The sequence below is a fragment of the Balaenoptera physalus genome, assembly GCF_965194825.1.
Source record: "Balaenoptera physalus genome assembly, chromosome: 1".
Classification (NCBI taxonomy): domain Eukaryota; kingdom Metazoa; phylum Chordata; class Mammalia; order Artiodactyla; family Balaenopteridae; genus Balaenoptera; species Balaenoptera physalus.
In genome coordinates, this window is record NC_138882.1 from 195,780,976 (window position 1) to 196,245,573 (window position 464,598).

The following is a 464,598-nucleotide window of genomic DNA, read 5'->3' on the forward strand; positions in this document are numbered from 1 at the left end:
ATACAACCAATAGAACCCCAGGCTGGCTTCGCTGGATAAAGAAGAAATGGTTAAGAGAGGTGAGGTCCTGGGTCACAGGCAACTCTCTAGCTCCATCCACAGGCCAGCATTTGGAAAGCTTGTGTACTTTTGTATGACAAGGAGTAATTGAAAATAAAGCTCTGCGTTTAAAAAGTCAGTTTCAGGGACTTCCCTGGTGGTCCAGCAGTTAAGACTCCATGCTCCCAATGCAGGGGCCCTGGGTTGGATCCCTGGTCGGGGAACTAAGACCCTACATACCCCAACTACTGAGCCTGCATGCCACAACAAAGGGCCTGCATGCTGCAACGAAGACCCAGCACAGCCACAATAAATAAAAAAATAACAAAAAATTAAAAAGTAATAATAATAAAAATTATTTTAAAATAAAATAAAGATCCCGCATGCCGCAACTAAAGATTCCGCACGCTGCAACTAAAACAAACAAACAACAAACAAAAAATCCCACATGCTGCAATTAAGACCCAGGGCAGCCAAATAAATATATATTTCTTTAAGTCAGTTTCACAAAAAAGTCAGTTTCGTTTAACTTGGCTTAAAAAACAGAAATCTTAAGTTGTTGTCTTAAGATTTAAGTGCTTGCACTCCCTCCCTTTGATGGAGGGGTTCCTTCCAGGTTCCCTCATCAGAGCAGTGCGGCTCACACTTTCCGATTTCCAATGGACCACGCAGAATGTCCCGTCCACTTGTGTTTATCACTTAAAGTCTTAGATGGAAGCCACTAGGCAGGACAGACACAGCTTTCCTAAAGACACTAAGTTAATAAAAGGGAATTAGGATGATGCTTTCTACCTGACGTGTTCATGTTTGACAAACGTGGGGTTCTCAGCCGCCCATGCTGCGCTGTTTTGCTGACAAGATTCCCCCAACATCCCCCCTCCCCACAGGACATTTTTTTTTCTCTGAAGGAGTCCTCCAGCTTTGAAGACCTGGAGGAGAGACTGCAGAAGTTAAAGGTGCAGGTGGACAGCTTGGCCTCCAGCCTGACCTTGAGCCCAGGGTGAGGGGACACAGCTGCCCCCGAGAGCCCAAGCCAGCAGGAGCAGAGTGGGCCCCACCCAGGCCCAGTGCAGAGGACTCTGCCCCCAGAGCCTGGCCAGCAGGTGTGGCTCCTGAGTCCCCTGCATCTGGCCAGACCCTTGGGGAGCTGGGGCTTTCCGTCAGGCCCCAGGACTTCCCAGTACTGAGGCTGCAGCGCCAGCTGCCCAACCTGCCCAGTGTCTTCCAGGGACAGAAGCCTGTCCACTTGAATTTGGAGCCCCCCAGCATCACTCTTCGGTCCTGCTCTCCTAGGACGGTTGGGCCTTCAGGGGCGGATCTCTCTCCCTCACGCAGCTGGGCCCCCTCCGCTCCCATTCTCTCTTCAGGTTCCAACAGGACCTGCTGGTTCCAGTCTCTGGAACCCCAGCTCACGCGCCCCAGTCCAGCCGAAAGAAAAGCTGCTGGCCCGGCCTGGTCCCCCGGGGCAGGGCCTCCGGCTGCTGGTCCCCACCCTACCCACCAAAGCCCTCTCCGTAGGTCCCCTGCAGCTCCTCCCTTCCTGGCTCCGGGGTGAAGAGGCTACGAGGGGAGGGAGCACGGAGCCCTCAGGGCCTCATTTTCCTGCATTGTGTTTGCTCTTGGCGAGCAGGCAAGCAAGCGGCTCTCCCCTCCCCCCGGGAGCCACGCCCCACCTCCCCACCAGCTGGACCGACAGGCCCACCCAGCAGAAGGCCAGCACAGCCAGGCCATCCCCAGAGGCACGCAGGGTGCGGGGACCCTCAGCACAGGCGCTCAGCTGCCCGGCCACCACGCTGAGGACAGGAGACATGCCGTGAGCGTTGGCCTGCCCCTTGAAGGGCTGAGCTGGGACTTCTGCCTTCCCAGGAGAAGAGCCGGGTCAGCTGCATAGTCTGGACAGAACTTGGAAGCAAGTCGCTCAAGCCCTGTGGCACTGATGGAGCCCCGGTGTCGTCTGGGAAGGGCTGGGAGTGGCGCCTTTGGGACCGGCCTCCAGTGCCCTCACGTCCAGTAGGGGCTGGCCCTGGGGCAGAGGAAGAAGCGGGCCTGGGAGCTGGCCAGGGCCCCAGGCCCACAGCGAGTTGAGAAGCTCGTGGCTCTCACCCCCTCCCCTGGGAAGTGCTGTGCACCCCGCGTGCGGCACCAGAGCCGGGTGGTCGTGGCCTCTGCTCCCATGGACACTGTGGTCAGGGGCTCAGGCAAGCCGCTGGCCACCCACTGCTCTCCCTGTGCTCGTGCACACACCTGGTGGGGACGGGGGCCTGTCCTTCCTGTGAGGCTTTAGTGTCTGTGGCTAGGACGATATAATTTGTCATGGGTGCATTCACGGACACTTCTGAAACATAAGCAATGAGTGGCAGGAGTTTTAACTCCTGGTGAGAACATGTCAGTGAACAGGGTTCCCACCCGCCCCACCCCGCCCCTGCCTGGGAGACCTCAGCCCTCTCCCTTCCCAAGAAGGGCTCTGGCCCGGGAGCCCCCCGCCGACGGCCGGCAGCCAGAAGCACACCCTGCCCTCTCCACCTCCCACCTAAGGACTGGGACCTGCGGGGGAGGGTCTCCAGGGTTGGGGGGGGGGCCCTCCTCACCACACTCACCTCTAGGGGGAGCTATGACTTCCACTGGCATTTTTGTTTTAATGGATGTTGGAAGAAAATTTTTCATCCCAGAAGAAAAGCACAGACACACAGCTGTCGGCCTCAAGCTTCCTGAGCTGCCCCCTCACCACAGCAGGAGGCTGTGAGGACTCACACGTCTCACTCAGCGGCCTGACACCATTTATTTCTGTCGCCATGGTAACAGCTCCTGCTCCAGGGAACTACCAGTGGCTGCACCACCCACTTATGGACACCCACCTCCGGAGACCTGATCCAGACCCAGCAGCCATCTGGTCTTCTCACAGACAGCCTTTGTCCATTACCTGGCCCTCGCAGCTCCCTGCCGTCAGGCAAGCCCTGGGCTGCAGGGAAGACCCCACGCGGGATGAGTGTGACATGCAGCCTTGGGGAAATCCTTGGCTTCTCCTCGTCAAGTTAGGAAGTGGCAGCAACCTTCGTGAGTGTGAGAACTGTGCCCGCCCAGCATCACCAGAGGAGCCTCCCTTTGGGGTCCCCTAGAAGCGGCAGGATCCTCCCCCGCCTGGCCCACTCCTGCCGCAGGCACCGGGGCTGCCATGCGGATCATAACCTCTTGCACGGCCCTTTCTGACTTTCAGGTGCTCCCAGAAGCTCGCAGTTGCCTTAGGAAGTGGCACGTGTAAGTCCCTGCAGGCCTCAGCCTGGGCCCCAGACCCAGAGTGGGCCACGGAGCCAGGGCCTGCGAGTCAGGGGATGTAGAGGGAAGGGGTGGAGACCGGGACAAAGCTGTTTCCTGGAGACTCTTTCCAGACGTGGCCCAGACTCCAAGACCTTTAAGAACTGCCTGGGATGATGCAAGGGCGGCACTTCCGAGACAAGGGCTTCCCGGAGGGGCGTTCCTTGGCCTGGAGGCGGATGTGGGGCTCCTCTCCCTGGGCCTCAGCGTCCAGCAGAGATGAGGCGAGGCTGGAGCCTCTTCCAGGGGGTGGGGGCGTGCGTCTTCCAGCTGCTCTGCCCTCTCTCGGGGTTGGAGGCATGTTTTTGGGGAAGGGGCTCACAGCCCAACTTGTCTTTAGTATGTGACTGAGCCACTAGGAAACGCCCCACCAGCACCTCCTGCTTTTTCTCCTGCCGCCTGCACGGTGCGCCGCAAGCTGGGCTCAGGGGTGCAGCATGAAGGGGTGCCCCTCTGGGTGCCCAGCGGGCTGTGACCCGCGAGCACCCAGGGGATTGGGGTGGGGGATGCAGGCCTCCACAGGGGGAATTCTGCCCGTCAGGGATGGATCAGGCCCAGGTCCCAGGCCCGGGGAGGGTTCCCCTCCCTGGTCAGTGCTGTCTGGGACCCTGGGACCCTGCTGTTCACGCTCACCAGCCTTGGGATGGGGCCAGCTGCTGAGATCACAGGAGCCTCTGACCCTCAGCTGACTGCTGAACGCCGCTCAGGGTGTAAGCAGAAACCTGCAGTGGCACAGGCCAGTCCCAGGCTTCCCTCAGCCTGCCTTGAGGGGGTTGGGGGACATGGAGGAGAAACAACACCCACCCACACGGCCCCACCACCCAAGTCTGGCCTGGCCAGACACTACCATCTGCCCCTGCGTCTGACTCATCAACTTAGCCCCGCTCCCCACTCTGCTCGCACAGGCAGGGCAGGGCTCTCTGGGTTCACACACAGCCTGCCCCCACGAATGCCGAGCACACTGAACTGGTGGGCGGTGTGGGCCGTGGGCGCCTGAGCAGGGGCCACGTGATGCTCAGAGGCAGGTGCTTGGGAAATGGTGGCAGGCGGGTGCACCTGAAGCCTCCCCGACAACACACCCACCAGGCGGGGGCATGCAGCCTGAGACACCAACCGGGGCCCCGGAGACCACCTCTCAACATGCAGTTGCTTGGGTTAGGGGCTCTCCTTCCCATTAGCAGGTGGCAGCAGGAGCCAGACTGCCATTGAGGGTTTGGCCGGGCCAGCAGAGGTGGCGGCAGCCCTGCAGAGGGCCTGCCGTCCCAGGTCCCAGCAATGCCCTCAGAAACGGGGCCTGCGCTCTCTGAAGAGGAGATGCACAGGGAGGCCGCAGGGGGCACGGTGGCCTGAGTCCCAGCACTGGGAGGGGGAGGCTCCCCCCTCCTCTTCTCCAGCACCAGCCGGGGTACCATCCGTCCTCCACCCAAGACTTTTTTTTAACTTGCAACCTTTAATGGGGCTGGCGTGTTTTCACAAGGAATAAAGCACTCTCAGGAGACTGCAGGGCTAAGTTTACATCTGATTTACTGTATTTTAAAGTCTGGGGCGTTAGTGGGGAAGAGGCAAAGTGAGCACTGAGTCAGCGCAGGCGGAGGAGGAGGTGCCTGGTGGGGCTGAGGGAGAGCAGCACTGCCTTGGGACTTGCCTGGTGGCCCCAGGATAGTAAGGAGTGACAGGAGGTGGGGTCAGAAGACACTGCAGAGAATGGCTGGGGCGCAGCACCCAGGGGAACTGTGCTTGTCCCTGCCCCTGCCTGGAGGCCCCCCAGCCAGAAGCAGGGAACGCTCCCTGCAAGCGCCAGCCTTGGGGTCCCGCAGGAACAAGCTCGCCTGTCTCCAGGGTCCCAAATGCCAAGCTCCTGTCCCATTCCTCCCAAAAGGTGCCATCTGCGTCCCAGTGGCTGTGGCTGGGCCCAGTGGGGTCCTGGGTAGGCAGGAAGGGCCACTGTTCCCAGCAAGCACTTCCCCCAAGCCGGCTGAGCATGCCGGTGAAGACTGTCCCTCCAGCCACCCAGCTGCTGACCACACGATCAACTCCCAGCACTTCCCCTCCCCTTTCCCAGACCCTGCTCCCTCCAGGAAGCCTCTGGGGACCTGGCCAGAGCCACCTCCTTCCCTTCCCATCCAGGACCTGAGTGGCCGGAGGGGACTCAGAGCTGCCACGGAGACCAAGCTCCTTCAAACAAATGCTAGCCTTTGCCACCAGAGGGCGTGGCCCTTAATACAAGTGTAAGGTCCGGCCGCCCAGGCGCCCTGTGGTCCTGGGCCCAGAGCCATCTCGGGTCTCACGTTCTCAACGGGACCCCGACTCCTTGTCCACCTCCCCGCTAAATCCTGCCCAAGCTCTGGGCCAGGCAGGGGAGGGAGTCGCGAGGGCACGCGCCGCTGCCAGAGCTGCCGCGGAGGGTCAGGCGAGGCCGCGTCCTGAAGGGCGGACGCCGAAGCAGGGCGCCCTCTTGCGCGGGGATCCCGCGGGCCAAAGGCCGGCCAGCATCCCACCCCCGGGGCAAGACCCACCGAGCTCGGGAGAAGGGCGCCCTCGGGTGCGCGGGCGCGGCCGGCTCACGGCTCCCGGCCCCCGGCGCCCGGCGACTGGGGGCGCGAGGCGCGGCTGCGCTCGCCGTCGGGCGTGCAGGCCTTGGCCGACAGCGCCCTCTCGCGGCCGGAGCGGAAGGCCGCCGTCACGGTCACCAGGTAGGCGGTGCCTGGCGCCAGGCCCTGCAGCGTGGTGCTGTTCCGGCCCGCGGGCACCTCCACGCGCTGCGCCGCGCCGCCCCACAGGGGCCCGACCTGCACGTGGTAGCCGAGCGCGGCGGCCGGGCCCAGCACCGGGGCCCAGCTCACGCGCAGGCTGCGCGGCCTGGCGTGCGAGACGACGATGCGCTCCGGCCCGGTCTCCTCTGCGGGGGAAGCGCCTGTGAGCTGGGAGGGGGCCGCGCCGCCCGGCCCCGCGCCCTGCCCGGCCGCGCCCGCACCCCCAGCCCGCCTGGCCCCGCGTCCCGCCTCACCCGGCAGAGTGCGCACCCGCAGGTGCTGTGGCCTCAGGAGCCGCACGTTGGACTCCGGCACCAGCGCCACGTCGTAGTCCGTGTCAGGGTCCAGGCCGGCCCAGGCCCAGCCCGTGGCGTTCCCTAGCAGCTGCTGGCGGCGCGCCGTCCCCGGCTCGGCGCTGGGCGCCAGCTCCAACAGGTAGTAGCCCGAGTCGGCGGTCAGTAGGGGCGGCCAGGCCAGACGGAAGCTGCTGGACGTGACCTCGGAGGCACGGAGCTGCTGCGGCCACATCGCGTCTGCGGGGTGGGGGGCAGAGGGCCAGAGAACAGAGGTGCCTCCTCGAGCCCGACACTGGGGCTCTGACTGTTGACTCCCGGAAGACACCCAGAGGCGGGGAGCAGGGCGCGGGGCGCCAGGCCAGCCCCGGCCACGCCCACCAGATCCTAAGGATCCGCAGAAGGACATGAGTGCAGCCAGCCCCCTACCTTGCCCCGTCAGCAGTTTCCCTCCTGGCCTGAGCTCCAAACTCAAACCAGTGCGGAGGTATAGCAGCCACCTCCCACCCAGTCCAGTGGCCTGGACAAGGGCCCCTCAAAGGTGGCAGGATCCGAACTGTCATGATGTCAGAGAACAGAGGACCAGCCCCCCCATCCAGCCTGAGTGGCCGGCACAGAGTCTGGGGTCAGCTCAGCTCTGAACAGTCAAGGAAAAGGGGGCCCACAGTACAGCCAGGAGAAGGGAGCCACTGGAGAATGCCCCGAGGGGCAGGAGAGATGTGACAACCCCAGGAGCAGCTGGACCTGGAGTTTCGGGTGCTGCCGGCGTCCAGTCCCCAGGAGAGTGTGTTGGGAGCACTCCAGGGTGGGACCCCCAAACGTGTGTTACTCCTGAGCTTTGATGCCGAGCACCACAGGGCCGTCTGAGTGACCGTGCAAAGGGGGTGAAGCTCATAAATGTCTGGACAGGGTTAAGCCCTTCGGGACCCCATGCTGCCTTCCTTAATGCTGGGTGTGCAGCTGCCCGGCTGGCACGCCCCTCGCCCATCCCCCACACTCAGACCCTGCCCCCGCTCCCAGGAGCCCCCGCCCTACTGCCTCACTGCCCTGCAGCCTTGGGTTTTTCCTGTCCAGCTGCTTGCCCTGTCTCCTGCTGTCGCCTCCAGGCTCAGCCACAGTGGTTGACCCAGGGGCCACCAGGGCCAGGTGTCCTGGAGTAAATCTTCGGAAGGACACTCTACCTCCCTCCAACCCACAGTTCAACCCCTTCCGGTTTCAGGTGGACGATTAACCACAGGTGGAGACTTGGGAGGACCCTGGGGTCGTTGGCATTTTTCAGTGGCTACAGCCAACCTTGCCAGTGACCAGGCCCTTCAACACCAGCTCCCTCTTCCGCCAGGTTTAGCTGGGTCAGGGGGTTCCACAAGAAACTCGGAGGGGAGCTGCTAGCCCCCGCAGCGGGCCCTCCAAGGTCCGCCCTCCTCTCCAGCAATCCCCAACCGCCTGCGGTGCAGTCCCACTCCAACCCCTCCGCGGCTGCCCTCGCCCCGGGGAAAGTAGGGCCCTAGCTCTTGGGGGGCAGTCTCGGCCCTTCCTGACCTGGCCCTCCCCCTCCCTCCAGGCTTGGTGGGCCCCTCTGCAGAGTCTCCAGGCTTGGAACCTCCTACGCTTCCTCTCCAGGTGGACACATTCCACCAGATGCAGCGCCCGAGTCCCTCAGCCCACACCAAGTCCCCCACTCTCCAGCAGAGAGCCCCACCTGGAGGTGCTTACTCAAGCCTGCCCCTCTGTCCCGCCTCAGCCCAGGCTGGGGGGCGCCTGGGGTGAACGGCTGGAGTGTGTCCCTGGAGAAGCCACGTGTGCACCCCTGTGCCTGCAGCCCTGGCCTCTGCTCCAGGTGTGCGAGGTCCTCCTGGAGGCTCACCTGGCCCTCCTCCTGAGATCCCCACTGGGGTTCCCCCGGGCCCTGCCTCCTCCCACCTACCAAGAATGGAGCCCCTCAGCGCCTGGGTGATGATGTGCAGGTCATCCACATCCACAAAGTGCAGGTGCTTCTCAGCGGGGGCCGAGGCGGCGGCCGACAGCTCCAGGAGGTTGCCGCGGCCGGTGCTGACGATGAAGACGGTGACGCCCAGGTCCTTCAGCTCCTGCATGGGGGGCCCCACGGGGTCGCTGGAGCCGCCGTCTGTCACCCACACCAACACCTTGGGCACCCCCGGCCGGGCCCCCGCCGCCTTGGCAAACAGCTGCTCCTTGGCGTATGCCAGCGCCAGGCCAGTGTTGGTGTCACCCATGCGCTGGGCTGCAGCGCGTATGGCGTCCTGGACGGCCGAGCCTGAGCTGTGCTGGCCGAAGGGGAACTCGGTGTGTGGCCGACTGCCCACATGCACCAGGCTGGCACGCAGGGCCCCAGGGCCCAGGGGCAGCAGGGCCGCCAGCTGCCCCAAAAACTCCCGAACTCGGGAGAACTCATAATGAGACACGCTGGCCGAGCTGTCCAACAGAAACAGCAGGTCCCCCTGGGGGGCAGATGCCGGGGGGCCTGGGGGAGAGGGAAGGGTTCAGCCCCAGGTGGTGGCCCCCAGACAGCCCCACACCCAGGGCAGAACCCCCAGGGCCTGAGCTTTCCCTAAGCTGGCACTTGCCCTTACCCAAGGAAGCCCTGAAAGCCTGCTCAGTCACACCCCAAAGGTCCTGGGGTGGCACCCCGGGGGGGAGAGGGGTCCTAAGCCAACAGGAGGTTCACACTCTCAGCAGTTCCAACTCTGCACCCTGGCCACATGCCTGGGGCACCCCCTGGGCTCATGTCTCATCTGCAAAGGAGAGCTGACCCCTCCAAGCCCCCACACCCTCCCTGTCTTCAGCAGACTGTGTGAAGGCTGGACCCGGCCCAGCCCCCAGGAGTGGTGGGTGGATGGGTCTGGGCCACCAGGGCTTGGCTTTCAAGAAGAAGCCTACACCGCTCAGCCTCCAGGTAAAGCAACCAGTGGGGCGTGCGGTGGGGGCACAAAGGCAGCTGGGGAGACTGCGGACAGAGGTGGAGGCATGGGGGGGGCAGAGGTGGAGGCATGGGGGGGACAGAGCGCTGACTGCAGCCCCTCCCAAAGACCGGAGTCCCGGTTGGAGTCCTGACCCCACTTACAGATGATGTCACCCCTCCCCTGGCCCCCATCCTCTGCTCCACCTGGACCCAGGAAGCAGGTTACCTGCTGCAGCAGTCCGAGGGCCCTATCAGCCCCTCCGGGGCCTCCCCCTTCCTCCCGGCACCCCGGGGGGCAGATGGGGCCCTTCGCCACTGTCATGAGCAGACAGGGGCCTGGGGTGTCTCGGTTCTGGTCCCGGCCTTGCGGCCTCAGTTTCCCCTAACCCAGTGGGGCGACGCCAACCCTCTCACCATCCCTCTATTAACGGTCACTCCAAGGAGAGGGAAACTGAGGCAGGGACAAGCCTCCCCGACAGGCCCCATCCCCTCCCCGTCCAGGCCCCAAGATCCCGCGGAGTTGCCGGCGGGGCCCGCGCCGCAGGTGGGTGTGGTCCCCTGCCAGCTGCCCCCGCCCCACAGCCGCGGAAGGAGAGCGTGGCTCGGTGCGGACATGGTGGGGGGGGGCGGGGCGCCGGGACCTGAGTCCTGCCCGGCCGCCCGCCGCACTCACCACGCTCCGCGCCGCTCCGCGCCAGCCGCAGGCTCAGGGCCAGGCCGAGCACCGTCCAGGGCAGCATCGCGCGCGACGGGACGGCCACGCTCTGCCTCCGCTCGTGGCTCGCTCGCTCCTGAGCTGCGGGGCGCGCGGCCGAGCGGGCCAGACCCGGGCCCCGCCCCCGGGAGCCCCCGCCCACCGCGGCCGCGCCCCGAGGTCCCGCCCTGGCGCGCGCGCTGCTCTGCTTGCGGAGAAGCACCGGCTCCGGGGAGGCGCGCGCACAAAGGGCCCAAACGTGCGGCGACACGCGGCACTCAGTGAGATGCCGCCGAGACACACGCGGGTGGCATGCACACACAGACACTGCGGTCTCCCTTTCCGGCTGTAAGGCCTTGGAGTCAGCCCTGTCCCCTACCCGCTGCCCCCAGCCCCCAGCCAGGAGCTGAGCAGGGAGCCACCAAGCTGGGTCAGCCCTAGGCCCGCTGCCCTTGGCTCCGCAGTGTTGGGAGTCCCTGAAGCCAAGCCCAAGAGAGCCCCAGGGGGTATGAGAGTGTGTAGGTGACACCAAAAACAACGTCCCCCCCAACAAGTCCCAGGCTCTGGCCACAGAGCCTGGGGAGGGGCAGGTGTATGGGAGCTGTGACATGTTCCTCCAAGGAATGACCAACAGAGATCAGAAGGGTGGAACTTCGAAAGGAGACAGGGCGTCGGGAGGGGAAAGAAGCCTGAGACCTTTAAGGGGGAGCTTCCCGGGGGACACCTCACCTGGCTTCTTAGAGGAAGAGGCATAGGAGCTGAGGATGGCTGGTTCAGGCCTGTCCAGTGTGATCATGCTGGGCATATAGCTGTCCCCATAGGCCCTGCCCAATGAGGGGCTCAGGGCTGAGGCCAAACTCCAGGACTGAGGACAGAACCCCCCAAGCAGCCCACTGGGGAAACCCTCCACTGTGACCAGGAGCCTTGCATCTGGGATCTTGGCTAGACCAGAGCAGAGGTGGTTGGCTGCAGGGGACATCCTGAGGGACACTCAGTGCCCCCAGGGCAGATTCCTTGCCCTTAGGGGAGATGGGGCAGTGTCCCGTGGGCAGGAGTGAGGTCCAGAAGAGCCCTGCCCCCCTCCCTCCTAAGATGCCTTCCTGTGGGGTCACCGCCGCCCTCTCCCAGCCACTCCTCTCTGTGCAGCTGGGTGGGGGCACAGGTCCCCCACGGGGAGGCGGCAGGGCCATCTCTGCCAGGATGTCCCCTCCCTTTCCCCCCTCCCCAGGAGAATGCCCAGCAGGGAGGACGGATGGGACTCAATGGTTTTCCTTCCTCCCTCTGGCAGGTGAGACGCCAGGCTGGGAGACAGACTGGAGCTCTGACTTTGCCTAAAAAAGGAAGCAGCTCAGCTAAGCCTGAGGAGCTGGGGCAGGAACAAGCAAGAACTCCGTCCCCGCCGTCCCCCCCCACCCCACCCCCGCCGGGAATCTTGGCAGTGGTGGGGCTGGCTCAGCTCCACAGACCTCAGGCCTCGGCTGGGACCAGAAACTGCCTGGTGCTTCCGCCTGGGCCCCAGGGGGGCGGCAATGGGCTCGAACCCCCAAAGTTCAGGGTGTACCGCCCAGAGGGACCGTGCCTGGCCCCCAGCCCTCCAGCACCCGAGGCTGAGCAGGGCTGCTGCGGAGATGGGGCTGTGAGCGGAGGCAGCTGGAGGAGACCCGGGGGCCCCGCGGGGAGCTGACCCAGGTACAGATGGCCTACACGGCTTGGCTCCTGCCCCATCTCACTGGGCACCCACCAGCAGGGAGCGGGCCACACTGGGTCTGCCCTGTGGGTCCCCACTCCTGCCCAGCGGTGGGCCCACTGTCACACCTCGGCTATGCTGCTGGGCTGACGGGGAAGTTTCCGTCCCTTCTGGAAAAACTGAGCCACTCTTCTTGGCCATGACTCAAGCCCTCGAGGAAGCAGGCCTCCAGCCTCTCCATCAGAGGGAGAAGGGACGGGGGCCTGGCCTTGGGAGCGGTCAGCCAGGGCCTCTCCCTAGCCTTGGCTGAGCTCGGCCACCTGCCTTGGCCAAGAGTCCCTCCAGATGCTCACGCTGAGCTCTGGCCTGACCCCCGCAAACCGAGACCAACCCCCCCCCAGGGTCAGCTCTGCCCCGCTCAGTCCCCTGATCTGCCCTGTGGCTCAGCCGGCTACACCTTGCCCTGCTGCCAGCATCACGGTGAGTCTCCTCACCCCCCACCCCGAGGTGAGACATGGGCAGACGGAGGGTCCCCAGAGAACACAGGGGTCAGCCAGGGGTGTAGTGGTCAGGGCCAGGGCTGGGCTTGAGACAGACGCCAGAGGAAGCACAAATATAATGGCCGGGAAACATTCTTTCTGAAGGAAGACAGGCCTGGGGGCAGGGGGGGCAGAGAAGGACGAGGCGTCCAGGACACATCCGGCCCTGGCCTCAGCCCCCTCCCTCCCCCGGGGCCAGCCCCTGCCTGGTCCTGTGTTCTGGGGACCAGGAGGAGGGAGCAGCCTGTGGCCTTGGACCCGTCCGGGAGTCCCCAAGCATCACTTCCCAGAGCTGGCACACCCTGCCTGTCGGTTCACAGGCAGGTGGACGGGGCGCCACAAAACCCAGGGACAACGTTGCTCTCCAAGCCACCGCCCCTGCTCCCCGCCGGTCCGCGGGAACGCGCCCTCCTCCGCACCGTCCAGGCCTCTGCAGAGAAGAAGGGCCTTTTGTCCCCAGCTCACTGTGGTCATGTTGACCCCCGGGAAAAGGGCAGCTCCCGGGGCCTCTGACCCCACCCCTGACCCCAGCTGAGAGCCCGAGGGGCAGAGTGGCCTGGCCCCACCCCGCCCCGCAGGGATGCCTGTGATGCTGGTTTTCGTGTCAGTTGTATCTTACACAGGCACCCACACACACAGCTGGGAACATAGAAACCAGAAGTGGGGGTCGGCTGCTGTGGGCCTGGAGGGTAGCGTGGGCGAGCCTGAGGCCCCCTGACTGCACGCAACAGTCACAGGAGCAGAGGGAAGGGGTGGCCAAGAGCGGCAGGGCCCTGAGGCCCCTGCCGATACCCACCCACACATTCTTCTAGGCTCGACTTGCCTGTTTGTGGTCAGGGACGTGCCAGAGCCTGAGGGCCAGTCCTGGGGGTCTGGTGGTCGCATCGTCTCACTCCCTAGGGGCCCAGGCCTGCCCCTCGTGGACCCAGAGACGACCCCTGCCCAGTCCTTCAGCCAACAACACCCAGGGTGGCAGGGAAGACAGCTGATGGGGTGGGCAGCCTGGGTACGGGGGTGGGTGCCACCCCATCTGCATTCATCAGTCATCTCTGTGCTGGGCCCAGCCACACGACAGACTCTGCACTGGGGACGTGCAGGCACTGGGCAGAGCCCTTGTCCTCCCAGCCCTGCCAGGCTAGAAGGGGGATGGGCAGCGGCAAGTTTGCAAAGATGCATGTCTACTCATTTTCCCCTTGGAGGGTGGGGTCATGTCAGACCAGGGGGGCAGGAGCTAGAGGAAGTACCAGAGCCCTGGGGTGGGGGCCTGGCAGTGTATGTGAGGGCAGCAAGGATGCCTGGGAGGCATAAAGGGCAGGGGCAGGCTTCATGGGGGTAGGCGAGGGCCCAGGGGCAGGATGGGGACTGATGCCAGGCCTCGAAGAAGTAGAGGCCCAAGGGCACAGCTGGGAGGCAGAGAGGCAGGCAGGCAGCCAGGTGCTCCTGGTTTTCAGCCTGTGCAGGGAACTGAACAGTGGTGCCCTTCCCGAGGTGGGACCCCTCCCTAGTGTGGGTTCCCTGTGCTGGAACCTTCTGTAACAGGGAGGTGACCCTCATACCCTGTCCTAGCCCCAAGCAGGGTCCAGGCAGGCGTACATGGGGAAAGAGAGAGCAGGGAGGGACAGAACTGTGTCAGCACCTTGGTTGGGGGGAGTCCCCAGGGGTGGGGGTGGGACCACGGGGCAGGGGGAGGGATCTCAGTCCCCAGAGTCAGCACAGGGCTGGCTCTGCCTGTTCCTCCCCAGCCCACCCAGCACAGCTCAGTTTCTGCCCAGCACCCCTTGCCTGGCCCACATGCCTGGGTGGGGCTGGGCTCACACCTGGGGTACAGACCATGGGGACAGAACGGGCCAGCTCTCCTAACCCTGCCTAGCTGCTCACCACTCAAGAGTGTGCCTGCAGACACCTGGGCTGCTAGGAAATGCTTTGTGAATCAATAAGTGGCCTTGGGCAGATCAGGGAACCTTGCGAAGCCCAGACTCTACAACTGTGGGGTCGGGACAGTGCCCCCCCAGGGGTGTGAGGACCAGCAGACAGAGGGGATGCAGGCACGCCCTCACAGGCACACACATGTACACCCACACACGATGCACACACGCGCACACACACAGGCACGCGCGTGCACGTGCACCCCATGGCCAGGCACGCTCTTTCGGGGCAGGGGCCTGGGGACTTGCAGAAAGAGAATTTTTTGCCCAAAGTGGAGGTCTCCTCTGACCCACCCAGTAGCTCAGGGCCTCTACCCTCCACTTTCCCGTCCTCCCTGATGGCTGGCCCCCTAAAGCAGACCCCTAGGCTCCTCTGTCAGCCTTCCACAGCCCCCCACAAGTATTCCTTTTGTGAGTGGGTGGGCAGAGCTGGAGCTGAGGCAGGCTGTCCCCGGGGCCAGCTGGAGGCCACGCGGGGCTTGGGCAGGCCTGGGAAGCCGGGACACACCTTAGGAACCAGTGGCCTCAGCAGCTGAGCTCCCCATGGTGGCCTCCCCGCCTCCACCAGGCCCAGCTGTTGTTTTGATGACTCCAGGGCCAGGCGGAGGCTCAGGAGAGTCCTCTGACGCCTGGCCAGAGCCTGCCCAACCCTAGGCGGGAGGGGAAGGAAGGCGGCCTCGGACCGGGGAAGCTCTCCTCGGGCACGGGGCAGCCCGCCAGGCTCCCGTCTGACCGGCCACAGACAATTGGAAAACCCCAAGGACTCCTGCTGGAGCCGAGCCAGCCCCGCTTCGGGCCCTGATCAAGCCACGAGTGAGCCCTGAGTGCTGATCCTTGGGCACATCTGGGCCCTGACCTCCTGGTCACAGGTGGAGCCCTGCTGGCCACATGGTGTGCTAGATCCTCTCCAAGGCCTTCCAGCTATTACTAGATTCTGGACGAATTACAACAAACACATTTTTAATACACTGCTGGGCTTACAAGGCAGTAGATATCTTCCAAGCCCCCTCCCCTCCAGGAAACGCTAGAAAGAAGTGCATAAATAAACAGATAGAAGCCTAGTGAACAGAAACCCAGGATGATGAACGGAAACAAATGGGAAAGCAGAGAATTCCCTGAACACAGGGATGGAGAGCCACACTGCATCAGGGCCACAGTGTGGGTGCCCTGCACAGTGGGGTACTAACCAGGACCCTAACGGGGGCCCAGGTTGGTCACGCCTCACAAGGGCATCCTCTGTGGAGGGACGTGGCCTCAGAACGTTCACAGGTGTGGGCTGATGCTTAACAAGTACAAACATTCAAAGAAACGATATGCTGTTACTGAGTCAGCAGAAGCAACAAATAACAGATTTAGACCCCCAAAGGCAAAGGGAGTGCAGTTGTTAGGTGCAGTCTGTAAAATAACTATGTGTGGGGCTTCCCTGGTGGTCCAGCGGTTAAGACTCCATGCTCCCAATGCAAGGGGTGAGGGTTTGATCCCTGGTTGGGGAGCTAAGATGTCGCATGCTGCAGGGCACTGCCAAAAAATAAATAATTAAAAGAAAAAAATAGAAACAACTATGTGTGAAATGTTCCAGAAGTCAAAGCTGGAATCCAAATCACGAGCATGCACCAAGAGATCATCAAAATCATCAGATTTGAATAAGAAGTGAGTAGTATAACTTTTAGATAGGGCGACACAATAATTTAAGTTAAATGGATGTGATAATCAGCAGATTAGACTCAGCCAGTGCTTAGTGAACTCAAAGAGGGAGATGAGGAAATTGCCCAGAACGCAGCACTGGGAGACAAGGAGATGGAAAACACAGAAGAGAGCTAAACTGACATGATGGTAAAAGCACAATGGGAAGCATTCACGTAACAGGTGTTTCCCAAGAAAGAATATGTAGAATGAATGAGGCAGAATTGAAGAAATAATGGTTGAGAATTCTCCAGAACTGACGAAAGATGTGAATCTGTAGAAACGGGACACACCGTGTGTACCAAGGGGATAAATAAGAACATAGCCACAACCAGAAACATGCTTAAAAGCACAGAAAGCAAAAGACGGAAAAGATCTTAAAATTATCCAGAGAGAACAGACAGAGCCCTCTAAACGCTGACCCGGGTCTCGGGCTGAGCCCTGCACGCCCTAGTGCTCTGGCCACTGAAGTTCTGGAACCGTGGAGCGTGGAAGTCTCCCCACCTCTGGGACTCGCTGGAGGCCGCTGCCGGACCAGACAGGGGGCCCGCAGGGACTGCCCGTTGTCGGGGCACAGGAGGCCAGGACAGCCACAGTGGCAGAAGCCAGGAAGGCCGCCTCTCTCCGAGCCTGGCCACGCGCCCCTTCTCCGAGAGCCATCTCCCTGTTCTCTGGGGGCGTCCCAGCCCCTCGGCGGCTGCGGGGACTGCGGCGGCCGGTGAGGGTGGGAAAGGGCCGCCCCGGTCCGGGGGAGTCCGGTGCCACCTCGCGGCCCCTCGGAGCACTGCGCACGGGGCCGCGCGGCGCGCACGGGATTTCCCGGCCGGGACCTGGACGCAGACCCTGAGCTCACCAGCCTGGGGCCACCGATGGGGGACACGGGGGGAGTTCGGGGGCCTCCGGGATTTGGAGATGCCTCTGGGGTCACACCCAGGCGCAGAGCTGCTCCTCCCCGTCGGGGTGGCGGCGGGGTCCGGGACTCCAGGTCGGGGGTGGCAGCAGCGAGCGGAGGCGTCGGGCCAGGCGGGCGCGGGCGGCCGAGGCGAGTACCAGCAGCGGAGGCAGCGAGAGGAAGCCCGACACGATGAGCGCCGCGGAGCCGCGGTCGGACAGCAGCGCGCGGCACGCGGGGCGGGGCGCCGGGTGGACCTGAGGGCGGGGCGGACGGTCAGGCGGGGCGGTGGGGCCTCAGTTCCGAGACAGGGCCTGGCAGCAGGTGGATGGGGCGGGAGCTAAGCCCCGCTTCGGGTGTGAGTCGGACGGGGGGAAGCCGGTGCAGATGGACCGGGGCGGGGCCTGGTAACAAAAGGACCGGGAGAGGGCGGGGCCTCAATTACGGGGCGGGGCCGGGGGGTGGGTAGAGGGATTGGGGCGGGGCCTGAGAGCAGGGGGGCCGGGGCGGGGCCGGGAGAGGAGGAGGCGGGGCCTGAGGTCTGGCAGAGCCGGCGTCGTGGGGGCTGGGGCTGGCTGTGAGCCAGGCATTTCTGAGCCGAGGATGGGAGATGGGGACCCAGGCGGTAAATGGCCCGAGTAGGAGTCCCTTGAGGATAGCTCTCTCTGCTCTCCCATGGCCCTTTCCTAAGTTGGCATCTGACCCCGAGGCCCTACCCTGGGGTGTCGCCAGCTGGCGCCACCTTGTCTACTGCGGCCCAGCGTTCGGCCCCCTTCCCCCGGCCCCCCCTTCCCCAGATGGGCAGAAAGGGGCCCATCTGCCTATACCCTCCCTATCCCAGACCAAGCCATAACCCCTTCCATACGTGGGGAAACCTATCCCAGGGGAGGAGGGGTCTTCAGTGTGTTGGGGGAGGCTGGAGGATGGGGACTGTGGACTGCTTAAATCTGACAATATCCTTCTCTTCTCTTCTTGGAACCCTCCTCCTCTTCCCACCCTGCCCAGCTGTCCAGGCCCTGGCGGCTCCTGGTACAAGGCTGAGAGGCCTCAGGGGAGGGGAGAGAGCCATCCCCTTGGGTGGCAAACAAAAGCCCTTCTTTTGCTGTGGCCAGTGGCGGGTGGGGGGGCGTGGGGGGGTTGGCAGGAGAAGGAGCTCTTCAGGAAGGGGCACACGTGCCTCCAGGGACCTGCACTCCCCGAGGACCCCAGACAGTTCCTCAGCCCCGCGCCCGTGGACTGCTCAGCTCACCCTCGAGTGGCACAGGAATCCCAGGTACACAGTGGTGGCTGCGGGCAGCAGCAGCAGCAGGAACACGGCTGCGGGCAGCAGCAGATGGAGCAGGAGCGCAGCCAGGGCCCGACGTGGCAGCTGCAGGATCCCCCGGCCTGGGGCAGCCGGGCCCGCCCACCCTGGGGACATCGGGTCTGAGGCCTGGTGGTCAGGAAGCCTTCGGGGCAGCATGGGTGCCGTGTCTGAAGCACCCCCTCCCTCGTCCTCCTCTGTCTCCCTCTCCTGCTCACTCATGCTCTCTTGGCAGTGGGCCTGGTGGGCTCACAGCGGTGGTCACGTGGCAGGACTGATGCCCACCCTCTGTCCCCCCACCCAGGTCAGATTAGCAACCTTTTAACCCTAGGTTGCCAGGTCAGACCTCCACCCAGACCCCAGCAACCAGATAGTGGACTCAGCTGGAGGGCAGGACCCCGGCCCAGGTAGGTCCAACCCTGACCATCAGTCTCCAGGGCCACACCTGAGCCTCAGGTCCTCGCTGCCAGGCTGGCCCTCTCTCTGCCAGGTTACTTACAGCTCCAGCCCTGCCCAGTCTCCCCCGCCAGCCCCGGCGTGCTCTGGTCAGAGCCTGTACAGCTGTCCTGAGAGCTCAGCACTGGGCCGTCCTCCCCCCAGGTCCCGCCCTCTCCCCACTTCCAGACCCTGCACACAATGGTTTCATTTCATTAGTCTCAACTCTGGCAACTTCCCCATCCGTAGCTGCCACAGGAAGGTCAACGTCTGACCTAGCCCCCTATGGTTCCCTCATCCCCAAACCTGGCCCCTCTCAGCATCAGAACAGCCCCAGAAGATGCTGGGTGCCCACACTGCAGGGCTGTTGAGAGGGCACGTGGATAACGTATGTGAAATGCTTAACGTGGGACTCAGCACACAGTAGGCACTCAATCATGGCAGCTACCATTACAGGCATCCTTTGTGTCAGAATCCAACCCATCCTGAAAACAGGGGGAGCGCGTATTCTGTGATTTCAAGTAAGGGGGGAAGCATTCCCAGCCCCTCCGAAAACCCCAACTAATTTCTCCAGATATTACCAAAATACTCTTAGCACCTAACAGCCTCCCGGGGTTTCCGTGCACGACATACAGTGTTTTAAACACCACTTACAGGGACTTCCCTGGTGGTCCAGTGGGTAAGCCTCTGTGCTCCCAATGCAGGGGGCCTGGGTTTGATCCCTGGTCGGGGAACTAGCTCCTGCATGCATGCCACAACTAAGAGTTCACATGCTGCAACTAAGAAGCCTTCATGCTTCAACTAAAGATCCCACATGCCGCAACTAAGAACCGGCGCAGCCAAAGTAAATAAATAAATAAAATTATTTGAAAAATAATAATAATAAATAAATAAACACCATTGACATAACTAGCTGACACTTAAACCACTGAGTAGGTTGTCTGGGAGCTGGATGAAGGAGGCCGGGTGGCACCCGATGCGAATGTTTCTCTCCCTCCCCCTACAGTCTGCCTCATCCCTTCCAACTTCTAATGTTTTTCAGGCCTCTCAAGCTCACCAGCACCCTTCAGACACGTAGGGAGCTCGATGACAGCGACATGCACAGCTTGTTCAAGGGACGTGGGTGGAGACACGCCGGCCAGGACAGCTGCTGAGGCCCCCTGCAACACACGCCAAGCCCTGCTGCCCAGCACATGTGCAATTGAACTGCTTGCACTGGCGCACGCGTGTGAAGATCTCACGGTAGCTGTTTATTTATTCTGATAGTGAAGTTGGGGTAAAAAAGAGAGTTCAGACAGCAAGGGTATTGGACTCATCTCCTTTCTAAGCCCCACCCTCTCCCCCAGGTCCTCCACTCATTCATTCACTCATTCATTCACTCATTCAACAAGCACTCCGTTGAGCTCCCGCTGTGCGCCAGGCACGACGGACGCCTGTGGATTCAACGCGGAGGGAGGCCAACAGAAGCCTCTGCCTGTAGCGGGACAGCTCTTTGCAGGTCACTGAGCAAGCTGCAGTGCCCAGGCCATGGCAGAAGCCGGGGGTGGGGTGGGGACAGGCCCCACGGCCCAGTCTCACTGCCTTCTGCCTGTGGGGAGGCCACCAGGAGGCAGTTTCTAGCTTCCTTGGCTCTGATGAGGGACAGGACGGTGCACGGGGCCCCCAGGGCGCGGCTGCAGCACAGAGGTTGCTCCTCAGCAACAGGGTGACCCTCCCACCCCGTGTCCTCGCGCCCCTGTCATCTGGCCCTGCTCCTTTCAGCGTCTTCCTGGGTCATCCTGCGGGGACAGGGTGCAGAGGGCTGACACCCTTGCTTTTCTGGCTTTTGCCGGCTGCTTAACCAGTAAACTGTCTGCGTCCACCCAGAACACCTTGCTCCTTACGGGACGAATCTGCCAGCCTGTGTGACGTGCTCTCACGAAGCTCTCATTCTAGAAGAGGAGTGACCGTGGCTTACGGGGTAGGATCCGTGTGGCTTGGGAGTGGGACACGGCCTCTCAGCCCCTTGCCTGGAGACCCACCCTTTGGATCCGGCACCTGGAAGGGCTGCCCTCTCTGGAGGGCAGGGCCCTGAGGACACCTCGTCCGTCTCTGGAAGCTGGGGAGGGGCTGGGGTGGGAGCCACCACCCCAAAGCCGTGCTGCCTCTTGGTGAGCGGTCATGAGAGGCAGCTGGAGGGACAAGGCTGCAGAAGCCGCCCCACTTCCTTCTCCCGTCTGGGCTCTGGACGGGTGGCCTCACCCAGGGATTGGGGGATGGGAAGGCACCTTCAGGGCCTGCCACCCACCCCGGCCCACCCTGCCCCAGGGCCCCAGAACCAAGGTGACCAACCTGGAGGCCTTACTGAGGGCTTCCTGCAGCACCACGTCCACCGTCCAGATGTAGCCCGTCTCCTAACAGTCCTCCCTCTGCCTGGCTCCCTCCTTCAACTGCCTGGGGCTCTGCCCCTTCACAGCCCCTGGAGACCTGCCTCAGTCTCCTCTCAGGGGGCTTCCTATCCCACCCCTTGGTCCAGGCTGCCTGCCTGGTGTCCCTGGAGAACCTTCTGTCCTCACGCAGCATCTGGGTGGGGGGAAAGGGTCCCACCTCACCCTGCCCACCACCCAGCCTGGTCTTAGCCAGCAGGGACAGGAGTGGGGCTGGCGGGAAGGGCTCGAGGGGGGGACCCGGAGGACCCGGGGGAAGGTGTGTGGGTGTCTCCTGGGGGCGAGTCGTGGCACATCAAAGGCTGTGCTCCTTGAGGAGCTGTGGTCCACGGGCAAGTTCCTGCCTGCCTGGTCTTTGTCTCCCGGGAGGGAGGACAAGCCAGAGGCCCTGGCAGTTGGCAGGTGCTGACGGCTGCTGGGACAGGGGCTGTGGCCCGCAGGCAGGGCCTCCCCTTAAGTTGCTGGGTAAACAAGTGGAGAACTGGCCCTTAGCCCGGCCCCCGGGAGGCCCCACCGCCACCGCACAACTGCAGCTCCAGGCTTCCACCTTCTGGGAGCAGACATCCCACCGCTGTGACTTCAGGGGGAGTTTCATGAAAGGGCCACCATGCTGTGGCTGGGCCGGGACGGCATGTAGAGGACCCCCAGCCGGAGGACAGAGCCCCTGGGTGGGCTCGCTTTGAGGGTAGCTGAGAGCCAAGGCCGTCAGAAGGGTAAGTGGTAGCCAGGTTCCCCTGGGGAGATAAGGGGTCCTTGTCAGCCTGGGGACAGTGGGCTGGATCCAGCCTGGGCCTCCAGCATCCATGCTGGATTCCTGTTCTTTCCAGATGGACTCTAGGGTCTCTGAGCCCCGGAAGCAGGACCTGACAGAGGCAGGGGCAGAGCAGGAACTGCGGTGGTTGGAGCTGGGCTCCGAGGAGGCCCCAGGAGCTGGGACAGAGGGGCCCAGCGCCCCACAGGCCTGGGGGCGCCTGCTGCAGGCCGTGTGGAAGGGTCACGTGGGCCTGGTGACTCAGCTGCTGCGGCAAGGGGCCAGTGTGGAGGAGAGGTGAGCCCAGGGGCAGGACCGGTACTCCACGGGGGTGGGGGTAGGGGTGGTGGCTGGTGTCCCTTCAGTGGGAGACGGAGGCAGCTGTCCCTTGTGGGGTGGAGAGGGTTCCCTCCTGGGCAAAGGTAGCAGGTCTCTTCCCCGTGCCCCTGCCCTCGCCCATGCCGCCCTCCCCGCCCCGCAGGGACCGCGCGGGCAGGACCCCGCTGCATCTGGCCGTGCTGCGCGGCCACGTGCCGCTGGTGCGTCTCCTGCTGCAGCGCGGGGGCCGGGCCGTAGCCGCAGACCGCGCGGGGCGCACGCCGCTGCATGAGGCCGCCTGGCACGGGCCCTCGCGGGCGGCCGAGCTGCTCCTACGGCGCGGGGCGTCGGCGAACGCGTGCTGCGAGGCTGGCCTCACGCCGCTGCACTGGGCCGCCGCGCTGGGCCGCACGCTGCTGGCCAGGCGCCTGCTGGACGCACCGGGCCCGGGCTCCGCGGCGGCGGACGCGCGCGGTTGGACGGCGGCGCACTGGGCGGCCGCGGGCGGCCGGCTGCCGGTGCTCGAGCTGCTGGCGGCGGGCGGTGGCACGGGCCTGGACGGCGCCCTGCTCGTGGCGGCCGCGGCCGGGCAGTCGGCAGCGCTGCTCCTCCTCCTGACGCACGGGGCGCGGGTGGACACCCGGGACGGTGTGGGGGCCACGGCGCTGGGTGTCGCGGCCGACCTGGGCCGCCGGCAGGTACGTCTCGGCCCGGCCCCCGGAGTGATCGTGTGGGTGGTGGGGAGGGGCCGGGCACCAGGGCCCTGAGTGCCGCCCTGACGTCACTCCCCTTGGTAACCAGCTCTTGGAAGCCCAGGGAGGGTGCTGGGCCGGCAGCACCAAATATTTATTGGGCACCGGCCGCGGGCCTGAGTCCAGCCAGGCCCCGGGCGCTGCAGAGGGGCCACAGGCAGCTCAGGACCATTAGGGGGCAAGTGGGGTCTCCAAGTAGAGCCCCAGCAGGTGCCATAGGCGGCACCAAATGAGGAAGCAGCGTGGAGAAAGGGGGCGCTGAGGGCAGCTGAGCACTGTGTGGCCCGCCCAGGCCAGCCCTGCCCCTGCCCCGTTCTCTTCTAGGACATGGAGATGCTGCTTGAGCACGGGGCCGACCCAAGCCTCAAGGACAGGCACGGCCGCTCTGCACTCCACAGGGCTGCTGCTGGTGGACATCTGCTCGCCGTCCAACTGCTGGCCGCCTGGGGAGCGGAGGTGGACGCTCGGGACACATTGGGCCTCACCCCCCTGCACCACGCTGCCCGGGGAGGCCACATGGAGGTCGCCGGCCACCTCCTGGCCAGGGGTGCGAAGGTCGACGCTGCTGGCTGGCTCCACATGACCCCCCTGCATCTTGCCGTGGAGCGCGGCCACGGCTCCACCGCAGAGCTTTTGCTGAGCCGAGGGGCCAGCCCCACCCGGGGGACGCAGTGGGGGGAGGTGGCCCAGGACCTGGGGCCTGCCGTCTGTGGAGAGCAGGAGGAGTCCTAGGGGCACAGGGCCCCAGGGCTGCAGGGCCAGAGCAGGACCAAAGGCTCCAGGCTCCCACGGCCTTCAGGGCACGCAGGCTCCTCTCCGCTGGTCTGAGGCCACCTGCCAGGGTGCACGGGAGAACACCCCAGAGGTCCCTGGAGGAGAAGGAAGCAGTGGCTGGAGACCCAGCAAGAAGCGTGGGGCTGACCTGGAACCATTCCAGACTCCCAGGGCCACGTCAGCCCTGCAGCTCCAGCCCTGTGCACGCTCTTTGGCAGAGAGACTGAGTCGTGGCCACAGAACTGACCAAAACCCGATGGGCTCCCGTTTGTCCGTCCCCCATCGGGGTGTCAGCCTCGGTGCTCCCCCCGGGCACACTGGCACTCTTACTGTGTTTCCTTAGATTCAGTATTTGTCTCTTGGCACCCACTCACTAATGACAGGGCCAAACGAACGGCCAGTTGTCCTCCTCTCCCCTGCCGTCCCTACCCACGCCCTGAACGGCTGCCTTCTCTCACATGCCCAGCTGACATCCCTCTGCCTGAAGTCATCCAGGGCCAGGCCTGCCTCTGTGCACCAAGGCCCACTGGATTATCAAACAAACCAATCAGAAACGGTTTCCCTGCCCTGCCCTGCCTTTTCCGCAGGAACCCCAATAAAGGCCTGAGCCTTCCCCGGGCCCCTGCTCTTGCCTCCTGATCGACACTGCTGCTTCTGCCTGTGTCCCTGTGGGGCGTGGTGTGCCCTCCCCTCAGGAAATGTAAGGCATAAAAATCTGCTTTCAGGGGCTTCCCTGGTGGTGCAGTGGTTAGGAATCCGCCTGCCAATGCAGGGGACACAGCTTTGAGCCCTGGTCCAGGAAGATCCCACATGCTGCGGAGCAACTAAGCCCATGCGCCACAACTATTGAGGCTGCGCTCTAGAGCCTGCAAGCCACAACTGCTGAAGCCCGTGCGCCACAACTACTGAACCCACGTGCCTAGAGCCCGTGCTCTGCAACAAGAGAAGCTACCGCAATGAGAGGCCCGTGCACCGCAACGAAAAGCAGGCCCCGCTCGCCACAACTAGAGAAAGCCACCGTGCGCGGCAACGAAGACCCAACACAGCCAAAAAAAAAAAAACAAAAACCTGCTTTCAATAGCTTTAGCCTCTCCCTGTCATCACTCAGCCATCTCTGTAAATTAAAAATCCTGTAGTACAACAGATACAGAGTGACAGTTGTCTCTGATTGTCCACACCTGCATCCTCATAGAAAATCAATGTCCTTATAAGATTTTTCTGGAAGAACAGCTTTAGAGGACAGATTTCATCTTTTGAAAGTGAGAGCCGTCTTGCTAAATCAGCGCCTCTGTCCGGGGACCCTGGGAGCACTTGGATTTTACCCCCAAGACGACGGAAGCCTTTGGGGAACGTGAGCTCACGTGACACGGTCTTTTGGCTCACGGGGCCTGCAAGTGCAGAGTGGACTGAAACTAGGAAAGGAAACCCAGGAGGTCAGTGAGATGGTGGCGGCGGGAGAGACAGGAAGAATTGGGACGGCTCTGTGGGCACAGCCCTCTGGACTTGCTGATGGCTGGATGTGGGGAGGGGCAGGGAAAGGGAGACATAACGATGACTCCTGGCGGGGCCTGGGCCCGAGGTGGAGGGGCGGGTGGGAGAGCAGATGCACAGGAGACGAGAATGGGGCAAAGTTGAGGCCTGGAGTGACATCTCTGGAGTCCTCAGAGTAAAGGTGGGTTTTTTTTGTTTTGTTTTTGTTTTCTTTTGGGCGCGCCGAGTGGCCTGTGGGACCTGCGGGATCTTAGTTCCCCAACCAGGGATCAAACCCGAGTCCTCTGCAGTGGAAGCGTGGAGTGTGAACCACTGGACCACCAGGGAAGTCCCGAGGTGGTTTTTAAAGCTGCAGGATGGACCTCCAGCCAGCCTCCAGCACAGCCTGCAGGCTCGACCTCAGAGCACACCCACAGCCCGACTGCCTCTCACCTCCCCCGCTGCATCCACCATGTCCAGGCCACCGTCAGCCTTGCCTGGAATGCTGCCGTAACCAGGCCAGCCCCCAGGCTAACTGGTCTTCTCGCCTGATCCCTTGACTCCCAAGGGGCTGTTCTCAGAATAGTAGCCATCATCCTATTCACTCTCCTGCACAATCCCCCAGTGGCTCCCTTTCACAAAGCGTAGACCAGATGTGGTGTACAGTGTTGTTCGCAGATGCCCCAGCGACCTTGCCAGTCACACGTGCTCCTTCCAGTGGGATCCCCTTGTTCCTGCCATCCAGAGCTGGAGTCTGGGTCTCCGCCTCTTGAGTGGACTTTTGTGACTGGTCCGGCGCCCAAGCGTTGCTGACTCAATGCTGTGTGACTTTCCAGGGTGGGCTGAGAGGGCGACCAGGTTCCGGGGTCCTGCCCTGTGGCCACCATGCTGTGAGGAAGCCCAGGTACCCGGGACATCACAGTCCTTCCTAGACCTCCAGGGCCCTTGCGTCCTCACCAGCCTCCGTCTCCAGCCTCTGACTTGCTCACGGCCCTGGACCTGCACTAGCTTCGCTCCCACAACTCTGGCCTTTTGTTGACCTCGCCCACACTGGGCCTCGCACTTGCCGATCCCTCTGCCTGGCTCGGTCACCACTTCCTTTGTCACGGACCGCCACCCTCTGCGTGCCCTCCAACGGAAAGCTTTTCTTTAAGGAGAATGCCAGTAAGTATGGAAAGACTTACAAAGTCAATGATCGACGCGTGAGTGAGTGCAGGTAGCCTCGGAGCGCAGCGGCCACGGAGGAGCTGCTCACATGTCCATTCGAGGCCCCACGTGTTGTGGGGCTTCAAGTCCGCAGCAGCGTTTCAGCTGATGGCACGCTTTTCCCAGCAGCCCCAGACGCTGGCTGAGCACCGCACAGGTGCTGGGGTCTGGCCGTTTCTGCCCAACACAAGGCTTCCCTACTAGGCAGTCTTTGCTCCAGAACTGTCGGGCTGGCCAAGATGCTGTCCGGTCTGCATCCTCCTTCTTTCACAGGCACAAAATAGTACACCTCTGTGCTCCTACCTCAACATCTGCTGACAGGAGAGCCTGTGATGACTCCCGAAGTATTTCACTACAAACTATGTGTTAGTTCAAACGTAAACGCGGTGGAGAAACCTGGCAAACAATACCGTAACCAAATGGTCAAAGCTGACATCACCCGTGTTGGGACAAGCTGCCATCATGGCCTCCTGGTGCCACGCACCGAGAAGGACACAATATAATTTCTGCAGTATTCTGCTACAAATGTGTAACTTGATTCTAATCACGAGGAAACATCAGACAGACTCAAATTGAGAGGCACTCTACAAAGTAAGTAGCCTGTACTTTTCAAGAATTCCAAAGTCAAGAAAGACAAAGAAAGGCTGAGGAACTGTTCCAGGTTAACACTGAAAATTAGACATAAGAACTCCACACGGTGCGTGATCCTGGACAGGGAAAAAAGCGGTAAGAATATGTGACCGAACTGGAATGCAGACTGTGGACCAGAGAGCAGTCTTGCATTAATGTTGAATTTCCTGATTTTGATCATGGTGCTGGGATTTGTAAGAGAACGTCCTTGTTCTTAGGAAATACACAGTGAAGTATTTAGCTATCTCCAAGTTCCTTTCAAATGGACCAGAAGAAAACCCCAATAATGTGCTTATAAACATTTATGGAAGGCTTCCTTGGTGGCACAGTGGTTAAGAATCCGCCTGCCAATGCAGGGGACAAGGGATCGAGCCCTGGTCCAGGAAGATCCCACATGCTGGGGAGCAACTAAGCGCGTGCGCCACAACTACTAGCCTGCGGTCTAGAGCCCGCGAGCCACAGCTACTGAAGCCCGTGAGCCACAACTACTGAAGCCCGCCCGCCTAGAGCCCGTGCTCCACAACAAGAGAAGCCACCTCAACGAGAAGCCCACGCACCGCAACGAAGACCCAGTGCAACCAAAATAAATAAATAAATTTATTAAAAAAATAAAGTGCACAGCTCCGCGGCGTAAAGAGGACCAGGGCCCTCGGTGGGAGGCAGCGCTTCCCAGCTCCGCTCCGCAGGACGCCACCCTCGGCGGCCCGCCCTCAAGCTGCCGGGGCGGGGGGGGGGGGGGGGGGACACGGGATCCTTTCTTCCACCGCCTAGGCCCTGCCCGGCCCCGGCACCGCCCCCTGAGCTCGAGCATGCGCACAGGAGAGGGATAGCGGCGTGGACCCAGGGCGCACGCGCAGTGACCCGGAAGTTCCCCTGGGGGAGGGAGGAGCTGACCCGGAATCGCTGGGGGTGGGGGTGGCGGCGGTGGCGCGACGCTCAGAGCAGAGGCGCGGGTTGCGGGCGCCATGGTCTTCCTCACGGCGCAGCTCTGGCTGCGGAACCGCGTCACCGACCGCTACTGGCGGGTCCAGGAGGTGCTGAAGCACGCGCGGGTGAGTATGCCGTGCGCCCCGCGCCCCCGCCTGGCCCGGCGCGCGCGGGCCACGCCGACCGCCTCCTCTCCCGTTTCTTGACTAGCACTTCCGGGGGAGGAAGAATCGGTGCTACCGGCTGGCAGTCAGGGCTGTGACGCGAGCGTTCGTGCAGTGCACCCGAGCCCGCAGGTTGAAGAAGAGGAACCTGCGGACGGTAAGCGCGGCCCGCTCGGCCTCGCCCCGCCGCCCCCGCCTTCCCGAACCCGCGGGGCCTCACGGCCGCAGGTGGACCGGGCCCGGCGAACCGCTCCTGTGCACGCGGTTCGCGCGCAGCCCCGTGAGCACCGGCTGGGCCCAATGCGGTGTGCGGGTGTCGGGGGCGCGAGGGTGGCAGCGGGTCCGGCGCGGCAGCCTCACACGGAACCTGTTGGACAGATGCATGCAGAGCTTCCCCAGCCCGGCTTCCCCTGCAGCGCTCAGATCTCTCGCTGCGCCTGGAGCGGACGCCGCTGCCTCGCCAGCCTGGCCCTTCTCGAAGCCCCTGCCTCCTCCCCTCCAGGCCTTCACCTCCCTGAAGCTTTCTCCTGGACCCTTGCTACGCCCGGAGCTGTGTTTGCCCCAGAATATCTTGCTCATCTTTGTATCCTTCCTCAGCGCCTAAAGATGTGTGTGGAGTTAATGCTTTACAGCTGGCATTTGGATAAAGAGCATCAGCTTTTGCTCACTGTTGTTTGTACTTCAGCGTGAATAGGACACTGACTTTTGTATTTGTTCTTACAAAAACAATCTTTTAGTCCAGTGACAACCTTAGCTGGGAGGTGTGGATGTAACATACAACTGGTTCTTAAGCATCTCAGTGTTTCTCATTTCAGCTCTGGATCAGTCGAGTTACAGCTGCTTCCCAGGAACACGGCCTGAAGTACCCAGCATTCATCCTCAACTTGATTAAGGTATGGTCGAGGATGTGGTCCTGCTGAGACGTTAAACGTCTTAATAACCTGTCCAGTTGCCGTGGTCCAGCAGCGCGGGCAGTGGAGTGTTCACAGCCCAACACTGCTTTCGTTCTTGGAGTGGGGTTCTGGTGGGTTCGGGGACTCGCCACACTGGCTCTGCCGCTGCCCTGCTGGTAGCGGAATTGCTAATAGGGTCTGTGGCACCAAGACATAAGCCCTGGTGTTTCCCCATCAAGAGAAAAAGGTAGAAAAACTTGGCTTTAACTTTAAAGTTTAATTTCAAAGTTTTTGCACTGAATGAATTCTGGTGAGGTAGCAGATCAAGTTGAATCATAGTCAAAAAGGAGGGAAACATCTTGGCAGGGATAGAGCAAGCATGTGCCACAGGATCTTGGTCACTTGCATCTGGTGAGTATGCTATTCCCTCTGTTTTTGTGTGCATTTAAGTTTTTTCTTAAAAAGCTAGGGGGAATGGGTCCTTGTGCGAGGCCCTGTGTCTGGCACTTTACAAAGATCCTCGGGGTAAGTGTAGGTGCAACACCTCCATTCTACTGATGGGGAACTAGGCTCAAAAGGAGAGAGACTCTGCCCACAGCACAGGGGTCCCAGGTGGTAGAACAGGACTGACTCCTCCTGCACAGCTGCCTTTGATGCCAGGACACCATCCCCCCTTCTTCCTGCACCCCAGACTCACTGGCACTGTCTGTCCGTTTTCTGTTGCTTCACTCGATAGATGACTTTGGTTCTCTCATGGAAGTAAGGAGTGCCCGGTTTTGATGTTAGTTCCTCTGCTTGTGCCTCACACACCTTTTCTGTGTCTCATTTTTCATCGTTTGTGAAATGGGAATTGTGGTTTCCTCTTCCCAGCTGCCTTAAAGGGTACCCCAGGCCAGAAGCCTGGCTGACAACCCTTGGTTCCCCCCCTGCCCCCCGCCCCTCTTCTCCCATGTCCTGCTTGAACAGGAGTCACCACTCCCTCTCCCCCACTGGTGCTCAAGTGGTGTGTGCTAAGGTGATTCAAATCACAGGGTGCTTAGCCGTGTTCCGAGTCTTCCTGTGTTTCACTGAAATGCATTTCGGATGCTGATACAGGCTCTGATTTTCTTCCCAGTGCCAGGTGGAGCTCAACAGGAAAGTACTTGCAGATCTAGCCATCTACGAACCAAAGACTTTTAAATCTTTGGCTGCTTTGGCCAAAAGGAGGAGACAGGAAGGATTTGCTGCTGCCTTGGGGGACGGGAAGGAACCCGAAGGCATTTTTTCCAGGGTGGTACAGCACCTCTGAGGGGGATGCTGACACCCACTGCCCTTTGAGGCGGAGCATCTTAGGAAAAGTTATTTTTTTCCCTCATGTGATGATTATACTAAAATAGGGACTAAGAGTTATTTGTCAACAGTGAGTAAGTTTGATTTGCATTTGTGTTAATTTACATTTCAGTAACAGGCCTGAGAGAAAAGGCCTTATCTTGCCTCTTTTGGCACGGGTTCAGAAATCTCACATGGATTGTGTAAATAAAGTTTGTGTGGAACGCAAACGCAACGTTGTGAGTTGCGTTCTTTGGCACAGACACCTTGGGTGGGCTCTGCCTGAGTGCCCGTGTGCTGGGTGGTAACTAGGGCAAGGCTTTACCTAGGAACCCTAGATCCTTCTGCAGGCTGGGGGGTGGCGCCAGGCCCTGCTGGTGCTTGACCTCCCCCTCCTCCTCCCCCTCCTCTGGTTTCCAGCAGGGACTCCCTGGCTCAGCTCTTCAGCCACTGAGCACCAGCTGGTCTCCCTCACTCCCCAGACCAGCAGGCAGGGTGGCTGTCCGGGTCCTGGGCTCACCTTAGCCCCCCGCAGGCAGGGTGACCATCAAATCACCTGGGGAGCCTTAATGTGAGGGTTTCGGCCCCTCCCCCAAATACCTGACTTTATTAGTTCCGGAGTCAAGCCCAGAAATCTCTGAGGGCCGCCTCACAGCAGGTCTGCCAGCCCTGCGCTTCCCGTATAGCCCCGTCCTCCCCCTCTGAGGACTCCCACGCAGAGGCGTCCACCCTCCTCTCGGGCTGGAAGGGAACTTGTGTGCCCCTCCGGCTCAGGAACAGGGCCTCCCCTTGGCCTTCTCCGGGAGCCTCGTCTGCATTCTGAGCCCCCTCCAGCTCTGGCCTCCTGTCACTGGGTCTGTGAGCAGCTCTGCCACGCCCCGACAGCTCTCACCAAAGCCGTCTCCTGGTCCCCAAGTCCAAGGGACATAGTCAGCCCTTGCCCCAGAGGACCATGCGCTCCCTTCCCTCCAGGACTCTGCCCTCCTTCCCTCCCGCACACGCTGTGCTCTAGGAGAGCTCTTCAGGCCCACGAGAGCAGTCGCTGTCTGCTTGCTGGTGACCCCTGCATTTACCTGGCAATGCCCGCACTCCGAACCCCCATGCTGGGCCCTGTGGCGATGCCGTCCCCCGCTCTTTGCCAGCCCTGCCCTGGAAGTCACCCCCCTCAGACACCCACCTCCAGCTCAGTACGGAGCCGGTCAAATCTTTTCACTCTGCCCACTTTCCTCCATCCTCATGCGGGTGAACATCTCTTCCAGCTGCAATTACTGCTCTGCCTTCTTAAGAGGCCCTTCCTCCTGGCCCTTGTCGCTGTGTCCAAACATGGCCACTGGACCAAGCACTTGGAGGCGGGTGGCTGAGTCCTGTTCTGCCATGCCGAGTGCAGTGCCTGACTACACACCTTGTCAGAAAATGGCTCTTATTGAAAACAACAGGGTGGAGGATACAAAGAGCTCTCTGGCGGGGCGGACCAAGTTCTGTGCAAGATGCACTGCTGTGAAGGAGCTGCCTTCTCTTCGTTCATCTTGATAAAGGCAGGTGGGGACGTGGCAGACAGCTGTGGGCTGTTCCTGGCACCCCTGCCCTGGCCAAAGAACCAGGTTTCCCTTTGTGCTGTGGCCATGTCCCCAGCTCCAGAGTCTGGCCCTGACTGTCTAGAGCCATCAGCTTTTCCCTCTCTGGCCAATCACTGTTAGGGGAGGGACAGGCAGCCCAGGCAGGCCCACGAGAAACAAGTTGTTTCCTGGGGTTTCCTTTCCTGGACAGTGTGCTGCTGTGGCCCGCAGAGAGGAAACCTCCCTGAGCTGCCGGCTGGGGTAGGGGAGGTGGGGCACTGTAGCCATGTTGCCCACGGAGGTGAAGAGAAGACAGGACACTGGCACTTAGTTCGCACAGGTCTGAGCTGCAGGATCAAGTCTCAGCAGGAGTGAAAGTCAATGTCAACCACTGGGTTTGGGCAGGATTGAGTTGGGTGCAATCACTGGCAGCTCCCAAGTGTTTGAACCTGCCCCCACCGAGGCTCCTACCCTGCAATCTCCTTTCCAACCTGCCCCCCACCCCAAGCTCCCCCTCACCCAGTCTTGCTTTCCCATCATCCTCACACAGGTTCTTTCACTGGTCCTAGTGAAAGTTTGGGACAACTGTTCAGCAACGGATAACTAGATAACTCAGATGCTGTCGCAGCTGAGGCGAGAGCAACACTGCTGTCCGGTGACGTAAAAACCACCAGAAGCTGGCGGTCACTAATCCCGAGAGCGCCTGGTACAACAGATGAGGAAATGGAGAGTCAAACCCCTGGATGGCTCCCCGCTGTTGGCAGGATAAAGTCCAAGCCCCTTCCCATGGCCCCCGGGGCATCCCAACCTGGCTCCTTTCCTCCCAACCCTGGGGGAACTCATGCCTCTTGCAACTTTGTAGCTGCTGTAGATTTGTAGAAACATCGAATTAAACGTTTACAGCTACCCTCTCTCTCCTCTCTGGACTCAGCTCTGAAGGCGAGAACTTTGGGAATCTGTCGTTAATACCTGTACCCCAAAACGTGGACTCAGTAAAGGCTAGAGAGTAATTGACCGCGCCGGCGGCCACAAATTAACTCAGGGAAACAGCATCTCGTTGCTGCTGGGCGTGGGCTGGAGGACAACTTACTAGCGCGTGCGCCCATCCTTTCAGGTCGGGGGCTTCGGAAACCTCCGACAGCTCCATTCAAGCCCTGGACCACTGGCCCGAAGGACGCAATCCAGGCGGAAGGAGAGCCGCCCCCCGGCCCCGCCGCGCGGGCCCTCGGGGCAGGGGGCGTCCCGCCTGGCCCTGCCCACCCGGGGTCGCCCCCGGGCCCCCTGAGCCCCCTCAGCACCCGCCAGGCCCCTAAGGAGCCTGGGGCTGCGGTGGGAACCTAGAGAGCTCCCGGGTCTTTGCGCGGACTGCACGGCCAGACCGGGGCGGTTAGCCCATAAAACGTGCCCGGGGCTGGCAGCTGCGACTAGTGCTTCCGGGTCGTGGCCGAGACCGCGGTCTAGCCCGGCGCCGCAGGGCCTCTTGGGTAACGAGCCCGCTCCCGCCCGCGCCGGGTTCCGGCGTCCGCCGCGCCGCTGACGGATAGGCGGCCAAGCCAGTCGCAGCAAGGGGGCGCCGGGCGGCCCGCCGGTCGAACCAATGGCACGCGGCGGGGCGGGGCGGTCGCGGCCGTAGTGCGTCGCGGGGAGCCGCCCTGCCGGGAAGGAGCCCGAGAGAGAGTCGGCGGCACAAAATGGCGGCGGCGACGGCGACGGCCGGGGCCGGGGCTCAGGGGCCGGCGACCCCCGCGGCAGCGGCCGGCACGCCGGGCTCCGGTGGCACAGCCCCCGGGTCGCAGGGCGTGCTGATCGGGGACCGGCTGTACTCCGGGGTGCTCATCACACTGGAGAACTGCCTCCTGCCGGACGACAAGCTCCGCTTCACGCCGTCCATGTCGAGTGGCCTCGACACTGACACGGAGACCGACCTCCGCGTGGTGGGCTGCGAGCTCATCCAGGCGGCCGGCATCCTGCTCCGCCTGCCGCAGGTGAGGGAGCGGCCGCGAGCCTCGGGCCGAGGTAACCGCCGCACTGGCGCCGGGAAGGCTGCCGGGCCCTTTGTTGGCGGGGGGGCCTTATCCGGAGCCCGCTCCGTGTCTCCGCCCGGCACCCGGGCGCAGCGCCGATCCCCTCTTCGGACCCCGACCCCGCTCCTTATTCCCACCTGGCCCCGGGCCCACCGGCCGACCCAGGCCCAGGGCGTCCCCGCTGCCGCCCACCGGAGGTGATGAGGGAGGCGAGGCAGCGGGACTCGAAGAGCCTTTGTGGACGCGGAAACGTTTTAGTTTTTGGTTCTTTGTTAGGAGTCTCGTGAAACCTAATAATTTAACTTTGAGACCCTTGAATTGGGTTTTGAAAAGGATGGAATCTTTCTCTTGTGCAGGTGGCCATGGCTACCGGGCAGGTGTTGTTCCAGCGGTTCTTCTACACCAAGTCCTTTGTGAAGCATTCCATGGAGGTGAGGCTTTCTTCCGTCTTTCTTTCCCCCAGAAATGTGCTGACAGGAAACCTGGGTTTGTTGCGTTGCGCGTTGCTCAGAGGAACGAGTACTTGTCTTCCAGTTGCAGCGCTGTACTTGGGGGGTTGGGAAGCCCCCTGTACTGCAGAGGGGTTTTTTCCAAGTGGCCTTTTTCTCAGGGTGCACCCTCTCTGCTCTTAACCGCCGTTCTTTAGCTGTTGGAGACTACTGTCGTCCTTGGAACAAACATCTCTGTGTTGCATCGCTTACGTTTCAGCACGTGTCAATGGCCTGTGTTCACCTGGCCTCCAAGATAGAAGAGGCTCCAAGACGGATACGGGACGTCATCAACGTGTTTCATCGCCTTCGACACCTGAGAGAGAAAAAGTGAGTCTTTATCAGACCTGTCGTAGATATCCGTGTCTGTTTTCATGGTTATTCAGTTCCATTAACGTTTCTGAAACAAGGTGTAGGGGGTGAGGTTTTAAACCTGTGCCCAGGAGGAGGCCTGGTGCCTGGGGGTGGGGGTGTACCCAACAGATGCTGTTTAATCAGTGAAGGAACCACAGTCAGGAGGACAGGGCGCTGTGGCTGTAGTTCGGCTGGCCTTGGTTTCGTGGTTTGCCCACGTCAGCCTGAATGCTCTAGAACTGGGTTCTCAACCTCAGCGCTGTTTACATTTTGGGCTGGATGATTCTTTGCCGTGGGGACTGTCCTGTGCATTGCAGGATCTTTAGAAGCATCCTTGGCCCAGGCTTTCCAACGCTCCAGCTAATGGAGGGCCTTTGTAAAATACAGCCTTGGCTGTTTAAACGCCATGCTTTTGTTGGTGTTTTGGTTTTCCCTTCATCCTCAATACATCCACTCGTATCTTGAGGCGGATGGAGGACGTGTAGTCCTTGGGCCATGAGATCGTGAGACCCTCCACTCTGTTCAGTCGGCGTTTATCATCCGTAAAGAAAACAGGAGAGGGTCGTTGAGGCGGGGTGAGTAGGTCAGCGCTGGGGTTTGAGGAAAACTGTGTGGTTTTGTTAGTTAAAGGAACCAAACTTCCTGACTCTGTATCGTGTTTATGGTAGATTGTCACTGTTTGGGGGGTAACCGTGGGATTTGATAGGCTTTATTTGAGCCTTATGCGGATCGTGTGCTTTGTATTTGTAGAAAACCTGTGCCTCTACTGTTGGATCAAGATTATGTTAACTTAAAGAATCAAATTATAAAGGCGGAAAGGCGAGTTCTCAAAGAGTTGGGTTTCTGCGTCCATGTGAAGCACCCTCACAAGGTGGGTATGAGGCCCAGCTGCCACGTGAGCCCACCAGAGTCATTGCTTCATTCTCACCTAGATTGGAAACTGAAAACGATTAAATGTGTCCCTGATTTGATTTTCCAGTTTTTATCTATAATTGGAAGATAACTGTTTTCTTATTAGCCTTTTTGTATTGTATTTATTTTAATAGTATGTTTTTAAAAGTTTTGGAAATTGCATCTCTTAAGTTTGAACTTTCAAAAATGGTGATGAACTTGTAAAAATGAAATCTGTCAGTTTACTTTTTCTTTTTCAACAGCTCTTTTTCTAAAGCTGCTTTAGTAATAACCTTATTTTCTTTTATGGGGCAATTGGAAGAATTCTGAACCCTTTATTTGGAGATGAACGAAAGCTATTTTGCAGTGTGTATCAGTTGAGCATACGATACCACGTATATCTTCTATGTTACACTCAAACGTGAAGAGTGCTATTTTCATCTCTGTTTCCATCTTTTTTTTACTCGGGGTTTCCTCATATCTTCTCTCGTTTGATTTTCTGGCATTAGTTCAGAATCTCGGTAGATTACTCACCATAGATTTAAGAGCTTTTTCTTCATTTGCTGAAAGTATTTTCACACCACGTTTTGTGTAAGTTGGTGACTGGGGTACAGAAGCGTTCAGGGCAGGCTAACGTCACTGGTGGAGAGTGTGTCGAAGACGAGAATGAGCCTCAGCCCTGTCCCGGCCGAGACAGACGTGGGTGCAGCTAGGTCCGCGCGCGCGTTCGTGGCACCTGGCTGCAAAAGCAGGCCGCCGGCGCGCCAGCAGAAACCCCCCTCCAGCTGAGCCGTGCATGGGGCGTGTGCCCAGGAGCCACCCTGGCATCTCGCACAAGGCTCTCGTTTGCTGCATGGATGCCCTCAAGATCTGAATTCTGCGTTCTCAAGGTGCGTGGTAATAACTGCCTGACCCATATCTTCCAGATAATCGTTATGTACCTTCAGGTGTTAGAGTGTGAGCGTAACCGACACCTGGTCCAGACCTCATGGTGAGTTGGCCTTCCTTGTTTTATGAGACCAGCCAGGGCAGTGCAGGAGTATGTTGATTTGAGGCACTTGGGCAGTGGGTAGTCGGTCCCATGACTTGGTTGTGGGCTGGAGTTGTCTGAGTGCCCAGTGTTCCTGCCATGTAAATTCCAGCCAGACTCCCCAGATATCAGGCACTGGTGGAACGGTAAGGTGGCCCGTACCCGCCCTGCCCCTGGAGGAGGGCAGTCACTGGGCTGCCCTTTGGGGGCTGTGGACTTGGCACGTCGGGGTCTTTACCGCAGCTGCCAGTGTGGACTTAGAGGTTCACGGTAGCGTGAACTTGCTTCTGACTGCCTCGGTTAAGGGAATCCTATGGGAGGAAGAGGGGGTGTAAAGCCTTTCTACAATCTGGGGACTGATTTTAACAATGCATTTGCTAGAAGTGAAGCCTGAAGTAACGGTTCAGAGCTGGGTGCTTTCCCACAGAGTGAAGTGTGTAAGGGTCATATTTTTGCTGCCTGAATTGTCTGGTGCTGTGCTGTGTCTAATGGAGAACCTATTTTGACTTTTCTTTTCTGTACTCTTTCAATCAAAGGGTAGCCTCTGAGGGTAAGTGACTAAGACTTCTCCTCTCCTGTCCAAGCGCTTCGGTGCAGGGACAGCGGCCGTCCTCAGCCAATCCAGTGCAGGCTCTCCGCCGAAGGCTGGCTCTAGATGGTGGTATGCGCACGATAGTCTAGTGCTGGCCCACTGCTGCTGTGGTTCTCTGACGATTGTGCTTCTTGTTAATCCTCTGTCGTGCTTGGTAATTGTATTGATAAGAGTTGATAACTGTCTTGACATGAATTTTGTCCATTTGAAACTGCCCTGCCTGTGCAATAAAGATGCAGTACCTTTCTCTTAAAAAAAAATGGGAAGCTGTGAAAACTGGCTGGTGGGAGTTCAGACTAGTGTGGGATGGTGTTTTTATTTCTGAAAGTCCTAGAGTTGCTTTTTCAGCACTAAGTGTTGACACAGTCTAGTAAAAGGTGTGCATCTTTAAATCATTCCATGGACACTTTTTATATTGTAACTTATTTCAAAAATAGCAGTTAAGTTTAAATGTATGTTTTGAGGACTTCATTTGTTTTTTTTTAGGACGTAAGAGTTAACGGTTTAATAATATTATCACTGTCCGAGTACTAAAGGTTTTCTTATTAGAACCAAAAAAGTTACTGACGGTTATGTTTAGCAAATGTTTGAACCGTTTACTTGCAACTCTCGGGACATGTGGCCTTGGCTCCATCACACAGGCTTTTCCTTGGTCCCCTCTGGGTGCCTGGAGCGAGAGCTTCAGAGCCAGGTGCTGCTAGTGGGCAGATGTAGAATTTATCACTGAGGAATTTCTCTGTGAGTTTGTAGGTCACCTTCTCCAGGATTTCGGGCAGAGATAACCAGGGTGGGGGGTGCATCAGTCAGACCCCAGCACAACTTGGCTCCCCTTTGGATGGAGCCTGGTACCACTGGGGGATGTTACGAGCACTAAATACGTGACCTGTGCAACTGTTTTCTTGTGAAATTAATCTTTTGTTTTTGCAATGTTGATAAAGTTAAGGTGAGATCTGATTTTTGGTCTTTTAAATCTTAGAGAAATATATCTAAATGAAAATGTTGAAAATGTAGCCAATGTCAAAACTCTTTAATTTTTTAAAAAAATGCAAATGTTTTGTATTTTTATATCTTTTAAAATGTGATAAAGTTTTAAAAATGTCCTGATTGTGATGAAACTTGTAGTATTTTGTTGCTTTTATCTGATTTTATGAATGTTCATTTTAAGACTCCTTGTTGAAATGGGACAGTTTGGAAACGGTTCTTTGATAAGCCTGAGAAGAGGATTTCCCCTGGGGCGCTGAGCCCTCTGCATGACGCTCCCATACACCCAAGGGCGTTTTCCCCCCTTTTCAAGTGGACTCCTGTGTGGAAGAAGCCACGCCGCGAGCACCTCTCCCCGGAAAAGGAGCGCAAGAGGACGACTTGTCTCAGAAAGGCCCTCGCAGGCTTTGTGCTGAGCCCATTCATTTGAGTTTGCATGTTTCTCTGCACTATGGATTTTAAGCATTTAGGTTTCCTTAATCAGATACGTTGAACTGCCACAGTAGACATCTTTCTGAGGCACTGTGTTTTGCATGAGAGCAGGCCAAAGGTTGAGAGGGAAAAGTAAAGTTAAAGTTGGTTCTCTTTCATAGCAACACGTATTGTCTGACATTCAGCCAGCTTTAAAAATTTTTTTCAGTTATTTCCCTGTCTTCCTGTCCTGTATTCAGAAGAAGCAGCTAGAACGTTTCTCCATGAACTTGTGAGATTCACAGGACTGTCTAGCTCTAAGTCCTGGCAGTAGACTACTTAGCGGAGCAGTGACTTGACTTAGACAGTGCAGACAGGTGTTGTGCGCGTTGCCACGGGTGTTGCAATTCTTCCTGCGTTTGCTTTTCAGGAACTACATGAATGACAGCCTTCGCACAGACGTTTTTGTGAGGTTCCAGCCTGAGAGCATCGCCTGTGCCTGCATCTATCTTGCTGCCCGGACGCTGGAGGTCAGTGCTGGGCCACCCCGGGGGATTCACCGACCCCAGTGAACTTCTGTGTACTGTGCTTCAAATTATGCTCGTTGGATCCAGTAAAAAGCCTACTTGCTGGTGACCGGCAGGCTTGTTTTTATTGCCCTGAGAATCTTGTCAGCAATGAAGAAAAGTAAAATGGTGATGACTTTTGTGTTTACAGATCCCTTTGCCCAATCGTCCCCATTGGTTTCTTTTGTTTGGAGCAACTGAAGAAGAGATTCAAGAAATCTGCTTAAAAATTCTGCAGCTATATACTCGGAAAAAGGTTCTGTGTCTTTTCACGTCACGTGTGCCTCTGTGTTTGACTGGAAGAATCTGGTCTGAATCCTGCCCTCTGGCTTTTCTAGGTTGACCTGACCCACCTGGAAGGTGAAGTGGAGAAGCGCAGGTACGCCCTCGACGAGGCAAAGGCACAAGCCAAGGGCCTGTTGCCCGGCGGCACCCAGGTGCTGGACAGCGCGTCGCGGTTCTCACCTGCCCCCAAGCCGGGTGAGCGTCAGGGCGCGCGTGTGCTCCTCTCAGGGGTGGCCCTCTCCTCCAGATTTCTCTTAGAATCACGTCTGCAGCTAGTCTGAGCACTCTGGGGGGCTCCTATGAAGTCTGTTTTTCTGTTTTCATTAGGAAGGGATATGGACAGGGTCCTGAAATGGCTGTTTACCCAGCCTAACCAAATAGTTTGATGAAAATCTCATAAATCTGGAGCAGTAGACCATGTTGTCAGATCCTAGAGTTAAGCATGACGCCTGTCCCCGGTCCTGGAGGCAAGGCGAGCAGGACAGGTGACCTTCCTGCGTCTGGTGGTTCCGAGCCCGGCGGGGAGCAGGGAGTCACGGTCGGCAGCGGCAGTCCTGTGGGAGAGGCCCCACCTTGCTTGGCTGACCCGTTTCTCAGCAGAACAGCTGTCGGGTTGTAACTTCTCATACTTGATTCTAGCGGAGTCCCCCAAGGAAGGCCAAGGAGACAAGCCTTCCCCACTCTCTGTGAAGAACGCCAGGAGGAAAGTGGAGGGCGTGAAGAGAGCCAAGGCCGACAGCCCGGTGAACGGGTGAGTGTCCGCGTGCCCCGACAGGCTGCTGGGGTTGGCTGCAGAGACGTGGGGTCTGAAACTCTGCTCTCCGCCCTGTTCTCAGCTTGCCGAGGGGGCGAGGGGCTCGAAGTCGGAGTGGGAGTCACGAGCAGAGTTACTCCAGGTCCCCGTCGCCATCCGCTTCTCCTAAGAGAAGGTGTGTGCCGCTCGGGGCGCTTGGGGCTGCACCTGGCAGGGTGGGTGTCTTCCCTGGGAGGTGGTGTGGCCTCTCCTCAGGGCAGTTGCTCCTGACCCAGAGGTGGTCGGGGTGGGCGGTCACCCGCCCAGTGGTCTCCTTCACAGGAAAAGCGACAGCGGCTCTACGTCTGGCGGGTCCAAGTCACAGAGCCGCTCGCGGAGCCGGAGTGACTCCCCACCCAGACAGGCCCATCGGGGCGCTCCCTACAAAGGCTCCAAGGTAAGGAGCTACCGGAGGTCCAAGGACTGCAAGTACTCCGCCCAGAAGCCACACAAGTCTCGGAGCCGGAGCTCCTCCCGCTCTCGGAGCCGCTCACGGGAACGGGCAGATAATTCTGGAAAATACAAGAAGAAAAGTCATTACTGTAGAGACCAGCGACGGGAGCGTTCTCGGTCGTACGAGCGAGCGGGCCATCGCTACGAGCGGGACCACCCCGGGCACAGCAGGCACCGGAGGTGAGGGCGGGGTCCCTGAAGGTCTGCCCTTTGGCCCTCGGCATGCTCACCTCGGCCACTGGCCCTTGGGCCTGACTCTTTCTGGAAATGGTTGTTGACTCGGGACCGTGCGATGAATTTGGAGATGGAATGGAGAGGCCAGCAAGCCGCCCTTTAGTGTGGCCCGGGCCTAGCTCACCCCGGCCCGCCTCAGCAGCAGCCCTGCTGGTTGCAAAGGCCGGGCGCGCACGTCCCGGTGGCGTGGCTTGGTGCTACGACAGGCTGTCTCTTCACTTCCGTTCCGATACTGAATTACGTTAAACCAAGACAATGACTTTTCGAACCTTTGCCTATATTAGGTTGTACTTATGTCCGTATTTTGCAATGTTTCACTATGAGAAAATGGCCTTAACAGCCCCTCGCTCTCTGTCCACGTTGTAAATAAACATGTGTTTAATACAAGTTAAAGCTATATATGAAAACTCAGAACTTGAATTCTGTCAGCTTAAAACTTGTGTAGAGAATTCTGATTTTTAAAATGTGAAGGTATTTAGATCTGTGTTGAAAGTCGTATATTTTTATCTGTGCAATGCTGAGTGCAGGCCACCAGCTCCTAAATAGAGAAGTTTCCTATATATGCATTTTATGTGGTTAAATAAACACAATTCTCTCTACTCAGGTTATTTGGAACGTTGAAGGATTTGTGGTTTGTCAACGTGCGTGCTTGCTCCTGTGCACAGCCGGCAGTACCGGTTCTAGCGGTACGTCTGCGCTGCCGCCTCTCATCTCATTAAAGCGTTGGGTTTTGTATTGAGTTTTGTGCACCTGCTCTTCTGTGAGGGCTCGTGAGGAGTCTGAGCTGTCTGCTGCTGGTGGGGTAGAGGGAGGGTTTGAAAAGGACACAATGGTCTGGAGTCCCCTTGTGCCTGAGGGACATTGGTTTGTAATGCGCTGCAGGTTTTATAAGGCTGGCGGCAGCCAGGAACAAGGACCCCAGAGGAGCATCACCCTGGAGGGGTCCTCCGTCAGAGTGGGTGGCGGGCGAGTAGACAGGTTGGTGGTGCAGGTGAGCAGGATGGGCGTCGGGCCTGTCTCTGGGTGCTGCGTGTGCTCTGTGCGGATCGAGGGCTGTTGGGGGGCCTGTCCTATGCCCCGTGTTGGCTCTCCCCAGACCAGCACTTCTGTGCGGGTGGGAGGCGTGGCCTTCCTGGAGCCAGTGGGCCTGGCGAAAGGTGCTTGAAGTCAGTACAGCCAAGAAGGTGTGAAAGCGGCAGGGTCAACGCCCAGGGTGCAGGTGGCTCACTCATGAGCAAACCACAAAAGCCTGGGGAGGCCGTGCAGCTGGAGGGAGGGGTGGGCTCCAGGACGTGTTCAGAGACCTTCCGACCTGGGAACCGGAAGCAGTCCCTTGGGCGGAAGGGTGTCTGTCCTCTGGTGACTCAGTTACGGAGCTGGGCCGGGAGCCTACGGTTTCTGCCTTCCTACTGGCTTATCGTCCACTCCCTGCTTAGCCAGGTTGGGGCCTGGGGGTGTCCAAGCCTGGCCATTTCCTGCCTAAGCCTCACTGGAAGACCCTCCTACAGGGCAAGCCTCCCAGTAGAGCCAATGGGGCTCCCCACATCCCAGTGCCAGCAGGAGCCCCCGCACGTCCATTCTTGAGACCTGCCATCCTAGCCAACCTCAGCGAGGACAACGGAGCCTTTCTGGACTAGATGGGTGAAGTGGTGCCCTCGGAGCCCCCTACCCTGAGGAGCAACACTGGGTCTTAGCCAAACACCATGCTCCACGGAGGCTGCTTTTGGTTTTCGGACAAAAACTTGCCATGGGCACAGGATGGGAGCTTGTTTGCTTTGAGGAAGGAAAAAACACTCCACCTATGCAAAAAGCGTCGTACTATCCATCCCGCGTTAGACGCGGGGCCTCCTCCGCTTATCCAGACTGGCAGAGACAGGAGGCTGCAAGCCAAAGGGATGGGGCGGCGGGTCCAAGACCCCCGAGTCCTTCCTTACGGCGCCCCGGCTCTGCCCCCAACGCCCGGCACGGCACTCCTGGCGTCCGGGCTGCGGGAGCCCGGGCCGAGCCGCCGTCACCTTCCCTCTCATCCTCGGCAGGAGGGCTCGGAGGTGGAGGCCACACCCCGCAGGCCCGGCAACTCCGGTTCTTCCCCTCCGGCCCCAGCAGCCGCAGTATCTCGAGCCACTTACGTCGCCCCCGCAAACCCTATTTCCGTCGACGGGACAACGTCCCTTCCGCAGTCCCGAAATGCCACTTCCGGCCTCCCGGGACAACGGGCCCCTGACCAGTCCGGGGGGCGACGGGAGTTTGGGCCACGCAGGCGCAGAGGGCCCCCCCCCCCCCGGGGTTGTGGGAAATGTAGTTTTCTAGCCCTCCGCAAGGGACAGGCGGAGCCGGCGAGCCGTGGGAGGAGCTGGGGCGGGGCGCGGGGGGCGGCTCCTCCGGCCGGAAACCGTCGCTTTCTGGGCCGGGTGGGACCTGCATCGACGCGGAGCAGGGCGCCGTGGGGCGCTAGGGGGCGCTGGCCGTGGGAACCAGCGGGCGGCCGCACGCGGGCTGGGGGCCAGTTTAGGTACGGACCGGAAGTGCCTGAGCGCGGCGGCGGAATGGTCAGTTGAGCCTTTCGGTTGCGTCTGGGAAGAGTCGGCGTGAGGCCGCGGCGTGCGGGCTCCAGGGACGGCGGAGGCGGCCGCGGCCGTCTGGGGCTCGGGACCTAAGACCCGAGCGTCGACACCACCCGCGCGGTGGGCGCCTCGGGGTAAAACTAGGTTCAGGGAGAGTCAGTACCTGCCCAGAGTCGCGCAGCTGGGGAGCGGCGGAGGGTTTGAGGGAGGGAGCCGTGCTCGAAGCAGCGTCCTCGTGGTGGGATAGGGTGGTGAGGGAGACGGGGTGCAGGAATCAGGGCGAGACCGGAGTCCCCGGAGTGACCTAGGCGTGCACCTGTGTTCCAGCTCCGCTGAGTGCCTGGGGCCGCCGCCAAGCACAGACCATGTTCATGGTGCGCCTGACCTCCCAGCTGCTCAGGGCTGTTCCCCGGGCAGGTGAGAGGCCCCGTGGGGGCAGATGGGCGGGAGGCGCACCTGGGTTAGGAATATGGGGTCAGCAGCTCAGTCCCCCCCGCTGCTGTGCCTCACCAGCTGGAGGCGGGGCCCGGCCACAAACGACCTCGTAAACGTCCAGATTTCACAGAGGGGAAGTCTGGGCCTGAGAATGTCAGCAGGGCTTCAGGAGGTTCTGCTCCCCAGGCCCGGTGGCCGTGCGTAGGTCATGTAGCCCCACGAGCGGTAACTAACTGTGCCGTTTTGTCTCCTGCAGGTTGCAGTGGGCCTTGGCCTGTCTGCGGGGTGTTGGGCAGGCATGCCTGCAGGCCTCGCTACAGCATGCAACCAATAGGCCCAAGTGGGGTTGCCTCCCTTCCTGACAGGCGGGTCCACATGGAGCTTGAGGAGATGCTGGTCCCCAGGAAGATGTCTATCAGCCCCTTGGAGAGCTGGCTGACCGTTCGCTACCTCCTGCCCAGACTGGACGCTGGGGCCCCAGGGACTGTGTCTCCAGCCCAAGTCTATGAGTGTCCGCCCAGCCAGGGGGGGGAAGGGGTCGCGCAGGGGGGTAAGGAGGTCTGGGACGCGCCCCAGATACAGTGCAAGAACGTGCTCAAGATCCGCCGGCGGAAGATGAATCATCACAAGTACCGCAAGCTGGTCAACAGGACCCGGTTCCTGCGGCGGAAGGTCAGGGAGGGACGCCTGAAACGGAAGCAGGTGAGTGAGGGCCCTCGGCCCAGAGCTGGGCAGGGTGGTTGAGGTGCGTGGCTGTGCCGCAGACCTGTTGGTGGTCCCTCCCTCTGCCCTCGCAGATGAGGTTCGAGAGAGACCTGAGGCGCATCTGGCGGAAGGCAGGCCTGAAGGAAGCCCCCGCAGGCTGGCAGACCCCCAAGATCTACCTGAAGGGCAAATGAGTCTCGTGTGTCTCTCCCACAGCCCTGTTACTGCTGATGACCCGTTGTAATAAAAATTCGGAGAACTTAGCCATCTTTGCTGGCCTGGACCCTCTTCTGCCTGGGGTGAGCTGTCTTGGGGTTGAGGCTGGCGCCAGCGTCTGCTGTTACAAGAGACACAAGGGCTCTGGGTGGCAGATTGGCGGTCCCTTCCCCGAGCTGGCCCTTGTCTTGGTGCCAGGGCTGCAGGAGTGACAGCCTGGCTCTTCACGAACCGGTGCTGTGGGGACACTGAGAAGAGTCCCAGCCTTGCCCCTGAAGAGCACGCAGATGGGAACTGTGCCAAGGGGACCGGCTTGGAGGTTAGGGAGTGCCCCGACGGAGGTGGTGGTGTGATTAGGGTACACGGTTGACCCTCTGTGCAGTCGAAAAACCCGAGCAGAGCTCGTAGTCAGCGCTCCTCTGTGGTGCCAGGTTTAACCAACTATGCATCGTGTGGTGCTGTAAGACCTGTTTATTGGAAAAAAAACATGCGTGCAGCTGGACCCGCACAGTTGAGGGGGCAGAGAGGGCCTCACTGGGGAGATGGGGAGGGGAGGCAGGAAAGACGCCCTGTCCTCAGAGATGATGGCTGGGGTCCTTCAGGTCCTGCTACCTGGGCCTCAAGTGACTCTCTGAGCCGTCCTGCTCAGCTGCAGCTGGGGATCCGTGGCCTGCTGTGGGCTCCTTGGCCTCTGCCACTTTCTGGGGCCCTGAAGGGGGGTGGTGAGGGGCTCACCAGGAAGGGATGGCCCACTCTGGAAGGTTCAGGATCGGGTCGGCTGAGGAAGGGGTGCCGTTTATAGAGCTGGGGAAGCCCAGAGCCTTAGTGTGAGCCAGTGGTCCTCAGATATTCCAGGTTTCTCCTGTGTGGAGGGGAACGTGTTATCGCTAATAGTGGGGGGCCCCTGGGCCTCTGTATCCAGGCTTGGGGGGCTGGACTGCAGGCGGAGGAGCTGGTCAGAGGCCGTGAGTGCGGGTGAGGCTCGTTCTCATCCTCAGCGTCTGCCCTGCTCCTGACGTTGGGTTCAAGGAGGGGAAGGTGGGTACGTCTCTCCTGAGCCCCAGAGTGGCGTCTGCGAGGGGCACAGTTCTGTTGCTGATGCCCCCGACCCGCTTCACACCAGGGCGGTGCGCGCTCCTTGTGTTTTGTCAGAGATGCGTCTGTGGCCTGGGTTGGGTTCCCTGCAGGTCGAGCAGATCTGGGGGCAGGGGGTGTGCTTGGACACGGGCTTCCCAGCATTTCTCCTGGAAGGGAACGGACAGCCCCGATGCTTCAGTGAGCCAGGTGGGCCCCTGTCCTGTGCGTGCCTGCCAGCCGGGTAAGCGGGCTTCTAACCGTGGGGCCTGCCTGAGTCCCTGTCCGTCAGGGGAGATGGGCTCATAGAGTAGCCGTGTGGAGTGGACGTGAGAAGGGTGACGCTGACCCTGACCTGGAGGAGACCAGAGGCCCTTGAGGGCACAGGACTGCTTCTGCGGGTGGCCACTAGGGGGCAGTGATTAGGCTCCTGGCAGCCCTTGGGGTTCCGGCTGAGGACCAGGACACGGGCATCCTTTCTGGGTCTTAGTTTCCTCAACTGTGGGTGGGGCAGGGGTCCCAGGGCCAGGGCCTGGGCCTCAGCAGTGGAGCCTCCCTCGGGTGGAATGGACCATGCCCTCTTGGTGCCAAGTTTGGCCCCAGCTCCCCCAGGCCTCCCAGCAGGGCCTTGGCCTGCCAGTGACGCCCTTGGCTGACGCCCACGGCCGCTGAGCAGCTGCTCCCGGTGTTTCCTTCCAGCACCTCTGCGGGAGCTGCCCCGTGGCTCACCCCACCCTTCCCTGGCTGAGTCTGGAGACAAAGCTCAGCTGGGGCCATGAGTGCTGGGGATGCAACTGGCCGGCCCGTGCAGGGGGGTGCAGACCCAGACGCCTGGAGGCTGCCAGCCGGCAGAGCGCCACAGGGCCCTGGCACCCGGGTCACCTGCTCCAGCCTCCTCCACCGTGAGGTGGGTGCCAGCTGGGGCGCCCCCAGAAGGCAGGCTTCCCACTGGTTCCAGGCCTCGCGACCTCACCATTCCTTCACAACAGTGGTTCTTAAGTGAGCATTCGGCTACATCTGGAGGCAGTTTTGGTTGTCACAGTGGGGGTCACAGTTGGTGGAGGCCGGGGATGCTGTGAAACGCCCTGCAGTGCACAGGGCAGCCCCTGCCCGAGAGCAGGTGGCCCCGGACGTCAGTGGTGCCGTGGTCGAGGCCCCTGATCCTGAGGTCACCGGTCCTGTCGGGTCGGCTCCTGAGCTGGCCCAGCCCCGCTCTGTCTCCTCAGTCCCTGTGCCTTCCCCTGCCTTGCAGGCCCTGCACCTTGGCAGCCCTCTTGCTGCCTCAGCTCGTGTGTGCAGACCTCATCCTGCCCGTGGCTTGGGTGCCTTGGGCCCCAGCCACGATCTCAGGAGGTGGTTTGGGGGTTTATTTTTACTCTGCAGCCCCTCCCGGACCGCAAGGGGCTGCTCCTCCCCTCTTCCCGATGGGGCCTCCACCCTCCCCCAGCTCCTCCTCCCCGTTGCCTCCTGTTCTAGCCCTGGGCGCCCCCTGAGGCGGGGCGCGGAGTGAGGGCCCCTCCTGTGTGATGTGGTTCTGGCCTGTGGTCTGCCCTTAACCCAGAGCAGCGCCTCGGGCTTGGATTCAGCCGGAGGAGGCCCCGGCGAGGGCTCGAGCTGATGGGGGTGGTCTTGGGCCCTGACGGGGATCTGCCTTTTGGACCCAGTGAGGAGACACCTCAGTGAGCTCAGCCGCCACCCCTCGTCCCTGTGCTCCTCCGTGCCTGGGGCACGGCCAGTGTCTTCTGGCCTGGGCGTTCCTGCCCACACAGTGGGCCAAAGAGGGAGCCAGGCAGGCTCAAGCCCTGCGGGAGGATGTGAGGCTGGACGCTGGGCCCTGGGAGGGGCCGGCCCCCTGCCCCAATCAGACGCGCACATACGTGTGCGCCCCCAAACCGCATGCGAACAGCTGTGCTCCCCGCCGTCCACGGAGCCTGCAGGCTGGCGAGGGCGGCAGAGGGCCTCGGCGTGGGGCAGAGGTTGGCCTCACTCCCCTGGCCTGGCCGCGGTCCGCTGAACTTGCCTGGAAGGATGCTGGAACCTGGGGGGACAGAGGAGGCAGGGAACATTCCTCTCCAGGTCTGAATTTTGGAAAAAGCCGCTGAAGGGCTCTTGAGCTGCAGCCCCCAGGATGGGGCGGAGGAGCCCAGACCTGGGTCTGGAGTTAGCCTGAGGGTGGGGGCCGGGAGGCGACAGCCCGTGCTCCCTGTCGGATTCTCTCTAGTGCTGACCTCAGCCTCACAGGGCACTGCTGGGCCATTTTTGGACGAGGAGGCTGAGCTGTGGCATTGGGTCGTCACCTGGGGGTCACACGTCAGCCGTGCAACAGGGCTGGGGCTCGAGTTCACCCCAGCTGAGACTGCCACCTCCCAAAGTGGAGTTCTCTGTGTGGGGTGTGGGCGGCCTGTGCGTATTTTGAGGACCTCTCCCGGCTGAGTAGGCAGGGAAGCACTGCAGACTCAGGTGGGCAGCACCGGGTCGGCAGCCCCCTCGCTTCAGCTGTGCGGTGGCAGCGCCGTCAGGGCCCCTGAGGCCAGCAGGAGGGGAGGCCTCAGCCTGCAGGCTGGGTGGGAGTTGTGACACCTCCGAGGGAGCCTCAAGACTCACGATCGGGGTGAGCCGGGTCGCCGGCATTAATCGTGCCTGTGTTGTGTGGAGTGTAGATTGACCCAGTGAATTTGGGAGCACCGGATAGGGGTGACTGCCCTGTGGCCTGGCACCCCACACCCTCGCCACCCTGGTGTAGGTGATCTGAGGTGCAGGGGAGGAGACTGATTCAGCCGGGAGTCCTGCCGAGTGGACCCGGCCACCCCGAGGGCCCGCTGTGGGTGGAGGAGGCCCCAGAGGCCGCCAAGGGTCTAGCCTGGAGTCCCCAAGGGCTGGGAACACCACAGCCCTCACGTGAACAGGGTCCTCTGGGGCTCAGACCTGGGCGTCCCTGTGAATCCGGGCAAGGGCACCCTCTCCTTTCGCTTTGCTTGTTCTTGTTGGTTTTGTTACTTTGTATTTACAGTTGAATTCTTATTTGTTAATTTGCCGGCCAGGTAGGATCGTACGTGGCCCAGCGTGGAGTTGTCAGTTCCTGCCTCACCTCACCTCACCCACCCCGAGCCTGCCCCAGGGCCGGCAACTTCAGCTCCTCTGCTGGCCTCGGCCTCCTCCAGGTGTAGCCCACCACAGTGTAAATGGCCTCACGGCTCAGCAAGCTTGTATCTCCTTTCTCTTTCAGCTCTTTATCCTCCAGTCTTGTTTTTTCTTTTGTACGTTTTTCTATGTATCACTAACTCAGCTCCAAACTTGCTGACAGAATTTAAAAACTCTCACTTCCGTCCAGCTCCTCGAGTGACTCTTGTTCAGGGGGAGCCGCCCTCCTGGCGCCCTGTCTGGGCTGCCCCGGGCCCTTGATGGCACCAGCAGGGTCTCCCTGGGATACCCTTGGCCTCATCAGCTGGAGCCTCTGTTTCTGGAATGCCGTGTTTTCCTGCCTTGTGGTTTACTTTCTTGTTTTCGTGGAGTACATCCTAGAATGGCTTTCTGAGAAAAGGTGCGTCAGAGATAGATTGTAGAATAAGAATTATGTTTTTAAACAGTTAATAATTGACATGTTTGAGTGATTCCTTTCACCACAGGCATTGTGCTAGGTTCTTTACAGGACTTATGTCACAACAAATCTATAATGAACCTTGTTTGATAAGGGAGGACCCTTAAGTACAGAGATGAACTTGCCCACAGTCACATGGCTGTGAAGCCATGATTCAGCTCTTTTTGACTTCAAAACTTAATTTTTTAAAAAATAAATTTGTTTATTTACTTTTGGCTGCATTGGGTCTTTGTTGCTGTGTGCGGGCTTTCTCTAGTTGTGCCGAGCGGGGGCTACTCTTCGTTGTGGTGTGTGGGCTTCTCATTGTGGTGGCTTCTCTTGTTGTGGAACACAGGCTCTAGGCACGTGGGCCTCAGTAATTGTAGCGTGCGGGCTCAGTAGTTGTGGCTCGTGGGCTCAGTAGTTGTGGCTCACGGGCTCTAGAGCGCAGGCTCAGCAGTTGTGGCGCATGGGCTTAGTTGCCCCGCGGCATGTGGGATCTTCCCAGACCAGGGCTCGAACCTGTGTCCCCTGTCGTGGCACTACATTTTGTTTTCCTCGTGGGTGTCATGTGCTGCCCCTCCTCACTGCCCCTCCTCTGACTCGGTGGCCTGTGAGTTGGGGGACGTGAGTGTCTGTGTTCACGTGACTGTAACCATAAAAGGAGACACTGTCACTGCTTTTCCTTCCCTGTGAGTTTTTGTTTTCCCTGGAATCAGTAATTGTGTTGTTTTTTTTTTTTCTTTCTTTTCAGTTGCTTTAGTTTTCTGTGCCCTCATCACAATTTCAACACCAAGTTCTCAGCCCAACTCCCAGAAACAGCTGAGGTTCGTTCATCTCAGAGTGAAGTCTCTTCCTGGACTTCTTGCCTGTCCAGCTGGCTGTTCGCCCATCACATCTGGGCCCAGCTTTCACCCTGGGGATTCTCGCAGACTCTCTGCTCCCCTGATCCCTCGTCTTCCCTTTTCCTTCCCTTTTTTTTCCCTTCATTTTTTACTTTTTTTTTTCCTTTTTCCTTACCTTACTTTGAAAGAGCATATCCTCCAGTCTCCTGCGGAAAGAAACACAAGAGAAAATTTTGAAACCTTGCAAATCTGCAGACATCTTTATTGGATCCTGTTTCCTGGTTCACAGTTTGGCTGGATATGGAATTCTAGGTTGGAAATTATTTCCTATAAAACCCTGTAGGTGTCACTCTGTTGTCTTCTGGTTCCCAGTGTTGCTGTTGAGAAAATTGAACCCAATTTGAGTCCAGAGCCTTTGTGATTTTCTCTCTCGAAGCTCCTCTTTTCCTTCACTGGTGGAGACACTCCCAGTGACATATATACTTTGGTGTGGATCTGTTTTCGCCCCCACGGGAGCCCATTTCAATCTGGAAACTCCTAACCTTCTGGGATTCAGTTTTGGGACCTTTTCTCAAACCGTTTTGTTGTCATTTCCTCCACTCTTTCTTCTCTTTTTCTGAAACTCCTGTTTTTTGGATGATTTTCTCTTCTATATTCTATCTCATTGGCATCTTCAACATTTTCTTCTAATCCATTTAATGAATTTTTTTCATTTCTGTTACCTTCTTAATTTCTAAGAGACTTTTGATTTTTGAGTGTTTTTAGTGGTGCCCTGTTTATGTTTCATGGGTGTGGTGGCATCTCCTTGTGGGGATGTTAATGCTACATATTTTCTCTGCCCCCCACCGCCAAGTCTAGTTTCTGTTTCTCCCAAGTGCGTTCCTCTGTTGACTTTGGCCTCTGTTTCCCACGTCAGTGGGCTTCCTCTGGTGGCACTTGGCTGTGTGCTTATGTTTGAGAGTGAGGTCTACCAACCAAGACCCCCAGAAGTGGCTCTAAGTGCCCTCCCCCACTTCTGGTGGGAGCCAGGACTCTTTGGAGACATGGCTAGTTCCTGGTAAGGTTGCCAACTTCAGCAAATAAAAATACAGGCCCCTAATTAAATCTGAATTTCAGATAAACAACAAATAATTTCTCAGTATGTCCTGTGCGATGTTTACCTGGAAACCCTAACGCCAGGCCTGTGGCAGGAAGCGCACGAGAACCTGCTGTGTCTCTTCATGTCAGAGGCCACGGGAGGCGCCAGGAGGGTGCAGAGGGCTTCACTGGCCAAAGATGGGACAATATGAGGGCTAAAGCACACGAAGCGTGTTGAGACCCGTCCACACTGGGCTGAAGCACACGAAGCGTGTGAAGATGTGTCCACACTGGGCTGAAGCACAGGAAGCATGTTGAGACCCATCCACTGGGCAGCCTTGGAGGATAGAGGCCCAAGTCCCAGGGTCTTGGCTGAGATTCTGTTAGGTTCTTGGGCCGTATGACTGGGGACATTCTCTGAGCATTTTAGTATAACTCCCTGTCTTCCTGGAAACCAAAATAATGTATATTGATTATAAAGCTCCCATGCTGATGGCTTAAATAGACTAATGCATGCTTTCATAGATTTAAAATAGAGAACATTAGATTTCCAGAAAGAAAAAAGGAATTGAACTTCTAATGCTTTAGAAGTGTTCACCCTTTTAAAAAAAAGTCATTTTCTTGCAGAATCCACAGCTAAAAAAATAAAACCTGGGACAATTGTTGATCGTTGGATAAGAAGCAGAGAGATGTGAATTCTGGCAGAGAGCAAATATTGCCAAGGAGACTACGTCATATAAACATTAATATTGTTTAAATGTTGGGCTGGAAAATGTGGAGTTTAACAACTTGTATTAGAAAAAGTTCAAGTAATTTTTTTTTTTAAGAATCAATTTTATTTATTTATTTTTGGTTGCGTCAGGTCTTCATTGCTGCACGCGGGCGTTCTAGTTTCTAGTTGCGGTGAGCGGGGGCTACTCTTTGTTGAGGTGCGTGGGCTTCTCGTTGCGGTGGCTTCTCTTGTTGCGGAGCATGGGCTCTAGGCACGTGAGCTCTAGAGCGCAGGCTCAGTAGTTGTGGCTCACGGGCTTAGTTGCTCCGCGGCATGTGGGATCTTCCCGGGCCAGGGCTCGAACCCGTGTCCCCTGCATTGGCAGGCGGGTTCTTAACCACTGTGCCACCAGGGAAGTCCCCATCATTCACTTTTTAGCACTTCCTTGCTTTTCAGCACTCCAGGCTTATCTCGTGTTCCCTCCCGCACCCTAAGACCAGCCATTTCTCCGAGGAGCCCTGGTTCCTTGTATCGGAAATGGTCTTAGAAACCATTTTGATCTGGAGCTGGGTGTGCTCACTGCTTTTGGGCCTTCTCAGATGACAGAGCCGACCACGCATCCACACACCTAAAACTGCTGCCGCAGGCGTCCGCCTTTATTTGTGTTACGCTGAACGTGACTTCACGCAGCGTCTCCAGCTGTGATCCTGACCTCGTGGGTCATCCCAGCCCCTCTCTTGCTTTTCTGTAACCTGTCACCTGATTGTCTGGTCCACGTCCCCTACGGCAGTATCAGAGCTGATAAACCACAGCCGGTGGGAAACACCGTGTCAGCTCAAGCACAGTGCTGCGTGCAGGCCCTCTGCCTTTAGTCACAGGCTCTGCTCACTCCCGAGGCCCTCAGGTTGGTACTTCCACACCCCTTCAGTGATGTTACCCCGTTGGTGAGTCAGCCAGATTTCTTGGCCACATTCTGATTACCTGACCACCTAAATGAGTTGTTTAGACTTCTCACACGTTAAGATTCCCTCTTTGTGCCATGCAGTTCATTGGGTTTTGATAAACGCATGGTGCTGTGAATCCCCCTAACGGTGGATCGTACAGAACAGTTTCGTTGCTCTGAAAAATCCCCTGTGCTCCACCTCTTCATCCCTGCCCCCGGGTTGTGGTTTTAAGGTGCTTGTTATGCAGCAGATATCTGGAGCATTTCTAAAGATACTGAAATTCACAAAGAGCGATTACAGAAATAGTGGGTTACTATCTAAAAATATTCATTCTTTGTCCAAATTACGTCTAATTTGGATGGTAAAGTTAAAACATACGTTGTGTGATATATACAGTTAACGTAAGCTAAAGCTCTCTGTTTAAATTTGTCAATAACAATATAAATATTTGTGTACTTATAATAAACATTCATAGAGAGGTATATCAACATCATTAAGTGGAGAAAGTGTATATATTATGTAATAAAGAGAAAAAGAGTTGTCTTTTACATGCACAGCATATTCTAAACAAAAAGAAAAGCTGTTGTTTCCTCTGCTGGGTCAGGGAGTGTATTTCTCTCCCCCAGTCTTATCCCCCTTTGGGCCCTTGTCCCCCTCAAGTTCCCACCACGACTTGACTCTCTTTTACCAGATGGTCCTTGTTTCTAAGATGGCAAACGCTCCCAGTAATCATTCAGTGCTGTGCTTGTTTTAGATGTTGTTACCTGGATTAAAACTCTAGCCAAGATGATCATCATTTCTTGTGTGTGGTCAACAGTGACGATGTGCCTGCCCCAAATTCAGGCCTGAGATCCAGACTTCGAAAAACTGACAACGTGTCTTAAACCTCACCTGTCTCTGGGGTTCCCCCAGACCGCCATTGGCAACACAAGGCCTCCTCCCTTGGGTAAAATGAAGAACAGTGCAGACAATGGAATATATTTATTACTGCCATATTTAACCACCTCTTCGCAAGTTTGGAAGCCCCCCTGTTTACGAAGCCCGTAATATGGGAAAGTCAGACTATTTATACACAAAAGGAATGTTGTTATGACTGTGTTGGAGCAACTTTGCGATCTCGCGTCGGCGGGAAGCTGCCACGTTCGCGTGCGCGGCGAGGATGGCTCTGATTGCTGTGTTGTGAGGCCCTCCCCGCCAGTACCTGCAGGTCGGAAGGCTCTGTGAGGTAAACACACTCTCATGACTGAATCCTGGGGAAGTACGTGACACCTTAAAAGAGATTCTGCTCTCTGGCCTTTGGACATTCTGTGCGGCCGGGCGGCAGCGGTGGCTTCCCGGGGGCCGTCTCCGGGGTCCCTGACTGTTGACGCGACAGGAAACAGCCTCACCAGACAGGCAGACACTTGCCACACTGTCCCCAGGGGCCAGGTCAGGGCCGGGGGCCCCTGTGCACCAGAAGCAGATGACCCGGAACTTGCAGTCCGGCCCGAGTCCACAGGGCAGGCAGGGGAGTTGGACGTGTCTCGCTGAGGTGGTGTGGGCATGAGACAGCACAGGCTGTAACGAAGTGTCTGTAAACGGATCTCATTCAACTGGCCCTCAGAGTTCAGGAGAAAATATCACAAGAAACTCTTAGTACAGATGTGAAGCCAGTGATTCTTCAGAAAAACTGAAAATTCTGTGGGAAGTGATGGAAGGAAACCGCTCAGGACGGTGGTACCCGAGGGGTGGCCCTGGGTCCAGTCGGGACCGGGAAGCTCGGGGAGTCTGGTGGTTGGTTCACCCCCACTTCTCCCACCCCCCTAACCCCGACAGCAGAGGAGTCCTTGGGCTGGCAGGCTGGCGGGCAGGGCAGGTGGGCGCCCTCCAGGCTGCAGGGTCGAGGGCGTTGGTGGCCGTGCCGAGGGCCGCAGGGAGGCCGGGTCAAGGCCTCGGGGTGGCTGAGGGACTGTGTTGTGGGCAGGACACCGCGGACCTCCCTCCCTCCCGTGGCTTCCCCCACACCCTCTGTGGGGAGCTCGAGCCCCTCTTCATAAAGCAGAGCTGCTGAGAGGAGCCTCGGTGTCGCCAGAGCCTGTGGGGAAGGGGTTCCCTCGCTGAAGCGTCGCGTTTAAAGGTAAATCTCCTTGGTGAGGCGCCAGGGACCCGGGGCGCCCGTCCATGTGGAAGCAGCGCTCGCGGCCCCCAGGAAGCCGGCCTGATGGCTGCTCTAAGCTTGTCAGCCCTGGCCTGCCCGAGGCGCCAGCAACCAGCTGGACCTGGGGACTTTGTGACAGCTCCCGCAGTGAAGGCACCACGGGTGAAATCTGCTAGGAGTCAGTCTGTGGTCCTCGATTCCTGGCTGCAAAATTGATGAATCGTTAAGGACGATAAGGAAGCACTTCTGGCGTGATGGGAGAGAAGAAAATACAGAGGCCAACCTTGGAGCCTGAGGTCATGGTTCGAGTCTATGACCCATACAAGCCGGCCGGCGCCCCTGCACCTTCACGAACAGAATGAGCCAAGCAGGGGGGACGCAGGCAGGCCTCGGAGGCGCTGCGGGCTCAGTTCCAGGCCACCGCAGTCATGCGAGGCACACAAACTTTTTGGTTTCCCAGCGTGTATAAAAGTGATGTTTAAACTGTAGGCTATTAAGTGTGCCATAGCATTATGTCTAAAAAACGTACATGCCTTAATTTTTTTTAAAATTTATTTATTTGTTTATTTTTGGCCACGTTGGGTCTTCGTTGCTGCGCGTGGGCTTTCTCTAGTTGCGGCAAGCGGGGGCTACTCTTCGTTGCGGTGCGCGGGCTTCTCATTGCGGTGGCTTCTCTTGTTGTGGAGCTCGGGCTCTAGGCGCGTGGGCTTCAACAGTTGTGGCAACAGTTGTGGCACGCGGGCTCAGTAGTTGTGGCTTGCAGGCTCAGTAGTTGTGGCTCGCGGGCTCTGGAGCGCAGGCTCAGTAGTTGTGGCGCACGGGCTTAGTTGCTCCGCGGCATGTGGGATCGTCCCGGACCAGGGCTCGAACCAGTGTCCCCTGCGTTGGCAGGTGGATTCTTAACCACTGCACTACCAGGGAAGTCCCATAATTTTTTTTTTTAATTTTACATGCCTTAATTTAAAACTACTTTGTCTCTAAGAAATGCTAACCATCATCTGAGGCTTAAGCGAGTCAGAATTTTTGCTGGTGGAAGGTTTGAAATAATGTGAGAACTACCAAAGTGTGACACAGAGACATGAAGTGAGCAAACGCTGTTGGGAAAATGGCACTGATAGACTTGCCTGACACAGGGTCACCCCAAAACTTCAGTTTGTGAAAAGGGCAGGGTCTGTGAAGCGCAGTACAGTGAGGGGTTCCTGAACCCTGTTAATGCCACGCAGGAAACCACTGATGTGGGTTTGACCACGACCGCTAAAATCCTTGATCTTGGCTCCCTGACATTTTCTCAGGATAAAAGGGCTGGCCCATGAAATAATGGATCTATATTTCCAGATTTTCTCGTCTGTATTTTCGAATCAGCGTCTCAGTGGACTGATGATCTCCCAGCCTCTGTCTGACCTGTGGTCTCCACCGGAAGGAGAAGAGAGCCTCCACGGGACACCCGGCTCTTCGGACACGGGGCCTGCAGAGCCTCTGCCTCACCGGGTGAGCCCCGGCACCGGGCAGGCCACCAGGTCCCCAGAAGAAGGACCAACACACTCACAAGTGACCTGGTGCTTCTACGAGACCTGGTGAGAATGAGCAGAAAAGCAGCGTGAGGGGGAAATGGCGAGTGCCGTGGCCTGTGACACGGCACCACGCTCTGGCCTCACCTCGTGCTGATGATGGTGGGTCAGTGCAGCTCCCGAGGACACCCCGGGGACCCTGCTGCTCAGCGACCCACCCACAAGCCAGTCCCTAACGAGGCACCATCCCTGAGACCTGTGCTTTTGTCCTTTTAAGTCCTGCCCCTGCTTTGCTCAGGGAGACAGTCGCATTTGTCTCCTGTTGCTGCATCAAAAATCAACACAAATTCAGCAGCTTCCCACAACGTGTTCATTACCGCGTGGCTTGCATGGGGCACGCGTCTGGATGTGAGTTTGCTGGGAGTTCGGCCCAGGGTCTCACCAGGTGAAACCTGTGTCGGCAGGGCTGCGTCCTCACCTGGGGTCCTCTTCCAGGCTAATCTGGTGGGTGGCATAATCCGTTCCTTGCGGTTGTAGGACTGAGATCCATTTTCTTCTTGCGGGGGCGGGGGTGTGGGGTGGTGGTGGCTGGGGCCTCAGGGTTTTGCACTTGGTCAACCCCATGGGCCCTTTCACAGCCCAGCGGGGCGAGAGAAGCTGAGGCTTTTCAGCTGCCTAGATGCATACTCTGACTCAGGGAGCAACTTGCAGTCACGTCTGTCACGTGGGTGCGAAGGGCTATCCCGCCGAGGTTGGTCACACTCTTGGGGAGGAAACGGGCTGGGTGCCCTGGGGAGCATCTCAGAACTCTGTCCATTTCCCTGGTGTGTTCGTCTAAATCCTGACAGCTCTAAACTAACCATCTTGGCGTTTCCTGCATCACCAGACCACATCTCTCCCGCACGTAAACCCCCTTAGGCCTCATCGTAGTTCACGTGAGAGCCCAGCACGCTCTCCCTTACCCGGCAGGCAGCTTCCTGGGCCCCAGCCTAGCTATTCACTTGTGGGTGTGGGTCCCCGAGAGGCTGTCCTGGTTGGTCTGGCGGAGGGAGCCCCTTACCTGCTTTAATCTCGCCGTGTTTAAAATGACCTTATTCATCAGCAACTGGGTCTGCAGGCTGCCTGCTCTCTAACAGCTCCAAGAGGGCAGGAGCTTGGCATCCGGTGCAGTGCTGAATCCCAGTGCCTGGCACACAGTAGGTGCGCAGCGTTTGCTGAATGACAGCATGTGTAAACACGTGTCTGTGTGTCTGGTTGTGCCTCTGAGTGCCTGTGGTTTCTCCTCCCAGTGATCCTGGCTGCCTGGAATGTCCGGGTCCCCAGGATTGGAGCCAGAGTCTGAGTCTCAGTCTCAGTGGGGGTCGCTGGCTGACCCGCCTTGTCTGGCCTGGACTCCTAGGAGAGGGGATGTGGGTCCAGGGCTCTGGTCCGGCTAGGGCTGGGCTGGAGCTCAGGAGGACCACAGTGATGTTGCGGTGGCCGTTTAGTTCCGGTCTGTTCTCTCCTGGGCCTCTTCTCATCTGCGGCTATTTCCTGCCAAGGACCGGGGAGGTGGGCTCAAGCAGAGGGAACAGGATGGGGCAGGGAGGAGGGGTTTGCAGCCTTCCCCTGCCCTGTCCATCCTTGCCCAGGGGTGCCAGGAGTGTGCTTCCTCCTTCAGACTTCTGCACTGGGGCTGAGCCGAGGGCTGGATCTGCGATGCCAGGAATCCACCGACCTCCACGCAGGGCTGAGACAGGGAGGGCTCTGCAGGGAGTTTAGGGTGTGGCCCGGGTGCTTCCAGGCTCCTAGCTCAGCGCTGGGAGCTGACCCCACTCCCCTTGCAGACTGAGGGGCCGGACCTGGGCCGTCTCTGCCTCCCTTCAGCCCTGCCTGGACACCTTCCCTCTGAGGAGGACAGACAGCCTGGCCGCCAGAGGCAGGAACAGAGGCCCGACATGGAGCAGTAGAGCGGTCGAGGCCTATGGAGAGAGACAGACAAGGGCGGGGGCGCAGAGGAGGGAGGAGGGCTGGGAAGGAGGCCACCAGCGCTAATATAAACCAGTTAGAAAAACAGGAGGAGAGGCCAGGCCTCAAGGCCAGCCAGGCAGGGCTTGTTTATCCAGAATGAAAGGCCCTTGAGGAGCTGGGGGTGGGGTGCGGAGACAAGTCCTGATTCCAGTTTGGAAAGGGGGCTCCGCCTCCCAGGGCCTGGATCCTGCTGAGGAAATGGGTCCGTTAGGTTGGGGGTGGGGCGCCCTCACAGCCCTGTGTCCTCCCAGCCGGTCCTACCTGTTGTCAACCCTCATTCCCTCTTGCTGCAGTAGCTGCAGCCTCCTCCCCTTGCCCGGAGCCCAAGAGTCTGGCTGGGCTGGGCTCCTTGCTTGTCTGAGGACTTGGGGACCAGGGCAGGGTTCAAGAGTGAGACTCCAGCCCACCAGGGCCTGGGGCCTGTGACCATAATTCAGTCCAAATGGGCAGTCCAAAAATGCACCGTGGGTTTTTGTGGTAGTTTGGTGGATTTTTTTTCTTTTTTTTTTTTTTTGAGGTTTGCTTAACTAGAAAGAGTGGGTTTGATACACGGTGCATGCTCTGTTATTTCACATTTGTTTACGTGACTTTGTAAGTTTTCCCAGAGCTTCAAATTTGTGCCTTCTGTTGGGAAGGCTCCCATACCCTCCTTCATTTCCTCCCCTCTGGGAGGGGCGGGGGGTGATCCTGGCAGCACCGTACCCGGGTCTGGGTGGTGTTTCTGCTCTTGATGGTGAGCAGATGGGGTGGGGCACCAGGACAGGGGGTCACCGGCTCCCCGCTCAGCTCTCAGGCGCCTCACCCCTCATCCCCCTGGCTGGCTGAAGATGACTGATGAACAGCAGTGCCCTCATGCTCTCCGGAAGGGGACCCCTGCCTCCCCAGGGCCCGTGCGACTCTTATCCCCACCTCACAGTTGAGGAAATGCAGCCCCCAGAGGCGAAGGGTCACCACAGGGCCAACGGGAAGACCTGGTGGTCTGGCAGCCTGGGGTCCTTGGGGTCAGGCCCAGGATGCCTTTCTGCTGGCCTGCAGTGGGGGGATGCCTTGGCCCGTGTTCCCTTACAGAGGTGCTGGTGAGGAGATGCTCCCCCCAGAACCCCAGACATGCAGTGGCCCCAGAAGGGCTCCGTATGTATGTCACAGACACCCACAAGGCATCTGGGGCCATACCCTCAGGCCCCCCTGCCCCTTCTGGGCTGGGCTACTGCCACCTTCTCCAGGACCCAAGCCAGAGTGACTCCCCTCACCCTTGGGAACACAGTGGCCAAGGCCTGACACCTCCCACCAGGCCGGCCAAGGACCAAGGACCAAGGACCGGGGGAAGGCGGGGAGGCCAAGGGGCCGGGCAGGAGCGGAGGGGGGCGGTCTGCTCCGTGATGTCACAGCGGGTGCTGTGGAGGGGGAGGGGGAGGGGGCCGGGCTGTTTTTCTGGAGAGTTAGAGCCTGAGTGAGACAAAGCGCCGGCGGGCCAGGCGGGCCAGGCAGGCGCCATGGAGCTGCGGGCCCGTGTCCTGCTCTGGAAACTTGTGCTTCTGCAGAGTGAGTTCGGGTGTGGGGGCGGGATCGGGGGGCAGGAGCCGCCGGTGGGTCTGAGCCCGAGCCCAGGGTTGGGGGGGGGTGCCTCAGCCGGGAAGGGGTGGGTCTGGGGGCCTCAGAGGGAGCTGCTCACCACGAGAAGGCTCCCAGGACGTGGAGTTGGTGAGGCCTCAGGTCAGGTCCCACAGAACTTCCCCTCACTGGACGCTGGAGACGGGCCGGGCAGGGAGGGAGGCCAAGGCGGGGGCTCCTCCTGGGGTCCCTGGCGCCCCCCACTTCTCTGGGACGCCCCTCAGGCCTGTGCTTCTCTGTTGTCAGGAGGGGAGTGGGTGGGGGACTGAGGGGGGCTCGCAGGGTCTGCTCCCAGGCCCCTGAGCTCACCCCCCCACCCCACCCCTTCCGGGCTGGCCTGCTGACCCGGCACATTCCTCCATCCGGCTGGGCACCCGGCCACATCTCTGGAGCAGGAATTTGGTGTGTGGGGTGGCAGATGGTGGGGTCACTCCGCACTTCCAGCCTTCTCGTGCTTCAGACCTCTGCCCTTCGGGAAGGCCGAGGGGGCTGCTGGGTGGGGCGCCAGCCGTCTGAAGACCCTGGAGGGCTTGTGCGGCATGGCCCCGGGCAGGTGCCACACCGGATATGCATGTGCAGAAGCCCCGCAAACCAGCCCGAGGTGTCAGGTGCTGGTGCTCTTGTGGCCTTGCTGCAGTGATGGTTAGGGTGGCCGCCATTCCTGAATGTGGCGCTTGGTGACAGGCACACATCCAGAGCTGGCCTGGCCCCACCACTCACCCGCAGCCTGGGCAGGTGGCCATGAGGATTAAGCGGGGGCCTGGGAGAGGTGGGGGGAAGGAGACCCCCGCCTCTGCCCCCCTGGCTTCTCTGGATTTACCCCCACCTGTTAAGAGGGTGTCCTTAGCACCGACCTCAGCGAGGACTATCGAAGGGGCCCAGGGAGCCAAGTGGGGGCCGGTTCGGGTGGGTGACCCCTCCCCAGTATGACTCTTGCTTCCTCTCCTTCCAGGCTCTTCTGTCCTTCTGTCCTCAGGTTAGTGACCACCCTCCCCTGGGAACCCTTGCTAGCCCCACCCTGTACCTGTCCCCTTGGGTCTCACCCCTCCCGCGGTCACTTCCCCTCTCCACCAGGGCCAGCCGGGCCCGCGACCCCCGGCAGCTCCGTGGTGTCCGAGTCTGCAGTGAGCTGGGCAGCCGGCGCCCGTGCGGTGCTGCGCTGCCAGAGCCCGCGCATGGTGTGGACGCAAGACCGGCTGCACGACCGCCAGCGCGTGGTCCACTGGGACCTCAGCGGCGGCCCGGCCGGCGGCCCCGCGCGCCGACTCGTGGACATGTACTCGGCGGGCGAGCAGCGCGTGTACGAGCCGGGCGACAGCGGCCGCCTGCTGCTGACCCCCTCCGCCTTCCAGGACGGCAACTTCTCGCTGCTCATCCGCGGTACGGCCCGAGGGACCGAGCGGGGGCGGGGCTGCGGGAGCGCGGGCGAGGCCGCGGAGCTCATCGCTGGGTTCCCCCGGTCCGGTCCGTAGCGGTGGAGGAGACAGACGAGGGGCTGTACACCTGTAACCTGCACCACCATTACTGCCACCTCTACGAGAGCCTGGCCGTGCGCCTCGAGGTCACCGACGACCGTGAGTGTGCCCCCACCCCCGCCTGTGCGCTCCCACCCCCGTCCCGCTCCCTCCGGGCCCCCTGCCGGCCCGGGGTCCCTGACCGGCCTCGCTCCCCCAGCCGGGGCCGCCGGCGCGCACTGGGACGGCGAGAAGGAGGTGCTCGCGGTGGAGCGCGGCGCGCCCGCGTTGCTGACGTGCGTGAACCGCGCGCACGTGTGGACCGACCGGCACCTGGAGGAGGCGCAGCAGGTAGTGCACTGGGACCGGCAGCCGCCCGGGGTGCCGCACGACCGCGCGGACCGCCTGCTCGACCTGTACGCGTCGGGCGAGCGCCGCGCCTACGGGCCGCCCTTCCTGCGGGAGCGCGTGGCGGTGGGGGCGGACGCCTTCGCGCGCGGCGACTTCTCGCTGCGCATCGACCCGCTGGAGCCGGCAGATGAGGGCACCTACTCCTGCCACCTGCACCACCACTACTGCGGCCTGCACGAGCGCCGCGTCTTCCACCTGAAGGTCACCGAGCCCGCTGCCCGGCCGCCCCCGCGGGACTCGCCGGGCAACGGCTCCAGCCACAGCGGCGCGCCCGGCCCGGGTGCAGGAGGCACGTCTGCGGCCCCCTCCGGCCCCAAATCAGGGACTCCAGCGTTGCGGGGGGAGGGCCCCGCGGGCTGAGGCTGGCCCGGGTCGGCGCGCTGCGCGCCCCCTGACGCGGTCCCCGCCCGGTCCCCGCAGACCCCACGCTGGCGCGCGGCCGCAGCGTCATCAACGTCATCGTGCCCGAGGGCCGGGCCCACTTCTTCCAGCAGCTGGGCTACGTGCTGGCCACGCTGCTGCTCTTCATCCTGTTGCTCATCACCGTCATCCTGGCCACCCGACAGCGCCGCCGCGGAGGTGAGCGGGGGGTGGCGGGGGCTCGCGACGCCGGGGCTGAGGCCAGCGCTAGGAGGTCTTCCCCGGCCGGAGGCGGGACTTGGGGCGCAGTGGCCCGAGCAGAGGGCCCCATGAGCCTCGTTGCCTGGGCTGGGGGGGCTGGGGAAGGGGGAGGCTGCCCCCAACACGACTCTCCCTCCCCAGGCTACGAATACTCCGACAAGAAGTCCAAGTCCAAGGGGTGAGTGCCCCTTCCGGCTCTCCCGGGGACCAGGCAGACCTGCCCACCGCTCTAACCTCCCACCACCCTCCCGCTTCCAGGAAGGATGTGAACATGGTGGAGTTTGCTGCGGCTGCCAGGGACCAGGCTCTTTACAGGAGGGAGGACATCCGACTAGGTGAGGGAGACCAAAGGGACAGACTGTGGCTCCCAGGCCTGGGGTGAGGGAGGCACGTCTCTGAGGCCTCACCCTGCCCTCTCCCTGCACCAGGTTACAAAAACAATCTCCTGAAGGAGAGGGTTGAGCTGTCCCACAGCCCCCTGCCCGCCAAGAGCATCGACTTGGACAAAGGTGAGCTGAGGTGCGGGGGGAGACCCCTGCCCATCTCAGAGCTGGGCTGTACCTCTTGCCACCCACTCAGAGCCCCAACACACCAGGCAGCCCTGCGGGCAGGAGTCCCCTGCCACCTCAGTGCTCCAGAAGTCCCTGGGCAGTCCTGATGGTAGTCTGCCCTGTTTCCCCCGCAGCAGAGGGGCAGAGGGCAGACACCCGCCTGTCCCCTTGGCTTCCAGAGTTCCGGAAGGAGTACTGCAAATAAGGCGACCCCGGGCTCCTGGCTGGGCCAGCAGCTCTGCCAGCTCTTGTCTGTCCACCTCGGAAGACTCTTCCTGCCCCCTATGCAGCTCACCTGGCCCCCCTTCCAGCGGCTGGTCCCGCTGTCCTGGAACTTGGCCTGGACTGGTGCAGGGTGAGGCTGCCTCCAGACCCCTCTTGGGGGCCACCGGATCCTCATATGCGATCGTGGGCTCCTTAGGACTCTGCTGGCACTGCGGCCGGGCCCCTTCAGCAGCCCTCGGCCGGTGCTCTTCCCTCCTCGCATGGCCAAGACCCCGCTGATGTTCACCAGTCTCTCAGGCTCTCCTGGCCTCTGCCCACTGGGGCCTGGGAGCCCCACCTCTGCAGGGAGAGGGGCGTGAGGGGGCTCAGTGGGGATTCTTGGAGCTGGGGTCAGCCTCAGGCCTGGCACTCCCACCCCTTCCTTGCCCCGTCCTTAGGGGAGCTGCCTGCCAGCTCCCCTCAACGGCACCCCGAGTTACGCTGCCAGGCTGTCTTGGGCTCTGCATGGTAACCCGAGGACCGTGCACTCCAGGCCCAGGGCTAGTGTCCCTCTGTGCTGCGTCCGGCTTCCTGGGGCCCCCTCTCTGCTTTCCACCCTGCTTCAGCCCTGTTTCCAGCAAGCTGCCTTGACAGTCACTAGGCTCCATGTGATTTCTGATCCTGACTCCCTTCCCTCGGCCCCTCCTTGGGCTGGAGTCTGGGGGTGAGGCCTCATTTGACTCTGTTCTGGCTGAGGACAGGAGGGGGTGTGAAGATGGTTTTAGAGTGGCCAGTGCTGCCACTCCTGACACCCCACATTTGCTCATCCTGGGGAATTGCTATCATCTCAATAAAGACCACATCTGATTTTAGACTTGGCCCCAGGTATGCCTCTACAGCTCTCCTCCATCTCCCCGGGGGGCAGAGTCTGGCCCTTGGGGACCCCCAAGTGTTCTCCTTCATCTGAAGTCCTACTGTCATCACCCATTCCTTTGGGTGGGAAGTCTGGGTCTGGGTGTCCTGAGAAGGGCAACATCAGAGCTGATTGTGTGTACTTACTCCTGGTTGTGAAGCAGTTTCAGATCCTCTTCTGAGGGTTTATTGGACGTGAGAGAGGGGAGCATGTTGGTGGACGTGAGGACAGAGGGCAGACTGTATTAGTTCAGTCCTCTGAGAAGAGAAGCAGATGCCAGGATGGGCTCAGTGAGTGAGGAAAAAGGGGGAGGAAGCAGGTAGCGGGAGAGCCCTCAGAGGGGTGCCAGCAGGACAGGAGGGGGAGGGAGGGGAGCTGCGGTAGGAAGAAGCCTGTTTCTCCAACCCTGACCCCATCCTCCAAGGCCCTCAGGGACAGCAGGGGGCAGGAGGGGGCGACTGTCACCCTAAGTTGGAAAACCCAGAGCGATGGGCTGAGATCATGACCTGCCGAATGAGGAAGCACAAGCCACCCACACGGGGCGGGGGGGGGGGGGGGGCGGTCCACAGGTGGCTCCCTCTGCACCCGAGCTCTCACCTGGGGGAGGTGAAACCCCGGGGTCGTTTTGATGAAGGCCCAGTTTCAAGCCCTCACACAAAGAAATAGAGTCATGAAATGTGTTCCTTACAGATCCAGGGGGGTGTGTGTGCTCGGGGAGCCAGGGGAAGGGCAGTCCTCCATCCAGGTCACCAGTGAGCAGGAGATGGACAGCAGGGTAGCAAGCACCTAGAACTTGTAAGGTGGTTGCAGCAGCAGTCACTGACTTTCACGGGCTCAGCTCTGAGTGGTTATTTTAAAAGGTGCCCAGGAAAAAAGCAAGGCAGGAACTTGTGGTGGGAATCCTGAGCTTGGGTCCTCATCTAAATGTCCAGGTTCTGGATGTGAGGATTGTCATACAGTAAAATACCTGGGCAATAACTCAAAATAGCTGCTTTCTCATCACACCCCCACAAGGACCCCACAGTGGCAAAGGCAGGGAGGGAGGCTGGGGCACGGAGCTGTGACTCCCCCCAGCCCAGTGACCCCCAGTCCCACAGTGGCCACATGCCACTGGACGAGGCCCTTCCTGTCAGGGCTCAGGTTCTGGCCACACACTCAGGCCCCTTGCAGGGCCCCAGCCCGACCACATCAGCATCAGTCCCGGGATTGGCCTCTGGCTACCAGCCTCTGTCCTGTGACTTGGGCTGAGGGTCAGGTGGTCAGGTGGGAGAGAGGTTCAGGGGCAGGAGTGCAGCTGAGGCATCAGAGCCCCTGCATCTGTGTGACTGGCAGCCATTTGTGCCTGGCCTGGGGGATCTGGCCCCTGGTGAGCTCTCGGAGTCTTCCTAACCCTGAACACCCAGAAGAGAGCCATGGTGTACCCTTCCTCTAAGGCAGTCCTGCCTGGGGAAACTGAGCCCCGAGGGGAGAAAGCCCAGGCTTGGCTGAGCGGGTGCCCACCTCACAGAGCCCAGGGGAGTGGAGGTCAGGACCCCTGCCTAGGTTCACCTGGGGGTGGTCCCCGGCCTGGACTCAGGGACTTATGGCCAAACTCTGGCTCCTCCAGTCAGTGATGGACTAATGAGGTCTCTTCTTGTGCTGGCCCACTGCGTGAGGATGGTCGTGACCTGACAGATGGGAGAGTCCCAGCTCCAGCCAGCTTCAAGGGGGGGCGCTGGGGACGGGCCTCACAGCAGCATGTGCCGCCCACCGGCAAAACTCTCAGGCCGCATCCTAGGGCCTCTCCCTTCTCACTCTTGCCAGCGTGGGCCTCCTTCTAGTGGCCTCAAGTTTTCCTCCTTGGGTGGGGTAGGGAGAGCCGCTCTCCCCATTGGGCTGGACCCTTCACAGCCGGAGGGGCGCTGCTCCGAGTCTCCCTTGACCCCAGGCAGGAGGACCCCAGGCAGGTTCGATGGACAGCGGCCGGGAAAAGGATCCCTACACCTGCTGCCAGAAGCACCGTGCCCCTGCGTGCGCACAGCTGCCCGCACTGACCCCGCTGTCGCCTGAGCATCACATACACGTGCTCACACTTGCATTCCCTCGTCCACGCGTGCACCGGCATTCACTTGGCCCGTGTTTCTCGGAACCCCCGTGCGACCCGGCAGAGGGCGCGCCAGCCCGGAGCTGGCACGGGGGCGCAATGTGACCGAGTGTCGTCGGCTCCGGCCCGGACACAATTCTCAGCTTCCCGCGGTGCCCCCGCAGCCCGCCGATGTGACCACGGCGCCTCCGGACTCTGAAGAGGAGGAGGACCGGAGCCTGGCCGCGCGGAACCCCTCCGAGGGCTCCAGGCCGGGTGCAGAGCTTCCTGAGGGCCCCCAGCCACCTCCTCCCCGCGGGGCGCGCCCGGCCGCCCAAGGGCCGAGAGCCGGGCGCCGAGGGCTGCCGGCCTGTGCACGCCGCGACCGAGAGACGCGCGCGCCAGGGTCTCTGGGCCTGGACGCAGGCAGGGAGGCCCCGCCCTCGCCGCGCCCGCGCGTGCGCAGCCCCGCCCCCGGGCCACGGGCAGCCCGGTGACGTCAGGCCCGCCGCTCTCTGGCGCCCCCCGCGGCCGCGCGCAGCAGGGCCCGCGGTCCCTTTAACGCGCGGCCCGAGGGGGCGGCGGCGGGGCGCACGGACGCGGCGGGCCTCGCGCCCTCCCTGCCTGCGTCCCGGGCTGGGGGCGCATGGGTGGCCGCGGGCGGCGGGGCAGCAGCCGGGGTGTGCGCGGGGCCGGGGCCGGGGCTGAGGCCGGCAGGGCGGGCGGGGCCGGAGCGGCCGGGCGGGGGCGCGGGGGCCTGGTCGCGGCTGGGCCGGGAGCGGCGCGCGGGCGGGGCGCGGGCCGGCGGCGGGGAGGTGCCCGCGTCCAAGGCCCGGGCCGGGCCTGAGCGCCGCGCCATGGCGGAGACCAAGATCATCTATCACATGGACGAGGAGGAGACGCCGTACCTGGTCAAGCTGCCCGTGGCGCCCGAGCGCGTCACGCTGGCCGACTTCAAGAACGTGCTCAGCAACCGGCCCGTGCACGCCTACAAATTCTTCTTCAAGTCCATGGACCAGGATTTCGGGTCAGTGGGCCACAGGGCCTGTGCGCGGGCGCGCGTGTGGGCACCTGTCTGCGCCAGGCGGGGCAGATCCTGGGGCTGTGACCCGGGCGGTGCCTCCCCGTGCCTGCGCACCCCGGTGCGGTGTGTCCCACCTGTCTGTGCCCTGAGCAGGGGACGCCTGGGCCCCTGACTGCCTGCCCAGGAGCCTGAGAGCTCTGGACGGTGGGCAGGCGAGGGTCTTGGCTTCTCCACCTGCCCTGGGTCCTGTCCTGAGTGTGTGTGACTTGCGGTGGAGGTCTGTAGTCCAGGTCGACCTCGAAAATACCACCTTGGCACCTGTCAGGCTCAGGGTTCTCTGCCCCCCTTATGTGGAGGACAGATGCTTAGGGATGGCCTGGAGAGCTTGCGATTCATGGGGCTTGGGGTCAGAGGAGTGTCCGAGTATTGGGGGGGGAGGGGTTGGGGTGGGGACAGGGTGCCGGCCACCCAGTGGGTTCCCTAGTTAGCATGGGGGAAATGAGGTGATCTGGGACAGGGGCACAGATCTGTCTGCTGGGGTCTGCAGACATTTCTGGAGGCTCAGGATAGCCTCCTCCTGACCCCCTTCTCCAGGGCCCTCAGGACAGGGCAGAGGTCAAGGGTCACTGGGGAACATGGGGCTTTATTCCACCCACCCCTGCCCTGGGGTTGCTGGCCACAGAGCCTCTGTCCCTGCTGAGCCACATGGCACTTGGGTTCCTGGGAGCGGCCCAGGCCAACTGCTGACTCGGGGCAGCTTCTGTGTCAGCGTCCCCATGTCTGCCCTTAGTGGTGGCTGTCCTGGCCGTGGGGACTTCCCGCTTGTGCTGGGCTGGGCCTCTGGAACGGTGAGCGGTGAGCTGGAGTCTGGCTGTCCGCTTGAGGCCTGACCCGGCACAGCCACGGGTAACCTGAGTCCCCTGCTCAGCGGTGCTGGGGTGGGGGCGGGGGGGGGTGCACGCAGAGGCCTCGTGCGCCGAGCAGGTGTGCCTGGGTGCCCTCAGGCAGCCCGTGTCCTTGTCTGTGGCTGCGTCTCGGGACTTTGACATTGAGGCCATTTCCTGGATTCTGCGGTTTGCATGGGCCCTGGGCAGGCCCAGGTCAGGTCAGGCTGAGGCCACTTTGTGGCTCTCAGGAAGGCCTGAGGGACATGTGGGCAGCTGGACTCTCTCATACCTCCCCAACACCAGGGAGAGGCAGAGAAGGGGGCATGTGCTCTTGGCAGCCCCCAGCCCTGCCGGGCTCGTGTTAGGAGCCACCCCCAGGCTGGGCTCCACAGGGTGGGGCATTGATCTGGGGAGCCTGCCCTCGCTGGGTGATCTCCTGCAGTCTCACTGCTCTGGGTCTGCTCTGCTTTGGCTGTGAGCACTGGGTATGTGAAAGGGTGCTTTTGTTTTTAACTTAGTTTATTATTTTAACAAAAATTACTGAAGTCACACACACTTTGTCACAAACCCAAACCAGCAGGGAATGTGTGGCACAGTGTGTGCCCAGCCCCCTAGGTTGCTGCCCTTGGACCATGATCTGGGGTGCATCCTGAGGGCCCTGACCCTGGTCCTCCGTCTGGTAGCTGCTGAGCTGCAGAGACCCCTGCCCCCATCAAGGTGCACTCCCAGCAGAGGCTGGGCCTGCTGGAGGATTTGCAGGACCCATGGGTGCCCTGACCTAGGAGGTCAGTGGGCAGGGAGATCTGGGTCTTGAAGCACGAGTAGGAGTTCTTCAGGTTGTCTCAGCATGACTGGGATGTGGGGGGAGAGAACAAGACTGGGCTAGTAAACTGGACTGGGACAGGGGGAGGGATTGGGGTGACTCTGGAAGGTGCAATGGGCAGACAGAGCAGGGGAGGCTCACCTTATTCCCCACCCCCCAGACCTCTGGTTTGTGGCCTGTTGGCCTCAGGGACCCTTGGAGAGGATCTGCCTCCTTCCTCCCCTCCCCTGAGGTCTACCTACAGAGCTCCAAGTTTTATTTATTCTGTAGAATCATTTACTCAGTGTAATAAATTTCCTCTGGGAGGGGCTGAATAGTCACTCACACTTTAGTATAAACGAGAGCTGGAGGCTCACCCTAGATACCTAGTGGATGTAGATGGAGGTTGGGGAAAGTGGCGGCAGGTCCTGGCTGGGCTGGGGCAGCAGCCCCCTCATAAGAGGGGTGGCCTCAGATTGCGGACTATGAGGGCAACTGGTGAGCCTGGGCTTCCTGCCCCAACCCCTCAGCCCACTGTGGGCTGGGCCCTGAGTTCCTGGGGCCTCTGTTCCTGGCCACAGCTGGCCAGGAAGGGAACCCCTTCCCTTACTAAGTCTAAGGTGTGGCCACCGCCACGTGCTCTGGGCCGGGTCCCACTCCCCATGGGCATCTTTGGCTAAGTGGGTGGCGAGTCCTGCGCCCACCTCCCACTTTTCCCATGCAGGTCACAGGTTTTGTGTCCCAGCGAAGCTGGGGAGGGTCTCTGGACTTGTGCTGGGCTGGCCCGGAGGTGCCAGGCGTCGGGTTTGGTGAGTGGCAGTGCAGGGAGACGTCTGGGCCCAACCTTTGGGCTGAGCGGCAGAGGGTGAGGGTGTCTGGCTCACAGGTTTCTGCTGCCAGGGCTGCCTTGCCGATTCCAGGCCTGGCTGGACTTGGCAGTGGCCCTGGCCCCGGCATCTCTGCACCAGGAGCTCCGGCCTGTGGGGCCATCTGTCTGTGGGCCCTGGGGGGTGCAGTGGGGGGCTGCGCTTGGCCTGGCCCAGGCTGCCCGAGCTCCCACTCTGCCCACCATCTGGGGTCAGTGCCCTCAGTGGTGTTGGGTCACCCCCCGGAGCTTGTGGCAGGGCTTGGAGGACTGGGACCCGCTCACCCTGAGGCCTGCAGAGCCTGAGGCTGGGCAGGAGGCAGTGAGGGGACAGAGGAAGGCTCTGTGGGAGCTGAGGGCCCCGACCCATGGGGGAACCCTGTGCCTCTGTGGACACGGTTGGGGCCCTCCCACTGGGCCTCTGGGAGCCCAAGGGTCCCCCTGGGCCCCTGACTCAGCTCCGAGGGCCCCGCTCTGAGCAGATTCCTTGGCGGGGCGAGTCTGCGGGGGCAGCGGGTGGGGCTGGGCAGCCCAAGTTCTAGGGTAACTGGGATTTCGCCAGGAATTCTGAGGTTGTGGGCAAGATGACAACGGGGGTGCCCCTGGGTGGCCACCACGAGGTTCAGTGTCTTCACTGACCACCGCTCCTGAGGTCTACTCTCAGACCCGGGAGGCCCAGCTCGGGAGGGAGCCCTGGGGTTGTGTGGGGGGCATTTCCCCAGGCTTGGCCGAGGCCTCCCCCAACCCCACCCCCGACCTTGTCCCTATCCTTGGCCATCGCCGGGGGTGGGCAGCATTGTGCCCCTGTGCCCTTTGTCCTGGGGGCTGGGGCACCTGCCCCTTCCTCCCTGCTGTCCCGGCCTAGCTGCCCCTCAGCGCCCCAACGCCCGGCGGAGGGCAGGATGCACCGTAGTGCAGGCTGCAAGGTGCGCGTTTCGCAGGCTGGAGAGGGCCAGGGAAGCAGGGCCTCTGGGCCCTGGGAGGGGCGTTCGTGTGTGGGTGGGCTACATGGGGGCCTCAGGCAGCCCCGGGCGGCGGGTCATCTGGAGGCCCTGGCCGTGTGGGCACTCGGTGCTCCTGGGCCCCCCTGCCTGGGGTGTCCGCCTCTGGGGGAGCCAGGCAGGCCCCATGGTGTGAGTCAGAAAGGGCGGGGGCGGGGGGGCGGCAGGGGAGGCTGCCGGCCAGGCCACCTGGGCTGTGAAGTGGGAACCAGGTCCCTCCCGGGTCTCTGTTGCCGCAGTCACTCAGAGATGGTGCTCGGGGCCTGCTGGGCCCCCGGGAGGGCTTGCTGCAGCCCCCTGTCTGTTGGCTGCAGCTGGCAGAACCCCAAGCGTCCCCAGGCCACCGCAGGTCTTCCTGGGGTGACAGCCTTCGGTGTGGCCTCCTTGACTAAATCTTGGGCTGGGCCTCGGCCTCCCCAGAGCTCAGCTCTGCCAGACTGTGTTGCGTGAGTGGGGGCCACAAGCACAGTGTCTCCTCCTCACTGGGGAGAGGGGCGTCCTGAGAAATGACTCTTTCTGTCCCTTGTTCTGTCCACCTCATCTGTGCCTGTGTGGCTGGCCCTGGGATGCGTCTGGGGGGGGTCACCGAAGGACCCTGGCGGGTGCGCCCTCCCTCCCAGGCTGGCTCGTCTCCTCCGTCCACTCTGCCCTGAGGCCTTGGGCCCTCTCCTGGTGGGTGGGAGCGTCGTGTGCCACCTGCTGCTGCCGAGGACTAGCCGAGTCGCGGTGTCTGGGCCCAGCGGGCCACAAGGCCGCTTCCCGCCTGGTCTCCCGGCTCCTGTTTCTGCACTGGGCCCAAGTCCCAGGTGTAGGAACCTGCCACGCCGGGCAGGGCTGGCCTCCAGGGGGTGGGGCCTCGGGGCACTCCTGCTGCAGGCCCTGCCCTGCCTGCCCTGCTCTCCGGGCCTCCGGGAGGCCGCAGCGTGGGGTGTGTCTGGGCCACAGCACTGCCCGCCCTGCCCCGTGGCCCTTCCCCTGCTGCCCTCCTCACCCTTTTGAACCTGACACCTGGACCTCCCCAACCAGTTTCTGACCCCAGGGTCATTGGCCTCCTTCCCAGTTAGCATTGCCCTGGCCCTTGGCGACCTGCCTCTCCCACCCCACCCCAAGCCCAGCTGACTGTGGGCAGTATTAAAGGATAGGCCAGGGCTAGCCGCTGGGCAGTGGGCATGGCTGGTGGGGCTTGCTGCCCTCCAGGGCCTGAGGCTTCTCTGTGGGCCCAGCTGGCCCTGAGCTCGGCTGCCCTTCCAGGTCTCGAGTTGGGCTGGTGCCATGAGTGGGGGTCTGTTTCTGTCTCCCTGGCTGGGCCGATGGGCCAGGAGGGCGGTGGCCTGCCCTCGGAGTGTGCGCGTGTGGGTCTGTGTGTTGTGCCCTCTCGACCTGCCCGTATCTGTGGGGTCTGACTGCGTCCGCATCTTTGCTGAGGCCTGCTGTGAACCAGGCCCTGTTCTAGGCTGGTGCGGTGGGCTCTGCCCCCACCATCCACAGGCCGGGGGGGCACAGGGGCGCAGAGCAAGGCAGATACTCGCATTTTAGGGCCGTCCAGGCAGTGACTCTTGGTGCTGGGAGTGTCTGGGCCCCCTTGGACCTGGGCCCTGGAAGGGACCCTTGGAAGGATGGTAAAGGTTCCTGGGAAGGGAAGTGCTGGGTGGGGGCGTCCGCACAGGCTGACACCTGGGCGTGTGGCTGGACGCCCCGTGTGGCCCGCACCCCAGACGAACTGGGGGCCCTCCTCCAGAGCCCAGTCCTGGGAGCAGGCCCCCCTGCAGTGACCTCACGGCTGCGTCCGCCCGCAGGGTTGTGAAGGAGGAGATCTCTGACGATAATGCTAGGCTGCCCTGCTTCAACGGCCGCGTGGTCTCCTGGGTGAGTCCACGGGATGCTGGCAGAGGGCCCTGGGCTGCTGGGAGTGGAGGAGGCTGGTCATCTGTGCCCCGGTGCCCTGCCAAGGGTCGCCTGGAAGCCGGTCCCTGAGCCCTGCTCTCCTCTGCAGCTGGTCCTGGCTGAGGGCACACACTCGGATGCAGGGTCTCAGGGCACTGACGGCCACGCAGACCTGCCCCCGCCTCTCGAACGGACAGGTGGCATCGGGGACTCCCGGCCCCCCTCCTTCCAGTAAGGACTCTGAGGGGTGGCGCTGAGCCCAGTGGTTCTGAGGGGCCTGCGTCCTGCCAGGCCTGGTAGGGGTGGGGAGGGGCAGCTGAGCAGGGACCCGCGGTCAGTAGGCGCTGGTCAGGGGAGGAGGGGTGGGCGGAGAGGCCTGGAGCGGGCCAGCGGGCGGATGGGGGCCCCTGCTGGAGTCGGGGTCCCACCAGACGAGGGGAGCAGAGGAGCTGGGAGGGCGTTCGAGGCGTGAGTGGCCCGGCCGCCCCAGCCCAGCCCCCCTCGTCGGCACAGCCCGAATGTGGCCGGCAGCCGAGATGGGATGGACAACGAGACCGGCACGGAGTCCCTGGTCAGCCACCGGCGGGAGCGAGCCCGACGCCGGAACCGCGAGGAGGGTAACGAGGCCGCACCCTTGACCTCCCCGGGACCCCAAGGGCACCCCAAGCCCCTGCTGACCCCCAGGTACTGCCCTGTCCAGGGGGGGTCCCTTGGCAGAGGTTCCAGGACCCTAGTGGCTCCCCCAGCAACCCAGCGGTCACCCTGCCAGCTCCCAGGTCAACAGGTGCTCGAGGCTGCAGGGCCGCCCGTGACCTCCAGGGGACCCCACGGCCAGCCCCCCTCCCTGCTGTCCCCACAGCCGCCCGGACCAACGGGCACCAGAGGGGGGACCGGCGGCGGGACCTGGGGCTGCCCCCCGACAGCGCGTCCACCGTGCTGAGCAGTGAACTTGAGTCCAGCAGCTTCATCGACTCGGAGGAGGATGACAACACCAGCCGGTGGGCGAGGGCGGGGGCGCGAGGCGGGGCGGGGCGGGGCGTGTGCGCAGGTGCGCGCGCGTGTGTCCGTGTGCATGTGCGTGTGGGCAGGGTCCCTGCTGGTGGCTCGCTGTCTTGGGGGGGCGGCTTTCCCCAGGTCTGGCCCCACCCCCGCCCCCTGGCCTCAGTTTCCCCAGCTGCGTGGGGGAGGGGGTGGCCAGGCCCTGACTCTGCGCCGACCCCCAACCCCGCCAGGCTGAGCAGCTCCACGGAGCAGAGCACCTCCTCCCGGCTCATCCGGAAGCACAAGCGCCGGCGGCGGAAGCAGCGCCTGCGGCAGACAGACCGGGTAGGTGTGGGCCCGAGCGGGCAGGTGGGTCCCAGCCGCGGTCGCACCCGCAGCCCCTCACCTGGCGCCGCCCCGCAGGCCTCCTCCTTCAGCAGCATCACGGACTCCACCATGTCCCTGAATATCATCACCGTCACGCTCAACATGGGTGAGGCCTCGGCGGGGCGGGTCCCTGGGCCGGGCACGGGGTTCTCGGATGGGGGGCACCTGCTCACCCCACCTCTCTGCAGAGAGGCACCACTTCCTGGGCATCAGCATCGTGGGCCAGAGCAACGACCGGGGCGACGGCGGCATCTACATCGGCTCCATCATGAAGGGTGGCGCCGTGGCCGCCGACGGCCGCATCGAGCCGGGTGACATGCTGCTGCAGGTGCGGGGCCGGGGGAGCCGCCGGGGGGCCAGGGGGCCGGCCCCCGCACCCACCGCGCTGACCCCTCGCCCCCAGGTGAACGACGTCAACTTTGAGAACATGAGCAACGACGACGCGGTGCGGGTCCTGCGGGAGATCGTGTCTCAGACAGGGTGAGGCGCGGGGCGGGCGGGGCGGGGGCTGAGGGGTGGGGGGTCCCCCCGGGGCCTCGCCGTGTGACCCGCCCTCTCCGCAGGCCCATCAGCCTCACTGTGGCCAAGTGCTGGGACCCGACGCCCCGGAGCTACTTCACCATCCCGAGGGGTGAGTGACCCCACGGGGCCAGCGGGGCGGGGGCGGGGGGTGCCCAGCGCAGCCTGAAGGTCCTCTCTCCTCTGCGCCCCTGTGCTCTGCTTTTTCTCCCGCCGTCTGTCTGTTGCCGCGCGGTGGCCGCCCAGCTGACCCCGTCCGGCCTATCGACCCGGCCGCCTGGTTGTCCCACACGGCGGCGCTGACCGGAGCCCTGCCCCGCTACGGTACGAGCCCCTGCTCCAGCGCCGTCACGCGCACCAGCTCGTCCTCACTAACCAGCTCGGTGCCCGGCGCTCCGCGTAAGTGGCGGCTCACGAGATCAGGGAACTGAGGCCCCAGGCGAGGGCCTGGCCGCGGCGCCCACCTGGCACGGTCGCACCCGAGGGCCGTGCCAGGCTCGAGCGTTTGCGCTGCTGCCAGGCCCGAGTGGTCAGACGCGTGCAGCTCCAACTGGGCCCCGCCCTCCTCCCGGCCTCTGTTCAAGTGGTGGAGGCGGAAGACGCCTGGAGGGGCCCGGCCAGCCCAGGGGTCTGCGTGCGGGGCGGGGAGGGGCGGCTGTCTGCGTGGGGCCCTCATCCTGCTTTCCTGCCACTAACAAGACTAATAGCCCCGAGCTCGCGGGGGAGGGGGTTGAAGAGGCCCAATCTCCGCCCATGGGGCTCTGGTCTGCAGGGCCGGGGGGCCTCGTCCTGGTTGGACCCGAGATTCTGAGGAAGCGCCTGCAGGGTAGGAGACGAAGGCCCACCCCTGTGCCGGCTCCCTGATCCTGCGGGGCTGTCAAGCAGTGGGGCTGGACCCCCCAGTCACTGGGCCAGCAGAGCCTGGCCTCTGAGGGCTGCGGCAGGTGGGGCCTGGGGTCCGTCTGACCCCTACCCCGTCTGTCAGCCACCCGGGCTGAGGAGGAGGCCGTGCCTTGCAGAGCTGGAGGAGGTGCCGCTGACGGTGAAGAGTGACATGGGCGCTGTCGTCCGGGTCATGCAGCTGCCGGACTCAGGCCTGGAGATCCGCGACCGCATGTGGCTCAAGATCACCATCGCCAACGCCGTCATCGGTGAGGGTCCCAGGGCCAGCAGAGGGGACGGGGCGGCCGGGGGCCCCTGCCTGACGTCCGCCTGCCATGCCAGGGGCGGACGTGGTGGACTGGCTGTACACACACCTGGAGGGCTTCCGTGAGCGGCGGGAGGCGCGCAAGTACGCCAGCAGCATGCTGAAGCGCGGCTTCCTGCGGCACACGGTGAACAAGATCACCTTCTCCGAGCAGTGCTACTACGTCTTCGGGGACCTGTGCAGCAGTGAGTAGGGGTTGCGGGGCGGGGTCCCCAGAGGGCCCGCCCACCCCGCCCTCACCCCCACCCCCACCCCCGCCTCCCCCTCCGCAGATCTCGCGGCCCTGAACCTCAACAGCGGCTCTAGCGGGGCCTCGGATCAGGACACGCTGGCCCCGCTGCCCCACCCGGCCGCCCCCTGGCCCCTGGGGCAGGGCTACCCCTACCAGTACCCGGGGCCCCCACCCTGCTTCCCGCCCGCGTATCAGGACCCCGGCTTCGGCTACGGCAGCGGCAGTGCTGGCAGTCAGCAGAGTGAAGGTGAGGGCCTCCCGCCCGGCCGCCACACCTTCCCCACCGCCTGGCTCTGCCCTGTGTGCCGGCTCCCCCGCCCTGTGCGCTCCCATCCGCTCTGTGCTTGGGCCCTGGGTGGCTCCTTCTAGAAGGGGCGAGTGGTCGAAGGGGGCCAGGGAGAAGAACCCGGAGGCTTCAGGGGTTGCGTGTGGGGGCCGGTGCTTCAGCCGTGGCAGAGGCCGGAGGTGGTGTGAGAAGGATGGGGGCGTCGGGGTGTGGTGGCCCCGGTGGGGGAGCGGCACGGGGACCCCAGGACACAGTGGAGGACAGAGACCTCCGCCTTCCACATGCAGCCGGAGGTGACAGTTTCATAGACGGCCCAGCCCGATGCTGGGATGTGTGGGGCAGCTGAGCGGGAAGCTTGGGGTGTCCCTGAGGAGGGGACCTGTTGGAAGTGTCCCGAGGCTGAGTGGGGTCAGTGAGGCCCATGGGCCCATGCCCCCAGCGTCCGGGGAGAGGTCTGGTGGCTGGCCCAGTGGACCCAGAAAGGGATGGGGAGACAGGAGAGTGGATCGGAGGGTAACAGTGTCCAAGGGGAAGCCGTGTTGGGCACCTGTGGACCCTGGACAGGCCCAGCCGGCGGGGTCACGCCCTGGTAGCAGGGTGTGGGTGCCCAGCCGGGCCTGCTGTGTAACTCATCTATCCCTTGCTTTGTGCTGGGCAAGCCTTAGACTGAAGGACTAGCGGAACGGACCCTCGGGGCCGGTAAGCCAGGGTCCTGCCCGGCGTCCCTCCCGGCACGTCCCCAGCCAGTGGGCGTCTTCAGGTTCCCGACACTTCCTGAGCCCAGGAGGGGCTGAGCCGAGTGGCCAGCCAGGGCTCCGGGGTCAGATGAAAGGCGGGTCTTGGGTGGGGAGCCCAAGATGGCCGGCAGGTGTGCCGAGCACACACGGCCTTCTCTGGGCCTCAGTTTCTCAGCTGCAAGACCAGGCCCTCGGTTCAGGCACTGGGGTGAGGAGTGGGGGCACTGAGCTGGCCCCAGTGTCCCTGCCTGTCTGCCACTGCCCCCCCCCGCACCCCTCCCGCCCCCCCGCTCCGGCCTGCTGTAGCTGCTCCTGCTTCCCTGGGCGGGGCCGGCCCAGCCCTCGTGTCTGCATGGCTCCCCCCCTCCACCTGCACCCCGGCTCAGGACCACCAGGTTCTGCCCCTGGTTGTCTTCGCAGTGGCCGGCTGTCTTGGAAGAGGCAAGGCCTGGCACTGACCGTCCCATTCCTCTCCCCCCTTCTTGACCCCAGGAAGCAAAAGCAGTGGGTCCACCCGGAGCGCTGGCGGGAGCAGCCGTCGGGCCCTGGGGCGCGAGAAGGAGAGCCGGTCGGCTGGAGCTGGGGGCAGTGGCAGCGAGTCGGACCACACAGTGCCAAGCGGGGTGGGCAGCGGCGGCTGGCGGGAGCGTCCTGCTAGCCAGCTCAGCCGTGGCAGCAGCCCGCGCAGCCAGGCCTCGGCCGCCGCCCCAGGGCTCCCCCCGCTGCACCCGCTGACAAAGGCGTACTCGGTGGTCGGTGGGCCGCCTGGGGGGCCGCCTGTCCGGGAGCTGGCCGCTGTCCCCCCAGAGCTGACGGGCAGCCGCCAGTCCTTCCAGAAGGCCATGGGGAACCCCTGTGAGTTCTTTGTCGATATCATGTGACCAAGGAGAGAGTGCTTCCAGCCTGGCCGTGGGGCAGCCAGTGGTCCTGCTGCCCCTGCAGGAGGGTGCTGCACCTGGAGCTGTGGCCTTCGTGGCCTTCCTGGGCCAGACCAGCCTCTGCTTTGTGCCATGGGGTCTGGGCCTGGCCAGAGTGGCAGCAGGCTAGAGGGGAGGGGCTGAGGGCAGCCCAGGCCACCGTAACCTGGATGGCAGCCCGTCCACTCCTGGCCAGAGCAGCTGTGTCTGTGCAGACCCTGGTGGGGGGGCCTCCATCTCCCTGTGCTCAGGCAGGTCTGACCTGCCCCCCTTGGCGTGTGCCTCAGGGACCCGCACTCGCCCACAGTGCTGTGCACAGGGCCTCAGGTTGAGCTGAGAGGTGGCCGCTAGGCCTGGGCCCCCCTCTTCACCTGGTTCACAGGCCCCACCCCCCATCCTGCCCAGGCTGGGGTGGGGGGCCCTCTCGGGGGTAGGGTCCTAGCCCCGAGGCCTCTCTGTGGCTGCCCAGGGTAGGGATCTAATTTATTTATTTATTGCCTGGCCTGTGTGCTCCACGGGGTGGCGGCCAAGTCAGCTGTCCCCCACTCCCAGCCACTGGAGCAGAGTTTCATGTATTCCCCCCCCCCCCACCCCGCAGGGACACACGGTGTGTCAGAAGGTGTGCGGGAGGACGGTGAGGGGGAGATGGCAGGAGAGGGAAGGTGACCCTGAGGGCGAGGGCCACAGATGCACACAGCTGCTGCTGGGGCGGGGCCTGGGGCAGAGGGCGTGGCCAGCTCGCCCCTCCCCGCGGTCCTGGGGTGGCCGCCCACGCACGCACGCACGCACGCACGCACGCTGCTCCCGCCCAGGGTCGCTGGCCTGCACACGTCTGCACTGTAGATACCGAATGGAGCTGGAGCGTCGTCCGGATAGTTAATAGAGCTGCTTCTGTGTAAATGCTATTTTAAACACTAAAAAGCATTTAATTTTATGGGACTGATGTGTGATCTGTGTCTCTTTTTTCCCACTTTAGGAGATTGGGGTGCAGGGGCCGGGTCAGCTTCCCCAGGGTCCGGCCGAGAGCTGACCCAGGACTGGCTAGGTGCTGTCCTCTGGGTGCCAGCTCAGCGACAAGGCCCTGGCTGCAGCAGTCCTGGCGGGCGGTCTTCTGTCCGTGGTGCTGGGGTTGGGGGGGGAGGGGGGAGGGGGGAGGGGTGGTCTGTCCTTGCGGCTGGTGCTGGCCTTGGTGCTGACCCCCCACCCTGGCCGGGCTCTGTCCGCGGTGCTGGAGGTGACTGACCACATTCTACTGGCTCACTGACCAGGGACAGAGAAGGAAGCTGGGTGCCCCCTCCTTCCTGAGCGGGTCTCTGCCCTGCACTGGGGCCCACAGTCAGGCACACACCCCTGCAGAAGGGTCAAGAAAGTCCCACCCCACCCACCAACCTCCCACTCCTACGATGCTTGGAAAGGATGCTGGGTGGGGGCCCCAGGCTGGGCCCAGCCAGGCAAGTGGTACTCAGCTTTGCCTTCACATGGTTTGGCTGGGGGCTTTCCTGAACGCTCAGCCTGGGCTACGGGGGGCCCCGAGGAAGCCTCCATGAGCCTCTGTCTGGAACAGTGGTGCTGGGTCACCTGTGCAGGCCAGGGCTTGGCTGGTACAGGGACAGAGCCTGACTCTGGGGCCCCAGGGGTTGAGATCCCACAGAGCTGAGGCCCCTTATGCACTCTGGAGGTCACTGTGGGGTCAAGGTCAGCAGAACGTAGGGCTGGGGAGTCGCAGCGGAGTTGGAGCACAGTCTGCAGGTTGCGGCATAGGGACTCGGTCTGGGGGCACCTTGACTACGTATGAGTTCACTGGGGTGAGGTCACTGGGTCAGGGGTCGCTTGTTTTTTCCCTGAGTCTCCTCCCCGCCCCCACTGCCGCCTCGCCCTCTGGCATCGCCAGGACCCCCTCCCAGGAAGAACTCAGGGGTGTTGAGGTCCAGCCGCCACAGCAGCAGGTAGCACTTAGGCAGGTGGAAGGTGCCCAGGATGCCCAGCACACAGAAGAGGATGGCGCCCATCTGCACGGCGGGCTGGGAGACCACATGCACGTTGGCAAAGAGGGGGACGAAGGAGACCCAGGTGATGAAGTAGGCCAGCATGGCAAAGGTCAGGCCGTGGGCGCCGTTGTAGCCCCTGGGCTGGCTCTTTACCAGGAAGGTGCCCAGGAAGCAGAGGAAAGCCAGCGTGGCGTTGGTGGCGTGCACCAGGCCGAAGCTGACCCAGGAATGCACGTGGCAGTGCACCAGCGCCTCCGTGGGCGGCACTTGCCAGCCTGTCGCCGCCTCCGGTGGGAAGGTACCAGCCAGCGCCCCACAGGCGGCTGCAGAGCTGGTCTGCCCAGCTCGGCGGCAGCTCTGACCCCACAAAGATCTCAGCCTCCTGCAGGAAGGGTGTGCTCCGGCAGCTGGTGAGCGGGAGGTGGTGCAGCGGCGGCTGGGCCAGGCAGCTGGCAGGGCTGGGCCGGCCGGGAAACAGGAGGACGCTGAGGCAGACGAGGCCCAGGCAGAGCAGGCCTGCGGCCCCCCCCGAGGCCCGAACCATGGGCTGTGCTGGCGCCAGATGAAGAGTCCCAGGGCTGCCAGCACCAGGCCCAGAGCAGAAGCAGCCCCAGGAACTTGGGCCGGCGGGGGAGGCACCGGTGCTCCAGTCCGGGGACCCGTGGTCCTGGTCACACTTGCTGCAGAGGGCGTCGTCTGGGGCGGGGGGAGGAGAGGGGGGTGCTGGGGGCCGTCGGCTTCCCCCAGCCTCGCCCCTGCCACGGCGTCTGGCCTCAGAGCCAGGCCTGTGCCCCCAACCCTGCGGGGACCCGCCCTCGCTCGTGCGACGGCGTGGGAAGGCCCCCCGGAGGGCTCACCTGGGTGGCGCTGGTAGCTGCCAGCCTTGCAGTCGGCACCTTCGTAACAGCAGGAGCGGAAGCCCTTCACATGGCGCACCTGGCCCTCCCTGCACTGCCGCGAGCACTGGGGCTGCCTCAGGCAGGGCTGGCGCTCACCTGGCTTCCCTGAGTGTGCCAGCTTGTCTGGGAGTGCCAGAGCTGCAGGCTGCCGTTGAAGGTGCCCACGGTGCGCAGTGTGGGCGTCCCGTCCCGCCGTGTCCACAGCTTCAGGTCGTGATCCACGCCCACGTTCCCGTTGGTGTCAAACCGCAGGCTCAGGTGGTGCGTGTTCTCCGGGAGCTGGCGGGGGTGGGGGCGGGCGGGGAGCCCCCCCCGGCCCAGACCTGCCCCCACCGTCCCTCCTCCCTGGGGGCACTGGTGGCACAGCTCCCGTGCCCTCACCTGCCAGGGCCGCACGGGCTCCCTCGCAGGGCAGCCCGAGGCGTCGCAGAGCAGCGTGTTGTGGAGCGCCTGGGCCACGCCGTACACGGCGGCGAAGGCCGCGAAGGTCTGGCGGTGCAGCAGCCCGTCGGTCTCGTTCTCCAGGGTGATGCGGTCACACTGGGGGCAGCGCGGCCCCACCACGTGCTCCTCCAGGCCTGGCTGCCCTGCGTCCGGCGAGGCGCAGTAGGCGGGGGCGGTGGCCAGGGCCAGGCGCGTCCGCACGTAGGACGGGAACTCGGGCATCTGGGCGCCCTGACGCGGGACGCCGAGCACGGTGCCCACCCGGTCCATGCCGGGCAGCGTCATGACGAGGTTTGAGGGCAGCCAGGCCTCGCTGGCCACCCACACCTTGGGCGAGAGCCTGTAGCGGATGCTGTAGCTGAAGAGGGTGCGGGCAGCACAGGCGGAGGAGAACACCACACCACCTGCACGCTGCTCTGGTTCACCCGGCGCAGCAGGCCCTGCACGGAGCCCAGCCGCGGGCTGCCGGCTCCGGGCAGCGGCACCCGGCCCTTGTGCGCTATGCAGGTGCTCTTGGCGTCGGCCAGGCCAAAGAAGAGGCTCAGGCCCTGCCGGCTGTACTCGTCGTCGCTGCCCACGGCGGCCACCCAGGTCCAGTGCAGCTCCCGCAGCAGCTCCACCCTGGCCGCCGCCTGCACGCGGTCGCTGGGCACCGTGCGGAAGAAGGACGGGAACGTGTTGCGGCTGCTCAGCCAGTCCGTGCTGGCGCCGTAGCTGACCTGCGGGCCCAAGGCAGCTCCTGACGCAGGGGCTCCCGAGGCGGGCAGGAGGGGGGACGCGGGCTGGGGGTCGCACGTGGGGCATGAGGAAGAAGCTGAAGAACTTGCCGGTGACCAGGGCGACCTCGGACAAGTGGGGCCCGATGACGGCCAGCACGTGGGGCTGGTACTGCATATAATCGCAGTAGGCGGCGACGCTGTGGCTGCCGGCCTTGGCCATGAACACCAAGCCGGGCTTCACAGCGACCACGGGCTCCCAGCACGTGTCGAGGAGGTTGTAGCCCAGGCGCAGCCTGGGGATCAGGGTGGACCCGCTGTTGATCTCCTCCACGGCCATCGTCGTGGCCAGCGCCCAGAGCAGCCCAGGGGACGAGAGCGTCCTCAGCTGAGCCCAGGGGGGAAGAGCCCCCCAGCACGTAGTGCCCTGGCCAGCTGAGCTGCCGGAACAGGCACAGCAGGGCCCCTGCCCTGACGCCCAGGACAGCCACAAGGCCCAGGAGAGCCAGGCCTGGCATGGCAGGTGGCAGCTTCCAGCAGTGACAGCAAGTGGGCAGACTGAACGGGGCCCCAGATACGGGGAGTCGGGGCGGGGAGGGGCGGAGGATTTGTTCAGCAAAGCACTTGCCTGTCCTCACCTGCCAGCTCGGGGCCCTGGAGACGTCCTCCATCTCCTGGGCCCCACAGGTGTGCTCACGTTGGACTCTTATCCTGATGCCACCACTAGGCTCTCTGGCTGACAGTGACCCGGGCAGGCAGGCTTTGGGCAGCCACTGACTGCGACCTTGCTACCTGCCTGTGCCCAAGCCCCTGGCACTCACCTATTCCTGGAGAGGAGTCACCCCGGACCCGTCTGCCAGAGGGGCCTGGATTCTCCGGCTGCCTGAGACAGGCTTGGAGGTGCCAGTGCCCCAGGGAGTGGGCACAGACACACTCCCTCCAGCCCTGGGGAGGCAGTCGGCAGTCGGGGCGGGGGAATGCAGGAGTGGCTCCCTCGGCAGGCCCAGGGGCAGCCTGCGGGGGCGTGTCCCACAGCCCTGCAGACCAGCCAGGAGGACAATGGATGGCTGGCTGGCCCGGCTTCCACCCGCGGCTGGGGTGGGGAGGGTCCCGAGGGGGAGGCCGTGGGCTCTCGGCCTGCCTGGGGACAGTGCACCTTGAGGGGCTAAGGCCTAGAAGCTGCGGGGCCCCGTGGCTGGCCGTGCTCACACGGGCCTGGGCCCTGCCTGTGCGGGCCGGGCCCACACAGCTGGGCCTGAGGAGCGGCAGGCAAGCGAGGGAGGAAATGCTGTAACCAAACGGGCTGCTGCAGCCAGGTCAGCCCCAGGGTGTGCCGGGGACCTGGGGGCCAGGCCAGCAGCTCCCGCCTAGCCTCTGGGTGCCCGAGGACCCGTCTCCCCCAGTCTGGGGCTGGGGGCCTCACTGACACTAGGCCACAGGCACCCAGAGGAGCTGGGGGAGGCTAGCGATGGCCCTGGGGTACGGTGGGGCCCGGCAAACATTTATGGGACGTGGTCTAGGGATCCAGTCCTTGCCTGTCCCCACTGCCCTGTGGGGCGCGCACACATGGCACAGCACATACGCTACACACACGTGCAGGACCTGCATCTGCACCATTGCACGCACACGTGCACACACGTGCAGCCCTCGCTCTCTGGCCCGGGGGAAGCCCAGGCTGTTCCCCCAGAGTCACTGGCCTTTGCAGGCACCATACCAGACTCTGGTCCCCGCTGGGTGTGGGGACTTGGGAGGTGGCTTGTGCTGGGCACTGCTCTTCAGTTCTGGCCTTCGGGCAGCGGCTGAGAGGACCCTCCCTGACAGGCAACCTCCTCCTGTCCAGGCACTGCACGGCGCGAGCACCCCCTCCACTGGCTGCAGCCAGGCAAATTTCCTTCTCTCTACACGGCGTGTGGCTGGCCTCAGACCTGCGTTTCCAACTCAGCCACCTAGGTGATTCTGTGACTCAGTTTTCTCACCTGTAAAGTGGGGATACTGTGGACCTTGGCAACAGATGGGGCTTGGCAGGGCTAAAGCGTGCACAGAGACAGGCAGGACCCCAGCACTGGCCAGGGCATACCTCACGTCCCTGTGGTTGACACGGCCCTGACTGCCTGGCAGCAGGTGCCTGGCACACCCAACACCCCCGTCCTGGAGAGCAGTAGTTCTGCTAAGTGCAGTTTATTTATTTTGGAAAACCCATCACCCGTATTACAGCTTCTAAGGGTGCCTGAAAGCTTGCACTTATGTACATTTGCTTCATGGTGAATAATGTCCCCTTGGCACCTGAGGTCCTGGCCTCACAGCGAAGAGGCAGCGGGTGGGGCCAGGCCCCCAAGCACTGGGTGATGGCCGGGCTGGGTGTGGCCACCTGCCAGCCTGTCACTGAGGCAAAGCGGTCGAGGCCCCCTCCCTTGTGCTATGTCATCCTGGGTCTCCTGAGCTCCACAGGGATGGAGCAGTAAGGGGCAGGGAAGAGGGAACATGGCATCTCGCTGGATGCTGGGGAGGGAGAGGCCAGCACTGGCCCAGAGGAATCCTGGGATCCTGGGGGCTCTCGGGCTGTGCTGTGTAGACTCTAGGCTGCAGGCGGCCGCTGGCATGTGTGCAGGGCGGTGGCAGCAGGGCAGGCCTTCCCTCGGGGCTTCAGGTCCTGCTGTCACTGCCGAGGACACGTGGGCCCCTGACTGAGGCGGCGGCGAGGGGCGGGGAGAAAGCCTGCAGTGCTGACCCCTGCCCAGGACTCTCTCCCTGTCCTGGGGACAGCCAGCCGTTACAGAGGGGCCCAAGGCAGCCCAGCTGGGCAGACACTGCGTCCTGGGCCCCATGACTCCCTGTAGCTCACAGACTTGACCCCCAGGCAGGGGCAGCTTTTCCATGAACCCTGATCCTGCCCCCCACTGCCTGCTTCCTGCACTTCATCCACCCGGGAGAGGCCTGACTGGACACGGGTGTAACTTAGCTGAGGGTAAAGATGAGATGCCCGGGCAAAGGAGAGGCCGGGCGTGGAGCAGACGGCCAGCGTCTGCCTTCTCCGTGAAGCCTGTCTGCAGTGGCTGGAGGCTCTGAGTGGCTCCCGACAAGCTCAGCTCACAGGGGGACCCAGAAAGTTCCACAGTGGGACTGATGGGTCCCGGCTGCCCCCACCCAGCTCTGGATTAGGGGAAGCCCACCGCACCTGGGCCCGCCAGCCCCTAGGGTAGGTCCAGCAGGGCGTGCTCGGCGTAGAGCCTCTGGGAGATGTCGTAGACGCGTTCAATGAAGGGCAGGGCCTCGCCCAGCATCTCCACGGCCTGCTCGGGGGACCCCACATTCATGGTCTCCAGGAAGACCTTGCGTGTGGGCAGTGCACAGAAGGCCACGGTGACGGCCCGGCGGATGATCCAGGGGTGGTAGGCGGCCAGCGAGGCGTTGTAAGAGTCAGTGCAGAGCGCGGCGGTGCGCGCGTCCTCAGGGCTGGTGCGGACGCCCTCCAGGAAGAGCTGCAGCCAGTGCAGGGCGCGGTGCAGCCGCAGCACCGTCCGGCAGCCCGAGTCGGGGTGGCGGGAGCGCCGCTCCAGGTCCACCAGCTGGCTGCCCACCTCGTAGGCCACCATGGCCTGCAGGGTGCCGTAGTGCTCCCGCTGGGGGCCACCGCACAGCTGCTCCATGATCTGCAGCTTTGCCACCACGTCCTTGGAGATGAACGAGAAGATGGTGCCCAGGCTGTTCAGGAACCTGCGCGAGGGAGGCAGGCGCTCAGCTGCGGGTGCGGGGGAGAGCGCCCCCCACCTTCTGGGCCGCGAGGGAGGACAGCCAACCAGCACCGGGCCGGCAGGTGCCTACAAGTGCCGGCGGGATGCAAGTGGGATGCGTGGCCAGGAAAGGCCCTCGCACGCACCTGACCAGCCCCCTCCAGCTGGCGAGGTAGTGGTCCAGCAGCACCTCTTCCTTCTCATTGAGACACTGCTTGAAACTGACCAGGACGACTTTCAGATTAAACTCTGACTCCAAGTCATCCATTTCCGCAGGAGCTGAAACACAGGGAGTCAGGCTGTGGGTCGTCTCCCGGCGAGGAGGCTCCCTCCCTGGGCCGCTACTTCGGGGAGGGAGGGAGGGGCAGCTGGAAAGAAACAGCTGGGGCCCCGCTGCTCCCCAGTGAAAGCCCACAGTAACCCCCATCCCCAGGCCAGCCCCTCCTCCCCAGGAGCCCACCTTGCTCTGCTCGGGTCACACACTCACAGACACATGGGCCTGGCCCAGCCGGGCCCTTTGCCGGGCACACGGCCCACAGCTCTCAGCATGGCCCCCCTGACACTCAGACTTGTCAAACCACTACCACGTCTCACTTGCGGGAGGCATCTCTGCTCAGGTTTTCTTGCTTGTTCATAGTCTGTCTCTCTTGAGTGTATGTCTGTTCCTAGTAACTGGAGAAGTACGTGCTGAGTCCCCACCCAGAGCCAGGCGCCCACTCCAGTGCACTGTGAGTGAGACCGACAGCCCGGCCCCGCTGAGGCGACATCCTAGTGGCAGGTGTGTGTGTGTGTGTGTGTGTGTGTGTGCGCGTGTGTGTGTGTAATAACAAAGACAGGAAGTCCAACACGGTAGGTAAAAGGATAAGCACCATGGAGAGACAGACTGTGGGCTGAAGCCGGAGGGCCACGCCCTTCCTTGCTTGAAGCTGCATCGCAACAACCAGAGCAGAGGCTGCGGGGTCAGCATTTGCCGACAGATGGACAGACACGAGTCTTCTCACTCCTACTGTAACTGTGCCCATCCCACACAGAAGGGCAGCTGGACCACAGGCCCTCCCCCAGCCCCAGGGAGTCCAGAAGTGCCCCAGGCCAGACGCCTGCTCTGGATTCTGCTGACATTCATATAGTCACTCCACAAACACCCAAGTGCCCAAGTGTTAGTGGGTGCCGCTGGGCACCTCAGCCCCTGCCTCCCTGGGTGCCTGGGGCCTGCACTGCGGTGTGGCTCTGACAGGCCCTGGGGACTCAGCTGTGTCTCACCTCATGTCCAGGACAAGCTCTCACCCCTTTGGGTGGCATGAGGGTCCCTGTGCTCTTGGTGCTGGGAGCACTGTGGGAGCCCGGTCGCCCGAGGTGTGGTGAAAGCTCAGCCAGGAGAGCACACTTGTGTGCCTGGGCAGGGTCTGCCTTCCACTCTGCGAGCAATTCATGCACTGTTCTAAGATCCTGTCCTACATCTTTGGGGAAAATGGGCCCGCACACCCTTCCCTGCCCACTACCCAGGCTACTGGGAGCATCTGATGGGGCCCAGTAGGTGCTGCTGAGGCCCTGCAGGCCCCGCGGCTCGGCCGCATGCCTGGCACTGGGTGGAGTGCCCAGAGGTGAGCTCACCCTGTCCTCAGGTGTGGGGGACAGCCGGGCCTGGCCTCAGGGAGGTAACACTCCGGAGGTTTCCAGAATATCCCTACCCTCTCTCAGGCCCTCAGTCTTCTGTCCACCAAGCAGATGGCCTCTGAGGCCCTCAGGGCTACCTTCCTGGTCACCAGACATCCTGTGGGCCTGGACTTCCTGCCCAGAACCTGAGCCAGCAGCCAACAGGAGGTGCCAGCAGCCTTTCAGAGCTTGGAAACAACAGGAAGGGCAGGGGCGGCGCGGCCGGGGACGGGCAGCCTGCCAGCTCTGGGAAGGTGATGCAGGGCACCGCCAAGGCTCCCCCAGGGGCAGTCCACGGTCCTAAGGTCAGGGCTCGTCCTGAGGCCGGCCTGAGCACCGGAGCCCTGTGGCTGGCACCAAACTGAGGGACCCCAGGAAAAAGGGGGCAACCCTCCGGCACCCCAGCCCCAGCGGGTGGGAGCGGGGCCCTGTCCGGGAAGTTCTACAAGTCTCGCCTACTAAGGGGGCTCCGGGTGGCGCCGAGCTGGGACCCGGGGCTCGGGTGGGTCCTGCTCCAGCTGAGGCCCAGGGATGGGTCAGGGGCCCGGAGTCCGGGCCAGCGCAGGAGCCGAGTCCTCGGCCGCCCCCTCCCACGCCCGGTTCGGTTGGGCTGGGTTTCCCCGGCGCCAGCTCGACCCCACCGTGGCCGGCTCACCCCCATCGCGTCCGGCTCACCTGCGCCGCCGCCGCTCACCTGCGCCGCCGCCGCTCACCTGCGCCGCCGCCGCTCACCTGCGCCGCCGCCTCTCACCTGCGCCGCCGCCTCTCACCTGCGCCGCGCAGCCGCCGTGGAGGCCGCGGCCCCGCCCCCGGCTACCGTCCCACCGCCCGGGATTGGCTGCCGGCCGCCCAATCAGAAGGTCCGATGCGCGGGCCCGCGTTTCCGTCGGGCGCGCCGGAAGCTGGCGCCTTTGGGGTTGCGCTTGCGCAGTGTGTCGCCGCGAGTCGGAGGCGCATGGGGGCGTCCGGGATGCAGGCGCCCGGGTTTCGTGAGGTAGTGGTGGTTCCGCCGGCTCGCTGAGCGCGCCCGACAGGATGCCCGAGATCAGGGTCACGCCCCTGGGTGAGTGCGGCGCGGCGGGGGAGGAGCGCCCGAAGAAGGCCGGTGGGAGGCTCGGAGGGCCGGGGACCCCGGGACGTGTCGTCCTCGGCGCGCGGCCCCCTGCCCGGAGCCGGTGCTTAGGGCGCCTTTCTTCTGCTTCTGCATCCTCGCCACTTCCTGCCCTTCCACCTCCTCCATCTGTCTCGCGTCCCACTTCCCTGCAGCCTCCGTTTACCCGTTTACCCGTTTGCGGTCCACCCCAAGTCAGCCCTTGTTTTACTTGACCGCCGCAGCGTTAAAAAAAAAAACCAGCATCCCCAAACTTTGCTTTTTGCAAAAGATGTAAGTGCACAGTTTAAAGGCTCAAACAGTACAGAACAGTGCGAAGGAGGAAAGATCGCTCAGAATCAGAAACAGCTGGGGGTCTCCGTGCACACGTGCCAGGGGCTTTTCGGGAACCTGCCCCCAGCCCTGGCCGTGTGTTGGAAGCATCTTCTAGGGATGTCCCCCGCAGCTCCACATCCTTTCTTTTGTGGTGAGCTCTCCTCAAAGTAGCCCACCCAGCCCCCAGCGTGGACACTGAGCTGTTGACAGCTGCAGTGAACACCCCTGCCCTGGCCTGCTGGGTCACAGCGCACATCCTACCCCACTAAAGGTGTCGTCACCCCCACGGCCTCTCCTAGCTGTTGGCTCCGGGTCTCCTCTGGCTGCTTCAGCCCCGCGCTCTCCCTGCGCCTGGTTCTTCTCCAGGGGCCTCTACAGGATCCTCCTTCCAGCCTGACTCTTTCCCAGGTGGCCCCTTTCTCACCGCTCATCCTCTTTTTTTTTATTTTTAAGGTTTATTTATTTATTTATTTATTTATTTATTATTTATTTATTTGACTGCGTTGGGTCTTCATTGTTGGGCGCGGGCTTTCTCTAGTTGTGGCGAGCGGGGTCTACTCTTGGTTGCAGTGCGTGGGCTTCTCATTGTGGTGGCTTCTCTTGTTGTGGAGCACGGGCTCTAGGCACGCGGGCTTCCGTAGTTGTGGCACACGGACTCAGTAGTTGTGGCTCACGGGCTCTAGAGCGCAGGCTCAGTAGTTGTGGCGCACGGGCTTAGTTGCTCCGTCACCGCTCATTCTTGAATGATCCTATCTTTTTACTGCTTCGTCTACCCCAGATCTGCACCTGGGTGTGCCCCCAAGGTCACTCAGCCACGGCACCATCAGAGCAGAACTACTTCTGCTTCACCATCTGCCTTTGCCAGTTTCTGCCTCTCGACCCCCTTGGTCTCTCCCACCACAGGGCCTTTGCACAGCTGCCCCTCTCATCCCAGCTCTCCCTCTCCACCCTGCTCGGAATTCGTCTTCTCTGGGAGGACTGGAAGTTTGTGTGCCCTTCCCTGCTTTACTTTTCCCTGAGGCGCTGATCTCCCCGAATGCAAGTTTATCTAGGTGGTAATTGTCCGTGTTCTTGGACACACACACACACACACACACACACACACACCACATCTGGAACCTAAACTCCTCGCGGCCACGTGTCTCCTTGTTTTCTTCCCACCCTCCTGTGTGTCCCAGGCTCTGTCCCCACCTCTCCTGCCCAGTTTGGGCCACTGTCTTTACTCCCTGGGATTGTTGTGGGTGTTCCTGTTGGGAGCAGGCGGCCAGTGCCTCAGAGCTGAGCTCCGGAGTCCGGAAAACTGTCCCTGGCCCCACGCTTAGGAGTCATGTGCCGTGGGCGGATCCCGTGACTTCTGGGACTTCACATCCTTGTCTGTGAAGAGGGGCGGCCCTTCTCCCTCCCACACATATCTGCAGTGCCTCTGAGCGGGGCATGGCTTGGTGCTGGAGGTGCAATAGGAAGCAGGCTGAGACCCTGCCCTCAGGGAGCTCACATCCTGGTGGGGGCAGCAGGCCTGTGAGAGACCTCGAGGCCACTGTCTGTGGCTGGGCTGCCTGAGGCACACAGGTGAAGCTCGTGGCTGCTCTCACCTGCCGTTGTCACAGGTGACTGAAGCTTCTTGAGGACCAGCTGCAGCCCGCTTTGGGCGGTGGCCTGGTCACCCTGGTGTATGTGGTGCTAACAGAAGGTTCAGAAGGTTCCTTGCAGAGGGAGGCTTGTAGGATCCAAGATGAAAAATAGGTCATTTGCTGTCATCAGGCCTTGTGAGGCTGTGTCCCTTTCCTTCTGGGCCCCCAGACCCTAGAGGAGGTGACAGATGGCCGTATGAGGTGGCCGGGATATGCCCCGCTGGGCCTGGAGCATCTGGGCAGGGCTTGGAGGTCAGGACTGTGGATGGGATTCGGGTTAAGGTCTGGGCTGGGGGTACCTGAGGGGGCCCAGTGGTGGGGCGTCTGTACTGCGGCCACTCTAGTTGGTCATTGCTGAACAGCTAGGGCCATGTTTCCCCGTGGCTGGGCTAAAGCCACACGGTGTCCCTCTGCAGTGGCACCACCAGGAGGTGGCTGGTGGTCACAGCTCAGATGTGGCCCCAGCTAAGGTTTTGGGAGGGGTGGTGAGGCCCCAGGGAGCCCTGGCTTGCCTCTCTTGAGCGCTGGGACCACAGTCCAGCACCCCTTACTCAGCTCCCGGCCTCTAGCCTGTGGGCCCCTGCTGCGAGAGGTGGGTGGCAGGGCCCGCGGCTGGAGGGCTGGAGGCGCCACGGGGAAGCGTCCAAGGTGGCCTTGGTGCCTTGTCCCCTCCCTGTGCGTTTCCCTTGCCCGTGTGCAGAGGTGGCAATGCTTCTCACCTCACACGTCGTCCACACAGCAGCCGCAGAGGGTTCTGCAGGGCCGGGGCCCAGAGGGTCCTTTCGGGGTCTGGAGCAGGCGGCTGGGCCTTGGCCTTGGGGCTGGGGCCATCCTCGCAGGGGCAGTTGCGGGGAGAGGAGCGTGGCGGCCCCTCTCACCCGTCCTCCCATTCAGGGGCTGGCCAGGACGTGGGCCGAAGCTGCATCCTGGTCTCCATTGCGGGCAAGAACGTCATGCTGGATTGCGGGATGCACATGGGCTTCAGCGACGACGTGAGTCCCTCGGGTGGGCGGCTGCCACCCAGCCTGCTCCCTGGCATGACCAACGTGGACCCGGGCCTCGGAGTCTCAGGCTCTGACCCACAGAGGGGGGCAAGGTGGGGCACCGGCGTGGGGCCGGTCTGTACCAGATCGGGGCTGCCGGCTCAGGTACCAGCTGGGCAGCTGACCCCCTCCCTGCACGCTCCGAGGCTCTGAGCCGTTGGCGGTCTCGGTGGGCCTGCAGGGTGGGGATGTGGGGGTCAGGTTCAGCCTGACCCCCGGGGGCCGTGCCCGCAGCCCCAGCTGTCCCAGTGTCTCCTGAGCCCCGGTGGCATCCTGACGCTTCCCCTCCCCCCACAGAGGCGCTTCCCTGACTTTTCTTACATCACCCGCAGCGGCCGGCTGACTGACTTCCTGGACTGCGTGATCATCAGGTGGGCGCCTTCCCCAGGACCCGCCCACCCACCCAAATGGCGACGCCTGATATGTGTCCCCCTGAGCCCCTCCTTGTTCCTCCCCGGAGCATGAGGCTGACCCCAGGGTAACGGCTTGTCAGTGGCATCACTAGACGCTCAGGCGCTGAGTCCCAGGACCACAGCGCGCTGTCCCCTTTGCTCCCTCTTGCTCTGCGGCTCTCGGGGCGGCGTCTGATGCACAGCAGGCCCTCAGCCAGTGAGGAGCGAGGGGACGGGTGCCCCCCGGGGGGAGGTGCGGAGGGCGTGCCTGGCTGACCCGTGTTGCTTCCCTAGCCACTTCCACCTGGACCACTGCGGGGCGCTGCCGTACTTCAGCGAGATGGTGGGCTACGACGGGCCTATCTACATGACCCAGCCCACCCAGGCGATCTGCCCCATCCTGCTGGAGGACTACCGCAAGATTGCCGTTGACAAGAAGGGCGAGGCCAACTTCTTCACGTCCCAGATGATCAAGGACTGTATGAAGAAGGTGGTGGCCGTCCACCTCCACCAGACGGTGCAGGTCAGGCCCCCCCCGCACCCCGCTTTGTTGCCGGCGGGGAGCTGCCCGGAGGCGGATGCAGCACTCGGCAGGGCCTCTGCTGCTCCCCGGCTCTGCTTGAGCGCACTGAAGAGGCGGGAGAGGGCACCTGTGCCACGTGAGCACGACGGGGCCGGGGCGGGGGGGCAGGCTGGGCGGGACGCAGACCGGAGTGTGGGCTGTGGCTCGGTGACAGTTGTCCGCGGGCCAGCGAGGAGGCAGGAAAGTGACATCAGATGTGGAGAAATTTATCACAAGGCTCGCGGAGTTGTCTGCTTCTCCTCAGAGTCTGGGTTTTGCTTGTTACCACGTGTCTAACATTTGGGGTCGTCTTATCCTGGTTGAACCTTTTGTCGAGATGAAGTAGTGCATTTCTCCTCAAGGACACTCTTACCTCTGAGCCCACCTTTCTGGTGAACGGGTCACCGTTCCCCCTCCCCCGCCTTTAGTTAGCGTTTGCACGGGGCATCCTTGCCCATCTTTGTACTTTCTCTCTTTCTGCGTCACGTTTTAAGTAGTTTGGGTTTAATCCAGCCTGATAACCGGTCCTGTAGGTGGAGGGTTTGGACTGTATGGGTAATATTTGGGATTTAGCTGTATCCTCCTACCATTTGCTTCTTATTTGTGCTGCCTGTTCTATGCTTTATTTCCTTTATTGCCTTTTTCTGGATTGATTTTTAAAAACTCTATTTCTCCTTTTATTTGGTAAGTAATTAAATATTGTTTTATAATTTTTGTAGTGGTAGAGATTACAAAACACATCCATGACAACACAGCTCTAAGGTACTTGGAGCTTTTGCCTCTTTCCTGGACAATGCAAGAGCCTCAGAGCACCTCAAATGCATTTACTCCTCCCCTGACTCTCTGGCTCTTGTTTCCATGTATTTTAATTCCCTCAGCGTGCGAGACCCCTGGGACTTCACCGCTGATGCTGGTAAAGTCAGATTTGCCAGGCGCCGTCTCTGTTTGCTTTTCCCGCTGTTCCCCTCTACTGCCTGTGTTCTTCACTTTGTATTTGGGATGAAGGACACCATTGTGGATCTGCTGGTGATGAATGCTCTCAAATTTTATTTGTCTGCAAATGTTGAAGACTTTTCCCCTTAGGTTCGGAATTCTAGGGCAGCGTTTACTATCAGTATTTTGAATGTGTCTTCCCATCTGCTGTTTGGAAGAGAATCTTTTCTCTGGCTGCTTGTGGGATTATGTCCTTTCCTGTGGACTTCGGCGGGGTGCTATGCTGGCCCCACCTGTTCTCGTCCTGTTGCGCCTGCTCAGGTTTGAGGCCTCCGGGTCTGCCCATTGCTCTGTCCAGGCCGAATGTAGGTCTTGCTTCTCCAGAGCCTTCATCGTCCTTTTGTCTTTCTGTGCTTCATGCTGGATAGCCTCTACTAGATATTTTAGTTCATCAATTCTCTTTTTGGTTATATGTAAGTGGTTGTTAAATTTGTCTGTTGAATTCATTTTTTAATTGATATATAATTGATTTACAATATTATATGTTATAGGTGGACAACATAGTGATTCACAGGTTTCAAAGGTTATGCTCCATTTATAGTTACTATAAAATATTGGCTATATTCCCTGTAGTACAGTATATCCTCGTAGCTTATTTTGTGTGTAATAGCTTGTACCTCTTAATCCCCCACCTCTGTCTTGCCTTTCGTCTCCTCCTTCTCCCCACTTGTAGTTTGTTCTCTACGTCTGTGACTCTGTTTCCTTTTTGTTACATTCACTAGTTTGTTGTATTTTTTAGATTTCACACATAAGTGATATCATACAGTATTTGTCTTTCTGTCTGACTTATTTCACTTAGCATAATACCTTCCAAGTCCATCCATGTTGCTGTAAATGGCAAGATTTCATTTTTTTAATGGCTGAGTAGTATTCCACTGTATATATGTACCACAGCTTCTTCTTTTTTTTTTTTTTAAGATTGTTTTTCTTTTGACGTGGAACATCTTTAAACTTTAAAGTCTTTATTGAATTTGTTACAATATTGCTTCTGTTTTTTATGGTTTTTGGTTCTTTAGCCACGAGGCATGTGGGATCTTAGCTCCCCGACCAGGGATCGAACCTACACCCCCTGCCCTGGAAGGTGAAGTCTTAACCACTGGACCGCCAGGGAGGTCCCTTTTTCTCCCTCCCCCGCCCCGGCTGCGCTGGGTCTTTGTTGCTCCATGCGGGTTTTTTCTAGTTGTGGTGAGTGGGGCTACTCTTCACTGCGGTGTGTCAGCTTCTCATTGTGGGGGCTTCTCTTGTTACGGAGCACAGGCTCTAGGCACGTGGGCTCAGTAGCTGTGGCTTGCAGGCTCAGTAGTTGTGGCGCATGGGCTTAAGTTGCTCCGCGGCATGTGGGATCTTCCTGGACCAGGGATCGAACCCGTGTCCCCTGCATTGGCAGGTGGATCCTTAACCACTGGACCACCAGGGAAGTCCTTGTACCACATCTTCTTTGTCCATTCATTTGTCGATGGTCATTTAGGTTGCTTCCATATCTTGGCTATCGTAAATAGCACTGCAGTGAACGTTGGGGTCCATTTATCTTTTTGAATAATGGTTTTCTCTGGATATATGCCCAGGAGTAGGGTTGCAGGATCATATGGCAACTCTATTTTTAGTTTTTTGAGGAATCTCCATACTGTTCTCTGTAGTGGCTGCACCATTTTACATTCCCACCAACAGTGTAGGACGGTTCCCTTTTCTCCACACCCTCTCCAGCGTTTATTATTTGTAGACTTTTTGATGATGACCATTTTGACCAGTGTGAGGTGGTACCTCATTGTTTTTGTTTTTTTTTTTTTTTACCTCATTGTTTTTATTTTTAATTTTTTAGAATTTATTTATTTATATTATTTTTGGCTGCTTTGGGTTTTCGTTGCTGCGTGCGGGTTTTCTCTAGTTGCGGCGAGCGGGGGCTACTTTTCGTTGAGGTGCGCAGGCCTTTCATTACCATGGCTTCTCTTGTTCTGGAGCACGGGCTCTAGGCACACGGGCTTCAGTAGTTGTGGCACATGGGCTCAGTATTTGTGGCTCGCGGGCTCTAGAGCGCAGGCTCAGTAGTTGTGGCACATGGGCTTAGTTGCTCCACGGCATGTGGGATCTTCCCAGACCAGGGCTCGAACCCGTGTCCCCTGCATTGGCAGGTGGATTCTTAACCACTGAGCCACCAGGGAAGCCCCCCTCATTGTAGTTTTGATTTGCATTTCTGTGTTTTTAAAAAAATATATTTTATTTATTTATTTATTTGGTTGCACCTGGTCTTAGTCGCGGCCGGTGGGCTCCTTAGATGTGGCTCGCCTGCTCCTTAGTTGCAGCACGTGTGCTCCTTAGTTGTGGCCAGCGGGCTCCTTAGTCGTGGCATGCATGTGGGGTCTAGTTCCCTGATCAGGGATTGAACCCAGGCCCCCTGCATTGGGAGCTTGGATTCTAAACCACTGTGCCATCAGGGAAGTCCCTGCATTTCTGTATTAATTAGTGGTGTTGAGCATCTTTTCATGTGCCTCTTGGTCATCTGTATGTCTGTTTAGATCTTCCTTCCATTTTTTGATTGGGTTGTTTGTTTTTTTGATATGGCGCTGCATGAGCTGTTTGTATATTTTGGAGATTAATATGCTTTTGGTTACATCATACGCAGATGTTTTCTCCTGTTCTGTAGGTTGTGTTTGTTTTGTTTATGGTTTCCTTTGCTGTGTAAAAGTTTGTTTGTTTTGTTTTGTTTTAATAACAGAGAATCCTTTTTTAAAAAAATTAATTAATTATTTACTTGGTTATGCCGGGTCTTACTTGTGGCAGGTGGGCTCCTTAGTTGCAGCTCGCCAGCTCCTTAGTTGTGGCATGTGAACTCTTAGTTGCAGCATGCATGGGGGATCTAGTTCCCCGACCAGGGATCGAACCCGGTTCCCCTGCATTGGGAGCGCGGAGTCTTAACCACTGTGCCACCAGGGAAGTCCCTGTGCAAAAGCTTTTAATTTAATTAGGTTCCATTTGTTTGTTTTTATTTCCATTACTGTAGGAGGTGGATCCAAAAAAAAATACCGCTGGTATTTATGTCAGAGTGTTCTGCCTATGTTTTCTTCTAGGAGTTTTATAGTATTTGGTCTTACATTTAGGTCTTTAATCCATTTTGAGTTTATTTTCGTGTATGGTGTTAGAGAATGTTCTAATTTCATTCTTTTATATGTAGCTGTCCAGTTTTCCTAGCACTATTTATTGAAGAAACTGTCTTTTCTCCATTGTATATTCTTGCCTCTTTTGTCATAGATTAATTGACCATAGGTGCGTGGGTTTATTCCTGGGCTTTCTGTCCTGTTCCATTGATCTATATTTCTGTTTTTGTGCCAGTACCATACTATTTTGATTACTGTAGCTTTGTAGTATACTCTGAAGTCAGGGAGCCTGATTGTTCCAGCTCCGATTTCCTTTACCATGCAGTTTTGATGACTGTAGCTTTGTAGTATAAAGTCAGGGAGCGTGATTCCTTCAGCTCCGGTTTTTGTTAGGATTCTTGTGGCTATTTGGCATCTTTTGTGTTTCCACACAAATTTTAAAATTATTTGTTTCAGTTCTGTGAAAAATGCCACTGGTATTTTGATAAGGATTACATTGAATATATAGGTTGCCTGGGATAGTATGGCTCTTTTGAATCCTTAACTTGGGTTATTATAGTCTCTGGTTTTACAGTTTCCACTGTTTTTAATAGTTTCTAGTTTTTTGCCAACATTCTTAATTCTTTCTCTCTCTGAATATTTTAATCACAATCCTTTTAAAGCCTGTGTCTGAAAACTCCAGGAGCCCTGAATCTGCTTCTCTGGACTGTTGTTCCTCTTCTTTCCATCCCTATTGTCTCATCTCTTGTGTCTGCTTTTGATTGAGAACTGGATGTCGTGTATGAAAAAACAGGGATGATGAAAGGCTAGAATGATGTCATCAACTTGCGTCCACCACTGCCCCAGGCTCCACCTCCCTGCCCCTCTGCCCTCTGCTCGGCACAGCCTGCAGACCTGAGGTCAGCCCTCTTCTCTGTAGGTGGACGATGAGCTGGAAATCAAGGCTTACTATGCGGGCCACGTGCTGGGGGCGGCCATGTTCCAGATTAAAGTGGGCTCAGAGTCTGTGGTGTACACGGTCAGTGGAAGCACTCGGGGCACAGGAAGGGCTGGCTGGCCAGGCAGAGGAAGGAGGCACCCTCCTCATTGCCACATTCTTTGCCAGGGGGATTATAACATGACCCCAGACCGGCATTTGGGGTAAGTAGGCCAGTACATTTGTTTCATCCTATTGGGCGGGTCCCCCCAGGGGTACAGGGACCCTGAGGGGTGTGCCGGCTTCCGGAGCCGTCTGTGGGTCATTGTCCCCGGCTGTTCTCCTGTCCCCTCAAGTGCTGCCTGTGTCATTCGACGGCGGCCTGGGCCTGTGCAGAGGAGGCAGGCTGCCTGCTGGAGGGTCCAGGAGGGCCATGGCTGTGTACAGCCTCGCCACCGTGTGGACTGTCCACTCTGGCCACACACCCCTGTGTTCTAGAGCCGCCTGGATTGACAAGTGCCGCCCCAACCTGCTCATCACAGAATCCACGTACGCCACCACCATCCGAGACTCTAAGCGCTGCCGGGAGCGAGACTTCCTAAAGAAGGTCCATGAGACCGTGGAGCGTGGCGGGAAGGTAGCTGGTGGGCGGCGGGTGCCCCAGGCGGGGCTGGCTGTGTGCCTCTGGCCACGCTGCACGGGTCTTTCGGCTGCCCCGGCATGTGGTCAGGGGCAGGGGTGCTGTGTTCTGGGCACAGAGAGAGGAAGGTTTGCTCAGCACTGGGAAGACAAATTCCCCTGAAGACCCTTTAGCGGGGGCTCATCTACCGCTCGTGTCTCAGATCCCAATGAAGGGCTGGCCAGAGCGTCCACCATCGTCACTTTTGGGCAGGCTGTGCTGGGACAGAATGTGGGGGGCTGCCCGCAGTCTGCATGGGGCCTCCGGCCATCAGAGCTGCTGGCAGGGCTGGTCTTCTCAGAAGGTGGCCACAGGGAGCAACTGTCCGCCACTGTGCACAGCTGTGGACTCGATGGCTGGGCGGCGTGGCCAGGGGTTTCTCCCGAGCTGGCCTCCCACCCCCACCCCCTGCAGGTGCTGATCCCCGTGTTTGCGCTGGGCCGCGCTCAGGAGCTCTGCATCCTGCTGGAGACCTTCTGGTAGGTGTGGCCGGGACGGTTTCTGGAGGCCCTGCCCTGCTGGCTGTGGGGTGAGAGAGGGTGGGGAGCGCCCTTCCTGGCACTGGACCCAGCCCAGGCTGAGGGCACATGGGGGCTGCAGGCCAGCCCTGCCCCGGCAGCCTCCCCACCAGCCCCGTCCTCCACAGGGAGCGCATGGACCTGAAGGCCCCCATCTACTTCTCCACGGGCCTGACGGAGAAGGCCAACCACTACTACAAGCTCTTCATCCCCTGGACCAACCAGAAGATCCGGAAGACCTTTGTGCAGAGGAACATGTTTGAGTTCAAGCACATCAAGGCCTTCGATCGGGCGTTTGCCGACAGCCCGGGCCCCATGGTGCGGCCCAGTGCCGGCTGGGGGTGGGGTTCTGCTGGGCCGGGGCCCTGCCAGCAAGTCGCGCAGGGGAGCGGGGCGCCTCTGTGCCGGAAAGACCAGCGGTCAGAAGGCTGAGGGCAGGGGGGCATCTGATGCCCTGACTGTCCCCACACCTGCCCCGAAGGTCGTGTTTGCCACCCCGGGGATGCTGCATGCCGGCCAGTCCCTACAGATCTTCAGGAAGTGGGCAGGGAACGAGAAGAACATGGTGAGGGGTCTGGGCTCCAGGGCCGGTTCCCTGGAGGGCTGGTGAGGTTGAGGGGCAGGGGCTCCCCCTGGCTGGGGGGACGTTGCTGCTGTCAGGAGGAGGAGGAGGAGGCTTGGTACCGTGGGGACTGGTGTCGGACCCAGGCTCAGACTCTTGCTGTGTCTTGGCCCGTCTGCACCAGGCAAGAAAGCCCCCGGCTTCCTGAGTAGCCGTCATGGGGGTCAGGCCTGGGCGGGCTTGTGCTGAGACCCCTGAGCCTGCCTTGGTCTGCAGTGGGGCCTGGAAGGGGGAGGGGCCTCCCCCAAGGGTTTGGGTTCAGGTGGGCAGAGGGCCGGGTGGGGGGAGCGTCCCGGGAGGAAGCCCCGAGGTGGTAGGCAGGGGGTGCAGGGGAGCTGCTCGTCCGTCCATCCCTCCTGCAGGTCATCATGCCCGGCTACTGCGTGCAGGGCACCGTGGGCCACAAGATCCTCAGCGGGCAGCGCAAGCTGGAGATGGAGGGGCGGCAGGTGGTGAGTCCTCACCCTCCCTCACCAGCTCTGTGGACCCTCTTTGGGGGGGGGGCGGCCCTCGGAGCCACCGCCTGTGCTGATGGCTTGCCTGCCGTGATGCCACAGCTGGAGGTCAAGATGCAGGTGGAGTACATGTCCTTCAGCGCCCACGCGGACGCCAAGGGCATCATGCAGCTGGTGGGTCAGGCAGAGCCGGAGAACGTGCTGTTGGTGCACGGCGAGGCCAAGAAGATGGAGTTTCTGAAGCAGAAGATCGAGCAGGAATTCCGTAGGCAGCCCAGGCCAGGGCGGGCTGGGTGATACGGAGGGTATGCGGGCAGGGTTGGTGCAGGCGGGGCCCGCCAGCCTGGACTGAGGTTCTCTCCACACCCTGGCCCAGGGGTCAGCTGCTACATGCCGGCCAACGGCGAGACGGTGACGCTGCCCACGAGCCCCAGCATCCCCGTGGGCGTCTCTCTGGGGCTGCTGAAGCGGGAGATGGCGCAGGGTGAGTGGCAGGGCCCGCTGAGCGGGGGCAGGGCGGCTGCTGGGCAGGTGGCCCCGCTGACAGCTCCGACCGCTGCCCCTTCCCCACAGGGCTGCTCCCTGACGCCAAGAAGCCCCGGCTCTTGCATGGCACCCTGATCATGAAGGACAGTGTGAGTGCCCACCATCACTGGGGGCGGTGGGGGCCGCCCCCGCCGTCCCTGACCTGCCCTTGCCCCACAGAACTTCCGGCTTGTGTCCTCAGAGCAGGCCCTCAAGGAGCTGGGCCTGGCCGAGCACCAGCTGCGCTTCACCTGCCGTGTGCACCTGCACGACACGCGCAAAGAGCAGGAGACAGCCGTGCGCGTGTACAGCCACCTGAAGAGGTAGACGCGGCGGCCGCGCCGTCCAGACCCGGGGGGCGGGGCGCCGGGGCGCCAGGGGGGCGCCGGGCAGGGGCTCACCGTGCCTCCCCGCAGCGTCCTCAAGGACCACTGCGTGCAGCACCTTCCTGACGGCTCCGTGACCGTGGAGTCCATCCTCATTCAGGCCGCTGCCCACTCGGAGGACCCAGGCACCAAGGTGCTGCTGGTCTCCTGGACCTACCAGGTAAGGTGAGGGACTGGTGGGGTCACCCCGTTACCCTGGGCTGCCTCACCTGGACCAACGGCCCCTCTTGCCTGTGGCTGTAGGACGAGGAGCTGGGAAGCTATCTCACGTCTCTGCTCAAGAAGGGCCTGCCCCAGGCCAGCTGAGGCCCCGCTGCCAGGACCGTGTGCACCCTGGGTCTTCCCTGTGTTCTCGGGTGTGGAGCCCACAGCTGGCTACGACCCTCATCTGTGCAGAGACCACGGTGCCACACACCTGCCCGAGTGGCTGCTTTTGGCCGAAGAAAGAAACGGACCTGGGGGGCTTTTCACTTTTTATTTCTGCTCCTGGGCGCCCAGGAGATGGGGGGGGGGGCTCCTGGGGTGTTGATTTCCAGTAAAAACCACCACAGGCTGTTTGGGGGTCTCGCTTTCCGGTGCTTGCGCTTGTCTCCTGCACCCCACCACTGGCAGCCCACCCGGGCAGGCGGGGACTTGTGGCAGGTCCAGGCTGACAGGAGGCGTGGGGCCTGCCGTGGTCCGCGTGTGATGCACGGTGGTGTACAGAGCTGGGAGCGTCCAGCAGCTGGGCCTAGCGTGCCACGGCTGCCCTGACCTTGCTGCGTATCAGGGGTCACCTGTGACCTCCGTGCTGTGGACTCTGAGGGCACATAGAGGCAGGACCTGTGAACAGACCCCAGGTCATCCTGGGGGCGTGACAGTCTCTGCAGGGGCCAGGCCAGAGCCTTCAGCAGGACTGCAGAGCCCCCTGCCTTCGCCCCAGAGTTCAAGCCCCTCTCTACCCTCTGCTGCCTTCTGGAACGCCCTCTCAGCCTCCCTCCCCACAGGGCCAGGCTGGGGCTTGGGCTGCTGGGCTCTGGCTTTCCTCTTGGCCACAGGCTGGGACAGCACTGCCACTGAGAGCCCCTCCCGCGGCAAGGACTCAGCCTTGGGAGGGGGCCGTCAGTCAACAGGGTACAAGCAGGGACCTCTCCACGCCACCACCTCTTACCGAAGCCCTCGTAGAGCACCGCCTTCAGGAACAAGCCGTGGGCGGGAGCCACACGGCTCTGGTGCCTGCCCAGGGGGTCCTGGCTCTCCACAATCACCTTCACCTGATCAGGCATCAAAGCCCCCAGCCCCACGGCCACCAGCACAGATGTCATTCTCCGCACCTGTGACCCAAGATGAAGACTGCTGCAGCCACCTGAGCCCCAGGCCCCACCCCCGGCAGGGCCCCAGGACACAGCCCACCTGTCTGTATAGGAAGGACTGGCTCTCAAACTCCAGGCTCCAGAACCGTAACCGCCTGGGGACACAGGTGCCCATGAGGTCTGGGCCTCAGGGCAGCCTCAACCCTCCAGTGTGGTCTCCCCGCGTGCCAACCCAGGGGCCCCCACCTACTCCCCCCAACCCCTTGTAGATGAAACCGGTGGAAGGGAGGCTAAAGCCAGAGGACTGCTGCTTGGGAGCGGGGACAGCAGCGCCTCCGGGGTCTTGGCTGCAGGAGGAGGCCGAGGTCCTGGCGTGGGCTCGGGGGTGGCGAGGGAGGTGGTGTGGCCAGCTCCTCTCCCAGGGACTCAGGCCCTGAGGCTTGGGCTCTTTAGCAGGAGTCGGAGGCTTGGAAGCTGGCTGTGCAAAGTTCCTCCTCCCTTCAGTGCTGGGCCTAAGTGGGAAGGCTCTGGAAGTCAGTAGCTGCGGTCTGGCCGGAGGCCCCTGGGACAGTGCTGGGGGCAGTGGAACCAACCCCCTGCCAGCCTGGGCCCGAACCACTGGCCTGGTGCTTCTCCCCCAGTGGAGTCTTTCCACCGACCGCCTGGATCCATCCACGAGGCAGTGAGCTCGGCAGGGCAGGCAGCCTTCTCTGCCCTCTGCCCCCCCGGCCTGGCAGGACCCTAGCCCAGGGGAGGGCACAGCTGCAGGCTCACGGGTGTTGGGGCCACACCACTCGGCTGACCGGCACCTCCTTCTCCGCCAAGGCTGGACGGGTGCCCAGGGAGCCCCCAGTGCACCACCAGGGAAGGTGCTGGAACTAAATCCAGCCTTTGCAGCCTCCAGACCAGAGTGTAGGCTGCCCTTCTCACCTGCTCTCCTCGGGGAGGACAAAGGGGCTGCCGGCAGGGTCGGGGGACACGGAGGCTCGGCGCAGGGTGCGCACCGGGCTGGTGGCCGGGCTGCCCGCCGACTGGAAGGCCCTGAAATCATGTGTCCCCAGGAGGTGCTGGGCGGCCTCCCGCATGGCAGCCACGTCTAAGCAGCTGCAGGGAGCCAGGTGAGTGGTCAGGAGCGAATGGCCGGCCAGGCGAGCCTGGCAAGCCCCTCAGACTCACTTTCACACCCACTCACTCAGCCCGAAGCGCCCAGCACCGGTTTCGTTCAAACACGGGCAGCTGGTCAGGCCTGCGGCAGCCGGTAACCAGGCGGTACAGGTAGGTCCTGGACGTGGCTGCGTGGCGGGCATGGAAGTGGCTGGGCACACGGAAAGCCTGCAGTACCCTGTGGGAACAAGGCCAGGAATAACCCCCTGCCCCGTCCATGTGACACCCTGGCATCTCTGCCATCACCCCCAAGGAGTTCTGTCCAGATACAGAGTCCTTCTTCACCTCCCGCCTCCACCATAGTGGACGAGTTCCGGGAGAGCAGAGAGGTGCTTACCGGATGGCCGGGTGCCTCAGGTGGGTGTTGAGGGCTTCCATCAGGACTTCAGGGGAGAAGGGGGGCAGGCCTGAGCGGCGCTGGACGTCCAGGTGCGCCGCGTTGCTCAGGGCATGGACCCCAGCATCCGTGCGGCTGGAGATAGTGAACTTTACCGGCACCACCGAGTTCAGCCGCTCTGCGGCCTCCTGAGGGGGGTGGGAGGGGCGCACAGAGGCCGCGGGCGGGGCTCCCATCTGCCCCTCCCCCGGGTCGCCCTCCTCCCTCCCCCCTCCCTGGCGCGGGCCGGCGGAGCTCACCTCCAGGTAGTTCTGGACTCCGATGGCGTGCTGGGCGCCCCTGACTGCCGCGACCCCGCTGTGGGCAGGGCGGGCGGAGATTAGCGCGCGAGGCCGCCCCGCCCCGCCCCGCCCCGGACCCCGCCCGTTCCGTCTTCTGCGGCCAAAGGCGGCCGTTCCATTCCCGGAAGGCCGGGGCCCGAGGCCGGAGGTGCGGGCCCTAAACTTAGCTCCCTCCAACCCCTCGGGCGCCGGCCGTCGGCTGCTCTCCGGCTCGAGCTCGCGTGCTCCCCGCGGCGCCGGGCTACACGAGGGGATTGCGGGCACGGGTGGGAGGCCCAGAGAACGTACTTAAAGTCCGTGCCCAAATACTGGAAGTACACGAGGTAGCGCGCCCGCACTGAGCCCGCGCCCATAGCCAGGCCGGACCCGGCATCGGGGCAGGCGGAGGGCCAGGCGGAACCGGACGCCACGGAGCGCCAGGCGGACTGGGACGGCACGTGGGGCTGCGCCCGCGCGCGCCCGCGCGCCCAGCCTGGTCACGCCCCCCCTCCCCAGCCGCTCCCGCGCCTGCGCCTGGGCTTCCGCCCCGCCCAGGCAGCCTCGCTTGGCCGCCCAGGGCGGGGGGCGGAGGCGGGGCCAGACTTAGGGAGCGGGTGCAAAGTGCCGACCCAGGGGAGACAGCCCCACGCAGACTCGCACGTTCCCGCGGCCACTCGCCCCCCTCCCCATCCTCCCGCCGCAGTCCGGCCGAGCGCTTGTTGCCAATCCCCCGGGTTGCCTAACGGCCGGATCGCTGGAACGCGCGGGGCCTGACGGCCCCCGCGGCTGTTGCTGGGCCCACCCACACTTCCGACCGCCTGCCCGAAGGGGGCGGGACGTCGGGGCGTTTGGCGACGCTCCCCGGCGGTGACAGCTGGCGGCGAGCGAGGGCGGCGGACTTTGGCGACATTCCCCGGCGGTGACAGCGGACGGCGCGCGCGGGCGGCGGACTTTGGCGACGCTCCCCGGCGGTGACAGGCGGGGCGGGGCGGTGGCGCGGCGGCCTCGTTCCGGAGCGGGCGGGCGCCGAGCGCGGCGCGGCGCGGGCGGGCGGGCCGGCAGGGGATGCCGCTCGGGGCGCCGCGGTCCTCGTGCCAGTGAGCGCCTCGCGCCGCCGCAGCCATGACGGTGGAGTTCGAGGAGTGCATCAAGGACTCGCCGCGCTTCAGGTGCGCCCCCGGGGCGCGGCGCGGCCCTTTGTGATCCGCGGGGTCGCCGCCCCTCGGGGCACCCGGGGCCGCCGGGGGATGGGCGCGGGAGGGGGCGCCGGTGCCGCCTTTGTGCCCGGCGCCGGGGCCGGAGGCGAAAGCAGGAGGACACGTCTTGTACAAAGCCCGCAGCGCCCCGGCCCGAGAGCCCGGAACAAAAGATGCCCCTTGTGCTGCTCGCCGCGCGCGGAGGGTGCGCGCGTGGGGCGGGGCGGCCGCCGGCGCGGCCACCTCTCCGTGGGAGTGTCCGCCCCGCTTTGTGTCTGCACCTCCGTGCTGGCCACCTGCACAGGGCTGAGACCTAGCCGGGCGCTGCAGCCCGGCTGTGGCCAGGGTCGTCTGGGTGCGTGGGGCGTCTGCCCATGGAATCTGTCTTGGTCCGCGTGCCCAGAGCAGTCAAGGGGGCAGGCAGCTGGAGCCTCGGTTAGGGCCTCGGGCGGCTGCTTGGCAGGGGTGACCTAGGCACCTGGCGGGGTGGGGGCTACCAGAGCAGACTGGGTTCTAGGGACTGGTGGAGGTTCTGCGCTGTGGCCGGCCCTGGGTTTGTGCTTTTAGTCCTTCCTGGGAGTGCAGGCGGGCTTATCCGTGTGGACACGTTCATGCTGCGCGCGCATCTGCTTTAACGGGGCACCTCCCGTCTGTCAGGTGCTCATGCTTGTGCTCGTGCTCGGGTGCACACGTGTGAGTTCTGCCCCTCTGCACCCTCCCTTGAGGTGCCAGACCTTGGACGTGAATGTGTGGGTGAGCTGCACCCCTGGACTGGCTGCTTGATGCGTACGTCCAGACTAGTGATGGGTGCACGCACACGTGTGCATGTGTCACCTCTGGGTGTGAATACAGATGCATAGTGGGTGTGTATCATAAAAGTATCAGTTTAGGCACTAAACATATGTTAGTTTGTTCCTGTGTGGATCTCAGCACGGGGTGCGTGTCTATACACGGTATCCATGAGTACACCCGTCTGCGTGTGAGTTGCGCTGCTGCGTGCATGCATGTCTGATGGCATGTGTGCATATCTGCCATGCCTCTGCACACTCGCACTTGGCCGTGCGTGTGTGCGCGCGCGTGTGCTGGGTCTTTGGGGTGTGTTAGCCGGAGGGCCTGTGTGTGGGTGCCTGGCGGGCCTCAGCACCAGTGCCCTTACCCCTGACTCCCTAGAGCCAGCCCCTTGCCCAACCGCCACACAAGGGGTCAGCAACAAAAGCCAAGGAAGGCTGGATGAGGGGTAGGGGTCGGACCAGAGAGTGGCCCCAGGCCCTGGGCAGAGTGCTGAGGGCCACCCTCTGTGTTCTCCCATCTTCTGTTCCTGACTGCTTGAGGGAGAGGGTGTAAGCAACTCAGGCACCCGTGATCCTGGGCCCCCAGCACGGCCCAGGCGGTGGGCGGAGGTGTAGCCGGGGCCTCAGCTGGGGGCCTGGTCCTGGCTGAAGCACCCCAGCGTCACCCTGGCCCCTGGCTGAGACGCCTCGTGCTCTTCCTCCCCATCGCGGAGGGACCCAGGCCCAGCTTGACTGGTTGGATCAGGGCCACTGGCACCCCATTCACCTCCAGGCCTTCCCTCCCACACCAGCCCGCTCGCGGGTGGCACCCACGGTGCGGCAGTGGGTGCAGCAGCGCCTGGGCTTTGGCAGGCTTCCTTTGAGAGTGCCCAGCCAAGCCCGGGCTGGGGTCCAAGGAGATCCCCCGACCTTGGGCCACAGAAGCTGCACCGGGTGGGTTTTGGTTGGGCTGAGATGTAATGGCTTTTGAGGCTTTTCTGGGGTCCCCTCGTCAGCGCTGCTGAGGATGTAACCTGGACTTCCTGGAGGCCAGCCTGGGGGCAGGGGGTTAGGGCGGGGCCAGGCAGGAGAGTGTGGTCAGCGATGCAGAGCCCCAGCCCTGGGAAGGGGGACCCTGCGTACGCGCTCTTGGCCTGGGGGAGCCCCACAGCCCCGGGATGCACGTGGCTGGAGGGGTCCAGACTCTCTCAGACCGGCGGGGTGCCGCTCACCCCTTGTTCTTGGTGCCCCCTCCCCTGGGTGGGGCTTCAGGCGCTGAGTCATGGCTCTGGTGGGGGAGCTGGCCTCACCCTCTTCCCCAGCATCCAAGCTGTTGAGGAAATCCTGGAGGGAGAGCAGGAGAGGAGGCCTTGGTCCATGGGGGTGGGGAGGAGAGACCTGAGGGGCGTGGGGCCCCCGGGACGGACTCTCTGCTGAGCGCCCACCTGGTCCCCGTGAGCCCACTTGTCAGCATCTGGTGCATCCCACCCTCACCAACTCTCTAGGGACCAACCCCCCATCCCGGCCCAAGGGTGACAGCTCTCCACGCAGCTGGCCAGGGCAGTTGGGGTGGCTGGGCCTCCAGGAGCTGCGTCCCCTTCTTCTGGGTGGGTGGTCCTTCCCTGCCCTGGGACCCTCGGAGGGGGAGGGGGAGGGGGAGGCTACAACAGCGGTCAGGGTCCTGCAGTCTCAGGCGGGGGCACCTGCGGGCCGTGGGCCACCACCGGTCCAAGCAGACATCCCCTCTGACCCCTTCCTTCTCTGGAACTCAGACGCCCCTCAGCCTGTGGGGAAGGGATAGGGGCTGCTCAGAGAGGAGGAGGGTGGTGGGACGGTCCAAGGGCCCTGACGGGGCAGCCTGGCACTCACCCCATACCTCCTAATTGAGGGCATCCCGAGCTGCACCCCACGTGAGGGACTAAGTCCCTCCCCCCCAGGCCTGGGAAACCCTGGAACGTGCCCTCTGCCAGCCGTGGGGGCCGCTAGACCTGGACAGCCTCCTCTCTGCCCGGCCCTGCCCTGGCCCTGGCCCTGGCCCTGGCCCTGCCTCTGGCTGCTGGCCGGAGCTCCTTCCCTGTTGTCCCTGGTCCCCAGGAGGCCAGATGGGCCCAGCTCGCCAGCTGAGTGGGGTGGGGAGGGCAGGATCCTGGCCCTATTTCCCTGTTTCCTGTTCCCGGAGTGTTGGGGGTGTCACGTGCCTGATCCATCTGCCTCTCGCCTTGCCTTCCGGGATTCTCCGTCCACTGGCTTCTCTGGTGATGTCATACATTAACTCTTCCCTCCCCAAGGCAGCCCCATTGTCAGGCCGCCCCCCTGGGAGTGGGCTCCTCCGAGGTCTGACCCACTGCTCCTGCCAGGCAGACAGGGCCTACTTGGTATTTTGAGGTTGGGGAGTAGGCAGGAGGTAGGGGCACGCCTCTGCAGGCGGCTCACGGTGTCGTGGAGCAGCTCCCGGCTGCGGGCTCTGCTGAGACAGGTCTGCCCAGCGCCTGCCAGCCCCAGGCCAGGGTGGGCTGCAGCAGAAGCTGAGGGGTGGGGGGGTCCAGATGGGGTTTGGGGTCAACTCTGAGCCCTGGAGAGGGGCAGGGGCTGGGCTGGGGGGGTGACCAGCGAGGCCCTGCATGTGCACCTCCACGGGGCCCCGGCCCCTCCCTCTGTGCTAGGGACCTGTCTGACCACCCCCTTCCCCCCATCCACAGGCCCCAGATGGGGGCCTCTATCTGCCTGGGGTGGCAGTGGGCCCTGGTGGCTCTGCGGCTCTGGAGTCACCGTCCCAGTCCTGCCCCCTCCCCACCTCCCTCTTCCATCCCCCCTCACCGCCAGCCTCCACCTCCTGGTCTGTTTGAGGGGCGCGTGGAGGCAGGTGGGCCTGCAGGGGCCAGTGGCCGTCGGCAGAGTAGCCCCTTCCCACCGCTGACCCCTTTGGGGAGGTGCCCGGGAGGCGAGGCCGAGCTGAGTCGGTGGGGGAGGCTTGCTGCAGGCGGGTCTCCAGCCACCCTGTCGCTGTCGCAGGGCAACTATTGACGAGGTGGAAACGGACGTGGTTGAGATCGAGGCCAAACTGGACAAGGTGAGGGGGGCCTGGGGGCACACGGAGGGCCCGGGGCTACTCTCCCTGCCCCCCGCGCAGCCCTGGCCCAGCTCACCCACGGCCACCAGTGTGAGCGCGAGTGTGCCTGTGCACAGCACGTGGGCCTGTCCATCACCGGCCTGTCACACCCGTACCGGGGTATACATGCCACACACACACCTGTGTCTGCCGGGTCTCCTCCCGACAAGCCAAGCAGGGTGGGGGGCCTTGGCGGGGGGCAGCTGCCAGGGGGCTGTGCCTCCGAGTGCCTGGGTTAGGGGCCAAGGGCACAGGCAGGGGAGGGAGGAGGGCACAGGCTTCAAAGCCAGAGGGAGGAAGGAGGGGCGGCACCCCTGAGCCCCTTGCCGGCTGGTCCTGCTGACCCTTGTCCGGGACCACACGCCTCCCCCCCGCCCGCCCCCGGGCCCTGGGTTCCCTGCTTTCGGCTTCCCTCCCCTGCTCCCACCTCCCACCCTGGAGCCCAGGCCTGGGGCACGCCAAGCTGTCCCCCAGCGCCAGGTGGGCTCAGGAGGGTGGGCGGGCGGACGGGCAGTGGCCTTCCCTTCCCGCCCGGGGCTGCTCAGGGGCAGCTGTGTCATGGGCACTGACGGACCCTGAGCTGAATTCCGGCTGCCCTGTCCGGGTCCCTGCCCGTGTGGCCTGGCCTCTTGGTGGCGTGAGTGTCGCCCCATCCATCGTCCTGTCTGCAGCTGGTGAAGCTGTGCAGCGGTGTGATCGAGGCTGGCAAGGCCTACGTCACCACCAACAGGCTCTTCGTGAGTGGCGTCCGCGACCTGTCCCAGCAGTGCCAGGGCGACACCGTCATCTCGGTGAGGGGGCAGCTGACCTCTGACCTCTAGTCAGGGGCGGGCGTGGGCAGACAGCCCCTCAGGGTGCCCTGGCCTTGGGAGCAGGTGGGCGTCTGCGCTGGGCTGCGGGGGCCACTCTGTGGCCTGTGGGTGGGAGGTGCCAGACACTGGGGGCACGGCCGTCCCATCTGAGCAAGGGTCTTCCCCCACCCACCCACCCTGCCCCCAGGAATGTCTGCAGAGGTTCGGAGACAGCCTGCAGGAGATGGTCACCTACCACATGGTGAGCCCTGGCCGGGTGGGGGCGATGGGGGGGGGCGGAGGGGAGGGGAGGAGGGCAGGGCCCACCCACCCGGCTTCCTGATCGTCGTCCCATCCACCCCCATCCCAGGCAGCCCCCGCCCCCACCGCTGCGGGCTCCCTGCAGGCCCCGCCCAGCCTGGAAGGCTCTGGGCTGGCTCCGTGTGAGCTGAGCTGGCAGGGGCGGGTGGTGGGGGAGGCCACGTTTCTGCTCCTGCAGTCTGGCCGGTGGGGGGGCACATCGCTGAGACACTGCTGTGTCCCAGGTGAGGGCCGGACAGCTAGCGGGGAGGCACCGCGACCCTGCCCGGGGCTGAGGGCAGTGGGGTCTTGGGGTGGGCAAGGCCTTAGAGGGTCATCCAGGGCCACCCGGCAGGGGTCATGGGCCAGGCGATGGAAGCATCTCCCAGGCTGACCCCACAGCTACCGGATGACTCCCAACCCCGCTGCTACCCGGGCTGGGTCTGCGTGACCTCGAGCCCCTCGGGGCCCCCAGTGTGGACACACAGAACAGACTGAGGCGCACGTGGGTGGTCAGACCGTGGCCTGGAAACCAGAGCCCCAGACTAAACAAGGGGCCCATCCCCTGTAGGGGAAGTTCAGAAATAAACCAGCGCCGGATGGCTCGTCCTGCCCCATGTGTCTGTCTGTCTGTTCCCGGTCAGGCCCCAGTGCTCTCTCCGTGTCGAGGGGTCTGATTCCGGGTCCAGCCGGTGCTGCAGGGAGGCCCCACCCTGCCCCCAGGCCACCCCCAGGCCAGATCACTTGGGAGCTCCGGCTGCATCGCCGTCCCTCTCACTGCAGGGCTGGGCGTCCCCCACGTGGCCTCCCGAGGCCTGGGCGATGGGTGTCCCTCGGGACTCTGTGTGCGCCTGCCCTGTCCGGGCTGATGTGGGGTGGGCCATAGGAGGGGGTCCATCTGGGACAGCGTTGGCTTCTAGTCTGGCTGAGAGCCAGGTTGGGGGGACGGGCAGGTGGTCACAGCTGTCGCCTCTGGCCGCCGACCCAGGCCTGGGGGCCCGTGACCCTGTGAGGCCGGCTCTGTGAGGGTGGGGCTGGGCGGGCCTTTCCCTGGTTCTCACCTGAGGGGACAGGGGCCTGGCCTCTGGGGTCATGTGGGGACAGACGCCTGACGCCCGCACCCTCCTTTGCCCCCAGATCTTGTTTGACCAGGCCCAGAGGTCTGTGCGGCAACAGCTCCACAACTTTGTCAAAGAGTGAGTGGCCCCGAGGGAGGCCTGGCCTCTCCCGGCCCGGGGAGGTGTCGGGGTGACACCCACGCTGGAAGGGGGAGCAGACGCAGCTACGCTTGATCTGGGAGGGTCCAGGGGCCTTGGCAGGGGTCTCAGCCCAGTGCTGTGTGTACAGCTGGGGACCCCCCGAGTGGAGAGTCTGGAGTCCGGGGTGAGGCTGGGGGTCACCGCAGGCTGGACCAATCCTGGGAGTGAGGTGGTGAAGGGGGAGGGGGCCCCAGCTCAGGGGAGGGGCCTGAGGAGGAAGAGGCAGGGAGCGATGGCTGCGGGGGTGGGGGAGCGGGGCGGGAGCTCTGGAGCACAGAGGGGCGGGGAGCAGGGAGAGCGTTTCAGAGAGATGGGAGACCCCACGTGCACCCCTCCTCGGACCCCCTGGCCTGACGCCCACCGGCCTCCAGAGATGTGCGGAAGTTTAAGGAGACTAAGAAGCAGTTCGACAGAGTTCGGGAGGACATGGAGCTGTCCCTGGTGAGGAATGCCCAGGCCCCAAGGCACCGGCCCCATGAGGTGGAGGAGGCCACGGGGGCCCTGATCCTTGCCCGGAAGTGCTTCCGCCACCTGGCGCTGGACTACGTGCTCCAGGTCAGCCCCCGGGCGTTCCCGTGTCCCTGCAGACGGGGAGCTGGTGTCTGGAGGGCCCCTCTGGCTTGAGAGAACTTGAGATGCTTGGGAATGGACATGGGGGGCGGATGCCCACGCAAAGGCCCGGAGGTGGGGATGGGCTAGGGACAAGCCAGGGCTGTGGGCCGCGGGGGCGGAGGCCTCGAAGACCTTGCTGAGACAGGCCTTGGAGGGACTTGGAGCACGGGAGAGAATCTGTGGCTTTGCCTATGGGAGGGACCCAGTGTCCTGAACTGCGACCATGAGAGGATGGATGCGCACCTGTGCAGGGAGCTGAAGATGAGCTGGAGGTCTCGGGGGACCACAGCACCCTGAGTGGACAGTGTGGCAAGGTCCAGGTCGTGGCCCAACCTTGGCCCTGACACCCCTTCACCTGTTCACTCCTCCCCTGGCAGATCAACGTTCTCCAGGCCAAGAAGAAGTTTGAGATTTTGGATTCTGTGAGTGCTGGATGAGGGGGAGGGGTTGCCCTCGAGTATAGGCACGTGCCGCAGGCGTGCTGGGTGTGGGTGCAAAAGCTGGGGCCCCGGCCACTGCCCCTGGGGGCGGGGCCTCACCTGCGTGCCCCCCGCCCCCCCAGATGCTGTCCTTCATGCACGCCCAGTACAGCTTCTTCCAGCAGGGCTACAGCCTGCTGCACCAGCTGGACCCCTACATGAAGAAGCTGGCGGCTGAGGTGAGCCTGTGGGGAGGGGGCCCCGGGGCCAGCTTGTCAGGGGAGGGGGTCCACGTCCCTCTCTGTGCCCCTCCCCACAGCTGGACCAGCTGGTGATCGACTCGGCAGTGGAAAAGCGGGAGATGGAGCGCAAGCACGCCGCCATCCAGCAGCGGGTGAGGCCCTGCAGCCCTGGCCGCCCCCCGAGGGGCCCCGGGTCCACTGCCCCTCACCCCGCTCCATGCGAGGACCTGGGGGGCCCAGCGTACAGACACGTGCCCGTCCCTTCCCAGGCCCACCCACTCTCAGGCTGACTCTGATCGTCTTTGAACTGCAGTCAGAGGCGGGGGTCCCCATCCCTCAGGGTCTCAGCACAGTGGAACGGTCACTTAGACGCCAGCGCCAGCCCCCTCAGCCCACAGACGCTGCGGCTGCAGCTGGGACGGGGATTCTACTGCGGCCTCGTCTGGCCGGCCACAGCTGGCCTGGCGTGGCCTGGGGCAGAGATGGGCTGCGGGGCGGGAGCTGCCGTCCCCAGCCGGCAGGGAGGGGGCAGGGCTTCACTCACTGGCTCTCTCTCCCTCCCGCCTCTCCTGCTCCCGCCCTCAGACGCTGCTGCAGGTGAGTGGGCGCCCACCCTGGGGGGAGGGGGCCCCCGGTGGGCAGGGCCTCTGCCCTTCCCGCCCTGCGGCGTTTCAGCACCAAGGACACCTCCACGGCCCCGGCGCGGCGGCCCTGAGCAGCTCCCAGAGCGCGGCCCGCTCCAGCCGAGGTGGCTGAGCTGGGACCGCGTCCCCTGCGTCCCCTTCGTCCCCTTCGTCCCCTTCGGGAGCAGCTGCAGCTGTCCCTTCCCGCCCCCACTCAGCCAGGGGAGCAGGTGGCTGGGCCTCCTCTCCCACTGCCGGACACCCAGGACAACGCTCAGTGTCTCCCCAGCCCGCGTGAATGGAGCTCTGTCAGGCTGGCCGGGGCAGCCCAGCTGGCGACGTGAATGGGGGGCAGCTTCCTTCCTGATGCCAGGGCCTGCTGCTCTGCCAGGCTGGGGGGTGGGGGCTGGAGCTCTCCGGGCCCCCAGCTGTGACGGGAGGCGTCTGCCCCCACGGGGTTTCGGGTCAGGAAGCGGCTGTGAAGACCCCCCTCCACCTTGCCTCTGGGGCGGCCCGAGAGGGCGGCGGTGTCCCCGCAGCCGCGGGCGTGTGCTCACTGGGGGCCGGGCTCCGACCACCCCCAGGACTTCTCCTACGACGAGCCCAAGGTGGAGTTTGACGTGGACGCTCCCAGCGGGGTGGTGATGGAGGGCTACCTCTTCAAGAGGGCCAGCAACGCCTTCAAGACGTGGAACCGGTAAGGGAGGGCCCTTCCTCAGGGTGTGCAGGGCAGACATGGGGGCCGGCCCGGCCTGACCCCTCCTGGCCCATCCCCCTGCCCAGGCGCTGGTTCTCCATCCAGAACAGCCAGCTGGTCTACCAGAAGAAGCTCAAGGTGCGCTGGGCCCAGGGCAGCAACGCCCGGGGCCTCCCCACCGGGCCTTGGGGTGGGCGATTGGTGGGGGGCGTCACAGGGCTGAGGACGCTGATGGGCACCAAAGCCCGAGTGGCCAGGGACAGAGGCCACTCAAGTCTCAGCCGGTCCGCCTCTCTTGAGTGGAGCAGTGGATGGGCGGTCGGTGCGGGGCAGGGCTGGGTGCTGAGTGCAAGGGCCACGGCGGTGCCGCCCGCAGGACGTGCTGACCGTGGTGGTGGACGACCTCCGGCTCTGCTCCGTGAAGCCCTGTGAGGACATTGAGCGGAGGTTCTGCTTTGAGGTCGTGTCGCCCACCAAGTGAGGAGGCCCAGCCCAGGGTGGGTGCGGAGGGAGCCCCTGCCCGCCCGGCCTGACGGCCCCCTCCCCACAGGAGCTGCATGCTGCAGGCCGACTCGGAGAAGCTACGGCAGGCGTGGGTTCAGGCTGTGCAAGCCAGCATCGCATCCGCCTACCGGGAGAGCCCTGACAGCTGCTACAGCGAGGTGGGCCCTCCAGCGCCCTGCACACGCGTGCACAGCTCCCGCAGGCCGCACGCAAGCACGTGTGTGCATTGTGTGTACGCGCACGTGAGTGTGTGCACACATGCGGGCGCAGGCTCGGGCCTCAGGGGCCTTGGCCTGTGCCGGCACCTGCGTCTGGGGAGGAGGAGGGGCCCCGCTGGGGAGACTGGGGCTGGAGCTCCCAGAGGGCTGAGCGACCCCTCACCCTGTCTCCAGAGGCTGGACCGCACGGCGTCCCCGTCCACAAGCAGCATCGACTCTGCCACGGACTCTCGGGAACGCAGCGTCAAGGGCGAGAGTGTGCTGCAGCGCGTGCAGCACGTGGCTGGGAACAGCCAGTGCGGCGACTGTGGGCAGCCGGACCCGCGCTGGGCCAGCATCAACCTGGGCGTGCTGCTCTGCATCGAGTGCTCGGGCGTCCACAGGTGGGACCACTGGGTGGCCAGGTGGGGCGCGGGGGCCAAGACGTGCCCTGACTCCCCCTCCCCCCGCCTTGCCATCCAGGAGCCTGGGCGTCCACTGTTCCAAGGTGCGGTCCCTGACCCTGGACTCGTGGGAGCCGGAGCTGCTGAAGGTGCGGGGGGCCGTCACAGGCCGCTGGATGGCTGGGGGTGGGGGGCGGGGGGCGGGAGCCAGGTCTGCAAGCTTGGGGGGCGTTTGGTGAGCTGGGCTGATGCCCGCACCACCCTGTCCTGCCAGCTGATGTGTGAGCTGGGAAACAGCACCGTGAACCGGATCTACGAGGCCCAGTGCGAGGGGCCGGGCAGCAGGAAGCCCACGGCCAGCAGCCCCAGGTGAGGTCGGGGGCAGCCTGGGCAGGGCCAGGGGACCCCCGGCCCACGAGTGCAGCCTCACGTCCGGTCCTGGTCCAGGCAGGACAAGGAGGCTTGGATCAAGGACAAATATGTGGAAAAGAAGTTCGTGCGGAGGCCGCCCTCGGCACCGGCCCGGGAGGCCCCACGGCGCTGGCGGGCGCAGAAGTGCCAGCGCCACCACAGCTCCCCCCGTGCCCACACCACCCGCCGCGGCAAAATCCGGATGGAGCCCGTCCCGCCCTCTGTGGCTGCTCTGTGCTCAGGTGGGAGGGGCTGGCAGGTGCGCCCCAGCTCACAGGCCTGGGCAGGACGTGAGCCTCCAGACCCTGGATCCCAGGGAGGCCAGGGTGAGGGGGGTAGGAGGGGGGGGCAGGGCTCACGGGCACCCCAAGCTCTGCCCACCTCCCACCGCGGCCTGGTTCCCGCCCTGCAGGCTCCACAGAGCCCAGGTTCCGCAGGGACTCCCTCTTCTGCCCGGATGAGCTGGACTCCCTCTTCTCCTACTTCGACGCAGGGGCTGCTGCAGCCGGTCCACGCAGTAAGTCCCCTGCTGCCCACCCCCCCGCTCAGCCGGGGCAGCGTGGCAGGGGCCAGGCACGCTCGCCTGGAGGGTGGATGAGTGCGGGACAGCCGCGGCCACTCGCTCAGGGACCGGAGGGATGGGCTTTCCTCGCAGGAGGGACTGGTCGGGGGATGGGGAGAGTTTGGAGGTCAAGCAGGGCTGAGGCTGGGACAGTATCTCGAGGGGCCGGGGGTAATTTGGCCACTGGCTGGGAGGCTGGGGCCATGACCCTCAGGAGTGATGTGGGCGTGTGTGCTGTGTGCACACAGGAATGTGTGTGTAAGGGCATGACTGTGCACACAGGTGAACGCGTGTGAGTGCATGTGCATACGTGTGTATATGCGTGGGCGTGTGCCCATGCACGTGTGCACGTGCCTGCTGGGGGCCGGACCGGATCCCGAGAGACAGTTGTGTGCATCTTCCTCAACCCCTCCTGGAGTTTGGGGTGCAAATGCTACAAGTCAGGGCTCTCCCCCTGTTAACCGTCTGTCAGCACCCACTGGCCTGGGGCGTGCGGGCAGAAGGCGTAGGTTGGGGCCAAGAACTGGCCGGGCTGCTGGGGTGACGGGTGTCCCCTCGGGCAGCAGAGGGCGCTGTCTCACCATCCCTCAGCCTGGGCTCATCTGTGAGGGCTGCCCTCGGGTGAGCAGAGCCAAGTTCGCTCATTGCTGCCTGGGGCTGTGTCTGGGGTTTGGCAAAGACCCCACCTCTGGGCAGTGACCGCCCCGCCTGCACTGGCCACAGCTAGGGCTGACCTGAGAGGGTGGGCTTCCACCTGTGGCTGTGCTCCTGGGGGGCCGGCGATCCTGGCTCTTTCAGGCTGTTACTTGATTCTCTCCCCTTTCCTCCCATCCTGGGCAGGGCTCCCCTCTGCCTCACCCCCCAGCATCCCCCGGAGGGCGGGTGGGGTGCCAGCCTTCCCGCAGGGCCGTGGGAGCAGTCAGAAGCGCTCAGGACCTCCTCTGCTTGCGGACCCTGCAGGTCTGAGCAGCGACAGCGGCTTAGGGGGCAGCTCCGACGGCAGCTCGGATGTCCTGGCCTTCGGCGTGGGCTCCGTGGTGGACCGCGTCGCTGAGGAGGGTGGGTGCGCAGCTCCCCAGTCCGGGCCCGCCTGTCCCCCACCGCGGGCCGGGTCGCCGGCCCTGACCGCCCGCTCCTCGCAGAGGGTGCCGCGTCGGAGGAGTCCAGCGGCGAGGCGGACGGAGAGGCGGAGGCCTGGGGCCTGGCGGACGTGCGCGAGCTGCACCCCGGGCTGCTGGCGCACCGTGCGGCGCGCACTCGAGACCTCCCCGCACTGGCCGCGGCTCTGGCGCAAGGGGCCGAGGTCAACTGGGCCGACGCGGAGGACGAGGGCAAGACGCCGCTGGTGCAGGCTGTGCTGGGGGTAAGTGGGTGCAGGGTTGCACCCTTCCACGGCGCGCACGCGGGGCCCTTGCCCTCCGCTGAGGACCGGTCTTGGTCCTGCTGGGGCGCCCAGGGTGGCGTCGGGGTGGGGGGACAGGGGCGCTGCAAGGGACCATTTCTGTGGCTCCGCTTGGTCTGAACCCCACCCCCCACCCCCCAGGGTTCCTTGATCATCTGTGAATTCCTCCTGCAAAACGGAGCAGACGTGAACCAAAGAGACAGCCGGGGCCGGGCGCCCCTGCACCATGCCACGCTCCTGGGCCGCACTGGGTAAGTCGTGGGTGGGCCGCCCCACCCCTCCCCCTCCCCCTCCCCCTCCCCCTCACCCCCCCTCGCCCCCGTGGGCCCGGGTCGCCTGCCGGTACCTGCCCAGGGCCCGCCCCGACTTGCCCCTCCGCCCTCAGCCAGGTCTGCCTGTTCTTGAAGCGGGGGGCGGACCAGCACGCCTTGGACCACACGCAGCAGGACCCACTGAGCATCGCGGTGCAGGAGGCGAATGCAGACATCGTCACGCTGTGAGCACAGCACGGGGGGTGGCGGGGGGTGGTGGGCGGCGGGAAGTGGGCGGCGGGTGGAAGCGCCTCACGTGGCTCTCCCTCCTCCAGTCTCCGTCTGGCGCGCATGGCCGAGGAGATGCGTGAGGCCGAGGCGCCCCCCGGCCAGCCGGGCCCCCTGGCTGGCAGCAGCCCCACCGAGCTCCAGTTCCGCAGGTGCATCCAGGAGTTCATCAGCCTCCACCTGGATGAGAGCTAGGGCGGCCGGGCCTTGGCGGGACCCCCACCGGCCCATTTCCCGAGAGCCCCGGAGCTCCTGGAGCCCTGCTGCCTGCTCCGCCCCGCTCGGAGCTGCCCTGACCCCTACGGCCCGGAGCAGGACCCCAGCACTGAGTCTTCTGAAGCTCCATGTCTCCCCCGGGAGGTGCTGCATCACCCCACCCAGGGACCCTGTGTCTTCGGGTGACCCCTCCCTAGGGGGCCTGGGTTGCTCGTGTCACAAACCACTCTCAAGGCCCCACGTCACCTCGTGCCCCTCTCTGCTCCCCCAGGCCCGTGTCACCTCATGACCCTCTATCCCTGGGGCCCATGCCGCTTGGTGCCCCACTCTGCCCTCAGGGCCTGTGTCACCTTGTGCCCCCACTTCACTGCCCAAGAACACTGACCTGATAGTAGGGGCCCTCCCACACCCCCGGAACCCCTCCACTAGGCCCTGGGGCTGGCGGCTGGCCGCCAGCATGTGGCGAGGGCAGAAGGGGCCACCCATCCAGGGAATCAACCCGCGTACCTCACTTAGTGACCCCAGCATCCAGGCTGGGCTTCTTGGGTGCTTGGGGGCCTCTGGCCTGGGGCCTCAGCCCTGGCTGGGTGCGGATGTCCCGAGGCCGTGTGGCTGGCCATGCAGGCCCTCGTGCCCCGCAGCCCCGCCCATCCCCCCCTCCCGCCCCGCCCGCCTTTTCCCACAGCGGGTGGCAGGGGTGTGGCTCTTCCCACCCCTGCATCTGATGTCCTTTGTCTCCTTTGTCACGGACTGAGGGGTTTTCTACAATGACCTCGTTCTCACTTTGTTTTGCGTCTTTTCTCTGGACTCAAGGACCACTTTGACCCCCAGCTCTGCCTGCTGCTAGGGGAGGCGCCTGCAGCTCAGCCCTGCCCCCTCACCAGCCTTTCCCCCCCACCGCCGGCTTGGCCCATGGGGCCTCGGCTCACTCCCCAGGGCCCTCTGATGCCTTCTGCATTCCCCTTCCCAGAGCCCTGGGGCACTGGCTGGGCCTCTCCCCAGCTCGGGCCCTCGGCCAGGCCAAGGCCAGTCGGTTGCTCACTATGCAAGGACTGCCCAGGGAGGCCTCATGGGCAGCGAGGTGGGTGCGGACTGGGCCCCCAGCTCCCTCGCCTGCTGGCTGTGACCCCTAGAGAGCAGCATTAACGCCTTCCTCTCTCCCTGCTTGAGCTCTGCCCCCACCTCCCGCCCCACTGCCTGCATCAGGGCCTCTGCTGCGGCCTCGGCCTCGGCTGGCGGGACCCGCCTCCGTTCCAGATCACGATTAATAAACCGGCCGCTTGCACCTGCCGCCTCGCCTCACCCACCTCACTCCGCTCTGTCTCGGCTGGGGAGGGGGGCGGTCTCTGTGTCCCCTGCTTTCCCCAAGGGGAGGCCCTGTGTGGGACAGCACCAGTCGTGCCCCCAAAGGATGTAAGCCAGAGCCCGGTGCCCCCGCCGGCAGCCTGATGGAAGCCAGGGCTGCTTTGATTAAAACCAACTCCTGATACCCCGTTCCCTGGCCCCTCTGCCCTGCTCTGGGGTGGACACCACCTGGCGAGGACGCTCTGGACCTGGCCTGGTCCCCTGGGCAAGCTCTTGGCCCCACGTCCTCCCGCTCCCCAGCTCCCACCGCGCCCGTGACTGAGGAGGTGGAGGTGTGGCCTGAGGGTTTCAGCTCGCTCGGGGCGGGGCGGGGGGGGGAGCGCGGCAGGACACACTCCAGCCCCCGGGTAAAATCATCCATTTTACTGCAAAGGGGCCCAGGTCACTGAGTGCCCGGGCCTGGCCCTGCCCTTCCTCCCACTGGCCCTGAGCAAGGGAGGCTCTGCCCGATGCCTGCACACGCCTACACAGAGGTGTAGACAGACACACTCCCTTGGGGCGCCCCCCACCTCATGCGTGCGCGCACGCTCCTGCACACGGGCAGATGCTCCGCCACGCCCTGAACGCGAGCATCCCGAGGGGTGGGGACACCCCCCTGCTCCCTGCCCCGGGCCTCCCTGAGACCTGTGAGGTCACCGCCGGGCAGGCAGCTGCGCTAAGGAAGGCCCCGTGTGCTAGTGCCTGGCGCCTGCCCGCCCTCGGGCTCCGGTGCCGCTGCTTCTTGGGCCCCGGGTTTGACTCGGCTGGCCGGGGGGGGGGGGGCCCTGTGGGGCGGGACTGGCCGGCCCTGGGCAGCCGGGAGAGCCCACTGCTGCCACGGCTCCCAGGGTCAGGCCAGTCGCAGGCTGGTTCAGGTGTCAGGAGTTTCCGGGGCCCACACCGGGCTGACCTCCAGCCAAGACCCCTGCCAGAGCCCCTGCAACATCGTGAGGGGTGGAGCTGGGCCCCCGGGCGTTCAAAGTCATGCCTGCAGCTACCCGGCCACCAGCCGGCCTCTGACTTGGAGCGGGCACCCCTGTGGCTGCCCTGGGCTGGCCCCGAGCCCCGCGGAGCTGGTGGCAACACAGCAGCAGGGCGAGGGCCGCGGCGTCCAGCAGCAGCTCCAGCACCTCCACGACTGAGAGGACGCAAGAGCCAAACCACAGGCTCCAGAGGCTGCCCGTGGCTGAAAGCAGCTGCGGCACCTGTGGGTGTCGGCGGGCGGTGAGCAGCGCGTCCCGGGGCGCCGGCCCTGCCCCACCCCCGCTGCTAGGCCCGGTGGCTCGCGGAGTAGACGGGTGTCCTCGTCCACCGTGCGGTAGCTGAGCTCCTGATAGAAGATGTTCACCTTGGCCAGGTTGCTCCTGCGGCGGGGCGCAGGCGAGAGGGGCAGGGCCCTGGACCTGCTGGTGGGGCCCTCCCTGGGGGTGCTGGAGGGCGAGGATGGCAGGGGGAGCGGCCAGGATGTGACCTCAGCAGGAGGGGGCTGCACCCACCTGGGGCTCGGGCTCCGGGGGCCTGGCCTGCCCTGCACACACAAGGCTCACTGTGGCCGCGGCCCCTCCCCGGGCGCTGCGGGGCAGTGTGAGGGCAGGGCCTCGGGGACACAGGTCAGTCCGGGGAGGGCTCTCTGCCCATGAGGCCCCACTGCAAGCCCACCCCTCACCCCGCTTCCGGGACTCACGGCTGACTTGGAGGAAGGCCAGCTGGAGGTCCCAGCGGAGAGGTTACACGAAGACTCCCTGGGAGAGACAGACCCCGTCACATCCCTGCGAGGTGCCTCCGGGTGGACCCCACCCCAGCACTCCCCACTCCCCTGCAAGGCCAGGGGCAGCGGGAGGCGCAGGGAAGCCGGTGGGTCTCTAGGTCCTTGCAGAGGCGGTGGAAGCAGTGACCTGGGGAGGGGGTCCAGGGTGAACCTGCTAGGAGTGACCCAGGGGCAGTGGGGAGGTTTGCCCTTGACGGGGCAGCCTGGGACCCTGCCCCCTGCAGCCCACGCAGGCCGGCGGGGTGGGGGGCTACCCCAGGCTGGGCGCCGCACAGAGCTGCAGTGCTGGGCCCCCGCAGGCAGGGGGTAGGAGAAGCAGCCGCAGGAGCGGGTCTCCACCACCAGTGGCTGGAAGCAGGAGACCAGGCAGGCCTGGGGGAACAGCGGGGACTGGAGCTGTGGGTCCAGGACAGCCGCCCCTCTCCCGGGCCTGCCTGCCTGCCGCCTGCCCACCTCCCTCCCACTGGCCTGTCCGCCCCCCCAGCTCCCGCTCCTTGCCTTAGCAGCCCCCACTCCCCGACCCCTTCCCTGGGCCCCTCCCCCTGCCTTCATGCCCCCCACGCCCAGCCTCACCCACCTGGTGCAGGAGGTGTTGTACAGTAGCTGCACGTCACGCCCCCCGTGCTGTCTGTGCGGTGCTCACAGGGGCTCCAGAGCCGGTGCACCTCGTCCTGGGGGGAGGGGGTGCGCCTCAGCTCTGCCGCCCTGCCCTGGAGCCCCTCTCGGATGCCGACGGTGGTCTCCGTCCCTGGCCGGATGCTGAAGCCCCGGTGCTCCAGGAGGGGCGTGTGGTCACGCGTGTGGCTCGTGACTTCGATGCCGGCCTCCATGGACAGCAGAGGGAGATGATCGTGCTGCTCTGGCCCGAGGACCAGGCTGATCCCTGGGGGAGGCCGGCCTGGACACCCCGCCCACACCCGGCCAGGGCTGGCACTCAGCATGGGTGAGGCCGGGGTGCTGCGCGGCCCAGACACCATTGAAGGTGTAGCAGCTGCCGTAGCTGGAGTGGTGGGGGGTCTGGAAGCGTCTGGAACCAGGGGCCACGCTCAGACCCGCACATGCCCCCGACCCATCACCCTGCTGCGTGCAGCCCCGGGGCTGCAGGGAGGGGACCACAGCTGCCTTATCTCTGGAGGGAGCCGTGGGGCCGGCAGACCACTGCATGGGACGTGGCGGGGCGATCAGCCACCCGCCTGCACTCACCGGGCCTGGCGGTCCTGGTCATCGTAGCGGCAGGAGAAGACGAAGCGTCTGCCGCAGCTGTGGTGGCTGTCCTCGTGGGCAGCAGGCGGCAGGGCCAGAGCGTTGGCGCAGTGGAAGCGGTACCACTCCCGGGCGGCTGCCACGCCGGAGGAGTAGGCCTGCTGGATGCAGTCGCCACCGGTGCTGTTACGCTGGGCGGCACAGGGTCAGCATGGGGCTCCGACCTGCCGCGTCCCATGCAGACCTCCCAGGGCTGGGACACTCACCAGTTTGCAGCCCACTCTGTTCTGGCCCCACAGGGGGCTCAGCCTCTGGAGGCGGATCCCGTGGTCCAGCTGGAGGGTGGGCTCGGGGCCTCGGCCCCCGGGACGTCCACACTGTCGCTGAAGTTGAACCCATACAGGGAGTAGATGTTCTCCCGGGCAAAGTTGTCCAGCGCTCGCAGGGGGCGGCGGGCTGGGTGTGGCCTGGGGGCAGGGCCAGGGTGGGGGGCAGCGGAGTCAGAGCCAGGCCCCGAGTCCCCACGACAGCCACGTGCACTGCGGGGAGAGCCATGCTGGTCCCCACGGCACTGACCCGGGTGTCGCGGAGAGCAGAGCGACCCCCATCCCCCGCCGTCCTCAGAAGCCTAGGAGGGGGTTCTGAATCGGGAGCCATGGCTGCAGAGGGAACTCAGACCCCCAGCCTGCCTGCCCCACCCACCGTGGACCCCACCACCCTCTGGCTCGTTCACGGCCCCTCCCTGTCTTTGCTCCGGCTGCCTCTCCACCTGGAGTGTTGCCCTGCTCCCTTCTCGGGGCGCCTGCCCTTCTGGAAAGTCCCCTGCCCCCTGCCCCCTCCCCGGGCTGCCCAGCGCCTCAGTGTCCCTCCAGGGTGGCAGTGGTCACACCAAGATTCCGCTGGCTCTTCTTGCCCTTTAGCCTGCTCCCGGGGCACAGGTCTGGGGAAGGCAAGTCGTCCACGATGGGGGCTCCCGCTGTGACTGCACCTGGGGAGGGGCCCCCAAGCTGGCCGCAGCCCTCACCGGTGTGGGTTCATGTCACACAGGGTGACCGACGGGAAGAGCTTGCGCTGTGCTCCGCTCCGAGTGTATGGACACTGTCACGATGGCCGGGTAGCGCCAGTACCGCTCGAAGAGGAGTCCAAACTGCCAGCAGAGCAGGCCCAGGGCCCCCGCGAGCAGCAGCGCCCAGGACGCGGTCTTGAGGCGGTTCTGGCTGGAGCAGACAAGGCGGATGGTGCCGTGGATGGCAGCGTTGGTGCAGAAGAAGGTGACCAGCTCCCTGAACGAGGCGTGCAGCTCCACCAGCCTCTCCCCACGCTCCTCCTCGGGCGGTGGCGGTGGTGGCGATGGCGGCAGCTGGGGGCATGTCCGGGTCCCCGGCCCCCCACCAGCTGCTTGGGCCACGGCTGCAGCCTGAATCCCAGAAGCGAGCCTCAGTGGGGTCCCAGCCCACCGTCCGGTCTGACCCCACCCAGGTGTCCCCACCCGGGGCCATGCCATCGACTTCTATTCTCTGTCCCTGGGAACTCCCGGGACCGTCGCGTCCCTCAGCCGCCAGTGGCCCAGCCCGGCCTGCTGAGGCTCGAGAGGCCCCATCAGAAGCTGGTCCATACTTGGGACCGACGCTGCGGCCCTCCCCTGTGATGACTGGCGGGGCACCAGGCGGCCTCCGCGGGTGTGTCTTGTCATGGCCAGAGCCAAGCCTGGGCGGTGGGGCAGGGACAGCAGGGGACATGGTGTTCAGGCCACGCCTGGCCTTGTTTGCAGGCAGACTCGAGGCTGGGTGGGTCTCTGCTGCTCTCTGCCAAGTGGGGCAGGGACCTCTGGGGAGGGACAGCCAGGTGACCTGCTCAGGGTGGGCCTAGAGCCCAGCGCTGGGGCTTGACGGGACTCTGGGCCTCAACGGCCTCCACCCACCCTCAGCGGCCAGCAATGGCCACTTTGACTGGGGCCGGTGGAGCCAGGCAGGTCTGGCCACATCTGGGCCAAGGGTCAGGCCTGTAGACCGTTGGGCGCTGCTGGCCTGGGGTGGGGTGTCGTCCACCGAGCTGAGTCCCCAGGGATGCTCCATTCGTGGCCCTCGGGCTTCCGGAAAAGTAGGCAACAGGCTGATGGGCCAGACGTGGTGGGGATCTGAGGGCCGCAAGGAGGGGCACCCGAGGCCTGCCTGGCCCCCATTCCCACCCGGAGGCTCCAGCGTCCCAGGACCCAGGTCCCCCAGTGCGCAGGAGCCCTGACCAGGTCAGGCCTGCCGGTCCGGGACACGCACTGAGTCACTGCCCGGGCCTCCTGCGGACTTCCCACAGTGTCCCCATCTTGGTCTGAATCATTAGGCCTCTCACACTTGGGGTGCAGCCCCCTGGGTTCTGGCCCCTCCAGCCAATGGGGCCTGGGCTGGCGCTTGGGGAGGGGGCTGAGCCAGAGGAAGGGCCTGGTGCGTTCAGCTGGCACTTGCTGGGCTGGACACCCGAGCGCCAGCCAGCCGCGTGGGGCCCAGGCCTCGGGTTTGTGGAGGTGGCCTGGCCAGGGGCACGTGCCAGCACGGGGTGCTGATGGTGGGTCCCACATGGGTCAGAGCGCTGCCCACACGTGTGGCCCGTGATCACACTGAGCCCTCACAGGGAAGGCAGGACCCTCAGCCCTGTGATACTCGCGAGGCAAAAGGGGCTCCAGAAGTTTCTTTCAGACTCTGTACCGGCCGCTTCCCACCCCCGCTGGAGCTGGCGGGGCAGGAGGAGGGCGGCTCTGGAGACTCAGGCACCTCCAGGGCTTCCTGAGACGGGGGGCGGGGTCCCGACACTAGGGCGGATGTGCCGGGGCGAGTGTGGGCACCGCGGGTCCCCAACGCTTCAGCCGCGCCAGGAGCAAGGGTGCATGGCCCCTTCACGCGGCACACGCACGCACACACACACGTGCACGGACACACACCTGTCACACACAGCAAGCCCTCTGTCAGTGGGGGTGGCGTGATGAAGGTGTGTACGGGAGCCCCTGCCCTCTCACGTGGGATGTGGCCCCTCCACCTCAGGCAGGGGAGACCCCGAGAGATGGCCTGCCCCAACTGCCCCGGCCACGGGCCACCTCAGGCGCTCCCTGGGTGGGTGCCTCCAACCTCCCGTGCTGGGTGGCTGCAACAGTGGCGGTGCTGGTGGTGGTTCTAGCAGGTGACAAAGCGGACCGCGGCCGGCGCTGGCCAGGCAGCCTCCTATTTATAACAGGCTGGGCGTGGGGCGTGGCGGTGGGGAGGGGCCCGGCTGGCGGCAGTCACACCTGCTCTGGTCCTGGAAGGGGAAGCCTTTGGCTGCAGGCACCGGCGTCCTCCCCCGGGGGAAGCTTTCCTGCCCGGGTTCCTGGAGCCAGGCCTGGGGCCCTGGCCCTGGCCCGGGTGAGGGGCCCGAGGTTTGTGGAGGGCGAGGAGGGACCCCCGCTGCAGCAGACCCCACACGCCCTCCCCCGTCCGCCCTCCTCCAGCCTGGCCTGCGAGGATGCTTGCTCGCCCCCACCTGCCAGGCCTCTGACCACAGGTGTTTGTGGCCAAGGGTCGCTGGGAAGGGGCCTACATCCCCAGAACACAGGGGTCCCCCAGGGCTGGCTGCCCAGCCCCTGGGACAGGCGCAGACTGTGGGAAGGAGTTGGGGCCTGGGTGGGAGGTGGCGCCCACAGCTCAGCCTCCCAGGAGATACTAAGACCATGCACCACCCACGAAGATGGCACCACACCCTAGGGACACACCATCTCGGATGCTGAAACCCTCGGCCTCAGTGTGGTTGCATGAGGCCAGCCAGTGTGCTGAAGGCAGGACAGCCCCAGGGTGACACGCTGGGGGACCCAACATGGCTCTAGGATGACCCAGAGGCCTCGCCAACCCAAATGACCAGACCCTCAGCCTGGTCCCAGGCTTGAGGGGTCGGCTCAGGCCCTCTGCCCCTCCCCACACAGGCTCTGGGTTCCTGACACCCCACCCCAAATCGGTGCTAAGGACCTGGGCTGAGATGAGGGAGGAAGCCCCCACCTCCACCAGGCCCTTCTGGTGGGGCCTTGGCTCTGGGGAGGCGTGAGGTCACCAGCCTCGTGGCTTTGGAAGGAGGCAGATGGCCAGAGGGGACCTCTGGGAGAGGGAAGTCACGCTTGGGGAAGAGCTGGCCCTGGACTCACCTGGGCGTGAGTGCGAATCACAGCTTTGTCACTCATCGGCTGTGTGACATTGCCCAAGTTACTCAACCTCTCTGAGCCCGTTTTCTCAAGTACAAAGTGGGACTGAGTTTCCTCGAGGCTCAGAGGTGAGACCAACTGATGTCACTGGGCCAGTGTCAGAGCCCCTCCTTCCTCCTCCTGAGGAGGCCACCCCAGAGCCTGCCTTTGAGAGGGCAGAGACACAGAGACTGCATCCAGTGGCAGCGAGGCCAGCAGCCCCCTCCTCCCTTCTGGGCCCGTCCCCTCGCCTGCCTCACCAGGCCCCTCCAGTCCCCGGAGGAGCAGGAGGTGCTGGCTGGGGCAGGACAGGGCGTCCCCAGCTCCCGCACAACATGGGCCCATGTGGCCCCTCCTTGACGACTGTACGTTGAAAGGATTAGAGAAGGGACAGGTGGAGGGCCCCCGTCCCCTGCCCTCTCCCCAGAAGGACGGCTGGCCCTAGCCTGCTGAGCACGGCCCCAGTGGGCCTTCAAGTGGTGGCCTTCACCGAGGCTGGGCCTAGAGGCACCAAGGCGTCCCCTTGCAGGCCGGGACTGCCCTGCAGACTGCGGGTGCCTGGGCTCCACTTCCACGCCTGTGGGCATCCCCACCCTCAGGGACAGCTCAGAGTTGGCCCTGGGGGGATTCCGGTGCAACAGACGTGAAGTCTGAGCCCATGGGCTTTGCACGTGTGTGCGGGATTCCTGGGGGGGTGGGCAGGTGGGGGCGTCCTCCCCGCCCTGGGGCTGGACCATCTAGAGTCCGTGCCTGCCGGAGGGTAAGGGGCCTCCTCGGTTCAACTGCAGAAACTCTCCATCCCCCAGGCATTGACCGCAGTGGCAGGCAGGGGCTCCTGCCACCACAGAGGGGACTCCGGCCGGCTGCGGTGGGCAGAGTGTGTGACGCTGCCCGTGTGTGGCTCGGGGTTCGGCTGTGGGTCTGCCCCACACCTGTGCTTGAAACACCCTGGTGCCTCATGGTGGCCTCCCTTGTAGAACTCTCCGTGAGCTAAAAACAGCTGGGCCCACCCTGTGTGGGGATGGCAGAGCCCGGGTTGGGGGGAAGGCGGGGGAGTGAAGGGCAGGCTGAGCTATTTCCTGAGCGTGGCAGCAGGAGGTGGGGCCTGGGGACTGCCAGCCTCCCCAGGACGATGGAGGGCCAGCGCCGGGGGACACTGGGGGCCAGAGACGTAGCAGGCTGGCTTCCCACGGGCCAACTCGCCTGGTGCTGGGCCGAGGGACGACAGGCACTCCTTCTGCTTCCGCCCCGGGCCTGGGGCCAGCCCTGCAGTGGCCGCTCAGATCCTGCCTGAGGTGCCCTGGGTGGGCCAGCCTCGGGGGTGAGCGTGGCCGCCCGCCCACCCTCTGCCAGTGGCCATGGCTAGACCCGTCAGTGCTTGGAGCCCACCGTCAATCGCCACGTGGTCAGTTACCCCGTTGCCCGGTGGTCTATTCCGAGACGCAGTCAGGGTCGTGGTCAGGGGTGAGAACTCGGGGTTTGAACCGCAGCTCTGCTGCACGGAGCCCTGTGCTCTGCCCAGCGACGGCCCCTCTGGATGGGTCCTGGCTGATGACCACCGCCAGCCTCAGAGCCGAGCCGGCACTGGCACAGCCTGTGTGGGCACCCCCAGCCCCACTCACCAGGAAGGGTAGTGTGTCGGCCTGCCCAGCTGCCCAGCCCTCCCTTTTCCAGAAACCCACCTGTGTGCCATCCTCACGTGCCCCCCAGTGTTCCCCAAGGCAGATGTGAGGTGCAGACGACACCTCCAGGCCCCGTGGTCAGGGCTGTCTCGATGCTGTCCCAGCGGCAGTACCCTCTGCTCCCCGGGGCCTTCCCTGGCCGCCCCACCGCCCTGCTCTGCCTCCCCCTCCCCCAGGGCCAGGGAGGGGACCGTGGGAGCGGAAAGCCAGCCTCAGTGCGGCATCCACGGTGCGTAATGACCCTATTCATGGGCTGGGTAGAAAATTCGGTCGGGAAACACTGCAACACTTTTTATGAGGACAGCTCTCCCCCTGGGCAGGGGCTGGGCAGGCTTCCCACAGCGGACCCCACCTGGCACAGGGTCTGGAGGGGCTCCGGGTCCCACGCGACACCGCGGCCACACAAGGACACCCAGGACTCGATTCTCAGGGCCCCGGGTGGTTCGGTCACTGAGGCCCGGGGACGCAGAGTGCCTCCCGCGCTCTCCTGTTAAATGGGCACAAGAACTGGGCCCTCCAGTCCGCACTGGGCCGATCCTTTGAAAGGGGGCCGGTGGGAGGGTCGGCGTCCCAGAGAAGTAGGGCGGGGTTCACGCCGGCACCGCGGGGGTCACCCTCTAACAGGACCTGTCTTCCCGCGTAAGGCCGAGGGTCGTGAGGAGGGGAACGTGCTGGGTGGGGGGCCCCGGTCCGCTGTGGCCGCTGACTGTCCCCGGGGCCGCCAGCCAGACAGGATTGCGGCCGAAGGATCAACCGGATGGCCCTCGCTGGCCGACCAGACGTGCAGAATGGCTCGAGCCCCGCCCCGCGGGGCTGCAAGCCACTGCCCATGCGCCGATTGTTTCCGCTTCCTGGGGCGGGTGGCGGCAGCGAGACGCAGGCGACATCCGCCCGGCCGCCTAGAGCGGTCGCCACCCCCCCCAAACTAACCGCGCCCCGGAACCGGAAGCGGGAATGGCCCCGCCCCTTCGAGCGGCCATCTTGGAAGCAGAGGCGGCGGCGGCAGCGGCGGCAGCGGCGGCAGTCGGGGTGGGCTCGGTCCTGGCGCGGTGCAACTCTGCGGCGCGGGCCCCACTCTCCCGCTCCCTGCTCTGGCCTCGAGCACGGCGAGCCTGAGCGCGGCGGCGGCCCACGTGCGGCGACGGGGAGAGGTGAGCACGCGCCGCGGGCCTGTGCCGGGGCCTCGGCCGCGCGTCCGCCCCGCCGGAGCCGGCCCGAGCGGCGGGCCGGGGGCGCGGGGCCTTCGCACGGCCCATCCCCGCCCCGTCCGCGCTCGTGGGGCCCGGCCTGGAGCTTCCGTGCGCGGAACCCGATTTCGGTTACGGCGGGGCGCCCGGGGCTCCGGGGCGGCTCGTCCTCCCTCCGGCCAGCTTGGGGATTCGGGTGGTTACACGGTTGGCGTCCCACGGAAAGGCCTCCCGTTAGTGGCACACTTGCGGCCGCCGTCAGGACGGGCCGGCGTAGAGCTTGGTTCGTAAACTGTCCTGGGAATCCGTGTTGGGATGGGGTGACTGCCGTCCAGCCCGCCGTCGCTTCATCCCCGAGCAGTTAGGACCCCAGACCGCCTCTTACGTCCGCCCAGCAGTGAGCGTGCCTGGTTGACGCCTTTGGGGTGGTAACTGAGAGAAAATCCGGGCTGTCAGAGTGGGAAGCTCCACGCCGGGCGGCCGGAGTGGGCCCTGGGCCGGCTCCTCACCTGTGCACGCCCGCTCTCCCGCCTGGCCAGGTGTAAGCGTCTCGCCCCTTTTCCAATTAGCACGACTTAGTTGGTTTGTGTTTAGTTCCCATGCATTCCCGACCGCACGCGGGCCTAGGCATGAAACAGAGAGGTCAGGCCCCAGCCGGTGGAGGGGGCGGCGAGCGAAGCTAGTGAGGGCGGTGGTCGGGGCTCTGTTCTTTGGAGGTGAGGGGCCCTCGGTGTAGGCTCGTTTCCGCGGAGAGGAACTTAAGGGTCTCGCTTGATTGAAAGGTCCCGCATGTCTGCAGGCACCGTTGGATCTCGGCACATGGAACTGGCGCTCAGTCATCTGCACACTTTGGCCGCGCGGATCTCTGGCAGGTGCGGGAGTGGCGACGGGGCGGCCCCCATCAGCCCCGGGCCTCCGTCCAGCCTGTGAAGCAATCCTGCTGGTGAAGGGAGAGACTTCCATGCGAGTCCCGGGCACGGGTGTGTCACGTGCTCTCTGGCGGGTCAGGCCAAGGTCTCGTGCCGCACCGTCACCGGAGCACTCGGCCGCTGAGCGGGAGAAAGGGGCGGGCGGCGCGTCTGTCTCCCCGCGGTCCCGGAGGGACCCGTGCCCGAGACGTTGGCTCAGGCTGCCCGTCTTAAGCTTCTCTGCCCTGCAGTTTTGTGCTCGGGCCGTTTCTTGTTCGGTTCTGTTTTTGGACGTCTGCGCCCTGTTTCCTTCAGTGTAACACGCCTTACGTGCTCTCTCCGTGGGAACTTGGCCCGAAGGGACCTCAAGGAGCGCTTCGTGGTCTGTGGAGGCGCCTGGTCTGAGCTCACGGGCAGATTGGGAGAGGCCAGCTCACGTCACCCAGAGGGGCCTGAGGGCGCTGCGCAGAGGGAGCCCTTTCCTTTGAGGGACCCGGTAGCTGGATTGCAAGTCGGCTTTGGAAGCAAAAGCGAGAGAAAAGTGCATTTGCGCCCAGCCCGGCAGGATCTGTTTTGTTTATTTTCTGTGGCCGTGCACGATCCTCCGTGAAGCACCCAGCTGGCCGCTTGACTGAGGCCCGCACGGCTGTGTCTGAATTACCCGGGGAGCTGCTTTGCGTCGGCAGAGTTAACTTTGCGGCGAGCAGTTAAAGGAAACGAGTCCTGGGCGGTGGCCCTGCTTTTGGACTGTCGCTGTGTTTGTCACTACACATCGCCCTGGTCCCCTTGGCTTCTCCGGCCTTTGGGGCGGGGCTGCGGGGGGAGCGCTCCCCCCAAGCTGGTCTAGCCACCTGCAGGGGGCACACCGGCCAGTGGTGTGTGCTGGGGCCTGGCGGTCACCTGTGCGGAGCGGAGCTGGGTGGCGTGGAGGCACTTGACCAGGGCCTCGGCGAGTCGTCTGCCGGTAGAGGCTGGAGCGGGAAGTGGCCGTGTGGTTGGGATGAGGAAGGGGTCGGCTCAGGCCGTGTCAGGGGCCCTGGGGGTCGGGGACTAGCGGGCGGTCTGGGGCTGCTCCTGAGAGGACTGGGCAGGTGCTGGAGGTGTTGACGTTTATTTGCTCAGTTCTGGGTGTGTCCTGAAGGGTTGCGATCAGAGCTGTGCGGGGAGAAGGGTCACCCGACTTCAGCGAACGGGATGGACTGAAATGGAGGGAGACTGCGCGCCGGGAGGCTGGGCGGAAGTCTCGCGGTCTCTGACGGGCAGAGCGCAGCGGGCCCTGCGTCGGGGGGTGTGGTGGGGCTGGGGAGAGTGGGGGCGAATGGGGATCCGAGGGTTAGCGGCCCCAGAGCAGGAAGCAGGGCTGCGCTGTGATGCGTGCGGTGGGACCACTGCCGGTGCCCCCGGGGGCGCAGAGTGAGACAGCGAGCCCTGGTCGTCTGGTGGAGAGGGAGCTCTGCGGAGGACCCCACCGGGCAGGAGCCCGTGGCCTCTGATGAGGCGACGTGGGCAGAGACTGATGGGCGGGAAGAAGCGCGACGTGGGCAGAGACTGATGGGCGGGAAGAAGCGCGACGTGGGCAGAGACTGATGGGCGGGAAGAAGCGTGCAGAGGCCCCTGGCTGAGGTGAGGAGGGGCCGGCCCGGTGCGGGGAGTGGCTCCCGGTGGAGACCCTGGCCACTGTCGTCCGGTGCTGCGGCGGGACAGGTTGGGAGCACGGGCAAAGTGACTCCTCCCTCACTGCCCCGTCCAGTTGGCCTCCCCTCTAGCCTGGACACTCCTTTCCATCCTGAGCTGCACACCCTGGTGTGTCCTCTGTCTCCACCGTGTTTTACACCAGTGGCTTTCACGCTTTATTTTTAGCGGTAGAACCTTTTTGCCTTTCCACCTCACGTTGTGAGAAATTCTAGTACGTCAAGTGGATTGCGCTGGAGCCGTTCTGGCGCCCGTGAGAGTGGGGAGCCCTGTCTTCCGCACCCTCGTCCCGCCCTCCCGCCTCTGGGGCAGAGCTGCGGTGTCCCAGGGCCCCCTGAGCAGGCCAGGTCTCTTGCCTTGAAGGCTGCTCCCTCCCTCCCCGCCCCCAGCCGTCAGTGCTGTCCTGTGCCATCCTGTCTGTCCCGTGCTGTCCCATCCATCCTCTGCTGGGCCACCCGCGTGACCTTTCTAACAGGAGATCTGATTTGCCTTAAGGTTTGGGCCTAAAGTCTTTGTGGGCACCGCTTGACGGCCTGGCCTCGCATCCCTGGTTGGCCTCGTCGGCCGCTGTTCACCTGCCGCGGTGCCCCAGTGCTGTGTCCTGGACGCAGCACGCTTCCTTATCTCTGCCCGTCCGGCTGCCGCTTCCCGAGTCTCTCTGGGGTCCCCATCTCTCTCTCCAGTCCCAGGAAGAGGCTCTTCCTCTGCTCCTCTGTTCCTCCCACCCACCTGTGACCCGTGGTAGGTGTGCTGCAAAATGTTTAACAACGGGCTTCGGTGGGCCGTGGCGGGGGAGTGGCACCACCCAGCATGGCGCTGGGGAGATGCCCACGTGGCAGGCGGTCAGGGCCCCCTCCCGCGACCCTTGCAGATAGAGCTCTTTCTCCCCGTGGAGCTTCTTTGAAAGCAGGAGCGCGGCTGCAGGGTTTTTCTTAACCTTTCCGTCTGATGACGTCGTGTCAGCGAAGATCCTAGCGGGGCAGACAGGAAAGGGGACTCCGCAAGGCCCGCGGGTGTCTGAGGGCGCGGGCAAGTCAGCGCGGCCCATGGGCCTCGACCCTGGGTGGCGGAGGCCGCCTGTAGGGAGGGCGGCAGGGGACACCTGTGTCCTCGTCAGCGTGGCCCCTTGTCTTCCACAGATGAGCAGCAACAGCGCTAAGAGAGCGCCCACGACAGCCACCCAGCGCCTGAAGCAGGACTACCTCCGGATTAAGAAGGACCCCGTGCCTTACATCTGTGCCGAGCCCCTCCCTTCCAACATCCTTGAGTGGTAAGGCTCTGCGTCCTCCTTCGCCCACACCGCCTGTCACCCGGCTTCTCTGGCTGGGCTGCGTGGGCCGGATGGGCCATCTCGGCGCAGGGAAGGGCCTCCTGCGCCCTTGGCGGGTGTGAGTTGACTGTGAGGCCTGTAGACGCTGTCCGGTTGTCTCCACGGTGGGCAGCAGACGGGGATGTGGCGGGCTGTCCTTGACCCCTGCCCGCCGGGGCCAGAGAGGAGGTCGTTGCTGGGGGAGGCTTTGGGGCCTGCAGGCCTCACGGCTGTTGGAGGAGCTACACGTTTAGACTCTGCTTCTCTGCTCTTGGCTTCTTGGTGCTGTGAGCTGCCCTGTCTTTGGCGAGTTGGTGCCGGGGGGACGGGTCCTGATGCTCCAGCCCTGTGTCTTGTGAATACGCGTTTCATAGTGACTCTCGCCGTGTTGTAGTGCCCCTACCAGGTTTGCTGGTGAGTTTGTGAGAGACAAAGTGTAGGGCTGAAATATTAAGGAGCGTTTTCTCCTTGTTATGTTTTGTTCTTAACAAATACTTAGAAATTTTTTTAAAATCCAGAGAAAAGAGATCTGAGTTAAAAAGTATTTTCCCAGTTGGACAGGTGTTCGAGGATCCTGGGTCTACGTTCCTCCCTTGGCTTGCAGAGAAGGGCCAGCGCTGGCAGGTGGGGTGGAGGGTCCCAGGGGGAGGCTGGCCTTGGCATGTGGGGGAGCATCAGTGTCGCAGCAGAGCTCTCCCTGCCCCCAGGCGACAAAAACCAAGCGTGGCCCCCAGGACGTAGTTGGCAGGGGGACAGATGGGTTCCATGGCAGTCGAGGGGAACATCCTCATTGTGTGGGCCCCTGCTGCATGTGCGTCGGGTCCTACGCTCCATCATTCGCTAGGAGGACCCGCTGCAAAGGAAGAGGCGCAGGGCAGAGTCCACTGGAGACCAGACGCAAGCTTCCCTTCCGCTGCGGCCAGCTGTGACAAGCCGTGTGAGGTGCAGCCGCCAGGGAAGCCCTTTCGGGACTGAGCACCAGGGATTTCAGTGGCGTGGGGCACGGGCACCTCTGCCTGGTGCCCACCGGTATTCCAGACTCCCAGCAGGACAGCAGGCTTCCCTTCAGCATTAACCACGTTTTTTGCACAAGTAGTTGAGATGCTTTGGGGTGATGAGAACCCCTTGGAATCCAGTTCCCAGACGCTGGCTGAGGACGGCAGCGTCAGGCCTGCTGCGTGGGCCCCTCTGCTCAGCTGAGCGTGTCTGTCGCTTCAGCTGGGAGAAGAGCGTGCTTTTTTGGAAGAGGCCTGTCCTCCAAGCCTTCCTTGCTCTGCTGCCCCAGGCCCTTCCCGGTGTCCTCAGATTGGGCACAGGAATTGGGAGCAGTAACAAATTAAGGCCACGTTCCTCGGTGTGTTCTTGGTCTGCTGACATAGGACAACAGTATTTTTTGAGTCAGACGTTATCAGGCAGCAGACGGTAGGGGTTGTCGCAGTGTCCTGGTGGGAAGCAGTGCCTGAAGGGGTGGTTACTGACCTGTGCACAGTGTGTCTGGTGTGGTATTTTTCGTTAGGTCTACTTTCTTCTTTGTGCTTTTCTGTCTTTTTTGAAGATTCATTAGCTCAGGGACTTCCCTGGTGGTCCAGTGGTTAGGACTCTGCGCTCTCACTGCCGAGGGCCCGGGTTCAGTCCTTCATCGGGGAACTAAGATCCCACTAGCCGAGAGGTGCGGCCAAAAAAAAAAAAAAAATTCATAAGCTCAAACGCTTCTTGACGTAGAGATGAGGCCTCGTGTATCTGCATGGAGAGCAGAGGCCATGGGGCTGGTGCTCCTGGTCTGAGGCTCCCTGCGTGTGAGGACTTCGGAGACAATCACGGGCTGTCCCTGTCCCTCCTGCTCGAGGGCAGTTGCTCTGAGGTCGAGTCTGGTTCTTCCAGGACGTCAGGGCCGGGGACCCAGCCTCTGCGTGTCTCCAGCTGTTCCCGGGTTAGCTACTGCGTGATATTTGGGCATGCTGAAAAATACCAGATTTCAGGTGCGTCTCAAGAATAAATTGTGAAGTTAATTTTTTTTTTTTTTTAATTTATGTATTTTTGGCTGCGTTGGGTCTTCGTTCCTGTGCGAGGGCTTTCTCTAGTTGCGGCAAGCAGGGGCCACTCTTCATCGCGGTGCATGGGCCTCTCACTATCGTGGCCCCTCTTGCTGCAGAGCACAGGCTCCAGACGCGCAGGCTCAGTAGTTGTGGCTCACGGGCCTAGCTGCTCCGCGGCATGTGGGATCCTCCCAGACCAGGGCTCGAACCCGTGTCCCCTGCATTGGCAGGCAGACTCTCAACCACTGCGCCACCAGGGAAGCCCTGAAGTTAATTTTTAAATCGTCAGTTGACGCTAACGGTTAGAGAGGATTAGCTTTTTGCATATTGTGTTGTGGATACAAAAGTACTCTGTGGAAAACTTGGGAGACGCAGCCTCTCTGATCCCGTTACAGAGTGGCTAACACGCCAGCAGCTGGAGAAACTGGGGAGCTGGGTAGCTGGTCGGGTTCACCCTTCAGTTCACCTACTGAACGTCTATGAACGTCTAGTTTCGGGTGGGTGCTAAAAACCCCGGCCTTGGAGTGACTCAGATTTTGGAGAATTTGCCGTCCCCAAAGCCAACTCATTTTCTTCCCTCCCTCAGGCACTATGTGGTCCGAGGCCCTGAGATGACTCCCTACGAAGGTAAGTCTTTGCCCCGAGTTAGAGGAACAAGTGTCTGTGTTCAGAACTGCCATTGCCTGAGAAACACTTTCTATTTGTAAATAACACTGTTTCTGGTTTGGATGTGCGTGAGGTAGACCGCACGCATGTGGAACCCCTTCTGGTTTCCTGCAAGTCCTAGAGGGGTTTGCTCAGTTTCGTTTTGCCCATGTGCCTCCGTCTTCAGGGGCTGCTGTGAGTATCGAATTTACCCAGCCTCTGACGTCAATGGGATCAGAGCTGGGAGAACAGACGGGGAAAAAGTAAGACCAACGTGTGTATTGTTGAAGGAAAGAAAGGGCATTTCCTGAGCGCTCACTCTGTGCTGAGTCCTGTGAGCTGAGGGGCGGCCCCCTGTGCGGGTAGGGCCCTGAGGTGTAGGGGCCGCAGGGCCTGCCGTGGTCAGGCGATGCCACCCAGCATCCTCTGGTGTTTGCAGACAGACCTCGGAGCTGCCTGTCAGTGAGTCTCCAGGGGCCCGAGGGGAGCCTGGCGCCAGCCTCCGGGTGGTGGAGCCTGGGGCAGAGCCGTGGCCAGGTGGGCACTCTAGTCCCTGGCTCCTGATTTTGGGTGGCTGCAGCAGCGCGCTTGTGTCTTCCTGCTGTGGGCTGGTGCGTTCGATTCCGCTGCAGGACCCGTGCTGCTGGGGAGGGCGCGTGGGTGCTCTGGATGCCCAGGGGTGTTGTGGGTAGTCGGGCAGACAGGTCACTAGCCTCGTGGGACTCTTGTGGCCCAGGAATCCCTGTTGGGGGATGACCTGCCCTAGGGAAACAGTGTGCAGAAGCCTGTCTATAGGGTGGGCGTGTCATGACCACAGGGTAACGGGCTCGGCGATGGCCTTGCGTGGGGTTCCAGGAGAAAGGGCGGAAGACAGGCTGCAGAACAGCTTGCACAGCTCGTGTTAAAACACTTAAGAGACGCACAGTACGTTTTTAGCGAACTTGGATAGGTACCGAGAATGAGCAGTGTTCTCTCGCAAGCAGGATCATGCCTGGTTTTAAAGTTTTTTTATTCTTTGTGGTTTTAGTGTTTCCCATACAGTAGTGAACACTTGCTTACTAATTGTGTGACGAGAGCCCCCCACACACACCGCCCCCAGGACCAGCCAGCACTGTTGGTGGCGTAAGTGAGGCTGACACCTGGGCAGGGTAGAGGTGGCAGGGAGAGGAGAGGGCAGCCCCGAGCGAGCGGTGTGGTGGCTGGGGCTGCAGGAGACCCCCGTCCACCCAGCCCCTCTGACCTGGATGAAAGGCTCTCCTTTTCCAGACCCAACCCTGTCACTCTTGCTTTCATTTGCCCCATCTGTTCTCCTCTGTGTCCCTGCTGTTCCCGGTCGTCAGGCTGGGAAAATTGTCATCCTCCTTGTCAAGGTTTCCTTCGGAGACCAAAGCTTTTTCTGCTGCCCTCCCCCTCCTCCACTGCGCCCCCCCCCCCCCACTGCCCTGCTCCCCTTTTCCCCTCAGCACCTGCTGTTGTGTCCTCTCCTGGTGCCTGTCCCCTCCTCAGCTCAGGGCTCTGCTGGCTGCAGTGCCATCCTCTGCTGACCCTGTTCCCATCGGGGTCTCGGAGGGACCCTCAGAATTGCCGCATCTGGCGGCTGGCTCTCAGGCCTCAGGGTCTGGGCCTGTGTGGACTCTGGCTCCCTCCTCATTTGCTCCTCTGACTTCTGGATGTTCTGACCCTTCCCTCCCGTGTCCACGTCAGTCTGGCTCCGTGTCGGTTGCCCGCTGACCCGGTCCTTGCGCTGGGCTCTGCCGGTGCCGAAACTGCGACACTAGTTTCGCAGTTCAGGCGGGCTTCCCGGTAGTCCACGAGTGTTGATCTGTGTCTAGAGGTTTTACAGTGTCCCATTAAAACCCTGACAGAGGTTTTTGTAGGTGAGTACAGGCTTATTCAAAAACTGGTTCTAGAACTTACACGGGAAGGCGAAGGACCTAGAATAGCTAAAATAGTTTTTTAAAATCATATAACCGGGGGAGTCACCGTGCCTGGTTCTGAGACTCGCGGTGTCGTGTGGACGGGATGGTGTGGCTGGGGCGCGGCGCGTTCCGGAGCAGGAGGGACAGTGACGGAGCAGGAGTGACAGTGACGGGGGTGGGGTGGGGACACCGGAAGGAGCCGGGCTCGGGTGGGGCCTTGAGGAATGGTAGTGAGGCCTGAGATGGGGTCACGTGGCCCCGCGGGCATGTCGTGACTTCAAGGCCAGGAATTTTACATAAAGGAGAGGGAGCATCTGGCAGGGCTTGGAGGGGAGCGGGGGGCAGAGTTTCGTTGTTTACTTGTTCTTAAGGGGGGGAAATGACGGCGCGTTCGCCTGCTGCTGGGTGTGGTCTGGGGGAGGAGAGGCAGGTGGTGCAGGAGTGAGGGGACCGGAAGAGCTGCCACTCGCGGGGTGGACGTGGGCCAGCGAGCAGCCTGTGCAGGCTCTGTCCTGATGCTCTGCTCTCGGGGAGGGGGCGCGCGAGGGTGGAGGAGGGGCGTGTAGTCGGCATGGGGGGTAAGGGCCCCCCCAGGTTGGTGGGCGTGAGCCCCAGTGAGGTGTGTGAGTTCCAGGGATGGTCGGCTGGTGGGTAGGGGGTGGGGAGACCTAGCGGGGCGGGGGCGTGCCGGGCCGGGACCCCGAGGGCGGTGAGGGTGCGGCCTGTCGCGCTCTGAACGATGACGAGGCTCCTTCTCTGTTCCGATACAGGTGGCTATTATCACGGAAAACTAATTTTTCCCAGGGAATTTCCTTTTAAACCTCCTAGTATTTATATGCTAACTCCCAATGGAAGATTTAAGTGCAACACGAGGTAAGGCGTCTGGGCGCTTCTGAAGTGGGACTGAGGTGCTGAGGGGTGTGCACCCCTTGACTGGGCCCCTTTCTTCAGGCTGTGTCTCTCCATCACGGATTTCCACCCAGACACGTGGAACCCGGCCTGGTCCGTCTCCACCATCCTGACGGGGCTGCTGAGCTTCATGGTGGAGAAGGGCCCCACCCTGGGCAGCATTGAGACGTCGGACTTCACAGTGAGCGGGGCCGGGAGGGGGGCAGTGCGGTCGGTCTCCACGGCTGCTGCACGCGGTCGGGACGGCGACTCCTCGTTACCGGGCTTTCATGTCTCTCCCGTGTCAAGCAGGGGTCAGGTCTGGCATCATCAGCGGATGCCGCAGGAAGGTAACAGCCTTAGGAGACCGCACGTCAGCTTGTCACGAGGAGCACGCTTGTGGAGTCCTTTCCACAGCGTGAAGACCGCAGCCCTCGCCTGTCAGTCCGTCTCTTGTTAGAATGTGGAAGAATTGAAATTAGCCTTCGGGCTGATATTTCTCCTTTTTTCTTCCTAGAAAAGACAACTGGCTGCACAAAGCTTAGTGTTTAATTTAAAAGACAAAGTGTTTTGTGAATTGTTTCCGGAAGTCGTGGAGGTAAGAAAGTGAAAGTTGGCCATTAGTTTTGCTTTCCCCACGTCAGGGACACTTGGATTTGATACTTTCCACAGAGAACGTGTGCTCCTGTGTGCCCCTGTGTTGCAGACCGGGAGTGGGGGCGACGTGTTAGGTGCAAAGACCTGACCCTCTCCTCCGGGGCCTGGGGGCTGGATGGTGGGTCGGAGACGGGGAGAGGTCAGGGGAAGGCCGCTGGGCCTGGCGAGGTCCTGGGCGGGCCGGGGGTGAGGGGCAGGGATGCTTGCTGGTCGTGGTGCCGGAGCAGAGAACCTGGCCGTGAACCGGAGGCTGAGCCGCACGGAGGTCGGGGCCCTGGTGGCTCAGGGTAGCTCAGACCCGGCTCAGTCCTAGCTCGTGAGGCGTAGGCTTGGCGGTTTGGGCAAGTCACGTGGCCTCCACGTCTGTTAAACAGGATTAGCGGTGGCACTGCCTCCGAGGGCAGTTGTCAGGACGAAACGTGTGCAGCCATTGCCCGCCGACCCTGCAGGGTCTCTGTGGTAGACCGCAGTCCCCTCCCTGGCCCTGAAGGAGCTGGCTTGTTTCAACCAACCCTTGTTTCTTGCTGTTTTTGTCTTAGGAAATTAAGCAGAAACAGAGAGCACAAGACGAACTCAGTAGCAGACCCCAGGCTCTCCCCTTACCAGACGTGGTTCCAGACGGGGAGACGCACCACGGCCAGCACGGGCTTCCGCTCCTCAACGGGCACGCGCCGGGGGCTGGGCCGCACCTCGCGGGGCTCCAGCAGGCCAACCGGCACCACGGACTCCTGGGCGGTGCCCTGGCGAACTTGTTTGTTATAGTTGGGTTTGCGGCCTTCGCCTACACGGTCAAGTACGTGCTGAGAAGCATAGCACAGGAGTGAGCCACCGCCACGACCAGCAGAGGTGGTCGGAAACGAGGGACGCTGGGCCCGAGCTCGACGTGGGCTGGCTGGACGTGCCGCCGAGCACCGGGCGGGCCTGCCTGACTCCTGGGGTTAGCTTTTTAAAAACCTTCAAAAAGAAAACAAAAACCAAAGTGTGTAGTTGGATTTGGAGGAGACGCGAGACTCCCAGCCCCCATTCTGCCCTGGCGTCCGTCGGGGGCTGTGAGGCTGCATGTCCACGAGAGGGCCTCACGCTTTGGTTTTATAGCTTATCTCCTGTATTGTCTTTTGGACCTATTTTAGTAACCTGTTTTTCATTTTATTAGATTTGGTCACTTAAAAATATAAAACTTGATGCCTATCCAACACTCTGCGTGCGTTCTTAGTGTGGAGCTCTGAGTCGGCAGGCAATGCCGGGGGCCCGGCAGGGTGGCCCGGGGCCCGCTGGCCGGGGACGGCCATGGGTGGGTCAGGGGATTGGGCTTCGGCATTTGTGTTCACTTAGAACGAAGCAGGTTCCTCCTGGGAAAAAGCACGTGTGCTCTGTTTTGCTGAAGTTGAGAATCTGCTTCCTTTCTGACCACAGGCTGTCACCGGGGCTGAGCTGTGCGTCCTGCGCGGTCGCGCTGCCGGCTTTCTCACCCCCATGGCTTCCTGCGGGCTCCCACTGGCTGCGCTAACGGAAGGAGGAGACCTCCCAGCGGGCGCCGGGGTCCCACCCGCCGGGCGGGCTCTGCGCACGTGGGGCTTCCCACACACGTGGTCCAGCTCTTTGGTTTGCCCTGGAGACAGGCTCACACGTTCCCTTTCACAGCGGATCCGTGGCCGGTTCTTAGAGGCTGGCCGCCCGGGAAGGACACCCGGGATCAGGGGCAGCGCCGGTGGGTGCCGTCTCAGACCTGGGGCCTGCGCCTCCTGAATCGCCGACGTTTCCCTGTTCTCGTCTCTGCTAATGACGTCCCTGCACGGTGTTTGGAAGGCGCCGTGTCCGGGCGCCACCGCACGACACCCTGTGACCTCACTCCAGAGGCCGGCAGGGAAGCCGCGTGCAGCCCGGTGTTGGTGCATCTTTGACGTTCTTTGTTCTTTGATCAACTTATTTAAAATTGCTCTTTGATTTACCGCTTGTGTGTATTCGACCCGCTCTTGTGAAAAAGAGTCTTTCATTTTGTCTTTGTTCCTAAATATTGTGCTCTTGGGGTCTGTATACCACAGGTCCCTCTCTGCCCAGTACTGGGTAGCCTGTGGGCAGCTGGGTGTCCTGCGACCCACGGTGGACCCCGGTGGCGGGGTGGTGCTGTGCTGCTGGGCCCGGGCCCCGATGGGTGCGGCTTTGCCAGACCTCCCTCCGTCCACTGCCGGCCCGAGGGTGCGTCTGTGGAGGTTGGTGCCCCTTCCAGACGCGCCGCGTTTCCTGAGGTTCTTCGGAGGCGGAACGTTTGGGAATTAGAAATTACTTGACACGTGTTTTTTCTTTTCTGTGTGTGAAATCTCAACTTTTAAAAACCAGTCAGCGGTGGGAGCAGATCTGTGCTGTACAGAGGCTCCCACTGGCGCCCGTGGCGGCTTGCTGTCTGATGTGACCCCCAAATAAAAGATGACCTTGTCCTGTCGGGCCTGTGTCTCTCCCTCAGAAGGTTCTCCCAGGCCCGGGTTTGGGGTGTCACCTGGCAGACGCAGCTCGGAGGTCTCGGTCTGAGGGGCTGGCGCGGCTCCCCCCGGGCGGTGGGCAGGCGGCCTGCTGAGGGCTGTGCCGGGGCTCCGAGGTCCCGTCCTCCCCTGTGGAGGCGCTGTGTCCATGGTCGGGTCGCGGGCAGCTGACCTGAGCCTCCCCGCGGGCAGTAGGTGGCCGTGGCTGGGAGGCGTGGATGCCTCGAGCAGGCTCCCTTTGGTCCAGCCTCACTGGGGGAGCTGGGACCCACAGGACCCACGGGCTGGTGCCGGAGCCTGGCGCGGCTGCCGTGTCCACATGGCCCAGGCCAGCAGGACACAGGTGCCCAGCCTGGGAGAGGAGGGGTCCGTCTGGCAGCCCCTTGGCCGGCTGTTGGCCGCACGTCACGTGGAGGGTCCCAGCGGGGATGGCGCAGAGGGGGCTTCTGCAGCATGACCTGCTCGAGACCCGGGCTTACCAGCCGGACACTCGATCCCCCACATTGAGTTCAGGAGTCACCGGGGCCGGCCGCTGCTGTCCTGGGAGGTGACCACCTCCACCTGAGCCAGGAGGGAGGGGCTGGGTGTCCTCGGGCAGACGCTCCTCACGTCGTCCCACCCAGCTTGTCTCTGGGGCAGCTCTGCCTGTAGCTGCCAACTGTAGATGTGGCCTGGGGCCGGGGTCTCCTTCCCCGTTGTTCCTGCTGGACGTCTGCCAGTGGGGGAGGGTCTGGAGTGTCTCCTGTGCTGCCCCCCAGGGTAGTGAGCCGTGCCACCTTCCTCAAGGCTGGGCTGCAGGCAGCAGGTCCTTGAGGGCCAGCCACAGCTCTGACGGCCCGTAGCCCTGGGCTGCACCAGCGGACGGGTGGCTGGCCATGGGGGTCCTGCCTTAGGCATCGAGCCTCCACCCGGGCCCCCACCGGAGCCTGTGGGTGCCACCTGGCTACAGCCGTCTTGCTGCCTGCAGCCCAGAGGTGAGGAAGGGCCCCAGCTCCCCCTGGGGACCTGCCCACTGTCACTTGCTCTCCTCGGCTGGCTCATCTGGCTGCGCACAGCCACTGGGGGGACAGGCCTGGGGACTGCAGAGCCCAAGGGGCCTGGCTGGGTGAGGGCAGCCCCTCAGTAAGGGTGGGCCCTGTGCCCCAAGAAGAGGAGGGGGCAGAAGGGCTCTGGGGCAGCCATGTGCCACACCTTTCCTCCGAGGTCAACCAGTCTCCCCTGCTGGCCCCGCTCACCCCAGGTCACCTAGGCTGGGACAGGCTGGGAGCCCGGTGGGTCGGCTGTCCTGCTTCCAGACCCTGCCCTTCCCGGGAGCGGGGCCAGAGGGATCAGGGTCCGGGAGAGCTGGTGAGGAGAGGGGTCATAGGAAGCGGCTGAGGGGCTGTGATGGAGTGCATCCCGCCCGCAGCTTCGGGGCCCCACCCTGAGGGGCTGGGGTGGAGGCCCAGCCTCGCCCCTCGGGCCGTAGCAGTGTGGGTTCCGCCCCCATCCACGCCCCGGGCCGCCCGTGAGCCCTCCCCCTTGGAGTCCGCCAGCTCTGGGGAGGAGGGGAAGGTTTATTTGGCGGCAGCGCGGGCGGCAAGGGCACTCTGCTCACGAGGGAAACTGCGGGGACAGGGGCGCGTCCTCCCGCTTCACTTGTTAGCCCGGCTCGTCCTGCGCAGACATGCACCAGTGGTGACCGGGCAGCCCTCGGGGCTGTGCCCCCGCGCCTGGGCTCTGAGTGCCTTCGGGCGCCTGGGCTCACATCACTGAGCCGCTGCCGGCTCCGGACCCGGCAGCCAACATGCGCTGGGTCTGGGCGGCCGCCGCAGCCCTCCTCTGGCCGCAGCTCACGCTCCTCGGGGGCGTGAGGGCCCGGCGGGAGCCCAAGAGGCCACGGAAGCCTGGCCAGCACCCCGCAGCCCCGAACGCCACTACGTCCAGCAGCGAGGGGCTACTGGGCTTCCCCAAGGTATGCAGGGTCTGGGCGCACGTGGGCGCCATCCTCCCACCTGCAGGCTCTGCCCGCTGTACTCTCCAGGCCTCCCCTCCCCGTCCCCGTCTGGGTGGGGTGGGGCTTTGGGCAGGAGCCACAGCAGTGTGGATCGGGCCGGCCTCGAGGACCCTCTCTGGGCCTGGGGAGGGGTGGGGGCGTGAGGGGCTTCCCGGTGGGCTACATTGAACCCTTTGAAGCCCCAGGGACCATCATGCCCTGAGCAACCTGCTGCCATTCGGTGTGACTGCAAATTGGGGAGGTGCTTCGGGCAGCCAGTTAAGAGCCCCTGCTGCAACCCGGGTGCCCCAACTCCCGCCGCCGGTGAGGCCAAGGCCAGCCCTTGCCTGACCCGCTGCTGGGCAGCCAGCACCCCCTATGGCCTCTGGCATGGGACGTGCTCCAGGCCTGGGAGGCCCCCGGCCCAGCCTGCCCCCGGCCCTCTGAGAGGAGTTTCTTGTACCTGCCTCAGCCCTAGGGTTCCACCCTCTTGGGCTGGGGCTCCCCGAGGGGATCTTACAGCTGACCCCAGCAGCGCAGGCCTGGTGGCCGCTGGAGTGAAGCGGCAGTTGCTGGGCCAGGCCCCCTGCCAGCCCTCGAGCCTTTGATCCCGGCCTCCCGCCTCCCGAGGGCGTCTCCGTGGCGGCCATCCCGGCTGCTCTCGGCCCACGCGGCCCCATTGGAGCCGGAGGCGTCGTTTTCCAGCTGGATAGGCTGAGGAGAGTGAGTCCTCCTCGGGCCCTGCTGCCAGGGGAGTGGGCTGCCAGCAGGCTCTGGGGCAGGCACGCAAGCTCTTGAGCCAGGCTCCTGGGGGAGGGGTCCTTGGGGACAGTTCCTGCCCTGCCCGGCCCACCCTGCCCGGCCTGCCCCTCCAGAGCCAAGGCAGGGCAGTCTGGGGGCAGATAAGGGGGTGTCCCTGGCCATGCCACCCCTGCCACAAGACGGCCCTCCCCAGGCGTCAGGAGCCCTGCTCTTCCTGCTGGGGCTGGGCTCCTCCCCCACCGGCCCCCCCGGGTCCTCCAACATGACTTCGGTCTGTGGCGGCCAGAGGAACAGGCGGATAGCAGAAGTGAGGACCTGGAACGTTCGGAAGTTCCTGGCTCCTCTCCCTTCCCTGGCAGGCCCCTCCCAGCTCCCCAGGGTAAAGGCCTGCCCTGGGAGCCTGGGCCTTCGTCGTGTTTGGTGCTGGGGGCTGACCGCTGGCCTGGACCTTGGCCAGGACCCCTCTTCTTGCCTGCCTGGACGGCTCGCCGGGAGTAGCCAGGGCTCCACTGGCCTCGTGGCAGTGGCTCTCTCCTGCCGGACCAGAGTCTGCTGCGCTCCTGGCCACTTCAGGGACCTCTGTGTGAGGCTGGCACACAGACCCGGACGCAGAGAGGGACCAAGCCCCCGGCACACGCCCCTCCCCTGGCACGCGGTCTCGTTCTCTGACCTTGGGGCTGGGCGTGCCCCTGCCTCTCCCGCGGCCCTGCTGCAGAAACTGGGCGTAGGAGGGGGGCTTGCAGGGTCCGATCCTGGGCTGCCAGCTGGCACACCCCATGCCCAACACAGAGCGGGACCTTGCCCACTGCCCCCAGCCTCACAGGGCTCTGGAGAATTCACTCCTGCCCACCACTGCCTGCCTCAGCCGGGGCTGGGCCCCTGTCAGGACACGTGGGGCCCGGCCCCGTGTGCACACGGGTGTGCCCATCTGCTTGGGAGCAGCAGGAGGGGGCCACGGTTGCGGCAACACAGCAGCAGACCCGAGGCTCCTGGACGTCGGGCCCTGGCCTGAGTCCCGGGGGTGGCCTGCGGTGCCCCGTTGCCGTCTTCCTTGTGTCTGCCCAGGGCCCCACAGTTCCCTGTTCTCCCCCGGGGGCAGTGGGGCAGGGCCCAGCGGGGCCGGTGGTCAGCACTCTAGCCCTGTCCTCTGACCCTTCAGCTGCCTGAGGCCTCAGGGCCTGAATTCACAGATGCCCACATGACATGGCTGAACTTTGTCCGGCGCCCCGATGACGGGGCCTCAAAGAAACGGTGCCGAGGCCAGGACAAGAAGTCGGTGAGCCCCGGGGTCTAAGCGCAGGATGGGGATGGCTGTGGGTCCCACCACGATCCTCATTTTCTCCTGCTTCCCCCCAGCGAGGCCTCTCTGGCCCCCCAGGGCCTCCCGGGCCCCCCGGCCCCCCAGGACCCCCCGGTGCGGAAGTCACCCAGGAAGCTGTGCTTCGGGAGTTTCAGGGGATGCTGAAGGGTAGGTCCCCCTCCGCCCACTCTTCTCGCGAGGCTCAGGAGGTCACCCTGGGGGTACCCCAAGCTGAGCCGAGCCGCCCCTCCACCCCGTCCCCGCAGAGGCTACCAAGCGTCGGTCCTCGGCGCTGCTGGGCCCCCTGCTGCCCGAGGGGACGGAGAGGTGGCTGGTGTCCGAGGCCTTCCACTGTCGGCTGAAGGGCCCGGTGCTGGTGGAGAAGAGGACGCTGGTGGAGCTGCAGGGCTTCCAGGCCGTGAGCGGGCGTGGGGGGCGACCTGGGGGCATCCACTGCGGGCGCTCAGGCCCCAGCACGCCAGCTGGGGGGCAGCACGCTGGGCGGGCCCCACAGGCGAGCAGGCCCACAGCTACCGCCGGGCGACCCTGGACCCGCACACGCCCCGCCGAGGCTCGGGGAGGGGTCCGAGGTGGCCAGGGACAGGCATACCCTCCCCTGTGGAGGTTCTTGGGGCCCCGATCTGTGCCCAGAGGCCTGGGTGGGTGCAGACGCACGGGTCACCCCTCTGTCCTGCCCACCTGGGGCCTCTTTGGGTTGGGGGCTGTTGGTCTCAGGCGCCTCCCCCAGGCTGGGTGTGGGAGGTGAGGGTCCAGACCCTGTAGCCTGCGTCCCCCTGCTGTCCCTTCAGCCCGCCGCCCAGGGCGCCTTCCTACGGGGGTCTGGCCTGAGCCTGCCCTCCGGTCGGTTCACGGCCCCGGTGACCGCCATCTTCCAATTCTTCGCCAGCCTGCACGTGGGTGAGCGGGGCCAGGCCAGGGTGCATGTGGGGGGGTGGGGGCTGGCCTTCCGGGTGGCCCCCGACGTTATAGGCCCCAGGCCCGGGTCCCATTGCAGAGGCACCTCCTGCTCCCACCCTGACTCCCCTGGGGGCTGGATGGGTCCTCACGCCCACCCTCCCCAACCCGCAGTGTGCCCCGAAGCCCCCCAGCCCCTGCCCCCCCTGCTCCGTCCTCCCTGAAGGCGCTGCAGACCTGGCCTGTCTCCGCAGACCCCAGGGAGCTGCAGGGCAGGGCCCGGCTGAGGGCCCGGGACACAGTGCGTGTGCTGGTCTGCATCGAGTCCCTGTGCCATCGCCACACGTGAGTGCGCCCTCCTGGGGGTCGTGGGGGCGTCCTGAGGGGCACGAGGGCCATCTTGCCCACGGAGGGGGGCTGCCTTGAACACAGGACCGCGGTGAGCACCGGGGCGGGAGCACGCGAGTCTCTGGGCGCCGGCAGCGGTGGGGGGCCCACCCCACGGCCACTGTGCCCTCACCCCTGCGGCCCCGCGTCCAGGTCCCTGGAGGCCATCTCCGGCCTGGAGAGCGGCGGCAGGGTCTTCACGGTGCACGTGCAGGGGCTGCTGCAGCTGCAGGTGAGGCCAGGGGCCGGTGGGGCAGCGGGGGGCGGGGGGCAGTCCTGGGCCTCCAGGCTTCGGCCCGGGCACTGCATGGGCTGGTGCCGCCTGGCCGGCAGCCGGACCCTGTGGGTGGTGACGTCCACGGTGGGTGTCTGCAGGCGGGACAGTACACCTCCGTCTTCGTGGACAACGGCTCCGGCGCGGCCCTCACCGTCCAGAGCGGCTCCAGCTTCTCCGGCCTGCTCCTGGGCACGTGAGGGGCCGACGGGCCGCGGGGGAGATGCCGCCACCCTCACCCCGCTGCCCTCTGGTGAACCTGGGGTCACAGCAATAAAGAGCCCCCAGCCCTTCCTGTCGCCTGGTCGCTGCGGCCTTGTAGGGGCAGGGGTGGGGGGGGCGGGGCCAGAAGCAGCCATGGAGCGGCCTCAGGACACCCATGGGTGCGGGCGCGGGCTTGGCCCTGGAGTGGAGCTTCCGGCCGAGCACCCTGGCAGCCGGGGCGTGTCCCCCACGGCCCCTGTGCCTGCCGGGGGCCACCTCTACCTTGAGGACAAGGACAGGTGTCTGTTCAGGCCGCCACTTGGCCCGCCCAGGGCCGGTCCAGCCTCAGAGGGCAGCAGCCCGTGGGCACTCACAGGGCCTGGGAGGCCTCGAGGCTGGTGAGTGGCACAGTGCATGTCGGGGAGCAGAGGGTGAGGCGGGGCGCCCCACGGGGCTGGTGGGGAGCAGACAGGTGTGCTGGCCACCAGCCTCATACCCTCCAGACGCGGACGGTGTCCCCGCGGCCCGGGCGTCCTCATTCCCCCAGGGACCTTACTTCTCGCCACCTTCTCCTTGGCGGCTGCCCCCCCCCCCCCCCCGGCGACAGGGTCAGAGCAGCCTGGACAGGGGGCTGAGGCCCTGCCTGTGGGTCCTGTGGATTCGGCCCCTGCCCGCACCACTCAAACTCAGACGGAAGAATGTAAATTGGTCGGTCGTGGACGTCCGGGTCTCTGCAGAGCTGCTAAGATACCATCGCTGGTTGGCACCTGGGCCCTGGGTGGGCGGCCGCACCTGGCCCCTCCGCCCATGACTGGGGCTTGGGGGTGGGGGATCAGCTCCGCCGCAGGGGGGCCCGGAGAGCCGTCTCCAAGGCTGAGCAGGGAAGGGCAGGGGCTCGGGCGTCCATCTGCCAGCTCGGGTTGGCGTGGGGAGTGGGGCGGGTTATCACCCGCTCCGCCAGACCCTCCCTGCAGCCCGCTGGGTAATGAGGCAGGAAAGCTCTGGTGCCGGCAGGGCGCCAGTCCATGCAGCGGCGGGCTTGGCCACTGACCCGTCCCCACCTCTCTCCCTGGTCCCCCTGGGTGGCATCAGGGGCCCCGGGTCTGGGGGCGGTTCTCGGCTTCATGGCGCCGCCGGCCTGGTCTGAGAGGGATGTTCCCGCCGCCTGCAAGGGGGAGGCGTGAGTGGCGCGCTGGGGTCTCTGTTGGGAGGTCGGGGGAGGCTGCAGGCCGCCCCGCCCGCCACCCCCCCACCCCCGTCACCGAGGTCCTGTGTGGGCCGTGGAGCCCAGCTTGGCTGCAGGCACCACTCTGTGTTCCCACCCGTGTACGGGGCTCACTGAGGCTGTGAGTGGTGGGACCAGATCCCCCCCACCCCCGGGGCTCTCCTGACTGTCCTTCAACACCGGCCGGTCCCCCCACCCCGCCCGGCCCGGGAGGGGGCAGGGCTCACCTCCTCACCCAGACCTGCCGAGGGGCTGTGATGACAGAGGTCGGGGCCAGGCCCTGCTGGGGCGACAGACGGGAGACAGGAGATGAGGAGAAGAGAGACGGAGAGGACGGACAAGCCGGCCGCCCGGGGCTTCTGCGGGCAGGTGGCCAGGGCCGGAGGGCCCGCGCCCGGCGCCCGACTCCGCCGCCTCCCGGTCTGTCTCTTCGTCCTCCCGGTCTCTGCCCCTAATGGGAGGTCATTAACCACTTAGCTCTAATTCCCTTGGAATGTGCTGTCTCCAGCTGGGCCCCGGCGCTGGGAGAGCAGAAGCAAAGAAGTGGGGGGCTGGGGTGGGCGGCAGTGGCTGCTATCGGCGGGCCCAGGGGCATGAGCTGAGGTGGCCCTCAAAGACGCAGGCTGTCCTCCCAGTGCGGACAAGGGGCCAGTGTGGGGTGAAGCCCCCAAAGGCCCCGCCCTGGACCCAGCGGCATCATTTTCTCTCAGCCCTGTCATCTCCTGGAGCCGGACCCAAACTGGGGTGTTTGTTAAGCTCCCTGGGCCCTGGGCCCTTACAGTCACACCCAGCCAGTCGGAGCAGGGGCTCCTGGGTTGGGTTGTAGGAGCTCTTGCCCCTCAGGCTCACTGGGGGTTCCGGGTTGGGGGCCTGGGGACGGGGCTCTTTTCCCTGTCCTGGACTCTGGTTCTGGAGCTGGGCTTTGGGGTGGCCAGCACAGCGCTGGGCGGCCTCAGCTTGAGCCCTGACCCCGAGCCCTGCTCTGAAGCAGCGGTAGGTGCTGGGCTGACCCCGTTGGCCCCTCTAGGCTCCCTTCCCAGAACCTGCGGCTGACCCTTCTGCCTGCAGCCGGGCCTGGGGACTTGCTGTGCTGGGGGCTCCCGGGAGGGAGGGCGCTTCCTCCTGGGGGCACTCCAGTCCTGGCTTCCCAAGCCCTGGTCCCCGGCCGCAGCCGGGCTGCTCCTGACCGCCCCACCCGGCGCTGAGGCTGAGGCGGCCCTGGGGTGCCGGGGGCGCGTGTGTCCAGGTTGGGCACCCTCGGCCTGCTGTCCAGTTTCCGTGCAGACAAGAATGTGGGTCTCTGGCTCAGGGCAGTTTGAAGTTCTCTCAGGTCCGGGAGCAGCTGCCGGCCCCCCTCCCTCCCCCCCGCTCCGCCCCGCAGGAGCTGGCTGGGGCAGGGGTGGCCCCTGGTCCCCTCTGAGGGCTGCGGATGGGACAGGGTCGGGGTGAGGCCAGCAGGACAGGCTGCCCACCTGGCCTGGGGCTCCGGGGAGGGTGAGGTCCTCAGGGTGCGGCCAGGACACGCCGGCCCTCTGCAGCCTTTTGTGGCCGTCTGTGGCCAGTGCGCAGCTTTGGGTGTGACTTCGTCCCCTCAGGTTGGGCCTGGGCTGGGCGCAGGGATCTGCTCCAAGGGCCCCTTGGGCTGCCTCTCCCCACCGGGGCCCCCGTCCTTAGCCAGCCCAGACCTTCTGACTCCTGTGGCCTGGGCCAAGGACCCAAAACGGCCCGAGGGTGCGTGGGTGTGGGGAGCGCAGGGGGCCCGCTGGGACCTGGGTGGACGTGTCCTCGGTGTGGCTGTGCGCCTCTCCCTGGGTCTGCGTGTACCTGGGCCCGCCGTGCTGACCCCGCGTGTCCCGGTGGTGGCTGCGCTGGTGACTCTGGGAGCTCCGCCCTGACCTGTGGTCCAAGCGGAGCTCCCCGTGGTCCCTGGTGTCTGGGTGGCGCGTGTGGGGGTCTCTGTGTGTCCTCTCTCTCCGCCCTGCGGCCTGCCTGGGCTTTCTCGGCAGAGCTGAATCACCAGGACCCTCGGGAGCGAATACAGAGCAGGTGTCCAGGCCTCGGTGGCTGGAGGCCCTGGCTGGCCGGTCCCTGAGCTCAGGAACAGCCACGGTCAGGGTCCTTGGCACTGGGGAGACCCGCTGGCATTGGTCCAGCTGGGGAGGCCGTCGTGCTGGACAGTCGGGCTGGTGGCCGCACAGCCATGGACGCTGGGTGGGGAAGGGCCACTGCCCAGGGCCTGGAGCTGGACTCACCGGGACGGCCGGGGACTCTGGGTGATGGGGGAGGGGAGAGGGGCGCCCGGCCCCTGTCCTGGGGCAGAAGCTCCTTGCGGGCAGCAGGGAGCCTTATCTCATCCGAGGCCTCCAGCCTGCACTCAGCGCTCTGACCTGGGACCTGGCTGCACCTGGGGGGCCCTCGCTCGCTGACTGGGCTCGGCCAGCGTGCCCTCTGGGCTCCGTGTTCAGGCCACTCCAAGCCCTGCATGACCTCGGGGCCCTGACCCAGGTCATCGAGGTCCTGGGTCTCCGGCCCAGGGTGCCTGAGCTCACCCAGGAGCTGACGCCTCCAGCAGCCTGGGGCCTCCCCTGGCCCAGCCCCTGGGGCCTCCCCCGGCCCAGCCCTGGAGCTGGGTGGACACAGGCTGGGGAGCCCGCCTGGGTATTGGCAACTCCCACACCTGTGCCTGTGCGTGCCGCCATCAGCGCGCCTGCCCCTCGGTGCGTCTGCCGGTGTGTCTTGTGGTGCACGCGGGCAGGCCTGGCGGGGGCTGGGGCGTGGGGACCAAGGGCCTTTATTCGGGAGGATTTGGGTGCAGCCCTGCTGTGGGGCCGTGACTCATGGGCTCCTCTGGTGCGATGACGTTGGTGTTGCAACAGCTGGCGTCACACACACACCTGGGGCAGTGGGGCAGTGGCCAGGCCAGGAGAGATGGCCACCTGTGCCCGCAGCCCCTCTGGGCGGCTGGTGGGACCCGGGCGTGTGAGAACAGGACTGAACAGGAAGGGGCGTTACGGGCAGAGCTCCGCCTCTGAAGCGAAGTGTCTCCAGAAGCAGCCCCTGCTGCTGCCCCGCGGCCCTGCCGCCCGCACCAGGCCCCGCAGCGGGATCGGCCTGGCCTTCACTGTGGAGGCTGCCCGCTCTCGCCTCTGGGGCCGGAGGCGCAGGCGGGGGTCCGTCTGGGAACACAGTCAGAGGGCCGGACACGGTGACCCGGCGCTGCTGGCCGGGCTCGAGCCTGGCTCTGGCCATCCGCCCGGCACTCTGCGCGGGACCGGGCGGGCGGCTGTAGCCGGGGGTGCCGGGCCCCCTCGTGGGCTGGGCTGCCGAGACCCTCAGACGCCACCAGAGGGAGGGGCCGGGGATGGGGTTTCTTCTTCTCAGGTCACCGGGCCGGGTCAGGCCCTGGGTTAGTGGGAAGTGGGAGCTGGACGAGGGCCCTCCCTGGGCGCCTGTCCCGCCGGCAGGGCCGTGGAGGTTCGGCGTTTAGAGGACAGAGTCAACCGCTGTCTGGTCCCCACGGCCACCCTGGCTCCTGGCTCCTCCCCAGCCCTGAGCGCCACCCAGTGCCGTGGCCAGCTGAGCCCTGCCCGGTGGACCCTGCAGGCCGGCCAGCAGGCATGACCCGGGGCCAGCGGCAATGGGGCACCAGCTGTGAGCCCAGGGCATCGTGTGGTGGGAGGGTCCCTGATATCCTGCCGAGTGGCCAGGTCAGAGACTGACCCCTGCTAACACCCCTGTCCCCGCTGCCCAGGCCTCCTAAGCTCCAGGGTCCAGCTGCCCACCTGGCCACCAGAGCCCCCTTCCCAGGGTGGGGGGTGTGCTCTCGGGTAGCTGCCATCTCTAGGCTCCAGTGGAGACCCCTCTGTAGAGACCCGTGACCCTACCACCTCCTGGGTGCCCCCAGGCCCCCGCTTCCGTCTCCTGGGCAGACCTCATCAGTCGGGTGGCGTTGGCTGGACCCGGGGTGCCTGCCGGTGCTAGGGCCGGGGGCGGACCTCTGCCCGGTCTTCTGACCCGGCCAACTGAGGCTGACGTCCAGAGTGGGGTCTGGCCCAGCCCCAGCGCCACGGGAACTGCTCACCTTTCCTGACGTCACTCGTTCCTCGCGTCCTGTTCCGGGGCTCCAGGAGCCGGGAGGGGTATCACTGGGGACTCGGCTGTTGGCCACTGGCCTCCGCTGTGACTCCCACCAGACCCGGGCCCCGGGCAGAGCCGGTGCTGCAGCCACGGGCTGCGGGACGTCCACAAGGTCACACTGAGGGTCTTGCTGGTCACTGTGGCCCGAGCAGAGGACTGAGGCTGGCCGCAGTGTGGCCGTGGTGGGCAGTGCTGCCTCTGTGTGAGGCCGTGAGGTCTGAAGGGGGGGCGCTGGGGAGGGGTGGGGAGCCAGTAGCACCATCCACAGATGGGGTGGGGTCGGAGGAGGGGGTTGGGGGCCAGTGGGGGAGGGGGTGGGGGGAGAGGGAGGAGCTGGGGGGGCAGAACCGAGGTGGGGGGCCAGGGGGGCCCAGGCTGGCCGTGGTGGGCGCCCACAGAGGCCAGGTGATGGGTGAGAGGTCTTCTTCCAGCTCCCAGGGCTGTGGGGACGGTGACCGCAGGGGCGACCCAGGCCTGGGGGCCTGGGCAGGTGGGCGGGGCGGCCTTTCACCACCTCCCTGGACTCATGGTGGCAGAGAGATGTCGGCTCAGCCCAGAGCGTGTTTATAAGGAGGAAAAACAGCCCACACCCTTCGTCAAGCCCCTGGAACCAGAGCGCAAGCACCAAGGAACAGCTGGATGTGACCTTGACCTTGGGGTTCTCTGAAGTTGTTCTGGAGGGGGGCCCCGCTGGGGGCCGGGCAGCTGGCCTGCTTTAGGCCTGTCTGCAGCAGCTGCTGTGGGCTCCGTGGGGCCCTGGATGGCAAGGGTCAGTGGTCTCACGATGTGGACAGGGTGCCTGGGGCAGGGGGCCCGAGAAGAGGGCTGGCCGCCCCCGTGAGACCCTGCGGATACGGGGCTGAGACCCAGTCCACGGGGGCACGGGGGGCCCGATGGATGGCGGGAACGTGGGGCCAGGCAGATGAGGCACAGGCCACGGGGATCCTGGCACGGCCGCTGAGGGCCCTGTGCCCCCAGATGGCAGGGTCTGTGCTGAGCCCTGGGAGGTGGCGGAGGCTGGGCTCAGCCAGTGGCTGAGGGCTCTGGGATGCCCCGGCAGGCACCCGCCCAGCGCCCAGAGTTGGGAGGACTGGGCAGGTGGCGTCGGAGCTGTGCTTGTCCACAGGGAAATGGCGTCTCCCACAGTCCGGGGCCTGTGGCTGAAATCCAGGGCTCAGCAGACTCTGCGACTCTGGGTGGAACCCCTGCCGGCCTCCTCCGGGCCTCTGCTGGAGCCAGCCGCCGGGGCACTTCTGGGCTGGCAGCTGCGTCGCTCCGGACTCTGCCCGTCGGCACAGGGCCTCCTCCTCCCTGGGTCTCTGCTTCCTCTGCCTACGAGGACACAGTCACGCTACAGTAGGGCTGCGCCTGCTGTCGTCACCTTAGTTACACCTGCAAAGACCCTGCTTCCCAATCAGGCCACACCTGCAGGCCCTGGGGGCTGGGACCTGACACGTCTTCTGGGGGACACAGCACAGCCTGTAGCCGGCCCCTGAGAACCTTGACCACAGCTAAATATGGACCCCCCCCCAGGCAGGTGGGTGGACGGAGAAGGTCTGAGGGGATGGGGACACGTCCTAGGAGGACCCACACGCAGCAGCGCTCCGTATCCTGAGGCAGCCGCCCGGGCGCATCCAGAGGACCTGGGGCTGGCTGAGCACGAGCCATGGCTTCCGGGCGCCCAGCAGCGCCAGCTCTGCCTCCCGGGAGGCGTCTTCCGAGCCGTTGGGCCCAGCCGGCGGCAGGCAAGGGGCTCCTGTTTCCCGGGTCAGTCTCACTCCTGGGGCAGCACAGACCCTGGGACAGCCAGGTACACAGGTGAAGGCCGGGGAAGGCGCGAGGCCAGGGGGAGCGGTTGGTGGGTGACCTGGACGGGCCTCCCCGAGGACGAGGAAGGGATGTTGGAGTGAGCGAGGGCTGGCGGAGGCTCAGGGCAGGAGTGAGCCTGGCGTGGAGGGCAGAGGAGACTGCAGCCCGGAGCCCGGGAGAGTAGCCTGAGTGTGGGGAGGTGACGGGGGGACAGGCAGCAGGGCCAAGCACAGCCCACGACGTGGTGGCTCAGGCTGCGGGGCAGCGGCTGTAGGTCCCCCGTTGCCCTGCTGGCTTCTATCTATTATCTATTTATTTTACTTTTTGGTTGTGCCGCATGGCTTGTGGGCTCCTACTTCCCTGACCGGGGATTGAACCCGTGCCCCCTGCAGTGGAAGTGCAGAGCCTTAACCGCTGGACCACCAGGGAAGTCCCGTTGCTGGCTCCTCCTGCTCCAACTGCCAGGCTGGGCTTCTCCGGGGTTCCCTGCAGGCCCCCAGCAGCCCCACTGCTCAGTGGCTGGTTTGGAGGTGGTGAAGTGGGGCCAGCATCTTGGGGGCTCCCGCATCGCCCCCTCCCCATGTCTCCCTCCCAGATCCAGCAAGTGGCTTTGGGCACAGACCCCCCAGGGTTACGGCTCTTCAAACACCAGGGGTCTTTGAATCTGAATGTTTCTATTTTTATCACGTGCACATGAGGCTGGGGGACATTCCCAAGGCCAGAACTTACTGGCTAAACCTGGTATATACAGCGACACTGGGGGGTGGGCAGGGAAGGGAGGCCGCCGCCACCCCTTGGGATGAGTCAGGGGCTGGCTGAGCGCATAGGGACAAGGGGGCGGCTGGGCGGCTGGCTCTTCCCAGCTGCAAGTTGCACGCCAGCCTGCCCTGCAGGGCCCGGAGGCCGGGAAGCCCCAGCACCGAGGGCAGGCGCACCTCTGGGCTCACTTGAGGGGAGCCTCGGCCCCTTTCTGTCCTCGGGTCTCTTCCGGCAGCCGTGTGTCCTAGGTGAGCCCCTGGCCTCCACTGCATCACTGGTCCTGCTAACTCAGCCACAGCAGGTGGACCCAGGACTGGGGGGGTCTGGAGAGGGCCCACCTGTGGCCGTGTGGTGACCCCAGCAGTGCGGTGCCACAGACCAGCCCCCATGCCTGGGCCATCCTGGCAGGCACCGTGTCCTCTAGGTTCTTGGGTCCCACGTTTCTCTATTTTATTAATTAGTGATATCGTATCGTATTTTTAAATTAAACTTTGAGTTTTGGGTCCCCATGGGCTGTTCACCACTTGAGGTGTCCTGTACCCTAAATTCCCCCAGAAAAGCCAGTTTGGTGGTCTGACTTCCCATCTCCTAAGGACCTATTGCCTCCTGAACCCGGGACGGCCTGGGCTCGGCCCCTGGTCCACAGGGCACCCATGCCCAGACGGCGTGGACTTCATGGCAAGTGCCTTGACGGGTGGGAGGTGCAGACCAGGAGGGCTGCCTGGGAGGGGACGCCGTGGCCGGTCCACATGCAGGGGATGGTGCCAGCAGGCAGGGAGGGTGAGGGCTTGGCCCCCCGGCCAGGAGAACCTGCCAGGCCGGACGGGGCAGGAGCAGAGACAGAGGCTGGAGGAGGGCCGCCTCCTCCAGGCCGGTGGCAGGCTGGGCTCCGTGACGCCCACGTGTGGCCCGTGCACGGGCTCCAGGACCACAGATGGGGTGGCTGTGGGTCCCTCTAGGAAGGGATCCTGGCCTTCAGCTCCAACATGCTGGCCTCTCATCAACCACAGTGTGGACAGGCACCATCGGCCCAGGGTGTGTGTGTTGTTCCAAAATTTCATGTTTCAGGTTGAACAGTATCAAATTTCCACTTTTGTAGGTCAAAACTGGTTGCATATTGGCACTTTCACATGGTTCAACTAAATGCCAAAGCTCACAAGTGCCCCACCCCCAAGACAGGTGCCTGGAATTTTAGATTTTTTACCAGGGGGTCTTGGACGTTGGTGCCGGGCAGGGATCTGAGGATCCAGAGGCTCTGCCCTGGCCATGTAGCCTCTGCAGGTCCTCCCATCACTCGAGGCACCTTATCCTGTTCTGAGAAACGGACATGTGTGCCCACCAATTCCTCTGATAATCCCGGGGTTCAGACGAGACATCCCAGGACCATCATCCCAGACGGTCAGCAGGAACTGGGTCCTGCCGTGGCCAGCATCCCTCAGCACTCACCCAGTGGAGGGCAGGGCCCCATCATGCTCACCCTGGTGTCCCCAAACCTTCAGCCACGCAGTCAGTCCTGGCGCAAGGCTCACACCTCATAATCAGAGCCGGGTCAGAGGTTGGGGCCTCTGCTGTCCAGCCTCTGCCTTCTCAAGGCAGAAGAATCGTGGTCAGGTCACCGACCACAAGACCGCCCCCTTCTTTCTGGCCTGAGACCCAGAGTTTTTATTTATTTATTTATGTATTTATTTTTGGCCACCTTGGGTCTTCGTTGCTGCGCACGGGCTTTTTCCTAGTTGCAGTGAGCGGGGGCTACTCTTCGTTGCAGTGCGCGGGCTTCTCATTGCGGTGGCTTCTCTTGCCGTGGAGCACAGCCTCTAGGCACACAGTCTCAGTAGTGTGGCTCGCGGGCTATAGAGCGCAGGCTCAGTTGTTGTGGCATGCACAGGCTTAGCTGCTCCGTGGCATGTGGGATCTTCCCGGACCAGGGTTCGAACCCGTGTCCTCTGCATTGCTAGGAGGATTCTTAACCACTGCGCCACCAGGGAAGCCCTTGAGACCCAGAGTTCTTGCTATTCTTCTACCTTTAGACAAAAATAACCAAACCTGTCACTATGGACTGACTGTGCCCCCCAAATCAGATGGAGGCCCCAATGCCCTGGTGCAGTGGCGTCTGGATCAGGGTGAGGGGGCCCATGAGGGGATTAATGCCCTAAGAAGGGACTGCAGAGAGCTCACCCCGGCTCCCCCACCACAGCACGGCAGGAAGGTGGCCCTCTGCACACCAGAACGAGGGCCTTGACAGAACCCGACCACGCCGGCACCCCGATCGCAGGCCCCCAGCCTCCAGAAGCCACAGGAGAGAGCCGTCTGATGTGTAAGCCATCTGGGCCAAGATACTGCTCCTAAAATCCACAGCCTGAGAGGGCTCGGGAATGGCAGTAAACAGGCGAGTCAAAGACTTGTGCCCTCCTGTTCCTAGTGCCCCAGAGCCTGGGCTGCGGGCAGGTGGCAGCACAGCCCGGACCCAGACAGAATATGCACAGAGTTCTCACACCCCCAGCCTGAGAAGGGCTCCCCGTTTCCCGGGAGCCACTTTATTTAACTTCTGCAATGACCACAGTGCTCACTTTTCACATTTAACGGGAAAAAGAGGAAGCCCCAACCTTCTGGGGAAGTGCAAGGGAGCCACGAACTGCTGTGTCCCCAAGGGGACATGCCACAGCAAGGCTGTCTTAAGACAGATTTTGGGAAACCTCGTCAATGCTTCCAGAAACACTTGCCCTGTGCGGCCGAGAGGAAGCCTTAAAGAAAAGTGTTTTTAGCGAGAGACAGTGGGGTCACTTTCCGTGTAAACAGAAGAGAGGTGGATGAGTTCTTCCATGTTTCAACTCTTAAGCAGCAATGGGTCTACAATTCAAGTTGGAAAAACAGATTAACCCACAAATTCCAAGTTCTCGTAGAAAAGTCCTTAAGCTCTTAAATACCAAAATATATGAAACCCCCCCACTCTCAACTCAAACGCTTATCTTCGCAAATTCACAAAATTTATAAATAAATAGCAGGCAAGCTCTGATCTACACATACCACGAATTCACTCCAGACAAACACACAGACCAAAATACCATGAAAGCTGACTCACATAAAACGAACTTAAATCCTAGACGTACATGTGACAAGCGATACCAGCAGGAGACGCAAGAGGTGACCTAACCGCATAAAGCAACAGTAACTTCTATAAAAGCTGTTGGGTTGCATCACATGGCCAGTCTCCAAGTGCCAGGGCCCAGTTAACAGCGGTCACAGCCCTCAGCAGGTGCAGGTGTATGGTCAATACAGTGGAGGCAGGACACGACATTGTCCCCAGCCCTGAGGGGTGGGGCATTTTTCTTTGGGGTCATGTCCTGCAAGTCCTGTCAGCTCCATCCTCTGGCTCCTTGGTGCCGGCCTGGGAGAGGACACTGAGTGGTCAGGCCCCGCGGGGCTGCCTGCTGACTCGCCCACGTCCAGGCAAAATGCTGAAATCCAGAAACAGGACATTTCTGTCTGACAGGATGCTGGCCCCAGACGCAGAACAAGATGCTCTCGGATAGGCTGTCAGGTATGGGCGCTTAGCGCAGCCGGGGCTTAGTTGTCCACTGCTGTCTGGCATCTGGCCCGTGGTCACCAGGGAAATTGGGTCCTCTCGAGGGCCGGCCTCATGCTGACGACCAGCCAGAAGCTGTCAGCTTCACCAGTGGAAGGCCGGCGGGCGGCCCCCAGTGACTCGGTCCGGCCTCCACGCACCGCCACGCGCAGCAGAATGGCTGAGCAGCGTCGGGAGCCGGGCGTCCCGGCCCTGCTCGGGGCGGTCAAGGGATGCCCTCCTTCCGCTGGCAGCACTGCGAGGGTGGCGCCGACCAGTCGTAGACGTAGGACAGGCGCAGCTGCACCTCCCGCTTGCACAGGCGGCCCTCGCGTGCCAGCGTCCGGTGCTTCTCCAGCATGTCCTCCAGGCTCTGCTTGTGCGTCACCAGGTACTGGTTGTTGCAGCCACGGGACTTGTACTCGGTGTCGAAGCGCGGGTCGTGCTCGCGCTGCACGTCCACCGGCGCCAGCCAGGCGCCCAACGACACGTCCTCGCTGTGCCAGGCGCGCAGGTACTCGCGGCTGAGGCGCAGGTAGCGCACGAGGTCGGCCGAGAGCACGTACCCGCCGCCCAGCGCGTAGGGCAGGTAGTAGTCGCAGAGCTGCCAGGCGGCCTCGCGCCAGCGGCCCCCGGGCCGGACGCGGCCGCGGCCCGAGAAGAAGCCCCAGTAGAGGCGGCGGCGGCGCGCGGGGTCGCGGGCGCGCAGCTCGGCCACCAGCGCGTCCAGGCGCGCAAACGAGTCGTCGTCTGCCTTGAGCACGAACTCGAAGGCCACGTGCTCGTCCAGCCAGGCCAGCATGGCCAACACCTTGGCCGTGAGGTTCTCGTACGCGTCACGCAGCGCGGGCAGCAGCAGCAGGTCGCCGTGCCGTGCCTGTTCGCGCTCCAGAGCGCGCCGCTCGTCGGCGCCTAACCCGCCGGTGCCCACGGCGAAGCGCGCCCACACGTCCCCGGGGCCGCCGCGCCGCGCCGCCAGCCACGTGCTGCGAACCACGCTGCGCCGCTCGGCCGCCCGCGGCGCACTGGCCACCAGTACTGCCAGAAAAGCGGCGGCGCGCGCGGGGCCGAAGGGCGCGGCCGCGGCGGGGTCGACGGGCGCCCTGCAGCGCGCGAGGTAGAGCAGCGCGGCGCCGCCCAGCGCCAGGGCGCTCAGGCCCAGCGCCGTTCGGTGCCGCCACGCGCGCCGCAGCAGCTTCATGGCGCGGGGAGCGCCGCGGGCCGCGCCGTCGGGTTACGTGAACCCGCGTACGCTCCTCATTGGCCGCCCGGGAGGGTGGTGAGGCCGCTTCCGCCCGGGGGAAAGATGGCGGCGCCGGCATCGGCGCGGGGAGGTCGCACCGCTCTGCGACCCGCCTCTTCCCGGAAGAATGATGGCCGCGGCCTAAGCGGTGGCCCGTTGGAGGCGTCGCGGGCGCTCGGGTCGCGCTCGGCGGATCCTGGGTGCGGCGAGGGAGGCCGGTGAGTGAGGGTCCCAGGACGTGACAGTCCCTGCCCGGCCCCGGGGCGGCGGGAAGGGGGCGCACCGCAGGCCGACGGGGCCTCGGGCGGCCGGCATCTGCTGCCGGCCGGGCCCCTCGGATGCCGGGGTCGGGGGTCCGTGGAGCCGGGTCGGCGGCCGCGGCCCCGCCGTTCGGGGGGTGGGGAGGGTCCGAAGTCCGGGTGAGGCCCGGGACACCCGGCTCGGCCCGGGGCAGTCGTTGCCAACGCCGTGTGCGACTCCTGAGGCCGAGGACGGAGCTTTTAGAAGAAGCGTTTGCGTTTTAACGACGATGTTCTTATCAGTTTCACCAGAGCGGGCACCAGGGCTGTCCAGGAGTCCGGGATGGGTCCCCCAGTCAGCGGGGCAGACCATGCTCTGAAATCTCTTCCCCTGGGGCGGGAAGTGAGCGGCTGACTCCTGTGCTCACCACAGCACAGAAACGTTGTGAATGGAGGGGAGGAAGTGCCCGACCTTCTGCCTTCTGATGCCTACACGGTTATTTTGGGGTTACTCTTTGTGCAAAATATCATGTAAATAACATTCCCTGTAGTACCCATCAAGATAAGCAGAATGTGGGATTGACTTCTTCCCAGAAGAAAAGTCCAGTCTGTTTGGTGTTTATGGCCACCAGTCAGCAGAGTGGCGTTAAGACCAGGAGGAAGTTGTCTTGGTTTGCTCGTGGGCTTGGGGAATATACGCATCGTGGCAGAGCAGAAAAGCCTGCTGTGTGGACAGTGTGACGGGTGCTGGGGCGGTGCCCTCAGAGAGGGACAAGTGGGAGTTCCAGTAAATGTGGTTCGGGGGATGGTGACCACACAGCACAGCTGGTGGGTTCTCGTGGGTGTGGGGAGGGTGCAGGCCCTCACAGACACGGAAAGAGGGACATGAGGCCGCCCTTCCGTGCGAGTTGCTCCTCCAAGGAATGAGCCAGCTGAGCTGGGAGAGCAGGATCTCGTCCAGGGGTCCAGATAGCACCTGGGCCCAGAGGACCTGAAACCGACGGGACGCGTCTCGGGAGACAGTAGAGCGAAGGTTCTCCTGTCTCGGCGCAGAAACAATTCTGAGCAGCAGAGTGACAGTTAAGGAAAGAGTTTATTACTGTAGGACGCTTGTGAGAGATGCAAGCGGGCAGGTGGGAGCTCTGCCCTGAGAACTAAGCTACATTTTTATAGCCAGAGGAAGGTGGGCAGGGGAGAAGACCACCTTCTTCCTCATGCTTGAGTAGATGTCACCCTTCCATCACCAGTTCCTCTTCCTCATCGGGCGGGGAGTTTTCTTGTCCCTACATTGTCAAACTGGGACTGTCATGGCGCAGTGGAAATGGGCAAAAAGGCGGTAACGCGTACTAAAATATGGTAAAGCATCTCAGGTTTCAGTATAGTGTCACCTTTTCCTTATATTTTTGTTTTTAGCCTGTGCAGAGGAGCGTGTCTTAGGAATCATTAACTTACTGACCTTACTGGGCAGGGTGTGGGTCTCATTCCACCATTTTATTGTCCTGGGGCATGTCTTGTGCTTATGTTGCATGGTTTGTTGCTAAGCAAGCCTGCTTGGTTTTGTGGTTAAGCAAACCTGCTTTCTAGAGTGATCATTAACTTACAGGGGTCTCCCATACTCTTTCCTTTATTTATGATCCCTTAGTGGGATTAACTATTTAGTCACCTGCTTTGTCCCTTTACTCTGTCCTAGTCAGACTGACTGAGGTGTCCCCCTGCCAGGGGAGACGTTAGTCAGGAGCACGCAGGGTAGAAAGGAGGCATCAGAGAAGCAAGTGGTGGCGGCTGCCAGCCGGGGAGAGCCTGTGGCCCTGGCCGTGGGCTGCGCTGCCAGCCAGCACAGGTGCCTGCTTGGCCTGCTGGAGGGCACCGTGGTTCGAACCCCTAGTGCCTCACCCTGGACACCACCTGGCTTGGGGGGGCCTCCCTCTGCGGCTCCCGGTCAGGCCTGCTGGAGGGGGGCCTCCGCGGCACCTGGGAGGGCCGGCAGGTGTTTGCTGGGTGGATGAGCTCCGAGAGGAACACGTTAAGGGGCAGGAAGGTCCGGAGGAGCCCAGTGGGACGTGGGGAGGGGACCTGGAGGAGGAGCGATAGGGTGGGGGGGGAGGAAGGCAGGCGGCCCGGGGGAGGAGCAGGTGTGGGAGAGGCCGGGCGGCCGAGTGCTGGGTGTGAGCGCCTGTGGCCCTGGGATCCCTGACGTGGACAGAGGGTGGCCTTGTTCCTTCACCGCCAAGCCTGGGCACGCCCAGGGTGACAGACTTCCTGGGCACTCTGGCCTTATCGGTGTTCGTGTGTGTGAACATGAGCAAGGACGCCTGTGTCTGTGTGCGCGTGAGCACATGTGGGCGTACGTGTGTATATGTGTGTACGTGTGTATGCTTGCCTGTGTATGTGTGTGCATACGTGTATATGTGCGTGAGTGCACTTGTGTATGTGCACCTGTGTGTGTATGTGTGTGTATACGCTGTGTTTACGTGTGTACGTGTGTGTGCACGAGGGTCATGGAGGTGGGGAGTGGGAGGAGTGGTTCCCTGCCCGGTGGGTTTGGGCTTCGCTGGCACCAGGCCCTCTCAAAGCCTTGGGGCGGGGAGTCTGAGGCTGAGGCGGGCAGGTGCCTTAGTCAAGGTCCCGGAGCTTGTGAGTGCTGAGCTGGCATCCGGAGAGTGAGTTACGGTGACTCTGGGGCCAGCCTCCAAGGATAGCCGTGCTGGGGACAGCTGCGGTGGGCCTGGAGAAGGGGCAGGGTTAGCGGTGCGGGGCGTACCTTGAGGCAGGGCCACCTCATCGTGGTTGGAGGGGGGAGTGGAAAAAGGAGAAAACAGGATGACCAGCATAGGTCCTGGAAACCAAGGACTTCTATTTCGTGTTACAAAGTAAACGCGTCTTTAGCGAAGTGTTTGCTGGGGCTCCATCAACCGATGGCCCTGGATCCTCTTCGTGGACCATTAAGTGCTGGTTGGGACCTGGCAGCCTCAGGCGTTGGCCGCAGGCAGCTGTGCCAGCTGCAGGGCCTCCTGCGTTGCCCTGGGTGGTAGGCGGGCTACGATCACCACCTCCTCACCTGCCACCCACCCCCCACCCCCCAGCTCCCGGCCACACCCGCAGGCCCTCCTGCAGCGCAGACCCCGGCACCATGGCCTCCAGGCAGGCTCCCCTCGGCGGCCTGGCCCCTCGCTGCCTCTGGCTCCTGGGGGCTGTCCTTGTGATGGACGCGTCCGCCCGGCCCGCCAACCACTCGTCGGCCCGGGAGAGGGCGACTAACAGGGAGGAAAACGAGATGCTGCCTCCGGACCACCTGAACGGGGTGAAGCTGGAGATGGACGGACACCTGAACAGGGATTTCCACCAGGAGGTCTTCCTGGGCAAGGACGCGGGCGGCTTTGAAGAGGACGCGGGGCCTCGGAGGAGCCGGAGGAAGCTGATGCTCATCTTCTCCAAGTAGGTGCCGGCGGGGCCTGCGGGGCGCGTGGGGTGGCTGGCCTCGGCCTCCCTGTTGGTCCAGTCCTGGCTTCGCGCGGCGCAGAGGTGACGAGGCCCCCCTCGGTGACGTGCTGCGGAGCTGGTGCCGTGACACGTGCTCCTGGGAAGTTGGCAGCGTTTGAGCCGCGGGACGTGCAGCCCTGAGCTGCGCCCTGTGTCCGGCAGGGGCTCAGAGGGCGTGGGGAGGGCTGCGTGGGGCGGAGGCGCCAGCACCCTGCTGGTCGTGGGACTGGTCGCAGTGCCAGTTAGAGGCAGGGCCCGTGGGCGCGGAGCCAACTGGCCACACGCATGCGGAGCTGCTGCTGGGCACGGTCGGCCGTCGGCTCCGCTCCGCCATCAGCGCTCCAGTGAGCGTGTGTAGACGGGGCTGTGCTGTTTTGCTGGCCTGGAGCCATGACAGGTTGAGGTGATGGGGGAACAGGGCCCACAGGGCAGGTGGTGGGGAGGGTGAGGGGTTTGGCCCGGGGACACCAGCCGGATGGGTCCGCCAGGCCCGATGGGTCTGCTGTCTGCACGCGTTGTGGGTTAGGCGCCCGCAGGCCGTGGGCTGGTCCGGGCTCTGCCTCAGCGCTGGCCTGGCAGGTCCCAGGTTCTCGGTACTGGCGACACGGTGGCCGCCAGGGTCACGTGCCAGGACCCAGGATGGGTGGCTCTTGGTTTCAGAAAGGAGACTGACTCTCTTGTGGGGGGCTGTGCGCGCACACAGGGGTCACGCGGCCGGGGGACCAGCTCAGGCAGCGTCCCCATCTGTGAAGTGGGGGACTGGGGCCGGGGGCAGTGGTCCCCCGATGCGCCTAGCCGGCGGCCTGGCCCCCTGGATGCTCCCTCTTCAGTTTGAGGAACTGATCGTTGTCAGTGACTGAAGTGACCGAAACCTCGTCCGGCGCCCAGACCTCACTGTCTCGTGAAGCCAGGAAGAAAGCTGTGAGCGGGGCCACAGGGCACGTGGCTTCTTCCAGGGATCAGGAGGGCCAGCCGCGTGCACCGGGCCGAGGGGTCCCCTGGAGTGGGGAGGAGTGGTGACAGAGCCTCCTTCACAGCCGCTCTGGGGGTGGGAGTGGGGTTCAGGTGCGGAGAGCAGACCACAGAGAAATGCGGGGGGGCAGGGTGTCCTGGGGCCGTGGCAGCTGCGCTCGGCTGCATCCGCCCGTGTCGTGTGTCTTCCTTACACGTCCCGTGTCTCGCAGGGTTGTCATCGGGGAGCGCCTAGCCCGTGTTCACCTTCTCACTCAGACCCCCCCAGAGCCATCCCGCTTGGAGGTGCCACCATGGGCCCTGTGGGGCCCCTGCCAGCTGCTGTTACCTCCCCTGCCCCCCGCCCGGGGCAGATCAAACACGTAGCCTCAAGACCTAGCTTTGAACAAACAGAAGTAATGTTGCACAGCACTTCTTAAGTGAGGTTTTTATTCTGGAGTGGTTTTAGGATTACAGAAAGGTGCAGACCGAGGCGCATGTGTGGAAACTGAGGCGCGCCGGCGCTCCGTTGCTGTTCCCCGCGCCCCAGGCTGCAGGTCACGCGCTGCCTCAGGGCCCTCTTTCTGCCCGGGATCCCATCCGGGAGCCGACTTTTTCGTGACCTTGACGGTTTTGAGGAGGACCGCTCAGGTGTTCTGTAGCATGTCCCTGACTTGGGGTTTGTCTGCTGTGTGTTCTCCTGGTTAGACAGGGGTTGTGGTTTTTGGAAAGAAGAGCCCAGAGGTGAGGTGGCGCTCGCGTCACGTCACATCAGGGCACCTGACGTCCGCGCGACGTCACGGGGGCTGTCGGCCTGGTCACCTGGCTCGGGGGGTGTCTGCCGTGGAGAGTCGCTCCTCGTCCTGTCCTCCCGTCTCTTTGGCAGCCGCTCGGGGGCAGCGCACCCTCCCGGGGGTGGGAGCGAAGCTCAGGGGAGGACCCGCCTTGTGGCCTGGCGTCCCGTGAGGAGGGCGGCCTCGTGGGCGGCGTCTGCGCTGTGGCGGGGGCGCAGCTCGCGCTGCTGGTCTGGCCGCTCACCTCGTGCCAGCCTTGGCCGCCCGGACCTTGTCGCTGTTCTCCCCTCCCACGCCCCGCCCCTCGTGAGCGCTTGCTTCCTTCCTTGCAATGCCAGCCGCCCCAGCTTCGCTTCATCTTGTTGTGTTGCTGCCTCAGCCCTAGAATCAGCCAGTTCTCCGGGGAGCGCTGGTTCGTTTCACGGGAGAGTGGGGTTTAGACGCCAGGCCCCGGCAGCGGGTGTGGGCGCTGCTGCTGGGGCGTCACTGCCTGTAGTCCTCTCCTGTGTGTATGTGTGTGTGTGCCGCCCCATGCATGCACGTGTGTTCTGAGCCATGTCCACGGGTGTGCACTAGCCATGCACACACCCCCATGTGCACGTGAGTGTGTGTGGAGTGTACAGCTGCCGGCACACTTGCACCTACAGCTGTTTCTTTGTCTCGCTGGCTGTGTTTGTGCGAGTAGACACGACTGTGCTCCGGTGTCTGAGCTCCAGTCCTGTTACCAGGGACTCATCGTGAGTCCCAAGTGTGTGGGTCTGTGGAACTGGGTTGATGATTCTCCCCGTCCTGCAGCGCGGGGGGAGGTTTGTTCCCCTCCCAGTGGTCCCGAGACCGATGGGGTAGTGACACTGCCCAGCATCCTCCCTGATTCCCCCACTGTGTCCCCCACATCCCCCCGACTTCTCCTGCGTCACCGTTGGGTGGGATGTGTTGCTGTTCATGGTGGTTTTGCGGCTGCCTGCAGAACCCCTCTGGCCATCCTTCTGTCCGTCCACCCATCTGTCGGGGTCCTGGAGGCCTCGCCTGACACGTCTCGTGGGCCTGTAGGGTGGACTTGAACACCGACAGAAGGATCAGTGCCAAGGAGATGCAGCACTGGATCATGGAGAAGACGGCCGAGCACTTCCAGGAGGCCGTCGCGGAGAGCAGGGCGCACTTCCGTGCCGTGGACCCCGATGGTGACGGTAGGCCAACCTCGCCCTGACCCTGATGGCCTGAGGCTGCCGGCGGAGGGCGGTGCCTGGAGGTGTGTGTGGGGGCGGGGCTCCAGGCCGAGGGCCCAGGAACAGGAGGTGAGAGGCAGGAGGGGCCTGCAGGTGCTGCCAGGGAGACAGACGCCAGCTTGCCGTGCAGGCGAGGACCAGGCGAGGACCGCGGGGCTAGGCTCTGGCGTGAAGCTTGGAGCCGTGTTTTGCTGCCCCTGCCTCTACAGATGCCCTTATCACAAGGATTTTGGATCAACGGCTTAAAGTAACTAGATACGTCTTTTTAAAAATGTTCGATGTTGGGACTCCCGTGGTGGTCCAGTGGTTAAGACTCCTCACTTCCAACGCAAGGGGCTCGGGTTCGATCCCTGGTCGGGGAACTAAGATCCCACGTGCCCCACGGCACGGCCAAAAAAAAAAAAGCGTTCGTTGTTAAACCTCCTAACAAGTTGTTTTGCTCTTTCAGGCCGTGTGTCATGGGATGAGTACAAGGTGAAGTTTCTGGCGAGCAAAGGCCATGATGAGAGAGAAGTTGCCGATAAGATAAAGAATAAGTGGGACCTGAACGTCGACGAAGAGAGTAAGGGCTCGGCCTCCCGTGGCCAGTGTGGCGCGTGTGGCAGCACAGACGCTGGGAGGGAAGTGGGCGAGGTGGGTGTGGCCACAGCCGGGCGCTCCTGCGGGGCCGTTTGGCAGAGCCTCCAGGACCCTCCAGGTGCCGTGGGTGGGTAGGGGCGGCCGGTGGCCTCAGGTGGGCTTGAGCTCCGGGGAGGAGGTGGCGGAAGCACCGGGAAGCAAGTCTCGGCTGGGACAGGTCCTCAGCGTCAGACGAGACCCGACCCCGGGAGTCGGTGAGGCCAGTGGGGGCTCCTGCCTGAGGTGCCTGGAGGCCGCGGTCCCGGCCAGCTCTCCCCTTAGCTTTTCAGAGACGTTCCTTTAAAAACCCGTCTCCCTGGTACAAAATTTGATGCCTTTTAGCTAAGTCCTGAAGCGCCACTGAAGAGTACTTGTGACCTTCACTGGTTACTGTGTCCAGCTCTGTGCCATCCCGTCCCTCCTGAGGGTTCGTTCGCAGCCGGGTGTCGAGTTCGGCTCGTTGGGGGCTTTGTCAGAGCGCCGTGTGCTTCCTGTGTTCTCCTGTTCGGTCTTTACTCGGCGGGTCGTCCCTGCCATTGTCATCCAGCGTGTCGTTTTCTTGTGATGGACACGTGTGTGCTGGATTTTTACTGGGACGTCTCTGTACCTGTGGCGCTACCCTGTTTGTCTCACGTGCAGCTGGCCGTTGGGGTGGTGTCATGGCCTCCTGTTGGTGTCTGTGGCCCTTCCCGCCTCGGCTTTGTGAGGGCTGCCGCTGTGCTCTTTGGTCCAGGGATGTTCGTTACTGTCACGTCTGTAGATGTGCTGTGGGCGCCACTGTTCTCTGTCAGGGTCGGTGTTTTTAGCACGGGACTCTCTTGTCTGCCATCAGGGTTGCAATCTGTGCCTTCTTTCTGTGTGCACTTGCTCTTTAGTTTTTAATTCCAAGTTTCGCTGTTCCCTGCTGTTGTGCAGGGAAGCGATTGGCTTCTGTATGTCAGCCTTCCATCCTGTAGCCTTGCTGTGCTTGCTCAGTGGTTCCAGGAGTTTCTTGTCGATACTTTTGGGTTTTCTACATTGGCGATCGTGACATCATTGAACAAAAACGGTTTATTTCCTCCTTCCCACTCAGTGTCTCTCTTACTCCTTTTCTTGTCTTAGTGCATCAGCTAGGACTTCCCAGTGCAACGTTGAAGAGCAGTGGTGAGAAGGGCCATCCTTGCTTTAAATCTGAATTTAGTGGAAAAGCTTCGACTTTCTCACCATTATGATCTTAGCTGTAGGTTTTTTGTGGATGTTCTTTATCAAGGTGACGAGTTCCCTCTGTTCCTAGTCTGCTGAGAGTTTTCGTCATGAATGGGTGTTGGATTTTGTCAGATGCTTTTTTGCATCTATTGATACGACCACGTGATTTCTTTTCATTAGCCTGTTGATGTGAATATCAGTTGAATTTCAGACGTTGAAGCAACCTTGCCTACCTGGGATAAATCCCACTTGGTCGTAACGTGTAATTCTTTTTGTACGTTGTTGGGTTTGATCTGCTAATATTTTGTTGAATGTTTTTGCGTCTATATTCCTGCGAGACATCAGTCTGTAGTTTTCTTGTGTCCTTTCTGCTTTTAGTGTTAGGACCTCACAGGATGAGTTAGGAAGTGTTCACTCTGTTTCTCTCCTCTGGAAGAGATTGTGGAGATTGGTATGGCCTCCTCCTCACATGTTTGGTAGAATTCACCTGTGAACTGCCCTTGAGACTTGGTTTTTCCTAAGCATTTTGTTTTTTTATGGACTACGTAGAGGTTAGCTTTATATTGTGAGCTAGTCTGAATTTCTTGGTAATAGATGAGTTAAGCTCATTTCTGTTTCTATTGATATTTCTTTTTTTTCCTTTCATCTTTCCCTCTGCTAGTGTGGGATTTAGAGACCCCACTTTCTTTTCTCAGCAGTCACATGACCCTGTCTGGTGGCCTGACAGGTGTGAATGGGGTACCCTGCTTTCCAGGTGTGCCCATGGGGGCTGCCCATTGTGGGCAGGGGGTTTGTATCTTAGAGCTTTACTTTTTTCTTCTCAGAGTATTGTTGACCAGAGTCTAAGTCAAGACCATTTTACTCTGTTCTGGGCGGTATAGAGGCCTCCTTCGTAGTTCATGTGGTGTCACCCAGGATTTTGGTTCTGCTGGGTTTTATTTATTTATTTAATTTATTATTTTTGGCTGCGTTGGGTCTTCGTTGCTGTGCGCGGGCTTTCTCTAGTTGCGGCAAGCGGGGGCTACTCTTTGTTGTGGTGCGCGGGCTTCTCATTGTGGTGGCTTCTCTTGTTGCGGAGCACGGGCTCTAGGCGCGCGGCTTCAGTAGTTGTGGCATGCGGGCTCAGTAGTTGTGGCGCACGGGCTCTAGGCGCACGGCTTCAGTAGTTGTGGCTCGTGGGCTCTAGAGCGCAGGCTCACTAGTTGTGGCGCACGGGCTTAGCTGCTTCACGACACTTGGGATCTCCCCGGACCAGGGCTCGAACCCGTGTCCTCTGCATTGGCAGGTGGATTATTAACCACTGCGCCACCAGGGCAGCCCCTCTGCTGGTTTTTAAACCCTGTAAATAAGATGTTATTTTCTTCCTGAAATGGTTGTTGGCCATTTTTATGTTTGTCTCCATTTTGTGTTTCCACTGTTTGTCCTGGGCTCAGGCTGTCCCCTGAACGTGTCCTGTAGAGGTGCCTGGGGGGGCCCCTGTCCTCCTGCCAGCATTGGGGATTTAGCACTGGCTTCTGGGGCGGCTGCCGGCCTCCTGTCCCTGCTTGTCCGTCCTCAGCGCCCTTTCCCGTGGGGGTGTGTGGGGTCGGGACGTGTTCTTCCTGGATCTGGAGTTCATGGTGTCTCCACCCGTCCAGCCCTCACCTCACTCCCGTGTGTTCATGAGTCTGGGACGGGGGGTGAGCAGCTCTGGGGCATCAGAAATGAAAAGCAGCTGTCGAGGGTCCCAGAGGGGGGGAGAGCGTGGGGGGAGGGCTGAGCTCGGTGGGCCCCCCCGGGGCCGCCGTCCCCTGCACCACGGACGGGGTCCCTCCAGGCCGCCTCCAGCTTCTGGTGCTGCCAGCGTCCCTGCTTGTGGCCACTGCTCTCCAATCTCATCTCCTCTTATACAAGGACACCTGGGCTTAGGGCCCACCTGAATCCCAGGTGGTCTCGTCTCAAGATCCTTTACTAATTTCATCTGCAAAGACCTTTTTTCCAGATCAGGTCGCGTTCGCAGGCTCCGGGTAGACACGGCAAGCCTGTGCCCGTCCCGCCACTCCTGTCCCCGTGGCCGGGCAGGTAGGCAGTGGGCGAACGTGTAGTTGCCACGGCTCTTCTGTCCGTCAGAAGGCACGAGGTGTGAGGCCACAGGCGTTGTGTGGGATTCTCCCTGTCGCGACCGGGCCGGGCCCGGGCGTCCCTGTTCCCAGCCGGAAGCTGGAGTTGGGCCCCGGGTGAGCGTGCGGAGCGCTGCGCCGGCTTCTCCCCGCTCCCCGGCGGGACACCCAGGTCGTCACCGACCACCGGCCCCAGGGGCCCCGCGCCGGGCCTTCCACAGTGGCAGGGGTAGCGGGGATCGCGCAGGGGACGCGTGAGTCATATCTGGAAACTGAGTTTTCCTTCAGAGCCCTGCCCGGTGGAGAGTGCACGCACGGGCGGAGACGGAAGGGAAGCAAGTGTGCCTTTGTTCCCACAGAGCTGGCGGCCCGCTTCCTGGGAATGAGCGGGGGCGGGGCTGTGTCTGAGGGGGTCTGTGTCCGGGGTGGGGGGTCTGTTTTGGTTGAGGGTCTGCGTCTGCATCTTGGGGCGTCTGTGTATCTGCCCCCCGGGGGCCGAGGACCCTTTCGAGGGCCTGGCCCTTGGCCCCGGGTGCCAGCACATCCCGAGCTGACCGCCCCCGTCCTCGGGCTGCGCGTCTCGGAATTTTCTGGATGCGTGCAGGGGTCCCGTGTGCGCGGGTCCTGACGGATGCGCCTCTCTCAGCACAGGAAGTCCTGGAGAACCTCAAAGACCGCTGGTATCAGGCGGACAACCCGCCCCCGGACCTGCTGCTGACGGAGAGCGAGTTCCTGTCGTTCCTACACCCCGAGCACAGCCGCGGCATGCTGCAGTTCATGGTCAAGGAGATCATCCGGGACCTGGGTGAGGCCCGGCCGCGGAGGGCAGCACGGGCCGGTCCTGGGCTGGGTGGCCTGGGGGGGCTGTCCAGCCGCTGTTTGGGGTCAGGCCGAAACCGCGCAAACTGAAAACCTGGCAGCAAAGCCCCATCAGTTGAGTTTTCTCCTGAGTGGCCTCGGTGGTCCCGCGCCTGCTGGAGTCTGACGACTGCCCCCGTGTCCCGCAGACCAGGATGGTGACAAGAAGCTCTCGCTGTCCGAGTTCATCTCTCTGCCCGTGGGCACCGTGGAGAACCAGCAGGGCCAGGACGTGGATGACGGCTGGGTGCGAGACAGGAAGAGAGAGTTCGAGGAGCTGATCGACGCCAACCACGATGGGATCGTGACCATGGCGGAGCTGGAGGTGGGTGTGGGGCCCGCCGCTCCGGGAAGCAGGGCCGGCCTGGCCGGATGCTGGGGCAGGAAGGCCGCGCGCCGCTGGACCCACCTCCTGCCTCGGGAGTGTCTTCACTGGTGTCGTATGTAGGTGCTGCGTGGGGCTTGTTTTTCCCCGTCGCTGGATGAGTCATTTCATTTTAGCCAGAATTCTCTGATCCCTGCTGACAGCTGGCGGGACCTCTGGTTCCGGAGCTCCCTCCCGTCAGCCCTGCCATCCCGGCGGCCGAGTCGGTCCGCGTGCGTGTGCCCCGCTCCAGGGCCAGCCTTCTCCCTGTCCTGCCCTTCCGTGGCCGGGCACCCTGATGTGGGCGGGGAGCTACCCATGCCAGTGAAGGCTGCCTGGCCCTGAGCCACTTCCGGCCTGGCGCCCACCTTCCAGAACATTCTAGAACACTCCTACCTCCCTGCCCCGCAGCTTCTGTCCTGCCAGCTCACGGGGTATTTCAAACAAGGCCTCACCTCCTGTAGCTGGTTGTGGCGTCACAGCCCTGCCGAGGCAGGGGTGCCAGCCCGCGCGGGGCGTCCTCCGGGCGGAGGGTCTCGGCCGCGTGGCCGGGCGCGGGCTGAACGTGAGGAGACGCCTCGGCCCGGGGCGGCGCGGGCTGTGGCGGGGCTGAGCCGGTGCCCTTGCAGGACTACATGGACCCCATGAACGAGTTCAGCGCCCTCAACGAGGCCAAGCAGATGATCGCCATCGCCGATGAGAACCAGAACCACTTCCTGGAGCCCGAGGAGGTGCTCAAGTACAGCGAGTTCTTCACGGGCAGCAAGCTGGTGGACTATGCCCGCAGCGTGCACGAGGAGTTCTGAGCCGCGGCCGCGCCCCCCGCGCCCCCCACGCCCCCCGCCCCGGGCCCCCCGCCGCCCTCGCCGGCTGGCTGCGCTTCCATTCCCGCGTACTCGCTGCCTCTCGCTTCTGAGAACTGGGAGCCCTTGTGCCAGAGGCACTGATCACATCAGGCCCTGCAGGCTCGCCACAGCGTGGGAAATAACGCAGCTCCTGCCGTTTCCTTGAAAACTGAGAGATGAAGGCTTTGCTGGAAACCAGCAGCCGGCGGCTGGGGGGTCAGGAAGGGGCCTCAGAGCCGCCGGCCCCGTGGCGTTCAGTCTCCGAGGAAACGCGAATATTGGTGACAGGAATCACATTAATTTACTTTAAAATATAGTTGCCTTTTTCTCTCAGCTTCATTTTTTTGGTGGGAAAAAAAACACGGAGATGATACTTCGGATGTTTGTGGCCAGGCGGCTTCCACTTGAAGCTTTGCGGTGGGCGGTTTGGTTAGAACAGGGGCTTGCTAGCGCCGGTGGTCACCTGCGACACCGGGGAGGACGACATGGGGCCGGCCAGGCGGGATGGCGTCCTGGTGGGGGACAGGGAGGGGCCGCCTGCAGGGTGGGAGTTGGGGGTCTGGGCTGCAGATGTAGTCAGGAGCTGGAGTCCGGGCTTGGGTGAGGCCACCTGGGAGGGGCTGGGAGGAAATGGGAGTTTGGGGTGGAGGGGGGGCTCTGAGGACAAGCCCTGGGCCCCCAGGGCGCGGGGCTGGGGGCAAAGAACTGGGGGAGTCCCCAAGAGCCGCCCAGAGTCCTGGCCTGGGGCGTGGTGGGGGGTCGGGGAGGGGCGGCCTGGGGGGTCAGGAGCCTCTGGCGGGAGGGGCGAGACCTGGTCCCCCCGGCTGCGGTCCCACCACCACACTGGGCCCTTCCCCCGGGGTTGGCATGCCCGCTGGCTTGGCTGGGGTGCGGGCTGGGGGGAGTGTGGGCAGTGAGGGTTAAATGACAAGGGAGGGTCTCCACTCTATGTACCCACGCACCTGGCCCCCCGCCGCCCCCGCCGGGCCCCCCTCAGAGCCCTGAGCCATGGCCCATGGTGCCTCGGTGGACGGCTCACCCGGCCAGGGGGTCCGGAGGCTCGGGCCGGGTGGGCAGAGGGGCCGCCCTGAGCTGCCCACGTGACCTGCTTCCGAGCAGCGTGGGGAGGGGCCGCTGCAGAGGAGCAGGGTGTTGCGACATCTGGGCCGGTTTCCAGACAAACAAGAGGAAAGACTGTTTTCAGAACTGAGACCAGAAGGCGGGTTGGGAGGGCGGGGCCCGTGGCTCTGGGCGTGTGGGCGGGTGGCCACCAGCAGGTGGGACGCTGGGGCAGAGGTGCGGGCCTGCCCGTGAGCGGCCCGGAGTCGGGGCCTTGGGCAGGGGCCGGGCGGCCTCCCCCGCCATGGCCCCCGTAAGGCGTGGGGTGCTGCCCGCCAGACCCCGAGTTACCTCCACCTCAGCGGCTATGGTTTGTCTTAAAATAATTTTTCTCACCGTCAGTGGGAGACGGGGCACAACACGGGCACGCACACGTGTGCACAGCAGGCTGCCTGGCGCTCTGCCCCTCCCCCATGGACCCTCCCTCTCTTTGGAGGCTGAGAGCGGCGACCCTGCGGTGGCCCCTGCCCGCAGGCGCAGGCGGAGCGGGCTGGCGGAATTTCCCGCAGGTGGGCAGGGAGCCCCACATCCTACCTGTGCCCCCAGGAGGAGGGGGGTTTCCAGACACTGTGGGAGGCCCCCCCCTCCCACCCCACAACAAGCCTGAAACTTCAGGTTAACCATTAAGCAGATAATCCTGTCTCGTGGTTCAGATTTAAAAGCACCAAAGACACACTGTGGCCTCCCTGCCTTGGGCCACCAGGATCAGAGCTTCGCCTGGGAGGGAGCATGTGCACACGTGTGCGTGGGCACCTGTGCTCCTTCTCCCTCGTGCCCCACGGGGGGCCGGCACGAAGGCCCTCCCCACCTGTCCTGAGGACATGGGAGCTCTCTTTCCTGTCCCAGCAGTGCTGTGGGAACACCCCAAACCCGGGGTGGGTGTGGCGCAGGGAGAGCCTGGCTTGGCCTCCAGAGTTTTTAGGGAGACAGCCCCTGGCCGGCCAGGGGGCAGAGCAGAGAGTCTGTCTTCACGGGACCCCCCCCGCCCCAGGCATATGCCCAGGTGCTCATGGGAGCAGCACACACACATCCCGGCATGTGGAGCCAGCGCCACACACGCGTGCTGCACACACGTCTGGCACACGCTCCCAGGCACACGCCACCCCCAGGGCACCGGGCAGGGCTTGCCCAGCAGCACATGTTCGGTCTGCTCGGGTGGCTTGCAGCACAGACGTTTACCCTCTGCTAGTCCTGGAGGCTGGACGTCCAGAGACCCAGGAGTGGGCAGGGTAGGTGTTTCCTGAGGCCCTTTTCCTCCCCGTGTCCTCACGTGGTCGTGCCCTGTGCGTGTCTGTGCTCTGACCTCCTCCTCTTGTAGGGACACAGGTCACACTGGATCAGGCCCACCGTGTGACCCCACCCAGCCTTTATGGCCTCCTAAGAGGCCCCTGTCTCCCAGTACAGCTGCACGGGGATCAGGCTTCCACCTGTGGGTTTAGGGCACTAATGTGAGTTCAGTCCCTGATGCCTGCTGTGTTCACGGATGCCCAGCTGCTCTGTCTCACACATCCTCACACACGTCCTCACGTGCTTGCGCACTCACTGTGGGCACTGGCCATGAGGCATCTGACCCACCAGAGCTGCGGACATTGGTCCGAGCTAGTTTCGGACACTTGGGCCAGTGACCGTGCCCTGGAGCCCTGGACACCCCCAGCCCTCCCCCTGCACCTGATGCCTGACCCAGTGTGCTGCCCTGGCTCACCCATGTGCTCTGGGCACACTTCTGTGGGGCAGGGGTGAGGACTGGCATCTGTGTGGGCCCCCCGCTCCTCTTGCGGGGTCTGCCCTGCAGAGAGTGGGGGGACCCAGAAGGAGTGAGCCAGGTGGAGGGGTCCCAAGACCACCCCAGTCTGGACAGCTTGGCCAGGCTGGGCAGGGCAGGGCAGGGGGGCGGCCAGGACGCCTGGCCGAAGGGGCTCCAGTATCCCCGTGAGACAGGAGTGGGAGGGGTCCAGTGGGAGGGGTCAGTGCAGACCAGCTGGGCTGGAGGACCTGGCCTGGTGGCCCTGGCAGGGGTCGGGGGGCTGTGGGTCCTCACTCAGGCCCCAGATCTGCACACTGCAGCTGCTGGCTGGGCCGAGCCTGAGGCCCATGGCCATTTTTGCGGGGTTGGGGGCCTTGGCGCCCAGGGCAGAAGAGAAGCCCAGGGCTGGGAGACAGGCTGCCTTCCAGCGCTTCCTGGGGCCTCCTTCCTCCTGGTCCCCTCCTCCTGCCCTCCCCACCCCTCCCCCGCAGCCCTTATAGCCACATCCTGCAAGGAAAAACCCCAGACTCCCGAGCTGTGGGGCTGAGAGGAGCCGAGAATGCGCGTGGGAGCCCAGCCACCCAGGGCGCCGGGCTCGGCCTTCCTGCTGCTGGGGCTCGCGCTGGGCGCTGCGGCCCAGCTCAGCTGTATTGGGGACACCTACCCCAGTGGCAGCAGGTGCTGTAAGGAGTGCCAGCCAGGTGAGTGGCCTGGACGTGGAGTTGGGGAGGGGTGCCTGCAGGGACCCAGGATGAGGAGACGGGGTCAGGGGACACAGGGATGAGGAGGTAGGGACCTACAGATGGGGTCACGTGGTGCAGGCATCGTGGGGCGAGTGGACTTAGGGCGAGTGGGTGACCTGGAGCCACGCCTGGGATGGTGGGCCAGCCAGAGGCGGTCGGGGGCTGCTGCGGGGAAGGCCAGGCCGTGGGGAACCCTGAGCCCGGCCTCCCGCGGCAGGTTATGGGATGGAGAGCCGCTGCACCCACACCCGGGATACGGTGTGCCGTCCGTGTGAGCCCGGCTTCTACAACGAGGCGGTCAACTACGAGGCCTGCAAGCCCTGCACACAGTGCAACCAGAGTGAGCACCGCCAGGCGCCCCGGCCCCGCTGGTGCCCACGTCACACGGGGCCTCGGAGCAAACCCCAGACCACGCTGGGGTCTGCCCTCCCCTGCCCCAGGAGTCCCACAGTCAGCTGAGGCCACCCACAGGGCACCTCCCCCTCCCAGAGGGCCAGGGCCACGTGGCTGGGTGGGTGAGACCCAGAGTCAAGGACCACAGAGGGTCCTGTGCAGGCTGGAGGAGGGGTGGCAAGGGCGGGCAGAGCTGCCACGGGGTGACCCCTGGGGCCGTGTGGCCAAGAGGGACATGGCATCCGGGGATGGGAGAGGACCAGAGGCCACCCGGCTGCGAGGGGGCTGCTGGTCTGGGGGAGCCAGCTGCAGACCCTCAGCCTCGGTCCTCCAGCCTGCTCTGTGCCTCTGGCCTCCCCACTGACTGCGCCCACCCTACCCGACCCCCAGGAAGTGGGAGCGAGCCCAAGCAGAGATGCACACCCACAAGAGACACAGTCTGCGGCTGCAGGCCGGGCACCCAGCCCCAGGACGGCTATGGCTACAAGCGTGGAGTTGGTGAGGGGGGCCTCTGGAACCATGTGGAAGGAGCATGTCCCTCACACGCTGTCACCTCCCCTCAGCACCCCGACCCCAGCCTTGGCCGAGTGCCCTCTCCCCCAAGCAGGTCAGGCCAAGACAGGGGCTGGGGGCCTCCCGGGTCGTGGCCAGTGGATGGCATGTAGGCAGAGAGGGGCTGCGGGAGGCCCTGGGGGGTGAGCATCTGGGCCCCCCAGGGGCGGCAGATGGGCAGAGCCTGCTGACTGTGACTCTGTTGCAGACTGTGCCCCGTGCCCACCAGGACACTTCTCCCTGGGCAACGACCAGGCCTGCCAGCCCTGGACCAAGTGAGTGTCCCCGGGGCTGGAGGGTTTGGGCGGCCTGGGGTCTGGGAGCCAGGGGTCAGGTCTGGGAGTAGGAGGCTGCTGGCTGGGAGCTCCGGGGCCCGGCACCCCGTGGCCCCTTCCCCCCCATGATAGGCCCCCCGACGATGGTCCCTGCCCCGCCCCCATGACCCCTGCTCGGCCCTGGCCCAGCCTCCTCCCACTGGCCTTCCTGCTGGGCTGGAGTGGGGAGCCCGTGGGACCCCAGCCCAGGCCCGGGAGGGTGTGAGACCCTCACTCATTCACAGCTGAGGGGCCCCCGTCCTTGTTGAGCTGACCCGGTGGGAGCAGGAAAAGAGCAGGCAGGGGTTTGGGAGAGAGAGGCGCAGGTGGGGACAGGTCAGGGGAGCGGGTGTGGGGAGCAGGCTGAGCAGGCGGGGGAGGCCGGGGGGCCCAGGCTCCTGGGGGCTGGCAGGGCCCTTGGCCTCTCTCCTCGCCGCCTTTGGGCTGGATTCTGATGCTGCCTGAGTGACCCGCGGTGGACCCCCGTCGCTCCTCACATCTCCCTGGTCCTGCCCCCGTTCTCGGCCCGTCCCACTGGTGGGGCACGAGTTGGGTGGGGGACACTCTGGCCTGATCAACACCCTTGCCCCGCTCAGCTGCACCTCGTTAGGAAAGCGAACACTGCGGGTGGCCAGCAACAGCTCGGACGCTGTCTGTGAGGACAGGAGCCCCGGACTCACACCAGCCTGGGAGACCCAGGGCCCCGCAGCCCGGTCCACCCCCGCTCAGCCCACCACCACCACCTGGCCGAGGGCCTCACAGGGGCCCTCCACGCCCCACGCAGAGCCCCCCAAGGGTAAGGGGGCCTGGCCTCGCCCCAGCAGGGCCCTCCCCCAGCCCAAGGGGGGTGGGGTGGGGTGGGGAGGGGGGGCGGGTGGAGCTGCCCTCTGGCCTCGGTGCGGCCCTCCTGCGGTGGGCTCCTTCCCTGGTGGACCCCACCCCAGCGGGCCCTGCCTCCCCGCAGGCCCCGAGCTGGCCGCTGTCCTGGGCCTGGGCCTGGGCCTGGGCCTGCTCGCCCCCGTGGCTGCCGCGCTGGCCCTGCTCCTGCACCACAGGGCCTGGAGGCTGACGCCCAACGCCCCCAAGCCCCCCGGTGAGTGCTCGTAGCGGGCCCCAGAGCACGCTGCCTGCGGGAGGCGTGGGACCCCCGCCACCTCCCACCTCCCACCTCGCACCCCTTCCTCCTCCCCAGGGGCAAACAGCTTCCGGACCCCCATCCAAGAGGAGCACGCCGACGCCAACTCCAGCCTGGCCAAGATCTGAGCGACGTCCGCTGGCGTAGGAGCTGGCGCCCCGTCCCCCCGCCCTGTGCCGTTTTAGGCGCTCCTGGGCTGACGCCCTGGGCCCTGCTACGTATGCTGTGCATACTCCCCGCCCAGGGTGGGCCCCCAATAAACGACGTTGGTGAATGTGGGCCTCTGAGTGGCACCAGTGGTCTGAGGGCTGCACACCACGGGGGCCGGGTGTGGGGTAGGGGCTCCCCCGGCTCCCTCAGAGACTCCCGGGCTGCTGTCCTGCTCCCCGGGCACATCCCAGGGCCTCTGGGGCGCGTGGCAGCCAAAATAAGTGCACTGGGGAGTCGTGAGCCCTGCCTGTCAAGCGCTATGCTATGCTAACCCGGCCTAGTGGACCCCAGGCACCCGCTCCGGGGCTACTTGGGAGGGGCCGGCAGGGGCTGCTGGGCTGGGTGCTAGCAGGAGTGGGAGGGAACCCTGAGGCCCTGGTCCCAAAGGGGGTTTTAGGACAACCCCTCAGGGTCTCTGGGGCCCCTCCCGGGAGGGGGCACGAGTGTCTGTTTCTTCTCAAACCCCACGCCCTGTTAGACCTGGGTGTGTGGTGACCCTGGGACCCCCACTGATGCCTGCAGGGCCCCTGAGTCCCCTGAGGCCAGCTCCGTGTCTCAGGGAAACTGGAGGCCCTGACTGGGCTGACCCTTCGTCCACCCTGGGCGCGAACAAAGTGTGCAGCTTTATGTGAAAAGGTTCCCGGGTGGGAAACCCAAGCGTCCGTGGGCACCAGCGTGGGCTGTACAAGGCCGAGTGGTCGGACAGGACCGCTGGCTGGCACTGGGGGCAGCCCCTGCTCTGGCAGCTGCGCAGACTTGGGGCCGAACCCGCCCCGGGGGCACAGGACTGAGCTGTGGGCTGTGGCCCGCCCCCCGCCCCCCAGCGCCCCTCTGTGCAGGCGAGGCGGGCGGGTTAAACGGCTCAGCTGAGCGCAGGGAGCCCCGGGCCAGCGTGGAAACGCTCCACAGCCCATAGACAGCCCATAGTCGGCGCCCTCGGGGTTTGTGATAGATTTAAGAGCTACTACGAACGGAAATAAAAGACCACCGTGGTGCTGGGCGGGGGGGTTGGGCGTGGGGTGGGGGTGGGAGGGGGGAGCAGAGAAATGCGACAGCCCGAGGCCCCCCGCTGGTGGACCTGGCAAAGACGCACACCTCTGAGCTCCCAGCGTGCTCCCTCCCTTCACCCACCTGCAGGCCAGGACTGGGCACCATGCCACAGGCCAGCGCCCTCACAGCACCCAAAGGTCCGCCCCTGACACGTGTACTGCCCCCCCCCCGCCCCGCCCCGCCTCCCCCCCGCCCCCCAGTTTCTCAGGCTGGCTTTCTCCGCCGAGCTGCCCTGGAGGCCCTCCCACCTCTCCTCAAACCTCTGACCCCTGGCTGGTCCCTCGGACCTCCCGGGGGCAAAGGGAAGACCGAACCATCCACGTGTTCTTGGAAAGATCTCGGGTTGCAGCGGTGAACACAATACGTCCCTGGAAATGGGCAGCAGATAGGCACCACTGGCCTGGGGCCTGTGGTCCCTGGGCAGTGTACAGGCTGTGCAGAGAGGCTAAGGGACCTGATGGAGGGGCCTGGGGGAGGGGCCAGGTCCTTGGGGAATGGAAGGTCAAGATCGTGGGCTTCCTCCCCAAACTTCCCAGCTGCTCCCCAGGCCACGAGCCCCCCACCTTGCCCCCGGCCTGGTGGCTCCACCTCTGAACAGCTGACGGGTGGGTGGAAGGAGGCTGGTCACCTTCACTTTCCTTGGTTGCTGCCGCTAAGCACGCTCTCTACTCCCTGTCTCTGCTGACAACCGCCCCTCCCGCGTGAAACCCCACCAGAGCTCCCCCTACCCCCCGGGGGGCCCACAGGCACCCACCCTGGCCCCTCCCTGCTCCAGGGCCCCGCCTGGCTCCCCATCCTCCCCCCACAGACCTCCAGGTTAACCCCTGGACTCTGCTTGGGACCCTCTGCCCCGTGAACGCGCGTCACTTGTGTGAGCTGAGACAAATGATGAAAAATGTGGTGAGCTGCTCAAAGAGTACAGGAAAATACCGCGAGCAGATAGAAGTCATCTCCCCGCAGTGCCTGGTTACAGAAGCTCCGCAGTAACCCTGTGTCTGTGTGGGAGGGGCCTTCCGGAGCCTCAGGGACAGGGGGGCAGACGCCGGCCCCCGTCCCCGACGGCGCTTTTGCCTCTGGTTACACACAACCCTGCCTCTGGTTTCCTGCTGCCGCGGCTGGCAGCCCCCCTCGGGCAGACAGCTGCCCCCTGGTGCCTGCTGGGCTGGCCCAGCTTCCAGAAGGGCCACCAGATATGACCTCGTCGGACAAGCGTCATTTGTAGGGGATTTATCATATTTTCTCAGGCGCTTACCAGAATTGGGGTGACGCCATCCTGGTACAGACCGGACTGCTCAGGCCTTTAACACACGCAGAAGGTCCAGGACTGCCGGGTTCTCCACTCCTCACCTTTCCCTGGGGTCCAGGGATGGCTCAGACCCTCCTCCCCATCTAGGAGCTGAGCCGAGGTCTGGGGGTTCCTCCGAGAGCGTGGCCTCACCTTACCCCCTAGCAGCCGGAGCTGTGCTGGAGACCCCTTCCTCTCCTGCAGGGCCCAGCTGCTTCTCTGAGGAGGGCCCTGCGCTTCCCGGGACTTGAGAACAGTAGTTGAGTCACAAAACTGCTACTCCCTGTCATTTCCCTGTGAAAAGGACAGCTGCCCCATCAGGTGAGGCGGCAGCTGCAGGTCTCAAAGGGTCTCAAACCAAGTCTTCTGGGTGTGCCCAGGTCACCAGGTCACAGCCGGCAACACACCTCCAGCCCGTGGGCGCCACCAGAGTCACATTCCTGGCACCCCACTGCCCACCCCTGCAGCGTTCCCAGAGGTCTCCACCTGCTCCTGTACCAAGCCTCAACTGGAGGGCCAAGCAATCTGGGGAGGCTTCCTGTGGGAGGCCGGGCCCCCAAGCCCTTTGGTGCCAGGTGGGGAAACTGAGACTCAGACAGACAAGAGACAGTCTCACGGTGAGTTGGAGGCTGAGTTCTCTGTGGCTCAAGAGCTCCGTCGGGGCCGGCCGTCCACATCCTCCAGGATGACTGGATTTGTGTAGGGAGATCTGGGTTGACATCTGCCCAGCAGAGCTGCAGCCTGGGCAGCGCCCTCTTCCCCGAGCGTCAGGGTTCGGTCAATGCCCTGGTCTCTCCTCGCCAGCTCTTCCCAGCAGGCAGCGAGGCTGCAGCCCACAGGTGTGTGTGTGGCTGTGAGGGGGCTTGCATGTCAAGAGCCCGGCCAGGCCCAGTTGGCCAGTTTGGGGCGGGGGGCGGGGAGCTTGTTCTGATCTCCAGAAAGCGGGGGCAGGGGGCTTGTCCTGATGCCTGGATGGGTTCTGAGGCTGCTCAGTGCTGGGATTCGAGGACTTCTGGTAGGTGTGGGGTCTGGGGTCTGGAGGCTTCACAGAGGATAAAGTGCCTCATCCCACCTGCTCTGGGCGTCAGAGAAGATCTTTAAAAGCCCATGGGGTCCCCCTGAGGAAGGTGGAGAGGGGGCTCAGCCAGGAATGGCCCCTGCTGAGTCCACCCTTGTTGGGGGTGCACCCCACCCCCAGTGACTCAGGGCACCGTCTGCCACCCCGCATCCGGTGCCCACCCCGACTCCAGTTCCTTCAGGCCCTGCGGCCACAAGTTTTACATAGAAAACATTTCTGACTCCCTCCCCCCCGCCCCCCCCCACGATGTGGCTGGGGGTACGTGCGGTGTTTCCCCCGAAAGGCACACACATTTGGGTCATATTTAGTTTCCGGACAAGAATGCCTGGGCCAAAGGGCACGATCACTTAGGAATCCCCCAAGGTCACCCCCCCACATGGGTCTCCCGCACGCCCCCTCCTCCGTGTTCAGGTGCTCTGCAGCCTGTGATGGGACCTTCTCTTCTCCCTTGGGGTCCCTCTGGGCATGCCAGATCTTAGTTCCCTGACCAGGGATCGAACCCGGGCCCATGGCAGTGAAAGCACTGAGTCCCAACCACTGGACCACCAGGGAATTCCCATCCCTTGATTTTTTTAAAAAAAGAATTTATCTTTTATAGCAGTTTTAGGTTCACGGCAACAGTGAGGGGAAGCCTACCCCCCATAAATATCCCCAAAGAGTGTGCATTTGTTACACACGACGAACCTGCACTGACAGGTCATGTCACCCAGAGTCCCTAGTTGACACCAGGTTCCCTCCGTGCCGTGCGTCCCTTGATTTGGACAGACGTGTGATGACACGTGCCCGCCGTGGAAATCTCCAGAGCAGTCTCACTGCCGCAAACCTCTGCCCATGCCCTGGATTTTGAGTCGCAGAGTCTTGGGGGTCCCCCACGGGAACAATTCCTCGGGCCCCCTTGGGGAGTGGCAGAGGCGGGTCGGCCTGCGGGGCGGGGTCTGGGCGTGTCCGGGAGGGGCCGGCCTCCTAAAACCGCGGAGCCGCGCGCGGCCATGGGTGCCGCGGGTGCCATGGGGGCGAGGGTCGTGCGCGTGGCCCTGTGCGGCGTTGCGCTGCTCTGCGCGCTGGGCCTGGCCCAGCGCCCCCCCGGGGGTCTGAGCTGCGGCCCCGGCCGCCATCTGCATGGGACGGGGACCAGCGCGCGCTGCTGCCGCTCGTGCACCCCAGGTAAGGCGGGCCGGGAGCCCCTGCGCGGAGGGCAGAGCGCGACGCCCCGTCCCCCCGTGCTCAGGGCGAGTTTTCCGGGTCCAGAGCCCTGATCCCAGCGCAATCCGGGGAGGCGGAAGCGGCCCAGACCGGGCCAGTGGCCTGGGGGTGGAGGGTGGTGGGGGGCAAGGGGTGTAGGAGCCTTCCGCAAGGCAGGTCTGGCGTCCCGAGGTGGAGGAGGGCTGTCTCCGTTCCTTCCAAGTGGGGAGCGAGCCCTTGGCCATCACTCAGGCCACTTCCTGCCCAGTTTGGGGTTGCACCCCTCTTTCTCCCAGCTCCCTGCCTCAGACCTGCATCTATGGGTGAGGGGCAGGTGGAATGGGTCAGTTTTGGGACAGTATTGCAGGGAAAACACCCAGAGTGTCCCCCTGCCAGGACCTGGGGAGTGGGAAGGGGGCTCTGAGAGTCCGGGTCTCAGTTCGGCAGAGCCATGGACGGCGGTCAGGGAGGGACGGGCAGGTTGCCTCAAGGGTCCTGGCAGCTGAGGGCAGTGCAGGACCCGGACAGGGGAGGGGGAGTAGGTCTCCCAGGCGACTCCCTTATCCGGCAGGAGCGGCTCAGGGTCACATGCCGAGTCATGGCCACCCTGGGTGGGAGCAGCTTGGGACAGTTGGGGGGGTGCAGCCAGGCCTGGTGGGTGGAGGAGCTGGGTGCCCAGGAGGGAGGGACACAGCTGGACCGAGCCAAGGTCCTGGCTTCCAGACAGGCGTGCTGCCCGCTGGGGCTGCCCTGCCACCCCCATCTCCCTGGAGGGCCAGGAGCGGGCGCCCCGGGGAGGGCGGCTCGGCACAGCTGCTGAGAGGGCTGTTTGTCCCCTGCCCAGCTGAGGGGGTCTGTCCTGAGCTGGGCTGCCAGTGTGTCCAGCTTGAGTTCCACTGTGGAGACCCCCAGTGTAAGAGCTGCAAGTACTACTCCTGTCCGCCTGGCCAGTGGGCGCGGCCTGTAGGTAAGTGGCAGGTGGGGGTGGCCCGGGCAGGCCGGAGCTCACAGCAGCAGGTGTACAAGGAAGCTCGCAAGTGGGGGGTACGGACACGTCCTCCGGGCAGGTGGGCGCCAGCGCTGGGGGTCTCGCAGCGCCCTGGCGGGGCAGGGGGGCGCTCTCTGGCTTTAGCATCTCAGCCCACATTGGGGTCACAGTGCCTCCTGTTGGTGTGGCTCTGGGAGCCCTTCCTTCTCTCTCTTGGCCTGAGCTTCTCCATCCAGAGACGACCCCCTAAGTGCTGGTTGTGAGGAACAGTGGGGGAATCCAGAGGCTGTCTGGCCCTTAGGCCCTGGCTCTGACTACGCCCAGGTCCTGCACCCACCCTGACCCGATGGGGGAGGCCTGGCTGAGCACATGTGGGCCGGGGGAGTGAGGGCGGAGGGGGGGCTGTGTGAGGTTGGACGGGGCCGGGCCTAGAGGCGACTGGGGCAGAGCCTCACCCCTCTCTCCGGGACCCTCCCCAGTCTCCCGCCCTCCGGCCTCCGGACCAAGCGAAGGCCCAGCCTGGCTCTTGCCTGGCCTCGGCTTCCACCCCTTCCTCCCGCCACACACCCTCCAGCCTCTGCAGGCAGGTCCCTCCCCTCCCCCATATCCCCTCAGGGACCCTCCACTCAGCCCAGAGTCATGGCCTGCCCTGGAAAGGGGCACACGGGGGACCTGATTTATCCCAGGTCCCGGTCCTGTGGCCACCAGGGGCCCCTGTCAAACGGATGAGGTGGGGGTCCCTGTGCTGTGGACCCAGACACCAGGTGGGTCTCACCTCGGCCACCCCAGCCGCCCTTGCAGCCTGTGTCTGTCTGTCCGTCTGTCTCCAGGGGAGTTCAACTTCGGCTTCGAGTGCATCGACTGTGCTGCGGGGACCTTCTCTGGGGGCCGCGAGGGCCGCTGCAAACCTTGGGCAGAGTGAGTCCTGGTGGGGACTTCCGGTGGCCGGGTGGTCCAGGCGGGCTCTAGGGTGGGGCCTCTGCTGTCCCTTCTGGTGCAGTGACCCCCAGACGGCTCGGAGGGCAGCAGCCTTGCTGAGGGGCTGCTCAGGTGGCCGAGGGCTGACCAAGGGCTCTGTGTCCGTGCGTCCCAGCTGCTCCAAGCTTGGGTTTCCCACCGCGTTCCCCGGGAACAAGACGCACGATGCCGTGTGCAGCCCAGGGCTGCCGCCCACGGAGCCGCACGGCCTGCTGACCGCCATCCTCCTCGCCCTGGCCGCCTGCATCCTGGCCGTGACCGTGACCCAGCTCAGCCTGCACATCTGGCAGCTGAGGAGGCAGAGAGCGCGGCCCCCAGGTCAGTTGTGCCCTGGGGACGGGGAGGGGGGCCCTGCCTGCCTGCTAACCGCAGCCCCTCTGCAGAGACGCAGCTGCTCCTAGAGGCCCCGCCACCCCCGCCCGAGGACGCCTGCAGCTGCCTGTTCCCTGAGGAGGAGCGGGGCGAGCCGCTGTCGGAGAACAAGGGCCGCCTGGAGGACCTGTGGGTGTGAGGCCCAGAGGGCCCGTGCCAGACCCTCCTGGAGCTGGCCCAGGCTGGCCCGCAGGAGCAAGGGCTCTGGGCCCTGCCGTGGGGCCCCAGCTCTGGGCCCGGCCCTGCTCCCCTCAATGGCAGAAGCAGGTGGGGGATGGTGACGGTGACCAGGGCCCCGGATCACGCAGAAGAGGCGGCAGCTGTGGCTGGACCCCAGGGGGACAGAGGCGCACCGTGGCTGCCTGCCTCTCTTGCTGGGCCCACCGGGGTGGGGCCTGTGAGTCCTTGGCTCCCAGGACGGGAGGCTGTGAGACCGCAGGGCCTGGCTGCAGGCGCCACTCAATAAACGCTCGTCCAGGGGCCTGAGTGGTCGTGTGCTGGGGCGGGGAGGGGACAGGCTCCGGGGTCTCCCCTGCCGGTGCTCACAGCCCCCTCCCAGCCTGGGTGGGAGAGCGGCTGGGGTAGAAGCTAGGGCCATTCCAGTCCTAGACACAAACCCTCAGCCGAGACCACGGGCAGGCCTGCTGTACTGCACACCTGCCGTCTGTGCCGCTTGGCTGCCCTGTCTAACCCTTGTCCTCCAGTGGCCTGCCTGGCACTTGTTGGGACACTGGGGTCCTTGGTGTGTGTCTGCTCTCTGGGCCACCGCTGCTCCGGCCTCTGGTTCCGGGCTGGCTGCACATCCTGCTGGCCCCTGTGAGGCACCGGCCCTTGCGTCACTGGGGTCCCCAATCCGGGGCAAGGTCAGTTTCTATACCCAACACTTCCTGGCGGATGTGGACAGCCTCAGAATGGCCTGGTTCATTTGGCATGGCTCCCGCCCTCTCTCCAAGCCCTCCTACTGGCCTCCATCACCTCACAGGACCCTCTCCCTCGGGGCACGGTCCTGGGGTCCTGCCCAGCAGAGGCGAGCAGTATTTTTTCAGCCTCCTGACAGGGCTGACGCCTGGGGAGTCTGATAAGGAGTCCATGGCATCCGGGGCGTGGCAGGCGGGCCAGCGGAGGCCGGTCTCAGCAGCCGCACTCTCCAGGTGCCAGCACACCTGGCCACCCGGCCACCTGTCTGTCTGTGGCTCCAGTGCTCCAGCGCCGCACCTCCCCCACCCACCATGCCCTCCCCTCCCACCTGCACGCTGCCCAGGAGAGCCCCTTGACCGCGACCCAGTCCCAGTGGGCAGGTGGGCCCAGCTCACAGCAGGCAGGTGGAGGAGAGAGGGCTCTGCCTCGCCCTCCATCCCCCACCGCATGGGGCACAGCCCACTTCCACCCCTGGAAGGAGGCGGGGAGGCTCTGGGACCACCCACAGGGGAAGGACTCCTCCCTCAAACCCTTCTCCCAGCCCCTTGGCTCCTGGCTCTGGGCAGCCCCTGGGGCCAAGTGAGCAACCTCAGGGGAGACAGCCAGGTGTTCCAGGACCTGCTGGCCACACCCCTTGGCCCCTCTGTCCCCAGGCCAGATCTCCTGTCCTGCCAACCCCTCCCCCACCCACCTCTGGGTCACTTGACTGCCCCACTCCCTCGTATGGGAAAGGGGTCCCCAGCCCTGGCCCAGCCCCCGCTGAGGCTGTGAGTCAGGTGTCGAGGGCCGGGCGGCAGAGTGCGTTCTGCTGACGCAGCGCGGAAAGTCCTCGCGGGCGGCCTGCGTGGAACAAGCTCCCGGGACGTCAGTGCGGGGGCAGCGGGGTGACGCGGAGCGGGCGGGGGGATTCCTGCCCCGCGGGGGGGCGGGGACGGTGGGACTCGCCCAGCCCAGCCCAGCGGAGGGACTGGGAGGGTGAGGCCAGGCTTGTGGGGGGCCGGGAGGGGGTTCTGCCCAGGGAGCTCAGCGCGTCGGAAGGGCTCGGGGAGCCGCTGCCACCCGAGCCGCCACCTCCCGCCACCTCCCGCCGCGCTCGCCTCCCCCACCGGGCCTGCCCCGACCCTGGGCACCCCAGCTGCATCTCACTCCCGCTCTCCCTCCCTCCCGGACTCACCTCCCTCCCCAGCTGGGATCCCACAGAGCAGGGAGGGGCTCGGTTAAAGGCCAAGGCTGGAGGCTCAGGTGGGGTACCCAGGCCCGGTGTGCACAGGCTACCACCAGGCACTTGGGTAGGGGAGGCCTGAGCAAGTCCAGGCTGAGGAGGGAGACCCCCCAGGGCAGCAAGAAGCGCAGGAGACTCAAGGGTGCTGGTGTGTGGGGAACGGCGTGTGCTGGTGCTGCGAGGGGCTCCTTCCCACCCCCACTCAGCCCAGCTTCCTGGTATGTACCCACCTGGGTCACCAAGCCCAAGAGAGACCCCAAGATGAGACTCTGCCCACGCCAGCTCCAGACCCCTCGCTGTTCCCCCCGGGAAACCCCCCCCCCCCTCAACCAGAGGGGCTCTCCAGCTGCTCCGGAAAACCACAACTCCTCCCCCTGGGGTCGGAATCCAGTGTCTGTTCAGCCTCAGATAAGGGCCGAGAGGCCATCCTCTGTTCCCAGAAGTGCTTCCGCCGCAGCCACACCGCCTCACCTGGCTGGAAAAGGCCCCTGACCTTCCCTCTACTGAGATCTGGACTCAGCCGGTGTGAGACACGGCCCCTCCCCAAGCGGACCGAGAGACCCCTGGGGGGCATAGGGAGGGAACCCACCGTAGCAGAACTGGGTGCCAGCCCCTCCCAGCCCCAGTCCTAGGGCAGCTTCAGGGGGCCTTCCAAGGGCAGGTGGTCCCTGGCTGCCCACAGGTGCTGGGATGTGAACCCATCTATCAGATAGGTCCATGGTGCCAAGCCTGGCCATTCAAGGGCCCTGACCAGGACCTGGGGTCACCACTCCTCCCCCAGCTCCCCCGCCACGGTTTCAGCAGCAGGGCTACTCCTCCAGCAGCTGGGCTGAGCTCCCAGCCCCCTGTGGTTTGCAGGGCCCTGGACCCCCCCTTCCCACCAAGAAGTAGCCACGCCTCGGTGGAGAGGCAGACATCTTCGCAGGACGCTTTGGGGCTGAGGTGCTTTCCAGAGACAGTGATTCGGGCCATGGCTGTTCCGGGCCCCTCTTTTTGGAGACACATTCCAGGGAAGAGTGGTTTGAGGGGGTCCTCTGAGTCCTCAGGGCTTTGTGGGCTCTTTGGCCAGGGCAGAACCCTGACTGCCAGGAGCTGAGGGAGGCCCCGTGGGCACCAGGGTGAGGGCCTCCAGTGGAGGCTGCAGGGATGGTGGGGGTCCCTGGGTGGTGCTGGGTCAAAGCAGGTAGACAAGGGGGAGGGGAAGCAGAGGCCCTCAGCTTTCACCTTGGATTACAGCTGCGGCCACAGTGCTGGGCAGCCCCGTCCCAGGCACCAGGAGTGCCCCCCTCCCACCCCCGCTTCGCCCCCCCCACCTCCCCGCTGCTGAGGCTGCTCCTCAGCTGCCACAGGGCGCCCAGCACATCATTTGAATATTGGGGCGCACCTTGTACCTCCAGATGCCCAGCTGCCCCATAGCCGACAGCACTCCAGACTCAGTTCCCTGCCCGCCTCTCCCTGGCAGCCCTCACAGTTCTGGCAAGGACACTTTGGAGCACAACTGCGGGCTGGGTGGGGCTAGGAGAGGATCCAGATGGGGGTGTGAGGGTGTGGCCATCACCCCTGGGGATGAATGAGTAGCAAGGAAACCTCATTTATTGAACTCCAGGCTCTCGGGGTACCAGGCGCTCAAGAGCAGCAGACAGTCCAGGGCTTTGGGGGAGCCCGGGGACGGAGGCCCAGTCAGGATGTGCACTTCTTGGCCCATCACGGTCCCCGCGGGCCATTGCACCCACGCAGGGCCCAGGGGTGATGGAGGCGGCAGGGGCAGCTGCTCCCTGAGGGTCGGGTCGCCTCCGTAGACACTGCCTTGACCAGCAGGGGAACAGTTCCGCCGAGGCTGGAGGAGAGCTGGGAGGTCCTGGCGCAGCACTGCTGCCACCACGGGCCACATCATGAGCCACAGGACAGCGTGGGCAGAGGCCCCGTGGGCAGGATGTGAAGAGGGGGTGGGAGAGGCCTCAGAGATGAGATATGGGGTATAGAGGCCCCTCGGGCGAGTTAAGGGGGTGACCCCAAGGTGACCCCGAGGTGACGTGGCTGTGTAGTGTCCTGGATGCCAGCAAGGAAAGTGGTCCTGACCCCGAAGACACAGGCATGGGTTTTACAAAGACCTGGGTGTGCTCTGCCCACCCAGGAGGCCACCTCTCCCTGATGGAGACGGGTCTTCGGGCACAGAGCTGGCCAGCAGGCTGCAGAGGACGCAGTGCTGAGCTTGACCCCTCATGGAGAGACCACCAGACGCACTGGGAGGGGACTCAGGGTTCCTGGACCCCAGTCACCCAGTGACAAGTGTGCTCCTGGCCTGGGGACCCCACACTCTGGGCCACAGCAGCAGGACGACGAGGGGGTGCAGTGGTGGTGGGAGGGTGGGCGGGCTGTGAGTGACAGGGCAGGTGAGTCCTGGCCTGGGCCCCTCACTGGCTCTGTGACTCTACCTCTCTGAGCCCCGCTTTCCATCTGGCTCTTCTCTCCCTGGCTCCCTGGCTCCCTGGCTGCATACCTCCAGTGGGCTGGCCTGGGGCTCGGTGGTCAGTGCCCCCTGCCCTCTAGCAGTGCTGTGGCCGTTGCCTCCCTGGGAAAGGAGTAGGGGGGGCAGCGGGGGAGGACAGGTCGTTGCCCCTCAGGTCCCACCAGCACGCCAATGCAAGGCACAGCAGGGGTCCCGGCAGCCCCTCCCACCTTGGTAGAGCCCACTGAGGTACTGAGCGAGGGTGGGCAGGGCAGGAGGAGGGCATGTGCCTTGGTGGTGAGCGTTTGGAGAGGTGAGGGCAGGGCACGTGAAAGGGAGTGCGGGAGGACGGTGTGACAGCTGGGGTGGGTGGGGAAGGCCGGGGTGAAGAGGGGATTATGGCTGCCCCAGGACGCTTGGTGGCGGGGGCGTGGACACATGAGAGGCCCTGAATCTCCTAGCAGCCTCGAGGCTGGGCACACAGGGCACACAGGGGCCTGCTGGCTCGGCACTTCCCTCAGGGCGCTGTCCTGCCACGACCATGCGCCCGTCACCCACAGCCTGGGTCCTCCCGGCCTCTGCAGGGCTCTGCCTGCCGTAGGGTCCGGGCGTCGCAGGTGGAGGAGAGCTCAGGGCGCTGGCGCTCGGAAGGCCCAGAAAGGAGCTGAGCCTGGGCAGGGCGGGGACCGCAGCTTGGAGGAACACGTTGGGTGTGAGGAAGCCTTCCTATGGGAATCGAGAGGGGTCAGTGAGGCTCTAGACCCTTGACTGGGGCACACTGGGCGCCTTTCCTGGGGACCACCGACCCAGGCAGTAGAGGTCAGGTGGGTTGTGAGATTGCAGGGCGGGTGGACGAGGGCCGTAGGTGATGGGGCCCAGGGACTGGAAGCAGCTCACGGTGGGCAGAGTCAGGGGCGCGGGGGGCCTCATCTCCCTTTCCTGCCGGGCAGACACCCCCATCCCTCTACCCTCGTGTCCTCCCAAGGACGAGCCCCAGCAGTGGAGTAGCAGCTCACGGGGTGCAGGGAGGCTGCCGGAGGGGGTCTCGGGGCCCGGTGTGCGGGGAACCCGCGGACCAGCTGCAGACGTCGCGTTTGTAACAAAGCAGCTTTTATAGGTCCCCGCGAGGGCGCCGGTGGCCGCCCGCTAGGAGCCGCGGCGGCCCGCGTTCTTGCGCTCCTCCTCCGCCGACCCCGGGGAAGGCTCCCGCGCCGGCTCCCCGCCGCCCACTCGCGGCCGCCCGCCGCCCGGGGCCTCGGGGTCCCCGCGCTGGGCGCCGTCGGGGCCGGGGGTCGGAGGCCGGGGGCGCCGCTGTGCGGAGGAGGGCCGCCCGGGCGCGCCGCTGGGGCCCCGGCGCGGCGCGGGCCTGCGCGCGCCCGGCCTGCCGGCGGCGCGGAGAGCGGGGGGCGCGGCGGGCGCGGCGTCGCAGGCGGGCCGGGGCGGCGGCGACGGCGGGCGGGGGACGCTGCGGGAGCCCCCCAGGCGCGGCCACAGGTCTGCCTCGCCGTTGTGCAGGAGCACGAAGCGGCGCTGGGACAGCAGCGGCAGCATCTTCTGGCTGCGCAGGCTCTTCTGGAAGGTCTCGAGTGCCAGGTCTGGGGAGGAGTTGGGGGTGAGCCCGGCTTGGGCGGGGGAGGCGTGGGGGGAAGGGAGGGGCGGGCACCCAGCCTCCCCGGCATCGCGTTCCCGGGCCTGGAGTTTACGGGGCGTGGGGGGGTGAGGGGTGGGACCGGGGTTGGGGTGAGGTGTGGGCAGGCATCGCCTTGGCTGGGAGGTGGGGGCATGAGCAGAGGGTGGGGTTGCCATGCAGCCTTTCGGGTGCTGGAGAGCTAGGTTTGTGGATGTCTGAACGTGGGGAGAGGGTGGGCAGGCAGAGGGGTCGGTTTGAGGGGCCTGGGGGCTGGGTAGCGGCCTCACCCAGGGTCTCCATGACCACGCCCGGAATCACCTCTCTCAGGACTTCACAGCTGGTGTGCAGGGCAGGGTTGGAGTTCATCTCCAGCAGCCACACCTGGGCCCACACTGCTCAGCATGCCTCCCCACCTACCACTTGGCCAGCAGGAGGCTGAGGCCCTGGTCCCACTAAGCCAGGTGACCGGGCAGGTCCCTTCTTTTCCATGGCCTCACTCCCCCATTTGCCCAAGGGGCTAAGACTCTGAGGGTCTGAGAGTCTGGCCTTGGGGGCTGCCCCAGCTGCAGGAAGAGCGAAGCCTTGTGGACACACCACCCCCAGGGCTAGGGAGGGTGCATAACTGCCTGCTCCAGGGGCCCGCCTGAGTGGTCAGGGTGTGCACAGAGGGCCCCTGCCTCCTGCACCTGCCTGCTGGTCCCCGCCCCCCCGGGACGCCTCAGCAGCACCTTGAAGTTTTCATCGATCAAGAAGTCACAGCCAATGAGGTCAAAGTAGCCCAGCTTGCACTTGAGCTTGGATTTGACAGACAGGAAGCAGTGGGCCAGGATCTGCTGCATCCGCTTCTGTGGGTGGGGTGGGGGCGGGGGAGGGGGTGGAGACAGGATGTCACCTGTGGGCCCTGATTACGCCCTCCAGGCCTGGACAGCCACAGCCCCATCCCACCAGTGCCCGCACTTCCACATTCTCAGGGTCACAGGCTCCCAGGCAGAAACTCCTTCACGCTCATTTTACTCATTTCACAAACGTGTGGACCTCCTATTGCGCGGCAGGTACTGGGGTCGAGAGTAGAGAGAGCTGACGAGGAGTCTCTGCCCTCGGGCAGCTCGCTCACAGGAGAGATAACAGCTGTGATGTGTAAATCGTTACGCACTGAGCAGCTCACTCACAGGAGAGACAACAGCTGTGATGTGTAAGTCGTTACGCACTGAGCAGCTCGCTCACAGGAGAGACAACAGCTGTGATGTGTAAGTCGTTACGCACTGAGCAGCTCGCTCACAGGAGAGGCAACAGCTGTGATGTGTAAGTCGTTACGCACTGAGCAGCTCGCTCACAGGAGAGGCAACAGCTGTGATGTGTAAGTCGTTACGCACTGAGCAGCTCGCTCACAGGAGAGGCAACAGCTGTGATGTGTAAGTCGTTACGCACTGAGCAGCTCGCTCATAGGAGAGACAACAGCTGTGATGTGTAAATCGTTATGCACTGAGCAGCTCGCTCACAGGAGAGACAACAGCTGTGATGTGTAAATCGTTACGCACTCTGCACAGCACATGAAGCCATACACGCTGATGGAGAAGATGAAGCAGGGTGAGCGGTGGGGGGTTCTGGATGGTGTGGAAAGGGGTCTGATCTGGGCGGGCCAGAGAGTGAGCAATGGGTGAAGAGTGAAGGGGAGAGCTGTGGGGTGGGGTGGGGATGGGACACCTGGGTAGAGTAACGGCTGTAAGTGGGAGCACGCCCAAGGTGTTGGAGGAACAGAGTGCGGCTGCTGTGGCTCGAGCGAGCTAGGAGGGCAGCGGGAGATGAGACCAGAGTGGCACCAGTCACATCTCGGGGGCATGGGAAGCCCTTGCCTTTCACCCTGAGGTCAGAGCTGTTGGAGGGTGGAGCATAGGAGGGCATATCTGACCCGTGCCCTAATAGGGTCCTCTGGCTGCTATGCTGAGAGAGACTGAAGGGCCCCATTGCAAAGATCCAGGTGAGAAATGTGGGTGGCTTGTGTAAGCCGAGGTGGTGGGTTGGATGCTGGGTCTGTGTTGGGGTAGAGCCAACCTGGTTGATTGATGAAAGGATGGTGAGCTGTGAAAACAGGAATGAAGGGTTATCCCTAGGTGTTTGGTCTGAGACTCTGGAAGGATGGAGCCCCCATCAACGGAGAAGGAGAGGAGGCCCATGGAGTCTGAGACATCTGTGAGCTTACAGATGGGGTGTTGATAGGCCATGGTTCAAGTTCAGGGGAGAGGTCAGGGCCGGATGTTTCATGTGGAGTCTTGAGCACATAGATGGAATTTAAACTCAGGCGTTGTCTGATAAAGACAAAGAGTAGATAACAGTGGGTACAGCAGATAAAGAGTAGAGCCAGGCTGAGCCCTGGGCCTCCTGAGCAGCTGTGCGGAGCCGAGGGGCCAGCACAGGGGGCGGAGAGGGGGTGGACAAGGTCCTGGAAGCCATGGGGAGTGAAGAGCTGTGTCCAAAGTTGGCTGACAGGTCAGGGAGAAGAGGGCTGGACTGACCCCTGGGTTTGACAGCATAGAGGTCACTCCAGCGAGCATTTCAGCGAAACAACAGGGAGAAGCTTTGCTGAGCAGGTTCAAGAGAGACAACATAAAAACAGCCCAAACTGGCCAAATTTGTCAGAATTAACCTTCTCAAAATGCTGGAAATTAACCAAAGGCATCCAGCAACCTGAAGAGTGTTTACTCAAATAAAATCTTGAATCTTGGTAAGAACAGCAAGCTTTGTAGCATTTTAACTTGCCCTGGTTTTATCCCTGGCATCCCAGCTCAGTGCCTTGAAAAAATCCTGTGTTCTCGGTCCTGGAGATAGCTTAATAGACCTGTCTGCCAAAGAATTGGAGGGGGCTTCCCTGGTGGCGCAGCGGTTGAGAATCTGCCTGCCAATGCAGGGGACACGGGTTCAAGCCCTGGTCTGGGAAGATCCCACATGCTGCAGAGCAACTAGGCCCGTGAGCCACAACTACTGAGCCTGCGCGTCTGGAGCTTGTGCTCCGCAACAAGAGAGGCTGCGACAGTGAGAGGCCCGCGCACCGCGATGAAGAGTGGCCTCTGCTTGCCGCAATTAGAGAAAGCCCTCACACAGAAACGAAGACCCAACACAGCCAAAAATAAATACAAATTAAAAAAAAAAAAAAAAAAGAATTGGAGTCATTTGTTGTGATGTGTCTGATGGTTCCATGGTAGACCTCACTTGAACTAAAGGAAAATACAAGAACAATGTCTTACCATATAGAGAATGCCAGTGAAGAGATAGAAATTATAAAAGGGAGCTGAATAGAAATTCTGGAGTTGAAAATTATAGGAACTGAAAGCAAAAATCACTACAGGGGTTCAACAGTCCATTGGAGTTGTTCAAAGATAGGTCAATTGAGATTATCCAGTCTAAGGAACAGAAAGTCAAAGGAATGAAGAAAAATAAAGCTACAGAGACCTGTGGGACACCGTCAAGCAGACCAAAATGCATAAGGAGATCCAGAAAGAGAGCAGAGGAAGAGTCAGGAAGAATATCTAAAGAAATAATGGCAGTGGGACTTCTCAAATTTGATGAAAAGTAATCTACACGTTCAGGAAGGCCAGTGAGCTCCAAGTAGGATAAACTCAATAAGATCCATCACATCATAAGCAAACTTTCAAAAGACAAAGACAAACAGAGGATGTTGAAATCAGCAAAGAGAAGTGACTCATCATAAAGGCTCCTCGATAAGACCAACAACCAATTTCTCATTAAAAACCATGGAAATGTCCATCAACAGATGAATGGATAAAGAAGACGTGGCACATATATACAATGGAATATTACTCAGCCGTAAAAAGACATGAAATTGAGTTATTTGTAGTGAGGTGGATGGACCTACAGTCTGTCATACAGAGTGAAGTAAGTCGGAAAGAGAAAAACAAATACTGTATGCTAATGCATATATATGGAATCTAAAAAAAATGGTACTGATGAACCTAGTGGCAGGGCAGGAATAAAGATGCAGACATAGAGAATGGACTTGAGGACATGGGGTCGGGGGAAGGGGAAGCTGGGGCGAAGTGAGAGAGTGGCGTGGACATATATACACTACCAAATGTAAAACAGATAGCTAGTGGGAAGCAGCAGCATAGCACAGGCAGATCAGCTCAGTGCTTTGTGATGACCCAGATGGGTGGGAGGGAGGCTCAAGAGGGAGGGCATGTGGGGATATATGTATGCATATGGCTGATTCACTTTGTTGTACAACAGAAACTAACACAGCATTGTGAAACAATTATACTCCAATAAAGATTATTAAAAAACAAAACAAACAAACAAAAAATCCATGGAGCCCAGAAGGCAGTGGGATGACAAATTCAAAATGCTGAAAGGAAAAAAAAAAACTGTCAACCAAGAATTGTATATACAGCAAAATCATCCTTCAAAAATGAAAAAGAAATTAAGACAGTCCCAAATTTAAAAAACATAGATTAGGGCCTCCCTGGTGGCACAGTGGTTAAGAATCAGCCTGCCAACTCAGGGGACATGGGTTTGAGCCCTGGTTTGGGGAGATCCCATATGCCACGGAGCAACTAAGCCCATGCGCCACAACAACTGAGCCTGTGCTCTAGAGCCCGTGAGCCACAACTACTAAGCCCGCGTGCCACAACTACTGAAGCCCATGCACCTGGAGCCTGTGCTCTGCAACAAGAGAAGCCACCACAGTGAGAAGCCCACTCACTGCAACGAAGAGTAGCCCCCGCTTGCTGCCCGCATGCAGCAACGAAGACCCAACGCAGCCAAGATAAATAAATAAAATAAATAAATTTATATTTAAAAAACCCATTATCATTAGTAGAACTTCCCTACAGTCCTTCAGGCTGAAATGAAAGGACGCTAGACAATAATTCAAATTCACATGAAGAAATCAAGAGCACCCATGAAGTAACTACACAGTTAAATATAAAAGACAGTATACATTCATTTTTTGGTAATTGTTTTTTTTCCCTTCTATCTTATTTAAAAGACAATTGTGTAAAGCAATAATTATAAATCTATGTTGATGGACACACAATTTATAGAGTTGTAATTTGTGACAGTACCAGCATAAAGGGAGAGACAGAGCTATATAGGAACAATTAAAAAAATACTATTGAAATTAACTTAGTATGAATCCAAACTAGATCGTTATAAATTAAGATGTTAACGGTAATCCCAAGGGCAGCTACTAAGAGAATAACTCAAAAATATGTAGTAAAAGAAATGACACTAGAAATGGTACACTAGAAAATATTTAACACAAAAGGAGGCAGTAATGGAGGAATTGAGAAACAAAATGATATAAGACATATAGCCAAAGCAATCCTGAGAAAGAAAAACGGAGCTGGAGGAATCAGGCTCCTGGACTTCAGACTATACTACAAAGCTACAGTAATCAAGACAGTATGGCACTGGCACAAAAACAGAAATATAGATCAATGGAACATGATAGAAAGCCCAGAGATAAACCCATGCACATATGGTCACCTTATCTTTGATAAAGGAGGCAAGAGAATACAATGGAGAAAAGACAGCCTCTTCAATTAGTGGTGCTGGGAAAACTGGACAGCTACATGCAAAAGAATGAAATTAGAACACTCCCGAACGCCATACACAAAAATAAACTCAAAATGGATTAGAGACCTAAATGTAAGACTGGAAAGTCTTAGAGGAAAACATAGGAAGAACACTCTTTGACATAAATCACAGCAAGATCTTTTTTGATCCACCTCCTAGAGTAATGGAAACAAAAACAAAAATAAACAAATGGGACCTAATGAAATTTAAAAGCTTTTGCAAAGCAAAGGAAACTACAAATAAGACGAAAAGACAACCCTCAGAATGGGAGAAAATATTTGCAAACGAATTAACGGACAAAGGATTAATCTCCAAAATATATAAACAGCTCATGCAGCTCAATATTAAAAAAACAAACAACCCAATCAAAAAATGGGCAGAAGACTTAAATAGACATTTCTCCAAAGAAGATATGCAGATGGCCAAGAAGCATATGAAAAGCTGCTCAACATCACTAATTATTAGAGAAACGCAAATCAAAACTACGAGGTATCGCCTCACACCAGTTACAATGGGCATCATCAGAAAATCTACAAACAACAAATGCTGGAGAGGGTGTGAAGAAAAGGGAACCCTCTTGCACTGTTGGTGGGAATGTAAATTGATACAGCCACTATGGAGAACAGTATGGAGGTTCCTTAAAAAACTAAAAATAGAATTACCATATGACCCAGCAATCCCACTACTGGGCATATACCCAGAGAAAACCATAATTCAAAAAGACATATGCACCCCAATGTTCACTGCAACACTATTTACAATAGCCAGGACATGGAAGCAACCTAAATAACCATCAACAAACGAATGGATAAAGAAGTTGTGGTACATATATACAATGGAATATTACTCAGCCATAAAAAGGAACGAAATTGGGTCATTTGTAGAGACGTGGATGGACCTAGAGACTGTCATACAGAGTGAAGTAAGTCAGAAAGAGAAAAACAAACATTGTATATTAACGCATATATGTGGAACCTAGAAAAATGGTACAGATGAACCAGTTTGCAGGGCAGAAATAGAGACACAGATATAGAGAACAAATGTATGGACACCAAGGGCGGGAAGTGGCGGGGGGTGGTGGTGGTGTGATGAACTGGGAGATTGGGATTGACATGTATACACTAATATGTATAAAATGGATAACTAATAAGAACCTGCTGTATAAAACAATACATAAAGTAAAATTCAAAAATTCCAAAAAAAAAGAGAAAACAAATAGCAAAATAGCAGATGTAAATCCTAACTTATCAGTAATTATATTAAATATAAATGAATTAAGCTTTCCAATTAAAAGACGGAGATTGTCAGGATGCATTCCCCTCCCCCTGTCAAGATGCATTCCCCTCCCCCCCATATGCTATCTATGAGACTCACTTTAGATTCAAAGACACAGATAGGTTGAAAGTAAAAGGATAAAAAAAAGATATATCAGGGCTTCCCTGGTGGCGCGGTGGTTAAGAATCTGCCTGCTAACGCAGGGGACACAGGCTCGAGCCCTGGTCCGGGAAGATCCCACAAGCCACGGGGCAACTAAGCTCATGCGCCACAACTACTGAGCCTGAGCTCTAGAGCCCCTGAGCCACAACTACTGAGCCCGCATGCCATGACTACTGAAGCCCACGTGCCTAGAGCCCATGCTCTGCAACAAGAGAAGCCACCGCAATGAGAAGCCTGCGCACAGCAACGAAGAGTAGCCCCTGCTCGCTGCAACTAGAGAAAGCCCATGCACAGCAATGAAGACCGAACACAGCCAAAAATAAATAAATAAATAAGTTTAAAAATATATATATGTCAGGCAAACAGTAACCAAAAGAGAGCTAGAATGTCTATATTGATAGCAGATAAAATAGAGTTTAAGACAAAAATTGAGGCCATTAAGAAAAAAGAGAACATTTTCTAATAAGTCAAGAATATGTAATAATTATAAACATACATATACTTAACAACAGAGCCTAAAAATACATGAAGCAAAAACTGACAGAATTGAAAGGAGAAACAGACAATTCAGTAATAATAGTTGGAGACTTCAGTATCCCATTTTCAATGATAGAACAACTAGACAGAAGATCAACAAGTAAATAGAAGACTTGAACAACACTATAAACCAACTAGACCTAAAAGACATCTATAGAACACTCCACCCAACAGTAGAATACACATTCTTTTCAAGTGTGCGTGGAACATTTTTCAGGATAGACAATATGTTAGAACATAAAACAAGTTTCAATACTTTTTAAAGGGTTGAAATCATACAAAGTATGTTTTCTGACCACAATGGAATGAAATTAGAAATCAATAAGAGAAAGAAAATTAGAACATTCACAAATATGTGGAAATTAACACACTCTTAAGCAACAAATGAAAACAGAACACACAAAATCTTATGGGATGCAGTGAAAGCAGTGCTCCCAGGGAAATTTATGGCTGTAAACACCTACATTAAACAGGAAGAAAAATCTCAAATCAAATCAATAACCCAAACTTCAACCTTTAGAAACTAGAAGAAAAAAAAACGAAAAAAAAAACCAAACAAAAAACCCAAACCAAAACAAAACAAAACTAAACCCAAGGCAAGAAGAAGGAGGGAAATAATAAAGATTAGAGTGGATATTAATGGAATAGAGAATAGAAAGCAACAGAGAAAATCAATGAAACCAAACACTGGCTCTTTGAAAAGATCAACAAAACTGACAAACCTTTAGCTAAATTGACCAAGATAAAGGGGAGGAAAGACTCAAATTACTAAAATCAAGAAAGAAAGGCCTTGGGGCTTCCCTGGTGGCGCAGTGCTTAAGAATCCGCCTGCCAATGCAGGGGACATGGGTTCGAGCCCTGGTCTGGGAAGATCCCACATGCCGTGGAGCAACTGGGCCCGTGAGCCACAATTACTGAGCCTGCGCGTCTGGAGCCTGTGCTCCGCAACAAGAGAGGCCGCGATAGTGACAGGCCCGCGCACCGCGATGAAGAGTGGCCCCCGCTTGCCACAGCTAGAGAAAGCCCTCACACAGAAACGAAGACACAACACAGCCATAAATAGATAAATTAATTAATTAAAAAAAATCATCCCACCTTTATTTAAAAAAAAAAAAAAGAAAGAAAGACCTTACATAGAGATGAAAATGATTATGAAAACGATTATAATTGTTCATAAAATACCATGAGTACCTGTATTCCAAACAAATTAGACAACTTAGGAGAAATGGAGAAATTCCTAGAAAGACAAACTAATAAGCCTGACCCAAGAAGGAACAGATAATCTGAATAACCTCTAACAAAGGTTGAGTTAGTAATAATAATAAAAATAACAATTCTTCCCACAAAGGAAAAGTTCACAATAAGGTAGCCTCACTGGTGAATTCTTCCAAATATTTAAAGAATTAACACTAACCCTTCACACACTCTCCAAAAATGGAAGAGAAGGGAATATGTCCAAAACCAGACAGACATACAAGCAAATAATGCTGTGGACCAATATTACTTATGAGGGTAGACACATAAATCTTCAACGAAGTACTAGCAAACCCAATCCAGCAGCATATTTAAAGGACAATATGCTATATCTGAGTGAGATTTATCCCGGAAATGCAAGAGTGATTCAACACATGATAATCAATTTATGTGATACAGCACATTAAGAGAATGAAGCTACAGCAACCAAAACAGTGTGGTGCTGGCTTAAGGATAGATATACACACCAATGAAATAGAATTGAGAGTCCAGAGATAAATACATACATATCTGGTCAATTGATTTTCAAAAATGCGCCAAGAACAGTCTCTCTGACAAATGGTCCTGGGACAACAGGATAGCCACATGCAAAAGGCTGAAGTTGGTCCCTTACCTCACACCATACACAATAATTAACTCAAAACGAGCTAAAACTATAAAAGTTGTAGAAGAAAACATAGATGTAAATCTTTACAACCTTGGATTTGGCAATGGATTCTTAGATATGACATCAAAGCATGAATAACCAAAGAAAAAAATCGATAAATTGGACTTCATAAAAATCTATGCAAAAAAGGACATTATGGGGAATTCCCTGGCGGTCCAGTGGTTAGGACTCTGCACTTCCACTGCAGGGGGTTCAATCCCTGGTCGGGGAACTAAGACCCCTCAAGCCGAGGGGCACGGCCAAAACAAAACAAAACAAATAAACAAAGGACATTATCAAGAAAGTGAAAAGAGAACTCACAGAATGGGGGAAAATATTTGCAAATCACACATCTGATAAGGGTCTAGCATTCAGAATATATAAAGAGCTCTACAGCCTAAGAAGGAAGAGTGAACAAAGGATCTAAACAGAAGTTTTTCTAAAGAAGATACAAAAATGGCCGACAAATACGTAAAAAGATGCTCAATATCATTATCATTAGGAAAATGCAAATCAACTCCACAATGAGATACCACTTTACACCCACTGGATGACTATTAAAAAAAGAAAAATACCAAGTGTTGGCAAGGATATAGAGAAATTGGAACCATCATACGTTGCTGGTGGGAATGGGAAACCTTGCAGCCACTGTGGAACATGGTTTGGCAGTTCCTCAAAAAGTTCAACATGAGTTACCCTACGACCATGCAATTCCCTTCCTAGACCTATACCCAAGAGAACTGAAAATATCTGTTCATGTACGTGAATATTCATAGCAGCATTACTCATAATAGACAAAAAGAAAAAACAACCCAAACGTCTATCAACTGACGAATGTTTATCCAAGTAAATCGTGGTCCATTTACACAATGAAATAGTTTTCAGTCATAAAAAGAAACGAAGGGAGTCTTGAAAATGTTATGCTTTCCGTGAAAGAAGCCAGGAAAACCCACATATCGTGTGATCCCATTGACATGAAATGTCCAGAACAGGGAAATGCATGGGGACGGGAAGTGGATTAGTGGTTGCCAGGGGCTGGCAAGGGCAGTGGGTACCGAGTTCCTTTCTGCGGAGGTGACAACGTTCTGCAATTAGAGAGTGGTGATCACCGTGCAACTCTGAGAATCCACTAAAAACCACTGAACTGTACTGTCACAGAGTGACTTTTGTGTCGTGTGAACGATCTGTTTCAGAAAGAGGGAGAGGAGAGGGTCCCTGGAACCCACCGCTGCGCGCACGCCCAACGGCAGCCCCGCCCAGGGACGGACGTGCCTGGGGCCCAGAGCCCCCAGCCCTCGGGCCCTCCGGTCCTGACCCCCGGCCCCTCCCAACGCCGGGTGGGCGGGGCGCGCACGCACCGTGAAGGTGGTGAAGACCCAGTCCCGGGGGAGGCGCTTGGCCTCGCGGAACTTGTCGTTGATGTAGCGGTTAAGGTGCTCCATGCTCCACACCGTGTCGTCCTTGAGCAGCAGGTACAAGGGGCTCTTCTTCTGCATGAACTGGGAGGCAGGGCAGCGCCTGGAGGCCCTGCCCCTACGGGGGGCCCCGACAAGAGCCTCACCCCGACGCGGCCACCAGAGACCCCACAGGGGTCCCGCTCCTCCGGGACGTCGAGCCCCTCCCCCAGCACCTCCTGCCCCTGAGAAGTACCCCCAGATCCTCCCGGAGGGCCGCCGCCCAGACACCTCCCATTGAGACCCTTCCCTGGAGACCTCTGCCCACAGCATCCCTGCACTGAGGTCCTCACGGAGGCCCTTGCCCTTGGCTCCCACCCCTGCTGGGCCTGATCCACACCCAGAGGGAGCTGAGCTGGGGGTCGCGGCCACGGCTCTCAGTCTTTCCACCAGGATGCCCAGCTGAGGCTGAAGATGAGAGGCAGTGCTGGCTGCAGGCGGGGGCAGCCCAGGCCACCTCGGGGTCTGGGCCATGTCTACAGCGGGATTCTTTTCCCATTCTTGAGCAGTGATTTTTGTCCAAGGCTGCAGGGAGGGCCCTCACCTGTGGGGGGCATTTACCTGGTTGGTTAAATGGCCACCAAGGTCGCTGGAATGGGGATCGTAAAGGCCGAGGGTGAGGCGAGCGTAGCCGTGGCCGAAGAAGACCATGTAGGGCATGGCGCAGGCGATGAGCAGGTAGGAGCGCACGTCGAACTTCTTTCCGTCCAGCAGCAGCGGGTTCTGGATGTACCTGGGTAGGCGTGGTTAGCCTGGCCCGTGCCCCCACCTGGCCCTGCCAGTTCCTCAGCACCCCTGCCACCTGTCTCAGGTGTGAGCTGTAGGTCCCCTACCCTGTCTGGGTGCAGTGTCCACTGGTCAGGGGACATTTCCGAGCCTGAACACGTCAGGGAATTGGGAAGGAGGGCCTGGCCCCTAGAGCACAGCCCACTGGTGTGTGTCTGGGGCGCCCCAGGGTGCAGCCCTCGCTAGAAGCCTGGGAGGCAGAAGCAGACTGGGCCCTATGGGCTGGGAAGACTGCCTGGAGGAGGAGGGAGGGGTGACCTTGGGCCTTGAAGGGCAGGTGGCTTTGGAGAGGCAGGGAGGGGACATCCCAGTGGAGAGAGCTGTAGGTCTAGAGACCCAGCCGCTGGGAGCAGCTGCTTGGGGTGGCAGACAGCAGTTGCGGCAGGAGTGAGGTCCACATTGGCAGGTAGGGAAGTCCGAAGGGACATTTCTCAGGCTAGACTGTGCCCCCTGGTGTGAGGCTGAGGATCTGGACCCCTCCCAGAGGCAGAGGGAGCAAGGCAGGGTGGTCAGCTCTGCTTGTGGGCCTGAACGCTGCAGCTGGATGGGTGGGGGATGGGGGAGAAGCCGGGCTTCCTGCAGGTCAGAGGGCGCAGGACCCAGGCTGGGGCACAAGCTGACCAAGCCCTCCCTGCCCCACACCGTCCAGGAGCCTCCTGTGTGTGTGTGTGGGTGGGGGGAGGGTACATCCTCTGAGATCCTGACTGGATGTGAAAACCCCACCTCTTCTGGCTACACAGGGGCCCAGCTGGGGGCACCACAGCCTTCCACCGCCAAGGACTCCTCTGTGGGCCCCGCGACGCCCACGAGCCTCACAGGCACCAGCGGGCCTGGGTCAGCCCCACCCGGCCAACGCCCCTCGGGGTGCCCATGCGCAAAACCTCTGCACGACCCGCGCCTGAGGCGCCCGGAAGGGCATCTTGCGGTAGGTGGGGTCGTCCTCGATGCTCTGGGTCTTGGCTTGGAGGGCGGCGACTTCCTCCTGGTTCCGGAGCAGAAAGATGCCTTTGCCCTGGTTGGAGGCGGTGGGCTTGCAGATCCACATCTGGGTTTCTGCGGAGAGAACTACCTGAGCCAGGGAGCCTGCCTCGCCCCGCCCATCCCTGCCAAAGCCCCGCCTTGGCCCCAACCACGCCCCTCCCAGCCCCACCCCGCCCTGACCACTCCCAGCCACAGCCCCGCCCCTGCAGGCTTCGGCCTCCACTAAGGTCCGGCCATGACCCTCCCCAGCATCGCCTCAGCTCCAGCCCTGACCTCACCCACCCTGGCTCCACCCTTCCACTCCCTGACCACGCCCCACCGCGGCCTCGCCAGGGCCTTGGCCCCGCCCTAATCACGCTCCCACCTTGGTCCAGCCCTGCACCGGTGTCCCCAGAGAGGGCCTGGCGTCCAGGGGCCTCTCACCATCAAAGAGGGTGAAGAAAGCCTCTCTCTCATCCCTGATGTCCAGACGGTAGGTCTCTGGGAAAAAGTCTTCCATTTTCAGGACCCTGGGGAAGCAGGGAGGTGGGGAAGACACTGGGAGGGTTGTCCCCCTCCCCCAGCTTGGCCAGCCATTCTAGGGGTCTGACCTGGGGTAGGCTGGAGGGAGAGTGTCTTCTAGGAAGCTGGGCTGGGCTCCAGGCACTCCTGCCCCCTTTGGTTTCCTCTGAAACACCCCCACGCCACCCCCCCACCCCCGGCCCCCAGCTCTTTCCTCTGCAGAACCTTTGCACCTTCTGTTCCCTGGCCAGAGGCACACTTTTCCGGCTCTGCACACCTGGCTTCTCTGCAGGCTGCCTCACCCACCGCCCAACCCCTCCCGCCTCCCTGCTCTTCCCCTGCTGCTCTAGGGCCTTCGGGAGTGGTCAGTTCAGAGCTGGGTCTCCAGGCCAGGACCGTGCCCAGCATGCAATGAGCGGTCGGCATGGATCCCCTGGCCTGGGATGCCCTTTAACCCCTTTCACCGACCACCAGGCCATCCTTCAGTTTAGGGCAGAATGGCTGGGTGCATCTACCTCTGTGGCCCAAGGCGTCCTGGGCTGCTCCACATGAGCTCTTCTGGGGCGGGTGTCGTGTCCTTTCCAGATCTGTGCCCCAGGAGGACACAGGACCTGGCCTGAGTGGCTACTCAGTGTGTGGGGAATGGATGGGGGGCGTCGAGAGGTGGGGAGTGGGTGGGGGCTTGGCGGTAGACTGGTGGTGTGTGGATGGGTGGGGAGCGGATAAGTGGATTTTGGATGGAAGTAGGTGGCTGGGCAAGTGGTCTGGTGGGCAGACGGATGCCTGGAGGGGATTGGCCCAGAACTGCTGACAGAATTGGGTGGTGTCGTGGATGACCAGGTAGCGGGTGGTTGCCTGCCTGGTGGGGGGGGACGGGGGAGGCAGATGGTAGGTGGTTGTTTGCATGGGTGGGCGGACGTGTGAATGGCCGGGCCGTGAGTGGATAAGGAGTGGGCACATCGAGTGGGTCAGGCACGGCTCGGGGGGGCGGGGGCGGGCCAAAGGGCAGGAATGGGTGTGCAGTGGACGGCAGTGGGTGTGGTAGGCAGTGGTGACTGAATGCAGGACACCAGTGGGCGGCTCTGTGGCGAGCGTGTGAGGACCGCTGGGGGCCGTGGGCTGGGTGGCTGGAATGGTGGCCGGTATTGGGGGTGGAGACAGATGGGTGACACGCGGCTGGGTCAGTGGGAAGGCGGGTAGGCGGACGGACTTGGTGGAGGGCGGTCAGGAGCAGCGACTGACGCGTCCGGTGCGGGCTGCGCCGCCAGGGTGGGGGGTGGGGGGCCAGGGCATCCTCACTTGGCCTGCGCGCAGGGGGCCGGCTTGCTGGTCTTGCTGAGGACCCGCGCGTGCTCCCTCAGGGCGCTGAGAAGCCCGATCTTGGTGGTGAGGAGCTGGTTGTTGGGGAGCTGGTACAGCAGCTGCTCGCCTGGCGCGACAGAGCCCGGGCAGCGTGCGACCGCGCATGCGCGCGTGGAGGGCCGCCCGCTGAGCCCGGCCCCGCCCCTACCTTCCCGGAAGCTGCGGTAGGTGTCCCTGCACTTGACCTCGCACCACTTGAGCTTGTAGTCTTCCCGCCGGCTGTCCTGGATGCGCTGCCAGCCCTTGCTTTTGCAATAGGAGCTGATTCTGCAGGGGCGAGGGGCGGCGGTGACCTGGGGGCCGCGGAGCGAGGCTGGGCCGGGGCCTGGGGGCGGTGGGGCTGGACCCAGCCTGAGGCCTCACTCACATTGAGGCCCCGTTGGTGCCTCCGATGTAGAAGAAGAGGCCCTGCCCGGTGCCGGGCGGCTGCTTCTCCCCCTCCAGCGGGTGCTTCTCCAGGAGGGCAGCCCGGGGCCTGGCGGTGTCAGCATCGTCCAGCTCTGCGGGCAGAGTGGGTGGTCAGAGGCTCTGGCCCAGCTGGTGGCTTTTCTGCCCCTTCCTGGGCCCTGCCCAAGCCCACCTGCATCTTGGTCCAGCTGGCTTAGCTCCTGTAGGGGCCCCTCCTCTCGGTGGCTCCCCATTGATCTCTCATGGGCCCAGCCTGTGAACGAGGTGGGGTCAGACAGGGGGCGTCCACTCAGAATCTGACCGGAGCCCCTGGGCAGTCCCCGCAGCCGTCTTGGCCCATCTCAGCCCAGTCTCAGGCCCAATCAGAGGGCCTCCTAGGAGAAAGGGGGCAGGGTCCCTCCTTACCAACGGCAGGGGCTTTGTGTGGGGCAGAGGCTGAGGTGTGAGGCTGGAGCTGGGGGCAGACATGACGCAGGGACATGCCCAGAGGGTGGGGGTCACAATGTCCATCATGACATCATGGGTGACCCACAGCAGTCAGGGGAGACCCCTCTCCGCCTGTTCAGACCCCGACTCTGCTGTCCCCTGCCCTACTCGGCTGGCCCAGATCCCACACCCGGCACATGGCCTCCTGCTGGCCCCTCTCCCAGGGCATGGCTGTGTGGTCCCCCCGTGAGAAGGCCTTCCTGGGGATGGGGTGCCAGTCCCTGGGGAGGTCCTGGCTGCATTCACCTGCTGCCTGGGGGCGGCTCCGCCGGACCCCTGCCATCCTTGACCGCTTGCCTCTCTTTGTGCCAACCTGGGTCCGAGGAGGCGGTCCCCAGCGGTGGAGGAAGTGGGTGCGGCTGCGGGCCGCAGATGCTGGGGCACTGGGGCGGGGACATCTCTGGGAAGACGCGGCCCCCACCCCTCTGCGGGCCCTTCGGGCAGCCCGTGGTCCTAGCCCTTGAACTGGGCACACAGTCAGGCCCGCCCTGCCCGGGGAGGGGTGCCGCCCAGCGTCCTGGATTTGGGCTTCCTCTTGTGGGTGGCTCCCGTCTCTGTGGTGACTGTCGGGCCTGCAGGGACTGTCCATCTGGCGTCGGCATCTCTGCACTTGGCCTCCCTGCCGGCTGTAGGGAGGGCTGCTGTCAGGCCTGCGGGGTTGGGGGGGGCGGCGGCCCTGAGCAGGCCCCTCCCAGAGTCAGGGCGGGGCCGTGAGGAGGCCCTGCCTCAAGGATGATGCCTCCCTAGGGCTCCTTTCCTGTGTGGCTAACTCGGGAACATTTTAGGGAATTTTAGCCATTCCTTGACAGGTCCTTCCCAGTTTGGGGGCTGCTTGGGAGGCTAGGATTTTCCGAAAGATTGAAGAAACACAAGCAGTGGAAAGGCCAGTACCCTGGGAGCTGGCAGGCAGAGAGGGACTCCTGCATCTGCATACCAGGAGCTGGCAGAGCGCTCTCCAAAGAGGACAGTCGCTTTGCAAACAAACCAGCTGGTCACCCAAGAGATGCTGACCAAGACCTTTGTCCCCACTTAGAACAGAAGAGGGTAAACTGAGAACAGCTGTCAACACGGTTACAGGGCCTGGGTGCGGGGCCGGGTGCGGGGAGGGTCTCACCCCCCTGCCAAGGGTGGGCCGAGCCACGAGGAAGACCTGGAGCCTCCTCCCCAGCCCTGCCCCACCCAGAACGGGAGGGCTCCTCTGTGGCGGCTGGACCCCGCCCAGCATGACTGCGGGGATGGGGGCCTGCTGAGCACAGGAGGGTGCGCGTGTGCGCGTGCGCGTGGGTCGCCACGTTGCCTGGGAGGCCCGCACCTTGCTGGGGATGGGGGCCCCCGAGGAGGATGACGGTCAGTACTCTCCCCCAGCACTCCCACGTGAGTGGCTACTGAGTCAACAGACATCGGACGGAGGCCCCCAGGTGTGAGTGACAGGTCGACACCCAGAGACAGAGAGACAGGGCCCTGCGAGGAGGGGACGGGGGGTGGGGGTGGTGGCGGAGCCCGAGGCAGAGGACGCAGCCCTGGGAATACCCTGGGGCAGGACCAAGAGTCCTCACCCGAGAAGAGGGCTGGACTGGACAGTTAGAACAAAGGGACAGACAAGGTGGACGAGCTCATGGAAATACGCAGTACAGCCTTGTGAGAAGTTCAAGGCATGGAAGTGTGCTGGAAAGGAAAATATAAAGAAGGAAAGGCACCCAGCGGGAGCCTGGAGACATCTCAGAGCCGCAGGCAAGGCTCCTGTGACCCGCCCAGCATGGTGGGAGGTCTCTAGACCCCCCCCTCAGGGAATTCCCGAGATGAGCCGGACCTGGGAAAGGAAGCTGGGGCTGTGGTGTGGATCAGCTCTGTGCCTCGGTTTCCCCACCTGCAGAGTGGGCTGGGAGTACCACAGCTGCCTGGTCACCCATGTTGGAGGAGGGCCTGTGTGACGACGGTGAGGCCGGAGAGGGCCAGGCTGGTGCCGAGCAGGGCGGTGACCCGCCTGCAAGGGGCGTTACTGGGGGTTACAGTGTGAATGTGGGGGGTGGGAGGGAGCCCCTGGCACCCACAGCCCAGCGAAGTGTAACTTCTGCGGGGTAACCCGGACCCGGCAGCGGGCGCTCCGGGAAACAGGAGCCGGGAGGTGGGCGTGGAGTTGCCGGGTTTCAGAACAAGCCTTGTAAGCCTGTGCCTCTGTTTGCCTCATCTTAACTCTGTATATCTTATTACTTCCACGAAGAATTAAACAGGCCATGAATTACCATTTCTTGTCATTCAAGTTAACAAAAATTAAGAAAAAGAATCCGTACCCTGGGCGTGCACGCGGTGAACGTGTGGTGTGGTGAACGTGGTGCCGGGACGTGGTGGCCTGCGGGGCTGCGGGTGGGGTCAGGGGTCAGAGCCTTGGCCGAGCAATCGCCTTTCTCAGAGTCTCTCTGAAGGACTAATTCTAAATAGAAAGCTTTGTGCTGAAAGGTGTTCCCAAGCTGTTATCTATGGTGGTGAAGCTCGGGTTGCAGTGGCCCTGCCCGGGGGTAGGGGGGTGATGGCACCAGGACCTCCGTGAGGACTGCAGGGAGGGGTCGGTGGAAACAACTTTGTAACGAATTTTTAAATAAACTTTTTACCTGGTCAGGTAAAAAGACTGGCGGGAAATGGCGCTCCGGTGTGATGAACGGAAGACCCTCGAGAACCTGAAGGAAACATCCAAGAAAACGAGATGACGCCCGTGTCCTGCCAGGTCCTTCCTCCAAATACACGTTTGGTGACGTGGGGTGCTAAGGAGGTGCTGACTTTGCTCGTCGGGCTGGTGCCTTCTGGCCAGGGCTGAGCTGTCTGGGGGGACGTGGGTCCCCGCAGACTTTAGGAGGCCGTCCCTTCTGGGGGTCGGTCCTGGGAGACAGACCTGGTCCTGAGCGGCCGCCACCCCCGGAGGCCTGCCCTGCTCAGCCCGGCCTGGGGGTCTCTGCCCAGCCAGGCACCCCTCCGCTCCCCTCCTTCGCCTCCCTCACGCTCCTGGGCAGAGTCCCGAGAGGACCCACAGGGCTCCTGGGGCCGAGGGGCTGGGCGGGGCAAGGGACGGCAGACCCCAGCCCTCATGGCCAGCCAGGACCCCCGCTGGTGGCCCGCCTGCCCCTCTTACCTGCCTGACAAGGTGGTGTGAGCCCTGTGCCAGGGAAACAACAGTGGTGACCAGGCAACTGTCTCCTAGCAACCGTGACCCAGTGGCCCAGAGGTGAGCAGGTGGTTGGGGAGGGGCAGGAGGCCAGGCACCAGGGGGAGCGGGGAGGGGGAGCGACCAAGGCTGGAGGAGGGGTGTCGTGGGCACAGCCCCCACCTGGGCCCTCCGTCCTCCCGGGACATTCCTGAGCCTTCTCCAGGACCCCAGACCTGACCCATTATGTTTTTGTGCTCAGTGTGCTTTACCTGCGTTATTTCATCTCCCCTTACCACGGCCTCTTTACAGAACAGAAAGTGGGCGCTCAGCAAACCCATGCCTCCCCAAGGGGTTGAGAGGGGCTCACACCCAGGTCTGGGAGGCCAGGGCCTGTGGGAGGGCCGCTGGCTGCCCTGCACAGCCCCCTGCCTCTGTCCTCCAGAGCCTTGCATGGGTCACCAGGGTGTGACCCCCTGCTTCTTGTAGGGTGGATAGTGGCCCCCGTGCCATGTGTGTCCACGTCCTAAGGCCCGGAAAGTGCAGTGTGACCTTACTTGGAAAAATCGTCTAGCAGATGTGATTATCTGATGGGCCCTAAATCCAGCGACCAGTGGCCTCGGGAGAGGGAGGGAGAGTGGAGGAGACACAGAGGCGAGAAGCCAGCTGAAGATGCGGCAGCGGCTGGAGGGACGCGGCCACAAGCTCCCGGACGCCTGGAGCCCCAGAGGCTTGGAGAGGCAGGAAGGACCCGCCCCAGAGCCTCCGGAGGGAGCAGGTGGCCTCCAGAACCGTGAGAGAATACATTTCCGTTGTTTCAAGCCACCGAGTTTGTGTAATTTGCTGTGGCCACCCCAGAAAATTAATGCACCCCTTAAGCGCCCCCTCACTTTGAGGGTCCCGGGTGGCATTCCCCACTGTGGGGAGGCCTCCCTGACCCTGCTCAGAGGCTGACGCACTCCCAGCTGTGTGCCTGCCTGCGCCAGGTGTTGGGGGCCTGCAGGGCTCCGTTCTGCTGGCCTGTGGTCTGACACCCCTTTGCCCGAGGGTAGCTGTCGGTTAGTCTGGAGGGGTGGAGAGCTCCTCCAGCCAAGTTCTGGACTGAGGGGCAGCCTGACCTCAGGAGCTGGTGGCCCCCTGCCTGGGCCTGCTGGGGGCAGCACCCGGGGGCGGGCAGTGGGGCGCCTGGTCACCTGCAGGCCACTTGTCTTCCCTTCGGCTGGAGCACAGACTTTCAGAACCCCCAGGTCGTCCTCCCCCGGAGCCCGTGCCCCACTCCCCATCCCTTCTAGAGGCCCAGACCCCTAGGAGCTGGGCCAGCCCACCACCCTGCTGCCCTATGACTCCCCATGGGTTCTGGGGAGGCGGCCCCCTGCCCACGTGGTGACAGCGAGAGCTCAAACTCAAAAACTGCCTGATAACCCAAAAAACTGGTGTGGGTGCCAGGCCGGGGGCAGCCTTTCCCACGACGGCCTGGGACTGGGCCATCAGTCGCATCTACAGCCCCGAGCAAGGCAGCCGATCATTAACCGGCCAGCCCCACAGGGCAGATGCCTCTCCCCGGGTGCCACAGGGCTTGGCTGGGCTTGGCCCGAGCGCCTGGAGGCAGAAGGGGCGGTCCAGCCCCGCTGGGTAGAGGCCCAGCACCCCTCCTGCAGCTGTGGTGCGGGTCAGCTCAGGCCCTGGCTCAGGCAGGCTCAGGCCCCGGCTCCCCACGGGGAGTTGGTGCCTTTGCCAGGGCTGCACCAGGAAGCCCTCCTCACCGGCCCCCGTGCGGCCTCCGGGCCCCTCTGCTGGGCTCCTGCATGGTTCCCGCTTGGCCACCTGCTCAGAGAGACGCTCCTGGGCTGCCCTCACCCCACGCCACCCTGCTGCCACCTCTACTGCCCTGGCTTCTGCAGCACCGGCAGCCCCTGCAGCTGACTCGTCCTGCGGAGCCCCCTTGCTGCCTGTGACTCCCTCTCAGGGACATCCCTCCTCCCCCCCCTCCACCCCCAGTGTCTGGAACTGCACCGGCTCCCAGAGGGCGCTCAGGAGGGAGGGAAGGCAGGGAGGAGGGAGGAGGGACGGGCCCCTCTGCCCTGACTCTGGCTGCAGAGCCCTGGGTCGGAGGCATCTGCCAGTCCCTTGTGAAGCCATGGGTTGGGACCCTAGGACCTTCTTGGAATTCTCAGGGGAAAGAAGGGGCTGGTCCCACGGGGCTGGTCCCACGAAGCTGGGAGTGGGTCAGCATCCGGAAGTTTGGTTTTGGGGGCAGCCGTAGACAGAGGATGTCTTGCTGAGCCTCTGTGGGTAGAAGGGAGTGGGCAGGGGCTGCCAGGCCTTCTGCCCAGCGTGCGTGGGTGACAGCCTGGCCCGGCACCTGGAGAGTCCCCCGACCGTCCAAGCCCCGAGTCGGGCCTGTGGGGACCCAGGGGAAGGAAGAGGAGGGGTCTCACCTGTGGGCTCTCCAAACCTAGCACCCTCCAGCGTCCTGGTGCCACCTGGGGTTGGGGAGAGGGCATCTTGGGGCATCTCTTGGGGCACTGCCAGCCACGGGCACCCTTCCACGGCCTGGGCTGGGGGTTTAGGGGGCCGGGGCTGCTTCTGTCCTGTCCTCCTTACCCACCCCCCCCTGCCTGGTATGGGTGGGGGGTGGCAAGGGATGAGGGCACCTTCCTGGAGAGGCTCCTGGGGGGCTACAGGGGTGCGGCTGCCTGCGTCCCAGTGGCAGTGCCAGCAGCACGGGGGCTGCACCAACTGCTCGCCAGCCTTCAGCGTGGGGCCCACCGCCCGTGGAGCCCTCCCCCCACTATTACACCAACAGTCTGTTGTGTCTGCAACAGAAATCCCCCGTGGGGCGTCACAGGGCTCCCCCAGTCGGGGACACGGGGGCTGGGTGGTCAGGCGTGGCCTGTGCCCTGGGGGCACACGAGGGCTTGCGCCTGGGCAGGAGTGTACAGCTGGCTCAGGCCCACTGCTGGGACCCACGGACCCCGGCCTCCCCTCCACCAGGCATCCGGTGAGCAGCCCCTCCTCCGGTGGCGATCAGGCCATGGATGGACGGCATTACCAGACAGTATTAGACAGAAGGACCAGATCTAACCGTGTCTGGTAAGACACCCATCGGCAGGCTTTGGTGCAGGTAGTCTCATCGGCGGCCCTTCTGGGAGGGCCTGCGGCTTCCCCTACCCCCTGTCCCGCCGCACCGCGAGGAAGTGGGAGGGTTCAGCGGCAAGACCCCCAGAGCCTCCTAGTCTGTGGAGTGGCCCCAGAGCCCTGGTGGCCTGGCCCAGGGCTGCTCCGAGGAGGGCTCTCCTGCAGACCCCGTCTGGGCAGCAGCCCAAACACGTGTTTGTGGGCGCAGCTGGGGAGCAGTCTGGCCTCCCTGCTCTTGATCCCGGGTCAAGGTGGCTGCGGCACCCTCGCAGCTTTCTGAACGGCCCTCGGCCGGTTAATGAGTAACAGCCGGGCCAGGGGCAGACCCTCCTCCTGTGGGAGAGCCACTGGGGCCCAGGGCAGAAGGGTCACCCCTGTGCCTACGCCGGCAGGTCTGGGGGCTGGTGTCCTGGCTTCAGATCAAAAAGACAAAACAAAAGATCATCCCGGCCTTGATGGTTTGGGACAATGTTCCCAGTCTCGCCTACGACACTGCGGGGGCTGGGGGCGGGGAGAGCAGCACGGAACGTCCACTGCTCCAGGCACCCGGACACACCCTTGTCCCCCGCGTCCCCAGTGGACCGAGGGAGTAAGAGAGGTGACCGCCCACGGCCCCAGCTGACTGGGACCTCTCAGGGCAGGGCCACCTCCCAGCGGTGAGCGCTTCTCTGTGCGGCTGCTGACAGGCCGCCGGCCACTCTGTGGGCAGAGCCCAGGCCCAGCCACAGCAGACGCGCAGGAGCCTGCAGGCTGGCGGCCCGTCTCAGGCCCTAGCATCCCAAGTCCCTTGGGGGGCACCGAGGGCCCCGATGTGGCAGAACCGGCCCCGCAGCGGTCGGCAGAGGCCTCCCTGGTTGGACCGGGCTGCAGAGCTGAGACAGGCCGTCTGCCCGTCCCCCAGCTGGCCCGGGGCTCGGCCCAGCTCTGGAGTCCAGGAGCTCAGGACCGCGTGTCTTCGGGCCACTTCCCGGCAGGTGGTGGGTCACCTTTGAACATCGTTACCAGACAGTGTTAGAGTCGAGCCGAGAAATCCAGCACTGTCCAGTAAGATGCCCACAGAGGCCCCGGTACGCCTCGGCCCGAGGACGCGCGACAGACGTGAGCGCCCCACAGCCCGCAGGCAGGGCCCAGGTGCAGGCAGGGAGGCCCGCGCGCTGCTCCCTGTTTTCCCAGAGCCAAGGGCACCTGGGGCCGCGGACCCGGGACCAAGGCCGGAGGTGTTGCTGGCCTGTGAAGTGGCCCACCCACCCGGGCCCAGGCCTTTGTTGCCGCTCCGCTTGGCCCACACCTGCCAGGTGTGGTGGCAGCACCTGCTTGGGCGCCATGCAGGGCCCGGAACCCGAGCATCCTAATCCCGGATCACTGGGGGCGGGGCACCCGGTGCAGCTGCAGGAAGCCTTTGATTCTGGAGGCTGAGAAGGGGCGCAGACACGTCCGGGCCTGGGGAAGGGGCCTGCCCGAAGTCAGCTTTCTGCCTTAGAGCCCCACCCGGAAGCCACTGGGACAGGACAGGGTGGGGAGCTGACTGAGGGTGTCAGGGGCTGTGGCTGGCATGGGGCCTGCGTGGGGAGAGGTCGGGGCCCGGGGCCAGGCTGGGGGAGGGCGGCCCCGTCGCTGCGAGCAGGGCCCCACCGTCATCATTACCAGGCAGTATTAGAGACCAGGCACCATCCAATGCTGCCCAGTAAGATGGCGATGGCCGCCCCGAATTGGGTCTGGGGGCCGCCCGTCTGGGGTGAAGAGGGGACTCGATGGAGGGGCGCCCAGCAGCCTGAGGTGGAGCCACGGCGTCTTAGGGCACTGAGGTGGGGAGGGACCCGGAATGGCCGGGGCTGGAGCAAGTGTGTGCCCTGAGGCCACAGTGCCAGGCAGGCCCCATCTGTGGGGGGTCAGCCCCGGGGGGAGGCGGGGCTGCAGCGCCTAGAAGCCCCCGGAGGCCAGGACCACAGGGTGACCCCTGCCCAGCCAGCCCTGGCCGGCCCAGTGGGGCCACCAGCTCCGGGCATGGGGTGGGCGCCTGTGGGGGGCAGGGTGTCCTGCCCACAGGAGGCCAGGGCCCAAGGGCGGGAGCAGAGCGGGACCCTCCCTCTGAGCCGACCCAGGGACAGGCCCAGCCCCGGGGTCCTGGGTGAGCACGAGCGTGTATGAGGCTCTGTCTCTCGGGTGCAGCCCCAGCACAGTCTCCAGTGCCCACCGCCCCGCCCTTGGCAGGAGCGCGGACGAGCGTCGGGACCAGGAAGGAGGATGGCTCCCAAGGCCCCGCCCTCCTCAGCCCCCCACTCAGCAAGCAGGATGGTGTTCCCGGGGCCCAGGGCCCCCACCTCTCACCGAGCAGCCTGTCACCAGCGCCCCACTGTTGCGTGGCCCTGGGGTTCTGGCTGCTGCTGGCTGTGAGGTCCAGGGGCGGGCGAGGTGGTGCTGGGCCTGCAGGAGGGGTGCAAGAGAGGTAGCCCGGTCCAGACTGCGCCTGGCGGTCACTGTGGCTTGTGTGCCCACTGGTCTGAGGTCCAGCCCCAGAGCAGGTGGGACAGCAGCCCCCAAAGGCAGAATACAGGGCAACAACCCCCAGGTGCCTGCGGCGGCCAAGCCAATCTCGCAGGCACCCCCAGGACAGGTGGGGCCCTGCACTGCTCAGGGTCCACACCTGGGGCCCCTGCAGGGAGCTGACAGACCCCCGGCACCCTGCCCTGGGGGACTGAGGGGTCCCGTCCTCTCTCCTGTCCCCATGCAGGTGGCACGCAGGTCTGGAGAGCTGGCCAGAGCAGCTTCTCAAGTTTTCCGGCAACTTCCACCCACAGAGGCTGCAGGGGGAGGGCCTGGGCCCTGTGCTGATCCCCCCCCACCCGAGGCTGCCAGACTGACCACAACAAAGACTGCGTCCACCCAGCCCCGGGCCTCAGCCAGGTCCACCCGGTTCTCTGGCTTCATGCTCGGGAACAGGCGACATTTCTCACAGGGCCTGACCTGACTTAGGCCTGGCCTTGGGGGACACACACGGGGAGTGGGCTTCATGGGTGCCCGGACCCTCCAGGCGGCCACGTCCAGGCTCAGAGAGTGGTGCCCATGGCCGGGGTCCAGGCCTTTGCCCCTCCGGCCCCTCCTGGCGCAACCTTGCCTTTCAGTGTCCATCCTTCAGACCCGTAAAGTCAATGCACTTTTTTCTGAGCTAAGTGAAACCATTTAGACTTCACTTTCAGAGCTGAGTTCAGTTTCAGCTCCACTCCTGGCTGCCAGGCTACAGGGTTGGGACAGGGGCCCAGCATCCCTCCTTGCAGACAGCCCACCGTGCCAGGTGGCCTCCCCTGCCTGGCCTCCAGCGCCCTCGGCTGCTCACGGCCAGCCCTACTTGGGGAGCACCGAGGGCCCGGGAGACCCCACAGGCCCCGGCCAGCCTGGCTGCAAGCCAGATGGATAGGCCAGTCCCGCTCTCCGCTGCCCACCAGCGTATCGGCTGCTATGTTCTCCCCGAGGAGGCAGAGACCGGGGGCTGGTGGGCAGCGGAGTGCTCCTTCTTAAGCCCCAGGACAGAATCCCACTCTCCTCCTGAACCCAGAACCCGTAAATACACAAGGAAAGACCACGGCCCAGCCTGGGCCCCAGCACAGCTCACGTGTGGGTCAAGGGCCTGGACTGCGGTGTGCCTGGCTTGGGGCAGTCAGGCGAGTCTTACTGGCTGAAATGAAAAGTGAAAATAAACGTAGCCTGTTTGTGAGTGCCCCCAACGGTGCTTTCTTAGCCAGTAGTTGGCAGGAGTGAAGCCAGCGTGTGGCCCCTGGGTGCGGGGTGTGGTTAACCGTCACCATTCCGACCAGGCTCAGGCGGGGACATCGAGGAATCAGAGCATCTCCTGTTTGGAGAGCAAACAGCCCACCGGGAGGGCGCCCAGCCTGCCCGGCCCGGCAGGACCCACCTGCACAGGACAGGGTCGGGTGGAGAACACGATCCCAGCGTGAAAAACCAACAGGCTGGTTAACCTGCCCGACGGGCCTTAATCAATGGTGAGGCCGCACAGAGAACAAAGCACAGAAACCCAACCCCTGTGCGCGGAGCGGGCAAGGAGACGCTGGGGCGGGGGTGGCCCGGAGCTGGCCTGTCTGCACGCAGGGCACAGCCGGAGCTGCGCGTCTGAGGCCAGGCCGCCATTCCCCGCCTCAGCCCTTTGGGGCGCCCTCCCCACACCAGAGGCCAGAGCAGGCCTCTCAGGAGGCTGGTGGCTTCCACGGGCTGTTTTGCCGTCTCCTAAATTCACCAAACAGATTTTGCAAATAAGGTATTTGCAAGTGATCAACATGTCTGAAAATGCACAGTAGACTGCGTCCATATTTTATGGTGTTTTGCATTTTCATAAATGGAAAACTTATTTTGCCTGATTCAGCGTGCTGCCAATGGCTCTAACTCTGAAGCATTTCATCTGAGTTACTAGACGAAAGTAAAAGAAAACCAAACCGACCTATTTTTCTAGATGCTCAGCCTAAAAAGGCCTAAAATGCTGCCAGTGGATTAATTAAAACAGCCTATCCTTCTGCCCTAGAAGTTTCGTTCATCAGGAACAATGAACCCTATATTATGCCTCAGAGAGAGCTGGCCTTCTGTCACATCGAGGTTATCGGCTCCTGAACTTCAAAGCTGCTCAAGAAAGCCGGCGGCTGGGCTGCGAAAGCCGCTGTCGCGCCGCCTGGCTCGGCGCTGGGTGTGCTCGGCCGAGGCAGCGCGGCCGCCCTCCCAGGACAGGGTACTCGCGTGGCTGCTGCAGAGGCTATTTCGAGTTCAGGTGGAGGATCTTCAGAACAGACTTTGGACCTGACCCCAGTAACCGAGTCGTTGGCGGGGGCCGACCTGCACCTCCTCCGAGGCGGTTCCGGCCTAGCTGGCGCCTCAGACGGGGGCAGGTGAGGAAGAGCACGAATCCGGGCCAGACCGGCTGCGGCCCGCGCTCCGGCCGTCACCAGCGTGGCCACTGGCGAAACCGAGCCCTGCCCGGGAGCAAACGCACAGACACCCACGGCCAGAGCGCCCGCGTCTCGGGCCTTCCCGGCGCCCGGCTCCGGGCAGAAAGACACCTCAGGACCGGCACTTCAGTGGCTGACTCAGGAAAGGGCTTTCCAGAAGGTCCTGTGGCGGGCGGAAGGCGGGAACCCTCAGCTGGCAAGCCCAGGCTGCCCTCTGGCTGGGCAGGAAGACCCCCACTGGCCGGGGCTGGCCCTGCGGACGTGGCCTGCGCACCCTGACCGCCCTGGGCCGTGGGGTGGCTCCACGCCCCACACCCCCGGCGCACCCGGCCCCGGGGCCTACCTTCTCGCAGAGGAAGGGCCCCCCTTCCCCGAGCCCTGGCCCGGCCGGACGCTGCGGCCCAATGGGCCATTGCCACCGTCGCTCACCCTCGTCCTCCCAGGGTGGGCGGCGCAGGGGCCCGCGGTGCCGGGGGAGGCTCGCGGCCCAGGGCGGCCCCCTCAGGCTCCTCCACCTCCACCTCCTGCACTGACCTGCCCCGACAGGTTCTGGGCCTGGAGGAGGAGGGTGGGAGGCCGCTCCCACCCCTGCCTGCGGCCCGAGCCCAGCCCCGTCCCTGCACCTGGAACCCACCGGGCCTGTGCGCGGACGCCAGGGAAGCCTTGGTGCTGGTCGCCCCGAGTACCTGTCAGCCCCTGGTCCGCGGCCTGGGCGCCCAGGTCTGGCTTCGGCCCGACCTGCCCACAACCAAGATGGGACGCCTGCTGCCTGGGGAGACCCGCGGCCCGCCGCCCTCTTCGGAGGCTCCGCACAAAGGAACCCGAGGCCCACGCGTGTGCAGTGGACGGCTTGCCGGGCCTTTGGGGAAAGTGCTGAGAGTGACTGGGAACAATGGAGGTGGCGCGGGGCAGGGCAGGGAAGAGGCAGCGAGGCCCCGGCTCGCCTTACATGTAGGGCCTCCCCCCTCCCCACGCAGGTGCCTGCTCCGGGCCGACCAATCTCCACTCCTGGCGGCCGACAGGTGTGTCCCCCGGGCTCCCATAGGCCGGCAGGGAGGCAGCTAGTGACGCAGCGGCAGGGCGGGCGCGGGGCCTGCACACATTCCTGCCCCCGCCTCGCCCGACTCGCCCGCCCGCCCGCCGGGCCAGGTTGAACAAACACCAGGGCAGGGAGCGTCTGCAGGGGCTGCAGTGGAGCGTGTGAGCCGGTGGCGGGACGGCGGCAGCAGCTCCTGTCCAGGCGCTGGGCGTGGCCTCGCTGGACCAGGGAGGGAGTGGAAGGGGGTCACGCCCTGCACCCCTGCTTTCCGTCCGGTGGCCCCAGCGACGCCCCTGCCCCTTGGGGCTGCGGCCTCCCATGGACAAAGGGCAGAGGCTGGACCTGACCCCTCAGCTCCAGGCCCCCAGCCCCAGTCGTGACGGCAGCAGAGGGTCTGCTTTGCATGGATCTCTCAGAATCCTGCTCCTGCGTGCCCCCAGCCCCACCCCTGTGGGCAGGTGGCCCCAGGATCAGGTCATGTGTCACACTGACCCACACGCTGGGGGAGCCAGGCTGCCGGGAAGGGGGCCCCACTGCAGGGTTGGGGGCCTGCCTGGCGACCGAGGCCTCGGCAGCCCCTGGGACCCCCATTTTGGAACCCCTGGACTAGGGATGCAAGGTTTTGTGATGGGGTTTGGAAGGGCCTGGGGGCCCGTGGCCACAGGGTGGGAGGGACAGGGCCCCAGTCCAGCAGGACACATCCTGAGGATTTCATGCTTGTTCCCTGCTCCTGACAAAAGCGCCCATAATGAAACGACTGTGATCCCAGTAATTAGCCCGACCAGCGGAGAGATCCCAAAGGCCCAACTACTTTCCGTAACGAACCCGGCAGCTGTGCTGGAAACTCACAGCGACAAGGGCTGTCCCTGGGCTACCGGCACTTGGCCTCACTCCACCCTGGGAGCTGGGCTCTGTGGCCCAGAGGCTGTCCTCCAAGGATGGACGAGGCCAGATGGCTGAGTCACCGCTGCAGAAATCTCCAGGGGGTGCAGCCGCACAACTCCAGGGGGCGCCGTGCCCACCACACGGGGGACCCAGAGGAGGTACGGCCCCCAGGAGCCTCCGTGGGCCTGGATCACTGTGGTCACGGTGGGGGAACCAGAAATCCGCCACGGGCCCCTGGAGAGGGGCAGGGCATCTGGAAGCCAGTCCTGGGAGCATCGGTGACCTCTAACCCGCCAACCCTCCAGCCCCCAGCCCCTCCTTGGGATTGTTAGGACGCCCGCCCACCCCGATGCCCACTCAGGTGTCCGCGTTTGTGTGGCGGTGGGGCAGGACACAGGTCTCCGGTGGGGACCACATTCTGGGGAGACTGAGGCACTGCCATTGGCTGGGAGTGGGAGGAGGGGCTGCTGGCTCTGACCCCCTCCTCAGGCTCACACGCTGCCCTCCTCGTGCTGCCTGGGCCGGCGGGGGCGGGGGGACGCATCCGAACCACGGGGCTTAGCCCAGAGATGTCAGGCTGGGGCTGATGCGCGCGGTGTCGCCAGACTTCAGAAGCTCCCAGGAGGACGAGGGGCGACCAGAGGGAGCCGTGGCCAGTGGCCGCTGAGCCCCGCGGGCCGGGACGCAGTGGGGACCAAAGGGGCCCTGCTCAGCTCTGCCAGGAAGGAGCATGAGCTGGTGTCAAGGAAGGGGGACGGACGTGGGAGGAGCCCCCGCCCCTGGAAGGGGGGCGACCGAGGGGCCGACTGACCGATCGCCTGGCCTGAGGCAGAAGTAAACCTCTGAGCTTCTGGCCGGCGTGGGCTGCCTGTGGCTCTGATCCTCTTGTCACCAGGTGGGGACACTTTCCCACCAGTTCAGACACTCACGCTGACTCAGAGACACCTGGGCACAGTCTGTGTCTGTCTCACTCAAAGCTAAAAGGCCACACGGTTTTCTGTGGGAGGTTTCTCGAGGCTGCTCTACCAGGCAGCCGCCCTGGGGCGAGGGAGACCCCCCTGCCATAGACAATTATTTCGGGAAACTTGAGGTCCCGGCGGGAGGCCACCCCAGCTGACCAGAGCTGTGCCGCTGAGGCCTGCTCTTAGCCCAGGGTCAGAAAGGTCAGGAAGCAGCTGAGCTTTGCCCATGTGCAGCGTGGCCCGGGAGCGAGTGCCCCAGGAGCGAGTGCCCCAGGAGCGAGTGCCCCCAGCAAGCGAAAGCCATTTTGACCGTCTCCTCTGGTGCATCACTTTGAAGAGGACGATTCTGGTCTGGCTGACCGCCCACCCCTGACCTTGCAGTGACCACTCAGCGCTCTCCTTGCCTGTTCTGCCTAAGTCTCGAGTAGAAGAAAAATGACCCAGGGCAAGACTGGGCCCTGTGCTGGCGGGATGACCGAGGGGGTCTTGGCAGGGTCTGCATGCGTCCCATCCCCCGGTTTCCAACAAATGATCAGTTGAGATCTTCCCTTTGCCCCTATAGTCGTTGCAGGCAGCCCCCGCCAGCCCAGGCTGGGTTCAAGGACGCTCTGGTGCCTCTGAGCTCTGATGATGGCCACCTCGAGGCCCTGAGCTGGGGCCGTCACTCCTAGCGGAGCAGCTGTGGCTGCAGCAGGACCTGGCTCCTGCCCTGTGCAGAGGCCCTGGTCCCTCTGAGGCAGCACCCTGACCCTGCAAGGATAGATGTGGTCAAGGGGGTCAGCGGGGCGGGGCCTCTGGCCTCCTCCAAGGGGAGAGGTGTGCTGGTCCTACTGGCCAGGGAGAGGCAGGCACCCAAGCCCTGAAGGGTCAGCGTGGGGCTGTCCCCACAGCACACCAGACCCATGTCATCCCAGCCCAGCGGGCAGCAGCTGCACTGGGTGCCAGGATCACTGGAGAAACCAGTGGCCACCAGACAAATGTTCCAGCCTGGCCCACCTGCTGGGTGCAGATGTTGTCATGGCAGCAGGAGGGGGCAGGGCCAGCGAGACAGGCTCTCCAGGGACAGGGAGGCCCGAACTGGGAGGGGTGACAAAAGCCCCCCACACACACTTGGGGAAGCAGTCAGGCTGGTGGTAGAGCTCGTGGTGAGCTAGCCCCAAGCCCCTCAGCCCTGCCTGGGGCTGAGTCCTCCCTGGGCGGGGCAGGCGAGACAAAGGGCCATTGTGCTGTGGCTCCCGGCTACTTCCGGCATGGCGGCCATCTGGGCGCAGGCTCTCCACACCCCCAGGGCTCAGCCTCGGCCTGAAAGCCAGGCCTCGGTGCCAAGGGATGGCCTTCCTGCTGGGACAGTGCTGGGGCAGGCGGAGGGCCCTGGAGCGCCCCCTGCCCCCCCCATCCCGCCCCAGCCTTGGACTTAGCTCTCAGCCAGCTCCGGGCTCCTAGGGGACACAAGCTCCGAGTCGCCTCACCGGTCCCTGCACCTCCAGCTGAGACAGGCCAGGTCTCCTCTGCACAGGCCGTGGGTTTTCTGCAGGCTCCTCAGGCCCACCTCCTTGCAAGCAGAGCAAACACCTGGGGCAGGTGTGGCTAGACACTGGGGCTGCCGGTTAGCCCCACGTGGGCCTGCTTGGGCGGCTGTCCCTGGGATCAGCACCCCCCATGGCGGGGGACAAGCTCTGTCGCTCACCCGTCCCTGGCCCTCCACCGAGTCAAGGGTGTTGCCCTGGACTGGGGAGGGGCCGTGGCTAATTTTGCTTTTGGCCACTGCAGTTGGCACTGCCCTAGATGACAGGCAGCTTCGTGTCAGGAAACTGGGAGAAAGGTCTAGTCACAGGTCCAGCAGGGCAGGACCCTGGTGTTTGGGGTTCGGACTTGGAGGTTCTGCCCAGGAAGAGGGCTCTCCCCATGGGGCACCCGCTCTGTCTCCTCGGGGACACCCCTGCCCACACTGAGGTGTCTGATGCAGCAGAGACCCCCTCCCACGTCGGCAGGAAGGCCGTGCAGGGGCCGCTGTGTTCCAGGGTGGGGCTGGGGCTGCAGCGCCTGCACCCCTGGACCTGCTCTCCGGTCGCTTCCTGCCCCTGATCTGTGGGGCCAGGTGTCTCCTTGCCCAGGCCGTTCCCTCCCACTGTGCTGACAGGTGAGCACAGCCTGGGCCTGGTGCAGGAGGCTGGGCCCTGCCATAATTAACTGCTGCACAGAGAGCGGACACTCTTTCACTGGCCTTTTGATCTCTCTTTCCACCCCTTCTGGCCTCAGCTCCTCCCACCTGGCCCAAGGGCACAGGACCTGTTGGCCGCCCCCAGCTCAGGGCGAAAGGGTTCAAGCCAGGAAGCTCGGCCCGCTCTCACTGCAGGTCCCTCCTCGGCTGCACCGAGCTGCCCTGGGGGCCTGGTGGTGCCCATGGGCGGGGTTAGGGGTAGCCCAGTTAGTCCCAGGTTAGCTGGGACTTCTCTCTGGCCCTCCTGGACGTGTCCTGGCCGCCTCGTCCCCGCCTCCCCGCCCTGCGCCACGCTCTCAGACCCCAGCGCTCAGGCAGGGCCTGGCGGCAACACCCGCAGGCCGTACCAGTGCTGTGGCATGCTCCTGCGCCCGGATTCGGCCTTGACCTTGACCCCCTGCGCCTGAGACCTGGAAGCATCTGTGTTGTCTCAAGGCCTGTCTCCCTGAGGGACATACCTGGTCACAGTGTCCAGAAAACACTGGGCCAGAAGTCTGAAACCCTGCGTCCATTATTCTTAGACATGTTGAGGCCCCCAGAGGCCTCTAGGGGCCAAATCCAGTGGTCAGTCCTTTGGACCTCCTTGGCCAGCTTGTCAGCAGCTGGTCACTCTGCTCGTAGAGCCTCTGTCCGACTCGACCACCTGAGACCAAGGCACCCTGGGAGCCAGTGGGTGGGGTTCTGGTGCTGTGGGGATGGAGGGAGCAGGTATACCCTGTTGGGGTCTACAGCTAGGGAGGACCCAGGACTGTGGAGTTCAAAAGTATTTGAAATTAAAATATAAGGCAATAAAAAAGTCCCGCTGGTGGAAAAACCCCAGCCGGGTGAGCGAGGCCCTGTCGCCTGGTGATGTGAGAGCAGGTGCCCCGACGTGACGTGACGAGAAGGGCGGCGTCTCCGTGGGTCCTCCCCAAGCCCCTGACCCCAGTCTAAGCGTGAGAAAAACATCAGACAAACCCTAACAGAGGGGCCGTCGACCAACACCTGGCCAGCACTCCTGCACACGGCCAAGGTCACAAAAACAAAGGGCATCTGAGGGCTGTCGCAGCCAGAGGAGCCAGAGGACACATGACAACTGAATGTCATGTGGGTCCCGGGTAGGAAGAGGACACGAGGGGAAACTGAGGAAACCCGAGCGAGGTGGGGCTCGAGCTCGTGGACACGTGCCTACGTGGGATCACTGTGACACTGACAGCGGGGAAATCTGGCTGTAGGCCTACGGGAATTTGCAATGGCTCTGCACATCTGAAACTATTGGAAATAAAGCTGGCCAGGCAGGAGGGCAAGCCCTGGGAGCAGGCCCTGGAGGGGACAGATTTGGGGAGCCGGGAGGCCCTTCAGCCGGGGGCCCCAGGTGTCAGGCTGAGCGCACAGGTGTTGCCTGCAGATTCCGGTGGAGCAGACGGGCCAGGACCCACCCCAGGTGCCACAGGCCCCGTCCTCCAACACACCGTGAGCTATGAGGATCTGGACCAGGGCACCTGCACACCAAACCAAGGGCCCTTCCAAGGATGTGCAGGGACCTTAGGGCCGTGGGTGCTTAGTAAGAGCTGCGTGCCAATGCTCCTGGGCCTCAGGGGTTCACAGGCATCCATCTGAGGGGCTCTGGCCAGAAGCAGAGCTGCAGGGTGGGCTCTGGCAGGGCAATCTTGGCACAGAGGGAAATGACTCAGGCAAACTCCACGGGCGGTGCTGCCCCTGCAGCCGCCTGGGCCCTGCATGCCTCCTCTCACCTCTGACCTCTGGGAGGTCCAGAGGGAACTCTGGAGACGAGGCCTGATGCGGGCAGCTGCCTACGGGCTCCCATGCACCCCTCGCCCAGAGGCTCCGAGCAAAGCCCGGCCCAGGGTCTGAGGGCCTGCGGGTGGCCCTTTTGTCCTGGGAGAGCTGACCACAGAGCTGGGGCCTTGTCTGGACCCCCTGGAGGGGCAGCAAGGGGCGTCCTACCCACCTCCCCCATAGCCCCACAGCTCAGGACCCCTAGGAGCCCCCAGGTCAGAGAGGCTGGGGCGGGGCCCTGGCGGGGTGGGGCCTGACCCCACGGCTAGGAAGACCAGCTGACCCCAGCCTCGTGACGTCCAACCCTTCCCAGCCTCCTCTCTGCTTGGCCCTTGTTTCTAACTGCCTGCTGGCTTGGCCGGCCAGGTGGGAGATCCGCCTCTACCAGAGGCCTCTCATTGTCCGGCAAGGCTGTGTCCAGCAGGCCCCGGGCACTGAGGGCCCCAAGCGGAGCCAGGCTGAGGGGCTGCTGGGCGCTCAGTGACGCCTCCTTCCGGCTCCTGTGGCCCTGACCGCGCAGGTGAGGCCAGTGCCCTTGGGCAGGTGGGGACGCTCTGTGGGCTCACAGGGGCCCTGGGGAGGGGTCAGGGCCCGAGAGCCGGCTCTCGCTGTGCTGTTGGTTGGTGGTGATGGCCGCGCAGGGCCCTGGGGGGACAGGCCACGGCTTGAGCCTACCCTGCCAGCACTGAGCGGCTTCAGGCTGATGCCAGGAACCTGGCAGGCAGCCCCCTGCCCTCTCCTGGCCTGCGGGGCCCATGCTTGGCCCGCCCTGGCCTGGGGCCCAGCCCTCATAGCGGGGGCGGGCCCAGTGACTCAGCAGACCCCAGGAAGAAACAGAGCCTGGGGGCAGTGGGGCCCTTGGCGCTGGGGCTGGAATGACCTGGGCACCTGCATTCGCTGCCCATGGGGTGTGGCCGGCCTGAGGTCATGCCCTTACCTCAGGAGACCGGAAGCTCAGCCCCAGCTGCCCCACCCTCGGCCAAAGCCAGAGATTCCGAACGTCACTGTCTCCCAGAGAGCCCACTTCCATGGGCGTCAGCCCCAAGCCCAGCACTCACGAAAGGAGGGGTGGCCCTTTCCTCTTGGCCCCTCCCCAGAGGCTAGCACTGACAGCGGCCCCCATCTGCCGGGTGCAACAGGGGGCCTCGGACCCAGGGGTGGCCTGGCTGGGGAGCACCAGGCCTCCGCCCATGTCCCTCTGCCGGCCCTGCAGGAACCCTCTGGAAAAGGGCCACAGCCCTCCCTCTCGGCAGATCCACCGAGGCCCCCGTTTCTCCACCGTTCAGCAGGGCCTGGAGCAGCGGGGGGTGGGGGATGCCCCTGCAGCCCCAGCTCCATCGCCAGCCGTCCAGCACACGCTTGGCCTCCTTCGGGATCTCAGACCAGGCCCCAGGCCTCATCCTCGTTCCAGGTGGGGGAGTGCCAGATGCCCTCCTCACAGCCTGGGGGCCACTGCAGCCCCCAAACCAACGTCTTTACTCTTTCACACGGAGCCCCAGGCTCCCTGGCCACCCACAGCCTGACCCCAACATGGCAGCCTGGCCCCCCAGCCGCCAAGGCCCGCTCCTGCCTGGGCCTCCCTCCCCGCTTCCATTCAGCTTCCGGGGCCCTCAGGTCATGCCCACCCCCGTCTCTGGATGCCTTTAGCCCAGACTGAACGTGGTGCCTCCGAGGCCACGCGGTCTCAGTTCCTGGATGGTGTCAGTGGCGGCCTCTCGCTCCCTGCTTCCCGCCAAGGGTCCCGACGCCTTACCTACGCGACGGTGCCCTCAGAGTTCCCCGCAGCTCCCCGCTGCCGCACCTCCCCACCCCACCGGGCACAGGCCTGCTGAGCCCCGGGGAGGGCCCAGCACAGTCTGGGATCTTGTTTGGTTCAGTCTTTCCTTCCTGGCATTTTTTACCCTTTTTATTTAGAAATAACTCCAAACTTACAGAAAAGTGGCAAGTACAATACAAATCAGTCAGCTTGGGTGACTGTAGCCAATGGCCACAGCCGGGGCAGCGTAGACAGACACTGTTCCTCACAGAACCGGGGCTGGGAGGCCCAAGGTCCAGGTGCCGGCAGATCCGGCCTCTGGTGAGGGCCCTTCCCGGCCTGCAGACGGCCGCCTTCTCGTGGTCCTGCTGGCCTTGCCTTGGTGTGTGAGCAGGGAGGGGGGTCTCTGTCTTCCTCTTGTTATCAGGGCACCGATCCCCTCATGGGCCCCCTCACCCTGATCACCTCCCCGAGGCCCCACCTGCAGACAACATCACGCTGGGGGTCAGGGCTTCGACACAAGGATTCGGGGGGCACAGCCCACAGCAAATACCGTTTCTTTCTTCTAGGACATTCGAGAGAGAGTTGCTAGCTGGACACCCCTCACCCCTGACACTTGTGTCTTTGTCTGATGAACAAGGACCCCCCCCAAAACACAGCCGCTGAGCCCAGGAGGTCCCATCGCCCCGCCCCGTGTCCTCTGCCTCTGCCGTGTCTAATAGACACTGACCTTCCTGGACCTGCCCCCCACGGCCCCACCCTGTGTCCATCAGGAGCCCCCCGGTCCCCTGGACTCTGCCGCCCCAGCCCTGGGAGGGCTGGCTGTGCCTTTACAGCGCCCCGGCCCCAGCACCGTCCGCTCTGACTGCTGCAGTCTCTCCTGGGTCAGCACCACGGCCCCGGCTACCCCTGCATCTGCCCTTGCAGGCCGCCGGCCCAGCGGAGTCGAGACACACCGGCCCCTGCCCCCCGCCAGCGCCCACCCCCCCGTGGCCCCTCACGCCCACCCTGGGCGTCTCTGCCCCACGTGACCTCTCAGTGCGGCCTCGGCACCTGCTGCCTGGAGCCCGGCAGCCACACCCAGACGGCGTTCGTCAGCTATGTGCCCCCTGGGATGTGGGTCTGGCCTCATTCACAGCTAACCAGGCGCCTGGGCGCGGCTGCCCCCATGGGTGGGCAGGTGACGGCTGAGTGAGTGAGTGACGCCGGAGTTCCCACCGCTTCGAGGGGACACGCAAAGCTGCGCAGGCCCAGCTTCGGGCCGGAGCACACGGGATGGGAGGGTGGGTCTTTGCGCCCCTCCCCCGCTGGCGCCAGGTGCCAGGGACGGTCTTGGTATTTCCCCACAAGGTGAAGTGACAGCGAAGCATCCAAGGCCGACTTTCCACTAGGGCTGGCTTTACTTAAAAGCGGCCTTGGACTTCCGGCCTCTCCCACAGGCTGGGCTTCCCGGCTCTGGCCCCACAGGGCAGGCGGGGTCAGGAGACAGAGTCCCCCCTCTGAGGCGGGCAGGGATGGGGTGGGCACCCGGGAAGGGCCCTGGATCGTGAGGGACGCTTGCCCCTCCTGGCGCCCACACTCCAGTGGCCCCACCACCCACGGGGGCGACTTTGCCTCCTGGGGAGCCTGAGAGGGGCACCCCCCCCTTCTCCCACTGCCCCACTCCGCTCTGCTCCCCACCCCTCGCCGGGCCGGGCGGCCACACCCAGGCCAGCAGGTTGGGCAGCAGCGTTTGTGCAGGTGGTTCTGATTTGCGTCCCAAATCATCAGCTGCAGCCACCATTAGCATCTAATTTGCATGAAAATTCTCAGATTCAGGGGAGAGGGTTGGGGCTCCAGAGCCAGGGTGGACTGATGATGGGGGAGCTTGCCCACCAGCCCCCAGACAGCGGGGAGGGCGGTGGGCTCCTAGGGGACGTCTGCCTCCCTCGTCCCCTCACTGCTCTGAATGGGGTCCCGGGCCAGCAGGACCCCCGCCTGGACTGGTGCTGGCCCAGGAGTTCCCCAGCTGTGCCCGCAGGGGTCTGCAGCCTCCTTGGCGTCCAGCCTCTGGTCCTTGCCTGGCTCAGCCCACGTGGCTGCCAGCAGTGCAGACTCTCCCCTCTCACCCTGACCCACCCTCTCGAGCGGCAGTCAGAGCCCCGAGCGCCCGCCGTTCGCAGCCCAGGCCCCACTGCCCACTCCGTCTGGCTCTACCCGACCCTCGTCCCGCCCCAGCCATGGCCTTCTGGGGGATTTCCTGGACGGTGGACACGCTGCCCTTCCTCTGGGAGGGTCCCCTTCTCTCTCCCTGTTAGCTCCCTACCCCCAGCAGGCTGCAGGCCCCACGAGCCCACTGTCCCCAGCGCCGGCGGGAAGTGAGGGCTCGGAAATCCTGGTCAGAGGAAGGAGGGGGAGGTCAGGTGAGGTCAGCAAGAGGGTCAGGAGGGGGTCGGGGTGAAGGTCAGTGAGGTCAGCAAGAGGGTCAGGAGGGGGTCGGGGTGAAGGTCAGTGAGGTCAGCAAGAAGGTCAAGGAGGGGTCAGGCAGGGTCAGCAAGGGGATCATTCTGGGTTGTGCAGCACACCCGTCCTCCATCCCTTCTCTGGGGTCCCACCTGGGAACCCCTCTTTCCCGTTCCCGGGTGGCCCCGTGGCTGTTTCTGCCCTGTTCTCCCTGCAGGGGCCTGTTCTACGGGGTCTCCTCTTAGGGGCAGAGTGGACAGTGCAGGGGGAGAGACTGGATGCACAGAGCCTCATCCTGTGCCCTGAGTCAGAGTCAGGTGTGGCCCTGGGGGCGGGGGTGCTGGCGGCCGGCGTAGAAGGGGCATGGGGTCGGTGGGGTGACCTCCAGGGAGGAGGGAGGGCAGGGAGCCACATGTGCAGTGGGGTGAGGCCCCCTTCAACTTTCTGGGCGCCCTTTGGGGAGCAGCTGCCCCGAGCCAGGGGAGGGTCCTGGAGCCACGCCACCTCTGCCCACAAATGCCCGTCTGTGGCCCCTTCTGCCTGGAGGGGGACAGAGCGGGGCCATCAGAGCCAGACCCTGGGCCGCGCCACCAGGAGGGCGGTGCCACCGGGCAGGGGATGGTGACGGGGAGTGAGACCCTGGGCCTCTTCTGCTTCTGGGCCCTGGATGCTGGGTCCGGCTACGGGAAGTTTGAGAGGTCTCTAAGGGGTTAGTGGCCGCGGGGGAAGTTGTTCTAGAACCAGCCTGTAGCTTGGCCCTGCCCCTGACTGAGTTTGAGCGGCTGCCTCACAGAGGACAGAGGGGGAACCGTCCAGAAGCCTTGCATTTAGCAGCTTGGGCGGCAGCAGGGGAGGAGGGGCCGCTATGGTGATCCCGAGGGAGGCCGAGCCCAGCCCGCGAGGCGGGGTCCCTCACAGCCCTGGAAGCCCGGGCAGCTCTGGCCTGGGCCCGGGGGCCCGGGTGTGCTGGGCGGGGCACATCCCCGGCCTCAGGGGCTGCCAGGGCCCTTGTGGGGCGGCCTGTCTGACGCACCCCAGTCACCAGGAGAGACAGGCACCAGCTGGGCTGTTGCCACGGCGGGGAGGGCTCTGCTGGTCGCCTTCAGCCTCCGGGGAGGGCCCGCCCGCCCTCAGCTCCTGCTGGCAGGGCCTGAGCCCGCCGGGGGGCCGGGGCGCAGCCAGGCTCCTTCTGCACCTGCAGGCCCTTGGGGCCCCGCTGAGCTGCCCCGGGCCCTGGACCAGCCGCCCTCGCTGAGCCCCCTCCCACGGGGGCAGTGAGTTAACAAGGCCACTGGGCCCGCTCATCCCCTCCGCCTGGGTAATTGGTCTCCAAAGGCAGGGAAGTGTCACCGAGATGCCCGGGGCCGCCTCGGGGGATGGGGCTCAAGAAAAATTACACCCCTATTTTTCCACTCGCTGGAGTCTAATTGTGCTCTGGGGCCGCCCACCTGGCACCGAGCGGGTTTGTTTGGAAGATGCACGGGAGGGAAGACTGGCTTCCCTGTTTCCAGGGCAAAGGCGGCCTTCTGAGCCCAGGGCTCATTCAGGGGGTCCCTGAAACAGAAATGGTGGGGGGCAGCCGCCGCGGGGTGAGTCATGGGGAGGGACCCATGCAGCCCCCGGATCCAGTCTGATGGGATTGGGTGGGGGCGTGTTTCGCAAGGGAGCTTGGTTTTTTAATGGAGGTGAAGTTCACATAAGATGAACCGCTTCGGAGTGGGCGGTTCCGGGGCACTTCGTGCATTCGCAGCGTTGTGCGGCCACCACCTGCATCCAGTTCCTGAGCCCTGAAGGAAAACCCACCAGGTAGCCCTCCAGCCTGGGGACCACCACGGTGCCTCCGTTTCCTGGACTCGTGGTCTGGACACGTCCCGTCCCCATCAATGGACCCCACGTGCCCACAGCTCAGTTTGGTCCCTCTCCTCCACCCCATGCTGTTGAAGGCTCCAGCAGGAGACCCCCGCCTGCGCTTTGGGCCAGACGGCTGGCGACGCGGCATCCACTCACCCGCCGCTTGTTCATGGTCTGGGCCCCGACGCCCACGGTCAGCAGAGGAGGCAGCGAGGAGCCTGCAAGGGCCGTGGTGGGGTCTGCAGGGCGCCCCGAGAGCGAGGGGTCCCCGCGTGGATGGGGCCGGTGGGGCGACTGAGAGGGGAGCGGGCAGGGTTGGGGGAAACAAGGTCCCAGCTTTGGGCAAGTAAGTGCGAGGTGATGGTGAGACAGGTCAGCTGGGGCCGGGGCAGGAAGTGGGTCTGTGGGCCTGGAAGCCAGGTGAGGCCTGCAAGGCCGGCCAGCTGACCCCGAGGTGTTGGTGGCTGGAGGGTCAGCTCCCGTGAGATTCATGGGCATCAGAGCTAGTCGGTGAGGAGTCCACTCCCCTGGACACGAGAGCCCAGACCCCTCGCTGGACACGGGGAGGGGCACCGAAAGCTGGGACCCCCAAATGTGCGACAGCAGTTGGGAAAGAATCTCTTGGTTGATATTTTAAGAAAGATGCTGAGAGGTCTGATGACAAGGACCAAGGCTGCTGAGGCTCCTTCCCTGGTGGACGCGACTCGGCTTAAATCTGCGGCCAGCGGCCCGGAGGGGATGGGGTGGTGGCAGGGCGGGGGTGGGGACAGGGAGGTGGGGGCTGGGGGGCCGGGGCAATGGAGCACAGGAGCCTGGCCGCACTAGGTCTGGGTCTGGCCTGTTCCGAGACACTCAGGAACTCTAGCCCCGGATTCGAGCATCGCTGGTGGGCCCGGGTCTGGGATGTAGGAGCTGGGGAAGGGACAGCCCTGGCCAGGACAGGCCAGCAACGTTACGGGGGGTGGGGGGAGGCAGAGATGGCCCCGGCAGGGAGGTGGGGGGAGCGGGAGGGGCCTGGCAGCATCTGAGGACAGCACCGAGCGGGGGGAGGAAGCCGGGGCCAGGCCAGGAGGGGGAGGAAGGTCACTGTGACCTTGGAGAGGGTGCGGGCTGAGCAGCAGGAGGGAGGAGACTGACGGGGGCCGGCGGGGGGGTGCAGGGGAGGCCGAGAGGGGGCAGGAGTTGGAAGGGCCCCTGAGGTGGGGGGGTTAAAGACGACGGGGTGGGAGAGTGGGGTCCCCAGGAGGCCCCCGAACAGGCCCAGTGTGGCTCCCTCGCAGGAGCATGGCGTTCACCCCGAGGGATGGCTTGGGCCTGACCACATGAGGAGGAGGCTGCCGGATGGCGTTTCCTGCAGCCACCGTCGGTCAGCCGTCGGAGCTGAGATGGTGCTGGCAGGGGCGGGCACAGGTGGGGCCTGGGGACCAGGGGCAAACCCGACAGAAGCCGTGGGAGGGTGGGGTCCCCCCGATGGGCAGCCAGGGTCCTGTGCTCCTGAGGCCGCGACCGTGCTGTGGGGAGCAGCACAGACTGACCCTGAGGGGCAGTGAGCTGCGGGTAGTGGGGTGCCTTGCGGGCTGCAGCCCAGGAGGCCAGGCCTGGGGGGCGAGCAGGGCTCTGGGGTCCGAGGGCCCAGTGGAGAGACCCCTGTGGGTGCAGCGAGTGATGAGAGGGTGTGGGAAGGCCCCTTTGGACAGGGCTGGACGCTTGGCCCACGGAGGTGGGGATGGGGGAGGGGGCGGTGGACACGGTGAGAGCTCTTTGGGAGAACTGCACGGGTGGGGGCCCCAGGAAGAGGCAGGCCGGGGGAGGGGGTGTGCCAGCACTCAGCTCTGGACATGGAGGCCTTCGGGGGGCAGGGGGGAGGGTACAGTTGGAGGGAGACGCTGGGGCTGCTTTGATGATGGCGATGGGCCCGTGTCCTGCTCGGCCTGAAGGAGCAGGTGGGCTGGGTGGTGCCCCAAGTCCCCGCTGGCGGTGGACCCTGCCCCCTCTCCGAGGTCCAGGCGCAGTCTGAGGGGCAGCGCAGGGCCCTGCCTGGCCCCACGCCTCGGGGACCCAGGCGCATGGGCCTTCACACCCCAAGCCAGCGCGGCTCCTTACGTCCTCTGCGGCCCCACCTGTTTCTGCCAGCATCCACGGCGCCCCCAGCCTTGGGGCAGGGCCGGGGCAGGGCCCAGGGATGCAGGAGCCTCTGGAAGACCCTCCACCCACTCGGTCTGGTTGTTTACTGGCCCATGGGGGCTGCCCCTGGAGCCTGGTGCCACAGGGCTCCTGTCTGGGCGGGGCGGGGCTGGATGCCAAAGTAACATCCCGGGCTGCAGAGAACAAAGCCAGGCGGGGCACGATGCCTGCTGGCCTGTGCTGGGGGCCCAGTGTGGCCCCACCGGCTCCAGAACCATGGGAGCAAAGCACAGAGGTGCCTCACTGTCATTGCCACCGTGAAATGCCGCAGCGAGGCGTGGGGACCCGCGAGCTGCTGATAAAGCTGCACTGGAGCCAGCGGGCAGGCTGGCAGGTAGCGTGGACTTCACGACAACGTTATACCCTGTGGGCAAAACGCTCACAAAATCTAAACGTGCAGCCGGCTCCACGCTCCTGCTCCTGCCGTTGGCTGCAAGGGCGACTGGGAAGGGGCTTCGAGACACGGTTCAACTTTCAGCTGCCGGATTCCATCCGGGCTCTGGGTCTTTCAGGGGAAAAGTCCATCTGGGGATTCTCCACCCCTCCTCCCGGCCCGCCCACGGCCCAGGAGGGTCCCTGTGTCCACGAGATGACACGAGTCACCCCAGGACACTGACCTGTCCCACCCTTCCCCACATGGCTGTGCCTCCCCCCGGGAGCTTCCCCCCTCAGGTCTCACCCTACAGACTCCCAGAGCCTCCCCCGAGTGGGGTGGCTGTGCCCCCAGCCCCCGCCCGGCTGAGCCTGGCCCCGGGCTCTGCCTTGTCGGGGAGAAGCCACTGTGACCACAGCCAGGGGCACCCAGGCCCCCTTTGTGGGCGCCAGGCACTGCACCTCATTTCCTGAGAGTGCCGGGGGGTGGGCCAGAGAGAGGGCCGCTCCCAGCCCTCCTTCACTCTGCTGCTCAGAGCCGGGCTCCTTGCCCTCCGTCCTCACGGTCAGATGCGGGGGTCCTGCCTCTCGGGGGGTCTAGCACCCCGTGAGGAGAGAGCCCCAGCAGGAGGGGAGAGGCCGCACCCCTGTGCCCCCCCAGGGAGTACATGGCCCCCACCCCCATCATCACACATCCATGGAAGGGGTCTCCTCCACCCCACTGGGGTCTGAGTCACCTGTCCTGCCCTCTGAGGGATGGGCTCTCACCCCCGGCTGCTGCCCCAGACCCCTTGGGGAATCGACCTATTTCTTGCGTCTGGTCACCCCGGGGTCTTCGGTGGCAGGTGCAGGTATACACAGGAGTGCACTTGGGCCCCAGCGTCCCGTGGACGGACCCAGAGAGCACCTCCGAGGGGCTCGTCTGGGGTTCCGTGGTCCTGATCCGATTCTGTGTTGACGGCGCTCAGGCCTGGGGTGCAGGCCGTGGAGCCAAGGCTGCACACCGGTGTGTGACACAAGTGTGTCAACTCAGGGAGGCTCATGAGGGAGGGCAGGTGCACGTGGGGGTGTCCCCGGGGCACCCCCCTCGGGTGTTCAAGCGTAACGGCCAAGGAGAAGTGGATGTGTGGTGTTCGGGGTCGAGGGTTGGACCACGGCCCATCAGAGGTGCCAGGCAGAGGGGGGTCCACCTGGCACGAGCCTCTGCGTTCCTATCCTGTTTGCAAAGTGACAGTTTTCCTCAGGGGTCCCCAGAGGAGACCAGCGCAGGCCCTGGCGCCTTGGGCAGGGGTCTGCCAGGGTGGGAGTGTTGCCGGCCTGAGGGCTTAGGGAATGCCCTGGCCTGGGAACGGGTGCCGCGGGGAGGGCGGGGCGCTGAGCTGGGGCCGCATGAGACGCTTCCTGGAGGAGCCTGCGGCACCAGGACGGACCCCGGGGCCAGCGTGGGGGTGGGGGGTGGGGCAGAACCAGCCGAGACAAGCCTGGAGGGAAAGGCAGTGTGGGGGCATTCGCCCGAGTCCAGGAGGACAGGCCAGTGGCCCCAGCAGAGACCGGAAACAGACCCACAGGGTGTGGGATTTCATGCAGGAAGAAGGGGGGTGGTAAACGGCGGTGGAGGGGGGGGGAGATAGAAGAAAGGACAGACCCAGAGGAGCTGAGACGCCTCGTTTCCCGCAGTCCCCACCCCTCCTCCCACCCCTTCCTCTGCCTTTTGTCTTTTCAAAAGCAGATCCCAGCTGAGGGCCAGAGCCGGAAGCAAAAAGCAGCCCTAAGTGAAGGGGGTTCACGTCCTGAAAGCCCAGAGCTTTTGGGTTCCGCCCAAGGCTTTTTATTGTTACACAGGTTGGTGAATAGAAACAAAGCACATCTCTATCGAAAAGCAAAGCGTCTAAATTGGAATTGGTGGCTCCTGCCGTCTTAGATCACGCTGCCCGCGGGCTCTCTTGACCTCAGGCTGGTGGCCACCACACCGGCGCCCTGAGCTCTAGGACGCACCCTCCCCAGGACCACCCTCCCCATGGCCGCCCACACTCAGGACGGTGCTGACCCAAAGCCGGACACACCCGTGAGAACAGCTGGGTAGTGAGTAGGCTTCCCGACCGGCAGGCCCCAGGCAGGGCCGCCCCTGGACCCTCCAGACGTCGGGAGGCACCCCGTCCTCCATCTGTCCATCCAGTCACACTGGAGCCCAGCTTTTGGCTGCTGTTCCGTCCCTCCCCTCAAAAGCGCAGGCCTAGCCCCGTTGTCCTGGACTTTGGGGACCAGCACGTATTTAATCTGACGAAAAGGACATTGACATTGACAAATGCCACCATCTCCCAGCCCACATCTTACAGAGCAAACAACATGTTCACAGTGGGGGGCACGTGGTCTTAGGACAAAGGATGCTGCCTTTAAGGGGCACAAGTTTAAACTCAGCTTCCTGGAAAAGCAGGTGCGCTACACTGCCCAGGAGCCCCGGTGAGCGAGGGGCAGCAGCTGTCCGTCTCCAGACCTGCGGCCAGCACCTCCCTCCCCCGCGCCCCCTCGTCCTCTGAATCCTCTGCTCTGTCCTTCTCACTGCCGTCAGGAGTGGACGAGGTTGCCGGATGTCCAGCGTGTGATGGAAGGTAGGAAACAGTCAGGGAGGGTTTCCTGAAGGGGTCGACCTGGGGTGGGGGGAGGAGGGGTCGTGCCCGTTTCTGGAGAAGGTGGAGGCTGAAAGGAGCCGCTGGCTTAAGTCAGGTGGAGCCTCGGGTGAGAACGGCCGACCGGCCGGGCGAGAGCATGCAAGAGCCCCATCCTGGTGAGACCTTTCTCTCTGGGAGGCTTCAGTGGGGCTGCCCAGCCCCTGGTCCTGAGGGCTGAATGAGACGGGAACCCAGGACGGGGCCGGGAGCGTCTGCAGCGCGCTGTCACCCGGCCGCCAGCCACAGTTGCACACCCCTCTGTGTGCGTGTGTGCGTGTGTGCACGAGGCTGTGCATGGGGAATGTGGGATTGTGGGTGTGTGACCGAAGCGTGTGTGTGGATGGGGAGCGTGAGGAACCCAGAGGCGGAAGTAGGCAGAGTCACGGGGAAGGGACAGGAGGAGGGGCCCCTGACCCCTAACCCCTGACCCCCTGGGGGTGAGGGCTGTGCCCAGAGGGCAGGGAGGCCTCCACCGCCCACCGAGGAGAGACCCCCACCCCCTTCCCCCTAATGCCTGCGGCCACTCGTCCCAAAGGCTTCCCTTGACTCCTGTGACAGCAGAGTCTGGACCTCCCCGGGTCACAGTGGTTTGAACCTGGGCCCAGTGGCTGTGCTACACCCCTGGGGTGGGCCACGTGGGGCTGGAGGGGTCCTGTCTCCAAGAAGCCCCCGTGGTCCCCAGACCCCCTGGGAGATGCTCCTACAGTCAGGCTCAGGGTGTCCCGTGCGCCTGGGACCCTCCTGAGGTCCCAGCAGGACCCACGGCTCTGGACACTGGAGAGGGCAGGGGGGTCCAGGGCCTGTGAGGGGGCCCCAGGAGCCACAGAGGGTTGGGAAGGGGGGCGGAGGGGGAGCCAGGACACTCCACCAGCAAAGCCCCTTCAACCTAAAGGTCTGACCTTTTCTGGGAACCCTCTCCGAGACTGACTTGGTGACGGGCCAAAAGGATGGTCCCCGAGGAGCCAAAGTTTGCTTGCCCTGCACCAAGCCCCCTGCGGTTCACGGGGGCGGGGCTGCGCTCGAGGGAGGGGCCTCGCAGGGGTTGGGGGGAACCTCGGCCGCTCGGAAGTCCCCTTCCCCTCCCGCCCCTCCTGCGTGCCGTCCGAGCCTGAGCGGAGACCCAGCCCCGCCCCCGCACCTGGGCACCTGGGCACCTGGCTGGGCTCGGGTTTCCTTACACAAAGCTCCCCGCCCAGCCGCGCCCTCCCTACCCTGGGAGGGGCGCTCTCCACAGGGAGGCCACCGCAGGGCGCTTGCTCCCGCCCGCACTGTTCACGGCAGGACCACCGAGGGGCGGGCCCGGGTGGGGGTGGCAGACGGCTGCTCGGCCAGGGCTCGGGTGCAGCTCCACTATCCCCACTGAGGGCGCGTGGCCGGGCGCCCAGGGCAAAGCACCGCTGGCCCCGCTGGCCTCTGCCCTCACTGCTCTGCCCCACCCCAGGGAAGGGTTAAGCCGGCCTGGCCGACCGCACCTTTGTTTGCAGATCTGCACCTGCGCTCCAATCCACCGGGCAAAGGAAGGAGGGACTGCATGCATCCCACCAGAAAAAGGACCCTCTCCTGTCTTCCCACAGGCCTTGCCCGGGTGGGGACCCGCAGGGACCAGAGCCCCGGCACCACCTCCAACCTGCCGTGGAAGGTGGGCGTCTATCTGCTTACGTCAGAGCAGTCCAAAGTTCTGTGTTTCCATTCTACCTTGGGGCAGGTTGGGGTGCTTGCCCAGAGGCCTCCCCCCATGCTGCCAGGAGCCCCCGGGGTCGAGCTGCATCCCGAGAGCTGAGGGCCCCACCCCGTGCTCTGTCCTTGGGCGTGACCAGAGCCGCCTCTAGGGAGAAACCCCGCTCAGTGAGGCCTGGAGCTCAGACGTTGCTTCTGAGGCTTCAGGCTGACCGTCCCCCCAGGCCCCAGCCCCCCAGGACGCAGCAGCCCCTCCACACCGCCTTCCCAGTGAGACCACGGCTGAGCTCGCCCTTCTCTGCCAGGTGGTCGCAACTGCCCAACACCCGCCAACCAGCCCAGCCAGCGGCCCCGCAGTCCTCCACTCACCGCCCCCCAAACACTCAGCCCAGAGCCCTCCAGGGCCACCTCCTCCACCCCCGGCGTCTCCGGCCCCCCACCCCCGATTCTCAGAGCGCAGCTGGCCCCTCCCCCGCCATAGGCCGAGGGCTGCAGTGGCCCCCCCACCTCAGCCCCTTTCCTGGGGGAGAGCTCTGCCCACACAAACGTGGGTCCTGCCGCAGGCCCCTGCTGTAGCTGCTTCCTCCGGGGGCTCTGTGTGGCCACGGTCTGGACACCTGCTCAGCAGGACACTGGGAAACGCTGGCACCTGCCCACGGAGGACCTGGGGTCCTGTAGGCACCTCCGCAGGACAGGGTGAGACCCCGTGGCCCGAAGCCTGCCTGCCTGTGTGGGGCGCAGTGCTGGGGACCCTTGCTCCCTCAAGGTCACCTTGCCTGCTGGGGACCACGTGTGACGTCCCGGGGGGCCCAGTGGCCCCTCTGGTGTTAACAGGACGTGAGGAATGGTTTGCTGGTGTGTCCTGGTTTTGGTGGAGGGGGATGGGTGGGGAGGGAGGGGGAGCCGGCCGGAGGGGTGGGGGGTGCCCACCGTGGCCCTGGAAGGGGAGCGGGCTGCGGGCGGTGAGGCGGTGGCCCCGTGCGGTTCACACCAGCCCTCTCTCTCAGGAGGGAGAGAAGACGTCAGCCCTCCCGACCCCTCGTTTCTCACAGGTGAGGGAACCCACAGCCAAGACGGGCACCTTGATCACACTGTTCCTTTGCGAGAAAACAGAACACCAATTCCACATTCTAGGACACCTCCCCTCCCCAGACCACCCACCCACTGGCTCGCACTCCAGAAACCGCTGCGCTCGTCCAAACAAACTGGGGACAGATCTACCCTGTGCCAAACCCCTTCATGGACAGACAGACACCCTGGCCGTCCCTGAGCTCCTGCTGCTGACCCCGGCACAGACCCGACGAGCCAGACGGAAAGGGCTGCTCCTGGGGGCAGGTTTCTCGTTAAAGGGCCCGTCCAGGGTTACTCCCTGGGGAGGAGGGAGCATGAGTGGTCCTGCTGGCTGCTCCCCCGCGCTGCCTGGGAACGGAGACCACGTCCAGAGTATGACCTAGTCCCCTGGGGCAGCTGGCCTGGTGCTGGCGTCCACTGAAGACCCAGGCTGGCGGGGAGGCCCGCACGCTGGCCGGCTCCCAGCCCTTCACAGGCCTCCCTGTGGAATGGAGCAAATGACACCCACCCAGGTGGGTGTGTCATCCTCACAGTGACCCCACTAGGGACGGACACACCGGGGGCCAAAGCGAGGAGACGGGCACCATGGAAACCCAGGGACAGACCACGGCACCCACTGGGACCTCAAAGAGTGATGAGGGCCCCCACCGGGCACCACGAACAGACCAGGGCCTCAACCAGGACACATGGACAGACCAGGGCTTCCACCAGGACCCCGTGGACAGATCAGGGCCTCCACCAGGACCCCAAGGACAGACCAGAGCCAACTGGGAACCCACGGACAGACCAGCCGCCACCGGGACCCAAGAGACAGGCCAGTCCCCACGGGGACCCCACAGACAGACTAGTCACCACCGGGACCTGACGAAGAGACCAGGGCCCCCACCGGGACCCCATGGACAGACCAGGGCCCCCACCGGGACCCCACGAACAGACCATGGCCCCCACTTGGCCCCAAGAGACACAGCACGGCGCCCACCAGGACCCCACGGAGAGACCAGGGACCCACCGGGACCCCACAGAGAGACTGGGACCCCACAGACAGGCCAGTCCCCACCGGGAGCCAACAGACAGAACAGGGCCCCCACCGGGACCCCACAGCCAGAACAGGGCCCCCACCGGGATCCCAAGGACAGGCCAGCCCCCACTGGGACCCCACAGACAGACCAGGGCCCTCACTGGGACCCCAGAGACAGACCAGTCCCCACCAGGACCCCATGGACAGACCAGGGCCCCCACTGGGACCCAAAAATCAGACCAGGGCCCACACCGGGACCCCACACACTGACCAGGGCCCCCAATGGGACCCCACAGACAGAGCAGAGCCCCCACCGGGACCCCACAACAGTCCAGGGCCCCCACCGGGATGCCACGGACAGACCTGGGTCCCAACCGGGAACCCACAGACAGACCAGTGCCCCCACTGCAACGCCACAGACAGACCAGGGCCCCCACTGGGACCCCACAGACAGTCCAGGGCCCCCACCGGGACCCAACAGACAGACCAGGGCCCCCACCGGAACCCCACAGACAGACCATGGCCCCCACCAGGACCCCACAGACAGACCAGGGCCCCCACAGGGATCCCACAATCTGACCAGGGCCCCCACCAGGACCCCACGGACAGACCAGGGCCCCCACCGGAATCCCACAGACCAACAAGCCCCCACCGGGACCCCATTGACAGACCAGGGCCCCCACAGGGACCCAAGGAGAGACCAGGGTCCCCACCTGGACCCCACGACAGATCAGCCCCCCCGGGACCCTACAGACAGGCCAGTCCCCACCGTGACCTCACAGACAGACCAGGGACCCCACCGGGATACCCAGGCAAACAAGCCAGCACTGAGACAACACGGTGCTACCAGGGCCCCCACCGGGACCCCACAAACAGACCAGGGCCCCATCGGACTCCACGGGAAGACCAGGGCCCCCACCGGGACCCCAGAGACAGACCAGTCCCCACCGGGACCCCACAGCCAGACCAGGGCCCCCACCGGGACCCCACGTACAGACCAGCCCCCACTGGGACCCCACCCACAGACCAGGGCCCACCGGGACCCCACGGAGAGACCAGGGCCTCTACCTCGGTCACCTCTCGGACCCCATGCATCTGCCCTCTCTCTTCTTGTAAATGGCATTTTAATGTATTTGTTCTTCACAGAGACACGTGTGCCCAAATCATTTCGCGTGACCGTGTGGGTGGCCCATACTGCCCCCTCCCTCTACCAATGTCCCGAGTCCACAGGTGTCACTCCAACTCGCTTTCCTCTGTGTTTTCTCCTTGTGCACAAAACTCGATACTTACATGTAGAACATGAGCACGTGTGATCTGCAGCGTATGCTTCTGTAACTATGGATTTTTACTGGGGCCTTTGCAAGAATGACGGGTTGTATAAACGTCCCACTTCACACCTGTGTCTTGACACCTCCAGGCCACCTGGACGCCTTCCCTCCTTGGAGGGGCTGCACACTAACCCCCTGTTGTGCTGAGCTGTGTTTCCCCAGATTCATATGTTGAAACTCTGACCCCCAGAACCTCGGAATGTGACTGTGTTTGGAGATGGGGCCTTTACAGAGGGGATTAAGGTAAAATGAGGCCGATGGGGTGAGCTCTGATCCAATCTGACTGGTGTCCCTATAAGAAGAGGAGATCAGGACACAGACCCCGGGAGGACATGGGGAGAGAGCCCTCTGCACTCGGAGGAGAGAGGCCTCACAAGAACCCTGATCTCAGACTTCCAGCCTCCAGGACTGGGAGGAAACTAACTTCTATTGTATAAGCCCCAGGTCTGTGGCACTCTGTTACGGCCGCCCCAGGCCAACTGCACACCCGGCGCTCACTCTGCACCCACCACGCCAAGAGAGGCCACGAGATGCCGCAGGATCACCCCTGCTTGGTGTCCTTGAAGGCATCCCGCAGAGTCGGGATTTGCAGATGCTTCTAATCGTGTGATGTGACCAGATGGCCTAGCCCTGAGCTCTTCTACAAGTGAGAGCCAGCTCCCCATGCTCCGGCCCCTCCAGCGATACGTGCTTTTGCTTTTTCATTTTTGCCAGCGTGACGCATCCCCAGCAATGTCTCACCTCTGAAGAAGCCAGGTGCCCTCCCCAGGCCCCCTTCTGGCAGGTGCACGGGCCCTGCTGCCTAGGGTTCTCTGAGGCCTCCTGGGAGGTCACCCTTGGGGCGGTGACCCATACTGAGGTGGGGTAGATTGGCCTGCTCCCTGCTCCCTGAGGCCGTCTCCCGAGAGCCCTCTCCACATGCCTCTCGCACAAGGACCCCGTCCCAGGCTCTGCTCCCTGGACACTGAGCCGGTGTCCGCGATTCTCGCTTCCCTGACGCCAGCGAATCTGGACGTTCCCAAGTCTAACAGCTCCTGGATTTGCTCAGTGGATCGCCCGGTCACAGCCTTCATCCATCTTTCCACAGAGTTTCTTGTCTTTTTCTTGACAGTTTATAAGTTCTTAATATAATATTTATTTTAACCATGTGTCATATACATTAAAATATTTTCTCAAATTGACGATTTGTCTGCTGACTTTGCTTATGGATTATTTTGCTACGTTCAAGTTTTAACTTTGATATAGTAAGTGTAACTGTAAGGAAATAGGGGAAAAATCTATTTACTGCAGTTCTCCAGGCAGAGTCTGTACAAGGAGAAGAAAACTTTAAAAAACCCCACACAACTATTATCGATCTCCTCAAAGAGACAAGAGAAAGTACTGTGATCACGGAAAAAGATCAGAATGCTTTAGAAATAAATATTCAAACATGAACCTCAATAAAGGAGTTGTAAAGTAAAGCTGAAAGACCCAGAAAAGGAGATCGGGTCCCTGGGTCCCACCTATGAGGCCCCACATCTCAGTGATATTTACCACGAAAGAGGGAACAGAGAAAACAGAAGCCAGGAAACAATTTAAAATTAATAATTAAAGAAAATTTCCTGGAAATAAAGAACAAGAATTTCCAGACTGGCGGAGCCATGGGGCACCTGGCAGAGGGTGAAAGGGAACCCACACGAAGGTCATTTGCACGAACTGTCAGGACACCGAAGACAAAAAGAAGCCTCGAAACTTCCAGGAAGAAAAGACAAGTCAGGACTTCCCTGGTGGCACAGTGGTTGGGAATCCACCTGCCGATGCAGGGGACACGGGTTCGAGCCCTGGTCCGGGAAGATCCCACATGCCGTGGATCAGCTAAATCCGTGCGTCACAACTACTGAGCCTGCGCTCTAGAGCCCGCGAGCCACAACTACTGAGCCCACGTGCCACAACTACTAGAGCCCGCGCACCTAGAGCCTGTGCTCTGCAACAAGAGAAGCCACTGCAATGAGAAGCCCCTGCATCACAACCAAGAGTAGCCCCCAATCGCCGCAACTAGAGAGAAAGCCTGTGGGCAGCAACGAAGACCCAACGCAGCCATAAAATAATAAATAAATAAATAAAATAAAAAGAAAAGACAAGCCAGTTTCACACCACAGATCAGGAGTTAAAGTGGGGTTGAATTTACCCACAGCAGCAGGTAAATTCAGAAGCTGGGGTCCCACTGTGGGGGGACGTGGCTCTGGGCTGGAGCTCTACACCCAGCAACGTGCCTCCACGTCGGGGGAGGGACAAGGCATCGAAAGCCTCATGTCTGCCAGGCGACCTTTCTCAGCAAGGCCGTGCTCCACCAGGGCAGGAGTGAACCGAGAAAAAGGAGGGTGTGGGGGCCAGGAAAATCCAACCAGGAGAAGCAAAGGGAATCTTCCGGGTGAAGGCCAGGGGAGATCTCAGGGGTGAAGGGAGCAGCCCTGATGTAGACCCAGGAGGACGGGCCACCAGGGGCAAAGGGTGGAGGCTCCTGGACGGACCACTTCAGAAACACCCGTGTGTTTGAACTTAAGCCACTGGCGAGAGTCTGAGGATGAATTAGTCATGAGTGCAGAGAAAACTCAGCACGCATGAAAAAGGAAGGCGATGATTAACATCATGTGTTCAACACATGTTTCAACGTGTTGAAAACAACACATGTTCTGATTGGAACGGTAACCATGGCCTGTCACAGGCCCGGCGGGAACACAAATCTAACCGCTGAATTCAGAGCTAACTAAAATTATAACGTCATTCCTTTGGAAAAACAGGGGGACCCGAGTATGTGGGGGAGAGGGGCGAGGCAGAAGAAATAAACCCAGCTTCCCTGGGGTGAATTCAATAGACAATACCTAAATCTGAAACCCCAAGAAGTTGTCATTCAATCATGCTGTTGCATAGATGCTGGTAAAGAGTGCAGGAATTATCTGGCAGACAGAAACGGTGGCTCCTGTGGCCGGCGTGGCTGGGTGGCGGGGACTGCATTTGTCTGAATCTTGCAGAAATGCTTGACTCTTTTTTTTTTTTTAATTATTATTAATTAATTAATTTATTTATTTATGGCTGTGTTGGGTCTTCGTTTCTGTGCGAGGGCTTTCTCTAGTTGCGGCAAGCGGGGGCCACTCTTCGTCTCGGTGCGCGGGCCTCTCACTATCGCGGCCTCTCTTGTTGCGGAGCACAGGCTCCAGACGCGCAGGCTCAGTAGTTGTGGCTCACGGGCCTACTTGCTCCGCAGCATGTGGGATCTTCCCAGACCAGGGCTCGAACCCGTGTCCCCTAGCATTAGCAGGCAGATTCTCAACCACTGCGCCACCAGGGAAGCCCAGAAATGCTTGACTCTTAAACCAAGTATAACTTTGACAAAAATGAAATTAAAACTCATCTGGTGCCCTACCCCCGCTCTGCGGCCCGGGAACTGTTTCCATAATGCTGGAAGGACCTGTAATCAAACTTGGCTGTGGACCTGTCTGCTTTCACTGTGTTTTCTGGGTTGTGTCTCTAATCACCTTGCCCAATTCTTCTGCATCCCCGACCTTGCCATGTTCCCCGTCTCTTCTCTGACAGTTGATATTCTGCTGGGACAGAGCCCGTTTCTCTGGGTTTTCCCATCATGAGGCCACGTGGGGTCCAGCACCTCCACCCCGAGTCCACCTTCCCAGTCAGGTGTTGTTACCTCCGCCGCATCCTGCCCACCTTGCCAGGAGACCCCCGGGGCGAGCGCTGTGGTGGAGCGGTCCTGGGTCTTAGGCCCACGTCTTATTTCTTTTGTGCCCTCTTGTTACCGCGACACCCGGGGTAGGACTGAATTTCAGCTTTGATGAAGGAAGCTGGTCCTGCTCTAGCCAATTCCGAATTCCACACCTCTGGGGTAATTCACAGACACACGCATCTTGTTAAGTGGAATAAATTTGGTTCCCTTACAAGAGTCTTCTGGCTACTGTCATGTAAATTCAGGTGTCTGAGACCTGCCCCCTTCCTACTGGGCCCTGGATTCTGGGCTGTTCTCAGAGGTGGCTGGTCAAAGGCAGGCCCCATGAACAGTTTCAGGCCTTAACAGTCACCTTTGCCCACTGGAAGCTCAAAAACACCCACAAACGTCACCGAGGTCCCCAACTTCTCCTGGGGGAGCCCAGGGATCTCCTCAAGTGGGGCGGAACGTCCCCCGTCGCCCGCTGGGGAGCTCCAGCCTGCCCAGCTATTTCCACCTCCCCCAAATGTGTGCCGAGGGCACGATCCCCACCCCATTGCCCAACAAACAGCAGAGACAGACGGCTCTCTGGAAAACCCCTCCAGCCGAAAAAAGCTCTCCCAGAGACCCCCACTTTCCCCACAGGCGCCCCCGGCCCAGGGCATGGCCCCTGCGCTCACCGCTGGGACGTCCCCAGTGGCCCCACCGGGACGCCCCAGAGACCGAGGGCTGGACGGCCGCACAGAAAGAAAAGCTTTAGAGTTGGGGGGAAGGGATGTTTCCAGCCAGCTGTGCTCAGAAGCCACGGGGGAACCGCAGACCCCACGAGACAAGCTCTCCCCAGCGCTTGCCTGGGAGCCGCAGTCCTACCTGGTCCCCATGAGGGCGGCGGGCGGTGTCGCCGAGGCGCGGCTCCCCGGCTGCCTTATCGCGGCCCGGCCGGGGGATGCGGTGGAAGCCTTTGCCTGGTACAACCGGCCTCTGCGGCACAGCCCAGGAATTCTGCCTTGAATAATTTTTAACTTCTGCCTGGGAGAAAACCAAGGTTGTGTGCAGTGTCTGTCTACACAGAATGCCAGGGGGCTTTCGCTCAGGGGCAAAGCCCTCAATAGTAACAGGGAAACCTGCCTTGGCTAAAAAAGAGAAAGGAGAAGAGAAGAAGTGGTTACAGGGCTCGGGGAGCCGGCTGGCCATCAGGCGAGCAGCAAGCCGGTCTCGTCTCGCTCTCTGGACGTGAAACCGCCTCGGCGACTGCTCTCCCACCCGCAGCACCCACCTCCCTGGCCTCTAACCCCACACCCGTTCTGCGATTTCTTCCAACAGCCTCATATTTCAAACTGCTGGAGCCGAGCCGGTGCCACCCCTGCACCCTGCACGCCCGCTTCCAGCCTGCGGTTAGCTCTGTGCGCGTCCAAGATTGGACCCGTGACCCTGCAGCAGCACGTGGCAGGGGCCGCCCGAGCTCCTGTGGGCCCTGTGGCCACGACGGGGGAGGGGCAGTCTGGCCGCCCCACTGCCCCCCAGAATGGCCTTCACACAGTGAGCTGGGAAACCAGGGCTTTCCTTTAAAAAGACCTCGATTTTCTCCAGCTCTGGGACAGGAGTGACTGACGCTCAAGGTGGCCCAGGCAAGGCCCACTGACCCCGTGAGGGAGGGCACTGGACTCCCCAGGACACGGGATCACCACCACCAGAGGACGGGGGTCCAGGCGGCCCAGCTCTGTGCAGCCACGGGGCCGCTGGGCTCAGAGCCCCAGGACCCGCCCGAGGGAGCCCTGCGCGTTGGAGGCTGAGCTGGCGCGGGGCTGGGGGTGGGGCTCCCGTGCAGCCGCCAGAGGTGAGGCTGAGCAGGGAGGCCAGACACGAGGGGCTGGGCAGGTGGGGCAGGAGAGCGGCCCCCGCCACCCCGCCCGACCGGGCTCCCCACGTTCCTGCGGTAGCGTGCGGCCCCCGCACACCCCAGGCTGCACTCAGGCACGGCGGGCGATCGGCGACCCCCGCACACCCCAGGCTGTACTCAGGCACGGCGGGCGATCGGCGACCCCCGCACACCCCAGGCTCTACTCAGGCACGGCGGGCGATCGGCGACCCCCGCACACCCCAGGCTCTACTCAGGCACGGCGGGCGATCGGCGACCCCCGCACACCCCAGGCTCTACTCAGGCACGGCGGGCGATCGGCGACCCCCGCACACCCCAGGCTCTACTCAGGCACGGCGGGCGATCGGCGACCCCCGCACACCCCAGGCTCTACTCAGGCACAGCGGGCGATCAGGAGGGTGGATTGGGCAGCCACAGGCCCGTGCTGGGAATAAACCCCAGGGACACACATGCTGGGGAGGCCCTTCAGGGCCTGCCCGCTGGCATGGTGGTCACCCAAGGGGCAGTGAGGAAAGAGGGCACCTGGGCAAGGCTGCACGGCCAGGACCCCTGACCGCCGGTGCAGCTGGTCGCGTGCGCATGGCTGGGGCTCCTTGGACAAGAGGGCTTCGGTCCTTCTGACCTCCGAGGAGGGGTGCCGGTCCGGCCCCCCCCCATCCTGCTCCCTACAGGCCGCACTGGTTGTTTTGGGTGCCGGCACTGCTGACCCCACGTTCCTCCCATCCCCCCACTCACTCAGCATCGGGTTTCAGGAGGCATCTGTGTAGCCCTGAGCTTCCAGGCCCTGTGAGTTGCCCTCCTCAGGCTGCCCACCCACACATGCCTGCCACCCCCATGCAGCTCTTTGGGGATGCCCTCACCCAGCCGGCCACGTCCCCAGCCGGGCTGCGCCATCCACACCTGCCCACCCTGTCTACACTCACCTAGGGGTCCCATGCCCGCACACATTCCAATGCTCCATGTCAGACAGTCTGATGGTGGGACGGCCCCTCCTTGTGACTCACGTTTGTTTCTCTAACTGCTAACGGGCTTGAAGGTGTCCCCACACGAGGTCTTCTGAAACATGATCATTTTCTCACTTTTTTGGTAGGATTCCTCTCCTTTCCTGTTAAATTGCGGAGTTCCTTGTATGTCCTAGATAACAGTCCCTACAGATGGGCACATTCAGTGATCTTCTCCAGCTCTGCCTATCCATTGATCAGAAATCCTGATTTGTATAATCAAATGCATCCCTTGTTTGCCCGAGGGTTCGTGCGTTTGAGGCTGTGCCTAAGGCCTCCTTCCCCGTCTCTCCCAGGCCACTGGGTGTCACCGACGGGTTCTCCCTGGACCACCTGTCTTGCACGTGCTCTATACCGTGAGCCTGCTTCCCATCCCCATCCCGGTTACTCCATCTGGCCCTGTCATCGTACACTAAACACACATGACTGTAAGGTCTGTGCCTGCAACCCATCCCGTCCCTCTGCCTACATGTCGTTTCTGCCTGGTTTGTGTAACTGTCACCTTGCCATGCGCCCCAACGTCTGGAAGAGCTAGCTCCCCTCTTCCCTCTTTTTTTAAATGTTTACCTCACTATTCATGACTTTTTCTCTCATAAATTTTAGAGTAAATTTGTCTAGTCCCTGTGAAACTCCAACTGTAATTTTGACTAGGATTGCATGGACCTTACAGATTAATTAGGAAGAGGCAATGTCTGTGTAACATTCTTTTTGTGCCCAAGAAGGCAGAAGACCTCTCCACTGACCCAGATCAGCACCCACAGCCTTTATCTCAGTTTACAGTTCTCTCCATTCAGGTTGTGTATATTCTTGCCTGAGTTGATTCCTAGATACTTTATTTTCTTCCTTGCTATTGTGAATTCTTTTTTCCTAATGGGTTATTGCTGGTATAGAGCAATATTATTGATTTTTTCATTTAAAAAAATTGAGGTGCAATTTACATAACATAAAATTAACCATTTTAAAGTGTACGTTCCAGTGGCAGTTAGTACATTCACAATGTTGTGCAACTACACCCCCTCTATATGCAGTTGCTTAACATTGTCACCACCGCACGGGAACCCTGTACCCATTACACAGTGACTCCCTGTTCTCCTTGGCAACCACCAATCTGCTTTCTGTTTCTATGGATTTGCCTATTTTGGATATTTCATAGAAATGGACTCACACAGTATGCGACTTTTGCGACTTGTCTGGCTTCATTCTTATACTATTGTTTTTTTATTTTGATAAAATACACCTAACATAAAATTTACTATTTAACCATTTTTAAGTGCACAGCTCAGGGATATTAAGCACATTCGCGTTGTTATGCAATCATCACCACCATCCACGTCCAGAACCTTTTCATCTTCCCAAATTGAAACTCTGTCCCCACTAAAAACTCACTTCCCACTCCCTCCCCCAGCCCTTGGTACCCACCCTCCTACTTCCAGTCTTCGAGTTTCACTCCTCCAGGGACCTCATATGAGTGGAATCATAATTGTTTGTCCTTTTGTGACTGGTTTATCTCACTCAGCCTAATGTTCTAATCAATACTATTGATTTTTGTAGATTGGTCGTTTATTCAGCAATCTTATTGGACTCTTATTCTAAAGTTTTCCCATCTATTCTACTGGTTTTTCTAGATAGATGATTGTATCTTCTGCAAATAATATTGATTTTTTATCTCTTCTCTTATAATCATATGCCTCATTTATTTTTCTTTCCTTATCATGTTGGCCATGATCTCCAGTCCTATGTTACGCAGTAGCCATGATATGGGGGCACCCTTGACCTCATCCAGATCTTAAAGAGAATGCATTGGAAGTTTCTCCAGTTAGTGTAAAGTTTGCTACGAGGTTTTGATGTGTGAACTTTATCGTGTTAGTGAACTTCACTTTATTTATTTATTCATTTATTTATTTTTAAATTTATTTGGCTCCGCCGGGTCTTAGTTGCAGCGCATGCAATCTATTTCCCTGACCAGGGATCAAACCCGGGCCTCCTGCATTGGGAGCGTGGTGTCTTAACCGCTGGACCACCAGGGAAGTCCCGAACTTCACTTTTTTTTTTTTTAAATTTTTATTTATTTATTTATTTATTTTTGGCTGCGTTGGGTCTTCGTTTCTGTGCGATGGCTTTCTCTAGTTGCGGCAAGCGGGGGCCACTCTTCATTGCGGTGCGCGGGCCTCTTCACTATTGCGGCCTCTCTTGTTGCGGAGCACAGGCTCCAGACGCGCAGGCTCAGTAGTTGTGGCTCACGGGCCCAGCTGCTCCGCGGCATGTGGGATCCTCCCAGACCAGGGCTCGAACCTGTGTCCCCTGCATTGGCAGGCAGATTCTCAACAACTGCGCCACCAGGGAAGCCCCTGAACTTCACTTTTAACGCAAGTTTTTTAAAAGGTATTTTAAAAGTCACAATTAGGTTTTGAAATTTATTTAAAGCTTTTTCTGAATCAAATAAGGTAACCACATTTTCTCCTTTCATCTATTGAATTCCTGTTACAAGCCCATTTGATCACGATGTACTATTTTTAATACACTGTTGCATTTCATTAGTTACAGAGAGGATCTTGATGTTAAGAGGCAAACCCTACATGCCCTTTCACTGCAAGTCCGCACAGCAGGGCACACCTTCCCACAGTGCTGCTTGACCTTCCTCAGCCCTGGCCTCCCTTAGCCTTTGCTCATCTATGGGAAGGTGTGCAATGCACAGGAGTCAGGGGTGGCCCAAGACACAGCACACCGAGCACCAAGCTTCCAAACACGAGGAAGACTGCCTGCTGTCCACACTCTCTGTGCTGGGCGCTGGGGTCCAGCAGTGGACGCAGTGGGCGGGTCCCTTCCCTCACCTCCGGCGGCATCATGAGGCCCCTTTGGAACTAGAGGGGCCATTGGCGGAGTCCTTACAGGGACTCAGGTGTTAGCTCGTTGTAGGATGTGAGTTGTACTGGCATTTAAGATGCTCGTGCAGTTCTCAGACAGAGAATCCAGGCAAGGGGAGTAGAGACAGCATATCAGAAAACAAATCATCATATGCAGGGAACAAGGAACATGTCTCATCATTTCCAATGGAAAACATGACAGGAAAAGAGCTTACTGTCCCGACATATAAGATATTTGAGGGAATTCCCTGGCGGTCCAGCGTTTAGGGCTCCTTGCTCCCACTGCAGGGGGCATGGGTTCAATCCCTGGTCGGGGAACTAAGATCCCACAAGACACGTGGCTCGGCCAAAAAAAAAAAAAAAAAAAGAGATTTGAAGAACTGACACATTAGAATCCTCTGGCCTCAAGGTAACATCTTTTCACAAGGGAGTCACCTCCAGGAAGCTGTGCTTAGGCAAGTATCCAGCACCAAGAATCAGAGAAACATGAGAAAAAGCATCGAGAGGTGAATTTTGTTCAGACTCGTAACATTGCTGGGGGAGCCAGGGCACCACCAGGGAAACAGGTGAAGAGCACCAACCCAAGGGGTGCGGCTGCAGGATCTCGGGGTGTGTGCTGGCTCTTCTCACCCAGTTTGGGGGAGATTTACGTCCGGGGGAGCAGGAACTGGAGGGACCGTTGGTGGAGCGTGCGGGATCAGATCTGTGGAGAAACCACGCGTGTACGGGAGTTGGCGAAGGATGAGATGCCCTCGCCCGGGAAGGAGTGACAAGTAGGGGCAGCAGACAGAGACCAGGAGGGGCCCTGCTGCCCGGGGGCAGGTCTGAGGATGGGGGTGACCAGCAGGTCCAGGCCAGGGAGGGTGGGAGGGAGGCCACGTTGCTGGAACCATGACCACGACCCCCAACAGCGGGGGTCAGTGGTGTCTCTGGAGCAAAGCACTGGGTCAGGGCAAGGGTCTGACCCCAGACAGGGGAGCCCGGGCCTGCCCTGCGCCAGGGCTGGTGTCAGAGCTGGCCCCCCATCAGCCTCCGCGTGGTGACAGCCTCCCCACGTCCAGCTTTCTGTCCTGTGCCTCTGGGGCAATCACCTCTGCTTGCAGGGACAGCTCAGATGCCCGGAGTAGAAAAGGGCAGCGCCGACCGTGAGGCTCTTTCAGCCCTTGGGGGCACCGGGAGACGGCTTCCCGTGTCCACCAGTGTGTGTGGTGGCAGGGCACTGACGGGCGGCTGGCAGGACCTCCTCGGAGCGTGTGCACGTGTGTGTGTGTGCCCGTGCCACCCCACTCACCACCGGGAAGTGACTGAGGACCAGGTCCAGCCCGCTGTGTGGCTGCTGAGGGCACAGCCTGGCCCTCGGCTGGGAAGGTGTGCCCACAGAGGCGTGTCCAGGTCCAGGCTGTCAGAAGTTCAGGGGGGCTGGGGTCGGCCCAGGGTCAGAACCCTTAGAATCCAACGTCTGGGGAGCTCCCAGGCCCATGCCAGCCAGTGGGGCGCCCCTTCCCCCAGGCACCAGCCCGCCTCGAGCCCCGGGGCCCAGGCAGGGGCCTGCAAGGCCGGAGCAGCAGCTGAGGGCTGTGGTGATGGAGAAGCCGTTCCCACGAGGCCCCGTGAGCTGCGTTTCTGCAACTTCGCAAGGCCAACCGCCAGGCTTTCTCCCCGGGGTGAGAGGGATGCAGCGATGTAGCATCAGCTCCGCAGAGTTTCCTTCTGGGGTGAAATGTGGACTCGAGAAGCCTATGGGCTGGAACCTGCGACCACCCCCAGCTCTCTCTGAAGAACGGTGAGGCGCCGGGCCCTCCAGCCCGCGCAGGCGCTGGGCAGTGCAGCAGCCGGAGGCCAGGCCTTGGGACTGCAAGACAGAGTCGAGGCCGTGGGAGATGAGAAGAGAGCCAGCCGTGCTCAGCACTTCGCTGCCGCCAGAAACGCTCGAGAAGTGCTGTTCTCCGTGGCTCCCGCTGCACGGCCCGCCCCAGGGTGGGGGGCTCGGTGGGCCCCTGGGTGGGAGGCACCAGCTCTTAAAAGTGGTCCGGGGGCTTCCCTGGTGGCGCAGTGGTTGAGAATCTGCCTGCCAATGCAGGGGACACGGGTTCGAGCCCTGGTCTGGGAGGATCCCACGTGCCGCGGAGCAACTAGGCCCGTGAGCCACAATTACTGAGCCTGCGCGTCTGGAGCCTGTGCTCCGCAACAAGAGAGGCCGCGATAGTGAGAGGCCCGCGCACCGAGACGAGGAGTGGCCCCCACTTGCCGCAACTATAGAAAGCCCTCGCACAGAAACGAAGACCCAACTCAGCCAAAAATAAATAAATAAATAAATAAAATTTATTCAAAAAAAAAAAAAAAGTGGTCGGCAATTCCCGTGTTTAACCAAGGGACCCTTGGCAGTGAGCCGGGCAGTGGGAGGCAACTGCGGGGTACCCACGGGCACCACTCACGCGGAAAGCGCCGGGGAGCCGCGCCACGGGCAGGAGATCGCCGGCACACGGCAGGGTTTTCCCTGGCGATGAAGCCAGTACTCACGGCGGAAGATGCGCTGGACTGTGGGAAGGAGCCACCAGCAGCGCCACCCCACACGGAAGGCGCTGGCATCTCCGTGCGCTTCCTTACAAACGTTTTCCTGTGCACTGATGTAAGTAAATCTAAGTAAATAAATACTGGGTTAAAAACCCAATTACGCTCGTGCCATCCAAGGCCATGTTGTATCTTCTCACTTTGTTGTTATGACACCTCCCTGATGGGGCGTGGTAGCCGCACAACCTAATGCAGGCCCACTGCGGTGTTCATTGCATTTCACGGATACTGTGTGTTTCACAAATTGAAGGTGTGTGGCAACCCTGCATTGTCAGATGACAGCATTTTTTAGCAATAAAGTATTTTTAAATTAAGGTGTGCACGTTGGTTCTCTTAGACATAATGCTATTGCACACTTAATAAACTACAGTACAGTGTAAATATAACTTATATGCTCTGGGAAAGCAAATGCGTGATTCACTTTATTGTGACATTCACTGTGTTGGGTGGTCTGGAACAGAACCCGCAGAGGTCGGCCTGTATTATCTGTGCATAACAAGTTGGTTTCTGGGGCATTGGGTGAGCGCCCTGCTGCCTGTTTCTGATCAGAATTCCAGGGATGAGCTCAGAGAGCCAGTGGCCTGGTAGGTGACTGCCCCACTGGTGTCCCCGGCTCACGTCCACTCTACAGATGAGCCACAGGGAGGCCTCCTGGCTCCTCCCAGGTCCAGTCAGAAGTAGGCGGAGAACCGGCCCCCAGGCCCTGCAGGCTGGCCCGTCCTAGGCCACACGGAAGGCCGGGCACTGTGGTCCCTTTGGTGCCGCTCCCTGGGGACACTGGGACCACCCCTCAGGCCAACACTCCAGGGTGGCCGGAGAGGGGGGCTGCCCCCAGTCAGAACTGTGGGGCCTCCCCCGCCCCCCTGGCCTGTGCCCCCTCCTCCCCTCCCACCGCCCCCCTTGCTGTCCATCCTCACCAGCTGCACGCGTGTGCTCATGCCCCCGGGGGCTGAGGGGTCCTGCCAGGATCTGCGACGGCGATGCTTCACATTTCTGCCTGGGACCCTGGGGCTCTCTTTCAGCTGGCGGCCAGCCCTTGACTGGGACGAGGCCCATCACTCCCTGGATGGCTCAGCTCTAAGTGGGTCGGGCTCTGTGGTGTGTGGCCCCTCCATGCACCTGACCGCAGGCCCAGCGCCCAGAGAGCAGAGGGGAACAGGGTCTGCCTGGGTGGCACCTGCCCCTGCCCAGGAGATTCCTGGGGGTCGGCGAGGGGACCGAGGCTAGACCGAGGACACAACCCCCACCCAGCTTCTCCCTCCAGGGCACCGTGAGGGCCTGGGCAGGAGGTGTCCTGGCTGGAATCCAGGCGGAAGCCAGCTCTGGGCCCATCCCTGCCCAGCCCTGCCCACACTGCCGCTGTGGTCAGGAGAGACAGGCCACAGCCCCCTTCCTGGCCTTTGAGCCTGCCCAGCTGAGGCCCCTGCAGGACATGCCATACACACCACGGCCCCTCCACGGTGAGCAAGGGCTAGGGGTGGTGCGGTCAGGAGCAGCCTGCAGCAGTCCCACTGCTGTACCCGAGCTCCGGGGCAAGGGCACCGTTCCGCCCCCAGGCTGGGAGCTCTGCCACCCTCGGGCGTGTTTCTAGGCCTCGGCCCCCGCAGGGTACCGGCGCTTCCGGTCCAGCTATCGGGGCATCAGTACGCTGCGGCCGGGCACTGGGACACATCCTGTGCGGGCTGCCCACGCCCCCTGCACTGGGGATGGATGTCCAAAGCCCCTCAAGCATGGCCTCCTGCTGGGTGGGACATTGTTGTGGAGCAGCCCGAAATCCCCAAGGTGCAGCCAGCTCCCCTCCCACGGCCCAGGGCCCCCACGCCGATGACCCCTCCCCACTCCCCGCCAGTCGGCCACTGCGGTTTTCTCCTGTGCCTCTGCGGCTGTGAGAACCTTCCGTGGCCTTCGTCCTGGTGAGCCCTTAATTGCCAAATAAATATTTGCCCAGGGTGGGGCTTGGTGCTCAGGGTTAAGTATTACATGGGCTGAAAGTCGGAGGACCCCATGGCCGCCCTGGAGGGCCTGGGGGGCGTGGGGATGCTGGCCCGGCCGCGTTCCCAGCCACCCTGCCCAGATGGGAAGGCAGAGCTGACCCCGGCCCGGGGCAAAGGCCAGCCCAGGGACCGAGGAGGACAGAGGCAGGGGAAATCCTGGGAATGCGAGGTGCAAGGGAAGGCTCTGTCCACCCAGAGGTCAGCCAGGACGTGGCTGGTCCTGAGCAACGGGGGACGAGGCAGGAAAAGACACTTCCAGACCAACCCCGTGTCAGTCAGGTGCTGCTGCGTAACAGGTGGCCCCAGCACGGTGCCTGGAAACAGCAGTGTCTCTGTCTTTCTGTGGCTGGGAAGCCAGAGCGGCTGATGTGGCACAAGGCTCCGCGGGGAGGGTCCCGCAGCTGCCTGCGAGGGTGGCCGCAGCCGCCTGATGACCAGCCCTGGACGTGCCGCCTCCCTCTTCCTCACACTGCGTCCACTGAGAAGTGAGTCGGGAGTCGGAGGGGAGGGCTGATTGGGGCGGTGGGATCCCGGGGCACTGGTCAGGATCAGTGCATTTGGTTTGTGTCCTGGAAGCCACTCGTCCCTTGGTGGGCGTTTGTTTGTTTTTGCTGATGGACTGGCGGTTGGTCGGTTAAGACTATAAAGTGGGAGGAGGTTTGAAAAGATACACATTTGGAGTCAACCTAACTCCTAGGAATGCCAGGCCACGCGCAGCCGGCCCTGCGGCGGTTCCTGCTGTCTGGGGAATCGTGGGGACACGTGTCCTCCACCAGGCTTTCCAAGCATTCAATCTGTTTTTCACGGGCACATGTGTGCACTCATCCTATGCGTTTGTCACTCTTTGCAGCAGCTCTGACGCCGTCCCAAGTCCCCACAGCAAGCCAGGGTCTGGGCTGATTTTGTGTCAGCTTGGCTGGGCCACGGGGAGCCCAGGTATGTGGCCAGACCTCGTCCCAGGCATTTTTCCGTGAGATTAACACAAATCGGTGGTCAGAGGAAAGCAGATGGCCCTCCTGTGAGGGTGGGCCTCGTCCGATATGTCAAGGGCCTGAATGGAACGAGGAGGCCGGTCCTCCCCACTAAAGGGATGCCTCCAGCCTCTGGCCCAGAGCGACCCTGCGCTCTCGGGGCCTCCAGCTGGCCAACTGCACACCCAGGGGCTCTCGGCCTCCATGACCGCCAAGTCCTCATAATGAATCTCTGTCTGTCCGTGTGTGTCCTGCTGGTCTCTTTCTGGAGACCCTGCCTCGCGTGTCTGGGTGAATGGGTGGCTGTGGCCACGCGGGCCTCGGTGGGTGGGGGCGGCCTGGGCGTGGGTCAGGGAGGTGGGCCACTGGGGGTCCCAGCGACCAGGCCCAGGAACCGACCAGGACCCTCCCATGGCGAGGGCGAGGGGCTGTGTGATCGGATGGAAGGGGGGTCTGAGGTCTGAGATGAGGTACAGGAACACGACTGCAGGGGAAGGAACAGCCCCTCCGAGTCCCAGGGATGACACAGAAAATGAGGGCGGGGCCCTGTGTGCTGGGCAGGCCTGACAGCCCGAGTTTGCTGGGGCTGCTCCCAGTTTTGGGGACCCCAGGCAGCCATGGTGGGGGGTTTTCGGGTTGCTGGAACAGGGAGGCACTGGGTGTTGCTGGTCGAGGCGGGGTCCCCTTCTCCTCCCCCAGGGAAGGGGGCCTCAGTGCCAGCCCAGGAGCACCCACACACATTTCTGCGCCTCCAGGAAAGCGTCCAGGCCCAGGCCTGCTCCCTCTGCAGTCCGAGGGCCTGGGGCAGCTGAGGCGCTGGCCGCCACCTGCTGCACGAGGGCGCCACCTGCAGGCTGGCTTGGGAACGCGCCATCCCCAGGGCCCCAGCCAGGGATGGTTGAGCCCCAGAGGCAGCCAGACCCAGGTCATCCCAGCCCAGCCCAGAGGTTTGCTAATGACAAGCAGGGGACTGGCCTCCCTGCTGGGCTGGGTCCCTGGAGCTCTGAGAAGTTTCCAGCAAAGGTTAAACGTGCTCTTGGTCTTTCAGCCGTGAGCGGGGTGCACGTGGGGCCCAGAGGTCCGCCTGGCAGGCACGGCGTCCAGGAGGTCGGCACTCCCAAGGTGCTGTCCCCACCCAGCCCTTCACCAGGTGACCGGTGACTACACAGTCCCCACGCGGTGAGGACCCTGAAATGTAAGCTCCGGGTGGAGTGTCTGGGCACCCGGCACGGCTTCCTGCTGGCCTTCAGATGACAGCCCCACCCATCGGTCTGCGCGACATTTGCAGGCAGCCCACAGCCCAGGGAAACAGGCCAGGTTGGGAAGGGCCGGGTGGGGGTTAGGGTCGTAAAGAGCAATGAAGGCTGCCTTCTAATTGCGGGCAATGAATTAGCAGATGATCTGCCTCCCCCAGTGTAAGGCGCTGCTTGGGGAGAGCCAAGGACCTTCACCTGCTCCCCCCGGGCTGTGCAGATGCCCGGCGGGGGCGGGGAGTGGGGCACAGGCCCGAGGGGCTCCGTGGGGCTGGGGGTCCTGAGCCTGCCCATGCCCGCCCAGGTCACATCACCTTCTGAGTACCTGCACAGAACACTCTCTTACTGTGGGGGTCAGGGGAGGGTAGCCCCCAGGGAACCCAGTGCAGAGCGGATAACTGCCTGCCCCCCCCTTCCAGGAGCGGGAAGCAGTGGGAGGCAAGCCTGGGCACGCCTGCTCCCTGGGCGCCCAGGGTACCTCCTTCCTGGGTTGACGCAACAGAAATGCCCGCAGGCGCTCTGGGAGCCCTGGGTCGGGGGTGCGGGCTGTTTGTGCCTCAGGCTCCTCTGGGTGACCCTGGCCCAGCCAGAGGGTCCCCCCTTTCTGCAGCAGCAGGATGTGGAGGGGCTGGGAACCCTTTGTCTGAGCAGCTATCTTACAGGAAAAGCTGAGCATGAGAAGGGCCACTGGGTTTCAGGAGACGGGACAGAAACAAAGACGCTGAGACGGTCAAGTCCAGATGGGGGCAGAGAAGCTACCCCGTTTCCCCGACGGGAACATCTCCCCAAAACCGTGGCGTTGCTCGCTGTGTGCTTAGTCGTCATCTGGTTCCACGTGTGATCCCGGGAACACCCCGCAGTCAGGTGCAGAGTGGCCCCCGCAAGGAGCCTTCCAGCTGCCCCCACCCACTGTCGTCTGTCCTCCACCTCCATAACTCTGCCATTTCAGGAATAAGGGTGCTTTTGAGACTGGCTTTTTTTCACCCAGCCAATGCCCGCAGTCCCCCTGGTGCAGGTGCCCCACAGCTGGCTGACCTGCTCTGCCACCTGGGACACCTGGGTGGTTGCCAGGTTTGGGTTTTACAAACAAAGCCGCTGTGAACATCAGTTTTTTGTGTGGACACCAGTTTTCGTCTCTCTGGAATAAATGCCCAGGAGTGCCACTGCCAGCTTACGTGGTAGGTGATGCTCAGTTTATGAGAAACTGTCAGACAGCCTTCCGGGGCCTGTTCCCCTTTCACACCCACCAGCAATGCAGGAGCGATCCGGGTCCTCTGCAGCCTCGACAGCATTCGGTGCTGTCACTATTCTTAATTTTAGCCACTCTGATGGGTGAGTGGTGGTACGTCACGTGGTTTTAACTTGCGTTTCCGATGGCAAATGATGCTGAGCATCTTTACATCCGCTTATCTGCCACCTGTAGACCTTGTTCAATGAAATGTCCCTTCATGTCTCTTGCCCACCTTCTAATATTTTAAACTATTTACAAATGTAATACATTCTATTTCTTTTTCTTTTTCCTTTTTTTTTGGCCTCGCCACTCGGCTTGTGGGATCTCAGTTCCCTGACCAGGTACTGAACCTGGGCCCCGGCAGTGAAAATGCTGAGTCCTAACCACTGGACCGCTGGGGAATTCCCGACATTCTATTTCCTTTTAAACTTTATCTGAATTAACAAAATCCTCCCAATTAAATAACTGACAGATACCTATTTTAATTAAACTTATATGTAGGTTATTCCAAAAATTCTCTTAAATTTTCAACACTTACTTACATAAGTTTAGTAGGATTTCATCTTAAAGCAACAACTGTAAATAAAGTCCTCCCTTGAACGATGATTTGGTGGCAAAGCTCACCATCTCAACAGGAGATGCACGACAAACACAAAACATGTACTGATTCCACTTCAACACAAACAAGTATCAGTGCCTGACGTTTTGTTTCTCCTATTAGCCCTCCCCGCAGTGAACTGAAACCCCCGGTGGGGAGGCGCCCACTCACGGACAGTCTGCGCACAGGCCCGGGCGGAAACCTCGACCGCAGGGATTTCTGCGGGGTGCCGGCTAGATCCAGTCGCTGACCCTGGCGGGTTTTGCTGGCAGCCGGCCCGCATCCCACATTGCTCCCTGTGGCCTTCAGGGCGCCTCCCCCCACGTGACTGCTCTAAGGGATTTGGCATTTCTGTGGTCCTTAAGACAGTAAAAATATTTTCCATTTCAGCCTGGAAGTTATTCTTCAGCCGGCCAGGCCCCTAAGAGACGTCCTCATATTCCCCAGCAACCTGATGGAACTGGGACTGTGCAGCTCACGGGGACCCTCAGAAGGTCCCAGAACATCTCTCTCAGCCTCGTCTGGACCCTACGGGGCCACCGCCCAGCAGCCACTCACCTGGCACAGACTCTTCCTCACGTCCATGACGTGTCCCGCCCCCCACTGCTCCCCAGGCCTCTCCCTGCCCTTGGAGGGGGCCAGGTAACCCCCTGCCCGCCTTACAGAGCAGGGGCTGGCACTCAGGGAGCTGGCTGAGCCCTGACACTCCACACCCCTGACGACATGGCCCTGGATGCCACTGCCCGGAGACAGGCCTGTGCGGGGGGCCGCTGGGGGCGAGTCCAGCACGGCGCCGCCCAGAGCAAGCGCCTGGCAGCTGGCACTGGAAGCTGACCCGGAAAGCCAGCGTCACTTTCACGCGTATTGTTGGGGAGGCGGGAACCACAACACACACGCACAGGGCTGTTTTCTCTGAGGAGCAGGAACTGGGAGTTTGGAAGGAAAGGGTGGAGCTGGAGGTAAAAACAAAAACAGAAACAGACTTCTGCTCCTAGCGAGATGGCGTCACAGGGGCCAGTCGCCCCCTCCCCCAACCAGCTAAAGCCCAGGCAAGATCCAGGAGACGACCGCCCTCAAGGCACTGGACATCAGGTGACCAAGGACAGTGACCCCCAAGATGCGGGGCCCAGGGCCCCCCGAATCAGGAGACGGAGCTGATGGTCCAGAGGGCCCAGTGTGGCTGGAGTGCCCAGGACGGAGCCGCAGGCGGGCGGGCAGGGTGGGCAGGCACAGGCGAGCACATGTGCACACTCGGAGCCGCGGGGGCTGGGAGGGCACTCAGATGGGCCGGCCTCAGGAGTGAGGAGCAGTGAGTGCGGCCCAGAGCCCCCTCACAAAGCTCGAAAGATCCAAAAGGGTCAAACTGTTTCCAAGTAACTTTTGTGCATCCTAGAACAAAGCTCAAATACTGATGGAATACAAAACTGTCCAACACCAAGGGCAATTCACATCTGGCAACCAACCAAAGATCGCCAAAGCTTGCTCAGACCTAAGTAGATAACTTCACTAAAGAAATTGAAATTATGGTTAAAAACCTTCTCACAAAGAGAATTCCAGGCCCAGATGGCTTCACTGGTAAAAATTCTACCACACATTTAAGGAAGAGTCAAGACCAATTCTCTGCTACTTGGTCGGGAATATTGAAGAGGAGGCCAACCCCGACCCTTCTATGAGGCCGACACGACCCTGATGACAGACAAAGGCCTTACAGGAAAACCACAGGCCGACGTCCCTCGCAACACAGATACAAAAACTCTTAGCAAATTAATTCTTAACTTGGAGAACCTCAGCAAGCTGGCACAGCAATATATAGAAAGGGGAACACATCACGACCAGGTGGCCCGCAGGGCCGGCTGAACGTCAGAGAATCGATGTCATGCACCACATGAACAGACTTCTCATAGATTTTTTAAAAAGCTTTTAACAAAACCCAACATCCATTCCCGGTTAAAACCAAAACCAAAACCAAACAAACAGAAAAACCGAGCAGAAGTAGAAGAAACTTCCTCAGCTTAGTGAGATGGGGGCTCCCCGTGGGCCCACGGGTGTGAAGGATGGAGGAGACTTCCAAGCAGAGGTGTCGAGGGGACAGCGGGTTACATGAGCCTTCAAGAAACTCCTACAAGGAGAGATAAAAGTTGCAGATAATTTTATTGTTCATTTCAGAAACTTCATGGGAAAACAAATGTAAACACGAGGTTCTCAATAGATCCCACGAACAGACTCCTCAGATCCCTTGCCTTGCTGCGTCCCCCGGCCTGGGGACCCTTACCCCATCTGAACCAAGCCTCCTCCCCACTGAACGCCCACCTTGACCCAGACTCCAGCCACCCGATGGGGACTCTGCTGAGAGTCAGTCGAGAATACACTTGCTTCGCCTGTCTGCAGGCTTCTTTGGCAGCATTTCCAGGAAACCCACATTTGACAGGACTGAGAATCGCTGGAGTGAGAAGGTCACCCCTTGATATTAAATGATCTGTTATTAATGGATGGCCTGACCTTAGGGGCACGTGGGGTTGAAGCAGGCGGCGAAGAACACTGTTTCCCCTGCCTTCAGAAGACAACCAAGAAAGTGGAAGTGGACTAAGTCCAAAGGAGCAATGATTCTGCAACAGGCACGGCGGGCGGCTGCGGCGCCCCCAGGAGGCAGAGATGCTGCTCTGCTGCCCAAGGATGTTTCTCAAACATCCCAGTGCAGGAACTGTGCAGGTTCCTCCCGACTGCACGGGCCCACGAGAGCTGTCACATTCCCAGGCACAATTTCGCCCTTGAGAGACTTTACCATCGCCATCAAGAGTCACACCATTGGGCTTCCCTGGTGGCGCAGTGGTTAAGAATCCGCCTGCCAATGCATGGGACACGGGTTCGAGCCCTGGTCCAGGAAGATCCCACATGCCAGGGAGGAACTAAGCCGGTGCGCCACAACTACTGAACCTGCGCTCTAGAGCCCGTGAGCCACAACTACTGAAGTCCGCACGCCTAGAGCCCGTGCTCCACAACAAGAAGCCACCGCGATGAGAAGCCCGCGCACCGCAACGAAGAGTAGACTCTGCTTGCCACAACTAGAGAAACCCTGCGCGCAGCACCGAAGACCTAATGCAGCCAAAAATAAATAAATTAAAAAAAAGAAGAGTCACACCATCCTGAAAACCTGTCGTCAGTGACCCCCCCCCCCCCCATCGCCAACTAAGGAAACTCAGCTACCGCTGTCCTTGGGAAGAGAAGACACAAATGCGACTTGTCCTCTGCCCCAGTACTCTTACTTGGAGAGTAGCCTCACAGCGCAAGATGCTTTATTTCTGTTGAAAATTGTGGACATTCAAACTTGGGATGAACGTCCTGAGGCGGCTCCCAAGGGGAAGAGAACCTGTGGAATTCGGGCCGGATGGCCAGCTGGTGCAGAAGCCAACTGGGAGTCCAGGGGCCAGGCGTAGGCTGGTGCCAGCTGTCCTACAGCACTCCGTACACCTGTAGACCCTGACCCTAACCTGCACCCGACTCTCACTCCGATGCCCCCACCGACGCCGACGGGGTCCCGGCCCTTTTATCGCACACATGCGACCCCATGTGCTGAGAAGTGAGCAGCGTGCAGGACACAGAGCAGAGGGAGAGCCTGAGACCACAAGGCGGACATCCTCCGGTGTCATCCTGTCGGGACAAACCAGCCTGGGATGCCAACAGTCCCATCACCTAGACCCCATGGTCTTTGGGACTGGCTGTGGGGAGCATTCCCAGCGCCTGGGAGGCACCACAAGGCCACGGGGTGGGAGCTTTCCTGGAAAGAACCACCAGTCCAACCAGCTTGACCAGTTCAAAGAAACCTGAGACCACGCGTCTTTCCCACCCACCCCTCCTCATACTGAATGAGGAAGTTCGGGAGAGACGCGAAAAGCCCGTGTTATAGGCGTCCATGCGGACCGCAGTCTTCGGCGTGGGCGCCCGTCCCGGTCCAGGCCTCTCTGCTCAGACCCACCGGCCCAGACACTGCTCTCCGAGTAGCCGCCCTTGAGGAAGGTCGGCCCCCGCCCAACGGCACAGAAAGCACGACAAGGGCGGTGGTCGGTCTTACTCTCTTTTCTCCAAGCTCCTCGTCACAGCCTTCCCCAGAGGCAGCCTTGGTGCGGACCAGACCCTGGGGATCCCACGTACCCCGACCCCACCCCGTGAGCAGGGCTCCGCCTGAGGTCCCGAAAGTGGCAGAGCTGGGCGAGGGGCAGCCCAGGAACAGCGTCCTTCCTGGGGAACCGCGCACAGAGGATGCAAACCCCACAGAGGCCTTTTCCCGGCCCCTCCGTCCACGGCGCCGGGAGCGGCCCCCAGGCCGATTCCAGAGGCGCAGCGGGAACCCTGTTCGCAGCGCGGCGCCGCCCTCCGGGACGCGGCTGTGTAACCCCGTGCTGTCTCCAGAATCGCTGCCCCGCCGGACACCGACGGGCAGCCTAGCCGAGCGTCCGCGAACAGCTGGCCTCCCGCGGTCTGGTCTGTGTGGCCAGCACAGACCTCCCGTCGCTTCCGCTGCCCTATTCAGGGCCCTAGACTACACTCCCAGGCCGCTCCGCGCGCGCTTGCAGATGTCGCGAGAACACTGACCTGGCACCTACATGGCGGGGGCGGGCTGTAGCGTGGACCGCCGGGAGGTGTAGTTTTGGGCTGGGAGCCACGCTCCCTGGTACCCAGGCTCGGGCTGCGGAGAGACTACAAGTCCCAGGGGGCGCAGCGCGACCGCCTGGAGGGCGGGGGGTACGAAAGAGGAACACGAAGGGCGCGGGGGTGAGTGAGGGGCCGGAGGCGGGCGCGCGGGGGGAGGGCGGGGGCGGCCCTCGGGGTGCGGACCCCGGGCCGGGCGGTAGCGGCGGGGCGGGGCGGAGGGCGTGGGGTCCGGCCGCCCTGCTCCTCCGCGCCCCCCGCCGCCCCGGAGGGCCCGCGGGTGGATATATCGCCCTCACAGTGTCCAGTCTGGTCCAGCAGAGTCTGTGTGCGTCGTCACCAGGACGATTTAATTGACGCTTTAGTTTCGGTTTAATTGAGACCGGGGTTCGGACGCGCGTATCACAGCGTTTCAAGGAGCAGCGTTGGAGCCAACGCAGCTCCTCGGTGCCCGAGCGCCAGGGTGGCCCTTTTGTCCTGTTCCCCGGGCCCCTGCGGGGCCGAGGGCAGAGCTGGGCCCCGTGCTTCTCTGCTCCTCCCCGCGCCCCCGCAGCAGCCTGTGTTAGCCAGAGTCTGAACGGCCACGGTGATCTCAGGAGCTCCTAGAAGGAAATCAAACCTGGGTTTTCCGGAAAGTTTCCCTTGCTGGCACACGCTCACCCCACCTGGCCCTGGGCGCTCCTCCCAAAGGCGGAGCAGCCGCGGCTCGAGGGCGCTCACCCCCCGCACCCCGGGGGCGCCGCCCGCCCCTCCCTGCATCGCCCTGTGCCGCGAGGTAAGCTGTGATTTGTCGCGTAATTCACTTGAAGAACGACCTCTGGTCACCACAGCACTGGGAATCCCGCGTCCCCAAGGCCAGGGACCCCCCAGGTGGGCTCTAAGGGTCCGCCCGGCAGCTCCGTCTCGGGGCTGCTGAGGCCCCCGAGCCGTAAGTGTCAGCAGCCAGGAGTGTGTCCTTTACGTCGGTCAGATCGTTCACTGCGCTGATGTTGGTCCGCGGTTCTCATACTGTCCGTTGGCGCCCTTTGCTCGCTGAGAGGCTGACTGGAGGTACCCGCACGGAGGCGCTGGAGATGCAGCGGGCCCTCCTGCGTTGTGCTCGACGGTGGGAGAAGGAAAGGTCAGCACACGTGAACTGTGAAGTTGGTGACCACCTGCCCCTATCCCCTCTCCAGCCACAGCTGCCCACAGGGCTGGAAGATCGCATCCGCCCCCTGCCGTGGTCACCCGGGCAGGGCCTCCTGTTGGAGAGCTGTTATGTGGTTTTCTGGCCCAGCACCCGACAGCTACTGATGGACCAGAATAATTCCCCCCCCCCCCGTTAACTGACGTGTTACTTGTTCAGAATCACAGTGACTTCTTCCTTGAAACCAATGCTTCTAAGGAAAAATGAGAGTCATGAAAGAACACATGGTACAATTTAAATTCTCACCAAACTTTTCATTACCTTGTAGAAATTTTTGGACCCAATTCCTTAGATCTTTGGCTCCAATAAGATTTTCAAAATAGAAAATGAATTGCATTTATTCAGTTCGTGATTACATATAATCCACATAAGTGAAGTGCATAGGTTCGGTTTGCCCAGTTTTGACAGATGTATACAGCTGTGTAACTTGAACGCTGTCACGATAGAGCACATTTCTGTCATCCCTAAAGGCTCCCTCATGTTGTGTCCCCCGAATCCTTGTGTCGAAGCCCTGACCCCCAGCGTGATGTTGTCTGCAGGTGGGGCCTCGGGGAGGTGATCAGGGTGAGGGGAGCCCATGAGGGGATCGGTGCCCTGATAACAAGAGGAAGACAGAGACCCCCCTCCTTGCTCACACACCAAGGCAAGGCCAGGAGGACCACGAGAAGGCGGCCGTCTGCAGGCCGGGAAGGGCCCTCACCAGAGGCCGGATCTGCCGGCACCTGGACCTTGGGCCTCCCAGCCCCGGTTCTGTGAGGAACAATGTCTGTCTAAGCTGCCCTGGGCTGACTGAGACCTCGTAAGCCTTCCCAGCCCTGCGCCCCAGAAGCTGGCATGGTTCTGATTTCTGCCACATTCCTTCATGGTGCTGTGTTAGACTCCATGGTCTGTGGAGTGCCCTGGCTGTCCACAGCGCAATGTCCGGCCTGGGACGGCACTTGGGTGGGTTCCTGGCATTGTCTTGGGTGATGGGGTCATGCACACTCTTGCACTTGCGTTCTGTGGGCGTGAGACTGCCGCGTGGGGCCTGGTGGGCAGGGCGGTGTTCACTAGTGTCTTCCATCTGCATCTCCTTGAGCAGTGATGCTGGGCATGCATCCGTCTGCGACACCCGCTCGAAGCATCTGATCAAGATTTTTGCCTTTTTAAATTTAAAAAATTTTTAAATATTTTTTTTAAAATTTATTTTTGGCTGTGTCTCAGTTGCGGCACATGGGATCTTCCTTGCAGCATGCGGCATCCTCTGCTGCGGTGTGTGGGCTTCTCTCTAGCTGTGGCGCGCAGGCTCCACGGCACATGGGCTCTGTAGTTGCAGCACGCGGACTCTCTAGTTGTGGCCCATGTGCTCAGTAGTTGCCTCGCAGCATGTGGGATCTTAGTTTCCCGACCAGGGATCAAACCCTTGTCCCATGCATTGGAAGGTGGATTCTTAACCACTGGACCACCAGGAAAGTCCCCTGCCTTTTTAAAAAATTATCAAGTTGTAGAGACTTCCCTGGTGGCACAGTGGTAAAGAACCCACCTGCCAATGCAGGGGACACGGGTTCGATCCCTGGTCTGGGAAGATCCCACATGCCGCAGAGCAACTAAGCCCATGTGCCACAACTACTGAGCCCGTGTGCTATAACTACTGAAGTCCACGAGCCTAGAGCCCATGCTCCGCAAGAGAAGCCACCACAATGAGAAGCCCGCACACCGCAATGAAGAGTAGCCCCCGCTCGCCGCAGCTAGAGGAAGCCCTCGCGCAGCAACGAAGACCCAATGCAGCCAAAAATAAATAAATAAAACAATTATAAAAATTATCAAGTTGTAATTTCCTCTAGGTCTTCTGGACACAAGCCATGTCAGATATATATATGTATATATAGAGAGAGTGTTACCTCCCATTGTTTGACTTGCCTATTTGCATTATTAATAGCGTCTTTTTAAAATTAAACTCTTTTGGAGTGGTTTTAGGATTACAGAAAGGTGCAGACCGAGGCGCATGTGTGGAAACTGAGGCGCGACGGCGCTCCGTTGCTGTTCCCCGCGCCCCAGGCTGCAGGTCACGCGCTGCCTCAGGGCCCTCTTTCTGCCCGGGATCCCATCCGGGAGCCGACTTTTTCGTGACCTTGACGGTTTTGAGGAGGACCGCTCAGGTGTTCTGTAGCATGTCCCTGACTTGGGGTTTGTCTGCTGTGTGTTCTCCTGGTTAGACAGGGGTTGTGGTTTTTGGAAAGAAGAGCCCAGAGGTGAGGTGGCGCTCGCGTCACGTCACATCAGGGCACCTGACGTCCGCGCGACGTCACGGGGGCTGTCGGCCTGGTCACCTGGCTCGGGGGGTGTCTGCCGTGGAGAGTCGCTCCTCGTCCTGTCCTCCCGTCTCTTTGGCAGCCGCTCGGGGGCAGCGCACCCTCCCGGGGGTGGGAGCGAAGCTCAGGGGAGGACCCGCCTTGTGGCCTGGCATCCCGTGAGGAGGGCGGCCTCGTGGGCGGCGTCTGCGCTGTGGCGGGGGCGCAGCTCGCGCTGCTGGTCTGGCCGCTCACCTCGTGCCAGCCTTGGCCGCCCGGACCTTGTCGCTGTTCTCCCCTCCCACGCCCCGCCCCTCGTGAGCGCTTCCTTCCTTGCAATGCCAGCCGCCCCAGCTTCGCTTCATCTTGTTGTGTTGCTGCCTCAGCCGTAGAATCAGCCAGTTCTCCGGGGAGCGCTGGTTCGTTTCACGGGAGAGTGGGGTTTAGACGCCAGGCCCCGGCAGCGGGTGTGGGCGCTGCTGCTGGGGCGTCACTGCCTGTAGTCCTCTTAGCAAATAGGTAGCTGTGTATCTGTTCAGCTGTGTGTCTGTAACAAAAGTGCTTATATGTAACCTTCTCACTGCCATCGCCATCGTTTTCTTATTTGTCCCACCCCAGTGTACATAGAAAGCAGTTTCAGAATTGTTCACCCATATACCTCCCCACTCTGAGAAACAAATTTATCACCTTGAGTACCATGTTTATATTTGGTTTCTTCTTATCGTTGGTCTTACAGTTCCCAGTCAAAACGCTGTCTTCCTGTCCCCTTCAGTGTGTTGGTGTCACACGTTGTGATACAGTTAGATTCAGTGGTCACAGTCTGCCTTCCATCCTGACATCCCTGACATTCTGGTGGGTGTTGTTGATTTTTTTGCGTGTATTAAAGTCTACTCTCTGTGATATATCATTCTATGGATTTTGGCAAATGCATAGAGTTTATATCCACCATAATGGTGTATTTTCATGAGCAGAAGTTTTTAATATTGATGAAGTTTAGTTTAGCAATTGTTTTTCTTTTTTGGTTCATGCTTTCTGTGTCCTATTTAAAAGTCTTTGCCTAACCAAAAGCCACAAAGATAGTCTCCTGTAGTTTGTTGTCGAAGGTTTATAGATTCAGTTTTGTGTTTAGCTCCGTGAGCCATCTCTAATTAATTTTTCATGTGATGTGAGTCTAGTAGTTTCACTTTTTATTCCATGTAAGAAACCAGCTGTCCCAGCACCATTTCTTTTTTTTTTTTAAGTGAAAGCTATTTGCTTTTTTTTTTTAATAGTAGTCTTTTATTTATTTATTTTTATATTTATTTTTGGCTGTGTTGGGTCTTCGTTTCTGTGCGAGGGTTTTCTCTAGTTGCGGCAAGCGGGGACCACTCTTCATCGTGGTGTGCAGGCCTCTCACTATCGCGGCCTCTCTTGTTGCGGAGCACAGGCTCCAGATGCGCAGGCTCAGTAGTTGTGGCTCATGGGCCCAGTTGCTCCACGGCATGTGGGATCTTCCCAGACCAGGGCTCGAACCCGTGTCCCCCGCATTAGCAGGCAGATTCTCAACCACTGCACCACCAGGGAAACCCCCAGCACCATTTCTTGAAAAAAACTTTCTTTTCTCCATTGAATTGCTTTGGCATCTTATCAAAAATCATTTGACTGTGTTTGTGAGGATCTATTTCTGGGTTCTCTATTCTGTTACATTGGTCTATCTGTTCATCAATCCACACTGTCTTGTGACTTTATAAAGTCTTCAGGTAAGTCAGTGTAAGTCCTCCATGCTTGTGCTTTTTTTTTTTTATTTTTTAATTTTAATTTTTTTTACTTTTTGGCCGCACCCCGTGGCATGTGGGATCTTAGTGCCCCGACCAGGGATCGAACCTGCACCCCCTGCATTGGAAGCTTGGAGTCTTAACCACTGGACCACCAGGGAAGTCCCACTTGTTCTTCTTTTTAAAAATTGCTCTGGCTATTCTAGGTTCTTTTTATTTTCATATACATTTCAGAATCAGGTTGTCAATTCCTCAAAAAAAAAAAAAAGGCTGCTGTAATTTTGATTGTGATTGTATTAAATGTTGGGTCAATTTGGGGAGAAATTAATCTTAGTAATATTGAGTCCTCTAATCCATTCACATGGATGAATGGAGATACACACATATACGTGTGTGTGTTCATGTTGATATATATACACCATTATCGTATGTCTTCCATTATTTGGATCTTGAACAGCGCTCAGCAGTTTTATCTTTTCCTGTGTACAGGTCTTACACATCCTTTATTAAGTTTATCCCCACAAACAGACTGTTTTGAATGCCGTTGTAAATGATATTTATTTAAGTTTCATTTTCTAATTACTTGTTGCTAGTATATAGAAATGACAGCTGGTTTTGCATATTGACTTTATATTCTTGCAACATTGCTGAATTCACCTACAAATTATAGTAGGTTTTTAAGATTTCCTAGGATTTTCCATGTGAACAGCCATGCCGTGTGCACAGAGGCACGATCACTCCTCTTTCTAACCTTGTGGCTTTTGCTTTGTTTTCTGTCGTCACTGCACCGGCTTGAGCCACAGGGCGGTGTTGACTAGACCTGCGAAGGCTGGGTGGCCTTGGCCTCTTCACTGTTACTATGGCATCGGCTGTGGGGTTTTTGGAGATGCCCTGCCTCACGCTGAGGGGTCTCCTGTTTTCAGTTTGCAGAGAGTTATCATGAATGGGCCTGAAATTTTGTCAAATGCTTGTTTTGCATCTGCTGAAATGGTTACATGGTTTTTTTCCTCTTTAATCTGTTAAAGTGGTTGATTGCATTGACTGGTTTTTGTATGTTAGGTCAATCTTTTTTTTTTCCCCGAAGTTACAAAGACTTTTTAAAAAATGCTTATTTATTTATTTTTAAATTTTATTTTTGGCTGCGTTGGGTCTTAGTTGCCCCGCGGCATGTGGGATCTTAGTTCCCCAACCAGGGATTGAATCCGTGTCCCCTGCGTTGGAAGGCAGATTCTTCACCACTGGACCACCAGGGAAGTCCTACGTTAAGTCAATCTTATGTTCCTGGAAGAAACTCATTTGGTCGTGTTCTGTCACCTTGCTGTGTTTTACTGAATGCAGTTTGCTAATGTTTTGTTAGGGTTTGGGGTCTGTATTCAGGAGGGATGTTAGTCTGCATTTTTTCCCTCGTGATGTCCTTGTCTGCATTTCTGTCTGGGTTATGCTGGCCTATGCTTGAGTCTTGCTTGCTGGCCTTATAAACGAGCTAGGACAGGTTCCCTTCCCCTTTGTTTTCTGAAGGACTTTGTTTAGTATTGGTATTAGTTCTTCCTTAGTTTTTTGGTAGACTTCACTAGTGAAGCTGTCTGGGTTCACTGTTTTCTTTGTGGGAAGTTTTACAAATATTAATTCAATTTCTTTCCTTTCATCTTAATTCAGATTATTTCCTGTCATCTGCCTAATACGGTTGAATTCACTCTTGTTTTTCTGTCTTCTTAAGACGGAAGCACAGGTCAGTGATTTCACACTTGTCTTCATCTCTTATACAGCCATTAAAAACTATAAATTTCTTTCTAAGCGCTGCTTTAGTTTCCTACACAAAATCTGATAGGTCACACTTTATCTTTCTGTTAAAAATATTTTAAAATTTCCTATGTTTGTTCCATGAGTTATTTAGAAGTCTGTTGTTTAATTTACAAGTATTTGGTGATTTTCTAAATATCTTGTGTTACTGATTTCTAATATAATTCCATTTAGTCAGAGAATATACTCTGTATGATTTTCACCCTTTGAATTTGTTGATACTTGTTTTATGGTCAAACATACGGTCTGTTAGTGAATATTTTGTTTGCACTTAAGAAGAGTGTGTATTACACTTTTTTTGAGTGTCGTATTCTGTAATTGTCAGTTGAGTCAAATATTGCCCAAATCTTTTATATCCTTACTCTTTTTTTTTTTGTCTACTTGTTCAATCAATTATTGAAAGAGGGATATTAAAGTTTCCAATCACAGTTGTGGATTTGTCTTTTTCCTTTTAGTTCTCTCAACTTCATGTATTTGCAAGGTTTTATTCAGTGCATACAAATCAATACAAGACGATTGATTTATCTTCTTGATGAATTTACTCTGTTGTTGTTGTGAAAGATCGAAGTCTACTTTGTCTGATATCAGTATATCTGCATGAGTGTTTTTATACTCAGTAATTGCATAGACTATCTTTTCCATCCTGTGCTTTCAGTGTTCTGTGTCTTTATGTATAAAGTTTGTCTGTTATAAAGTGCATATCATTTGGTCTTGCTTTTTATCCAATCTGACAATCTCTACTTTTCAAAAAAATAACTATAATAACTACCATTTATTGAGGCACTTTATATGCATTATGTAATTTCATTTTTTCCAGATTTTTTTTTATTGTAGTAAAATATACATAACATGAAATTTACCATTTTAACCATTTTAAAGTATGTACCCTGTAGCATTAAATGTATTTATGATGTTGTACAACACTTACCACCGTCCGCCTCTGGAACTTTCTCATCTTCCCAAACTGAAACTCTGTCCCCATTAAACACTAACTCCCATCCCCTTCCCCAGCCCTGGCACCCACCCTCCTACTTTTTGCCTCTATGGATTTGACGACCCTAGGGACCTCATATAAGTGGAATCATACATTATTTGTCCTCTTGTGACTGTCTTATTTCACTTAGTGTAATGTCACCCATGTTATAGCAGGTGTCAAAATTTCCTCCTTTTTAAAGCTGAATAACATTCCATTGTATGGATGGACCACATTTTGTTTATTCACTCATTGGTCAATGGATATTTGGGTTGCTTCCACTTTTTTTTTTTCTTGGCTGTTGTGAATAATGCTGCTGTGGACACTGGTGTACAAATATCTCTTAAAGACCCTGTTTTTGGTTCTTTTGAGTATGTAATCAGAAGTGGAATTGCTGAATCATATGGTAATGCTGCACCGCTTTACATTTCCACCAGCAGCAGACAAGGGTTCAAATTTCTCCACATTCATTGTTTCTGTTTTTTTTTTTTTAAATATTTATTTATTTATTTAATTTATTTGGCTGTGCCGGGTCTTAGTTGTGGCATGTGGGATCTAGTTCCCTGACCAGGGATTGAACCCAGTTCCCCTGCATTGGGAGCACGGAGTCTTAGCTCCTGGACCACTAGCGAAGTCCCAGTTGTTTCTGTTTTTTTGATAGTAGCCATCCTCATGGGTGTGGAGTAGTATATTTGCTGCATTTCCCTAATGATTAGTGATGTTAATCTCTACTTTTTTTTTTTAATTAATTAATTAATTTATTTATTTATTCATTTATTTTTGGCTGTGTTGGGTCCTCGCTTCTATGCGAGGGCTTTCTCCAGTTGCGGCAAGCGGGGGCCACTCTCCATCACGGTGCACGGGCCTCTCACTATCATGGCCTCTCTTGTTGTGGAGCACAGGCTCCAGACTGCGCAGGCCCAGCAGTTGTGGCTCACGTGCCTAGTTGCCCTGTGGCATGTGGGATCTTCCCAGACCAGGACTCGAACCCGTGTCCCCTGCACTAGCAGGCAGATTCTCAACCACTGCGCCACCAGGGAAGCCCAATCTCTACTTTTTGATGGAGTATTTAGTCTGTTTACATTTAGTGCGGTTATTAGAGTGTTTGGGTTTAAATCTACCATCTTGATGTTTGATTTCTATTTTTCCATCTGTTTCTCTGTTTCTCCTTTCCTCCCTTTTTTTTTTTTTTTTGGTGAATCAAGTTTTTAAAATTCTGTTTTATGTCCTTTATTGACTTATTAGTTCTGCCCTTTTGTGTTATTTTATAGTGGTTCCTATAGAGATTAAATATGTGTGTTTAATTTATCATGGTCTACCTTAAAAGTTAATCCTGTACTTCACAAGAAATACAGAGGGTCCCAGTGACCACCTTCTACTTCTAGTGCTCTTGGCTGCATATATTTTACTTCTTGTGCTAGAAAATTCTACAACACAGTTTTTATCTTTACTTTAGCTAATAGTCTTTAAAAATAGTTAGAGGTGTATTACATTTAATTGTTAAAGTCTTGGATGCCTTTGTTTACTAAATTGAGAATTTCTGGGTCCAGTGGTTAGGACTCTGTGCTCTCACTGCCGAGGGCCCGGGTTCAATTCCTGGTCGGGGAACTAAAATCCCACAGGCCTCCCAGTGCAGCCAAAAAAAAAAAAGAAAGACAGAATTTCTGTAGAACTGCACCGTACTTGGCTAGACATGCTAAATGTATTAGTTGAACGTTGTAAAACAAGCAGTACCCACCGGCTCCTGTAGAAAACCCTCAGACCCCAGGTCAGTGTGGGGGGTAAGTAGAGGCTCTGGAGCCAGGGGCCTGGCCAGTCGTCACCCTGCTGTGTACTCACTGTGCCATGTACTTGCTGTGTGATCTTGTGCAAGCCTGTTTTCTCCTCTTAAAAGGGGTCGAGGGACTTCCCTGGTGGTGCAGTGGTTAAGAAAGAATCCACCTGCCAATGCAGGGCACACGGGTTCGAGCCCTGGTCCGGGAAGATCCCACATGCTGCAGAGCAACTGAGCCCGTGCGCCACAACTACTGACCCTGCGCTCTAGAGCCTGTGAGCCACAACTACTGAGCCTGTGTCCCACAACTACTGAAGCCCGCATCCCTAGCCTGTGCTCCACAATAAGAGAAGCCACTGCAATGAGAAGCCCGCACACCGCAACAAAGAGTAACCTCCGCTCGCTGCAACTAGAGAAAGCCCACGTGCAGCAACGAAGACCCAACTCAGCCAAAAATAAATAATAAAATAAAATAAATTAATTTAAAAAAGGGGGTCGATAATAGGCATTGTTGGGAGGGTAAAATGAGTTAATATGAGTGAATAACTCAGAGTGGTGCATGGCACACAGCAAGTGCTATGTAATTGCTGTTCTTGCTGTTGTTACACAGTGAGCAGGTTCACATCCCTTGAAGATCCAGGATCTGCAGCAAAAAGAGACTTTTTCATCCTTCGCAAACCAACATGGGCGTGAAGGTCCAGCCCTAGCTGTGTATGTGACAGACCTCTAAGGTGTGAAATTACTTTTCATAGGAGAATAAACCTCAGATTATTAATTTGATCATTCTTTGGGGAATGTTTTAGAGATGAACGGGGCTACTAAAATAATGTTAAGTGTAACTTATTATCTCAGATTTACCTTTTTGCAACTGGATTCACGTTAACCAAGAAGAACGTTTTAGCATCCATCCCCGTTTGCTTCCCTGAGGCCGACTCCTGCCCAGTGGAGATGAGGCTCCGGTGGCACTGCAGTTCTCTCCGAGTGCCCTGTTGCTGACCTCTGTGCCTACCATTGGGTTTCTGAATAGAAAAGCCATGCAGTGGAGTCATTTCCAGCATAGAAGATTCAGCTCCAACAAATGACTCTCCCGTAGATGGCAATTATCAGCCCTGGACAAGATACAAAAAGCAGCTACCTGAGGACTCTGGAGAGGGGACAGCAGGCAGATCCTGAGGGCAGCTTAGACTTAGAGGAATGGCCGGCACACAGTGTGTCTCTTGTTTGCACGTCTTTCCTCTGAGGGCAGCACAGTCACTGCAGGGGTGGTGTGGTGGCTAAAACTCTGGTGGAAAGACCGCGCGCTTCCTCGTTAGACTAAGGAGAGGAGCTGGTATCCACAGCTGCTGGGGAGAAATCCTGGAACGAGGAATTCTGCAAATAAACTCTGCTCAGATTTCTGGCCAAGCCTTGAACCGTGCACACACACAGGGCAGGGGGAGAAGCCGCCTGGAGTGAGAGCGAGGCCACCGCTTACCACAAAATCGACAGCAGCACAGTTTGCAGTTTGACTCTAATGAGATTAATCGCCTGCTAAAGCAAAACCATAAACTCTCTTCAGGGGAATATAATGGAATTCAAAGTCTCTACAACATAACATTTGCAATATACATGTTACAATCTGAAATTACTCAACATACAAAGAGCCAGGGAGATGTGAACCATCCTCAGGGAAAAGACAGTCAACAGACACCAATCGTGTTATGACCCAGGTGTTGGATAATCAAACAAGCACTTCACAGCTGGCTTAGCAACTGTGTTCAGTGAGGTAAAGGAAAATACACTCATAATGAACAAAAACGTAGGAAATCTCGGTAGAGGAGTAGAAAATATTTTTCAAAACAAGCCAGTTGCTGGACTTCCCTGGTGGCGCAGTGGTTAAGAATCCACCTGCCAATGCAGGGGACACAGGTTCAAGCCCTGGTCTGGGAAGATCCCACATGCCACGGAGTAACTAAGCGTGTGCGCCACAACTACTGAGCCTGCGCTCTAGAGCCCGCGTGCCACAACTACTGAAGCCCGTGCGCCTAGAGCCCGTGCTCCATGACAAGAGAATCCATGACAATGAGAAGTCCACTCACTGCAACGAAGAGTAGCCCCCACTCACTGCAACTAGAGAAAGCCTGCACACAGCAACGAAGACCCAAACGCAGCCACAAATAAATAAAATACACAAATTAAAAAAAAAAAAAAAGCCAGTTGGAAATTTTAGAACTGGAAAATATAACACCTGAAATAAAAAAATTCACTGAATGGGCATAATAGAATGGAAATGACAGGAAGTAGTCAGACTTCAAAGACAAATCAGTAGAAATCATCTGGTCTGAAGAAAAACTGGGGAAATGATTGGGGGAAAAGCATGAAGAGCCTTAGGGACTCATGGGGCAGTGTGAAGTGTCTCACGCAGGGTAACTATGGAGCCCAGAGGGGAGGCGAGAGACACGGTGGGGCAGGAGAAGTACTTGAAGAACAATGATCAGACTCTTTCCAAATATGGTGAAAAACGCAAATTTATAGATTTAAGAAGCTCAGTGAGTCCCAAACAGGATGAATATGACTAAAACCATACCTAGGCACATCATTTTCAGATTACTGAAAACTTTAAGATTAACTTTAAAAATCTTGACAGCAGCCAGAGAAAAACAAGACTACATACACACAGCATTGCAAAGACTAGGAACTTACCATCAGAAGGCAAGTGGAGCTGCATCTATAAAGTTCTGGAAGAAAGATAGTCAACCCTCCAGGAGTGTGTTAAATACAAATATTTTCAGAAGAAGGAAAACTGCTAGAATTTGTTGCCATCATCTGTGTACTGCCAGACATGCTAAAGAAAGTCTTTCCAGGCTGAAGGAAAATGACACCAGAGTGAAACTCAGGTCTTTATGAGTGAGTGATGAGCATTAAAAAGGGTAAATATCTGGGGGGGAATGTTTTCTTTAAAATACGTATTTAAAGAAAAAATCAGAACATGTCTTGGGTTTGTAATGCATGCAGATGAAATACGTATGATAACTGTAGCATAAGGAACAGTGAAGGGGATCTGTGGACCTGCAGGTTCTGCCTGTACATGAAGTGCTGCAGTATTAATTCTAAGTAGGCTGTGAAACAGTGGGGATGTGTGTTGCAGTCCTAGAGCAATAACCATAAAAATAATGCAGAGAATCATAACTAAAGAACCAAAAGATAAATTGAAAGGGGATTTTAAAAAATATTCAAATAATATAAAACAGGAAAGAGAGAAGAGAGAAATAAAACACCAGAGAGACAGCAGAAAACAAATAATAAAACGGTAGCCTTAATCCAACCATAGCGTCATTATACATTTGCCAATGCCCAACATCAAGAGTGATCCTAATGTAAATATGGACTTGAGGCAACAGTGATGTGTCAGTGTAGGTTCATCAGAGTACCTATCTGGGGCAGGATGTTGACAGTGGGGGAGGCTCTGCTTGTGTGGGGGCAGGGGGTGTATGGGAACTCTCTTACTTGCTACTCAGTTTAGCTGTGAACCCAAAACTGCTCTAAAAAAAATTAAGTCTTTTATGTATTAAAACCAAGGAACAAGTAGAAAAATAATAAAATGGTAGACCTAAGTCTAACCACAGTGATAATTACATTAAACGTTAATGGACTAAACTCTCCACTTAAAAGGTAGAGATGATCAGAATGGGTATATAAGCAAGACCCTACTACATGCTGTCTATGGGAGATTCACTTTAAATATCAAAAACACAGGTTGAAAATAAGTGAATGCAAAATGTGTGTGTATACAAACAGCGTAAGAAGGCTGGAGTGGCTATATTAATATCAGATAAAGTAGATTCACAATATGGAGTATTACTAAAGAGAATGAGGAAATTCTAATGAGAAAGAGGTGGTTTCATCAGGAAAACATCAATTATGAATGCACCCAATAAAGGGAGTAATAAGCAATCATAGTAGGCAATTGTAGCATCTTTCTCTCACCAGTTATTAGAACAAAAGACCTAAAGAAATCAGTAAAGACATAGAGGATCTGAACAGTGCTCCCAGGCATCTTGACCTGATTGATATTTGTGGAAAGCCACACCCATCAGAAGCAGAACACAAATTCCTTCTAAGTGCATATTCTCTAACAAAGACCAACTGCTGTGCCCTAAAACAAGTTTCTAAGAAAAGTAAAGTACAGCTGTATTTATTTGCATAGGACATGATTATTTATATAGAAGACACTAAGAAATCTGTGAAAAACTGCTAGAACTATTAAGTGAATTTAGCAAAATCTCAGAACTCAAGGTTAATATGCAAATTTTACTTGTATTTTTGTATACTAACAGCAAACTGTTATGAAATGCAATTAGAGGCCACCGCAGCCCCTGGGAGCCTGGAAAAGGGGAACTGCGAGCGAGTGAACGGCTCAGTCCCCGGGCGGCGGTGGCTGGTGGGGGTGGGGCGCTGCTGCTGCGAGGGGCTGGCGGTGGTCCGCACCAGCCACGCTGAATAAAAGCAGGAAGGAGAAGGGACCACCAGAAGCGGGACAAGTGGACAGAGTTCAAGAGAAGGACAAGACATAGTAGAATCAGACTGCCGCTGTCTGAGAGCTGGGGCTACAGAGCTTGAAATTACCCCGGAAAACCTCTGAAATGTTGGGCCCTTCACCGCTTCCTCCTAAGGACTCCAGAGGCAACACACCACATTGAGCATGCCAGTTGGCAGATCACTGTGTATATTTTGCAGGAGCACAGACTGAGGTGCTTCTGTCCCTCTGGCCTCGAGTTAACCGTTGCTTTCCATCGTGGTCTCTTTCCCCTCAGTGTTCCTCTCCGTTCTTCACTTCTGTCCCACTGCCTTACCAAGTGTGATCGACTCACGCAGGTGAATTAGACCATTTTTTCGCACGCTCTTTTCCTCCCCTGTCTGCCAGTATTACTCTGAACTTGACTGTTTTAACCTGAACCGTTCACATGGGTTTGCAGGTCCCACGCTGCTTTTCAAACTTTCTGATGCCACGTCACCATGACAGTCAGCACTGGCTCAGGTTACCCTGTGGACATACCTCTGTTAGGACAGTTAGCACATCTGGGGCTGCCCAGCTCAAGAGGTGCAGAGCAGGTGCTCGTCCGGGGCAGAGAAGTAATTCCAACAGAGGAAACGTTAAAGAGCTTGGCCTGCGGTTGACTTAATACCGCACTTCAAGCGTGGGGAAGGTCCTTATACAGAAGTCCTGGCTGGTGATAATCTGGCCTCAAGGAAAACAAAGGAGCAGGTGGCTTACATTGCAGACTGCTTTGTGGTTAGAACAGGGGGACATTTTTTGATGTCGTGGGTTTTTAGCGAGGGGATGAAGTCCTGCAGTAAAGGATAGAGTGCTTCAGCCAGGGGCTAGTGAATAAAATGCTGACTCCTGATGGCCATAAACGATGGCACCTAGCATCTGTGGCCCTGCTCCTCATCTCTAAAACGACTTGGTGAGTTTCAGATTTGGCCATTTTTAAGTTCATGGGCTGGATTAGGCATGACCCCTCTTGAAAGTTTCCCTGCAAGATATATGGCAGGGTATGTCTTTCAGTGTAACAAAATACTATTGAAAGTTGTAACTGCTGCTGTGCAACTTTTGCCTTTTAGTAGAAACTTCTGTTCTTTGAACGAGGTGTATTGGTGCATCTTTCTCCGCTTTTTTTCTCTTTCAAATAGAATGTTTAATATTTGACTTGCTTATCCGTATGTCTCCTGGGAATCGGTTTCTGCCCAATACTTCCTGCTGGTTTATTTCATAGGACACTTTTAAGGAGTGAGGTTGCAAATGGGTTCACAGGTAACTTGACCTTGGAAAACTGTGGAGATTGACAGAGGGAACTCGTCTTTGAGCACCTGTTCTCAGAGCAACATTCAAATCTGTAGAAACATACCTAGGCTCATTGGATGAACATTTAGAATTCTAGTAAATTGCTCAGAGATTCCTAAAGTCCAGTTTAGAGGATCACACCATGCGACTGTGTTATTATTTTAATTTGTGTAGTGTCCAAAGTTACTTTTTAAAAAAATTAATTTATTTTTGGCTGTGTTGGATCTTCATTGCTGCGTGTGGGCTTTCTCTGGTTGCGGCGAGCAGGGGCTACTCTTTGTTGTGATGCGTGGGCTTCTCATTGCGGTGGCTTCTCTTGTTGTGGAGCACGGGCTCTAGGCTTGTGGGCTTCAGTAGTTGCAGCACGCGGGCTCAGCAGTTGCGGCTCACGGGCTTAGTTGCTCCGCGGCGTGTGGGATCTTCCCAGACCAGGGCTCGAACCCGTGTCCCCTGCATTGGCAGGCAGATTCTTAACTACTGCACCACCAGGGAAGTCCCCAAAGTTATGTTTTAAAAAGTGTTCGTGCTTTTTGTAAAGTGATTTGTTCTAAGCACATTAAAGGTCATTCAAGTGTTGTTCAAAAAAAAAGAAATTAGAGAGTTATATTTACAATAATACCCAAAGACAAAATATTTAGTAATAAGTTTAACAAAAGATGTGTAAGAGCGCCTCTTCACTGAAAGCCACAGAACATTGCTGAGAGAAATTAAAGACAACTTGAAGGGGCTTCCCTGTTAGTCCAGTGGCTAAGACTCTGCGCTCCCAATGCAGGGGGCCTGGGTTCAATTCCTGGTCAGGGAACTAGTCCCACATGCCGCAACTAAAAAAAGATCCCGCGTGCCGCAACTAAGACCTGGTGCAGCCTAAATAAATAAATATTTTAAAAAATAAACAAAGACAACTTGAAGAAATGGAGAGAGAGCACGTTTGTAGATTAGAAGACTCAATATTGTTAAAATGTCAATTATCCCAGTCAAGATTCCAGAAGGCTTTTTGTAGTAATTGACAAGATGATTCTAAAACATGGAAATGCAGGTGACCTGGAATTGCCAAAGCAGTTACACAAAGCAGGGCTTCACTCTACCTGACTTCAGACTTTCTGTAAAGCTTCAGTAGTTGAGACTGTGTGGCACTGGTGACACACAGATGAATGGAACAGAATAGAAAGTCCAGAAGTAGACCCACACACAGACAACTGATTTTCAACAAAGATGTCAAGATAATTTAACATGAAAAGGAAAGTCTTTTTAACACATGGTGCTACAACAACTGGATATACATAGGGAAGAAAAATGAACTTGATCTTTACTTCACACCATGACACAAAAGTAACTCAAAGAAAACACAGGAAATCCTTATGACCCTGAGATCAAGGCAGAGATTTCTTAGGACGCAAAAAGCAAGAACCATAAAAGAAAAAATGGATGCATTCGATTTTATCAAAATGAAAACATTTGTTCTTCTAAAGATACCCATTAGAAAATGAAAACACAAGTCACAAAATGGGAGAAAATATTTACAGTACATATATCTGACAAAATACATGAAGAGTTAGCACATAATAATAGGCAGATGACCCAGCCGAACAATGTGGCCCCAAGATGTGAATAGACACGTTATGAGAGATGTAAGATGTGTGAATGGCTGACAAGCAGGACAGAGGTGCTGACTATCGCTGGTTACCAGGGAAACGCAGGTTGGAACAGCAGGAGAACCGCTGCCCGCCCACCGGTGCGAGGCCACTAGCTGGCAGGGCCAGAGCAGGTGAGCCGCCCAGGGCAGCTGGGGCTGCACACGGAGCCGCTGCCCGAGAACAGCAGGGCAGCTTCCCAGCGAGTTCCCTTGACCCGGTGCTTCCAAGTATTTACCCAAGAGGAAGGAAAGCAAGCGACCATGCAGGAACGGGCCCACGAACGTCCCCAGCAGCGTTAGCCACCAAAATGTGGAAACAGCCACATGGCCATCAGCAGGCAGTGGGCAGGGGAAGTGTCCTCGCAGTGGATGCCACTCAGCCACGAGAGGGCAAAGTACGGAGGAATCTGAAGATCGCTGTGGCCGTGCGGAAGGGCAGGAGCCCGACCCAAGGTGCGCGGACAGTGTGGTCCGTTCTCCTGAAATTCCAGAAGACACAGTCCACGTGCAGCGGCAGGGCTTGGCCGGGCGGGCGGGGGCCGTGGAGGGGCCGCACGGTGTGGACACTACTCAGTCGTGTCCACTGAGTAGCAGACAGAGGTGTCCACTGAGACCTGATTCCTGAATCAAAGGTGTCAATGCGGCTGTGACATGTGACACCAGTAGTTGCCAACTGAGGGGATTTCACCTTCTAGAAAGGGGATGGTGCCGCAGGGAAGAGCAGGTGTTTTTAATGGGGGGACTTGACGTGGGGTGGGGAGGGGCGGCGTCCGCTCCATCAGCCTGGACTGAAGCCAGCACAGAGCGAATGGCAGGCCAGACCCCAGCCCGGGACCCCCAGGCCCTGGGCCAGTGGGCGGAGGGGCTTCTCGTCCCCCAGCCCCAAGTGCGCCCTCTCTGGAGCCTGAACCAGTCCCCCTCACGCGCAGCTCCACCTTGCAGCTGTTTCTGTTAAGAAAAAAGTCTTTTTAGAGGTGACTTTTGTGTGTTTGGGACAGATTATAATTGTGGTTCCCACCTTTCAGAATAAAAACCCGACGAACAATTTACTTCCGGGCTTGTGCAGGCTGGTGTGTTTCCCCGGTTACGTTAGAAACGTGGCACCGTGAGCACCGAATCGCGTGGGCTGTCGCGTTTCGTGTGGTTTTCGTGTTAGGAAGTCCACTTGCAGCCAGTGGTCGTAGTTTGTCTGTTTGCTCTCTGGGTCCGTCACCCCGCCAGAAGCATCTGCACCCGGTACTGCCTGTGTCACGGCTTTTATTGCCCCAGCTGGATGTTTTTCACACACCCTTCCGTGATGACAACAGGGCAAAGGGCACAAAACTGTAAGACCGAGGGCCCCTGACCAGCCTGGCCGCCCCAGAGGCACCTTTGCCATTCCGTCTGTGGGTGAAAATACTGGAAATCGAATTCGGGTCTTATGAGGACAGGATGAGATGGCGGGTGGGAGGGCCGTCCGAGCTCTGGGGCAGGACTGGCTCACCCAGACCCCCTCTGCTCAGTCCTCCTTCCGGGAAGCAGCAGCGAACGGTGGAAAACTGGCGGAGGAGGGAGTGCGTCCGTCAGCTCCTGATCCGGGTGGGCTGAGCCGTGGGGGTTCCTGATGAAAAGTCCAGTTGGACCCCGAGCCCCAGGCGTGGTTTGGCTGCGCTTGACCAGCAGCACGGCCTCACCTGTCCACCTCGATTTGCAGGCCCCGGACCGAGGGTCTGCCGGGCTCCAGGAGGGCCAGGTAAGCATCCTACGCCCTGGCCCCGGCCCGGTGCCCTGCCCTGCCAGGCGTCGCCTGTGGCCACACAGCACCCCTCTCTCTCGCAGACCCTGAGCTCCGGGACATGGCGCTCCAGCGCGCCGTCCTCCTGGCCAGCCTCCTGGTGGAAGTTGCCAGTAGATCCTCAGGAAGTGCGGTGAGCACCTGTCATGTGGCCCGTGGGCTCTTCTCCCAGGGGCTCTCCCTTCCACCTTTAGGCGCCACCCTCGTCCCGGCCCCCGAGATGCTGACCGTGCCCACTGTCAGGGTCAGAGGGGCCTGTGCCTCGGGGCGGGCAGCAGACGCACAGCCCCACCCCCGGCACCGGCTCCACTCTGCCTGCTAGAACCTCCTTTCCCTCTGCCCAACTAGACCTCTTTCTGGAGCTGAAATAGGGCCTCCACAGAGCTGCCCCCACTGGCACTGGCCACAGCTAGTGGGGCGGACAGAGACGCCCACTTCAGGCTCAGACTCGGCCAGGTCGTGGCTCTCCCAAGCCGGCGACACAGGTGTGCCAGGCTGTGGTTTCTGGAGGTGCCCGGCCATGTCTGCACACACCCAGCTGCTCGTCCTGCAGGATGGCGAGCCGTCCAGCCGCTCGGCCCCTGCCGGGTTGGGTGGGGCGGGGCGCCCAGGCATCCCTCTCGGGCTTGGCCTCGGCCCGCTGGTGTCCGGGAGGCGCCCACCATTCCTCAGTCGCCCTGAGGTGCCCCTTGCAAATCACAGTGTGCCAGTCCTGGGAAGCCAGCTCGGCCGGGATGAACGCACGGAACAGAGCTGCCCCGGACGCCGCCGTCTGGTGTGTGAATGCAGCGCCCACACCGCCCACTCCTGCACGTGGGCCTGGCCGGCGTGTTTGCCTCTTCCCCACCCTGCTGCTCTGGGCCAGACCTTTCGTCTGTGCGGGCCAAGCTGGAAACCCCGATGCAGGTGTCTGTAGAATTGCAGAAGCATCACAGAAGCGTCCAGGAATGTGGGCTGTTTGGTCGGGAGCACGGGCAGACACACTGTGAGGGCTGCACAGGCTCTCACTAGGGAGGCCAAGGGGGCCTGGATTTATCTTCCTGTTTCACCACTGCCCAGAAACACATGTGCTTCCTTTCTTAGCAGCTTCATCTTTTGATTTTCAAAGCCACCAGCTGCAAGTGGCGACTAATATAAATAACTTCACGGTTGAAATGCCTGCCCTGTGCCCACCTGTGGCCCACAAGGCGAAGATGGCAGCTCTTCCCGTGACCCAGGAGACCCCCGTGAGAAAAGAAAGGGCTGCAGGGAGGCCCCAAGGGGAGGGTGGGCGGGCAGTGGAGGAGAGGACCACCCCCTGCCCACCAGGCCGCTCTAGCCCACCCCCAACAGAATCTCTGGGTGGGCCCCGAGGGATCCCCCGAGGGGGTCTCCTTCCTGCCTTTGGGAGTCCAGGTGCCGCGGAATGTGCCCTGGCAGGTGCCAGCCCAACACTTCGGTTGTTGGCTCAGTCACCAAACGCTCGCCGGACGCCAGGTGCTGTCCCGGGGAGCGTCCGTGCGGTGTGGCCGTGCGTCCTCACCTTGCTCTGGGTCAGCGGGGCACAGTCACCGGACGCTGACTACAAGAGGCCAGAGCCCCAGGTGTTGGGGTGAGCTTGCTGGGAGCCCCTCTGCAGATACCGCCCTGGGCCTGGCCCACACAGGCTGCCCGGCCGCAGGGTCTGGAAACTCACCACTATCTCCCCTCTAGGGCCAGCAGCCCAAGTGTTGTGTGGACGTGGTGGACACCAACGCCACCTGCCCAGGCACTAGCCTGTGTGGCCCAGGTGAGCTTTGGCATGAGCCAGCCTAGATGGCCTCGGGAAGGAGGGGCCAGAGGGGTGGGCGGAGGCAGCGAGGGTGATGGGGCCTCGTCCTGGAGGTGGGGGCAGGACCCCAGGAGGACACGGTGGCTCCAGGCCTGCGGGGTGGGGGCAGGTAGGACTGCCTCTTCCCTCGCAGGGAGTTTCAGCTGGCCTGAGACAAGCTGACATAAGACAGGAGCAGCAAAGTCCAGAAATGTGTACAAGTTTTACGGGACACGGGAGGAAATGGAGTCCCAAGTAAGTGGCAGAATCTCAGCACTTACACATCAGGTTGAACAAGGAGGCGATTGTGGGCAAGTGGCTGAAACACTGGGGCAGCTGAAGGAGGCCGGGGATGATTGTAATATGGTCGCCCGACTCCCATCTTCTCCTGGTTGGGGGGCGGGGGGCAGCTCCCATATGGGGTTTGTCTCCTCCCCACTTGAAACTTTACCTTTGGAAAGTTTCACATATTAAAAGCCAAGTTGGTAGCTGTGGAGAGATTTGGGTTAGAAGTTGTGGGATAGGAGGTCGGCAAAGGGGAGAGGAAACGGATGGAGCAAGCAGAAAAGAACTAGATAAGCAGCAGCTCCCGTGTCTCACTGGCCCTCAGTCCTGGGACAGGCCGCCCCGTCAGACTCAGTTGAGGAAGAGGATTGTGGGTGGGCCCCCACCAGTGAGGCCTCTGCGTGTGGGCAGTAGGTGGGGAGGGGACAGCATGGAGACCCTCGACGCAGGAACTTTCCCAGTGGCCCGCCGTTGCCACGACCTGTCGAGGTGACGGCCTGAAGTTCACATCAGTTTGCAGGGCTTTGGGAAACGGCAGTTTTGGTTCTTGTGATTCCAAGTCAGAAGGGTGGGAGAGAAGCGGAAACGTTAGTGTGGAGAGTCAGAGCTCGACAGCGGGGGAGGCGGGGAGGTTTCAGTGTCCGGTCCGGTTCACAGGCGGCTGGGCCTCGAGGACGGTGGGCAGGACTGGAATCTGCTCCGACGGACGGATCGCAGTTTCCTACTGAACGGTTGCTTCTCTCCACCGCCGGCCCCTTTCTACCAGACAGAGTCACAGTGACACTTGTTGTCTTAAGAATAAGTCCAGCCTCCCCAAACTTGGCCTGATTGTTTAAGGGAATTTAGCCACAACAGTGACTGACCACAGAGGCTCTTCTTAAGTCTGCTTTGCTGGCCTTTTCACAGGGCCTCTCGAGTCCAGGAAGCCAAGCCAAGGACTCAGCACCAGACTCTGCCTGCAGTACCTCTAGGTTTGGGTGAATTCCTCTTTTCTTGAGGTCCCCACATGCTGAGGTTCCTGGCCCTGCCAGGCGGTGACCTTCCTTACTCACTGGGTAAGGCAGGGAACCCAGTGAGCCAGGCCCTGGGCTGTTTTTCAAGGGGCTTTAAGGCTCAGCAAGGTCAACCTTCGCTCCTTAAATCTGGTCATTGGTCCTGGCCCCCAGCTGTGCTTTGTCCCTGCACACAGCGCAGGGCCTCCTTGTGGCCAGCAGCCCTGGCAGCTTTACCAAGGAGCCCAGGTACCTTGGGGCTGGCGGAGGGAGCTCTCGGGAGAATCGTTGCCTTGGCGACAGGTCTGTTACCCAGGACCCCATGTTCCTAGGCCTCCTCGAGCAGCCCCCCAGAGGTCAGCCCCTCCCAAGAAATGCCGAGTGAAGGGAAGGAGCCCAGCTACTTCAGAAGAGAAGCCCTGTTCTTACGAGAAACGAAGGCCTGTTCCTGATACTGTACGATTCCACGTTGGGTCTGACGTGGCCTCCTGGCCCGGCGCTCCGCCCGTCTGCCCCCGTCACTCTTCAGGCCCTGCCATCTGCTTGGCGTCACAGCAGGAAGGCCTTCCTCTGAGGGGCCCGTTTGTGTGTAGACTGCGTGCTGGTCAAGTCTGTGCTGGCCTCCAGCACCTGCAACCAGTATTTCTCCAGTGCGTTCTCTCAGCCTGTGCTACGTGCCGGGGTGTTAAGAAGAAATAAAGGTGTAAGACACAATTTCTGCCCTTAAAGGGCGCAGTTGGCAAGGTGGGCTGTCCGCAGACCGCTGGCTGGCAAGAGCTGGACCACTCCCAGCTGCAGGGCGGGCCGCAGGCTGTGGGGAGGCCACTGGCCGCGGCGTTGGTCAGGGCAGGAATGCGGTTCGAATGTGCTTGGGCCGCCCGGGGGCGGGGGCGGGCAGCAGCTCACTGGCGCAGACGGACCTCGTCCCTCGTGGCGGCCGAGCGGGAGTGCGCTGCAGCCCCTGGTGGACGTGGGAGGTGGGGCTCGCCTCTGGTCCCCTCCAGCGTGTATACTCGGCACCTGTCGATTTCGGGTCCCCATCCGGGCCTCTGAAACCCTTTCCGAGACATCTGGCAAGGGGCCGGTGGGAATCCCTGTGCGAGAAAGGGCTGGCTGCGGTTCCCGCGGCAGCGGTTCTTGTTCTGAAATCCATCCAAGCTTCCAGAGTGGGTGAACTAGCGTCCTGGAATAAATGTGGTTTTACAGACTCAAAGCATAGCGCTCCCCGAAGGCAGCCGGCTGGCGTGGGCTTGCTTTGAGCCGAGCCTCCTGTCTCCCGCCACAGGCTGCTACGGGCACCGGGCCGAGGACGGGACCGTCAGCTGCATCCGCTGCAGGAACGGAACTCACAACAGCTCCGAGTGCAGAGGCTGTACGTCCCCCCGCCCCTCCCCCTGCCTGCTTCTCACCAAGGGTCCACACCTGCAAGTCCTGGAGGAAAGGGTGGGAGTTCTCGTGGTTGTCCCCACACCTGGGCCACTGTCCCTCGGTGGACACCAACCAGGAGCCCTCTCCCCGAGTCCTCTTGCCCCTCAGGACAGCTGTGGGGTGGGGGCTGCTCTGCCCCCACGGCCGCCTCCCTGTCTCATTTCCGGCCCATTTGGGCTGCGTCTCTGGCTCCCCAGGGGTCCTCCGCGGGGCCCCCGTGCCTGGTCCAGGACCTCACGTGGGTCTGGGCGGCCTGTGGAGCCAGCCGCACTGACTGCTCTGCTCGCCCGCAGTCGCTGCCCGGGGCGCACACTTCCCCATGAACAGGAGCACAGGGACGCCCGGGCGGCCGAGCTTTGGTAAGTCTCTCGGCTCACCGGACCAGTCCTGGGGGGGACACGGGGGCGCCATCGGAGCCATTCCCAGCGCAGACCCAACCACCGATGCTGGCCACGGCAGGGCCACATCCACAGTCAAGGGCAGGCTCCACCCCAGCCAAGAGCTCTGTCCCGGGACCCAGCGCTGGTCACGGAGCAGGACCCCGGACGGTATGGAAGCTCGGCCGGCTTTGAAGTCAGGGTCTGGGGTTGATTCAAAAGACTTGGCGTGGGCCCCCACGTGCCTCTGAATGGGCTGCACGTCTTAACCCTTTTTTTTTTTTTTTTTAATTAATTTAGTTAGTTAGTTAGTTTTGGCTGCGTTGGGTCTTTGTTGCTGCGTGTGGGCTTTCGTTTTTTCTGGTTGCGGCGAGCGGGGGCCAGTCTTCCTCGCAGTGCACAGGCCTCTCATTGCGGTGGCTTCTCGTTGCAGAGCACAGGCTCTAGGCATGCGGGCTTCAGTAGTTGTGGCACGTGGGCTCAGTAGTTGTGGCTCACGGACTCTAGAGCGCAGGCTCAGTAGCTGTGGCTCACGGGCTTAGTTGCTCTGCAGCATGTGGGATCCTCCCGGACCAGGGCCCGAACCCGTGTCCCCTGTATTGGCAGGCGGATTCTTAACCACTGTGCCACCAGGGAAGCCCACGTCTTAACCTGTTGCCTTGCTTAGAGGCCCCCCGGCCCCTTGGTCCCTGGGAGCTCAGGACGTGCAGTTCTCCAAGGTGGGAGGGCATGTGAGGTCCCCTTGCACCGTCCCTGGTGGCTCTTCTAGGACATCGGTCTTGGAGGGGACTGCAGACACTGCAGGCAGACAGACGTGCCCTCCACACCACCTGGTCCTCAGGTGCAGACACGGGAGACGCTCTGCTCCCCCGCCTGTTCCTGCTGCCAGGCATCCTGTCGTACCTGGGACGCTGGCCGAGCCACAGGGAGTGGCCAGGCTGCGGGGGTGTGGTGCCCAGGCCACCAGTGACCACTGCAGTCACGGAGCGGGGCCTGCCCCAGGGTGTAGCCACCTCTTCTGAGGTGACTGGGTTGTGATGGGGGTCCTGACCCCCCAGACCCTGGTCCTTCAGCAGAGGACACGTTGACCTGGACCAAGGGCTCAGGCCTTCCCTGCGAGTCTCAGGACCGGAAGCAAGTGGCCTTGTGCTGGCGTGGGCCGACCAGCAGTGTTTGGGGCAGGGTGGGCCCAGACAGCCCCAGCTTCTTGTGATGTGGGCCTGGGCCTTGCAGCAGAGGGTGGCAGGTGAGGCCCCTGCAGTCCAGTGTTGCTCCCGCTTCCAGTTGGCAAGTTTGGGGCGGTATAGCTGGAACCCGTCCCTCCTGAGGCTCTAGCGTGGCCGGCCTTGTGCCTGTGTATCAGGGTCAGAAAGGCGCCTCCCACGGGCACCTAAATGCAGAGCCTCCAGCTCAGCGTCCGCCCGCCGGCCCGCCTGAACCTGTGGAGGTGAAGACGGCGGGCATCTTGGTGCTGGGAGGGCCACCCCGGGTGACAGCTGACCAGCTCCAGAGAGGCGAGGTGGGGTGTGTCCGCACACCAGGGCCATGGGGGCCCCAGAGTCTGCACTGAGTGTCAAGGGAGGAGATGGGGGGCTCGGGGGCCAGGATCACTGAACGTCTTGACAGCCCACGCCCCCGAGAACCTGAGGCCTGGGCAGTTCGAGTGCAGGGGGGCCCCACACCCCTGTGTGTGGACCCCTCGGCCCCTGCGGGAGCCCAGGTGTGCACCCCTGGCAGCCCTCACCTCGCTTTCAGGGGGCCCCCAGGTGGCAGCCTCCCTCTTCCTGGGGACGTTTCTCATCAGCTCGGGCCTCATCCTCTCTGTGGCTGCATTCTTCTACCTCAAGCGTGCCAGTAAGCTGCCTGACGTCTTCTATGGAAGAAACAAAGGTACCCCTCCTGCCGGGGTGTGCCCGGGGGCACGGAGCGGGGCTGGGGCCGAGATGCAGGTGTCCGGTGCGAGGCCGCGTCTGCGACACCCTGGAGGGGACTGGGTTGTCACGTGGCTCTCGGGTCTGAGGATAAGAGGGGTGGTCACGTCCTGGGAATGCTCTGGGTGGATGTCGTGGGGTCTCAGTGTGAAGGGTGACGGGGGCAGACACTCTGCAGGCCGGCTTGTCTGCTCTGGCGGGAAGCTGGGGATGGGGGCGGCTGGCCCCAGAGCGCTGGCGGGACACCACCCGAGTGCGGTGGGAGATGGGGCCGGGCAGGCTGAGGGCACCACTGGGCACAGGAGTGAGGGACTGGAGTGAGCTTGTAGCCGGGGACCCTCTGCAGGCTTGTGGAACCCCCAGGCTGATGGACCCTCACCTCAGGCCTGTGGACCCCTGCCCAAGCTGAGGGCCCAGCAGCGGAGGCTGAGGGTCCCTCCCAGACTGAGAGACCCCTGCCCTGAGGCTGAGGGACCCCCGCCCAGGCTGAGGGCCCCCCCAGGCTGAGGCAGCTGTGTGGCCTCCAGGTGACACCTGTGCTCTCCCCTACAGCCCCCGGCCTGCAGCCTGGCGAAGCTGTAAGTACCCGATGGGCGGGCTGAGGCCCCGTGCGTGTGCGTCTGGGTGTCTGTGTGTCTGGGCTGGGGGCCATCCTGTCTGCAGTTCTCACTGTGCCTTTTCCCCTTTTCAAGGCCGCGATGATTCCCCCACCTCCATCCTCAGGTGCGTCAGTGCTTCGTGTCCCTCGCCCTGTCGGGATGCCTCGTCTCTGGTGGGAATTTCAGAACGCCAGGCCCATGGCTGCTGCAGGGGTGCCGGCCAAGCCCTCCTTCATCAACCGCCGCTTTCGTGCCTTTTCCCTTTTATTCCTGAGATGCTGAGTCTGTCGGGGGGGCGGGGTGTTCCCAACACGGGTCGGGGGTCACCCCTGCTGCCCTCAGCCCTCCACCAGGTCCTAGCTCTGCCTGAGCAGGGAGCCAGTGGCCGGCACGGGGCCCTCCCGTGGTCCCTCCTGAGCAGTAGCTGTGTCACAGTTGACCCCGTGAGCACAGAGGTCACATCACACAGGCCACCCGCCTCTTCCCCAGACCGTGTTCCTGCCACCGTATGGAGGTCTGGAGTGGGGACAGGTGAGGATATCCTCCTCCTTGGGGACAGAGAAGTCCCTCGGTCAAGGCGAGATCTGCCCTGTCCAGTGAGACACTCGTCTGATCTCCCCAAAGCGGCGCCATGCCCAAACACAAGGTGCCTGCGTCAGTCTCCTGGGGTGGCCGTAACGAAGTATGCAGCCCGGGGGCTCGGGAGGACAGAAGTGTCTTCTCTCACGGTTCTGGAGGCCACCTGCTCCCTCCGGAGGCTCTGGGGCGGGTCCTTCCTGCCTCTCCCAGCCTCTGGGGCTCCAGGCGTCCCTGGGCTTGTGGCCGCGTCCCTCCAGCCGCTGCCGCATCTTCAGCTGGCTTCTCCCCTCTGTGTCTCCCTCCCTCTCATGAGGCCACTGGTCGCTGGATTTAGGGCCCATCAGATAATCACATCTGCAGAGACCATTTTTCCAAGTAAGGTTGCACCCGCAGGTTCTGGGCCTTAGGACGTGGACGTGCGTGTGTAGTGGGGGGGATACCATCCACTCTACAGCGCCCCACATGACCTGCGCCTCTGTGTTTCGGGAGAGCCGGACCCTCTCCCGGGCCGAGGCGCGCCAGGTGTCCGGGAGCTGGAGCCCGGTGGGCTTCCTCCCTCGTGGCTGCTCCGGCCCCACTCCCGTGAGCCCCAGGGAGGGAGGCCCACGACCTCAGGCCCTCCCTGCCGCCCCAGGCCCCGCTCTGATCCCGCCTGTCTCTGACCCCGTTTCAGTGCGGAAGCCGCGCTACGTCCGGCGCGAGCGGCCCTCGGACAGGGACGTGGGCCCCACTGCCGTCTCCTCCGTGGAGGCCCGGGTGAGCAACGTCTGATCCCGCGGCCCATCCACAGCCCCGCGTGCTGCCGAGGGGGGGCCCACACGAAGGCTGGGCGCTGCCCAGTGAGGCCTCAGGACAGGCCTGCACACGGCCCTGGCTCGTCCCTCTCCAGCCACAGATGTGGAGTGAGAGCCGCCTGCCTGCGGGCCTTCCTCACCGCACACAGCCGCTCAGCGTGACTGACCCGGGGCATCGCTCCGGACTCTGTCCCTGAGCCGGGCTGGGGAGCCAGGCCGCGTGGGGTCCAGGCCCCTCGGGAGAGACAGCCTGCAGGACCGGGATGCTCCTCCGCCTTGGAGCCCATGGTGGGCAGACCCCCTGCGCCCCCTCTGCGAGCAGTGAGGCCGAGGCCTTCGGGGGGTCCGGCCGCATCCACACGCAGGCAGTTTGGGGCCTGCAAACGGGCCCCCGGGCTCAGGCGCCCGCAGGGCTGTCCTGCACGGCCACGGCTGCCCGTTTCCAGGCGCTGCAGGAGTGAGTCGTCTGGTCTCCTGCTGACTCTCAACCTGTGTTTAAGCAGAAAGCATTTTGTATAGAAGTCCCAGAGGCACGCTGTCCTCATGTGCACCCCGCCTGGGCCCCAGGCACTGGGACGGACACTGGCCTGAAGCTGCTGGAGGTCAAGGCCCCCCAGGGACGTGTCAGCCCGGGGCCACGTTTACCTGTGACTGCCGCCTGGGCTGGCTGTCTCGCTGGACCTGCCGAGGGCCGCCCTGGCCGGCAGTCTCGTCCCGCTGCCTCCGCCCCAAGGCGGCAGCCCGTGTTCCCTGCCTCGGCCGGTTGCGGAGGGATGGCTCTGGGCTCCTGTGGAAATGGGGGAGCGTCGGGGCGCCCACTGAGCACGGGCAGGGTGCTGCCTGGCCTCCCCAGAGCCTCCGCGGGGACTGACGTTTTCTCCTCCGGCGTCTGGTCCACGTCCGCGGGACCCACGGCAGGGCCTGTGTGGCCAGCCTCCTGCTTTCTGCACTGGGATTCTCGCTGGGGTGTTTGTGGTTTATAGACACGAGCTCGGTCGCCAGGACGTGAACGATGACTGACCGGCAGCCGAGAGGGGCGGCCACCTGAAATCAGCGTCAATAAACCACTCAGGCCTTTCTCGCTGGCCCAAGGTTCACCTGCTCCTCAGCAGGGGTGAAGCCTTGCTGCCGAGCCCTGCCTCGCACTGGGGAGGGCAGGGAGCCCTCTGCAAGGACCAGGACCCCCACCCCCGCAGGCAGCCCTCAGCCCTCAGGACCTTAGCCTCGGGAGAAGGGGGCTTGTCCCAAGCTGCCTCACGAGAGCAGGACTCCCTGGTGGCCCCCAGCCGTCAGGACTGAGATGGGAAAGAGTGTGGGTGCCCCCTAGGGGGGCTTTTCTGTAAAGTGACCGGGCCCATTGGGGGATGTGAAGTCACAGGTGACTGCAGGCCCCCATGCAGCCAGGACACCCATGGGGCCTCTCGGGGAGGTCGCCGTGGTGCCCGTCTCACAGCCCCCAGGAGGAAGCCACATGTGGGTACAGAGTGCAGGCTGGCGGCACCTTGGGGAGGTGGGGTCCTGTGGGTGGGTGGCCCTTGGAGGGGCTGGTGAGCACAGGGACCTTTGCCGACCGGCAGCGGGCTTCATCCTGGGCATCCCAGCCAGAGCCGCCAGGACAGAGCTGGGGCGCGGGGCAGAGAGCCTGGCCCGCCCCATCTGAGGCTTGCAGCCATCGGGGCACCCGGCGGGTGTCTGCTTGGCCCTGGGTGCCGCGTCAGCACAGCCAGGGATGTGGGGAGGCTCTGCCCTCTGTTCTGGGGGTCGGCTGCCCAGGAACCTCCTGTCTCCAGGCTGACAGCCTTGAGGGGCTGTGGGTCACCCACGGGGTTCCTGTGGGTGCAAGATGACCCTCGGCTTCCCCGGGGCCCCCCAGAGCCCCTCTTCTCTAATGTCCTGTCCCCTGCCCTGCCTGCAGCCCCCAGCCTCAGCTCTGCCCCACCCCTGGCAGCAAAACTCAACTCTGAATTTGAACCTGCAGCCCTCTGGTCCCCACACTTAAGATGCTTCCCCTGACTTCCCAGGCCTGTGTGGCCTGGCCCCTTGGGCTCTCAGCTGCCGGAGACCCCTGGGCCTGGGTGCGACTGTCTCAGGCCCCCAAATAGTTGGGGGGGGCATCACTGGACTCGTCAGCCCGTGACCCTGATGGGCATCCAGGCCAGAAAGCGGTGGGCAGGGTTGGGGGGCACCCGAGATGGGGGTGGGGCAGCTGGCAGGGGCAGGGCGTCTGGGCCGGGCACCATGCACAGCCGCCTCCCCAGTTTCTCTCCATCACCCATTCCTCACCCGGACTCCAGGCCCTCACGTAAGAAGCCAAGATAAGGCCAATTTTGGGGACAATCAGTTCAGGCCAAAGCAGGCAGGTGTCCCGTCCCAGCCCCACTGTGTCAACCACCACGGGGAACTCCACGCCCCGGGAGGTGAGCTCGGCCCGGGGGTCACGCTGCAGCTCGTTCACTCATCCGCTCGCTCAGAGCCGTCAGAAGTCAGAGGTCAGCAAGAGGACGCACCCACTGCAGAGGTGGGAGGCGGGAGCACAGCAGGGCGAGCGGTGCCTGAGGGGGTGACCCGAGGGCAGAGGGCCTGGCGGGGCCTGGGCACCGGGCCCCAGAAGGACCCGGCTTCCAAGGCCAGGCCGACTTTGGGGACCGAGCTCACTACTGGGTGCTGGAGGGACAGGACCGAAGAGTCGCCTTGTGGCCAGAGGGCCACACCAAGCCTGTCAGGAGCCCAGAGTGTGTGTGGGGACGGGCGGGCGGTGGGGGGGAGGCCGGACACAAGTGCACCCCCCGAGCCCCTGCTTCAGCCCAGCCTCTGACCTGTGGGGGACACCAGAATCTACGCCCGTGTGGGGACCTCTCCCCAAACTGGCCGCTTCGTGTGCCCCCGGCAGCCCGCAGGGATCTGAAGCCGGTCCTCACCCCAGTCCTGGGGCAGGGGGGCCGTGGCCAGCGGGGGCCTCGGGGGGCAGACGCCTCTCCTGCTCTGGCCGAGGACAGCTTGTGTGTCCAGCCCAGGACTCCCAGGCGTCCTGAGGGCTCCGGGACCCCACATCTGAGCGCCGTGACTGGACGGGGGTGGTCACCGTGGGCCTCGTCCTCCGCCCGGTCCAGCAAGTGAGTCCCAGCCCCGGGGTCACGTGCCGGCCGCCGTGCTCCCCTCACGCGTGCACGCACCTGCACACGCAGCTGGGGTGAGTCGGTGAACAGCCCGCCCCCTCAGGCGAAGCCCATGCTCACACCCGGAGCAGCTGCTCCTGCCTCGCGAAGCTGGAGAGCGAGCAGGTGTGTGGGGACCAGGTGGGCCCCAAGTGTGCTGAGGTCCCGTGCGGTGAGACCTGGCCGGCACCCCAGATGGCACGTCCCTCAGGTACTCCTGTCCCCTCGCCTCTGGGCACTGACTGTCCACTGAGGAGCTCGGAGGTTCCCAGGAGCCCTTGGGAAGGTGGTCGCAGAGGACCGAGGACACTCCCTGGAGGCAGCATGTGACCGACCGACCGTGCGTCACGACACTCGTGGGAACCAGAGCCCCGTCACGCACGGACGAGGCTCCCCGTTCTCTGGGCCCCGCCCCTTCTCCGAGTCCCCACCCTGCCCCTCTGAGCCCCACCCCTCGTCAAGCCCCTGGCTGGGGCTCCTCCCCCTTCCTGGGGCACACAGGGGAGCCCCAGCCCCTTCCAAGCCCAGGTCCCCTCTCGTCCCGCAGTCACCCCGCGCCTCGGCCTCCTTGCGGCTGCAGGCCTGGCTGCCCCCCCGTCTCGCTGGGGCTCCCCCGGGGTCTGGGCCCAGGCAGCCTGCTCTGTGCGGCCACCTCCTAACGCTGAGGGAGGGTCTTCCTCTTGCTGACCTCTGACTTCTGCTGGCCGTCGGTGCTGCTCCTCTGCTATTGGGGCTGGGCAGCCTCCGGGGGTCCTGGACTACCCGCTGAGGAGTCAGGGGGCCCCTGCCTGGCGGGTGGGGATGAACTGGGCCGCCCCCCACCAGGGTGGGCCGCCGCTCCCAGCCTCACCAAGCCCAGCATCCCCTCCCACAGGCTGGTGATGGGGGTCCCATCTCAGGGCCTGGGCCCCGGGTCTAGATCAGGTGCACTCTGAGGTGTGCTGCGTGCAGCTGGGGGGTGGGGGCAGGGAAGCCACGGGGCGTGGGGGAGAGCCTGCTGTGACCCTGGGGCCAGGATCAGGTGTCAGATGGGGGAGCCCCTGGCTAGGACCCAGGCCCCTCCGGCGCAGCCCTCACCCCCTCCATCCTGGCCTCCAGCCAGGCCTCCTCCGCACAGCCTGGCCCTGTGGTCTGCTGGGACCCCGTCCCTCCTGGCTGAAACTGCGCCCCGTCCCCCGGGAGACTTCCGGCTCCCCTGGCCGGGTGGGCGCTTCCTCGGAGCCCCTGCCCTGCATGAGTAACTGAGGTGCCCGAGCAGACGCTCCCCGGAAACAAGTTCCTGTGGCCAGCCTGGCGCCTGGCCCGCCCTCACCCCTGGCTCACCCCTTGGTGCTCCCAGCCCTGACCCCTCACCCCACTCTCCGGGCCCAGAGCAGGGAGTTCCCTCCCGGCCCCCAAAGGCTGTAGGTGGGGAGGGATGGGCGGGGGCAGCAGAAGCCCGGGTCGGGGGCGGTGCTGCTTGTGACCGGCAGCCACACGGGTGAGGTAGGAGTTGGGGCGAGGGGCAAGGGCAGGGGCTGCTTGGGGAGGGCGTCAGTGAGCCGATTGTGAGTGGGGGGCTCCTTGCAGGGACCCTCTGGGGGGCCCACCCAGGAGCTCAGGTGCCGCCACCTTGAACAGGGTTGGTGAGCAGATCTGTTTCCGGAGGGGCTGCTCTGGCATCTCAGGGGCCACGGGGGTAGGGGAGAGGTTTTACCCAGGCATCCAGCCACCCCCCCCCAGACCTGCCCAGACTACAGAGCCCCACTGACCCCCAGCCCCACCCCAGGCTCCGACCTCTCACTTCTGACTCCCCGCCCTCGGCTGCCCAGCCTGCCAGGGAGAGGACAGGAGGCCAGCCAATCCCGGAAGCGGGCCACGCCCCTGGCCAGCATGATCCCGAGCGAGCGTATAAATACACCTGCCAGGAGCCCCCGCCCAGAGAACTCACACCCGCCTCAGACAGCGCTCCACACCTGGAGGAGTACACACGCCCGCCCCCCGGCCACCGGCCCCCCAGCGGCCCTGGAGAGGAAGAGCGGCCAGGGAGCGCACAGGCCAGCCTGGCCCGGAGGGGAAGGAGCCAGCACTGCCGGGACGAGTGAGCTCGGGGCCTCAGCCTGGCCGTGCCAGCCAAGAGGGTCATGCCCGGGCCCCGCTGACCCCGGCTACCAGGTAAGGCCGGCTCAGCTGGCACTCACCTCTCACCTGTACAGGCTCAGGGTGGGGCACCTCCTCAGAGGGGTGGGGCCTCAGTGCCAAGGAACCGGTTATGCGGGGTGAACTGGCTGGGGGAGGACAGCCTCAGTACCCCCAGACCCCGCTGGGGCTGCCGCCTGGCCTGCGGCAACTGCTGTCACCAAACGTAATGACATCTCACGCTGCGATGCCGGGGCACTGGTGACATCACAGTGATGTCGCCGTGACTCACAGTGGTCACCGTCAGGAGGCAGCAACACCTGAGCCTTCGTGGCACGTCACTGCGAAGTCATCCCACCATCCCTCCTGGACTGACCAGCAAGTCAGGGTCAGGTCACCCCTGGGGGGCCTCCTGGGCTCCATGGGGTCATGTGGCCAGCGTCTTCCCAAGGCCCTGGCCTCCTCTGTCCGTCATGAAGGTGAAGGGCGAGTCAGCCCCTTACCCACCCTCCTCCAAGCAGGAGCCATGTGGCTGCCTGGGGAGGAGACCTGGGCCCCGTGAAGGGGCAGCAGGCAAGGGGGAGCACGTCCCACTACCTCCTGATGGCAGCTGTGGCTGGTGTGACCCTCCCAGGTGGCGGGCCGGCCTGGAGAGGATGGCTGGGGCTCGCCCGGCACCCCACCCCCCCGCTCCCCTGGCACCGGCTGAGGAGCACTTCCAGGCCCTTAGGGCCAGCATCAGGCCCTCGTCACCAGCCAGATGAGCTGGTGCTGCAGGTTCGGGCCGCGGCTGGGAGACAAAGCTCCTCCTCGGGCCGCGGCCACCATCCTTGCTCAGGCCCTCCAGTCTCCCGCAGCGCATCCAGCTCGGGCCGGCTCCAGATCCAGAGTCCCACCCCTCACCCAGCCAGGCCTGGCACCCACCCTCACACAACTGCCCACAGATTGGGTGTGCGCCAACCAAATCAGCCGCCCACACCGGGATCTGTGTTCAAGCCCACTTCACCGGACCCAGAGCCACACTCCTGTGAGAGCCCGGGTCCCGCTGGCTGTCACTCCAGCCTCCGAGCTGCCTCTTCTGCACCGTGGCTCTTCTGTACCACGTGCCCAGGGCCCACCCTGGCAGAGCCCCGATGTAAAGAGTAACTGTTGTGGGCCGCTCTCATCATCACCTTTATTTCTGCCCAGTGGCACGTCCAGATAGGCCAGGGCTGGTGGGAGGCGTCTACAGAGCAGTGGTCCACAGGGCCCAGGCAGGCTGGGGCGCCCCAGGATGCTGAGCCCTGACTCAGCAGGTGAGGAGCTGGGGAGCGCAGGGTTACAACCTGAGCAGAAAGACCTTGAGCCCAGGGACAGGTGGACTTGGCGGAGGCGCCTGCAGACGGGCAGCGTCCTTCCCGGAGTCTCTGGGTGATGTGAGAGAGGGACGGGGAGACAGCGACAGACAGACCTTGCGGGAAAGGGGCAATCGAGGTCACTCACGGTGTCTCCGTTTGTCCCACAGCCCAGAACCATGTCATCAGGCCCACAGGTGTGGCACACGGCCATGCCGCCTGCCGGCAGGAGCAGCCCCACGGCCACAGTGCCCAGGTCCCCTGGCTCGGCCGGCAGCCCCAGGTCCCCGGGCACCCCTGGATTGGAGAGAGTGGCCTCCCCTCTGGAATGCTCCATCTGCTTCTCGGGCTACGACAACATCTTCAAGACACCCAAGGAGCTCTCCTGCACCCACGTCTTCTGCCTGGAGTGCCTCGCACGGATGGCAGCCACCCAGCCCGCAGGCCGGCCGGGTAGCGAGGCCGTGCCCTGCCCGTTCTGCCGGCGGCCCACGGCCGTGCCCGCTGCCGGGGCCCCCGCGCTGCACACCAGCCGCCAGCTGCAGGCGCGGATGCCAGCACACCTGCGGCAGGAGGAGCCCGTGTGGCTGGAGGGCACCAAGCTGTGCTGCCGCCCGCCGCCCTCTGCGCCTGGCCTTGCGGCGCCCGGCTTTGTGTATGTGGACGTGGGCCCGAGCAAGCCTGCCATGCCCGCAGCGCCCGTGCCCACCCCGGGCCCTGCCCGCCGTCGGGGCCGCCTGGCCCGCTGCCGGGCGCGCTGCCGGGACTGGAGGCGCGCGGCCCTCATCGTGGTGCTGCTGCTTGTGCTGTCCTGCGTGGTGCTCTGGCCCGTGCAGTGCGCGCTTAGGACCGGGAGCCTGCACTGCCTCCCCCGGCCGCCCTCCGCCGCCGCCACGGCCGCCACCACCTTCTCGCTTGGGTCCCTGGCTGACAACTAGGGTTACCACCCCCACCCCCGGGGTCCCAGAGGAGCCCCCTGGGATCTCTGAGGAACCCATACCTGGTTCGGCACACCTGCCTCCTGCTCTCTGGGGCTGTGTCCTGTGGGGTGGACAAAATGGTCCCCCGAGCTCCCAGGGATCACAGATTCCTATGGGCCCCAGAGGCCACCGCCCTAACTTCCATCTTGCAGATGGGGAGACTGAGGTCCAGGAGAGACAGCTTGGCGAGGCCCCCTCCCCATACACACTGTGAATCGCCCGCAAGACCAGCCCCTTGCTGAAAAGGGAGGGGGCTCGCCATCTTTCTTTTATTTTCACATTTCGCCCACGGCTCCTCCCTTCCCCAGGCAGGGCTGGCCCCTTCCCTTAGGTGGCCAGGGGGACAGAGGGCAGTGGCAGGGAGCCCAGCCCACCCTCCTGAATTGTACATTTTTAAATAAATTATTTTGTACTTGCAATTGGTAAGGGGTCCTTACCCTCTGTGTCCTCTTTCCTGCACCATTAAGCCCCTCCCTCCAGAAAAGCCCACAGTCTGCCCCTTCCGCCAAGACCCTCAATCCAGAGGACACCCCCACTGGACTGCACTCCCAGCAGCACCTAGGGTGGATGGCCGCAGGTCCTAGGGGGTCCGACTCCTGTCCCCTCCGGGCTGTGGATGGGCTGCAGCGCTTCTGGACTTGGCTGCCCCCGGGGCCGTGAGGCTCTCCCAGGGAGATGGGGAGGGCCTGGAGCACCTGGGGCAGGCGACACTGGTGTGGGGCCTTGGCCTGGTCCAGAGCCCTCCTCCCCAGCCCCGACCATGGTCACACCAGGCTGCATCCCCCAGAAGTCACGGCCCCACAGTCCTGCTTGGAGCCCTGACTGGAGGGCCGCAGGACCCCGTGGCCCCTGGGAACCAAAGCCCAAGTGTGCACAGAAGCGGGGCTGGTGACAACCAGCGTGTCCTGAGGATCCACAGACCTCAGGTTCCTCCAGCAGACCCTCCCTGGGCCAGGCCTGGCTGGTGAAGCGAGTGTCGCGAGGGACGGGCAGGAGTCCTACCAACCCCCACCCCTCCCCTACCCGGTTCTGCCCTTAGCCCCAGGAATCCTGCACCACCAGCTTGGCATGGCAAAGAGAGGCCAGGCCGGTCCTGGCTCGCACAGGTCTCAGCCTCCTCATCCCTCACCCCAAAGCCCAGGACTTCCTGCTCCTACCAGCTGGGCCTCTGGCTCAGGGAGACCCTGGGGAAGTTGGGCCCAGTCGTGGGGACCCACATGCTCCCTTTCTCCAGGCCCCAACAAAGACGCAGAACTGAGAAGAAGGCATTTTACTGAGGAGACCACAAAGCCACAGGGACATCCGTGATGGGAGGGTGCAAGAGTGGACCACAGGCCAGTGACATCACACCATCACAGACCAGTCAGGCACACACGGAGCCTCGCCCTCATCACCGTGGTCACACGAGCATGTCACATATTCTCTCATTCAACAAACATTTGTCCACACGCGACCGCAGTGTGACGGTCTGGGCTAGGCCTGGACACGGCAGGGACTGAGCCGCTGCCTGGGCCACATCCTAGACCACGGCTGTGGGCAGGGCTGAGAAGCAGCTCTGAAAGGGTGGGGGGCATGCAGGATGCAGGGGAGAGGGGCACAAACGCTGGTTACCACAGACTGGCACTCACTTGCTGGTCACCTGTGTCCCACATACAGGCTGACGCTCAAACACGTGGCACACGCAAGGTCACACATAGTCACTGCGCCGTGCAGGTGGTCACTGGTGGCCTCCCACACTGAGACAAACCGCAGCCCTGCAGCCCCGCCTCCCCTCCTCCAGGAAAGGCAGGGACACCGGACCTCCTGACCTTCCCTCACCATTTCTGGACGTGCAGACCTGGTCAGGGAGGGTCTGAGGGGCAGACCCGGGACCCCCGCCCCCCAACCCCGCAACGCTCCGGGCTGGACGCTGGTCTGCACAGTCCTAAACACAGTCCTTCGGAGGAACGCGAGGGCCGGCCTTGCTGGGCTCCCGCCTTCTCGCACGGCTCCAGCGCCACTCGGGGCGCGCGCACTCGGGGCCCTCACGGCCCGAGTGGCAGCAGGTTCTCGTACACGTGGCCGGAGGCCTCCGGGGTGCTGCGGGCGGAGACGGGCTTCGGCTGGGGGCCACCTGCGATCCCGCCCCCTCGCCCCGGGCCACGCCCCCACTCCCGTGCCACGCCCCCGAGGCCTCCCTGCCGGGACTCCGCCCCCGCCCTGTCCCCGACACCCCACTCACGCCGCCGGCGCCCGGGACGGCGCGGGTCCGGGGCTACAGCCGGGGTCGGCGGGCGACGCTCCCACCTTCAGGGAGTCGCGCTCCTCGGGCGGCTCGCGCTGAGGGGAGGGGCCGCTGGTCACCATGGTGATGCCCCCGCAGGTTCCGCCCCGGCCCGGCCCTGCCTCCACCTGCTCGCGCAGGCGTAGCTGCTCGCCCCGGATGTACCGCTGCAGCGCCAGGTACACGAACTTGTACTGCGCCTCGGTCTGCACCATCCCCGAGCGCTGCCGCCGCACATGCTGGATCGTCTTGGGGACGTCGATGTCGCAGTCCAGCCCTGGGGACGAGCGAGCTCAGGGCGGGGCGGTGAGGCAGGGAGGAGGTGGGAGGGCCAGATGAAATAGGCGGGGCCGGCAACTGCAGGAGGGCGGGGCTAGATGGAAGGGGAGGGGCCGGTACCCGGGGCGGGGCTAGATGGGAGGGGCGGGGCTCGACTGCAGGGCGGGGCCTGCCTGGGGTGGCTCACCCTGCCTGCGAATGACGTCCACCAGGATGTCAAGCACAATGATTGTGCCAGTGCGTCCGATGCCGGCGCTGTGGGGACGGACCAGGAGGCCTGTGGCCGGTTGACGGGACAAAGCCGTGGCCCCTTCCCCGGTGGCACCTGTGCCAGTGGCCCCGCCCCGTCCCTGGTCGCACCTGCAGTGCACTACCATGGGTCCGGCCCCCGGCATGCTGCTCTGGGCCCGGTTCACCTCGTCCAGGAAGCCAAGGACGCCGGTGGGCGCGGCCGGCACCCCGTGGTCCGGCCAGCCGAAGTACTGGCAGTGCTTCACTGTGCGCGGTGACTCCTCCTGGGCAGGGCGGGCTGCTGAGCGCCAACCGGGGGGTCTGGGCGAGTCCCAGGCGCCCCGCGCAGCGTCGGGGCTGACGCTGCTGTGACCCTCGGCGGGGAGGGGCCCAGGGACTGAACCGGGAGGAGGCAGGCTGTGGCTCGGTGGGGTTTGCCAGAAGGAGTGACCAGCGGGGCCCGGACAGAGCAAGAGGGAGTGGGAGGAGAAGATGGGATTCAGGGCTTGGGGGACCCCCAGATGGCCCCAGGAGGCTCAGGTGCCTGGGGAAAGGAAGAAAGACGGTCTGGGGGAGGGAGCAGCTTTCTGGGAAGTGAATTCTATTTGGGAAAGGCCAAATGCAGAGGCTTGCAGGACCCCCCAGGTGGTTAGACAAAGGGAACTGGCCAGGAGGGATCTGTGCCTGGGATAGGAATGGGCACCACTAGCATACAAAGGAGGCCGAAGGTGCTGAGACGGCCCAGGGAAGGACTGGAGGGAGAGGTGCATGTGGGTGTGAGGCCACCCTGGAGCCAGGCAACTGTGGCTGCGAACGTGCCCGACTGGGAACACTGCCCAGCAGAGCCCAGGCCAAGACTGTGCCCACTGGATTGAGGGACGTGGAGGCCACCAGGGCCAGTGGGGTCGGGTGGAGGCAGGGCCAGCCCAGGGCCTCCTCGCCCCAGCGCAGACCTGGGGACTTCCCGACCGCACTGACCCTGGCCCCACAGGTCTTGTTGCCCTCCAGGCTCACCTGGTCTGCCCGCCACACCTGCAGCTCCCTCACACAATAGCCCTGGGCCTGGTGCTCAGCAACGTTGCACACACGCAGGCGGCCATACTCTTGGCTGCCGTGCAGCTCTGGCCAGTATCGGAAACACTTGTTCTGGGAGGGTGGGGGCATGGCATCAGCCATACTGGACGACCACCAGCACCCTTGCCCCTCTGCCCTGTGGGACACACACGGGGTCTCTTCAGTGCCCTCCCTGCTCCCCCAGCATCCCTAAGACTGAAGAAGCAAGGCTGGGCCAGCACCAGCACCGGTCCAGTGGGGCACACGGCAGGAGGAGGGGAGGAACGCGAGCCTGAGCTCCTACCCGGCCTCGCTCCACCTCCCTGGTGGTCATGACGATGACACGTGTGTTCTCCTGGTGCACCATGGCCCAGAAGGCAGCCACCGTAGTTGGCAGACAGCCCTGGGTGGCGATGTACACCTTGCCTGGTCCATGGCCTGGCTTCTCCTCTGGGTCACTCTGAAAGGAAGTGGGGTCAACTGCCTGCTGTTTCCAGGAATTAAAGTGCCAGAGGACCAATGCAAGTTGATACAAATGATATGCAAAGTAGCCCAGTGGCTCACACGCAGTCCACTGAGGGTGGGAGGGTCTTAGGACCAATATTTAGTCCAGCAGGCTCTGAGGACCCCTTGTGGACTGCCGCACCCTGAATATCTGAATATCCCCCTGAATATCTATTGTCTTGCCAAGGTCCACAGATCACTTCACGAGCTCCAGGCTCGTTATTATGGGGGATGGGGTGACTGGTGTTTGATCCACGCGGGGCCACGCGTGCAGCTGGCCACCCACACCTCATGCACACTCACCCTGATGTAGTTGGCGTTGATGTAGTCGGCTCCAGGCGCGCTGTCCTCCACATCACGCAGGATGACACGGGTGGTATCAACTGGGAAGGGAAGATGCCGCTCAGGTCTCCAGGGCAGAGGGGATGCTCGTGGACCCCACCTGCTTCCTGGCCCGCTGACCCGTGGTGAGCAGAGACAAAGGACGCAGGGGCAAGAGGGGGCATCACACCACTGGTGGGGAATGACCCCTGCCTTCACCCCGCAGGACCCCTCTGCCAGATGGGCCCCTGAAGGTGGTGAGTGGAGCCCTGGCCCCCCACGTGGCCCCAGGCCCCGGCCTCACAGGGAAGGATGTTCCTGTATCGGTTCTTGGGCTTGTTCTCCGGCCGCTGGCCCTCCTTCCGGGGATACAGGAGCCGGCACTCCTGCTGCTGCAGCATCTGGGGGAAGTGGGGCTTTAGCCCGTGGCCCCAACCCTTCCCCGGAGCCCTCAACCCCCGCCCACACCCCCTGACCCACACCCCTCTGCTGGCCCTTGCCACAGCCCCAGAGGATGGGAGTCGGGGGGTGGGGGGCAGTGGGCAGCAGTCCGGCACCTCGAACTCCTCCCAGAAGCCCTGCTTGGCCTTCTCGCTGGCATCCATGGCCTCGTTGAGCTCCCGCACACGGCTCTCAATGCTTGTGGCGCTGATTCTCGTGGTCTTGAGGGGCTGGCGGGGAGAGGCCCGCGTCCAAGCTCAGCAGGGTCCAGCGGACCCCATAGTGCCCTGGCCCCCACACCCTTGCCCTCGGCCACCCTGCGCCAGCCTGGTGTCCTTTCTCCCGGGTGGGGTTGTGCCAGAATCCCTTGCCCCCCCAGGTGGAGAAGCCCACTCAGAGCCCAAGGTTCAGGTGCCCGGGGGCATACCTGCTGGAGGTGCACTACGGTCCCCGACCTCTCCACCAGAGGGTTCTTTCTGTAGCATTCCACCAGGTCTCCCAGGGTGTCAAACCGCTCGCCACCTCCCACATCGTACTTCCCATCTGGCTGTGGGGGCGGCAGTGAGCGGCCGGTGGTGCCCCCTCCCCTGGGTCACCCCCCCACCCCGCCACCGCCTCCTACCTGGAAGTGGATCATGACATGGGTGACGCGTGCCTGGCGGCCTGCCCTGTCCAGCTGCTGTGTGAGCGCTGACAGCACGAAGTCCCCAGGTTTGCTCTGACTCTCCCGAACCAGGAAGCTGCCCGGACGCCCCTTCTGCATCAGCAGCTTCTCGGCCTCCTTGCCAGACAGGTGCCCGTGGTACCACCTGGCCCAGGACGGCACAGGTGAGACCAGGGGCCCCGGCCTGGCCAGGTGAGGGGCACAGGCCCACATGTAGCCTAAGGCTCTGAGACACATATACCGAGAGAGGCACAGACCCACCCAGACCTCGGGGGCCCAGGCAGCACCCGCACCCAGGCCAGCCTCCGTCAGCCCTGCCCACCTCTCCGACCCTCCTCCGACCCAGAAAGCAGCAGGAGGCAGGACAGACGGGCCCTGCAGTGCCCCAGGGTGACCACCAGGTGGCAGCCTCGTCCTCAGCAAGGAGGGGCAGGATGGTCTCCCCAGGCCAGCCCCACCCTGCTTCCTCGGCAGATGCAGCTGGCTCAGACCTCCGCAGTGCAGATGGGGAAACCGAGGCTGGGGGAACCTGCTCTCCCCAAGTCATCAGCCAGGAGGGCAGGGGGCAGGCTGGCTGCAGCTCTCCCACCCCGCACCCACCCCTGTGGCTGGTGCCTGGGACCTGGAAGAAACGAGTCCAGAACCCCAGGGGAGGGGGTGCAGTAGGCTCCCTCAGCTTTGCCACAGCTGTGCCCAAGCCTGACCCTGAGTCCTGGGGGCAGAGGACACCCAGAGGCCATGCCCAGCGGCCCCTGCCCCCTCGGTCACTCGCACACACACCTGTGCAGACACACATGCCTGGCTAGATGCAGACCCAGCTGCTTACCGTTCCGACGTGGGGTCCTGGCAGCTCAGCGGGTGCCAGAGCTCCACGGGGGCCCCGCCACGCTCTCGGAGCAGCCCCCCGCGCTGGCCTGTGTAGTGCTGCACCAGCTCGGCCAGCGTCGCGAACTTCTCCCCTCCATACAGATCATAGTAGTCGCCTGTGTTCTGGATCTTGATGTGGGTCACCTCGTCGTGGCGCCTGGAAGGGCCGGTGCACCAGCCGCCGTTGGGGGCTGCTGCGCCCACCATCCACCCTCCTTCCCATCACCACCCTCAGCTTCCCGAACAGTCCCTGGGGTTTTCCGGCCCTGAGATCTCAGCCTCTGCTGTCCCCCTGCCACGAACAGCACAGCCAAGACCAGGCCCCTCCCCTCTGCAGCTCCCCGGCCAGCCAGTGTCCGGGCCCCACCCTGGGTGGTGGGCACCCCACCCCCGCTGCCCCTGGGGCAGCCAAGATTGGGCTTGTCGACCACAGGCCTAACTCTCCCTTGGCCTGGAGGCCGAGGCTGGGGCAGCCTCTCCAGACAGACTCTGCCTCACTCCAGACCACCTGCCCAGGGGCTCCAGAGAATGGGGGACTGGGGCCCCGAGACTGCTTCCCCCAGGTGTCCCAGTGTGGCCTGGGAAGCCCCAGGGGAGAAAGTCTGTGTCTCCAAGGCGAGGGAAGTCCATCCTGAGAGCTAACCTCATCCCGCCTGCTGCCCAGGTTTAGTAGAAAACCCGGAAGGATCTGGAGCCCTTTGGGCAGACCCCTCCCCAGACCCCAGACTGACCCGCCTCACCCAGGGTGGACACGGATCCGGCTGTCCACTCTGCTGGTCGTGACCCTCCTGCCCATCCTCCCCGCACACTGGCCCTTTCAGGTCTCCGGCGACACCCCCAGTGGGCGGCATCCCCAGGAGATGGGGGCACGATCCCGGCCCTTGAGGCCCCTCAGAGGGTGGGAGGGAGGCCCTGCCGATGCCCACCTCACGGAGCCCTCCCTGAAGGCCTCTCCAAGGGGCCCCCTCCTGCCCAGAGGCCACCTGGCCAGGAATGCCAGACTCCCCCCCAAGATCTCGCCCCCAGCAGGGGTCCTCACTGCCCACCCCCTCTGGAAGGACTGGGGAGCCTGAGGGTGTTCCGACCCCTTGAAGTCTTGCGGGGCCTCGGGGCCTGTCCGCACCTGGCAGCACCACCCACCCACCTGACGGACAGCGTGAAGCCGCCCGGGCGGCTCTTGCTGGGTCTTGCCAGGAAGCTCCCGTGCTGGCCCTTGGACCGGAGCAGCTGCTCCGCCTCGACCCCACCGAGGTTGGGATGAAACCACCTGGAATGAGGACAGCAAGTTGGTGACGAGAGAGCCAGGAACACCGGGCAGTCCTGACCACGCCCACAATGCCTGCTGGGGCCGCCCTGCACTCACCACCGTCCTTGAGCCATGACCACAGGGTCTGGGGTCCGTGCGGAAGGAGGGGGCCGGGGACACAGATGGGCAGACCCCCTCCAGAGCCCCCACAAGGACGCCAGCAGGAACCTCAGCTCAAGCCCTCGGCCGTCTCTCCCCCCCACCACCGCCCACCAGGCGTCCCAGCTCAGCCGAAGGCACTTGGGACCCCCCATGGCCACCCAGGGCTCCCTTCCTCCCCTTACAGCCCAGCAGCAGACCCTGGTGGCCCACCCCTCCCACCTTCACCGCCCCTCCCGGTCCTGGCCGCCACCCGCTCCCGAGGGACCCCAGCATAGCACGTCAGTCACTGGGTCAGCACCCCCGGAACAAGAGCACAGCCCACAGGCCCATCACCCCCGAGAGCGCCCCCCACCCCGTTGCCGCCTGCCGGTCCCGGCCCCTCACCCCCACCAGGCCGTGCCCCTCGGGGCCTCTGCACCAGCTGTTCTCCGCTCCCGGCCCACATCGAGTGACACAGCGACCCTCTCCCCTCACTCTTCAACACTTATTCTGCTTTATTTCTCTTCACAGTATTGGTCACCTTCTTGACATATGTTACACATTTATTGGCTTGTAGTCTATCTCCTTGATTTAAGCTCCACAAGGGCAGTGTGTACGGCAGGGTTGAAAACAGAGCCTGGGCATTAACAAACACACTTGAATTCAGAAGTGAATGACCTACGAGTGGGTGGTGGGTGCTGGGCGAGCCCAGAGAGTCGCCATCTGTTCTGCTGGGGGTCCAGGCTGAGAGGGACTCGACCCCACCCCCGCCGCTGCCACTGCCCTGGGACTGACCTTCACAGCCTCCCGCACGAGATGGGGGGACAGGGCAGGCGGACCTCATCAGGACTGCACATGAGCCCACGGCTGGATCATAACTGCTGTTAACTTTACCCCGGTGGCTTCTGTCTCCGTGCGTCTCCCCCATTAGGGCAGGAATTTCTGGGCCTGGGATTAAATCATACTCGTGCGGTGGCCCCAGAGCGTCTCAGAGCAGGGTCCCCGTACGATCCCCCAGAAGGACACTGTAACACAGTAACTGGCCTTCCATTGGCAACACTGTGTCTCCCAAAGGTCACTGCAGGAAGGGCTTGGGATCTCTGGTTCAGAGGTGTGTCCCTGGTTCACCGCGCAGATGACACGGTGTTGGGGGTAGTCCTGCCCCATCCTGCATCCAGTGGGAAACCGGGGCCCCCGACTCCAACTCTGCTGCCTTGCGACCCCTCAGGCCCCGCCCAGTTGTTCGCAGTCATAACCCGGGCACAGATGGGGTGGGGCCGCTGTGCCCTGGGCAGACCCTGCCCCGCCCCACAGCTGACCCAATACCATCTCGCCCCACTGAGATCTTTCTGGAACGGGAATCAGATCACATCTCTTGCGTAAAAGCGGCCTGCACGCCTCCTCCGGCCCTCCTGCCGCTCCCTTGCCTCTCCTGGGCCCCCTTCGTCCCTGCCATCAGCTCCTTCCTGACCCCTCCAAGGAGCCGCTGTGCACAGTCTACAGTATCGCACTGTCTGATGCACAGCCCATGGCAGGTGTGGCGTCTGCAGGTGAATGGATTAAAATTCAGCAGCATCATAATCCCAGTTCCTGGGTCACAGTGGCCACACTTCACTGCTGGAAGCCATGTGTGGCCACTGGAGGCTGTCGACTGCGGGTGGGAAAGAAATATTCCCACCATCACAGAAAGCTGTGGCCTGTGCTGGTCCACACTGCCCATCTTCGCCCGAGTCTCCACAGACCTGTTTCCCTGGGCTCTCAGGGCCTCCCCCGGCCTCCCAGGGCCAGTGCTCAGGCCTCCTTCCAAAAGCATGCACTCCACACGGGAGTTCTCCACACTCCCCAGGTTTCCCACCTCAGCCGGCCGGGGTCCCCTTCCGTCTTCTGACCCCGCGGTGTTGGAGCCCCACCACCTGTGCCCTACACGTGTCTCCATGTCCATGCACTGTCTACACCTCCAGCCCCACCTGGGCTCTGAGCTTCAAGCTCATAGACACAACTCTTTCCAGTATCTCTGTCTGAAAGCTAACAGCATCTCTATCTTAACGTTTGCAAAATTCGAAACTCCTGACAGGGCCCCTGAAGCCCTGTTCTACGCAGTCCTCACTCAGTGAAGGGGGTCACCGCCCGCCCATCACTCAGGTCCCTGCCCTCAACTCCCCAGCACTCTCCCAACGCTGTGCCCTCTTGCCCTGACTTCCAAACGCCCCAGAACCAGCCACTTCTCCCACCGCCCTGGGACCAGTGCCCACCGGCTCTGGCCTGGAGGGCAGTATCGATTCCAGGTCTCCGGGCCTCATCCTTCACCCTCAGCAGAGCCATGGCAGACAGAGGGCTTCTCAGAAGATGCACATCAGAGCCGTTTAAACCTTGCCAGTGGCCCTGTGTGGCTCTCAGGACGCTCACACACACCTCAAGGACCCCCCACTAGAAAGCCCCTCTCCCCGTCGTCCATCTCTCTGTTCGCTGACCTCACTCCTCACCTGGCCGCCTCCAGCGGCCCTACGGGGCGCGGCTCACTCTCCCTCCCTGACCATCCCGCTGCCCCTGCCATCAACACTGCAGCTGCATCACTGCCCCACCTTCCACGTGTGGCACCTGCAACAGCAGACGGGCGCGTACAGGCTTCTGCGTTTACCTGTCTCCCCGTGTCTTCATCACCAGACGTGAGCCCTGGGGAGGACAGGCTCCGTTCTGACCTCCATGGCTCCCCAGGGTCCATGTATTGGTTCAGAGAGGCCCAGAAGCTCAGGTGACCTGCCCAGGGCCACCCAGAGCTCCTATCCAGCTCTCCCTGGGGGAAGGAGGGATACCACCGGCCAGGCACTTCCTGGGCACTTTTCGGGCCTGGGGTCTCAAGCTCCCTCCCGTGCTGGCTCTAGAGGAGTGGGACCTGGGGGCGGTTTTGGTCGAGTGGTCCAGCAGATGAAGCTGCCAGGGAAGGCTTCCAGGGGGAGGAGCTCCACGTGATGACCTCTGGGCCAATCACAGGACAGCAGGCGAGGCCGCCAGGAAGAGGGCGAAGGCCTCATGCTGTCAGAGACACGGCAGTGTGTGTGCGGGGGCACTGGAACCCAAAGGAAGGCCTCCGACCCCCCCACCGGGGGGCCACCCACTCTGCTGAGCCACATCCTGTGCCCAGAGGCCGCCTCCCCCAGTCCCAGCAGCCTCAGACTCCAGTCCAAGATGGGCAATGCCCAGAGTGTGGGACCAGGGGTAGAGGGTGGAGGCCCAGCATCAAAGCCACAGAGCAAGGTGAAGGGCACGTTGTTTGTCCTTTCTGGGACTCTCGCTCATACTTTCCGTCCCTCTCTCCTCCCAAAAGCTGCCCCGGGTCAACTGGGTGGAAATCTCCAGGGGTGGGGTATCCTGAGAGGCCACAGCAGCTCACAGCGCAGCAGCTGCAACCCCAGGCTGAGGTAGGCCTCACTCCCCCGACCAGGCCTAGAGGTGGAGCCGGCTGTCCGCAGGCTGGTGCAGCCGGCTGCCCCTGGCTGAGGGGTGGGAGGAGGTGGGGAGGCTACGGGTCCCGTCTCCAGTCTCCACACCTGGGTCACTTCTGTGCCAAAGGGCTCCCTGCTCTGTGGCAGGTTGGTGCCTCAGCTCTGCCCTGGGCACATGGTCAGGCAGGCCTGGGAGAGGGGCAGGTGAGGTGGGCAGGGCACGCTGGTCTCCCCATGGGTCTAACAGCCTGGGCCTGTCAAGGCCAAGCTGAGTCTAGTCGGTGCTCCGGAGCCCAGGAACAGCCCAGCCTGAACCCACTGGCCACTGTCTGGTCCAGCGTTCTGTGTGGCCGTGGTGTCCCAGCTGTAGATGGCACAGCTCCAACCCTGGGACCCTGGGAGACCCATGAATGGCCTGTCGACATGCTTACACACACGGTACAGGGGCTGGACACACCTGCAGGGAAGACATTGTCACGACGGTGGGAGATACACAGGCAAGTGGGGAGGGTCCCAGGCTGGAACCCCAGGGCTGAGGACCCCAGAGCCCAGCCAGTGTCCTTCTCCTTCTCCCTGCCCCCAGCCCCTGCTGGTCCCAGAGGAGCCTCAACCAAGGCCCGTCCTGCCTGTGCAGAACCGAACTAACCAGAGGCACGCTTTCCTCTCCCGTCTGGGACAGAGGGGGACTCGAGGGTGCGCAGCAGCTCCCCGTGGGACCGGCTCCTTCCCAAGGCTCCTTCCCAAGGCTCCTTCCCAAGGCTCCTTCCCAAGCACCGATATCAGCACATCAAACGACAGCACTAGGCAGGACTTGCGCCCAGCCCTGCCCGCAGCACCGGAGTCCCGGGCGAGCGGTGCCGATGACGGTGCCCGTTGACCCACAAACCACAGGGCGATGGGAAGGCGCCACAGGGTGGGGGCAGGTGTAGGGGGATGGGCTTCGCTTGGGATTTGGTTGGGCCTGCCCAGGCCTGATAGGGGTGTGGGCAGCGACCCAGGGGCCAGAGGAGTGACAGTCCAGATGGTCATCACAGGGTGGGGCAGGGAGGGTTGGCGAGGGCGGGCAGAGCCGCACCCGGGGCTTTCCCAGGCTGGCCCAGGGTCACATGCACATGACACGGACATGACCTTTCCTGAGCACCAGGACTTGCCTGGGGGACAAGAAGGAGTGAGGCCGAGTGGAGCCCGAGGGCTGGTTCCAGGCAGACCCCAAAACATTCTCCTGCCTGAGCTCCAGCTGGTTGCTAAAGCTGGGAATCGCAGGGCTCTGGGGCTGACAGGTTCTTGGAGAGCCAACCCACTTCCACTATTCCTGAGCCTAAGAGGGCCCTTGACCCTGCCGGAGGCCACCGTGCCAGGCTCACCACACCCCTTGTAGGGATTCTGGAGCCCTCACCGCTGACGCACTGCCCTGGCCCCGCAGATCAGATCTTGTCCAGCCCCCTCACTGATCTAGGAAGTCACTCGGGGTCTTAGGGATACCCTTCCTGTGACCTCTAGCCTCACCAAGCCCCAGAGGGGGGTGTTCTGGATGTGCCAGGAAGTGGTGCCAGGCGTCTCACAGCTGTGGCTTGCACTGACATCCACATCCAGCTGGAGTCTGAGCTCACAGGCGTGTGTGCACGCCCCGGGGGGGGGGGGTCTGGTGGAAAGGGCAGGAAGGGCCCCTTCCTGTACAAGTCCCATCTTCCCTCTTCATGGAGGCCAGAAGCTGGCTTGACTTGAGCCCTGTCCCGGGTCTCACACACACCCCTGCCAGGGAGCTCACCCCTAAACCTGGTCCTTAGGAGGGTCGGTGGGGGGGGAATGAGCCTGTCAAGGGAGGGCTGGTCCTTGCAGGTCAAGGGGCCACGACTACTGGGGGAGACCAGAGCCTCCAGGATGGCCCCAGTTTCAGGACTGGGGAAAGGGGGGACCCCGCCAGGTGTAACACATCTCTGGTGGCCCAAAGGGAGCCTGGAACAAGGCAAGGAGTCCAGGGGAGTGAGAGAGAGAGGGTCTGTTACTGACCTGACACATGCTGCCCACTCTAGGCTCCAGCCACTGCCACCCAAGAGCACCATCCATTCCCTAGGGTCAGGGTACCTCTGACCCCCCACCCAGACCCAGCCCCCGATCAGAAAGAGTTCTATCCATCCGCCGGGGTGAGGCTGGGCCTCGCTGGCCCGGGACGCGTGGAAGGGGGCGGGTGTCAGAAGGTCAGGCTTGAGCGCCACCGGTCGGGAGCAGGAGACGTCCCGGGGAGCATCTCGCCCGCACCCCCTGTCCGCGCCCCTCGGCCGGAACCGCACGTGGTGGGGGTCCCGGCTTCTGGCCACCGGGCGGCCGGACTCACCTGCGCGAGGTCATGTCTGCGGGGCTCAGGGTGCTCCGGCCGCACGGAGGAGGCCCCGCCTACCTCGAGGATCCGCCCACCTGAGCCCCGCCCACCGGGATACCGCCCCGCCCACCCTAGAGGCCCCGCCCCTCCCGACCTCCCTTAAAAGGAGCCGCGCCCTCAGGTCTCGCTACGGTGCGGTGCTGGGAGGTTGCACCAGTTCCCGAGGGCGCCGGGCTTCAGGACGAGGGGCTCACGCGACATCACGGGCTCGGAGGGCGAAGGCGCCAGGCGGCCCTGGTCCGAGCGGCGCGGAAAGTGATTAATTACGTGTCCTGTTCGTCTGGGTGCTTTCCTTCCAAGAACCTTTCCCGCTCCGCCTCCGTCCTGGGGGAGGAGGGGCTGCACTCCCCGCACCCTGGGGGGAGGGGCTCGGAGCTAGAGAAACGGGTGGAACAGGTCCCACCCGCCCCGCGTCCCGGAGGGGGACCCCAGAGGGGCGGAGGTGGGAGCCCACGTGATAACCAGCTCTTCCCTCTTAGCTGTCCTAGCTTGGGCTGCCGGCTCCCCTTCTCCCCACCTCTGCCACCCGCCTAGTCGCCACACTTCCTAAGTGATGCTGACACCCCCTTGACCTCAGGGCCTTTGCTCCTGCTACAACTGCCCCCACCAGGCCGGCTTGTCCCTGGGGCCCGCTGGCCAATCGCCTGGGGGTTCCACCCTTCCTTGCCTGGGCTCCTAACATTGGGATCCCGTTAGGACTGTCAGGGCCTGCCCAGCGGCCCCCCCCACCCCCCCACACACACCTTTTCAGGAGTGGTACACCACCAGCTTGGAACCTGCTGCTGCTTGCAACCCCTGATCCCAAATCACCACCACCTGCCGAGAGCAGGTTAGAGCGCTCCTTGCCCTCCTCGGCTTTTCCTCTTCCTCACCCTCCTGACAACCTTGAGGGTCCTGCACCCGCAGCACTGGTTGCCCCGAGAGCCCCTCCTTCTGGAAGCGTCAGCTCCCAGAGCACCCTCTCCTGGTCCTCCCACCATGGGGGTCTCTCCTCCCCTCACTCAGCCGAGCCCACCTCCTCCCTCATGTGCCAGGCCTCAGCCCAGCTTCCCCTCTGCTTGGTAACCCTCGGCCTCCTGGACTCGACTCAGGTGGCCTCAGCTCCTCAAACCCCGCCGCTCCGGACGCAGCAGGGGGCCTGCGCAGGTGCTCCCGCGCCTCGGTCAGTGCCTCCTCCTCCCTGTGTCCAGCCCAGCACCGGCCCACCCCGCCCACACCCACCAGCGTTCCCTTCCCCCCAGGCCTCAGCTCCACCCCATCCTGGCTCCCCCAGAGGCCCTCCTTGCCCTTAGTACCGCCAGCCCGCTCTCCTCACAGCCCCTCTTCCCATCCTGTGCTCACAGACACCTGGACGTAGGCTGACACATGTGCAGACACGTACACGCATGCACACGTGGCAGGGGCTGCGGCCTGCCTGCAAGGCCCGCCATCCCTAAGGAGGCTACCTGGGGTGCAGGCCTCATGGGCCCACCCGGCCAGCCCCTCGCACAACAGTGTGCACACTCACTGCACAGGGTCTCCTGGCCAAAAGCAGCCCCCACCGCAGCACAGGACCCCCTCCTCCATCCAGAGCCACCTAAGGGAGCTTGAAGCCTGCACGCCACCATGAAGCTCAGCGAGGAGCTCCCGGGGCAGGAACCGGCCGGGTGGGCGAGCACAGGGCCAGGCGGGGCTGAGAGCAGTGGTGCTGGTGTGGACAGACGCAAGCGCCTCTTGAAAGTGTTCAGACTTTATTTCACGGTGATTGACACAAACACAGATCGGAGTTAGTAACAGGACTTCTGAGGCTCCTGCAGCCTCTGAGCCTGACAGCCCGGCCCGGCTGTGGGAGGGGCTGCGGGAGGGGCTGCCACCCCCACCAGGACAGGTGAGGGCGGCTGTGGGGACGGGACCAGATGAGACCTAACATTGCAGTTTAAGGCATTTCTGGCTTTGCAGCCGTCTCTGCCACCCCGCACCTGCCCTTTGGTGTTGCTTAGACACCCAGCCCGCTCCCGGTCACTCGTGCATAAGGACAACCACTCCTTACACCAGAACTGGACAGGTTTGCTGTGTGGTGTCCTCAGCTGCCCTCGGGCCGGGACAGGAAAGACAACAGCCCCGCCACCCCAGCTGTCAAATGAAATCAGTACATAAAGACTCTGTGGTTGGTGGCCAGGCCTGGACGTGCATCCTCAAGAAGGGATGCTGGCCCCCCCAGGCAAGCAGGCAGTGGACGTCCACCACGTCACAAGTGGCCCCACGCCCTCTCAGGGCTCCTCATGGGGCCTTGGGGGGAGGAGGGGGGACACAGCCATGTCCAGGGTGGCTGGGCCGATGGGCAGGGCCAGCTGCGGGCCAGGGTGCCCTGAACAGGCCTGTGCCCGGCCTCTGCTCTCCAGTGCCCTGGGACAGGTGGACTCAGCCGGCGGGAGGGGCGCAGCATGGCCTCAACAGTGACATTGTTTCACAGGACTGGCAAGGGAGGCCTGGGCTCGGCGGGCCCTGGTGAGGCTGGTCCCGCCCAGCACAGGCAGGGAGGAGGGGTGGCTCAGATGGGAGCCCAGAGGGGCCCCGTGGGGCTCGCACAGAGGAAGGGCCCCCTAAACCCTACCTGCTCTGGGGACACAGGCCCCGCCAGGTGGAACATGGGCAATGTGTGTGTGCAGGGTCTGATGACAGGCTGGAGAACACGGGGGCCAGCACACGTGGATACTCGGGGGAGGAGCAGCCTGAGAGGCCAGGACACGGTGTCCCAGGGCAGAGGGGCACGTCCCAAGGCTGCTGAGTGAGCCAAGCCCTCCATGTGCAGCATTCCTCCCCCAACCCCTTGGAGTCCCTTGGCACCATGTCTGTCTCTGTAGCGTGCCTGCCTGGACGGGAGGGAGGCCGGGCCAGCAGTCCCTCCGGCTGACACATAGGCAAGAAAATCATATCAAAAAAGCAACAAGTTTACAAAAATAGAAAATAATTACAGCAGGGTGGGTCGTGGCTGCATTGTGGCTCACGGGGCAGGACAGGGCCGAAGCGCCGGCTTGGTGACGGCGTCCTCCAGCAAGTGCAGCGGGCGCCGACCCACCACCACGTCCCGCAGGCAGCCCACGAAGCCCGTACCGTAGGCCTTGGGCAGGGCCTGGCCCACAGGCAGCTTCTCTAGGCCACCTGCAGGAAGACAGAGGAAAGGTCACTGGGCTCAGTGACAGGCAGGCTGGACACAGGCGGGCAGAGGGGCCCACTGCATCTGAATGACCAGGTGAGCTACCTGCAGCCTGCCAGTGCCTGGGGGTGACCAGGGGACCAGAAGACGAGCTCCAGCCTCCTGGCCCCACACCACCCAGGGCACGGCAGGGGCTAAGACAGGAGGGGAGAGGGCCCCACCCCAGCCAGCCCATCTGCTGTCCTGGATAGCGGTGACACGGGTGCCCCTCTTCGTTGCCAGCTCCAGGGGATGGGGCCTGTCCCTCAGAGACCCTTCGCTGTCCCTCCCCTGGCTCCCCCCCAACCAATCACTCACCCAGCCACAGGGCTCCATCTGTGTCCAGTTGCGTGGCACCCAGTGGGGAGGAACCAGTCACAGGGGCCTCGTTGCCCACCTGAAGGGAGCCTTCCCTCTGTTCCCTGGGGGTGTGGTGGGGTGAGGCCATCAGGTGGCTCCACATCCTGAACCCTCCATCCCTTTCGCCCCAACACCACACCCTGGGGACCGTCACCAAGTGTCACCCCTGGGGGCCAGGATGGAGTGGCACTGACCCCAGGAGAGCACCAGATGGCCAAGGGCAGGGGGACCTCCTGTGGGTCAAGCCTTGCTGGAGGGGACGGCCAAGGCTCAGAGCAGAGGGACATGTCCCCAGCCGGCGTCTGGGTAGAGCAGGGAAACCCCTTTCAGATCAGGGGTTCCCTGGCCATCACTGCTTCTCCTGTACCCTCTCATCCCTCCCCCCGCACTGGCAGTGACCTCAGGTCGGGCCACCAGCCCTACTCACCCTCCTCCCCCTACCAAACTCCTACCCTAGCCACGAGTGGCCAGGCATGCCCTGGCCGGGCAAGTCCAGGCAGCGCCCGCTGCTATTCTTGGTGGCCCCAGGCTCCCTGCTGACCTGTGTGCCCTGACCCGCAACCAGCGGTTGGTGCTGACTGGTACGGTGGAGCGCAGCACCATGGGCTGGGAGCCCAGGTCGTAAGCCAGCTGCAGGCGCCCGTCCACGATGGCCAGTGCGATGTAGTCGGCCCGCTCCGTGGCTCTGCCACTCCACAGCACCAGCCCCTGCGTGGCCTCGGTGCGCAGGCTCAGCTCAAAGTGGTTGCTCCGTAGCGCCTTCTCGCTGGTGGGCAGAGGGCTGGTCAGGACCTCTGGGAGGGAGGTGGGGACGGGGTAGGGGTGGTAGGAAGGTGAGGGGCATGACTGCAGAGGCCATGAGGGCTAGTGACGCCCCGGGGGCAGCTGGACGGGCAGGTGGTGCACACCACTAGTGGGACAGATGGGCCGAGAGGTGGATGGTGGGAGGTGGGGCCAGACGGGCAATCAGAGGAGCGAGGTGGACAGACACAGGGACAGCTCGGCAGAGAGATGCTCAGAGAGACGGGAAGGCAACAGGCAGACAGCAGGGGCCAGGGGCCACTGCTCACCTGGGAAGGGCCCTGGAATCCGGAGTTTCAGGGCTTAGATGCAGGAAGAGAGGGAGGCAGGTGAGCGGGGGGACAGACGGGCTGTAGCGCAGGGTGGGGCGGGACCCAGCAGCAGCCCCTCCCCACACCCCCTCTTCACCAGGGGAAGGTGGGAGGAGCAAGCGTCCATGGAAGACACACAGGACCCTGGGACGTTGGCTCCACCCACCAGGGAGCCCTGGCAATGACACACGTGCAACACACACGGGCAGACACAGAGCTGGTGGGCACGGCCCAGGCCAGGTGCAGAGGGAAGAGCTGGGGCATGGGTGATATGGAAGGAAGACCGAGGGCCCCTGGTCGGGAGGGAGCCCTGGATGGCCCCCCACACACGTGGGTGTGCGCACACGCGGGAGCACATGGGCTCACGTGCACGCTGAGACACACGCGCTCGTGTGTGCACACAGACACGTGGGCATGAATGTGCGCGTTTACAAGTGTGCACACGCGTGCACACCGTGCCAGTGCCCTGTGGCGAGGCGAATAGCTGCAGGGGGTGGAGGGGTGGGCTGGCATTCAACACACATCTGGGAAAGGGGTGACTCCCCACTTCCAAGCTGGGAAACTGAGCCCCGGGCAGCACAGACAGCACCCCCAAACCCCCATCCTCCTCCACTGGGGACGGAAGTTCTGCCCTCGCCCTTGGGATGTGCTGCCCGGTGGGTGAGGAGCAGAGGATGGTGACAGCGAGGGTGGAGGCGGAGCTACTTACGCTGGGATCTCATTGGTCAGTTCGCTTGGAATCAAAGAGACAGAGACAGTGAGAAGGAAGGAGGGTGGAGGAGGGGTGGAGGTGGGCACAGAGCCGGGGGCAGGAGTGGAGGGTCCCGCGTCTGGCCCTGTGCGGCTGCGCAGACAGGACCCGAGAGCGGAGGGCGGAGGGGCGCCTGGCTCCGGAGGGCACACTACCTCTCCGTCACGGCGTTGAGGTACTCGATGTAGGTCTGTCCGTCAAAGGCCAGTGTGTCCAGGTCCCCGGCCGACTTCTCAATCAGGCCTGAGAGACAGCGGGGTGAGTGCGGCCGCGGGCGGGCTCCCCCCGCCCCGTCCAGCCTCAGCCCTGTGCCCTGGCCCTCACCCTTCTCGCAGTGCAGCCCCGAGAAGCCCCCAGGACACAGGCACTCGTAGGAGGCCCCCCGAGGGAGACAGGAGGCCCCGTGGAGGCAAGGGTGACCCTCGGCCCGGGTACAAGGGTGGCCTGCAAAGGACGAGACGTCCACTGCCCGCACCACGTGCTCCCGGGTCAGCAGCTGGCGGCCGTTCAGGGAGACCTGCGGGATGGGCAGCAAGAGGCTCTGTCCAGCCTGCCCGGACAGCCCCCACCCCCGGAGGACAGAAGCCCCCTCTGGGATGGGCCCTCCCTCGAGACTGTACCAGGGCACTGCCCCCACCCCACATACCAGCTGGATGGCGCCATCGAAGCCAGAGGACACGGCGGCTGCCCGGGCCAGCTTGCTGAAGTCAGGGGCGCCCCCCACATAGAGCGGCTCCTTCAGGTTGAGGACGGTGTGCGGCACCTGGGGGGAGGTGCGGCAGGGTGAGGGGCTGTGGAGCCCACCCACCAGGCAGGAACAGGTCGAGCCCCAGACCAGGGCCCGCCCGCCGGTGATGACCCGCCCCGCGCCCTCCAGCCTCGTGGAAGCAGAGTTAATCACAGACGTGGCCACGCGCGGGCTTAGTGGTGGGGAGCTACTCTAGGGGCGGAGGTGGCAGAAGAGGGTGCAGCAGGGTGAGAGGGGACGTACCTTGCGGGATTTCTGGCATCCGGAGAGCGGAGAGCGGAGGGCGAGCGGGGTGGGGTTGCAGAGCAAGGGCCAGGGAGCAGTGGGGGCAGAGAGGAGACACAGACAGAGGCCCGGGGCAGAGGAGAGAAAACAGTCCAGTGAGCGCGGGCTGCGGGGCGGGGGCCGCACGCCGCCCAGGAGGAGGAGGGCGGCGGGAGCAGGTGCGGCAGCCCGGGAAACACTCGCTCACCGGGGACTCCCCCAGCACACGGGGCCCATCGTCGACCCGCATGGCTCCTTTGCGTCCGTTTCGCTCCAGGGAGACCCTGGTCCAAGCGCCCAGGGCCACTGGCTCCTTGCTCCTGGAGAAGGGGGGGCGCCGTGAGCAAACTGGGGCTCAGCCGGCCTGCCCGGCAGGGGCCTGAGGGACACTGCGCAGGCGCCCAGGCCGGCCCCCTGCACCCCCGTGCGGCCCACCTGATGACTGCTGCCCCCTTGCCCAAGTCGTAGCGGAACTCCAGGACACGGTCGTGCAGTGCCAGCGACACAAAGTCGCCCTTGCCGTCTGTCTTCTGCCCATTGTAGAGGAGCAGGCCGCTGGGGCCCCGGGCCAGGAACACCACCTCCACTGCCATCTTCTCCCTGGGGTCGCATGAGGGCAGGCGGGGGTGTCTCGATGCCCCCTCACCCCATGGCGGGATGGGGTTGTGGGCTGCTTCCCTTCACCCACCCCTATGCCCAACTGACCCCAGGTCCCGCTCAAAGGCGTGCAGGCCTTTCAGCTCCAGGTAGGAGAAGCTGTTGAAGTCGGCCAGGAAAGGCTGGCTATCCTCCCGCTCTGAGGCTGTGAGGACAGGAGAGGATCACACGGGGTGCCGGGCCCTGACCCCAGAGCCCCCTCACCCCCGCCGCCCTCCCTGCCCTGAGCGCCGCTGTCCCCACCTGTCTGGCAGAGGCTGCCCTCCCGGCCCCGGGGGCACTCGCACTTGGCCTCGCCCTGGGGCAGCACGCGGCAGGGGGCTGCCCCATGGCAGGGGTTCGGCTGACAAGGGTCCTTCTCGTGAGCACAGGTCGGGCCTGGAGGGAGGCAGGTTGGGGTCCCAGGAGGCCTGAGTCCCAAGCACAGGCACACAAGTCCCCCCAGCACCCGGCCCAGGGCCCGCCCTCACCAAAGCGGCCGGGTAGGCACCGACAGTGGAACATGCCGGCCTCCAGGGCCTGGCACGGGGCCCCGCCGAGGCAGGGGTTAGGCACACAGGGGTGGTCCCCGCACTCGCCCACTCCGGAGCTTCGGGTCGCAGACCCCTGCCAGTCACTCAGCTCCAGCTGCTGGTTGTTGACGCCCAGCAAGCGGATACAGCCCCTAAGACCGACGCCGACAGAGGTCCGCTCGAGCACCCTGCCACCAAGATGAGAGGGTCAGGGGTCAGAGGCCGGAGACCAGAGCTCTCTGTCCTCTCTCACAACCAACTGTGACACTGGCATCCCTCAATCAGCCGGGGCCGTGAGTCAGGGTTGCTCCCCATCCCCAACCCCTCTTTTGGTCCTCACAAGATGGACAGTCAACCCGCAGAATCAGGAGGTGGGTTGGGTTGAGAGTCAAGGGTCGGGACTGAAGGTCAGGGCCAGCCCAGCCCCTCCTTGGTGATTACACGGCAGCTTGGTCCTCAGGATCAGGACAGAATCAGGATCCCAGTCAAGGGCTGGGGTTGAGGCCAGGGTCACAGCCGTGGTCCACACCCATCCTTCCAACCCCTTTGTTATCCACAGGGAGCTTGGACCTCCTGGATGCCACCCCCAAGAGTCAGGGATCAGGGCCAAGGTCGGGGGTCTGCGGTCAGTGCCACCCCACCCTCCTCCATGCTCACACGGAAGCCTGGTCCTCCGGGACGCCACCCACAAAAAGGTCCATGTCCAGGTTGAGGCCGTCAGTGCCACTGGGGCTCTGGCCCAGGACAGGGGTCTCACCGTCCACCGAGAGAGTGCCCTGGCGCCAGTGCCGAGACAGCTCCAGGTGATGCCACCGGCCGGGCTGCACGGGCACTGAGCTGGTCAGCACCGCGGGCCCCGAACCTGTGTCAAACCTGGGGGGCGGGAACAGGCGCTCGGGACAGCCAAACGGAGCCAGGACCACGGGCTAGCCCGGTCCCCCAGCCCCCACCCTCATCCCTGACCCCCCAACTGCCCACCACCCACCTGAGCTGCACGCGGCCCCCCAGCAGCGCCAGTGCCAGGAAGTCCTTGCCCCGGGCATTGCCGTTGTAGAGCAGCAGACCCTGGGGCTCCAGCGCCCGGAATTCAAGCGCCAGGCGCAGGGTGTGGTAGGCACGGAGGGTGGGGAAGGCCAGGAAGGAGTGGCCCCCGAAGGCCGGCACGGAGGGGCGCAGTGCTGCAGGAGACGGAGGGACAGTGGAGGGCACAGAGGACCCAGCTGCCCGGGCTCTGACTGCCGGTCTGAAACCCCCAGCCCTGTCCCCAGCGCTGGGCCAGGGAGTCCAACCCGCCCCTCACCCCAGCCTGGCTCCCCTGCCCGGCCCCCGACTCCCAGCGGTCCGGCCCTCCCCAACCTGGCCCCCTCTGCCTCCCTGCCCCTCCCCCGCGTGGACAACCTTACCCTTCTCACAGACGGCGCCCCCCCTGCCCGCCGTGCAGCGGCAGGTGAAGTCTCCACCTGAGCCCTGGTCCTGGCAGGTCCCCCCGTGGAGGCAGGGCTGGGAGTCACAGGGCCGTGGGGGCTGCTGGGTGCCTGGGGGCGGGGGCCGGCGTGCAGGCGTGCGGCTGGGGGCAGGGGTGGGGGGCTGGCGCGCGGTGAGGGGCATTGTGGTCCTGCTGACAGGCCGGCTTGTGTGACTGGGATGGAGGGCCCGAGGGGTCACAGCCGAAGGCGGCAGGCGGGCCACAGTGGTGGCTCTGGCCGTGGCTGCAGCAGGGGTGGCTCCCGTGAAGAACGCAGGAAGCCAGTCTGGGGGTAGGGGAAACCGTCAGGATCCGCGAGGCGCAGGGATCCCGAGCGCAGTGCGCGGCGTGGGGGACGGAGGGTGGGGACAAGCTGCGGCTGGCGGCCGGACCAGGCTCTCACCGAAGTCCATGAACCGCACGTGTTCCTGCAGAGGCCGCCTCACGCCCAAGGACCGGCGCCTGGATGCCTGGATCTGCCGGACCAGGGCCTGGCACACATCGGGTGCCCTGAAGGCTGTGGCTGGGGAGGAGGGACCCTGAGCATGGTGGAGACCAGGGCGGCCCCCCCACTGCCCGGGGGGACTGGGGTGGGGGCTCACTGGGGTCGAAGTGCACGTCCACAATGGCTCGGACGGAGTTGCCGGGCCCCAAGTCCCGCAGGCGGACACTTCGAAAGTCCTTCTTAACGTCCGAGTTCCGGAAGAGGTCATCCAGCTGCGGGTGGAGAGTGAGTTAGGGCTCCGGGAAGCCGCCCAGGCTGGACCATTGGGCCCTCCCCCCCCACCCACCCCAGCACTTCTCTGGGCCTGTCCTGGGAAAAAGGCCAGTGGCTGGGTAGGGGCTGCCACCCTGGCCACGGCCCCACACTTACCGCACTCTCGATGCTCCTGGCGGTCTCTCCAAACAGCTCGGACTTGGGGTCAGCCATCTCCGGCGTGTAGAACAGCTCCTGCCCCTCGACCCCCTCGAGCTCCAGCACACCCTGGAACACCTTGGTGGCTGCGGGGGAGGGAGCAGTGAGGTCCTGCCTGGCACCTGCCTGGCCTCTGGGCCAGCCAGGAGCACAGGCCCCAGCAGCAAGCCACGCGGGGTGCAGGGCAGGTGGCGGTTAGTCAGATGGTCATGAGGTTAGTGGGGACCCCGGGGCAGGGCTGGCATCGGTTACCAGACAGACTCCTTGGAGCAGTGGCCCAGGCCGGCTTGCAACAGGAAAAACAGGTTAGCCACGGGGTCCTGGGCACCCACGCATGTGCGGGGGCCGAGAACACACGTTATGTCTGCATGTACTGAATTCCCAAGACCGCTTGCACATGTGTGCTAAGATCAGAAGATCACAAACCCTGGGAGCCCACCTGCTGGACAGGCCCGTGGCCGGGAGGAGAGACAGCATCCCTGGATGCGTCCAGGCCATTCCTCACGCTCCACCCTGGCCCCCGGCCACCCACTCACCAGGACAGTTGGAGCCCTCTGCGTCCAGTGAGGGCGTCTTGCCATCTGAGCAGCAGCCCATAGGCGAGTTGTAGCACGAAGCCCTCTCCATGGGTGGCCCGGGGGTCCCAGCGCTGTCTCTCTCAGGGGGCTCGAGTCCTGGGGAGGTGCCGTCTGAGCCCAGCCCCAGGTGCAGCCCTCCTGGGCCCTGCCCCCATGTCCCGGAGCCTGTGCTCACCTCCTGAGCCAGCCCCACTGGCCTCCAAGTCACCACTCAGCTCCTCGTCACCGCTCCCATCAGCGCTGCCAGATTCTCCAAAGGCAGATGTGGCGAGGCTGGCTGCCATGGAGGGGGCCGTGGGAGGCATGGTCAGCACGGGCCTTGCAGCGGTCCTGGGGATGCTGGCGGTGGTCCAAGGTTGTGATGCGGGTCGAGAGGTGGGCCGGCTGCGAGGGGTACTGCTGGGAGCCAGGGAGAGGGCGCTGGGTGGAGGCAGCAGTGCCTTGCTCAGGTCAAGCCCTGAGGTGGCCACAGATGCGGATGTCGGACGGGGGCCGGAAGTGATGTCTTCTGTAAGGAGAGGAGATTCCAGGTGGCGGGGCTGGTGGTCAGAGCAGGGTCAGGCCTTCCTGGTCAGTCTGGGGCAGTGGGTAAGGCCTTACCCTGGCAAGGGCCGAGGCTTTGGATAGAGATGTCCAAGCCCTGGCGGCAGGCGATGGTCCTCAGCTGGCACTCGTTGCCATAGGTGACTCCATCTGACCCACAGACCTGGGGCACAGGGCACGGATGCTGGCGGGAGGCCCCTCCGCACCCCCGCTACCCTCCACACTACCCATCCCTCACCTTGGTAGCATTGGCCCCTGGACAGGCGGGTGTTGGGCACACGCAGTGGGCGGAGCCAGCCTCCTCCACGCAGGACGCCCCGAACTCACAAGGCATCTCAGCACAAGTCTTGGGTGCCGAAGAGTCTGGGGCAGACACGGGAGAGCCCACTGGCTCAGGAAAGCCCGTCCCTATGACGGCCTCATCCCCAGCACAGGGGGCCAGGGGCAGTGCCAGGTCTGGCCCTCACCTGGTTCACAGCCAGCAGGGCCCAGGGCACGGCCATCTGGACACTGCCCACACTTGGGTCCGGCCACCCCAGGCTTACAGGAGCACAGCCCGGTCATCTGCTCACAGTCGTCCCGCACGGCACCCTGGGGGTCACAGCTGCAGGCTGGGAGGCAGGGGAGGAGGCTGAGATCTGTGCCTGGCTTCCCCACGGGCTCCAGAGCCTGGCCCAGCCCCTGCCAGGGGGGATGAGGAGAACAGGGGCAGGGCAGACAGGCAGCGGTGCTCAGCTGGGGACCGGTCACGGGCCCTGCCACTCACGGGTACAGCCGCTCCGGCCATCGGTGACGATACCACGGAAGTTCCAGAAGCCGGGCTCACAGCGGTCACACTTGAGGCCCCCCACGCCCGGGCGGCAGGAGCACTGGCCTGTGGCCGGGTCACAGGTGCCACTGTAGGAGCCGTGTGGGTTGCACTGGCACAAGCCTGCAAGGCCAGGGCAAGCCAGGGTCACTGCAGCTGCGTGGCTCTGCCTGGCTGCGGGTCAGGGCCAGGCTCGGGTACTCACTGGGGCAGCCAGCCAGGCCCACGCCCCGGGCAGCAGTGATGTTGTCCTGGCAGCAGCCGTAGGGGGTCTGAGCGCAGTGCAGGGGAACCGCAGGCAGCAGCGGGGCCAAGGTGGGGGCTGCAGGGAGGGGCAGGGGTTGAGATGCCAGGCAGGGCCAGACGCTCAACCTGGGCACGGCCACTCTGCCTCAACCGCCCCCGCCACCACCACTCAGCCCTCCTGATGCCGGCTCCCACCAGGGCCTGTGGGTCTGCAGCTCGGGTCATAGGTGAGAACCCCATACCACATAAGAGAACAATAATGTGTCTGCACACCAGGTACCAGCAACATGTGAAACGCCCACAGATCGTGGACATGAAGCCCCGTGCACACACGTACAACCAGCCACAGATAGTGGACATGAAGCCCCGTGCACACACGTACAACCAGAGCCACACGCTCGGATTAGTGGGCCTCTGCAAGGTGGCAGGCACACACGTACGCCACATTCCCCCGCGCGCAGACACACAGGCGCACTTGTGCGTGCACAAAGATACAACGATTGCCGGTCACCATCAGTCTCCTCCCAGAAGGAAAAGTGCCCGGAGGGTGGGCCTCGCTGGTTCACTGATGCCCCCCTGCACATAGTAGGTGCTTAGCGCACACTTGTTGAGCGGCAGGCACACACGTCCACGCACCACAGCTGCACAAATACGGATATGCACTAACAGCACACACTGCACACACAATACACGTGTTCACACAGGCCCACCGGGGCATCCACGCGACAGCTTCGAACAAGACACGGACCCCCACAAGCCTCACACCCGTGGGCACACATACCTTTGCACAGGCGCATGTGTGCCCACACACAGCCAGACACGCCCGCACGCCCACTCACCACGGCAGGCTCCCCGGGCCACGACGTACAGCTCTGGCCGCGATTCACATCTGGCCTTCTCCAGCTCACACTCGGCGCGGTAGGTGACCCCGTCTGAGCCGCACACCTGGAGGAATGGTGTCAGGGCAGGTGTGGGCGGCCACGGCCCCCGCCTCCCTGCCCAGTGGGAGTCAGGGGAGGGTGGGGGCCTCACCGGGCTCCTCAGGACGCTCTGGCAGCTGAAGTCGCAGACGCACGGCCCGTCCTCCGAGTCCTCGTCCCAGATGCCGCCTCGCTGCCGGCACAGCTCCTGCTCACACTCACCGTGCTCTCCAGAGCCCGAGCCGCCCGAGCCGCACTCGGCTGCGGGGAGGAGGCCAGGTCACCTCGGGGTCCCGGCCGAGGCTGGCGCCCAGCAGCCCGCACCAGCCGCCCCCGAGCCTACCCTGCTCACACGGCCCCGCCTGGGCCTCCTCTATCTGCATCTGCTGCTGGCAGGCCGCCTCGCGGAGCTCGCAAGAACTGCGGTAGGTCACGCCGTCGCTGCCACACACGGGGCCGGGCGGAGGGCGCTCACACCGGGGACACACGCACCGCCCCGCTGAGCACACGGCCCCGAAGGCGCACACTGTGTCTCCGCAGGTCTCTGCAGAAGGCGGGGCCGGGCGGGGGTCAGCTGACACTGGGTGGAGGCACGGGACCACAGCCCGCCGGGTGCCCCCAGCCCCACTCACGGCAGGGTCCAGCCGAGGCCACGTGCAGGCTGATCTGGCGTGTGCAGGCGTGGACGTGCAATTCACACTCGCTGGCATACGTGCGCCCGTCAGAGCCGCACACGGGCTGGGCCGAGGCCACGCACTCGGAGGGGCACACGCAGCGCCCGGTCTCAGCCTCACACAGGGCTCCAAAGCGGCACTGCCCACAGCGGTCTGGGGAGAAGGCTCCATCACCATGGTGACCAGGACGGCCACCCCCCAGCTAGACCCACTCATCCACCACTGACCACAGGGTCCTCGGCGAGCCACCCGGATCTCCCGCCCAAGGGCGCAGGCCGTAGCCTCCAGCTCGCACGTGCTGCCGTACGTGACGCCATCGCTGCCACACACGGGATCGTAGATGCCTGAACACGCTTGCTGACACGCACACTCGGCTTCCCCATTCTTCACAGCACACATCGCCCCAAATGGACACTGCACCCCGCGGCATGGGGACGGGGGCTGGTCTGGGGAGAATGTGGGCACTCAGCAGGGTCCCCACCTGCTCTCCTAGGCAACGCACAAAGCCCCCAGCCCCACGCAGCAGACCCTCTCCCAGGGTGGGGATGGTGTAGGAAGAGTGGACCAGGAGAAGGGCGGGATGCACAGGACACAGCAGAGAAAGGGACAGACGCAGGACAGACATGGACAGGCACACAGACTGTAACGGCCCCAGGTCCCTGCATGAGCGGGGGGCGGGGCTGCCCTCTAGACACAGCAGCCTCTGGACTGATCTCAGGGGCTGGTGGGAGGGCCAGGTTTACCAGCCCACCCAGGCCACTGACCGCTGACCACCAGCAGCCCTGGGACACCCATGCGTGGGGGTGGTGCTCTCTCTGTGGGGGGAGGAATCTGCAACCCAGAGCCACACCCAGGGCCACACGGCGGGGGAGGTGTCTGTCCACTTGCTCTGAGGACCACAAGGCCAGGCAGCAGCGAGCCACCCCCCCCCTGCCGCGCGGGGGGCAGACCTCGGGCTGTGGGCTCCTGGCGGCAGGCGCGGTACCTCATCCTGCCAGCAGGTCAGGCTGGAAGACACAAGAGGTGGAGCCAAGAGGGAAGAGAGAGCAGAGGAGAGGAAACAGACGCAGAAAGAGAGACCGGAAAGATGGACAGACCGGCCGACGGGGACGGAGTTAGAGGTGGGCGGAGCCCCAGGCCACGCCACGGAGGACACGCCGTCTCTGCCCCTTCCTGGTCCCTCGAAGCCCGACTGAGACGCTGCCTCTAAGGGGGCTGTGTGTCCCAAGAGTGTGGGACCCGGAGGACTTGAGGGCTGTCGGGCAGGTACCAGGGAGCCTGCCCATGGACCCCTGCCTCTACCCCACATCCCCCCAGGTGCTGCAGGCACCTTCCTGACAGATCCCACCACCCCAGAGCCCGCTGACGGACAACAGCCCTGCCAAGCCTCCCCAGAGTGACCAGCTGTCGCCCACAACCCCAGGAAGGAGAAGCATGACTCAGGATGGAGATGGCATGTGATGACAGGCAGCGGGGACTGCCGGACCAGCCTGCTCGCAGCACGGAGCCCGCCCACGGTGCTCACCACACGGGCCCCGGTGTTTGGCGGGCAGGCTGCGCTGCTGCTGACACTCGGCCTGCTGGCGCCAGCAGTCATTGTCGTATGTGTGCCCGTCGTGGGCGCACACGGGTTTGTAGGCCCCATCACAGATGACACGGTCGCAGGAACAGCGGGGGTGGCCTCGGTGGGACAGACACACGGCACTGAACTTGCACGCTTCTGGGCACTGGTCTGGGGGGGCAAGGAGATCAGAAGAGCCAGAGTACCACGCCAGCCCCCATGCTGGGATGTGCAGGGGAACCACGGGCACACGAGGTGATGAGTGGGGACCCATGAGGCATGCAGGGGAGGGTGGGGACAGGCAGGGCCCTGGGTCATGCACAGTGCCAGGACGGGGCCCTCCCCCAGGAGCCGCCCACCTTGAGGCTGGCACTGGCCAGAGCGCACTTTCTGGAGGAGGAGGCCTCGGATGGCCCCGGTTCGGCCCATGATGCAGTCGTTACCGTAGGTAACCCCATCATCCCCACACACGGGCGCCTGCCTCGGAGGGCAGCTCTCTGGCCGCAGGAGCATCTTGGGGCGCCGCGTGCGTGGGTCCACACGGCAGATGCGGCTCAGGTCGTTGAGGGAGCCCTGGCAGGGGTCTGGGGGCGGGAAGGCGAAGGTCAGGGCACTGCCGCTGTGTGCACACACTGACTGAGGTCATGCTACACGCGCAGGGGTGGCGCTCACCGCAAGGGCCGTCGAACTTCTTGAACACGTTTTCCTGGTGGGCGCAGGCTTGCCGCAAGAGCTGGCACTCGCTGGGGTAGTCAGTGCCGTCGCTGCCACACACGGGGCCCTCGGGGGCCCCCAGGCACGTGGCAGGGCACAGGCACGTGGCGGTCAGTCCATCCGCGGAGCGTGCACAGGTGCTGCCAAAGCTGCAGGTTACATTGGAGCAGGGGTCCCTGGTCCCTGTGGACGGAGCAGGGTGGGGTCACACTGGCCGGCGGTCGGCCCTCCGCACACCCCCTCACCGCAGGCCCCGCCCTCCTCATCCCTCCTCACTAAGTCCCGCTCCAGCCCCGCCCCCGCGCACCCCCCCAACTGCAGGCCCCCACCCCCACCCACCCCCACTCCCCTCACCACAGTCCCCGCCCCCCCCCCCCCCCGCATCCCCCTCACCAAGGCCCCGCCCCGCACTCCGCACTCACCGCAGGGCCCCCGGCGCAGCAGGCGGATGCGCCTCTGCTGGCTGCACTGCGCCCGCTGCAGCTCGCACTCGTTGCTGTAGGTGGAGGCATCCGAGCCGCACACGGGTGCCACCACGCTGGGGCAGGGGCTCTTCTTGCACACGCAGGAGGCTCGGCCCGGCTCCTCCGCGCTGGGCTCGCAGACGGCGCCGAAGCCACACAGCATTCCTCGGCACGCTGTGGGTGGGGCGGAAGACGCGACGGGGTGGGTAGGGGCCCGGCCCCTGCCGCCTCCAGGCCCCCGGTCATCATGCACAGTCCAACGTCCGCACACCTGCCAGATCTTGCACGGACGGTCACACATGCGCATGCGTGCTCACCCATGTTCGTGCTGGCACTCGCAGGAACCCCGGGTGCGCCCATCACAGCCAGGGTCTCATGCCCTCCACCTCTCAACAACCCTCCCCCCCCCCCCGCAGAGCCTTCTCTGCCCCCACCCCCCTCAGCCCCGCAACTGTGGAAGGGGCATTGCATCTGCTCCTGACCCACTCCCCACACCGAGGACAGACAGACAGCCCCCAGGCCGCCTCTATCACAGGGAATCAGCATCCCCACCTCAGAATCGAAGCCCCTCTTCCGACTGTGACCTACCCCTCAGAACCCCGGCCCGCCCCGCCCCCTCCCTGGGAGCTGCTCCAGTGTCCCCGTCCACACCTGGCCCCTGCCACCTCCCCAGGGACCAGCTCCTCTGCCTTTCATGGACCGGCCTGAGGTCACACAGCTGCAGGACAGGGGGTGGGGTTATCTGAGGTCAGGTCACATGCTCCACCCTCGGCCCAGAACCCAGTGCCCTGCCGGCCCCCACCCCTCTCTTCTCACTTCTTCCCCTTCCTGCTTCTCTGGAGGCCTCCCCTCTCCTCAGGCCTGTCCCCACTTGGGCTCTTCTCTGCCCACTCCCCCACCTTCCACGTCCCCACAGCCAGCCTCCCCCGGGTCCGTGCTCTGCTGTGGCTCGTGGCCTGCCCTCCCTCCTAGGCCTCCCAGCTGCAGTCTCTCCCTAGGGCCCCTCGGGTATCCACACACCTCATCCTTCCTCACCTATCCTCCTGGGCCCCCACCTCAGGAAATGTCCCCACCCCCACCCCCTCCCCAGGTCCTGCTGCCCCACCTCACACCCAGCATGACCTCCTCAGGGACCCCAGCACACCGAGCCCTGCGGACCCGACTGTTTTCTTCTTTAAACATTTTAGCTCTCAACTTTGCAGTGTCGCCAGCACACACCCGCTCACTGAGTCGCAGAGCCGTCAGGACAGGCCCCCCTGAGCACAGTGTCAGGGCAGCGGGCAGGCTGACTCCTCAGGACTCCCACCCAGGGTGACACCCCCATAGGCGGGGCAGGCCCATTACGGGCTGCGGCTGTCTGGATCCAATAAATGTTTAATTGGGTGCACTTATCATTAATAAGTTATGGGGGTCGGGGGCGCCCCCCATCACTTCCCAGCAGGCTCAGGCAGTGGGGCAGGAGGAAGCACCCTCAACTCCGAGGAGGGTGGAGCAGCGCGGGGAGCTGGAGCTGTCACCATAGCAACAGCCCACCCCAGGCTCCTGCGAGTCTGTCTGGGAATCCCTGCCCCCACCGCCCACAGGCTGAGTGAACTGGGGCTGGAGGCCAGGGTGGGGCCAGCACGGATACCCAGCCTGAACTCCCTGCAACCCCCCTGTCCTCCCCCCACCTCATCTGGGCACCCACGCAGATGCTTCATCAGATCCTGCGGCCAGGCTGCCCCACCGGCATTCCCCCGCCAAGTGACTGTGGGCAAGTTATCGCCTCGCCATACCTCAGCACCTCCTCCAGTGAATGGGGACAATAGAACCTACCCTCCAGGGTTGTTGTGAGGCTAAAGGGGCCAATACCTGCAAAGGCTTGGAGAGGCCCAGCACGCCACTCTGTGCAGGGTGGGGGGTCAGCCGCTGCGATGGCTAGAGCAGTCAGAGCTGTCCGCACATCGGCCACCCCTCTGTCCTGGCTCAACGCTTTGCCTGCTCATAGCCCCTCTCCTCGCTCTCCATCTCCCGCGCTCTCCTTCTCTCTCCCCTTAGCACTTCCTCTCACTTTCAGCCCTCACTTGCCCAAGGCCCTGGGGACCCCCAGGCCAAAGCCACGGGCACTTCCCCCGTCTGGCTGGCTGCTCTATCTGGCTTCAATTGGACCTGCTGATCAAGGTCTCTCCCAGGGTCCTGACCCCATGGCCGAGGACTTGGTCACCACACTGCCCCTCAGGCTCCCTGCCCAGCTGCTCTCTGTCTGTGCCCTGGGGCTCAAGCCTCTCTCTCCCTCTGGTCACCCTGGTCCAGCCGGACACCACCCAAGGTCCTAACCCCTGGGCCAAGGACACCTACTCCTGTATGACCAGTAGGTTCCTCGTCCTCCGAGACTTGCACCCTCATCACGCAGGCTGCCCCTCAGCGCAGGTGGAGCGCCCAGAGACCTGCAAGCTTCATGGCCCTTAAGCGTCACCTCTGGGGCTCTGCCATGCTTGCCCTCCTGAAGGAGCCTCACTCCTTCCTTGCCCAAGGCTCCCTCACAATGTGCGACGCCGGAGGCGCTGGTGGCTTTTTAAAGCCTCTGCCGGTTGGAGTGGGTATATTTAACTCTCTCCCCAAACTTGGGTAGGTTGGAGGATGGAGCGCATGCCCTGAGCCCTGCCTGTGACCAAGAATGTGCTGTGTGTGCGCCTGGGAGGGATGACGATGGTCATGTGGGGTAGCTGTCCCGAAAATGTGTGATGGGATCAGAGTGCAGGTGTGGGGCCCATGTGGAAGGCTGTGGGGCGAGCCAATGCATGTGTGAAGGAAAAGAGACACAGCAGGCCTTGGGGCTTGAGGAGAGAAGGCTGAGGATGCTGGGAGAGAGGAAGGTGTTTAAATCCAGCCAGCTCCAGGCCTCTTGTCCACAGTCTATGAGAGGCTCAGCCCTGGGCCCAAACCCCCAGCCCAGTGCAGACCTGCCCCCTCCCACGACCCATCCCATGTGTGGACGGCCCTCTGTGTACTTCCAGGGACCCGGGCCGTGCCTGCCCAGCAGGGGGCCCAGGCACTAAAAGCAGACCTGGGAGCAGCCCCCTCTCCCAGGAGGACCCCAGGCCACCCCTTCCCCTGCCCTCCTGAGGCCCTGACAGCTTCTTCTCTTCCCCTCTCACATTAGCTTGATTACAGCAGCCCCCAGGGAGGCCGGGCCCCAGCCCACAAAGCAGGTCAAGAAGGCCAGGCCCAGTCTGCTCAGTCCAGGAACAGACCCGCCCATCCCTCCTCAGACAGCTGTTGTTGGTCCTGCCGAGGCCCTCTCCCTGAGCCCCTGGCCCCCCACGCCCTCTGTACACACCTTCTGACCCATCTCTCAACCTGTGGGCTCCAGGACTAAGTCAGTCCCAACTTTGAGGCCAAGATGGGGCCAGGCCCAGGGACTCCGGACCCCACGTTCCTTTTGCTGTCCGCCACTGTGGACTCCCCAGGAAGGACCCAGGTTCCCGCATCCAGCCTCCTCCTGCTCCAGACACAGCTAACATGTCTGATGCACACACCCCAAGAATGGCCCCCTGACCACCAAGAGTGCCACCGCCCCTCCAGGCACAGATTGCCAAGCTCAGTCTGTCACCAATAGAGCCCTCACTCACCATCCGGAGGCGTTGGGGGCACTGGCGTGAAGTGGGTCCCAGGTTTGTCTGGAAAAAAACAAATCTCCAAGTCAGGCCCCGCCCCCCACCCGAGCCAGTCCTTCCAAAGCCTGTCCCATTGTCCAGCCTGGAGGAGTCACCCCTGCCGGCACACATCCCTTCCCTGGCTCCACTCTGAGCCCTGAAGGTGGACAAAGACAGAGGCTGAGGCCTGGCGGTGCACAAAGACAGAGGCCCTGGCTTTTCTCTGCCCCTCCAGCTGTACCATCATGGTCGGACACCTGTCGGGGAGGCCCAGTGGCAGGGATGTGGGCGGCCACCTATTCCCGAGATGAGCCCCAGGCCCTGCCAAAGCCCCCATTCCCAGCGTAGCCAGCTGCCCCCAACCCCCCAACGAAAGTTGTCTCTGCAGCTCAGGATGAGGGCCAGCCCCTGCCCCCCCCAAGCCCACAGACAGCCTTCGGGGGGCCCAGGCATCCGGAGAACGACCCATGGTGTTCCCAGACGATGCAGTGGCCCATCTGAGCCACGTCACAGCTGGTGGCCTCTCTGTGACCCTGCCTGTCCCCTAATCTTTGGTGGCTGAGGCAGGGGACCTCAGCGAGCAGAGAGGCAGGGTCACCTGGGCCCAGGAGACTGCCACACCCACAGACGTACAGTTGTTCAGGAAGAGTAGCACCGCGAAGCCGAGCGTGGCGGTGGCCAGGAGGATCAGGCAGACGTTACAGGGGATCATGAAATATCGCACCAGCAGGGAGACCCCGCGCCGCTGCCGGGGGTCCCGCTCCAGCGGCAGTGGAGGCATGGCCCGGGCTCCTCAGCCCCCACTCTTGAGGCGTGGCGGTCCTCACGGGGTGCCCTTGGGCCTCTTCGGTGCCACTCGCCCCATTCCTGGACCCCTGGGGCAGTTGACAGCCGCTATATTCTCAAAGTTCAGCTCCAGTCACAGCTGGGGAGTGGGGGGCGCCAGGTCCCCTCCACAGCCCTTGAGGCTCATAATGGGAGGTGTGCAGAATTCTCCTGGAGTAGAAATCCCAAGTTTGGGCTCGGAGGGAGGCGGAGGAGGACCCGAGGGCCAGCACCACCCCTGCTGTCCACACCGGTCAGCGCCTGGGCCAGAGGCGCCGGCAGCTCTCCGCGGGGCTCCCGCTGGGCTCAGTCTTCCCGGAGCCAGCCTCGGGGGGTCCCGCAGCCCCGGATCCTGCCCGCCTGGCTGCCCAGGAGAAGCCGGTCCGAGTGGGAAGGGCGGCGAGCGGCCCCTCGCCCGGGACTCGGCGGGTCCCGGCTGCTCGGTCCCCGGCGGAGGCGGGAGCGGCGCCGGCTGCGAGCGGGAGGAGCGAGCGCGCCTCCGGAGGGAGAGAATAAAGAGCCGGCCGCGGAGGGCCGCGCCCGCTCCCCGCGCCCAGGCCGGGGCTGAGGCGGTGAGCGAGGGGCGAGGGGCGCCGCGGAGGGAGGGCGGGGAGCAGAGACAAAGGAAGACGCCTCCGGGGACCCCAGCGTCCGCGGGGAGTCGCGGCTCCCGCCGCAAGGAGGGTCGTGCGGATGAGGACGGGAGGGCGACGGCACAAAAGAGAACGCAGGGGCTGCGGGCGCTGGAGGACGACTGGGGGGACCCGGGCTGGAAGGGAGCGGGGGCCGGGGAGGGCGCAGAGGTGGGGCGCTGGGGCTGGGGAGGGTGCAGGGTCGGGATGGGGGCCGGGGTCGGGGTAGGAGATGAGGGGGATCGGAGGCTGGAGCTGGAGAGAAGGCAGGTGTGAGGGCGGGGTGGGGGGCTGGGGAGTGGGGGCGAGTAGGTGGGCGAGAGTGGGGCGGGACAGGGTCCCCTCCCGCTCCCACCCGTCTGGGCTGGGCTGGGCTGTGCGTGTGAGCGGAGGCGCGGCGGAGTGTCCGAGGGTCTGTCTGTGTCCCCGCAGGGGGGATCGGCCTGCACGAAGGACCCGGTTCTGGGCTGCGGTCTGCGTGTTACCGCGTGTGCGTGTCAATGTCTCTGCTCCTGCTGGCGCGACCCAGGCACTGTGGGGGGTAGGGTCTCCAGGTACATACACACAGGTGGGGAGTGGGCTGGGCTCAATTCAGAGGGTGCGCCACCCCTCCCTAGGAACTGACAGCAGCACCTCAAACCATCCGCGCACCCCCAACTCGCGTCCGTGAGGTGACAGGATCATGCAAATGAGTCCCATGTAAATGAGCGTTATGCAAATAGTCGCGGGCCTCCAGGCCCAGACCGCAAGCCTGGAGCGCCCCCTAGAGGCCTTCCGGGAACGTCGAGACCCTGACGTCACAGCGAGCCAGGGCGCGCGGCCCACCTGGGACTCCCGTCCTCCCCATCACGTGTGCAGCTGCCTCACAAACATGTCCCTGGAGTCCTCCCACACACACCTCGCTCACTCCCTCCTCGTCGGATGGGCTCTCCCCCCACTTCCTTGGCTGGGACAACCACCTGCCAGCCAGCACCCAGTTCTTCAGGTCCATCTCCTTGGACTCCTTTCAGTCCTGCGCCCAGGCACACTAGTACCAAATCCCAGCGGGCTCAGCCCACCCTGTCCGGGTCCCCCATCACCCACAGCAGAGGTCTTCAAACCTCTTGGAGCCCTGGAACCTGAGGGTCTACTGAAACCTTGCAGGAAAAGTCAATACACAAAGCGGCCCCCCCCCCCCCCCCGGGCCGCGATGGACCCAGAGCAGCACTCTGTCAGGCCACCTGGAGGCCCCGCCCCTGGCTGGCCTCACTCTCTCCTCAGGGGAGCCGCCCAGCCCCTCACCTCACCACACCACACCCCGGCACTGCCCACGCCACACTGAGAGTGGCGATGCCCCGGACTTGGAGCACGCAGGGCAGGGTCTGACTTTTTATCTCCTCCGGGCAGAGCTCGGCCCGGAGCCCAGAGCTTGGTGTGGTGAGCCCAGGCAGTGACACATTTCCCATGTACTTCTCACTGCAGCCCCCAGGACTGCAGTTTGAATCCCTTGACTCAGGGAGGGGCCCACAGACAGTGCCAGGGTTTAAACCACAGACGTACGCACTGGGCACACGACCGCACAGAAGCCCTGTCTGCTGCTGCCACTGCAGCTTGGGACATCATGGCTGGGCCCTGCTGGAGGAGGGGAGGCAAGGGGACCAGAGTGTGGGAGGGGCAAGCCCTGGGATCAGTGGGAGCCAGTGCTGGCAGGGCAGGCCTCCCCCAGGCAGAGACCCTGTACTCTGCCAGCAAATGGGCTGGCCTTAGGGCTCACGTGGTGGCGGCGGCGGCGGTGCTCAAGGCCTGTCAGGTCTGGCCTGGGGAAAGGGGACCCGCATGCAGCCCGGTCCCTCCCAGCCCCAGCCCGAGCCTGAGCCCCCACAGGGCTTGGATGCCTTCAGAGAGACAAAGGGCCATTGAGGCCTCAGAGCCAGCTGGGGGAGGGGAGCTCAGGCTACCCGGGCTATTTTGGGATCTTCAGACTCAAAATCATTCAGCCTGACCAGGCCACGCAGGCTCAGACCCCAGGAACAGAGGGTGCTCCGAGGCAAGAACCGGCCCCCCCCGGGCTTACACACAGCAACACGCTACTGCTCACGTGTGTACACACACATCGATGTCCCAGGCCTCACGTACGCAGATACATGTACACCCACTCACTCAAGTCTGCACAGGCACTGGGTGTCACACACTCACCTGCGTGCATACACACTGCACGCCTTCATGCAATGCAAAACTTGCCCCTCGGTCACACAACACACACTGGGTGTGCCCCCAAGTACAAAGTGTGGTTGCGCCCCTCCAGGTGCTTCCCTGGCCCTGAGAAGGAAGATGCGGAATGGAGTCTAGAGAGGATGGGAAGTCCTACCTACTGGCCCCCCGCCGACCCCTTTCTTACGCAGATGACCCCTCCCTCACTCCGGAGGGGCCGGGCCCAGCTGCCCCCGAAAGGAGGGGGTGGGGGTGGGGCGGCACCGCCCTCCCGGCGGCGAGCGCACACCGCGCGTGCGCACACACCTTTAATGTCGGGTCTCGCGGCCGGCGGCGCCTCGGCTGGTCCCGTGGAGCGCGCGGTCCGCCTGTCCCCACCGCCGGGACCTCGAGGGTACCCCGCTTGTGTGGGAAGCGCATCGAACAGTCGAGCGCCGGCCGCCAGGCGGCCCGGAGTCACAGGTGGGGGAGGGGAAGAGGACGGGGCAGGGCGGCCCCTTCCCCCAGCCCCGGCCTCCTGGTGTCCGGTCTCAGGCTACGGCCGTCCCCTCCCCCTCGGCCTCAGCAGACAATGGGCGTTTCACGGCGGGACGTCGCTGCTGGACCCGGGCCCGCCGCTGGGAAGGAGGCGGCGTCCAGCCCGGGCCCCGATCGCCGCCTCAGGTGAGGCCGAGGCCGGGAGGCGCCCAGGTTTGAGTCCGCTGGCTGTGTGCCCACCCACCAGCCCCCGGGCAGGGCCCACACTCTGCCGGTTAGCCGGCGCCGCCGGCGCCGCCAGGCGGTATGATTAAGTGAGAGTTTGGGGAAGGGGCTCAGCAGGGCCAGCTCGTAGGGTGGCGGCCGCTGGCGGCTTGGACGGCAGCTGCGGCCGCTGACCCCTGGCTTCCCTCCTCCCTCATTACTCAGCCTTCCTCCTGCCCGGGGCCCAGCCGCCCTCAGCAGCCCGTCTGAGCTCCTCCGGGGGTAGGCTCAGTGCAGGCGTGTCCCGAGTCGGGTCAGCTCTCTGCACCCTGGGAGGTTACCCTGTGACAGAGAGTGCACTAGATCGGAGGGTCGGGGGTGGGGGGGGGGGGGTTTATCTGTACAGAGACCCGAAGGATGGGGAGAGGGGTTTGCACCTCCAGACAGAGGCAACTACAGAGGCCCAGGTGACAACGGGCTCAGGAGGCTGCAGGAGACCAGGAGGAGCCAGCCTGGTGAGGCCTCAGGGCAACAGGGGCCATGGGCGTATCCTCCGGCCTGGGGAACGCTGGGAGGAGGGAGCCCGGTCCAGGGCCTGGACACCTGCCAAGACATAGGCGGAAGCCACCAGGGGGCGCCAGACGAACAGGGGAGGGGGCCGGTAGGCACCTGCAGAAAAGGCGGATGCGGTGGACCTGATCCATGCCTTCGGTCCCTTCCCTCCACGACAGCCCCAAAGCCACCTCTTTCGGCCAGGCCCTGCCCATCTCCGGGAGCAAAGAGAAAGCTGGAAGAGCCAGGGTGGCACCCAAGTGTGGTCAGTGCCTGGTGAGTGGAGACCCTGTGTCCTGCTGAGGACCACGCCAGGCAGTGAGGGATGCACAGTCCAGCACAACGGTCTGAGTTGGGGGACGGTGCTTCCTGGAGGTATTGACCGGCTGGATGTCAGGATGAAGAGGAGTGACAGACAGACACCTACTGGAACCAGAAAGGCAGGGGACAAAGGGGCAGAGAGACCGGCGAGACAGGAGAGAGCCGCAAAGACGGAAGACCAGACGCAGGACAGGAGATTGCAGAGGCAGGCAGCCAGGGTGCAGGTGGAGTTTCTCCCATGGGGGAGGGTGACCCGGACCAGCAGCAAAGGTGCAGCATCAGGTGGGAAGGCTCCTGCTCAGAGGGGAGGGTCCCCCTCTCCCAGCCAGCGGGCTGTAGCTCTGGAGTCCTGGTTTCCAGCTCTCTCGCCCGTACCACGCCCGCAGCTGCCTTCTCCCACCCCTCAGCCAAGCTGCAGGGACTACCGGCTGTTCCCTGCATCTCAAACCTTGCTGTGCTGTCTTTCCTGCCCGGAATACCCTTCCCCCTTGGCCTTCGCTCCTCAACACGCAGCTACACCTGGCCTCCTTGGAAAGCCCGTCCAGAACCTCGAAGGGCCCTGTGCAGGCGGCAGCGGCAGCCCGTCCAGCGGCCCTGTGAGGACCTACTGGGGGCCCGTGAGCGGACGGGGTGGCTGAGGAAGGAACCCACAGATGGATTCACAAATGGACCCTGGCGACCCTCACCGCCTCCCCTCCAGGAAGAGAAGTGGACGCACATTGCTCCCCACTGGTGGGTCAGGGACAGGCTACAGTCTGGCCCAGATGCTGTGCTCTTATTTCGCCCTCGTGTACACGGGAAGCCCGCATCTGTGGCCAGAGGGACAGGCTGCCTGCTTCTGCCGGGGCCAGCGCGGGGCGGTCCAGAGGCAGCTGCCAATGGGAGGGGCAGGGAAGCTTCAGGCCCGCCTCAGGCCAGAGGCAGACCAGCCTCTCCTGACTTGCCATACCTAACCCCTAACAGTGCCAGCCTCAGGGTCCGGCAGGCACGAGATGGGACAGGGAATCCAAGTGGCCCCAGGGACTCTTCCTGTCCCTCCCACAGTCCTTCCATCTCTGGCACTGAGAAACCCAGAGGCAGAGCCCACAGGAGGCGGGGCCCAGACCTCTGCCGGGTACAGGGGGTGGGAGGAGGGCATAGCCGGACACTGGGGCAGCAGGCAGGAGATGGGAGCCACATGAGGGCAGAGGGCTGGAGCCCTGTTCCCAGGCCCCTAGGACACAAGCCAAGGTTGCCTGCTACCAGCCTGCTGGCAGAGCACCTGCAGAATCCCCTCCCCAGGCTGATACAAGGGTGGCAGGAACCACAGCCCAGCTGGGGTTTCAATGAGAATCGTGTGCCGGTTGGTACACCTGAGGCTGCAGGCACACGTGCACACGTGCAGGCCACACAGCTGGAAACAGCAGGCTGCCTGGGAGGACAGAGAGCTTGCCCCTCCCATGCCTCTATGCCCTGGTGGGGAGGGGAGTTGGGAGGGGCCATCTTCCCCTTCCCAGGTCCAGCTGGAAGCAGCCCCTGGCAGGGGGCCTTCCTCAGAGGAAGTTCTCAGGATCTGCTCTGGGGGGAGAGGCCCCTTCGAGGGGAGCTTCCCTCCCCACTGGAAACTGCACCAGAGGCCTCGGTCACCCCTGCCCAGCCCTCAGCCACAGCCTGGGACTGGAACGTGATCCCTCCTGAGCCCCAGTGTAGCCCATGGGGGCACAGTGCCCTCTCACGAGCTGCATCACTGTCATCAGGGTAATTGGCACTAGGGCGCTGTCTCACTTCTGAGATCCCTTTTTCTCTTCAGTGAGAGGTGGGCACTCCCTGGGACTCTGGGGTGTCAAGGGTTACTGGGGCTATTTCAGTGATTGTGCCTGCAGCTGGGCCTTGGGGGCCTGCGTGGGGAGCCATGGTTCCCCTATCTCAATGGTGAGGGGGGGCTGGGGCCAGCAGAGCAGGACAGGAAAGGGAGCCCATTTTTCATCCCCCCCCCCCCAGGCCTCTAGGTAAGGGTAGAACTTGGCGGGGGAGGGAGGGAAGTTGGCCTGGAGCCCTCAGGTGGAGGCAGAGGACTGGGGCGGGTGCAGGGGCAGGAGAGAGGCCTGTTTCTGCAGCTGTTTTCCACCTTCCTGTGGTGATGGGGGTGGGGGCAGGCTTTGCTTCTCAGGGGGCTGGGGGGAATTAACCCCTTAGGAAGGAAGCAAAGCAGGCTGGAGGAGGCTGTGCTGGCCTGACTGTAGCAGGGTGATGGTGAGAGTGACCTCTGGCTAGATCCACGGCCCTGAAGTCTGAGCCCACTCCCCTGCTAACCTTACCTGGCAGCCCCATGCCACCCTCTACACTCCCCCCACCTCAGCCTGTAGGATTGGCGGGGCAGGGGGCTGTAGCCCCACACCTGGGCCAGCTAGCCCTGACCAGGTGAATCTAATTTCTCCTCTGTGCACGTGGGTCCCAGCACCCCCAGAGGTGCTGTAAGGGCACAGGCAGGCCCCACCTGAATCCACTCTGTCCAGCACCCTGGGGGAGGCCAGTATAGACAGCGGGAGAGGGGAGGACAGTTTCAAAACAACTTTTTTTTGCATTTCCAATCTGCAGGGGAGAATGGAGACCAGGGCTGTTCTCTGGGTGTGGAGCAGGGGTATGGGGTGGGGTCTGGAAAAAGCCCAGAGCTGTTTCCACTAGCTCAGTCGGGCGCAGTGAAGGGACAGGATCCAAAGCCCTTTGGTTTCAGGAGCAGCCCCCGACCCAAGCCCCCGGGGCTGCCCCAGGGAGGACGCCAGCCAGCCCACCGTGGGCCCAGGGGAAGTCAAAGCCGGCACAGGTCCATTCTAGCGCTGACTATCTACCACGGACCCCCAGGTGGGGAGAGGACAGGCACGGGGCGGGGGGGGATCACGCCCCACCTGAGCTGATGCCCCACCTCTGGCTGCTGGAAGGAAGGAGAAAGCCTGGGCGGGCAGCCTCCAGCCTGGGCCTGCCTCCTCTCCGACGACCTGCCTGGGGGAGGGGCCGAGAGGGCGCTGGGCGGGTCCGGAGGGGTGGGGTGAGAACCTCCAGTCTGGAAGAGGGAAACGGACAGGAAAGAGCCACCTCCCACCTCAGGGAGGAATGTGGCGGGAGTAGGACAGGCTCAGAGGACTTGGGGGCACAGAAGCTAAGTGCCAGACAGCAGAGGGACCCGCCCAGGGAGCTCCCCCTGGACTCCTACCAGCCCCCGCTCCGCTTCAGGGAGAGCCAGTCCCTGCCTGGGGGTGCCTGCAGTCCACACCCAGCTCCACGGCCACAGGGCCTGCACCAGTGCCGGGCTGGCGGCCCGGGACCCAGCACCTCTCCGGCCTGAGCTGTATGGCACTGCCTTCCCACAGGCCCTAGAAGGCTGGCCGGGCAGGGAGGGAGAATGCTCGCTGGAATCAGGCTGGCCAGGCTAGGCCACGGCCGCCAGGACCCCGGGCTTCAGGGCCGGGCAGGGCTGAGCTGGGCCGGAGCCAGACTCACCGACCCTGTCCCTGTGCCAGACCTGGAGAGGGCAGACAACACTTCCTTTCTCTCCTCCTGGCTCCTAGTGGGCAGGGAAAGGCCTGGGGAAGGGCCCCAGGCGTGCACCCCTCCTAGGGGCTTCAGGGGGCCCCAGGACCAGTCTTCATGAGGTGGGGGAGGGGAGGGTGGTGGGAGTGTATGGGCGCTGCCCAGACCAGGGCAAAGTGGCTGAAGGTTGGAGGAGATGCCTGCTCGGCTGCCAGCCTGGGCAGGCTCACGGTGCGTGGGCGGCTGGCACTGGAAGAGGCCAGGCCACTTCCCTGACAAAGCAGGGGGCGAGGGGCTCCTTCCGGAAGAGGCTGCTCTGGAGCGGTCTCCCTCACCCACAGGTGGCGCAGAGGGAGGGACACATACCTGTCTCAGTTATGCTCGGAATGTGGCTCCCCGGGCGGAGGACTGGGGAGGAGCTTCCTGGGGGCTGGAGGCTGGGGAAGGGGCCCAGAGCCAGGAAGACCCAGCAGGCCCTGGGGGAGAAACTGAGGAAGGCAGTCCCAGTAGAGCTGGGGCCCAGGTGGAGATGAGCTGGGGGCATCCAGGGAGGTGGGCCTGGCAGGATGTGCCCCTGACCTTGGCGGCTGTGGGCCTTTTGCGGGCCGGGGAGAGGTGTGATAGAGACAGGGGTCTTGGGTGGTCTCGGGGCGACCTCCACAAATCAGCGGCTGCCCAGCCTTCACTCTGGGCCCTGTGGGGCAGGGGCAGCTGTGGGCTCCCAGGAACAGAAGAGGGTCAGAATCAGACAGGGAGGGGTCATCTTGGTTCAAGCCCTGCCCATCCCTAACCCTAACCCCTCACTAGGGTGAGGCCTTGGCTCCCTGGAGAGCCTGGAGTGGGGTTTGAGGTCCTTACCTCCTACAGAATGGAAGGCGGGCCCTCCTCCCAGCCTTCTGGGGAGGTGGGGAGAGGACTGTCTCTTCCCGAAGCCTGGCCCCAGCTCCAGGGGGCCTTTTTCCTCAGGCCTTCGGGAGGCTCAAGGGGGAGGCACCCCCATCTAACTGGGGTCCCTGGGATGCACCCACCCTGCCCGCAGTCCCTGCCCCTCAAGGTGCCCCGGTTTGCTTCCAAAGAAGGGATCCGTGTCATGGGCTCAGAACTTCCAGGGCTCCCTGGCTCCTTACAGCGGACCCCAAGCTTCTCACTCTGGGCCCCTCGCCTCCCTGGGGGCTTCCCCTCCACCCTGGCTCTACAACAAGGCTCCAAGCTACAGTCAAGGCTACTTGCTTTCCTTTCCTCTCCATGAACATCCTTCCCCAAGACGCTCCTCCTGGCAGGCCCACCCCGGAAGAGTCTGGTGGCCTCGGCCCCTGCTGGGCGCTCACCCCGTTGCTACACACTGGCCTGTGGGTCCCAGCACCACCCTCCCCCCACCGGCCCAACGGGAGCTGGGGGCCTAGCCTGGTCCCTATCCTGGGCAGCCAGCATACAGTAGGTGAAGTCTCGCTGGGAGCTCTCCCTGTGGGCCCTCCTCTCCAGGTGTCCCTCTGCCCAGCCTGATGTATCCGGAACCAGGGCCTGGCCTGGGTAGAGCAGGATCTGGCAAGGTGGCAAATCTTGTTCTGCCCGGGGTGGCCCTCCTGCCACATGCCCTCTGACCCCACAGAAGGCCGGTTACTGAGTCGCGGACCCTCAGGCTGGACCCGCGCAGCTGCAGAGTTGGTGACGCGCCTTCTTGATCTTGCAGAAACGGGACTCTCTGCGCCCTGACCCCTCTCCTTAGCCCCCAACTCCTCTTTCAAAACTGGGCATCACACCCCACAGCCTGCCCCGTCCCCATGCCACCCTCCCATCTCTTCCCTAGACCACAAGCTTCCAGAGCAGGGCCAGGGTCTCCAGTCCTCACTTGGTGGGAGGGCCATGCTGGGACCTCCTCAGCTAAGCTGGTGCTGCAAGGGACCAGGGACACAGCCCCGCTGGCCTCTCTGTATGACGTTGCAGGCCGGGACCCTGGACACAGCCCCAGGAGCAACGCACTACAGGCTGAGCAGGGTGCTACAGGGCTCCCCACTTCAGGCCCTGCCCCTCCCCCTGCACAGTCCACCCCAGGCCGGATGAGTCCACCACCCAGGACCCCGCAAAAGCCAAGCCAGCATCACAGCAGTAAGTTGGGTAGAAGATGGAACTTCCCTGCTGGCCAACAGAGCAAATCAGAGGGACAGGGTCACCTTCCCAGGACAGGAAGTCAAGGACCCTTCCCACTGCCCTGGGAGGAAGCGTTCTCTCCTCTCTCCGCCCTCTCCCGTACATCCCTTCCCAGGCAGCCATGAGGGGACAGACAGGATGTGAGGGCGACGGGCAGTTCCCACGTTCTCCCTGCTACATTCCTCAGCCAAGGATCTCAGCCCCCAGCTGGGATTCTCCTGGGTTGAGGTGGGTGGGTGAGCCCTGGTCGTGAGTCCCGCTCACCTCTCAGAGGCTGGGCTGGGGGAGGGATGCTCTTGGGCCATTCAGAATGGACACGTGGGGAGAGCAGACAAGGAAAGGTTCTGTACCTCTGTGAGGGGATCCCACACCCACTCAAACTCCTGGAAGCAGCCCACTCCACATAACTGCCCCTCCCAGAAATGACAGGCCTCTTGGAACACATGGCGGGGCAGCCCCACCTCCAGCACAACCCTTAAGCCCCACCCCAACGGGTTTGCTCAACATCTGGGCCCTGTCTAAACAGATGTTTGGGCTTCTGCAGAACACAAACAACAGATGTTCATTCACCTGGTCCCAGCCTCCCTCCTAGATCAGGGAACTCCAGGAAGGGGCATGCAGAACTACGGAGGGGGAGGGGAAGGAAGAAAAAGGAGGCCTGTCCCTTTGCAGGTCTGGGACTCGCTTGGCTCCAAGACAAAAAATGGTGGCATCCCCAGGGCCAGGGTGGGGAGCGCTGCTAATATCAGAGATTGGAGCTGAGATGGCTGGGAAGCCAGGGAGCGGGGACTCAGAAAAGGAGGTTGGACCGCAAGATGCCAAGTGCTCTAGCCTACAGCAAACTCTCTTCTGCCCCCCAAGGCACCTCCTCTGCTCTGCCCTTCACGCACCTTCCACGCAGTGCTCTACCTCCTCCAGGTTCCGCAGGGTGATGCGCATGAGGCTGGAGTTGAGCATGAGCTCATTCTTGTGGGCCGGCCACAGGTACGGCGGGGCGGGGTTCACAAAGAAGATCCTGGTGTCCCCAGTGGACACCTGGTTGTCACAGATGAGGGGGTCTCCGAAGCCGCCAATCACCACCTTGTTGCCTCCGTCCAGCAGGCTCTCCTGGGCCACCACATCTTTGCCCTTCAAGTACCGCCAGACCCGAACCTGGGGTGGACATGGGGGGTGCGCAGGTGTCAGTGATCCTCTTCCCACTGGGGAGGGGTGGCCGCAGAGGCCAGAGGCAAACACCAGACTGGCGCCTGGGCTTTTTCCTCTCTTCCCACCTCACTTGCTCAGGCCAGGTGTCCAGAGTAGATAGACCCAAACCCTGGGCAGATGTGTAGAGATCTTTGGGTCAGCCCCCCCGGGAGGAAGCTGCAGGGAAGCACACACACGATGGATGCCACTGCCCACCCATGTGTGTCACACACTAGGACACCTGGCCTGCAAACACACCCCTTTCCTCAAGAAGCAGCCCCCCGACCCCCAGGTCTAAGTGACCCCAGCCACCCCAATTCCAATAATGTCCATCTCGGCTCAGGCTGGATACGGGAAGGGGACCCAGCCGGCCTGGGGTGCCTGCCTTCCATGCCCCACTCTCCCTATCGACCCACCCACTGCTTGGCCCACCCCTGGGCAGAGCCAGGAGCAGCTGAGGTAGATGATGAAGTTTCAGGGTGATGAGCTCTGAGCTCAGGGCTCTGGGCCAGCTTGGCTCCGTGCAGCCCTGTGGGTGGGCGAAGACACCATGCCCCCCAGCAGGTGAAACGCCCTCCTCCTGCAAGGCTCCTACAGTGAGTGCGGTCAAGGCAGCCTGTGAACCTCAAAATCAAGCCTGGGCAGCACAGGGTAGCCCCGCCCTCCCCACTCTGCTCTTGGGGCCCTGAGGGTACCTGCTCTGACAAACCAGGCCCTGGGACGCCCACGGCCTGCTGGGGGTCGGGGGAGGAGGGTCGCAGGGGCTGCAGTCAGAACAGGCGGCCCTAAAGGAAAAGGTCCATGGGGACACGTGCCCATGCATGCTGCGCCTGGGAAGACACCCCTTTCCTCAGGAGCTCTGGGGGGCCACGACTTCCAGAATGGGGAATGAAAGACAATGGTGGCCCGGCCACCTGCCTGCCCCTGCTGGGAGCCTCGGGTCTGAGAAATCTGCAGGGACTCCCTCCACCCTCCAGTGGCCCAGGGGAGGTGGGGGAGCCTTGGCCAACTCTCCCCCCCCCCACCCCTAGACACACAGTAGGCTCTAGAAGGATGACAACTAGCAGGGGAGGGCTGGGTGGCTTTCATCGCCTCCCCCCACCCCAGCCACACCCAGGAGCAGCGGGGAGGAAGTCGGGAAAATCCTGCAGGGACTTGGCAAAGTGCCCTGGCGGTGGTGGAGGGGAGGGGGCCCGGCGGGGGATCCCAGCTGTAGCCCGCACAGGCCAGGCTGAAAGAAGCTGCCACCCCTCCCCATCTCCAAGGAAGAGGAATGATCCGATTTCTGGTCGGGGAGGTGGTTTTAGGGGCCAGAGCGGGGCAGGGCCCTGGGTCCCTTGAGCCCTCCCTAGGAACAGATTGTGGGAAAAAACCCACCAGACCTATCCCAGGGGGCTCCCAGATCCAACTGAAGGGGAGGCCAGGCAAGTCCCCCCCTCCGCGTGGCCGGGGGAGATCCAAGTCTCTCAGGAGCAGGATGGGGCACCTGCCCTGCACCCCGACACTTGAGGCTCAGCAACGGCCCCGCCCACTTCTCTGCTCCGGCCCCCACACCCATCACTGCAGCATGCCCCACCAGGAGCCCTGGGGTTGGGAGATAAGATGTGCACCCCTCCACTCACTCCTGACCACCCCTTCTCGCCTCTGGGGGGAGGGGGGCGACAGCACTGACCACAGGCCAAAACCCCACCTCCACCCCAAGCAGAAAGCGTCACCTCCCCTCGTCCCTGTTCCTTTTCTTTGGCCGGTGGGTAGGGGGTGCGGTAGCCTAACATTCTCCCTGGGGGGAGGCGCACTTGTTTCCAGTAAGGGAGTGGGCTTGGGTTGAAGGGGCAGACACGATCAGGTCTCCGGGGCCTGGGCACCGCGAGGCGGGATGGCAGCGGCACCGCAAGAACTTTCCCTCCAGCGCTCGCGAGTTTTCCCAGACCCGGCGCCCCACGCGGGGGTCGGCGGTCGCCAAGGGAGCGGGAGCGGGCGCTGCGGAGCGTCTGGGGCTCGTTCCCACGGCCCGGGGCGGGGGTCTCAGCGGGGCGGCCGGCGTCGCGATGGGAAGACCTCCGGGCTAGGGGGCCGGGATCGCGGGGGAGAGGCCCCCAACCCAGGCTTCCAGGACGGTCCGAAGGGGGCTCAGGGTCCCGGGGGTCCCGCGGGGGCCCACCTTGCACGAGTACGTGTGCTGCACCGGGTCCACGTTGAGGATCTCCTCCACGGTGCCGGTGAGCACCACGTTCGCCTCCTCCTCCCGCCTCTCCAGCGCGCGTTCGGGGCACGTCCCGTCGGCGCCGGGCAGGGCGCGCGCGGCCACCACCAGGAGCAGCAGCAGTGGCTGCAGGGGAGCCCGGCCGGACGGCCGCAGGCTGGCCATGGCGCGGGCGGAGGACGGCGGAAGGCGGCCGGAGCAAGCTCACGGGCCGGGCCGCGCCAGGGACTGGACTGGACAGGACGGGACGCAGCTCCTGGGAGGCGGCGGGAGCGCGGGCGGCGCGGGGGCGGACCGGGGGCGGGACCCGGGGCAGCACCACCCCCTTCCCGCCCCCCTCCGCCCCCCCCCCCCCGCCCCGGCCCGCCCGGCGCCCTGCGACCCGCGGCGGCCGCGAACAAAGCGCCGGGACGGCGGCGCCGGGCGGAGGCCTGGCTGGGGGAGGGAGAGGGCCAGTCTGGGCCGGGCCCATGTGGGTGGTGGGCCCGGCCCGGCCGAGGGGCGGGGGCGGGGCGGGATCGAGGGTGGTCTCCCTGCTGCGGCGACCCCCACGGACGCCCCTCCCCCGCCTGCGCGGGCGTTCCCCACCCCCGCCAGGAAATGCGGCTGAAATCGGGTTAATGCATAATCTGGAAGCGACGTGACGGGACTTCCAAGGGGCTCCAGGCTGCGCCGGGGCTGGGGCGGCGGGGGCTCCCCGGCCGCGGGGAGGGGCTGCCAGATCCGGGGCCCCGCCGCCCCTCGAGCCCTGCAGGGCTGCGCCCCACCCCCACCCCCGGCAGGAGGAACCTGACGGGGGACCCCAGCCCCTCGCTGGAACTGGGGACGGAAGCTCGGCCGGCCCGGGACCCCCGGCCTGCCGGGACCAATGCGGGCCGGGGGCTGCGGCGATTGGTCGCAACGGAGCGCAGACCCGCCCACCTCCCGGTCCCGGCTCAGCTCCGGCCCCTCTGCAGGGCTGCGGGCTCCCCCTGCTGTCCGAGCCGGCGATCGCGTCTGCGGCGGACGGCCAGCCACGCCCCCTCTCCAGCTCCCCCAAGGCGCTTCTCCAGACAGACCCGCAGGGTCCAGGGGGGTAAACCGAGATCCGGAGGGTCCAAATTAGACCCCGACCTAGCTGAAGATGGTGGGGGTGGGGAGGGAGAGGAGATCCCTCTGTCCCTCCAGGGCCGGGTCTGCCGCACATCCCTTCACCCAAGCCAGTCACAGATCTCTGAGCCGGAGGCAATGAAGGGTGAACAGCAGCAGAGGCCCCTCTGGAGGACCCTACCTCGCCTAGACCCTGGTGGGGGGATTCAAGAAAGGAGGATGGCACCGAGGGGGTGTGCTTACACTTGTTAAGTTACAGTATGACAAAGAGGTGAGGTTGGGGACCCAGGAAATGAGGTTGGAGCCAGGAGCCCTCCCACACACACACCTGCGTGTCTACACATATCTGTCACAGGCAAGCCAGGTCTGGGGGGTCCCCCAGCTCAGATACGGACTCCCACAGACCAGAAAGGGGGCTTCTGGGTCTCCGGCCAAATGCCACTGAAGAGTCTGAAGGCTGAGGACTGAGTGTCCCCAGAGTCATGGACTTTGGCCCAGAGAGGTGTACGTTCTGTGCCCGCCCCCCCCCCGCACCCGTGTCCAAGGCTGACTCAGCCTGGCTCCCGAGTGGCTCATGTGGAAAGCTGGCACAGAAAGATGCATCCAGCGTGAAAGTGGCTGTCGTTTTGCCAAATTAGGTGCCCCCTATCTGGGACAAACTCTTCCACATGGATGGGAGGAACCCCCATCCCAGGTACCCCCTCACCTACTGGCTGTGGCCCCTCCCTGAAGTGAACCTTGAAGGAGGGTGTATTTGCTGATTCAGCAGCCCGCCCTGATGGTGATGTGTGTGCCCAAGGCCCTGTCACCACTTTTCCGCAGACCAATGCAGGCTGGACAGTGTAGGCTGATGGTTCCTGGAGGGCCAAGAGGCCCCCAGCCCCCAGCTGGTGTGGGGAAGCCTCCCTCACAACTGGCCCAGGCAGGCCCTACAGACTCACCGCTTCCAGGGACACTCGCCTTGTGGCCTTTGGGACCTCGCCAGGCATTCCCCTCCCCCTGCTATCTGCTGACCCAGATGTGAGGGGTGGGGACCAGTTGTGCAGGCAGGGGCTGACCATGGCTCAATGTGAAGACAGGGATAGGCTCCAGCAGATATGCCTCTTTTTATTTCTCTAGAAGTTAATTTCCACATCTTCAGTTTCTCTGGGGGCGGGGGGAGGTCACCATTTTGATCCCACTAGGCTTGTCCCTTAACTTGGCCACCCTAGCCTGCGGATCCCCCCAGCGACCCTGGGTCCCCTCATACCACTCCCTCCTCCACCCCTCCCCCCAATCTCACCGGAAGGGTGCAGACTGGTGCTACAGAGGGTGCTACAACTGTATTCCTGGTGCTCAGTGGGGCGCCCTCCCCGCAGCCCTCCTGGCCCTGCCCCGCCCCCCCGCAGGCGCAGATTCATGAACACGGTGCACAGGGTTGTGAGGCCGTACTCCCCCAGCTGGCAATTGTCCTCCATGGGCTTCCCCTCGAAACTCAGCCAGAACTGGTCGGCTTGCACGTGCTCCTTTTGGCACACTTGCTGCTTGAGCTCGGCCACCCTCTGCGTCAGCTGGACCACGTAGGTGCTGCTGCGACCCTTGTCATTCCTCACCAGGATGCTCAGGGGGTCTTTGCAGCTCTGCACCATCAGCAGGACGGTGCTGTCGGGGCCCAGGCCCTGGCAGACCAGGGGCACCCCGTCCTGCAGCACCTTGTGAGTGTCCTGGTGGGCCAGGTGCTGCTGGAAGGCGGGCACGCCGATCTGCTGGGCGATCTGCTGCTTCAGCTCGGATGCCAGCATGGAGTCCCTCAGGGGCACCAGGATCTCCTGGCCCCCTAGCATCTTCACCTTCAGGTTCCTACCCTGTGGGCATCACACAGGCTCAGAGACCCTGGCACCAGTTCTGGGACCACTGCACGCGTGACATTGGCAGTGGGGCACGCTGTTAGACCCCGGGGATGCTGCTCCCTCCTCTCCAGCCTCCCCACCCACCAGGAGGGGGACGCCAGGTGCTGGAGAGTGCATGCGGGCATTTCTAGAAGAATAGCCACCACCCACCCATTCTAGAAGAATAGCCACCACCCTCACGTGTTGCCTCCCTTCACCTGCTAAGATGCCTCCCTGTGCTGATCCCAAGGGATCTCAGGGTTGGCCACTGGGCAGAACCCACCTCTGAGGACCCAGACCCTGCTGTCAGAAGGAGCCCTGTCCTTCCCCCCACGCTTAAGAACCTGGGGGTTCTGAGCAGCTCTGCCTGCCTTGCACATGCAGGTGTTCCGCCCCTGGGAGATGCCACCAGGGGAAGGGGTACGAGCCCACCTGCCCCACGTGTCAAACCCGCCTCACCATGGCTGTGGGCTCTGGCGCCAGGTCCTCCGCAAGCACTGGTTGGCTGCCTCTTGGCTCTCAGCTCTTCTCCAGCCCTGGCAGCTCAGCCCTTTTAAAGCCTGAGCAACCACGTCAGAGGGCGGTGTCGGGGAGCCAGCCACACAGTAGCCGAATTCAGCTTCAGTTTCGGTTTCCTTTTCCCAAGGCGGGCCCTGGAGTGAACAGCAGAAACAAAACAGAATGACAATGACAAGAAAGTGAGGTAGGTGTGGGCTGGGGCTTTCCACCTGGCCGGCGGGGCCTGGGGACTGTGACAGCATCCCCGCCTCCAGGGGTGTGTGTTCAGAAACCCCCTGCATGTCCAACACCTCGGGTCCTTTGCAAGACACACACACATCATAACATGAGCTAACAATTGGAAACTTTCACTTTCCATTTACCAATCTGCAAAATTAGTAAACTCGGAAATCATTGCCAGCGTTAATTCAGAAATAACATAAAATAGTGACAATCTAAACTGCCCAGAGATAACCACCATTTGTTTATGACAATATTTGTTCAGATTGCTTTTTAATTAATTAATCAATCAATTAATTAATGGCTGCTTCGGTCTTCGTTGCTGTGCACGGGCTTTCTCTAGTTGCAGTGAGTGGGGGCTACTCTTTGTTGTGGTGCGTAGGCTTCTCATTGCAGTGGCTTCTCTTGTTGTGGACCACGGGCTCTAGGCGTGCGGGCTTCAGTAGTTCCGGCATGCAGGCTCAGTAGTTGTGGCACACGGGCTTAGTTGCTCCTCAGCACGTGGGATCTTCCTGGACCAGGGGTTGAACCCGCGTCCCCTGCATTGGCGGGTGGATTCTTAACCACTGTGCCACCACGGAAGTCCCTGTTCCGATTGTTTTAATGAAAGAGATGTATCTTATTTTCTACGAAAATGAACTCCTGGACACTATTGACAAAGTGAAAAAAACTATATACAAAATGGTAGAAAATATTTGCAAATCACATGTCCGATAAGGGTCTAGTATCCATAATATATAAGGAACTTTTACAACTCAACAACAAAAAGATAAACAACTCAACTAAAAGTTGGGCAAAAGACTTAAACAGACATTTTAAAATAGAATATATATATAAATGGCCAACAACCACATGAAAAGATGCTCAACATCATTGGTCACTAGAGAAATGCAAATCAAAACCACAGTGAGATACTATGTCACACCTGTTAGCACAACTATAATAATAATAATTAAAAAGGGAATAATAACAAGTGTTGGTGAAGATGTAGAAAAAATGGAACCCTCATACATTGCTGATGGGAATGTGAAATGGTGCAGTCACTGTGGAAAACAGTCTAGTTATTCCTCAAAAGGTTAAACAGAATTTTCACGTGACCCAGCAATTCCACTCCTAGGGATATGCCCGAGAGAACTGAAAACAGGTGTTCAGAGAAATGCTTGCACACAAATGTTAACAGTAGCTCTATTCACAGGAGATGAATGGTAGAAACTGGGGGAGCAACCAAACCCATCAGCAGGTGGATGCATAGACAAAGTGTGGTCCATCCTTGTAATGGAATATTACTCAGCCATAAAAAGGAATGAAGCACTGACGCAGGCTACAATGTGAATGAACCTTGAAAACATGGTGCTCGGTGAAAGAAGCCAGACACAAAAGGTCACATATTTTGTGATTCTACTGATACGAAATGTCCACAAGGGACTTCCCTGGTGGTGCAGTGGTTAAGAATCCACCTGCCAATGCGGGGGACATGGGTTTGAGCCCTGTTCTGGGGAAGATCCCACATGCCAAGGGGCAGCTAAGCCCGTGCACCACAACTACTGAGCCTGCGCGCCACAACTACTGAGCCCACGTGCCTAGAGCCAGTACTCTGCAACAAGAGAAGCCACCACAATGAGGAGCCCACGCACTGCAACAAAGAGTAGCCCCCGCTCGCCGCAACTAGAGAAAAATCCTACGTGTAGCAACAACGACACAACGCAGCCAAAAAAAAGGTAAAGAAAAAAATAATTAAAAAAAAAAAAAAAAAGAAATGTCCACAATAAGCAAGTCCATAGAGACTGAAAATAGATTAGTGATTGCCAGGGGCTGGGGGGCAGGGGGCATGGGGAGTGACAGCTTCATGGAGACAAGGCCTCCTTTGGGAATGATAAAATGTTTTGGAACTAGATAGAGGTGATGGTTGTACTAAATATACTAAATGCCATTGAATTATGTACCTTAAAATGGTTAAGTTTATGTTACATGAACTTCACCTCAATAAAAAAGAAAACTGAAAAAAAAGAAACCCTCATGCTACTCTCACCATTTTGTAAACTGCTTCATTCACAAGTATATCACAAACATTTTTCCATATGAATAGATACTTTTATGCAAGTTGTTTTCATGGTTGCATATGTTGCCCATAGTTTAATGAGTCCATTATAGAATAGAGTGTAATTTAGTTAACCAATCCCATATTGTTGAATATGTAGGTTATTCCCACAAACAGCACATCACAGCCATATGTTAGCTAAAAGTAAAAATAAATACTTAGGGAATTCCCTGGAGGGCCACTGGTTAGTACTTCAGGCTTCCACTGCAGGGGGAATGGATTCAACCCCTGGTCAGAGAATTAAGATCTCACATGCTGGGCTTCCCTGGTGGCGCAGTCGTTGAGAATCTGCCTGCCAATGCAGGGGACATGGGTTCGAGCCCTGGTCTGGGAAGATCCCACGTGCCGCGGAGCAGCTGGGCCTGTGAGCCACAATTACTGAGCCTGCGTGTCTGGAGCCTGTGCTCCGCAACAAGAGAGGCCGCGACAGTGAGAGGCCCGCGCACCGCGATGAAGAGTGGCCCCCGCTTGCCGCAACTAGAGAAAGCCCTCGCACAGAAACGAAGACCCAACACAGCCATAAATAAATAAATAAACAAATACTTAAAAAAAAAAAAAAAAGAATCTCACATGCTGCATGGCACAGCAAAAATAAATAAGTAAGTAAATAAATAAATAAAATAAAAATAAATACTTAAAAATAAATACTTTTAAATACATTAAAAATCAAATAAATAAATTTTTAAATAAATAAGTAAAAGAATGGAAAAAACAAATTGTTTTGCATGTGAATTGATCATTCCACCTCCCCTCCCCCAAAATAATCTCATATGGCACCAAAGTTGTTAACATGCACAAAACAGTTTAAAAAATTGTTTCTTTATATTATTTTAAGTTTCTATCTTGACTCATTCCTTGCATAAATAATATTAGTATTATAAAAAGAAAACCAGAAACATAACAAAGAATACAGAATGTGAAAATCTCTCCATCTCCTTCAGATGACCATTATTTTGTTTTTGTTTCTGTTTTTGGCCATGCTGTGTAGCATGTGGGATCTTAGTTTCCTGACCAGGGATTGAACCCATGTCCCCTGCATTGGGAGCCAGGAGTCTTAACCACTGGACCGCCAGGGAAGTCCCCAGATGACCATTATTAAACATGGCACAAAGATACAACAATTTAAATTTTTTTAAAAAGAAATTAAAAATTAAAAAATTTTAAAAATTTAAAAAGAGAAAACAAAAACATGGCATATATGTCTCCTGATTTCTTAATACTGACATACAGTAATAGAATCTTTATTTTCTTTTAGTTACTTCATTGAATGTCACCTGCTTTTGACAAGAGGAACTAAACACAAAGGCTTTAGGCAGGCAAAGTGATAGCACCTGGAAGCACGTGTCTCCGTGTCTTGGTGGCTTTTAAATCACCACAAACTGGTGGCTTAAAACAACAGAAATTTATTCCCTCACAGTTCTACAGAGCAGAGGTCTGAAATCCAGGGTGACTAAATGACCAGGGTTGTCAGCCCTGTTAAAAATAATCTGATTTTATGTGGCTTACAGAAGACATGAATCATCTGAAATATAAGGATATGGGAAACTGAAAGTAAAAGGATGAAAATAAACCTACCAGGTAAATGTTAACTAAAAGGAAGCCCATGTGGCTACATTAACAATTTTATTAACAGATTAACAAAGAAATCTTATAGTCAAAGCATTATTAGATACAGAACGTTGTATAGCAATAAAAGGTTGAGTTCATTGGTAAAAAAAAAGATTTTAACTTCGTATGCACCTAATAACATGACCACAAAATATATAAGTTCTAGTCACAAACCTGCCTGAATATCCTATTTATGAAATTACAACAGCCACTTATAAAGGGTTCTTTGGTTAATATTTGGTTTCATTTACAAACTAACTTAAACTTCCTTAAACCTTTAAGACAGTATCTATATCATGTTTAACACACTTGCTTTTATTTTTAAGCCCTTCAATGATCTAACAGCAGCAGTAACAACAAAAAACCCTCCCAAGAAGTTTGCAGTTCTCACCACGTACACCTGTGCACCCTGGTCCAGGGCACAATCACCTCTTGCCCAGGCTACTGCGGATACATCCCAGTGGTCGTGCTTCTATTCTGCCCCCCATAATTTGTTGTTGGCCCATTAGCCGAGTGACCTACACACAACCTTCTTTCCCGTGGCTTCCCATCACCCTCGGAGTGACCAGAGGAGCTTAGGCTTCGTCTGGCCACTCTGCTGGCCCTCTCATCTCCTCTCCTGCCCGCCTCCCCCGACCAAGTGCTTGGCTTCAACACTGGCCTCCTTGCCATGGCAAAGAGCTTCTGCAAAAATCCAGGCCGAAGGTGGTGGTGGCTTGCAGCCGGTGGTGAGAGAGCAAGAGGTCAGAAGTGGGTGTTTGGATACATCAGGGAGACAGAGCTGCTGTAGGACCTGATGGGGCAGCATTGGGAGTGGACTCCAAGGGTCAAGGATGATGGCAGAATGTTGGTCTGAGAACTCTCAGAGGGTCAGATGCAGAGGAGGCTGGAGCCTCAGTCAGGCTCCCTCACCAGGCAGAGACCTCTCCAGCTGTCTGGACAGAAAAGTTAGTGTGAAGACTTGTTCCCCAAGTACCAGAAGACTGAAAGGCACGAGGAGAAGCTGGGGCCCTGCTGAGTCACGGCGGGCGGGAGACAGGACCTGAGAGAAAGGGCTGGGGATGTGGAGGGAGGAGGCAGGACCAGCCACGCTGTTAGAACAGCAGCCGAAGGGCGCTGGACCTTCCGCCTCAGGCTGCAGCCCCGACCTGGGCCCCCCTGTGGGCGGGGCTTCCGGTGGGTGGGGCCTCCAGGGTGGGTGGGAAACTGAGAGCTGCAGTCAACAGCCAGCACCTGGGATCCGGAGCTTAGTTATTGACGTTACCCCAGGACACGCCATGGAGGCGAGGAAGTCCAGAAGGTTGGAGGATCATCGATCATCCGTGTGGATATTGAAATCACCAAGAACTGTGACAGGAGTGTCTGGAGAAAGTGACAGGGAACCAGGAGTAAACCCTTCAGGAAGGGCGGGGTCGACCCCACGGTTGCGGTCGACTGTAGTCTGTGTGGTCTGTTAAGCAAGGGGTGGTCTGTTAGTAAGGTGAGGTTTCAAAGCTGGGGCTTTTTTGGTGAAGAAGAAACCGGTCTGGACGCGCCAAGCAGGAAGGACAGGGAAGCCCACCTCTCCCCAGGAGCGGTGGCCCAAGGAGAGTGGAGAGAAAAGCAGCGTCCACGGGAGCCCACAGGGAGGCAGCGTGCCAGGCAGATAGGGGTTGGAAGGAGATTCTGTCACCACCCAGAAGCTAGGGGACATGGCTCCCCAAACGTGGAGCGGTGTCAACGCCCAATTCAGGAGAAAGATGTTGACAGTGCCCAGATCACGGGGAAGGTACCGTCACGCGTCAGGTGTTGGGAGGACGCTCCCACCACCTGGCATCAGGCGGCCGAGGGAAGGTATGTCGGTCTCACGACCTGCAAGGGTGGAAGACGCCCCCTCCGTCGCAGGGGTGGGGACTGCCCTTGAACCTCAAGCCTCACTGTCGGCACCCTGGCGCTCCCGGCCTCTGCCTGGGTCCTGGGTATCTGCTTCCCTCATCTCTAGCCTGAAGGCTGCATTCCTCCAGCCCTGGCCTCTGCCACTTTATCATCCCAGCGACCAACTCCCATGCTGCGGGAGAGGACCTGCAACGGGTCTAGCCTGGTTACTTGGCAACTCTGGTCCTGGCTGCCTGAGTCCACAGGCCGCTGCCTCTTGGCAGAAGAGGAGGGAACAGGAGGGTAGGTAGGGGGTGCCGGAGAGGGTGGTCTATGATGTCTCTGATGTTCTGGGGCTCATATGCCTGTGGAATGCTGAGGGGCAGAGTGGGAATGCAGGTGCCACCCCCATGCTGGAGGTTGGGAGGGACGTGTTCACAGATCGCACGTGGCAGACCCCCAAGGGACACTGTCTGAATGATGTTGTGTGGAACGCTGTCATGGTAGCCAGAGGACCATCCCCCCCCCAACCCAAGGCTGGAGCCCAGTGTCTGGCCTGGAAAATACACCTGTCTTTCCACACAGACTCCCCCACTGACTTTCCTGCCTCAGCCCCCTGCTCCCTATACTCGGTGGCCAACAGTGGGCCCTGGAGATGTCCCTGGGACCACCAGCCAACTGGGGCTTGGCCCACTCAAGCCTGGATCTAGGAGGACAGATAGTTGGCCTTTGATGGCTTGCAAAAATCAACTCAAACTCGTCAGATGGACAGCCAGGGCTCCAAGCTCCTGTGCCTCTCTTCCTGCCAGAGAAAGGAAGGAACAAGATGGGGAGTGGGGTGGGGGTGGGGGAGTGGGGAGGGGGGAGGGCCAGATCCAGGGCTTGGGCCATCTTAGTTATTCCAGTTACTACTGTTGTGTAACAAATGACCCCCAAAGGTCACAGTAACAACTGTCGTATTCTGTGAATCAAGAATTGGAACAAAGCACCCAGGAGCAGCTGGGAAGGCGTGAGGCAGGGGCTCTGAAGTAGGCTGGGATCACCTGTCCAGCAGCTGAGATTTCTGGGCTCCTGGCTCAATACTTATACAAGGCCCCTCCATGGGGCCTCTCCTTGGGGCTTCTCCATGGGGCCAGTTTGGGCTTCCTCACAGAGGGGCAAACGGGTTCCAAGAGCGGGTTTCCCAAGACAGCAAGGTGAACGTGTGTGGCATTTTTAAGGTCCAGCCTCAGAATTCACATCTCACCCCTGCCCCTGTCTTTGCTGGTCGGTGTCATCACAAAATCTCACCAAGGTGCACCATAAGGGTATTTGGAGTGGGAGATATTGTTGTAGCCATCTTTGGAAAATGCAATATTCCACATCAATAGTCCTCAGCACTATTTCCCAACTGCAGCCCAGGACTCTCCCTCCCTGCTCAGAGCAAGGGAGCCCCTACGACCCCCAGGAGACCCGGAGGCCCTACCAGAGATCAAGCCCAGATGTAAAAGGCAGGGTAGGGGAATGGCCAGAGGTACGAGGGCCCAGAGACACGACCACACAGACGGTGTGGGTGACAATCCCAGGGAAACTCACTTTGCTCTGGGCTAGTGAAGGCTCCTTGCCGGGGCTGGGGCTGGGAGGCCAAGACACAGGCCCCTGGAGACCCTGGGTGGGGAGGAGGCGTCTCAGAGGGCAGAGGGTGCAGAGGGGCACGTGGCCGAGCTGAGTCCAGGTGGCTCCTCCCTGCCTGCATCTGCTTCCTTCCCCCGGGCAGTACCAACTGAAGCTGACTTGTGCTGGGTGTTTTCCGAATAGGAGCTCATTTATCTTCCCAACAACCCAGGGATAAATGAAAAGATAGCCCATTTTACAGGTGAGGAAACAGGTACCGGAGCGTAAGCGAACCCGTCTAACCGCTAGCAGGTAAAGAATGGTCAAACATGGCTCCTCGAGCCTCTCCTTGCGGTCTGAACCCCCTGCCTGTGTGGTCTCCTGGGGATGAGGGGCTGAGCCCACCCAGACCGCGTCCCAGCGCCCCGCCTGCCGGCCTGGGGTTCCGCCGACGCTTCCCAGCGGGGCACTCGGGGGCTTTCTCTCCTGCGTGCAGCCCGCCGGCGGGGGTGGGGGCGGGGTGGGGACTCCGCGACTCCCGCGACCTCATCCACCGCAGGGCTGGTCCCAGCCACCCCAGCGGCGCCGGGGCAGTCAGCGCTCCCAGGGCTTTCTGCGCTGGATGGGTCCCCACCGCCTGCTCCTGCCCGATGCCCGCGGCTTCCCAACGCTCCCAGCCCCGCACGCTCCTCTGGGGCTGCGCCTCTGGGGCCGGGGAGGGGAGAGGGTGGCCTGGCCTCGGGGGTGACAGCCCACAGACACACCCAGTGTAGCCGCCTCCCGCCCCACCCCGGGCGCCCCCGCAGACCGCTGAGAGGTCGGTTTCGCGCCGGGGGTGGGATGGGGGTGTTCCAGAGAGCGAGGCTAGGGCCAGACTAGGTTGGCCTCAGAAAGGAGAAAAGGCGTCTACACCGGGACCCTGGGCTGGGACCCCGGGAACTGGTGTTGGGTAAGGGGCCAGCCGGCGACCCCACCCACTGGGTAGGCCTAGCACCGAGGTGACCCTTCGGAGCTGCCAGTCGGCCCACTCCGCTGCTCCGAAAAGCCCAGCACGACTCTCCCAGGCCCCGCGCCCACCTGCCCCTGCCCCTCCTCCCTCGGGCCCTGTGGTCCCTTTCCACCCTGGGAATGCCACTTCCTCCCCGGGCCTTGCAGATCTGCCTTCTTTCCTGGAACCCACCGCAAAGAAGCCGTCCAGACCACCCAGTCGAAAGAGGGGTTTCCTCTCCCCCAGCAACCTACCCATTTCTTTCTGTCTCTGGCAACTGCGACATAATTTTGCTTGTTTGCCGTCGCCCCCCGCGTCGGATTAGAGCCCGGGAGACGCTTCCTCAGCCCCAAGGGCAGGCCGGGTCTACCGTGGGCCTCAGGAGACATCTGTGGGATGCCGACAAGACGGCCGCCAGGCCACAGTGGCCTGGAACCCTCAGTACTCAAAACACCAGACTGCCGGCGCAAGGGAATTCAGAACGAAAACATCAAACGCGAAAATAAGCTTAGCCCTCTTTTTTCCCCACAATGCCTCTTTGAAATAACAAACAAAATTTTAACAGGTGTCCCTCATTTTTTAAAAAATAAATTTATTTATTTATTTATTTTTGGCTGTGTTGGGCCTTCGTTGTTGCACACGGGCTTTCTCTAGTTGTGGTGAGCAGGGCCCACCCCTCTTTGTGGTGCACGGGTTGCTCACTGCGGTGGCTCCCCTTTTTGCAGAGCACGGGCTCCAGAGCACAGGCTCAGTAGTTGTGGCGCACGGGCTTCGCTGCTCCGTGGCATGTGGGATCCTCCCGGACCAGGGCTCGAACCCATGTCCCCTGCATTGGCAGGCGGATTCCCAACCACTGTGCCACCAGGGAAGCCCGTCCCTCATTTTTTGTGAGCCCTACTTTGCTAGTGCTTGGCTCACTGTTGGGTAATCTGGAAGAGAGTGACATCACCAGCGACCATGACATCACCCCATTTGGCTTGTGTCATCATCTACCTTAACCCTGAGACATCACCAGCCTGCCCAGTGACGGCCTGACATTCTGTTCCATGACGTCATCCTGCCTGACTGATGACGTCACTCCGCCCGCCTTGTGGCATCACCTTCACTGGTCCCGTGATGCCACTCTGCCTGTCTACGACCTTGGCCAGCCAGCCTCTCTCCTGCCCAGCGGCTAGTGTTCCACGTCCACCGTGTCAGGGGCCTCGTGCAGGTGCTGCAGCCGGCGGGGGTCAGATTTGCAGGCTGCGCGGCGGCCCGAGGGCTCGGCTGGGTCCGCGGAGAGCAGAGGCGCGCGGGCCGAGGCTCGCCGGCTCCTCGGGGGCGCCTCACCCGGTCCCCCTCGCGAATTTTCCTTTCAGATTTCCCGCGGCCCCCGCTCGCCCTGAAGGTGAGCCTCGCGCCTCCGCCCTCCCGGAGAGGTCCCCTCCCGGCGCACCGCTCGGAACGGGGGAGCGGGCGCGGCGACTTTCCCGCCTCGGCCCGGCGTGGCCAGAGGCAGGCGCGGGCAGGGTGCCCCAGTTCGCCTTTGTCGCCCGCGGGGTCGGTGGGCCGGGAGCGGACGCGTGACTGACAGCCGGCGGGGGCTGCGGCCGGGGGCGGGCTGCCCAGCGCCGGCGGCTCATTGGCTGGCGCGAGTGTGGGAAAGAACGCGGAGCCGGATTCACACGCCCCGCGGCGGCGCTTCCTTAAATAGCCAGGCGGCGGGCTACGCGCGCTCGGTCCCGGAGCCTGGAACCCGCGGGGGAAGGGCTCCGGAAGCCGTGCGTCCGGCCCGCCCTCGGCCCCGGGCGGCGCGGGGGGCGCACCATGCCTGCCGACACCCCGGGGAAGCTGAGGGCCTCGCCGCGGGCGGGAGCGCCGGCCGGTGCCCGCCGGACCCCGGACCAGCCCCGGAGCGCGGCCGAGCACCGGAAGGTGGGGACCCGGCCGGACGCGGTTGGCAGGAGCGGGGGGGAGAGGGGAGCTGACGCCCGCGGGACTCAGCCGCTGCCGACCCCGCAGTCCTCCAAGCCCGTCATGGAGAAGCGGCGCCGCGCGCGCATCAACGAGAGCCTCGCTCAGCTCCGGAGCCTCCTCCTGGACGCCCTCAGGAAAGAGGTGAGTCGGGGGTGGGAGGGCGAGATCGGGGAGCCTGGAATCCGGGCGCTCCCGGGCTGCCAGCCGCCCACACCGGCCCCGCCCCCAGAGCTCCCGCCGCTCGAAGCTGGAGAAGGCGGACATCCTGGAGCTGACCGTGAAGCACCTGCAGAGCCTGCGGCGCGTGCAGGTGACAGGTGAGCGCGGGCGGCGGCGGCGAGGGGCCTGGGGCCGGAGCCGCCGCCACCGCGGGCCCCGACCGCCTGTCCCCTGCCACCCCCGCAGCCGCCCTCCGCGCCGACCCGGCAGTCCTGGGCAAGTACCGCGCCGGCTTCCACGAGTGTCTGGCCGAGGTGAATCGCTTCCTGGCCGGCTGCGAGGGCGTCCCGGCCGACGTGCGGTCCCGCCTGCTCGGCCATCTGGCGACTTGCCTGGCCCGGCTGGGGCCCTCGCGCCGCCCGCTTCCACCGGCCCCCGCCGCCGAAGTTCTGGCGCCCGCGGTCTACGCGGGCCGCCCGCCACCGCCGGCCTTCGACGGCCCCTGCCCCTTGCCGCGCTCCGGGGCGGTCTTGGCGCCGCCCTTCCTGCCGGGCCGGACGGGGGCGCCCCTCGCCGCCCCCGGGGCCGCGGCTCAGGGCCGGGGCGCACCCTGGAGGCCGTGGCTGCGGTGAGGTCGCGGCCTCAGAACCCGCTGAGACTGTGCCAGAAAATATTTATTTCCAGAGACCGCGTCGGGAGTTTTGTTTTGCCGTCTTCGTGAAGGGTCCAGTCCGGCAGAGGCCCAGCAGCGGGGTCGGCTGACGTCTTCGCGCAAGCGGGCAGGGCGGGCCTCGGGGGTTCTGCTCCCACCTGGGCCCGCAGGTGCCCGGCGCGCAGGTTCGGCCGGCCTTGCGTTTGCCTGTATCTCACTGCGCTGGAGCCGCGACCCGCCTTGAAGTGGGGAGGAGGGTGTGTGTGAGAGGTCCCTCGGGAGGCTCAGGCAGGACGGTGGCAGTCATCACGTTTTCCAGAACGTCTCCCAGTGCTGGGAAGCAGTCGTGCAGCGTCACTGGGCATGTTCTTCCCCCACTCTCACTCTCGAGGACCCTGGAAGGTGGACACATGTATTTTCACACTGTTGTCTTGGTGCTGAGCTGTGGTGAGGGCTGACTGTCCCTGAAGCTTCGGTTCTGGCCTGTTCCACCTCCTGCCTTCTTGTGGCTCAGCACCAAGCTGCCTGTGCCCGCCCGTGCGTCGAGCCTGCCCCAGGCCAGTGTCTGCCCAGGAGAGGGGTGCCAGCAGGAGAGGGCATCTGAGTCCCAGGGGCAGGGAACGGGGGCCAGCCCGACAAAGGGCACTTAGTGCTGGGGCTCTTCTCCTGCCAGAGTGCAGCCCTGCTGTGTGCCCCATCCTGCCCTGAGAGGGGAGGTCCCCCTACAGTACGAAGGAACTGGCGTTGGTCCGGCCTATGCATCCGTCGTGAGCACCGGCTGTGTGTTCACCCTACAATACAGCGATCCTAGGTGGCGTTGGGCGTCGCCCCCCCTCCCCACTCCGGGAGTCGCTGTCCTGTGGTCCCAGGCCTCCCCCCGCTGCTGCTGGGGCTGTGCTCCAGGTGCGGTGAGGGGGTGGTCCAAGGCACGCAGCTGGGACTGCGGTGTCTCATCCTGAGCCCTCCTGAGGCTGAGGCAAGATCTGTGTCCCAACCACAGCCAAGTTCATCTGATGGTTGCCGGCCGCCTGCCTGGCCAGGGACCATCACGGAGGAGGAGAGTGAATCACTGCCGGGGCTGGCCTGCCCCTCCCCCAGTGGCCCATCAGCTCCCGTGTCCGTGTCGTGTGCAAGGTTCACCTGCCCTCGTGGACTCAGCCGTGCACACCGGCAGGGCCTGCCACGTCCCACCAAGCCAGTTCCTCCCCGACCCCTAGCTGCCTGGTCCATCTCCCTGAGTGTCCAGGGCCCAGGCCAGTGGTCCTGGACAGTTGCAGCCATGCAGGGCAGGTGCCGCACCCTCTGCACACCGGCCCTGGGGAGGCTGGGAGAGCTGGGTCACCAGCAGGACTCTGGGGGAGTTGCTGCTGACCAGCCTGGGAGGCCCTCCCAGCAGGAGAACTGTAGAGGGTCCATTTCAGAAACCAAAGTTCAGCTTGGTTGGGGGAGGGGAACTGCTCAGGGAGGGCCTCAGTGCAGGAGGGGAGGGCCGGCGGCTTTGGGATATGAAGCTGGGTGGGTGGGTCCGTGGGTAGGGGGAGCGCCCCACCTGGTGGCCAGAGAGAGAAGGGCTGCCCGGGAAGGTCACCTGGAACTTGGGTCATCACACTCTCCCTTCTCCAGGGAGAGGGTGGTGACAGCGCCAGACCAGACCGCCCCCCGCCTCCGTCCCTGGGCCTTGCCCCCTCGCTTACTTCCTTACTTCCTGTTCCTGGTCATCTGTTCTCAAGACGCTATTGCCAAAGGGATCTTTGCGCCGAGCGCCCTGTTAGCCCTCCAGGGACCTCAGGCTCTGAGGGAACCACACTGACCCTCAGACAGGCAAGCTCCTCCCGTCTCTATCCCTTTGTACTCACCCCCCTGCCCCGTTCTCTCCCCACTTTCTCACCTGAGGCAGCCACCCCAGACCCCGAGGGCTCTGGAGGCCAGGGCCGTGTCTGTGTCACTCGCTCCTGTCCCCAGCACCTGCTTGGAACAGGAAGACGCTCAGGTCAGGCTCAGGCCATACAGACCTCGTTAATTAGCTTGGATGAAAGAGGAGCCCGGAGGTTGGCAGAGGGTGTCGCCCTTGATTAGATGAGGGGCGTGTGAGGAAGCACAGCCGGGCCGAGGCTGGCTGCCCTCCCCAGGCTGCCCCTCAGCAGTATCCTTGTCTGTGGGAGGAGCCCACACCCCTCTCCCGGCTCAGCCTGGACACCTGCCCCAGCCCCGGAGAGCTGGGCTGGGGTCTCCCCCTCACAGCAGGGGCTCTTCCTCCTCCCACCCTCCCCTCTCTTCCGCCCATTTCCTGCCCCCTCCCATGCCTCAGAGGGGCTCTGGGTAATTCCTCTGTGTCCCTCCACCCCTTTGGCTTGGCTTTTGTCTTGCAGACCTTCCCAGGACAATAATAGAGGAAGTATCTTCTCCGGTGGATGTGTCTTGCGGGTGGGGGGAGGGGGTGTGTGTGTGGGAGGGATCAGAACTTCCTCCTCCTGCGGGGAGGGTGCGGCCAACTGATCATTTCTCCTCCACTGGCGGGTGGGGCCTCATTCATCTGTGGCCTCCTTCCAGCCCAGTTCCTGGCAGGGACCAAGGGTCAATAAATGTTTGCTGAGTTCATGTGCAAGGTCAGGTGATCTGCCTGCCTCTGTGGGTGTCTCAGCCCTGTGGAGCCCTGTGATGCTGGGCCCCTCTGTCTTGCCTGTGGGGTCAGGGCTTGGGGACCAGACAATGACAGCAAGTCATAGGTGTTTGAAATCTGGAGAAAGAATTAGTCCTCATGGTGACAGAAGTCGGCCTGGCCAGGCCCATGAAACCAGTCACTTGGGAATTTGGGGTGGGGCAGGGCCTGGGGCTGCTTGGAGCCCTGGCTTGTGAGAGGTGAGGCCTTAGCTCCCCCACCAGAACTCCTGTGGTTGCCCGAGTATCTCTAGGCCCCAGCAGCCTCTTCCCCTCCCCTGGCACGCACTGGCATGCCCTGGCTCCAGGACCTGCTCCCTTTTCCCGAGGAAGAAGCTGAGCCCAGAGGGTTCTGCAGCTGTGCCTGGCTACTCTCTGCTCCACGGAGCCCTGGGGACCATACCCATCCTAGGATGCACCCTTGGGCAAGGAAAGAGGCCCTGGGGTTGATGGCCTCCCAGGAGGCCCCCAAGAGCCCCCACCTGGTATTCAGCCTTGTAACTGTACTGAGGTTGACCTGCGTGACCAGTGAGGTCCTGTAGAAGATGAGGTTGCAGGGCATCCTGGCCTACCTCTTTGTCTCTCACATTCTCCACTCTGAGGGAGGCCAGCTGTTCTTTGCTATGGAGAGGCCAACAGAGTGTGGTGTTTAGAAGCAGATCCTCCAGCCCTGTCGAGCCTTCAGATGAGACCCCAGCCACTGCTGACATCTCAAGGGCAACCTTGAGAGTCTGAGAGCCAGAACCACCCAGCTGAGCGGCTCCTCGACTCCTATCCCTCAGAAACTGTGCGAGATAATAAATGTCTGTTGTTTTAAACTGCTGAATTGTAGGTTGATTTGTCATGCAGCTATAAATAATAATGTTTTATGTAAAATTAAAATAAATAACAATAACAATAAACAACTAATGTGCCCACCGCCACCCAGGGCCACCACCATGTGCCCACTTGATGGGGCTGCGGAAGGGGTCAGGCGGGGTGGGACCCAGAAACAGCCGTTGAAGCTGTGGTGGGGAGCGGAGTGGGTTGGCCTGTTGTCTGCCTGGAAGTCGCTTCCCTGTGAGCTCCAGCTGGGGGTGCAGGGAAGCCAAGCCCATCCCTGTGGCTTCTGGGCAGGGCAGGGGGCCATTTCTGTTCTGACAACTGACAGGGCATGGCGTTGGGGATTCATGGGCCTCAGACTTCAAACAAGGAGAGGTGTGGGAGATTCTCTGTGCTGAGACCCACAGAACCCAACCTGCCCCAGGGCCACGCTGACCTGCCCTCAATGGGCACGTCAGCCCCTGCAGCCTGGTGTCTATGGTGACCAAGAAGCAACCGGCTGCTGCTGCTTCAAAGGCGTCTCTTCCTGGTGGACTGCCTGACCCTGACACCCATCTGGTGGCTTTGGGCTCCCACTTCAGAGAAGGAATCCCCATGTCTGTGTGGGGAGGTGGGGGCCCACTTCCTGCCTTCCCATCCTTACCCACGAGTGGGCCAGAGGCTGGTGGGGAGGAGGGCTTCCCCAGCTGCACCCTTCCCCTCACCCATGGTCCCCCCAGCACCCCTTGCCTTGTCTAGCACAGTGGGGTAGGGCTCAGCAGCTCTAGGTGTAGGGAGGCAACTCTGTCCTCTCCTGGCCCCTACGCCCACCCCCCAACATATGAGCTGACCACGGCCTGGGCCATAAACGCACATCCAGGGGCCGGGGGCTGGCCGGGCTCCAGCCGGAGCACCCCCAGCTCCTGGCCCTCCCTCTTCATGGCCTCTCAAGGCCCCAGGCCTGCGGGGCCCTGGGCTTGGGCTTTCCCTGCCAACCTAAGGTCAGAAAAGTGTTAGGCAGGACCTGGCCAAGCTTCTTCCTCTACTTGGATCAGGAGGCTGGCTCTGGACGAAATGCCAGGTGGGACAGGGCATCATCTGGCTGTGTGTACATGGGACTTTCTTCTCTCCGTGTCCCTAGGAGTTTGCTTTGTTGAATTAAGAGGTGAGGGTAACATCCCAGGACTGAGCTGACTGGTCTGCCCACTTGGAGTCTGCAATCTTTGGTCGGACTTTTCCAGAGCAGAGACCAGGTCCAATGGACTAAATGTGTCCACAACCCTCACCGCCCCCCGCCTTCCCTGCTAATTCATATGTTGAAACCTACCCCCCAAGGTGGTGGCCTTAAGAGGGGCCTCTGGGAGGGGATGGGGTCATGGAATGGGATTAGTGCCCTTACAGAGGGACGAGACGGGAGAGCTTTCGCCTACCCTATCGGCCATGTGAAGACACAGCCGGAAGGCAGGCTTTGCTCCTGGAAGAGGTCCTCATGGGAACCTGCCCGTGCTGGTACCAGCCTCTGGGTCCATGATGAATACATTTCTTTCTTTTTTAAAAAATAAATTTATTTATTTATTTGTTTTTATTTTGGGCTGCGTTGGGTCTTCGTTGCTGCGTGTGTGGGCTTTCTCTAGTTGCTGCGAGCGGGGGCTACTCTTGGTTGCGGTGCGTGGGCTTCTCATTGTCGTGGCTTCTCTCGTTGCAGAGCACGGGCTCTAGGCATGTGGGCTTCAGTAGTTGTGGCTCACGGGCTCTAGAGCGCAGGCTCAGTAGTTGTGGCGCACGGGCTTCATTGCTCCGCGGCATGTGGGAGCTTCCCGGACCAGGGCTCGAACCCGTGTCCTCTGCACTGGCAGGCGTATTCTCAACCACTGCGCCACCAGGGAAGACCGCTGAATACATTCCTATTATTGATTTGTCCTGTTGCAGCAGCCGGGCTGACCAGGATGCCTGGGCTTGATGTTACCGAGCAGACTGGAGGCTGGAGGTAGCGGCTGACTTTCCAGAACTCGCTGGGACAAACGCCTGCCCCCTCGTGGGGACAGAAACTAAGGTTTCGGGTGCCTGGGCTGATGCTCCTTGTTCACGGGGCCCCTCCCTGCCGCACAGATTTGACTTGTGTGGTAAAGGCAGCTTCTTCCTGGGTGGGGAAGAGTCCCAGCCTGAGCCCAGAGTCCTGGGGAAGGTCTGGGCCACCCCAGCGTGGAGCTCGGGAGTGTGTGTAGGGTAAATGGAATGATGCCTGTAACGTGTCAACGAAAATTCAATTAACTATCAAGGTAAGAAGGAAAAAAGGGAATTTTATTGGAGCCAAACTGAGGATTCTAACCTGGGAGGCAGATTCTCAGAAAACCCCGCGAACTGTTGCGCCTGTTACAAGTAGAACGCATAGTCATACACTGCTTTTTTTTTTTTTGGCCATGCTGCACAGCTTGTGGGGTCTCAATTCCCTGATGAGGGATTGAACCCGGGCCATGGCAGTGAAAGCTTGGAGTCCTAACCACTAGGTCACCAAGGAACTCCCCTCATATACGTTGTTTTTTTTTTTTTTAATTAATTAATTAATTAATTTTTATGTTTGGCTGTGTTGGGTCTTAGTTTCCGCGTGAGGGCTTTCTCTAGTGGTGGTGAGCGGGGGCCACTCTTCATCGCGGTGCGCGGGCATCTCACTATCGCGGCCTCTCTTGTTGCGGAACACAAGCTCCGAACGCGCAGGCTCAGTAGTTGTGGCGCACGGGCTTAGTTGCTCCGCGGCATGTGGGATCTTCCCAGACCAGGGCTCGAACCCGTGTCCCCTGCATTGGCAGGCAGATGCTCAACCACTGCGCCACCAGGGAAGCCCCATATATGTTTTTGAGACAAAGGCTCTCACATCAAAATGACCTACTGATATTTTACATAAAGGTCACTAAGGATGCATAGTCCAGGTAAACACCCACAAAGGAGCAGCAAGTCACCATGACCCCCTCCAGAATTGGGAAAGAACTCTATTCTTTTTTTTTTTTTTAGATGATTTTTTTAAAGATTTATTTTTGGCTGCGTTGGGTCTTCGTTGCTGTGCGCAGGCTTTCTCTAGTTGCGGCGAGCAGGGGCTACTACTCTTCGTTGCGGTGTGCGGGCTTCTCATTGTGGTGGCTTCTCTTGTTGTGGAGCACAGACTCTAGGCACGCGGGCTTCAGTAGTTGTGGCACATGGGCTCAGTAGTTGTGGCTCGCGGGTTCTAGAGTGCAGGCTCAGTAGTTGTGGCGCACGGGCTCAGTTGCTCTGTAGCATGTGGGATCTTCCCAGACCAGGGCTCGAACCCGTGTCCCCTGCATTGGCAGGCAGGTTCTTAACCACTGAGCCACCAGGGAAGCCCAGGGACTCTATTCTTTAAGAAGTTACATTGCTGGCATCAGAAGAAAAAAATGGATCTTTCCGGTGGAGCAGGCGCCCCACCTTGGCGGAGCTCCGACTCGCGTGTGATGCAGATGCACGTGGCGGGTCAGGGAGGGAGGAGACGCCAACAAACACACGGAGAGAATCTTATGTTTAATTTTCTCTTGTCCTGCCTTAAAATATGTTTTTTTTTTTTGGCCGTGCTGCAGGGCTTGCAGGATCTTAGTTCCCCGACCAGGGATCGAACCCGGGCCCCAGCAGTGAGAGTGCTGAGTCTCACCACTGGACTGCCAGGGAATTCCCAAAATATAAATTTTATTTCATCAAGTGTCCCAGCCCCAAAGGGTGCCTAGAGCTCGGTGGCTGTGCTGACAGGGCCCGCAGCTGTGACCGGTGCAGCTGTGACGCTGCTGCAGGTTTCTCAGCTGCGTCACTGGAGCAGTGATGTGGCCTTGAGGGAAGTCAGGAGGAGGGAAGGGGAAAGGGAGACAGTTACCACTTGTTCCTGGAGCACACCTGCCTCTGGGCTCTCAGTAACCAGCCCACTAGAACTAGTCTCCACCTGGGCAGGTAACTGAGGAGAACAAATGCACAGAGCCAGAGACCCACCACCTCATGGTCAGGACACACAGTCAATAAATCGAGTCGGACACAGAGGCCTCTAGGAGCCGGCCAGGGCCCTCCCGACGGAGACTCAGGCCTCCTCAGTCTGCTCTGTGTTTGGAGTACCTGCAGGTCCACGCCCTGCCCCCACATTCCACGCGGGGCGCCTGTGCAGGACAGCCTCGAGCTCCCCACCAGTGGTTCAGGGATGCGCCTGACACAGCCCGGGACTGAACCCTACCTCTGCTGTCACTGTGACCTTGCATGTTGTCACTGTGTGTCACAAAATCTCAGATGTAAGACGGGATTAGTAATAGTACCTGCCTGTGGAGCTAGGTGGTTGAGAGGATTAAATAAAATAAATAATCTGCATTATGACAGCTTCCAGCCAAGACTGAGTAGCAGGGACCAGATTTACCCTTCTGCCTAAAACAATTAAAAAACTGGTTAAAATATATGAAACTGCAGACCATGAAAAAGAGTGCTCCCTGGGCTTCCCTGGTGGCGCAGTGGTTAAGAACCCGCCTGCCAATGCAGGGGACACGGGTTCGAGCCCTGGTCTGGGAGGATCCCACATTCTACAGAGCAACTAAGCCCGTGCGCCACAACTACTGAGCCTGCGCTCTAGAGCCCGCGAGCCACAACTACTGAGCCCGCATGCCACAACTACTGAAGCCTGCGTGCCTAGAGCCCATGCTCCGCAACAAGAGAAGCCACTGCAATGAGAAGCCTGCGCACCTCAACGAAGAGTAGCCCCCGCTCGCCGCAACTGGAGAAAGCCCGTGCGCAGAAACAAAGACCAAACACAGCCAAAAATAAAAAAAAAAAAAAAAAAAAAAAAGCCCAGCTCTTTAAAAAAAAAAAAAAGCGGTCCCTGAGAAGTGGAAAAGAAATGAAGTGAGCCCTACACTGCCCCAGCTGACTGCTTGGAAACAGTTTCCAGGCCACGGTGCAGGGCAGGAAGCCAGGCAGACTCCCTGAGTTAAGGAGGTGGAGCTGACAGTCCTGGGGGACCAATGTAGCTGAAGTTCATAGGACAGGGTGTCAGAAGGAAGAGAGGTGGTGCCAGAGACAGAACTCCAGAGAGCTGCAGGGGTTCCCCCTCAAACCTGATTAGAACATCCTTGTGCGGAAACTCCTCCAGGCCAGGGAAAGGACCACCCAAAGAATTAGATGGCAACCCCTGAGTTCACACAGGGCCAGACACAGTTCCAGTCTCCACTAGCCAGAATGGAAACCCCATAACTACAGGGCAGGTGGCAGAGTGCCCAGCAGGGTCTTGTCCATAGGTTAGACACTGTTCTAGGCCTGCCCAACAAAGTTTACAAACAAGACCTGAAAGGATCAAACTGCTTCCAAATAACAGCCGCACCCAGAACAGAGCTCAAGAATGTTTATAGTAGTATAAAAATATCCAGCACCCAACACATTAAAATTCACAATGTCTGGCATCCAGTAAAAGTTTACCAGGCATGCAGAGAAGCAGGAAAATCTGACCCATAATGAGAAAGTTCAATCAATTGAAAGCACCCTAGAAATGTCACAGATGATAGACAAGGACATTAAAACAGTTGTTATAGCTGCACGTCACATGACTGAGAAGCTAGAGGAAAGACTGAATGTCTTGGAGACATTGAAGGTACAAAAACCTCAATTGAACTTTTGGAAAATTATGATGTCTGAGGTAAGAAATACATTGGGTGGGAGTAATGCAGACTAGAGATTAGACATTGAAGAGAAAACTATTAGTAAACTGCAAACATAAAAATAAAAACTATTGAAAATAAAACAGAGATTTAAAAAGCGGGGGCTGGGGGAAGAAAAGAGCATTAGTGAGCTGTGGTCAACGTCAAGGGCCTGACATACATGTAATTGGCATCTCAGAGGAGGGGGGAAGTGAGAAACATTTGAAGAAATAATGACTGGAAGTTTTACAATCTTGACATAAATGATAAACCCACAGATCCAAGAAGCTCAAGAAAACTCAAGCACAAGAAGTTTGTTTATTTATTTATTTATTTATTTATATTTATTTATTTGGTTGCCCCGGCTCTTAGTTGCAGCAGGTGGGCTCCTTAGTTGCGGCTTGTGAGCTCCTTAGTTGCAGCTCGCTGGCTCCTTAGTTGTGGCATGCGAACTCTTAGTTGCGGCATGCATGTGGGATCTAGTTCCCAGGGATCGAACCCAGGCACCCTGCATTGGGAGCGCAGAGTCTTAACCACTGCACCACCAGGGAAGTCCCAAGCACAAGAAGTTTGAAGAAAATTGCATCAAGGAACATCATAATCAAATTGCTAAAACACAGCAATAAAACAATGATTTCTGCTCTCACAACTTCTAGTCAGAGGTGTGGGCATAATGAAGATGAAGATTCACCAAACAAGCTCTATACATTGGTTACCTGTGTACCTGTCACCACTTTCAAAAATCTACAGGCAGTTAATGTGGATGAGAACTATCTGCTGATTGTCCAGTAAAATTATAGAACTGCCAAAACAAAACCAAAACCAAAACAAAGAAACAAAAAACAAAAGGTGTGGGAAGTTCTAGCCAGGCCAACTAGGCAAGAAAATGAAATAAAATACATCCATATTGGAAAAAAGAAGTAAAACTATCTATGTTCAAATGACATGATCTTATATGTAGAAAATTCCATGGAATGCACTAAGAAAAACTATTAGAACTAATGAATGAATTAAGCAAGGTTGCAGGGTACAAGATCAATATTTTAAAATCAGTTATATTTCTATACATTTTCAACAATCTGAAAATGAAATAAGAAATCGATTCAATTTATAATAACATCAAAAAGACTAAAACATTTATGAATAAATTTAATAAAAGAAGTGCAAAACTTATACTTTGAAAACTATACAATATTGTTGAAAGAAATTAAAGAAGACCTAAATAAATGGAAAGATATTCCACATTCATGGATTGGAAGATTTAACATTGTTAAGGTGACAGTACTTCCCAAATTGATCTATAGATTCAACACAATCTCTTCAAAGTTCCAGTTAACATGTTTGCAGAAATTGACAAGCTGCTCCTAAAATTCATATGGAAATCCAAGGGACCCAGAATATCCAAAACAATCTTGAAAAAGAACAAAGTTGGAGGACTCAAACTTCCTGATTCCAAAAGTTACTACAAAGCTACAATAATCAAGACAGTGTGGTACCAGCATGAGGTTGAACATATTGATTGATGGAATAGAATTCAGAGTTCAGAAATAAGCCTTCACTTTTAGTCACTTGGTTTTCAACAAGGATGCCAAGACAATCCAGTAGAAGAAAGAACAGTTTCTTCAACAAATTGTGCTGGGACATCTGAATATCCATATGCAAAAGAATATAGTTGAACCCCTTCCTCACACCATACAGAAAAATTAACTAAAAATGGATGATATACATAAATGTAAGAGCTAAAACTATAAAACACTTAGAAGAAAATACAGGAGTAATTCTTCATGACCTTGTGTCAGGAAGGACCTGAAGTCAGGTCCAGAAGACAAAGCCTTCTTGGATATGTTTCCAAAAGCAAAAGTGACAAAAGATAAAAAAAAAAAAGAAGAAGATAAATTGGACTTCATAAAAATTAAAAACTTTTGGCTTCAAAGGAGGTTATCGAAAAAGTGAGGGACTTCCCTGGTGGCGCAGTGGTTAAGAATCCGCCTGCCAATGCAGGGGACGACGGTTCGAGCCCTGGTCCGGGAAGATCCCACATGCTGTGGAGCAGCTAAGCCCGTGAGCCACAACTGCTGAGCAACCCCCGCTTGCCATAACTAGAGAAAGCCCGCACACAGCAACGAAGACCCAATGCAGCCAAAAATAAATAAATTAAAATAAATTTTAAAAAAAAGACTGGGTTGTTTAAACAAAAAAAAAAGAAAAAGTGAAAGACACATAGAATGGGAGAAAATATTTGCAAAACATACTGACAAGAGGCTTGTATTTAAAATATATAAATAACTCTCTCAACTCAATAATAAGACAACCCAACTAAAAAATTGGAGAAAAATCTTAATAGACATTTCTCCAAAGATATATAAATGGCCAATAAACACACAAAAAGATGCCTGACATCATCAACCACCAGGGAAATTTAAATCAAACCACAATGAGATACCACTTCATACCCACTAGGGTAGCTATAATTAAAAAGACAGATGGTAACAAGTATTGGTGAGCTTGTGGAGAAATTGGAACACTTATACATTGTTCATAGGAATGCAAAATGGTGCAGCCACTTTAGAAAACTGTTTGGAAGTTCTTCAAAAGGTTAAATGTAGAATTACCATATGACCCAGCAATTCCACTCCTGGGTACATACTCAAGAGAAATGAAAACATGTCTACACAAAAATGTGTGCATAAATGTTCACAGCAGCATTATTCATAATAGCCAAGAAGTGGAAATAACCCAAATGTCCATCAACTGATGAATGGATACATTTAAAAATGTGCTAGGGAACTTCCGTGGCAGTTCAGTGGATAAGACACCATGCTTTCACTGCAGGGGATGTGGGTTCAAACCCTGGTTGGAGAACTAAAATCCCACATGCTGCTTGGCATGGCCAAAAAGATAAATAAATAAATAAATAAAAATACATACATACATACAATTTATTTACATATCTTACATATCTTATTATTTACATATCTTACATACATACACACACATAAAATGTGCTATATCCATACAATGGAATATTCTTTGGCAACAGAAAGGAATGAAGTACTGATACATGCTACGACATGGATGAACCTTGAAAAGATTATGCCGGGTGAAAGAAGCCAGACACAAAAGGCCACATACTGTGTGAGTCCATTTACATGAAATGTCCACGATAGGCAAATTGGTATAAAGTAGATTAGTGGTTGCCCACAGCTGGGGTGGAGGTCCAGGGAAATGGGGAATGACTAGTACGGGGTATACTTGTGGGGTGATGAACATGTTCTAAATTTGTTTATATTGATGGTTGCACAACTCTGACTATACTAAAAACTATTTAATTTAAATGGGTGAATTGCATGGGGTGTAAATTATATATCAATAAAACTGTTAACCCCTTCCCTGTAAAAACAGCAGTAAAGAGAAGGTTTTAAGAGCCTCTATGGAAAAAAAGACATATACGGAGGAACAAGGGTAAATGATGGCTGATTTCTTGTTGGAAACAATGCATGTGAGGAGACAGTGGAACTACATCTTTACTGAAAGTAAAAACTATCAACCTAGAATCCTAGAAACAGAGCCACCCATACCTATATGGTCAGCTGACTTTCAACAGAGGTGCTAAGACAATTCAGTGGAGAAAGGGGAGAGTCTTTTCAACAAATGGTATAGGTACTATTGGATATCCATACACAAATAAAATAATCTGGAGCCATATCTTTACACCATATACACAAATTAACTCAAAATGGATCATAGACCCAAATGCAAAACCTAAAACTAAAAAAAACTTCTTGGAGAAAATTTAGAAAATCTTTGTGATCTTTGGTTAGGCGAAGATTTCTTAGATACAACCAAAAGAACAATCCATGAGAGAAAAATGGATAAAAAAATGGATAAACTGGAATTCATCAAAATTAAGAACTTCTGCTCTTCAAAAGACATTGTTCAGAAAATAAAAAGATGAGCCACAGACTAGAAGGAAATAATTTCATATCACGTAACTGATGAAGAACTTATGTAAAGAATATATAAAGAACTCTTAAGACTCAACAATAAGAAAACAAATAACCCAATGAAGAAAATGGGCAGAAGATTTGATCAGTCATTTCATGGAAGAAGATATATGGATGCATTTATTTATTTATTTATTTTAAAAATGTTTTTGCCACGCAGCTTGTGGGATCTCAGTTCCCCAACCAGGGATCAAACCCAGGCCCTCGGCAGTGAAAGCGCCAAGTCCTAACCACTAGACCACCAGGGAATTTCTTGGATGCATTTAAACACAGGAAAAGATGCTCAGCTTTAGTCATTAAGGAAATGCAAATTAAAACCACAATGAGGGACTTCCCTGGTGGCGCAGAGGTTAAAACTCCACACTCCCAATGCAGGGGACCCGGGTTCGATCCCTGGTCAGGGAACTAGATCCCATATGCATGCTGCAACTAAGAGTTTGCATGCCACAACTAATGAGCCCACGTGCCACAACTAGGGAGCTGGTGAGCCGCAACTAAGGAGCCCGCCTACCACAACTAAGACCTGGCACAACCAAATAAATAAATAAAATTAAAAAATAAAATAAAATAAAATACCCTCTTTAATAATCGTTTAAAAAAAAGCAAGCAAACAAACAAAAACAAAAAACAAGAAAACCCCACAATGAGACAGTTCTAACCATCTACTAGAATGGTAAAGTTAAAAAGTCTGACCAGACCTAGTGCTGGTGCGGATATGGAGCAATGCGAACTCTCAGGAACTCCTGGTCGGGATGAAAAAATGGTAACCACGCTGGAAAACAGTTTACCCAAGAGAAATGCAAGCACATGTTCACACAAAGACTTAAACACAAATGTTTGTAGCATAGCCCCAAATGTCCATCAACAGGTGAAGGGATAAACAACTCTTGGCATGTCCAACAATGGGACAGTACTTATTAATTATAAAAAGAACTATTGGCATACACAGTGGCATAGATGAATCTCAAAATAATTATGCTCAGTGACAGAAGCCAGTCATACTGCACTCTTTCGTACTACACCAACGAGTGCCTACTGTATGATCCCATTTACATGAAGTTCTGGACGGTGCCACCCAACTGCGGTGACAGAAGGGAAAGAAGGCCCACGTGGCTGCCTGGGCAGAGGGGGGCGTCAGAAAGGGCACAGGAACCCTTGGGGTGGCGGGCGTTTCACTCTCAGGAGTGTGGTGATGGCTTCCTGGGTGAATACACATGTCAAAACTTAGCTAACTTTACACTTTAAAGTGTAAAGTTTATGTGGAGTTTATCATATTAAATTATACATCAATAAACTATTAAAAGATGAAAAGTCAAAAACCCATAATCTGTGTAAAGCATTTAAGACTTCCAGGCGTGTAATAGCTGCTCGTTGAAAGTCGGCTCTTATTTTTGAGGGCTTATGTCTCAAGGTCAAGGGCTCAAAGGGGGCTAAGTGGCTTCGGGAAGGGGCCCTGGCGCCCCCAAACGCACCGCCCTCTCAGAGCCAGGCGCCGACGGCTCTGCTCTGCCGACTTCCGGTGGAGCCCGCTCGCCCTCTGGTGGCGTCCGGCGGTACCGCAGGCCGCGTGCCCGGCGACACCACTCCCCGGCGGCTCCTCCAGCCCGTCCGTCTACACCCGCTCGCGGGCCTCCACAGAGACTTAAGGCCCCCAGCGCGGAGCTGGGTCAGAAGCGCGCAGATGCACGTGTGCTCCAGAGCCCTTCCCACGAGGAGGCCCATGATTGGGGGACGAGGAGACGGAGGGGACGCCTCGGGTAACTCCAGCCACAGCTGGTCTTCAGAAGGAACCAGCTCCACCGCGCCCTCCCCACAGCCTCCCTTCGGGTCCTGTACTGGCTTCTTCCAGGGCAGCCATGGCAACTGTAGAAAAGCCCCTGCCCCAAACCCTCCCAGCTTCCTCTGTCTGGGGAGTCCATGGGGGGCTCTGCTGCTGTGGCCCTGTAGACAGACAGACACACACGTGTGCGCCACGGAGTCGTGATGTGGCGCTGGGCCAACTGGTGTCCACGTGGAAACAAAAGGTGTGACAGGACCCCCATCACCCACCATCCACGAAAATCAGTACCATGCGGTTTGTAGTCGCGGTGGGTGAGACAGGTAAAACGGTGGAGCTCTAAAAACGTGGAAGGGTGTGGCGAAACCTTCGTGACTTTTGGGGGCAGGCAAAGAGCTCTGTAAAAAGACAGAAACAGGGCTTCCCTGGCGGCACAGTGGTTAAGAATCCACCTGCCAATGCAGGGCACACGGGTTCGAGCCCTGGTCCCGGAAGATCCCACACGCTGCGGAGCAACTGGGCCCACGAGCCACAACTACTGAGCCCACGAGCCACAACTACTGAGCCTGTGCACCTAGAGCCCGTGCTCCGCAATAAGAGAAGCCACCGCAAGGGGAAGCCCGCGCACCGCAACGAAGAGTAGCCCCCGCTCGCCACAACTAGAGAAAAGCCCGCGCGCAGCAACAAAGACCCAACGCAGCCGAGAATAAATAAATAATTAATTAATAAAAAAAGACAGAAACAGTGATAAGCATAAAGAAAATTGTTGATAATTTGGACTATGTTAAAATTTAAAACTTCTGTTCATCAAAAGGCACTGTTAAGAGGTTGAAAAGTTGAGATGGGAGGGAGGTATTCATAGTACAAATATTCAAAACAGAATCCTTACCCAGAATGGGTAACAAACTCCTACAGATCAATAAGAAAAAGGCATAGAAAAGAGGCAGAAGCACTGAAGAGACATCTTCACAAAGGAAGATGCCAGTGGGGACTTCCTTGGTGGCCCAGCGGTTAAGACTCTGTGCTCCCAATGCAGGGGTCCAGGGGTTCGATCCCTGGTCAGGGAACTAGATCCCACACGCTGCAACGAAGATCCTGACTGCCGCAACTAAAGACCCGGTGCAGCCAAATAAATAAATAAATATTAAAAAAGAAAATGACAATGGCCAGTAACTTCATTCTTAAGGGAAGTGCTGCACCAGGCGGTGACAGGCCGTAGGCAGTGCGGGCGCAGACACACTGGAGCGAGGGCACAGCCACCCCGCAAGACTGTTGGGCAGTGTCCTCTAGAGCTGGACAAACACCTCGGACCCCACGACCCTCCAAGCCCGCCAAAAGGAATGTTCCAGAATGTTCATAGCATGACTCGGAAGAGCTGCAAACTGGAAATGACCCGAGTCTCCATCCACAGGAAGGCGATGCACGGGTCACACACGGACCACCCTCAGCGGCGAAGCTGACCAACACAGCCTTAGCCACCGAGTTCAGAGCCTGATGAGCAGGGAAGAGGACTGTGGGGTGATTAGAAGATAGGGGTACTGGTCTCCGCCCCGTTCCAGCACAGAGTGCCTGAAAACCTGGGGATTTCCTGCTGAGAGCCCAGGAGCATCTTTTGTTCTAATGAGGCTCCTGTGGGGGCTGGTCACCAGAAAGACCAAGCCTGATGAGAAGCGTGGAATTTTCAGCCCCGCCCCCATCCTCTTGAGAAAGGAGAGGGGCTGAAAATGGGGTTAATAATCGATCATGGCTGTGTGAAGAAGCCTCCACAAAATCCCGAGCGCTGGAGATGGGTGGAGCCGCGTCCACGCCCCTTCCCACGAAGCCCTGCCCGTCTCCCAACCTGGACCCTCACCTGCATCCTTCACCCGACCCTCTTATAATGAGCTGGTGAGCGTTAGTGAACGTCTCCCTGAGTTCTCTGAGCTCCTCTAGCAAATTAAATGAATCCAAGGGGCAGTGGGTCGTGGGAATCTCACATTTGTAGCCAAGTCGGACAGAAGTGGTGGGTGACCTGGGGACCTGCTCCTTGCCATTGGCGTCTGAAGCTGGGGGCAGCCTGTGGGACTGAGCCCCTGAGCATCTCCAGATAGTATCAGAATTGAGTTAACCTGTCGGACACGCAGCTGATGTCACCGAATTGCCTGGCGTGGGTCAGCCCCTCCCCCCACGCACACTTTTGGCGACCAGTAAAGGAGACTCACAGGAGAGACACAGGAGGGAAACCTGGGTTTTCCCAACACACAGAGGCAGCGAGGAGAGACCCCAGACCAGGCTTGCCCACCCAGGGTGGCCGAGAACGCCACCCGACCTTGCTCTTCTGGGGTGACTCGGCCTCCTCCACTCGAAGCCTCGGCTGTCGTGGTCCCCACCTGCCCGGTCTCAATCCCCTGGACCCTCCTCAGAGGCCACCCTCCTCTTCACTCTAGGTCCTTCTTAAGATGTGTTGCTGTCGGAAATGATCCTGTTTACCTGTTAGTTTCGCTGTTTGCTGTCCACCCCCCCCACTCCCTCCTCTGTCCCCAGCGGGGGGCGTGTGTGTCACAGTGGCCAGGCTGCGGATAGGCAACACCAGCCTCGAGGGCAGGATGGCTCCGCGCAGGGCTTTGGGGCCCAACTCTGCCACTTACTAGCTGTGTGGCTATGGACAACTCACTCACCCTCTCTGTGCCTTACCAAGCTCAACTGTCAAAGAGGGTCCTCCTGGCGTCCCTCTCAGGATGGACACATTTTGGAAAAGTGCTCAGGGGACTGGGCAGGGTGGTGCCTGTAAGGGGCTGTTCTCAGAGGCCATGTCTCCTGCCCGGCTCCTCCTGGTGACCTGCGGCTGGCAGCACCAGACCCCTACTCCTGGAGAGACAGACTGCGTTGCCACCCCCGCCTTGGGCCCGGCTTGCAGGAGCCTAGGTCGGGAGAGGTGCTGGCAGGAGTGACCAGCTCTCCCCTGACCCCTCCCAGCCCTCTTCAGAGGCCCACTCCCATGTGGGTGCCTGCACTGAGAGCCCTCAAGGACCCCACTTGTCTCCCAAGCCCCACCGGCAGCTTCACGATGCTGCCAGGGGAGGGGCCAGAGCAGGGAGGTGCAAACCCTGACCCAGGTTGGCAGTGGCCACGCCCAAATGACCTCTAGGAACGTTCCAGGACCGGTCACTTCCTGGCTCATCACTCGGTGGCTGCCTCTGTTCCCCACAGGTGTCAGGGTGAAGCTCTGGGACCCAGAAGCACCTGGGCTGGTCTTGGGGGGCTGCCAGCAGGCGAGGTGGCAGGAGGAGCGGGGAGGGCTGTTTTCACAGTGGGCGGGACCACTTTAAGAGGAAAGGGCAGCCTTCGGACAGGGCGGGCAGCAGAGTAGCCTTCAGCTTGGGAAAGGGAGGTCCTGTGGGCCTGACTGCCGGTCAGCATTCTCTGACTGGCATCTGACCTGACCAGGAAGGCGTCGTCCCTCACGTAGCTGGCAGCCCCTCAAATGCCATCTATTTGTGGCCTGTACCCTGCTGCCTGGCAGGAGACATGTGACTGCGGGGCTGTGGTATTTTGGGCAATGGGGGTGGGGCCTGCGTGGCAAGCCCTGCACCATGCCGCTCTGGGACAGGCAGCTTGGATGCCCAACTCCGCTGCCCCGGCTGGCTGTGGGGTCCCAGGTACAGTACTGTCAACCCCTCATTCCCACCCTAAGGGGGCCCAAGGCAGACAGCCCCCACAGGGACCTCCCCTAGGACCAGAGAGGGGGACGAGGTGCAGCGGGGTCAGGAAGCCACAGTGCCCTGGTCTCACGGCACCTCCATCGCAGGACGTGCCTGACCAGAGTGACCTCCCACTGCCCTGGGTCCAGTGGCAGCTGACCAAGGGCCAAAGGGCAGCCCCCTGTAGGGGGCTGAGAGGTTAGGGGCTGTCAGCCAGGTAGGGTTGCCTTAGTTCACTGAGACGCGGGGAGGGGACCTTTGCCGGCTGGGCAGATCTGGTCAGGGGCACAGACACTGAGGATGGCCCCAGGGGGGCTGGTGGGAATCAGGAGGCTCATTTCTGTTCTGGGACCTCCTGCCCAGGCAGGGGCAGAGCCAGGCTCTCCCTGATGACCCCTGAGTAGGCTCTGGCCAGCACTAGCTTGACCTTGGTAAGCTCAGAGGAAGCCCAGCAGTCTGTCCCAGCCAAGGCCAGTGGAAGGTCATCACCAAAGACTGGTCACCTGCTGGACACTGCAGCTCCTCCCCCCACGGCCAGCTGCCACCTGAGGCATGTTGGATAGTCCAGCGCTATCGCCCAGGTAAACTGAGCCCTGGTGGGTGGTCCTTGAAATGGGCTTTGCTATATAGAGTTGGCCTTGGTACCAACAACTCTGCAGGAAAGCTGGAGGCTGACCCAGCTGAACAGAAGATGCGTAACGTTGTGGAGGAAAACTCCTCCTGGGGAGGAAAACTCAAGCATGAGGAACCCTATTCTCAGTGAACTTCACCAGCTTGAACGCAGGACTGCAGCGATATGTCACTGTAACGTTATCATCTGCGGTCAGTTTGGGAGCACGGAAAGTGGGTTTTGGATGTTCTAGCTCCAGGAAGCCATCAGGTTTGAGATCAGCACAGCTTCCCTCTGGATTCTCTATTTGTTCTGCTTTCTTTCAGGACGGAGATGGAGTGCTGGCCCCTGAGTCAGGGAGGCATGGGATGCGCAGGGGGCAGGTGGGGTGGGGGCAGTGTGCGCCGGCCAGGGCCCCGGGCCTGGGCCCGTGAAGAGCCTGGTCTGTGGGTCACGTGCCTCTGCTGACCCATAATGGAGAACTTTGAGTACAGCATCCAGCTGAGTGAGCAGGACTGGGCTGAGTTTGCAGCCGCTGCCGAAGAGTGTGGCCTCCTGCAGGCTGGCCTGGCCTCTGGGGATGAGCTCTTGTCCAGTGACACTGACCAAAGGGACAGCAGTGGCAGCAGCCCCCCAGGGCCCCCGCCCCTTCCTGAGGGGCAGCTGGCCCCCAGGGGGAGTGACTGGCCCGGCTCTGAGGAGGAGGACGAGGCAGCCACCCGGCAGCTGGTCAACAGGTCTTGGCGTGAGCCCGTGCTGGCCCCAGAGGCCGGTCAGCAGATGCCCAGCATGTCCGTGCGGTCAGAAGCTCGGCCGTCCCTCAGCCCTGGTGCTGCCCCTCTGGTCCAGGGCTCATCCCTCTTGGGGCCAGTGTCTTCCAGAGGCGAGAGGCAGAGGCTTCTGCAGGGGCCAGCCCCCCGGGGTCTTGCCCCTACTCCCACTGGTGAGCCCGCTTGGAGCCCCGATTCCCCTGGCCGCAGCGCTGCCCCCCAGAGGCCCCCTGGCAGCCCTGGAGCCCTGCTGCGCAGCCCCAGCCGAAAGAAGAGGCGGGCTGCAGGCACCAAGGCGGGTGGGCGCTTGGGTGACCCAGGCCCTGCTCCCACCCAGCTGGGCTCCCTACTGCTCCCTGAGGCCGGGGCCGAGGACGGCCTTGGCCTGGCCGGGTCCAGGGGGAAGGGTCTCCGGGTGGGGACAACAGGGCAGACAGCAGGAGCTGGGCAGATCGAGCTGGGGCCAGAGTCTCCAGAAGCCCCTGAGCAGGTGGCCAGGCAAGGGCCAGGTGTGGATCTGTCTACATCCGTCCCTACCACTGAGCAGGGCGCAGACCTAAGCGGAATGACCCTCAGAACTGAGCCACGCACTATGTCCACGCTTGACCTGGAGGCGTCTCTAGACGTCACAACGGCTAAGTCAGACGTGGCTTTGTCCACACCCACCTCCGAGCCGCAACCCGAGGAGCCTCTGTCTACACCTGCCTCCAAGCCTAGGATGGATGTGGACCTGCTTACGCCAGGCCCAGTGGTCCAGCTGGAGGTGGATTCATCTACGCCTGTCTCAAAGGCTATTCCACGTACAGCTCTGCCTCACCTGGTTCCTGAGGCTGGGCCTGATGTGGGTGTGTCTACACCTGCTCCCGTCCCCGAGGCTGGGCCTGACAGGGTGGAGCTGGAGCTTGACCCAGTGGCCAAGCTGGTTTCGAGCCCTATTCGGTCTCCAGAGGGGGGCCGACAGAAGCCCAGAGCGGAGCCCTCAGCAGGTGCCCCTGGACACCACACTGGGGAGCCCCCGCCAGGCCCTATCCAAGCCCCCAAGAAGAAGAAAGTGCGATTCTCCATGGCTGTGCCCAGCCCCGAGGAGCCAGGGTCAGGAGAGGCCTCGGGCCCAGCCTTCCCAGCCACAGCCCCCAGGACAGCAGCTGGGGGCCGCAGGGCGTCTGGAGCCTGGGACGCTGTGGCCGTTGGACCCCGGACCCCCCAGCCTCGGATCCTGAAGCACCTGCCTCCCCCCGCCCCCTCTGCTTCAGCGGGGCCTGGGCCCAGCTGCTGCTTTGCAGTGACCCTCCCAGAAGCCTATGAGTTCTTCTTTTGTGACACCATTGAGGAGGAGGAGGAAGATGTCGAGGAGGAAGCAGAGGCTAGCCAGGCTCTGGCCGAAGTCCAGTGGCCGGATGTGTGCGAGTTCTTCTTCCAGGATGGCCAAGCCCAGAGGTCGAGGCACCGGGAAGGCCACGCCCAGGCCCCACCCCTCCAGGCTGAGCCTCTGCCGGCCCCTCCACCAGGAGATCCCATACCCATCTCCATCCCCGAGGCCTATGAACACTTCCTCTGGGAGGACACGTCAGGGGGCACGCTGGGGCCGGCTGCCCTTCTCCAGATGCAGGCCACGGAGCCCCCCAGGTCAGTCCCCGGGGAAGTGGGGACCGGCACCCCACCAGGGCCTAGCCCAGCCTCAGCGGAGCAGCTTACCCCGGCCATCAGGCAAGCAGGTGTGTGTTGCGGGGACCCCATGGCCTGTCCAGGACCTGGGTACACACTGTCCAGGGAGTTGGGCCAAGAGGGCCACTGGGGAGGGGCAAGCCAGGACCCTGGGTTGTGAGCTGGTGGGGGCCCTCAGGGATGATCTGGGCAGGAAGGACCAGCTCCTGGCCATCCCAGGACCCGGTCCAGGTGGGGCAGCCCAAGTCGAGCAGGGCTTTGGCTCCACACTGACCGTCACCCTGTGTTCAGGTCCAGATAACAGCAGTGCCTGCCCCCAGCCTGTAGCAGGCAGGCGTTGGGGCAGCTCCAGCTCAGGCCACACTGCCTGCCAGAGCAGGCTCAAATTCCCTCTGGAAGATATTTTACAAACCAGGAAACGGTGCCCCACACGTACTCGCCCAAGTCAGCCTGACTCAACTATGCCACATGCTACCCTGTGTCTTGGGACAAAGGTATCACGGGGAGGATGTGACTCAGGACAGACATGTCTCAGGACAGACACGGCCAGGAGAGACATGTCCCAGGGCAGGTGCGTCTGAGTGGGACACCAGCGGGAGCTCAGGACACGCTTCTCTTTCCTAGGGGAGCCCTGGGGTCCCCTCACCTCGTTTACCTTCAGCCAGAATGACATGTGCCTGGTGTTTGTAGCCTTCGCTACCTGGGCTGTGAGAACATCAGACCTGCATGCCCCAGACGCCTGGAAAACAGGTTTGTGGGCCCGGGGGGTGGGGGGCTGGCGTCTAGAAGTCAAACGGAGGGGCAGTGGTGGTGTCCCAGCTGCTGGGCCAGCAGGGATGAGGGGCACATGGGGAGGCGCAGGTTTCTTCCCTGACTGATCTCCTGCGTCGCTGACCCACTCTCGCCCCGCTGGCCTCCCCCCATCCTTTGAGAACCCCGCCGTGTGGATGGAGGGTGGTGACCAGGCCGGAATGGAGCCGGCACTCAGGAGGTCTTGTGCTTCTCTTGCAGTTCTGCTGGCCAACATCGGCACCATCTCCGCTATCCGGTACTTCCGCCGGCAGGTGGGGCGGGGGCGCCGCAGCCCCAGCTCCTAGGACCCAGGCTCCGCCCAGGAAGACGCAGGATGAGGAAATGTCCACAGGCGCTCAGGATGAGGTGCTGCCCTCAGGCCTTGCCCTTTGACCCTTGTGTTCTGCGGCGTCTAGGAAGGAGCCTGCGTCCTTGGTCCTGGCTCCCTTGGACTCCACCCGAGGGTCCAGCCCGTGGCCAAGGCCGAGGCTGTGCTCCACACTTGGGAGTGGGCAGATTCTGGAAGGCTGGGAGGGTAGGCCAAGCAGGGAGCTGGTTAGTAAGGTGGCCAGATTAGCAACAAAAAACACAAGGTGTCCAGTGAAACTGGAATCTCAGACACGCAGTATGAGACCTACTTATGCTAAGGAATTATTTGTGGTTTATCTGAAACCAGAGTTAATCGGAGTCCTAATCCTATGTGGTTATCCTGTTGGAGGGAGGGGTATGATGGGGCTTCAGAGCAGCAGCGAGGCCCCAGCTGGAGATCTGGGCAGAGGGCCTTGAGGCTGGGGGGCGGCGTCCCAGGGACCCTCTGCCCTGTTTCTAAGTGGGCTGGGCCGTTGGAGGCCTCTAAGGCCTCTCTAACCCCTGAACCCCAGGGGTCTGTGGTCAAGACCTCCTTGGCTCCTGCCCGAGATGGTGAGCAGGTACCCAGAGGGGCCCTGCAGGCTGGGGGTCTGTAGGGCAGAGCCTGGAGCCCCTCCTCTGGGGAGCCCTGGAGGAGGGGCAGAGGCAGAAGTCAAGGGTATCAGGTGGAGGGACGGGACACCTGGGTTCGCCCAGAGCTGACAGGAGCCGGAGATGGGACAGGAAGGTGGGCAGGGTGCGGGCAGTAGTGGAGCAAGGGGGCTGCCAGCCTAGGTGCTGGGTGGGCGTCCAGCTCCGAGGCAGCACATACAGGGTCCCCGGGACGCAGGAGACTCCTGGCTGTTCAGGACAGAATGCGTGGACACACAGCACCAATAAAATCTCTTTCTTTCTTGTTTAGTCTCTTGCCGGTTTCTCCCGACCATCCTACTCACATGCGCCCTGGCCACCTTCCTGCCTCTGCTTGTGATGTCTCAGACCCTTGTGCCCTCTGGCCTCACATACTCTGACTCTCGCTAACCTGACTTTCTCAGCCCTCTGACCTTTACACCTGTGCCATCCTCCCTCTCCCAGGTGAAGCCCCTTCCCCGAGTCCCCTCCCTCATTCCTTCCCTGAGAGGCAGGCCGAGGTTTGGCCCCTCTGGGCGTCCAGTCACCTTGGCCAAGGTGTCCTGAGGATGAGGCCCTCCTGACCCCTCAAGAGCCCAGGGTAACTCAGGGTTCTGGAGGCCCCCTCCACCTGCTGGGGTCAGACCCTGACTCGATACTGGGTGCCTGTGGCCCCACTAAAAAGCCCCAGGCCCTGCTTCAGCCCCTCCTGCAGGGTCGATGCCGGCAGGTGGTCCCGAGAAGCAGCCTCCTGGTGGCCATCAGATCCACTGGACGAGCCCGCCTTCAGTCTCAGGTGCTCGAGGCCACCGCTGGTGGGAAGGTGACAGAGCTTTGTCCCAGACACTGTCGTAGCTCCTTGGGGGGCGGCCGTCTGGTGGGGAGGGCAGAGGTTGTGTGCCTTCAGTAAGCAACACCCAGAGCTTCCCCAGGAAGAGGCAGGGCCCTCACTCACCTGGGGGAGGTGGCGGGGGTTCGGGCGCAACTTCCCTCGCAGGAGAGACCTGGGGACCCCAATGACAAGTCTGAGGGATGGGCCCTAGGACGGGCTTGGCGACCAGCTCAGGAACCTGCCAGAACCCACCCCCACCTTTCCTCTTGCCCCCACCCCCACCTTTCCTCTTGCCCCCACCCCCTTCCTGCCACTGCTCCCGTCCTTGGTCTCCGCCCATCCTCCCTTCCCCCGTTTCCATCTCTCCTGCTCCCTCAGGGTCCCAGGAGGCCCCACGCGGTCTCCTCTCCCCTGCAGAACCCCTTGCCCGGGGTGGGGGCTGCTACTCACAAGCTGAGGGGAGCCTGGGGGCCGGGACCCCCGGCCCTTGATGGAGCCGCGATGCCGCTGAGAGGCTCGGGCCTGCAGGACTCCCTTCTCGGAGAGCAAGTGGGGGCCGGAGAGTCCAGAGCTGGGGTCAGAGACAGGCACGGACACGGGGACCAAGGGGAATGGGTTCGAGGGCTCAGGTCCAAGCGAGCTCTGCATCGCACTGAGGAACTGTCAGGAGAGCGTTGGTGACCGAGGCCCTGGGCTGGGACCTCCGTGCAGCTGAGGGGCCCCTGCCCCAGAAACCCCCTCAGCCTCCCGCGGCAGCCTGAGCAGATCTCAGGCTTCAGGCACCCTCTCAATCTCAGGCTGTGGCCACGTCCAGCTCTTTCTGTCACCCAGCAAGGGACTGACCTTGTCCAGGTCCTGGATGTCTGTGACCCTGCGGTGGGAAGTGGCAGGTGGTGTGTAGGGGTCAGCGTAGAGCGGGGAGTGCGGTGTCTCCAGAGAATGGTCTGGGGCCTCAGGGCCATCCTCCAGCCTCAGCTACAGGCAAGAGACAGAACAGACAGAATCGCCGGAGCTGGAAGCGGCCAAGCCCTCCCTTCTCCGTGCAAGAGGCCTCTGGGTGGCTCCAGGACCGAGGAGGCCAGGGAGATGGAGGGCGGGAGGGAGAGCCATGCCTGGAGCCGGGGTCAGCGTGCTGGGCCCACCTTGGTCAGGTCCAGGTGCAGTGGGATGCCTGGGCCGGGCCCCTTGCCCTGGGCCTTGCTCCTGGGTGATCGGTTGCTGCTGGCCCGTCTCAGCTTTGCCTTGTGCCCACCGACGCTGGTGCAGCCAGGGCTGGCTTGCTCCTGTGGGGACCAAGGACCTTCCAGAAGGTTCCCCGGGGCCCTCTCCCACATACCCCTCTGAGGCTACACAGAGCCCTTCCGGTCTGAGTCCCCTCCCCTGAGGAACTAGGGTCCTACTTGCAGTGGGGTCCCCAACACAAACTCGCCTCATTGTCCCCCGCCCCCGTCCTCTGCCCATCCCCCCCAGGTACTCACCGGTGCCGGCCGGGCAGGGCAGCCTGCGGCAGACTCAGGCGTGGAGCGGCTGGAGGCGGCTGCTGGGCACCCCGAGTCCCAGCTGGTCCGTCCGTCAGAGGAGAGTGAGCCTCGGCCACTGCCCACAACCTGGGCGGCCGGCGGTGGGTAAGGGTGAGCCGGATGGCAGGGCCCCTCCCCCCACCTCCCCGAGGCCAGGTCCACCCTCCCGATTCATCCGGCGCCCGGCGCTGCCCCGGTGGCACCTCCCCTGCTGACTCCTCACCTGTGGGGGCGCCTGCAGCCCCGGGAAGCTCTCGGGGCCGGGCGGTGGGGAGGCCCTGTCCCCGCGGCAGACCGTCTGCAGGCAGAGCAGCCAGTGGCCATAGTCCTCGTAGCTGGCACACACCACACGGATGGTGTTGATGAGACGGCCTGGCACACAGATGCCGTGAGGGGGCCTGGCAGGCAGGGTGCCCCCTGCAAAGCCCCGGTGCAGAGCTGGGTGCCCACTAGGCTCACACCCTCTCTCCCAGGCCCGGCCTCTGCCCACCTTCGATCAGGAAAGAGCGGATCTGTTTGTCCCTCTCCGCCAGGTTGATGTGGATGGCGCTGAGCGGGAGCTCCCCCTGCGGGGCATCCAGGGGGGATGAGGCCTTAGTCGGGGGAAGCAACCCTTGTGCCCACTGCCCCGTCTTGTCCTCCCGAGCTGGTGGGCACTTGGACGCCAGGCAGAGGGCAAGGCAGGTCCAGGGCCGACACCCCGTGGGAGGCCAGGCACTCCCCGTCTGTCCTTGGGGAATGCCTTCACCCCCGGTCTCCAGGTGGGGCCTTCGCCAGCCAATGGCCGACACAGGACCGGTCGGGGACTGGTCCCCTGGGCCACCCGCTAAGATGGGGGGTGGGGTGGGAAGGAATCACGAGGAAGCCCCCCGTGTGTTTCTCAGTGACTGAAAGCCATGATCACCCCCAGAGTAGAACGTACCCTGACGCACATGACACTCGCTCTGGCCCCAAAGGACCTTCACACCCACGCCCATGCCCACACGTGCACACGCACACGCAGAAGCCTCAGGCACCAGGAAGATGCCTGCTCAGAGGTATAGGCCCCTTTCAGGGGCACTAGGGGCCCCCACGCCACCCACCCCAGGTGATGGGTCTGCTGGTGCCTGAGGACCCTCTAGGATGACACGGGACGCTGAGGCAGGGCACCCACCTTCCTTGCCCACGTCAGGCTAAGACCAGACTGACCAGGGCAGTGGGCTGGGTGGGTGGGGCCAGTGCTCTCTGCCCCAACAGGCCCCGAAATACAGGTTCCTCCTGAGCTGCTGCCCCCTCCCACCCCTACGCAGAGGGCGCGTCCCTGGGGCGGATCCACAGTGGGGAGGGACCCACCTTAAAGCAAAGCCCATCTGCTTCCTCGGAGAAAATGGCCAGGGAGGTCGGGTACAGGACCAGGAGCCGGTCCCACTGCTCCTGTGCGGGGGGTCACAGGGCGGAGTAGGGTCTCCACCAGCACACACCCAGGGCCCCCACCTGCTGCCTGCACCGCTCCCCCGCCTCCTCCCACCTCTGCGCCCCTCCACCCACCTGTGAGGGCAGATGCTGCAGCTTGACCCTTGAGGCACAGACGGCGGTGCCCACCACCTGGAGCCCTGACGCCGTCCGCAGCGGGGTCAGCCTGTGCTGCAGAGTCCAGGGGAGCTCGTTCTCAGGCGGGCCCTGGTAGAAGGGGGTCAGGGGCAGGAGGAGGAGAGTGGGGGTGGAAAGGGGCGTGGGGTTCCCAGCACTGACCTGAGGGGGTGCTGGGTGGCAGCGCGGCACCCCTCCCACGAGGGCTATCTGCTTCTCCAGGTGGTAGAGCCAGCGGTCCAGCTCGGCCTGGCTGGGGCAGAGCACGAGAAGGGGGGCGGGCAGCGGGCCTGCGGGGGAGGGGCAGAGTAGGCTAGGCCAGCGGCCACAGGAAAGGCTCCTCAAGGGTTGGGGGGAGCCACTGATGACCACACACACAGCTCTGGAGGCCCCCAACCCACTGCCCTCCGCCCCAGCCCGGGATATGCACGTGTGCCCATCAGAGGAAAAGCCAGGAGCCCTCAACATGCTCAGAGCCCCGCCAAGGTCCTGGGGCCCGGTCAACGGCCAGGCTCACTGAGCAGCCTTAGTGCTCTCGCCCTCCTGAGGGCCAGGTCCGCGCTGGCAGCACCCCCGTGCCCCTGCGCACCTGTGATCTGGAAGGCATGCTCTCTGGATCCCTCGAGCGGGCAGACGCTCAGCTCCATCAGTGGTAATAGCCCCTGCCAGAGCACAGCGGGAGGGAAGGGCTGGGGGACCCCGAGCAGGACTGGGCCACGTGCCTCCCAAGGGGCTGCTCTCTCCCTCTCCCCCAGCTCCTCCCTCTGCCCACTTCCCCTCACCTGGAAAATGAGTCCTTCGGAACCATGGGCCTGGAAGTAGAGGTGGGAGGGGAAGAGCTCCAGATAGCAGTCGCTGATGTCCTGGGGGAGAGTGGGGCCAAGGTCTGAGGGCTAGGGGCAGGCCCCAGGGTGGCCCTCAAGCATGCCCCTCCCGGCCCGGCCCCCACCTGGCTGTGCTGGAAACGCAGCTGGACCTTGGTGTAGTGCACAACCTTGCCCAGGCTCCTCACGGGCGCCCTCCGCTGCCCTGCCTTGAACACACTCAGGAAAGGCTGCTCCAGGTTTTCTTGCTGGCTCTCCAGGGTCGGGATGTTCTGGGGTGGGGGCAGAGCTCAGGGGAGGGGGCCTGACCAGCGGCCAGCAGCCCCGGCCCCCAGTCTCACAATACACGGGTTAAGAACGCCCACACAGCATCACACGTGTGTACAGAACCCTGTACACACTCACAGCCTCTTCACGTGAAAACAATGCAGCACACACACACACACACACACACACACACACACACACACACACACACACACAGCCTCCATGCTGGTCACAACTCTGTGGTCTAGTCTTGGAATCAGCGAGGTTTCAATTCAACGGAGATACAACCCTTAGCTTCACTATTTCCTAACTGCGTTCCCTTATTTTGGTTATTCAACCTCCCAAGACTTGTTGGTCAGAAGGGTTTTCAGGTGTCCAGGTGAGACAACGCTCAAATCCCTCCCACACCTCAGGGTTGGCTACTAACATTTTAAAACTTGGTTCTACCAAGAAAGGGGGGAGGGGCTGATTTGTAGTATTTGCCAATTTCCCTGGTGTAAGTACTCTCGTCACAGCCCACTTCAAGCCACCAGCACACTGCCGCACGCCCCCCATCTCCCTCTCAGCGGAGGCCAAGGTCCTGACAATGGCCAAGGGGTCCTCTCCCCTCACATTAGGCACGTGCCCGTCTCAGGACCTTTGCTAGGCTGCCCCCTCTGCCTGGACCACTCAGCCCAGCCCCTTCTCACCCCATCCAGAGCCTGGCTCAGACCCCCTTCTCTGTAAGCCCCTGTCTGGGTGCCCTTCCAACATTCTAGCCTCACTGACCCCCGCCCATTGGTCCTCCTGTACGTTTCTCCTCAGCGCTGGCCACATCTGGCTTACTCTGTCTTTTACTTCTTTGTCTTATCACCTGGCTCGGTCATGGGGTGAGAACGATACGAGAACAGGGCGCATTGCTGGGCCAGGGCCTAGGACAGGCCTGGAGTGTGCTGGGGGCTCAATCAATGCCTGTCTGCTGAAGGGAGGAAGGGTCAGTGCCCACCAACAGCTGACCCTGGCACACAGAGAATCCTCTATAAACAGGGGCTTGACTGTCAGAATGGAGTCAGACCGGGATGGGCGCTGAACTGGGGCTGGAGGGGCTGAGGTCTGGGATCAGGGCGTGCTGGGGAGCTGGCAGGGGCTGCTGTGCCCTGGCCAAGCTGAGCCACCCCTTGGGCAAGCCCAGGAATGTGAACAGACAGACTCACAGCTTGCTGGCGTCCCTGCCTTTGGGTGGGGCCTCCTGCACCCACACCCAGTGCGGGGAATGATGCCGGATGGGACCCATGAAAAATAGGCCACGGAGCAGGAAGGGCCACACAGCTGGCCCTGTGGCCTGGGCTCAGCCTTGGGGCCGTGGCTGGGCAGGCTCTCGTCTGGGTGTAGAACCCGCGCCCAGGCAGGGCTCCAGGAGTGCTGGCTCCTCCCCCGGCCCCACCCCCCGAGGTTCAGCAAGCCGGGTCCCCTCGCCGGCCGCCATGTCCTGGCCCAAGAGGACCACCAGGACCACACGATGTGCCCTGGGCCTGGACAGAAGGAGTTGAGGTCTGAGATGCGGCCACACAGAGGGACGCCGGCTGGGACTTGTCAAAAGTGCTCTGCCCACTTCTCTGAGGCAGCCCGGTTTCTGAAGCCAGCACTTGGCCACAGGGAGCCCAGGACACCCCAGGGAGCAGGAGAGGGGACAGCCTGATTGGAACACTTGGAAAGCTGGCTCGGGAGCCCACACCAGCTGCTGTGAGGACCGAGGGGTGCAGGGCAGTTGTGTCTGGGGCAAGTCACTTCCCTCACACCCCAGGGCCCCTGCACACAGCAGAGCCTTGCCCCGCCCCTTGCATGCTGGGTTAAAGGGCGGGCGTCTCTCCCCCTCGGCCAGCTGGGCAGGGGGTTGGGGTCGTGCTCAGCTCGGGGTGGCCTGCCGTGGGCTTGGGAGCCACGTCCCCGTGGCGGGGCCTGGGGGGCGGGGTGCAGGGGCTGCTGGGGGACGAGGCAGCGGTGGACACTGAAGGGACACCCCTTGGAGAAACCGGGGCCGAGGGAAGGGGAGAGGCCGGCTCACTGCGCACCCGAAGCCCCTAGCTCTCGGAGTGACAGCGGGGCGTGGCGGTTCACAGCCCCGTCACCAGCCTGACGCCCGTGCCCACATGGCAGCAGCCAAGACACGCGTGCTTGTCCAGCTCCAACGTGCCCAGACACGCTGTCCTGGGCCAGGGCCCGGGGCGGGGGGCGGACACCAGGGCCCCCAGGCAGGGCTGGCACGTGGCGAGGCATGGAGGCCCCGCCCCACCGCCCCACTGACTCAGGGCCGGGTCTCAGTTTCACTCTGCTCAGACTTTCGGCCGATGAGCTTCCCAGGGCAGGGCTGCACCTACTTCCTCCCTGTGCTGTGGACTTGACTCCCCCGGTCCGACGGGGAAGACCCCGGGCCCGGCACAGGCAGGACACACACACGCAGTCACACGCAGGCACACGCAGACCACCACTGCCACACCCCCTTGAGCCCGGCTGCTCACCGTCCCAGGGATGTAGCGGAAGATCTTGTCGGCAGTGGTGTCCCCATCCGGACTGGCCTCGGTGCCAAGCAGGCCAACCAGCTTCCGGGCGCCGTCCTCTCTGGGAACAAGGGAAGGGGTCTCACGGCCTGGCCCCCGAGGCAGATGGAGGGAGATCCTGTGACCGAGTGGCCGCAGCTGTACCCTGCCCCGCCTCACCTATTTCCCTTCAACGAGGGCTTTCTGGAAAAGGAGGCTCGGAGCCTCCTAGGGGCCTGAGGGACACAGTGGCTGTTCCCCATGGGCGGCGGTGGCAGATGGCCCGAGCAGAGCAGGTCGACAGGTCTGGGTCCCTCTGTCCCGAGCCTCCTGCCCCACCTCCTGGGGCGGGGCTCTGGGGCAGCCTGTCCTGTACCCAAGGGCTGGGGAGGCGGAGCCTTTCTGGGAGGGACCTGGCCCCTACCTGAGGCTGAGCTGAGCCTTTCAGTTCCCTGTCCAGGGTCCTCCACACACGCCAGCCAGCCTGGGGGGGTGGGGATGGGGAGGAAAGGCTCCCCTCCTCTCACCGCCCAGTGAATAGCCCCCAGTCTGTAGAGGAGGGGGCCCAAAGGCCAGTCTGTGATTGTGTCAGACTGGGGGTGCCTAGAGCTGGAGCTCCGTGAGCCCAGAGATCCCCTTCCAGACCTCCCCACCATGTGAGCACACATCCTGTTTCCACCTAAATGCCTGTTGCTGAGTCACCAGTGACTGTAAGGGCATGTGTGCTTACTCTCAGCTGTTGAAGCAGGAATTTGCAACTGGGTAAGGGGAAGCCAGGACCCTCCCGCAGCCTCCTCTCTTGCCTCAGTCCGATCCTCACCCCAGATCAAGGTCAGGGTCCCCAAGGCTTAACCAGAATCCAGGAGGGAGGCCATGACCCTCCCAGGTGTGCCCGGGACAGCCATGGTGAGGGGGAATGCCATGCAGAGCCTGGAGTAAGACACTGGCCACCACAGCCCTGCCCCCGGATGTGATGGTGCTGCCTCAAAGCCCCCAGGTGCCAACACAGCATCTCGGCCCAGCCGCATAGCCACCCCAGGCCCTCCTGGTCACCCCAGACAGGACCCTGAAAGACAGAGATGGACACAGCCACAGGCCCGCAGAGCCCAGGAAACATGTTTATTGTTCAAGTGGCTCATATTGCTGTATGGGGTCTGCGGTGCACATGTGCCCAGCTCAGTGCAGGATCCAGAAATGACACCACAGCCACGGGAAGGAAGCCCAATTCGTGCCCCCCTGCCAGGAGTGTGCCTGGCTGGGCGAGGCAAGGAGGTGTGCAAAGCTCAGGCTGGGGGTCTGCACCTGCTCAGAAAGCCCCCCCCCCAATAACTGCTCTGCATCACCCCTTGGTCCCTCCAGGTCTACAGAGTCCAAGTTGGCCCCTTACCCACGGGCAACGCCAGTGCCCACCCTGCCGCTCCCCAGTGCCCCCAGCACGGTGGGAGGACACCCAAGAGGGCAGCTTGGTCCCAGAGATACGACACTTTAAGAGTAAACGGAGAAACTGGCAGCTGCAGCCTGCTCGCCACCAATCAATAAATAAACGAGTGAATAAATAAACGGCACACACACAAACACTGAGGAAGGAACACAGAAACCCACGGCCTAGACACGCGGAGACTGGACAGACGGCCCCGGACGTTCCTGGTGGGGGCCGAGCCCCGCCCCATGCGCAGGGGAGGGAGGCGCTGGGCCCAGGGGGCTTAAGGCACGTGGGAGGCCGCGGGCGCGCCTCTGTGCAGCCGCGCCACGGGTCAGAGGCTGGTGGACGACACGGACAGCGTGGGTGAAGAGGGCGGCGGGAAGTTGAGCAGCTCGAGCACTGCCACGCCCACGCTGCTGCGCCGTGTGAACATGCAGGACGCGGCCACCCACTTGTTGGTCCTCGGGTTGTACTTCTCAATGGAGTTGAGGCTGGAACTGCCGTCGTTGCCCCCTACGGCGTACAGCCAGCCATCCATGGACACCAGGTCGTGCGTGCTCCTGCCGGCAGGGCGACGGGGAGGAGTAAGGGGTGAGGCTGGGGGTGAGGAGGGGGCAGGGCCGGGTCTGGGGCGGTAGCCATCTGAGGAGCCTCGGGGGCGGGGCCTTGGGAGGCATCCTGGGGGCGGGACGGATGGGTGGGGGAAATGAGCCGGTGAGGCGGGGCCTTGGAGCAGTGGGGGCGGGGCCCCGGAGGGGGAGACCTGGGAGGGAGGTGGGGGGACACGCCGCGCAGGGGTGAGAGCCTGGGACACATCTGTCGGCGTCGGGGGTGCAGACCGCCGTGGTGGTGACAGGTGTGGGGGCCGGCGCACCTTCGGATGTTCATGGGCGCCACACTCTCCCAGGCACCCGCCTTGGGGCTGTATCTCTCCACAGAGTTGAGGCAGCTGGTGCCGTCGTTGCCGCCAGCCACGTAGAGGGCCCCCTCCAGCACCGCCACGCCCGCGGAGCTGCGCCGGCTCAGCATGGAGGCCACGGGCGTCCAGGAGTTCACCTGCGGTGGAGGGACGGGCTGGGGGCAGACCCACTACCAGCCTCCCTCCGCCTCCACGTGCAGGACTCTACTCCAGGGTGGGCTGTCTGTGGGACAGGGTGGATGTAAAGGGATGACCCTCTGGGGGACGGGGGTGGCCAGAAAGTGATGACGCGAAGTAGCTCTGGGAAGGGGAGCGTGTGACTGGGGTGCTTCGCACCTGGGGCTCATACTTCTCCACGGTGGCCAGGTGTGACGCGCTGTCGTAACCGCCCACGGCGTACAGGTTCCCATCTGCAGGGAGCCAACACACCCGTGGTGCACCTGCTGCGTGCGGGCGTGCCTGGGGCGGGCGCTACGCGCAGCAGTCACCCACCGAGCATGGCCACGCGCACGTATCGCCTCCGGGTGCTCATGGCGGCGATCGACGTCCACGTTCCCGTCAGGGGGTCGTAGCGCTCGGCGCTGTAGACACCAGGACGGTCGCTGACCTCGAGCGGTGGCAGCAAAGCAGTCCCGGCCCCAGGACCTGCCCTCCCCCGAGGAATGACTAAAATTCTGTGCTAGGCAGTCACAGAGGCTGACCCCAGAGTCCCACTGGAGCAGGAAGCAGGGCCTACTGGGTGGACACAGGCCACGGGCTACCTGGATAACGCTGGGCAAGTGTCCACCTGGGCCCAGCCCCTGGCCTGGTGGGAAGGACGCCGGAGAGGAAAGAAGGGGCCACTGGCCTAGCCCAGACAAAGAGGCATAGGGGACCCTGGTGACCTGACTCAGGCACGGTCCCCCTTGGCTCCCCTCAGGCAGGACCTCTGCAGTCCTGACGCAGCCACGCCTGCTGAGCCAACCCTGAAAGGCCACGCGGCCCTGACCCCAGCCACTACCTGTTGAGGCAGGAGGCCCCGTCGTAGCCACCGGCCGCGTACAGGAGCCCGTGCAGGGCAGCCACACCCAGGCAGCTGCGCCTCGTGCCCATGGACACCTCAGGCTGCCAGGTGTTGGTCACAGGGTCGTAGGACTCTACGGTGGCCAGGTCTGAAGTCCCATCGTAACTAGGGGAGGGGTTCGCTGCTGGTCAGGGCTGGCCCAGTGGGCACGTGCCAAGCCCCTGACCCAAGACCAGCCCCCACTCTTACCCGCCCACGGCGTACAGCCGGTTCCCGACTGCCGCCACGCCCACCCGGGCCCGGCGCGTGGACATTGAGGCCACCACGTGCCAGCGGTCAGCGCGCGTGTCGTACGCTTCGCAGTCCCCGTGGATGGCGAACAGGCTCCCACCACCTAGGGAGGGGGAGGTGACGGGGCAGGACAAGGGCCCAGGGACGCAGTGGGCTAGGAGGCTCTAGCGCAGCTCGAGGCTGAGGGCCGGGAGGCTCCAAGGGCAAGTGGGGCCGGTGACCGGTGAGTGGGTCACACCACGGGGGATGGAGGAGCAGGTGTGGGGTGAGCGCAGGATGGAAACGGCATGGGGCGGGGGTGGGGTGGGGGGGCTTGTGCTGGGCTTGTGGCTAGGGACACGGGGCAGGGATGGGGGACCGGATGGGACGGGACAGCTGGGCGTACCCACAGCGAAGAGCACAGGGCCGGCGCCCTCACAGCGCCGGGGCCGGGTGCGGCTGGTGCCCAGGACGCCCCTCTGCTCGGGCAGCAGGTGGAACTTGAGGGCCTCAATGAGCAGGTCCTTGCAGTCCGGGTGGTGCCGCACCAGGCTCTCGGCGTCCACGTGGCCCAGCAGGAAGTCCCGGCTCAGCAGGGGCAGGCGTACACACTTCATCAGCTGGGGTGTGGTAGCAGGCCTGCTACGGTCAGGCCTGCTCATGTGTCCTGGACCCTCCTCAAGACACGTGCCTGCATCACCCCTGGGGGACCTCTGGGCACGGAAGAGCCCAGGCACGCCTCATCCTCAGCCACTGCGTCCCCTCCCAAGCACCGCAGGCCCCCCAGGGCCTGGCCTCACCCGAGGAACGTGCTGCCTCCGGGCGTCCACGTCGTGCTTGACCCAACTCAGGACGGCACGGTAGACGTCCTCCTCTGAAGGCACGTTCAGGCTGTCGCTAGAGACCAGTTCCAGCACCTGGAGGTGGGGACCCTCAGACCTGAGATCTGGGGAGGGGCTGGGGGGCCCATGGAGCCCTGAAGGTGCCTGGGAGGGAGAGTCCAAGGGGGTGTTCCTACGAGGAGGAGCCAAGCAGGGTCAGGAGTTACAGATCCAGTTCCCGGGGGCCTAGCTCCAGAGCAGTCCTGGGGATATGGAACCAGGGACGGGAGACTGTAGGCAGGTATGTGATCAAAACAGGAGAGTGTCAGATATCAATGGTGATGGCTTGTGTGGGGTTAGAAAATGGGAGTGGGGGGTTCCCAGGGGATGGGTAGTGGGGTTGGAACGTGGGTCAGAGACTGGAGATAAAGACTGAGGAGAAAAGGACCAGGTCTTATGGGCCCAGATGATGGGGGCCAGGGGGGCCAAGGCTGGTGCTGGGGTCTGGCGATTGGGTCAGGGTCGGGGTCCGAGTCAAGTTCCAGGCTGTGCTCCAGCTGCCACGTTACCTGCTTCAGCGGCAACAGCATGAACTCTTCAGTCTTGGCCACGTCCACGAAGTGCTGCAGCACGTACCTGTGTGCCGCCTTGAGCAGGTCGCTGCACGAGTGTGTGTCGGCGAAGCCCCGGATGCCCAGACAGTTGGAGGGGTCGAGCTGACTCAACAGGAACTTGCAGCAGGCGTCACGGACCCCATTCAGCTGCAGGAGGCTGGCGGCCGGGAGCAGAGTCTATGGGGCAAGGTGGGAGAGAGGACCAGGGGAGCAGGGACAGAGAAATGGACGTGAGGACTGAAGGGGTGGCAGCGGTACATGGGATGCTGGGGGCGTGGGGAGAGCGGAGGCACAAGCAGGGTAGCGGTACGGGACGTGAGGGGCGAGGCAGCCTCACCTGTACGTTGCCTTCCCCCACCACAATCTCGGCCGTGTACGCAAACTGCACCAGCTGGTCCAAGGCCTGAGGGTCGATGTCGTGCAGCGTCACATGCGTCTGACGGCTCTCACTCATCTCATCTGTGGGGACAGCAGGTCAGGCTGGTCCCCACCCTGGGAGAGCTGCAGAGTCCCCCAAGTGCCCGGACCCGATGGGGCAGTACTTGCTTGTGAACATGGCGTGGAAGTAGGGGCTGCAGGAGGCCAGCACCACCTTGTGTGCCCGGATCTCCTTGGCAGCCACGTGCAGGACGATGTCACACAGGAGGCCGCGCTGCCGCATGCGGCTCATGGCCACGAAGGCGTCGTGGTAGTGCCGCTTGGAGTTGTGGGATACCGTGTGGCCCTCGCGGCTCAGCAGCTGCACTGCGCCCTCCATGGGGCCCGTGGGCCGGGCCTGCCGGGGCCGGGCACGCTCTGCCTCGGGGCTGTAGGTGGGCAGTGCCCGGTCACGGTGTGCTCTGCAGGGAGCTGCTCACCCACCCCTGAGACCCTGGGCAGGGCCTGGGCACCCAGGAGGCCACCCTCCCCCAGCAGCCCGAACCAGGTTTCCATCAGGGACCCACTCCCCTCAGGACCTCCCCTGCTCTCCAGGCGCCACCCCACTCTGCTCCCTCGCATCCAGGGCGTCCAACTAGACTCTGCTCCAACCTGCTGCCAGAGTGAGGTCGGATCCCACGCCAGACCCCGGTCCGTCATTGAACCTGTACATCTTCCTCTGCCACGACCCCTGCTCAAGCACCACACTTCCCTCCGCCCGGGGGCCTCCGTTCAGAACCCGGCTCTCTAGACCCTCCTCGGGACTAGGCTCTCTGTCCATCGCTGGCAGCCCTTCCCGTGCCCCCATCAGAATCCCGTGTCCTCGGCACGGGCTGGGCATGCGGGAAGTGCACGAGGTGAAACTGGCCCGTACTGACCGGTGGCTCTGAAGCAGACCCCTACACCTACCAGCAGGCGTGACCTCTCTTGACCGCTAACCCCCCCATCATTCAGACAGGCCGCCCGCGTCTTTGAACGGCGCAGCCGGAATTCAAGGGCGGCGGGAGGGGACAGAGCCTCCGGGAGCAGCCTCCTCGGGACGCCCTGCCCCGCGCCGAACGTGTGCGCGGGTAACGCAGGGGGCCTGGACCCTCCGCGGTCGGGCCGAGCCTGCGGGGCGCGAGGCCGTCCCCTCCCGGCAGCCTGCCAGGGTCGGCGCGCCCCTCCCTCCCTCCCTCCCCCCACCCCCTCCTCGGCCCTGGCCAGTCACGGTCCCCAGGCCCCCGGCCCACTCACGCTGCCGGCTGCGGCGGCGGCGGCGGCGGCGGCGGCGCCTCGGGCGCGGGCCCCGGGCTGCCGTGCTCTGGACTTTGCGTCCTGCCGGCCGGGCGCTCGCTGCGCGGCTGCATGGGTTCGGCCGCCGGCCCGCCGCCGATCCGCGGAGGACGCACAGACAAGCGGACGCCGGACGGCTGGAGGGCTGCTCGGCGGTGGCGGCAGGCTCCGCGTTCCTCGCTCCCGCCGCTTGCCCGCAGCCGCTGTTTCTCGGCGCCGCCCGCTCCGCCTCCCGCGCTTCCCCGAGGTTTCGGGGGCGCCGCGTAGCGCACGAATCCTCCCAATCTTTCGGCGCCCCCTCCGTCTCCTCCTCCAGGAAGCCCCCCGGGCCCCGCCCGCCGCCTATCCCCAAGAAACCTCCCGGACCTTCCGCCCGCCTCAACTCGTTCAGGAAGCACCCCTCGCCCCTTCCGGGGCTCCGCATCTCCTGGGGGGCCGAATGGCCCCACGTGATGCCCCTGGGACCTGAGCCAGCCGGGGGCCGCGTCTGCCCTCCTCTCTCCAACCCCACGCAGGCCACTTTGCCGTCTGGCCTTGATCTGGACGCTGGCTGCAGAGCGGAGAGGGGGTGGGATGCACGCCCTGGGCGCTGTGGGGTCCCCTGTCTTGGGATCTGGCTGTCCAGGCCCAAAGACCTCCGCCACTAGGACGAGTGGCGGGGAGGGGAGGGCAAAGGTTGGCTTCCCCACCTCTTTCCTTCCCCAAGGCAACCTTCCAGCCTCTGGGCCTTTGCACCTGCAGGCTGTTCCACAGATAGGGCAGAGCAAAAGTGGCTGTCCCCGCCCGGGCCGGCCTGGGGACTTAGGCAGATGTGTTCGTAGCTGAATTCCCAGCAGAGGACTCGCTGGACTGAAATATCAGCCATCCTCTTTCAGGGAGATTTGGCCAACCTGGTTTCAGTAACAGTGCTCGGATCTGTCCGCTGTCTGCCCCCTCCCGCTCCCCCAGCGCAGGTGCTATGGGGCTGTCCAGTGAAATGGAAACGGCTCTCTTCGTTCTGATCCTCACCAGAGTGTCATTTATCAATTCGCAAACAGCCCATCTATAGCATCACCATTTCTATTTTCGTTTGTTTTTTCTACTAAAGATTGTTGGCTTTTTATTATTGATTTCTAATAGCTCTTTGTATAGAAGTCCTCTCTGACGCATGTTTCCCCCCATGCATTTTTTCCGTGGTCAATGCATTGACATCCTCACAGGCACGTGTTCACGGAACCCGGGGTGGGGGGCGGGGGGGGTGCTGTGGGCTGGGCTGGGCGAGGGTGACCCGGCCCGGCCCTCCCCCAGGTCGGTGTCGTTATTAGTGCTTTTGGTAAACGTCACAGATTTGTAAGCGGAATGGTGGGATTCCGCCCTATGCCGGGTGCTGGAGCTCCGCAGTCTGTCCCTCAGCGGAAGCCAGCGGGAGCCGTGACTGAACCAGGCCTGCGCCAGGTGCTTTCGTCCCGCGTGCCACCCTGGGAAGCCGAGCGCCGCCCGCCCAAAAAGAGATCTGAACGCGCCCTCCCGCCTGGATGCCGCCGCAGCCAAGGTTGGAGAACCTTAAAGCCACCTGGCGGGGCGCGGCGGGGCGGGGCCAGGGGCGGGGTTGCCTGCAGGAAGTGCGCCTGGCGCAAGGCCTGCTGGGGCCGGAAGTGGGGCGCACGCTACGGGCCTGCAGTCATGGCGGCGGCGTGGACCCGCAAGCGGTGAGTTGAGGCTGCGATCAGGCCTCCCGGCGGGCGCTTGCATCCAGAGAGGCTCCCCTTGCTCCTCTCTGTGTTCCTGGGGCGGCCGGGCTGGGGCACAGCGGGCTGGTGGGGAGTCGTGACTCCAACGGCATGGCCCGCAGGCGCCTGGCGGAGCTGACGGTGGACGAGTTCTTGGCCTCGGGCTTTGATTCCGAGTCCGACTCGGAGCCCGAAGGAGCCCCAGAGGCGGAGACGCGGGCGGCGCGCGGAGCGGCCCGGAGCCCGGATGGGCCAGGTGGGAGTCCCTTGGCCAGGTGAGTGGAGCGTCTTCTACGGGCCGTGTGTAAGCAGAACCCACTTAACCGTCCTGGCCCGCCCCACCAGAAGGGTGTTGACCACTCCTGGGGCCTCAGGACTGAGGCCTAGGGACTTCTAACCTCTCCCCCAGACCTTTCGGCTTGTTTATTCTTCCATCCGGTATTTACGGAATGACTGCTCTGTGCCAAGTCATCCCGGTGTTGGGAAACGCTGGAGAATAGTACTCATTTTTGGCCTAGGAGAGCTTACTCGGTCTTGGATAAACCACAGCGTGTAGGGTGGTGGAAGAAATAAGTGCTGCAGACAGGAAGGAAAAGCAGAAGGAGCTGGAGGAATCGGGAGCAGAGGTGGGAGCTTCTGCGGCAGCGTTAGGTGGAGTGGATAAGGCCGTTTTAGGAAACCTGAGGGAGTAAATTGCAGCAGTAGGGGAAGAATGTCTGGGTGTTTCAGGCAGCAGGAACAGCAAAGGTCCTGAGTTGAGAGTGAGTCTTACGCAGAGTTGAGCATGACCGTGGCAGGAATGCGAGGAGAATAGTAGGAGGTGAAGCTGGAGAGATGGTGATGGGGCTGGATCTTGTAGACCGTTTATATGGCGTCTCAGTACACTTGGAAATTATCCTAGGGTTTTGAGTAGTGAAGTAACGCCGTGTGACATGTAACAGGATGGGTCCCTCCGGTTGCTGTGCTGAGAGCAGGTTGTAAGCGGCCGGAGTGGACAAGCGAATTGAGAGATGATGCTGGTTTGAGAGGAGTCATGAGACTTTTGGAAGTATTGATTATGAGATCTCGTGACAGAGTGCATGCCGGGTGTGAGAGACAGAGAGGGTTTACCTTTTACGTGAGTACCTGGAAAGGGGGAGTTAGCGACAGCTGAGGTAGAGCAGTGTGTGGGCAGAATAAGTTCGGGGGAAGCTGCAAGTTCAGCACTGTACGCGTTGGGTTTCAAACACGTGTGCAGAGGCTGTTGGATGTATGAGTCTGGATTTTGGGGGAGAGAGAGATCTGCTGAAAACTTACTCTCTGGAAATCCCCCTGCCTCGGTCGTTGGCAGCTGCCGTGGAAGGAGCAGACTAAGCCTCATAGGTTCTCTGAGGAGGACAGGAAGCCTGATCCCCCCTCCCCCCTTGGCCTTGGCTGTGCCTGCCGGTCAGACTTGACCCCCACCTTCTCAGCCGGTGTAAGGGCCGTGCGTCTGAGCACAAGGACCAGCTCTCTCGACTGAAGGACAAAGACCCTGAGTTCTACAAGTTCCTGCAGGAGAATGACCAGAGCCTGCTGAACTTCAGTGATTCGGACAGCTCTGAGGACGAAGAGGATCGGCTCCACCCCCTGCCGGACGTGCTGGAAGTGAGAGCCTGTGCACAGTGGGGGGGGGGGGCAGGGGCATATTTGTGGCCTCTGCATCTGGTCCAGTGGGGCCCTCTGTGTCTGGTGCAGGAAGCAAGTGAGGAGGAGGAAGATGAGGAGGACATGGCCCCCAGAGGACCTGCGGGGAAGAGGAGGGATTCTGCCTCTGTGACCCTCGCCATGGTTGAGAGATGGAAGCAGGCAGCAAAGGTGACAAGTGGCGTGGGCTGGGCCGCTGACCCCGCCCCAGCTCCGGCCCCCTTGCTTTCTTTCATTTATCTGGGGCAGTGCAGGTGGGAGGAGCCCTTCTCTGAAACGGTTCAGCAGGAGAGAATCTCACAGTTTTCCCTGCATGCTAGGAGGGCTCAGGACTGCATTCTCTCCTTCATTCAGAGACTAGGGCCTCTGCCTTCTCCTTTCCTCTCTGTTTTTCTCCAGGGCTCTCTGAAGTCCACTGTGGGCAGGACATAGTCTCTGTGCCTTTGCTCGCTGGTGGAGCCAGGGCCCTTCTGAGGGCCTTGCAGTGGTTTCTGCAGGGAAAAGAAAGGACGGGATGGAAAGGGAGAACTCCAGATACCACTTGGAGCTGGCCATCGTTTGGATCCAGGGTCCTCAGCCCCTCCCCCATGGCCCTTCCAGGAGGATTCTGGACTCTTTTTGTTCCCTGCACGTGGCTCAGTAACACTGCTCCCACCTCTGCTCTTGGTCTGAGGATGTGGCCGAGCATGCCTTTCTCTCACAGAGCAGGTTCCTGGAGCCCCAGCCGGCTGCCTCTCGCTCTGCCGAGCACAGCTGACTGCTCCTCCAACATTCTGGGTCCTTCTGCCCTTTTAGCAGCACCTTACTCCAAAGCTGTTCCACGAAGTTGTGCAGGCGTTTCGAGCAGCCGTGGCCACCACCCAAGGAGAACAGGAAGGCACTGAGACCAGCAAATTCCAGGTCACGGACAGTGCGGGTGAGCTGGGGTGAGGGGACCAGGGATACAGTCTCTATGTTCCATTTTCTGTCCTGAGAGTGGCGTCTCTGGTCCCCTCATTGCAGTGTTCAATGCTCTGGTCACTTTCTGCATCAGAGATCTCTTTGGCTGTCTCCAGGAGCTGCTGTTTAGAAAGGCCTCAAAGGACAGTAGCAGGTAAGAGAGAAGAGAATGGCATGGGGAGGCGTGGTCAGGGCTCTGCACTGGGGAAGGCAGGGGCTCTGCGTCCTAGGGGCTCCCTCTAGACCCAGCTGGCACAGAGGGATGTGGAGGACAGAGCCAGGCTCTTTGTAGGGCTCTTGGGAGAGGCTGGACACTCAGGGCCCTGTGGGGGTAGCCCTGTCCTTCCTCCTTCCTGCCCAGAATTCCTCAAGGGCCACAGAGTGTGTGCTTGGCTTTGCTCCCCCGTCTTCTCTGGTCAGGATTCTCTCTTTTCTCTTTGGACCAGTCAAGTCTCGTCTGCTCTCCTTGCTCTTTGGCTGGTGCGAGTGTGTGTGTCTAGGCTGGGGCCCCATCCGTGCTGGTTTGAGGACCTTGACTTCCGTGTTAGAGGTCAGTTGAGCAGAGAAGGCCGTGGAAGGTTTTCAGAGGGGAGAGAGGAGCAGCCGACATTTGGCAGCTTGTGGGTTCCACTGGGGCTCCCGGGAGCCTGCAGCCACGTGCCCTGGAGGCAGGAAAGGCTTGGAGGGTCACACTCGCCCTGACGCTGCTCAGAGGGAGGGAGAAGCTCCAGGGAGAGGTCTCGCTGGGACCACCTGGAGGGGAGGTGGAGGCGACCAGGACTCGGGGATGGGAGCACCTGGGCCTGGTGGTGGTGGTCGGGGCTGGACTGATGCGGCCACGTGGAGGTGGCTGCCGGAGGGGACAGGGCAGCTGGCTGGCCGGCGAGAGTGGAGGGCCACAGGCAGTGAGTGAGTGGGCAGCAAAGAGGCAGTGCAAGTGGTGCTGGCGTTGGCTGGGTGAGGGCTGCTGCAGTGGGGAGAGCGGTCACCGTGGAGGACAGTGGGCTTGGGAGGAAGCGGCAGCGCCGCCTGGGTCGTGGCTCCAGGTGCCCAGCAGCCGACCTCTGCCGATGGGGAGGTTATCAGGGGCCCCGTCCTTGGTTCTTTTGCACACGTTAGTGGAGTTAACAGACACTTAACGTGCTGAGTTCTGCAAGCGTTGAGAGGTGATGTCTCTGAGAAACTTGCGAAACATCAGCCACTGCTGCTGAGATTAAGGTGTAAGTGACGTGGTCTCTGTAAAGCGTGTGTGGCCCAGGGAGTTCCCTGGCGGTCCAGTGGTTAGGATTCGGTGCTTTCACTGCCGTGGCGCGGGTTCAATCCCTGGTCGGGGAACTGAGATCCCGTAAGCCGCAAGGGTAACAACAACGACAAAAACTGTATGTGGCCCAAAGGAAGACAGCTTGTGGTGCTGGTTGGTGATGCCTGGGTCAGACCTGGGACTGCACGGTGTGGGTGCCTGAGAGGTGTGGGGAGCTGGAGGCCAGGGGTCTGTCTGGGGGCTCTGGGGGATGTGGCTGGCCCTGGGCTCAGACAGGAAGGATGGTCAGCCCTCTGGCCGGGTGGGTTGGCCTGTGGGGGGGCTTGGGGCTTGGTGGTACCCCTCCTTAGGTGTAGCTGTGGGCCACCCTTGAGAGAGTTCTGGTGTGTGTCTCGTGTCCGTCCAGCTGGAAAGGTCCCTGAACTTGTGGGGAAGATGGGGGGGGGGTCTCACCACAGGGCCCATGTGCCCTTGCGTCCTGGACACTGTGTGTGTCCTGGATGGGACGTGGCTTGGGCCACACCCCTGCCTCCTGGTGGCCTCCTGGTGGCCTCGTGTCTGAGCTGGAGGGTGCGGTTTCCCTGCAGGGTGCTGCAGCCATCCAGCAGCCCGCTGTGGGGGAAGCTCCGGCTGGACATCAAGGCTTACCTGAGCTCCGTCATACAGGTGTGGTTCTGGGGGGGCGGGACCTGCCGGGTCACCTGGGGGCCTGGCTGCCTCCACCGGTCCAGTCCTTCCTCGTATCCTGGGCCTCGCTGACCTCTCCTGCTTCCCCAGCTGGTGGCCTGTGTGGCAGAGGCGACAATGGTGGCGGCCGTCCTCCAGCATGTCAGCAGCTGCGTGCCCTACTTCCTGACCTTCCCCAAGCAGTGCCGCATGCTGCTCAAGGTGCGCTGGCCTCGGGGCAGCCCTGCTGCCGGCTGGAGTGCAGGGGGCATCTGTGCCAGCGCGTGGGGTTCTGTCTTGGGGGCACACTCGAGGCAGCACAGCCCAGTCGCGCGAGGACGGGCTCCCCTGGGCGGTGGGGGGCGGCCTTCTGGCACCCGCGTGCATACGTGCGCTGGACAACAGAGGTCAGCGTTCACCGTACGGCCTTCAGGAGGGGCGAAGTGCTCTGGTTTTCCTCCTCCCCGACCGAGCTCTAACTCGGGGAGTTCCCCGGGGCGCCGTGGGAAGGGCTGTCTCTGGCCGGGGCAGGCGGTGACAGCTCGCCTCCACAGAGGATGGTGGTCCTGTGGGGCACGGGTGAGGAGACGCTGCGTGTGCTGGCCTTTCTGGTCCTTGTCAAGGTCTGCCGGCACAAGAAGGACGTCTTCCTGAGCCCCGTCCTCAAGGTAGCGGTGCCCCCAGCTCTTCCGTCAGGGTCTGGGTTGAAAGTCTTGACCTGAGGGCTGGGCAGGCTGCCTTTGTGGTCGGTGCTTCTTGCGGGCGCTGTGACCCTGGGCAGACCCAGGTCCTCGTCATGGCTTCCTCCAAGAGAAGTGAGGGACGGGACAGCACGGGGACAGGAGCCCTTGGTCCCCGTGGGGCTCCGCATGGACTGGCCCGCACAGCTCTCCTCTCAGTGGGCGGGGACCCTGCCGCCTGGTTGTAAGCCTGGGGTGGCCTGCCCTGCACAGGACCCTCTGGAAGCCCCCTGCATCAGCCTGGCGGGCAGCAGGGGCTTCTCTGCCTCCTTCCCTTCTGGTCCGTCCACGTCCCTTGCCCGTTCCCACGGTTATTCATGCTGCAGCTCCCTCCTTCCTGGGTGTCTAGGCCTCCCCGTAAGACCCTTCCCCTCGGCACTGCAGACTTTGCCCGGGGCTGGTGGGCTGAGCAGCAGTGGGGCCTCGAGATGCAGGGCCGTGCAGCGGAGGGGGGTCGGCGGCAGACGTGGCTGGGCTGTGCTCCCTGCTGAGGCCAGCTCTGAGGGAAAGGCCCGGGTGTCTGGAGGGGGCTTGGTGCTGGGTGGTGGGGGCATGGCGCCCTGGGAGCTCAGAGGCGGCTCTGACTAAGGTGTTTTCGGCAGCAAATGTACATCACGTACGTGAGGAACTGCAGGTTCACCTCCCCCAGCACCCTGCCCCTCGTCAGCTTCATGCAGCGGACTCTGACAGAGCTGCTGGCGCTGGACGCTGGCGTCGCCTACCAGCACGCATTCCTCTACATCCGCCAGCTCGCCATCCACCTGCGCAATGCCATGACCACGCGCAAGAAGGTGGGCGGGGGCGGGGCAGGGGGCGGAGCCTGACCCACTGCGGGGTGGGGTGGGGGGCCTCCTGCGAGAGAGAGCTCAGACCCTTGGTGGCGCCAGGGTCCTTGCTGGTAGGGGCTGTGGAGTAGGTGAAGGGGACCCCAGGGCTGACCTGGGTGGACTTCACTCTGCCCAGGAGACGTACCAGTCAGTGTACAACTGGCAGTTCGTGCACTGCCTCTACCTGTGGTGCCGCGCCCTCAGCACCATCTGCCCCAGCGAAGCTCTGCAGCCCTTGATCTACCCCCTGTCCCAGGTTGTCATCGGTTGCATCAAGTGAGTCGGGGCCGGGGGTTTGCCCCGAGGGCCGAAGGAGGTGGGGCCAGGGTTACATAGGTGTCCTGGGGGTCAGGGCCAGGGTTACACAGGGAGAAGATTACAGGAGGCTGTCCTGGAGGTCAGGGTAGGGTCAGGGTTGTTCACAGAGGGTCTGGCCAGTGCCCCTGGTAGCTGGGGCCTCCAGGTGTGGTGTCTGTGACTTGGCAGCACCTGAGGAAGGTCTGGGCTGAGGCTGTCCGTGGCCTTGTCCCCGGCATCCCAGAATCATTGTCAGCTGGGCCTCTCGGTTGCCTGTGACCTGGTACCTTAGTCCAGGATGCCGCACACACGTGCATTCTGGGGACGCGGGGTAGAGGGGACTGTGCGGTTTGAAGGGATTTGGGGTTACCTGCCTGGACGTCTTGGACAGAGCAGGCTTGGAGTGACGTGCTGTGGTTTGCCTATGAATAGCGTGTTGGTCTCTGGGGGTAGAGACTGGCGGAGCCACACGTGGCCAGCAGAGGGCATCCTTGTCCTCCTGAAGGGAGAAGAAAGAAAAGTTTTAACGAGTAACTCACGCCTTTGCTGTCTCACATGTTAAAATGAAATGGAGTCGTTAGCCAGGTGGGGTGTGGTCCCCCCACCCCCACCCCGTAACTGAGCAAGGAGGCAGGTCCTTAGAACTGCGACTTCGGTTGGGGCCTTTGGTCCTGCTTTTATCTGTCTGAGGCTGGTGTGGCCCCTGACCCTGCCGGGGAGGAGCCCCTCCTGAGGTTGGAGCCCAGTGGGTGGGGAGAGTTCAGAGGCAGCTGGGCCAGGCGGGTGAGGCTGGTTTGGGGGTCTCTGAGTCTGGGGTCTCTGCTCACTCCCGCCTTCCCACATCCCCAGGCTGGTCCCCACTGCCCGCTTCTACCCGCTGCGCATGCACTGCGTGCGCGCCCTGACGCTGCTCTCGGAGAGCACGGGCACCTTCATCCCCGTGCTGCCCTTCATCCTTGAGGTGAGCAGGTGCTCGAGGTGGGGCGGAGGGTGCGGGAGGGAAGACGCCTCCTGCCGCGTGTGGCCCGACCACTCCTCAACTCGGTGCAGCTCTCCTGAGTGCTGGCTCTTCGCCCATAGCACACAGGTGTTGTGAGGGTGTTACTCTGCACGGTGCCTGCCCGATAGGCAAGAGTGGCACCGCAGGTGAGTACAGCTGCTCTGCTGGGCTGGCCCGAGGGCACTGGTTTTAGGGCACAGACTTGGGTCGATCTGGGTGTTTGCCCAAGATTAGAGTGAGTGGCGGAGCTGGGCTGGAAGCCCCGTCTGATTCCAAGGCTGTGTTCCCTTTGCTGCCTCTGTGCATGTGTACCTGTGTGTATACATGTGCACGTAGCTTAGGTAGGGAGAGGCTTCAGTCCAAAGGCTAGAGATCCACTAGGGCCAGGACCAGGCTGTGGGGATGCGATCGTGGGTGAGGAAATTGCAGTGATGGTGACCCTGTGCAGGAGGGACCCTTCTTTGTCTCCAGACACTGGTTCTCATGGCTTCCTGGCCCAGTTTCAGGAGGGGGACAGCAGCAGTGTGTAAGGGTGTGGCCTGGTCCCGCCCCATTGGCCAGGGCCCTGCTCTAGGGCAGAGGGACTCCCTTGGGGACCAGAGATCTGGAAGGTGAGCAGACTGTGGGGGGAGGGGTGGTGTCTGTGAGGCCGCGGGGCTGGCACTGTGTCCGGCCACTTGCCCTTGGTCTCAAGATGGGTCTCCAGAGACCCAGGGTACTGGGGTGGGCAGGCTGGGCTGACGGGTCCTTGGGGCAGATTTTCCAGCAGGTCGACTTCAACAGGAGGCCGGGGCGCATGAGCTCCAGGCCCATCAACTTTGCTGTGATCCTGAAGCTGTCCAAGGTCAACCTGCAGGAGAAGGCGTACCGGGTGAGCCCAGCCTCCAAAGGGGTCCGGAAGCGCCCTGGGCGGGGTCACGGCAGGATGTCGCAGGGCACCGAGGTCAGCCTGCGGGGTGACTGGAGGTAGACGAGTGTGGATGGGGGAAGGCCCGCTGCCCTCCAGGCTTGAACCCTGTGGGCCTCCCGGGGCTGGGGGAGCCCGGTGAGCCCGAGCCCGAGCGTGGCTCCGAGGTCTGAGCTCCCCTCTGCCCTGACGCTGTCCCCTCCCTCGCTGCCTCAGGACGGCCTGGTGGAGCAGCTGTACGACCTCAGCCTGGAGTACCTGCACAGTCAGGCCCACAGCATTGCGTTCCCCGAGCTGGCGCTGCCCGCTGTCTTGCAGGTGTGTGCCCGCTGCCCCCCGCCCGAGTCCCTCCGTGGGCCCAACCCCTCAGCAGACCAGACCGCCTCCTGATGGGCTGGCGCCCCTCGCGTGGGGCCAGAGCAAGGCAGCCCTGTCACAGCCGCACAGGGCCAGTGGCAGAGCCTGGTCAGCTTGGGGTCTCTGTGCTGGCGCCACCTGGCAGCTGGGTCCCCAGGGCCGTGGTGTTGGGGTACCTGCCTGGGTACCTGCCTGGGTGTGGAGCCTGAGGAGGGCGCTGGCCCGGGTGCGTCAGGAGGACCCCGGGACCTGTCGGTCCCCCTCTAGCCTGCTACAGCCCAGGGACCGGACCAGCCGTGAGGGCTCCCGGGGGTGTTGGGGCTCAGCAGGCTGGACCGGCCCCCGGCTCTGGGTCGGGCTGGTCTCAGTGCATGCTTTCCCAGGTGCTCCTGGGCCAGGTGAGGAGGTAGGAGACGTTTGGGGGTCACAGGAAGCCCTGGCCGCCCACCTCAGCTTTTCTTCAGGCGATATTTGGGGTGGGATGGGGCGGTCTTCCCTCTCAGAAGCCCCTTGGAGATCCGTTTACTTTCAGCCTAGGCGTTTCTCAGTTCAGGGAGGCCGGTGCCCATCTGGCCTGGTGGTGAGTGGGGCGGGGCTGCTCAGACAGGTGTGTGTGCATTGTCCTCTCTCTGAGTCCTGGGGATCAGGGTCTAGAAGAGGGTCAACAAATGTTTTTGGTAAAAAGTCAGATGGTAGATATTTTAGGCTTTGCAATCACGGGGTTTCTCAATCCGCTCAACTTTCCCACAGAAGTGCAAAAAAATTCACAGAAACGCAGGAACGAACGAGTGTGCCGTGTGCCAGCACGACTTTATTTACAGACAGGCAGCAGGCGGGACGTGGCCTGGAGGGTGGCTCCATCCTGCCCCTGCCACTGCCCAGCCCTCTGCCTGGCCCACGGGGTTGGTGGGCATCCTCCCGTCAGCCCTTCGACCCCCACAGGTCCCTAAGGGCTGGGCCATAGAGTCACGCAGCCCCCCCACCCCACCCCACACACACACTTGCACTGGGGCTCTCCCCCGACTCAGGTGCATCCCCCGGGGCTCAGAGACACAGGAACCCATGACCCCCCCCCCCCACCCCGGCCTGCCTGCAGTCACCGCTCGCGGGGTGCAGAACAGCCTTGTGCCTGGGGCTAGGCTGAGCCCTGCTTCCTCTGCAGCTGAAATCCTTTCTCCGGGAGTGCAAGGTGGCCAACTACTGCCGTCAGGTGCGCCAGCTGCTGGAGAAGGTGCAGGAGAACGCTGAGCACGTCCGCAGCCTCCGCCAGAGGGTCTCCTTCGGCGTGTCCGACCAGCGCGCGGTGGTCAGCTGGGGGCCAGGGCCCGGGCCCGGGGGCCACTGGTCAGTGTGCGGCTGAGGTTTGGGGGTTTGCCCGGGGTGGGACATGACCCTGGATCTCCCTGCACAGGATGCCTGGGAGAAGCGGACCCAGGAGGAGGGGACCCCGCTCACGAAGTACTACAGCCAGTGGCGGAAGCTGAGGGACCGTGAGATCCAGCTGGAGATCAGTGGCAAAGAGCGGGTATGGTGGTGGGTGGGTGGGGGGCGTCGGGGATGTGGGCACAGCTGGGAGGACGTCAGCAGGGGGTGGTGGGTGCTGTCCCTGGCCACCCTAGCTGCAGCGTGTGCTGGTGCTGCTCTGATGGGGCGGATGGTGGGCAGAACTGGGTAGAGTCTGGGGGCTTCTCCCACGACCCGCAGGTGGAGAGGCCCCAGGGCTGTGCTGGGGCAGAGAGGCTGCTGCTCCTCAGGCCTGGCGGGCTGGGGCTTTTGGGGGAGCAAGAGCTGGGCTGACCTCGTCACCTAGGCCGGCCTGTGGACACCAGGAGGGCCAGCAGGGAGGAACAGGAAGACCTCTAGCTCTGTCTTTGGGTCTGGGCCCGATCCGTGGGTGCGTGACGTTGTGACCTGAGGGGACAGCTTCGTGCCAAGTGGCATGACTGTCTGCATCCCTGTCCTGGTGTCAGTATGGGCAGGCCATCTGTTCTGGGAGTGATGGCTGAAAATTAGGGAAGTAGGACGGTTGGGGCCTGCAGCTGTGATGTCCCTTAGCGGCCTCTGCACTGGCCTGGTAGGGCGGCCGTCCAGGAACCCTACCCAGTATGCCAAGTGTCCCGAAAGTGGCCAAGCAGGGTCCTGGCGTGAGGGGGTGGGCTGGAGGCTAGAGGAGGGGCTCACGGGGCAGGAGGGAGCAGGATTGGGTCTGGGTAAAGCCAGCACTGGGAATGTGAGTCTGGCTTGGGCCGTGGCCGGTGGGCGGGCAGCCCTGGGCGCCCACCCTCACCCGCAGCTCGGGGTCCCTGTCCTTCCAGCTGGAAGATTTGAACTTCCCAGAGGTGAAGCGCCGCAAGGTGGCAGACAGGAAGGATGAGGACAGGGCAGAATTCAAGGACCTCTTTGATCTGGACAGCGCTGAGGACGAGGACGAGGACGCCCCGGACTCCCCAGAGAGAGGTGGGGCCTGGGGGAGGAGGGAGCAGGTGGGCCTGGCAGGCCTCCCACCTCATGGAACCAGAGGAAGGGCACTTGTCATCACTCCTCTGCCCCTCCTGCCACAGGGCTGGCTTTGAGGTGGGGCCCCCAGGCCTTGTGTCACCCCCTCCCGCCACCACCAGCTTTCAAGGCAGTTCTGGGTCCTCTCCCACTTGAACAGAGGAGACCTAAGGGAAGGTGGGGTCCAGGGCTGTGCCCCAGCCCCTGTCCTGCCTTAGCTGCCCCTCTGTGCATTTGCTGGTGGGTCCACCCCCATGGGCTCTTGTGCTTGGTCCCCAGGGACGCCTGGGTCCCCAAGAGCTTGGCAGAGGCGGGAGGAGGAGGAGGAAGTCAGTGACTCAGAGGGTAAGTGGTTCCTGGGAATGCGGGGTGCCGTGGTTTTTGAGCCCATCTGTCTGGAGCCCAAGACTGTCATGGGGGATCCGGTGGGTGGGCAGGGCCATCGGCTCTAAGCTGGGCCCCCGCCCCCGCCCCCGGGGATGCTGGGCCAGCTGCGCCATCCCCGCTGGCTGTGGCCTCAAGCAACAGCAGCAGCGATAAATTAATTAGTGCTGTGATTAATTAGTGATGAGTAACCTCCCAGGCTGGCTTTTTCCTGATAAAGCAGAATTTATGTTCTGTGTGCTCTCCCTGCAGATGGAAGCCCAGACACAGAGGCAGGGCCGGACCCCCAGGAGCCTTGGCAGCTGGCCCAGGGGCCGGAGGACGAGCTGCAGGATCTAGAGCTCTCCGAGGACGACTGAGGGCTGCCCGCCTGGAGCCTCGTGGGCGCTGCTGTGTGGTGTTCCCACCTCACCAGGCAGTCAGGTGTGCTGCTTCCTGGCTGCGGCTGAGCCAAGGTCCTGGGGTCCGTGCCCACGCGGGGCGTAGATGGTGGATAGGGCTTTATTTTTACAACATAAGAGACCGGAAAGGACCAAGTGCTGTTCCAAGTCTTGGAGCGGCGGCCGTGGGGACATAAACCACCGTGGGGCTGGCCTCCTGCCGCAGCTTATGGTGGCGGGTGAAACGCACCTACCCCACGAAGGAGGCTGACCTTGAGCAGGGCTCTGCCGTGGGCACGGCCGACGCTGCAGGGCCTGGGGTGCGCCTGCGCCTCCTCCGTCTCTGGTTTGTCTGCAGCCGCCCAGGGTGCAGCACCCCCACCCCGGGCCTGGGTTCGGTCCCCGCGCTGTCTGCACCGGGCTCTGCAGGCACCCCCAGAGAGTCTTTGGAAACTCATTCTTTTCCTCTTAAATCATGTGTTTTCCTTTTAAAAATTGTGTTTTTGCATCCAAAACCGAAAGGAGGATAAGCTGTGGGGTCGGGGGCCTTTGCCGGGGAGCAGCCGGCAGTGAAGGATGGGGGTGTCTGACACCAGCTTAGCACAGAGGCTGCGAGGGGTCCGCGGGCCCTGGGAGCAGAGCCATGGTTCCGTTCTCCTGCTTGGGTGAGGCTCGGCCGGCAGGGGGTTGCGCGCCCCCGTACGGGGAGGGGGCCGGTGCTGGGGACAGGGGCTGCTCCCCTGAGTTGAGCTCCCTCTCGGGAGCCCGCAGTGTCGGTGGCTGCAGCGGCAGAGCCACGGGGAAGCTGGCCATGTAGAAGACTCGGCCCAGGCGCTTGGCCACCTGTGGAGAGACGGGCCTGGATGGGGCCTGCGGGCCTGCTACCCTGCAGCCCCACGCAGAGCCTCAGTGCTGCCCCCCTGCTGTCTGGAGACTGCTGCCCCCAGTAGGCGCTCACCTGGGCCCGGATCTTGAGAGCAGGCCCCAGCTTCAGCCCCATGGTGGTCAGGAGATGTTCCTCTGTCAGCAGGGGCAGGGTCTCCCCGTCAATCCCCTGTTCTCTGAAGACCTGGAGGTGGGGGGCACAGTGTCAGGGCGTGAGTGCTGGGGCTGTGCGTCCTGGGGTGGCCTCAGAGCTTTCCAGAGAAAGCAGAGCCCAGAGGAGCTGCCGGTGCAGCTTGCAGGGAAAAGCGTCAAATGGAAGGAAAGTCTCCTCTGTGCTGGGCGCATGTCCCACCTTGGAGGCGGAAACACTGACAATGTGTGTGGGGGGGGGTGCACCAGTGCCCCCACCCCCGCAGTCTTTGAGAAGGGGAAATCTGGGGTGGGAAGCAGCGCTGAGTAGTGGGGGCTGCTCAGAACCATCCTGGGTGGGGCCCCTCACCGGTGCATATTCTCCACAGCCGGACAGGCCGCCCACAAAGCTGCAGACATCATCCACTGTCCACTTGCTGACATCCTCGGGCGCTGTGGCCTCCTCGCCATCCATGAAGAGGCCCCCCATGGCGCCTGGGTTGGGGGTAGTGTTATTAGGACTTTGGCCAGCTCTTTCCTATGCTCCCACCCCTGTCTGCTGATCTTTGCCCGCCCTAATTTTTCAGAAATGTTGGACTGATGACTGAAGGGGGTTTTTGTCCCTGTGGACGCCCTCCCTGAGACCCTGGGTGGGGGACGGGGACTGGAGGACGCTAGAGGCATGGCGGGGGTGCCCACCTGTGTGGAAGTAGGGGCTGACAGTGTAGGGCAGGCCCAGGGGCAGTGGAGGGGGCAGCATGGACCCTGAGGCAAGCCCCTTCCCCTCAGAGCTGGCCCCTCCAGCTGGGGCCTGGCCTGGGATGGGGCCCTGGCCCCCAGCAGCCGCCGCCTCGGGGTCCTCTCCGTCTGAGTCCTTGAGGGGCTCATCTTCAGAGCTGTCTTGTGCCCAGAGCCCAACCCCTGTGATCTCCTTGGGCTCACTGGGCCGGGCTGCGGCAGGGCTGGGGCCCCCCTTCCGAGGAGCTCGGCGGGCAGGCTCCCGGGGCGGGGTGGGAGGGCCGGGGCCCGGGGGTCCCTGGGGAGGCAGGGCCAGCAGCGGCGCGGAGCTGTGTCTCAGCACCAGCATGGCCCCGCGCCGCTGCAGCTCCTCGGCACCGTCGGGTGGGCGCAGGGCGGCCTCGGGTGCCAGCAGCTGCGGCCGGTGGGCGCTCTCCAGCTCCTTCTGGCGCAGCAGCTCTGCTGACATCTCCAGCCTGGCCGTGGAGACAGACCGCAGAGTATCAGCCAGCTCGGCAGTGACACTTCCCGCCCCGCCGCCCCACCCCCGGCTGAAGCACCTACCGGGCCAGGTTCTGCTTCCGCAGAAGCTCCTGCTGCCGGGCGAGCATCTCCGCCTGGGCAGGGGGCAGGAAGCCATAGCCTGGTGGGAAGGGGACAGACCACGAGGCCAGGTGGCCGAGTGGTCCAGGACCACCCAAGCCCGCCCTGGTCTGTCCTTGGCTTCAATAGGGGAAGGGGCGGGTTCGCCGGGAGCACTGATGGACACGCGGTCTGTGACAGATGAACCCGGATGGCCCCGCACCAACAGCCCCCCCCCCACCTCCGGGGGACAGAATCGCTCACCAGCCTACTCCTCACCTGGGGTCTGGCACAGGGCCGAGGGCACCCCCAAGAAGGGGGGCCTGAGGTGGGGGCCCAGGGCGATGTGGGGGGCATTCTGCGGCGACAGCAAGGGGGGCGGCTGCGACAACTCCCTGTGGACGGCAGAGTGGTGAGCCGCGCGCGCCGCAGGCTCGGGGGCCCCCTCCCCGCACGCCCCCTTCTTCCCGGAACTGCCGCCCCCCGCCCCCGCGGCCCCCCGCTCCGGCCGCCTCTGCTAATTGCCGGCCCTGCGGGCGGTCGATGTGCGCCCGCCATGGCTCAGGTCGCCTCCGCCCCCGCTGGCGGCGCCAATTAATCTCGGCGGCGGCGCGGAGGCGCTGGCCCGGCGGGCGGCGGCGACTGTGGCGGTAATTACCGCGCTGGGGCCCCCGCCCCCGCGGCCCCTGCCCCTAGCCAACCCTACGCGGACGCGGCGCAATTAGCCGCGGTCCGGGAGGCGGCGGCTGCAGCGAACAACTCCCGGCGCGAGGGGCGGCCTCCCGGCGCGAGGGGCGGGGAGCCTCCGAAGTCCTTCCGCCCCCGCCCCCTCCTGGGGTCTCCCGGCCCCTACAACCCCCGGAGGCCTCGTCTGTGCTGCCAGCGGCTCCGGTGTCTGAATCGGTGCTGCTGGGGGGCTCTCCCCGCCCCCAGCTCTCCTCCGACTTCGGGGTTCCCAGACCTCGCACTGCTCCCCCTCATCTGCCTCAAGCCCCCTCACCTACCTGCTGGGGGAGCAAAGCCCTCAGCTGTCTCGGGCACCTGGATTCAGCGGGCCCCACAGTTGCTCCGTGGAAACACACCCCACCCAGAGGGATGGTCACCCCCACACATTCTACCCCAGAAACGTTCTGGGCCTCTGCCTGGCTGCCACCAACCGAGGCCCGAGCACAGTGCCCGGTTCACTCAGGACCCTGCTGCTGTACAGCGGCCAAGGGGAGGTGCGGGCTGTGGACCTCGCGTGCAGAAACCAGGTGATACAGGTCTGCCAACCGCAGCTCTGTAGCCCCGAAACAAGCACAGGGAATGTAGGGGTCTCGCTGAAATGCAGGCACCCCGATACCTCTCTGAGAAGGACGGGGCACCAGCTGGGGCGGTGCCGTCTCGGTGCTGAGCCAGGCCCTGCTTCCGACGCTGACCTGCTGTGGATGAGGGCAGGTGGACTTCCAGGCCGCTGGGGCTCCTCACAGCTGCCGCTGCCACCTCCTGCCGGACCCTCAGGAGATCTGAGGAGGGGCAGGCACCAGCAGTGACCCAGAGGCCAGCCCCCACCAGGCCCTCATGTCTCCCACACCCTGTGGTACACTGGCCAAGGACACGCAGACCCGGCGCACATTCTCCCCCCGACCCTGCTGGTTCGTCACCGAGACAGAAAGACGAGCAGAGGCCATAGGGCAGGGCTGACACCAGACATCCCAGCGCAAGGCCCGCTGGTGGCACCCACCGCTCTTGGGAGGGGGGGTCAGGTGAGCATTTGTAAGGGATATGGGGATGTCAGGAACAAAAAAGTGGTTGGGATGGAGAGAGGGAAAGGTCCCACGCAGGGGAGTCTGGTGGTGCAGGAACCAGAGTTGAGATTGCCGAGAGCAAGGCTGCAGGGCCCGTGACGGGAGGGGTCGTGCAAAGGCCCCAGAGTGAGGGCAGTGGGACCTGTCCAGGAGTTGGGGCGGGGCTCCAACCCCCTCCTAGGTAACACCCGGGCCCACTGTGCGGTCTACGCACTCTGCTCCCCACCCCTGGCCCTCTGTCCTGCTCAGGGCCGGACCTCAGAGTCCCCCCCCGCAGCTCCCCCACTGTGCAGGCTCCGCCGCCACCGCCTGTTTATAAATTAATTACCCGAAAAGCGGAGGTGGGTCCTGCCCGGGGCCGGGTGCCAGGCCGCAGAGCCCAGCCGGCGCGGCCGCCCGCATCGATCCCGGCAGGGCCCCGCGCTCCCGCCCGCCCGCGGCCTGGGTTATTTACCGTCGGCTCCGGGCGGGGGCGGGGGCGGGGGCGGGGGCGGCGGGCGGGGGCCTGATTGACAGCCCGACTCCGCGCCGCTCCCCGCGGCCATCGCCCCTCCCCGCGCAGGCCAGCGGAGCCGGCCCCAGGCAGGGCAGGGAAAGCAATTAAAAAGAAGATTTTTAAATTATTAACATTTGGTGAATTATTCAGGCTCTCGGTGCCTGACTGCCCTGGGGGACAGTGCCTGTGTAAGGAGAGGAAATCCGGCCCGTTTTCCCAGCACCCTCTCACCCAGTTCCAGCCAGAAAAGGCAAGCGCCCGGCCCCAGCCCCCGGACTGGGGTCTGCAAAGCCCGGGTGCAGCTGGACAGGGTGCCGGACTGTGCCCTCGCGGTGGTAGGGGGGCTTCCAAGCGTCCTGTCTGGGAGCTGGGCGGGATGGGCATGGCGCCTCTGGCCGGAGCTCCTCCTGACCACCAGTGAAGGCTGTGAAGGCCGGGCGACCAAACCTGAACCGTCGCCCATCCTGCTTCTGGACGGACGTCCACAGTGGACGTTCAGGGGCTGCCTGCTGCCCTGCTCTTGGCCTCCCCGAGGAGGGGTACGGTGCCGTCCAGACCAGGGGCCACGGGGACCTGCATGTGCTGGGCCTGGGGAAACCCCCACCTCCCACTCTCGCGTGGGCTCCCCTGAGACTCAGCTTGCTCATCTGTGAAATGACAGCGGCCATTCGAGGCCCGGCTGGGAGAGTCCGTGGGAGACCTGTTGGTGGGGGACTCCCCCAGATCTACCCAAACAAGCGGCTGCGTTGGGCAGAGGGAGGAGGAGGTGGGCCTCATTGCCCACCTACAAGGGCTTTCGAGGTTTGAGGGGCCAAAAGACCTGCATCCAATCCCAGCCTTGGTGTCAGCAGCCAAAGACCCCAGGGCCTCTTTTCAGGGTGAGCAGAGACCTCTCAGGACAGGGCGAGCCCAGCGCACGTGGTGGCCTCTCATGCGTGGGGAGGGGCGACATACCGTGGCCGGGGAGGCCCAGGTGGTAGAGACGCTGAGGGTCCTCAAAGGTGCCGGCCTCACTCAGGGCGGACACCAGCCGGCGGTAATGATCCTCGGGGGCCATGCCGGGCCCTAGTTCCGGAAGCAACAGACCCTCTGTGTTGGGCAAGCACAGGAGAGGGGTCTTCCCCTTCAGATACAGCCGAGGGGGAGAGGCAGGGGCTCCCCTCTTAGAACCTGCTGCTGTGCTGACCCTGCCCTGCAGAGGGTCCAGGCTGTCCCCCTTCCTCTCCAGTGCCTGTGCCCCCACCCCCCAGGGGTCGGGCTCACACCTTGAGGGGACTTGCTTCGGGCCTTCTTCTCCAAAGGGCAGTCACTGCTGATGTGGGGGGAGCGACCCAGCCTCTTGCCCAACAGGTCACCTGGGAGAGGGCAGAGTGAACCCCACCTTGCCTCTCAGGGCTCGTAGGGGCCAGGGCGGGAACAGCTCAGGGCCACCCCAATACCGGCCTCAGTCCCGGCCCAGCTCCAGCTCAGCCCGGAACCACACCCCTCATTCCTCGGGGGTGCCTGTGGGTCCTGGCCAGGTTAAAGCTGTGCTCAGCCCGGGGTCCCTCATGCGGGGCTGGGACGGGGCGAGGGCCTGGGACGGTCCAGACCCTGGGCTCTGGACTGTGTGGGCGTAGATACAATGGGAGATTTCATAGCTACGACCTCAGGTAGCAACTCGGGACCCCACAGGTGCCATGCTGCCCGCACCAGCCAGACTAGTCTCCTCTGCAGAATAAGGAGCCCTCCTCAGCACCCTGATTTGACTGGAAACCAACCTCTCCTTCTAGGATAGGGGTGAGGACCGGCAGTGCAGGGTCCCATGCCAGGGTACCCCAACCTCTTCCTAGAGGCCACAGGCCCTGGCACACCTGCCACATCCATTCTTCCTGGGCCCCTGCCCCCAGGCCACACCCCTCACTGCCCCCAGAAAGCCCGAGCCACCACCCTGGCCTGGCCTGTCACACACATGCCCACCTGCCCAGCTGGGCTAAGCCCCCAAGGGCACCCCAAGCAGCCTCACCCACTGCGTACAGCCCCTCACGTGGCCCAGGCCCCGCCCCCGCCCCATCCTGAAGTCCTCTCTCAGGTCCCACATCCAAACCATGCTCATCCATCCCCGGGCACCAGCTCCCCTCCCTCCCAGCCCCTGCACCCAGACGCCAAGCTCCCTCCGAGCCGAAGTCCTGGGAGGTCTCTGCGGAAAAGCTCAGCGATGGTCTCGGGCTCCTGGACCCACCACAGTTACCTACCCTAACCCACCACGGTGCTGGCCTCCCGTCCAGACCCCGTGCTCCTGGCCCCCTCTCCATCCTCACGGGGCTCTGGGTGGGTGGGTGGGTGAGGGGCCACCCCATCTACGGCCCAGGCCCGCCATGACACCTTGGCAAGGGGAGCTCCCGAGAAGCCCGGGCCTTCAGCTCCAGAGCCTAATTCCTTTTCCTTATTCCCTTAATCTGTCATTTTTATCAGGTGGGGAAGTGCGGCGGCAGCAGAGTGCCGATCAATCTCCACTTTACAGCTGACAGAATGGTGCTAATAACTTATTGATCTCGGCTACCTCCTGCCACTGGCCAGGGCCCAGTGGCCTAGCCCCAGGCCTTGCCCAGAGAGGGACGAGGACGAGGTCCCCACCGCCCAGACGAAGGGTCCTACCTCAGTGACCTAGCAGGATGGGTGGGGGTTGCTCAACCAGCACAAGGCCCCTCAGGACGCCAAAGGGTCTCCGGCCAGCAGGGCTGCAGCGTCCAGCTGTGCCAGGCGGGAAGGTGGGTCTGGGCTGGGTCCACACCTGCTGCCCACACCCCACCCTGTACGCACGCCTCCTGGACCCCGAGAACGACCCAGGGCTCTCAGCTCCCTGCGATCTGTTTCCCATTTTCCACACTGGGGGCGGGGCTCCTCTCTGCCTGGGAGAAGTGCTGGGGAGCACCTCCCTGTGGGGGGGACCCACGGTGAGAACCAGGCCCGTGGCCGCAGGGGGCTCCTGCCGTGGGGGTCTGGGGCTCACCGGGCCCTCGTGAGGCCACATCTACTCACAGACGCACCCGGGGCAGCCAGAAGCAGACACACACACAGTCACCAGATGTCTGCAGGGCCGCCCCAAGCCCTCTCCTCCTGCCCCCTCCTGCCCAGGTGGAAACAGGACTGACATGTGCTCCTGGGGAGGAGGAGGTGAGGATGGGCGAAGGCCTCCACCCAGGGGCCGGCAGGAAGGTGTGGAAGCCGGTGAGAAGCAGAGTCCCAAGAAGAGGGCAGGACTCGGACGAAACCTGGACACAGGACACACGTGGTGCTTCATGCAGACCACGCGGGAGCCCTGAAGTGCTCATATGCGGGCCCTGCACCTGAGCATGAAGAGAGTGAGGGCACCCTGATACACGCGGGTCACAAGGGTGTGAGTGGATACCCAGGCCTCTGGCCGGGCGCAGGGCGCACACGCGCCCTCAGGCCGCGCACCATGAGGAGGCCTCCACGTGCGCAGGCAGCAGGGGGCCTGGCGGCTCAGAGTATCTCAGTCACCGTGGGGCTCCGGAGGCTTGCCCGATCGATGGAGCAATTAGATTTCATCAGCCGCCTGCTCGGCGCCCCCAGCTCGGCTCCAGAAGCAGCACCCCCCAGAGGCCTACCTAGGCACAGGCACACCTGGAGGCCCTGATGGGGGTACTCAGGTGTCCCAGGACGGTGGACCATCCCCTGCCCAGCCTTCCTGAGAGCTGCAGCCACTGCTGGGAACTTCCTGGGTTTGCCCTGGTCCATAGGGCAGCAAGGGACCCCTGCCACCTCCTCTCAGCACCCCCCCCACCTTCAGCCACAGCTCAGCTGTGCCCCACTCTCTGCAGTGGTGCCTCGTGGGTCCCCAAGTTGTCCCTCCCTCTGAGATCCCGCTGTCACCAGGAGCCGCACCCCCTCAGGGACAGAGCTCCTGGGCCAGCACCCCCCTGCCCCACCCCTGCAGAGGTCCAGGCCCCAGCCCCCCTTCTCTCAGGGCGTGGTCCCCTTCCCTCCTGGGGCCCCTTGCTCTGTGGGGTCGGTGGGTACTCCGTGCGTGCAGAGCGTGTCCCTGCCCGTCCAGGAGCCACTCCCAGGCGTGCACCTCTGAGCCTCTGTGAGGCCTGCCCTCCCTGACTGTCCTGCCTCCACCTGCCCCTGGGGCCTCGGCCACCCCACGCCCACCCCAGCAGCAGCCACGGCGGAGCCACCGCCTCCGCCTTCTGTCTGCCCGCTGCCCGGCTGGCCGGGATTAACACAATTACCATCACACAGAGCCCCGGGGGACAGCCGGCCTCGCAGCCTCCCGCCTCCTCCGCTGGCCTCCCTGGCTGCCCGCCAAGGCTGCTGGGGGTGGCGGCGGCATCCAGAGCCGATGAGCAGAGTCGCAGGGAGGGCTGTGGGGCGGCCGTCCTCACGCGGAGCTGCCATGGCCCTGGCAGCCCCGTCCTCACCCCCCGCCCTGCCCTGGCTCCTCACCTGCGGCTCCCAGGCCAACCTCCACGCCGCCTCTCTGGAATTCACAGCGGCTCTGATGCTCGGGCATAACGAGGTGGCGGCTGCGATGCACGCTGGAGATGAGGGTGGGAAGGTCGCCGTCCTGGCTGCAGCGAAGCAGACGGGGAAGGTGAGACCCCGTGGGGCTCCTGACTGAGCTTGCGTGTGCACGCCGTGAGCACCTCCATTCCCTGGCGGCTGTGGGCTCGCACCCTGACCTACGCAGGCCCCACCTGGGCCCACCAGGACCTGCCAAGTGTCTGCTGGACGTGGAGGCCTCGCCCTCAGACCCCGCTGCTGCTCCCAGGGAGGGTCTGTCTGGAGTGCAGGGCTGGCCCCGTCCTGCAGTGCTCTCTCCAGAGAGACCGGCCACGGTGTCCCTACCTCCTGCCTTGGGGGGCCTGCTCCTGGGGTGCAGGCTGCCAGAGAGGCCCAGCACTTACTCCTGTGCACGTGCTAAACTTGCAACACCCACGGACTCTCGATTTCTTCAAATAAGGAAACCGAGGTTGAGACCAAAGTCTGCAGCCAATGAGGTGTGCGCATGTCCAGGGACACACATGGGCGCACGCACACTCACACAGGCCTGCAGACACACACAGACACAGACGCGCACCGTGGTCCCCAGTGTGCCCGTGCTCAGGACACTCTGTTCTCTCCAGGGCTCCCCGCCAAGAACCTTGGGATGAACACAAATTTAACTTTGTTCCCTCATTTCTCTTCCTGTCAAATCAGCTCAATGCCTGTATCACAGAACCCCAGAGAAAAGAGGGAGGGAATGGTCCCCCAACCCATTTGCTCTTGGGGCTCTGAGAGCATCTCCCTTAGCACAGGGAAGGGCCACTCACCACCTTGCAGATGCAGCCAGGAGTGGCAGGAAGTTGGGATACGACAGAAGAGCAGGGAGGGACCCCAGTGCACCCTGTGACATGCCAGCACTCCCTCCCCAGCACCCTCGCTCCCCAGCCCACCTGTAATGGAGCAGCCTCCTGTCTGGGCCACTGCAAGGGGGGGCCTCCACTGAATGACCTGGGAACCAACCCTAAACCTCATTAAATAGCCCCCAGCACCCCCTCCCCCAGCCTGGGTGGCTGGGGCAGGCTAATCCAGAGATGGCCCCTAAGCAGATCAGTTTCAGCTCCAAAGCCTCCGGGGCTGGGCTCCAGAGCCTCCGGGAGACCCTGACGCAGACTCTCTCCCACCCCCAACCCCCTTCCCCTGGAGGCGAGAAGGCCCCCCCATGCAAACAAGAGGGCAGGTGGGGTGGGAATAAGGACTTTATGGGATTAATTGGCAGCAATTCTCACCCCCTCTATCATCCTCATCGATGCGGGGGTGGGGGGTGGGGGGTGGGGTGGTGGTGGAAGAGAGAAGTGCTGTCCTCAGCACCAGGGAGGGGGCGGCGGGTGCCTAGTGGCAGGGCTGCTGCTGCCACGGAGTTCTCCCTTGAGGGGACCCCCTTCTGGTGTCCCTAGGACTCCTGCAGGAGGTGGACCGACTCCCCAGAGACTGAGTCGGGTCAGGCCCCATCAGTTTGCGCCCCGTGAATCCTCAGCCGAGTGCCCCACGCAGGGACTGGGTCTGCCCCCCTCACCACCACCGTGGCCAACAGTTCTTTCACGCGGTGGTCATTCAGGCACTCGGGGGGTGCTGCAGCCCCATGGAGGTGATGCCTACTGAGAACCAGGGCATGGTCCACCCAGCAAACCCCTGCTCCCTGCCTTGACGGTTTGCCCCATGGGCCCCAAGACAGCCTGGCTGGCCCGGCCCCAGAAAACCTGTGTGGTCACTCCGTCATTCACTTTACATAAAGCCTGGTGTCATTCACGCCAGGCTTTATATAAAGAGCTGTGAAGAAATTCTGTACACGCCAGACTGAATACGTGTGACCCCTCAGACCCCATCTCCCCACGAGGGGCCCCTCGGGCTCCTCCAGTGCCTGCTACACTGTCCAGTCCTCGGCCAGCTCAGGGGCCTCAGGAGGGCCTGCTGCCCAGGATGCACGGGGCCTGGGGGGGAGCTCCAAGCAGGCAGGTGGTTCACTGCAGTCATGCAGACAGAGGGACGGGGATGAATGGACCGACGGATGGAACTGATGGACAGACAGACAGACGAAGATCGATGGATGAAGTCAGATGACCAGACAGACGGAGATGGACAGACAGACACAGACAGGCGCTACTGGACCGACAGAAAGGATGGCAACAGCAGACAAACAGATGGACAGAGCCTGAAGTACAGACAGCAGACGAGAGACAGAAAGACACATGGACAGGGCCAAAAGGAGCCAGGAAGAGACAAAGACAGAGCCGGGGTGGGGGCAGTGTGAGGCTGCTGGGCCCTGTGCTTGCCCGGCCCTCCCTGGCCAGACGCCGGGGTGTGCAGTGGGGGACTGGGGGTGCAGATGGGCTGTAAGTCCTCTTGGCTGAGCCCCTCCGTCTCCCCTCTGGTGAAGTCCAGGAAATCAGCCCAGCTGCTCTGAGTGCCTGTGCCAGGCCGAAGGCGCGCCCTCACCCTGGGGCCTGGCCGCTCGCTAGGGGCTCCCTGCGTCTGCACGCCTGGGCCCTCTCCCACATCCCACGGCCAGGTGGGGTGAACGGGGGGCCACAGGCAGGGGAGGAGCAGCCTGGGATTTCCCTACAGGCTCCGCTGACAAGTTTATCATGTAGCTTCCCAAGTAAAAGGCTCATAAAATGTCATCAATGTTCGTGACGGTTCATAAAAATGATCAGTTGAGTGGGCAACTTCAAAATGAGGTGGAGATAAGTTTAAAGACGTTTTCATTGTAATTTGGCTCCAGGATCCAGACGTTCTCAGAAATGTAAATAATAACACATCTGGGACTTCCCTGTTGGCGCAGTGGTTAAGAATCCGCCTGCCAACGCGGGAGACATGGGTTCGAGCCCTGGTCCGGGAAGGTCCCACATGCCGCGGAGCAACTAAGCCCGTGCACCACAACTACTGAGCCTGCGCTCTAGAGCCCGCGAGCCACAACTACCGAGCCCGCGTGCCTAGAGCCCGTGCTCTGCAACGAGACGCCACCGCAATGAGAAATCCGTGTACCACAACAAAGAGTAGCCCCCGCTCGCCGCAACTAGAGAAAGCCCACGCGCAGCAACGAAGACCCAACGCAAAAAATAAATAAATAAATAATAATAACACATCTGGCACAAAGCCAGGCAGCAAGTGGGGCCACTCAGTGCTGGACGCCCACTGCCTGCTCGGTTGGGCCCTTCCTGTGCCTTCCCTGGAAGCGCTGGGCCAAGACTTGACCCCACTGACCAGACACCACAGGCACCACAGCCTGGGCTCTGCCCACAGACTGCCCACCCCTGCCCTTCTGAAACAGGGAACTTGGGTCTCCCCAACACCCCCCAACCTCCTCATCAGGTCCCCTCTTTTTTTTTTTTTTTTTTAAAAGACAGAAGGAGTCTGGCTCCCGGAAGACAGCTCTGAACTCCAAACCGGGCACCATCCATCCCCACTTCTTCTTTTTTTTTTTTTTTAATTTATTTATTTATTATTTATGGGTGTGTTGGGTCTTCGTTTCCATGCGAGGGCTCTCTCCAGCTGCGGCAAGCGGGGGCCACTCCTCATCGCGGCCTCTCCTGCTGCGGAGCACAGGCTCCAGACGCACAGACTCAGTAGTTGTGGCTCACGGGCCCAGCCGCTCCGCGGCATATGGGATCCTCCCAGACCAGGGCTCGAACCCGTGTCCCCTGCATTGGCAGGCAGACTCCCAACCACTGCGCCACCAGGGAAGCCCAGGTCCCCTCATTTTTATCTCCTTACTACATCTTGGATTGGCAGCCCCCTCAGCCTCTCTGCTTTCACCATACCTGGATCACCATGGACTGGAGCAAACCCCCAACCTGCTGGGCAGGGCCTCCAGCAGGACCTTGTCAAAACATACAGTGGTTACTCCCCTGCTCAAGAACTTTCAGTGGCTCCCCACTGCCTGAAGGACAGTGCCAACAGTCCCAGCATCTAAGGCCCTTTAGCATCCAGTTGAGCCAGGCCTACCAGCTTCCCCTCCTCCCTTCCCACATTCCCTTCCCTCATTCCTCCATGTCTTTGCAGACATCCCCTTTCCCTAGTGAACTCCTATGCATCCTTCAAGACCCCACTCACACATCACCATTCTCACACCCCAGTGGGTCTCTGGGAGGGTGGGAGGGGCTGGTCACGGCCTTAGCTCTGGGCAGATGGGTTTCAATGTGCGAGGGGGAGCGCACTTTGGCTTCAGGGTTGGGCAGTCCAGCACCCACGGCCGTGCTGCTGTCACAGCCTAGGCACAAGTCAACAGACAGACGACGGACTAAGGAGAGGAGGAGCGGAGGGAGGCTGGAGAGACTTAGAAGCAGACCCAGGGGACGTGGAGCAACAAGGCTCTGTCCTGCCCATGCCCAGCATGTGGGGGCAGCCTGGCCCGGGCCCGGCCCTACCTGCAGGACGTCTCTCGGAAGGAGATGTTCACATCCCAGTGGGTGTGGACTCTGCAAAGAGAGAAGCAGAGGGTCAGTGTGGCCTCCAGGGCTCGGCATGGGGACAGCAGGACGTGTGTGTGGCACGCCCTGTGTCTGCCCTGGAGCGCCAGCCTCAAGGGAGCTGGGCCGGCTCAAAGCACCCTCAACAGGCCGGCGGCTGCCGCCGGGACAGGCCTGCGGGGCAGGAGCCAGCTCCTGGCCTCACCAGACAGAGGAATCGGAAGCGCAGAACTGAGAGCCCGAGTCTCTGCTGCTTGTTGCAGTGGAACCAGAGCAGCCCCCATGCTGTGCTGGGGGTGGGGCTGCGGCTTCCTCTGCACGTGTCGCTCGTGTGACTGAACCCAAATTCCTAGTTGCTAGAGCTGCTCCGGGCAGGGAATGAGCCCCGCGGCCACTGCCGGCTCCAGTGGTGGCCCCTGGGTCCCAGCTGCTGCCAACCTGCCTCCTGAAAGTGACCATCACGCAGCAGAGGCAGGAGAGGTCGAGAAAGGAGATAGCTCTGCCCTGTGCCCGCACTCTCATCACAGCACTACCCCTGAGAAGGCCCTCGGGCTGACAGAGGGCAGTGGGAGGCCCACGTGGTGCTTCACCTTAGCACGGGTGGGAGTGGGGGCTGGCGGGGGGGTGTGTCTCAGGTGGCCCGGACGGTTAGGGTTAGGGTAGGAGAAATTGGAACATGTTAGAAGACCAAGCAGGAAGAGAAAGGGCCTAAAGTTCTGGGAATGCACAAGACGTGCTGGACAGACAGATGATGGATGGACAGATGGATGGATGGATGGAAAAACAGGTGAGTGGACAGGGGGTGGGGGGCCTCTGTCAGGAGGGGAGAAGGTGGGAGGTCAGGAAGGGTGGCCCCAAGCCTGGGAGGGTCAGTAAGGAGCCAAGGGAGCGGCCACTCCAGTGAGAGCGAGCGTGAGGTCCGCCCAGCTCCCCCTTCCCCGCTGGCTGTGGTGCCACCAGACCCTCCTCCTAGAGACTTCTCCCTTCCTCACACCCAGTGGCTCCGTGCCTCCTCGCCCACGGCCCTCCCTGGCCTGCTCTGGCCGTGACTACTGGTGACCACCGGTGCCGGCTCCCCAGCGATGCCACCGAGTCCTGGCCCGACACTCGGCCCCCAGGCGGGGGCAAGCCATCCTGCGGCATGTCCCCGGGGGTCCAGGTTCTGTTTCAGCCGTGACAGCTATCAGCGTCCACGGAGACACAACAATCTAAACCGGGGCCCTATCCCCAGGGCAAAGGCCCCCCACCCGAAGCCTGATGTGGCCTTCAGCTGCCTGGAGACCCCAGTTCTGATGTCCCCATTCTGCCCGCGTGCCCTCCCACCCTGGCCCTTGAAGCACCTTCTTTTCATGATACGGACATGCGGGTCGTTCTCCTGCTTCAAGCCCAGCCGCTGCCCACAGGCCGGGCCACTCCTGTCACTGTCACCACTGGCTGAGAAGCTTGGGGTCAGCTCCTTCTTCAGGACGCGGGCAGGGGGCAAGGCAACTGTCCTCTTGTCCGCCAGCCGCCCCCGGTTCTGGACAGGGAGGGGGGAGAGGAAGGTTAGGCCAAATCGGGTCGCCCAGCTTCCTGGGTGCCTACAGAAGAGGGGCCTCCAGCCTCCAGGACCGTCACAAGCGGCCAGAGGCCAAGACAAGAGCAGCGAGGCAAGGCCTCCACCAGGAACCCCTCCAGAGACTGCCTTCCACTCCACCCTGGGGGGCTGGGGTGTGGGCAGTGCCTTGTCGGGACTCCACACTCAGCCCAGGCCCCTCCACAGGCACTTGCCTGCTGGAGACCAACGCGGCTTTCCCAGCTCCAGGGAGCCCCGAGGGGCTGCGAGTACCCGCGGGACGCCAGGGCCCCTCCCTCCTGTTGCCAGGACAACGTGTCCCCGCCACACGCAGGGGCCTGGGGAAGAAGGTGTCCAGGGGGCTCTCGCCCCTCCCCGCACAGCGTCGCCCTGGATCTGAAGGGCAGCTATCCTCCAGAGGAGAGGTTCTCTTCAGACCCAGACCACCCACCTCCAGACACACGGCCCACCCCAGCCCCAGATTTGGGCAGTGCCCCTGACAGGGTCTGGGAGCCACAGTCTCTGCCACACCTGCCCTCACACAACCACCCAGGAGGCCCCCCGTGGTCGGCTCTGCAACACACACTCAGCAAGATGGAATGGGCAGCCCTGGGGACGGGTGGCGTGGTGGGCGGCGCTGGGGATGGGTGGTGTGGTGGGCGGCGCTGGGGACGGGTGGCGTGGAGGCGGCAGGAGCCGGGGTAGGCCTGCAAGACGAGGGGGCTCGCCCTGTGCTTGTAAGACCCTGGCCTTGGCTTGGTGCTACACCAGCGACAGCAGAGCTCGGGCCAGGCGGGATGGCGGGAGGGGGGTGACTGCCCATCTGGGCCCCCTGCCTCTTCAGGCCAGGCTCTGGGGGAGGGTTCCCAACAGCCCTGGCCTGTCAGGCGCGTGCTCAGCTGCAAGTCCCCTCAGCTGTGCCCTCCTCTAGCCTGCTGTAGCCCAAGCAAAAGGACCTCCTCTCCTGCCTTTCCGCTCTAATTAAACTATTCTCTTACAAAAAAAGTAAATGTATTTCTCTCTGCTTCTCCTCTGGGGGACAAGGAAGATGAGAGGGAAACAGAGCAGTAAGACTGCCACCTGGGGTGAGGCCAGACCAGCTAGGGTGGCCTGGGATGGCTCCAGTGGCGGGGGGGTTGCTGAGGAAGAGGGACCAGGATGGGCAGCCCTGCTGACCCCGGCCAAGGACAGGGGACACACGTGCCTCCCACGCACACCCGAGACCTCAGCTGCTCGCCCCTGCTCAGTGCACAAATTTAAGAACTGGGTGCTAAGCCCCTGCCCCAGCCAAGCCCTGGCTCCTCAGCCAGCAAGGGGGGGTGTGTGGAGGCCGGCTGCGTGACCCCTGCACCGTGTGCACACCCATATTCTGTGACCATGAAGTGTGCACATACCTGTGGACCTGGCCATGGGGAGTAGGGGAAAACAGTCTCTCTGTGGAAAAGGTGGGGCCTGGAAAGACAAGGGGGTCCATGAAGCTCCTTCCTTCCTAAGGAAGGGGTGCAGGGATGGGCCTGGGAGGCACCAGGCTCAGAAGAGGCAGGCCCAGGTCTGAGCCATCCCTCATGCAGGGCAGGGACCTGGGAGCCCCTGACAGGTAGGCAGCCCTGCCAAGCAATGTCCTAGAGGGGACTGATGCTGTGCTCAGGCCACCTGCCCACCCCCCTCCTGTGGGAGACCTTCAAAAGGGGATGATGGGAGAGGCAGGGCTCCTCCCACCCGAACAGAAAACCCAGACCAGCCTGGAGAGTGTCCTCTTGGGCACCAGCTGCTTGAGAAGGGGAGCGAGAGCTCAGCCTCCTGCCCCAGGCAGGTATGGTGGCAGCAGGCGAAGGGGGGCTGCCTGTGTACATGCTCTGTCTGGGGGACTCTGTGGGCGGGCATGCCTGTGAGTATGGCGAGCTCATGCCAGACAGTGTGTGGGGTGGGCACGTGGGGAGGTTCAGCTGTGTCCTCTTCCCCTGCACAACTTGTGTGTCTTTACAGGACTGTGTGTGGCTTCCCAGCTTGCCCACCCCCAGGGCCCACGAGGAATCCAGGACATCCCCTCCCCCACCCTACCGCCAGTCCAAAGTAAACAAGCTGAAGGCGGCCTGCAGGGTCCTCTCAGGCCTTCCTGGCAGAGGGGGGCTACTGAATGGTGCCAGGAGCCATGGCCCTAATGGGCTCTCCCCCAGGAGCTCAAACTTTCCCCCTCAAGGCGAAATTTCCTTTTCAGGTCCACCCTCCAACCACTGCTGCCTGGCGGGCATGCGATGGGGAAGGCAGTGCTGCAGGGGCAGGCACAGGCCCCATCTCTCTTGCTCCCCTAGACTAATGAGGGGTCAAGAGACGTCTACACTGGGTTAGAGGCCACACACCAGCTCCCAGCTGCAGTCCTCTTGACACCCAAGGCCCACACTGCACCTCCTGTGCCCCCAGCCGGGTTGTATCCTCAGACACTCCTGGACATCTAGAACCTTGCCCTGTAGGGCTCCAACCCTGGGCACCCAGAGATGCACGTCACTCACATCCAAGCCTGTGGCCACCCCAGAATGTACATCCAGGCCAGACAACACTGTCACACTGTCACATCCCAGAACAAGCATTCCCTTAGGACCGGTCCCTCTCCCAGGCTGGGCCAGCTGACATGGTGACCCCCTCCCGACCTGTGACAAGGCAAAGTCCCCAAGCCCCAGTCAGGTGACACTGTCCAGGGAGGAATCCTTCACACCGTGGGCTGTCCCCGGGACCTCAGGAGAAGCAGCTCCCAGACTCCCAAGGAGAGGTTCCAGGATAGGCAGGACCCTGCCCTGCATCAAGGGAGCGAGGGCTCTTGTGCCCCGGGATTCCCACCCAAAGCCATCTCCTCTGTTAGTCCCTGGGGGCTCCCTCCTGCCCATCGGCAGGGTCGAGGTTAGGACTGATCCTAGAAAATACAGGCACAAGCTCCGTAGCGGAGAAACAAGACCCCGAAGCCCCAGCTTTTCTCCCGCATCTCACCACCGGGGAGGATATTCGACAGCCGGGACAGTCGCAGATCGGAGGATGCACCTGCAGGATCCCCTTGGACATAAGCGTCTTCAGACTTTTCCCTGCGAGGAGAGCCGAGGCAGGACCAGTGAGGCAGCGGGGCGGGCACAGGTGGGGCCGGGCACGCGGGCACGCTTCCGGGGCGCTGTCAGGGTCAAGGCCAGGTTCTCTCCCACCACGACTATGAACACCCGCCTCCGACCAACTTCCGAACCCACCGCCAGGCCTCGCCGCTCACCCCACCCTCGCGGACGCCGCGGGGATCTGCAGAGCTCAGAAACTCAAGATCCGGCGAGCGCCCTCCCCTGACGAAGGGCGGCTTTCTCCCCCAACCCTGCGCCACTCCTTCCGCGCTCCACCCTCTCCAAGCCGGTCCGCCGGAACCCGGAGCTGGGCGGAGGAGGGTCGGGCCCGGCGCAGGTGAGCGGCGCGGTCAGGACACGGGACTGCGCTTGACCTCGTGGAGCCGCGAGCCCCAAAGTCGACGAGCGTGACTGGGTCCCTAACTTTCTAACCACCCCCCACCCCCGGCCTGGCGCTCACCCCCCCTCCCCCACCGCATGCCCGCTCTGGCGCCCGCACGTCGCGCCCTCGGAGCCAGACTCCTGCGTGAGCCCCAGCGGCTGCTCCCAGCCCCGCCGCCGCTCGGCTCCGCGCGCGCTCCCGCCCCGACGCGCGCCCCCGCGCCCCCCACCTGCCTGCGCCACCCCTGCACCTTGCCGTTCGCTTTACCAGCGCGCGTCCGCACCCGGCCGCACGTGTGCCCCTCCACTCCCGCCAGAACCGGTGGCTCCTCGACCCCGTAGGGGAGTATCCCGCCCAGTCGGCCTCCCGCCCGCTCTCCGGAGTTCCCGTAAACTTCCCCGGAGCCTCAGGCCCAGGAATCCCGCAAAGACCTTCCGGACGGAAGGAGCCGCCGGCTCGTGCGGCCAGCGCTGGGGGGACCGCGGAGGCCGAGGGCGCTCTGCCCGGGTCCACAAGGCGACCGTGCTTGGGGGGAGGGGGCGTCTCTGCGGTGGCCCCGGAGTCGCAGCGCCCTCTCTAGGCAGAGATGGAGTCTCCCAGGTGGCAGGACGAGGGGGGTCCGGACCCACGGGTCCTCGGGGAGCAGAGGGGAGGGACCGGAGAGGCCCGCGCCCCCACGGCGGCCGCACCTTTGTGGCGGATGCTGCGCTTCCAGTCCTTGGCCGTCTCGCGGCCGCTGACGAACTGGAACTCGTTGGGTGTGAGCCACTCGCCGCGGTGGCGGATGGACGGACCCTTGCTGCCCTGGCAGAGTTTGCGCACGTAGAGCAGCGCGCGGTTGGCGCCGCACTCCACCTCGATGCACGGCTCGCCGTTGTCCAGCAGCGGCTGGAAATCCGGTGCCGCGGCCGCAGTGGCCGAGAAGCGCTCGAGGGCCAGAGGGTCTCTGGGCAGGTGGAGGTGCGGGGCGGCCTCGTGCAGGCTCAGGTAGGCGCGCGGGGCGCGGAGCGGCGGGGCCAAGAGCGCCTCGTAGCCCGCGGTCGCGGCTGTTAGCGAGGCGGCCGGGGGCAGGGCGGCCGCGGCGGGCAGTGGCGCCAGGTAGCCGGGCAGCGGCGGCAGTGGCAGCGCGGCCAGGGTCGGGTGGAAGGTGGCCAGAGCCAGGGCGAGGTCTTCGCGGCCGGGTAGCTCCTTCTTGACCGCCGGCATGGTGGGTAGGTGGTCCTGCAGCCTGGCTCTCCGCAGCCGGCCCAACTAGTTCCGGCCCGGGCTGGAGTTGAGTCTCGAGGGCTGGGGCCTGGGAGGCTCCTGGCCGCGCACCCGTCCTCGCCGCTACTGCGCCCCAGCCGGGCCACCTCGGACCGCTGCCCGGCCGGCTGGCGGGGCCTCTGCTGCCTGAGACATGGTGCTGCCGGAGCTGTATCGATCCCCGATCGACCTGCCCAGCGCCGCAGCTCCAGGACCCTGGGGCTCCACAGGGCGCTGGGCCACCTGCGCCCGCGCCCCCCGGGGCGGCCCCGCGCCCGGCTTGCTGCTGCGCCCGCCGGGCCGAGCCGGGCAGTGAGGAGTTGTGGAGCCTCCGGCCGCGTGCCCTGCCCCGCCCCGCCGGAGGGTCCCAGGCCCCCGCCCCGCCGTCCCAGCCGCGCACCCGCGTACTCCAGCGCGCGCCCGCCCGGCGGGGACTTGGGAGACTCGCGCCGCCGCCGCCGCCGCCGCCGCCACAACTTGGCCCATTTAAACGGCCCCGGCGCGGCGGGCGGGCGGCATGGGCTCCAGCAGGGGGTGCGTGACGGCCGACTGGGCTCACGCGGGGCACCCGACGGGCCCCGGCTGCACCCTCTGCCCTATTCCCGAGTGGGAGAGAACAGGAGGAAAGGAGACTGGTGTGTGTGTGTGGGGGGGGGGTGGTGGTGCGGGGGACGGATGCCAGCGAGACGCGGCGCGCATGGACCGCGCCGATGCTGAGGGAGTCACTGTTTGGGCGCCCCAGCCGGAGTCCTGGACTGCACGTGGGGCAGGGGCTGGCTCCTTGCGAAGGAGCGGATCCGGGATCGGAATCTCCGCTTGCCTGGCGGGTGTGTGTGAGCCGGCAGCTCTGGGTAGGTGGTGGGCATCAGTGGGGAGGGCATGCGTGGTCTCCTCTGCTCTACAGGGTGTGCGCTGTGTGGCCTCGGCAAAGGTGTTGGGGAGGGTTCGTGGTCTGTGAATAACAACGATAACAGTTCCATCAACCATTGCCCCCTCACCATACACTTCACACAACTTAGTTCACCTGATCATCCCAACACGAGTTTTCCTTTATTATCCCCATTTTACGGATGAGGAAGGTGAGATACAAAGAGGCCAAGTAACTGTACTGACGTTTCAAATCCAGGCTGTCTGCCTCCACGACAAACAGTATCTGAGCCATAGGATGGGGCAAGAAAGTGGGCTAGATCCAATCTGGGTGAGGGGTGGGGGACGTGGGGAGGAGGAGGGGCAGCTGAATGGGGGGTTGTGCACCTGAGCATATTGCTGTTCCTTGCCATGTGCAAGTCTGGGGACGAGGGACCTACGCATCCACGTCCCCCTCCGTGCCTTGGGGGGAGCAGGTCAGCTTTGGTCTAGGCCAGGTATGAGGGCAGCTGTCCCCTGGGATCAACCCACACCTCCCTGCAGGTCAGCATGGTGGCCTTGCAGTGGGATAACTAGGAAGAGAAACTGAGAACCTCGGTGGTTTTGATAGTAGCTGGCGAGACCTTGTATTTCTCTGGTGTGCCATTTTGGACAAGCTAGAGAGTAGCCTCTGATCCCAACCCAGCTCCCAGACCCCTGCCCCTGCCCCTCTGAGATGCACCTGGCAGGGCACCCATGCGGGCATCTTCCTGACCGGGCTTGGGCGGGGGGCTGCTGAGCTGGGTCATAGGAGTGCTTGCACCTTCTGCAAGGGAGGGGCTGGGAGTGAGGGAACAATCCACCTCACCCCTCTCCTACCAGACGCCAGCACCACCTGGGCGTGCGGCTGACTGCCGAGGACCACTCTGCTTTTGTGCGCTAATGCATGCTGCCCACCGCATCCTCAGCTAAGGTACCAGCCGGCCCCAAGACCAACCCGGGGAGTGAGGTCTGGGCTCAGACCAGGAATGTGTCTGGGAACCTCTGCCCCTTTACTCCTTGTATGTCTGTCTGTGGGAGTTTAAGGGGCAGGTGGGAATATGGGTGTGAATGTGAGTAACCCCTCCTTACTTCACCACTCTCAGCCCCACTGCCCTCTCTGTAACCCGGGCACCTGCACATACCAGGCCCCAGGAGTGAAAGCTAGGGAGCCCCCCCCACACCCAGCCTCTGTGGCCTGCGTCTTGCTCTCAGGTGTGACGCCTCCGTGTCAGATGGATGCAGGAAGCTGTCCTCGCCTGAGAGCCAAGGCCTGCGGAGGAGCCTTCATGTTAATCCGTGGTCATAGCTCAGCGTGGAGAGGCCACCAGGGCTCAGCTGGAGGCCACGTGGGCCTGTGTGCCCACTGTTTGGCCACAGCCCTGACCCTGCTGCCAAAAGACAGCCTCCACCCAGCCCTTCTAATGTTTGCCTGCACCTGTCTGTTGCGCCTTAGGCCTCCTAACCCCTGACCTTCCCACTGCGGTTTGGGGAGGGGAGGCTGGCAAAGCACGTCTCTAGATGTGAGAAGGTACCAGGCAGCTGTCAGGCCAGGCCTCTCCTTTGTCCTGAGCCTGAGAAGGGGGGCCTCCCGTCCCTTCTGCAGGACCACCCCTCACTCACCCCTGGCCTCTTTCATCACACACTGGCCCACAATGGTTATGGGGGGGCCCCAACTCTGGCTTTCAGGGGAGGGGTCCAGCTGGCAAGGTGTGATGGCGGACCTAGTTCACCCAGCCTAACCTCCACGCCACCGTCTGGCTCCAGCCCTCTTTGGAGGACCAGGGTTCCCTCCTGAAAAGACCGTGACTGGGTCCAAAGCCCTCTGCAGGACGCTCTCTCCTTCTAGGGCCACTCGCCGACTCCAAGGAGACCTCCTTCCAGGGGCTGTCGGGGGTCTGGCTGATCAGGGCAGTTCACCGCCACCCCCACATGTTTCCCCTGTCCTTGGGAAATAGCGCCCTCTGCCCACGGGGCTCAGAGCGACATTCCCACGCTGACGGCACCAGGCATCCTCACCCTTGGACATCATACTCTTCGCAGGAGGATCTGCTCACTTCCTCCCGCCTGTCCATTGGTGTCCAGGTCTGGCACCTGAGCTCGCACGTTCCTCTGTACTTCTCAGACTGGAACCAGAGGTCAGAGGGACAGAATTTTGGCGGTAGGATCACCGCTGCTTGGCCCTCAGGCCTGGCGGCCCCGCGGAGAACACAGGTCGGGTCGGTGGCTGCAGCCCCTCTTCCGGCCGGCGGAGCTCCGCCCCTGGCCGCCCGCCGGCCTCCGTGGCGCCATCGCTGCTCGCGGTCCCCCCGCGCGGGGCCCTCCGCCGCCGCCGCCGCCGCCGCCGCCGCCGCCGCCGCCGCCGCCGCAGCCGCCGCCAGGGAGGGAGAGGGGGTCATAAATAACCCGCGGGGCGGCGCGGCCGGCGGTGCAGACGGTGACCCGAGACGTCCCCGGGGAGCGCGGGGGCGGCCCACAGACCCTGCTGCCCCCAACCCAGGCTCGGCCAGCCTTGACCGCCCCTCTGGCGCTGCCCAGCCTGTCCAGAGCCGGTGCTCCCTCCCATCCGGGAGTGCCCGCCTACCTCCTCGCCAGACCGCCCCCTTGAAGGCCCCTTATCCATTCGTTAACCAATCAATCATTTATTGAGCACCAGATGTGGTAAAACCCCAGGAAGAGAAACCCAGAGGTGAGGTTGGAAGAAGAGAGAGATGCAGAGGAAAGCAATGTGTCCCTGAGACCACAGGTGCAGGGCCGGGCCTGCCCCCCTCAGCCTCCGTTTTCCTGTGCTCAGCCCGGGTGCCTGAAGGGCTGGGAGTGCAGGCCGAGACCTGCCCAGACACAGGAAGGCATGCAGGGACAGATCACAGGGGCCCCACGGGTGTGGGCACAGCGCACACACACATGCCCACACAGCACCCACGGCAACCAACACATGCATGCCTTCTCAAAGCACACAGACAGCAGCCCACACGTGTGCTCACACCCACATGCATGCACAGCAGCTCCCAAAGCTGCTCGCACAGGACAGGTGCAGGCATAGATGCTGACATCCTAGCCACAAACATGCACAGACAGTGTGTGTGCTAACTTACACGGCAGCCAAGATCGAAGACACCACCAAGACCTGTGCACAAAACACACATAGACACACGGGCCTGCAGCATGAATGCCAGATGGATAGAGTTGTCATGTCCAAGACAGCTTGTCTGGTGCAAGGGTCTGGTGTGTAGCACCGTTCCACCAAGAAGGGTTAGCCTGGGAGGTCAGAGGTTCGTGGTACTTTGGCTGGGGCTCCGTCAGACACCCCTGCAAGAGTGGTCAGAGCCTCCAGGAATGTGTCTGTTCTGGGCTCCAGGTCAGACACAGGAGGGGCTGCCCTGCTGGGACATGCTTTGCTTTTGGCCAACTGTGAGCTGGCTGCAGGCCATGCCACCTCTCCCTCAGGAAATGAGGTGTTTCTGAGGCTGGTCTGTCCACTGACCTTAACTTATGTCATTTAAAGAAGCAAAGAGTTAGGGCCTGGTGTCCAGACTTGGGGCACCCACAGGGCACACACTGTCGGTTACATATGCCATGATATTCACCGGCTATGTTACACATGCTGACATATACATACCTTCTCAGACAGATGCAGTGACCCCAGACACGAGCAGTGACACACGTGCTTGACACACCATGGGGTGCACTGGGTCCACTGACGTCAGCACAGAGGAAGCTGTCTGCTCACATGGGTGGGACTCTTGGCTGCCACTGGCTCTGCATGCCTGGTCCCTCCGTAGGAGTGAAAATACCCCCTTACTGGCATCACTGGGGGCAGAGAGCAGGCTCTGCCTCAGGGCAGCCTGCTCGGCGCTGTGGCCCTGCCTGGGCCTGAGCTGTGCTGGGGAGGCTGAAGCAGGCGGTGGAGAGAGCAGACCCTGCAGTGGCCTGAGACTTGGGTCCTCCTGGCTGGCCACTGTGCGACATAGCCCCCTCTGCCCTTATCGTGACCTTGGTTTCCCCATCTGAAAATGAGAGAGGGCCTCAAAATCTGTGGGGTCCCCTTTGGCTTGGAGCAGAGCGGTCAGGGTGAAATGTGGCTGCAGGGTCCCTGGGCCGTACGGTGAGGGGGCCTGGCATACCCTACATGCTTCCTCCATAAATGGTCTCAGGGTGCAGAAGCTGGAGGGCTCCCCCCAAAAGTGGGGCCAAGCAAAGGGAAGGAATAGAGTCCTCCAGGGCCCCTAGAGACACCACTGTGCTGTCCTCAGCCACAGGGCACCAGTCAGGGACCCTGGGGGCAGTAGGAGGGGGTTGTGGAAGAGGGGGCTCAGGCGGGCTCTCTGCCAGGCCGCTGGGCGCAAGTTGAAGAAGAGAGGACATCCAGGCAGGGACCCTCGAGACCGAGGGAAGCTGGAGCTGAGGCGCTGGTTGGGGGCGGAAGTCACTGCCCCCAGGCCCAGCTCTGAGGGGCTCCCAGGCTGTGCAGGGAGTCCAGGCTGGCCCAGCAGTGACCGTTTATATGTTGGACTTCCTGCCGAATGTGAGCTCCCTGCGAGCAGGGCTTTGGTTTGTCCTCCGACAAACTCATGTGTCAGTGTTTGAGGACTGCCCTCAGGGACCGTACCCGTGCAGCCCCCTCCCAGCCCAGCCTGGCCTCCCTGCCTGGGGTAGCTCCACCCCTGCTCACCTCTTCTCCCAGCACCTGCCCACTGAGCTTCTGCCCAGGCAGGACTCTGAATACCCTCCTGTCACAGAAGCTTCTTAAGAAGTTGGCCACAGGCATCCTCTTCACCAGAGCAAGAGAGAAAACTCAGGAGCCTGGGAGACCCTCCCGGCAGGGGTCAGGGTGGGCACCCTTGATTGTTGTCAGGTGTTGCCCACACTGAGGGGGGAGATCAGAGTCCAAGGACAGGCGTGGTGGTCTGTTCTGAGGTTCCTGCCGGTGGCCTGGGGGTGGCACAGAGGCCCCATGATGGATCCCACCAGCAGCAGTGGGCAAGGGCCTGCATCCGCTCCCGCGTGAAGAAGCAGATGCAGACCTTGGAGGGGGCTCCGAGACACTGCACCCCCGGTACAGGCTGTGACTACCTGAGGCCTCCTGACCCCATGTTCCTCCCACAAAGTGCCTTCTCTGTGCTACATGGAGGGGTCACGAGCATCTGACAAGGTCTCTGGGGCCTTAGAGGGCAGAATTCAGGCACAGGGGAAGCAGAGTGGAACCTCAAAATAAAGAAAAACAGCCAGAGTTACCTGGAAATGGCCTCCACTCTGTCCTGGGTAATGAGCTCCTCGTTAAGAACCAGCCCTGGAGAGCCTGACACAGATGGCGGGGATGCAGCGGCCCAGGTGCATGTCCCAGCACACACGTAGAGCTCATCACGTGGGCACTTGCCCTTGCCCCAGTGTGGCCTGGGTACACGTAGCATGTGACACAGAATGGCAAAGTGCACGTGGGCACACAACACAATGGGACCATGCACATGGGTGTGCGATGCGGAACATCCCCCCTGCGCCCCCCGCACACACCTACCTGCCGCCTCCGGCTGCTCTCCAGGGGGCCCACCTCCCGGCCATTAAGTGGGGCCCGGGGTGTTGAGGAACATCACGTAAACCGCAGTTGCCTGATTCCCATTCATTTTTCTTGAATGAAACTTGCACCCCAACAGAATTTACAGGGCTTCACCATACAGTTGGCTGTATATTTTAGGAACTCATCCACCTGTGCTCTGCACCTGCCTGCACCAGGAGGAGGGGTGGGTGGTCTGAGTCTCTCGTACACAGTCCCACCCACAGGGTCACCTGGAGGGCCAGCGATCACTTTGTCAGCACTGATTTGTCCGTCAGGGATTTTCAGAAGTGGAGAGCTGAGGTGGATAGTGAGTTTTACTGTTTATCCTCACAGCTCTGGCCCAGGCTGGCTTTCTGAGGTCACAGACTTAGCCTGACCCCAGCCAAGGCCAAGTCTTGGACTCCCATCGCCAACGCTCCAATCCCTCCAGGGCAGGTTGAGTCAGTGACAACCTTGTGCGGTGCTTTGATGTCTTTGTGGGCGCTGTTCAGGTGTGACCTGCTGAGCTCTCCACAAGGCCATCCGGTCCTCTGTGCTGATGTCTGGGGTGTCACGCGGGCAGCCCTGGGATGCGCATGCCCCTGGAGTTATGCACGGTGCCCAGAAGTGGGTTGGCTGGAGGGCACAGCCTGGGACTGGCTGAGACCCTGAGTGGAGCCCGTGTGCAGAGGCCAGACCAGACGTACCACAGACATGGGAGGGCAGCAGCTCCATGCCTCTGTCCAAGGCCACAACCTGACGCTTTTCCCAGGGCATTTAACAAAGTCCCAGGTTGGCACTGGGGGCTTCCCGCCTGCAGACTGGGGAACTGGGAAGACTGCTCAGAGGCCACTGAGAAGTGGGAGGAGAAGAGGCAGTTGGCAGGGCTGGGGCGGGTTTGAGGTATTTGCACCTCTCTATAGAGGAGTGCAGGCATCTCCAAGTGTGGGGTCCTCCTGCCCTGCCAGGCCAGAGGAGCCCAACCTTTGATGCTCTGTGTACATGCAGATGCCAACAGACTCTCCTGCCAGAACAGACAGATCATTCTCCTGGGCTCGGTGGCACCGTCAAAATCTGCGAGTTTGCCCCATGTCAGCAGTTGAGTAATTTTGTGTCTGAGGTCCAGTGGGCATGTGTGGGTTCCTGAGCCCCTGAGTCCTCAGACATGTGACAGGTGATTCAAAACCGGTAAAGGGGGGCTTCCCCGGGGGTCTGGTGGGGAAGACCCTGCGCTCCCAGCGCAGGGGGCCGGGGTTCCATCTCTGGTTAGGGAACTAGATCCCACAAGCATGCTGCAACTGAGAGTTTGCATGCCGCAACTAAGAAGTCCGCATGCCACAACTAAACATGCCGCAACGAAGATCCCGTGAGCTGCACCTAGGACCTGGCGCAGCCAAAATAAAGAAATAAATATTTTTTTTAAAAAAAACAAAAAACCAAAAAATTGGTAAAGGGTAAACCTAGGACTTGGGCTGGGTCATCCCATCTTCCAGCCAGGAACATGGCCCTCAGCAAACTTGTCAGCTTCTGCTCGATGCTGATGTCCTGCTTCCTGTTTCTGCCGTACGCCGGCCTTGGCATATTGGGATTTTTCTTAGTGCTTTTAGTTGGTGAATGTATATTAGATGAGCTCCACTCGTGGGCACATGCCCTGAGAGCCTCCTCTCAGATCAGCCTCCCATTCCCTCACTCCTCATTCCTTCCTTCCAGATCCTTCTGCCTTACTCACTCCTTAAACATGGGTTGGCTGGATGGATGAGTGAGTGGGTGGATGGCTGGCTGGCTGGCTGGATGAGTGGATGATGGCTGGATGAGTGGATAATGGCTGGATGAGTGGATGATGGATGGATGGATGGATGATGGATGGATGGATGGATGGGTGGATGGCTGATGGAGGGATGGATGGATGGGTAGATGAGTGGATGGGTGGATGGCTGATGGAGGGATGGGTGGATGGGTAGATGAGTGGATGGGTGGATGGCTGATGGAGGGATGGGTGGATGGGTAGATGAGTGGATGGGTGGATGGCTGATGGAGGGATGAGTGGATGGGTGGATAGCTGATGGAGGGAGGGATGGATGGGTAGATGAGTGGATGGGTGGATGGCTGATGGAGGGATGAGTGGATGGGTGGATGGCTGATGGAGGGATGGGTGGATGGGTGGATGAGTGGATGGCTGATGGAGGGATGGATGGATGGGTAGATGAGTGGATGGGTGGATGGCTGATGGAGGGATGAGTGGATGGGTGGATGGCTGATGGAGGGATGGGTGGATGGGTGGATGAGTGGATGGGTGGATGGCTGATGGAGGGATGGGTGGATGGGTGGATGGCTGATAGAGGGATGGGTGGATGGGTGGATGGGTGGATGGCTGATGGAGGGATGGATGGATGGGTGGATGGCTGATGGAGGGATGGGTGGATGGGTAGATGAGTGGATGGGTGGATGGCTGATGGAGGGATGGATGGATGGGTGGATGGCTGATGGAGGGATGGGTGGATGGGTAGATGAGTGGATGGGTGGATGGCTGATGGAGGGATGGGTGGATGGGTGGATGACTGATGGAGGGATGGATGGATGGGTAGATGAGTGGATGGGTGGATGGCTGATAGAGGGATGGGTGGATGGGTAGATGAGTGGATGGGTGGATGGCTGATGGAGGGATGGATGGATGGGTAGATGAGTAGATGGGTGGATGGCTGATGGAGCGAGGGGTGGATGGGTGGATGGCTGATGGAGGGATGGATGGATGGGTAGATGAGTGGATGGGTGGATGGCTGATGGAGGGATGGGTGGATGGGTAGATGAGTGGATGGGTGGATGGCTGATGGAGGGATGGGTGGATGGGTAGATGAGTGGATGGATGGATGGCTGATGGAGGGATGGGTGGATGGGTGGATGGCTGATGGAGGGATGGGTGGATGGGTGGATGGCTGATGGAGGGATGGGTGGATGGGTGGATGGCTGATGGAGGGATGGGTGGATGGGTGGATGAGTGGATGGGTGGATGGCTGATGGAGGGATGGGTGGATGGGTGGATGGCTGATGGAGGGATGGGTGGATGGGTGGATGGCTGATGGAGGGATGGGTGGATGGGTGGATGGCTGATGGAGGGATGGATGGGTGGATGGCTGATGGAGGGATGGGTGGATGGGTGGATGGCTGATGGAGGGATGGGTGGATGGGTGGATGGCTGATGGAGGGATGGATGGATGGGTAGATGAGTGGATGGGTGGATGGCTGATGGAGGGATGGGTGGATGGGTGGATGGCTGATGGATGGGTGGATGGGTGGATGGCTGATGGAGGGATGGGTGGATGGGTGGATGGATGGGTGGATGGCTGATGGAGGGATGGATGGATGGGTGGGTGACTGAGTGGATGATGGTTGGGTGGGTTCCGCCCTAGGCACTCTTCTCTTTCTTGTGTACTTCTGTGGTTTCCTTTATAGATTATGACCCCAAATCTAGCTTCAATCCAGATACTAAAGAGTCTACAGCTCACCATATGTGTCCACGTCACAGTCCCTGGAGCCCCTTTCCCACCACTGTGTTGTCATCACCATCTGGCTTTCAGTCACCCAGAGACTACCCTAGACTCCTCCCCGTTAGCCGAGTGGCAAACCTCATCTGTGCTCCCGCCTAGATCCCTCTCCCTCCTGGTGACCTACCTGGCCCCTCTCACCCATCATTATTTCCATGACACCCCAGACTCTGCCCCAGCTTGTCTGGCGCCTGATGGGCACGTCTGGCCACACTGCTCTCCGGGCTGCTCGGGGAACAGCCCAGGCTGCCTGCACTCCAGGCCCTGCGTCTGCTCCAGGGCCCAGCTTTTGGTCTCCCTGCCCTCCCTCAATGTCAGGGCACAGCTGAGTGGTTTCCTCTGCCCAGGAGCCCCATTTCCCAATATTACTACTCTGTAGCCACCCAGGGTCCCATTCCGACTCGTATACCACCTTTGGCCTTTGTGGGCCACCTCCTCCATTAAAGACTAATATAACCCACGCTAGATTCATTATTCACTATTAATATATTCTTCTTTCCTTCTGACTTTAAAGGAAATTAAAATAAAAATGTTTTTGTGATCCTTAAAAGTACCAGGGGTCCAGGTGCTATATCCTCTGTGCCTGGTGGTGACATCGGCCCTGCTACCACCTACTCACCTTCAAGACCCACGGCAGCATCCCCTCCTCCAAGAAGCCTCCCAGGATCACCCTCCTCCCCTGTTAGGGCCCCGCTGTGCCCAGAACAGCAGCACATACCCTAGTCCCACAGGTTTCCTGCTGTGCTGCCAAAGCCGTGGGCAGGCCCGGGTACTCAGAGGTGCTACAACCAGACTGAACCCAGAGTGGGTGAGGAACAGGGTGCTGGTGGCTTAGAAGGGTCAGGTGGTGCCCCCTTGGGGGTGCTGATTTGGGTGGCTTCACTGAGAGGTGGTGCTGGCAGGCTGGTCCAGAAGTGCTAGGAGCAGGGGAAGGGAGTGTTGGCAGAGACTGAGTTTTTTTTTTTTTTTTTAAACTTTTTTTTTTTTTAATATATATTTATTTATTTGGCTGCGTTGGGTCTTAGTTGCGGCAGGCAGGCTCTTCGTTGTGGCATGTGGGATCTTTTGTTGTGGCATGCGGGCTTCTCTCTAGTTGTGGCGTGCGGGCGCTAGAGTGCGCGGGCTTAGTTGCCCCACGGCATGTGGGATCTTCGTTCCCCAACCAGGTATTGAACCCGCGTCCCCTGCATTGGAAGGCGGATTCTTATTTATTTATTTATGACTGTGTTGAGTCTTCGTTTCTGTGTGAGGGCTTTCTCTAGTTGCGGCAAGCGGGGGCCACTCTTCATCGCGGTGCGCGGGCCTCTCACCATCGCGGCCTCTCTTTTGCGGAGCACAGGCTCCAGACGCGCAGGCTCAGTAATTGTGGCTCACGGGCCCAGTTGCTCCGTGGCATGTGGGATCTTCCCAGACCAGGGCTCGAACCCGTGTCCCCTGCATTGGCAGGCAGATTCTCAACCACTGCGCCACCAGGGAAGCCCTGGAAGGCGGATTCTTAACCACTGGACAACCAGGGAAGTCCCGAGACTGAGTTTTTGAAGAAGCACCTGGCCTTCAGGGAGGGGCAGGCAAGGTCAGCAGACGTCACCCCCAATTCCAGGTGGGCAGCAGGAGCCCAGGCACAGGGTGGCCCACAGATGCCAAGACCTGCAGCTGCCCATCTCTGGGGACGCCGGCGGGATGCACCTGCCTCTGCAGACAGCGCTGTGCCAGGCCACCAGATCTCTGGAGCTGGGACCCTCCTCCAGCCCTTTGGCCCTCAGGATGCCCAGGCAGGTCCAGCTGCCTCCCCCACCCCTGAACCGCACTCTGGCTCTGGCCAGGCTCACAGAGCTCCACCACAGGGGGAGGGGCATACACCGACACAGGCCTAGGTGCGCATGGGGTCTCTCTCTTGACCTTCCGGTGCCTGGCTGGGGGGTCCAGCAGTGGCTGCTGCCGTGGGGATAGGGGTCGAGGGGACGCCCGTGTGCCTGGGGTCTGCCCATGACCACAGGAGGAAACATCAGGCCCCTCTGAACAGCGCAGGATTCCAGAGACCTCCCTCCCCCACCCCACCTCCACCGCCTGCAGCACTGAGGCCAAGACTAATAAAACACCCACCTCACAGGAGACAGCTTTATCTTGTTGATCGGAAGTCTGCCAGCCCAATTTATGATGGAGCATAAGCTCTCCAAATCTGAATTTATGTGCTGTAGCATAACGAGAGGTCAATGAGATTAAAAGTGGGCTCGTGAGAGGAGAGACCATAGGCCGCTCACTCCTCAGCACCGCCCCAGAAAGCCTCCCAGCCCCTGCACCCAAGGGAGCAGCGGACAGGAAAAGGAAGGGCAGTGGAGAGACCAGCCCAGGAGGCGGGCGACGACAAGGGGGAGGAGGACCGGAGGTGGGGGAGAAGCAGATGGATGGGGCACAGGGCGGGGGCCAGAGGCAGCATCACGGTGATGAGTGAGGGCCTGGGGCGAAGCAGAAGCACAGGGAGGGAGCGGAGGGTTTCCCTCAGGGACAGGGGACGCCCCAGGCTCCGAGAACCGGTAGGAGAGGGCCCTGAGGTGGGCTGAAGGACAGAGTTCCGACCCTGGCCCAGGACCCATCCTCTGACGAGGTTTTGGTGGGTGCGCTGCAGCTCAGGCCCCCCTCCCTGCCCCCCTCCCCAACCCCCTCTGTCTTCAATACCCCCTCGGAGTCCTGGGTGAGGGTGAGGGAGAGGGAGGGGTGTCCTCTGTCCAGGTGGGGGCCTGGGCACTGGCCAGCGTGAGGCTGGCTTTTGAGCTCAGGCTAGACCCTGACTTCAGAATTTATACAAATAAACGAAATGAAAAGTGCTGGCAGCACTGATCTGATTACAGAGTCATTCATTCTCTGGTCGTTAATAATTTGTGCAATAAAGGGTTGCGGCCGCTCAGTGCGGAGGAGGCTGTGGCCCAGCCTTCCCTCGGCGCTGGGGCCGCGGGAGCTGGAAACATAAATTATTAGTTTCTTATCGCTCAGCCCGCCATCGCTCATGCTGCCAGGGGCCTGGCAGGAGCCGGCGGCAGTCCCCCCGCCTGCCTGGGCCTGGCTCTCAGCTGCTGCTTGTTGTGGAGACGCTGGGGGGCCCCTCATCCTCCCTCCCCTAACCCTTAATGGCGGGACCCCTGGAGCCTCGGCCTTGGCTTAGAGTCTGCAGCTGGTGCCAAGGCCGCCTCTGGAGCAGGCGGAGCCGTGGGGTTTAGCTCTTGTGCCCCGGACCTCAGCACAGCGCCCGCCGGCGTAGCCCCATCACCGGAGGCTGCTGAAGCAGCCTCACACGCCTGGCCCCTGGTACTCGCCGGTCAGTGCAGAGGTCACCAGCACCAGCACAGCAGAGGCCCCCACACCCCTCCCCACGATGCCCCACCCAGGGCGAAGGAAGGATCGGCGTCTGGGTTTGTGTCGCCTCTTCCCGGTGTGTCTGTGCCTCCCTGGGTGGGGCTCCGAGCAGGCACCTGTGCCAGGTGTGCGTACCTGCAGGCGTGGCACCCACTCCCTGGCTCATCCTGTCCTCCTGTGTCCAGCACTGGGCTCCTGGTCAGGCAGGCGGGCTTCGAGAAAACAGTCTAGATCCCCGAGCCGCGGCAGGGTGGGGCCGGGTGGGGGTGGCCCGGGGCTGTCCCCTGGGCTGTGCATCTGTGCCCCCAGGGGGAGCTGCTGAAGTGCACAGAGGTGGGGGCTGAACGCAGAGGCCACAGACCCCAGAGTGCTCCAGCCTGAGTGGTGATTAAGGCAATTATGGTAATTACAGAATTACAGAAATGAGCATCCTCAGACCGGGCTCCCACCCCTAAGCTGAGGAGGCTGAGGCCGAGGCCAGGTCGGGAAGTTGGGGTGGGGGCTCTGGGCTCCAGCCGTCCTGGACGGAGGATGTGGCAGGAGCAGACGCAGCCACCGACACCTCCCTCCTGCCACTTAATGTTGGACCCGAACGCTGATGGGCTTCCCTGTCCCGGCTTGCTTACCCTAAGCCTACCTTGAACCCGCCAGTTTGGCAAGACCTGGGGGTCAGTGGTGTGCAGCGCAGAGTGCCCGAGGCCACATGCCCAGGCCGCTGCATCCACCGCTTACTGGCTGCGTGGCCCTGGGACAAACTTCACCCTCTCTGAGCCTGAATCTGTAAAAAGGGAGTAAGAATTAAACAAGACAAAAGTATATGCTTTGAGCACCTAGTCTGTGCCAGGCATCTCAGGCCTGTGTGGGGCGGGGTACGTGTGCCGGCTGGCCTCCGCAGGGTCTGGCTCTGAGCCCCAGCCCACAGCAGCATTCATTTTTGCTCCAGACACATTCAGTCTGTCCTCCGGCCTCTCGAACAGCTGGATACGGTTGTAGGAAAAGCTTCCATGCTCTCGAGCACCCATGCTTTCATCCCAGTTGTTGCTGGGCGGTATCCTTCTGCCTCCACGCGTGCCTCATGATTTTTGGTTGGGTGATCCGGACGGTGAGTTTTGTTGGGAGCTGAATATTTTCATAAACATCCCTGCACTTTGCTCTGGACACCAGGAAGTTACTTGGTAGCAGTTTGGTCCCTTCAGGTCTTGCTTTTAAGCTTTGCTGGGAGAACCTGAGTAGCCTTTAGTCTTGGGCCAATTCTGTCCCATTTTACTGTGGCAAGACCCACTTGATACTCTGTCCCATATTCAGGTCTTTTGGCCCGGCTGTTGGAACGAGCCTGCACTTTTCACAGCCCATGTGAGCTCTGGACCCGACTCCCTTTAACCTTTAACCTCCCTTTAACCTTTCCTGGCCTCTGGCACGATCCTTACATGCACGGGCTGATCCGTTCTCTGCAGACTCGGGGGCTTTCTCCTCTCCGTGCTGCGAACTCTTGCCGCTTCAGCTTTCTGGGCCTCCCAGCTCCGTGTCTCCCCCCCGGCGCATCCCTGAGCCCGCCTGGGTCCCCTGCCTGCGCCACAGCTGGAGACCCTGGAGGCAGCGCGCTGGCTCACCCCGAGGGCTCACCCCGATGGTTCAGCGTCATGGTTCCCCGTCCCTTGACATCTGATGTCCTGTCTCGAGGGCCATTGTTCCCTGTATTTTGTCTGGTGTTTGAGCTGTTCTGGCAGGAGAGTGGGCCTGGTTGCTGTCTTGTCAGAGTGCCTGTCCCACGAGCTCACAAGTTGCCCCATACCTGGTACAGGGCCTGGCACAGAGGAGGCTCTCGGCAGGTATTTTCGTTTTTTCTTTTAAAGAATATTTATTTATTTGGCTGCGCCGGGTCTTAGTTGTGGCACATGGGATCCTTGTTTCTGTGTGCGGGATCTTCCTTGTGGCATGCGGGATCTAGTTCCCTGACCAGGGATCGAACCTGGGCCCCCTGCATTGGGAGCACAGAGTCTTAGCCATGGCACCACCAGGGAAGTCCCTCGGCAGGTGTTTTCTGGGCCCCACGGTCTGCCTCACAGCAGACCCTCAGCCCCATCACTTGCCAATTCACCGCAGCCTGGTAAAGGCGGGATATCCTGAACTCCATCCCAGGGAAGGGGCATCAGAGGGGGCTCTGTGGTCAAGGGGCCTTCCATGCCTGGAAGACATGCTCTCTGCAGCACCCCCAGCCTGTCCTCTGTTGGCCACTTCCACCTCCAGGCCCTTAGGCCCACCCTGCTGCCCGGGGCGGCTGGTGGCTTTACTACGGGGACCAGGAGGACATGGAAGCAGGGAGGGGCCACGGCACGTTAGCTGCGAAAGTGCTCCCCACGCGTGGAGCAGCGAGAGCTGGGAGGGAGGCTGCGTCCACTCTGGGGAGAAGCCAGTGGGTCCGGGACCAGGGTTCCATCCATCAGTGGGGAACGCTTCGTCATCAGCGCCCCAGGGACAGTCACTGGGAGAGGAAATCTAATCTTGGAAAAGCCCTGGTTCGTCTTATTACCCGAAAGTACACTCTGTAGACTGTATGAGCAGCAGCCTTGGTCATGACCACAGACGTGTCACACACGGGACACAGGAGGGCTGGCAGCGTCGGGCTTTGGCTTGGAGTGGACACTGTCTGAAACAGAGGTGGGTCAGATCTCAGCCTGTCACTGCCCAGGGGCTCCAAGGACAGGGAGCTGCTGCCATGGGGCGCTCGGGGAGGATTCTCTAGGGCTGGTGGCCCTCTGGCCAAAGGCGCAGCCTGGGCATGGTACCCAGAGGAGGCAGACGTCTGACCTGCAGGCAGACCTGGGCCTTGGCTCCTAGCTCTGCAGGTGGACGGGCTGTTCCTGAGCAGGGTGGGGGTCCTGGGCAAAGTGGAGGGGAAGTGAGGGTGCCATCCATATGAGTCTTGGTCTTGAACTGAGCTATGTTTCTTCTGTTTGTGGGGCAGGTGAGACCCCTAGGTTCCAAGGAGCCAGGCATTCGTTGAGTGGCAGGTAAAACTTTCCCAGAGAGAGCCTGGGAAAAGGGCCTAGTTCAAAACGCCACCCACCTTCAACACAGCCAGCCGCAAGCTAGAGCCTCTGGGAGTCCCACGTCAGAGGCCGATGTGGGGAAGATGCTGCCTCGGGGAGCCTGAAGCCGCGTTAGTTTGGGAGGCACCGTCCTAGAGTCAGTGGCTCTGGGAAGCTCAGTGCCCCAGCAGCACAGACGCCGCAGTCCCCGCCCAGGCGTTTCTTCCAGCCCTGGGCTGGCTCTCAGGTGCGAGCCCCCCCACCTCCGCCCCCCGCCCCCGCCCCCGCCACTTGTCCCACACTTGCTCCCTGTTAAGGCTCAGGCCTCCCTGGCCGGGCAGCCCCCCTAGGCCCCTGCTGTTTCCCCCCTGGCCTCTCTGGCGCTGCTCGGAGCGGTCAGCCTGTCATTTCCCGACTCACTAACTCCACGGCCCCAGCGCCAGAAGGGCGGGCACACAGTTATCGTTTCTCCCTGATTTGCTCAACTAGCACTGAGCCTGCCTCTGCGCCAGGCACAGTGCCGCACAAGCGGGACAAGGTGGGCGGCTCACACAGCCCCTCCTTCCTGGTGTGGGAGTCGGAGAAGAGAGCTCCGACCCGCCTCCTGGACCGGGCAGACCCACCTCTCAGAGCCCCCGCGGGACGCAGCCCAGGAGCTGCGGGGTCCCCCGCGTCCCAGAACAGCACTTTGACACCAGCCCCGTCCGTCTGCTCCTACTCATCTTCTGATGCCGATTTCAAACACCACTTCTTCCATGAAACCTTCTGGATCTCTCCAGTTAGACGAGGACATTGTCCCTTGAGCTTGTGAGCATGTGTTCCTGCATTTCCAGAACTCAGGCTCTGACTTGCATAGGAATCCAGTATTCCCACCTGAACTGTGGGCCCCAGAGGGGTCTCCTCTCTGTTCTGGGGGCAGCCGGCACTCAGGAGGCCTTGGAAATATGTGTCATAATGACGCAGCATCTCACAAGCTTCACAAGCATCATCTCAGGCGCCTTTAGAGCATCTATGAGGTAGATGCTCCTTCTACCTCCTGTTACAGGTGACAGCTGGCAGGTGGCAGAAGAGCCTCGTGGCCACGTCCTCTGTGCTTTAGGCAGACAAGCCCTCAGCTGCTCTGGGCCCAGACTAGCCCCTGAGCTCATCACTTTGATTATTAATTAACCCCTTAATTATCAGCTAAGGACTTCTCAGGGATTCCTGGGCTAAAAGCAGAAGACAGCAGGGGATCCAGTAGGATCCAGTGGAGCCATCGGACATCATCTTGCCGTCGGGCAAGATGCTGAGGGTTGCCTGAGCTCTGGATACCTAAGGGTCTGGAGGCTGCTGTTTGGAAGACCAGGAGCTCATCTGACACACGAATCTGCAGGGGGTGCCGTGCCCGGTCATCCTGCCTGTATGCCAGCGAGCTGCCTGCTTCCCTCCCTTGGCAGCAGGCTGGGCTCCGAGACACCCAGCCCCTCTTCCTGTCTGCCTTAGCACCCCACTCTGTGGCTCACCCCACTTTTCCGATTCCTCCAGCGGCTTCCCCTGGGGATACAGCCTCTCTGCTCTGGGGCCTTGTTCAGCACCCACCTGGCTACCATGCCGGGATTCCGAATCCCCACTGGTCGCCCTCCAAGGCTCGGCCCCCAACCACCCCCATCATCACTCTGCGGGGCTGACAAGCTGGCTCAGAGCACACACACAGAATCACACGCGTGTGTCTTCTTACCAGCGAGGGTAAAGATCAGGTCACACAAATCCACTAACTTGGCTCTTTCCGGGCTGTGTGTTAACACAGAGACACAACTTACCAGGGTTTCCCACACCCAGGCCCAGAAACCCTGAATGGAGCGTCCCCACCCCCAGCCGGTGTGGTTGCCTCTGGGCTGATTTCCTTTATCACTGGCCAAGGATGAGTAATTCTATCGTGAAACACAGTTCAGGGTGATAGATGAAGGAGCGGGGCAGATGATTGCCTCACTGCCTCCCTCCCTTTGGAGAGGGAGGCTGGAAGGAGGTTCCTGCCCTTTTATAAAGGGAAGGCAGCCAGGAGGGGATGAATGGGGAGCAGCCACAGAGAGCTTGGTAGGCGAGGCCAGCGTGGGGTGGGGGGGATGGAGGAGGCAGAGGACACAGGCGGGGCCCGGTCTCCCGTGGGAGCCCAGGCGGGCAGGCAGATGTGTCCCTCAATACTCTTCAGGGTCGAGGTCTAGGGGGTCCTACGTGGGGGGCAGGGCAGGGGTGCTGCTCCAGTGTCCAGACCGAAAAATGTGGAGAAACTTTTGTCTGAAAACTGCCATAGTCTTTCCCAGGAGCCTCGACTCCCATCTTTTATTTGTGATGAAATTCGCTATGAATTGATAGCTCACTGGCATGAGCAAGCAGATCTATACTTTTCAAAATGACAACCGAGACTATCTCAACACGTGGAGGCCAGTTTTGGGTTTTCTGGAGCCTCTTCCAGGCGCTCCCGTTAGGATCCTAGTCTGAACAGCTGCTGGTGGGTGTGCGCGGGGTGCTGGCCTGCCCATCCACCACCAAGGTCCCCGGCCACAGTGTGAAACCGAGTGGGGCCCTGGGAGGCTCCTGGGCATGGAGGCCTCTTTTTTTTGGTCTCCCATTTCTTGTAGGCAAGACTCCAGCCTCCACGACCTTCCCTGGGTTCCAAAGGGCAGAGTGGAACAGTTGCTAATCAAGGGCGGAGCAGCCAGGAAACCACCTGAGGCGAAATTAAAGGGACCAGACAGGCTCATCAAGATTCGGAGACCGACCACCTGAGACCCTGCACACACCCTACCCTTGTCAGCAACCCCTCCCTTGGGAAGTATTGTCATAAAACTCCTCATCAGATCCTCCTGGGTGGGGACACACAGTTTTCTGAGGCAGGAGCCTACTGTGTCCCCCTTTGCCTGACAAAGTAATAAAGCTCTCCTTTTCCACGTTACCCAAAACTCTGTCTCCGAGATTCCATTCCGCACCGGTGTGCAGAGAAGCTGAGCTTTCCGCATCAAGTCGGGTGGCTGATGGCGGGGCAGGAGGGTGCTAGCAGCCAGCGGGTGCCCGGGGAGCAAGTTCACCCCAGTCTGCTATGGGCGGTGAGGTTCTGGGGTCTGGGAGGGGGTGAGAGCTAACAGAACCAGCGCCCCGCCCACCAGGTATGGTCAGCCAAAGCGATCGGCTAAAGAGGGGCTCCCCCCTCCGCTCCACGGGACCCGCAGGTTGCTCCGCGGCTGGACCTCAGGACACATTCAGCCCTGCAGCGGGGGGAGGTGGTGGGCACCGGCCCTAGCGGCACGCGTGGGAGGCGCCGGCGGCGACGCTGTCACTGCGGTTGACAAGCCCCTAGAGAGACAGTCCCCGCCGCCCCCAGGCTGGGGGCGGGGGCTGGGGGCCGGCGCGGGAGCGGCCCTGTCCCCAGGCAGCCGGCGGCGCGTCCCCAGAGGCCGCCGGCGGCGGCGCGGCGGAGGCGCCAGGCGCGTCCGGGAAGTCTGGGCGGCCGTCCGCCCGTAGCTGCCCCCGGGCCTGAGCCCCAGCCAATCAGGGCCACGCGCCCGCGGCTCCCCCGCCTCCCCGCCCCCCACCCGCACCCCCACCCCCCACCCCAGCCACCCGGCCGCGCGGCTTAACCCTTCCCTCCCCGGCCCTCTGGCTTGGCGCGCAGGTGCCAGGCGACTCCGCTGGACCCGGGCCTGAGGCCGGCCCGCAGAGCCTGGGTGTCCCCGGCTCCGCTGTGCCACCGGGGCAGGGGTCCCTGTGGGCCGTCCCGGGAGCTGCAGGTCTGGGACCCGCGGCTGGATCCTCCCGGGTCACTGAGGAAACCAGCCCTCCCTGCCTCGGCCCCACGGCCACCAGGTTCTCTGCAACCACTGCCCTCCTGCCCTTCCTCCCAACATCACAGGGATGACAATGACATACCAATGACAATGACATTTTCCGTATTATTAGTGTGCTAGGCACTGTGCTGTTCATGCAAGTCGTGAAGCCAACAATCGCTGTGTGTCCTCAGGGTGCAGATGAGGAAGTGGAGGCCCAGAGAGGCAAGCACTTGGCCACAGTCACCAAGAACCTCATGAGCAGGGTCCTGCTTCCTGCTTCAGGGCCAAGGCCCCCTCTAGCCCCACCTGCGCCACCCGCCTCCGTATATTCAGACTCTTCTTTCTTTGCAGCTGCTTCTCCCCAACCCCACAGCCTCACACCACGTCACAACGCACAAACCTTTCCTTTCAGCCACACCTGTCTCTTTCCTGTTTCAGCAAAACTTCTAAAGAGTTGTCCGCAGAGGACTGACAGTCTCCCCTGCTCTGAACCTTCACACTCCAGCTTCCACCCTCACCAGCCAGGAAACTGCTTTGTCAGGTGCTGCCAGGACTCCGCCCACCCCTCCCTGCAACCCAGGATCCAGACCACACTCTCACCCTCAGTGTTGGGTCCCCTGCACTCCCATCTGTACCTTTTTTTTTTGTTCTACGCCTGCTGCCATGCAGCTTTAACAGCCCCATATACTGATGAAAAGTTTTTATTGAGCTCCTACTGTGTGCAGAGCTCTGCTAGGTGCCAGGAGCTTGTATTCCACTAGGGGTGGGGCAGATAATGAACACATAGACTAATTAATAAATAAGAAAAACACTCGACAGTCTTATGTGGAGGATTGAGAGAGAGTGGCTTTAACAAGCTCAGTGCTTCTGTGGTAGTTCTTGACTGGATGTCTGTCTTGGTCAGAGGGAAGCCCCTTCAGGTAGAAAGAGGATCCCTGGGAAGCCCTAAGGCAAGACTGAGCTTGGTGGGCGGGGCAGGGGGGGTGCAGGGATTCTGGGTGATCTGCACACTGGGGTCTGCACTCCCATTGCTGGTCAGGACAGAGGGAGTTCGAGATTTCTTAACGTCTGGGAAAGAGCGCTAAACTGGGGGTTTCTAGGTTCCCCAGGTGGCCTGTGCCGGAGGTGATGTGGCCCACGGGTAGGTAACTGGGGGATTCCTGGGGCTCAGGATGAGGGTTGGCAGGCAATGATCCCTGGGGGGGAGGGGGAGGGGGAGGAAGCGTCAGCTCCAAACACTGGCTGAGCTCAAAGAATGTGGATTTCAGCAGCTTTAATCAGGTGAGACCCCCGACCCTGCCCTCTCCTCCTTGACCCTGCAAGGGCTGAGGAAATGCACTCAGAACCAAGTCCCTTCTGCCCACTGCAGGAGGCCGGCTTGACCACTCACACAGGACTGGGCATTCTAATCACTGAAATGAGACTTTTAAAAATGACCTTAAGGAACAGAAGACTTCAGTTACTGGAGAATGACAGAAAAGTCTTGGGACTTACCTTAGATTTCACCTACTACGGGGAAAATCAGATGTCACGGAGTGGGGCTCCCCGAGTTGTTTCTGTGGGCCCAGCTTCTTCACACGGTGGCGCTGTAACCTGTGCTCCCCAAGACTTGGGGCTGGGTGTCTGGGCACAGAAAACTGTAGAGTGAGTGTGTTTAAAGGGGAGATGGCTGCAAACCCAGGAGGCACTGAGCTGTCTGTCTGTAGCTAATGGGAGACGTACTGCCCGCAGGTTGTGACAGAGATGCCGCTGATCCCCCAGAGCCCCCCCGCCCCCATCCTGTAGGGTAGGGCTCCGCAGGAAGACAGCTCGGCCCTACCATCTTCCTGGCCTCTGTGCATTTTACAAATTTTTTTTTTTTTTTAATTTTTATTTATTTGTTTATTTATTTATGGCTTGTGTTGGGTCTTCGTTTCTGTGTGAGGGCTCCCTCCAGCTGCGGCAAGCGGGGGCCACTCTTCATCGCGGTGCGCGGGCCTCTCACCATCGTGGCCTCTCTTGCCGCGGAGCACAGGCTCCAGACGCGCAGGCTCAGCAACTGTGGCTCACGGGCCCAGCTGCTCCGAGGCATGCGGGATCCTCCCAGACCAGGGCTCGAACCCATGTCCCCTGCATCGGCAGGCAGACCCTCAACCACTGCGCCACCAGGGAAGCCCCTCTGTGCATTTTAGGTGAGGAGTGGCTGGGGTGAGAGGGTGAGTGGAGGCTGAGTTTCCAGTGCCTTCCTGAGGGTCTCGCCTTCTCTCCTGGAGCGTGGAAGGGGCTATCCCAGGTGGAAGAACCTGGCCCCCTCAAGTCAGGGAGAGAGCCACCCAGGGGACCCCAGGCAACTGTGTCGAGTGAGAAAGGACCTCAGTGACTGTGAGGTGAGCCTCCAGTTCTGGGTTATGTGTCCCCAGATGTCTGCCCACCCTGATGAATACAAGATAGCTATCAGTGCCCCCCCCACCCGACCCCAAGGTGGATCAAGAAGAGGAGGGGTCCAGGGTAGCTCGGAGAACATGCCATCACGTTTAAGGAGGAGTGAGAGGAAGCAGCAGTGGGGTTAGAGAGGAGGGGAGCCGTCAATCCTGAGAAAGGCCATGGAGAAGCCGGGAAGAAAGTGCTGGAAGCGCTCCTTGGAGCTGCCTTCTGGGCTGGCAAGGCTGGGATGAGGCTGGGCTGTGGCCCAGGACACAGAGTGAGCAGACATATGCCTGTGAGCTACACCTCCTAGAGGTTTGACCGGGAGTGCCAGAGAGAGGAGCAGAGTGGAGGGGAAAGTTAGAGGCATGGAAAGTTGACTCCTCCTCCTTCAATTTGGGAGAGACTGAGTGTGTTAGAGGCCAAGGGTCTGCTTTAGAGGCCGTGGCTGAAGAGCCAGGAGGAGTTTCCCAAAGGAGCAAAGTCAGCCTTAGACAGGAGGAGGAACCCCAGCCTCAGGCTGAGGGCAGGGATGCCTGACAGGTCAGGTCAAGGCTGGTGAAAGAGGAGGGAGAGCAGGCCAAGGGTTGCTGCTAGGTCACTGGAACTGGGGTGTGGGTTTTGGAATTGGGGTAGTCATGGGTCCCATGGCGGGGTGGATGAAACAGGAGACGAGAGACATGAAGCTGGAGGAAGGTGGAGGGCCTGGGTGAGGGCAGGCGATGTGGAGAGGAAGGTGCCATCAGGGACGTGGAGGGGGGGCCTGCAGATGGGGGTGGGGGAGCCATTCGCCCCAGAGCGGCAGACTGTGGGCTGGCGTCCCAGGGCTCCCATTACTCCAGGCACATAATGCTGGCTTGGTTTACTTATTTATTTTATTGAGATGAAATTCACATAATGTAAAATTAATTATGTTAAAGGGAACAATTTGGTGGCATTTAGTGCATTCACAGTATTGTGCAACCAACATTGTTGTTTAGTTTCAAAACATCTTCATCACACCAAGAGGAAAGCCCACACCCATTACACAGTCATTCCCTGTTATCCTCTCCTGTACCCCTGGCAACCACTCATCTGCTTTCATCTCCATGGATTTGCCTCTTCTGGACATTTCATAAAATGGACTCGTACAATAAGTGACCTTTTGTGACTGGTTTCTTTCATGCAGCATGTTTTCAAGATTCATCCATGTTGTAGCCTGCATCAGCACTTCATTTCCTTTATGGCTGAATAATATTCCATTGTGTAGATGTGCCACAATTTAAAATATTTATTTATTTATTTGGTTGTGTGGGGTCTTAGTTGTGGTAGGCAGGCTCTTTAGTTTCAGCATGTGGGCTCCCTAGTTGTGGCTCATGGGCTCCTTAGTTGTGGCATGCAAACTCTCAGCTGCGGCTCTCATGCGTGTGGGCTCTAATTCCCTGGCCAGGGATTGAACCCGGGCCCCCCGCATTGGGAGCACTGCGCCACCAGAGAAGTCCCCTATGCCACAATTTTTTAATCCATTCATCAGCTGATGGGCATTTGGGTTGTTTCCACTTTTTGGATGACGCTATGAGCATTTGTGGGCCAGATTTTGCTCAAACGTGTATTTTCAGTTCTCTTGGGCATATTGCCATGGAGTGGAATGGCAATGCTGCGTGTAACTTTCTGAGGAATGACTAGACTGTTCCTCGGTGGCTGCCCCACTTCACACCCCCACCAGCAGCGCACGAGGGTTCCAACTTCTGCGCATCCTACCCAACACCTGCTTTTTTTTTTTTTTCCCTTTAAAAAAGATTATAGCCATTCTAGTGGATGTGGAGCGGTACCTGGTTTGTTTATGTATTTGTTTTCTCAGTTGGACAGTGGTTTCAGAGGGCAGCAGTGTACCAGTGGGGTGGTGGACTGAGAGGGTTCAGCTGTCTGGGGGTGGGGTAGGAGCTGCATCATTGCCTCTGATGGTCCCAACGACCCCTGCAGGAGGCACTGTTATCTATATCACAGAATAGCCTCAGAGAGGCTGGATGCAGCTTCTTACTAGGGAAGGAATTTGCTGATTTCAAAGCCCTCTTCTCCCCTATTTATTCTTTGCTGTCCCTACAAGGCTGTGTCTTGGGAAATAGGCTCGTCCCCAGATGAGCTCCAAAGGCCACAAACCTGCACGCTGTGGCGCTGGAGTCCCACATGTGGTCATCCAGAAGTGGGGACTTGGGCAGATGTCAGAACCAAATTTCAATAGGCAGGTACTTCCCAGGACATGAGACTCTTTAATGTAACTTTGGGGTCCAGAACTAGACCAGAACTTTGGGAACCTGGCCATTGCTATGATGTTTGTCGCTTCCGTCAAAGCTGCCCGTTTGCTCACCCTTAATTCCGCGCGCCTGTGTTTTGGAACTCCTTACCGCAGGGCTGCCCCAAATCCAGGGACAGTTCCGCGGCATTTCAAGGGGGCAGCGCCTCCTGGTGGCGGCGCTGCGAGCCTGCGCGGAGGACCCGCCTCTCCCGTCCAGGAAATCAAGTGGGCGGCGCCTTCTGGGCGCAGGTAATGGACAGAGACCCCCGCCCGCAGCAGCAGCATGCGGGAGCCCAGGGCATCGAGGGACAGGACAGGGGTGCGGGGAGGGTGGGAGGCAGCAGCACCTCAGTCATCTAGGTTCTGGAGGAGGGAAGGCCCAGGTGCAGGCAGGGACATGGGCCTAGCACCCCAAGCCCCAGCACCCCTGTTTCTTGGGGCTTTCTTAAAAGGGTGAGCAGAAAGAGGGGTCTTGATGTGGGCACATCTCCTCGACACAAGGAGGGTGATGGGAGGGGGTATCAGGTGGCCCTGGAGCCTCACCAAAATCCTGGGAGGCAGGGCCTCTTCAGACCTCATGGATTTGAGCGTGAGAACGGTCCTCCACCCTCATCTTCCCCAGGCCCTGGCTCTAAGGAGGAGAAATCTGGGTTCAGAGAGGCGTGACCTAGTGCCCTCCCACCCTCCTGCTGCTCTTCCCAGCGCTTCACTGAGGCTCAGCAGGGTTGAAGGCCTTGCTTCCAATCAGGGGCACGGCTCACAGCGTCCTGTCTGGCTGGCACAGTGCTCACCCACAAGCCCCTTTGTGCGGCCCAGTGATTCCCACTGACGGGGGAACTCTGGCTGCAGCGGTCTAGCCCAGAGCCACAGGTGTCTCGCTGAGACACCCCTCACTAGGCCAAATTCTGGGTCCAGCTCAGATCCGAGCTCTTTCCGGGCCTGGTCACCTGTGACGCTGTCTGTCCGTGCCCCTCTGGTGTCAGTTCTTTCCTCACTAGCAGAGGAAAAGGCCTGGCGTATCCTTCTCCTTGGGCCTCTGGCTCTGGTTCCCCTTGCCCAAGCCCAGTATTCAGCCCTGTCTTTGAGTTTTTTAGAAATTTTTTCCAGCTAAAAATATGACCCTTCTCAATAGTATGCATTTACATACATTAATGTAAAATTAATGCAGGGCCTAGTTGGAGGCTGAGTGAGTGTCCAAAGAGCATGGGCCTCTGAACCCCTTTCTAATGCCATGCCCCGGGATCTCTGAGGAGGGCTGTGATCCGGACCTTGAGGATGAATTGAGGAGCTTTATGTGGGGGTGGGGGTGGAGGACAATATAGAGGAGGGAGATGAACTTGTGTTAGCAGAAGTCATAGACGCGGCGTGTTCCTTCACTCTCAACTCCTTAGTGTCCAGCATATATCTACAATGCAATCTACAGATTCAATTCAATCCCTATCAAAATTCGAATGACATTTTTCAAAGAAATAGGAAAAAAAAAAAAGAAAACCTAAAATTTGTACAGAAATGCAAAAGACACTGAATTGCCAAAGCAATCTTGAGAAAGAACGAAGCTGGAGGTATCACACACCCTGATTTCAAACTATATTACAAAGCTATAGTAATCAAAACAGTATAGTATTGGCATAAAAACAGATACATAGATCAATGAAACAGAATAGAGAGCACAGAAGTAAACCCATGACTATATGGTCAATTCATTTATGACAAAGGAGCCAAGAGTATACAATGGGGAAAGGACAATCTCTTCAATAATGGTGTTGGGAAACATGGACAGCCACATGCAAAAGAGTGAAACTGGACCACTATCTTATACCATACACAAATATTGACTCACTATGGATTAAAGACTTGAATGTAAGACCAGATGTAGGCTCCTAGAAGAAAACATAGAGTGGTAAGCTCCTTGACATCAATCTTGGCAATAATTTTTTGGATTTGACACCAAAAGCAAAGGCAACAAATGTAAAAAAAACCAAGTGGGATTACATCAAACTAAAAAGCTTCTGCACAGCAAAGGAAACCATCAACAAAATGAAAAGGCAGCTCATGGAATGGAGAAAATATTTTTTCTTTTTTAATAAATTTATTTTATTTATTTATTTTTGGCTGCATTGGGTCTTCGTTGCTGAGCGCGGGCTTTCTCTAGTTGCAGCGAGCAGGGGCTACTCTTTGTTGCGGTGCGTGGGTTTCTCATTGTGGTGGCTTCTCTTGTTGCGGAGCATGGGCTCTAGGCACGTGGGCTTCAGTAGTTGTGGCATGTGCGCTCAGTAGTTGTGGCTCTTGGGCTCTAAAGTGCAGGCTCAGCAGTTGTGGTGCACGGGCTTAGTTGCTCCGCCGCATGTGGGATCTTCCTGGACCAGGGCTTGAACCCGTGTCCCCTGTACTGGCAGGTGGATTCTTAACCACTGTGCCACCAGGGAAGCCCAGAAAATATTTTCGAATCATACATCTGATAAGGGGTTAATATCCAAAATATATAAAGAACTCACACAACTCAATAGCAAAAAAAAATCAAACAATATGATTAAAAAATGGGCACAGAATAAAGACATTTTTCCAAAGAAGACATACATATGGCCAACAGGAACATGAAAAGGTACTCAACAGCACTAATCATCAGGGAAATGAAAATCAAAACCACAATGAGATATCATCTCATAACTGTTAGAATGACATCATCAAAAAGACAAGAAATAACAAGTGTTATCTAGGCTGTGGAGAAAAGGGAACCCTCGGGCACTGTTGATGGGAATGTAAATTGGTGTAACTACTATGGAAAACAGTATGGAGTTTCTTCAAAAAATTAAAAATAGAACTATCATATTATCCAGAAATTTCACTGCTGGGTATTTACCTGAGGAAAATGAAAACACTAACTTGATAAGATATACGTACCCTCATGTTCACTGCAGCATTCTATACAATGCCAAGACATGTGAATGACCCAAGTGTCCATCTATAGATGAATGGATAAAGAAGATATCATATACGCATGCACGTGCATGCGCACGCACACACACACACACACACATACATACACACGAATATTATTCAGCCATAAAAATAAATGACATCTTGCCACAACATGGATGGACCTTGAGGACATTATGCTAAGGGAAATAGGTCAAGAAGAGTAAGACAAATACCATAATCTCACTTATATTTGGAATCTTAAAAAACACAAAAAAACACACAAACAAAAAATGAGCTCATAGATACAGAGAACAGATTGGTAGTTTCCAGAGGCAGGGGGTGGGGGGATGGGCAAAATGGGTGAAGGAGCCAAAAGGTACAAACTTCCAGTTATAAAATAAATAAGTCATGGGGATGCAATGCACAGCATGGTGACTATAGTTAATAATACTGTGTTGCATATCTGAGAGTTTCTAAAAGAGTAGATCTTAGAATTATTATAAGAACAATATTTTTGTGGCTCTGTGTGGTGACAGACGTTAACTAGACTCACCGTGGTGATCCTTTAACAATATATACAAATACCAAATCTTTATGTTGTACACCTGAAACTAACACAATGTTATATGTCAATTGTCATCATTTAAAAAAAAGCCTATGGCCCCATCTCGGCCCCACTCTCCCGGTCCCTTAGCAGGCTGCGAGGCGGCCCGTGGAGAGGCCCCGCGACCGGGTGCCGAGCCTGCCCACAGCCACACGAGAGGGCCTGGAAGCGGGCTCAGGTCTTCAGATGGACCAGCACCCTGGTCAACAGCTTGGCAGAAACCAGCAGACCTGAGCCGCTGAAGCCACGCCTAGATTTCTGGCTCACAGAAGCTGTGAGATAATGGATGCTTGTCTTAAGTTTTGGGGTAATTGGTTACACAGCAGTAGATGGCTAGTCTACATGGGCTAAGAAGTATGGATGTGATCCCATCATTGGTGGGTACTTTGAAGAATCTTTGAGTGGATTTTCATTTAGAAGCATGAAGCTGCCAGTTGCTTAGACGGTTATGGAGAGGTGAGGCTATGAGCAGGGAGATCACTCCATTACTCACTCATTCATTCCTCAAACACTTCCTGAGTCTTTACCACTGCCAGGGATAGAGAAGCAAGTGAGACAGGCACATTCCTGACCTCAAGGAGCTTCTGTTCCAGAGTGAGAAACAGGTAAGAAGCCAATATGAAAGCAAAAACATTAGCTACATAATTCAGATGGTAATAGGTACTGGGAAGAAAATAAGCTGAGACGTGATGGAGGGCCTGGGGTGGGGGCAGGGAAAGCCTTGCCGAGGAAGCCTGGCCACCAGAAGGCGGTGGCCGTGGGGCTGACGGCAGCGGGTGTAGTGAGTACGGAGGCCCTGCGTGGGGACAAGCTTGGTGTCTTCTGGGGACAGAGAGGAGACTGGTGTGTCTGGAGCACAGTGAGTGAAAGGGAAAGAGACAGTCTCTGGGGAGCAGGCAAGGGAGGGTGCGCTCCGGCCAGGGAAGTGACCACGTGAGCAGCCTGATGTGAGGGTGCCACTTGGGGCTCCCAAGAACAGCCTCAGGTTCAATGATTCCCTGGAAGCACTCACAGACTCAGTTTATTACGGTGAGAGGAGACAGACTGAAATCAGTCCCGGGCAGCACTGACTTCTCCATCCTGCTTCTCTTCAGGACATCCCAGTGGGGGATGGAGTGGGCAGTCAAATTGTGCGTCTGGAGTTTAGACAACAAGTCTGGGGTACAGATACGTATTGTGGGGGTGGGTACCAACAAATTGAAGCCACAAGTTATTGAAGCCATGGGCACGTTCTCCAGGAGTGCGTGTGGAGTGAGGGGATGAAGCCCTGAAGGTAGCCGGCACCTGCGGCACGGCAGAGGCGAGGGCCTGGGAAGGAAACAGGCAGCACCTGGGGCACAGGAGGGCAGCCAGAGGGGCGTTGGCAAGAGCATCCCATGAGGATGTGGGGTCAGGAAAGCTGCCCAGAAGTCAGGGAGGAGGAGGCTGAAGAGGGACCTGGGCTGGCAGCACCGAGGCTACTGATAATCCCTCCAGGGCCTGGCCACAGTGGTGGGAGATGGGGGAGGTCAAGGAGTGGAAGCCTCCCTTCCAAGAAAGGGGTGCATGAAGCGTGCTGCAGGAAAGGCACTGGACTTCCTCATCCTGGACACAGCAGCCATGGGAGAAGTCTGTTGAACTGAAATGCTTGAAGGCAGAGAAACAGACTGGCCTCGTGAAGGAGGGTTAGCAGGCGGGGACTTCTTGAATGAAGGGCTCCTCCAGCATGAGCCCTGC

General features: G+C 61.6%; 33 protein-coding genes and 5 long non-coding RNA genes across 117 annotated transcripts in view; 19 read left to right on the plus strand and 19 right to left on the minus strand.

Annotated features, from left to right (window-relative positions):
• Positions 1 to 4,858: 4,858 nt before the first annotated feature.
• On the minus strand, positions 4,859 to 10,198 carry VWA1 (von Willebrand factor A domain containing 1). Of its 2 annotated transcripts, XM_082417886.1 has the most exons (4): positions 9,991 to 10,176; positions 8,322 to 8,879; positions 6,359 to 6,637; positions 4,859 to 6,250 (listed from the first exon to the last, which is right to left on the minus strand). In XM_082417886.1, exons 1-4 carry the CDS (start codon positions 10,055 to 10,057, stop codon positions 5,913 to 5,915), a joined length of 1,242 nt encoding a protein of 413 aa, XP_082274012.1. In that variant the 5' UTR covers positions 10,058 to 10,176; the 3' UTR covers positions 4,859 to 5,912. The 2 variants fall into 2 exon arrangements, 1 of the variants encoding a protein (XP_082274012.1); XR_014251934.1 differs by lacking the exon at positions 4,859 to 6,250 and having other exon boundaries at positions 6,499 to 6,637; positions 8,322 to 8,484; positions 9,991 to 10,198.
• Positions 10,199 to 10,541: 343 nt separating this feature from the next.
• On the plus strand, positions 10,542 to 24,639 carry ANKRD65 (ankyrin repeat domain 65). 4 transcript variants are annotated; one of them, XM_082417851.1, is made up of 7 exons: positions 10,542 to 11,700; positions 19,518 to 19,717; positions 19,822 to 19,973; positions 20,342 to 20,435; positions 21,729 to 21,949; positions 22,134 to 22,668; positions 23,121 to 24,639. In XM_082417851.1, the coding sequence occupies exons 2-7, from the start codon at positions 19,562 to 19,564 to the stop codon at positions 23,721 to 23,723; spliced, it is 1,761 nt and encodes a 586-aa protein (XP_082273977.1). In that variant the 5' UTR covers positions 10,542 to 11,700; positions 19,518 to 19,561; the 3' UTR covers positions 23,724 to 24,639. The 4 variants fall into 4 exon arrangements, with proteins under 4 accessions (XP_082273977.1, XP_082273978.1, XP_082273976.1 ...); XM_082417852.1 differs by lacking the exon at positions 10,542 to 11,700 and adding an exon at positions 16,949 to 17,144 and having other exon boundaries at positions 23,047 to 23,592; XM_082417850.1 differs by lacking the exon at positions 10,542 to 11,700 and adding an exon at positions 17,259 to 18,010.
• Positions 16,622 to 18,262, minus strand: TMEM278 (transmembrane protein 278; the record flags this gene model as incomplete). Its single annotated transcript, XM_082418484.1, has 2 exons — positions 16,622 to 16,994; positions 17,987 to 18,262. 2 exons carry the CDS (start codon positions 18,260 to 18,262, stop codon positions 16,770 to 16,772), a joined length of 501 nt encoding a protein of 166 aa, XP_082274610.1. The 3' UTR covers positions 16,622 to 16,769.
• A 3,053-nt stretch (positions 24,640 to 27,692) lies between the features above and the next one.
• On the plus strand, positions 27,693 to 30,324 carry MRPL20 (mitochondrial ribosomal protein L20). Its single transcript, XM_082418495.1, has 4 exons — positions 27,693 to 27,854; positions 27,940 to 28,050; positions 28,709 to 28,786; positions 29,901 to 30,324. The coding sequence occupies exons 1-4, from the start codon at positions 27,768 to 27,770 to the stop codon at positions 30,072 to 30,074; spliced, it is 450 nt and encodes a 149-aa protein (XP_082274621.1). The 5' UTR covers positions 27,693 to 27,767; the 3' UTR covers positions 30,075 to 30,324.
• A 2,814-nt stretch (positions 30,325 to 33,138) lies between these two features.
• CCNL2 (cyclin L2) lies at positions 33,139 to 41,491 on the plus strand. Of its 4 annotated transcripts, none has more exons than XM_082417993.1 (12): positions 33,142 to 33,635; positions 34,031 to 34,105; positions 34,383 to 34,492; positions 35,267 to 35,387; positions 36,334 to 36,398; positions 38,852 to 38,951; positions 39,139 to 39,243; positions 39,326 to 39,467; positions 39,912 to 40,023; positions 40,109 to 40,201; positions 40,333 to 40,698; positions 41,357 to 41,491. In XM_082417993.1, the coding sequence occupies exons 1-12, from the start codon at positions 33,342 to 33,344 to the stop codon at positions 41,469 to 41,471; spliced, it is 1,698 nt and encodes a 565-aa protein (XP_082274119.1). In that variant the 5' UTR covers positions 33,142 to 33,341; the 3' UTR covers positions 41,472 to 41,491. The 4 variants fall into 4 exon arrangements, with proteins under 4 accessions (XP_082274122.1, XP_082274119.1, XP_082274120.1 ...); XM_082417994.1 differs by having other exon boundaries at positions 33,143 to 33,635; positions 40,348 to 40,698; XM_082417995.1 differs by having other exon boundaries at positions 33,530 to 33,666.
• Positions 41,492 to 43,175: 1,684 nt separating this feature from the next.
• AURKAIP1 (aurora kinase A interacting protein 1) lies at positions 43,176 to 56,897 on the plus strand. Of its 9 annotated transcripts, none has more exons than XM_082418364.1 (4): positions 43,176 to 43,301; positions 43,644 to 43,733; positions 44,008 to 44,453; positions 56,374 to 56,897. In XM_082418364.1, the coding sequence occupies exons 2-4, from the start codon at positions 43,682 to 43,684 to the stop codon at positions 56,614 to 56,616; spliced, it is 741 nt and encodes a 246-aa protein (XP_082274490.1). In that variant the 5' UTR covers positions 43,176 to 43,301; positions 43,644 to 43,681; the 3' UTR covers positions 56,617 to 56,897. The 9 variants fall into 9 exon arrangements, with proteins under 9 accessions (XP_082274490.1, XP_082274494.1, XP_082274493.1 ...); XM_082418363.1 differs by having other exon boundaries at positions 43,240 to 43,436; XM_082418362.1 differs by having other exon boundaries at positions 43,243 to 43,450.
• On the minus strand, positions 56,472 to 60,671 carry LOC309640154. 3 transcript variants are annotated; one of them, XR_014252071.1, is made up of 3 exons: positions 60,229 to 60,506; positions 57,607 to 58,743; positions 56,472 to 56,609 (listed from the first exon to the last, which is right to left on the minus strand). It is a non-coding gene; the product is annotated as an uncharacterized lncRNA (long non-coding RNA). The 3 variants fall into 3 exon arrangements; XR_014252072.1 differs by having other exon boundaries at positions 56,525 to 56,609; positions 57,025 to 58,743; XR_014252073.1 differs by lacking the exon at positions 56,472 to 56,609 and adding an exon at positions 60,513 to 60,671 and having other exon boundaries at positions 57,049 to 58,743; positions 60,229 to 60,403.
• On the plus strand, positions 59,954 to 64,280 carry MXRA8 (matrix remodeling associated 8). Of its 3 annotated transcripts, none has more exons than XM_082418163.1 (10): positions 59,954 to 60,098; positions 61,120 to 61,143; positions 61,242 to 61,547; positions 61,640 to 61,741; positions 61,842 to 62,321; positions 62,453 to 62,611; positions 62,795 to 62,831; positions 62,912 to 62,988; positions 63,082 to 63,162; positions 63,339 to 64,280. In XM_082418163.1, the coding sequence occupies exons 1-10, from the start codon at positions 60,050 to 60,052 to the stop codon at positions 63,407 to 63,409; spliced, it is 1,386 nt and encodes a 461-aa protein (XP_082274289.1). In that variant the 5' UTR covers positions 59,954 to 60,049; the 3' UTR covers positions 63,410 to 64,280. The 3 variants fall into 3 exon arrangements, with proteins under 3 accessions (XP_082274289.1, XP_082274290.1, XP_082274291.1); XM_082418164.1 differs by having other exon boundaries at positions 63,342 to 64,280; XM_082418165.1 differs by having other exon boundaries at positions 63,384 to 64,280.
• Positions 64,281 to 67,116: 2,836 nt separating this feature from the next.
• Positions 67,117 to 79,051, plus strand: DVL1 (dishevelled segment polarity protein 1). Of its 5 annotated transcripts, XM_082417807.1 has the most exons (16): positions 67,118 to 67,410; positions 72,759 to 72,828; positions 72,956 to 73,077; positions 73,360 to 73,463; positions 73,706 to 73,844; positions 74,079 to 74,172; positions 74,251 to 74,320; positions 74,403 to 74,542; positions 74,618 to 74,694; positions 74,778 to 74,845; positions 74,980 to 75,132; positions 75,753 to 75,884; positions 75,958 to 76,125; positions 76,213 to 76,419; positions 77,118 to 77,157; positions 77,688 to 77,821. In XM_082417807.1, the coding sequence occupies exons 1-15, from the start codon at positions 67,241 to 67,243 to the stop codon at positions 77,126 to 77,128; spliced, it is 1,725 nt and encodes a 574-aa protein (XP_082273933.1). In that variant the 5' UTR covers positions 67,118 to 67,240; the 3' UTR covers positions 77,129 to 77,157; positions 77,688 to 77,821. The 5 variants fall into 5 exon arrangements, with proteins under 5 accessions (XP_082273932.1, XP_082273933.1, XP_082273929.1 ...); XM_082417803.1 differs by lacking the exon at positions 77,118 to 77,157 and having other exon boundaries at positions 67,119 to 67,410; positions 77,688 to 79,051; XM_082417804.1 differs by lacking the exon at positions 77,118 to 77,157 and having other exon boundaries at positions 67,120 to 67,410; positions 74,980 to 75,057; positions 77,688 to 79,051.
• On the minus strand, positions 79,016 to 84,197 carry TAS1R3 (taste 1 receptor member 3). The gene is given in 5 exon segments (XM_082417740.1): positions 79,016 to 80,398; positions 80,400 to 80,643; positions 80,646 to 80,796; positions 81,096 to 82,539; positions 82,541 to 84,197. Coding segments are annotated over 5 exon segments (2,604 nt in total). The 5' UTR covers positions 82,831 to 84,197; the 3' UTR covers positions 79,016 to 79,923.
• A 124-nt stretch (positions 84,198 to 84,321) lies between these two features.
• CPTP (ceramide-1-phosphate transfer protein) lies at positions 84,322 to 88,366 on the minus strand. Of its 4 annotated transcripts, none has more exons than XM_082418424.1 (3): positions 88,276 to 88,366; positions 86,037 to 86,169; positions 84,322 to 85,873 (listed from the first exon to the last, which is right to left on the minus strand). In XM_082418424.1, the coding sequence occupies exons 2-3, from the start codon at positions 86,156 to 86,158 to the stop codon at positions 85,351 to 85,353; spliced, it is 645 nt and encodes a 214-aa protein (XP_082274550.1). In that variant the 5' UTR covers positions 86,159 to 86,169; positions 88,276 to 88,366; the 3' UTR covers positions 84,322 to 85,350. The 4 variants fall into 4 exon arrangements, with proteins under 4 accessions (XP_082274550.1, XP_082274551.1, XP_082274553.1 ...); XM_082418425.1 differs by having other exon boundaries at positions 88,257 to 88,357; XM_082418427.1 differs by having other exon boundaries at positions 88,295 to 88,318.
• An 82-nt stretch (positions 88,367 to 88,448) lies between these two features.
• On the plus strand, positions 88,449 to 101,340 carry INTS11 (integrator complex subunit 11). 2 transcript variants are annotated; one of them, XM_082417898.1, is made up of 17 exons: positions 88,449 to 88,606; positions 91,495 to 91,592; positions 91,941 to 92,014; positions 92,330 to 92,558; positions 97,602 to 97,700; positions 97,788 to 97,822; positions 98,097 to 98,235; positions 98,692 to 98,756; positions 98,924 to 99,113; positions 99,277 to 99,360; positions 99,780 to 99,869; positions 99,975 to 100,137; positions 100,249 to 100,356; positions 100,446 to 100,507; positions 100,578 to 100,720; positions 100,814 to 100,943; positions 101,027 to 101,340. In XM_082417898.1, exons 1-17 carry the CDS (start codon positions 88,579 to 88,581, stop codon positions 101,087 to 101,089), a joined length of 1,800 nt encoding a protein of 599 aa, XP_082274024.1. In that variant the 5' UTR covers positions 88,449 to 88,578; the 3' UTR covers positions 101,090 to 101,340. The 2 variants fall into 2 exon arrangements, with proteins under 2 accessions (XP_082274024.1, XP_082274025.1); XM_082417899.1 differs by having other exon boundaries at positions 98,097 to 98,205.
• PUSL1 (pseudouridine synthase like 1) lies at positions 101,245 to 104,425 on the minus strand. Of its 6 annotated transcripts, none has more exons than XM_082418213.1 (8): positions 104,206 to 104,424; positions 103,876 to 103,933; positions 103,577 to 103,764; positions 103,268 to 103,417; positions 103,006 to 103,179; positions 102,176 to 102,230; positions 101,934 to 102,096; positions 101,245 to 101,582 (listed from the first exon to the last, which is right to left on the minus strand). In XM_082418213.1, the coding sequence occupies exons 1-8, from the start codon at positions 104,268 to 104,270 to the stop codon at positions 101,251 to 101,253; spliced, it is 1,185 nt and encodes a 394-aa protein (XP_082274339.1). In that variant the 5' UTR covers positions 104,271 to 104,424; the 3' UTR covers positions 101,245 to 101,250. The 6 variants fall into 6 exon arrangements, with proteins under 6 accessions (XP_082274339.1, XP_082274340.1, XP_082274341.1 ...); XM_082418218.1 differs by having other exon boundaries at positions 101,422 to 101,605; XM_082418214.1 differs by lacking the exon at positions 103,268 to 103,417.
• Positions 104,426 to 104,867: 442 nt separating this feature from the next.
• On the plus strand, positions 104,868 to 119,439 carry ACAP3 (ArfGAP with coiled-coil, ankyrin repeat and PH domains 3). The gene is given in 27 exon segments (XM_082417687.1): positions 104,868 to 105,065; positions 108,875 to 108,932; positions 109,643 to 109,762; positions 109,971 to 110,024; positions 111,200 to 111,258; positions 111,693 to 111,876; positions 112,311 to 112,355; positions 112,496 to 112,591; positions 112,672 to 112,746; positions 113,180 to 113,296; positions 113,298 to 113,306; positions 113,310 to 113,537; positions 113,539 to 113,713; positions 113,716 to 113,914; positions 114,001 to 114,052; positions 114,291 to 114,391; positions 114,465 to 114,576; positions 114,811 to 115,019; positions 115,099 to 115,168; positions 115,294 to 115,388; positions 115,467 to 115,672; positions 115,843 to 115,947; positions 116,953 to 117,051; positions 117,135 to 117,355; positions 117,536 to 117,645; positions 117,780 to 117,890; positions 117,981 to 119,439. Coding segments are annotated over 27 exon segments (3,105 nt in total). The 5' UTR covers positions 104,868 to 105,018; the 3' UTR covers positions 118,129 to 119,439.
• Positions 119,440 to 119,862: 423 nt separating this feature from the next.
• On the minus strand, positions 119,863 to 125,277 carry SCNN1D (sodium channel epithelial 1 subunit delta). The gene is given in 12 exon segments (XM_082458981.1): positions 119,863 to 120,455; positions 120,458 to 120,698; positions 120,755 to 121,036; positions 121,040 to 121,633; positions 121,835 to 121,875; positions 121,878 to 122,155; positions 122,157 to 122,288; positions 122,465 to 122,655; positions 122,731 to 122,822; positions 122,825 to 122,931; positions 123,489 to 123,535; positions 123,537 to 125,277. Coding segments are annotated over 12 exon segments (2,868 nt in total). The 5' UTR covers positions 123,969 to 125,277; the 3' UTR covers positions 119,863 to 120,024.
• A 4,007-nt stretch (positions 125,278 to 129,284) lies between these two features.
• UBE2J2 (ubiquitin conjugating enzyme E2 J2) lies at positions 129,285 to 140,775 on the plus strand. 5 transcript variants are annotated; one of them, XM_082424028.1, is made up of 8 exons: positions 129,285 to 129,492; positions 130,311 to 130,400; positions 133,268 to 133,398; positions 136,060 to 136,100; positions 138,808 to 138,910; positions 138,989 to 139,127; positions 139,443 to 139,523; positions 140,122 to 140,775. In XM_082424028.1, exons 3-8 carry the CDS (start codon positions 133,268 to 133,270, stop codon positions 140,404 to 140,406), a joined length of 780 nt encoding a protein of 259 aa, XP_082280154.1. In that variant the 5' UTR covers positions 129,285 to 129,492; positions 130,311 to 130,400; the 3' UTR covers positions 140,407 to 140,775. The 5 variants fall into 5 exon arrangements, with proteins under 5 accessions (XP_082280154.1, XP_082280155.1, XP_082280153.1 ...); XM_082424027.1 differs by lacking the exon at positions 130,311 to 130,400 and adding an exon at positions 132,624 to 132,869 and having other exon boundaries at positions 129,286 to 129,492; XM_082424029.1 differs by lacking the exon at positions 130,311 to 130,400 and having other exon boundaries at positions 133,246 to 133,398.
• Positions 140,776 to 143,592: 2,817 nt separating this feature from the next.
• On the plus strand, positions 143,593 to 147,965 carry C1QTNF12 (C1q and TNF related 12). Its single transcript, XM_082424964.1, has 8 exons — positions 143,593 to 144,013; positions 145,956 to 146,072; positions 146,153 to 146,264; positions 146,363 to 146,514; positions 146,906 to 147,014; positions 147,266 to 147,356; positions 147,552 to 147,630; positions 147,774 to 147,965. The coding sequence occupies exons 1-8, from the start codon at positions 143,846 to 143,848 to the stop codon at positions 147,870 to 147,872; spliced, it is 927 nt and encodes a 308-aa protein (XP_082281090.1). The 5' UTR covers positions 143,593 to 143,845; the 3' UTR covers positions 147,873 to 147,965.
• Positions 147,966 to 158,305: 10,340 nt separating this feature from the next.
• B3GALT6 (beta-1,3-galactosyltransferase 6) lies at positions 158,306 to 160,644 on the minus strand. Its single transcript, XM_082464973.1, has one exon. It carries the CDS (start codon positions 160,567 to 160,569, stop codon positions 159,595 to 159,597), a length of 975 nt encoding a protein of 324 aa, XP_082321099.1. The 5' UTR covers positions 160,570 to 160,644; the 3' UTR covers positions 158,306 to 159,594.
• A 45-nt stretch (positions 160,645 to 160,689) lies between these two features.
• SDF4 (stromal cell derived factor 4) lies at positions 160,690 to 173,603 on the plus strand. 2 transcript variants are annotated; one of them, XM_082464946.1, is made up of 7 exons: positions 160,690 to 160,829; positions 163,934 to 164,285; positions 167,126 to 167,262; positions 167,750 to 167,934; positions 171,855 to 172,008; positions 172,211 to 172,386; positions 173,055 to 173,603. In XM_082464946.1, the coding sequence occupies exons 2-7, from the start codon at positions 163,981 to 163,983 to the stop codon at positions 173,229 to 173,231; spliced, it is 1,134 nt and encodes a 377-aa protein (XP_082321072.1). In that variant the 5' UTR covers positions 160,690 to 160,829; positions 163,934 to 163,980; the 3' UTR covers positions 173,232 to 173,603. The 2 variants fall into 2 exon arrangements, with proteins under 2 accessions (XP_082321072.1, XP_082321073.1); XM_082464947.1 differs by having other exon boundaries at positions 167,750 to 167,863; positions 171,850 to 172,008.
• A 2,768-nt stretch (positions 173,604 to 176,371) lies between these two features.
• Positions 176,372 to 179,554, plus strand: TNFRSF4 (TNF receptor superfamily member 4). Of its 2 annotated transcripts, XM_082464980.1 has the most exons (7): positions 176,380 to 176,834; positions 177,094 to 177,216; positions 177,660 to 177,767; positions 178,030 to 178,096; positions 178,732 to 178,931; positions 179,100 to 179,228; positions 179,328 to 179,547. In XM_082464980.1, exons 1-7 carry the CDS (start codon positions 176,693 to 176,695, stop codon positions 179,396 to 179,398), a joined length of 840 nt encoding a protein of 279 aa, XP_082321106.1. In that variant the 5' UTR covers positions 176,380 to 176,692; the 3' UTR covers positions 179,399 to 179,547. The 2 variants fall into 2 exon arrangements, with proteins under 2 accessions (XP_082321107.1, XP_082321106.1); XM_082464981.1 differs by lacking the exon at positions 177,660 to 177,767 and having other exon boundaries at positions 176,372 to 176,834; positions 179,328 to 179,554.
• Positions 179,555 to 183,184: 3,630 nt separating this feature from the next.
• On the plus strand, positions 183,185 to 186,893 carry TNFRSF18 (TNF receptor superfamily member 18). Its single transcript, XM_082433118.1, has 5 exons — positions 183,185 to 184,057; positions 184,920 to 185,042; positions 185,894 to 185,981; positions 186,157 to 186,359; positions 186,425 to 186,893. The coding sequence occupies exons 1-5, from the start codon at positions 183,883 to 183,885 to the stop codon at positions 186,550 to 186,552; spliced, it is 717 nt and encodes a 238-aa protein (XP_082289244.1). The 5' UTR covers positions 183,185 to 183,882; the 3' UTR covers positions 186,553 to 186,893.
• Positions 186,894 to 192,095: 5,202 nt separating this feature from the next.
• TTLL10 (tubulin tyrosine ligase like 10) lies at positions 192,096 to 247,143 on the minus strand. The gene is made up of 15 exons (XM_082433115.1): positions 247,118 to 247,143; positions 210,683 to 210,748; positions 208,320 to 208,723; positions 207,760 to 207,840; positions 207,547 to 207,679; positions 207,328 to 207,446; positions 207,117 to 207,246; positions 206,333 to 206,404; positions 205,740 to 205,825; positions 205,217 to 205,388; positions 204,111 to 204,282; positions 203,454 to 203,594; positions 193,361 to 193,477; positions 192,920 to 193,013; positions 192,096 to 192,597 (listed from the first exon to the last, which is right to left on the minus strand). Exons 1-15 carry the CDS (start codon positions 247,126 to 247,128, stop codon positions 192,149 to 192,151), a joined length of 2,247 nt encoding a protein of 748 aa, XP_082289241.1. The 5' UTR covers positions 247,129 to 247,143; the 3' UTR covers positions 192,096 to 192,148.
• LOC309646623 lies at positions 205,676 to 218,064 on the plus strand. Of its 4 annotated transcripts, none has more exons than XR_014255480.1 (5): positions 205,676 to 205,788; positions 210,691 to 210,795; positions 211,787 to 212,002; positions 214,204 to 214,302; positions 217,079 to 218,064. It is a non-coding gene; the product is annotated as an uncharacterized lncRNA (long non-coding RNA). The 4 variants fall into 4 exon arrangements; XR_014255481.1 differs by lacking the exon at positions 217,079 to 218,064 and adding an exon at positions 211,210 to 211,290 and having other exon boundaries at positions 211,699 to 212,002; positions 214,204 to 216,669; XR_014255482.1 differs by lacking the exon at positions 217,079 to 218,064 and having other exon boundaries at positions 214,204 to 216,669.
• LOC309646629 lies at positions 218,640 to 220,016 on the minus strand. The gene is made up of 2 exons (XR_014255486.1): positions 219,931 to 220,016; positions 218,640 to 219,459 (listed from the first exon to the last, which is right to left on the minus strand). It is a non-coding gene; the product is annotated as an uncharacterized lncRNA (long non-coding RNA).
• A 15,368-nt stretch (positions 247,144 to 262,511) lies between the features above and the next one.
• Positions 262,512 to 265,191, minus strand: LOC309642974. Of its 2 annotated transcripts, none has more exons than XR_014253478.1 (2): positions 264,679 to 265,191; positions 262,512 to 262,728 (listed from the first exon to the last, which is right to left on the minus strand). It is a non-coding gene; the product is annotated as an uncharacterized lncRNA (long non-coding RNA). The 2 variants fall into 2 exon arrangements; XR_014253479.1 differs by having other exon boundaries at positions 263,873 to 265,191.
• Positions 265,192 to 265,288: 97 nt separating this feature from the next.
• On the plus strand, positions 265,289 to 294,097 carry LOC309642930 (uncharacterized protein C1orf159). 16 transcript variants are annotated; one of them, XM_082425006.1, is made up of 17 exons: positions 266,396 to 269,564; positions 275,624 to 275,744; positions 284,164 to 284,202; positions 284,289 to 284,377; positions 284,627 to 284,801; positions 284,947 to 285,019; positions 285,353 to 285,835; positions 285,937 to 286,012; positions 286,188 to 286,288; positions 287,643 to 287,960; positions 288,596 to 288,682; positions 289,032 to 289,097; positions 290,920 to 291,005; positions 291,599 to 291,624; positions 291,739 to 291,769; positions 291,988 to 292,176; positions 292,898 to 294,097. In XM_082425006.1, the coding sequence occupies exons 4-17, from the start codon at positions 284,306 to 284,308 to the stop codon at positions 292,993 to 292,995; spliced, it is 1,881 nt and encodes a 626-aa protein (XP_082281132.1). In that variant the 5' UTR covers positions 266,396 to 269,564; positions 275,624 to 275,744; positions 284,164 to 284,202; positions 284,289 to 284,305; the 3' UTR covers positions 292,996 to 294,097. The 16 variants fall into 16 exon arrangements, 14 of the variants coding, with proteins under 14 accessions (XP_082281137.1, XP_082281138.1, XP_082281139.1 ...); XM_082425011.1 differs by lacking the exons at positions 266,396 to 269,564; positions 275,624 to 275,744 and adding an exon at positions 265,289 to 265,379; XM_082425013.1 differs by lacking the exons at positions 266,396 to 269,564; positions 275,624 to 275,744 and adding an exon at positions 265,876 to 266,031.
• A 3,621-nt stretch (positions 294,098 to 297,718) lies between these two features.
• RNF223 (ring finger protein 223) lies at positions 297,719 to 301,024 on the plus strand. Its single transcript, XM_082425142.1, has 2 exons — positions 297,719 to 298,327; positions 299,796 to 301,024. Exons 1-2 carry the CDS (start codon positions 298,046 to 298,048, stop codon positions 300,561 to 300,563), a joined length of 1,050 nt encoding a protein of 349 aa, XP_082281268.1. The 5' UTR covers positions 297,719 to 298,045; the 3' UTR covers positions 300,564 to 301,024.
• Positions 301,025 to 301,860: 836 nt separating this feature from the next.
• On the minus strand, positions 301,861 to 349,059 carry AGRN (agrin). Of its 4 annotated transcripts, XM_082424974.1 has the most exons (41): positions 335,175 to 335,331; positions 334,518 to 334,565; positions 330,865 to 331,080; positions 330,401 to 330,625; positions 330,088 to 330,312; positions 329,693 to 329,899; positions 328,395 to 328,613; positions 328,126 to 328,320; positions 327,837 to 328,037; positions 327,606 to 327,754; positions 327,413 to 327,518; positions 326,533 to 326,649; positions 326,286 to 326,450; positions 325,987 to 326,130; positions 325,758 to 325,882; positions 325,577 to 325,682; positions 325,152 to 325,484; positions 324,935 to 325,072; positions 324,357 to 324,484; positions 324,085 to 324,199; positions 323,886 to 324,005; positions 323,421 to 323,768; positions 323,003 to 323,195; positions 322,675 to 322,890; positions 321,976 to 322,205; positions 321,749 to 321,883; positions 321,554 to 321,650; positions 321,284 to 321,448; positions 321,057 to 321,168; positions 320,483 to 320,599; positions 320,161 to 320,353; positions 319,992 to 320,079; positions 305,814 to 305,850; positions 305,561 to 305,657; positions 305,239 to 305,318; positions 304,736 to 304,891; positions 304,393 to 304,524; positions 303,508 to 303,662; positions 303,335 to 303,402; positions 302,827 to 303,145; positions 301,861 to 302,684 (listed from the first exon to the last, which is right to left on the minus strand). In XM_082424974.1, the coding sequence occupies exons 1-41, from the start codon at positions 335,320 to 335,322 to the stop codon at positions 302,630 to 302,632; spliced, it is 6,423 nt and encodes a 2,140-aa protein (XP_082281100.1). In that variant the 5' UTR covers positions 335,323 to 335,331; the 3' UTR covers positions 301,861 to 302,629. The 4 variants fall into 4 exon arrangements, with proteins under 4 accessions (XP_082281100.1, XP_082281097.1, XP_082281098.1 ...); XM_082424971.1 differs by lacking the exons at positions 301,861 to 302,684; positions 302,827 to 303,145; positions 303,335 to 303,402; ... (5 more) ...; positions 305,814 to 305,850; positions 335,175 to 335,331 and adding exons at positions 316,152 to 317,579; positions 317,932 to 318,035; positions 318,515 to 318,739; positions 346,288 to 346,549; positions 348,744 to 349,059; XM_082424972.1 differs by lacking the exons at positions 301,861 to 302,684; positions 302,827 to 303,145; positions 303,335 to 303,402; ... (6 more) ...; positions 326,533 to 326,649; positions 335,175 to 335,331 and adding exons at positions 316,152 to 317,579; positions 317,932 to 318,035; positions 318,515 to 318,739; positions 346,288 to 346,549; positions 348,744 to 349,059.
• Positions 305,838 to 314,445, minus strand: LOC309642971 (tyrosine-protein phosphatase non-receptor type 11-like). The gene is made up of 6 exons (XM_082425182.1): positions 314,394 to 314,445; positions 308,373 to 308,495; positions 307,188 to 307,385; positions 306,320 to 306,506; positions 306,125 to 306,240; positions 305,838 to 305,927 (listed from the first exon to the last, which is right to left on the minus strand). Exons 1-5 carry the CDS (start codon positions 314,405 to 314,407, stop codon positions 306,139 to 306,141), a joined length of 624 nt encoding a protein of 207 aa, XP_082281308.1. The 5' UTR covers positions 314,408 to 314,445; the 3' UTR covers positions 305,838 to 305,927; positions 306,125 to 306,138.
• On the minus strand, positions 335,608 to 343,263 carry LOC309642967 (uncharacterized protein). Of its 2 annotated transcripts, XM_082425159.1 has the most exons (3): positions 338,495 to 343,263; positions 338,174 to 338,296; positions 335,608 to 336,530 (listed from the first exon to the last, which is right to left on the minus strand). In XM_082425159.1, the coding sequence occupies exons 2-3, from the start codon at positions 338,200 to 338,202 to the stop codon at positions 335,621 to 335,623; spliced, it is 939 nt and encodes a 312-aa protein (XP_082281285.1). In that variant the 5' UTR covers positions 338,203 to 338,296; positions 338,495 to 343,263; the 3' UTR covers positions 335,608 to 335,620. The 2 variants fall into 2 exon arrangements, with proteins under 2 accessions (XP_082281285.1, XP_082281286.1); XM_082425160.1 differs by lacking the exon at positions 338,495 to 343,263 and having other exon boundaries at positions 338,174 to 338,316.
• A 1,897-nt stretch (positions 349,060 to 350,956) lies between the features above and the next one.
• Positions 350,957 to 352,303, minus strand: ISG15 (ISG15 ubiquitin like modifier). The gene is made up of 2 exons (XM_082464021.1): positions 352,202 to 352,303; positions 350,957 to 351,718 (listed from the first exon to the last, which is right to left on the minus strand). The coding sequence occupies exons 1-2, from the start codon at positions 352,202 to 352,204 to the stop codon at positions 351,068 to 351,070; spliced, it is 654 nt and encodes a 217-aa protein (XP_082320147.1). The 5' UTR covers positions 352,205 to 352,303; the 3' UTR covers positions 350,957 to 351,067.
• A 10,016-nt stretch (positions 352,304 to 362,319) lies between these two features.
• Positions 362,320 to 366,864, plus strand: HES4 (hes family bHLH transcription factor 4). 4 transcript variants are annotated; one of them, XM_082464001.1, is made up of 4 exons: positions 362,320 to 362,535; positions 362,623 to 362,718; positions 362,807 to 362,894; positions 362,983 to 366,864. In XM_082464001.1, exons 1-4 carry the CDS (start codon positions 362,428 to 362,430, stop codon positions 363,366 to 363,368), a joined length of 678 nt encoding a protein of 225 aa, XP_082320127.1. In that variant the 5' UTR covers positions 362,320 to 362,427; the 3' UTR covers positions 363,369 to 366,864. The 4 variants fall into 4 exon arrangements, with proteins under 4 accessions (XP_082320127.1, XP_082320126.1, XP_082320125.1 ...); XM_082464000.1 differs by having other exon boundaries at positions 362,320 to 362,718; XM_082463999.1 differs by having other exon boundaries at positions 362,623 to 362,894.
• A 14,682-nt stretch (positions 366,865 to 381,546) lies between these two features.
• On the plus strand, positions 381,547 to 387,080 carry PERM1 (PPARGC1 and ESRR induced regulator, muscle 1). 2 transcript variants are annotated; one of them, XM_082463934.1, is made up of 4 exons: positions 381,579 to 381,932; positions 382,911 to 385,069; positions 385,644 to 385,769; positions 386,031 to 387,080. In XM_082463934.1, the coding sequence occupies exons 2-4, from the start codon at positions 383,059 to 383,061 to the stop codon at positions 386,114 to 386,116; spliced, it is 2,223 nt and encodes a 740-aa protein (XP_082320060.1). In that variant the 5' UTR covers positions 381,579 to 381,932; positions 382,911 to 383,058; the 3' UTR covers positions 386,117 to 387,080. The 2 variants fall into 2 exon arrangements, with proteins under 2 accessions (XP_082320059.1, XP_082320060.1); XM_082463933.1 differs by lacking the exons at positions 385,644 to 385,769; positions 386,031 to 387,080 and adding an exon at positions 385,311 to 385,637 and having other exon boundaries at positions 381,547 to 381,932.
• PLEKHN1 (pleckstrin homology domain containing N1) lies at positions 387,052 to 394,726 on the minus strand. 4 transcript variants are annotated; one of them, XM_082463971.1, is made up of 16 exons: positions 394,498 to 394,726; positions 394,300 to 394,399; positions 391,660 to 391,806; positions 391,493 to 391,573; positions 391,300 to 391,372; positions 390,873 to 391,000; positions 390,669 to 390,764; positions 390,474 to 390,554; positions 389,632 to 389,707; positions 389,365 to 389,513; positions 389,100 to 389,228; positions 388,764 to 388,904; positions 388,465 to 388,596; positions 388,072 to 388,281; positions 387,745 to 387,814; positions 387,052 to 387,663 (listed from the first exon to the last, which is right to left on the minus strand). In XM_082463971.1, the coding sequence occupies exons 1-16, from the start codon at positions 394,578 to 394,580 to the stop codon at positions 387,551 to 387,553; spliced, it is 1,809 nt and encodes a 602-aa protein (XP_082320097.1). In that variant the 5' UTR covers positions 394,581 to 394,726; the 3' UTR covers positions 387,052 to 387,550. The 4 variants fall into 4 exon arrangements, with proteins under 4 accessions (XP_082320097.1, XP_082320094.1, XP_082320095.1 ...); XM_082463968.1 differs by having other exon boundaries at positions 390,669 to 391,000; positions 394,498 to 394,698; XM_082463969.1 differs by having other exon boundaries at positions 387,745 to 387,793; positions 390,669 to 391,000; positions 394,498 to 394,696.
• A 695-nt stretch (positions 394,727 to 395,421) lies between these two features.
• Positions 395,422 to 401,883, minus strand: KLHL17 (kelch like family member 17). 2 transcript variants are annotated; one of them, XM_082463948.1, is made up of 12 exons: positions 401,021 to 401,577; positions 399,914 to 400,173; positions 399,705 to 399,826; positions 399,323 to 399,544; positions 398,733 to 398,849; positions 398,339 to 398,552; positions 397,912 to 398,056; positions 397,660 to 397,827; positions 397,152 to 397,240; positions 396,996 to 397,069; positions 396,615 to 396,796; positions 395,422 to 396,300 (listed from the first exon to the last, which is right to left on the minus strand). In XM_082463948.1, exons 1-12 carry the CDS (start codon positions 401,131 to 401,133, stop codon positions 396,072 to 396,074), a joined length of 1,935 nt encoding a protein of 644 aa, XP_082320074.1. In that variant the 5' UTR covers positions 401,134 to 401,577; the 3' UTR covers positions 395,422 to 396,071. The 2 variants fall into 2 exon arrangements, with proteins under 2 accessions (XP_082320074.1, XP_082320075.1); XM_082463949.1 differs by lacking the exon at positions 395,422 to 396,300 and having other exon boundaries at positions 396,653 to 396,882; positions 398,733 to 398,946; positions 399,390 to 399,544; positions 401,021 to 401,883.
• Positions 401,884 to 402,382: 499 nt separating this feature from the next.
• NOC2L (NOC2 like nucleolar associated transcriptional repressor) lies at positions 402,383 to 415,182 on the plus strand. 2 transcript variants are annotated; one of them, XM_082463844.1, is made up of 19 exons: positions 402,383 to 402,747; positions 402,891 to 403,043; positions 404,220 to 404,394; positions 404,485 to 404,604; positions 405,229 to 405,349; positions 405,436 to 405,526; positions 407,221 to 407,299; positions 407,411 to 407,521; positions 407,854 to 407,967; positions 408,642 to 408,830; positions 409,003 to 409,142; positions 410,013 to 410,124; positions 410,921 to 411,034; positions 411,287 to 411,388; positions 412,590 to 412,733; positions 412,839 to 412,952; positions 413,743 to 413,884; positions 414,203 to 414,268; positions 414,560 to 415,182. In XM_082463844.1, the coding sequence occupies exons 1-19, from the start codon at positions 402,398 to 402,400 to the stop codon at positions 414,664 to 414,666; spliced, it is 2,544 nt and encodes an 847-aa protein (XP_082319970.1). In that variant the 5' UTR covers positions 402,383 to 402,397; the 3' UTR covers positions 414,667 to 415,182. The 2 variants fall into 2 exon arrangements, with proteins under 2 accessions (XP_082319970.1, XP_082319971.1); XM_082463845.1 differs by having other exon boundaries at positions 405,232 to 405,349.
• On the minus strand, positions 414,791 to 434,902 carry SAMD11 (sterile alpha motif domain containing 11). 8 transcript variants are annotated; one of them, XM_082463865.1, is made up of 14 exons: positions 433,983 to 434,902; positions 432,799 to 432,890; positions 429,602 to 429,780; positions 428,220 to 428,270; positions 423,757 to 423,881; positions 420,570 to 420,659; positions 420,259 to 420,369; positions 418,364 to 418,526; positions 417,301 to 417,416; positions 417,004 to 417,082; positions 416,401 to 416,915; positions 416,072 to 416,196; positions 415,646 to 415,756; positions 414,791 to 415,530 (listed from the first exon to the last, which is right to left on the minus strand). In XM_082463865.1, the coding sequence occupies exons 1-14, from the start codon at positions 434,497 to 434,499 to the stop codon at positions 415,285 to 415,287; spliced, it is 2,520 nt and encodes an 839-aa protein (XP_082319991.1). In that variant the 5' UTR covers positions 434,500 to 434,902; the 3' UTR covers positions 414,791 to 415,284. The 8 variants fall into 8 exon arrangements, with proteins under 8 accessions (XP_082319991.1, XP_082319990.1, XP_082319995.1 ...); XM_082463864.1 differs by having other exon boundaries at positions 420,259 to 420,393; XM_082463869.1 differs by lacking the exon at positions 433,983 to 434,902 and adding an exon at positions 433,725 to 433,941 and having other exon boundaries at positions 420,259 to 420,393.
• A 22,697-nt stretch (positions 434,903 to 457,599) lies between these two features.
• LOC309663738 overlaps positions 457,600 to 464,598 on the minus strand; it is an 11,439-nt gene continuing 4,440 nt past the window's right edge. For 2 of the 3 annotated variants that reach the window (XR_014265433.1, XR_014265434.1), the window contains exon 3: positions 457,600 to 464,598. This exon is cut by the window's right edge. This is a non-coding gene — a long non-coding RNA (uncharacterized lncRNA). The other variant, XR_014265435.1, reaches the window with a different exon arrangement.

Excerpts from the sequence above, each read along its gene's own strand:
- DVL1 (XM_082417803.1), top strand. The coding sequence starts at position 67,241 with ATGGCGGAGACCAAGATCATCTATCACATGGACGAGGAGGAGACGCCG. Across the intron at positions 67,411-72,758 it reads TCCATGGACCAGGATTTCGG|GGTTGTGAAGGAGGAGATCT; the intron begins GTCAGTGGGCCA and ends GTCCGCCCGCAG. Across the intron at positions 76,420-77,687 it reads TGGCAGTCAGCAGAGTGAAG|GAAGCAAAAGCAGTGGGTCC; the intron begins GTGAGGGCCTCC and ends TCTTGACCCCAG.
- LOC309642930 (XM_082425011.1), top strand. The coding sequence starts at position 284,306 with ATGGCGCTCCAGCGCGCCGTCCTCCTGGCCAGCCTCCTGGTGGAAGTT. Across the intron at positions 286,013-286,187 it reads CACTAGCCTGTGTGGCCCAG|GGAGTTTCAGCTGGCCTGAG; the intron begins GTGAGCTTTGGC and ends CTTCCCTCGCAG. Across the intron at positions 291,770-291,987 it reads TCCCCCACCTCCATCCTCAG|CCCTCCACCAGGTCCTAGCT; the intron begins GTGCGTCAGTGC and ends TGCTGCCCTCAG.
- B3GALT6 (XM_082464973.1), bottom strand. The coding sequence starts at position 160,569 with ATGAAGCTGCTGCGGCGCGCGTGGCGGCACCGAACGGCGCTGGGCCTG.
- KLHL17 (XM_082463948.1), bottom strand. The coding sequence starts at position 401,133 with ATGCAGCCGCGCAGCGAGCGCCCGGCCGGCAGGACGCAAAGTCCAGAG. Across the intron at positions 400,174-401,020 it reads CCGCCGCCGCAGCCGGCAGC|CCCCGAGGCAGAGCGTGCCC; the intron begins GTGAGTGGGCCG and ends GCCCACCTACAG. Across the intron at positions 399,545-399,704 it reads TGGGGGAAGGCAACGTACAG|ACTCTGCTCCCGGCCGCCAG; the intron begins GTGAGGCTGCCT and ends CTTGCCCCATAG.
- MXRA8 (XM_082418163.1), top strand. The coding sequence starts at position 60,050 with ATGGAGCTGCGGGCCCGTGTCCTGCTCTGGAAACTTGTGCTTCTGCAG. Across the intron at positions 61,144-61,241 it reads TTCTGTCCTTCTGTCCTCAG|GGCCAGCCGGGCCCGCGACC; the intron begins GTTAGTGACCAC and ends CCTCTCCACCAG. Across the intron at positions 61,548-61,639 it reads CTTCTCGCTGCTCATCCGCG|CGGTGGAGGAGACAGACGAG; the intron begins GTACGGCCCGAG and ends TCCGGTCCGTAG.
- TNFRSF4 (XM_082464980.1), top strand. The coding sequence starts at position 176,693 with ATGCGCGTGGGAGCCCAGCCACCCAGGGCGCCGGGCTCGGCCTTCCTG. Across the intron at positions 178,097-178,731 it reads GCCTGCCAGCCCTGGACCAA|CTGCACCTCGTTAGGAAAGC; the intron begins GTGAGTGTCCCC and ends TGCCCCGCTCAG. Across the intron at positions 178,932-179,099 it reads CCACGCAGAGCCCCCCAAGG|GCCCCGAGCTGGCCGCTGTC; the intron begins GTAAGGGGGCCT and ends GCCTCCCCGCAG.
- LOC309642971 (XM_082425182.1), bottom strand. Across the intron at positions 306,507-307,187 it reads CAGGACCCCACGTCGGAACG|GTGGTACCACGGGCACCTGT; the intron begins GTAAGCAGCTGG and ends GTCCTGGGCCAG. Across the intron at positions 306,241-306,319 it reads ATGTCATGATCCACTTCCAG|ATGGGAAGTACGATGTGGGA; the intron begins GTAGGAGGCGGT and ends CCCCACAGCCAG.
- AURKAIP1 (XM_082418364.1), top strand. The coding sequence starts at position 43,682 with ATGTTCATGGTGCGCCTGACCTCCCAGCTGCTCAGGGCTGTTCCCCGG. Across the intron at positions 43,734-44,007 it reads CAGGGCTGTTCCCCGGGCAG|GTTGCAGTGGGCCTTGGCCT; the intron begins GTGAGAGGCCCC and ends TGTCTCCTGCAG. Across the intron at positions 44,454-56,373 it reads GACGCCTGAAACGGAAGCAG|ATTTTCTCGTCTGTATTTTC; the intron begins GTGAGTGAGGGC and ends CTATATTTCCAG.
- SDF4 (XM_082464946.1), top strand. The coding sequence starts at position 163,981 with ATGGCCTCCAGGCAGGCTCCCCTCGGCGGCCTGGCCCCTCGCTGCCTC. Across the intron at positions 164,286-167,125 it reads CTGATGCTCATCTTCTCCAA|GGTGGACTTGAACACCGACA; the intron begins GTAGGTGCCGGC and ends GTGGGCCTGTAG. Across the intron at positions 172,009-172,210 it reads GGAGATCATCCGGGACCTGG|ACCAGGATGGTGACAAGAAG; the intron begins GTGAGGCCCGGC and ends CGTGTCCCGCAG.
- UBE2J2 (XM_082424028.1), top strand. The coding sequence starts at position 133,268 with ATGAGCAGCAACAGCGCTAAGAGAGCGCCCACGACAGCCACCCAGCGC. Across the intron at positions 136,101-138,807 it reads TGAGATGACTCCCTACGAAG|GTGGCTATTATCACGGAAAA; the intron begins GTAAGTCTTTGC and ends GTTCCGATACAG. Across the intron at positions 139,128-139,442 it reads TTGAGACGTCGGACTTCACA|AAAAGACAACTGGCTGCACA; the intron begins GTGAGCGGGGCC and ends TTTTCTTCCTAG.
- TTLL10 (XM_082433115.1), bottom strand. Across the intron at positions 207,447-207,546 it reads GGCACCAACGGGGCCTCAAT|AATCAGCTCCTATTGCAAAA; the intron begins GTGAGTGAGGCC and ends TCGCCCCTGCAG. Across the intron at positions 205,826-206,332 it reads GGACGCCTTGGGCCACAGAG|GGTCCTGAAAATGGAAGACT; the intron begins GTAGATGCACCC and ends CTGCTTCCCCAG.
- PUSL1 (XM_082418213.1), bottom strand. The coding sequence starts at position 104,270 with ATGGGCGCGGGCTCAGTGCGGGCGCGCTACCTCGTGTACTTCCAGTAT. Across the intron at positions 102,231-103,005 it reads GTCCTCCCCGAGGAGAGCAG|GCGGTTACGGTTCTGGAGCC; the intron begins GTGAGAAGGGCA and ends CTGTGTCCCCAG. Across the intron at positions 101,583-101,933 it reads GGTGCTCTACGAGGGCTTCG|AGTCCACAGCACGGAGGTCA; the intron begins GTAAGAGGTGGT and ends ATGTGCCCTCAG.
- CPTP (XM_082418424.1), bottom strand. The coding sequence starts at position 86,158 with ATGGATGACTTGGAGTCAGAGTTTAATCTGAAAGTCGTCCTGGTCAGT. Across the intron at positions 85,874-86,036 it reads AGCTGGAGGGGGCTGGTCAG|GTTCCTGAACAGCCTGGGCA; the intron begins GTGCGTGCGAGG and ends TCCCTCGCGCAG.
- RNF223 (XM_082425142.1), top strand. The coding sequence starts at position 298,046 with ATGATCCCGAGCGAGCGTATAAATACACCTGCCAGGAGCCCCCGCCCA. Across the intron at positions 298,328-299,795 it reads CCGCTGACCCCGGCTACCAG|CCCAGAACCATGTCATCAGG; the intron begins GTAAGGCCGGCT and ends TTTGTCCCACAG.
- HES4 (XM_082463998.1), top strand. The coding sequence starts at position 362,428 with ATGCCTGCCGACACCCCGGGGAAGCTGAGGGCCTCGCCGCGGGCGGGA. Across the intron at positions 362,895-362,982 it reads GCGGCGCGTGCAGGTGACAG|CCGCCCTCCGCGCCGACCCG; the intron begins GTGAGCGCGGGC and ends CCACCCCCGCAG.
- SAMD11 (XM_082463864.1), bottom strand. The coding sequence starts at position 434,499 with ATGCCGGCGGTCAAGAAGGAGCTACCCGGCCGCGAAGACCTCGCCCTG. Across the intron at positions 423,882-428,219 it reads TTCCGAGAGACGTCCTGCAG|CCAGGACGGCGACCTTCCCA; the intron begins GTAGGGCCGGGC and ends GCTTCGCTGCAG. Across the intron at positions 415,757-416,071 it reads GCTGTGGAGAATATGCACCG|GTCTTCAGAGAACAGGGGAT; the intron begins GTGAGGGGCCCC and ends CCCCACCTCCAG.
- MRPL20 (XM_082418495.1), top strand. The coding sequence starts at position 27,768 with ATGGTCTTCCTCACGGCGCAGCTCTGGCTGCGGAACCGCGTCACCGAC. Across the intron at positions 28,051-28,708 it reads AGAAGAGGAACCTGCGGACG|CTCTGGATCAGTCGAGTTAC; the intron begins GTAAGCGCGGCC and ends TTCTCATTTCAG. Across the intron at positions 28,787-29,900 it reads TCATCCTCAACTTGATTAAG|TGCCAGGTGGAGCTCAACAG; the intron begins GTATGGTCGAGG and ends TTTTCTTCCCAG.
- TNFRSF18 (XM_082433118.1), top strand. The coding sequence starts at position 183,883 with ATGGGTGCCGCGGGTGCCATGGGGGCGAGGGTCGTGCGCGTGGCCCTG. Across the intron at positions 185,043-185,893 it reads CCAGTGGGCGCGGCCTGTAG|GGGAGTTCAACTTCGGCTTC; the intron begins GTAAGTGGCAGG and ends GTCTGTCTCCAG. Across the intron at positions 186,360-186,424 it reads GCAGAGAGCGCGGCCCCCAG|AGACGCAGCTGCTCCTAGAG; the intron begins GTCAGTTGTGCC and ends GCCCCTCTGCAG.
- LOC309642967 (XM_082425159.1), bottom strand. The coding sequence starts at position 338,202 with ATGAAGGCGTGCAGTGTGTATGCACGCAG. Across the intron at positions 336,531-338,173 it reads TGCAGTGTGTATGCACGCAG|TGCCTGGGTCGCGCCAGCAG; the intron begins GTGAGTGTGTGA and ends TACCCCCCACAG.
- AGRN (XM_082424974.1), bottom strand. The coding sequence starts at position 335,322 with ATGCCTCCACTGCCGCTGGAGCGGGACCCCCGGCAGCGGCGCGGGGTC. Across the intron at positions 326,131-326,285 it reads TGGCCGGAGCGGCTGTACCC|CCTGCAGCTGTGACCCCCAG; the intron begins GTGAGTGGCAGG and ends CCTGCCTCCCAG. Across the intron at positions 304,525-304,735 it reads GGGAGGTGGAGCGAGGCCGG|AACAAGTGTTTCCGATACTG; the intron begins GTAGGAGCTCAG and ends CCACCCTCCCAG.
- INTS11 (XM_082417898.1), top strand. The coding sequence starts at position 88,579 with ATGCCCGAGATCAGGGTCACGCCCCTGG. Across the intron at positions 99,361-99,779 it reads CAGGGAACGAGAAGAACATG|GTCATCATGCCCGGCTACTG; the intron begins GTGAGGGGTCTG and ends TCCCTCCTGCAG. Across the intron at positions 100,721-100,813 it reads GTGTACAGCCACCTGAAGAG|CGTCCTCAAGGACCACTGCG; the intron begins GTAGACGCGGCG and ends GCCTCCCCGCAG.
- NOC2L (XM_082463844.1), top strand. The coding sequence starts at position 402,398 with ATGGTGGGATTCCGCCCTATGCCGGGTGCTGGAGCTCCGCAGTCTGTC. Across the intron at positions 404,395-404,484 it reads CCCTGCCGGACGTGCTGGAA|GAAGCAAGTGAGGAGGAGGA; the intron begins GTGAGAGCCTGT and ends TGTCTGGTGCAG. Across the intron at positions 407,968-408,641 it reads TCCTGAGCCCCGTCCTCAAG|CAAATGTACATCACGTACGT; the intron begins GTAGCGGTGCCC and ends TGTTTTCGGCAG.
- ANKRD65 (XM_082417851.1), top strand. The coding sequence starts at position 19,562 with ATGACAGCGACATGCACAGCTTGTTCAAGGGACGTGGGTGGAGACACG. Across the intron at positions 20,436-21,728 it reads GAGTGACCGTGGCTTACGGG|ATGGACTCTAGGGTCTCTGA; the intron begins GTAGGATCCGTG and ends TGTTCTTTCCAG. Across the intron at positions 22,669-23,120 it reads CCGACCTGGGCCGCCGGCAG|GGCTGCTGCTGGTGGACATC; the intron begins GTACGTCTCGGC and ends TGCACTCCACAG.
- PLEKHN1 (XM_082463968.1), bottom strand. The coding sequence starts at position 394,580 with ATGGGGAACAGCCACTGTGTCCCTCAGGCCCCTAGGAGGCTCCGAGCC. Across the intron at positions 391,373-391,492 it reads CCGAAGGACTCATTTTCCAG|GGGCTATTACCACTGATGGA; the intron begins GTGAGGGGAAGT and ends GTGCTCTGGCAG. Across the intron at positions 388,597-388,763 it reads TGCACCTGGACCTGACCAAG|CTGAGGCTGGAGGATGGCCC; the intron begins GTGGGCCCAGCA and ends TCTTGCCTGTAG.
- PERM1 (XM_082463933.1), top strand. The coding sequence starts at position 383,059 with ATGGAGAACTTTGAGTACAGCATCCAGCTGAGTGAGCAGGACTGGGCT. Across the intron at positions 385,070-385,310 it reads CCCGGCCATCAGGCAAGCAG|GTCCAGATAACAGCAGTGCC; the intron begins GTGTGTGTTGCG and ends CCCTGTGTTCAG.
- C1QTNF12 (XM_082424964.1), top strand. The coding sequence starts at position 143,846 with ATGCGCTGGGTCTGGGCGGCCGCCGCAGCCCTCCTCTGGCCGCAGCTC. Across the intron at positions 146,073-146,152 it reads GAGGCCAGGACAAGAAGTCG|CGAGGCCTCTCTGGCCCCCC; the intron begins GTGAGCCCCGGG and ends GCTTCCCCCCAG. Across the intron at positions 146,515-146,905 it reads AGCTGCAGGGCTTCCAGGCC|CCCGCCGCCCAGGGCGCCTT; the intron begins GTGAGCGGGCGT and ends CTGTCCCTTCAG.
- VWA1 (XM_082417886.1), bottom strand. The coding sequence starts at position 10,057 with ATGCTGCCCTGGACGGTGCTCGGCCTGGCCCTGAGCCTGCGGCTGGCG. Across the intron at positions 8,880-9,990 it reads GCGGAGCGGCGCGGAGCGTG|GCCCCCCGGCATCTGCCCCC; the intron begins GTGAGTGCGGCG and ends CCTCTCCCCCAG. Across the intron at positions 6,251-6,358 it reads GCGGGTGCGCACTCTGCCGG|AGGAGACCGGGCCGGAGCGC; the intron begins GTGAGGCGGGAC and ends CTTCCCCCGCAG.
- CCNL2 (XM_082417993.1), top strand. The coding sequence starts at position 33,342 with ATGGCGGCGGCGACGGCGACGGCCGGGGCCGGGGCTCAGGGGCCGGCG. Across the intron at positions 34,106-34,382 it reads TTGTGAAGCATTCCATGGAG|CACGTGTCAATGGCCTGTGT; the intron begins GTGAGGCTTTCT and ends CTTACGTTTCAG. Across the intron at positions 40,202-40,332 it reads TCCGCTTCTCCTAAGAGAAG|TGGTCTCCTTCACAGGAAAA; the intron begins GTGTGTGCCGCT and ends TCACCCGCCCAG.